The following is a 576,716-nucleotide window of genomic DNA, read 5'->3' on the forward strand; positions in this document are numbered from 1 at the left end:
TTACATAAAATTCGAAAATATATTAGAAAATTTATAGAGGATGTGGAGTTTATATTTTAATGTATTTAAAACTTAAAAAAATAAAATATTTAATACAAAGATTAAAAAAAAAAAAATAATAAAAACAAAGATAAAAATGAAAAATAATTCAGTATAGAAAACAAAAATGAAAATAAAAAAATAACTGATAAACCAAAATATATTTTCGTTTTGTTTATAAAAATTGATTACTGTTTAATTAAATTTTATTGTATTTTTTAATAAGAAAGCTATTAACAAAAATTTAGAAAATTTTTAAATTTACTTTAAAATTAAATATATATTTGTTGTATAGAAAAAAACAATAAAAAAGTATTATTTTAATTAAAAATTATACATTTTAATTTAGTTTTTTATTTAGTAACTGATTTGCAATAACAGGACATTTTATGAAACTTAATAATTTTATTTTTCTTAAAAAAAAATTTAAAGCATATTGGGCTTACATAAAAATAAGGTTTCTTTTAATATTCGTAATATATAATATAATATTAGTTTGCTGTTAAATTGTTTTTTCTAATTCATTATTTTATTATTATTACTAAACAATATTTGTTTCGTTTATGTTTTCTTCATTAATATTTAAACAATAATATTTGGTGTTTTTATCTTGCCTTTTTTAGATTTGAAAATTTTTTTCTTTGTAGTTTATTTTTTTGTTTTTTATTTTTAGTATGGAGTATTTTGTTGTATTAAAGTATAATTTTTATAATAATTTTTTGAAACTTAAGTATTTTTCGTTTTTTAATGTTCTAAACTCAAATTTAATTATTAAAGAATGTTTTTTTATATATCATTATATAATGTTCACAGTTGGTTGTTGTTGCTTCATTTACGTTGTTGTGGTTGCTTATGCCTTTTACACTATATTTTGTTAAATTGATTAAACAAAATAATTGCAGTTTCTATACCAGGGATTTATGCGGCAGTTTTATGTGATGTATGGAGTATTTAAGAGTGGGATGTTTTTTTAGCATAGGCCTTCCATAGCATTTTTAATTTTTTTTATTTTAATTTAAATTGTATATATTTTTTTATATAATAGAGAAGATATATCAATATTTGTTTTTGTGTATATCAAAAAGCAGCTTATGTACGTATATGGTGTTTTTTTATATAAATATTTTTCAATATCAATATCGTTAGCATAAGTATTTCGAATTGTTTTGGTTTTAATTTTTTTTAATTTCCCTTATATTTTCGTTTTTAATTTTTATTTAATTTTCGTGTTTTTTTTTCTTGTCTAATTTATATTTTACTAAACCTGTTTTATTCCCATTTTGTTTTATCATCATCAGTGGTATTAAATTAGATTTTCATTCAAATTATATTGCTCTCTCTCCTGTTTCTCGTCACCTCAATTTAGGTTCCCAATGCAAATGCTCTTGCTCCATTTAGCTCACCATTATTTCCGTTTCCTGTCTCGACCATCGTTTCCTTTTTGCGTTATTTAAATCTTTAGGCGCTATACTCGAGTAGGGGTGCCAAATATCGGATTAACATGATTACGTCTGGTGGTCAAGGGTGAAGGATTGTTGTTTACATTACGCCTTGGAGGCATTTGTTGACAATCCGAATAAGAACGATCTGTGCGAAAAATGATTTGAAGAAATAAGGCAATTTTTCAAGTAATTTCTTTTATTGCAATTGTAGATGAGAATTCTTCTTTGTGACAATAGCATAAGAATTTTCTGTATAAAAAATAATATTGCCTTCGTTTTTGGTGTTTAGTAATATTAAATATAAATATTTTGTTGGTGTTTTCCTGTCCTGTTGCTAATTTCGTATAACATTCTTCCATTTGCAAAATCTGATTGTGGTCTTTTGTGTGGTTGTTGTTTTTTGGTTAAAGGTGATTCATGCTTCTGCTATATATTTTGGTATTGTATGATTTCAATATTTTTTATTTTTATTTTGAATCATTAGTGTAAAAAAGTGCATTTTTTTTAAATGTATTTGGTATTTATTTTTGTTGGGTGGGTGTGTTTTGGTATTTTTGGAATTTATTTTCATATTTGTTTTTTTTTTTTTTTTTGCGGGCAATAATTCATTTTGGTTGTTGTTGTTGTTGTTTTGATGTGCAGGCATGCGGTTAATTTGAATAAGATTTCATTCAGTAAAAAAATACATATAAAAGAAAATAAAAGAAAAAAAGGAAAATATTCCATTAGTCACATATACAATATCAATATAAGAAGAAAACGGTCATTGATTGAATTTTTGAGAAGAAACAAAAACAATGTTTACAATAAAGAACCCATTTAATAATTGCAATAAATTATGGAAATCAAAATTTCGGTGGAATTTTTATTGATTTATTTGCGAAATATTTTAATTTGCTTATTTTAGCAAATTTTAATTTATTTTTAATATTAATTTAAATTTCAGTTTTGTTGTTAATTTTTAATCCCAATTTTCAGCTTAATTTGGAGACAAACAAAATATAATTTTTGGCTTTAATTTTAAAATCAAAATTGAAGTAATCTTTTTTGGTTTATTTGAGAAAAATTTTAATTTATTTTATAAAATGTTTATATATTTTATTTTACTTTATTTTATTTTATTTTATTTTAATTTATTTTATTTTATTTTATTTTATTTTATTTTATTTTATTTTATTTTATTTTATTTTATTTCAATTTAAGTTTCAGCTTTATTTGAAGAAAAATTGCTATAAGTTATGGAAATCAAAATTTAAGTGGAATTTTTATTAATTTATTTGCGAAAAATTTTAATTAGCGTATTTTAGCAAATTTTAATTTCTTTTTAATTTTGATATAAATTTTACTTTTGATTTAAATTTTATTCCCAATTTTCAGCTCAATTTGAAGGCAAACAAAATTTAGTTTTCGGCTTTGATTTTAAAATGAAAATTCCAGTAATCTTTTTTAGCTTGTTTAAGTAAAATTTAATTTATTTTATAAAATGTTTATATATTTTATTTTAATTCAATTTAAGTTTCAGGTTTATTTGAAGAAAAATTGCTATAAATTATGGAAATCAAAATTTAAGTGGAATTTTTATTAATTTATTTGCGAAAAATTTTAATTAGCTTATTTTAGCAAATTTTAATTTTTTTTTTTAATTTTGATAAAAATTTTACTTTTGATTTAAATTTTATTCCCAATTTTCAGCTTAATTTGAAGGCAAATAAATTTTTTTTTGACTTTAATTTTAAAATCAAAATTCAAGTAATGTTTTTTAGCTTATTTGAGTAAAATTTTAATTTATTTTATAAAATGTTTATATATTTTAGTTTAATTTAAGTTTCTGCGTAATTTGAAGAAAAATTGCTTAAATTATGAAAATCAAAATTTAAGTGGAATTTTTATTAATTTATTTGCGAAATATTTTAATTGGCTTATTTTAAGCAAATTTTAATTTTAATTTATTTTTATTTTTAATATTAATTTAAATTTCAGTTTTGTTGTTAAAATTTAATCCCAATTTATTTTATAAAACGTTTATATATTTTATTTTATTTTAATTTAAGTTTCAGCGTAATTTGAAGAAAAATTGCTATAAATTATGAAAATCAAAATTTAAGTGGAATTTTTATTAATTTATTTGAGAAAAATTTTAATTAGCTTATTTTAGCAAATTTTAATTTTTTTTGATAAAAATTTTACTTTTGATTTAAGTTTTATTTCCAATTTTCAGTTTAATTTGAAGGCAAACATAATTTAATTTTTGGCTTTAATTTTAAAATCAAAATTCAAGTAATGTTTTTTAGCTTATTTGAGTAAAATTTTAATTTATTTTATAAAATGTTTATATATTTTAGTTTAATTTAATTTTCAACTTAATTTGAAGAAGAATTACTATAAATTATGGAAATCAAAATTTAAGCGGAATTTTTATTAATTTATTTGCGAAATATTTTAATTGGCTTATTTTTAGCAAATTTTAATTTTAATTTATTTTTATTTTTAATATTAATTTAAATTTCAGTTTTGTTGTTAAATTTTAATCCCAATTTTCAGCTTAATTTGAGGACAAACAAAATTTAGTTTTTGGCTTTAATTTTAAAATCAAAATTCAAGTAATCTTTTTTTTGATTTATTTTATAAAACGTTTATATATTTTATTTTATTTTAATTTAAGTTTCAGGTTAATTTGAAGAATAATTACTATAAATTATGGAAATCAAAATTTAAGTGGAATTTTTATTAATTTATTTGCGAAAAATTTTAATTAGCTTATTTTAGCAAATTTTAATTCATTTTTAATTTTGATTTAAATTTCACTTTTGATTTAAATTTTATTCCCAATTTTCAGCTTAATTTGAAGACAGACAAAATTTAATTTTTGGCTTTAGTTTTAAAATAAAAATTCACGTAATGCTTTTTAGCTTATTTGAGTAAAATTTTAATATATTTTATAAAAAGTTTATATATATTTTGTTTAATTTAAGTTTCAGCTTAATTTGAAGAAAAGTTGCTATAAATAATGGAAATCAAAATTTAAGTGGAATTTTTATTAATTTATAGCGAAAAATTTTAATTAGCTTATTTTAGCAAATTTTAATTTATTTTTAGTTTTGATTTAAATTTCACTTTTGATTTAAATTTTCTGCTTAATTTGAAGACAAACAAAATTTAGATTGTGGCTTTAATTTTAAAATGAAAATTCAACTATTCAGTTTTGGTTTATTTGGGTAAAATTTTAATTTATTTTATAATTTTTTTTTATATATATTTTTTATTTTTATTTTTTTTATTTAAGTTTCAGTTTTTAATTGTATATTAATTTCAACTTAGTTATATATACTTAATTTGAATCTAGTTTTAATTTTTGTATAAATTTTATTTGAAAAATTTTATTTAATATGAAATTTTGATTTATTTATTATTTTAATGTTAATATATATTAATTTATTTTATTTTAACAAAATATACACGAAAAAGGTCATTTGTTGGATTTTTGAGAAGAAAAAAAATATATATAATAAAAAGTCACATTTAAGAATTTCTATAAATTGTGGAAACCAAAGTCTAAGTAAAATTTTTACTGAATTTTTTGAGAAAATTTTTAATTGACTTATTTTAGCAAATTTTAATTTATTTTTAATTTAAATTTCATTTTTTATTTAAATTTTAGTCCTAATTTTTTGCCTAATTTGAAGGCAAACAAAATTTAATGTTGGTTTATTGAGTAAAATTTTAATTTATTATATAAACATTTTAATATATTTTATTTTTATTTAAGTTTCATCATTTATTAAAATAAAAGTTTAAGTAATCTTTTTAGGTTTATTTGGGTAAAATTTTAACTTATTTATTTTATAACATTTTTATTATATTTTTTATTTAATTTTCAGTTTTAAATTGTATTTAAGCTTCAACTTATTCTAATATACTTAATTTGAATCTAGTTTTAATTTTGTATAAATTTTATTTGTCAATTTGTATTTAATTTGAATTTTTGATTTAGTTATTATTTTAATTTTAACATATATTAGTTTATTTTATTTTAAAAATATATACAAGAAAAAAGGTCATTCATTGGATTTGTGAGAAGAAAAAAATATATAATAAAAATCTCGTTTACGAATTTCTATAAATTATAGTAATCAAAGTTTAAGTAAAAATTTTATTGATTTATTTGAGAAACATTTTAATTGACTTATTTTAGCAAATTTTAATTTAAATTTAATTTTTTATTTAAATTTTAAACCCAATTTTGTGCTTCATTTGAAGGCAAAAAAAAAAAAATAATTTTGGTTTAAAAATTAATTTTGGTTTATTTGAGTAAAATTTTAATTTCTAATAAAAATAAAATTTTTAATATATTTTATTTTAATTTAAGTTTCAGTTTGAAAATTATTTATAAACTTCATTTATTTATTAAAATAAAAATTCAAGTAATCTTTTTGGGTTTATTTGGGTAAAATTTTAATTTATTTATTTTATAAATTTTTTTATTATATATTTTTTATTTAAGTTTCAGTTTTAAATTGTATATTAATTTCAACTTATTTTTATATACTTAATTTGAATGTAGTTTTAATTTTTGTATAAATTTTAGTTGTAAATTTTTATTTAATTTGAATTTTTGATTTAGTTATTATTTGAATTTTAACATATATTAATTTATTTTATTTTAAAAATATATACACGAAAAAAGGTCATTCATTGGATTGTTGATAAGAAAAAATATAATAAAGAATCGCATTTAAGAATTTCTATAAATTATAGTAATTAACGTTTAAGTAAAAATTTTATTGATTTATTTGATAAAAAAAAAATTGATTGACTTATTTTAGCAAATTTTAATTTATTTTTATTTTTAGTTTAAATTTCATTTTTTATTTAAATTTTAATCCCAATTTTCTCCTTAATTTAAGGCAAACAAAATTTAATTTTAATTTATTTGAGTAAAATTTTAATTTATTATTTAAAAATTTTAATATATTTTATTTTAATTTAGGTTTTAGTTTGAAAATTATTTACTAACTTTTTTTTTGTATATGGTTTAGATGTTATTTTAATTAAAAGATATATTATATTTTAAATATATACAAGAAAAAGGTCATTGATTAGATTTTTAAGAAGAAAAAAAAAGAAAAATAAAACATAAACAATCTCATTTAAAAATTTCTTTAAGGTATAGAAATCAAAATTTAACTAAAATTTTTTATTGATTTATTGATAAAAACTATAAATAAAATAATTTAGTTAGTTTTTAAATTTTAATCTTATTTTATAATTAAGTTGAAGTTAATTTAAATTTTGTTTTATTTTTAATACTAAATTAAATTTTACTTTAAATATTTATTTTATTACACCCTCAAAGAAACGAGGACATCGATTGGATTTTTGATAATAAAATAATATAATATTATATAAATCAAAATTTAAGTAAACTTTCTATTGATTTGTTTGTGTAAACTTTTAATTTTAATTTATTTTCATTTTAATTTAAATTTCAGTTTTAATTAAATTTCTAATGTCAACTCAATTTCAAACTTAATTTGAATTTGAATATTAAACTTTCTATTCTTTACGTGGTTTCACTGCAATGTGGAACGCCGTTCGGACATGGAATCGGACAACACTCAGTGATAAGAGAGAAGTTCAGCAATGTGGTATCACAATGGACTGAGAAGTCTAAGTGAGCCTGATACATCGGGCTGCCACCTAACCTAACCCAACATTCTATTGATTTATTTCAGTAAATTTTTAATTTTAATTTATTTTAATTCTAATTTAAATTTCAGTTTTAAATAAAAGTTTAATGTCAACTCAATTTTAAATTTTATTTGAATTGTAATTTTAATTTTTGTTTAAGTTTTAATTTTAAATTTAATTGTAATTTTTATTAATGTCATAGTTATTATTTTAATTTAAATACATATTTTATTACATCCTCCAACCCATAGAAAAAAATATTTTTTTGCATTCAATAACTAAATTAAACCATTCAATTATTTTTTAATTTATTTATTTTATTTTTTAATTTTTCAATCATAGAGATTTAATTTATTTTGTGGACTATGTCCTTTAAGAACAATTCTATTCCATTTTTTTTATAGTACTTACAAATAATCCCCTACACCATTTATTATAAAATTAAATTTAAATTATATTTTAATATTGATCAATAAGAATACAAACTTAAGGATCATGCACATATACACCATAAAATTAGGATTTCCAATAGTATTACCCACACACACATACATGTTACAGAAATATAGACTCCTTAAACTTACCTCTAAATTTCATACCCTGAGCCTCATTGATAATAGCAGCTAAGGCGGGATGTTGATAGCGTTCCCGAAATATGGCCGAACCATTAGGCATATTGCCATTTAGCGTGCCATTATTATTACCATTGCCATTCATATGGGCCTGGGGATGTAAATGATGCATTTTCACCGGAGTATGTTGGGGTGTCAATGAAGTCACTGGCGATTGATTGCCATTCTTATAGTAACGATTCTGATTAGGATCATACATTTCATTGTTCAAATTGGCCCGATTGCCTGACTTAATGGAAGCACAACGATCCTCTTCATTGCGTATCTTTAGGATGCGTTCCTGGATACTATAGCGTGAACCATTCAAGGCATTGACTTGATTCAAATTGGAAACTTGTTGCAGGTGTTTAGCTCGAAAACTGCCTCCAGGTGAATTAAGCATGGTACCGCGAGAGGAACTAACCGATGTCTCGGTAGAGTCACGTGGAGAGGCTTGCTGATGTTGATTATTGGTGTTTTGGTGATGGGGGCCTTCACGGTAACTGGACGGACGATGGGTAGAGGGTGGAGTGTCAAGGCCACTATCATGGGCGGAATAATCCAAATCAGTGGTTATCAATTTACTGGTTGAAGTATTATTATGGGTAGGCAACATGGGTTGAACTAAAAATAGATCAAACGAAAAATTTGTTTCAAAATTTCACAAAATTTTGAAATTATTTCCATCAAACTCACCTGAATGTCTCATATCTGTGGGAGCCCTAGGCTTGCGGTACAACCAATCACGATCCAATTCGTTACCATTTTCCGTACTTAAATGTCGGAAAATGCGTGGACGTCTTAGCTCTACTTCACCATCTTCGGCCTCTTCGTCCACAATGTGAGTGGAACCAAAGCTGCTATTGATGAATATACGCCTGGGTGAACCATATAAGCCATTGCAATTGGAAAATGAGGAGTTCTGCGATGAGTAGCCATTCGAATAGCGGCTATTATTAGCACTCGCTGCTGAATAGGGGATTTTTTGTGGTGTTGAATGGTTAGTGGACATGCCACTCACATGATTGTGATTCTCATTGTTAAGAGCGCTTAAGTCTGGTACCGAATCCGAGAAGAGGAATGGATTATTTCCACCATAACCGCACATACTATTGGTTACTAGTTTTTGATTACGACCCCCACCCATACCACTGCCATTGGTTAGCAACCAATCGTCCAGGGCACTAGAGTAAGTGCCACCTAATCCAAAGTGATGAGTTTGCAATGATGCATGTGACACGGGGGCAGCCAAAGAGGCTCTTGAACGCGGACCTTGGGCTATTTTCAAGGCTCTACGGCGCTCTTTTGAGGTAATAGTACATTCCTGGAAATGAAAGGCAAAGAGAAATTTTGATTTAGAGAATCTTTCTTTTTGCGAAATTCATATTTCGTTAAAATGAATATAAATTTTTTAAAGTGTTTTTTTTTTTAATTGGAAAAGTGCAATTTGCATATTTACCACCAACATTCGTTTGTGGTGTGAGGAAAGTTTTTTAATATCAATGAAGGCAAGTTATTTTTATTTTCATTGCGACGAAAATATTATTAATTATTGTAATTACATAAAATGGAATTTAAATAATAATATGTATATCTTTATTAAATTGTAAATATATACTTTCTGATCAGTCTCTAAAATGCCTAATGGCGCAGAGACGAAATGTGTTAATTTTTTGTAATTTGCACAATAAAGATAAAAAAACAAAAAAAAAATGCTTCTCAGTTTTAGACACCACTTATAGCGATACAAAATCGATTTTTGAATTGATTGATTTTTTCTCCAAAAAAGTCGGAGTCGACGTTTTGTCAATCTTCAAATTCGATAAATAGACTTTGTTTTAAAAAATAGAGTCAAATCGACAAATGTTAGCCAAATTCCCCATATCGATTCTTCATAGTGGCCAAAATCGGCCAATCGACTTTTAACGAAAAAAATCGTAAATTCGACAGTGCATTGAAAAGGGAAAGTTGTGTAGAACTTTTTATGCTGATGATTCAAAAAACAAACCGATAGCAAAAGTCGAAAGGCCACTTTTCGGTTCTTGCCATCGTTAAAGCTGAGAATTTTTTTCTTACGAAAAAAATACCAATTTTGTATTTTTTTTGTCAAATTAGATCCAAATAAACCCATTTCATCGAAAATCAAACCCTTATATTAACGATTCATTGGAGAATCCGGTTTCCAAGTACAGACATTTTTCTTTGCATATTTTCAGGAGCCACAATTGCTCTCTTGATATAATTAGCTTAACATAGAATCGAGCAGCACTCAGTGATAAGAGAGAAGTTCACCAATGTGGTATCACAATGGACTGAATAATCTAAGTGAGTCTGATACATCGGCCTGCCACCTAACCTAACCTAGGCTTTAATAAGGAAAAAGTGATCCACTTTAGTGGCAAATATGCCACTTTTTCTTGCAGCTTTTCTTTTCTCATCTTTTCCATTTCCTATAAAAGCAAACCTTGATATTAACAGTTCATGGGAGAAACCGGTTTCCTACTACAGAATATTTTCTTTGCATATTTTCAGGCGCCACAAGATGCTCTTGATAACATGCCACTTTTTTCAAGCATTGACACTTTTCTTCCACTTTTTTTGTAACATTAAATGTCAATCGTTTTACATTTTTGTCATGTTGTAGCTCCAGAAATTCTTATGGAAACTGTTTATGGTTTGAAGGTATGCATAGAAAATAAACTAAAAACCTGAATCTTTTCATGGCAACAATTATTTTGTCTGAAAATATGCAAAAGTTTAAAAGGTTCATCCAATGAAACTTTTTATTATATTTGCGAATAAAATCGGCTGATGCCTGGTTTAGAGTGATCAAAACCTGCATCAGTTTTTCTTTTCAGACCGAGTACCGGTGTTTTTTGAAGGCTCTAAACCACGGTTGCCACCGTTGGTAGAATTCTACCACAAATGGTCGATTTTGCCAAATATTCCACTCCAACTGAGAGGTATTTAAATTTTCGATATCATTAACATTTTGAAAAATTTTATTTTTTTAGTTTTTTCGATTTATAGAAAAAATAAATAAATTATAAATCAATACTTCCTGAAGAAGCAACTCAAGAAAATTGCAAAATATTGAAGAAAAAAACAAATAAAACCTCAAGCTCGAAAAACATAGAACTTTCATTTTGACAAAATTTTCTATAGAAATAAAATTTTGACAAAATTTTCTTTAGAAATAAAATTTTGACAAAATTTTCTATAGAAATAAAATTTGGAGAACATTTTCTATAGAAATAAAATTTTGACAAAATTTTCTATAGAAATACAATTTTGACAAAATTTTCTATAGAAATAAAATTTTGACAAAATTTTCTATAGAAATACAATTTTGACCAAATTTTCTGTAGAAACAAAATTTTGACAAAATTTTCTATAGAAGTATAATTTTGACAAAATTTTCTATAGAAATAAAATTTTGAAATGATTTTTTATAGAAATAAAATTTTGAAATGATTTTTTATAGAAATAAAATTTTGACAAAATTTTCCATAGAAATAAAATTTTGACAAAATTTTCTATAGAAATAAAATTTCGAGAAAATTTTCTATGACAAATAAAATTTTGACAAAATTTGCTATAATTTTTTTTAGATACAATTTTCCATAAAAAAGAAAATTTTGACAATATTTTCTATAGAAATAAAATTTTGACAAAATTTTCTGTAGAAATAAAATTTTGACAAAATTTTCTGTAGAAATAAAATTTTGACAAAATTTTCTATAGAAGTAAAATTTTGACAAAATTTTGTATAGAAATAAAATGTTGACAAAATTTTCTGTAGAAATAAAATTTTGACAAAATTTTCTATAGAAATAAAATTTTGATAAAATTTTCTATAGAAATAAAACGTTTACAAAATTTTCCATAAAAAAGAAAATTTTGACAAAATTTTCTATAGAAATAAAATTTTTACAAAATTTTCTATAGCAATAAAATTTTCACAAAATTTTCTATAGAAATAACATTTTGACAAAATTTTCTATAGAAATAAAATTTTGACAAAATTTTCTATAGAAATAAAATTTTGACAAAATTTTCTATAGAAATAAAATTTTGACAAAATTTTCTATAGAAATAAAATTTTGACAAAATTTTCTATAGAAATAAAATTTTGACAAAATTTTCTATAGAAATAAAATTTTGACAAAACTTTCTATAGAAATAAAATTTTGACAAAATTTTCTATAGAAATAAAATTTTGAGAAAATTTTCTATAATTTGTTTTTTTTTAGATACAATTTTCCATAAAAAATATAATTTTGACAAAATTTTCTATAGAAATAAAATTTTGATAAAATTTTCTGTAGAAATAAAATTTTGACAAAATTTTCTATAGAAATAAAATTTTGACAAAATTTTCTGTAGAAATAAAATTTTGACAAAATTTTCTATAGAAATAAAATGTTGACAACATTTTTTATAGAAATAACATTTTGACAAAATTTTCTACGAAAAATAAAATTTTGAAAAAAATTTGCTATAATTTGTTTTTTAGATACAATTTTCCATAAAAAAGATAATTTTGACAAAATTTTCTATAGAAATAAAATTTAGACAAAATTTTCTGTAGAAATAAAATTTTGACAAAATTTTCTATAGAAATCTTGATCAAAAGTTGGATCAGTTTTTCTTTTTACACCGAGTACCGGTTTTTTTAATTGGTAGATTTTTTAGAAGAATTCTTGATGTTTTGGTAGATTTTACCAAATAAGTTATTCCACTCCAACTGAGAGGTACTTTACAAATTTTCTATCAAAACTAAAATTTTAACAAAATGTTCTATAAAAAAAATGTTGGCAAAATTTTCGGAAAAGATAAAATTTTGTCGAAATTTTCTATAGAAATAAAATTTTGACAAGATTTTTTATAGAAAAAAAAATTTGAGAAAATTTTCTATAAAAAATAAAATTTTGACAAAATTTGCTATAATTTTTTTTTTTTCTATAAAAATAAAATTTTGGCAAAGTTGTCTACAGAAATAAAATGTTGGCAAAATTTTCTAAAGAAATAAAATGAAAAATTTTTAATAGAAATAAAATTTTGACAAATTTTATATAAAAAATAAAATTTTGACAAAATTTTCTATAAAAAATTAAATTTTGACAAATTTTTTCTATAATTTTTTTTGAAAAAATTTTCTATAAACAAAAAAAAAATTTTTGACAAAATTTTCTATAAAAAATAAAATTTTGACAAAATTTTCTATAGAAATAAAATTTTGACAAGATTTTTTATAGAAATAAAATTTTGAGAAAATTTTCTAAAGAAATTAATTTTTTTTATACAAGAAAATAAATTGTTGACTAAATTTTCTATAAAAAAAATTTGACAAAATTTTCAATAGAAAGTAAAATTTTGACAAAATTTTCTATAGAAAGTAAAATTTAGAAAAAATTTTCCATAGAAATAAAATTATGACAAAATTTTTTATAGAAATAGAATTTTGACAAAATTTTCTATAGAAATAAACCTTTGCAAATTGAGATTTTTTATAAAATGAAATAAATTTTTGACAAAATTTTCTATAGAAAGTAAAATTTTGACAAAAGTTTCTATAGAAAGTAAAATTTTGACACAAGTTTTCCATAAAAATAAAATTATGACAAAGTTTTCTATAGAAATAAAATTATGATAAAATTTTTTATAGAAATAAAATTTTGATAAAATTTGCTGAAAAAAGAAAATTTTGACAAAATTTGCTATAGAAAGTAAAAATTTTCCAAAATTTTCTATAGAAATAAATTTTTGTCGAAATTTTCTATAGAAATAAAATTATGACAAAATTTTCTGTAGAAAAAAAAACCTAGCGAATTAGTTTGTTTTTGGTTGGTAGTTTTTTCGTAATATCTTCTCCAATTTTTTGGTAAAGTTTTGGCTCGGATAATGCAACCGTGAATATATGTCGATAAGTAGTATTTAAATTCTATATCCCTTAAGAAGCAGTGGTTTCCATCTTTATCACTTCTGAGAAAATTGGATTAAACCCTAAGGAAATCAAATCTACATTGGGACCAAGTAGAAAAGTCCAGCAGACTTTGGAGTTTAAAGAAATTTTTACCTCACCTTAGATCTTTTTTAATTCTTATAAAATTATTATTTTCTTTCTCTAAATTATGTTCCCACACAAGATTTTTTCCCAAGAGGGCTATTATTATTTTCATGATGCAATTTAAAATAGTTAGAGAGAAAAAAAAAATGGTTTCCCATTTTAGTTGTTTTCCTTTTAAACCATAATACTCCTTTGGCTTTAGCTTGCCGCATTTAAATTTTATTAACATCTAATATTGCCTTACGGAATTATCTTGGTAATGTTTTCTCCCCTTTTTTTCAAATTCTTACATAAGAAGCGAAGATCTCCTAACGAGGCCACAAATTTCTTAGTTTATTTTGTTGTGTAAGCCTTCTATGTCTTTTACAAGTTCATTGTCCCACAATTGTAAGCCATATAAACTGACACAAAAAAAAAACAAAAAAGAAAAGAAAAGCTAAAGAAAAACATCAGCCATCAGTGTATATCAACAGAATACTCTATTTCTATGGCAGGCTTATGGGGGGTTATTTAAGTGGCGTTCTTTGGAAATATGCTCGCAGACAGATGAGAAGATATAGATTGTTTTCTTTTTTTTTTTTCTTTTCGGGTATTAGCTTTAGTCTATGCATACTCACTTACCTCCAACAATTCAAACCAATCTTCCAGGCCTTCATCACAACGTAACAGTACTCTGCCTTCTCGGCCCAAGAGTAAACCAATAGCACTATAGGAGCGACGATTTAACCATTCAACTTTTTCCACATCAACCAATTTGACCTGTAACAAAAGAAGACAAAACAAAAAAATGGGTTTAGTACAAGAGAAGCAGAACATTTGTTTTCCAGTCTGCGTTTGGCGAATTGGCAGACAAGCAGCGGTTTAATCACATTAGCGAAGAGCATTGATGTTGGCTAGTCATGGATTTCCCATGGCTCCCAGCATGTGATTATTTTAGTTGTAACTTAAATTGTATTAAAATCTAAAAGCCATAAGTGTTGCCATTGGAAAACTGTTTAAATTTCCAATTTATCTTTATTACGAGCAGAGATATAAGGGATTTTCCTTAAAAGTCACTTAATTAAAATAAATCATACGCACCATATGCCAAATAATGGAAAATCCTTAAATCATTGAATATAAAAGAAAATCTTGGACATTTTTCTTATGGAATATCTTCATTAAGGCCTTTAGCATTTATTAAAATTTCCTAGGGGACATTTTGTAATTATTCACTTAGCATTGTGTGTGTGTGAAGGGGCTATGGGAGAGAGGACCTTGCATGTAGTTTACAATCTCTTTACATTGTTGTTAGACAAATAACCTTTTGAGTAAGCTCCCAGTTGGCCTTTAGCCGATTTACTCGTTTTAGTAATTTGTCTATTTTGCCGCTTGGGTGGAACCGCTTGGGTTGAAAGGCCCACATAGGTATAGGGTTATGGTGTGTCGATAGTCTGTCTGTTTGCTTTTGGGCATAATTATCGTTGATTATCATTTAGATAATTATAATCATTATGGTTCAATGTTGCAAAAATTCCCCCCATCATCAGCAGCTTATCAGAATGGATTTTTCGAAATGTTGCATGAAAATTTAACTGAGGATGAAAGAAAATTTCATTATCATCTAACAGTTTCTAAATTGATTTCCCCGATGGGATGACTGACTACTGCCATTCCAGCATGAGGCGGCCTTTGATCGAATTGAATGAAAGTGGATGTTAAAATTTGATTTGAATTGATTCTTCCATTTCGTCCCCTATCTCTGAAACCTATACCCGCTATGCTCTTTTCATTTACCCCCTTCTGCAATCATGATTATAGCTGCTGCTGCTGGCGGTAGTAGCTTTTTAATTAGATGGTAGATGGTTACTTAATTGATAATTGCACAGAAATTGGTTTGGACGAAAAAAGCATAGAGTGTGTTATTTTCGTTATAGGAAAATAATGTTTTGTCGGAATGATAGATGCTAACGAACAATATTGGCTTGGGAATTTTAAACGTTGTAATTAGTTTAAACTATTTAGAGTGAATTGTGGTGGGAGAAGTTTCTCACACTTTAATGCGAGTATTTAATTAAATTTTAAATTAATTTTATTTACACGATTAGTTATTGGGAGAAAGTTTATAAAGTTAAGAGCACTATTGAATTAATTATATGAAAGTATGAGACGAGTAGATCGTGTAGTTATACTTTTTAAATGAATTTTTGAATTGATTTTTAAGGCTTTCCATATTGGTATCACGGTTGCCACTCGGGCCAAGAACAAACTAATTTATTTTTTATTTCTATAGAAAATTTTGTCAAAATTTCATTTCTATAGAAAATTTTGTCAAAATTTTGTTTCTATAGAAAATTTTGTCAAAATTTTATTTCTATAGAAAATTTTGTCAAAATTTTATTTCTATAGAAAATTTTGTCAAAATTTTATTTCTATAGAAAATTTTGTAAAAATTTTATTTCTATAGAAAATTTCGTCAAAATTTTATTTCTATAGAAAATTTTGTCAACATTTTATTTCTATAGAAAATATTGTCAAATTTTTATTTCTATAGAAAATTTTTCAAAATTTTATTTCTGTAGAAAATTTTGTCAAAATTTTATTTCTGTAGAAAATTTTGTTAAAATTTTATTTCTGTAGAAAATTTTGTTAAAATTTTATTTCTGTAGAAAATTTTGTTAAAATTTTATTTCTGTAGAAAATTTTGTCAAAATATTATTTTTATAAAAAATGTTGTCAAAATAGTATTTCTATAGCAAATTTTGTCAACATTTTATTTTTATAGACAATTTTGTCAAAATTTTAATTCTATAGAAAATTTTGTCAAATTTTTATATTAATAGAAAATTTTGTCAAAATGTTATTTCAAGAGAAAATTTTGTCAAAATGTTATTTCTATAGAAAATTTTGTCAAAATTTTATTTATATAGAAAATTTTGTCGAAATTTTAAATCTACAGATAATTTTGACAAAATTTTAAATCTATAGAAAATTTTGTCAAAAATTTAATTTCTATAGAAACTATTGTCAAAAATTTATTTCTATAGAAAATTTTGTCAAAATTTTATTTCTATAGAGAATTTTGTCAAATTTTTAATTCAATAGAAAATTTGTCAAAATTTTATTTCTATAGAAAATTTTGTCAAAATTTTATTTCTATAAAAAATTTTGTCAACTTTTTAATTAATAGAAAATTTTATCAAAATTGTATTTCAAGAGAAAATTTTGTCAACATTTTATTTCTATAAAAAATAGACATTTTATTTCTATAAAAAATAGAAAATTTTGTCAAAATTTTATTTTTATAGAAAATTTTGTCAAAATTTCATTTCTATAGAAAATTTTGTCAAAATTTTATTTCTATAGAAAATTTTGTTAAATTTTTTTCCCTATAGAAAATTTTTTCAAAATTGTATTTCTATAGAAAATTTTGTCAAAATTTTATTTCTATAGAAAATTTTGTGAAAATTTTATTTCTATAGAAAATTTTATCAAAATAGTATTTCTATAGATTTTTTTTCTATAGAAAATTTTGTTTCTATAGAACTAGTATTTCTATAGAAATTTTTGTCAAAAATTTAATTTTTATAGAAAATGTTGTCAAAAATGTATTTCTTAGAAAGTTTAGTTAACATTTTATTTCTATAGAAAATTTTGTCAAAATTTTATTTCTATAGAAAATTTTGTTATTTTTTTTTCCCTATAGAAAATTTTGTCAAAATTTTATTTCTATAGAAAATTTTGTCAAAATTTTATTTCTATAGAAAATTTTGTCAAAATTTTATTTCTATAGAAAATTTTGTCAAAATTTTATTTCTATAGAAAAATTTGTAAATATTTTATTTCTATGGAAAATTTTGTCAAAATGTTAATTCTATAGAAAATTTAGTCAAAATTTTATTTCTATAGAAAATTTTGTGAAAATTTTATTTCTATAGAAAATTTTGTCAAAATTTTATTTTTATAGAAAATTTTGTCAAAATTTTATTTCTATAGAAAATTTTACCAAAATTTTATTTCTATAGAAAATTTTGCCAAATTTTTATATTAATAGAAAATTTTATCAAAATTGTATTTCAAGAAAAAATTTTGTCAACATCTTATTTCTATAGAACATTTTGTCAAAATTTTAATTCTATAGAAAATTTTATCAAAATAGTATTTCTATAGATCTTTTTTCTATAGAAAATTTTGTTTCTATAGAACTAGTATTTCTATAGAAATTTTTGTCAAAAATTTAATTTTTATAGAAAATGTTGTCAAAAATGTATTTCTTAGAAAGTTTAGTCAAAATTTTATTTCTATAGAAAATTTTGTCAAAATTTTATTTCTATAGAAAATTTTGTTAAATTTTTTTCCCTATAGAAAATTTTTTCCAAATTGTATTTCTATAGAAAATTTTGTCAAAATTTTATTTCTATAGAAAACTTTGTGAACATTTTATTTCTATAGAAAATTTTGTCAAAATTTTATTTCTACAGAAAATTTAGTCAAAATTTTATTTCTTTAGAAAATTTTACCAAAATTTTATTTCTATAGAAAATTTTGCCAAATTTTTATATTAATAGAAAATTTTATCAAAATTGTATTTCAAGAGAAAATTTTGTCAACATCTTATTTCTATAGAAAATTCTGTCAAAATTTTATTTCTATAGAAAATTTTGTTAAATTTTTTTCCCCTATAGAAAATTTTTTCAAAATTGTATTTCTATAGAAAATTTTGTCAAAATTTTATTTCTATAGAAAATTTTATCAAAATTTTATTTCTATAGAAAATTTTGTCAAAATTTTTTTTCTATAGAAATTTTTGTCAAAATTTTATTTCTATAGAAAATTTTGTCAAAATTTTATTTCTAAAGAAAATTTTGTCGAAATTTTATTTCTATAGAAAATTTTGTCAAAATTTTATTTCTATAGAAAATTTTGTAAAATTTTTATTTCTATAGAACATTTTGTCAAAATTTTAATTCTATAGAAAATTTTGTCAAAATTTTATTTCTATAGAAAATTTTGTCAAATTTTTATATTAATAGAAAATTTTGTCAAAATTTTATTTCTATAGAAACTGTTGTCAAAAATGTATTTCTATAGAAAATTTTGATAAAATTTTAAATCTACAGAAAATTTTGTCAATATTTTATTTTTATAGAAAATTTCGTCAAAATTTTATTTCTATAGAAAATTTTGTTAAAATTTTATTTCTATAGAAAATTTTGTCAAAATTTTTTTTCTAAAGAAAATTTTGTCAAATTTTTTTTCTAAAGAAAATTTTATTTGTATAGAAAATTTTGTCAAAATTTTATTTCTATAGAAAATTTTGTCAAAATTTTATTTCCATAGAAAATTTTGTCACAAATTTAATTTCTATAGAAACTGTTGTCAAAAATGTATTTCTATAGAAAATTTTGTCAAAATTTTATTTCTATAGAAAATTTTTATTTCATTTCTATAGAAATTTTTGCCGCTATTTTATTTGTAAAATCTACCAAAGCATCCAGAATTCTACCAATCTACCAAACAGTAAAAATCTACCATTTTTGGTAGAATTCTACCAACTGTGGTATCCGTGGTTGGTATGCATAATAACAAAAATATTAATATAGGCCGATAGCCTCTAGTTGCTAGTGCCCGTATAAATAACTTTATTATGATTTGTAATTATAATAAATTAAGTAAAAAATAAATAAATAAAAATATTAATATTAATATTAAAAAATATACCCATGTTGCATACTTATAGGGATATGATAATACATAACCCTATAAGTATGGAGCGTAAATTTTTTATTAATACTAGTATATATTTTATATATATTATTTTATTATTTATTATTTTATTTATTTTTTTTTATATATTTTTTTGCAATTTGTATTTATATAAATAACCCTATAAGTATGCAGCATATATTTTTTATTAATACTAGTTTTTCTATTTTAATTTTTTTTGTTGGTAATTTGTATTTTTTACGCAAAGGTTAGCAGGAAGACTATAATTTATTGTCTTAATTATATTGTTTTATTTATACCATAACACAAGATATTATGAGATAAATAATTTTAATCAAATCTCCTAATAACAATAATATTTTTCCAGGTAATCCCCCAAAGTATGCAATACATTTTTTAAGTATATCTCGCCCTACCGTACTCTGGCAATTTATATTATTTTCCTATTCGTATTCACTTAGCTTCTATTGTTTTAGATTGTTTCTAAATTGTCCATGGAAATTTAAAAGAAATTATGAAAGTTTATCAGAAAAAAATTATAAGACTTTTATTGAAGTTGTATGCTAATGTTTTGTTAGCCATAAGAAAAATCAAATAAGTTCAAGCAAAAGGTCAGATTTAAATACATCCTCTTATTGTTTTCCAAACTAACATAGTTAGGCATTACGAGGGCTTCCAGAATTTGGCCATGTTTTCAATAGGCCAATTGACTTCTCATGTGACCAAAGGCAATAACAACGAACTTTTCCTATTACTACATGAAGAGGAAAAACGTTTGCCTTTTTGCTACAAAAGAAGAAAAGAAAATATTGTAAGTTTCATAAATGGACAATGTTAACAAAAAAAAAAAAAACAGACAAGTAATAATCATTAGGCCATTAGGTTTTTTGGTCAAAGCAAAGAAAATGTTTCCCAGATTCCAAAAAAAAAAAAACATCTTAGCAAATTACAATGTATACTTTTGCCTTTGTTAAAGTACACTTTTTGTATCAACTTTATTTTGTGCAAAGACAAAACTTTGGCATATGTTAGCATACATTGTTGTTGTATGGCATTTATTTTGATAGGGGAAGTCTAGGTCCATGAAATGGGGTTTAATTTCCTAAAGAGTCTTTGGCCAAAAATGCTTTTAAAAGTAATCATAAATACACAGAAAAGGGCAGTCATTTAAAATATAAAGCATTAAATTTATCTTGATTTTTTGTTTATTTTTTATTTACAATTTACGGTGAGCCTTAAAATAAACATATGCTAATGAATAGTGTCCTAAAAGTATGCTATTGTTTTTTTTTGCTCTATAGATAGTTTATTAAGTAATACATCTACATTTATAGCCTAAGCTTATGCTATAGTATATAATCATAGTATTGTACTCACTTACGATGTCGTGAATGCGTTTTTAAAAGTGAGATTTATAATTTCCCTCACAATCCGTGAAAATTTCACTTAGATCGGCATGCCGTTTATGTGCTCGAAATCTTTTACTAAATAGTTATTCAGCAAAACTTAATTCTCATTGTATTGCGTATAAAATTGAGTCACCTATTTGAAAGTTGTTGTGACTCTGTAGAATTAAATATATGGGCCTAAAAGTATGCAATTTTTTTCGATGAGCAATGTCCCATAGAAAAACAGCTTTAACTTAATTTGCCAGGGAGCTTTTGTATTGCAAGGGAGACTTGTATATTATTTTGTTAAATATTAGGATATAACCTTGTGTATTTCGAAAACTATATTATAGAGTTTAACGATGAACATTAAAAAATATCATAAAGTATGTAATTGTTATTATAATATATTTCCAAGAATTTCATTTTGCAATGTGAATATTATGTTTATAAACGCTTTGCTCGGTTTTTGTAAAAGTTTTAAAATGTCTAACTTTTTTATTTTCCATTAATTATATTTGTTTAGTTTGGCTTGAGATCATGTGAATAAAAACAGATGTTGTTGTTTCTTGAGTTGTACTTTTTATTTAAAATTATCCAATATTTCGAAACATCACCGATGTTCGTCTTCAGGGAATTTTTTTTAGAAGTAAAGAACAATGAACTTATTTTCCTTAATTTTTTTTTTGTAATTTTTAATTTTTTTTATCCTAAAAGTATGCTCAAGTTTTTATTTACATACATCCCCCTTTAGGCCACTGCTTACAACGACATCATTGTTTATATGAACTAATTTAAATATTTCTACCATACAAGATGATGATAACAAAACATTTTTTCACATTTCATATAAAATCTTTGGCAACAACAATTAGTAGCTATTATGCTGTTAATCACCTACCTACTATGTATGCTTCCACACCAAATGATGTCAAGTTTAGCCGACACGCGATTTGTAATCGTGCCAAAAATTGGCCTACAACGACAAAGCCAAAAAAAAAACGAAAACAAAAACAAAAAAACTTTCAAATTTATTTGTATCTCTGCATATTTCTATCTATATAATTGGCATAAAGCCAATAGAATAGTTTTTTCTTTTTCATTTTTGATTGAAAATGAAAAATAATAAGAAATGAAAGGCCAATAAGAAACTTTGGCAAATATTGGAAAATCTTGTCTTACACACACAAAACAAACACAAAAGTGGGATATTGCAAGCTTTTATTGATGCTATTAGAGGAATAATAGGAGAAAAAAATCTGTTGTTGTGGTCTTGAAAATCTTGGTAAAAGTATTTTGGTAATGATATTGAAATTAGGTAAAAGCATTTTGTTTAAAAAAAAATTTGTTACTCTTATTATTTATTTCCAACTAGCGACGCATGTTGTGCAACTTTAGTGAAATTCTTGTCACTTATTCCAAACACTGATATTTTTGTGCCACTTTTTGTTTAGTCACTAAATGCCTTATTTTTTCATTTTTGTGCCACCTTTTTGACATACTGTGCCATTCAAGTGGCACTTTTTAATTACAATTTATTTATACTGTAATCTTTTATTAAATTTTTATCCGAAATCCCATTAAAATTGGGAATAAAATCGGTGCCGAAACTAATAGTGGAGTTTAGGTTAGGTTATGTGGCAGCCCGATGTATCAGGCTCACTTAGACTTTTCAGTCCATTGTGATACCACATTGGCGAACTTCTCTCTTATCACTTAGTGCTGCCCGATTTCATGTCTCAATGAAAATGAAAAGGTACCTCCTTTTTATAGCCGAGTCCGCACGGCGTTCCACAATACGTTGAAACCACTTAAAGAAGCTTTGAAAACCTCAGAATTGTCACCAGCATTACAGAGGTGGGATAATCCACCGCTGAAAAACTTTTTGGTGTTAGGTCGAAGCAAGAATCGAACCCACGACCTTGTGTATGCAAGTCGGGCATGCTGACCATTGCACCACCATTGCACCATTACAATATTTTTGAGCAGTTTTCCCTTTTTACCTTCATCTTTTTTACCTGCCTAATTATTTTTAGAATAGTGAGGTTCTAAGTTTTACATAGATTTGTCATAGGACGGAAGTACTCCATTTTTGGATCCTTTGCATTGCTTTAGAAGTTGTACTTGGAAGTTCATTTGGATGAAGAAATTAAAAAAAAAAAAACTTAAAAACAATTTTTTTTCCAATTTCACTTTTATACCCTCCACCATAGGATGGGGGTATATTAACTTTGTCATTCCGTTTGTAACACATCGAAATATTGCTCTAAGACCCCATAAAGTATATATATTATGGGTCGTGGTGAAATTCTGAGTCGATCTGAGCATGTCCGTCCGTCAGTCTGTTGAAATCACGCTAACTTCCAAACGAAGCAAACTATCGACTTGAAACTTGGCACCAGTAGTTGTTATTGATGTAGGTCGGATGGTATTGAAAATGGGCCATATCGGTCCACTTTTACGTATAGCCCCCATATAAACGGACCCCCAAATTTGGCTTGCGATTGCTCTAAGAGAAGCAAATTTCATCCGATCCGGCTGAAATTTGGTACATGGTGTTAGTATATGGTCTCTAACAACCACGCAAAAATTGGTCCATATCGGTCTACTTTTACGTGTAGCCCCCATATAAACGGACCCCCAAATTTGGCTTGCGATTGCTCTAAGAGAAGCAAATTTCATCCGATCCGGCTTAAATTTGGTACATGGTGTTAGTATATGGTCTCTAATAACCATGCAAAAATTGGTCCACATCGGTCCATAATTATATATAGCCCCCATATAAACCGATCCCCCGATTTGGCTTGCGGAGCCTCTAAGAGAAGCAAATTTCATCCGATCCGGCTGAAATTTGGTACATGGTGTTGGTATATTGTCTCTAATAACCATGCCAAAATTGGGCCATATCGGTTCATAATTATATATAGCCCCCATATAAGCCGATCCCCAGATTTGACCTCCGGAACCTCTTAGAGGAGGAAAATTCATCCGATCCCGTTGAAATTTGGAACGTGGTGTTAGAATGTGGTCTCCAACAAACACGCAAGAATTGGTCCATATCGGTCCATAATTATATATGTAGCCCCCATATAAACTGTTCCCCAGATTTGATCTCCGGAGCCTCTTAGAGCAGCAAAATTCATCCGATCCGGTTGAAATTCGGAACGTGGTGTTAGTATAAGGCCGCTAATAACCATGGGAAAATTGGTCCATATCGGTCTATAGTTATATATAGCCGATCCCCAATCACACAAAAATTGGTCCATATCGGTTCATAATCATGGTTGCCACTCGAGCCAAAAATAATCTACCAAAATTTTATTTTTATAGAATACATTGTCAAAATGTTATTTCTGTAGACAATTTTGTCAAAATGTTATTTCTATAGAAAATTTTTTTCAAATTTTATTTCTATAGAAATTTTTTTCCAAATTTTATTTCTATAGAAAATTTTTTCCAAATTTTACTTCTATAGAAAATGTTGTCAAAATTTTATTTAGTCAAAATTTTATTTCTATAGAAATTTTAAACTTAATTATATACGTATTTAATCGCTCTTTTTTAGTTTAACATATACCACGTATGGATTATGTGGTATATATTACGGTGTTAGGAAGTTTTAAGATACCTTGCCATCGGCAAGTGTTACCGCAACCCAAGTAATTCCATTGTGGATGACAGTCTTCAGTAGAAGTTTCTAGGCAATCCATGGTAGAGGGTACATAAGCTTCGGCCTGGCCGAACTTACGGCCGTATATACTTGTTTTTTTTTTCTGTGTACATATGCATGAAGAAGTCGGCCAGGTATGGTGCCACTTTTTACTAATGTGTGACACTTTTTGTGTTACTTTTCAGAAATTCTCCGCTCCTTTGGCTCAGAATCAACACCAAAAGCATTAGTGTAAAAACAAAATTTATGAATCGGACAATTTTTGTTGAAATCTGTTCCCATATTCTCCCATATATTTATATCTATCACTCTGAAAAATGGTTCATGAACAAGTCTGCCACGTTTGGTGCCACTTTTTACAAATGTGTGACACTTTTTGTGCCACTTTTCAGAAATTCTCCACAGTAATGCTGGATTTAAAACTTACCTACCTGCTAAGTAAGAAACTAAACCCATTTTTCAATCAAAAAGAAATTTTTACGATCATATTATTCACCAAAATCTGGGACAATCGGTAGTTCCTCATTGGTGGCTAAAAGTGGGATACCGAAATAGCCTATCAGATTTATTTCGAAATTTTCGGAGAACAAAGAGGCAATTCTTGAGACAAAAAAAAAAACTTTTTAATTTTGCAGGCCTCGAGAAGACGCATTTCACATAGAAAAAATGTTCACGAAAATTTTTCCAATTAAAAACTTAATTGAATTTTAAAAAATATTCAATTAAAAATTTAATTGATTCACCAATTTTTTTAAATTGAAACAAAAAGCAATCACAAAAATGAATAGTATCAATTAATTTTTTAATTGGATCAATTATTTTTTTAAATGACTTTCAATAAATTTTTTATTTGGATCAATTAATTTTTCAGTGGGATCAATAATTTTTTTAATCGATACTATCATTTTCTCATTTCTGTGATTGAAGACATTTCAATTAAAATTTAATTGGATCAATTAATTTCGTGATAGAATACAAAAAATATTTGTTTGTGTGCATGAAACTTAATTTATAGGAAAAAATTCTCTAAATTTAAATGTACAATAAAATTTTCTGCATTTTTATACCCTTCACCACTACTGTGGTACAGTGTATAATAAGTTTGTGCATTTGTATGTAACGCCAAGAAATAGTGGTCATAGACCCATCTTTTAGTATACCGATCGGTTTAGAATTAAATTCTGAGTCGATTTAGCGATGTCCGTCTGTCTGTCTGTCCGTCTGTCTGCACGCAAAAAAATAATTCTTTCCTCCCAAATGAAATTTTAGACAAACAAAGTTCGTTTCTCATTTGCTTTTCGCTGTAAGGAAGTGTATTTGGAAGAAAAGTATATACTTTTTGTGATAAACGTTTATTCTTTTCCAGGATGTAAAAACAATTTCATAAAGACTAGCTCAAAAAAAAAAAAAACATTATTTTCTTGCTAATTGCATTGTCCCTCACATCTTTCTCACATCCACTAGGATTTTTAGTTCTTAACACCTTTTCCTGTAATACCAACAATGTAGAAGAAATTATACGATTTTATAAATTTTTAAAATTTTTTTTAACTTTCGCCTGGACGGAGAATCGAACCGCGGACCATGCACATTGTAAGCCAACACACTAACCACTGAGCTATGTACCTGTTATGGTCATCAATAGATAAATATCCATATAAGTTATATTTATATAGCATAGCTTGCGGCGCCCACGAACCGAATAAACAAAGTTTATTTAACAGAAACAAACATTTAGTTTGGCACCGTGGAGCAGTGGTAGCTACGTCCGACTCTCATGCCAAGGGTCGTGGGTTCGATCCCTGCTTGGGCCAAAGTTTTTTTTTTGCTTTTTTTTTACATATATTCCAGATATATTCGGAAGATTCCGAAAAAATGTTCAACATTACATTGTACTATATTAAATTTTGAACTGTAAAATGTGTCTTATTAAAGACCTAAAGTCAGAAAAGAACAGTGTTTGATATAAACGAAATGGACTGTGTTGTTATTTCAAAAATAACTTTTTTTATTGAAAAAATAAAAATTTTGTAACAAACGAATTTTTTGGTGATAAAAGTTTAAAATTTTCGAAGCAATGCAAAAAAACTCTAACAAAAGAAAAACGTTTTCGGTACACGTTTTCCAAACGTTTTTTTTCTTTGCGTGTGTATATGTAATTTTGTGCACAAAGTACAGCTCGCAATTTAAGCCCGATCGTCCTCAAATTTGGCAGAGGGCCGTTTCTTGGGACAGAGACAATCGCTATTGGTTTTGGAAAAAATCGGTTCAGATTTAGATATAGCTGCCATATATATTTATCCCCGATGTGGTCATAGTTAGCGTGTTTATCAACCGATATTCTTGAAATACCGTACATGCAAATATTTTATGAATCTCGAAAATCTTGCAAAATATCAGCTAAATCGGTTCAGATTTAGATATAGCTCCCATATATATCTTTCGCCCGATATGGACTTATATGGCCCCAGGAGCCAGATTTTTGGCCGAATTTGGTTGAAATTTTGCACTAGGAGTACAATTAGTAGTATAGTCAAGTGTGCAAAAGTTGATTGAAATCGGTTCAGATTTAGATATGGCTCGCATATATATCTTTCGCCCGATATGGACTAATATGGTCCTAAAAACCAGAGCTTTGGCCCAATGTGGTTGAAATTTTGCATAGGGAGTAGATTTAGCATTGTAGCTATGCGTGCCAAATTTGATTGAAATCGGTTCAGATTTAGATATAGCTTCCATATATATTTTTCGCCCGATATGGACTTATATGGCCCCAGAAGCCAGAGTTTTGGCCCAATTTGGTTGCAATTTTGCACTAGGAGTACAATTAGTAATATAGTCATGTGTGCCAAATTTGATTGAAATCGGTTCAGATTTAGATATAGCTCCCACATATATGTTTTTCTGATTTCGACAAAAATGGTCAAAATACCAACATTTTCCTTGTCAAATCGTTGTAAAAATGACTCAAATTATCCTAAACTTCTAATACATATATATCGAGCGATAAATCATAAATAAACTTTTGTGAAGTTTCCTTAAAATTGCTTCAGATTTAAATGTTTGAGTCTATAGGTTTTGTAAAAGTCTATCAAATTCTGTCCAAATCGAGTGATATTTAAATGTATGTATTTGGGACAAACCTTTATATATAGGATGTGATATGGTATCGAAAATTTAGATCTACAAAGTGGTGCAGGGTGTAATATAGTCGGCCCCGCCCGACTTTAGACTTTCCTTACTTGTTTTTTGTTTCCTTTGTTTGATCATTTTGGAAAACATATTCGAATTTTTTCTTTCTCTTGTAATTTTTCAAATTGCCATAAATTAATTCATATTTATTTTGTGTCGTTATTATGTTTTTTTTTTCTACTTAAAAAATAAACAAATTTTTGTTATATATGGGATTATCACCATATACAAACAAACAAACAAAAGGGGTGAAATTACCAATCTCTTCCATTACGATTCATTGCCAATTCTTAGTTTTGTATCATGAATCACCCATACATCCACTTGACGTCAGTCCATCTTACGAGAAATTTTATTTAAAACAATTAAGAAAACAACTTGTGCATATATATGATTGGAGATATGAACGGGCAAAGTAAGTGTTGACGACTGGCAGTCAGATATGACGACGGCAGATAAAGGCGTTGGGTGGAGGGATGCTTTTAAAAAGAAATACTTCCGATTAGGGTGTTATTACGCCTCTCTGGCTAATGATTACAATGCAGTGAAACTTTTCCCAATGAATTCATATGCCACAGTCAAGGATGGCCTGGCTATAAGTCCAAAAATTAAAAAAAAAAATCATATTGTTGTTATTTGGCTTGAGGTTGAGAGTGAAAGAAATATAAAAACAAATGCCACAATTGCTCCCTACCATCACACTTGCTGGTCATTAAGACCACCATCAACATCACCGCCACCAGAACTTTGAATTTAAAACTCTTGAAGTGTTTTCTACTGAAGATGTGAAAGTGTTCAAACACTTGATAGAGAGATAAAAAAATCCGAAAACAGCAACAACTACATTCGAGTCTATTGTTATTAGTCTTACTATTACCGCGTTCGCAACAAAGATGATGGCAATGATATGGTCATAATCCCATTGTGGTATACTGAGATTTTTTGGAATTTTTTTTTTTGGTGATAGTGCCATTGTCATAACAGGCATTTGACGAAGGCAATGACGAAAGTTTTTTTTTTATATCACTTGGAATGATAGCTGCAGAGTCATTTCTAAGAAAAAAAAAAATCCAAATAATTGCCACATCAAGATTTCAAAATTTGAAGCACGTTTCAACTGCACGTATGAAATGGGTCACTGACTGACTACTCACAGAAAGATTTTTGATTTAATTGCATAGCCCAATTGAGAACAGATGTTAAAGAAAGTCATAATATGGCTCAAAAATGAAGGGTTTTAATGTAAGTTAATTAATGAGAGTACCATAAAGGGTAAATGAAGGAACAGATATTGTTAACAAAAATATTGAATACTCTTAGGATCTATGAAATTGATTTTGATCATAAATATATAGTATATAGTCTATATCAGAATAATAGTTACTTAAACTAAAATTAACATTCTATAATAACTTATTCGGAATTTGTACAGATAAGTCGTCTTGGGAGATAAATAGGTTTTGGAACCCCAAAGAAAAAGTGAAATTTGGGCATTGTTGCCAGGGAAAATTGTCGGTTTACCCTATAAGGACAAAAAAAGTTCCCTACTTTCCCCTACGTTCCCCAAAAAAAAAAAAACAAAATACCCTATAATTTCCCCTACAATATTTTTCGTTAAATTTAAACAAATTGTACAAAATAAAAAGGGTTCTATGTTCTTTATTATCTTAAAATATATGAAAATGCAACGTATATTATGTAAAAATAAAATTCTACCAATAATAGTGGATTTATTTCTGTTTGGTAGACTAGTAGAATTCTTGATGTGTTGTTGTTGATATGTTGATCAAATCTCTATAGAAATAAAATTTTGATAAAAGTTTATATAAAAAAATTTCGGAAAAAGTGTATATATAAATAAAATTGTGGAAATAGTTTCTATAAAACAAAATTTTGAGAAAATTTTCTATAGAAATAAAATTTTGGGAAAATTTTCTACAGAATATAAATTTTGACAAAATTTTCTATAGAAATAAAATTTTGAGAAAATTTTTTACGGAATATAAATTTTGAGAAAATATTCTATAGAAATAAAATTTTGAGAAAATTTTCTTTAGAAATAACTATATTTTGAGAAAATTTTCAATAGAAATAAAATTTTGAGAAAATTTTATATAGAAATAAAATTTTGAGAATATTTTATATAGACATAAAATTTTGAAGAAATTTTCTATAGAAATAAACTTTTGACAAAATTTTCTATAGAAATAAAATTTTGACAAAATTTTCTGTAAAAATAAAATTTTACAAAATATTCTATAGAAATAAAATTTTAACAAAATTCTATATAGAAAAAAAAATTTACAAAATTCTCTATAGCAATAAAATTTTCACAAAATTTTGTATAGAAATAAAAATTTTGGTAAAAACTTTCTGAAATAAACTTTTGACAAAATTTTCTATAGAAATAAAATTTTGACAAACTTTTCTATAGAAATGGAATTTTTACAAAATTCTATATAGAAATAATATTTTAAGAAAATTTCCTATAGATATAAAATTTTTATAAAATTTTATATAGAGAAATAAGATTTTGACAAAATTTTCCATAGAAATAAAATTTTCATAAAATTTTCTATAGACAAAATTTTCTATAGAAATACAATTTTGAGAAAATATTCTACAGAATATAAATTTTGAGAAAATTTTCAATAGAAATAAAATTTTGAGAAAATTTTCTACAGAATATAAATTTTGAGAAAATTTTCAATAGAAATAAAATTTTGAAAATTTTTTCTAAAGAAGAAAATTTTGAGAATATTTTCTATACAAATAAAATGTTTACAAAATTTTGTATAGAAATAAAACTTTGTGAAAATTGTCTATAGAAATAATATTTTGACAACCTTTTCTATAGAAATAAAATTTCGACAAAATTTTCTATAGAAATACTATTTTGAGAAAATTTCTATAGAAATAAAATTTTCACAAAAATTTTCTATAGATATAAAATTTTGACAAAATTTTGTAAAGAAATAAAATTTTGAGAAATTTTTTTACGGAATATAAATTTTGAGAAAATATTCTATAGAAATAAAATTTTGAGAAAATTTTTTATAGAAATACAATTTTGAGAAAATTTTCTACACAATATACATTTTGAGAAAATTTTCAATAGAAATAAAATTTTGAAAATTTGTTCTAAAGAAGACAAATTTTGAGAATATTTCTATAAAAATAAAATGTTTACAAAATTTTGTATAGAAATAAAATTTTGACAATATTTTCTATAGAAATAATATTTTGACAAACTTTTCTATAGAAATAAAATTTTGACAAACTTTTCTATAAATAGGAATAAAATTTTGACAAAATTTTCTATAGACATACAATTTTGAGAAAATTTCCATAGAAATAAAATTTTCACAAAATTTTCTATAGACATAAAATTTTGACAAAATTTTGTATAGAAATAAAATTTTGAGAAAATTTTTTACGGAATATAAATTTTGACAAAATTTTGTATAGAAATAAAATTTTGAGACAATTTTCTACAGAATATAAATTTGGAGAAATTTTTCAATAGAAAAAAAATGTTGAGAAAATTTTATATAGAAATAAAATTTTGAGAATATTTTGTATAGACATAAAATTTTGACGAAATTTTCTATAGAAATAAACTTTTGACAAAATTTTCTATAGAAATAATTTTTTGAGAAAAATTTCTATAGAAATAAAATGTTGACAAAATTTTCCATAGAAATAAAATTTTGACAAAATTTCCGTAGAAATAAAATTTTCACAAAATTTTCTATATTTGGATAGAAATGAAATTTTGAGAAAATTTTTAGGGAATATAAATTTTGAGAAAATAATCTATAGAAATAAAATTTTGAGGAAAGTTTCTATAGAAATAATATTTTGAGAAAATTTTCTATAGAAATAAAATTTTCAAATCTCTATAGAAATAAAATGTTATATAAAACAATGTTTTGAGAAAATTTTGATAAAAATTTTCTACAGAATATAACAATTTTGAGAAAAATTTCTATAGAAATAAAATTTGGATAATATTTTCTATAGACATAAAATTTTGACAAAATTTTCTATAGAAATAAAATTTTGACAAAATTTTCTATAGAAATAAAATTTTGACAAACTTTTCTATAGAAATAAAATTTTGACAAAATTTTCTATAGAAATAAAATGCTGAAAAAATTTTGTATAGTAATAAAATGTTCGCAAATTTTTCCATAGAAATACAATTTTCACAAAATTTTGTATGGAAATAAAATTTTGAGAAAATTTTCTATAGAAATAAAATTTTGAGAATATTTTCTATAGAAATAAAATTTTGAAAAAATTTTCTACAGAAATAATATTTTGAAAAAGATTGTATAGAAATAAAATTTTTAGAAAATTTTCTATAGAAATAAAATTTTGAAAAAATTTTCTATAGAAATAAAAGTTTGAGAAAATTTTCTATAGAAATAAAATTTTGACAAAATTTTCTATAGAAATATATATTTGGTAGATTTCTGGTAAGCTTTTATTCAAATTTTGGTCGATATTTGTGGCACGAGTGGTAACCGTAGTTACCATACATTGTTAAAGATCAAGGCCTTTCTGAAGACAATCATATGGAATAACACAAATTTATGAATGATATATTTAAATTCAACATGCCCTCGAGGTTTCTTCCTAGCTATTTTCTTCATAAACAGCCATTACATTTATTTTTCATTTTCCCCCATAAGGATTTATATTCCAATAAAGTGTAGACCTCTTTCTCCCTTTTGTATTTCCTTCGCATTCTTCGATTACTTATGCAATAGTCAAGTTATTTCAACCTATTGCCACAATTTCTAGTTTGAAGTTCATAAGAGAATGTTTGCAAGGTATGTGTGTTCAAGTGCCAAAAAGTAGGCTACATAATACTAAACATTGTTTTTTTTGGCTATATAAGATATCTTCTAGATATAACTTGGCAACTATTCAAATGAGAAGATTGCTTACATTATTTAAGTTATCAAAATTTACATGATTGATTACTTTGTAATTTCTGATTGCAATTTTGTGAAATCATTGAACAGAAATAAATTGTTTGTTTTCCCATAAGCAAATACTATAAAAAGCAAAAAAAAAATGGAATGCAATGGCCTGAATTTAATGTATGTGCTATAGATAACTCATAGTGTCTTTCTATTCATAAATCCTGGCGATAATAAATCAAATAAGTATTTGTTTAAATTGTTCGCCTAAAGATAGGCAATAGAATATTTTAAAAGCATATGCTTCCATTGTTGGAGCACCACATATTGAAAAAAAAGTATTATTACCCATGAGGAGTCAAAAAAAGTGAAGTAAATATGTTGATAGGTTACAAGATGGCAATGGCATATGCTTCGATTTGACTCTAATACAAATTGAAAAAAAATATATATATAGCTCTAAAAATGTATATGATGTACTCGTATGATGGATATGCTTCAATCAGTAAAATAATAGAGCTGGTTCGTACAAGCTTTTTTCTTTTGTTTTTTAATTATCAGCAATTAATAAAATTTTATAGAAGTATTTCATGCAGCCTAACAGCATATTGCTATACATCTAATATTTTTTTGACTTTTTTAATATTTAATTTTTAAAGTTTTTTTTTTCGTTTAGATCTTTTACTCATAAGAAATGTTTTTCGAGTTTGAGTTCTATTTAACTGTCTTTATTATTTATATTTACCAGGTCAATCTATTTCCCTTGAAAATATAGACTATTTACATAATCTCAATACAACTACCCTAAAAACTACCACACATTGTGGTACGTTATAGGAGTCTTTGGCCAAAAGTATGCTACATAATTTCTCATGCTTAGAATAAATTGGCAAATATCCAAAAGAAGTTTTTTTTTACTTTCTCTCTGTTATTGAATTTGTTTCCTTGTTAGAATCTCGAATATTCAAACATACAAACTTGTCTAAATTTCTATTTGAAGAATTCAAATTGCACATGAGATCAAATTATAATGCAACTAGGATGTATACTTTTAGGTGTATGAATAAGCTTGCTACGAAGTACTAAATCTATATGCTTATAGTCAAAATAATTTAAAAACAATTTACCAAAGGAATTTTTAGGGGAAAAGTTGGCTTAAAATTTAATTTAATTTTTTGAGCATTTTCTATAGAAATAAAATTTTGACAAACTTTTCTATAGAAATGGAATTTTTACAAAATTCTATATAGAAATAATATTTTAAGAAAATTTCCTATAGATATAAAATTTTTATAAAATTTTATATAGAGAAATAAGATTTTGACAAAATTTTCCATAGAAATAAAATTTTCATAAAATTTTCTATAGACAAAATTTTCTATAGAAATACAATTTTGAGAAAATATTCTACAGAATATAAATTTTGAGAAAATTTTCAATAGAAATAAAATTTTGAGAAAATTTTCTACAGAATATAAATTTTGAGAAAATTTTCAATAGAAATAAAATTTTGAAAATTTTTTCTAAAGAAGAAAATTTTGAGAATATTTTCTATACAAATAAAATGTTTACAAAATTTTGTATAGAAATAAAACTTTGTGAAAATTGTCTATAGAAATAATATTTTGACAACCTTTTCTATAGAAATAAAATTTCGACAAAATTTTCTATAGAAATACTATTTTGAGAAAATTTCTATAGAAATAAAATTTTCACAAAAATTTTCTATAGATATAAAATTTTGACAAAATTTTGTAAAGAAATAAAATTTTGAGAAATTTTTTTACGGAATATAAATTTTGAGAAAATATTCTATAGAAATAAAATTTTGAGAAAATTTTTTATAGAAATACAATTTTGAGAAAATTTTCTACACAATATACATTTTGAGAAAATTTTCAATAGAAATAAAATTTTGAAAATTTGTTCTAAAGAAGACAAATTTTGAGAATATTTCTATAAAAATAAAATGTTTACAAAATTTTGTATAGAAATAAAATTTTGACAATATTTTCTATAGAAATAATATTTTGACAAACTTTTCTATAGAAATAAAATTTTGACAAACTTTTCTATAAATAGGAATAAAATTTTGACAAAATTTTCTATAGACATACAATTTTGAGAAAATTTCCATAGAAATAAAATTTTCACAAAATTTTCTATAGACATAAAATTTTGACAAAATTTTGTATAGAAATAAAATTTTGAGAAAATTTTTTACGGAATATAAATTTTGACAAAATTTTGTATAGAAATAAAATTTTGAGACAATTTTCTACAGAATATAAATTTGGAGAAATTTTTCAATAGAAAAAAAATGTTGAGAAAATTTTATATAGAAATAAAATTTTGAGAATATTTTGTATAGACATAAAATTTTGACGAAATTTTCTATAGAAATAAACTTTTGACAAAATTTTCTATAGAAATAATTTTTTGAGAAAAATTTCTATAGAAATAAAATGTTGACAAAATTTTCCATAGAAATAAAATTTTGACAAAATTTCCGTAGAAATAAAATTTTCACAAAATTTTCTATATTTGGATAGAAATGAAATTTTGAGAAAATTTTTAGGGAATATAAATTTTGAGAAAATAATCTATAGAAATAAAATTTTGAGGAAAGTTTCTATAGAAATAATATTTTGAGAAAATTTTCTATAGAAATAAAATTTTCAAATCTCTATAGAAATAAAATGTTATATAAAACAATGTTTTGAGAAAATTTTGATAAAAATTTTCTACAGAATATAACAATTTTGAGAAAAATTTCTATAGAAATAAAATTTGGATAATATTTTCTATAGACATAAAATTTTGACAAAATTTTCTATAGAAATAAAATTTTGACAAAATTTTCTATAGAAATAAAATTTTGACAAACTTTTCTATAGAAATAAAATTTTGACAAAATTTTCTATAGAAATAAAATGCTGAAAAAATTTTGTATAGTAATAAAATGTTCGCAAATTTTTCCATAGAAATACAATTTTCACAAAATTTTGTATGGAAATAAAATTTTGAGAAAATTTTCTATAGAAATAAAATTTTGAGAATATTTTCTATAGAAATAAAATTTTGAAAAAATTTTCTACAGAAATAATATTTTGAAAAAGATTGTATAGAAATAAAATTTTTAGAAAATTTTCTATAGAAATAAAATTTTGAAAAAATTTTCTATAGAAATAAAAGTTTGAGAAAATTTTCTATAGAAATAAAATTTTGACAAAATTTTCTATAGAAATATATATTTGGTAGATTTCTGGTAAGCTTTTATTCAAATTTTGGTCGATATTTGTGGCACGAGTGGTAACCGTAGTTACCATACATTGTTAAAGATCAAGGCCTTTCTGAAGACAATCATATGGAATAACACAAATTTATGAATGATATATTTAAATTCAACATGCCCTCGAGGTTTCTTCCTAGCTATTTTCTTCATAAACAGCCATTACATTTATTTTTCATTTTCCCCCATAAGGATTTATATTCCAATAAAGTGTAGACCTCTTTCTCCCTTTTGTATTTCCTTCGCATTCTTCGATTACTTATGCAATAGTCAAGTTATTTCAACCTATTGCCACAATTTCTAGTTTGAAGTTCATAAGAGAATGTTTGCAAGGTATGTGTGTTCAAGTGCCAAAAAGTAGGCTACATAATACTAAACATTGTTTTTTTTGGCTATATAAGATATCTTCTAGATATAACTTGGCAACTATTCAAATGAGAAGATTGCTTACATTATTTAAGTTATCAAAATTTACATGATTGATTACTTTGTAATTTCTGATTGCAATTTTGTGAAATCATTGAACAGAAATAAATTGTTTGTTTTCCCATAAGCAAATACTATAAAAAGCAAAAAAAAAAATGGAATGCAATGGCCTGAATTTAATGTATGTGCTATAGATAACTCATAGTGTCTTTCTATTCATAAATCCTGGCGATAATAAATCAAATAAGTATTTGTTTAAATTGTTCGCCTAAAGATAGGCAATAGAATATTTTAAAAGCATATGCTTCCATTGTTGGAGCACCACATATTGAAAAAAAAGTATTATTACCCATGAGGAGTCAAAAAAAGTGAAGTAAATATGTTGATAGGTTACAAGATGGCAATGGCATATGCTTCGATTTGACTCTAATACAAATTGAAAAAAAATATATATATAGCTCTAAAAATGTATATGATGTACTCGTATGATGGATATGCTTCAATCAGTAAAATAATAGAGCTGGTTCGTACAAGCTTTTTTCTTTTGTTTTTTAATTATCAGCAATTAATAAAATTTTATAGAAGTATTTCATGCAGCCTAACAGCATATTGCTATACATCTAATATTTTTTTGACTTTTTTAATATTTAATTTTTAAAGTTTTTTTTTTCGTTTAGATCTTTTACTCATAAGAAATGTTTTTCGAGTTTGAGTTCTATTTAACTGTCTTTATTATTTATATTTACCAGGTCAATCTATTTCCCTTGAAAATATAGACTATTTACATAATCTCAATACAACTACCCTAAAAACTACCACACATTGTGGTACGTTATAGGAGTCTTTGGCCAAAAGTATGCTACATAATTTCTCATGCTTAGAATAAATTGGCAAATATCCAAAAGAAGTTTTTTTTTACTTTCTCTCTGTTATTGAATTTGTTTCCTTGTTAGAATCTCGAATATTCAAACATACAAACTTGTCTAAATTTCTATTTGAAGAATTCAAATTGCACATGAGATCAAATTATAATGCAACTAGGATGTATACTTTTAGGTGTATGAATAAGCTTGCTACGAAGTACTAAATCTATATGCTTATAGTCAAAATAATTTAAAAACAATTTACCAAAGGAATTTTTAGGGGAAAAGTTGGCTTAAAATTTAATTTAATTTTTTGAGCATGGGGGGAAATCTCTATATATAGGGAAATGCCTTATGTTTTAATACAGACATGTACAATAGAAAATGGGAAAATAAGGAAAATGCTTTCGAATTTCTTAATCCTCAAAAATCTCCCCTGAATTTATTTCATGTATTAACGTATAATGAAGGATGCAGAATTGTTTGAAAAGTGTATTTTCCACTGTTAGAACTATAGTTCTGATCTTGTATTTAGTAAGCTCCACCGTGGTGCAATGGTTAGCATGCCCGCCTACACAAGGTCGTGGGTTCGATTCTTGCTTCGACCGAACACCAAAAAAGTTTTTCAGCGGTGGATTATCCCACCTCAGTAATGCTGGTGACATTTCTGAGGGTTTCAAAGCTTCTCTAAGTGGTTTCACTGCAATGTGGAACGCCGTTCGGACTCGGCTATAAAAAAGAGGTCCCTTGTCATTGAGCTTAACATGGAATCGGGCAGCACTCAGTGATAAGAGAGAAGTTCACCAAGGTGGTATCACAATGGACTGAATAGTCTACGTGAGATTATTAAATCGGGCTGGCACCTAACCTAACCTCCAAATTCATCTATAAATAGATTTTTTGTACAGCCAAACAAGTGAAGTTATTTGACATAGATGGTTGATTATTTTGGACGTTTAAAATGGAAGTGTGCCATATTTTATTAAAACTATATTGAATTAATTTATACAATTAAACAAATACACAATATAAATATAAAAACTGTTGCATACTTTAGGGACAGAAAGTTCATACAGCATATTTTAGCCTATTTTACAACCAAAAAAGATTGTAGAAAATAAATAAAATAAAATAAAATAAAATAAAATATAATAAAATAAAATACAATAAAATAAAACAAAATAAAATAGAATAAAAGAAAATAAAAGAAAATAAAATAAAACAAAGTAAATTAAATTAAAATAAGATTATATAAATAAAATAAAATAAAATGACAAAAATAAAAAAAACACTGTTGCATACTTTAGGGACAGAAAATTCATACAGCAGACTTTACCTATTTTACAGCCAAAAGAGATTGTAGAAAATAAATAAAATAAAACAAACAAAAAATAAAAGAAAATAAAATTATATAAAATAAAACAAAATAAAATAAAATAAAATAAAATAAAATTATATAAAATAAAACAAAATAAAATAAACTAAACACTAATAAAATAAAACAAAATAAATTAAAATAAGATTATATAAAATAAAATAAAAAAATAAAAATAAAAAAAACTGTTGTATACTTTAGGGACAGAATTTCATATAGCAGACTTTAGCCCATTTTACAGCCAAAAGAGATTGTAATATAAATAAAATAAAATTAAATAAAGTTATATAAAATAAAAAAAAAAAAACAAAATAAAATAGAATAAAATAAAATAAAATAAAATAAAACAAAATAAATTAAATAAGATTATATAAAATAAACTAATATAAAATAAAATGAAAAAATAAAAAAAATACTGTTGCATACTTTAGGGACAGAAAATTCATACAGCAGACTTTAGCCTATTTTACAGCCAAAAGAGATTGTAGAAAATAAATAAAATAAAATAAAATTATATAAAATAAAACAAAATAAAAATAAAATAAAATAAAATAAAACAAGTATATACGGCCGTAAGTTCGGCCAGGCCGAAGCTTATGTACCCTCCATCATGGATTGCGTAGAAACTTCTTCTAAACACTGCCGTCGAATTACTTAAGTTGCGGTAACGCTTGCCGATGGCAAGGTATCTTAAAACCTCCTAACACCATCTTCTAAATTGTAAGTCCATACGTGGTATATATTAAATCAAAAAAGATCGATCCAATACGTATATAATTCAGTTTGACAAAATAGACATAAAATTTTGACAAAATTTTCTACAGAAATAAAATTTTAACAAAATTTTCTATAGAAATAAAATTTTCACAAAATTTTCTATAGAAATAAATATTTTGACAAAATTTTGACAAAAAATTCTACAGAAATAAAATTTTAACAAAATTTTCTATAGAAATGAACTTTTAACAAAATTTTCTATAGAAATAAAATCTTGGTAGATTATTTTTGGCTCGAGTGGCAACCATGATTATGAACCGAATAAAATTTGAACAAAATTTTCTATAGAAATAAAATTTTGACAAAATTTTCTATAGAAATAAAATTTTGACAATGATGAAAATTTTATTATGAACCCAATAAAATTTTAACAAAATTTTCTCTAGAAATAAAATTTTGACAAAATTTTCTATAGAAATAAAATTTTGGTAGATTTTTGGACCAATTTTTGTGTGATTGAACCAATTTTGGTATGGTTGTTAGCGACCATATACTAACACCACGTTCCTAATTTGAACCAGATCGGATGAATTTTGCTCCTCCAAGAGGCTCCGGATGTCAAATCTGGAGAACGTTTTATATGGGGGCTATATATAATTATGGACCGATATGGACCAATTCTGTCATGGTTGTAAAAGATCATATATTAACACCATGTTCCAAATTACAACCGGATTGGATGAATTTTGCTTCTCTTGGAGACTTCGCAAGCCAAATATGGGGATCGGTTTATATGGGGGCTATATAATTATGAACCGATGTGGACCAATTTTTGCATGGTTGTTAGAGACCATATACCGACATCATGTACCAAATTTCAGCCGGATCGGATGAAATTTTCTTCTCTTTGAGGTTCCGCAAGCCAAATCTGGGGATGGGTTTATATGAGGGCTATATATAATTATGGACCGATGTGAACCAATTTTTGCACGGTTGTTAGAGACCATATACCAACACCATGTACCAAATTTCAGCCGAATCGGATGAAATTTGCTTCTCCTTTAGGCTCCGCAAGCCAAATCTGGGGATCGGTTTATATGGGGGCTATATATAATTATGGACCGATGTGGACCAATTTTTGCATGGTTGTTAGAGACCATATACCAACACCATATACCAAATTTCAGCCGGATCGGATGAAATGTGCTTCTGTTAGAGGCTCCACAAGCCAAATCTGAGGGTCCCTTTATATGGGGGCTATACGTAAAATTGGACCGATATGGCCCATTTTCAATACCATCCGACCTACATCGATAACAACTACTTGTGCCAAGTTTCAAGTCGATAGCTTGTTTCGTTCGGAAGTTAGCGTGATTTCAACAGACGGACGGACGGACGGACATGCTTAGATCGACTCAGAATTTCACCACGACCCAGAATATATATACTTTATGGGGTCTTAGAGCAATATTTCGATGTGTTACAAACGGAATGACAAAGTTAATATACCCCCATCCTATGATGGAGGGTATAATAAAATAAAACAAAATAAAATACATAAAAATACATAATTTTTAAAAATTAAAAAATAATTTGAAAAATATAAAATTAATTAGTGTAACCAATTACTTTAATTCGTTAAGTAGTGAATATTTTCTGCATACATTAATGACAAATAATGACTTGTAAAATATTTTATATTTTTCAGTTCGTAGAATTAAATTTTTTTTTTGGAACGGACAAGGCTTTGTAGATTTGAAATGCTCGTGTTTTGCTAATTGCTTGAAAAGTATGGCCTATCTTCCAGGAGGTAGTTTCTGGTAGTCTTGTTTAGTTAGAATATTGGTGAGTAATTATTTGGGCAGTACGAAATCATAGAAAAAAATTATTATGAGTATGCAATGCAAGACCAGATGCAAGAAAATGCACTGTTGTGTGTTTTGAAGAAAAAATGTTGCATACTTTTAGGATAGCTATTTATTTGAAAGCTAGCGTCTAAATAACAACTTATAATTGTTTTTTCCTTATTGCAAATAAGGCATTTATTTTTTAAATATTAATTTTAATTATAAATCAATTTACCAAAACATACCCCCATGTTCCGATATTCGGAATCGCAAATTGCAAGAATTTAATTTTCTTGGCCTTGGCAGCCAACTACTTTTACATTTACTGTATGATTAAAATAAATAAATAATAATTTGAACTTCTCATTAAAGAGAACTATATTACCAAGAATTAAGTTAATAAGATTCAGGGTTAAGAAATTATGGTCATATGAATATTTTGCCATTCCGAATTTCGGAATATGGGGGATAGTTTATATTCTTGATTTTAATGATTCTCATTTATCTCAATTGTATTTAATATGTAAAATTAAATTCATTCCGCATTTAAGCCTAGTACTAAGATCACGTTTTCGCGCGAAAAAACTGTTATACTTCATAGAAAAAAAGTTAGCGCGGAATAAATGCGAAATCTTTGTTTGATCATTTTAAAGAACATATTTATACAACCCTGGATTTTTCGCACGACAAAATCGCCAGGTATATTATTTCGCATAAATAAGTTAACATATCTGGTTTTGAGACCCTATTTACGGAGATATATGAAGATATTCGTGTTTCGCATAAACGAACTTAGTACTAAGCATTAACGCGAATACATAATAATTTCTAATAAATCCCGATATTACAATTAAAAAATTGTTGCATACTTTTAGGATACCTGTTTATTTAAAAGCTAACATCTAAATAATGGCTTGTAATTTTTTGTTACTTACTTCAAATAAGACATTTATTTTTTTTTTTTAAATATTAATCTTAATTATAAATCCATTTTCAAAAACATAATTTATATTCTCGATTTGAATGATTGCCTTTTATCTCAATTCTATTTCAAATTTACAATTCCATTGGAACGAAATTACAATTTTTGATTGTTAACAATGGCCCAGATATGTTATAATAATTAACCTTTTTCACACTTTAAGAGCAACAAAACCGCCTAGATATAATAAATAAAAACAAAACAACCAATCCCAAATTTAAAGTTAAGCTTGAAGACACATCGTAAAAAAATCATAAAAAATCGCGACTCCCAAAGTCATAAACAACAAAAAAAAATTACTTAACATAGCTATTGAACACAAATATATTTGAAATCATTTAACGATGAGCATTTTGTTAACACGTAAAGATGATCGGATGCTAGAAACAGCTCTGAACAGCATGTTTCTACAATGAAAATAAATAAATAATCGTCTAACAAAAAGCAAAAAACAAAAATACAATCCGCAAAGAAACCATTAAAAAAGTTCCCGGGAAACCAAATGGCAAAAATGATAACATAAAAAATAACAATAAAAACAAACTGACCTTAGACACTTGGCAAGGGAGTGGTGGGTCAAAATAATGTAGATGGTGTTGGTGGTGGTGGTGGTGACGATGATGATGGCAAACCATGAAGGCATGACTGACCAAATGGTTGAATGAACAACCAAATGGACGGACGGTTTCTTAAAGATTGATGTTTATTTTCTAGTCTTTAGGGCTTGTCTTTAAATTGCTATTGATTTCTTATGGTTACTAACCAAGTCTCTCTCTCTCTCGCCCTCTCTCTCTGTCCGATAATCCCATTTTGTTTAAATGATTTGTCAACTATTATGGTCAATAAAACTCAATGTCTTATATTTAATGACTCCAAGGCGATTGAGGTTATTTTTCCAATAATTTATTGGAACTTTTTGTTTTAAAAAAAGACCAATAATCAATATAATCGATGTTACAATGACATTTGAAGTTTTATTTTTTTTATATTTGTGTAATATAGAGAACTAAATAAAATGTTTAAGAAAAATCCATGAATTGTAGAAACTATGGTAATACCAATAAACAACAAGAAAGTATGGAATACTATAGTGAAGCATATTTACAGGGGAAGTTGTGTGTATAACAGAGTTGCCAAAATTGGTCCAAAAGATTTCTAATTTTTAAATTTGGTCCGTTGATCGGACCAAACGGAATTTGGTCCATTTTCATAAATTTGGTCCATTTTCATATTTTGGTCATCTTGAGTATAAAACTAAAAAGCGTTTAAAAATATATATTTTAACACTTTATTTTAAAGTCCGTTTTTATTTGAAACATAAAAGAATTTTCCCTTGTAGTCGACAAGGACAAAGCCAAAATCTTTGGAACCGTGACTGCTTTTTTTCAGTGTGGGATTAGATACCATTTAAATCACAGAAAGTCGAATGAAAATTTCGCGTTTAAGGTCTTGGATCAGGTTTTATATTTTTTGGACAATTTTAACCCCAATACTCACCCAAATTGGATGCAAATTCGGAAATCTATTGTATTCTCTCAAGTAGGGTTTTCATGGGGCAAAGGCAATATAAACCAAATGCGTCACTGTTGTGGTATTTAACCCGGGCTGTACTAGCGTGACCATATGGTCACATACATTAGACCGGCACTAGGTTAGGTTAGGTTAGGTTAAAGTGGCAGCCCGATTAAGATTCAGGCTCACTTAGACTCTTCAGTCCATTGTGATAGCACATTAACTAAAAGTACCTATTACATATGGGCACTTCTAGTTTTAACCGCTGAACCTTCTTGATTATTTTTCTTTGTTGAACCAACCAGATTGTTCCAAAAACATTAGCCGACTGCTTAAGTTAACGTTTTCCAGATCCGCCAGTAATCTGAAGCGATATGCTCCTAAAAGTTGCCTTTTCCTCCGCATCATGACAGCTCATACAATAGTCATTATACTTCGCGCCTATCAGGCAGCGACCCGTTATAGCAGATATCAGGAGCGATATCTGACGTCTCGAGAACACTAGCATATCTAGTGTGTGGTTTAAGTTTAAATGGGGCCATATTTGCTTGGTGTCGTTACAGCCCTTGCAATTCTCCCATCGAACATTTGCCATCATAACAGCCACGCAGCATGAGCTTGCAGGTAGCCAGGGGCATACCAACAGATTCTAGTTCCCCTGGAATATGTAAGGTAGTCCCTAGCCTTGCCAACTCATCCGCTTCGCAGTTCCCCGGTATGTTCCTATGGCCAGGCACCCACATTAGGTGAATATTGTACTGCTCAGCCATCTCGTTGAGAGATTTGCGGCAGTCTATGGCCGTTTTCGAGTTAAGGAACACAGAGTCCAAGGATTTTATTGCAGGTTGACTGTCTGAGTATATATTAATGTCAATATTTGTTGGAACATTACTTCTCAGCCACCACCTCTCCTATTGCCAATATTTCAGCCTGAAAAACACTACAGTGATTAGGTAATCTTTTCGCTATTCGAATTTCCAGATCTTTAGAATATACTCCGAACCCCACTTGTCCATTCAATTTGGAGCCATCAGTATAGAAATCTATATATCTTTTATTCCCCGGGGTCTGTGTACACCACGCCTCACTGTTGGGAATTAGAGTTTCAAACTTTTTGTCGAAAAGTGGTTTTGCCAGGGTGTAATCCATTACGTTAGGCACATCGGGCATTACTTTGAGGACCGAACTATGACCGTACATTTTTTCCGACCACAGCGATAGCTCGCGCAACCGCACAGCCGTTGTTGCAGCTGACTGTTTGGCCAAAATGTCTAAAGGCAATAGATGTAGCATGACATTAAGGGAGTCTGTTCCTGTCTTACTAAATGCGCCTGAGATACATAAGCTCGCCATACGCTGAACTTTATCTAAACAAGTCGGTTTCTGAAGTGCCGGCCACCAGACTACAACACCATATAGCATTATAGGTCTAACTACTGCCGTGTATAGCCAATGCACAATTTTTGGTTTTAGTCCACACATTTCCCTATTGCCTTTTTGCACGAGTACAAAGCTACCGTGGCTTTTCTCGCCCTCTCTTCAATATTAAGCCTAAAATTCAGCTTCCTGTCCAAAATAACGCCAAGGTATTTTGCACATTCACCAAAGGGAATTTCAGTACCCCCTAAGGAAATGGGCCTAACCGTGGGAGTTTTGCGATCTTTGCAGTACATGACTAGTTCTGTCTTTGCTGGATTTACATCAAGACCATTATCTTTCGCCCATTTCTCAGTCATCCGGAGAGCTCTCTGTATAATATCTCTGATTGTGGATGGGAATTTTCCCCTGACTGCTAGCGCCACATCATCTGCGTATGCCACCACTTTTATCCTTTCTTTTTCTAGGGAAACCAGAAGGTTGTTTATAGCAACATTCCAAAGAAGAGGTGATAGAACTCCTCCTTGGGGAATGCCTCTGTTCACATACCTTTGTATGTTTGCTTGCCCTAGTGTGGCTGAAATACGTCTCTTTGTTAGAAGTTCGTCTAACAGCCACAGCAACCGTCACTAAATCTTCTCGTGTTGATCACTGATAAAGATACCATTGACATTTCAAAATTCGAAAAAAATAATTACAGTACAATTTGGGTTAACTTCCCCTAAGTCGGAAGTTTAAATCAACTTTTTATAATATTGAATTTCCATGTCAACTAAAATTCGACCTTTTCAAAAAGTCTATTTTCTAACAGTTTAAAAACGTTGAAAAGTCGGCGTTTTGATTACTATGTCAACTGCTAAATCATATCAGTCCTTTCTGGTTTACTTTATTTTTTAATAAAACCACTATGTACACAACAATAAAATACGTTTTAAGGTATTTTTCTTCGAAATTGGAAATTTGGTCCGCTGGAAGGAATTTTGGTTCGATTTTGGAAAAAATTTGCTAAAAAATAAAATTTCGTTGTGGCAACGCTGGCGGATAATGCGAAATGAAATTAACATAATATATACATCGCGTATATTGAGAAAGTTAAATAAAAGAACATAAAAGAATTTATTATTAATTTGCTAGATAAAAAAAAAATATTAATTTGCCAGATAAAATTTTTTCAAATTACTTTTTGGTGCATACTTTTGGGTGTTGCATAAAAATAAAGCATACTTTTAGGGGAAACAAAGTAAAGTATACGTTTCAGGGCAATTTAAGGCAATGTAAAAATAACCGTATTAATTTAATTTATATAACTTTCGTTAGCTGATGGCATCTATAGCCAATGCTACTTTTCCTCCTAATATTATTCTTATTTTATACTATAAGTCTAATTTTGTAAATAAATAAATAACTTCCGGCTTTTGCATTTCAGATTCTATGAATTTGTCAAATTTTAAGAAAAAAGAAGTTTGAAAATTAAGAAAAAAATCCCAGCTATAGTGTCGTACAATAAAGATCTGTTTAGGTATATTGAAAAATTTAAATAAACGTAAAAGAATTAATTATTAATTTGCTAGATAAAAATAGAAATTTCTATAAAAATCGTGCCTACTTTTGGGAGAAACAATTTTTTTCAAATAACTTTTTGGTGCATACTTTTGGGTGTTGCATAAAAATAAAGCATACTTTTAGGGGAAACAAAGTAAAGTATACGTTTCAGGGCAATTTAAGGCAATGTAAAAATAACCGTATTAATTTAATTTATATAACTTTCGTTAGCTGATGGCCTCTGTAGCCAATGCTACTTTTCCTTCTAATATTATTCTTATATTATAATATATATCTAATTTTGTAAATAAATAAATAAAAAATAACATCCGGCTTTTGCATTGCAAATTCTATGAATTTGTCAAATTTTAAGAAAAAAAATTTAAAATGAAAATTAAGAAAAAAATCCCAGCTATAGTGTCGTACAATAAAGATCTGTTTAGGTATATTGAAAAATTTAAATAAACATAAAAGAATTTATTATTAATTTGCTAGATAAAAATAGAAATTTCTATCAAAGTCGTGCCTACTTTTGGGAGAAAAAAATCAAATTACTTTTTGGTACATACTTTTGGGTGTTGCATAAAAATAAAGCATACTTTTAGGGGAAACAAAGTAAAGTATACGTTTCAGGGCAATGTTAAAAAAACCGTATTAAATTAATTTATATAACTTCTGTTAGCTGATGGAATCTATAGCCAATGCTACTTTTCCTCCTAATATTATTCTTATATTATACTATAAGTCTAATTTAGTAAATAAATAAATAAAAAAATAACTTCCGGCTTTTGCAAAAAAATGAAAAAAATTATGAAAATTAAGAAAAAATCCCAGCTATAGTGTCGTACAATAAAGATCTGTGTAGGTATATTGAAAAATTTAAATAAACATAAAATAATTTATAATTAATTTGCTAGATAAAAATAGAAATTTCTATAAAAATCTTGCTTACTTTTGGGCGAAATTTTTTTCAAATTACTTTTTGGTGCATACTTTTGGGTGTTGCATAAAATAAAGCATACTTTTAGGGGAAACAAAGTAAAGTATACGTTTCAGGGCAAAGTAGGGCAATGTTAAAAAAAACGTATTAATTTAATTTATATAACTTCCGTTAGCTGATGGCCTCTATAGCCAATGCTACTTTTCCTTCTAATATTATTCTTATATTATACTATAAATCTAATTTTGTAAATAAATGAATAAATAAATAACTTCCGGCTTTTGCATTTCAGATTCTATGAATTTGTCAAATTTTAAGAAAAAAAAAGTTTGAAAATTAAGAAAAACATCCCAGCTATAGTGTCGTACAATAAAGATCTGTGTATGTATATTGAAAATTTTAAATAAACATAAAAGAATTTATTATTAATTTGCTAGATAAAAATAGAAATTTCTATAATAATCGTGCCTGCTTTTGGGAGATTTTTTTTTCAAATTACTTTTTGGTGCATACTTTTGGGTGTTGCATAACAATAAAGCATACTTTTAGGGGAAACAAAGTAAAGTATACATTTCAGGGCAAAGTAGGGCAATATGAAAAAAACGTATTAATTTAATTTACATAACATCCGTTAGCCGATGGCCTTTATAGCCAATGCTACTTTTCCTTCTAATATTATTCTTATATCATACCATAAGTTTAATTTTTGTAAATAAATAAATAAAAAAATAACTTCCGGCTTTTGCATTTCAGATTCTATGAATTTGTCAAATTTTAAGAAAAATTAAGAAAAAAAATCCCAACTATAGTGTCGTACAATAAAGATCTGTGCCAAATCTTCATGATAAAATACACTATAAATATATCAACTATTAAAATGTTAAGCAAAACCACCACACACCATTTATATTAAATGTTCCTTTTTCCAATCAATCTTTAAGAAAATTTTGTTTATTTTCAAAAAAACAAAAATTCTCTGACGGCGTCTCTAGATGAGAATTTTTGCAATTTTATATTTGGCATTTGGCCAATACCAATAATCACCATGATATGTTTAATATTAAAAATGAAATTTAAAAGTATACAAAGAAGCAGAATAACACATTCATAAATTTTTTACCATAATAAATTTTTATTTCAGTTGACTATAAAATGAAGGAATTGTTTAAATAATGAAAATATACAGAAAAATCCAAATATTTATAAAAACCCCCACAATAAAGGAATGTTATTAATCCTCATATAAGTGAAGAAAACAAAAAAATATTTACAGTTTATATTGTCGCTAAACAATTTCTCTGAATTTTGAACAGATCACATCATATTGTTGTGAAATTGTTTCCCAAAAAAAAAAATCAATGGATTTGGAAGATATAAAAATCTCAAAAAAATTATTATTTTTTTTTTTTTTTAATTTTTTGACCAAAAACAATCGTGTGTTTAGAGTTGTGGCATTCAGTGACCTTTGAAAAAGAAAATTTACAATATAAATAAAAAATAATTGGTGTTGATTAATATCAGACTAATGGGATAATTAACAATTATGATAACAAATTTTTTTTAAATAAATCTTAAGGCCCTGGCCGAATTTACGGCCGTTTATACTTGTTAAATATAAATTTAAAATTTAATAAAAAGATGAATAAAATAATTTAAATAAAATGACGTAGTATCTATAGCGTAATATATATTATTATTTTAAAAAAAAAAAAGTAGTATCTATAGCGACATCTATTAACATACAAATTTATTTACCATAGACTTCATAATTTTAATGTCTATGACAATTTCTTGGTGTGAATGTATTAGCAACTGCTTACACAAATTTTTATTATTTATAAATCAACCATTACACAGTCAAAAGAGATTACTTTATTTGGACCAAATATTCAACCTAATTCAATTTCGATTATATTAAAATTTAAAATTCCTAATTTCAAGAAATTTCATAATTGAATAAAACCATTACCCAAATAACTCTCAACGATTATGAAATTCACAGAGATCATTGAATTAGTATTCCAACATGGATTGTTACTTTAAATCGTAACAGCTTTAATACATTGTAATCGCATTTTTCCATGAATTTTTCAAATCAACTCAAGCGGCATGAGCACGCAAATCTTCATTTCCCGACAACAAATTCCTTTCAACACAATCGATAGGAAAAGACAAAAAACAAAAATAAAAAATAATTCCCATGGATAGTAAAATGTTTGAAAACTCCACTATATACAATACAAAAAAAAACTGCATTAATTTTAAAGTAATGATGTCTATGAAATGTGCTCATACACTTCTCAGACTCAGACTATGGAGAATTGTGATTGGAATTGTCGACATACTAAATCCAATGACTTACTAACTTTAATACAATAAACACCAGAATTATACTTCCCATTGCACTAAAATGTAATGTTAAGAGACTAAGGAAGTTTAATAAAAAATCTTTATGCTTCATCTACAGCTTCGGAGTAAACAGAAATAAAAAAATTTACGAGGGAAAAAATCCAAGTCAAAAGGTGAATGAATTGTAATTTAATGGTAATAATGTTGAAATTTTTATGGATCTTCAACTTATAGTATCACCATGATGATGATGACGATGAAGAAAGATATTGTGGAGACACTATACACTGATTTTTACAATCGTGAAGAAAAAAATGTTTAAAAAGTCAAGAAGTACAGTGATAAGGTGAAGAGTTTAATATGGGGTAATATAACTAAGGCCTTTAATTTATTTTATAATTAAATAATAATTATGTGCGCATTACAGACAGAGATTATACTTCATTCGATACTAACAAAAAGTGAAATAAAATGACCCAAGACCCCAGAATTTTGATAGATTTTTCTTTTTATTTTGACAAGAATTGAGGAAAAAATTCTGTCCGTCGATCTGTCAGTCCTGCAATAAACCAGGCCACTTCAAATTTAATGCAGGGTAGTATTTGGATTAAATATTTATAATTGCGAATATATTATGAATCGGAATACATCCCGAAACGATCTAGCAATTGGCCCGAAATCTCAACAATCTCAAAATCTCAGCAATAGCTTGCTGTTGAGCTCAAACACTTCAAAGAGAACAAACTGTTTGTGTATCACAGCACAAATCGTTATAATGATACTGGTAGCGATATTAAAAGCCATGATGTAGTTTAAGCATAATAGTGGGACTACATTATATTTGACTGGAAAACTTCAACCAGATATTTTCCTGACGAATTTAAGCACTTAAGCGAAGCGAACGAAATGTTTTTGTATCGCACCATAAATCGTTATAATGATAGTGGTAGCTTGGATCGTAGAGTGCCCAGATATTTGCATATATAGGGTAGCTGACAAGAACATCAATATTTCCCTAATTTTTTATCAAATTTCCATAGAAAATTTTGTCAAAATTTTATTTCTACAGAAAATTTTGTTAAAATTTTATTTCTATAGAAATTTTTGTTAAAATTTTATTTCTGTAGAAAATTTTGTTAAAATTATATTTTTTTAGAAAATTTTGTCAAAATTTTATTTCTTCAGAAAAATTTGTAAAATTTTTATTTCTATAGAACATTTTGTAAAAATTTTATTTCTATAGAAAATTTTGTCAACATTTTATTTCTATAGAAAATTTTGTCAACATTTTATTTCTATAGAAAATTTTGTCAAAATTTTATTTCTGTAGAAAATTTTGTCAAAATTTTATTTCTATAGAAAATTTTATCAAAAATTTATTTCTATAGAAAATTTTTGTCAAAATTTTATTTCTATAGAACATTTTGTCAAAATTTTATTTCTATAGAACATTTTGTCAAAATTTTATTTCTATAGAAAATTTTGTCAAAATTTACTTCTATAGGAAATTTTGTCAAAATTTTATTTCTATAGGAAATTTTGTCAAAAGTTTACTTCTATAGCAAATTTTGTCCAAATTTTACTTCTATTGAAAATTTTGTCAAAATTTTATTTCTATAGAAAGTTTTGTCAAAATTTAATTCTATAGAAAATTTTGTCAAAATTTTATTTCCATAGAAAATTTTGTCAAAATTTTATTTCTATGGGAAATTTTATCATAACTTTATTTCTATAGAAAATTTTGTAAAAATTTTTTTTCTATAGAATTTTTTGTCAAAATTGTATTTCTATAGAAAATGTTGTCAAAATTTTATTTCCTTAGAAAATTTTGTCAAAATTTTATTTCTATAGAAAATTTCGTCAAAATTTTATTTCTATAGAAAAATTTTGTTAAAATTTTATTTCTATAGAGATTTTTGTTAAAATTTTATTGCTTTAGAAAATTTTGTCAAAATGTCAACAGTGTACGGTGACTTGCAGAACGAACAGCATCACACGAACTCACATACAAAATTCCAGAAGATGGTTAGTGGCACTAACCGAAATATTGGAAATAAATATTAAAACAAATCAATAATCGATTGTTTCTATGACCTCAAGCCGAACAAAATTAATAATCAAAAATTTTATTTAGATAGAAAATTTTGTCAAAATTTTATTTCTATAGAAAATTTTGTCAAAATTTTATTTCTACAGGAAATTTTGTCAAAATTTTATTTCTATATGAAATTTTGTCAAAATTTTATTTCTATAGAAAATTTTGTCAAAGTTTTATTTCTATAGAAAATTTTGTAAAATTTTATTTCTATAGAAAATTTTTGCCAAAATTTTATTTCTTTAAAAATTTTGTTAAAATTTTATTTCTATAGAAAATTTTGTCAAAATTTTATTTCTATCGAAAATTTTGTCGAAATTTTATTTCTATAGAAAATTTTGCCAGAATTTTATTTCGATAGAAAATTTTGTCAAAATTTTATTTCCATAGAAAATTTTGTCAACATTTTATTTCATGTCAATATTTTACTTCTTTAGAAATTTTGTCAAAATTGTATTTCTATAGAAAATTTTATCAAAATTTTATTTCTATAGAAAAATTTTTCAAAATTTTATTTCTATAGAATGTGTGTCAAACTTTTATTTCTATAGAAAGTTTTGTCAAAATTTTACGTCTATAGAAAATTTTGTCAAAATTTTATTTCTATAGAAAATTTTGTCAAAATTTTATTTCTATAGAAAATTTTGTCAAAATTTTATTTCTTTAGAAAATATTGTCAAAATTTTATTTCTATAGTAAATTTTGTCAAAATTTTATTTCTATAGTAAATTTTGTCAAAATTTTATTTCATTAGAAAATTTTGTCAAAATTTTATTTCTATAGAAAATTTTGTCAAAATTTTATTTCTTTAGAAAATTTTGTAAAAATTTTATTTCCATAGAAATTTTTGACAAAATTTTATTTCTATAGAAAATTTTGTAAAAATTTTATTTCTATAGAAAATTTGCTCAAAATTTTATTTCCATAGAAATTTTTGACAAAATTTTACTTCTATGGAAAATTTTGTCAAAATTTTATTTCTTTAGAAAATTTTGTCAAAATTTTATTTCTATAGAAAATTTTGTCAAAATTTTATTTCTATAGAAAAATTTTTTCAATTTTTTTTTCTAACGGATATTTGGTCCAAATTTTATTTCTATATAACATTTTTGTGAATTAATGTGGCTCTATATATTTAAGTTTATTTCATCTTATTTTATTGCATTTGGTTTCATTTGATTTTAATTTATTTATTAGTTTCATTCAACATTATTGAATTAATTTCATTGTAATTTAATTAAAGTAATTGTGATAAAAAATCTTTATTGTTTTTTCTATTCCTATATTTACAGCCTCTTTGTGTCACTGTGACTCAGCCGTTGCTTAACTGAAAATCATCTTTAAATGCAATTACTGTGAAAAAGGTAGGCATACTTTCTTACATCATTTCTTCAATTCAAGTGAATTTGCGATTCATTCGCAGATGATAAATCACGTTATATGTTCGTCTTCAAAAGCCATAGAGAAAAAGTGATAATCATCTTTAAATTCCTTATTTATGATTTATTCTTTATGGGGTTTTGCATTCAACTTTCATCTCGAATACTTTAAGTCGATGTTCGTTATAATTTCCTTTCTAAAGATTGTTCAACTTACCTTAAATATAAATTGTCCCATGTCAGATGCACGTTCGTTTGCTGAACCTGATGCTCTTTTAAAACAATGCAGATAGTCACGTGTCAAAACAAAATATCTGAAATGACAAGGAGGGGAAATATGTCAGAAAAAATAAGAAATACATGAAAATCTGTAAAGAATATCGCAGGAGGACAAAGGGGACTATTTCGCACATCTCAAAGTGGAGAGCCCGAATTTGTATTTATTTTAGTGAAAATGAATGATGTGCAACATAAGTATATAGATCATTTGTGAAGAATTTTTAAATGCCTAAAAAACTCGCAAATATCGCCAGATATAACGAGAGAAATATTTTTTGTAACTACTGAATTAATTTATACAACATTTTAAATTGAATAAAACTTCAATCACAGAAATGATCATTTTAAAAAAAATTTAAAAAAAACCAAGTTTACCCAATACAAAAAAAATTTCTTTGCATATTTTCAGACGTCCCAATTGTCCGCTGTAAAACAGTAGGGTTCGATAACACGGTTGCTACAGTTGAAAGAATTCTATCAAAAATGGTAGATTTTTCTGTTTGGTAGATTGGTAGAATTCTTGACGTTTTGTTAAATATTGCAAAATATTCCCAACTAAGAGATACTTCACAAATTTTCAATAGAAATACAATTTTGAAACAAAAAAATTTTAGACAAAATTTGCTATAGAAATAAAATTTTGACAAAATTTTCTATAGAAATAAAATGTTGACAAAATTTTCTATAGAAATACAATTTTGACAAAATTTTCTATAGAAATAAAATTTTGACAAAATTGTCTATAGTAATAAAATGTTGACAACATTTTCTATAGAAATAAAATTTTGACAAAATTGTCTATAGAAATAAAATTTTCACAAATTTTTCTATAGAAATAAAATTTTGGCAAAAATATCTATAGAAATAAATTTTTGATGAAATTTTCTATAGAAATAAAATTTTGACAAAATTGTCTATAGAAATAAAATTTTGACAAAAATTTTCTATAGAAATAAAATTTTGACAAAATTTTCTATAGAAATGAAATTTTGACAAAATTTTCTATAGTAATAAAATGTTGACAAAATTTTCTATAGAAATAAAATTTTGACAAAATTTTCTATAGAACTAAAATTTTCACAAATTTTTCTATAGAAATAAACTGTTGACAAAATTTTCTATAGAAATAAAATTTTGACAAAATTTTCTATAGAAATAAAATTTTCACAAATTTTTCTATAGAAATAAAATTTTGACAACTTTTTCTATAGCAATTAAATTTTGTGAACATTTTCTATACAAATAAAATTTTGTCAACATTTGCTACAGAAATGAAATTTTGACAAAATTTTCTATAGAAATAAAAATTTCACAAAATTTTCTATAGAAATAACATTTTGAAAAAATTTTCAATAGAAATAATATTTTGACAAACTTTTCTATAGAAATAAAATTTTGACAAAATTTTCTATAGAAATAAAATTTTGATAAAATTTTCCATGGAAATAAAATTTTGACAAAATTTTCTATAGAAATAAAATTATGACAAAAATTTCTATAGAAATGAAATTTTGACAAAATTTTCTATTGAAATAAATTTTTGACAAAATTTTCTATAGAAATAAAATTTTGTGAAAATTTTCTATAGAAATAAAATTTTGACAAAAATTTCTATAGAAATAACATTATGACAAAATTTTCTATAGAAATAACATTTTGACAAAATTTTCTATAGAAATAAAATTTTGACAAAATTTTCTATAGAAATAAATATATGACAAAATTTTCTATAGAAATAAAACTTTGATAACATTTTCTATAGAAATAAAATTTTGACAAAATTTGCTATAAAAATAAAGTTTTCACAAACTTTTCTATAGAAATAACATTTTAAAAAAATTTTCAATAGAAATAATATTTTGACAAACTTTTCTATAGAAATAAAAATTTGACAAAATATTCTATAGAAATAAAATTTTGACAAAATTTTCTACAGAAATAAACTTTCGACAATTGTTAAAAATGTGCAAAATAGGCACTAAAGTGGCACAGCGGTAACACAGCCCACAATGATATTAGACTTATAATTTCATATAAAAAAGTCGCACATGTAAGCATTTGCCAAATTTTGCATATGGAGGATATTTCCACCTTATATAAGACCAAATATGGCTTAAAGAAAATTTCAGTTTCTTTTTTTCATATTTAAGTTTTTCAAATTTCTTTACAATTTCCTATGTCTACTCTATGCTGTATAGCATTTCCTGTTTCCTATACGAATGAACTGCTACAGTTTGTACAACATTCCTCCAGAGATGGCATTCATTAAAGATCCATTGTGGTCTTCATTTATTGCAACTTTCAATTATGCTTCATTAACTTTATTTCATCATCTGCTACTTAAACTTCCCATGATAATGGTATGTTTCACAAAACAAAAAAAAAAACACAAGAAAAAAACTGGAATTTATCCTTGAAAGAAATATACAAGCAAACGAAAAAAAAAACAGGGAGAAAAAAATGGAACCATTCAACCACAAAACACAAAAAACCAAACTGGACTGAAAAGATAATAATTTGGTATTTTTCTCATATTGCACCATTGCAATCATCACGAGTAGGATGCAGAGAACTGCTCTTTACAGTTTGGCAACAAAAGTTGGTTTTTGTTTCCTGACGATTTTTTGTCTGTTTTTTTTGTATTTAAATTGGACCAATCCTTTGAGGGTCTTATATAAACAAGAGTAAAACACTTGATGTTGAGGATTTCAGTAGACCATAGGAAGATGAGAACCACATGGAACTATAAGCAATGCTAAAACACAAGTTTCATAATTTTTTTTTCGAAATGAAAAACATCGACCTTGATTCGATAGGGAATATAGGGGTTTTAGAACCAAAAACATGCAACCAAATTATTAAAATTGTCTTGGGTTTCGCAAGAATGAAGATGATTTTTGGAAATATTTTCTTCTTTAATAAGGATGCATAAACGTTTTAATAAATTGCTTTAGAATTCGTTTAGATTTTTGGATGAATAGCCTTAAGCGATTTTTGTCTGATTATTTGGTGATTGGATACAGGGTAGGGACGAATTTTAAAAAGGTGTCATTTGTAATAAAAAGTGACACATCTTCTCACAAAGAAAACAAAATGAAGGAACTCATTGAGCTCCGTTTTGTTTTGACTAACCTAACAAAAAATTCCGCTTTATTCAATAAAGGTTAAAGACAGAAATATTGCATACTTTCTGGCGATCACAAATAGTTGTAAAAGTAATCAATTTTCGGTGGAAACCAGAACAGTGTTACGGTTGAGAACACGGTTGCAAAATTTTCCATATAATATTCTATTTCTCTAGAAATTTTTCTCAAAAATTTATTTCTATAGAAAATTTTTTCAAAATTTTATTTCTATAGGAAATTTTCTCAAAATTTTATTTTGATAGAAAATTTTCTCAAAATTGTATTTCTATAGAAAACTTTCTCAAAATTTTATTTCTATAGAAAGTTTTCTCAAAAATTTATTTCTACAGAAATTTTTCTTACAAATTTATTTCTACAGAAAATTTTGTTTCCATTGACAATGTTCTCAAAGTTTTGTTTCTTACCAATTTTTCTCAAAATTTTACTTTTATAGAAAATTTTCTTAAAATTTTATTTTGATAGAAAATTTTTAAAATTTTATTTCTATAGAAAATTTTTTAAAATTTTATTTCTATAGAAAATTTTTTAAAATTTTATTTCTATAGAAAATTTTTTAAAATTTTATTTGTATAGAAAATTTGGTCAAAATTTTATTTCTATAGAAAATTTTCTTAAAATTGTATTTCTGTAGAAAATTTTCTTAAAATTGTATTTCTAATTTTTATTTCTATAGACATTTTTTTCAAAATTTTATTTCCATAGAAAATTTTCTCAAAAATTTATTTCTGCAGAAAATTTTCTCAAAATTTTATTTCCGTAGATAATGTTCTCATAAATTTATTTCTACAGAAAATTTTCTCAAACATTTATTTCCGTAGATAATGTTCTTAACATTTTATTTCCGTTGACAATGTTCTCAAAATTTTTTTTCTTACCAATTTTGCTCAAAATTTTATTTCTATAGAAAATTTTTTCAAAATCACATTTTCATAGAAAATTTTTTTCCTATAGAAAATATTCTCAAAAATTTATTTCTATAGATAAGTTTCTTAAAATGTTATATCTATAGAAATTTTTCTCAAAATTTTATTTTTATAGAAATTTTTTTAAAATCTTAATTCTAAAGAAAATTTTCTCAAAATTTTAATTCTATAGAAAATTTTCTTAAAATTGTATTTCTAATTTTTATTTCTATATATATATTTTTCAAAATTTTATTTCCATACTAAATTTTCTCAAAAATTTATTTCTACAGAAAATTTTCTCAAAATTTTATTTCCGTAGATAATGTTCTCAAAATTTTATTTCTTTAGAAAATTTTCTCAAAATTTTATATCTATAGAAAATTTTGTCCAAATTTTATTTCTATAGAAAATATTCTCAAAATTTAATTTGGTAAAGAATTTTTTAAAATTTTATTTCTATAGAAAATTTGGTCAACATTTTACTTCTATAGAAAATTTTGTCAAAATTTTATTTCTATAGAAAATGTTCTTAAAATTGTATTCATAATTTTTATTTCTATAAACATTTTTTTCAAAATTTTATTTCCATAGAAAATTTTCTCAAAAATTTATTTCTACATAAAATTTTCTCAAAATTTTATTTCCGTAGATAATGTTCTTAAAATTTTATTTCCGTTGACAATGTTCTCAAAATTTTTTTTTCTTACCAATTTTTCTCAAAATTTTATTTCTATAGATTTTTTTTTTAAATCTCATTTCCATAGAAAATGTTCTCAAAATTTTTTTCCTATAGAAAATATTCTCAAAATTTTATTTCTATAAACAAAAATTTTCTTAAAATTTTATATCTATAGACATTTTTCTCAAAATTTTATTTTTATAGAAATTTTTTTAAATTCTTAATTCTAAAGAAAATTTTCTCAGCATTTTATTTCTATAGAAAATTTTCTCAAAAATTTATTTCTACAGAAAATTTTCTCAAAACTTTAATTCTATAGAAAATTTTCTCAAAATTTTATTTCTATAGAAAATTTTCTTAAAATTTTATTTCTAATTTTTATTTCTATATATATTTTTTTCAAAATTTTATTTCAATACAAAATTTTCTCAAAAATTTATTTCTACAGAAAATTTTCTCAAAATTTTATTTCCGTAGGTAATGTTCTCAAAATTTTATTTCTATAGAAAATTTTCTCAAAATTTTATATCTATAGAAAATTTTGTCCAAATTTTATTTCTATAGAAAATATTCTCAAAATTTTATTTTGATAAAAAATTTTTTAAAATTTTATTTCTATAGAAAATTTGGTCAACATTTTATTTCTATAGAAAATTTTGTCCAAATTTTATTTCCATAGAAAATTTTCTCAAAAATTTATTTCTACATAAAATTTTCTCAAAAATTTATTTCCGTAGATAATGTTCTTAAAATTTTATTTCCGTTGACAATGTTCTCAAAATTTTTTTTTCTTACCAATTTTTTTCAAAATTTTATTTATATAGAAAATTTGTTCAAAATCTCATTTCCATAAAAATTTTCTCAAAATTTTATTCCTATAGAAAATATTCTCAAAATTTTATTTCTATAGATAATTTTCTTAAAATTTTATTTCTATAGAATTTCTGCTCAAAATTTTATTTTTATAGATTTTTTTTTGTAAATCTTAATTCTAAAGAGAATTTTCTCAAAATTTTATTTTTATAGAAAATTTTCTCAAAATTTTATTTCTATAGAAAATTTTGTCAAAATTTATTTCTATAGAAAATTTTCTCAAAATGTTATTTCTAATAATTGTTTTTCAAAATTTTATTTGTATAGAAAATTTTCTCAAAATGTTATTTCTATATAATTGTTTTTTAAAATTTTATTTTTATAGAAGATTTTGTCAACATTTTTTTTTCTGTTAAAAATTTTCTCAAAAATTTATTTCTATGGAAATTTTCTCAAAAAATTATTTCTATGGAAATTTTCTCAAATTTTTGTCTACTGAAAATTTTACCAACATTTTATTGCTACAGAAAATTTTCTCAAAATTTTATTTCTATAAATTTTTTTTCAAAATTTTATTTCTATAGAAAATTATATCAACATTTTATTTCTATAGAAAATTTTCTAAAAATTGTATTTCTATAGATTTTTTTTTTTCAAAATTTTATTTCCATAGAAAATTTTCTAAGAATTATATTTCTATAGACAATTTTCTCAAAATTTTATTTCTATAGAATTTTTTGTCATTATTTTATTTCTATAGAAAATTTTATTTTATTTCTATTGAAAATTTTCTCAAAATGTTATTTCTATATAATTGTTTTTCAAAATTTTATTTTTATAGAAAAATTTTGTCAAAATTTTATTTCTGTAGAAAATGTTCTCAAAAATTTATTTCTATTGAAATTTTCTCAAAAATTTATTTCTGTAGAAAATTTTGTCAATATTTTATTTCTATAGAAAATCTTCTCAAAATTTTAGTTCTGTAGAAAATTTTCTCAAAAATTTATTTCAATCGAAATTTTATCATATTTGTTTTCTATTGAAAAGTTTATCAAAATTTTATTGCTACAGAAAATTTTCTCAAAATTTTATTTTTATAAATTTTTTTTTCAAAATTGTATTTCAATAGAATTTTTTTTTTTTAATTTTATTTCTATAGAAAGTTTTCTTAAAATTTTATTTCTATAGAATTTTTTATTCAAAATTTTATTTCCATGGAAAATTTTCTAAAAATTATATTTCTATAGACAATTTTCTCAAAATTTTATTTCTATGGAATTTTTTGTTAACATTTTATTTCTATAGAAAATGTTCTCAACATTTTATTTCTATTGAAAATTTTCTCAAAATTCTATTTCCATAGAAAATTTTCTCAAAATTCTATTTCCATAGAAAATTTTCTCAAAAATTTATTTCTAGGGAAATGTGTCTCATTATTTTAGTTCTATTTTATTAGACAGAGGGATTAAGGATGGGGTAGAGGTTGGCTGTGGGAATATATGTAATGGAAACGATACCGAATTTCTAGTTAATTCTGCAAACGGAAATTCGAGTGATAACGGAATACTGGCAGATTTTCTTTATCCAAAATTAAATGTATAATGCTATGTCTCGCAAAACTTTGTAAACCTTCTCATATGCTCAGATTATCTACATTTTATTTTTAAGTTAAATTTATTCAAAGCCTTTGGCCACAACTTGACAATTTGTATATTTTTGGCATCGCTTATTTTAATATAAACAAAATATATATAAAAAGAATTATGCCGCAAAATTCAAATGACGGCAATATGATGCCTTATTGTGATGATATAATTGCTTCCTGTTTGCCAAAAATGAAAAAAAAAAATAAAAATAAAACTACCATACCGCCCAAATCGCAATCCCATTCACAACAAATGTGACAACAAAAGTTCTCGCAAAGCCATTTACAAATTGTAGACACATGTTACAAGCTCAATAACACCAAATATTCCACAGTGATCCTCATGCTCTTCTCTTCGGTCTGTTATGCCTTATCGAATAATAATGAAAATGTATAAGAAAGATATTAATAAATTGTTTAATAATTTACAGATACTATAGGAGGGAAGTCAATGTTTTGTAGCCATTCATATAGACTAACGAATATTGATACAAAATATGATAATGCCTCAAGCCGAAAAAAAGTTATTAAATATTTTCGGATATTTTGACCATTGTAGAGGGATTATATGAATTTGCTGGACATATAAATCTATAGACATATGACATATAAAGATTTCACAATATTTTAATTTTATAAAAATAACCACATTGGATTTTAATTTATTTTAAATCCTAAATTTTAATTCAATGTTACTTTTTATTGCAGTTTAAATTTATAATTTGTTTTAATTTAAATTAATTTATTTAAAGGTTATTTAGGAATATACTTTTTGTGATAAAGGTTGATTCTTTTAGAGGATGTAAAAAGAATTTCATAAAGACAAATAGCTATATTTATAGAGCCTAGTTTTGGGCGCCCATGAGCCCATGTAAAAAAAAAAACTTTATTTAACAGAAACATACCTTTTGTTGGTCACTTTCTTACAAATAAAACTTTTGGCAATAGAAAAAAAAAATAATTTTACATTTCCTCCAAAAATGCACTCAAGAAATCGAGATGATATACGGCATTACATACTACTACGTATATGCAATTTTTACTATGAAGCTTCAAAATGTGTATTAATAAAAACTTCAAGGCAGCAAAGAACAGTGTTCGATATAAACGAAATAGACGGTGATTTTGAAACAAAAAAATACGTTTTCCAAAGTTTTTTTTTCCGTGTGTATTTTCGATACCATAAAGGCTTATGTTCTTATATACATATATTTAAATGTGAACCGACGTGCAAAAACATTTTTAAATTTTCTACAAAATCTCTAAACTTAAAACTGAACCGGACTAATGTCCTGGGACGATGCACAATGTCAGTAAAATAAATCGAAGTAAAACTATGGCATCTGTGTTCATGAGTGTAAATATATATATGGGAGCTATATTTATATATATGGGAGCTATATTTAAATTATATATATGGGAATTATATATATGGGAGCTATATTTAAATCAGAACCGATTACAACCCAATTTGAATGTTAATTTTACTCCCTTCACGTAAATGGGAGTAAAATTATGGCCTCTGTGGTCATATGAGTGTAAATCGGGCGAAATATATATATGGGAGGCTATGTCTAAATCTGAACCGATTTCTTTCAAAATCAATAGAGTTATATTTTGACCCAAAACAAATACACAGAAAGAAATTTCACGAACATTTTTCCAATTGAAATCTTTAAAATTAAATACTGAGTTGAAAAAAAAATTCAGTTAAAAAAATAATTGATTCAACAAATTTTTTAATTGAAACAAAAATCAACAAAAAAATTAATAGTATCAATTAATTTTTTAATTGAAATTAGCATTTCTCTGATTGCAATTAATTCCGTGATTGACGCACAAAAAATATTTTTTTGTGTGTAAATATGAATTCGATTGTACTAAAACTGCGATCTGGACATTGGTCCCAAAAATGTGTGCATAGAAAGACGGACGGACATGGTTAGGTCGGCTCAGTAATGCTGGTAACATTTCTGAGGGTTTCAAAATTTTCTATAGAAATAAAATTTTGACAAAATTTTCTATAGCAATGAAATTTTGACAAAATATTCTATAGAAATAAAACTTTGACAAAATTTTCTATAGAAATAAAATTTTAACAAAATTTTCTATAGAAATAAAATTTTAACAAAATTTTCTATAGAAATAAAATTTTGAGAAAATATTCTATAGAAATAAAATTTTGACAAAATTTTCTATAGAAATAAAATTTTGACAAAATTGTCTATAAAAATAAAGTTTTGACAAAATTTTCTATACAAATAAATTTTTGACAAATTTTTCTATAGAAATACAATTTTGACAAAATGTTCTATAGAAATAAATTTTTGACAAAATTTTCTATAGAAATAAAATTTTGGCAAAATTTTCTATAGAAATAAAATTTTGACAAAATTTTCTACATAGAAATAAAATTTTGACAAAATTTTCTATAGAAATGAAATTTTGACAAAATTTTCTATATAGAAATAAAATTGGGACAAAATTGTGTATAGAAATAAATTTTTTACAAAATTTTCTATAGAAATTAAATTTTGACAAAATTTTATATCGTTATAAAATTTTGACAAAATTTTCTATAGAAATGAAATTTTGACAAAATGTTCTATAGAAATAAAATTTTGACAAAATTTTCTATAGAAATTAAATTTTGACAAAATTTTCTATAGAAATGAAATTTTGACAAAATTTTCTATAGAAATAAAATTTTGACAAAATCTTCTATAGAAATGAAATTTTGGCAAAATTTTCTATAGAAATTTTCTATAGAAATGAAATTTTGACAAAATTTTCTATAGAAATGAAATTTTGACAAAATTTTCTATAGAAATAAAATTTTGACAAAATTTTCTATAGAAATAAAATTTTGACAAAATTTTCTATAGAAATAAATTTTTGGCAAAATTTTCTATAGAAATAAAATTTTGACAAAATGTTCTATAGAAATGAAATTTTGGTAAAATTTTCTATAGAAATAAAATTTTGGCAACATTTTCTATAGAAATAAAATGTTGACAAAAGTTTCTACAGAAATAAAATTTTGACATATTTTTCTATAAAAATAAAGTTTTGACAAAATTTTCTATAGAAATAAATTTTTGACAAAATTTTTTATATAGAAATAAAATTTTGACAAAATGTTCTATAGAAATGAAATTTTGGTAAAATTTTCTACAGAAATGAAATTTTGACAAAATTTTCTATAGAAATAAAATTTTGACCAAATTTTCTATAGAAATAAAATTTTGACAAAATTTTCTATAGAAATAAAATTTTGACAAAATTTTCTATAGAAATTAAATTTTGACAAAATGTTCTATAGAAATGAAATTTTGGTAAAATTTTCTATAGAAATAAAATTTTGACAAAATTTTCTATACAAATAAAATTTTGACAAAATTTTCTATAGAAATAAAATTTTGACAAAATTTTCTATAGAAATAAAATTTTGACAAAATTTTCTATAGAAATAAAATTTTGACAAAATTTTCTATAGAAATAAAATTTTGACAAAATTTTCTATAGAAATAAAATTTTGACAACATTTTTTATAGAAATAAAATTTTGACAAAATTTTCTATAGAAATAAAATTTTGACAAAATTTTCTATAGAAATGAAATTTTTGTAAAATTTTCTATAGAAATGAAATTTTGGCAAAATTTTCTATAGAAATAAAATGTTGACAAAAGTTTCTACAGAAATAAAATTTTGACAAAATTTTCTACAGAAATAAAATTTTGACAAAATTTTCTATAGTAATAAATTTTTGACAAAATTTTCTATAGAAAACCGATTTTTCGGAAATATCCCCACAAAAATCCCCAAAATTTATGGATATTCCCCACCAAATCCCCAAGTCTCCAACACAAAAATGTCGTCCCCATTCACAAAAAATATCCCCAATTTGGGGGAAAATCCCCAATACTGGCAACACTAATGTGGCGCAGGATATAAAAATAACAAATAAATGATTGCATACTTTCAGGAGGCACTCAGCAAAAAAAATTCGAAGTTCTTCTCAAGGCACAATTTTAAAAGAACTTCCAAAAATGCCCTCCCAAAGATGTCCTTTATTTTAACTGCACAGGAAGTTCATTTGAGTCAATTTTTTAAAAACCCGCTCTTTTCATATTTTTAATGCAATTTTTTTTTCAAATATGTTAAAAACATATTAAGAATTTATAAAATGGTACAAATTATTTAAATTTAGCCGAAAAAATGTTAAACCCTTTCTAGAAAAATTGCGAATTTTTGAAAATATTTGATGACAAACGTTCCAGACAAGCGATATAATGCATGAAAAATCATAAAAAATTTTAAAAATTATTTTCACATCCAAAACACTGAACTCATCTCACACCTTAAAAAGTGATGCAAATTCAGTGCACCGGCTGCTGAAATGGTGGACATCCGTCCTATGACAAGCCCATGTTATATTCATCGCTTCTGTGTAAATTTGGCACCACTTCCGGATTCTAAAAGAACAATTTCACTACTTTTTTGATGAAGTTTTGTGCTGGGTAAGCAATAAAAAAGAACCAATTAAAAGTGACACAAAAAGTGTTATTTATTTCAACTAACAAACATTGAATCTCATTTTCATTGAAAATCATTTCTTGAATAATTAAATTTAAAAAATCAAATAGTATTTATTTTAAATTATTATTTATAATTTATTTTAAATTTTAATTTAATGTAATTTTTTCGAATTTCCATTTTATTTTAGCTTTAATTTAACAATATTCAATTTAAATTATTTAACCTAATTGAATACTATGTAATTTAATTTATGTCTTAGTCTCAATTTTCGTGAAAATTACTCAAATATTCCAACCCCCATTAAATCGATTATTTTTCCATTTATATCAATTTCAAAAATAACTCATGACGTTTGTTATTTGTCCTGAATATTTGAACTTTTTGTTGTTGTTGTTGTTGTCCGTAATACAATTCGTAACATCAGAAAAATAAAGGATTGATGTGTGGTAGCGCAAAACATTTTATCATGTCTTCATTAATTATTTAAAACAAAACAAAAACAACAAAAAAATAATTCACTTAAAATGTAAAACGACAGGACATGATGTTGTATCCTGTGGCGAGAGACCTGTCTGTGGAGTAAGATTCGAGAGCATACCCACAGTTTTTTCCCCTGTAGCATAAAGGTATGCAGAGAAAATAGTAGGTAGATAGGTAGCTACGTTGACCTGTCAATTATTTGTCACCAATTAAAAGTGTAAAGCCCTTTGGAAAAATTCTCTGTTAAATGGGTAGAGAAAGAGCAAAGAGGACAATGAATGAGAAAAAACGGTATGGCAGATAATGTGATAATGTGCTAAGTCATAATTTGAGCATATTCGTTGGAAGTGAAAATCATGAATCTGGTGATTTTTAAATAGAAAAAAAAATCGAAATCCATAAAAACCAAGCTTCATTCTGTTATAATGCAATCATATCCCGATTAAAATAAATATAGATTACAAAATTATTAAATTGTCACTTTGATGGAATTCAACAAAATCCTTGTCGATTTAGGTTACTCCAGCATGAACTTCACCATATGAAAATGCATTTAAATGGCCTGCTTTTTGTCCTTCTATCAGCCATTAAGCTTTACAATATAGATGGTATACACAAATTAAGATATAACTCAAAATGGACCATAGTAAAACCTTGAACGGATGCCATAAAATAAAATATCTTTTTTACCTTTTGCTCTAGGGGAAGAAAAATTGCCAGAGGCTTCCCCCTTTTGTTTTTTGCCTTTGGAAATTTTTGTGAAAAAATACTTCACAGTCCATACATAGTAATGAATAAAAACACAATAGCACCTACCTTTCTTTCCATCGTGAAAAAAGACGATCACGTTGTTGCCATAAAAGGCCGCGTTTAATTGGACCCGTCATTGAGGCCACTGGTATACGTCCTGCCAACAGTGATTGCTAAAAAAAAGAAAGGGAAAAGAGAGAAAATTTTCATTTTAATTTTTTTTTTTTATTAAATAAAAGGCTTGTTTGTATGATGAAGGACTTGCACTTGGGCAAATGGGTTAAAATGCTTTATTCGTAATATTAATTTAAATTTATGACCCATTATAAATGACCATTACAAGCTAATTTTCTAATTGAGTCATTTTGATGTTGGTAAATTGAGAATGTTAATAAAATTTTTATGCTTTATGGGGTGAGGGGGTGTATGGTGTACAACAAATTAGAATTTGGACTAATTAGATGTAATGGGAACGTTGCAATCAATTTTGATTTATAATTAGTTGCAAGGGCTTTGAAAGAAAATAATTTTCTTAATAAAAAGAATGTTTTTATACCCTGAAAAAAATTAATGATCTAATATGAAAGATTATGTACCCTAAAGTTCATCAATGTTGTATCACAATGGACTGAATAGTCTAAAGTGAGCCTGATACATCGGGCTGCCACCAAACCTAACCTACCCTAAATTTTAGGATATGTAATTTACACAACATTATAAGCTAAACATTCTTACAAATAAAGAAAAAATGTAATTAAAAGAATGTTTAAAATTTTTTCATTAAAGTTAGGATATGAATCTTTGAATCTTGCATCCCTTCTTTACAGTCGTAAATTTTTGAACTAATGAACTTTTTTTTTCTTAAAGCAAAGAAAACCATTTTTGATAGAAATTACCTTTTTGATTAACTGATATAATTGGACCAATTTTCCTAATTGAAGACAAAAAAATATTTTTTTCTGTGTAATTTGAATTTTATACGATATCTGGATATCTTCTTAAAAATATGTCTTTATTTTAAAGAAAACTCATACTCCGCTCGGAATCAATACCAAAATCATTAGGGGAAGGTCAACATTTTTGGATTGAGGTACATTTTTCTTGAGTGTATGAAAAGCATTGCAATAGAAACAAAGGAAATATGACTAGGAACAATACGGGATTGCATTAAACTTCCAAATTAAATACTGTCTGTCACTAATAATATGTACAATTAATATAAACACTGCGAATCTACAGACTAACCAAGTGGCTTCGTAAAAGATCGTTTTGTCAAAATTTTATTACTAAAGAAATATTTGTTAAAATGTTAGTTCTATAGAAAAAATTTTAAAAATTTTAGTTCTTTAGAAAATTTTGTAAAAATTTTATTTTTATAGGAAATTTTATCATAATTTTATTTCTTGTCAAAATTTTTCCAAAATTTTATTTCTATAGAAAATTTTGTACAAATTTAATTTCTATAGAAAATTTTGTCAAAATTTTATTTGTATACAAACATTTGTTAAAATTTTAGTTCTATAGAAAACCTTGTTAAAATTTTAGTTTTTTAGAAAATTTTGCCAAAATTTCATTTCTATAGGAAATTTTGTCATAATTTTATTTCTTGTCAAAATTTTGCCAAAATTTTATTTCTGTAGAAAATTTTGTCAAAACTTTATACCTATAAAAAAAATTATATCTATAGAAAGTTTTTTTTTTTTGTTTGTACAAAATTTTGGCAAAATTTTATTTCTATAGATAATTTTGTGAACATTTTTTTTTTTATAGAAAATTTTATTTCTATAGAAAATTTTGTGAAAATTTTATTTCTATAGAAAATTTTGTGGAAATCGTATTTCTATAGAAAATTTTGTCAAAATTTTTTTTCTATAGAAAATTCTTTCAACATTTTTTTCTATAGAAAATTTTGTTAAAATTTTTTTCTATAGAAATTTTTGTTAAAATTTTAGTTCTATGGAATTTTTTTTTTTTAATTTTAGTTCTTTAGACAATTTTGTCAAAATTTAATTTCTGTAGGAAATTTTGTCATAATTTTATTTCTTGTCAAAATTTTTCCAAAATTGAATTTCTATAGAAAATTTTGTCAAAATTTTATTTCTATAGAAAATTTTGTCAATATTTTACTTCTATAGAAAATTTTGTCATAATTTTATTTCTTGTCAAAATTTTGCAAAAATTTTATTACTATAGAAAATTTTGTCACACATTTATTTGTATTGAAAATGTCGTCAAAATTTTATTTCTATAGAAAATTTTCTCAAAATGTTATTTCTATAGAAAATTTTGTCAACATTTTATTTCTATAGAAAATTTTGTCAACATTTTATTTCTATAGAAAATTTTGTCAAAATTTTATTTGTATACAAACATTTGTTAAAATTTTAGTTCTATAGAAAAATTTGTTAAAATTTTAGTTTTTTAGAAAATTTTGCCAAAATTTAATTTCTATAGGAAATTTTTCATAATTTTATTTCTTCAAAATTTTGCCAAAATTTTATTTCTATAGAAAATTTTGTCAAAACTTTATACCTATAAAAAAAATATATCTATAGAAAGTGTTTTTTTTTTGTTTGTACAAAATTTTGGCAAAATTTTATTTCTATAGACAATTTGTGAACATTTTTTTTCTAAAAAAAATTTTGTGAAAATTTTATTTCTATAGAAAATTTTGTCAAAATTTTTTTCTATAGAAAATTTTGTCAAAATTTTTTGTCAAAATTTCATTTCTTTGGTCATAATTTTATTTCTTGTCAAAATTTTGCAAAAATTTTATTTCTATAGAAAATTTTGTCACCATTTTATTTGTATTGAAAATGTCGTAAAAATTTTATTTCTGTAGAAAATTTTTTTAAAAATTTTATTTCTATAGAAAGTTTTGTCAAAATTTTATTACTAAAGAAAAATTTGTTAAATTGTTAGTTCTATAGAAAAATTTTTTAAAAATTTAGTTCTTTAGAAAATTTTGTCAAAATTTCATTTCTATAGAAAATTTTGTCAAAATGTTTATTTGTATTGAAAATGTCGTCAAAATTTTATTTCTATAGAAAAATTTGTTACAATTTTAGTTCTATAGAAAATTTTTTTAATATTGTAAATTTTTTAATATTTTAATATTTTCTAAAGAACATTTTTTTTTTAAATTTCATTTCTATAGGAAATTTTGTCATAATTTTATTTCTTGTCAAATTTTTTGAAAATTTCATTTCTATAGAAAATTTTTGTCAAAATTTTACTTCTAAAGAAAATTTTGTCAAAATTTTATTTGTATTGAAAATGTCGTCAAAATTTTATCTCTATAGAAAAATTTGTCAAAATTTTATTTGTATAGAAAAATTTGTTAAAATTTTAGTTCTTTAGAAATTTTTGTCAAAATTTAATTTATATAGGAAATTTTGTGATAATTTTATTTCTTGTCAAAATGTTGCCAAAATTTTATTTCTATAGAAAATTTTGCGAAAACTTTATATCTATAGAAAATTTATATCTATAGAAAGTTCTTTGTTTTTGTTTGTAAAAAATTTTGGCAAAATTTTATTTCTATAGAAAATTTTGACAAAATTTTATTTTTATAGAAAATTTTGTCAAAATTTTATTTCTATAGAAAATTTTGTCAAAATTTTATTTCTATAGAATATTTTGTAAAAATTTTATTTCTATAGAATATTTTGTAAAAATTTTAGTTCCATAGAAAAAAAACTTTAGTTCTTTAGAAATTTTTGTCAAAATTTAATTTCTATAGAAAATTTTGTCATAATTTTATTTCTTGTCAAAATGTTGCCAAAATTTTATTTCTATAGAAAATGTTGCGAAAACTTTATATGTATAGAAAAGTTATATCTATAGAATGTTTTTTTTTTGTTTGTAAATAATTTTGACAAAATTTTATTTCTAAAGAAAATTTTGTTAAAATTTTATCTCTATAGAAATTTTTGTCAAAATGTTATTTCTGTAGAAAGTTTTGTCAATATTTTATTTCTATAGCAAATTTTTAAAACATTACCGATTTAACGAAATTGGACCAAAATCAAACAAAACCCAAATGGTCTGACCATCTGACCAAATTTAAAAATTAATAATTTTTTGACCAATTGACAACCCTGATTCGAATAACAAATTTGTAAACTTAACTTTTAAGTTACATTTTTGCGTTTGATTTGTGGGCTGAAGCAATTTCAAGGGACATAATAATCGCTATCTAAAAGGGTGGCCTATCGCAAAAGCACTTAATCGTTTTTGAAAAATAAACTTGATTTTGAGTCTTTTGGAACAAAGAGGAATTGAAACACAATTGGAAAATATTTAATAAAATTTTAATAACAACAAAGAAACGCCTTGAATTTGAAATACAAATTCGGCTCATCAATCATTGCTAATAACAAATTTGCAAGCCTTTCTAGCCATTTAATTTTAAGTCACATTGGTGTGCTCAAAAAATTTCAACGGCTGTAATCATCGGTTTGCTATATCGCAAAACTACTTAAATATTTGTGCAAAAAATTTTAAGATTTTTGGAACAAAGATGAATTGAAACGCAATTGGGAAATATCACTATATTGGGAAAATATCACTATATATATATTGGGAAATATCGCTATACTTTTTAAAACTTTAATTTCAATAAAGGAACTCCTTTTGAAATTGATACAAAAATTCAGCTCATCTATCAATTCTAATAAACCAATTTTTAAAACTTTCCCAGCCATTTAATTTTATGTCACATTGGTGTGCCACCCATCCTAAAACACTAAAGTGAAATTAAACCGCTATTTGTTCACATTAGCGCAAATAATTATTTCATTTTGCCAACATTTCATACACTTTAATTTAATTAAGACCAACATAGCAAGACATGGCAACGTCTTGTTGTGCCACTCCTGTATGCTTTTTGGTTCACATTTTTATGGCCTGCCACAACAATTATTTATAACATTCCCTGTTTTTATCATTTCATTTATTATTGCAAGGACGCCGACACTTTTCATGGGTGCGTACGTTACGTATGTCATAGGCTAAAGTTTTGCTCGAATGTTAGGATTTCCTTGCCAAAAAATGATTACGATATTTATTTTGCTTGTAAGCGAATTTCTGTGGGCCTCCTGAGTTGGCGGTGTTTTTTTTTTGTATTTCTTTCTGGGTTCTTGGTCCCATATGTTCGACTATAAAATATGCAATATTTTATAAGCGCTTTCACTTCACCGAAAGAAAAAGCTTTTTAATGAGCTGCTATTATTCAAATGTACTGGGGAAACTGAAATGGCAGTAGAAGTGGGCCCCCCCAAACTTCAACCCACTAGGACATTAACATTAGGGCTACTAAATTACGGCTTTAGCCATATAAAGCTGCCTTATTTGGTTGTAAGTAAAATTTGTTTTCGGTATTAAAGCCTTAGAGTATAGTGATATGGAGTGTGTGTGTGTGTGTGCGTTAGCTCTCTGCTTGTCATTATTCAAGCTACCAGAGAATTTTTGCAACAGAGGAATGCAGGAATTGAAAATCCCATCCAGCCTCCTCTTGAAGCCATGACCTATAATGAGTGTGTTGTTTACGTTTTTATGGTAAAATGATTAATGCCTTTGTTTTTGTTGTTGTTGCCTTTTCACAGAAAACCCCATAGAAAGAAAAGAGATTTAATGCACAGAATGGAGTTTCAAGTATGGAACAATAAATTCTTGAACAACAAAATTTGGAGCTATAAAATTGTGTTAAAAAATAAATTCACAAAAATTATAATAAAATAAAATTTTGAAAAAATTTTCTATAGAAATAAAATTTTGAAATTTTTCTATAGAAATAAAATTATGAAAAAATTTCCTAGAAATAAAATGTTGACAAAATTATCTGTAGAAAAAAAAATGTTGACAAAATATTCCATAGAAATAAAATTTTGACAAAATTTTCAATAGAAAAAAATTTTGACAAGATTTCCTATAGAAAAATTTTTTTGACAAAATTGCTATACAAATAAAATTTTCACAAAATCTTCTAAAGAAATACAATTTTGACAAATTTTTCTATAGATATAAAATTTTGACAGAATTTTCTAAAGAAATAAATTTTTGAAAAAAAAATTCTAAAAAGAGTTAAAATTTTAACAACATTTTCTATAAAGAAATAAAATTTTGACAAAATTTACTAAAGAAATAAAAGTTTGACAAAACTTTCTATAGAAATAAAATGTTGACAAAATTTACTATAGAAATAAAATTTTGACAACACTTTCTATAGAAATAAAATTTTAATAAAATTTTCTTTAGAAATAAAATTTTAAAAAAATTTTCTATTGAAATAAAATTTTGAAAAATTTTCCTATAGAAATAAAATTTTGACAAAACTTTCTATAGAAATAAAATTTTGCCAAAATTTACTATAGAAATAAAATTTTGACAACACTTTCTATAGAATAAAATTTTAATAAAATTTTCTTTAGAAATAAAAATTAAAAAAAAAAAAAAATTTCTATAGAAATAAAATTTTAACAAAGTTTTCTATAGAAATAAAATTTTGACAAAATTTTCTATAAAAATAAAATGTTGAAAAATTTTCTATAGAAATAAAATTTAGACAAAATATTAAAATTAAAAAAAAATTCATAGAAATAATTTAAAAAAAAACATGTATAGAAATAAAATTTTGGCAAAATTTTCTATGGAAGTAAATTTTTTAGAAAATTTTCTATAGAAGTAAAATTTTGACAAAGTTTTCTATTGAAATAAAATTTTTTTTTTATAGAAACTAAATTGTGACAAAATATTTTATAGAAATACAATTTTAACTAATTGTCTATAGAAATAAAATTTTGGCAAAATTTTCTATAGAAATAAAAATTTTTACCAAATTTTCTACAAAAATAAAATTTTTACTAAATTTTCTATAGAAATAAAATTTTGACAAAATTTTCTATAGAAATTAAATTTTGACAAAATTTTCTATAGAAATAAAATCTAGACAAAATATTCTATAGAAGTAAAAATTTAACAAAATGTTCTATAAAGAAATAAAATTTTGACATAATAAATAAAATTAAAAAAATTCATAGAAATAATTAAAAAAACATGTATAGAAATAAAATTTTGACAAAATTTTCTATAGAAGTAAAATTTTGACGAAGTTTTCTATTGAAATAAATTTTTGACAAAATTTTCTATAGAAATAAAATTGTGACAAAATATTTTATAGAAATAAAATTTTGGCAAAATTTTCTATGGAAGTAAATTTTGTAGAAAATTTTCTATTGAAATAAAATTTTGACAAAATTTTCTATAGAAGTAAAATTTTGACGAAGTTTTCTATTGAAATAAATTTTTGACAACACTTTCTATAGGAATAAAATTTTAATAAAATTTTCTTTAGAAATAAAATTTAAAAAAAAATTCTATAGAAATAAAATTTTGACTAAATTTTCTATAGAAATAAAATTTTTACAAAATTTTCTGAAGAAATAAAATTTTAACAAAATTTTTTATAGAAACAAAATTTTTTGACAAAATTTTCTAAAGAATTAAAATGTGACAAAATTTTCTATAGAAATAAAATTTTAACAAAATTTTCTAAAGAAATAAAATTTTGGCATAATTTTCTATAGAAATAAAATTTTGACAAAATTTTCTAAAGAAAGAAATTTTTCTGTTGAAATAAAATTTTAACAAAATTTTCTAAAGAAATAAAATTTTGACAAAATTTTCTATACAAATAAAATTTAGACAAAATATTCTATAGAAATAAAATTTTAACAAAATTTTCTATAAAGAAATAAAATTTTAACGTAATAAATAAAATTATTAAAAAGATTTTCATAGAAGTAATTTACAAATAAATGTATATAAATAAAGTTTTGACAAAATTTTATATAGAAGTACATTTTTGACAAAATTTTCTAAAGCAATAAAATTTTGACTAAGTTTTCTATTGAAATAAAATTTTGACAAAATTTTCTAAAAAAATAAAATTTTGACAAAATTTTCTATAGAATTAAAATTTTGACAAAATTTTCTAAAGAAATAAAGTTTTGACAAAACTCTCTATAGAAATAAAATTTTGACAAAATTTTCTATAGAAATAAAATTTTGACAAAATTTTCTATAGAAATAACATTTTGACAAAATTTTCTAAAGAAATAAAATTTTGACAAAATTGACTAAAGAATTAAAATTTTGACAAAATTTTCTATAGAAATAAAATATTAACAAAATTTTCTATAGAAATAAAGTTTTTAAAAAATTTTCTATAGAAATAAAATTTTGAAAAAAATTCCTATAGAAATAAAATTTTGAAAAAATTCCCAAATCCCCTTTTTCACCAAATTTTCTATAGAAATAAAATTTTGACTAAATTTTCTACAGAAATAAAAATGTTTACCAAATTTTCTATAGAAATAAAATTTTGACTAAATTTCCTATAGAAATAAAATTTTGACAAAATTTTCTATAGAAATAAAATTTTTACAAAATTTTCTATAGAAATAAAAATGTTTACAAAATTTTCTTTAGAAAGAAAATATTGACTAAATTTTCTATAGAAATAAAATTTTGACAAAATTTTCTATAGAAATAAAATTTTGACAAAATTTTGACAAAATTTTCTATAGAAATAGAATTTTGACAAAATTTTCTATAGAAATAGAATTTTGACAAAATTTCCTATAGAAATAGAATTTTGACAAAATTTCCTATAGAAATAAAAATTTTGACAAAATGTTCTATAGATATAAGATGTTGACTAAATTTTCTATAGAAATAAAATGTTGACAAAATTTTCTATAGAAACTAAATTTGTTGACAAATTTTTCTAAAGAAATAAAATTTTGACATAATAAATAAAATTATTAAAATTTTTTTTCAAAGAAATAATTTAAAAAAAAACATGTATAGAAATAAAATTTTGACAAAATTTTCTATAGAAGTAAATTTTTTAGAAAATTTTCTATAGAAGTAAATTTTTTAGAAAATTTTCTATAGAAGTAAATTTTTTAGAAAATTTTCTATAGAAGTACATTTTTGACAAAATTTTCTATAGAAGTAAAATTTTGACAAAATATTTTATAGAAGTACAATTTTAACAAATTGTCTATAGAAATAAAATTTTGGCAAAATTTCTTATAGAAATAAATATTTTTACCAAATTTTCTATAGAAATAAAATTTTGACTAAATTTCCTATAGAAATAAAATTTTGACAAAATTTTCTATAGAAATAAAATTTTTACAAAATTTTCTATAGAAATATAAATATTTACCAAATTTTCTATAAAAATAAAATGTTGACTAAATTTTCTATAGAAATAAAATTTTGACAAAATTTCCTATAGAAATAAAAATGTTTACGAAATTTTCTATAGAAATAATATGTAGACAACATTTTCTATAGAAATAAAATTTTGACAAAACTCTATAGAAATAAAATTTTGAAAAAATTTTCTAAAGAAATAGAATTTTGACAGAATTTTCTATAGAAATAAAAATTTTGACATTATTTTCTATAGAAATAAAATTTTGACAAAATTTTCTATAGAAATAAAATTTTGACTAAATTTTCTATAGAAATAAAATTTTGACAAACTATTCTATAGAAACAAAATTTTCTAAATTTTTTGACAAAATTTTCTATAGAAATAAAATTTTGACAAAATTTTCTATAGAAATAGAATTTTGACAAAATTTCCTATAGAAATAACATTTTTAAAAAATTTTCTATAGAAATACACTTTTGGCAAAATTTTCTATAGAAATAAAATTTTGACAACAGCTTCCAAAAAAATAAAATTGTGACAAGATTTCTTTTAGAAATCCTTCCAAAGAGCCAGTGCTAAATTTATTCTTTAGCTTAACATGATGTATTTTTCCCACGGAATTTGTTGCCATAATTGTTTTTCATAGCATTCATATAATGTTTTATTTACGATGATTGTGCATATCAAAATAACAAAGTGAATGAGATTTTAATTAAAAACAAGTGCATATCCAAAAAGGGAGGAGTTCTGTGTGTTCATTTTATATGAACTAATGGTTCTTGAGTGTTTTGAATGTATGTAATATAATTAATAAATAATTATAACGTTACGAGCAAAAGCAATTCGTAACGGCCAATAGTGAAAAATCTGACCATGGACATGTAAAAATAAAATATGAATTGAATTCATTCAACTTTAGCCCATTATATTGCCTCAATTCGTATAACAACTTTTATGAATTTCACAAAGAGCTGCTGTTTGTTTTTATTTATTTTACGTAAAAAGTTGTACTTGGTTCACTACCCTAACATGGATATGTAATGAATTAATTTAATCAACCACTTCGATATTAAATATGATACAAACAAAAACCACATATTTGCCATAACACAATAATGTTTTGTAAGTAAGGCCTCCTTAAAACTGAAAGGAAAATAAAATTGAAATGAAATGCATCTATCGATGCAATGGATATTGCAAAAAAAAAAAATAGTTTCACAAGTACATCAGAGTGCAAACAAGTTACAGAGAGGCCAACTAATTAAAGGATTGTAAATGTTGTGTAAATCTAGGAAATACTCAAGCAAATATTTTAGAAAACATTCAGTTGAAGCATAATTTTGAAAATTTTATAACTAGGCTATATAATTTTTCATAATGGTTGGGCGCCAGTTTTTGACCTAATCTCAAACAGAGTGAATTTCAATAATAATATTTTGCAATTTTATTTCGATTAAAAAACGATTAACTCAAAAACAGTGAATTTCAATAGCAATATTTTAAAATTTCATTACGATTAACAGACAATTCAATTTATCATAATAGTTGGGCGCCAGTTTTTCACCAATTCTCAAAAAGGGCGAATTTCATTAACAATGTTTTAACATTTTATTACGATTATCAGACAATCCAATTTATTACAATCGTTGGGCGCCAGTTGTTGACCTATTGATTAGCAATTTTATTATGAATAGCAGACAATATAACAAAATGTTAATTTTTCTCGTGTCCCTCAAATCGTTGAACGTCAGTTTTTGTATATTCTAAGGGAGCCACTATACCTAACCTAAACAGACCCTTACATGGAGCTACTACACTTCAAAAGAGTTAAACATTTTAGTAACCACACCCATAGTTCGAACATTTTACTAATATTCCCAATTAAATACTATTGTGATAAAAATTATATCCCACGTTGGGCGCCAGATATTTGAAATGCTAAGTCGAAAACGTCATATAATTTTCTAGCTACACGTATATCTCGATGGTCATGAAAATTAAATAATTGAATTATGTATCATAATTTTAGAAAATATCTTTATTTTAGAGTAGTTGCGTTCTTAGCTTGGAATTAAGAAAAAATGCCTTAAAGTATGGTGTACCGAGTAAATTTTTTTCGGGTGTACGTTTTCCTCATTTATCGTAATATTTTTGAGTATTCACACCCATAAAATAATTTTTGAACATTTTAATATTTTCAATTTTTCAAAACACCACGTTGGGCGCCAATTTCTTATATTTGCTATGCTAAGCCAAAAATCTTATAATATTGGCACTTTTTTTGAGCGTTTTTTTTTAACTACACATATATCTGTATGTGGTCATCGTATTCAATAAATCCCAACTCATATGAATTTAAGTTTTCATCGCTTTTATGCTCTCTTTTATTCTGTGTATTTTACTAGCTGAAGCCCTCTTTCACTGAAGTTGACCCATAGCCAACATCAATTCCATACAATTCCATACAAATGTATACAATTGTATCTATCTAAAGTCTGTATGACCTATCTATAGAATTTTGTTTTCACATTTCATTGTGGACTTTCTTTCGTTTGAAAAAAAAAAACATTATTACATTACGTTGTTGGAAGTTAAATAATTTTTTTTTATGTGGAATTTTGCTATGTAAAACCCAAAAGGCTCGCTCATGGGAGAAGTGCTATCCATGTAGTTTTTGAATTATCAAGAGGCTGTTACAAAAACTTGGCGGGAAAAGAATGATAACTATGGTTAGATGATGGGAGGTTTAATAAAAGAATCATCATCATGCTAGTATGGTAGCATATCTTCAAGGCATTATGATTACCAAAGCCAACCAACCATGGAACTGGGAAAAATCATTGGAAAGCTTATAGTTGACTTAATGTATTGGCCACAAAATCAAGTGCTTTTTGCCAAAGAAAAATAAAATAGTTAGAAATGAAAGGCACGATAGGGGTTTTTTGAGATGTGCTTATATTAACTTGACTGATTTCCATGGTTGCCCAGTACATTGTTTGCCAAATGGAATGTTTGTGATATTATTCTTCTCTCGTTTCCTAAGATTTCAATTATCTAATCAAAGCTATAATGTTTGAGAATATGTTTAAGGTACATTTAATTGGACTTGTGAAAAAGGTATCTAAGTTGCCTACAATTGTCTAGGACAAAGAGAGTTGTTGCAACAAGGAGAATTACAAAAATGTTTGCGTTGGGTGACACTTTGAAATATATATCACTAAGTGGTTTCAACGCATTGAGGAACGCCGTTTTGACTCGGCTATAAAAAATAAGGTCCCTTCCCAGGAAGTCTGGATCGGGGGGAAATCGAAAACCGGAAGCCGCTGAGACGACAAAGAGAGTTGCCGGTAGTTTCAAGCGAAACCCTAACCTCTCTCTCCGAGATGCCGCAAATAAGCTGGGTGTATAGTCTACAACCGTGCATCCAGCCAAAAAACGAGCCGGACTATCGACTTACAAGAAGGTGGTGACTCCAAATCGCGATGATAAACAATACCATTGTCTAGGATAAAGAGAGTTGTAGCAACAAGGAGAATTTCAAAAATGTTTGCGTTGGGCGCCACTTTGAAATATATATCACTAAGTGGTTTCAACGCATTGAGGAACGCCGTTTTGACTCGGCTATAAAAAAGAATTTCCCTTGCCAGGAAGTCTGGATCGGGTGGGAAATCGAAAACCGGAAGCCGCTGAGACGACAAAGAGAGTTGCCGGTAGTTTCAAGCGAAACCCTAACCTCTCTCTCCGAGATGCCGCAAATTAGCTGGGTGTATCGTCTACAACCGTACATCGAGCCAAAAAACGAGCCGGACTATCGACTTACAAGAAGGTAGTGACTCCAAATCGCGATGATAAACAAAATACGACGGCCAAAGCGCGATCCCGGAGGCTGTACACGACAATGCTGACGAAGTTTGACTGCGTGGTAATGGACGACGAAACCTACGTCAAAGCCGACTACAAGCAGCTTCCGGGACAGGAGTTTTATACGGCAAAAGGAAGGGGAAAGGTAGCAGATATTTTCAAGCACATAAAACTGTCAAAGTTCGCAAAGAAATATCTGGTTTGGCAAGCCATCTGTACCTGTGGCTTGAAAAGCAGCATTTTCATAGCTTCCGGTACTGTCAACCAAGAAATTTACGTGAAAGAGTGTTTGAATAAACGTCTGCTGCCTTTCCTGAAGAAACACGGTTGTTCCGTACTGTTTTGGCCGGATTTGGCATCTTGCCATTACGGTAAAAAGGCCATGGAGTGGTACGCCGCCAACAACGTGCAGGTGGTTCCCAAGGACAAGAACCCTCCCAACACGCCAGAGCTCCGCCCAATTGAGAAATACTGGGCTTTTGTCAAGCGGAACCTAAAGAAGACCAAAAAACTGCTAAGGACGAGCAGCAGTTCAAGGCAAACTGGCTTTCTGCGGAAGGTGGACAAGGTGGCTGTACAAAACCTGATGGCAGGTGTCAAGCGTGAGGCCCGGCAATTCGGATTTGGAAAAGCGAAAACCTAACTGAATATTTTTCCTGAATTTTATACTAATTAAACTTGAAAAAGAAATTTAATTCGATTTTTTAAATAAACAATTTCACCGATTTACACGCGTTTTCCCTTGACCAAATTTTGACCGTATCACCCTTTAAGAGAGATAAATTAACCACTGTGGTAACACAATGAATTGAATAGCCTAAGTGAGCCTGAAATATTGGGCTGCCACTATACCTAACCTAACCTAGAGCTACAATCTAGAAAGCCATTAGGGTGCAATGGTTGGCATACCAGTCCTGCATTCAAAGGGTCATGTGCTCAGTCTAACTGAGCTTAACATAAAATGGGTTAGCATTTATAGAGAAGTTCACCATATTATAATGAGCCTTACTGCTCCCAACCTGCAAATTGCAATAATAACTGAAGACTACTTTAGAAATATTTTCAAAGATCGGTTATTTTCGATCCTTCATCCTTTAAAATCACAAACTCAACTTATATAAACTTTATACATGTTATTGCCCCACGTTGGCCGCCAATAGTTGATATAGATTGTTGTTGCTTCAAAGTAATATATTTTCGACATTTCTTATGGAACTAAAATATTTTTGATATTTCTTATCAGTGTCTTGCCCCGCGTTGGGTGCCAAAAGTTGCTGTACATTTATGTAGTATCGAACGTTTGTCACAATGGACTGTATAGTCTAAGTTAGCCTGAATCAAATCGGGCTGCAATTTTAACCTAATCTTCGAACGGCTATATTTCCGATATTTCTTATGAGGTTAACAGGTTGGCTGATAAGTTCCCGTTCTAACACATAGATGGGGTAGCTAGTATTAAATGCATATTATTTTTATATAGTACCAAACTTCAAATGATTCGTGTCAAAATTTGACGTCTGTAAGTCAATTAGTTTGTGAGATAGAACGTCTTTTGTGAAGCAACTTTTGTTATTGTGAAAAAAGGGAATTTCGTGTTTTGATAAAATACTGTTTTCGGAGGGGAAAAAATACGGTGGAAGCAAAAACTTGGCTTGATAATGAGTTTCCGGACTCTGCCCCAGGGAAATCAACAATAATTGATTGGTATGCAAACTTCAAGCGTGGTGAAATGAGCACGGAAGACGGTGAACGCAGTGGACGCCCGAAAGAGGTGGTTAACGACGAAAACATAAAAAAAAAATACAAAATGATTTTGCATGACCGTAAAATGAAGTTGATCGAGATAGCAGAGGCCTTAAAGATATCAAAGGAACGTGTTGGTCATATCATTCATCAATATTTGGATATGCGGAAGCTCTGTGCAAAATGGGAGCCGCGCGAGCTCACATTTGACCAAAAACAACAACCTGTTGATGATTCTTGCGGTGTTTGCAGCTGTTAACTCGTAATACACCCGAGTTTTTCCGTCGATATGTGACAATGGATGAAACATGGCTCCATCACTACACTCCTGAGTCCAATCGACAGTCGGCTGAGTGGACAGCGACCGGTGAACCGTCTCCGAAGCGTGGAAAGACTCAAAAATCCGCTGGCAAAGTAATGACCTCTGTTTTTTGGGATGCGCATGGAATAATTTTTATCGATTATCTTGAGAAGGGAAAAACCAGTGACTATTATATGGCATTATTGGAGCGTTTGAAGGTCGAAATCACGGCAAAACGGCCCCATATGAAGAAGAAAAAAGTGTTGTTCCACCAAGACAACGCACCGTGCCACATGTCATTGAGAACGATGGCAAAAATTCATGAATTGGGCTTCGAATTGCTTCCCCACCCACCGTATTCTCCAGATCTCCCCCAGGTCCCCAGCGACTTTATCCTGTTCTCAGACCTCAAAAGGATGCTCGCAGGGAAAAAATTTGGCAGCAATGAAGAGGTGATCGCCGAAACTGAGGCCTATTTTGAGGCAAAACCGAAGGAGTACTACCAAAATGGTATCAAAAAATTGGAAGGTCGTTATAATCGTTGTATTGCTCTTGAAGGGAACTGTGTTGAATAATAAAAACGAATTTTGACAAAAAAAAAAATGTGTTTTTTTTTTTGTTAGACCGGGGACTTATCAGCCAACCTGTTAGGTTAGGTGTCCAAAGTTGTGTGCCAATAGTTGCTGTAGCTTCGAACTAACATATTTTCGATATTTGCTATAAGTTTCACTAACGATTGTGGGGTGTCAATAGTAGGTTAGGTTAGGTTAGGTGACAGCCCGATGTATCAGGCTCACTTAGACTATTCAGTCCATTGTGATACCACATTGGTGAACTTTTTTTTTATTTGTTATAAGTTTCACTAACCATTGTTGGGTGTCAATAGTAGCTTAGGTTAGGTGGCAGCCCGATGTATCAGGCTCACTTAGACTATTCTGTCCATTGTGATACCACATTGGTGAACTTCTCTCTTATCACTGACTGCTGCCCGATTCCATGTTAAGCTCAATGACAAGGGACTTCCTTTTTATAGCCGAGTACGAACGGCGTTCCGCATTGCAGTGAAACCCCTTAGAGAAACTTTGAAAGCCCTCAGAAATATCACCAGCATTACTGAGGTGGGATAATCCACCGCTGAAAAACTTTTTGGTGTTCGGTCGAAGCAGGAATCGAACCCACGACCTTGTGTATGCAAGGCGGGCATGCTAATCATTGCATCACGGTGGCTCCCGGTATCAATAGGAGCCCAACGATGGCTGCCAATGGTGGCTGTAGACACACTTTTTGTTCATATAAAATGTAGTTTACTTGCTACCTTCAATGATAGTGTGGCCCATTGTTGGGCGCCAATTTCAAAACATTCAAAGCATTTGCCAACAATTTATGAGATACCATCATTTCCGTTTGAATTTATATTTTTGTTAGCGTTTTGTTATGGTGATGGAGATAAAGTTATGACTTGCCCAACTTTGGGCGCCAGTATAGGTTTGCTGCCAAAATTAAAATACTGCACTTTTGAACAATATTTTAATTCTTATTTTTAAATCCATTTATCTTTTGTTAGCGTTTTGTTATGATAATACAGATAAAGTTATGACTTGCCCAACTTTGGGCGCCAGTATAGGTTTTCTGCCAAAATTAAAGTGCTTCCCTTTTGAACAATATTTTAATTCTTATTTTTAAATCCACATATCTTTTGTTAGCGTTTTGTTATGATAATGCAGATAAAGTTATGACTTGCCCAATTTTGGGCGCCAATATAGGGTGGTCTTCCAAAATTAAAATGCTGCACTTTTGAACAATATTTAAATTCTTATTAATCAAATCTCAGGTAAAACAAGAAATTCCTTTAGAATTTGCAAAAGCTAGCCGGTTACCACCAATAGCCAACGAACGATAAGACGTATATTTTATCTTGAGGAACAATAAAATTTCAAAAGAATGCCAAACGTAATATGTTTGCAAAAAAATGTTGTTTGGCCTGTTTCGAGGCAAATGCTAGCCATGGTGAGCGTTTAACACCAGCTAATGTTATTCAATGGGGAGATTAGCTACTCTGGCATATGTGAGGGCCTTAGCTGCATGGAACACTTGTTTCATTTTATAGCCTTTTAACAATTATTGATATTTTTCATTAGACCAAGTCAAAGGAATATCGTAGTTAATTTATTACAAAAAAATTATATATACCCATTGAACCATATCATGACAACGAAAAAAAAAAAACACAAACAAAATATTTCAAATATTTGCTGGGAAAACATTAGAAATAAATATTTGTCTGTCTGTCTTTTGCCATTTTGGTAAGAGAGTGTAAAAAATGAAATCTTTAAAAGTTTTGCCATATTTGTGTGAATTTTGTAATCGAAATGTTAATTATAGAAAATTGTCTAAGCATTCAACAAACTAACTACATATTTATTAATAATAAATTACAATAGGCTGTCTCTTTAACAAGATGATATATGGTACAGCTTTTGACAGTCGTAGTTGTAGGTTTTGGCTACATCAATTTGCTGGAGTGAATGAATTGACTTGTTAGACGAATAGTCAGTCCATCTATCCCCCCAACAGCAAACTAGTCTTTCCAAATATGAGAGTACAAACACAGTTCATTCATGGAATTTGTGAAGATCAATAAAGGCCTCCAACTTTGTCATTTTGTTTGTTTGGCGAAACTAATTATAAATATTATCTCCGCTGTTTTTTTTTTCTCTTCAAAACCATAAATCAATTAAATAATGAACTCACCCAGAAATCGTTAACACCATTTAATTACATGAATATCCCATAGTTAACAAGGTAAGGAGATGATAAATTTACACTTAGGATATATGAATATATATATGAGACTATATTATCTTCTATGAGACTATGTTAAAAAAAAAAAAAACAAGCATATACAGCCGTAAGTTCGGCCAGGCCGAAGCTTATGTACCCTCCACCATGGATTGCGTAGAAACTTCTACTGAAGACTGCCATCCACAATCGAATTACTTGGGTTGCGGTAACACTTGCCGATGGCAAGGTATCTTAAAACTGCCTAATACCGTAAAAAAGGCCGATTAAATACGTATATAATTAAGTTTGACACAATTTTCTATAGAAATATAATTTTGAAATAAAAAATTTCTTGAAAATAACATTTTGACAAATTTTTTTATAGAAATAAAATTTCGACAAAATTTTCAAAAGATATCAAATTTTGACAACATTCTCTATAGAATTAAAGTTTTGACAACATTTCATGTAGAAATAAAATTTTGCCAAAATTGTCTTTAGAAATAATAATAATAATCGGTTTATATGGGGGCTATATATAATTATGGACCGATATGGACCAATTTTTACATGGCTGTTAGAGATAATATACTAATACCATGTACCAAATTTCAGCCGGATCGGATGAAATTTGCTTCTCTTAGAGGATCCGCCGTGGTGCAATTGTTACCATGCCCGCCTTGCATACACAAGGTCGTGGGTTCGATTCCTGCTTCGACCGAACACCAAAAGTTTTTCAGCGGTGGATTATCCAACCTCAGTAATGCTGGTAACATTTCTGAGGGTTACAAAGCTTCTCTACGTGGTTTCACTGCTATGTGGAACGCCGTTCGGACTCGGCTATGAAAAGGAGGTCCCTTGTCATCGAGCTTAACATAGAATCGGGCAGCACTCAGTGATAAGAGAGAAGCTCACCAATGTGGTACCACAATGGACTGAATAGTCTAAGTGAGCCTGATACATCGGGCTGCCACCTAACCTAACCTAACCTAGAGGATCCGCAAACCAAATCTGGGGATCGGTTTATATGGGCGCTATATATAATTATGACCCGATATGGACCAATTTTTGCATGGTTGTTAGAGACCATATACTAACACCACGTACCAAATTTCAACCGGATCGGATGAATTTTGCTCCTCTAAGAGTCTCCGGAGTTCAAATCTGGGCATCGGTTTATATGGGGGCTATATAAAACTATGGACCGATATGGACCAATTCTGGCACGGTTCTTAGAGACCATATACTAACACCATGTTCCAAATTGCAACCGGGTCTGGTGAAATATGCTTCTCTTCGAGGCTCCGCAAGCCAAAACTGGGGATCGGTTTATATGGGGGCTATATATAATTATGAACCGATGTGGACCAAATTTTGCATGGATGTTAGAGACCCTATACTAACACCACGTTCCACCTTTGAACCGGCTCAGATGAATTTTGCTCCTCCAAGAGGCTCCGGAGGTCAAATCTGGAGAACGGTTTATATGGGGGCTATATATAATTATGGACCGATATAAACCAATTCTGGTACGGTTGTTAGAGATCATATACTAACACCATGTTCCAAATTTCAACCGGATTGGATGAAATTTGCTTCTCTTAGAGACTCCGCAAGCCAAATCTGGGGATCGGTTTATATGGGGGCTATATATAATTAAGAACCGATGTGGACCAATTTTTGCATGGATGTTAGAGACCATATACTAACACAACGTTCCATCTTTGAACCGGCTCAGATGAATTTTGCCCCTCCAAGAGGCTCCGGAGGTCAAATCTGGAGAACGGTTTATATGGGGGCGATATATAATTATGGACCGATATGAACCAATTCTGGTACGGTTGTTAGAGATCATATACTAACACCATGTTCCAAATATCAACCGGATTGGATGAAATTTGCTTCTCTTAGAGACTCCGCAAGCCAAATCTGGGGATCGGTTTATATGGGGGCTATATATAATTATGGACCGATGTGGACCAATTTTAGCATGGTTTTTAGAGACCATATACCAACACCATGTACCAAATTTCAGCTTGTTTCGTTTGGAAATTAGCGTGATTTCATCAGACGGATGGACAGACATGCTTAGATCGACTCAGAATTTCACCATGACCCAGAATATATATATATATATTTTATGGGGTCTTAGAGCAATATTTCGATGTGTTACAAACGAAATGACAAAGTTAATATTTTATACCCCCTATCCTATGGTGGAGGGTATAAAAATTATTTATGAAAAATCCAAAAGGTCGCCTCCGACTCGTTTTAATTTTTTCATCCTTGGGATAAATTGTCATATTTGTGCACGGTAGCAATATATATAGTGGATTTCTTAAAATCGGATGGCAAATGTATATGGAAACTAAACGAGCACTATTGCTGATCCCATCGTACAGGTCAAAGCTGTGAGTTGAATTGTTAGGGGTCCATCTTCTTATAACAGAGTCCTATAAGTGTATTACCCAATAGGTAAAGGTGCTTAGCGAATCGTTGAAACATTTCTAAAAGTTACCAGAGCTTTTTGGGACAAGGTAAAGGTAAACCTGTTGTGATACACTTAACCGCTTCACATGTCTAAAGTCATGTTTCCTGGCGATATCATCAGCTATGGATTTGTAGGAGAAGCTTCCTTTCTGTATCTAGCATGGAGTGAGTTCGATAACCCGACGCTAAATCTGGTTCTCCTTTCCCTATATTCAGTCAGTACCAGTTTCTGAGTCGTTCAAGCGTTGGACAACATTTTCACCACTAGGAATTTGTGGTAGACTGTTAGTTCTAGTTCAGTAAGTACGAGTATACGTTTATATCCTTCATTTCTTCTGAAGGTATCTTGTGGGGGCGTTAAGGTCTTCTGTTGTAAACAAGAGAGAGAAAGAGAGCCTTCTTGTTCTTTGTTCTGGTTGTTCTTCCAAAATTTAATACCCTATACTACTGAGTTTCAAATTCAAGCCATACTGACTTTTGGGTGGGAGCTTTGAGCTTTTCTGTTGTAAATAAAAAGATTGAATTACTCTGGTTTTTGGGCGCCACCGTGGTGCAATGGTTAGCATACCTACGAAAGAAACACCAAAAAAAATGTTTCGGCGGTGGATTATTACTTCACAGTAATGCTGGTTACATTTCAGAGTATTTCAAAGCTTCTCTAAGTTGATTCACTGCAATATGGAACGCCGTTCGGACTCGGCTATAAAAAAGAGGTTCCTTGTCATTGAGCTTAACATAGAATCGGGCAGCATCCCAGCAAAAAATGGACCACTATTTCAGCAGGATTGTAAGGGAGAGATGCATTACCAACTGCTTACAAAACAACCGAATCAGCGTGGATTTTTGTGGGCGTTGTCCCGATTTAGAGCATCTTCTACATAGCGCTGATATAATTGCCCATTTTAATAGAAATATTGCTCAGAAGTGATATAAAATCTTAAGTAAAGCATTATTGGCGTGAAAAAAAACAGCAATAGATTTCATGCATCTATACTGCATGAATTGGTTGCAATAACGTAAACGAATGATCATAAACTAGTTTGATTACTCGTTTACCGATTTATGCAGTGTGGATGTACTACCTACTTTATTGAATACCAAAAAGCGCAACTAACCTCTTACTGCTGAAGTATTTTTGCTGGGATTCAGCTATAAGTGAGAAGTTCACCACTGTGGTATCACAATGAACTGAATAGTCTAAGTGAGACTGAATTATTGGGGACTGCCACAATACCTACCTACTCTGATTGTTCTTCACAAATGTGATATACTGGTAATACTGAGTTCCCAACTATCCTCTCTGTACTCAAAAAAAGTCTACTTGGAACCAAAGATTTTGACCTTCCTTTAAGGATTTTGGTATTGATTCCGAGCCAAAGATACGGGTTCTTAAAAATAAGGAAATTTTTTTGCGACCTATCAGGCTTTAAATCTAGGACCTATAAAATTAAAATTAGAATACCGATCTCATTTATCGAATTTTCATTTTATTTTTCCGGTATATTAAAACAAATGTCGGTTTAAAAATCCAAATTATGACGGATACTTCGAAGTAAAAAATATTTTCTTATTTCCAAAGAAACTTTAAATCAAAGGTGGTAAATCCTCAAAATAAGTCTTAGCCTATATTTGAAGCGTTTTTAGCTTAAAAGTAAAGATTCAATATTTCAGTTAATTTAAGGATGATTTCTTTAAATCAAAAATGTGTTTCTTTACTTTAAGGAAAATTGCCTTAGTTTAAAGACGTGCAACTAAATTTAATGGAAAAAAAATTTGAAGCAAAGACTATAAATTTCGATTCTTTGAGATTAATTCTAAATCGGGCTTTTAAGGTCTCTAAATATGCAAACAAAAAGACTTTACTTCATATTTTTATCCGACGTTTCGTTGGTAATTTCCAACTTCTTTTGGGATGAATTTTATTGAAGTCTATTACCAACGAAACGTCGGATAAAAATACGAAGTAAAGTCTTTTTATTTGCATATTTAGAGACCTTAAAAGCCCGATTTAGAATTAATCTAAAAGAATCGAAACATAATAAACAATAAAGGTCGTATAAAAACCTACTATAAACTTTCGTTTTAATTAAAATTTCATATTTTTAAAGAAATTTGTCCTTAATAGTGTGTAAATTGCGCATCCTAAAATTGATATCACGTAAATATTTTTTTAGTGTGTGGAGGCTGTGAGCTCTTCTGTTGTAACCAAGGCGAACGAGTTGCTCTGGATGTTCTTCAAAAAATTTGATACCATGGGAATACTGAGTTCCCAATTTCGCAGCGTAATAACCTGGGAACAATGAGTTCTCAATATCGAGCCATACTGTCCTCTCTGTGGGGGCTTGAGCCCTTCTATTTCAAACAACGAGAGCGAGTTGCTCTGATTGTCCTTTAAAACTGTGATACCCTGAGAATACTGCATTTCTAATTCGATGTGGTAACACAATGGACTGAATAGTCTAAGTGAACCTGGAACTTAATCGGGCTGCCACTTTAACCTAACCTAATTCGATTCAGAGTTTCCTCCCTCCGAAGATTATTCGACAGTTGGTTTGGTTAATATCGTCATTTTTAGACGTGTTAAAATTTTATAGCAAATAATTCCTAAGATTCGGAGTGGTGGATCATATAATCAGTCTTGTCTATGTTTAGCCTCTTCTCATTTATAAGTTTATCTCTTCAAATGTTTGTTATTTATCTGTATTACAATATAATCCATGAAAATTAATTTATAATTCAGATTGAAGAACCACACATACACACACTCATATATATTTTGAAATTCTCATTAGTCAACCACATTTTCCAAAAACCAATTTAATCGATCATTTTATTCAATCTCTATGATTACTGGCTAATGGATAATGTTTAAAACATTTACTATATAATTTCATTAAATGAGTCTACATCAACTATGTACTGAAGAATGAAGTCAAATAGATACTAAGGATTGAATGCAATATATAGAATAAATTACAATATTTTGATTTGGTTGATTGAAATAATCAACATGATGATGATGTAGATGATGACGATGAGACTAACGACTGATGATATGCAATCAAAATCAAATTATATGGAACAATTTTTCCCAATATCACCTCTTCAATATCGAATCAAATGAATCATACCTTTTAGCAAATATTCATCATTATCTTCCCCACTCCCACCCCACCTTTGGCAATCATGGGATAAATTTGAAAAAATGTGTAATTTACGCATAATAAAATATTCACATCATATACACATCGTTGGTTTTCCTCATATGCGTTTTCCAAAAAGATACTTTTTTTGTTTGGTTTATAAACTCCTCTTGCCATGGCAAATCTCCATAGGTTTTTGCGTTTTGTTGCCATATTATAAATGAGGTGTTTTAGGTGTGAGTCATTAAATGGCAAAATGCAAAATTATCGATACAGTCACCGTCACAATCAAACGCCATCATCCACTATAACCATATGGGCTATAGACAACCCAACAATATAACCAAGTTTAGTGAATGCACATAAGCCAAACTGATGCGGGAAAAAACCCCATGAGTTTTTGGCTTTAATACTCGCAAATGTACTTTGGAAGTGTTTACTTTCAACGATTCTATATCGCAAACCATACACAACCATCCAACCAACTCAATATCATATTCAAATGTTCAGCAATTCTTTGGTATGATGTGATAGTAAATGGTGAATGCATAAGAGCCCAAGCATTTTTATGATGATGAGATAGATTTGTTCACAAGCTGATTTGTGGAGGCTGATGATTGCAATGGTGATTGCTAAGGATGATGATGCTGATGCTGACGATGACGAAGATATTCTGTTTTGGTTTAACAGTAATGTTGGTTTAACAAATTATCAAGTGGTTGATTGAATGGCGTTGGTGTCAACTTCCCATGATAGACTCTGTCATGCCATAGATGGATACTTATGAGCCTCTAGGCCACCTTCATGTTTCCAGAGATTTGTTATTTGTCTTTGGATATTCCGGAGTTGCAAATGAAATGAATTCATTTTGTTAAGTGATTACTTTTGTGACATGGTAGAAGGATTGAAAAGAGTTGAAAATTAAATATTAATTCTATATAAATTTCTAAATGATAATCTTCAATAGATGGGAAATTTCAATCTTTGGCGTGGGGGTGATAATCAGTAGTTTAGGGGAGATTAGGTAATTTAGACCCACTTATTTCATAAAAAAATTTGTCAAAACTTTATTTCTATAAAAAATTTTGTCAACATTTTATTTCTATAGAAAATTTTGTCTAAATTTTATTTCTATAGAAAATTTTGTAAAAATTTTATTTCTTTAGAAAATTTGGTCAAAATTTTATTTTTATAGAAAATTTTGTCAAAATTTTATTTCTATAGAAAATTTTGTCAAAATTTTATTTCTATAGAAAATTTTGTCAAAATTTTATTTCTATAGAAAATTTTGTCAAATTTTAATTTCTATAGAAAATTTTGTCAAAATTTTATTTCTATAGAAAATTTTGGCAAAATTTTATTTCCGTAGAAAATTTTATTTCTATAGAAAATTTTGTGAAAATTTTATTTCTATAGAAAATTTGTGAAAATTTTATTTCTATAGAAAATTATGTCAAAATTTTATTTCTATAGAAAATTTTGTCAAAATTTTATTTCTATAGAAAATTTTGTCAAAATTTTATTTCTATAGAAAATTTTGTCAAAATTTTATTTCTATAGAAAATTTTGCAAAATTTTATTTCTATAGAAAATTTTGTAAAAATTTTATTTCTATAGAAAATTTTGTCAAAATTTTATTTCTATAGAAAATTTTGCAAAATTTTATTTCTATAGAAAATTTTGTCAAAATTTTATTTCTATAGAAAATTTTGTCAACATTTCTTTTTCTTTTCCTCTGTTGGTTAAGCTACTATTGTAGTTTAGTCAATGTATGGTTTTAAGCTGAAATAAAAAAACAACAACAATGCTTAAAGAACAAAACCAACAATAACAAAACAAAACAAATGGAAAAAGAAGAGGAGGCACGCTCAAAATAAACCCAGCCATGTGAATTCAAATCGATGATTTGACAGTGGCATAGGAAAAGAGATATGTTTGTTTCGAGTTTATTTCGGCATAAGCCGGCTATCAATGTAAAACCTTTTTTCGGAGGGTTCAAGTGTGGTTTTTGTTGGGTTTAATAAACTGCCTGAATTTATTCTGATAATTGGTTGATAGTTTTGCTGCAAGTAGAGGGTGCTGATGAGGAATGTGGTAATTCCGAAACGTGCGTCCATCCAGCCATCTTGCAGTCTATAGGGCTTTGCCCAAATAAATTTGACAAACATTCTTTTCCTCTGTTGGTTAAGCTACTCTTGTAGTTTAGTCAATGTATGGTTTTAAGCTGAAATAAAAAAACAACAACAATGCTTAAAGAACAAAACCAACAATAACAAAACAAAACAAATGGAAAATTTTATTTCTATAGAAAATTTTGTCAAAATTTTATTGCTATAGAAAATTTTGTCAATATTTTTGTCAAAATTTTATTTCTATAGAAATATTTTTCAAAATTTTATTTCTATAGAAAATGTTGTCAATATTTTCTTTCATAGAAAATTTTGTCAAAATTTTATTTCTATAGAAAATTTTGTCAAAATTTTATTTCTATAGAAAATTTTGTCAAAATTGTATTTCTATGGAAAATTTTGTCAAAATTTTATTTCTATAGAAAATTTTGTGAAAATTTTATTTCTATACAAAATTTTATTTCTATAGAAAATTTTGTGAACATTTTATTTCTATAGAAAATTTTGTGAAAAGTTTATTTCTACAAAAAAATTTGTGAAAATTTTATTTCTATAGAAAAATTTGTTAAAATTTTATTTCTATAGAAAAATTTATCAAAATTTTATTTGTATAGAAAATTTTGTCAAAATTTTATTTCTATAGAAAATTTTGTCAAGATTTTATTTCTATAGAAAATTTTGTTAAAATTTTATTTCTATAGAAAATTTTGTCAAAATTTTATTTCTATAAAAAATTTTGTCAAGATTTTGTTTCTATGGAAAATTTTGTCAAAATTTTATTTCTATAGAAAATTTTGTGAAAATTTTATTTCTATACAAAATTTTATTTCTATAGAAAATTTTGTGAACATTTTATTTCTATAGAAAATTTTGTGAAAAGTTTATTTCTATAAAAAAATTTGTGAAAATTTTATTTCTATAGAAAAATTTGTTAAAATTTTATTTCTATAGAAAAATTTATCAAAATTTTATTTGTATAGAAAATTTTGTCAAAATTTTATTTCTATAGAAAATTTTGTCAAGATTTTATTTCTATAGAAAATTTTGTCAAAATTTTATTTCTATAGAAAATTTTGTCAAAATTTTATTTCTATAGAAAATTTTGTCAAAATTTTATTTCTATAGAAAATTATGTCAAAATTTTATGTCTATAGAAAATTTTGTGGCGACCGTGATTAAAATACAACGGTAGTCTTTGTTCTGCCCGATTCCATGTTTAGTTTAATGCCAACTAATCTTACTTTTACAGCCGCGTCCAAACTTCGTTTCCCATTACCGTTAAATCCGAGCTTCCGAGAGATTTCACTTTATCCACTTCCCTTTAATTCCTTTTTATAAATTCTTTATTCCCTTAATATGTAGTCTTCCCATTTTGGAGGGAAAACCACTGTGCAGGGTCTGTTTAACACAGGTCATCGCATGATGAACTTTTCATATTAAGAATCGTACTTTCATGTCATTGCCTATTCATTCTTCATAAACTTTCCACATTTTATTAAGGAAGTTGAAGTTTGTATTTCTTTTTCTCAACAAAAAAAAAAAAAAAAAAAAAAAAAACTTTGCACCAAAAGGAGAAAAAAATTACAAGTTTTTTTTTTCATTCTTTTTGTTTTGTATAATTTTTCTTATCGCATAGTCTTTATCTTTTGTCTTATGGTAAATATTTAAACTTCACTAATTAGTGAAGAAGAAAAAAAAGACAACAACAACAAAATAAAAAGAAAAAACGCAGAGACAGAACAAGACGGACGGACGGACGGACGGACATCCAGAGACATTTGATGATAACGGAACGCAGCAATATGGCAACTTGGGAGAGAAGCTTATAACGGAATAAATATTCATTCATTCATAAAGAGAAACAAGGGAAATATAAGTTTACATTTAGTTGGATTTATTGTTTCTTTTTTGTAAACTTTACATTCAAAATGAAATAATAAAATAAAATGAACATAAAATAAAATCGCCCGATATGGTTCTCGCCCATATCGGGCGATTTTAACATTTTAGTGACAAACATGTTACATGGCCACCACCCAAAAATAACATTTTGCTTTTAAAATATGTTTGAGGTGATCATATTCCTTCTCTGGGTGTAGGACTATTTGCCCCTTTAAATTATTAAACTTTTTTCGGCAAATCTTGATAATCTGAATTCATTGCGTATGGTGTTATACGGTTCGTTCCGAACGTAGTGACCACCGTCCTTATTTGTTTATCGTATTATAGCAGTTGACTTACTTGAAGCCTGTTCATTGTTGCAGAAGTTTTAATTGAAATGTCACATCATAGTCATTGAGATTTTATCACTCAATAAAATAGCAGACGAGCAAACATTCCATGACATAAAGAATTCAAAATATTTTGCATAGATTATGATCTGGTGTTAATTTGATGTGAAATTAAAGCACATAAAAGTGGAGTGGATCAGACAAAAGAACACCGGATGCACAAAATTATGTGACACAATTATATTGTGCAGATTTATTACAGTAGATAATGGATATTGCAAAAAAATTATTGCAAATAATTGCTTTAACAGTTATAATTAAAATCTATCAGGGAATTTCATTGTCATAAACACGTTATAAATAATTATGTACGAACTGTGACATAGTGATGTTAAAAAAATATCGCAGGGATAATTTTAATTTCTGAATGGCTAAATGATTGAATTTAATTCAATAAATGATTAGCTATAATCCAATATTGCTGACTTCTGGACACTGTGGCCTGACATTTTTATACCCTGCGCCACACTGTGGAACAGGGTATTATAAGTTAGTGCATATGTTTGTAACACCCAGAAAGAGACGAGATAGACACATGGTGTCTTTGGCAATAATGCTCAGGGTGGGTCCCTGAGTCGATATAACCATGTCCGTCTGTCCGTCCGTCCGTCTGTCTGTGAACACATTTTTGTGATCAAAGTCTAGGTCGCAATTTAAGTCCAATCGCCTTTAAATTTGGCACATGTTCCTAATTTGGGTCAGAATAGAACCCTATTGATTTTGGAAGAAATCGGTTCAGATTTAGATATAGCTCCCATATATATCTTTCACCCGATATGCACTAATATGGACCCAGCAGCCAGAGTTTTATACCGATTTGCTTGAAATTTTGTACAAACATAACACTTAGTCGTATAGTCAAGTGTGCAAAATTTGATTGAAATCGGTTCAGATTTAGATATAGCTCCCATATATATCTTTCGCCCGATATGGACTAATATGGTCCTAAAAGCCAGAGTTTTGGCCCAATTTGGTTGAAATTTTGCACAGGGAGTAGATTTAGCATTGTAGCTATGCGTGCCAAATTTGATTGAAATCGGTTCAGATTTAGATATAGCTCCCATATATATCTTTCGCCCGATATGCATTTAAAGGGTGATACGGTCAAAATTTGGTCAAGGGAAAACGCGTGTAAATCGGTGAAATCGTTTATTTAAAAAATCAAATTAGATTTCTTTTACAAGTTCAATTAGTATAAAATTCAGGAAAAATATTCAGTTAGGCTTTCGCTTTTCCAAATCCGAATGGCCAGGCCTCTCGCTTGACACCTGCCATCAGATTTTGTACAGCCACCTTGTCCACCTTCTTCGCCGCAGAAAGCCAGTTTGCCTTGAACTGCTGCTCGTCCTTAGCAGTTTTTTGTGGTCTTCTTTAGGTTCCGCTTGACAATAGCCCAGTATTTCTCAATTGGACGGAGCTCTGGCGTGTTGGGAGGGTTCTTGTCCTTGGGAACCACCTGCACGTTTTTGGCGGCGTACCACTCTATGGCCTTTTTACCGTAATGGCAAGATGCCAAATCCGGCCAAAACAGTACGGAACAACCGTGTTTCTTCAGGAAAGGCAGCAGACGTTTATTCAAACACTCTTTCACGTAAATTTCTTGGTTGACAGTCCCGGAAGCTATGAAAATGCTGCTTTTCAAGCCACAGGTACAGATGACTTGCCAAACCAGATATTTCTTTGACAGTTTTATGTGCTTGAAAATATCTGCTACCTTTCCCCTTTCTTTTTGCCGTATAAAACTCCTGTCCCGGAAGCTGCTTGTAGTCGGTTTTGACGTAGGTTTCGTCGTCCATTACCACGCAGACAAACTTCGCCAGCATCGTCGTGTACAGCCTCCGGGATCGCGTTTTGGCCGTCGTATTTTGTTTATCATCGCGATTTGGAGTCACTACCTTCTTGTAAGTCGATAGTCCGGCTCGATGCACGGTTGTAGACGATACACCCAGCTTATTTGCGGCATCTCGGAGAGAGAGGTTAGGGTTTCGCTTGAAACTACCGGCAACTCTCTTTGTCGTCTCAGCGGCTTCAGGTTTTCGATTTCCCCCCGATCCAGACTTCCTGGCTGTCGACAAACGTTCCCCAAACACTTTAATTACATTTGTAACGGTTGATTTGGCAACTTTTAGCGATTTTGCCAGCTTTGCGTGCGATTAGCTCGGATTTTCGCGATGCGCGAGCAAAATTTTAATACGCTGCTCTTCTTGCTTGGACGGCATTTTGACAACTGAAGAGTGAATTCAAAAATCAAAATAAGAGCAACATTCTACATACACACACACACACATTCAAAATGAGGGGTGTTCAGTTTTTTTAAATGCAAAATTGAAAGAAATACGTCAAGTTTATATTGACCAAATTTTGACCGTATCACCCTTTATGTTGTGATATTTTCTTTTTTCTGTTTTTGTTTTTTGTCTTTTTGTTGAATGTATTAAGTTCCAGATTTTTTTAAAATAATTTTTAATAAATTTGTTACAAAAACTTCAATAATGTTCCTAATAATCTAAAAATATTTTCTGTTTGCTTTCCATTTCAATTTCTAGAAGAAGGTTGTTGTTTACCCATCCCAATGTCATAATTCAACCAATGAAATCATCATCCATGGCAATATCTCGCCATCGTCATCACGTCCTATATAGAATTTTTTTCAATAGTGCTTTTTCTCATACCTCTGAGAAATTCCAAAAATGTTTAATTTATAAATCCTCACGCCCTTAGTGAGCTATAAATTTAAAGCTTAATTAAGAAGCGGTCAACAAACAGAGAGATAGCGAAACATTGATTGCTATTGTTGGAATGCTTCAATGGGACATTCACTGCCTGCTATTGATTGACACTGTGTTGCTTTTCAATAAATATTTTGATCAAATATTGATATATTATATTATTCGTATTAACTGTATTTAAGCTTCCGGGGGGCTGAATATGCAGACGATCATGAAGACATGTATTGTCTTCAATAAAAATGTAGCTAAAATTTTCAGGGAGTTGTCAGCGGTGTTTCTATTAATATTGACATATGGAATGTCTGTATTGTTGTTGCTCTAATCAAGCCAATAATTTTTAGAAGCTAAAGAAAAATAATAATAAATCTATGCAATGTTCAACAAAATTCCCAAAACATAAAATTTCGGTTTACTGGGAGTTCTTGTGTGCATAATTTTAAATATCTTTCTGGGCGAAGCTTCGAACGTGACAAAAATTTAATTACCTGTGAACGTTGAAACTTGTGTTGCCCCCCTTTTTTCATTGAATTTCTGTTTCTCCACATTCTTTGTTATCAATATAAGGAAATTTATTTTGTTGTTGTTGTTGTGGATGGTATTTATTTGCTTATATGAAACAAACATAAATTAAATTTGTTATAAACACTATCATTTGCCAGAGTTAATACCATGGCAGGCATAAAATTACCAAATAGGGATGCCACGATGGATATGCCCCACAAAAAAAATGTTTGGGGGATTTGTGAAATTCAACTTATCTTAACCCTGGAATCTACACCCTGAAAAAAAATCGCTTCTGCAACATATACCCCAAATACATTTTGCTTCAAGCATATATATTTTCAGAATTGATCCAAATAAAATATTGTTTATATTGTTCAAACATACTATGTTTCACCTTAGGGCATTGAGCACTGGTAGTAAAAAATTTTAATGAAATTTTCTTTGTGTGGATATATTTTTAAGGCGTCAATTGGTTACTTCCATTATTTTACTTGCAGCCTCTCTTTCTAAACACATATATGTTTATGGGCTATTTCCAAATTAAAATATATTTGCATCTAAGCATATTATATTTACAAACATTTGATGTCCCAAATATAATATGTTCTAACATATTAACATATATGTCCCAAACATGTTATGCTAGTTTATGAATATTATATGCTTGCACTTAAAAATATTGTGTTAAAAAAAATTGAGTTCCAAACATATAATTTTTACATCTACATATATGAAAAACAGTCTTTTTCGTCCGTGTGTAATATCGTTTCATAGAAAGAGAGTCTAGTTTGTAACGTTAGTAATGTGGAAAAGTGGACAATTTAAAAATATTTAGAATTATTGAAGATTATAAATATGATATTATTAAAAATTCTTTAATATTTTTAACGGGGAAATATATATAAGAATTAAATATCTCCAAAGCTATAAACTAATATGGCGCCCAAAATAGTTTAAATTTGTGATAAACACTATCATTTGCCATGGCAGACATAACATTACCAAATAGTGATGCCACGAGTGATATCCCCACGAAAAAAATGTGAGGTAGTAGTGAAATCCAATTTATCATAATACAGGAGTCAAATACTAGCAGTTGATCGAACAAGAGTTTAGTTTGAAACGTGTGAAAAAGTGTGCAAACATTGGCGCCCAACGTCACATAATTTAATGAAATAGTGATAATAAACTTTTTTCTAATTTAAAAATATTTAGATATATTTATTAAAAATTCTTTAAAATGTTTAACGGGGAAAAATGTATAAGGCTTAAATATCTCCAAAACTATAAACTAATATGGAGCCCAACATAATTTAAATTTGTTATAAACACTATCATTTGCCATGGCAGGCATAACATTACCAAATATGAATGCCACGAAATCCAATTTATCATAATCAGGAGTAATACCATTTGATGGATAAGAGCTTAGGTTGTAACATTAATAATTTGGAAAAGTGGGAAAGCATTGGCGCCCAACGTAAAACAATTTAATGAATAATTAAAAAAAAACATCTAGAATTATTGAAGATTATAAATATGATATTATTGAAAATTCTTTAAAATGTTTAACAAGGAGAAATGTATAAAAATTAAATATTTCCAAAGCTATAAATTAATATGGCGCCCAACATAATATAATTATAAGAGGTCGTTACATCATTTTTAACTATTCTTAAGGGAGATATCAAAAGGAGGTCGTATTTGTTTCAAATTGAGTAAAAAAGTAAATCTATACAAAATTTGCAATTGATTACTTATAGTGAAAAATTATCAATGATACAGATAAACAAATTTACGTAGAGGGTATAATAATTAAAAAAAATCTATTCTTTTTGCTCTATTTTTGTTGTTGTTTTATTTGAAACATTTGGGAGGAGAAAAACAAAATAAAACGCCTCAAAAATTGGGGAAATATTAAAAATCTTAAATACTACCCATGGTTAAAGTAGCAGCTCGATCAAGTTTCATGCTCACCTAGACTATACAGTCTACTAAATATTACCTATGAATATTCCCCTATATCAAACGTTTTTACTTCATTTCCGATTGGCATTCCTACTAACCAAACATCGTTTCATTCTATGAATTCCCTAAAAGGGCGATTAAATACATGAACGGACTGTTAGGCATTTCAACTTTACGCTGATGAGTACCCTCCCCATATGAGCATTTTAAATTGTTGCTTTCTTGGGATCATCATCAATTGGTCGTTTTTGGAATCATTTAAATTGTTGTCTCAATAACCACCAGAAAATACCAACAATTTAATTTAAAGTATATTGAACTTTGTATAATGATTGGTGTTATTATCCATGTACTTCTATTGTATGCCTTTAAAAGGCTTAAGGTTAGAGGAAATTGTGTCTGGGATTTTGTTTTGGGAAGTGTTTAATAATTATTGGGTGATTGTCTGCTTAATTATGTTTTGTTGAGGAAGTCTAACATGGAACCTTGAGAGGTTTTCTTGGGGGAAAAACCCAAAAGGAAGAAGATAGAAATAATGGAAAAAGAAGTATATGACTTCAAAAACAATAATGTAGAAGAAAGTGGGAAAATAGTGGCGCCCAACGTAACATAATTTAATGAAATTGCGATAATATAGTTTTTAATAAAAAAAAATAATTAGAATTCGTGAAGAATATAGATAAATATGAAAATAATTTTGTACGGCTTAAATACTTTCAAAGCTACACAGTAACATGGCGCCCAACGTAATATAATCATAAGAAACCATCATCATTATTGCTAGGACTGTTATATTTTCTTATAATTTAAAATTTGAGCCACTCAGTTCTTTTCCATCCACAAGCTCAAAATAAAAAAATGTATTGGCGCCCAACGTAAAATAATTTAATGAAATAGAGATATTGTATATTTGAATAATTTTTTCCTCAATTTAATGAAGTGAACTAAAAATAAGAAAACAGTTGTATACAAATAAAGGGCACAATCTTCCTAAAAAAATAAAATAGTTCATATTTTTCTGAAATTGGAAAATTTTGCTTAAATTAATTTTATAAGTCTTTCCAATGAGTAAACGTTTAGGTTAGGCTAAAATGGCAGCCCGATTAAGATTCAGGCTCACTTAGACTATTCAGTCCATTGTGATACTCCAATGAGTAAATTTTATTAAATTTGTTCCTGCCATGAGTTTCGTACAGCTCTAAAGACATTTTAACAATTTTTAATTCAAATTTTTTTTAACATATGCAATTTTCTTCAACAACAGAAAAAGTTAATTAATTTTATTAAATTTTCTTCAATTTGGCAAAGAGTATTAATTTGTAAATGTTGCAATTATTGTGAATTTTCTAAAATAAACCTACATTTTCTTTCATGGTGGGTTCACTTTTTTTGGGTGTTGGGCGCCCAACGTAATATAATTTTAAAAGGTCTTTACATTATTACTGTTAATAGGGCTTTAATAGTTCCTTGCAATTTATAATTTGAGTCATTCAGGAATTGTCCATCCTATTGAAGCCTAAGAAAAAATAATCTCATTGGCGCCCAACGTAACATAATTTAATGAAATTGCGATATTATAATTTTTTTGAGTCCAAACAGAATTTTGAAGTGAAGATAAATATAATATTACTGAAAATACTTCAAGATATCTTAATTGCAAACTTGAGCTATTCAAAAAATTTGAACTTAAATCCTAATGGTGCTCAACTTAAAAAGTCAAACCATACACAAAGCATAGGTTAGGCTAGGTATAGTTGCGGCCCGATATTTTCGCCTCACTTAAGCAATTCAGTTCATTGTGATAAGAATACAAAAGTTAGAATTAATAAAGTGACAAGTGACTGAAAGAAATTATAGAACCGTAATCTGTCCTACAACACAAAGTTTTAAATTAAATCCAAAAAAGCGAACGATTTAGAAAAATCCCACCCCCCCCCCCCTTAAAGTTTTTTAGGCTTAAAATAATAAAAACAAAATAGTTCACAAATAAAATTTATCATAAACATCTTAACTTACATCTTGAACATCTTGATTAATCACTGGCATTTTATCGCTTTTAATGGAGAAAATCTGTTGAAATGTTTTACCCATTGTTGACAAAATTTTTTTTGGTGTTTTTGTTTTGTCTTGTCTCCAATAAATTGAGCGTGCTTTTTGTGCGGTTAGTCACAATCACTATGCTATTGTTGTTTCATTTGTTATTGTTATTGTTTTTAAGAAATTATGCAATATCTATTCATATTTTCAAAAACAAAAATTGCTGAATTTATTTATTTTTTTTTATAACGTCATTTAGTTTTATTTGGAATTTGAAACTTTTGGACGTTTATGGAAGATTTTTTGTATCACATATTTGTGTTAGTTTGTTTTCGGGTCAGTGGAAAATGTTGATAGTGCTAAAATATTTAAATAAATACATTAAAGACAAAGTGAATAAAATTGGTTGTCATTAAAGAATTTTCAATATACAAAGTATTGAATAAGAAAATAATTTTATAGTTCAGATTATTTGCACTTTATGAAAATTGGACTTTATGAAATTTTATAATCTTCAATATACAAAGCATTAGGTTAGCCAATACCTTTATAGTTCAGAATATTATTTTTGTGATTAAAAAAATTAGTTTCTAAAAAATAACACTTTATGAAATGCACTACGTTGGGCGCCATTTTAGGTTACTTGTTTTCACTCGAATATTACACTTTAAAATATTTTTGATAAAGCATGTTTTGTGTTTCACAAAAAAAATATGTCTTTCGAAATGGCTCGTTATGAAAAATCTCCACGTTGGGCGCCATTTTAGGTTAATTGTTTTCACTCCAATATTACAATTTTAAATATTGTTGAAAAAGTCTGTTTTGTTTTTCACAATACAATTTGTCTATCGCTTGTTCGTTATGAAAAATCTCCACGTTGGACGCCATATTTGGTTTTTTAGTTGTTGTCATTCGAATGGTACAATTTTAAATAATTTTGATATAACATGTTTTGGGGTTCACTTTAGGATCCCTTTTAAGCTTTTTACATCTTTTTCTGTATTGATTATTTCAATTCGTTATTTTTTGTAATATTTCTTTGTTTGAAAGGTTGAATGCAGGACAATATGTTATCTGCAAGATATTAACGTCTAATAATTTTTATTGCATTGTTAAAATATAATTTCTCATTCCAAAATTAAAATTTTAATTTTATTAATAGTGGTTCTTTCAGAAAACATTTTACCCCACAAATTATTTGCAATAAGAGCTCCGAGTTGGTCACCAATTCGAATATTCTATAGTGTTTCCAAAATGATCCACGTTAGTAACCAACTTAAATGAAACAAGTTAAGCCTTTCAAAAAATACTAAACGTTGGGCGCCAAATCCAATCATTTCGCAAAGTGTTTATTCAGAGAACTTTGTGCATATAATTGAAATGTAATAATAATGCTGGTCCATTACAAGACAAGATATCTATCTTGTGAAGGTATGGAAGACTTTGGGGAATTACCAAAATTTGGAGAAACTTCTACCAAAAAAACTACAAAAAAATCTATAGAAAATTTTGTCAAAACTGTATTTCTATAGAAAATTTTGTCCAAATTTTATTTCTATAGAAATGTTTTACCAAAATGTTATTTTTTATAGATACAAAATTTTCTATAGAAATACAATTTTGACACAACTTTCTATAGAAATAAAATTTTGACAAAATTTTCTATAGAAATAAAATTTTGTGAAAATTTTCTATAGAAAAATATTTTAATGAAATTTTCTATATAAATGCAGTTTCGACAAGATTTTCTATAGAAATAAAATTTTGACAAAATTTTCTATAGAAATAAAATTTTGACAAAATTTTCTATAGAAATAAAATTTTGACAAAATTTTCTGTAGAAATAAAATGTTGGCAAAATTTTTAAAAAATAAAATTTTAACAATATTTTCTATAGAAATAAAATTTTGGTACAACTTTCTATAGAAATAAAATTTTTACAAAATTTTCTATAGAAATAAAATTTTTAAAAAATATTCTATAGAAATAAAATTGAGAAATTTTGTAGAAAATTTTGTCAAAATTTTATTTCTATAGAAAAATTTGTCGAAATTTTATTTCTATAGAAAATGTTGCCCACATTTTATTTCTATAGAGAATTTTGTTAAAATTTTATTTCTTAGAAAATTTTGTCGAAATTTCATTTCTATAGAAATTTTTCTCAAAATTGTATTTCTATAGAATATTTTGTTAAAATTTTATTTCTATAGAAAGTTTTGTCAAAATTTTATTTCTATAGAAAATTTTGTCAAAATTTTATTACTATAGAAAATTTTGTTTAGAAAATATTAAATATTTATTTAATTTATTGCTATAGAAAATGTTATCAAAATTTTATTTCCATAGCAAATTTTGTAAAAATTTTATTTCTATAGAAAATTTTGTCAATATTTTATTTCTATAGAAAATTTTGTCAAAATTTTAGTGCTATAGAAAATGTTATCAAAATTTTATTTCTATAGAAAATTTTCACAAAATTTTATTCTATAGAAAATTTTGACAAAATTTTATTTCTATAGAAAATTTTCATAAAATTTTTTCTCTATAGAAAATTTTCACAAAATTTTATTTCTATAGAAATTTTTCACAAAATTTTATTTCTATAGAAAATTTTGTCAAAATTTTATTTCTATAAAAAATTTTTATTTCTATAGAAAGTTGTGTCAAAATATTATTTCTATAGAAAATTTTGTCAAAATTTATTTCTATAGAAAATTTCGTCAAAATTTTATTTCTATAGAAAGTTGTGTCAAAATTTTTTTTCTATAGAAAATTTTGTCAAAATTGTGTTTCTATAGAAAATTTTATCACAATGTTATTTCTATTGACAATTTTGTCAAAATTGTATTTCTATAGAAAATTTTGTTAAAGCTTTATTTCTATAGAAATTTTGTTAAAAGTTTATTTCTACAAAAAGTTGTGTCAAAATTTTATTTCTATAGAAAATTTTGTCAACATTTTATAAAAATTTTATTTATATAGAAAATTTTGTCAAAATTTTATTTCTATAGAAAATCTTGTCGAAATTTTATTTCTATAGAAAATGTTGTCGAAGTTTTATTTCTGTAAAAAATTTTGTCAAAATTTTATTTCTATAAAAAATTTTCTCAAAATTGTATTTCTATAGAAAATTTTGTCAAAATTTTGTTTCATTAGAAAATTTCATAAAAAATTTTATTTCTATAGAAAATTTTCTCAAAATTGTATTTCTATAGAAAATTTTATTTATTTGTATTGAAAATTTTGTTAAAATTTTATTTCTATAGAAAATTTCGTCAAAATTTTATTGCCATATAAAATGTTATCAAAATTTTTGTTTCCATAGCAACTTTTGTCAAAATTTTATTTCTATAGAAAATTTTGTAAAAATTTTATTTCTATAGAAAATTTTGTCAAAATTTTATTTCTATAGAAAATCTTGTCGAAGTTTTATATAGAAAATGTTGTCGAAATTTTATTTCCATAAAAAATGTTGTCAAAATTTTATATCTATAAAAAATTTTCTCAAAATTGTATTTCTATAAAAAATTGTGTCAAAATTTTATTTCTATAGAAAATTTTGTCAAAATTTTATTTCTATAGAAAATTTTGTCAAAGTTTTATTTCTATAGAAAATCTTGTCCAAATTTTATTTCTATAGAAAATGTTCTCAAAATTTTATTTCTATAAAAAAATTTCTCAAAATTTTATTTCTATAGAAATTTTTCTCAAAATTTTATTTCTATAGAAATTTTTCTCAAAATTTTATTTCTATAGGAAATTTTGTGACAATTTTATTTCTATAGAAAGTTGTGTCAAAATTTTAGTTCTATAGAAAATGTTATCGAAATTTTATTTCTATAGAAAAATTCGTCAACATTTTACTTCTATAGAAAATTGTGTCAAAATTTTATTTCTAAAGAAAATGTTGTCAAAATTTTAATTCTATAGAATGTTGTGCCAAAATTTTATATAGAAAATTTTGTCAAAATTTTATTTCTATAGAAAGTTGTGTCAAAATTTTAGTTCTATAGAACATGTTATCGAAATTTTATTTCTATAGAAAAATTCGTCAACATTTTACTTCTATAGAAAATTGTGTCAAAATTTTATTTCTAAAGAAAATGTTGTCAAAATTTTAATTCTATAGAATGTTGTGCCAAAATTTTATTTCTATAGAAAATTTTATCAAAAGTGTATTTATATAGAAAATTTTGTCAAAATTTTATTTCTATAGAAAATTTTGTCAAAATTTTATTTCTATAGAAAATTTTGTCAAAAGTGTATTTATATAGAAAATTTTGTCAAAATTTTATTTCTATAGAAAATTTTGTCAAAATTTTATTTCTATAGAAATTTTTTACAAAATTATATAGAAAACATTTTTTTGGTAGAATTCTACCAACTGTGTCAACCATGTTTCCGATGCATCACAATGTACATTTTTACGAGGCTTCCGTTTTGAAAAAAAAAAACAACAAATAAAATAATTTTTTCAATGTATATCATAAATATTTGTATGTCAACATTCAATCTTTAATCTGGGCTTCCTCATTGGCATTGTGTGGTCACTTAAGAGACTGCTCAAACATATGTTACTACCTGTCCTTTGACATACAATTTTCTTCCCGGTAGTTTGAGATAAATGTTGCAAATGCCAGGATTCTTTTGACAAAAGCAGGCGAAGGTATTTAAGAGTCATGGCATTTGCAACATTTATTTCAAACTGTACGATATTATTATTTAAGATTTTACTATAATCACCAGGTAGTTAATACTTAAGTCTTTCATCTATACGCACAATTACACAATTCCTAGAATTAGCACAGAGAAATTGAGATTATATAATTCAGGTAGGTTAAGGTTTCGATTTTTAGATAAGAAAGAAAATTAGGGTGGCAATAAATATTTATTCTGCTATGTTTTCCATACTAAAATGATCGGGGATAAGCAATGTGTGTGCTAAAAGGACTAAATAATCTAAAATTTTATATGAAACTGGCACCCAACGTGGTTCTTAGGTAGGTTATATAGATTTTTTTTACTGCTAGGGAACAAGGAAATTTCCGTTATATGGAATGTTGAAGTTTTTTAAAATAGAGATTAAGGCGGTGAAAATATTTGCTAAATATTTTAATTATTAAATTATTAGGTTAGTTATTCCTTATAAACGTTTATTTTTTTGATTTTATTAAATTTGGCGTATAATATCCAAATTACTCCTTGTGCAGCGTTTTCAAATTGTGTATAAAATTTGGTTTTAAGATGGCGCCCAATTTGGCTACTGAGTCCTCAACTTGTTTTCGATTATACCGAGTACAACAATTACGCCTTCTTATACATATTATTTTATATATTTATCTATAGTGTTTCAAGTATTATGCTATGGTCACACTGGGAAAATATTTGACAGAAATCAAAAAAAAAAAATCCGTCGCCACAGCCAAACTAGCGGACATTTTTAGCTTAAATTGGGTATATAACATCATAGTAGGATTATTTTTCAAAAACCGTATCCAGATATTTTTGAAAATGGTTTTGGAAAAATGTTTCACAATGATTTTGGTCAAATATTTGCCTAGTGTGACCATAGTCTTAGTCGAGTAGTTTCTATTTTATATTTTAACTCGTGAAATTATGTCCAAATTGTGTATTGGTTTTTTGTTTCAAGCTGGCGCCCAACGTGTGACCATAGCCTTATTCGAGTAGTTTTTATTTTATATTTGAGCTCGTGAAATTATGTCCAAATTGTGTATTGGTTTGTTGTTTCAAGCTGGCACCCAACGCGTTTACTGAACCAGCAACTGAGTTTTAATTATTCCGAGTACAACAAATTTTTAATATATTTATTTCCAAGATAGCATCCAGATTTAAATTGTGAATTCTTTGGGTTTCCCACTCCACTTTCATTCTGGCGCCCAACGTGTTTAACAGTTATTGTATTTTTGAGATGAAGAAAGGATTTTGATTAACTAAACTGGTAATTAAAATCTTTTTAACTTTTGTATTTTATCTTTTTTTTGTTTGTTTTAATTATTTAATATCACCAAAAATCTAAATTTTCTTTATGTGCTCTTATTTGGATTGACTTTCTATATTTTTCTTCAGGTATTTTCGTATATTTGTTTTGTATTTTATGGCTTGGTATTTTTTTTTTGACACTTTTATAGGACTAAAAAATGTAGCCGACAATATCGTGTTTTTATAATTCAAACTTAAATTCTTCTCGATTGGCGCCCAACGTATATTTATTATACAAATCTTTAGTTCGTAGAGCAAATTGTAGCTACTGAAAGCAATTGAATCATTGATTTGTATGATATTATAAAAGAAATCGGGATAAACTTTGTTTCACTATTCCCTTTGAAAGATAAACACATAATGCACCCACATTGGCCGCCACTTAGCTCTTTAAGTTATTAATTTTTTTGTTTTTTATTACATTTATCACACTTTTCACATTTGTTTTTATCCATTTCCAAGAAACTTATATCATTTCGAATTCTCTAAAATATCTGATCTTAACCTTTAGCTCATTCGTTCGTTGAAAGGTATTTCACTAAAAATCGATTTTGTTCGATTTCTAAAACACGCTATTGAACCGAGAACGTTTGCGACACAAGCACATACAACATGTTTTCGAGTTGAGATTCCTAATAGAACTGAAGTTGAAATCTGTCTTTTTTTGGAAAAAAAGAATTCTAAAAACATGCCGTAAATGTACAAAAACAACAACCACAACAACAAAACAAAGGCAACAATCAGCCAGCATGGCAAACAAAAGGCTCGATTCACTCAACACCAGCTATATGGCCAGAAATAGCAACAACAAACCGCCGACTACTATCCAAACAACAACCACTCGATCAGGCAGGCAAACAGGCCTGCCTGCTGATCAATGGTGATGATCAGAAATCCAGTCAGTGAGTTTTTCAGTCTTTTGCGCTATGCGTGAGCGAGGAGCAAAGACAAAATGCGGGGGAAATCCACGAGAAAAAAATCAATGAGATTCTAAAATACCAATGATAGCATTCGTAATCCAAACAACACATCTTAAATATTGTTGTTGTTGTTGTTTCTACTGAAATGAAAAATATGTTCAGAATATTTGAAATCAAAGCGTGACACCTTCACAAGACTAACATTATAGAGAAAATGTTCACACACCAATACACACACACATATGAGATCTTTTGGTGCTCCCTAAATGTGGGCAAGTTTGTTCTTATATGGAAATCCAAGAGAAGGAGTAGGAGAAACAGATTAGAGAAAATTCAATAAAAATATACATATTCTCTATGATGGAGTGTCGGTTTTAAACAATGGAATAATGATGATGATGTTGTTGTTGATGCCATCGATGCTGGTGGAGATTAGAAACAAGATGATGGTAATAATATCAATTGCCGTGTGGTGCATATAATATTTAAACATCTAAGCGAGGTATGTATGGGAATAAAGGGAAAATAAATTAAAATATTATTAAAAAATGTTATAGGTGTTAACATTACGAGTATACAAGTAGACAAATGTTATAAGTATGCCGCTTAGCTTCATGAATTCAGTTATATTGGAATATTCTAAATTTAGATGTACCATAACTGACGGCTTTCAATTCAGAATGCATTTTTGGCAATTTTGAAAAATGTACAGCTCGTCGTGTGTGTGAAGAAAATCTTCTGGCAATTTATTTTTGGCAATTCAAGAAGCTAAACTGTAATAAATAATTTTTTTTCGTTGAATGTTGCAGCCATTGTTATACCCTTCACCACTACTGTGGTACAGGGTATAGTAAGTTTGTGCATTTGTATGTAACGTCAAGAAATAGTGGTCATAGACCCATCTTTTAGTATACCGATCGGCTTAGAATTAAATTCTGAGTCGATTTAGCGATGTCCGTCTGTCTATATGTAATTTTGTGCACAAAGTACAGCTCGCAATTTAAGTCCGATCGTCCTCAAATTTGGCATAGGGCCGTTTCTTGGGACAGAGACAATCGCTATTGGTTTTGGAAAAAATCGGTTCAGATTTAGATATAGCTGTCATATATATTTATCCCCGATTAGGTCATAGTTAGCGTGTTTATCAACCGATTTTCTTGAAATACCGTACATCCAAATATTTTATGAATCTCGAAAATCTTGCAAAATATCAGCCAAATCGGTTCAGATTTAGATATAGCTCCCATATATATCTTTCGTCCGATTTAGACTCATATGACCACAGAGGACAAAGTTTACTACCGATCTTCGTGAAACTTTGCACAGAGTGTAGAATTGACATTCTACCAATGCTTGGTAAATTTGATTGAAATCGGTTCAAACTTAGATATAGCTCCCATATATATCTTTCCTCCGATTTGAACTTATATGGCCACAAAAGCCAGAGTTTTGCCGTGATTTGCTTCAAATTTTGCACAAGGGGTACGTTTAATAGTATCGTTAAGTGTGTCAAATTTTGTTAAAATCGGTTTTAACGATACTATTGTATGTGCCAAATATGGTCAAAATCGATTCAGATTTAGATATAGCTCCCATATATATCTTTCGTCCGATTTGAACTTATATGGCCTCAAAATCCAGGGTTTTGCCGTGATTTCCTTCAAATTTCGCACAAGGAGTACGTTTAGTAGTATCGGTAATTGTGCCAAATTTGGTTGAAATCGGTTCAGATTTAGATATGGCTCCCATATATATCTTCCGTCCGATTTGCACTCATATGACCAGGGGGCCAAAGTTATACTCCCATTTACGTGAAATTTCGCATAGATAGAAGAATTATTATTCTAACTATACATGTCAAATTTAGTCAAAATCGATTCAGATTATATATAGCTCCCATATATACGTACAGCAGAGTTGGGGAAATATGTTATGGTAGACTGTTACACATTTTAGACCCATTTTCAATGGAAGATTCCTCCAATTAACAGGATAGCGTTAGCCGATTTAAATTTTAAATCTAGGGATTTTGTAGAAGTAAAAAAATGTCTCCTTTATACCTCATTCACATTGCACTTCCAAAATCCACTTTTACTAGATTTCAACTGTCATTTGCCTTATAAAAAGCACATTTCAAATATCGAAAATGTAGATTTTGAGCGTAATGTGTAGAGCCTATAATATAGCTTCCAGCAAATGTGAAGTAGTTGAGATGGTAACACAAATTTTGGCCTACATAGTGGTGAAGGGTATAATATAGTCGGCCCCGCCCGACTTTAGACTTTACTTACTTGTTTTAACTGCCTTTTAATTTAATAAAAGTAATTTTAAATTACATTAAAATTTTCTCAAGGCGTTTTCGTTTCGCAAAAAATATGTTGCCCTACTTTATTTGATTTTCGCCCAAATGATAGTCTCATTCCGAAGTTATTGTTATTGTTCATAATATTGTGCGGGATACAGGATCCAAAATCTGACAGTTTTCTTCACATTTTGCAATCATTTTAAAGAATGTTGCACCTTTTTTCCCAATCGAAATCGCCATAAGTGTGTGTAAAAAAAAACGCAAACTGGTATTTTTTGAAAATTATACGAATATATTTTTGAGTTGTTCGATTAAATAGTTTGTTTTTAAGATTTGGCGCCCAACGTGGATTTTTCGTAAATTCTATCTCAAATCTTATTTTAATAAAATAAATGTTTTATCATTTTTGTGAAAACAATAAATAGAATATCTGAGAAATTATATTAAAATACACTCAAAAAAAGTGAACTCTCTATTTCATTAAAGCCAATTTAACTTTATTTTAGTTCATGGAATTATTATGTTTGGAGAAAGTTTTCTTTACTCTAATAATTTTTTACGTGCGTTAGTTAAATTAACTAAAAAACGGGAAAAATTATACACAAATTAAGCGTAAAGATTTACTAAATTCGTATTCCTCACAAAATAGTTCATTATTTTTTTTTTTAATTTGTAAATTTTACTAAAAATGCGTTCATTATGAACTTCGTATGTCACTAAACACATTCTTGCAATTCTGAACTCCAATGTTTTCCTTCAAACTACAAAATTTTCTTCAACAAGTAAAAAAAAAATTATTTATGTCTAATAATTTTTCTTGAATTTATCGAAAAATATTTACTTATTTTTGTGATATCGGCGTGATGCCAGCGTTTGTACTGTTTAGTTAAAAATTTCTAAAAATATTCAAAAATTTTCTAAAATTAACCCAGAGTTTTCTTCCTGGTGTGTTCACTGTTTTTTCAGTGTAGGGGTAAATTGATGAGGATAGCAATCAATTTCACTACTGTATATATTTTTATTTTCCTAGACTACAAAAACCACTGAATGTTAGAAAATTCGCATTTAAAATAGGTTATAAAGACCTCAGATCCACATTATGTGGGAGTTAGATGAATCAATGCATTGATATAGTCCATCACTGAACTTGTCCAGCCAGCAGACAGCTCCATTATTGAATTGAATATTGTTGACAGAGGGACGGACATGATTAGAATAACGTAGAATATCACCATAATTCAGACTATAGGTTCCCTAATCAGAAATTGATATTTCGCTGTTAAATTTACGCGCTCCATGGTCTGAGTTGGCGTCCAACTCGGATTAAATTAAATTTGATTCAATAATTGACAGCACGGAGATATCCACAATGCTTTAAAATCATAAGCGCCTATGGGGGTAGGAATATCCCGCTCTCACTATGCAAATAAAAGACTTTATTTCATATTTACATCCGACGTTTCGTTGGTGATTTCCAACTTCTTCTGGGATGCATTTTGTATTGAAATATTTAGTCTTTTGTCATATTTTTGATTATTTGTAAATTGTAAAAAGCAACGGCACAGGAACACCACGACATTAAACATATATAAAATATCACAGATGTTTTTCCTTATGACTACGATCACAGAAGATTGAACGTTATATTTAGCCTTTGTTGGTTGTATAAGGTTAGGTTAGGTTAGGTGGCAGCCCGATGTGTCAGGCTCACTTGGACAATTCAGTCCATTGTGATACCACATTGGTGAACTTCTATCTTATTACTGAGTGCTGCCCGATTCCATTTTAAGCTCAGTGACAAGGGACCTACTTTTTATAGCCGAGTCCGAACGGCGTTCCACATTGCAGTGAAACCACTTAGATAAACTTTGAAACCCTCAGAAATGTCACCAGCATTATTGAGGTGGGATAATCCACCGCTGAAAAACTTTTTGGTGTTTGGTCGATGCAGGAATCGAACACACGACCTTGGGTATGGAAGGCGGGCATGCTAACCATTGCATCATTGTTGGTTGTATAAAGTCTACTATCTTGAGGGTTCACAAATATCCCCTAGTACGGTAAACCAGATCTATCTACCCTTATGTTAAACTTTGGAGCTATATACTAAATCATACCATTGTGTTCTATCACAATTACTACTAGAATTTCAATGAAGTTTTTTTTTTTTTTTAATTATAAACCGACACGTTAATTCAAAAGGTATTCTGCTGAATTGGCGCCCAACGTGAGTAAAGTAAACATGTTTTTATTACCACATATTGATACTCGAATGTAAGAGTCTAGGAGACATATTCTATGCTTTTTTATAACATGTAGCGTGGGAAAAGAACTTATTTTTTTTTTAATTTTTCCTTTTTATGTTGGCGCCCAACGCTTCAACTACTATCTTTCTTTAACTGTTATAACTATTATAATATATTGATTAACTATTATAATATTATAATAGAGTTATTGAATGTTATTTAAAACTTATAGAGTAGTATATTATAATTTACATTACTTTCCTCCTTGTTACGTCTTATTTATTTATTCCTTCTAACCATAATTTTCATATGGCCTTCCCTTTCTATAAAATTCTACTTTGGTTTTCGTTGTAAGGGGGCTTAATATTTCATGTAGAGGGGTCTTGATATGCCACCTTTCATGAGGTGGCATACACAAATTCAAAAAAAAAATCCATCTCAAAAATAATTTTGGAAAATATTTCCATGTTTTTTGTTCTCAGCAAAACAACTTATTTACCCAATATGGTCTAAACAACTACAAGCAACTATCTATCAGGCAAAAGCCTAAACTTGTTAACTTTATTTATGAAATTCGTTTCTCCCCCTTAGTGTCTCAAGATATAGGAGCTAAACACACAAAAAAACAAATCTCATCAAATATTGTTGCTGAATATCTTAAGAGCTCACGACATGCGAATCATTTATGGATAAAACAACTTTACAGAAAATAACACCCAACTATTTTATGAATGCAGGTTTGTGTTGTGTTCTTACTCGACAAAAAAAAAAAACGAAGAAAACAAAAAAAATAGTAGCAAGAAGCTTGAAAATTCTATTCACTATGCTTATGGAATTCTAAACTGTAATCAAAAGCTACAGAACCCTGGCCTCTTGAGGTGACACCAACCATATACTTCTATTTTATTCTATAGAAAATCGAAAGGCGGAAAAAGTTGGTTGATGGCTCGAGGCCCGAAGTAAAAAAAAAAAGACATGCTGACATTATATAAATATCACCACACTTGCACAGCCATTAAACACTATTAGTGAATAAAGATATTATGGGTTCAGCTTCTAGAAGAGAGAGAAGTAAAACAGTGGCTCAGAAAAATTATTGTTTATAATTTAATTTATTGAAATTTAATACTCTTTTGTAATATTTAAAATTGAATTAAACTAATTCAAATTAAATTTTATTTTATTTCACTATTAGTGAATAAAGCTACTATGGGTTCAGTTTCTAGAAGTTGTGAAATTGAACAGTGGCTCAGAAAAATTATTCTACATAATTATATTATTTATTTATTTATTATTTATTATAATTACAAATTATAATAAACTTATTTATACGGGCACTAGCAATTAGAGGCTATATTAAATTAAATTAGATATAAATTTAGATTTATATTTAATATTGAATATTGAATTAAATTAATTTAATATATTTTTTTATTATTTATTTTATTTTATTTTAATTGACTGTTAGTGTGTACAACTTTTATGGTTTCAATTTCTAGAAGTAGTGAAGTGTTCAACTTCTGAAATATAATTGTAAATTATTATATTATATATAATTCATTTAAATTTATATTTAACATTCTTTTGTAATACAGAAAATTAAATTAAAATAACCTGATTTAAATTAAACTAAAATAGTCAAGACTGAACTTAGTAATTTACGTAAGATAATTTGTCATTGCATAAAATTATATTCCATGACATTTATTTCAATTTATACTAACTTACAATTTTTTATATTCTGATATAGAAAATTTAATTAAATTAAAATAAACCAATGTTTAATTAAGTAATTTAATTAATCTTTGAATAGTATTATAAATTTTTTTATTTATTTCAATTTATATTTAATGCTTTAATTTAACATTATTTTTTCAATTTATATTAACTTAATACTATTGATTAAATGGAATATAATTATGTAAAATTTTATGTATTTAAATTTATATTTAATGCTTTATTTATTTATATATTTTTATACCCACCACCAGAGGATGGGGGGTATATTAACTTTGTCATTCCGTTTGTAACACATCGAAATATTGCTCTAAGACCCCATAAAGTATATATATTCTGGGTCGTGGTGAAATTCTGAGTCGATCTGAGCATGTCCGTCCGTCCGTCCGTCCGTCCGTCTGTTGAAATCACGCTAACTTCCGAACGAAACAAGCTATCGACTTGAAACTTGGCACAAGTTGTTGTTATTGATGTAGGTCGGATGGTATTGCAAATGGGCCATATCGGTCCACTTTTACGTATAGCCCCCATATAAACGGACCCCAAAATTTGGCTTGCGAGGCCTCTAAGAGAAGCAAATTTCATCCGATCCGGCTGAAATTTGGTATATGGTGTTAGTATATGGTATCTAACAACCATGCAAAAATTGGTCCACATCGGTCCATAATTATATATAGCCCCCATATAAACCGATCCCCCGATTTGGCTTGCGAGGCCCCTAAGAGAAGCAAATTTCATCCGATCCGGCTGAAATTCGGTACATGGTGTCAGTATATGGTCTCTAACAACCATGCAAAAATTGGTCCACATCGGTCCATAATTATATATAGCCCCCATATAAACATATCCCCCGATTTGGCTTGCGAGGCCTCTAAGAGAAGCAAATTTCATCCGATCCGGCTGAAATTTGGTACATGGTGTTAGTATATGGTCTCGAACAACCATGCAAAAATTGGTCCACATCGGTCCATAATTATATATAGCCCCCATATAAGCCGATCCCCCGATTTGGCTTGCGAGACCTCTAAGAGAAGCAAATTTCATCCGATCCGGCTGAAATTTGGTACGTGATGTTAGTATATGGTCTCTAACAACCATACAAAAATTGGTCCACATCGGTTCATAATTATATATAGCCCCCATATAAACCGATCACCAGATTTGACCTCCGGAACCTCTTGGAAGACCAAAATTCATCTGATTCAGTTGAAATTTGGTACGTGGTGTTAATATATGGCCTCAAACTCCCATGCAAAAATTGGGCGATATCGGTCCATAATTATATATAGGCCCCATATAAACCGGTCCCCAGATTTGACCTCCAGAGCCCCTTGGAAGAGCAAAATTCTTCCCATTCGGTTGAAATTTGGTACGTGATGTTAGTATATGGTACCATGCAGGAATAAGAAGTTTTAAGATACCACAACCCAAGTAATTCGATTGTGGATGACAGTCTTTCGTAGAAGTTTCTACGCAATCCATGGTGGTGGGTACATAAGATTCGGCCTGGCCGAACTTGCGGCCGTATATACTTGTTTTATTTAAATTATTCTAAACTTATAGTAAATATAAGATGAGTATGGGAAAATAGAGACAAGCTATAGCAACTGTGGCCATCAGCTAGATTTAATACTTTTATTTAAATAAATAAATTAATTTAATTTTAAATATGCAAATTTATATTAAACAAAAATGGCTAAAGTTAAATTTACTAATTTAATTAAATAAATTTATTTAATCTATTAGCGAATAATATAAGTTCAATTTATAGCAGTAGAGAACAAGTTATCATATAAAATTATATTAAATTTAAATTACTTTAATATTATATAAAAATTTTAAATAGAATTGAATTAAATTTAAATAAATTAAACTAAGATTGACAAAACTAAATATTGTAATATATGTAATTTAAATAGTCAATAATATTAAACAAAAATGGCTAAAGTTAAATTTAATAATTTAATTAAATAAATTTATTTAATCTATTAGCGAATAATATATGTTCACTTTATAGCAGTAGAGAACAAGTTATCATATAAAATTATTTTAATTTTAAATTACTTTAATATTATATACAAATTTAAAATAGAATTAAATAAAATTTAAATAAATTATACTAAAATTGACAAAGCTACATTTTGTAATATATGCAATTTAAATAATCATTTTTATAATTAAGAAAAATTTCATTTATTTCAATTTACATTAATTTTGTATATTTGGCCTAATAGTGAAAATTTAATTCAAGTTATTTAAATTAAAGCAAAAATTACTAATGTTTAATTTAATAATTTACGTAAAATAATTAAATTTATTAAGTTCACTATTTTCAATCAATTTATTTTAATATATATATATATATATATATATATATATATATATATATATATATATATATATATATATATATATATATATATATATATATATATATATATATATATATATATATATATATATATATTTTTTTTTTTTTCAATTTAATTCACTATTAGTGAAATGAAAAAATATTCTGGGTTTAGATTCTAAACGCAAATAAGTTAATGAATGGCTCAGAACATTGTTGGGTATAAATTTATTAAATTAAATTTATTTAAATTTCAGTTAATTTAATTTTTTTATTGTAACGTTAATATAAATAAAACAAAAACTTTCAAAATTGGATTGGAATAATTTAAGTAAGATTATAAAAAAAATTCACATAATTGTACTAAATTTACTTTATATTAATTTAGGATTTTATTTTATTATAAAATTAAAATAAGCTAATTGTTTTAATAATTTACGTAAGTTAATTAAATTGAATAATTAACCTTTGATTTAATTTAAATTTATTTATTTTATTATAAAATTAAAATAAAATGTATTTATTTTTAATTTATTTATTTTTAATTGAATAATTAACCTTTTGATTTAATTTGAATTTATTTATTTTATTATAAAATTTGAATAAGCTAACTTGTATTATTTTAATAATTTACGTAAGTTAATTAAATTGAATAATAAACATTTTGATTTAATTTAATTTAAATTTATTTATTTTATTATAAAATTAAAATAAGCAAATTATTTTAATAATTTACTTAAGTTAATTAAATTGAATAATTAACCTTTTGATTTAATTTAAATTTATTTATTTGAATAATTTTATTTATTAATTCATATTCACTCTGTTGAAAAAGTGCCTTAAGGTGTCAACATTGTGGCACCTGTTGTTATTAGAATGGTGTGGTACCAACTATTTCGCCTCCAAACAAGTATTCATTGAATCATTGTCGATGAGGTAATCCTAAAGAACATTGTTTTGTTTTTTTTTTGTATTTTTGCTATAACACCAGTAGCCAACCAGTCAGCCTGCCATCCAGACAAACTAGCTCCATAAATACCTATGGCTGGTGGCTGTCTCTATCAAGTCTATGCATTTTTACCACAATAGAATGAAATGTGTTTACAAAATAAGTTGCAATTTTATAACGTTCGCTTTTTATTGTTCGCCTAATTTTAACGATTTTTTTTATGATCCGCCAGTCCATTGGACGCCAGTAGAGATATTTTCATTTTCTGTCTGGCTATGATTTTATAATAAAATTTTACAATTCCTTTTTCGCAATGTGTTTTGAAGTTGCAATTTCTCTTAGTTTTATTGTTCTGAGGATTTACGAATTTTTTTTTTATGAACCCCCAGTCAGTTGGGCGCCAGTTTGTTGGAAAGTTAGTTTGTCATGGCGGGTAGCGTTTGCTTTTAATTTTTCTTATTCGTGAATTTAACACAACCGTAAATGATCATAAAACTAACTCCTTGTTATGGTTGTCATAAAATCTCTCTTGGTTTATAGACAAATCACAGAGATGCTCTAGAAAAAGCAAATAAAATAAGCGAAGGGGAAGAAAAATGACAGTAAGGTCATGGCATATACTGGTTAAGTGATTTTTCAGTAATCCTTCATCTTTAACTTCTCATAATGTTAACGGCCATTGTACTTAGAGGTCATAAAATAGAATAGAAGGCTAAACTACCAACCTCATGTTAGCCCTCATGATAATGACGATTTGAATGCTGGGAAAATCATAAATTTAAGCCGTTGAGAATTTTCCCCCTACAGATATACACATACTTATATGCTGGGCTATGGGTTGGTGGGATTAGGAAAAAAGGATAAGTTAAGGAAAATGTTTCTCAAGCATGATGTAGTTGAAGGCTGAGTAAAGGCGTTTTTTTTCATCATTGCCTTTGGTGGTCCGTTTTCCGATTGCCAACAAATGATGGGTTCCTAATTGTTTGGCATTCGAAATGGCTATGAAATTTTCCAATTGAAAAATAACTGGGCACTGATGATAAATGAGAACGTTAACATTTTTTCCTTAAAGAAGGCGAAGGCGAATGAAGATAACTAGCATGTGTGTTTAAAATCTAGCCTTAGGTGTGAATAGTGGGTTAGGGCGGGATTTAGTTTAAGAGTTTTGTTTTTCTTGTTGATGAAAATTACCAATTATTTCTTTACTTGTAGTTTTATAAATATCTTGTTATTGGCCATGGAGTTGTAAACTTATTTTAAATGAGAATATATTACATCTTTAAATTTTTGTTTTTGGTCCATATAATTATAGTTTTCTTACTTTTTGATTGTTTTTATAGCTTAACTCACCATTAATAAATTGTTTAGAAATAATTAGAAACATACCTGCAATTAAAAAAAGAAAAATAATTATTAGAAAAATGTTTAAAGGAATTTCAATTCGATATGGTAAACAAATAAGGAAAATCTAAAGCTGGATAAGGCCGTATTTATTAAACTTTTCACCAATTAAAAGACCAAGACTGTCTTTCTAATATTAAATCATACAAATTGGAGCTGAACATTTTTTTCCAAAATTTTATTTCTATAAAAAAATTTGTTAAAATTTAATTTCCAAAGAACATTTTATCATTTTATTTCTATAGAAAATTTTGTTAAAATTTTATTTTTATAGAAATTTAGTCAAAACTTTATTTCTATAGAAAATTTTTGTCAACACTTTATTTCTATAGAAAATTTTGTCAAAATGTTATTTCTATAGAAATTTTTCCTCAAAATTTTTTTTTCTATAGAAGATTTTCCTCAAAATTTTATTTCTATAGAATTCTTTGTCTAAATGTTAGTTCAATAGAAAATTTTGTCAACATTTTATTTCCATAGAAAATTTTGTCAAAATCTTATTTCTATCTTATTATTATCTGATTTCTACAGAAAATGTTTCTCAATTTTTTTATAGAAAATTTTATTTCCGTAGAAGATTTTGTCAACATTTTATTTTTATAAAAAAATTTTCTCAAAATTTTATTTCTATAGAAATCTTTGTCAAAATTTTATTTCTATAGAAATCTTTGCCAAAATTTTATTTCTACAGAAATATTTGCCAAAATTTTATTTCAATAGAAATTTTGTCAAAATTTTATTTCTATAGAAATCTTTGCCAAAATTTTATTTCAATGGAAATTTTGTCACAATTTTATTTCTATAGAAAATTTTGTCAAAATTTTATTTCCGAAGAAGATTTTGTCAACATTTAATTTTATAAAAATTTTTTCTCAAAAATTTAGTTCTATAGAAATCTTTCTCAAAATTTTATTTCTATAGAAATCATTGTCAAGATTATATTTCAATAGAAATTTTGTCAAAATTTTATTTCTATAGAAAATTTTGTCAAAATTTTATTTCTATAGAAAATTTTGTCAAAATTTTATTTCTATAGAAAATTTTGTCGAAATTTTATTTCTATAGAAAATTTTGTCATAATTTTATTTCTATAGAAAATTTTGTCAAAATTTTATTTCTATAGAAAATTTTGTCAAAATTTTATTTCTATAGAAGATTTTGTCATAATTTTATTTCTATAGAAAATTTTGTCAAAATTTTGTGAAAATTTTATTTCCATACAAGATTTTGTCAAAATTTTATTTGCATAAAAAAATCTGTCAAAATTTTATTTCTACAGGAAATTTTTCGCAAAATTTTATTTGTATAGAAATCTTTGTCAAAATTTTATTTCAATAGAAAATTAGTCAAAATTTGTTTATTTATATAGAACTTTTTGTTTTTCGCAAAATTTTATTTCTATATAAATCTTTGTCAAAAATTTATTTCAATAGAAAATTACTCAAAATTTGTTTATTTATATAGAAATTTTTGTCAAAATTTTGTTTCCACAGAAATTTTTGTCAAAATTTCATTTCTATAGAAAATTTTGTCAAAATTTTATTTCCATAAAAATGTTTATCAAAATTTTATGTCCACAGAAAGTTTTATCAAAATTTAATTTCCATAACCGATTTTTTCCACATCTTATTTCTATTTCTTATTTCTAAATTTTGTCAAAATTTTATTTCTATAAAAATTTTTGTCCAAAGTTTATTTCTATAAAAATTTTGTCAAAATTTTATTTCTTTAAAAATTTTGTCAAAATCTTATTTCTATAAAAATTTTTGTCCAAAGTTTATTTCTATAAAAATCTTTTCAAAATTTTATTTCCATAGAACATTTTGTAAAATTTTATTTTTATAGAAAATTTCGTCAAAATTTTATTTCTATAGTCAATTTTGTCAAAATTTTATTTGCATAAAAAAATTGGTCAAAATTTTATTTTTATAAAAAATTTTGTCAAAATTTTATTTCCATAGAAAATTTTGTCAAAATTTTATTTCTATAGAAAATTTTGTCAATATTTTATTTCCATAAAAATGTTTATCAAAATTTTATTTCCACAGAAGATTTTATCAAAATTTTATTTCCATAACCGGTTTTGTCAAAATCTTACTTCTAAATTTTGTCAAAATTTTATTTCTTTAAAAAATTTTATCAAAAATTTATTTCTTTAAAAAATTTTGTCAAAATTTTATTTCTGTAAAAATTTTTGTCAAAAGTTTATTTCTAGAAAAATCTTTTCAAAATTTTATTTTTATAGAAAATTTTCTAAAAATTTTATTTCTATAGAAAATTTTTGTTAAAATTTTATTTCAAAAGAAAATTTTGTCAAAATCTTATTTTTATAGAAAATTTTGTCAAAATTTTTTTTCTATAGAAAATTTTCTCAAAACTTTATTTCTATAGAAAGTTTTGTTAAAATTTTATTTCTGTAGAAAAATGTGTCAAAAGCTTGGACACTCCGATAATGGACTCAAAAAGGGACAATTATCATGAGACGGTGGCTATATTATCACATTAAAATGGACCTCTCATGCATAGAAAAAAATTTCCTTAGTTAAACTAACGCTAAATTTAACTTATTTTTATTGGAAAAAAATTATTTGCTGGTTATTAGATTTTATTATTTTTATCGAAATTCTCCACAGCTTAATGAAATCTCACTTTTTTTAAGTATGTATCAAAAATTTTATGACCTAAACGTGAGTATAAAGTTCAATGGCCATACACATAAGTTTAATATGAACTAAAACAAATGAACAGTTTCGTACGATTCCCAAAAATAAAAAAATTCTACAAAAAATTTTTCGCAAAATGTTATTTCTATAGAAATCTTTGTCAACATTTTATTTTAATAGAAAATTATCCAAAATTTGTTTATTTCTATAGATATTTTTGTCAAAAGTTTATTTCCACAGACATTTTGTAAATTTTTTTTTTCATAGAAAATTTTGTCTAAATTTTATTTCTATAGAAAATGTTGTCAACATTTTATTTCCATAAAAATGTTTATCAATAATTTATTTCCACAGAAAATTCAAATCAAAATTTTATTTCCATAGACGATTTTGTCAAAATCTTATTTCTATTTCTTATTTCTAAATTTTGTCAAAATTTTATTTCTTTAAAAAATTTTGTCAAAATTTTATTTCTATAAAATTTGTTGTCAAAAGTTTATTTCTTTAAAAATCTTTTCAAAATTTTATTTCCATAGACGATTTTGTCAAATTCTTATTTCTATAGAAAATTTGGTCAAAATTTTATTTCTGTCAAAATTTTATTTCTATAGAAAATTTTTGTCAAAATTTCATTTATATAGAAAAATTTTGTCAACTTTTTGTTTCTATAGAAAGTTTTGTCAAAAACTTGGACACTCCGATAATGGACTATGGATAGAGGACAATTTTCGTTAGATGTTAGCTATATTATCACATTAAAATTGACCTCTCATAAATGAACACCTCCCATATATGGAAAAACCTGGGGTGTTCTGGGTGTCCACTTTTGAGAAGATTCACTGAATATATGTTTACTTGACATTGTCGGAAAATAATATTTCTGTGTCTGGCAAATGGAACGATAGTAGGGGAAAAATAACGTATGCCAAATTCCAAGACGATTTGACCGGAACTGCGACCTAGACTTTGATGACTAATATGTGTCTTTAGACAGACAGACGGACATTTCTAAATCGATTCGGGAAGCGGTACTAAGCAAATATCCAAAGAACTGATACAATTCCGATATTCGAAATCACTAGATTTTTATTTGGCAATATTTTCTTAATCCAAAAATACACAAACACAAAATGTGGTAATATATTCTGTGGGAAGCCCACATTGAATTCAAAAACCAAGAGAATCTCGATGTTTTTTCGTTAATAGATAAATAATTTAGAAATTTGCGATTCCAAATATTGGATCCTAAAGGATTATCTCTCGTTGATGTTTTTGTGTAAATACCAAATAGAAGACCATTCATTATCTTGAAGTATACATATTTTTTGTTTTATTTTCTCAAAAAATTCCCACAGTTTTCCTTCAACACAGAACCCATTCAAGATGTTTACTCAAGTCATTAGGAAAACTACTGTTGCATACTTGAGACAATGTATTCCCAAACAAAGATTACGTTGTTAAAGTGGTTTTTAGTTTCAATATATTCAAATAAACATTGCGGCTCAGTTTGTTGGCGATATTGATTATACAAAAAGTAAACACCCAAAAAAAAAAACTAAATTTTCCATATCCTTCAAAAAAATAGATAAGGCGACATACATATGACGCCCATGGAATATTTAGCATTATACAAAGCAAACATATTTTAATTCATCTTTAAATCCATATGAGACCATATGCGGAAGAAGTTGTTAGACCAGAAGCAATTGTGCAGTTGTAGTAACTGCGCAACATGAGCATCATATTCAAGTGTTTTGTAACAATATTCTGCGCATGCGCACATACTCTAATGAAATGAAAATGAAAATTCAAATGAGAGAAAAACAAATCTATGTATGGAAAACTGTGATAAAAAAGCGAAGAAAAGTGAAATATAGTGGTCAGACAGCTGGCTACCTAACCTATGCGATAGGTTATACAATCTCGATATGTTGGTGGATTTTGATGAAAAAAAAAAGTTTTTGCCATGTCTTGTTACGTATACCATCTTTCTACATACGGGTGTAATATTTTATGTTTGCCTTTGTTGCGTACCTAACCTCTTGTGTTGTAAAACTAAAGGCGCCTCATTAAGAAATGTACACTAACTGTAATTCATTAAACATAGTGTTAAATTTACTATAATGATTAAACAAGTTACACAGATTTTTTCATCTTCTTTTCATTACGTTCACAAAAGTAAAACAAGAAACTGGAACTTTGGTAGTTGTATTTTAATTGCGAATATACGCAAGTATGTAAGGAACAGTGGCATGGGTTAACAAAAAAGAAAAAAACAAAAATAAATACAAATTAATTTTTACGTTAATTTTAACTTAAGTAATTAAAATATGTTTCAGGGACATTAAGAAAAATATTAAGAAAAAACACATAATAAAAAAATATGTCTTTAATTTTAGTTATTAATTTTAATTTTTATTTTAATTCCAATTCCAATTTAATTTTAAATTTAATATAATTTTAACTTTAATTTTTTCTTAATTTTCGTATAATTTTAATTTTGTTAGGTAAGTAAGTAATTAACAAATGTTTCAGGGACATTAAGAATAATAAATAAAAAATGCTCAATAAAAATAGGTCTTTAATTTTAATTATTAGTTTTAATTTTTACTTTAATATTAAGTTTATTTTAATTATAATTTAAACTTAAGTAATTTTTAATTAATTTATTTAATTTTAATTTTTAGTTATTAATTATTAATTTTAATTTTGATTTTAACTTTAATTATAATTATATTTTAAATTTTAAGTATAATTTTTATTGTTGTTTTTGATCTCAGCTTAAAGCCATGCATTGACTAAACTACAAGTGTAGCTTAACCAACAGAGGAAAAGTATGCTTGTCAAATTTATTTGGGCAAAGCCCTATAGACTGCAAGATGGTTGGATGTACAGCTGTTTCGGAATTACCACATTCCTCATCAGCATCCTCTACTTGCAGCAAAACTATCAACCAATTATCAGAATAAATTCGGGTAATTCACTCAACCCAAAGTGAACTACACTTGAACCTCCCGAAAAAGGGTTTGATAGTCGGCTACTGCCTAAACAAATTTGCCAGCATATCTCTTTTCCTTTGCCAAACTCAAATCATCGATTTGAATGTATTTGGCTGGGTTTGTTTTTGAGCGTGCTTCCTCTATCTTCATTCACACAAAAAATTGTTTCTCTGATTCAATCACCAAATTAATTGATCCAATTAATTTTTTAATTGAAATGTCTTCAATCACGAAAATGATAGTATCAATCACAGTTTTAATTGGGCATAGAAAAAATTCTTGATTAAAAAATTAATAGATTTTTTCAGCAAAATTCAATTAATTTTTTAATTGATTCAATTAAAAATTTAATTGATGTTGATTGCAAAACGCAATTAATTTATTAATTAAAAAGGGTAACTATTTTTAATTACTTAGTTAGATTGGCTTAGAGTTTTTATTTGGATTACATACATTTTTATACATTTTTAATTAAAAATTTAAAAAAAAATCAGCACTTTTTTTAACTGAATTAGTCTTCCGAATTTGATTAAAAAGTTAATTGTATCAATTAATTTTTTAATTAAACATTTTAAAAATTTCAATCATTGACTTAATTAACTTAATGTTTCTCTCATGATTAAAAAGTTAATTGTATCAATTAATTTATTAATTGAAAAAATTTTCAACTTCAATTAACTTTTTAATTGGAAATATTTTGGTGATATTTTTTTCTGTGTTCGTTTTGTCTTTTAAGTTATAGAGTTAGACCTATTGCTCTATATATGTAATAAGAAAATGAAATGAAAATAAATGGTTACAATAAAAAAAAAAGTTTGTAACACATCGAAATATTGCTCTAAGACCCCATATATATTCTGGGTCGTGGTGAAATTCTGAGTCGATCTGAGCATGTCCGTCCGTCCGTCTGTTGAAATCACGCTAACTTCCGAACGAAACAAGCTATCGACTTCAAACTTGGCACGAGTAGTTGTTATTGATGTAGGTCAGATGGTATTGCAAATGGGCCATATCGGTCCACTTTTACGTATAGCCCCCATATAAACGGACCACCCAAATTTGGCTTGCGATTGCTCTAAGAGAAGCAAATTTCATCCGATGCGGCTGAAATTTGATACATGGTGTTAGTATACGGTCTCTAACAACCATGCAAAAATTTGTCCACATCGGTCCATAATTATATATAGCCCCCATATAAACCAATCCCCAGATTTGACCTCCAGAGCCTCTTAGAGGAGCAAAATTCATCCGATCCGGTTGAAATTTGGTACGTGGTGTTAGTATATGGTCTCTAACAACCATGCAAGAATTGGTCAAAAATTACATATAGCCCCCATATAAACCGATCCCCCGATTTGGCTTGCGGAGCCTCTAAGAAACGAAAATTTCATTCGATCCGGCTGAAAGTTGGTACATGGTGTAAGTATATGGTCTCTAACAACCATGCCAAAGTTGATCCATATCGGTCCACTTTTACGTATAGCCCCCATATAAACAGACCCCCAAATTTGGCTTGCGATTGCTCTAAGAGAAGTAAATTTCATCCGATCCGGCTGAAATTTGGTACATGGTGTTAGTATATGGTCTCTAACAACCATGCAAAAATTGGTCCACATCGGTCCATAATTATATATAGCCCCCATATAAACCGATCCCCAGATTTGACCTCCAGAGCCTCTTAGAGGAGCAAAATTCATCCTATCCGGTTGAAATTTGGTACGTGGTGTTAGTATGTGGTCTCTAACAACTATGCAAGAATTGGTCCATATCGGTCCATAATTATATATAGCCCCCATATAAACCGATCCCCAGATTTGACCTCCAGAGCCTCTTAGAGGAGCAAAATTCATCCGATCCGGTTGAAATTTGGTACGTGGTGTTAGTATATGGTCTCTAAGAACCATGCAAGAATTGGTCCATATCGGTCCATAATTATATATAGCCCCCATATAAACCATTCCCCAGATTTGATCTCCGGAGCCTCTTGTAGGAGCAAAATTCATCCGATCCGGTTGAAATTTGCAACGTGGTGTTAGTATAAGGCCGCTAATAACCATGTCAAAATTGGTCCATATCGGTCTATAGTTATATATAGCTGATCCCCAATCACACAAAAATTGGTTCATATCGGTTCATAATCATGGTTGCCACTCGAGCCAAAAATAATCTACCAAAATTTTATTTTTATAGAAAACATTGCCAAAATGTTATTTCTATAGAAAATTTTGTCAAAATTTTATTTCTAAAGAAAATTTTGTCAAAATTTTATTTCTATAGAAATTTTTTTCCAAATTTTATTTCTGTAGAAAATTTTGTCAAAATTTTACTTCAATAGAAAATATTGTCAAAATTTTATTTCTATAGAAACTTTAAACTTAATTATATACGTATAATCGGCCTTTTTTTAGTTTAACCCTCGGACAGACACATGAGTCTGGCCAGACCTTTTTCGATTGTAATTGTAATTAAAATACATTTATAATATAGCTAGAGACTTAAAACTTCTGGTACCCTCCTAAAATTTTATTACCTATCGATGTGTGAAAAAATCAGGACGGAAAATACGACAGTAATAATGTAATAATATCAACAAAATAGCATATTTTCCATATAAATACATTAAAATACATAGTGGGTCTGGCCAGGCCCCATGTGTTACGAATGTGACTATCGAAACATGTGTATGACGGAGGGTTAATATATACCACGTATGTACTATGTGGTATATATTACGGTGTTAGGAAGTTTTAAGATACCTTGCCATCGGCTTCAGTAGAAGTTTCTACGCAATCCATGGTGGAGGGTACATAAGCTTCGGCCTGGCCGAACTTACGGCCGTTTATATTTGTTTTTTGTTTCATTATCTAACACTGTGACACGCACCAAATGATCGCTCAACTTCATACCAAATAAATTATACTTTTATTTTCATTTAATGAAACTGTAAATGCCTGAAAGACACAAACAAGGATGGTTGGACGGACGGACACATCTCTGGATTTACGTGTTTACAGCTTATACTCGACCACAAAACATGTCTCACTAGACAACCAAAGAAGACTTGGTAAGTTGGCATTGCTGTCTTTTATGCGTAGAAAGTAAAAATTACACTTTTTTCCACCAATGATTTGGCGTAATCGTTCTCTGGAAACAAGTTCAATGCAGGTTTTTGTTCAATCACAAACAAGGCATCAAACCATGGAAGCAAACACGAGTTGCAGATAATTACATTTCATCAAAACAACTGAAGTCTGGCAATGTAAGCTCAACACTGACATACGGACGGACAACAAAAGCAAAAAAATTAACGCAATAATTTCGATGTCTTAAGATGACCAGTAAGATATTTTATTGGATGTCCTAATCTTGTGAGTGGCTTTAGTTTGAAATTATTGATGTATGACATATTTGTCTGAACGTTTTCAAGACGCAAAACTATTTTGCAAATCTTTTTTAGAAATCACTTAAAAAAAAAATATAAACGATATAAATACTTATAAGAAATTAAATGGAAATTTTGAAATAGGGATGTCATTATAAAAAGTTGCTCAATATGAAACGGCAATTAACTGATTTAGTTTATTATAAAAAAATTGATTAGTGAACTTTTGTCGATATAAAAAGTCGATTAGACTTTTGAAAACAAACAAGTCCAAATTGTAAGTTGAAAAAGATGAAATATAAATTTTTAAATTTTAAATAAGTCAAAATTGAACATTGAACAACTTAAACTGATTTCGATTTAAAAAATGGAAAAATTCATTTCTCGACTTTTGCATTAAAAGTAGATAGCTTGCTTTAACCAACATAAAAAAATCGATTAATCGACTTGTGCTCACATCAAAAATCGATTAATCGGTTTGAATCGTTAAAAAACAAAAATCGATAAATCAAAATTAAACATTGAAAAAAACTGATTTCGGTTTTAAAAATGGGAAAATTCAACTTTCGACTTTTGCATTCAAAGTATATAGCTCGATTTAACCATCATAAAAAAATCGGTTACTTGGCTTTTGCTCACACAAATAATCGATTAATCGGTTTGAATAGATTTTGAGAAAATGAAAATCGATAAATCAAAATTGAAATAAAACAATTTCAATTTTAAAGATTGGAAAATTCAACTTTTTGGTTAAAAGTACATACATAGTTCAATTTAAACATTGGACTTTTGCATTCAAAGTAGATAGCTCGATTTAACCAACATAAAAAAATCGATTACTTGGCTTTTGCTCACACAAATAATCGATTAATCGAATTGAATAGATTTTGAGAAAATGAAAATCGATAAATCAAAATTTAAATAAAACGATTTCAATTTTAAAGATTGGAAAATTCAACTTTTTGATTAAAAGTACATAGCTCAATTTAACCAACATGAAAAAAATCGATTACTCCATTTTGGCCAATATTAAAATTATGATAAGCCGATTTGTTGTAAAACGGAATTTTGAACGATTTGGAGGAAGAATTAAAAATCGATTATTGCATTCTAAAATGTAGATATCTTCATCCCAATTTTCTACCACATATCCCTTGATCCACAGACTCTTGAAATGGTCATTTAAGACACATTTGCTATTTTTCTTTAAACAAACCAGAAACAAGTTTTGCATTGTTAGCGTCTATGTGGTGCCCATAAACTCCGCTAACTTGACTGTTATTTCCCATCACAAATCCTCACATATGTCTGGCGTCATCGTCAGCATCTTTGTTGGCGTCATTTTCATCATTCAATATGCCTTTTGCCTTCCCCTCGCAACCATTAAAGGAAGGATTCCACAAAACCACCCAAGATGGTACGTTGTCTTGGTTTTCCTAGATGCCTTACATCTGGAGGCCTGTTATGCCCATGATAGGTGTAGTCAGAAAGTCATTCATGTACATCTATGGTTATGTCAGTCAGCCAGTCAGTCATCCAAAACAATATCTGTCTGTCTGTCTACATATGTGTCACTATATAAACTACCTACCAGCGATCATATCCTTATTGGAAGGTTTTGGATTTTACTTTTTATTTTCAATTTGGAATTGTTTAGTTTTTAGCTCGTAAAACTGGAGAGTTTTTGTGGGAAATTTTTATGGAATCAAGGAAAAAATCCAATAAACCTAAGAAATATTGAACATATGGGAAGTTTATTAGTGAGAATATGAGAGAAAGTTAGTCTTTAATAGGAACAGAATACCTTATATATAATTCGGTTAAAAACTTTGAGATGGAGGAGCTGATTGCCAAGTGGGGTAAATTACCTAACAAACAGTCCAGCTGAACACAAAAAATATTTACCCGCAGTTCAACTACTGATACTTCATACTGAAGTCCATTCATTAAGACTTCGAACTGTAGATCAGCTATCCACTGAGTTCAGTCACTGGCACTATAGTCTATTGATCTATGGCACTGACTTCTTTCTGTAGTTCAATGATTTCTACATCGGACAGTGTCCATTTCAATCGCTGATCCTTCGGACTACAGCTTATAAACTGATACATATGGAGAATAACGCTGCAACTCACAACATGTTTCACCAAACACTAGGAGCTGGCAATTAATGTCCAGTGACATTAATTTCCCGAGCAAAATGATCGGGTACTTTGAAGTTGGGAACAGGATTGTTATCAGATCATCAAGACCACTTTTAAGATCACAGTCCATCACGATTTTTATATGTGCTGAACTTAATTCTTTTCGTGGTTCCGTCCACTGCCTACCAATAACTTATATAACAGTTTCTTAGGGAAATGTTTACTCTGGGATTAGTCTTTAACGATCGATTAATAAAATGGATAATCAGAAAACATCCAAATCAATCATAGATCCTTAAGTTTCTCGGAGTTTTTATATAACCCGTGGTTATGAGATCGTAAACCGGGACGTGGCTCATAAAAAAACTGACGGGCGATATCGTTGAATCTTGTTTTCGGCGATAGTCATGAATGACGAGTCACCGTACTGTTCCTCCAGATTGGTGATTGAGCGCGATTTACCTTCGAATACGACCGGAATACGGCTGGACTCGAATTGTCTACAGTTTGCATGGCTAACTATAGACAATTAGAGTCCAGCCGACTGACGGATTTCATATTGTTGACAAGGTGTTATTTGTCTGTAGAAATTGAGATGCATATAGGCGAAGAAGTTACACCTACAAAACCACTAAACAAATACTAAGACTAAGACTAAAAAATAACTTACTTCAACGATATAGAGTACGCAACGACAAAAGCTGCCATGATAACATGGCAAATATGGAGGACAAATCCCAAGTAGAAGAAGAGTGCTTTTGGAGACTACAACCAGTTTACTCCTAAATGGATAAGAAACCTGGGCCCAAAGTTACAAAAGTAGACCCTTGCAGAGAACAGCAATGCTGAGGCTCACATCTGCGTGCCGCATAGGATTCAAACCCAGGCCAACGAATTTACACCGACAGACCCGAGTGAATCTACAGAGAACAGCAGCCCTGAGAGTCACACCTGCGCTGCTCACTGTATCGGGAGGAGCCGATACAGAGAGCTGCTAGCGGATGTGGTCCCAATAGAACTTGACGCTATTTAGCAGAGAAAGACCGACAAATCCAACAGAGAACGTCCACCATTTTTTCAAATGCAAATAATGGAAAGAAAGGCGCAGAGAATTAAAAAAAGAGATCGGTCGCACCTTTTCCCGAAATATAGTCAGCAAGATGCTACTGAAAGACAGGCACTGGGAGGCTGTAAGCAGATATTCCCAAATAGAAGGAGATTACTTTTGGAGACTACAAACTCCTAAATGGATCCGAGCGAATATACAGCTTTCAGTGCAAAATACAGCAGCCAAGAGGGTCACATCTGCGTACTGTACAATATACGCCTATATGGAACCGAAATCAGGGCAACGAAGTTGCACCGACTGACCCTAGCGAATCTGCAGATAACAGCAGCCCTGAGGAACACATCTGCGTACCTCACAGTATCGGGAGAAGCCGTGTTAGTGATGGCGGATGTGGTCCCAACAGAACTTGACTCAACTGAGCGGAGAAAGGCCTTTCTTGTCAATCAACAGGACCCGACAAATCCGACAGAGAACATCCATCTTGTTTTAAATGCAGCCGATGGACAGAAATGTGCCGAGAAGTTGGAAATGGGATCGGTCGTACCTTCTCCCGAAATATATAGTCAGCAAGATGGTACTGAATGACAGGCACTGGGAGGCTGTAAGCAGATATTCCCAAGTAGGTGGGGAGTACTTTTGGAGACTACAAACAGTTTATTCCTAAATGGATCCGAACGAATATACTGCTTTCCGTGTAGAACCGCACAATATAATCCAATATGAATTGGAAATCATAGCAACGAAATTACATCGAGTCCCCAGAGAATCTACAGAGAAAAGCAGCCCTGAGGAACACATCTGCGTACCTCACAGTATCGGGAGAAGCCGTGTTAGTGATAGCGGATGTGGTCTCAACAGAACTTGACGCAACTTAGCGGAGAAAGACCTTTCTTGTCAACCAACAGGAACCGACAAATCCGACAGAGAACATCCATCTTGTTTTAAATGCAGCCGATGGACAGAAATGTGCCGAGAAGTTGGAAATGGGATCGGTCGAACCTTCTCCCGAAATATATTGTCAGCAAGATGGTACTGAATGACAGGCACTAGGAGGCTGTAAGCAGATATTCCCAAGTAGATGGGGAGTACTTTTGGAGACTACAAACTCCTAAATGGATCCGAGCTAATATACAGCTTTCCGTGCAAAAAACAGCAGCCAAGAGGGTCACATCTGCGTACCGCATAATATACGCCTATATGGATCCGAAATCAGGGCAAAGAAGTTGACCCTAGCGAATGTGGAGATAAGAGCATCCCTGATGAACACATCTGCGTACCTCACAGTATCGGGAGAAGCCGTCTTAATGATAGTGGATGTGGTCCCAATAGAACTTGATGCAACATAGCAGAGAAAGACCTCTCTTGCCAAACAACAGAGCCCGACAAATCCGACAGAGAACATCCAAATTTTTTTCAAATGCAGCCGATGGACAGAAATGCACCGAGAAGTTAGAAATGGGATCGGTCGTACCTTCTCCCGAAATATATAGTCAGCAAGATGCTCCTGAATGACAGGCACTGGGAGACTGTAAGCAGAAATTCCCAAGTAGATGGGGACTACTTTTGGAGACTACAAACTACTAAATGGATCCGAGCTAATATACAGCTTTCGGTGCAAAAAAAAAAAGCAGTCAAGAGGGTCACATCTGCGTACCGCACAATATACGCCTATATGGATCCGAAATCAGGGCAACGAAGTTGCACCGACTGACCCTAGCGAATTTGGAGATAACAGCAGCCCTGATGAACACATCTGCGTACCTCACAGTATCGGGAGAAGTCGTGTTAATGATAGCGGATGTGGTCCCAATAGAACTTGATGCAACATAGCAGAGAAAGACCTCTCTTGCCAAACAACAGAGCCCGACAAATCCGACAGAGAACATCCACCATTTTTTCATATGCAGCCGATGGACAGAAAGGCTCAGAGAACGAAATATACTCAGCAAGAAGCCGTGTAGAACTGCACAATATACTCCTATATGGATCCGAAACCAGGGCAACGAAGTCACAACGATAGATCCGAGCGAATATACAGAGAACAACAGCCCTGTGGGTCACATCTGCGTACCGCACAATATACTCCAATATGGATCGGAAATCAGAGCAACGAAATTACATCGAGTCCCCAGATCCGAGCGAATACGCCTTCCCCGCAAAAAAGCATCAGCCAAGAGGGTCACATCTGCGTACCGCACAATATATGTCTATATGGATCCGAAATCAGAGGAACGATGTTACACCGACTGACCATAGCGAATCTGGAGATAACATCAGCCCTGAGGAACACATCTGCGTACCTCACAGTGTCGGGAGAAGCCGTGTTAGTGATAGCGGATGTGGTCTCAATAGAACTTGACGCAACTGAGCGGAGAAAGACCTTTCTTGTCAATCAGCAGGACGCGACAAATCCGACAGAGAACATCCATCTTTTTTTAAATGCAGCCGATGGACAGAAATGCGCCGCGAAGTTAGAAATGATCGTACCTTCTCCCGAAATATACTCAGAAAGAAGCCGTGTAGAACCGCACAATATACTCCAATATGAATCGGAAATCAGAGCAACGAAATTACATCGAGTCCCCAGAGAATCTACAGAGAAAAGCAGCCCTGGGGAACACATCTACGTACCTCACAGTATCGGAAGAAGCCGTATTAGTGATAGCGGATGTGGTCTCAATAGAACTTGACGCAACATAGCAGAGAAAGACCTCTCTTGCCAAACAACAGAGCCCGACAAATCCGACAGAGAACATCCACCATTTTTTCAAATGCAGCCGATAGACAGAAAGGCGCAGAGAACTTAAAAATGAGATCGGACGTACCTTCTTCCGAAATATACTCAGAAAGAAGCCGTGTAGAACCGCACAATATACTCCAATATGGATCGGAAATCAGAGCAACGAAATTACACCGAGAGACCCGAGCAAATCTACAGAGCAGCACTCAGGAACATATCTGTATACCTAACAGTATCGAGAGAAGCCGTGTAAGTGATAGCGGATGTGGCCCCAATAGAATTTGACGCAACATAGCTGAGAAAGACCTTTCTTGCCAAACAAAAGAGCCCGCCAAATCCAACAGAGAACATACACCATTTTTTTTTTTCAAATGCAGCCGATGGACAGAAAGTCGCAGAGAAATTAAAAATGAGATCGGTCGCACCTTCTCCCGAAATATACTTAGCAAGAAGCTACTAAATGGCAGGAACTGTGAGGCTGTAATCAGATATATGGAACACGTTCTTCGTAACATGGATTTGCCGATATGAGATGTATATGTTAGAGATGGGCATGAGCCACGACCTTCGAATTAGTGCGAAAGCGGTTCTGAGGTGGAAAATATAGCCCATTTTGGGGCTTTGTCGATTTTTAGCCAGTATCGTCGACTGAGATGGAGGCCGGCACACAACATGTGAATACACTGTCGAGTGCATAACTCAATTTTAAATTCTCACCGCAAAAATATGGCATTTATTGAGAGCTACACCACTATGTTGAGATGGAAGGATTATATGAACAATTAATTCTTCAATATGACAGCGATCTATGATCCCTAGTTCCTTTAGTTCTTTGCTAAATTGAAATATTTTTCTTCATTCCCAAAGTTCAATCTTACAACTCAGACCATTTAGAAGATTTTAGTTTCCTTTAAGTATTAATTTACCTCCCATTTCGCATCAACCACCATTTTCGCCTCAATATCAGTTTACATCATGACAATTATCAGCAGAAATTTACTATAAATTGCAAAAAAAACAACAAAAATTACTTTTGCAAATCAATATTCAGTTTCAGGTTCCCTATCCATATGGTCCTCGCCCATACCTTTTAACACTAATGAGTTTCATCTAACTACCTACCGCATTTGATTCTCCTCAATCTCCTTGTGTCAGGTGTACTTCCTCGTGTTACCTGATGATTACACTTAAATATTTAACCATGCTCAAGTAAAATTCATTAATGCTTTTAGCACAAAAAAAATAAAATGAAAGAAACTGGAACTGGAACTGAAAAATTATATGCAATCACTTCAGCCTGGCCTTAGCAATTGCCAGAGATAAGGCAGAGGGAAAGAGCAAAAAGAGGAAAAGAACAAATTTGCAAACGCCTTCACAAATGTTGATGGTAATCAGGGGAAAATTTTCTTGGGAAATTGAAATACTTTCCAAAAGAGTCGTAGTGTGTAAACATCTGTGGATACTTAAAGAATCTCTGGCATTCCGACCTACCCAGGATCGACAGACAAAACCTACCTGTATTTTTCCGGTCTTGAATGTCATCGTTCTTCGTCGTTCGTATATTTGTTTTCAGTTGAACTCTGTGTTATTTGCAAAAGTACCTGAGAAATGAGAGTGCTGGTATTTGTACACCGTTCACCATCAACCATCCGACCGACCACCCGTTTTCCTTCCATTTTGCCGCTTTTAACTTGATTACAATATAATTGCAAATAACAAATGTTTTGGACCAGAAATGGATGATGATTTTAGTTGGTTGCTTTGTATGAAGAGGTGACTATGGCAAATAAACAACAAAAAGACATGCAAAGACCTCTTGAGACCAACAAAAATTTGTTGCAAACATTAAATGTCAACGTTTACCCCCAAAGTATCTAGAATGTTGTGTTTCTACTCTTCGCTCTTGGCTGGCACAAAGAAAGGGGCAAATATACACACCTGCTTTCGTTCCCAGGCATTAAGAATTCAATTGAAATTGCTATACCAATAGACTGGAGTACACTTGAAGAAATAATCTGTGCAATTTTGAAGCATCAGTAAAGGGCTGACTACAGGAAGAGATGGTGAAGTGTGAGGAGGAAGATTATTGGAATTGTTGCCTAAGCTAAATTCTGTAGTTCAAGCATAGTGAGTTCGGTTTGAATTTCGATTCCTGGTTTTGTTTCGGCGAGATTTCGGATTGCTGTTCAATCACTGAGGCCTAGATGTGTAACCTCTGATACTTACGATTTTCTTCGTTAGTTCAATCACTGGATTTTCGATAAGCGTTTAATGAACTGAAATATCAGTCTGTGACCAACCACTGATCAATTGGGTTGAAGCTCATTCATTGCAAATATGCGACTGTAGATTAATGACTGCGACTTTGGTCTTCAAATTCATCTCTGAGACTTTAGTATGTAGTTTATTCTCTAAGTCATCAGTCCATCAACTAAGACTTCTAATTTCAGTTCAACCACTGAGACTTCGCATTGCAGTTCACACGATGAATCTACAAACACTTTGGTTTGTAGATTCATCGCGAAGATGTCGGCCTCGTGATCACTGAGATTTTGGTTCTCAGTTCATTAATTGAGACTTCTGCATGTTGTTCCTACTATCGATACTTTTGTCTACAGTTCATCTATTGAGATTTCGTTTTGTAGTTTACTTCTGTCTACAGTTCATCTATTGAGATTTCGTTTTGTTGTTTAGTCACTCAGAGTTTGATCTTCAGATTGATGATTACAATTTTGATTTTGATTTCAAAAACTTCTAATTTTAATTCCATCATTGAGAGTTCCACCTGCACTTAAATTCAATCTTCTGGTATATCACTGAGACTTTTCTCTAGAACTTATTCACTAAGACTTCAGATCGTAGGTCATTCACTGAGGTTTGGGTTTGTAGATCAAGTACTGAGACTTATGTCCGTACTGAAACAATAGTCACTTGGGTGTATCGTCTACAACCGTGCATCGAGCCAAAAAACGAGCCGGACTATCGACTTACAAGAAGGTAGTGACTCCAAATCGCGATGATAAACAAAATACGACGGCCAAAGCGCGATCCCGTAGGCTGTACATGATGATGCTGACGAAGTTTGACTGCTTGGTAATGGACGACGAAACCTACGTCAAAGCCGACTACAAGCAGCTTCCGGGACAGGAGTTTTATACGGCAAAAGGAAGGGGAAAGGTAGAAGATATTTTCAAACACATAAAACTGTCAAAGATCGCAAAGAAATATCTGGGTTGGCAAGCCATCTGTACCTGTGGCTTTAAAAGCAGCATTTTCATAGCTTCCGGGACTGTCAACCAAGAAATTTACGTGAAAGAGTGTTTGAATAAACGTCTGCTGCCTTTCCTGAAGAAACACGGTTGTTCCGTACTGTTTTGGCCGGATTTGGCATCTTGCCATTACGGTAAAAAGGCCATGGAGTGGTACGCCGCCAACAACGTGCAGGTGGTTCCCAAGGACAAGAACCCTCCCAACACGCCAGAGCTCCGCCCAATTGAGAAATACTGGGCTATTGTCAAGCGGAACCTAAAGAAGACCAAAAAAACTGCTAAGGACGAGCAGCAGTTCAAGGCAAATTGGCTTTCTGCGGCGAAGAAGGTGGACAAGGTGGCTGTACAAAATCTGATGGCAGGTGTCAAACGTGAGGCCCGGCAATTCGGATTTGGCGAAAGCGAAAGCCTAACTGAATATTTTTCCTGAATTTTATACTAATTGAACTTGAAAAAGAAATTTAATTTGATTTTTTAAATAAACGATTTCACCGATTTATACGCGTTTTCCCTTGACCAAATTTTGACCGTATCACCCTTTACTGAGTCTTCGATCTACAATTGATCATAAAAATAACTCGTGTGATTTTGTGTTTTTGTTTAAATGAACTCTGTAGATCGAAGGACCATTTTTTTCGAAGAGATTTTCCTTCCCATATTGTCGAAAACATTTCTTCAAGTTTTTTCAATTATTTCCGTATACTCTTTCAGTGTATATTAGTTTCTATCTACCCACATGATAGAAGAACCTCTAGTTAACTTAAAAATTTTAGTTTTATTTGAAGTAAAAGTTATACAAAACTATAAACAATTATTTGAACTGTTGAAGAGGAATACAAGGACCTCCTCCAACAAATGTTACTATTAGTCGCATTTCAGAGTTCCAAAGTTCTCAAAGAGTTTTGTTTTTGTTGTCTATAGAACTTCTGCTAAAAATGTCATCTAAATATGGTAACAAAAAACGCTGGAAACATAAAGTAAAATTTTCTAAAGTTTTCATCAAAATTCCAAATACGTTGAAATCCTATTCGAACGCAATTTCCTATTTACGCCATGTCATTCACCAATGTTGTCATCATCACCCATAATGGTAGTTTTCCAAAGTGAACACTGGAGGTATATGACAAATCCTCAAAAAAGAAAATGTTGTATTTTTCGTTTTAACATTATTTTGATCCGTTGCCTTACAAGCGAAAAGTCACGCACTTTTCTATGTTCACCATAAAGTTTCGGCCCATCAAGAGAATTCGCTTCGTAGTGCTGTTTGTCCTTCTATTTCCTCCTATATTTCCCCTGGGGGATAGGGGAATACAAAAGTTTTTTTTTTTGTTTGTACGTCAAGTACAGATTATAAAGTAAAGTACACACGCACTCGCATTGCCAAAGTTTGAAAGGCGGAAAATGTTCATGATGGTAGGGATTGGAGTCATTCGTCCTAAAATTAGATGACAATGATGAAGGTAACTTATGTTTCCTTTCCGGCTGTGGGTTATTTCTTTGCTGTGGCTTTTTTTTTCTCGCCTCGGAGGATAAATTGTCAAAACGTGTTAGTTTTAAAGTAAAGTAGCAAATATACATCATGTAGTTTCAAATTTCCAGTTGACTAGAAAATGTGTTGGTTTGTTGTTTTTTTGTATTTTGTTTGGAAATGGTGAACATATTACCGAGTGGTTTTATAAAGTTTGAGGGATAGGAGCAAACTTGAAACATGGTTAGGAGATGGAGGAACCGGAGAATAGCATTTGTGATAGTGTCTTAAACTTAGTTTAGCCTAAGAGATAAGTTTCGATTATTGTCTTAAGTAGCATAGGCATTTTAGTCGTGATGTGTTGTCTGGTCGAAGGACCATTTTTTTTGGGCCAAAATTCAATTAGACCAAGCTATAACAACTTTATTGAAATTGGCCCCTCAGGAATATTGACCCTGGGTTAAAGGTTAAAGTGGCCTAAGAGATAAGTTTCGATTATTGTCTTAAGTAGCATAGGCACTTTAGTCGTGATGTGTTGTCTGGTCGAAGGACCATTTTTTTGGGCCAAAATTCAATTAGACCAAGCTATAACAACTTTAGTGAAATTGGCCCCTCAGAAATATTGACCCTGGGTTAAAGTGGCCTAAGCGATAAGTTTCGATTATTGTCTTAAGTAGCATAGGCATTTTAGTGGTGATGTGTTGTCTGGCCGAAGGACCGTTTTTATAAGCCAAAATTCAATTAAACCAAGCTATAACAACTTTATGGAAATTGGTCCTAGACCCTCAGAAATATTGGCCCTGGGTTAAAGGTTAAAGTGGCAGCCCTATTTAGTTTAACGCTCACTTAGACTATTCAGTCCATTGTGATCGGCTCTAGATCCTATCTCAGTAGATTTAGCCCTAGCTGTCCGTCCGCCTGAAGTCAACGTTAGTTTTACTTATTTATTTTTTTAGTTTTTACTCTCAATTTCTCACGCCTAGAAACCTTGGAGTCAGTTAATTAACCTCATAAAAAAATTTTATGTAGTGGGTGTTTTATTTCTTAGTTATATTTTGGTTTTTATTTATTTTCATATTAGGCTACTTTAATGACCCCAACCATGACAAATAACGATTAGATGGAAAAATATATGTCAAACTATTTCTAAAACCATGGTCAAGTGTTGCCAATAAATAATCGTATTGGAATATATTTTATATTTGCTAAACAATTTGTCTCAAATATTTAACATTGATGGGAAGATTTGTTGCCAGTATAAAACTAAAAAAAAAAAACGACCACAAATTCCCACAGCTTCAAAATGGAGATAATTCCCATATATGGCCATAAACAAAGTTGTCCAGCAATTCTAAAGTGATCAAGTGTAGTTTTTTGCTTTCCGTTCACACATATCAACATAAATTTGAACATTTCATTTATTTATCTTTGCCATAGAGACTTAAGTTAGTTAGTATTTAAATGCTAATTAGGCCTAGATTTTTTGTATGAACTTTTTTTTTGTCTCATGGAATTTAAGATGAATGGATTTCCAGACATTTATTATTTGGATTAAGTTGTTTTTTTTTTTTTTTTTGATTTTCCGCATTTTTTAAATGTTGAGTTTTTTTTGCGTCTAGCTTGAATTCTTTATAATTTGTTTTTGTGATGGCGTTCCACTTCCTGTTAAGCAAACTGATCAAAATAACGCATATCAAGCGCCATCCATACGCTTAAACAGACTTGGTTATCGTCATGTTGTATGACCCGAACTTGGAGACAATGTTGTTTAACTGTAAATGGCATTTTTATTTAAATTAATTTCAAATTATCATAGTGTAATAACATAGACAACCAACTACACAATATGCCACACTCATGTTTTTTAATTATTCATCTTCAAGTGAACATAAACACTCATCAAGTGAATTTTGTGGTCACAGTGGAGGGAAAGCGAGAAAAAAGTTAAAATTATGTTATTGTCGATCATTAGTTAATAGAGAATATTGAAAAATTGGGAGAGGAATAGAGACAATAAAAATTACCAATTCCCATTGAAATAGGGCCATTACTTTGAGTAATAGACTACATTTTAAATTACATTACATTTGGTCTTTATTAATATTTGTTTATGTACCCACTTTAATATATTATTAATTGATTCTCTTTATAATTATTATTTTACTTAAAATGGAGACTAATTAATACAAATTTTATATGTTAATTTAGATCTATCAACTAGAGGTCTGCACAATTCCATTTGCATGCAGAGTACACGTGTACTTGCTAAATGAGTACATCTATTTGAGAGAGTCGCAAAACAATTGGTACACATTTTAATGAACACCAAAAGCCACGAGTAACTTCTTGGTGCTACTTTGATGTCTTCACTACCAACAAACACATATTCCTCTTTCTCTCTTATTGAAGTGTACTCAGAGTGATCACGTCGAGTATGTTGTGAGAACAAAACTTCATAGAGTACTCCATGTACCACGTGCAGTTTCAGAAATACAAGAAAACAGTTACAGTTACATAATATATGTTTTCGGATTGATATAAAGAACGGCAAACGTTAAGGTGTGTGACATACATAAATATATGAAATATGTGACATACATACATATCGATGATTAATAATAATGGAAAGTTTTGCTTCGCACATAACTGAGCAATACTTGTGGTACCACGTGAAGTGAAGAGAATCCATGTTGTACTTTTTCTCAAGTACTTACATTTTTATTGTTCCTTTTTTCGGAACACATATTGTTTCGGATAAGTACTTTGACAAGCAAGTGTTCTCTTCACTTCACTACTTGCGCTCTGAGAGAAAGACAGTGTATGTACTATATCCGACAGCGAATTGCATACATGTAGTGAAAAGTTATTCGATGCAGACCTCTACTATCAACTGTCGCATTTTTATAGTCTCAATTTCAAATCTCTTATTCTCACACCCAAATTGTCACCGTCACTTTGTATAATCTATTTTTGTTAGTGTGTGTTCAACTTTATCACGGCTTAGGTTATATTTTAGTCTATATCTAAAAACTCTCATAATTATTCTCTCAGTCTCTTACCCTTGTTATTCTCCCTTTCTTTTTGTTGCATAACGTAAGCTTTGACTCTAAGACACGGATGGGCAAAGAAACTACACGGTGTTTCGCTCTCACTCTCCAAGACATTCTCTTGTTAAGGTGGAGCACAAAATAAATGTTTGATAACCAAAAAAACATAACACTCATAATTCCATTACATTTTTTCCATTTTTTTATACCCACCACCATAGAATGGTGACGGGGTATAATAAGTTTGTCATTCCGTTTGTAACGCATCGAAATATCGATTTCCGACTATATAAAGTATATATATTCTTGATCAGGGAGAAATTCTAAGACGATATAAGCATGTCCGTCTGTCTGTCTGTCTGTCTGGCTGTCTGTTGTAATCACGCTACAGCATTCAATAATTGAGCTATCGTCCTGAAATTTGGCACAGAATCGTCTTTTGTCTGCGCGCAGGTCAAGTTCGAAGATGGGCTATATCGGGCCATGTTTTGGTATAGCCCCCATATAAACCGACCTCCCGATTTGGGGTCTTGGGCTTATAGAAATCGTAGTTTTTATCCAATTTGCCTGAAATTTGAAATCTGGAGGTATTTTATGACCATAAAGAGGTGTGCCAAAAATGGTGAGTATCGGTCCACGTTTTGGTATAGCCCCCATATAGACCGATCTCCCGATTTTACTTCCTGGGGCTTATAGAAACCGCAGTTTTTATTCAATTTACCTGAACTTGGAAATCTAGAGGTATTGTAGAACCACAAATACGTGTGCCAAAAATTGTGAGTATCGGTCCATATTTTAGTATAGCCCCCATATAGACCGATCTCCCGATTTGGGGTCTTGGGCTTATAGAAACCGTAGTTTTTATCCAATTTGTCTGAAATTGGAAATCTAGAGGTATTTTAGGACCATAAAGAGGTGTGCCGAAAATGGTGAGTATCGGTCCATATTTTGGTATAGCCCCCATATAGACCGATCTCCCGATTTGGGGTCTTGGGCTTATAGAAACCGTAGTTTTTATCCAATTTGTCTGAAATTGGAAATCTAGAGGTATTTTATGACCATAAAGAGGTGTGCCGAAAATGGTGAGTATCGGTCCATATTTTGGTATAGCCCCCATATAGACCGATTTCCCAATTTTACTTCTTGGGCTTCTAGAATCCGAAGTTTTTATCCTATTTGCCTGAAATTGGAAATCTAGAGGTATTTTCGGGTCACAAAGAGGTGTGCCGAAAATGGTGAGTATCGGTCCATATTTTAGTATAGCGCCCATAAGAACGATCTCCCGATTTAACTCCTTGGGTTTCTAGAAACCGTAGTTTTTATCTAATATGCCTGAAATTGTAAATATTCTGGTATTTTAGGCTCACAAAAACGTGTATCGGATTAAGTTTTTATCGGTCCATTTGGTAATGCCTCCATATAGACCGACTTCACTTCTTGAGGGTGTAGAAGGCGCACTGATCATGAAAATTGCTTGAAACTCAATGTAAAATTTCCATATTTTACTTCTACAGATTTAAGATTTCAAATCAAGACGTTATTTTATAATTTTCTTGCACACTTACAAGAGATGTTAATGATTCCTCTAAACCTCAAACAAAAATGGTTCTTGTAAATCCAGATTCTGATATAGTCCTCATAGGTGAAATCTTTAAATTTATCTTCGGGAAATGTCCTCAAGTCCTCAAGCCCTCCTGGAATTTCAAAGGAAACCCTAATAAAGGGTGATTCTTTTGAGGTTAGGATTTTCATGCATTAGTATTTGACAGATCACGTGGGATTTCAGACATGGTGTCAAAGAGAAAGATGCTCAGTATGCTTTGACATTTCATCATGAATAGACTTACTAACGAGCCACAACGTCGAATTTTCTGTGAATGGGCCCTAGAAAAGTTGGCAGAAAATCCGCTTTTTTATCGACAAATTTTGTTCAGCGATGAGGCTCATTTCTGGTTGAATGGCTACGTAAATAAGCAAAATTGCCGCATTTGGAGTGAAGAGCAACCAGAAGCCGTTCAAGAACTGCCCATGCATCCCGAAAAATGCACTGTTTGGTGTGGTTTGTACGCTGGTGGAATCATTGGACCGTATTTTTTCAAAGATGCTGTTGGACGCAACGTTACGGTGAATGGCGATCGCTATCGTTCGATGCTAACAAACTTTTTGTTGCCAAAAATGGAAGAACTGAACTTGGTTGACATGTGGTTTCAACAAGATGGCGCTACATGCCACACAGCTCGCGATTCTATGGCCATTTTGAGGGAAAACTTCGGAGAACAATTCATCTCAAGAAATGGACCGGTAAGTTGGCCACCAAGATCATGCGATTTGACGCCTTTAGACTATTTTTTGTGGGGCTACGTCAAGTCTAAAGTCTACAGAAATAAGCCAGCAACTATTCCAGCTTTGGAAGACAACATTTCCGAAGAAATTCGGGCTATTCCGGCCGAAATGCTCGAAAAAGTTGCCAAAATTGGACTTTCCGAATGGACCACCTAAGACGCAGCCGCGGTCAACATTTAAATGAAATTATCTTCAAAAAGTAAATGTCATGGACCAATCTAACATTTCAAATAAAGAACCGATGAGATTTTGCAAATTTTATGCGTTTTTTTTTTTTTTAAAGTTATCAAGCTCTTAACAAATCACCCTTTATTTGGTTCATGGTGGTGGGTATTTAAGATTCGGCCCGGCCGAACTTACTGCTGTATATACTTGTTAAGGATTAAAACTTTTTGTATTAGACATAAAAGGGATTTTTTAACAGAAAATTTTAAGAAACAATTCAAAGATTTTCGTCTAATAGATAATGAAAAAAACACTTCAAGTGGCGATTCATGTGCACAAAAAGAGCGATTACACTTGATGATATACACAAAAACAAAATGCTCTCTGCCCATCCCTGCTCTACAATAAATTTCTATACTGATACTCACTAAAGTGGGACCAATAAATTGAGTAACATATTACATTTTTAATGTTATTATTAATACTTTTGTATGTACCCACTGTAATATATTATCTACTGATTTCAAAAAAAAAAAAATGTTTTAGTTAATGTTGAATCTAATTCACTAGTATTAATTTCATATTTAAGTTTAGATCTACCAACTCTCATAATTATTCACTCTTACACAGGGCTGCCAATTTTGCCGATTTATCGGCAGTTTGACGAATTTTGACTCAAAAAAAACACAGTTTCCGTTTATTGCCTCAAAAATGACGAATTAGCTGAGTTAAAAAATGTTAACTGAACGTTTTATTTGTTTACACCGAAAAGCAAAAAAGAGATTGCTAAGGATATTATGGCCTAGTTTCGGCAAACCGAAATGGATGCATTTTGCGTATTTTTCTGGATAGCATTCTCGTATTTTTCGGCTATGACATACTCAGAACGCGTAATACAAATATGTACTATTTACACTGAAAAAAAGCATGCCCGGTTCCAAAGATTTTGTCTTTACACTAATTTTGGTATTGATTCCGAGCCAAAGAAGCGGAGAATTGAAGTAAAGCTAATTTTATGATAGAATTGTCTTTTAAATGTATGTTTTGCGTACTTGATTCTAGGTAGTTTTTTTCTGTTTTTTTCTTCATGTGCAGTAAAAGTCCTTTAAAAACGTGTGAAGTACAACTTAAATTTCAGATTCAGACTCGACTTCGAGTAGAAATTATGCAATGTTTCATGTGAAAATCGTCTTTAAAATAAAGCGTTGAAGAACATTTTTAAAGGTTTTTGTGCTTTGTTGACAAAATGCAAAAAGACAACAAATTTAAAGACAATTTCATTAATTTTGAAGAATTTTTCACAATTATTAAAGACAAGTTGACCGTAGTCAAACAAAATTTTCTTTAATTTTAAGATACCCATTTTAATTTAATTATAAGGAAAAAACGTCTTTATACAGAGAAATTCGTCTTCTATGCTAAGCAAAAAACGCATTCGTATTTTAAGGACATGAAATCTTTGGTCTCACGACAATATTTTTTTCAGTGTATAATAGAATTGAAGTACAGTAGAAAAATACGGATATAACTATCTGAAAGATCAGAAAAAATTAATAAAAATATTACTGAATTTTTCTAAAACATAGCTTATATGTTTCAGAAACATTAATATTTGTAAATTGCTTTTTGTATTCCATATCAAAGCATTGCATACAAATGTTTTATATTTTAATGTTATTTCTATACAAAACTGGTTATATTTTTTTTATTGACATGTATAGTTAATAATGTTAATTTTTTAAATATGAAATGAATACTTATGTTTTATTTTAATATTATTTGAATTTCCGATTTTTTTTTACAATTGTTAAAATGCAAGTGCCGACTATAACGATTTTTTTCGGAAAAAAGTGACAATTTTTCTTGAAATTTTATTGGCAGCCGTGGTCTTAGTGTTTCATCATTTTATAGAGTCACTTTCTCTCATTCTTATTCTCACACCCCCATTCGCTCCAACCTAAGCTATGGTAGTTAGTGTGAATCCTAACTTACTAAAACTTATGGTATATTTTAGTTTAGATTTAAATACTCCCATATAATTATCTCTTAGTTTTCATTTGTATAATCTCCCTTGGAAATCATTCACACATCCCCATTCTCTCTGTCACATAGCCTAAGCTATTTAAGGTAGTGGCGATTCTATCTAATTGCATCTTATGTTATATATTAGTTTGAATCTATCAACTCTCATAATAGTTATCTCTTAGTCTCTAACATTTTTAAATCTCCCTCTCTCTCCATCACATAGCTCAAGCAAGTTTAGTCAATTTGAATCAGATATGGGCAAAGAGACTACGCGAAGTTTCGCGCTTAATCTACTCATTCTCTCGCTAACGGGGAGCACAAAATCAATGTTTGATATGCTAAAAAAAAACATAACACTCATGATTCTATGAAATTTTTCCGGATTTCATAAGGATTAATTTTTTTATGGATTTTTCTAAAAACAATAACATTTAATAAATAAAATATTATATTAGAGACATTAAATCCAAGCTCCTGAATTAATGGACAAATATTCTTACTTTCTAATAAACCCAATGACAGGACAGTACAAATACAAGGAGGTGCAAATACAAGTACATGGTTCATGTCACTATGGCCGTCGACACCTAGAAAAGCATTGGCGATTCATCCATTTTGCACAGATGCCCTCTTTGAAGGCCTTTAGGAAAAATATTTTTTAGATGAGTTAAAAAATGCAATAACGTTGGGTATAGTTTTAAGGGGTGATTATGACGAGAAATAAATTGCCTCTTTTTAAAAATGGACCACCCTCTTCTACCATTTCAACTCTTTAACATTTGTTTATATGAATATTTTTTTTCTATTGCATTTATTTTATTATTTTGCCCCATTGTGTCTTTGTCTGATGATAATCAAGATCTTGTCTGCAGCTTTATCGCTATAATTTGTGGTTCGTCATGAGATCTGCCTACATGACCACCATTAACTGAAAAAAAAAAAAACACGACAAAGTGTATGCTAGCCACAATCTTATTGCGGCTGCCGCTGATGATGATACTGTCATCATTTTTGTTTTATTGAGAGTGGTCGCGTTGCTTGAATGATAATCGAGTTTTTTTAAATACATATTTTATAAATTTTTACTGTAGTTTCTTTTTTGCGTTTCATAGTTTTCCCATCGCCCTCTCTCTCTCTCTCTCTTTATTCATATGGCTTTTATGGTAAAGTGTTCTTTATTATTGCTTTGTTCAAACTATAAAACAATTAAGTTTAATTAAAAAACAAAAATGAATAGTTCTTAGCTGGATAGCAGAAAATATTCCAAAAAATATGAAATAAAATATTGTCACATACATACATGTTATTAAAACTACACCAAAAGAAAACATAAATTTCTCCAAACGGAAATTTTACACGCAGAGAATAAATATGATCACCCCAAACCTGTGTCAAACGCAAAATCTTAGTTTTAGACGGTAAATATATACATGGTTGCCGAAATAAGATAAATAATTTTCGAGAAAATAACATGCTCTTGAAACATGTTTGGGGTGATCAAATTCCTTCTCTGGTCGTAGACACATGCAATTCCCTTTTTTTATAAAGCAAACAAATACGAATTTATGTCAAGTGATTTAACGATTTTCTCCAATATGTTTTATTTTCTTATTTTTTTTTTTTAGATTTATAAGAAATCCCTTTAAAAAATTTTGTTCCTCAGAAAAGAAACCTATTCTTTGAGTGTATAAGTATAAATGTCTTGACATTTCTCCCTCCTCAAATTCCATATAGGAGATTTTCGAATCCATTTTGTCTTTATTAACATTTTGAGTTACATCTATATCTAATTTTTATTTTAACTTTTTCAGTATTTTGTCGTTGTATAGTTTTTTTTTTTTTTTTGTTTTTTTGTTAATTTTGAGTTGTGGTCTAGCTGACCTTAAACAAAAAAAAAAAAAATAACTGATCGTAAATACCGCTCACAACGCTTACTCATGCTGTTTAGAACGCCTACTCAGACCTGCTACATTGACTTAGGCTGGGTGGCATTTAATAAGATATATGAGACTATTAGAAGAAAAATTAGCTAATAATGATCACACTTGAACTTAGTCACCTATATAAGGGGGACAACTATTATACACCCATTAATTGAATTTGTCGTTTTTATTTATAGTTTTATTAACTTAGTTTTGTAATTAACCTCAATACAGACATGTAGTTGGAAGCCCAAGACGGTTTTGGCAATCCAAAGCAAAAACAAAACAAATTGGAAGTTCTTCCTAAGGCATTACTTTTTAAGTACATCCAAAAAAAAGCTCTTCTCGAGATGGACTTAATTTTCACTTCACTAGAAGTTCTTTTGAGGTGATCTATAAAAATTCTTTGTTTTACACATTTTTACCAATAAATTGAAATTTTCTTAAAATTTACTGTGCATAAAACACAATAAGACAAAATAAAAAATAACAGAAATTTTCCAGACTTTGAATTCGCGATAAATTATTGGCTACTATTAATTATTCAAAAACACTTTATCTAGAGAAAAAAGACGAAAAAGTGGACAAAATTGTATTTTTGTAATTATTTTCCCGTTTTTTTTAATGAAATCTAAAATACTGAAAAAGCATCACATCTGACGAACTAATGCGAAATCAATGCAGAGGATGCTTAACAAGATGACTTCTTCCCTGTGACAAGCCCATTTAAAATTCTTTGCTTCTGAGGCAATTTTACACTACTTCCGTATACAAAAAGAAAATTTTCATTTCTGTTTTCGCTACATTTTTTTGCTGGGGTCTATAGCATAATTTCCCAAAATGTATGTGTCGATGACTCCCTCCTAACTACAATTCTACCATCACGTGGCCACTCGAGCCAAAAAAAAACTAAATTTTGATACCATTTTATCACAAAATGTGTCAACATTTCATTTCTATAGAAAATTTTGTCAAAATTTTATAATATAAATTTTCCAGACTTTTAATTCGCGATAAATTATTGGCTACTATTTATTACTCAAAAACACTTTATCTAGAGAAAAAAGATGGACTGAATAGTCTAAGTGAGCCTGAATCTTAATCGGGCTGCTACTTTAACCTTAACCTAGAGAAAAAATACGAAAAAGTGAACAAAATTGTATTTTTGTTATTATTTTCCCATTTTTTTAATAAAATCCAAAATACTGGAAAAACTTCAATCTGACGAACTAATGCAGAGGATGCTTCAAAAGATGACTTCCGCCCTGTGATAGGCCGATGTAAAATTCATTCCTTTTGAGCCAATTTTACATTACTTCTGTATACAAAAAGAATATCTTCATTTCTGTTTTCACTATCTTGTTTTGCTGGGGTCTACATCTAGTATAATTTCCCAAAACTAATGCGTCGATGACTCCCTCCAAACTAAACTTCTACCCTGGTCCTTTCATATGTATGGGATTACCATTACGGTTGCCACTCGAGCCAAAAAGAATCCACCAAAGCTTGGACAACATTTTACCACAAAACTATTCTCGTATAGAAAATTTTGTCAACAATTTTTTTCTATAGGTAATTTTGTCAAAATTTTATTTCTCTAGAAAATTGTGTAAAAAAATTATTTCTATAGAAATAAAATTTTGCCAAAATTTTCTATATAAATAAAATTTTGGCAAAATTTTATTTCTATAGAAATTTTTTCACAATTTAATTTCTATAGATAATTTTATCAAAATTTTATTTCGATAAAAAAATTTTGCCAAAATTGTATTTCGATAAAAAAAAAATTTTGCCAAAATTTTATTTCGATAAACAAATTTTGCCAAATTTTAATTTCTATAGAAAATTTTGTCAAATTTTATTTTTATAGGAAATGTTGTCAAAATTTTATTTATATTGAAAATTTTTTATAGACAATTTTGTCAACATTTTATTGCTATAAAAAATTTTGTTAAAATTTTATTTCTATAAATATTTTTTTTGAAATTTTATTTCTATAAATATTTTTTTTGAAATTTTATTTCTATAGAAAATTTTGTTAAAATTTTATTTCTATAAAAATGTTGCCAAAAATTTATTTTTATAAAAATTTTTGTTTCTATTTATTTCTATAGAAAATATTGTCAAAATTTTATTTATAAAGAAAATTTTGTCAAAATTTTAATTCTATAGAAAATTTTGTCAAAATTTTATTTCTATAAAAAATTTTGTCAAATTTTATTTATATAGAAACAAATTATTTATAGACAATTTTGTCAACATTCTATTGTTATAAAAAACTTTGTTCAGATTTTATTTCTATCAAAAATTTTGTTAAAAAAATTTATTTCTATACAAAATTTTGCCAAAATTTTATTTATATAGAAAATTTTGGGAAAATTTTATTTCTATAGAAAAATTTTCACAATTTAATTTCTATAGAAAATTTTATCAAAATTTTATTTCAATAAAAAAATTTTGCCAAAATTGTATTTCGATAAAAAAAATTTTTGCCAAAATTTTATTTCGATAAACAAATTTTGCCAAATTTTAATTTCTATAGAAAATTTTGTCAAATTTTATTTTTATAGGAAATGTTGTCAGAATTTTATTTATATTGAAAATTTTTTATAGACAATTTTGTCAACATTTTATTGCTATAAAAAATTTTGTTAAAATTTTATTTCTATAAATAATTTTTTTGAAATTTTATTTCTATAAATAATTTTTTTTTTAAATTTTATTTCTATAGAAAATTTTGTTAAAATTTTATTTTTATAAAAATGTTGCCAAAAATTTATTTTTATAAAAATTTTTGTTTCTATTTATTTCTATAGAAAATATTGTCAAAATTTTATTTCTATAGAAAATTTTGTCAAAATTTTAATTCTATAGAAAATTTTGTCAAAATTTTATTTCTATAAAAAATTTTGTCAAATTTTATTTATATAGAAACAAATTATTTATAGACAATTTTGTCAACATTTTATTGCTATGAAAAACTTTGTTTAGATTTTATTTCTATCAAAAATTTTGTTAAAATTTTATTTCTATAAAAATTTTATCAAAAATTTATTTTTATAGAAAATTTTGTACAAATTTTATTTCTATAGAAAATTTTGTCAAAATTTTATTTCGTTTTGTTTTGATATTGTTGGTTTTGTTCTTTAAGCATTGTTGTTGTTTTTTTAAGCTGAAATAAAAAACAACAACAATGCTTAAAGAACAAAACCAACAATAACAAAACAAAACGAATGGAAAAAGAAGAGGAAGCGCGCTCAAAATAAACCCAGCCAACTGCACTCAAATCGATGATTTGACAGTGGCATAGGAAAAGAGATATGTTTGTTTCGAATTTATTTCGGCATAAGCCGGCTATCATACAAAACCTTTTTTCGGAAGGTTCAAGTGTGGTTCATTGTTGTGTTTAATGCACAGCCTGAATTTATTCTGATAATTGGTTGATAGTTTTCTGCAAGTAGAGGATGCCGATGAGGAATGTGGTAATTCCGAAACGTGCGTCCATCCAACCATCTTGCAGTCTATAGGGCTTTGCCCAAATAAATTTGACAAACATTCTTTTCCTCTGTTGGTTAAGCTACACTTGTAGTTTAGTCAATGTATGGTTTTAAACTGCAATAAAAACAACAACAATGCTTAAAGAACAAAACCAACAATAACAAAACAAAAAAGAAGAAAATTTTATTTCTATAGAAAATATTGTCAAAATTTAATTTCTATAGAAAATTTTGTAAAAATATTTTTTCTATAGAAAATTTTGTCAACATTTTATTGCTATAGAAATCTTTGTCAAAATTTAATTTCTATAGAAAATTTTGTCAAAATTATATTTCTATAGAAAATTTTGTCACAATTTTATTTCTATAGAAAATTTGGTCGCAATTTTATTTCTATAGAAAATTTTGTCAAATTTTTATTTCTATAGAAAATTTGGTCAAAATTTTATTTCTATAGAAAATTTTGTCAAAATTTTATTTCTATAGAAAATATTGTCAAAATTTAATTTCTATAGAAAATTTTGTCAAAATTTTATTTCTATAGAAAATTTTGTAAAAATTTTATTTCTATAGAAAATTTTGTCAAAAATTTTTTCGGAAGGTTCAAGTGTGGTTCATTGTTGGGTTTAATGAACTGCCTGAATTTATTCTGATAATTGGTTGATAGTTTTGCTGAAAGTAGAGGATGCTAATGAGGAATGTGGTAATTCCGAAACGTGCGTCCATCCAACCATCTTGCAGTCTATAGAGCTTTGCCCAAATAAATTTGACAAACATTCTTTTCCTCTGTTGGTTAAGCTACACTTGTAGTTTAGTCAATGTATGGTTTTAAGCTGAAATAAAAAAACAACAATGCATAAAGAACAAAACCAACAATAACAATGAATGGAAAAAAATTTTATTTCTATAAAAATTTTGTAAAAAAATTTTTTTTATTTAATATTTTGTTTCTATTTATTTCTATAGAGAATTTTGCCATTTTTTTCTGCAGAAAATTTTGTAAAAGTTTTATTTCTATAGAAAATTTTGTCAAAATTATATTTCTATAAACAATTTTGTCAAGATTTAATTTCTATACAAGATTTTGTCAAAATTTTATTTCAATAAAAATTTTTTCAAAAATTTATTTTCATAGAAAATTTTGTCAAAATTTTATTTTTATAGAAAATGTTGTCAAATTTTTTTTATACCGAAAATTTTGCCAACATTTTATATCTACCTAAAATTTTTTAAAAATTTTATTTCTATAGAAAATTTTATCGAAATTTTATTTCTGTGGAAAATTTTTTTCAAGATTTTACTTCTACAGAAAATTTAAAAAAAAATAGTTCTATAGAAAATTTTGTCAAAATTTTATTTTTATAAAAAATTTTGTCAAAATTTTATTTCTATAGATGTTTTATCAAAATTTTATTTCTATAGAAAATTTTCTCAAAATTTTATTTCTATAGAAAATTTTCTCAAAATTTTATTTCTATAGAAATGTTACAAAAAAATGTTATAATAAAAAATTAATAAAACTTTGGACCTAATTTTTCTATAAAACTTCCTATGTAAGTTGATTTGAAAATGGGTTGTAATTCCTCTGATTTGTGAATGTGTGCATCTTTAGTTTAATAAAAGAAGTGTCGTGGTACAGATTTTGAAAGCTTCAGCTGGGCCGAATTGAGAGCCATTCTGTCTTGTTTTCGCATTCATTTGTCTTTGAATAGCCATTTTCCACAGCTTCACATGATGGCTTCATTCCAATCGACCTTCTCCACTTACATCCAGCCATACATAGTAACCTTTTCCATAACTCAACAAGGACATGTAATTTGTCAACACTTCCCATACTCAATAAAGACCAAGACATCACAGTCTCTTGTAAGTGTCAATTATCAACACAACAAGGACTCTTATGACAACAACAACAAAAAACGAAGAATTTCACAGAGGATAACATTGTCAATGTTGGATATAATGGAGCTGTCGTAAATCTCTGGTAGCATCATACAGAGAGCATACAATTCAAAGTAAATTATGCGTAATCTATCATATTTAGGAATAAATTCTAAGATCGAGAATCAAAAGAAGAGGGTGGATAAAAATTGGTGATGACATTTGACAAACTCCTCCCTTTTTGTGTGAGGAAAAATATCACAATGTGACATTGATGATGAATCTGTTTCACACAATGTTCATTCTTTCTCCATCATCGGTCATTCCATATCTCCATACACACAGTGAAAGGCTAATAAATGAAAGAACATCACAAGGATGAAGTAATATTGGGAGGGGTGAGTCGGAAGGAAGGCACAAAGGAGCTTTAACTATAGTTTCCAGCCATTCAACCACATAAAAGTGTGCTGCCATAAGGTTAGAAGATAAAACCATTCCTGTGATACCACATAACGACACTAACTGATTGACAGACACTTTCAATATGAACATCCTAAATTGCACCTGGGTATTGTCTTTGGAATGATATCACATAGGAATTTGATGGAAGGTGGATTGGTGATATAAGACCAAAAAGCAAAGCAAATGATATTACACACACACACCCACAAAGCGTTTGTATGTGTGCCTGTGATGGTAATCCGATAAATGTGTGGTTTCTGTGGTTTTCCAAAGACCTCTATCCTCTTATTGAACATTGAACGGGCATAAAGCCACAGCTCTTTAGAGACTGGTGGAGCCTTTTAGATTCAATGTCGAACTTGAGTTTTTTGTCAGATCCTTTAGGTTCCCCCAAACACAAAAATGCTTTGGGTGGAAGTATAACGGATTAAGAAATCTAGATATCATATGTGAATGAATGCTCTGACTTTAATACCAAAAAAAAGTAGGTGGTGGTTTTAAATTAACTTTCAATGTTCATCAAGTCAAAGTGTTTATTGGCTGTAAGCAACAAAAAGCTCTTCTTATTAATTCTGTCAATTATTTGTTCCTTAATGAAGGTATACTTGGCATTTTTTTTTTTTTGGGTTAAAAGAAATTAATTAGGTTGTTAAGATTTTTTTTTTCACAATTACGTTGGTATTTAATTTAATCTTCTTGTTTTTTTCCCTTATTACTTTGGAAACCTGGTAAAATCATTACAGTGATATATCACAGCTAGCACAATGAACTAATTAAGGATACCTAATGATACTTTTTTTCTGTTTCAGTCCAAATAATTTATGTTTGTGATATATCACAGTATAAAAAAGTGTATCATAGACATGTATCACAGATTGGAAATACAGAATATAAATAGAGTTGGTCTATAAAACGATATAGTAGACATAGAAAAAATAAAGGTTATTTTTCATGTTAGCCTGATACTGAAACAGGCAATTAACGCCCAAATGCATGTTATTTCAATTTTACAATTAATTTGTCCATAAAAAAATAGCAAAATTAACATAAAGTTTATTTTCAATAGCACAGTTAATCGAGGGCATGCTCCAACTCACGTGAATACATAAAAGAGAGTTTGTGATATATCACCGATTGCACATTGTGTTGTATACTTTGTTTGTTTCGAACCTAGAATCCCGAACTTGTTCTTTGAAATCTCTCTTTGTAGCCGGCAAAATGGGTAGTGTGATTGCAAATTTAAACTTTAGCAAAATTTTCTGTAGAGATAAAATTGTGAAAAAAATCTATAGAAATAAACTGTTGACAAAATTTTCTATAGAAATTCAATTTTGACAAAATTTTCTATAGAAATAAAATTTTCACAAAATTTTCTGTAAAAATAAAATTTTGACAATATTTTCTATAGAAATTCAATTTTGACAAAATTTTCTATAGAAATAAAATGTTGACAAAATTTTCTATAGAAATAAAATTTTGACAAAATTTTCTATAGAAATAAAATTTTGACAAAATTTTCTATAGAAATAAAATTTTGACAAAATTTTCGATAGAAAAAAAATTTTGCAGATGTTTATTTCTATAGAAAGTTTTTGCAAAATTTTATTTCCATAAAGATAAAATTTTGACAATATTTTCTATAGAAATAAAATGTTGACCAAATTTTCTATAGAAATTCAATTTTGACAAAATTTTCTATAGAAATAAAATTTTGTCAAAATTTTCTATAGAAATAAAATTTTGTCAAAATTGAATTTCTATAGAAATAAAATTTTTACAAAATTTTCTATAGAAATAAAATTTTCATTCGTTTTGTTTGTTATTGTTGGCTTCTCTTCAATCATTATTGTTGTCTTTGATCTCAGATTAAAGCCATGCATTGACTAAACTAAAGGGTGATTCTTTTGAGGTTAGGATTTTCATGCATTAGTATTTGACAGATCACGTGGGATTTCAGACATGGTGTCAAAGAGAAAGATGCTCAGTATGCTTTGACATTTCATCATGAATAGACTTACGATCTGCCACAACGTCGAATTTTCAGTGAATGGGCCCTAGAAAAGTTGGCAGAAAATCCGCTTTTTTATCGACAAATTTTGTTCAGCGATGAGGCTCATTTCTGGTTGAATGGCTACGTAAATAAGCAAAATTGCCGCATTTGGAGTGAAGAGCAACCAGAAGCCGTTCAAGAACTGCCCATGCATCCCGAAAAATGCACTGTTTGGTGTGGTTTGTACGCTGGTGGAATCATTGGACCGTATTTTTTCAAAGATGCTGTTGGACGCAACGTTACGGTGAATGGCGATCGCTATCGTTCGATGCTAACAAACTTTTTGTTGCCAAAAATGGAAGAACTGAACTTGGTTGACATGTGGTTTCAACAAGATGGCGCTACATGCCACACAGCTCGCGATTCTATGGCAATTTTGAGGGAAAACTTCGGAGAACAATTCATCTCAAGAAATGGACCGGTAAGTTGGCCACCAAGATCATGCGATTTGACGCCTTTAGACTACTTTTTGTGGGGCTACGTCAAGTCTAAAGTCTACAGAAATAAGCCAGCAACTATTCCAGCTTTGGAAGACAACATTTCCGAAGAAATTCGGGCTATTCCGGCCGAAATGCTCGAAAAAGTTGCCCAAAATTGGACTTTCCGAATGGACCACCTAAGACGCAGCCGCGGTCAACATTTAAATGAAATTATCTTCAAAAAGTAAATGTCATGGACCAATCTAACGTTTCAAATAAAGAACCGATGAGATTTTGCAAATTTTATGCGCTTTTTTTAAAAAAAAAAGTTATCAAGCTCTTAACAAATCACCCTTTACAAGTGTAGCTTAACCAACAGAGGAAAAGTATGCTTGTCAAATTTATTTGGGCAAAGCCCTATAGACTGCAAGATGGTTGGATGTACAGCTGTTTCGGAAATACCACATTCCTCATCAGCATCCTCTACTTGCAGCAAAACTATCAAATAATTATCAGAATAAATTCGGGTAATTCACTAAACCCAAAGTGAACTACACTTGAACCTCCCGAAAAAGGGTTTGATAGTCGGCTACTAAAATTTTCACATAATTTTCTATAGAAATAAAATTTTGTCAACATTTTCTATAGAAATAAAATTTTGACAAAATTTTGTATAAAAATAAAATTTTTGGCGTAATTTTCTATAGAAAAAAAATTTTGAAAAATTTTTCTATTGAAATAAAGTTTTGACAAAAGTTTCTAAAGAAATAAAATTTTGACAAAATGTTCTAAAGAAATAAAATATTGACAAAATTTTCCATAGAAATAAAATTTTGACAAAATTTTCTATAGAAATACAATTTTGACAAAATTTTCTATAGAAATAAAATTTGGATAAAATGAAGATAGAAAGAAAATGTTGACAAAATTTTCTATAGAAATAAAATTTTAACAAAATTTTCTATAGAAATAAAATTTTGACAAAAGTTTCTAAAGAAATAAAATTTTGACAAAATTTTCAAAAGAAATAAAATATTGACAAAATTTTCCATAGAAAAAAAAATTTGAAAAAAATTTCTATAGAAATAAAATTTTGACATAAATTTCTAAAGAAATAAAATTTTGACACAATCTTCTAAAAAAATAAAATATTGACAAAATTTTCGATAGAAATAATATTTTGTCTAAATTTTCTATAGAAACGAACATTTTGCCAAAATTTTCTATACAAATAAAATTTTGACAAAATTTTCTATAGAAATAAAATTTTGATAAAATTATAATAGAAAGAAAATGTTGACAAAATTTTCTATAGAAATAAAATTTTGACAAAATTTTCTATAGAAATAAAATTTCGACAAGATTGGGTTTAATGAACTGCCTGAATTTATTCTGATAATTGGTTGATAGTTTTGCTGAAAGTAGAGGATGCTAATGAGGAATGTGGTAATTCCGAAACGTGCGTCCATCCAACCATCTTGCAGTCTATAGAGCTTTGCCCAAATAAATTTGACAAACATTCTTTTCCTCTGTTGGTTAAGCTACACTTGTAGTTTAGTCAATGTATGGTTTTAAGCTGAAATAAAAAAACAACAATGCATAAAGAACAAAACCAACAATAACAATGAATGGAAAAAAATTTTATTTCTATAAAAATTTTGTAAAAAAATTTTTTTTATTTAATATTTTGTTTCTATTTATTTCTATAGAGAATTTTGCCATTTTTTTCTGCAGAAAATTTTGTAAAAGTTTTATTTCTATAGAAAATTTTGTCAAAATTATATTTCTATAAACAATTTTGTCAAGATTTAATTTCTATACAAGATTTTGTCAAAATTTTATTTCAATAAAAATTTTTTCAAAAATTTATTTTCATAGAAAATTTTGTCAAAATTTTATTTTTATAGAAAATGTTGTCAAATTTTTTTTATACCGAAAATTTTGCCAACATTTTATATCTACCTAAAATTTTTTAAAAATTTTATTTCTATAGAAAATTTTATCGAAATTTTATTTCTGTGGAAAATTTTTTTCAAGATTTTACTTCTACAGAAAATTTAAAAAAAAATAGTTCTATAGAAAATTTTGTCAAAATTTTATTTTTATAAAAAATTTTGTCAAAATTTTATTTCTATAGATGTTTTATCAAAATTTTATTTCTATAGAAAATTTTCTCAAAATTTTATTTCTATAGAAAATTTTCTCAAAATTTTATTTCTATAGAAATGTTACAAAAAAATGTTATAATAAAAAATTAATAAAACTTTGGACCTAATTTTTCTATAAAACTTCCTATGTAAGTTGATTTGAAAATGGGTTGTAATTCCTCTGATTTGTGAATGTGTGCATCTTTAGTTTAATAAAAGAAGTGTCGTGGTACAGATTTTGAAAGCTTCAGCTGGGCCGAATTGAGAGCCATTCTGTCTTGTTTTCGCATTCATTTGTCTTTGAATAGCCATTTTCCACAGCTTCACATGATGGCTTCATTCCAATCGACCTTCTCCACTTACATCCAGCCATACATAGTAACCTTTTCCATAACTCAACAAGGACATGTAATTTGTCAACACTTCCCATACTCAATAAAGACCAAGACATCACAGTCTCTTGTAAGTGTCAATTATCAACACAACAAGGACTCTTATGACAACAACAACAAAAAACGAAGAATTTCACAGAGGATAACATTGTCAATGTTGGATATAATGGAGCTGTCGTAAATCTCTGGTAGCATCATACAGAGAGCATACAATTCAAAGTAAATTATGCGTAATCTATCATATTTAGGAATAAATTCTAAGATCGAGAATCAAAAGAAGAGGGTGGATAAAAATTGGTGATGACATTTGACAAACTCCTCCCTTTTTGTGTGAGGAAAAATATCACAATGTGACATTGATGATGAATCTGTTTCACACAATGTTCATTCTTTCTCCATCATCGGTCATTCCATATCTCCATACACACAGTGAAAGGCTAATAAATGAAAGAACATCACAAGGATGAAGTAATATTGGGAGGGGTGAGTCGGAAGGAAGGCACAAAGGAGCTTTAACTATAGTTTCCAGCCATTCAACCACATAAAAGTGTGCTGCCATAAGGTTAGAAGATAAAACCATTCCTGTGATACCACATAACGACACTAACTGATTGACAGACACTTTCAATATGAACATCCTAAATTGCACCTGGGTATTGTCTTTGGAATGATATCACATAGGAATTTGATGGAAGGTGGATTGGTGATATAAGACCAAAAAGCAAAGCAAATGATATTACACACACACACCCACAAAGCGTTTGTATGTGTGCCTGTGATGGTAATCCGATAAATGTGTGGTTTCTGTGGTTTTCCAAAGACCTCTATCCTCTTATTGAACATTGAACGGGCATAAAGCCACAGCTCTTTAGAGACTGGTGGAGCCTTTTAGATTCAATGTCGAACTTGAGTTTTTTGTCAGATCCTTTAGGTTCCCCCAAACACAAAAATGCTTTGGGTGGAAGTATAACGGATTAAGAAATCTAGATATCATATGTGAATGAATGCTCTGACTTTAATACCAAAAAAAAGTAGGTGGTGGTTTTAAATTAACTTTCAATGTTCATCAAGTCAAAGTGTTTATTGGCTGTAAGCAACAAAAAGCTCTTCTTATTAATTCTGTCAATTATTTGTTCCTTAATGAAGGTATACTTGGCATTTTTTTTTTTTTGGGTTAAAAGAAATTAATTAGGTTGTTAAGATTTTTTTTTTTCACAATTACGTTGGTATTTAATTTAATCTTCTTGTTTTTTTCCCTTATTACTTTGGAAACCTGGTAAAATCATTACAGTGATATATCACAGCTAGCACAATGAACTAATTAAGGATACCTAATGATACTTTTTTTCTGTTTCAGTCCAAATAATTTATGTTTGTGATATATCACAGTATAAAAAAGTGTATCATAGACATGTATCACAGATTGGAAATACAGAATATAAATAGAGTTGGTCTATAAAACGATATAGTAGACATAGAAAAAATAAAGGTTATTTTTCATGTTAGCCTGATACTGAAACAGGCAATTAACGCCCAAATGCATGTTATTTCAATTTTACAATTAATTTGTCCATAAAAAAATAGCAAAATTAACATAAAGTTTATTTTCAATAGCACAGTTAATCGAGGGCATGCTCCAACTCACGTGAATACATAAAAGAGAGTTTGTGATATATCACCGATTGCACATTGTGTTGTATACTTTGTTTGTTTCGAACCTAGAATCCCGAACTTGTTCTTTGAAATCTCTCTTTGTAGCCGGCAAAATGGGTAGTGTGATTGCAAATTTAAACTTTAGCAAAATTTTCTGTAGAGATAAAATTGTGAAAAAAATCTATAGAAATAAACTGTTGACAAAATTTTCTATAGAAATTCAATTTTGACAAAATTTTCTATAGAAATAAAATTTTCACAAAATTTTCTGTAAAAATAAAATTTTGACAATATTTTCTATAGAAATTCAATTTTGACAAAATTTTCTATAGAAATAAAATGTTGACAAAATTTTCTATAGAAATAAAATTTTGACAAAATTTTCTATAGAAATAAAATTTTGACAAAATTTTCTATAGAAATAAAATTTTGACAAAATTTTCGATAGAAAAAAAATTTTGCAGATGTTTATTTCTATAGAAAGTTTTTGCAAAATTTTATTTCCATAAAGATAAAATTTTGACAATATTTTCTATAGAAATAAAATGTTGACCAAATTTTCTATAGAAATTCAATTTTGACAAAATTTTCTATAGAAATAAAATTTTGTCAAAATTTTCTATAGAAATAAAATTTTGTCAAAATTGAATTTCTATAGAAATAAAATTTTTACAAAATTTTCTATAGAAATAAAATTTTCATTCGTTTTGTTTGTTATTGTTGGCTTCTCTTCAATCATTATTGTTGTCTTTGATCTCAGATTAAAGCCATGCATTGACTAAACTAAAGGGTGATTCTTTTGAGGTTAGGATTTTCATGCATTAGTATTTGACAGATCACGTGGGATTTCAGACATGGTGTCAAAGAGAAAGATGCTCAGTATGCTTTGACATTTCATCATGAATAGACTTACGATCTGCCACAACGTCGAATTTTCAGTGAATGGGCCCTAGAAAAGTTGGCAGAAAATCCGCTTTTTTATCGACAAATTTTGTTCAGCGATGAGGCTCATTTCTGGTTGAATGGCTACGTAAATAAGCAAAATTGCCGCATTTGGAGTGAAGAGCAACCAGAAGCCGTTCAAGAACTGCCCATGCATCCCGAAAAATGCACTGTTTGGTGTGGTTTGTACGCTGGTGGAATCATTGGACCGTATTTTTTCAAAGATGCTGTTGGACGCAACGTTACGGTGAATGGCGATCGCTATCGTTCGATGCTAACAAACTTTTTGTTGCCAAAAATGGAAGAACTGAACTTGGTTGACATGTGGTTTCAACAAGATGGCGCTACATGCCACACAGCTCGCGATTCTATGGCAATTTTGAGGGAAAACTTCGGAGAACAATTCATCTCAAGAAATGGACCGGTAAGTTGGCCACCAAGATCATGCGATTTGACGCCTTTAGACTACTTTTTGTGGGGCTACGTCAAGTCTAAAGTCTACAGAAATAAGCCAGCAACTATTCCAGCTTTGGAAGACAACATTTCCGAAGAAATTCGGGCTATTCCGGCCGAAATGCTCGAAAAAGTTGCCCAAAATTGGACTTTCCGAATGGACCACCTAAGACGCAGCCGCGGTCAACATTTAAATGAAATTATCTTCAAAAAGTAAATGTCATGGACCAATCTAACGTTTCAAATAAAGAACCGATGAGATTTTGCAAATTTTATGCGCTTTTTTTAAAAAAAAAAGTTATCAAGCTCTTAACAAATCACCCTTTACAAGTGTAGCTTAACCAACAGAGGAAAAGTATGCTTGTCAAATTTATTTGGGCAAAGCCCTATAGACTGCAAGATGGTTGGATGTACAGCTGTTTCGGAAATACCACATTCCTCATCAGCATCCTCTACTTGCAGCAAAACTATCAAATAATTATCAGAATAAATTCGGGTAATTCACTAAACCCAAAGTGAACTACACTTGAACCTCCCGAAAAAGGGTTTGATAGTCGGCTACTAAAATTTTCACATAATTTTCTATAGAAATAAAATTTTGTCAACATTTTCTATAGAAATAAAATTTTGACAAAATTTTGTATAAAAATAAAATTTTTGGCGTAATTTTCTATAGAAAAAAAATTTTGAAAAATTTTTCTATTGAAATAAAGTTTTGACAAAAGTTTCTAAAGAAATAAAATTTTGACAAAATGTTCTAAAGAAATAAAATATTGACAAAATTTTCCATAGAAATAAAATTTTGACAAAATTTTCTATAGAAATACAATTTTGACAAAATTTTCTATAGAAATAAAATTTGGATAAAATGAAGATAGAAAGAAAATGTTGACAAAATTTTCTATAGAAATAAAATTTTAACAAAATTTTCTATAGAAATAAAATTTTGACAAAAGTTTCTAAAGAAATAAAATTTTGACAAAATTTTCAAAAGAAATAAAATATTGACAAAATTTTCCATAGAAAAAAAAATTTGAAAAAAATTTCTATAGAAATAAAATTTTGACATAAATTTCTAAAGAAATAAAATTTTGACACAATCTTCTAAAAAAATAAAATATTGACAAAATTTTCGATAGAAATAATATTTTGTCTAAATTTTCTATAGAAACGAACATTTTGCCAAAATTTTCTATACAAATAAAATTTTGACAAAATTTTCTATAGAAATAAAATTTTGATAAAATTATAATAGAAAGAAAATGTTGACAAAATTTTCTATAGAAATAAAATTTTGACAAAATTTTCTATAGAAATAAAATTTCGACAAGATTTTCTATAGAAATAAAATTTTGACAAAATTTTTCATAGAAATAAAATTTTGACAAAATCTTGTATAAAAATAAAATTTTTGGTGTAATTTTCTATAGAAATAAAATTTTGACAAAGTATTCCATAAAAATAAAATTTTGACAAAATTTTCTAGAGAAAAATAATTTTGACAAAATTTTCTATAGAAATAAAATTTTGACAAAATTTTCCATACAAATAAAATTTTCACAAAATTTTCTATAGAAATACAATTTTTACAATATTTTCTATAAAAATGGGAGCCACCGTGGTGCAATGGTTAGCATGCCCGCCTTGCATACACAAGGTCGTGGGTTCGATTCCTGCTACGACCGAACACCAAAAAGTTTTTTCAGCGGTGAATTATCCCACCTCAGTAATGCTGGTGACATTTCTGAGGGTTTCAAAGCTTCTCTAAGTGGTTTCACTGGAATGTGGAACGCCGTTCGGACTCGGCTATAAAAAGGAGGTCCCTTGTCATTGAGCTTAACATGGAATCGGGCAGCACTCAGTGATAAGAGAGAAGTTCACCACTGTGGTATCACAATGGACTGAATAGTCTAAGTGAGTCTGATACATCGGGCTGCCACATAACCTAACCTAACCTAACCTATAGAAATAAAATTTCGACAAAATTTTCTATAGAAATAAAATTTCGACAAAATTTTCTATAGAAATAAAATTTTGACAAAATTTTCCATAAAAATAAAATTTTGACAAAATTTTCTATAGAAATAAAATTTTTGCAAAAATTTCTATAGAAATAAATTTTTGACAAAATGTTCTATAAAAATAAAATTTAAACAAAATTTTCCATAAAAATAAAATTTTGACAAGATTTTCTATAGAAATAAAATTTTCACAAAATTTTCTATAGAAATAAAATTTTGACAAAGTTTTCCATAGAAATAAAATTTTGACAACATTTTCTATAGAAATACAATTTTGACAAAATTTTCTATAGAAATAAAATTTTGACAAAATTTTCTATAATAATAAAATTGTCGACAAAATTTTCTATAGAAATAAAATTTTGACAAAATTTTCTATAGAAATAAAATTTTGACAAAATTGTCTGAAGCCCTCAAATTCTAGGGCAAACTTCAAATGTTAAAATATTTGCAATATACCATGCAAGTCATATTTACACAAAGTCCCATGGTAAGAATGTCATATCGTTCATGAATAATATTTTCCATTTAAGTATTACGAGTATTGTCTGTTTCTTGACATTCTTGCTAGTGAATTTCAATGCAACTCGGGTAATTTGAAACCAGCATTCAAAAACTCAACACATTGTTGTTGAAAAAGTGGCATTTTGTGCGCTTATTTTTCAAAAATGTCTTGTATTGTGTTTCGTGCAAATAAACTTGGAGGCTTCTTTTCTAGCATACCAATAAGAGGGCGTTTTCTTACTTTGCCATTGTTGTTATGTCCAAGGAAAAGAAATAAATGACAAAAATATTCCTAAAGGAAACTGACAAACATAGCGGCGTATATGGCAAAGCCATCAGATCAATGGTCAGTAAACTTTTTGCCGGTTTGCTTCGATACCGGCAATTGTTGTCAACGTCTTGTTTGCCATTACCATCATCATCATCATTATGGTTTGTTAACAGACATTTGAAGACTTGTCAAGCCAATAAAGAAAAAAAGACATCAAGAAAGGTGTAATTCAAGCGAAGTTGTAAAGACAAAATGACAAATGTATCTATGCCATGAGACGGCGATAAAAAGACATTGAACTCGTATATAAATAAAATAGAATGGAGTAGAATATTACCATGTTCTATGAATATTAAGGCGAATTTATTTTTGTAATAAATGGAAAAGAATATTGTGCAATCATTTGGATAAAATGATTTACATTAAGATGGTATACTACTTTTTTATAAATTTAATCGCCAAACAAATAAAATTTCCCGCAGAGGTATTACTAAACCATGAACGCCCATTTCATGACCATCCGTTCACAATATTGCAACATCGTTGTATCAAAATTTTGGTATTTTTATGGGACTACCGTACATATGTATGTAAGACGGACAAGAGAAACAAGTGTTACCTTTGAGAATTTCTATTAGGTCTATAAGTGTGCCACTTTTTGCGCAACTCTCATTTAGCGCCCTTTTTCATAAAGAAAAACTACTACTCAAATCCATTCGTACCCCTTATTTCCATAGAATTTTGAAGTCACTAAATTTCAAAATCCATTTCATTGAAAACTCACTATATGGAATCAGTGTTACTATTATAACAATTTAGTGGCATATATGCCACTTTTTGACAATTTCATGTCACTTTTCTTCTCTGCCACTAAATGCCATACTTTCGAAATTTTTGTGATTTGTTGTTTTTGATTTGTTACTTTATGCCATACTTTTTAGATTTCTGTGCCACCCTTTTACAATGTTTTGCCACTTTTGTATTGCAAAAATTTTTGTATAATTTATATAAAACCGGCTGCCACTTAAGAGGACAATTGTGACGCCTGAAGATATTGCGTTTGGTAGGTACACCAGGATTTCACGTGAACTGATATTTCTAAGGCCCACCATGTATTGAGTGTGACACTGTTTTTGCAGCTTTTTCGTAAAACAAAAAAAGTATTTATTTAAAATTTATTTTATCAAAATTTGATTTCTTTTGTTTTGTTATTGTTGGTTTTGTTCTTTAAGCATTGTTGTTGTTTTTTATTTCAGCTTAAAACCATACATTGACTAAACTACAAGAGTAGCTTAACCAACAGAGGAAAAGAAGAAAATATAGAAAATATTGTCAAAATTTTATTTTTATAAAAAAATTTGTCCTAATCTTATTTCTATGGAAAATTTTGTCAAAATTTTATTTCTATAGAAAATTTTGTCAAAATTTTATTGCATAGAACATTTTGTCAAAACTTTATTGCTATAGAATATTTTGTCAAAATTAAATTTCTACAGAAAATTTTGTCGCAATAAAATGCTATAGAACATTTTGTCAAAATTTTATTGCTATAGAACATTTTGCTCAAAGTTTATTTATATAGAAAATTTTGTGAAAATTTTATTTCTATAGAAAATTTTGTCAAAATTTTATTTCTATAGAAAATTGTGTCAAAATTTTATTTCTATAGAAAATTTTGTCAAAATTTTATTTCTATAGATTTTTTTGTCAAAATTGTATTTCTATAGAAAGTTTTTTTTTTTGTCAAAATTTTATTGCTACAGAAAATTTGTTCAAAATTTTATTTCTTTAGAAAATTTTGTGAAAATTGTATTTCTTTAGATTTTTTTTCAAGATTTTATTTCTATAGATAATTTTGTCAAAATTTTATTTCTATAGAAAGTTTAGTAAAAATTGTATTTCTATAGAAAATTTTGTCAAAATTTAATTTCTATAGAAAATTTTGTCACAATTTTATTTCTATAGAAAATTTAGTCAAAATTTTATTTCTATAGAAAATTTTATCAACATTTTACTTCTGTGGAAAATTTTGTAAATTTTTTTTTATTGAAAATTTTTCTAACATTTTATTTCCATGGTAAATTTTGTCAACATTTTATTTCTGTAGAAAATTTTGTCAATTTTTTGTTTCTATAGGAATTTTTTGTAAAAATTTTATTTCTATAGAACATTTCGTCAACATATTTTTTTCTATAGCAATTTTTGTCAAAGTTTTATTTCTATAGAAATTTTTGTCAAAATTTTATTTTTTTAGAAAATTTTTGTCAAAATTTTATTTCTATAGGAAATTTTGTCAAAATTTCATTTCTATAGAAAATTTTGTCAAAATTTTATTTCTATAGAAAATTTTGTAAAAATTTTATTTCTATAGAAAATTTTCTCAAAATTTTATTGCTATAGAACATTTTGTCAAAATTGTATTTATAGGTAAACCGGGATCTCACGTGAACTGATATTTGTAAGGAACACCATTTATTGAGTGTGACGCTGTTTTTGCAGCTTTTTCGGAAAACAAAAAAGGTATTTATTTAAAATGTATTTTATCAAAATATCATTTCTATAGAAAATGTTGCCAAATTTTTATTTTTTAGGAAAAATTTAGTCAAATCTTATTTCTATGGAAAATTTTGTCAACATTTTTTTCTATAGAAAATTCTGTCAAAATTTTATTGCTAAAGAACATTGTGCTCAAAGTTTATTTATATAGAAAATTTTGTGAAAATTTTATTTCTATAGAAAATTTTGTCAAAATTTTATTTCTATAGAAAATTGTGTCAAAATTTTATTTCTTTAGATTTTTTTTTTCCAAAATTGTATTTCTATCGAAAGTCTTGTCAAAATTTTTTTCTATAGAAAATTTTGACAAAATTTTATTGCTACAGAAAATTTTTTCAAAATTTTATTTATTTAGAAAATTTTGTGAAAATTTTATTTCTTTAGATTTTTTTTTCAAGATTTTATTTCTATAGAAAATTTTGTCAAAATTTTATTTCTATAGAAAATTGTGTCAAAATTTAATTTCTATAGAAAATTTTGTCACACTTTTATTTCTATAGAAAATTTAGTCAAAATTTTATTTCTATAAAAAATTTTGTCAAAATTTTATTTCTACAGAAAATTTTGTGAAAATTTTATTTCTATAGAAAATTTTTTATTTTTAAGGAAAAATTTGGCCAAATCTTATTTCTATGGAAAATTTTGTCAAATTTTTTTCTATAGAAAATTTTGTCAAAATTTTATTGCAATAGAATATTTTGTCAAAATTATATTTCTATAGAAAATGTTGTCAACATTTTTTTCTATAGAAAATTTTTTCGCAATAAAATGCTATAGAAAATGTTATCAAAATTTTATTGCTATAGAAAACTTTGTCCAAAGTTTATTTATATGCAAAATTTTGTGAAAATTTTATTTCTATAGAAAATTTGTCAAAATTTTATTTATATAGAAAATTTTGTCAAAATTTTATTTCTATAGAAAATTTTGTCTAAATTTTATTTCTATAGATTTTTTTTTTTTTCAAAATTTTATTTCTATAGAAAGTTTTGTCAAACTCTTTATTGCTGTAGAACATGTTGTCCAAATTTTTTATTTATATAGTAAAAAAATCAAATTTGATTTCTATAGAAAATTTTGTCAAAATTTTTTTCTATAGAAAATTTTGTCAAACTTTTATTGCTACAGAAAATTTTGTCCTTTATTTTATTTGCTTTGGAAAATTTTGTGAAAATTTTATTTCTTTAGAAAATTTTGTGAAAGTTTTATTTCTTTAGAAAATTTTATTTCTTTAGAAAATTTTGTAAAAATTTTATTTCTTTAAATTTTTTTTCCAAGATTTTATTTCTATTGAAAATTTTGTCGAAATTTTATTTCTATAGAAAATTTTGTTGAAATTTTATTTCTATAGAAAATTTTGTCAAAATTTTATTTCTTTAGAAAATTTTGTCAAAATTTTATTTCTATAGAAAATTTTGTCTAAATTTTATTTCTATAGAAAATTTTCTCAACATTTTATTGCTATAGAACATTTTGTCAAAATTGTATTTATATAGAAAATTTTGTTCAAATTTTATTTCTATAGAATTTTTTCTTAACATTTTATTTCTATAGTAAATTTTGTCAAAATTTTATTTCTGTAAAAAATTTTGTCAAAATTTTATTTCTATAGATTTTTTTTTTCAAGATTTTATTTCTATAGAAAATTTTGTCAAAATTTTATTTCTATAGAAAATGTTGTCAAAATTTTATTTCTCTAGAAAATTTTGTTAAAATTGTTATTTCTTTTTTGTTAAAATTTTTATTTCCATTTCCAATTTAAAATGGTATCACTACTACTATTACTATATGTGGTTGGTCAATATGGACTATTTTTTATGTTCCAGGGAGTTATGAAAAGATACTTATCTAAAAATATGAATTATACCATACTTGCATTAAAAAAATAAATTAAATAACATTTTAGTCAAGGGTTTACACTATGCTGAAAAACTGAGTACTTAAACCTAAAAACCTTGTCTGAAATATTTCAACCGAATATCTACCAATTACCAATGACCCTAATGTTTTACCATTACCATAATAACCCATATGTTAACTCGTAAGAAAGCAAATGTACCTAGTTTTTGTTGTTAGAAAAAACAAATGTAAATTTAAAATTTTCCACCAAAAGTTTTCTCTTCATAAACTTGGCCTGGGTAATATTTTATAAGAGTCACTATCCGCCACCAAAACTGTGGTTAAAATCCACTTTCGATTAAAACCCCAAAACTGAGAGGAAAACAACACAACAAAAAAGCCATCAAACTTGTCTATCCAACACAATGATGGCCAAAAGGAGAAATTCAGGACGGTATGGGAGATAGTTTACCAAGTAAGTAATGCGTTTAACGGCTTAAAGTTGAAACATAGCAAAAAAAAAACATTTTTTTTTGTATGTTTGAATTTTCAAAGAAAAGTAAAAGTAATTAACACGCTTCTGTTCACTTCAAAGCAGATATCTTGGTTTAAATAAAGCCAGTCACACTAACGTGGCTAACATGTAGGTGTGGGGGACAATGTCAGATAGAGACTAGAGGCTGGTGATGGCTTACAGTTAACGGTTTATTTGGAGAGTTTGTTTTTGCCGGTTTTAAGCTTTAACCGGCTTGGGTCAAAGTAACACAAAGTGTTAGTGAACATTGTTTTGTTTAGAAAAGCCCCGTACCTCCTCCTCGCCCCCCACCTTCTGGTACTACTAACATAATTTTCTCTAAAGGCAATTATGTGGGAAAAAGAAAAACAGCAAAGCTTACTGTAATTGTGTTGAGCATAATCATTAAAATAATAACAATTGTTAAAACTCAACAATTGTTGACAAAAGAATTTGGAAAATTTCAAAATGCCCATATTTCCATGAGAGACTATGGTTGTTTTTTTATTTATTTGTTTACAAAAAATATATAATGGAATGGCTTTGCTAAGATAATGACAAAACGCAAAACCCAATGGGCCGACATTTATGTTTGCGTGAAAATAAAGGAATAGAGATTTTTGTTTCGTAACAAGAAGGGTTTTTAATATACACTAAAACATAAATGTCTCAAACCTAATAATAATAAAATGCATGCCATATTTTAGTCAAAATTTTATTTCTATAGAAAATTTTTCAAAGTTTTATTTCTATAGAAAATTTTTCAAAATTTTATTTCTATAGAAAATTTTTGTGAAATTTTATTTTTATAGAAAATTTTTGCAAAATTTTATTTCTATAGGAAACTTTTGCAAAATTTTATGTCTACACAGAAAAAAATATCACCAAAATATTTCCAATTAAAACGTTAAATGACGTTGAAATTTTTTTTAATTAAAAAATTAATTGATACAATTATCTTTTTAATCAAATTCGGAAGATTAAGTCAGTAATAAAGTGATGAACATTTTTTTAAATTTTTAATTAAAATTTTTTTTTTTTCAAACAATCAATTGTTAATCCATATCAAAATTCTAAGCCAATTCAAAATGTAATTGAAAATAGTTACCTTTTTAAATTAATAAATTAATTGAGTTTTGCAATCAACAACAATTAAATTTTTAATTGAATCAATTAAAAAATTAATTGAAATTTGGTAATGAAATCAATTAATTTTTTAATCAAGAATTTTTTCTTTGCCCAATTAAAACTCTGATTGATACTATCATTTTCGTGATTGAAGACATTTCAATTAAAAAATTAATTGGATCAATTAATTTCGTGATTGAATCAGAAAAAATTTTTTTTTGTGTGTATAGAAAATGTTTGCAAAATTTTATTACTATAGAAAAGATTATCAACACTTTATTTCTATAGAAATTTTTGTCAAAATTTTATTTCTATAGAAAATTTTGTCAAAATTGTATTTGTATAGAAAATGTTGTAAAAATTTTTTTTCTATAGAAAATTTTTGCAAAATTTTGTTTCTATTGAAAATTTTGTCCAACTTTTATTTCTATAGAAAATTTTGGCAAAATTTTATTACTATAGAAAATTTTGTCAAAATTATATTTCTATAGAAAATTTTGTCAAAACTGTATTTCTATAAAAGATTTTGTCAAAATTTTATTTCTATAGAAAATATTGTCAAAACTTTATTTCTATAAAAGATTTTGTCAAAATTTTATTTCTATTGAAAATTTTGTCAAAATCTTATTTCTATAGAAAATTTTGTCAAAATTTTATTTCTATAGAAAAATTTTTCAAAATTTTATTTCTATAGACAATTTTGTCAAAATTTTATTTCTATAGAAGATTATGTCCAAATTTTACTTCTATAGAAAATTTTGACAAAATTTTATTTTTATCGAAAATTTTACCAAATTTTATTTCTTTTGAAACTTTTGTCAAAATTTTTTTCTATAGAAAATTTTAGCAAAATTTTATTTCTGTAGAAAATTTTGTCAAAATTTTATTTCTATAGAAATTTTTTTCAAAATTGTATTTCTATAAAAAATTTTTTCAAAATTGTATTTCTATAAAAGATTTTGTCACAATTTTATTTCTATAGAAAATTTTGTCAAAATTTCAAAATTTTATTTCTATATAAGATGTTTGCAAAATTTTATTTCTATAGAAAATTTTGTCAAAATTTTTTTCTATAGAAAATTTTTGCAAAATTTAATTTCTATGGAAAATTTTTGCAAAATTTTAATTCTATAGAAAATTTTTGAAAATTTTTTTTTTCTATAGAGAATTTTGTCAAAAGTTTATTTCTATAGAAAATTTTGCCAAAATTTTATTTCTATAGACAATTTTGTCAAAATTTTATTTCTGTAAAAAAATTTTTACAAAATTTTATTTCTTTAGAAAATGTTGTCAAAATTTTATTTCTATTGAAAATTTTGTTAAAATTTTATTTCAATAGAAAATTTTGTTAAAATTTTATTTCTATAGAAAATTTTTGCAAAATTTTATTTCTAAAGAAAATTTTTGCAAAATTTTATTTCTATAGACAATTTTTCCAAAATTTTATTTCTATAGAAAATTTTTGCAAAATTTTATTTCTATAGAAAATTTTAGCAAAATTCTATTCCTAAAGAAAATTTTTGCAAAATTTTATTTCTGTAGAGAATGTTTGCAAAATTTTATTACTATAGAAAATTTTATCAACACTTTATTTCTATAGAAAATTTTTCAAAATTTTATTTCTATAGAAAATTTTTGCAAAATTTTATTTCTATTGACAATTTTGTCTAACTTTTATTTCTATAGAAAATTTTGTCTAAATTTTATTTCTATAGAAAATTTTTGCAAAATTTTATTTCTATAGAAAATTTTTGCAAAATTTTATTTCTATAGAAAATTTTAGCAAATTAATATTTCTAAAGAAAATTTTTGCAAAATTTTATTTCCATAGAAAATGTTTGCAAAATTTTATTTCAGTAAAAAATGTTTGCAATATTTTATTTCCATAGAAAATGTTTGAAAAATTTTATTTCCATAGAAAATTTTTGCAAAATTTTATTTCTATAGACAATTTTTGCAAAATTTTATTTCTATTGACAATTTTGTCCAACTTTTATTTCTATAGAAGATTTGGTCCAAATTTTATTTCTATTGAAAATTTTGTCAAAATTTTATTTCTATAGAAAATTTTGTCAAAATTTTATTTCTATAGAAAATTTTTTTTTTTCAAATTTTTATTTCTGTAGAATATTTTGTCAAAAATTTTTTCTATAGAAAAATTTGTCAAAATTTTATTTCTATAGAAAATTTTGTCAAAATTTTATTTCTATAGGAAATTTTGTCAAAATTTTATTTCTATAGGAAATTTTGTCAAAATTTTATTTCTATAGAAAATTTTGTCAAAATTTTATTTCTATAGAAAATTTTGTCAAAATTTTATGTCTATAGAACATTTTGTCAAAATCTTATTTCTATAGAAAATTTTGTCAAAATTTTATTTCTATAGAAAATTTGTGCAAAATTTAATTTCTTTAGAAGATTATTTCTATAAACATTTATGAAGTACCTTTTAGTTAGAGAGGGATATTTTGAAAAAAAAAAACTACCGAATCATCAGTAATTCTACCAATCTACCAAACAGTAGTCTACCATTTTTGGTAGAATTCTACCAACTGTGACAACCGTGGTAGAAATCCGATCAAACGGGTCTAAATCTGAAACTAAGGTGAGCTCCTTTAAAAATGTCTTGATTGTAAAGAAGCCTCATCATTGGTTTGGAGTCAATACCAAAATCCTTAAGGAAGGTTTAAATCTTTGGATCCGAATATTTTGTCTTTGAGTGTATTCAATTGTTTCAGAAATTTTTACGAATATATGGCTCAGATATCAAAAATGAATATCAAAACCTAAAGCGAAGGACAAAATATTTGATTCCCAGTACATCAGTTTCAAATTTACTGTTCGTACTTTCGAGACCAGGTTTCTGCCAAATGTGAGGAAAACTGAGTGGAATAAAATAGGGATTCAGAATAAGATAGGGATTCAGTATTATGATACCCGATTTACCAGACACATATATGAAAATTATTAAGGATATGGATTATGCGATCAAATGGCTTACAAAGGCTTTCAATATCTCGTTGGAAGCTGCATTTCCTATAAGAAAGCCAAGGGGGTAAACTTGATCGCCATAGTGGTCTACGGAGTTAAGTAATATGAGGAAACCCTGCAGGAAGCTATTTAACAGAGCAATGTTCGCTAAAACTCAGAAGGACTGGAGAGGACTCAGCACAACTCTTGGAATGATTACTGGCATACGCCGTTAACGTGAATGATTACTGGCATACAAACGTGAAATTTCATGGGAAATTTCCCATTTGTAGTGTTTGCTTCAATTTTTTTAAAATTAAATTTAGGAAAAAATTTTGAAAATTTTTCCGTGATATTAAAATGTAAGCAACCTAAATTTTAGGATGCGCAATTTACACACTATTAAGGACAAATTTCTTTAAAATAATGAAATTTTAATTAAAATAAAGTTTATAATTTTTGCTTCAAAAATTTTTTCATCAAATCTAGGAAACAAATTTTGTAAATTTCCGTCCCTCCGTTAAAGTGGCATGTCTTTAAACTAAGGCTCATTTTCCTTAAAGTAAAAAAACATATTTTTGATTTAAATAAATTATCCTTAAATTAACTGAAATATTTAAAGTTTAGATTTAAGATACAAACGCTTCAAATATAGGCTAAGACTCATTTTGAGGATTTAGCGTCTTTGGCTTAAAGTTTTTTTTTGTTTTTTGGAATTAAGAAAACATTTTTTACTTTGAAGTATCCGTTATAATTTGGATTTTTAAACAGGCACCGTGAAAAGAGAATGAAGATTTGATAAATGAGACATGTATCCTAATTTTAATTTCATTGGTCCTAGATTTAAAGCCTGGTAGGTTGCTAAAAAATTTCGCGTCTTTGGCTCGGAATCAATATCAAAATTCTTAAGGGAAGGTCAAAATCTTTGAATCCAAGTACACTTTTTTGAGTGTACGGACTTTTTTCGGTGTGGTGTTATGGTCTGAGGCACTTCATCAGTTGACAGATTTAGATACAGTTCAGGCGCATTCAGCAAGACAGGAATATATACCCTTAATGTCATGTTGCATTTATTGCCTTTAGACATATTGGCTGCAAGAACTGCTGAACAGTTGCTCGAGCTATCGCTGTGGTTAGAGAAGAAGCACGATCATAGATCGCTTCTAAAAATAATACCACATAAGCCAAACGCAATGAATTACATTAAGGTAAGTACTATGTTCGCTTTTCGCGTTGAAATTTTCGCGGTTACTTTATTAAAACAGTTCAAAATAAAGCAAATAGATTAACTCAATTGGTGTGCAGTTTCTTGTTCCTCTAGATTTCGGCAATACTTTATAGGAATATGTCTGTTTTCATTTATAATTTTGATTATTTCAGGAAAAGTAATCGCGAAAATAAAGTGATTTTCAACTCGAAAACTGAACATAGTACCTACCTTTATGACGAAAACCCCTTTCGAAATTAATTAATTGAAATTAAAAGAAATACCAACATACTGCCCTTAGGTATCATACGAATAGCGTTTAAAACCCATCTTCACTACTTCAACATGCCTGGTATTTTTTGAAAATCTTATTACATTGTACTCCAATCCAATCGGCAGAGTCTTCCTTAATACCCACCGAATAGCTTCACTCAATTCAATTGTTTATCTACAAATATAAATTGTTCGCCGCTACTTTGAGTTTATTTGCCTAGAATATAATATAGTGGGTAAATATTGCCATACTCAAAGGCATGGTGGCGATGGTAAGTTGAACAATATTTTAATACTCAGCCGGCAATGCTCTAGTACCTATTCAGTAGCAATGGAAGTTGAAAAATTGTATTTGTTCTGGGTAAACATACGCCAGGCTTTTGATGATGACAATGGCCAATGTTGCTGATGGGTGGTGGTGATTTGTGCAAAGTACTTGGACAAATACCAAATACTACGGAATCATTATATTCTACATTAACAGTAGTGAATTCCATCTAACTCTACTTGGATATTTACCCAAATTAAATTACTTGCTTACCTTGCTTAAATTCCAGCTGTGAGTATGGTAAGATTTTAATGAAATTTGATTTGGAACTTTGGTTATGAGAAAATTTAAAATTTCATATTTTGCTACTTTTCATTACAAATTAATTTTGTATATTTATGCTTATCCAAACAAACATGGACTTTGTCCTCTTTGGTGGGATTTTTCTAACAAGTGAAGCAAATAATTATTAATTGGAAATTTTATATATATTTGACCGCACATACAGAAACTATAAATGAGGTTAAATAGAATATGATAGTAGATGCCGAAAGATGGATGAGCCAACTATATTGTATGATATAGCAGTTGTTGTGCTATTTTAAATTTTATATTATTTTGAAATACATATCTAAACTTCAAATAAAATTTCCAAATAAAATAGAAAGATCGGCGGGCTACAACAAAAATGGGCAAAATAAAAAGAAAACTTATTAGAAACTATTCAAGAGGCTTTGCAGCATATGCTGAATTTTACCTATAAATTTTACTTGCTTAGTTCTCTTGCTTTTATATCGTTAACATTGAAATTTTAATCAGCTGGCAAAAAATTGGGTCATTAGAGGGTTAAACATAATTCAGAATCAGTTCGAAAATAAAAATCGATATTTCTAAGGGCCTAAAATATCAGTAAATAAGTTCCTGGAAAATCGGATGAATATTCCAATTTCTAGATTCTCAAGAACGTCCTTCGGATAGGCTTTTAGGCAAAAACTAATATGGGTAATAACAAATCAACTCAAACTCCAAATGACCTACACCATTCATTCGATATAGCTTCCTTACCAAATCGAATGGTTTGGGCAACAACACACAACAAAGAGCTTATTTTTATTTGATCTAGATATTGCAGACATATTCCTTAACTTGTAGAGTATTATAAGTTAAGGAATATGTCTGCAATATCTAGATTTGTTTTGAGTAGATATGTCTGGTAAAATGATGTACCGATTTTAATTGGGTTACCAAATTTATAGAACTATTACATATTTATTCTAGGAAAATTGCAATCAACCGGCAAATTATTTTATGTGAAAATTGAACGACATGTTTACAAAACTAAACTAAAGAATCTCATATACAAATATTGATCAATTAAAATATTCTATATCATACATTTCAAGATGTTGTTACATTGTGTAACAATAAAATAAGAAATCTGATATTGAAATTATGTCAGTACATATACAGAAATTCAACTGAAACCTTATTAAATATAAAACAGTTAAAATTTACTCACCACCATTTAATAATTCAGTTTCTTGTATTCCCCAAAAATTATAATCATTTCATTGTAACACTCACCTGAAACAAAGTAAAGAAGAAAACACATTAAATTAATTATATTTGAAAAAAAAAAATAAAAAATAGATCACACAATGAAAAAAACTTCTTTCATTAATTTTGTGTGTTTAATTTATAGATAAGATTATGACCCATATTAAGACCATGTTAAGCACATACATAAAAGTTACCAAATATTTTGCTACCAAGAACATTAGTTTTAGTGTTATTGTATAGGTTAATATCTTTAGCGAACATGTGTGTGACAACGAAATAAATATGTTGTAATATCTTTTTATATACAAACAATGACTGACATTAGACCATCAACAGGGTGATGTAAAAGAAATTGTGATTTTTTAGATAAATTAAATTTTAGTGATTTATTGTGGAATTATTTTTCAAAAAATAATTGCAAGTTTTTATATTCCAATCTGTATTGAAAATTTTAGTTTTCTACTCATTATATAACAATTTCTTACATCAGGCGAATTGATATAGAAAATAAGTTACCGATAAATTATATAACATATACAACTGATTTTGAAAATATTCGAAAGTTTCATGTGTGCACAGTAGGATTTGGTAAAATCGATTTTTTCTGTTAAAAAAAATTGTAGCGAAAAATTTTGTTTCCTTCTGAACATATAACAATTTCTTACACCAAACTAATTGATGTTGAAAATATGTTAGCGGTAAATGATGTAACATATACAACTGTTTTTGAAAATATTTGAAAGATTCATGTGTGCACACTACGATTTGGTAAAATAGATTTTTTCCAGAAAAAAAGTTTAAAAAATTAAAAAAAAAACTGTGGGAAATTCATCAACAAGGTGATGTAAAAGAACAACAACAGGGTGATGTAAAAGAAATTGCTGATTTTTGAATGAATTAAAATTTAGTGATTTATTGCGGAAATATTTTTCACAAAATAATTGCAAGTTTTTATATTCCAATCTGTATTGAAAATTTTAGTTTTCTACTAATTATATGACAATTTCTTACATCAGTCGAATTGATATAGAAAATAAATAACCGGTAAGTTATATAATATATACAACTGATTTTGAAAATATTCGAAAGTTTCATGTGTGCGCAGTAGAATTTGGTAAAATCGATTTTTTCTATTGACAAAAATTTTAGCGAAAAATGTTGTTTCCTTCTCAATATATAACAATTTCTTACACCAAACGAATTGATGCTGAAAATAAATTACCGGTAAATGATGTAACATATACAATTGATTTTGAAAGTATTAGAAAGTTTTATGTGTGCACTGTAGAATTTGGTAAAATCGATTTTTTCGAGAAAAAGTTTAAAAACTTAAAAAAAAACTATAGGAAATTCATGGAAAAAAATTGTAGCGAAAAATTTTGTTTCCTTCTCAATATATAACAATTTCCTAAACGAGTTGATGTTGAACATATGTTAGCGGTAAATGATGTAACATATACAACTGTTTTTGAAAGTTTCATGTGTGCACAGTACGACTTGGTAAAATCGATTTTTTCCAGAAAAAAGGTTTAAAAACTTAAAAAAAAACTATAGGAAATTCATGGATTATATGAAAGAAATATAGTAGAAATTTCACCTACTCATACAATTTTTTACATTTTATTTTAGAAATATTATTTTTCATGAAGCAAACTAATTTCAAATTTTTAAATTCTAATCTCTATAAGAAATTTTTAGTTTCTACTCACTATATAACCATTTCTTATATAAGGCGAATTGATATATAAAATATGTTAACTGTAAATTATATAACAAATGTAACTGAATTTGAAAATATTCAAGAGTTTCATGTGTGCACAGTGGGATTCGATAAATTCTATTTTTTCGAGAAAATGTTTAAAAATATAAAAAATTGTGGAAATTCATGGATTATATGAAAGAAATGTGGTAGAGCAGCGACCTAAGTATAAAATGTTTTGCATTTTATTGTAGAAATATTATTTTTCATTAGACAAACAAGTTTTTCAAGTTTTTAAATTCTAATCTCTACACTGTTAGAAAAATATGTTTTTCATATGTTCCGATATAAACAAAATGTGTTTCGGGCACAATTTTAAAACACAATATAGTTAAGTGCAAACATGTAATGTTCCTAAACTAACTCTAAATGTTTGGGACATCTATATTAATATGTTAGAATATATTATGCTTGGGGCATGAATGTTTCATAAAAATCAAATGTGTGAATGCAAACATATATAAATTTACAAATTTCAACTAAACATACATATGTTGTTATATTTTATTCAAAGCGACAGAGAGAGTATAGAGAAAGAAATAGAGATGGAAACCGGAAGAGTTGACGAAAGATATCAACATAACACAGCGAAAGAATCAAAAGAGAACAATTTCTGTGAAACCGCTTGTATGTTGTTTCGGAAAACTGTTTTATGATAAGGCCAAAAATTTGATATGCTTAAGTCTAAATATTATTTAATTTGAATAAAGAAAATAGACATTCGGAACCAAGAGAATAGACATTTGAAAAACAAACAGCATATGTTTTCGCCTTGAGAGCAGCATTTTATGTATGTGTGGACATGTGTTTTGTTTATCATTTTGGCATTATGGGCACAATTTTTTTCTTGGTTCGTTAAAAGAAATCAGGGGTCTTCATAAAAATAACGAAAGGGCACTATACTCTTTTTAGAGTTGGGACAGTAAAATGAAATAAGGAGGAAATAGTGAAAAATTACACAGTAAAATTTATAAAAGTAAAGTTTAGTTCCTCTTTATTAATAAGTAGTCCACTAGGAGCTGACGGACACCTTCAAATATAAAAAAATGGTCCTCGGTTCGATTCTCCGTGCAGGCGAAAGGTAAAATTTACAAAAATTATAAAAGTGAATAATTTCTTCAACATTATTTGTATTACAGAAAAAGGTGCCAAGAACTAAAATATTTCGTGGAAGTGAAAATTACGAGTATGTTAGGCAATGAGCACAATCTTCTTTGGGAAAAATTCTTCCAAGCATATGATATTTTTGGGCTCAAAATGCTTCCAAACATATAATATGTTCACATAAAACAAACATATTAATGTTTCGGTAGTATCCAATAATATATGTGCTTCCTGCAAAATATGTTTGGAACATATGTTAAAGAAGCGATTTTTTTGAGGGTGTATAGGAAATTTTTAGTTTCTACTCACTATATAACCATTTCGTATATCAAACGAGTTGATATAGAAAATATGTTAATGGTAAATAATGTAGCATATGTAACTGAATTTGAAAATATTCAAGAGTTTCATGTGTGCACAGTGGGATTCAGGAAATTTGAGTTTTTTTTTTTGTTTTTGAGAAAAAAAAACGTAAAAACTTAACAGACTTAACAAACATAACAAATTGCGGGAAATTCATGGATTACATGAAAGATATGTGGTAGAACAGCGACCTAAGTATAACATGTTTTGTATTTTATTGTACAAGTATTATTTATCTTGAGGCAAATTAATTTCAAGTTTTTAAATTCTAATCTCTATAGAAAATTTTAGATTTTTTCTCACTATATAACCATTTATTATATCAAGCGAATTGATATAGAAAATATGTTAACGGTTAATAATATAACATATGTAACTGAATTTGAAAATATTCAGGAGTTTCATGTGTGCACAGTGGGATTCAGGAAATTTGAGTTTTTTTTTTTTTTTTTGAGAAAAAAAAATAAAAACTTAAAAAAATTACAGTAATTTTTTTTTTACCAAATATAAAAAATTTCGGGAAATTCATGGACTAAGTGAAAGAAATGTGGTGCATTTTATTGTAGAAATATTATTTTTCTTGAGGCAAATTAACTACAAGTTAATGTATCGTAATCTCTATAGGAAATTTTTAGTTTCTATTCACTATATAACCATTTCTTATATCGAATAAATTGATATAGAAAATATGTTAATGGTACATAATGTAGCATATGTAACTGAATTTGAAAATATTTAAGAGTTTTATTTGTGCACAATGGGATTCAGGAAATTTCGATTTCTTTTAACGCAAAAATTTAAAAAAATTTTAGTAAAATTTTGCTATTTGTATATTGATGGGGGGATGTAAAAGACATGTGCTAGAGCAACCTCTTAAATATAAAATGCTTTGATTTTTATGGTGGAAGTATTGTTTTTCTTTTCAAATTTTTATGTTTTTACCTATGTTGATTTTTTTTTATTTTCTACTTATTGGATATCTCTTTCTTAAATTAAGCGAATTGATATGGAAAATATGTTAAGAGTAAATAATGTAACATATTCAACTGAATTTGAAAATTTTTAAGAGTTTCATATGTGCACAGTAAATTCGATTTTTTTGGAAAAAATTTTTTTTTTAAAATATTAAAAAAATTGTAGTAAAAATTCGCCTTTTAAATAATGATGGGGGATGTAAAAGCCATGTGCTAGAGCAACCTCTTAAATATAAAATGCTTTGATTTTTATGGTGGAAGTATTGTTTTTCTTTTCAAATTTTTATGTTTTTATCTGTATTGATTTTTTTATGTTCTACTTATTGGATAAAACTTTCTTACATTAAGCGAATTGATATGGAAAATATGTTAACGGTTAATAATGTAACGTATGAAACTAAATTTGAAAATATTTAAGAGTTTCATGTGTGCACAGTGGGATTCAGTAGATTCGATTTGGTTTTTTTGGAATAAAAGTAAAAAATTAAAAAAATTGCAGTAAAATTCCATTATTTCTACTTACTAGATAACTCTTTCTTACATTAAGCGAATTGATATAGAAAATATGTTAACGGTAAATAATGGAACATATGCAAGTGAATTTGAAAATATTTATGAGTTTCATGTGTGCACAGTGGGATTCAATAAATTTGATTTTTTTAGAAAAAAAAAAAAACTTAAAAAAAAAAACAAAATTGTAGTGAAAATTCGTTATTTATATATTGATGGTAATACAAAAATAAAATGCGATAGAACAATCTTTTAACTATAAAATGGTTTCAATTTTATTGTGGAAGTATTATTTTTCATGTGACAAACTAATTTCAAAATTTAATATTTTTGTCTGTATAGGAATTTTTTAGTTTCTATTCAGTAGACAACACTTTCTTACATTAAGCGAATTGATATGGAAAATATGTTAACGGTAAATAATGTAACATATTTCTCTGCACTTGAAATTATTTAAGAATTTTATGTGTGCACAGTGGGGCTCGGCTAATTCTATTTTGTTTTTTTTTTTGTTTTTTGAGAAAAATGTAAATTTTATGGCAGGTGTTACTATTTACATAATTCAATGGTAAATTGTTAGATTTTTTTATTGAGTAAGCTAAATATTATTTGTCCTTAAAAAAAAAATTTTAAGATGTAATATCATAACTTTTTTATGAAATCTTTAGCATTGTGATATATCCAATTATACCATTTTTTTGTAAAGCGAATTAGTATAGAAAATCTACTAACAGAAAAAAATACTGCAATACCATAAGTTAATAAGTGAAAATACAGAACAAATGTCTGCAGCATACACAAAAAAAATGTGTGGTATTTTTGGAATTTTCTTATGTGGAATTTTCTGGTTTCCCTAAAAGAAACCTCCGAATTTACTGGCAACCAACGAATTGTATTTCTATGAAGAAAACGAACGGGCTATTATTTGTCTAAATTTTTATTTATGAAGAAAATGTTATATTTTTGCATATATACTGATACCTTTTCTGCTGATAGTATGGTATGTCTTAAATTAATTGACTTTAAGGTTTAAAAAATTAAACCAGCTTTATTACCTCACTGTGCAAATATGTTCCTTAGTAAAATTTTGTGTTTTATTTAAGATTCAACATTTTTCAGATATATTAATAACAAAAATTAAGCATTCTTTATTGCCTTACCCTGTAAATATGCTCCTCAGTAAAATTTTGTGTTGTGATATCTTTATAACATTACCCTGCAACGCTAACACATCAACACTCTAATGTCTAGGTAAGCCAATATCATTAGTTTTTTTGTTGCTTTTTTTAAACCATTCACTGGTGCTGATGGGACATTCTGGGTTGTCGCAATGACATTTTTGAAAAACATTTCAATGTCAGTCACCCAACAAAAATGAGAAAAAAAAAACAACCAACAACATTAATGGAGAATAAAAACAAAATGAATTAAATCTAAATGAAAACCATCAGTCATTGTTAAGACCACATCATGATCATCAGGCATAATAGCATTTGCCAAATGGAGCTTGGTGTTAGAAAAATGAAAATTTTTTTCATATATTGTTTGTTTTTGTTAATTCATCTGTATTGCGGTTATTACAGGCATTATTTTATATTTACATACATATTTAATTTGTTTATGAAAACCGAGAGAAAATTAACAAAACACACCCATGTTTACAAAAAATTGTTTATGGTCATCCGTGCTAGCCTATACCTATACCCATAGCCTTTCTCCATTCTCCAGGTAACCTTGAAACGAAACTAAACATTTATTTTAATATTTACATGGCCGCATGCGAATCACTGAATATGTGCACCAATTTTACTGAATAATTTATTAATATAATGAGGAGGAACACACATGAAAAGCGAATTAATTTTACCGGTACCGGGGTAATTTTTAGTCGTTTAGTTTTATTTTGATTGAATGGATTTGTTTGTATGAGGGAAGATTTTTTTTTTTATTTATTTTTTTTTTATGCTTATGGTCAATTTTTGATGACTGAGGAAATAGCCAATAAACAATGTTTTATGACATGTGAAAAAAATTGTATTTATAGTTTTTAAAAACAATTTGCCACTAAACCTCTCATAATTATCTACACTATCCCATAGATTAAGAAGTAAATTATCCTACAAATCGAATTGATATTGAAAAACTGTAATGCAGTAGTAAATTTTTATAATGTATTAATAAAATGTATACGAAGTGGTTTCACTTGCTTCACAGTTTCCTAAAAACTCTATGATTTTAATGAATAATCTGCTTATCTATTTTATTTCACAGTTTCCTATAAACTCCTTGATGTTAATTAATACTCTCCTCTCTGGATTTTCTCATTTTATCTTTTCATAAAGTTTTCCTAATTATAAAAAGATAGCGTTTGCAATTTAACACTTGAGTAAATATTTGCATAACATGCAGGCCCACGTGAACTTTTTTAATTACAATTGGTCATACGCTTGATTTACTGATAAAATAAAACTGCACTTGATAAATTCTATAATTACCTCATTACAAATGACAGTGGGTAGGAGATGAGGTTTCGCCTATGGATTTTCATATGCAATATGATAATAATAAATAATATTAAAATTAAGTAAATGATAATAAAAGCCCCCATTGAGTGAGTGGTGAGTCAATATCATTTAACCCTCAGGTGCACACTGTATCTTTTAAGATACAGCGGGAAAAAAATTTCTACGTTTTTTTGATCAAATTCTATGAAATCAAGCTTGTTGTATTTAATACATCATAGCGCTGTTTCTAAAAATATGTTTTTATGGATTTTTTTTTACTTCTGAATAATCTGCAGTCAAAATTAAAAATCAAATTTTGACAAACAATTCAAAAAACGACAAATTGTGGAAGTTAAATAGTATTTACAAAGAGATGTTAATGATAGTGTTGGCAAAAAAGGTGTGTAATGTAAACATGTCTCTATTCTCTACTAAAATCATTTTTTTTATTTGTAAATAAAATCTCAGTTTAATTCGCACCGTATTTTTTAAGATAAAACCACTATTTTTTTTCAAAAAAAAATTTTGTTTTGTTTAAAAAAAATGTGGTATGCAGATATTCTTTTTTACCATTTTGCATATGATATATATTTTTTTGAGTAATCGGTTACCTTATGCATTTAAAATCAATATTTTCTACTAAATCATCAATTAAACTAAAATCAATTTTTTTATTTGTAAATAAAATCTCAGTTTATACCCTTCACCACTACTGTGGTACAGGGTATAATAAGTTTGTGCATTTGTATGTAACGCCAAGAAATAATTGTCATAGACCCATCTTTTAGTATACCGATCGGCTTAGAATGAAATTCTGAGTCGATTTAGCGATGTCCGTCTGTCTGTCCGTCCGTCTGTCTGTATATGTAATTTTGTTCACAAAATACAGGCGCAGTTTAAGTCCGATCGTCCTCAAATTTGACATAACGTCTTTCTTCGGGTAGAAGACAATCGCTATTGATTTTGGAAAAAATCGGTTCAGATTTACATATAGCTGCCATATATAGTTATCACCGATTTGATCATAATTCTCGTATTTATGAACCGACGTTCTTCAAATTTTGTACATCTGAATGTTTTGTCAGTCCCGTAAAATCTGCCAAATATCAGCTAAATCGGTTCAGATTTATATATAGCTCCCATATATATCTTTCGTCCGATTTGGACTTATGTGGCCCCAAAAGCGAGAGTTTTCAAATTTTGCACAACGAGTACGTTTAATAGTATCGTTAATTGTGCCAAATTTAGTTGAAATCGGTTCAGATTTAGATATAGCTCCCCTATATATCTTTCGTCCAATTTTGACTTATATGGCTTCAAAAGCCAGAGTTTTGACATGATTTGAATAAAATTTTGTACAAGGAGTACGTTTAATAGTATCCTTAATTGTACCAAATTTAGTTGAAATCGGTTCAGATTTAGATATAGCTCCCATATATATCTTTCGACCGATTTGGACTTATATGGCCCCAAAAGCCAGAGTTTTGCCCTGATTTGCTTCAAATTTTGCACAACAAGTACGTTTAATAGTATCGTTAAGTGTGCTTAATTTGGTTAAAATCGGTTCCGATTTAGATATAGCTCCCATATATATCTTTCGACCGATTTGGACTTATATGGCCCCAAAAGCCAGAGTTTTGCCCTGATTTGCTTCAAATTTTGCACAACAAGTACGTTTAATAGTATCGTTAAGTGTGCTTAATTTGGTTAAAATCGGTTCCGATTTAGATATAGCTCCCATATATATCTTTCGACCGATTTGGACTTATATGGCCCCAAAAGCCAGAGTTTTGCCCTGATTTGCTTCAAATTTTGCACAACAAGTACGTTTAATAGTATCGTTAAGTGTGCTTAATTTGGTTAAAATCGGTTCCGATTTAGATATAGCTCCCATATATATCTTTCGTCCGATTTGGACTTATATGGCCTCAAAAGCCAGAGTTTTGCCCTGAGTTGCTTGAAATTTTGCACAAGGAGTACGTTTTATAGTATCGTTAATTGTGCAAAATTTAGTTGTAGTTGGTTCAGATTTAGATGTAGCTCCCATATATATCATTCGCCCGATTTGGACTAATATGCCCACAGAGGCAAAAGTGCTACTCTGATTTACGTGAAATTTTGCAGACGGAGTAGAATTGAACTTGAAACTTTGCACAGGCAGTAGAATTAAGGTTCCGCATATGCGTGTTTATTTTGGTTGAAATCGGTTCAGATTTTGATATAGCTCCCATATATATCTTTCGCCCGATTTTCGGTCATATGACCACAGAGGTCAAAGTTGTTATCCGATTTACGTGAAATTTTGCACAGGGAGTAGATTCAACATAGTAACTATGCATGTGAAATTTGATTGCAATCGGTTCAGATTTCGATATAGATTCCATATATATGTTTTTCCTATTTAGGCAAAACTGGCCGAAATACCTACATTTTCCTTATCAAATCGCCACTGCTAAGTCGAAAACTTATCAAAATGACTCAAATTTTCCTATTACTCTATTACACATCTATCGACCGATAAATCATAAATACACTTTTGCGAAGTTGCCTCAAAATTGGTTCATATTTAAATGTTTCCTATATTTTTTACTAACATTGTGTTCCACCTCAGCGCATTAGCCGACTTAAATGTAAAATCTATAAGTATTGCAGAACTCTGTACAGATCTGCTCAGATATACAGAATATATGTGTATGGATTAATATAGCATCCAACACATGGACGGATTTGATATGGTATCGAAAATGTGGACTTACAAAGTGGTGAAGGGTATAATATAGTCGGCCCCGCCCGACTTTAGACTTTACTGACTTGTTTTTAAGATAAAACCACTATTTAAAAAAAAACATTTTTTTTTTGTTAATAAAAAATGTGGTATGCAGATATTCTTTTTTTTACCATTTTGCATATTATATATATTTTTTTTTTTTTGAGGAATCGGTTACCTTGTACATTTAAGGGTTAAGGCATTTCACTATAAAATCGACTACTTATACCTAATATTACCTCAATGATAATGCTAATAATGACGATGATGTTGATCATCTGGGAAATGTGATGATAATTGTCATGACTTGTAATGTAATAACTCATTTTATTTATTTCCTTCTCACATGGTAATATCTCTGGAAAGTGATAGAGGTCATTAACCCAGTCACAATAATGATTCTTGAATTTTCATGGAACACCACCACCATCACCACCACCAATTATCTCGGCGGGCCAGTGATTGAAGTTGTGGCATTCTCATACTATAATTAGTAATTTAAAACCAAAATTATTGGGCTATTTAAAGAAGAAGAAATTGTGGATATAAAAAGAAATTATTCAATGTTTCCCCTCTGCATTGATTGACATTGATGGGTTACTGATGATTTTCCACATAACACATTAGGTCATGGGCTATGGGATTTTTTTTTTTGACACACCACAAACTGTGATTTCATGCCAGGCAACACTTATCTCTAACAAGCGGAAGAACAAGGAAAAGTACTTCTAAATCAAATAAAAGAAAATTAGAAAAAAACGTTGCTCCCTTTCCTTCATTAAGGCCCACGCCAACTCCTTAGTTCAATAGTTCCAAAGCAAAAAAAAAATTCTTTTCATGTTAGCCTGATATCGAAACAAGCATTTTAGGTTCAAATGCTTGATTTCCTTTTATTTTTTTCGTTTTTGTTCTTTATAGATTTCCGGATTAAGCTCAGCATGCTAGGTTATAAAATGACCACTTTTTAACAGAGTGTTAATGGACGTTGGAGACCTTCTTCTGTTTTTGTTCTTGGCAGAGAGGTTAACAAAATATGTCGCCCTTCATAAGGGTCCATTCACTCACCATATGGTAAATGATTGTCTAGCCATCATCACCAGTTTGCTTCCACTCGGTCATAAACATTGCCTATCTGTATCGCTGTTTTGTTATTTTTTTTTTTCAATTTTACGGGATTTTTTTTTTCTTTAAACAAAAGCCAATTTTATTATAAAATGAAACAAAACAAAAATGGATCATCAACTAAAGAACAAAGGCTTTGATTTATAATTGAAAGTCATGAAAGAGCTACATTTCATCAGCATCAACATTCATCCAGAAGCTGATAAACTCTTAATTCTTAATTCTCATAAAGAAGATGAAACAAAACTTTGAGGGCCACTGTCAAGAAAATATGAAGCTACAAAAACAAAAGGAACACAGTGGGAAATTATTAAAAAAAAAATGTATAAGAAATTATTTCCTAAGCTTAAAATGTGAAGAAAAAATAAATAAATATATGGTCAAATTTTTTTATGTAATAAATATAACAGATTCAAATCTATAGATCCCTAGCTATACAGGTTCCAACACCATCGAAGGTGTATTTCCATACACGGATGAAAAAGACTGTTTTTCATATGTTTGGCTATAAACATTATATGTTTGGAACACAAATTTTTAAACACAATATTTTTGAGTGCAAGCATATAATGTTCATAAACTAGCATAACATGTTTGGGACATATATGTTAATATGTTAGAACATATTATGTTTGGGACATAAAATGTTTGTAAATATAATATGCTTGGATGCAAACATATATTAATTTAGAAATAGCCTATAAACATATATGTGTTTAGTAGCTTGGAGCGCTATTTAATAGGGAGCGATATTGAATTAAGTTGGTGGTGGTTGCTTGTTATTACAAAATTAACATTTTATTTTTCCTTGGGCAATTGATCAGCTACTTCTTTGATCCTTTCAAACTGTGTGGTCCGCTGTTCGAATCCCTGTCCGGCAAAAGGTAAAATTAAAATAAAAAAATTGAATAATTTCTTCTACAATGTTTGTATTACAGAAAAAGGTGCTAAGAACTAAAAAATGTCGTGGAAGTGAGAAAGATGTGGGGAAATATACAATTAGGCAGAAACAAAATTTTGAGCATTCAGGTCGAAAACCTTTGTTGTTAGCACCTATATTACCTGTTTATTTTCATAATTCATTATGATTGTAAATATATAAATAAATAAATAAAATTTTGAGCACAATATTGTTTGTGAGAATTTTTTTAAGCATATAATATTTTTGGGTGCAAAATGCTTCCAAACATATTATATGTTCACAAAATAACATATTGTTTTTTGGAAGACAACATTATTGAATTTGGATGCAAAAATACAAAATGTTTGGAACTTAGACAACCCAAACATATATTGTTTAGACCAATATGCTTTCAAACATATTATATATTGGAAGAGGTCAAAAATATAAATGTTTTGGCAATACCCAAAAATGTATATGCTTGAAGCAAAATATGTTTGGGAGTATATGTTACAGAAGCGATTTTTTATGAGAGTGTAGTCTTTATATAAATCTTGATATATATAAAGGGTGATTCTTTTGAGGTTAGGATTTTCATGCATTAGTATTTGACAGATCACGTGGGATTTCAGACATGGTGTCAAAGAGAAAGATGCTCAGTATGCTTTGACATTTCATCATGAATAGACTTACTAACGAGCAACGCTTGCAAATCATTGAATTTTATTACCAAAATCAGTGGCAGAAAATCCGCTTTTTTATCGACAAATTTTGTTCAGCGATGGCGATCGCTATCGTTCGATGCTAACAAACTTTTTGTTGCCAAAAATGGAAGAACTGAACTTGGTTGACATGTGGTTTCAACAAGATGGCGCTACATGCCACACAGCTCGCGATTCTATGGCCATTTTGAGGGAAAACTTCGGAGAACAATTCATCTCAAGAAATGGACCGGTAAGTTGGCCACCAAGATCATGCGATTTGACGCCTTTAGACTATTTTTTGTGGGGCTACGTCAAGTCTAAAGTCTACAGAAATAAGCCAGCAACTATTCCAGCTTTGGAAGACAACATTTCCGAAGAAATTCGGGCTATTCCGGCCGAAATGCTCGAAAAAGTTGCCCAAAATTGGACTTTCCGAATGGACCACCTAAGACGCAGCCGCGGTCAACATTTAAATGAAATTATCTTCAAAAAGTAAATGTCATGGACCAATCTAACGTTTCAAATAAAGAACCGAGGAGATTTTGCAAATTTTATGCGTTTTTTTTTTAAAAAAGTTATCAAGCTCTTAACAAATCACCCTTTATATATATATATATATATATATATATATATATATATATATATATATATATATATATATATATATATATATATATATATATATATATATATATATATATATATATATATATATATATATATAAACATTTTCCAACAGCATCTAATCCATTATTCTTTTCGAAATATTCATGGCTAATATTGCAATAAATAAATTAATTCAAAATTTTTTTTAATAAGTTTCCATAGAATCATTCAATTCACTTCGTTTTAATAAATTTCCTTTAAAAAATTTCAATACTGCTATATATTTCCCAATAAAGTTTTTTTTTTTTTAATATCCCCCCATTGTATTGGCCTTTCTCCATCACTAACATAGATAAAGTTCTTTCGTCTCACTTTCATATTTCTTTTTTTTTCATTTCAATTGAGTTATTATAAACACGTTTTACTATAGCAATTAAAAGGCTCTTATTTTTTTCAAATTTTTTAAAAAATAAAAGAGGAAAATGCAATCATTTGGTATTGTTTGTTTTCTCTGATATTTGTTATTATATGTTTCGTTTTTTGAAAGACTATTATCATCATGCAATCCCGGCATTAGAACCGTATCACAAAAAAAAAAAAGATTCATTAATATTTTTAATTTCTGAAAACTGAATATAATCAACTTAGGTGAAAGTTTACATTTTATATGGATAAGAGAAATTTTATTATACAAATTAAGATTCTAAATCAACTAAAAGTGAGGAAATTTTAAATCGCAGATTTGTATGTAACAATAAAGTAGTAGAAGTTGGAGGACTGCAGTTTAAAGCGGAGTTATTATACTCCCCCATAGAATGGGGGGTAAACTAACTTTGTATATCCGTTTGGTATATACAAAAATATTCCTCTCCAACTAAGAGGTCCTTCACATATTTTCTATAGAAATAAAATTTTCAGAAAATTTTCTATAGCATTAAAATGTTGAAAATTTTTTTTATAGGAATAAAATAAAAACAAAATATGAACAAATTGTCGATAGAAATAACATTTTGACAAAATTTCTATATAAATAAAAATTTTGACAAAAATTTTCTATACAAATAAAAGGTAGACAAAATTTTCTATAGCAATAAACATTTGAGAAATTTTTGACAAAATTATCTAAGACATCAAATTTTGACAAAATGTTTATATATTTTCTACTGAAATAAAAAGATGACAAAATTTTCCATAGAATTAAATTTTGACAACATTTTCTATAGAAAAAAATTATAACAAAATTATTTACAGAAATAAAATTTTGAAAAAATTTTGTATAGAAATAAAATGTTGAGAAAAATTTCTATAGAGATAAAATTTTGAGAAAATTTCTTAAAGAAATAAAATATTGGAAAAATTTCCATAGAAATAAAATTTTGAGAAGATTTCCATAGAAATAAAATTTTGACAAAATTTTCTACAAAAATAAAATTTTGATAAAATTGTCTACAGTTATAAAATTTTGACAAAATTTTCTATAGTAATAAAATTTTGACAAAATTTTCTATAAATATAAAATTTTGACAACATTTTCTTTAAAATACAATTTTGAGAAAATTTTCTATAAAAATAAAATTTTGACAAAATTTTCCATAGAAATAAAATTTTGACCAAATTTTCTACAAAAATAAAATTTTGATAAAATTTTCTATAGTCATAAAATTTTGACAAAATTTTCTATAGATATTAAATTTTGACAATATTTTCTATAGGTATGACATTTTGACAACATTTTCTATAGCAATAAACTTTTGATAAAATTTCTTAAAGAAATAAAATATTGAGAAAGTTTTCTGTAGAAATAAAATTTGGACAAAAATTTCAATAGAAATAAAATGTTGACCAAATTTTCTACAAAAATAAAATTTTGATAAAATTTTATATAGTCATGAAATTTTGACAAAATTTTCTATAGATATAAAATTTTGACAAAATTTTCTGTAGATATACAATTTTGACATCATTTTTTATAGATATAAAATTTTTACAAAATTTTCTACAGGTATGAAATTTTGACAATATTTTCGAGAGAAATAAACTTAAGATAAAATTTCTTAAAGAAATAAAATTTTGACAAAATTTTCCATAGAAATAAAATGTTGACAAAAATTTCAATAGAAATAAAATTTGGACCAAATTTTCTACAAAAATAAAATTTTGATAAAATTTCCTATAGTCATAAAATTTTGACAAAATTTTCTATAGATATACAATTCTGACAAAATTTTCTAAAAATATAAAATTTTTACAAAATTTTCTATAGGTATGAAATTTTGACAACATTTTCTCTAGAAATAAACTTTTGATAAAACTTCTTAAAGAAATAAAATATTGACAAAATTTTCTATAGATATAAAATTTTGACAACATTTTCTATAGAAATAACATTTTTACAACATTTTCTATAGAAATAAAATTTTATCTAATTATACAATTATTTTTCGAGCTTTATGGACAGATATAGATTAAGGAACATGGTTAATAGAGCCATTGAAAAGAAAACGCCAGATACAAATCTATACACGCCTGGACTGTAAATGTTTCGGTTCGGGCGAATGAACCTTTCCACAGCCTTTAGTATAGATCTGGCTGGGAGAGATAACTCAATTTTGGGCCCTTTATGCTAACTCCTTAAGCTGAGTACTATGTTCAGTTTTCAAGCTGAAAACCAGCTTGTTTTCACGGTTACTTTTTTTATTTAACTAATTTAGAAATATAAAATTATTTGCAATCAATTCCTTGGATCTTTTCCATCCATTATTTGGCAAGACTCGATCAAAATATAATCGTCTTCATAATTATATTTGTACTTTTAATTTAGTGTTTTGGTGAAAAAACCGAACATAGTACTCACCTTTATGGAGAAAAAATTTGGGAAATTTCCTCTTACAAATTGAATCATCTTTTCTCCCACTGTACATCATCTTTTCATATAACTTACAAAACTTACAAAGAAAATAAGATTAAGGGACTTGTAAGTTATATGAAAAGATGATGTACAGTGGGAAAAAAGGTGATTCAATTTGTAAGAGGAAATTTCCCAAATGTTTTCTCCATAAGGAGTTAGCATAAAGGGCCCAAAATTGAGTTATCTCTCCCAGCCAGATCTATACTAAAGGCTGTGGAAAGGTTCATTCGCCCGAACCGAAACATGTACAGTCCAGGCGTGTATAGATTTGTATCTGGCGTTTTCTTTTCAATGGCTCTATTAACCATGTCCTTAATCTATATCTGTCCATAAAGCTCGAAAAATAATTGTATAATTAGATAAAATTTTATTTCTATAGAAAATGTTGTCAAAATAATGTTGACAAAAGTTTCTATAGAAATAAAATGTTTAAATAATTTTCTATAGAAATAAAATTTTGATAAAATTTTCTATAGAGATAAAATTTTGAGAAAATTTTCTATAGAAATAACATTTGGACAACAATTTTTATAGAAATAAAATTTTTGACAAAATTTTTTATAGAAATAAAATTTTTGACAAAATATAAAAACTAAACATTTGACAAAATTTCTTAAAGGAATAAAATTTTGAGAATTTTTTTATAGATATAAAATTTTGAGAAATCTTCTATAGAAATAACATTTTGACAAAATTTTCTATAGAAATAAAATTTTGAGAAAATTTTCTATAGCAAATAAAATTTTGAGAAAATTTTCTATGGAAATAAAATGTTGACAAAATTTTCTATAGAAATAAAATTTTTACTTAATTTTCTATAGAAATAAAATTTTGAGAACATTTTCTATAGAAATAAAATTTTTACAAAATTTTTTATAGAAATAAACGTTTGTGAACATTTCCTATTACAATAAAATGTTGACAATATTTTTTAAAGAAATAAAAGGTTGACAACATTTTTATAGAAATAAAAGTTTGACAACATTTTTATATGGAAATAAAACTTAAACAAAATTTTCTATAGGAGTAACATTTTGACAAAATTTTCTATAGAAATAAAATTTTGAGGAAATTTTCAATAGAAATACAATTTTGAGAAAATTTTCTATAGAAATAACATTTTGAGAAAATTTTCTATAGAAATAAAATTTAAAAAAAAATCTATAGAAAAAAGTTTCGCCAAAATTTCCTACAGTTGTAAAATTTTGTCAAAATTTTTATATAGAAATAAAATTGTTTGTTTGGTATGTTTTTGGAAAAACAAATTTAATTCCATGTACTGATACTGCATTGGATGTAGTATATTCGTCTTTTCTATGCCTGTCTATCTGTCTTCCTATTGGTTTAACTACAGAAAATTTATATTTTCAACAAAGTACCTTTCATACTATTTTCTTACAATGTATTTTTAGCTATTAACTTCTTTCATGCTTAGTTTCAAGTGATACCTTTATTAGCTTTAATTATCCCCTCTTATAGTGGTGAACCATTAGCAAGAGAACAACAAAAAAAATCCATTCATTCTGTTTTTACGGTTGTTTCGGTTTTATGTTATTTGGCCAGAATAACGGATATAAAAACTAACGGAGTAAGAAACAAAAAATTAAACAAAAAATATAGAATATATTTGGTTAACAGTTGCAAAATAAATGGAAACAGTAGCTAATATCTCGCGACCTTAGAAACGGTGGCAAATTTGCAAATTACGCTGAAAAACACCTTAAAGGTAATTATCCAAAAGCGCCACCACAACCAAAAAAAAAAACAAAACTTTATGTTCTTAGCGAATAAAAACTAATCATAAAAAAATACACAAAACAGTTTCGGGGATTTACAAAGGTGTGACGAGACTGGTATGATAATAATGGGAAAATTAAATAAATCAATCATTTTGTAATAAGTTTGAATAGGTTTACCACTTGTAGTATCGCAATGAACTGAATAGTCTAAGTTGGCCTGACATATTGGGTTGGCACTATACCTAACCAACGTTCTGTTTCGGAGGTACAGTTTTTTTAAAATTTTTTTTAATATTCCTAAGTACACGCACAGAAAAAACATGTTTGGACATGGTTGCCGCATCCATTTAATGCTTATTTAGAGTATGTAATTGTCGCGAAAACCATGTATTTTGTCTTTGTAAAAATAATTTTCGAGCGTAGAAAAATATATGTTGGCAATAAGCATTTAAATGGTTCTCAAATGCCGCAAACATGTTCTATTATTTAAATGATAGAATTTGAGACCATTATATGGTCAGGAAAATCATGTATCTGACCATTCAATTTTTTTACTTTTTTGCAGAGAAAACAATATTTTTATAGTTTACGTATAGACATGTCTACAACCATTACATGGCCATAAAGACCATGTACATTGTTTTCGTGACCGTTTAATTTTTTTGCAGCGACAAGAATTTTATAAAAACATTGAGCAGGTACACACGATTTTCATTTTGCGCGTCAGTCGTGTGTTGATTGTTTCTTGGAATAGACGGAGAATACGGAATTATTGTGTTTTGTGTTAATTTATTTATTCAGAAATGGCACGTGGTTTTATGTGAATACAAAAAAGGAAAGTGTAATTGAAAAAATATACATGGTTTTTGTTCTGCATTTAGATATATGGTATAATTTATTTTTATTTGCAGTTACATGATGTCTGCGTTTGTACATTTGATGGTCACGAAGTAAATATGGAATGATTACTTATTGTTGAAATTGAACCAAACTAGAGTGTGTAAAAATATGTGAAGTTTGCTTGCACGACATTATAAATACAAATAAACAATGAATTAGTTTATAAATAAATAAAAACAAATAAATAAAGTTGATTTTGTGTTTTCTTTTCTCAAGTGGCGTCCTTTTTTCGACGACGAAAAAAGTTTTTTCATAAAAATCAAAACATTTTAGGTTGTGACCATGTTCTTTTAACTAGAAGAAAAACATTTTTGTCGAATAACATAACATTTTAGATCGTGACCATTGTCTTTTAATGGAAACAAAATTCTTTTTATCAATATAATAACATTTTAGATGAGGACAATTGTATTTTTCTTAGAACCATGTTCACTGAGCCAACATGGTTGCAGGTTAAAATGTTACATGGTCGCCGCAAAAATAGCTGCTATCATATTATTTTGCTCTTCGAATATGATTGTGGTAATCATGTTTCTTCTCTGCGTGTATGAAATAGTTAGTGGCGCTGAGACTTTCCGGCATATTCTTCCCCCAGTAAGAGTTTCGGGTGCACATTTCATCCATTGAGACCATCGGATTTACTGTTCCCTTAATAAGACATTCGGGCAAACAGTTCCGCTACTTAGACTTTCGGACAGGATTAGCGTATCCACCTGGGTTGCCACCGTGGTGCAATGGTTAACATGCCCGCCTTGCATACACAAGGTCGTGGGCTCGATTCCTGCTTCGACCGAACACCAAAAAGTTTTTCAGCGGTGGATTATCCCACCTCAGTAATGCTGGTGACATTTCTGAGGGTTTCAAAGCTTCTCTAAGTGGTTTCACTGCAATGTGGAATGCCTTTCGGACTCGGCTATAAAAAGGAGGTCCCTTGTCATTGAGCTTAACATGGAATCGGGCAACACTCAGTGATAAGATAGAAGTTCACCAATGTGATATCACAATGGACTGAATTGTCCAAGTGAGCCAGCTACATCGGGCTGCCACCTAAACTAACCTAACCTATAGAAGATTTTGTCCACATTTTATTTCTATAGAAAATTTTTTCAAAATTTTATTTCTATTGAAAATTTTTTCAAAATTTTATTTCTATTGAAAATTTTTGCTAAATTTTATTTCTAAAGAAAATTTTTGCAAAATTGTATTTCTATTGAAAATTTTATTTCTATAGAAAATTTTTGCAAATTTTATTTCTATAGAAAATTTTGCCAAAATTTTATTTCTATAGACAATTTTTGCAAAATTTTATTTCTATAGAAAATTTTGTCAAAATTTTATTTCTATAGAAAATTTTGCCAAATTTTGTCCAACTTTTATTTCTAGGCATGCTAACCATTGCACCACGGGAGCCACCGTGGTGCAATGGTTAGCATGCCCGCCTTGCATACACAAAGTCGTGGGTTCGATTCCTGCTTCGACCGAACACCAAAAAGTTTTTCAACGGTGGATTATGCCAGCTCAGTAATGCTGGTGTCATTTCTGAGTGTTTCAAAGCTTCTCTAAGTGGTTTCACTGCAATGTGAAATGCCTTTCGGACTCGGCTATAAAAAGGAGGTCCCTTGTCATTGAGCTTAACATGGAATCGGGCAACACTCAGTGAGAAGATAGAAGTTCACCAATGTGATATCACAATGGACTGAATTGTCCAAGTGAGCCAGCTACATCGGGCTGCCACCTAAACTAACCTAACCTATAGAAAATTTTGTCAAAATTTTATTTCTATTGAAAATTTTTGCTAAATTTTATTTCTAAAGAAAATTTTTGCAAAATTGTATTTCTATTGAAAATTTTTGCAAAATTTTATATCTATAGAAAATTTTTGCAAATTTTATTTCTATAGAAAATTTTGTCCAAATTTTATTTCTATAGAAAATATTGTCAAAATTTTTTTCTATAGAAAATTTTTGCAAAATTTTATTTCTATAGAATATTTTGTCAAAATTTTATTTCTATAGAAAATTTTGCCAAAATTTTATTTCTATAGACAATTTTTGCAAAATTTTATTTCTATAGAAAATTTTGTCAAAATTTTATTTCTATAGAAAATTTTGCCAAATTTTGTCCAACTTTTATTTCTAGGCATGCTAACCATTGCACCACGGGAGCCACCGTGGTGCAATGGTTAGCATGCCCGCCTTGCATACACAAAGTCGTGGGTTCGATTCCTGCTTCGACCGAACACCAAAAAGTTTTTCAGCGGTAGATTATCCCACCTCAATAATGCTGGTGACATTTCTGAGGGTTTCAAAGCTTCTCTAAGTGGTTTCACTGCAATGTGGAACGCCGTTCGGACTCGGCTATAAAAAGTAGGTCCCTTGTCACTGAGCTTAACATGGAATCGGGCAGCACTCAATGATAAGAGAGAAGTTCACCAATGTGGTATCACAATGGACTGAATAGTCTAAGTAATCCTTCTACACCGGGCTCTCACCTAACCTAACTATATCATCTGAGCAGATAATTTCCCTGCATTTATAAATCACCCTCGTAAAATCCTCACAACTTTTATTATATCATCTAAGTATTGTAAATACCATACTACTGTTCAAGTGGAAACGCATTGAAGAAATACCCACAGAAAATAGCCAAGAATAAAAATAAAAAGAAAACTGACATATAAAAGAAGGAGAAAATCTACACAAAAATGTTAAAATAAATAGAAAAAAAACTAATAGCAAAACAAAAACAACTAGAAAAATAATAGCAACGATAAAAATAAAAACTGCATAAAAAGCTTTGTAATTTATACAAATACTCTTGTTGAGAGTTGAGTATTAAAACTGCCAACCGCAAAAAAGACTCACCGACCGACCACCAACCACAATCTCAATCTCAGAGTTAGACACTAGACTTAGGGGCCTCTAACACCAAGGGTGGTCGTCGTTTGGAAAACAGCAGCTATTCGAAAAAATAAATAAATGAATGTGAAAAATGCTCTATGATATATTCACCGCCAAACTATCCGTCCGTCTGTCCTTATGTCTGTGCCTTTGCCATTATGTTCATGTTCGGTTCACTCTTGAGGGTACTAGAGTAGTAGGTAGTTTACCGCCTTATGAGCATGTAAGATTCGAAATATTATATAAGTAATTATTAATGGGCGAAAAACAACATGAACCAAAAAAAAAAGAAAAAAAAAACATGAAAAAAACATAGAGCAACAACAATAGCAGTAGCAGTAAAACAAAAAAAAGTTTATTTGTAAAATAACAAACGAAAATCTAGATCAGGGCTATAGACACATTTGTAAGGCAGAATATTGACTTCAAAAGTTTTTTCGTATTTTATTGAAAACCCACAAAGTCTATACAGCTTTTTTACTAAATCCTTGTTTATCATTTTCCATTGGAGGGCGAAGGAGAATTATTTTCTTTTAGATTTCATAGTCAAAGGATAATTACTAATATCGTTAGTTTGGCTAAAGGCTAACGACAAACAAAAACACAAAGCAATGACCTAATTACCATGGCAACCAACCAACGAGGCCAATTGGTAATAAAAGTTGGTATAGACTTTTGCAAGGTAAAGTGTGAAATTAAATTGTAAAATCCTATAGTGAAATACTTGTAATTGCAATTGAACTCCAAGTATAAAATATTGGGAAATCAGAAAAAAACTTTTTCGTAAATATTTTACCAACAAATAGCATTGAAATCGTTTGCCGGAAAAAAATTAAATTCGAAGGATTTGAAAAATTGTTCAAAATCCTTGAAATTTGTTTTCAAAACCCAGAATAAAATAAAGTATGGAGAAATCGAAAAAGTCTTTTCGTAACATATTTATTGCTACAAGTAATTAAAAATGTATGAAAATAGGAAATTTGCAATATTTTTATACCCTGCGCCACACTGTGGAACAGGGTATTATAACCCAGCAAAAAAAGCGTCGCCAAAAAAGTAATGAAAATGTTCTTTTTGGATCCGGAAGTGGTGCAAAATTGACGCAGAAGCGATGAATTTAACATGGGCTTGTCATAGGACGGAAGTCCTCCCTTTCAACAGCCGTTGCACTGAATTTGCATCACTTCTTTAGGTGTGATCCGAATTCAATGTTTTGGATGTAAATAAACAAATTCTGAGATATTTTGTCAAATAAATAATTTAATATAATTTTTTATAATTTTAATGGATTTTAACGCTTGTCGGAAAGGTTTGACCTCAAATATTTTCAAAAAATCACAATTTTTTCAGGTTGGATTTAGCATTTTTTTCGACAAAATTTAAATGATTTGTACCATTTTATGAATTCTTACTCTGTTTTTAACTTATTTGAAACAAAAAAAGTTAAAATTACCCATTAAAAGTATGAAAAACCCAAGTTATAAAAAATTTCATTAAAGTAACTTCCTGGGTAGTTAAAATAAAGAACATCATTGGGAGTGCATCTTCTGGAAGTGCTTTTAAAGTTGTGCCTTTGGAAGAACTTCCAAATTTTTTTGCTGGGAAGTTAGTGCATATGTTTGCAACACCTAGAAGGAGACGAGATAGACACATGGTGTCTTTGGCAATAATGCTCAGGGTGGGTCCCTGAGTCAATATAACCATGTCCATCTGTCCGTCCGTCCGTCCGTCTGTCTGTGAACATATTTTAGTGATCAAAGTCTAGGTCGCAATTTAAATCCAATCGCCTTCAAATTTGGCAAATGGTCCTAATTTTGGGTCAGAATAGAACCCTATTGATTTTGGAAGACATCGGTTCAGATTTAGATATAGCTCCCATATATATCTTTCGCCCGATATGGACTAATATGGTCCTAAAAGCCAGAGTTTTGGCCCAATTTGGTTGAAATTTTGCACAGGGTGTAGATTTTACATTGTAGCTACGCGTGCCAAATTTGGTTGAAATCGATTCAGATTTAGATATAGTTCCCATATATATCTTTCGCCCGATATGGACTACGACGGTCCCAGAAGCCAGAGTTTTACTCCAATTTGGTTGAAATTTTGCACTAGGAGTACAATTAGTAGCGTAGTCAAGTGTGCAGAATTTGATTGAAATCGGTTCAGATTTAGATATAGCTCCCATATATAGCTTTCGCCCGATTTACACTCATATGACCACAGAGGCCAATTTTCAACTCCGATTTAATTGAAATTTTGCACAGGGTGTAGAATTAGCATTGTAGCTATGCGTGCCAAATTTGGTTGAAATCGGTTCAGATTTAGATATAGCTTCCATATATATCTTTTGCCCGATTTTCCGTCATATGACCACAGTGGCCAATCTTTTACTCCGATTTAATTGAAATTTTGCACAGGCAGTAGAATTAGCATTGTAGCTATGCGTGCCAAATTTGGTTGAAATCGGTTCAGATTTAGATATATCTCCCATATATAGCTTTCGCCCGATTTACACTCATATGACCACAGATGCCAATTTTTAACTCCGATTTAGTTGAAATTTTGCACAGGGAGTAGAATTAGCATTGTAGCTTGCGTGCCAAATTTGATTGAAATCGGTTCAGATTTAGATATAGCTCCCATATATATCGTTCGCCCGATTTACACTCATATGACCACAGAGGCCAATTTTTAACTCCGATTTAGTTGAAATTTTGCACAGGGAGTAGAATTAGCATTGTAACTATGCGTGCCAACCTTGATTGAAATCGGTTCAGATTTAGATATAGCTCCCCTATATATATTTTTCCGATTTCGACAAAAATGGTCAAAATAGCAACATTTTCCTTGTAAAATCGCCACTGCTTAGTCGAAAAGTTGTAAAAATGACTCTAATTTTCCTAAACTTCTAATACATATATATCGAGCGATAAATCATAAATAAACTTTTGTCAAGTTTCCTTAAAATTGTTTCAGATTTAAATGTTTCCCATATTTTTTACTATCATTGTGTTCCACCCTAGTACATTAGCCGACTTAAATTTTGAGTCTATAGATTTTGTAGAAGTCTATCAAATTCTGTCCAGATCGAGTGATCGGCCCGCCCGACTTTAGACTTTCCTTACTTGTTTTTGACCAACAGTGTGTTCTTAGTTTAGGTTAAAAAATTATTATATCAATTTATTGTACAATTACCCAGCAAAAAATTTGGAAGTTCTTCTAAGGGCACAACTTTAAAAGCACTTCTAAAAATGTTCCCCCAAAGATGTTCTTTATTTTAGCTACACAGGAAGTTCTTTTAATTCTTTTTTTATTATAGCTCGCGTTTTCCATATTTTTAATTTAATTTTAACTTTTTTTGTTTCAAATAGATTAAAAACAGAGTAAGAATAAATAAAAAAGGGGGACAAATTATTAAAATGTTATCGATAAAAATGCTAAATCCATTATAGAAAAATTACCAATTTCTGAAAATATTTGATGTCAAACATTAAAATGCATTAAAAATCATAAAAAATTATAAAAATTAATTAGTTGGCAAAATATCACCTAAAAATTTAATCAACATCCAAAACACTGAAATCAGATCACACCCTAAAAAAAAAATTCAAATTCAGTGCAGCGGCTTTTGAAATGTTGCACATCCGTCGTGTGACAAGCTCATGTTAAATTCATCGCTTCAGCGCCAATTTTGCACCACTTCCGGATCCAAAACGAACATTTCACTCCGTTGTTGGCGACGCTTTTTTTGCTGGATAATAACGTAACTATTTCCAATCACCTTCTTAATAGGCTTTGTGTTTTTACTTTGATTAAAAAGTTAATTGTATCAATTAATTTTTTAAATAAATTATTAAAAAATTTTCAATTATTGACCTAATTGACATACGCCCATTTTCATGAAGCTCCGTTAGTGCTCCGTTAACTAACGACCTTTTTAACCGTATTATGAACATAGCTGTCATCTTTCCTATATATTCCATATGCCAGTTAGGAACTTAACTGCCGACAATTTTTCGGTTTAAAGTTAACCGGAGAGAATATATTTGGAATTTACATTTTGTTAACTGACAGTTAAAGCCTAATGGCCGTTAATGTTTCTAGTTTGATTAAAAACTTAATTTTTTAACTGAAAAAATGTTCATCTTCAATTAATTTTTTAATTGGAAATATTTTGATGATTTTTTTGCTATTGAATAAAGAAACTTGCATTGGTAACTAATTCATAGTTTTCTTCAGCCTTTAAGATATTTCTTTTTTGTTAAAGCAAAAAAAAAGCCACTTATCGGAGATATTTTGTAAACTGACAAACAACCAAAACCATCAGACGGGTTATGAAATTAAAAAACAAAAAAAGCAAATCCCTAGAACTTTTATCATGACCAGAAAACTATTCCCAGAAATGGCAAACCAATTGGCGAAGGAGTTGTTATTAAAGTAAAAACTTATACTTGTAATACACTGAAAGCTTTTATGGATAAATAATTAATAATAAATTAAAATTAAATATATTTAATTTAATTAATTTAAATTACGAGATATATTCCAAATAGTAAAATATTTAAAATCATATTAAATGAAACCAAATAAATACAATTTGAGTTAGATCTTAAAATGATGTATAACGTTTATCTGAACTAAATAAAAATAATTTTCTTACAAATAAAAACTTATCCTATATATATTTCAATTAGAAAATTTATTGAAGTTTAAAAAATATTCATATCTAAATAATTGTTTTTAAAAAGAAATAAAAAAAATAATTTAAATTAAGAGATATATTCTAAATACACACAAAAATATTTTTTGTCTTCAATCACGAAGTTAATTGATCCAATTAAGTTTTAATTGAAATATCTTCAATCACAGATAGTATCAATTAAAAAAATTAATTCAAAGTCAATTTATTTAATTTAATTGATGCAATTAAAAAAATAATTGATACTATTAATTTTTGTGATTGATTTTTGTTTCAATTACAAAAATTGTTGAATCAATAAAATTTTTAATAGAATATTCTTTAAAACTCAATTATGGCTTTTATTAGAAACATTTTCGTGAATTTTATTCTGTCTAGTAAAATATTTAAAATAAAATTAACAAAAAAAACTAAAACTTAATAATGAAATAATTAATAATAAAATTAATGTGAATTAACTAAAATTATGTTAATTTAAATTAAAAGCTACTTTAATACAAAAGAATATTTATCACCAATATTTGTCAACTAAACTTAATTGAAGTTTAAAAAACATTCAAGTAAAAATAATTGATTTAAAAAATAAATAAAAATTAAATCATTTAAAATAATTTTAATTAAATAAAACAAAATGAGTACAATTTGAGCTAGATCATATAAATTATATATACATATATAGATCATATTATATAAATTATGTAAAATGAAATAAAATTAAATATTTATTTTCAATGGAAACATAAAGTTCCTTACATACTAAACATTTAATTTATATAAGACATATTATTTATATATAAAAGAATAAAATATAGCTGATGGCCTTAGCGGCCAATGCTACTTTTCCCTTTTCTTTTTTATCATACATTTACTGTTTGATTAAAATAAACAATAAATAAATAAAATAAGTAATAAAGAATAAAATAAAATTATGAATAATTTGATTAAAATCAAATTTCTTACATAGAAAGAAATATCCCAAACATTTTTCAATTATAAAGTAGAATTTCATATAATATTCAATTAAAAACTATTCGAGCTTTTTTTTTCAAAATCAAAGTAAAAATAAAAATCAATCACAAAAATTAATGGAATAAGTCACAAATTTTAATTGGAACAATTTTTTTAATCGGTGTCATGGTATGAAATCTTTGGCCTCACGAATATATTTTTGTCACTGTATCATAATTTCTGTGGTTGTAGAAATTTCAACTAAAAATTTATTGGATCAATTAATTATTCGGTGTCTATTTTGGCAGGGCATTTTTGTTCGTTTTTTTTTAATTTTTTTTATATGACTTAAAAAAAAAATATTTATTTTTAGAATTTTTTTTCTAGTTACCTTCTCCAAGTGTATGCCAAACGACAGATAAAAAAGCCTATAAAATGCTTTGGAAAACAAAATGTTTCCCTAGTAAACTTTAGGTTTTGAAACCCATTGAAACCGGTTTAGATTCATTTAGTTTTCTGGCTGTTGGTTCTGTTTTCGTTGAAGACTTTTTACTTTTACACTCAAACCTTTGTGAATATTGGGCATTTGATGGTAGCTGAGAATATTCTTTTTAAGCCAACAAACTAGTTTCGGCCCAAATAATCTGTTTGCCATACACGTTCTTCTTCTCCCAACTATGCGGTTTCTAAATCCTAAAATTTATTCCAACCAAAGAAGTTTTAGTCATAATATGTATGGCTTGGCATGGCATGGCATGGATGTCCAGAAACGATTCTCGGTAACTTGTTAAATCATTTATGATAATAAGCATAATATGCAGTCAAAGAGGTTTTCAACGAAGATTGTCTTTTCATTTTGTTCATAAAAAATATCAATGAATGGGGAGAACCGGACCTAACCGCCAATACGCATAGTTAATTTCTTCCCCGTACACACCCTCATAAGACAATAAGAAATAACAAAATCTTGTTTATGAAGCCGTATTCTTAGGTTGGTCAATGGGAAGATACCTTGTTTTCATTTTTATCATAATGGTGTTAATTTTTTTTTATAGAATTAGAAGCTTTGCTTAAGTAGCAAATTCATATTTTATGATTTTAGCCCCATGCTGCTAGTTAATACCCCACCATAGCCAATGGTTTATTTCTGTTAAAAAAAAACCTCTTGAATTTCTATGCAAAAATTGGTTACCATTTAAATGCCAAAATCTGACATTTTTATTTACATTGTGAACATAAATTTTTGGGAATTATTTTAATCTGTACTATACAGGCTTTAATAAATTTATGTTAATGATAAAATAAGGTAAGAAAAACGAAACCATCCGTTTAATTTAATTAAATGAGATAGATTAAGCTAAACTACTAAATGCCCAACAAAAAAAGCGTCGCCAAAAAAGTAGTGAAAATGTTCTTTTTGGATCCGGAAGTGATGTCAATTTGACGAAGATGCGATGAATTTAACATAGGCTTGTCATAGGACGGATGTCCACCATTTCAACAGCCGCTGCACTAAATTGGCATGACTTTTTAAGGTGTAAGGTGAATTCAGTGTTTTGGATGTGAATTAAGAATTTTTATGATATTTTGGCAAATTTATAATTTTTCAAAATTTTTTATGATTTTTAATGCATTATAACGCTTGTCTGGAACGTTTGTCATCAAATATTTTCAAAAATTCGCAATTTTGCTAGAAAGGATTTAAATTTTTTTTTGGGCTAAATTTAAATAATTTGTACCATTTTATTAATTCTTGATATGTTTTTAACATCAAATGAAATTGATACTATTAATTTTCGACTCAAATGAACTTCCTGTGCAGTTAAAATAAAGAACATGTTTGGGAGAGAATTTTTTGAAGTTCTTTGAAAGTTGTGCCTTGACAAGAACTTCCAAAATTTTTTGCTGAGATGGTCAGATGGTCAAAAGGCTCTAGGATCCAATAAATAAATAAAACTCCTAAGATAAAATGAAAATAATCTAAGAATATTATCTCCGGTTACATTTTTTAAAATCACTCAGAAATTTAACTAAAACTAACGAGAGAAAATAACTAGCCCTAGAAAACTTTTGAATGTTCAAACCAAAATTAACATTTGAAATCAAAATTAAAATTTAAACCAACTGTTTCTAATTCAATGATATTTGTTCAGAGTTTCATAAAAATCAGTTAAGATTTTTTACCAACACATGTGTTGTTTGTGCACAAAAATTGTTTCAATAAAAAAATAATTGATCCAATTAATTGCTTAATTGAAATATCTTCAATCACAGAAATGATGGGATCAATAGAAAAATTAATTGAAAGCCTTTTAAAAAATTAATTGATCCAATTAAAAATTTAATTTATATTAGTAATTAATTAATTTTTGTTTCAATTTAAAAATTTGTGGAATCAATTAAATTTTTAATTGAATATTTAATTGGAAAAATTTTCGTGAATTTTTTTTTTCTGTGTATATTTGGGCACAACAAGAAGATGAGAGTATGGACGGAGGTCCACCAAGCCGGATCGACTCGAGAATTGCTTCTGAAAGCCTATTAAAAAATTAATTGATCCAATTAAAAAAATAATTTCTACTATTAATTTTTGTTTCAAATTAAAAATTTGTGTAATCAATTAAATTTTTAATTGAAAATTTTTTTAAAACTCAATTAAAAATTTAATTGGAAAAATTTTCGTGAAATTTTTTCCTGTATATATTTGGGCACAACAAAAAGGTGGGAGTATGGACGGAGGTCCACCAAGCCGGATCGGCCCGAGAATTGCTTCTGAGTCAATCGGTTAATATCTCATTGGGTCTTAAACCAATATCTTTGGTTGGATTATTTTCACGCAGATCAAAGTTAGTGATTTGAGCTTTTGTAGAAATCCAATTTTTTCTAGAATTTCTATAAAAATATTAATTTCCTCCACAAAATTGCCAAAAAATGTTCGATTCAATCACGAAATTAATTGATCCAATTAATATTTAATTGAAATGCCTTCAATCACTGAAATGCTGGTATCAATCACCCTAGTCAATTAAAAAAATTAATTGATCCAATAAAAAAAATTAATTGGTCCAATAAAAACAATTAATTGACACTATTAATTTTTTTTTTTTAATTTTTTAATTAAAAAAAATTTTAAATTTTATTTTTTTTTTAAATTTTTTAATAAAAAAAATAAATTTTTTTGAATATTTTTGAAAATTCAATTAAATTTTTCATTGGAAATATGTTGTGGAAATTTTTTCTGTGTTCGCATAATTTTCAATTATTCTAGGCACTTTCACTTTTCCAAATTTTGTAGAAAATTTTTTTCCTAAATTTCTTTTACAAAAATTTCACATTTATTATTTAAACGCAAATTTTAAAAATGGTAAAATTGAAATGCTCATACCTCATGGAAATTCAAATATGAAGCAGAGAACAAAATCAAAATTTAAAACTAAAATAAAAATTGAAATTGAAATTGAAATTAAAAGAACAATTAAAATTAAAATTAAAAATTATAATTAAAATGAAAATCGTTAAAATAAAATAACAAATTAATTTAAAAAATAAAATCATGATGTATTAAATCGTTGCATTTAATTAATATTACCTGAATTGAACTTCATTGAAATCTATTTAATTTTATTTAATTTAATTAAGTAACATTACTAAATGTAATTTTATTTAATTATAATTTATTTAATGTAAAATAATGTAATATAGTTCAGGTTAGAGTTTTTTTTATTATATTTAAAATTTATTTTTTTAATTATTTATTATTTTTAATATTTAACTACCCAGCAAAAAAAGCGTCGCCAAAAAAGTAATGAAAATAGTTTTTTTTTGGATCCGGAAGTGGTGCAAAGTTGACGCAGAAGCGATGAATTTAACATGGGTTTGTCATAGGATGGAAGTCCTCCATTTCAACAGCCGTTGCACTGAATTTGCATCACTTCTTTAGGTGTTAGCCGAATTCAATGTTTTGGGTGTAAATTAAAAAATTCTGTGATATTTTGTCAAATAAATAATTTTTATAATTTTTTATAATTGTTAATGGATTCTAACGCTTGTCGTAAATGTTTCACCTCAAATATTTTCAAAAATTCACAAATTTTTTCAGATTGGATTTAGCACTTTTGTCGACAAAATTTAAAGGATTTGTACCATTTTATGAATTCTTACTCTGTTTTTAACCTATTTGAAACAAAAAAAGTTAAAATTATCCATTAAAAGTATGAAAAACCCAAGTTATAAAAAAATTGAATTAAAAGAACTTCCTGGGTAGTTAAAATAAAGAACATCTTGGCAGTGCATCTTCTGGAAGTGCTTTTAAAGTTGTGCCTTTGGAAGAACTTCCAAACTTTTTTGCTGGGTAAGGATACTAAATGTAATTTTATTTAATTATAATTTATTTAATACACTAATGTAATTTGAATTAGTTTTGTGTTTTTAATACTTAGTTTATTCGAATTTATTTAATTATTTTCTTTTAATTTTGGTATTTGCATTTAATTAACATTACCTGAATTTAATGTGATGGAAATCTATTTAATTTTATTTAATTAAGTAACATTACTATATAAAATAATTAAATTTAGTTTAGGTATGAGTTTTTTATTATATTTACATTAAAAAAAATATTAAATATCACATAATATTTTTAAAATTTATTTTATAATTATTTAATATTTATTTATCCAATACAATTCCAATAGATCTTATTTAATTTACTAAGATTACTAAATGTAATTTTATTTAATTATAATTTATTTAATACAAACTAATGTCATTTAAATCTGATATGTGTTTTTTAATATTTTGTTTATTCGAATTTATTTATTTATTTTCTTTTAATTTTTTTTATTTGTTATAAGATTACTAAATGTAATTTTATTTAATTATATTTTATTTAACACAACATAATTTTATTTTTATTTGTTTTTTTCGTATTTATTTATTAATTTTCTTTTTATTCGTTTCAATAATTCAATAATTTCAATTTCGTATTTAATTTTTTAAGGTCCATTTAATTTAGTTAAGTAAGATTACTAGATTTAGATTTTATTTAATTAAATATATAAATTTCCTTCCTTTCAATTTATATCAATATTTTTATATTAATTTATTGTTTGTATTTTAATTTAATTTACATCCATTTAAGCTTATTTAATTTATTTCATAATTTACTTAAAATAAAAAAAATATATATTTTGTTCAGCTTAGTTTTTTTTTTTCTTTTTTATGCGATTTATTTTCTTAAATAACATATCACCAAATATTTCCATTTAAAAAGTTGATTCAAGTCGAAAACTTTTCAATTAAAAAAATAATTGATACTATTAAACTTTTAATCAAACTAGAAACATTAAGTCAATGATTGAAAATTTTCAAAATTTCAATTAAAAAATTAATTGATACAATTAACTTTTTAATCAAATTCGGATACTTTTTGTTAATTCTTAATTATTTTTTTTTTTGAAACTATAAATTTTTGAATCAAATTAAAAATATTTATAGAAAGTTATTGATATATAGTATAACGATTAAAAATGGTTTCATTTTTAATAAAAAAATGAATTGAAGTTTGCTATCAGCATCAATTAAAAATGTAATCGAGTCAGTTAAAAAATTAATTGAAATTCGCTAACGAAATCAATTAATTTTTTTATCAAGTATTTTTTTGATGCTCAATTAAAACTGATTGATATTATCATTTTCGTAATGGAAGACATTTCAATTAAAAAATTAATTGGATCAATTAATTTTGTGATTAAATCTGCAAAAAAACATTTTTTGTTTGTGTGTACGTTAAATATATTATTTTTTTTATTTTTTAATCATTTTTCGAATTTTCAAATTTAGTATGCATCTATCCTGTCCCGTTGGGAGCCATCGTGGTGCAATGGTTACCTTGCCCGCCTTGCATACACAAGGTCATGGGTTCGATTCCTGCTTCGACCGAATACCAAAAAAGTTTTCCAGCGGTGGATTATCCCACTTCAGCAATGCTGGTGACATTTCTGAGGGTTTCAAAGCTTCTCTAAGTGGTTTCACTGCAAGGTGGAACGCCGTTCGGACTCGGCTATAAAAAGGAGGTCCCTTGTCATTGAGCTTAACATGGAATCGGGCAGCACTCAGTGATAAGAGGGAAGTTCACCAATGTGGTATCACAATGGACTGAATAGTCTAAGTGAGACTGATACATCTGGCTGCCACCTAACCTAACCTCCTGTCTCGTTTACTAAAATCATGGTTTGATGATTTTTTCTATATATTATGAATTTCCGTCATTAGGACTCCAAATCCATATTTATTTGCTGTTTTTTTATTTTTAACTTTTAGATTTTTCATCATTCACTTTCGGACCTTTCCTTATTACATATTTTCAATTCACCAATATAGTAAATATTGTGTGGCGGGGGTGTCTTGTTCAAATGTCATGTACTTCAATGTCAGCATGCCTTGTCATTCACTCGTTTAGTCAATACATGCTGCCGGTGCTGCACTTTAGACATTAAATTGACAATTGCTAATAAATCGTGAGTGACAATGAGTTGAGTTTGAACTTTTATGACATGTTGGCATATTGGAATATTTGCCGATTGTTTGAACATTTATGCAGGTATGTGTCAATACAAACATTTTAATTTTCTATTTTGAGCATAAATTTCAACAAAATTCAATTGTTAAGTAATAAGTAATTGGGAATATGAGTGACAGGAACATTAATGTATTTTTATTTTAGAAATATGATTTTGTTTAAGTATTTCGATTTAAAAAAATGAAAACAACTAATGTTGTCATTTATTTTGTGCTTAAATTAAATAACCATATTTATTTATAAATTTTAGAGAAATATTTAAATGTTTTTTGTAGGGCTGATGAAATAATTGCTACTACAGACTCCTCCAAATCGAGTTTGTAATTAGCCAATACTAATGAAAATATGTTTTTTAGGTTTTAGCCTTGATAATAAAATCTTGTAATTTTAAATCATTTTTTAACTCTTATAATAATTAGTACTCACCTTGCGTTAGAACATGTTATCACATACATTATATATTAAAGGTTTTACATTTCATAATAAAACTTATTTGCTTCAATATATTTTTTGAAAGACCAAGTAAAAAGCAGATACTTAAACTAGTAATTCAATAAATATTGATTAAGTTTATTGTGTATTTATATTTTTTACCAAATATTTTTTTATTTTATTCGTGTTCTTGTTAAACTGAAATTTAATTAACACCTCCATTAATCAAGATTATCTTTTTAAATTTTTTTTATGTAGTTTCGAATATTTCTAGATAACTGATGAAGTGTTTCATAAATAACCAGAAATTTTTAAAATTGCAACCACATTCTCAAAAAACAAACAAAATAAAAAAATCACGAAAATATTTAAATTTTGTTTTATATATCAACGACTACAAATGCCTTTAAATTAGCTATAAAATAAATTCAGTGTGAAAACAAGAGACAACATTCCATAGAATAAAAGGATCATAAATTAAATGCAAGCCAACAAACAATTGGCCAATTTAAAATTGGCATTTGTTTCTACAACTCGTAGATTGTTTAAAACAGATAAACAAAACGAAATTGAACACCTTCCAATCTTAACCTTGGCTAAAAACAAACATCGAAAAAGAAAACAAAATTCATAGAAAAAAAAAAAACAAAATTAAGTGATAACCATAACCATTCCAAAACCAAAATATCTGTATTGTCTTTTATATGAAATTCGAAAATCAAAAGAGAAGAAGGAAACGGTATAAAAAGTAATGGGCCAACCACCATTGTATTATAACCATGCCAGAATAAAAAGCAATTTCCAAAACAAATTTTCCACAAAACCAATTTTGAAAAAATGATAAAAAAAAACTAGAGTAAAATTGCACTAGATTGAAGATACAAGGGAAAAGTAATACACAGAAAAAAATCTAACAAATACAACAATTTAAATTACAAAATAAATAAATAAATAAATAAAATACTTTAAATTAAATAAAATTAAAAAGTAAAATATATTAAATTTAATTTAAATGAAAAATAAAAATTAAATTAAAATCAAAAATTAAAGAAAATAAATAACTAAACAAAAAAAGTAAATGAAATAAAAGAGAATGTTATAAAAATACAATAAAATAATTCATATTACTTAAAACAAATTTAATTTAATTTAATTTGAATAAAAATAAAATCTAAATAATAATTAAATAAATAATAAAAATAAAAAAAGTATAAATTAAAAATAAAAATTAAAACACAATCAAAAATTAAAAACAAATAAAATACTTTAAATTAAATAAAATTAAAAATTAAAAATATTAAATTTAATTTAAATGAAAACTAAAAATTCAATTAAAATCAAAAATTAAAGAAAATAAATAACTAAACAAAAACATAAACGAAATAAAAGGGAATATTATAAAAAATACAATGAAATAATTTATATTAATTAAAACAAATTTAATTTAATGTAAATAAAAATAAAATCAAATAATAAACTAAATAAAAAAAACATAAATTAAAGATAAAAACACAATCAAAAAATAAAAAAAGTTAAATACTTTAAATTAAATAAAATTAAAAAGTAAAATATATTAAATTTAATTTAAATGAAAAATAAAAATTAAATTAAATAAATACTTTAAATTAAATTAAATTAAAAATATTAAACTTAATTTAACTGAAAAATAAAAATTAAGTTAAAAAAATTAAAGAAAATAAATAACTATATTAAACCAAAAAAGTAAATATAATTTAAAACTAATTAAATTTTATTTAAATTAAAATTAAAATAAAATCAAAATAAATTAATTAAAAATATTTTAGAGAAAAAGGATAAAAAATACAAATTCCTATAAAATAAAAAATTATAAAAAATTAAGTAAATAAATATCGAATATATTAAATAAAAAGAAAACTATTAAAAAATAAAATAGACTATTGTAATAAAACAAATTAAATTCAATTTAAAGATAAAAACAAAATATTAAATCTGATTTAAAAATAAATTAAATAAAACTAAAAAAAATTATTTTATAAATTCTGAAATCTAAAACAAAAAATAAATGAAATAAAAGAGAATGTTATAAAAAATACAATGAAATAATTTATATAAATTAAAACTAATTAAATTTTATTTAAATTAAAATAAAATCAAAATAAACTAATTAAAAATAATTTAGAAAAAAGGATAAAAAATACAAATTCCTATGAAATAAAAAATTATTAAAAAATTAAGTAAATAAATATCGAATATATTTAATAAAAAGAAAACTCTTAAAAAATAAAATAAATAAATTGTTGTAAAAAAAGAAATTAAATTCAATTTAAAGATAAAAACAAAATATTAAAACTGAACTAAAAATAAATTAAATAAAACTAAAAGAATTATTTTATAAATTCTGAAATCTAAAACAGGATCTAATGTTAAAATTAAATAATAAAACAAATTAAATTAATAAAAATACAAATTCAAATAAAATCAAAAATTATTAATAATATCTAATTCCATAGACTTAAATAAATAAGTAAAAAAATATTATAAAATAAATTAAATAAAAAATAACAAGAAATATATTTTATAAAAAATAAAATAATTTATCAAAACGAATTACATTTAATCTAAAATTAAAATAAAATGAAAAATTTTAAAATTTAATAAATTTAAAAATAAATGAAATGAAACATAGAAAAAATATTTTATAAAATAAGACTAAAATAAAACCATTGAAATTGTTACGATTTATTTAAATTTTTTTCTGTGTATTTATTAACTACCCAAAAGCAAAAGGAATAAAAATGCAAAACGAAAATCTTATGTGGTGCCTACCATATCTGGCCTGGAAAACACCTGCTGCGCACAGAGACTATCTTTGAGTGAGGCTGTTTTATCGGGAAATATAATGGATTTCCCCGTTGTTGTAATGTCGGTTTTCTGGGCACACAGCGTTGTTGTTGAATTCACTTTAGAGGCATGTGACAAGCGTTTCATATGTGTCCATACCTGATGCCAGGGCACATCTTTCTGCTGGAGTTGGGAAAACGAGTGTTTTTCATGATTTTTTTGTTTGTTTTTTTTTTATGAAGTTTTTGTTTTACGGGTTTTCATAGGCATTGTTGAGGGAATTGTGGAGTTTTGTTGAGTTTTTGTTGTAGTTGTCATAAAAGGGAGGATTTGATAAAGAAAGAAAATGATAATAAAAAAACACAAATTAATTAAAAGGTTACCAGTTGATTAGCCAATTATGTTTATGAGTATTTCTGTGCTTTGTGTGGTTTATTCAAAGTTGGAAATTTAATTTTATATACATAAATAAATGCACACATGGAAATGTATAATATTTTTTGAAAATTCTTCTTTTTCAGAGTAGTTGTTTGTTTTTTATTGTAAATATCAATTCATATTTGGTGTCAGGAGTAAATTTTTTTGGTTTATATTATTTTATTTGAAATATAACAAATAATCAAGTGGGATTTCCTTGTAAAATATTTTCTTTCCAAAAAAAAAAAAACACCCAAAATGTGATACAATATTTTTTGTATTAGTTTTTTTCACATTTTAAATATAAAATTAATTTTATTCGCAAAAAAAAATAATTCTGATGTTCTTTTAAAATATAATTTGTCAAGTAAAATATCCAACATAAAGTTAATTTTTTTCGCATAAATAAATGCACACATCGACATAACGTTGTATGAAAAAGAAGAATGCGGGAGGGTATTTGTTTGTTACTCTTTTAAAATATCAATTTTTAAATGGTGTAAGAACTGTTTGTTTTTTGATTTTTTTCTAAGATGAAATATAAATTTATTTTATTGGCACAAGCAATTGCACACATGGAAATGTTTAACATTTTATTAAAAAGAAGAATGCAAGAGTATATTTATTTGGTACGTTTTTTTAATATAATTTCCTAGTTGGTGTCAGGACTATGTTAAACACTTTTAGATTTATGGTCTTTAATTACTCATCCAACTGTAAAACACCTTCTTTCATCTACAACAGCCAAAATATGATATAAACTTTGTTTTCTATTTTCAAATTTGAAATCTAAATTAAATTTTATTCGCATAAATAATTGCACACATGCAAATGTTTCACTTTTAATTAAAAATAAGAACGCGAGAGTGTATTTGTTTGTCACCCTTTTAGAATATCAATTTTGATATGGTGTCAGAATTTTGATATGGTATCTTTTTTCAAAGATTGAATATAAATTTATTTTATTGCCATAAAAGAATGCACACATGGAAATGTTTCACATTTTATTAAAAAGAAGAATGCATGAATGTAATTTTTTGTTAGGTTTTTTTAATATCAATTCCTAGTTGGTGTCAGAACTAAGATAAAAAATTTTAGATTTGTGGTATTGTTTGAAACTTTAAAAATTCCATCACTCATCCAACTGTAAAATACGTTATTTCATCTAAAACGTCTAAAATATGAAACAAAATTTTATTGGGGGCAGAGATAATCTGTATCAAACTTTTTTATGTTTGCGACTGTCGCAAAGTAAATGTCGTAAACGTCACATACGCTTCGTAAATGTAGAAAAAGTAACAAAATTCGCAAACTAAAAATACTTTAATCGCGTCAGCTGGCAGCGAATTCGATGATATCCAAGACGATGGTATGTGTGAAGAAGTTTCAATTCTTAGGAATGTTCACTATTTTTGGTTTTAGTGCCCACATTTTCCCTATTGCCTTTTGCACGAGTACATGGTAACCGTGGCTTTTCTCGTCCTTTCTTAGCTTTAAGTTTAGCCTCCTGTCCAATATAACCCCAAGGTTTTTTTGCATATTCACCAACGGGAATTTCGATAGCACCTAAGAAGATGGACTTGACCGTGGGAAAACTTTCACAAATTTCTGCAGAAACTTACAGCGACTGCTGTCAAACTAAATTAAAAAATTTTCAGAATTTCTTCTATACAAAATTAGGTTTTCTACAGTAGGTTTAGGGGATATTTTCCAGTTTTAAACATAAATTTAAATTAAAAAATTTTCAGAATTTCTTCTATTCAAAATTAGGTTTTCTACAGTAGGTGTACGACTTTTTCGACATACGTATTATACCGTCGCAAATGTATGTCGCAAAAGTCACAGTTTGTGACAAACCAACCCTGATTGGGGGTATTTTCCAATTTTAAATATAAATTTAATTTTATTCGCATAAACAAATGCACACATGCAACTGTTGCACTTTTAAAGAAAGAGAAGAATGCAAGAGTGTATTTGTTTGTTAACTTTTTAAAAGATCAATTTTCATTTGTTGCCAGAACTAAGATGATGGTTTGATTATGCTTTTTGGGGTTTCTTCATAATGGAAATATAAATTCAATTTTATTCGCATAAGCAACTGCACACATGTAAATGTTTTACTTTTTCTTAAATAAAAGACTGCCAGAGTGTATGTGGTTGTTACCTTTTTAAAATATCAATTTCTATTTGGTGTTAAAACTAAGATTAGTTTTTTTGTTATAAGGTCTTATTTAAAATCTAAAAAAACATCCATACCCATTTCAAAGTACGAGTAACTTTTTTTAACAAAAACAATCAAAATGTGGTATAATTGATGTTGAGTTTGCTTTCATGTACAGTTTTCCTTTATAACTTAAAATAATATTAATATTATGTTGATAATCACACTGAAAAAAATATTGTTGTGAGCCCAAAGATTTCATGTCCTTAAAATACGAATGCAAATTTTGCTTAGCATAGAAGACGCATTTCTACAATATAAATTTTATTTCCTTGTCCAAAAGTCGATAAACTTTGCAATGAAGTCGTTATAATTAAGTGATTTGACTTAAAAATGGGTATCATAACATGAAAGAAAAATTTTTTGGGGTAAGGTTAACTTGACTTCAATAATTCAGAAAAATTCTTTAAAATTAATGAAATTATCTTTAAAAATGAAATTGTCTCACAAAATCGTTCAAAAATAGGACATGTTTTTCAACACTTTATTTTAAAGACGTTTTTTACTTGAAATATAGCAAAAAGTCTACGGGAAGTCGAGTCTGAATTTGGAAAATAAAGTTTTCGTTAACTTGTTTTTAAGAGACTTTGATGGCATATGAAGAAAAAAGCTGAAACAACGAAAAATTAAAATTTGCTTCCTAGAAGCAAGTACACAAAACCCACATTTAAAAGAGAATTGTGTCCTAAAAGTATCCTTACTTGTATTCTCCGCTTCTTTGGCTAGGAATCAATAATAAAAACCAAATCTTTGGAACCGGGCATGCTTTTTTTACATTGCAGTATCTATGCAAATGTGTTCCTTTAAACGTACCTGACAAAGCTAATAATTGAATTGTATGCAAATGTATAAAATTACAAAAAACAAAAATAATGCCAGGTTGTGTTTTTTTTCTTATGTTTTGTGTATCTAAATTTTTATTTAATTTTAGGACATTTTTGCTTTATATGGTCCTTTTTTGATAGTTTTAAAAAAATCAATACTTTTCCTATTGAGCAATAACTTCTTTCAGCTAAAACAGCGAAAATATGATATGTGATTGGTATTCTGTCATACAGTCTAGCCATTGAATTATTTACTATAGAATTTTATTTTCTAACTTAAAAACCACTTAATGTTATGTTGATAAACAAAATATTATCTCTGCTACAATTTTATTCCTTTCAATTTACCTATCAAAGTGAATAATTGAATTGTATTTTAATGATGTCATTAACCCAAATTAAATTCAATTTATTAATTTGATAAATGATCGATTGTTAAGTACAAAAGTCCCCAAAAATATGTTATCTTATGAAGGCATACATACAACACTACGTATTGGGTAATCCATTTATATATGAAATACTTGGTAACAAGAAATTTTCCCAAAGGTATTTGGAAATTTCTTATTGGGTTAATAGTACTTAACGACAAGGGAAAATTTATTTTGTCCTAGCTGTTTGGAGAATATTTATGATTTCCTTTGGTTTCAAGTGTATATACATACAATAATGAGATAGTTGTGATAAATAATTTCGCATTTCCGATGATTTCATTGTCTTTCCTTTTAATTTCTATAGGGGCTTGTTCCGCATATGCTCTGAACAAGCCTAAGTGATTCTAATCAGACATTGATAATACTGTTTAATATTATGAATCAATTTATGACAGTTGGCGAAAATTTTCAAGATCTTCACTTAGCGATAGTTAAATCAAAAGTACATTTTTTTTCTTGATAACAGAGAAGTCATCACAAGCATAATAGCAATTAATTTATTTTTAGATTTTTGCGTAATTTTTTTTTTTAAGGTCTTTCAACTTAGTGTTGACTTTTGTTGATTAAATTAAAACAAATAGAAAGTAGACAGTGAGAAACAAATGTCATACATTCACACTTTTATGGAAGTAGCTGATTAATGATTTTGTAGAATTTGTGCCATATGGTTTAGATTCCTAAGAATTAGTTAACAAGATAATTGGGAAGAGTTATGACCTAACATACTGTTGCTTTAATATTTATTTTTGTGGGTTTGCATACAGTGTCATATACTTCATATGAGGAGTTTTAATAAGAGGACAAAGAGATAAAGGCTAACTGTATCCGAAGACACCCTGAGTTTAAAGAGCAATTTATAAAGAGAGTGTATATTTTTATTCCACAAATGTAATATTCCTAAGCATTGCGCTGTGCCCGATGCACTGCAATAAAGGGTGATTCTTTTGAGGTTAGGATTTTCATGCATTAGTATTTGACAGATCACGTGGGATTTCAGACATGGTGTCAAAGAGAAAGATGCTCAGTATGCTTTGACATTTCATCATGAATAGACTTACTAACGAGCCACAATGTCGAATTTTCAGTGAATGGGCCCTAGAAAAGTTGGCAGAAAATCCGCTTTTTTATCGACAAATTTTGTTCAGCGATGAGGCTCATTTCTGGTTGAATGGCTACGTAAATAAGCAAAATTGCCGCATTTGGAGTGAAGAGCAACCAGAAGCCGTTCAAGAACTGCCCATGCATCCCGAAAAATGCACTGTTTGGTGTGGTTTGTACGCTGGTGGAATCATTGGACCGTATTTTTTCAAAGATGCTGTTGGACGCAACGTTACGGTGAATGGCGATCGCTATCGTTCGATGCTAACAAACTTTTTGTTGCCAAAAATGGAAGAACTGAACTTGGTTGACATGTGGTTTCAACAAGATGGCGCTACATGCCACACAGCTCGCGATTCTATGGCCATTTTGAGGGAAAACTTCGGAGAACAATTCATCTCAAGAAATGGACCGGTAAGTTGGCCACCAAGATCATGCGATTTGACGCCTTTAGACTATTTTTTGTGGGGCTACGTCAAGTCTAAAGTCTACAGAAATAAGCCAGCAACTATTCCAGCTTTGGAAGACAACATTTCCGAAGAAATTCGGGCTATTCCGGCCGAAATGCTCGAAAAAGTTGCCCAAAATTGGACTTTCCGAATGGACCACCTAAGACGCAGCCGCGGTCAACATTTAAATGAAATTATCTTCAAAAAGTAAATGTCATGGACCAATCTAACGTTTCAAATAAAGAACCGATGAGATTTTGCAAATTTTATGCGTTTTTTTTTTTTTAAAGTTATCAAGCTCTTAACAAATCACCCTTTACATTCTTTGCACATATGAGGAGTTTAAATAAGAGGACAAAGAGATAAAGGCTAACTGTATCTGAAGACACCCTGAGTTTAAAGAGCAATTTATAAAGAGAGTGTATATTTTTATTCCACAAATGTAATGCTCCTAAGCATTACGCTGTGTCCGATGCACTGCAATACTTTCTTTGCATATTTAAGATACCCATAGACTTTCATCGACGCACATGTTATTTCTTCTACATAAACAAAACAATAACAAAGACTCGTGATATAGCGACTGCAACTAGAGCAAAGATTATAGATTTGATGAAGATGGGAGATTGGCTTGCGTCATACCAAATGTTGCATTTACCAGATTAGTTTAATACATGTTTGTAATCTTTTAGTTATTTTTCGTTTTTATTTTTTAAATAAAAAATTAAAATTTCTTAAAGAAACAATGTTGAATTTTAGGCAACAACAAAAAAATGTAAATTTTCTCCTTTATGGAAATTTATTTCGTGCTCTTAATTTCTTTTTATTTACATTTTAATGCTATGTCAATATTTGTCGTATACGCGTTCGGTTCGAGTATTAAACTAATGTGGTAAATGGTTTGATGTGCTCAGTAGCCAATCTCCCATCTTCTGTAATCTATAATCTTTGAACTAGAGAAGATGTTTGATTTTTCTCCTTGCTTGGCTTAGCTCATGCCCTCTTACTCTCTTCAGCATCTCTAGTTTGTCTACCTCTCGCTTACTCACAAGTGTTTAATCCCAGCTTCGGCCGAACACCAAAAAGCGATTGCCTCTCAGTAGTGCTGGTGACATTTTAAAGCTTAACTCAACCTAACGCGGTCCTTTTTGAGAGATCATCAATAACAGGGTGAACCATAAAACACTTCATCGCTTTTTCTTCAGTATCTGTTCGCCTGTCTGTCTGCTTCAGCAATACTTCAGCAATATACCCAACTTTGGCAATTTCGCAAGAGTACTGCTTTTATCTAATTCTCCTCAGTCCGTATATAACCTCATTTTTACTTATTTTCTAATACAATAGTGACTTGAGAAAGAAATTCAAAGAAAATGGTGGAAATTGCATATCCATTAATCCTTTAAGCATTAATTGAAAATTTATTCATATATACCAAACAAAAACAACCTTTCAACTTTCAAAAACATCTGCATATATGTAGCAAAAATGTTATTTCCTCTCTGAAATCAAAATTAATAATAGTCTTGACAAAAACTAAATGCTAATATATGTTCTCGTTCTCATGCCCTCATCGCTGGGAAATGTCAAAAGTCGTCACCTGCTTGTGTGGGTGTAAACATAACCAAATAACCTTTTCCACGATTGTTTAAATAAAACTCAATTCAGGCCATGGCTGTTTTATGTGTCAGCTATAGCAGGCACATTTGTATCCTATAAAAATGCAACAGGAAATTAAAGAGTACGAAAAAACTAAAAGCATCCGTTCCCTACATCTGAGATTGCACTCTGATCCATACATAGTATGAATACGAAACATAAAATGCACAACAACAACAACAACAAAACTACACCACATAACATGGTGCATCATCAACAGCTTGAACAACATCACCATGACTTGAACCAATGGCAATATTTTCGAAGAAACGAGGTCATATGTGATATCATTATTTTATATGGATACTATTGGATTTTCTACGTGTGTGTGTGTGATAAACGGACGGACAAACAATATTCACTATGTGCATGAATAGACGTCATAGAGAAGAAATGACATAGGGTATGAGCGGGTATTCAAGGAGTGAAACAAAGAACAATAAACACATTATGAAAAGATAACTCGGAAAAAGAAAAGCCATTATGGTTTATAAAAATCCCGGGGACTCATTGTATTTCGGGTGGCATTTGTTTGATTCCACAGTTGTTGTTTAAGGCAAAACTAAAGGAAATTCCGTTATGAAGAAAGAGAGAGAGAGAGTGCTCGTATAAGGCAGGAAGTATGTGTGGGTGTTGTCTGTTTGTGCATGTTGAAATCACCGGCTTTACTATTAAAAGTATTTTTTGCTTGTTTATTTAACCCCTGCCATCTAGGAAAAATAGTGACATAATCAAACGTTCAGGCCATGTTAGATTCCTGGGATATTCTTGCTTCAACATTTGCTAAAATATGGATTGAGTATAAAAGCATTTACATGGATGGTTGACTGCTCTCATACATGCAATGAACAGTGGGAGGAATTATACATAAAGGAATTATACATAAATTATACACACATATATTCTCATTGTCTATTCTAAGAGAGGCAATGAGTGTGACGACATTTGCAACAGAGCCCTTAGTAGAGACAAGAACCAGCACCAGTACGAATTTATTTTCATAGCTTTATTTATTTATTTATTTTTTGGAGAACCAAAATGCTCTCAGCTGTACTTAGAAATCTTTTCAAATTTCTAATTAAAAAAACAAGTATTTTATAGATCGACAAAAATTATGATAATTTAAAGTGACAAGTACATTGAAAACACCCTTGCCCGGTTCTAAAGAACTTATTTGCATTAATGATTTAGATTTAGAAAAGCATTTTATGGCACAATTTATTAATTGATTTTTTTAACATTTAATGAAAGTGGATTAAATTTTATTCTGCTTTAAATAAGTCACAGAAGATAAATAAGTATTATAATTCCCTCAATTATCACAATGGACTGAATAGTCTAAGTGAGCTTGAAACTTAATCGGGCTGCCACTTTAACCTAACCTAATTCCCTCAATCAGGTCGATGTGTTTATTTTGCCTCCTAATACCATTTCTCCCACTGTCCGATGAGTGGAGTATTCCATAACTGACATTATATAACCACAAGATTTTCTTTCTTTCGTTTTGTAAAATATGCCGCAAAGCCAAATCCCCATATAAGTTTAGTTGGAACTGCAGGAAAATTGTGAAGAGAAAAAAATAGGAAAAACTATAAACATCATAGTGACATATATAGTTCAGTTTTCCAGGGCTGTTTCCAGTTTTTCTTTATGCAGCACTACATAGTGAATGTAAGTGAACGCCGTTATTGTTTTGTTCACAGTTTTCACACAATCTCATTGAATGGAGAGAAGAATGCCAAGGATTGAGGATGGAAATAGTTTTGAAATAAGGGCAAAAATATCAAGTCAAATAAATTGCATACATAGAAAACAAAGTAAACAGTTTAATGGTAAAAATGAACTAACTCGAGCAAAAATTTAAGTAAATTGTTTTCTAGTTTTTGAGATTTCTATAATGTTTATACCCTTCACCACTACTGTGGTACAGGGTATAATAAGTTTGTGCATTTGTATGTAACGCCAAGAAATAGTGGTAATAGACCCATCTTTTAGTATACCGATCGGCTTAGAATTAAATTCTGAGTCGATTTAGCGATGTCCGTCTGTCTGTCCGTCCGTCTGTCTGTATATCTAATTTTGTGCACAAAGTACAGCTCGCAATTTAAGTCCGATCGTCCTCACATTTGGCACAGGGCCGTTTCTTGGGACAGAGACAATCGCTATTGGTTTTGGAAAAAATCGTTTCAGATTTAGATATAGCTGCCATATATATTTATCCTCGATTTGGTCATAGTTAGCGTGTTTATCAACCGATTTTCTTGAAATACCGTACATACAAATATTTTATGAATTTCGAAAATCTTGCAAAATATCAGCCAAATCGGTTCAGATTTAGATATAGCTCCCATATATATCTTTCTTCCGATTTAGACTCATATGACCACAGAGGCCAAAGTTTACTACCGATCTTCGTGAAATTTTGCACAGAGGGTAGAATTGACATTCTAACAATGCTTGGTAAATTTGATTGAAATCGGTTCAAATTTAGATATAGCTCCCATATATATCCTTCGTCCGATTTGAACTTATATGGCCACAAAAGCCAGAGTTTTGCCGTGATTTGCTTCAAATTTTGCACAAAGGGTACGTTTAATAGTATCGTTAAGTGTGTGAAATTTTGTTGAAATCGGTTCAGATTTAGATATAGCTCACATATATATCTTTCGTCCGATTTGGACTTATATGGTCTCAAAAGCCAGAGTTTTGCCCTGACTTACTTCAAATTTTGCACAAGCGGTACTTTTATCGATACAATTGTATGTGCCAAATATGGTCAAAATCGATTCAGATTTAGATATAGCTCCCATATATAACTTCGTCCAATTTGAACTTATATGGCCTCAAAATCCGGCGTTTTGCCGTGATTTGCTTCAAATTTCTTACAAGGAGTACGTTTAGTATCGGTAATTGTGCCAAATTTGGTTGAATTCGGTATGGCTCTCATATATATCTTCCGTCCGATTTGCACTCATATGACCAGGGGGCCAAAGTTATACTCCCATTTACGTGAAATTTCGCATAGATAGCAGAATTATTATTCTAACTATACATGTCAAATTTAGTCAAAATCGGTTCAGATTATATATAGCTCCCATATATACGTACACCAGAGTTGGGGAAATATGGTAGACTGTTACATATTTTAGACCCATTTTCAATGGTAACACAAATTTTGGCCTACATAGGGGTGAAGGGTATAATATAGTCGTCCCCGCCCGACTTTAAACTTTACTTACTTGTTTTTTTTTTTTTTTTTTTTTTTTTTTTTTTAATTACGAAATTGTTAGATTTTTAATATGGCTTTTTTTAATATGGTTTTGTTCTGAAATTCGCTAAAGTTCGCTAATGTGAACATTTTCGCTAACGTGAACTCGCTTCGTTTTAATTAGTTCACGTTACCGCGAGTGCACTGTAAGTTTTACTATAAAATTTTATCAAATTGGACAAACATTTGGACCCAAGCTATTTTTTAAAAGCCTTTTTCACATACATTCCATTATATTTATACTCGAATGCAGCCTCAATCTTATTTTCCTTGCTATGCCCCATAAAGCTGTTACAAATTCTGACATTCAAGTTTTGTTTATTTTTTACCACTCAAGCGTATAGTGCTTCGAGATGAGAATGCATTTGTTTTCATATTCCGTGTTGCCGGTAATAATGTACAAATGTTTATAACTGTTACACATAGACACTCTCTATCTCTCTCTGTCTCTTACTGCACTCTTACACTAACTCTATCTCGCTACATTTTATATGGGATAGTATAAGCCCATCGCCTTATGAATATGAATATCTTATGGCTCAATGCCCTTTTTGCAACAGACAAAAGCATCATTGCTAAAATGAATAAAAAAAAAACATAACGAACATGAGCAGAAAAAAAAGACAACAACACAATCATTAAATATTATGCAGTTAAATTGTTGTTCTTTGTTGATTTTCCCACATGCAAGCATAACTTAATGGTGTTGTTGTTGTAGTTGTAATTTTCTGTAAAACTCTACACTTTAATATGGGTTTATACATTTCTTTTTTTTTTTGCTCAAGTTTAGATTTTCTTTACTGGTCTTCTAGGAGCTCTTCCTCATGTTAACTTTACTCTCCCTCTCTTTCTCTTCATTATGTACTCTCTCTCCTTCCATGTGTTTGCAAGTAGAAACATATGCATCTTCAATATTCAATTGATATTGCCTTTGGGCTTAGCTTTTCTCTCAAGTCATTGTTGTTGTTTTATTATCAGCTCAAGACATTAACATCATCAAGGCAAACTTCATTTGAGTTTAAGTATTTTTTTGTTTAATAGGATAGATTAAGAGTGAAAATGAAAAAAATAGATTATCAAGAGACTAGTATATGGAGATTATTATATGCAAATGTATATGGGAAATTCCATCTGTGAATGGAGAGCCAAGACCAAAACATGTGGTTGCTAACACCATCATGTATTTCTGCAGTTATCCCCCCTTACTAATGTAAATAAATTTAGTCAAGAAACTAGCCTACCATCCCGGAAAATGTTAAATTAGAAAACTAAGATAGATTTTGTAAAAATTCGAGTCAATCTGTCTAACTAGTCTTCAAAAACTGAGGTCATTTGTGTTGAGCAACTCTCTCAATGGAGAGTAACATATCCTAAGATTCATGAAAAATGTTACAGAATCTTTCAGTATGGTCTATGATCTATTCTTTGTCCCAAATTATTGAAATTTTTATTCCCTCAATTTATTTTTTTAATTTTTTCTTCATTTCTATTCACAATGTTTGTATTGAAATTCCCCATATACACCTGAGATAATAATGAGCAGGCCTCTTTGTACCACTGGCAACAATGTTTTGTGTTGCTCAATTTGTTGTTGTTTTAGATGCTTTTGTGTGTCACGCTCATATGATGTGTTGTTATTATTCCATTGAATCTTGTTTTTATTGCTTTCTGTTAAGTTTTAATATTAACATTAAGAGGATTTGTTCATGATGCCTTTGTTAGTTGATGGATGATATGTAAGAGGAATTAAAAATCGTCCTCTTTGAAGAATGGTATTCATTTCTTTTTGCCACATAATAGTCTACTCGGAGAAAGAGATGTTGTAGAAGAAAAAAACAAAAACAAAACCATCATATTAACAAAGGAGATTAAATAGCCATATGGGATTAAGAGACTATTTAACAAAAGACATTAGTCGTCTATAAGAACGTTTTTTACTTATATGTGTATGTATTTAAAGAATGTTTTATATGTAAAATATATTTTCTGTGGGCCAATGTAGTGCAGTAATAGTCAATGTCCTACAGCTTACAGGGTCAATAACAAAATTTTAAATAATTTACTACTCACAAAAAAATATTTTCTAATTCAATCACGAAATTAATTGATCCAATTAATTTTTTAATTGAAATGTCTTAAATCACAGAAATGATAGTATTAATAAAAAAATAATTGGAGGTCAATTAAAAAATTAATTGATCCAATTAAAAAACTAATTGATACTATTAACTTTTGTGATTAATTTTTGTATCAATTAAAAAATTTGTTTAATCAATTAATTTTTTAATTGAATATTTTTTAAAACTCAACTAAAATTTTAATTGGAAAATTTTTCGTGAAATTTTTTTCTGTATACTCTACACAACATGGTGTCACTCATTGTGGCACAATAATTTTATTTGATGTAGCGAAGTGTACTTATTAGCATTGCCAGTTATTATGTTTCAAATTCTTATTCCCTTCTCATACGACATTTTATTGTCCTTTTCAGCATTTCCTAGATGATGTGGTTCATCGGCTATAGCAGGAAATTATAGTCTGCAGAAGTCATTAAAAAACAAAACACAATCTGTAGCCATTGACACTTAAATGACAATACATTGCTGACCAATGACTAAGGCTTAATGGACTGATAATATGAAAAGATGATTTTTAATTAAGGATTTTTCTAGGAAATCATGGAGCTTAAATTGTGTATGGTTATTTATAATTATAAAGTATATTAGGGTGGTGATGAAATATATATATTTTTTTTTAATTTTTGGAAAGCAAAGCATTTATACCATTTAGGTTAATTTGTATGTGGTCATTCATAATTAAAAAGTATATTAGGTTGGAAAATTTCAAATGACACTATTTTTTGGATGGTAGAAATCAGGGATTGAATTCAGGATCCCTTGGAAGCAAAGTTTGTACATTTGCGGCGGAAAAGGGCCACTGTAAAACAAGATTTTTTTGAAAATTTGTCCTTTTTACATCATTGTTTTATTGAACCACTTAACTCATCACAATTCCAATTATACAGGACTATTCGTCATTTCAATACCTTTAATTTAAAAATCAACAACGATATAATCGTGATATATGTTGTTTCGTGAAAAAGAGCGAAAAACTAAAAATAACGGGATATCTCAGAAACTGTTCCATAAAAAATTTAAATTTTTTTTTAGAATTCAGCAGATCAAAATACATAAGAAAAGTCACATCTCATCAAATTTACATTTTCAGTGTAAACTAGTGATATCATTGCAAAAATACCAAGTTCTCAAAATTTTCCCATATCATGTGAAATTATTTTTTTTTTTAATATACTTATAGCCTTTAAAATTAAATCCGACTTTCTGTTCCTCCTTGCGTATGTCTATTCATAATTTGGTCGAATTTTGTCAGTCAAAATTTTAATTCAATTTTCAGAAATCTCAAAAACCTTTTTGAATTAAATAAGAATGGTATTACATTTTAAAGAAATCTAAGCAGCATCAATGCTTTTCAAATTTCTGCAAATTTCGACTTTTTTCCTTTTTTGATAACCTTTCCCATGCCATGTCAAAACGTTTTTTTTTTTTTTGCATATACTCATAGCCCTTTAAATTGCATCCGGCTTCCTGTGTCATTTCATCGACTGTATTGACAATGAACAAGGGTGGCCTTTGTATAAAATCTCTCTCTCTCTCTTCCTTTTTTTATGCATTGGTGAAACTGATTACTTATTTAACCACAATTATCATTGGCAATAACCCTGAAATTTTGTGGTGGCTACCATTCAAGACCACTGATTATTTGGACAAAAGCAAATTCAATTCAAGTGCTAACAATGGGGTGCATATAACAGAAAAAGAGAGTGGGATATGGGGAGACAAATTAAATACTCTTTCATTCATTCATTAACTGAATACCCCACAAAAAAAAAAAAAACAAACAAACAACGCGAACAAAACAACAACAAACGGAAGCCATGCACATACACGTGGCAAGGCTTGTAAACGAAATCACCGAACCGTTTGTTCAATTTTGTTTGTCATAAAAAACATAATACTCTCGTTTTTAAACGCAACAATATTCATGACCCAACATGTGTATGCAAATTGAATGGCAAGTCATTTTCCCCATCGAAATAAAAAAAGAGCAATAAGAAAATCAGTTGAACCCCAATTGCTTGTGACATAATTTAGGCTATTTTTCAATTGTAGAGAGAAAGTATACATATGCAAAACTCTCTAATGCAATTCCAGAAAGGAGAACTGTAAACAGCGTTGCCACAATGAATTTTTATTTTGGACCAACATCTTTTCAAAATTGGACAAAAATTCTTACAGCAGACCATTTTTCCAAATTAACTTAATATCATTTAAAAGATAAAATTTTTCCAAAATTTTACTTCGATAGAAAATGTTGCCAAAATTTTATTTCTATAGAAAATTTTATTAAAATTTTATTTCCATAGAAAATTTTGTCATATTGTTATTTCTATAGAAAATTTTGTCAACATTTTATTTCTATAGAAAATTTTGTCAAAATTTAACTTTTACTTCGATAGAAAATTTTGTCAAATTTGTATTTCTACAGAAAATTTTGCTAAAATTTTATTTCTACAGAAAATTTTATTTCCATAGAAAATTTTGTCAAAATTTTACTTCGATAGAAAATTTTGTCCAAATTTTACTTCGATAGAAAATTTTGTCCAAATTTTACTTCGATAGAAAATTGTGTCAAATTTTGATTTCTACAAAAAATTTTGTTGAAGTTTTATTATTACAGAAAATGTTGTCAAAATTTCAACTCTATAGAAAATTTCGGCAAAATTTTATTTCTATCGAAAATTTTGTCAAAATTTTATTTCTATAGAAAATTTTGTCAAAATTTAACTTTTGTAGAAAATTTTGTCAAAATTTCATTTCTATAGAAAATTTTATTAAAATTTTAGTTCTTTAGGAAATTTTGTCAAAATTTCAGTTCTATAGAAAACTTAGCCAAAATTTTATTTCTATAGAAAATTTAGCCAAAATTTTATTTCTATAGAAAATTTGTTAAACTTTTATTTCTATAGATAGTTATCGCAAAATTTTATATCTATATAAAATTTTTAAAAAATGTTCTTCCTATACAAAATTTTTGCATAATTTTGTATCTATAAAAATTTTTGTTAAAGTTTATTTCTGTACAAAATATTGGCAAAATTTTATTTCTAAAGAAATTTTGTCAAATTTTGAAAAAAATACCGATTTGACGAAAATGGACCAAAATCAACCAAATTCTATTTGGTTCGACCATTGGACCAAAATTAAAAATTAATAATTTATTGGACCAATTTTGGTAAACCAAAATGGCAACCCTGAATATAAGAGCAAAAAGTGTTGCCAGGTAGCGTTAGGTCTTAGCCCATAAAACTTTGCAGTATGCAATAAGATGAAACTTTTTAGAAATGGACATCCACAATCACTTAAATGTTGCCCATATTTGGGAGGTATCCATTTAGGAAAGGTTAAATTTAGTGTGATATATATAGCAAATATCTCACGAAAATTATCCAAATTTGAGACAAGTGTTTAAGATTGAAAAGTTTCAATTTGATTAATTTATTTTTATTTTGTTTTGTAAAGGTAATTTAATATAACATAGTGGAATTTCATTATTATACCCTCCATCATAGGATGGGGGTATATTAACTTTGTCATTCCGTTTGTAACACATCGAAATATTGCTCTACGACCCCATAAAGTATATATATTCCGGGTCGTGGTGAAATTCTGAGTCGATCTAAGCATGTCCGTCCGTCCGTCTGTTGAAATCACGCTAACTTCCGAACGAAACAAGCTATCGACTTGAAACTTGGCACAAGTAGTTGTTATCGATGTAGGTCGAATGGTATTGAAAATGGGCCATATCGGTCCACTTTTACGTATAGCCCCCATATAAAGGGACCCTCAGATTTGGCTTGTGGAGCCTCTAACAGAAGCATATTTCATCCGATCCGGCTGAAATTTGGTATATGGTCTCTAACAACCATGTAAAAATTGGTCCATATCGGTCCTTAATTATATATAGCCCCCATATAAACCGATCCCCAGATTTGGCTTGTGGAGCCTCTAAGAGAAGCATATTTCATCCGATCCGGCTGAAATTTGGTACACGGTATTGGTATATGGTCTCTAACAACCATGCAAAAATTGGTCCACATCGGTCCATAATTATATATGGCACCCATATAAACCGATCCCCAGATTTGGGTTGCGGAGCCTCAAAGAGAAGCAAATTTCATCCGATCCGCCTGAAATTTGGTACATGATATTGGTATATGGTCTCTAACAACCATGCAAAAATTGGTCCACATCGCTTCATAATTATATGTAGCCCCCATATAAACCGATCCCCAGATTTGGCTTGCGAAGTCTCCAAGAGAAGCAAATTTCATCCAATCCAGTTGTAATTAGGAACATGGTGTTAGTATATGATCTTTAACAACCGTGCCAGAATTGGTCCATATCGGTCCATAATTATATATAGCCCCCATATAAAACATTCTCCAGATTTGACCTCCGGAGCCTCTTGGAGGAGCAAAATTCATGCGATCCGGTTCAAATTAGGCACGTGGTGTTAGTATATGGTCGCTAACAACCATACCAAAATTGGTCCAATCACACAAAAATTGGTCCATATCGGTTCATAATAATGGTTGCCACTAGAGCCAAAAATAATCTACCAAAATTTTATTTCTATAGAAAATTTTGTCAAAATTTTATTTCTATAGAAAATTTTGTCAAAATTTTATTTCTAGAGAAAATTTTGTTGAAATTTTATTCGGTTCATAATAAAATTTTCATCATTGTCAAAATTTTATTTCTATAGAAAATTTTGTCAAAATTTTATTTCTGTAGAAAATTTTGTCAAAATTTTCTTTCTGTAGAAAATTTTGTCAAAATTTTTATTTCTATAGAAAATTTTGTTAAAATTTTATTTCTGTAGAAAATTTTGTTAAAATTTTATTTCTGTAGAAAATTTTGTCAAAATTTTATGTCTACTTTGTCAAACTGAATTATATACGTATTGGATCGATCTTTTTTGATTTAATATATACCACGTATGGACTTACATACAATTTAGAAGATGGTGTTAGGAGGTTTTAAGATACCTTGCCATCGACAAGCGTTACCGCAACTGAAGTAATTCGATTGTGGATGGCAGTGTTTAGATGAAGTTTCTACGCAATCCATGATGAAGGGTACATAAGCTTCGGCCTGGCCGAACTTACGGCCGTATATACTTGTTTTTTTTTTTATTTTAAGATAAATTATTTTAATTGAAATAAATGTAATAAAATTAAATTTGAATAGAATGGTAGATTAATTATTATAAAATATTCGATATAATTTTAGTTTAAATTAATTTAACTGAAATTTATAATGTTTATTAGTATGTAATTTTAATTTTAATTATTTGCCGTTTATTCATCATTAATCGTCCTAAACTGTTTTTAAAAATATAATCTATGGTAACACTGTCCACCACCTCTTATATCTCTCAATTCCCCGTAAGCAAGAGAAAAACACCCAAAAGATCATAACAAAAACAACGATATACTCGAACGCATTGATTGTTCAGTGTCAATGTGTAGATTTGTCAAGTGCAAGCTAAATGTTCCGTGTTTTTTAACATTTTATGTACGATACTATTTTTTGGGGGGAATTTTCATAGCAACCAAGGTGATGGTGGCAACATTAAATTCAACTATGCCTCAGTTAACATCAACGTTGGCGTTGTAACGGAAATGCATAAAATTACAACAACTCTTTATGACGAGTCAAATAAAAACCAAAAGCAAACACTTGAGCAACGAAAACGATTGCATTCGTTCGCCACTCGAATGACCCAAACAAATGATTGTTCATTAGGCTGTTGTATTGGTGTGCAATGGATATTGCACTCGTGGTAAGGGATCTCGTATGAGAATGGAGCTATTCATACAGAAGAGAGACGATTGAGTTTTTGTAGATCTGCATGTGGTCTCATTGGGTCTTTGTTGTTGTTGTTGTTGGTGGTGGTATTAGTTTAGAAAAGAACAGTATGTAGGGCGTCATTGTTGTGGATAGGGTTTTGTTCATTTCTATTGTTGTTCTTGTTATCTATTGCTGTTGCTTGCCTATAACATTGTGTTGTTGTTATGACAGCCGCCGCCACATATTCATGCATTGGCCTTATTCGTACACATAACACAATACCATACCATCATCCACTCAATCACAAATGATGGATTTGATGAAGCAAATCGTTGTGTACAATCGACACATTCAACCCCAAAAACCACACAAAGCTAGAGACCGGCAACACTTGCCGCATGAAACGATAGACACCACCGCCACCACCAACATCATCATCATCCTCATCACCAACCTCATTGGAATTGAGCACAAGACCCATGCATGATAAAACGAATCCAAGAAATCATAAAAAAAAACTTTAAAGAGTTGGTGAGTTATTGTGCGTACATGAGTTCGTGTAATCCAACTGTAAATAAAACTCATTAAACGGAAATAACAATTAAACAGTGCTCAATTTTTGTATGTTCAGAGAAAAAAAAAAAACGAATGCAAAAAATGCAACAGCGTAGAGTATGGCAACAACAATAGGCCTTCCAATGCAGATATAATTTTTTACAACGCTACCAATAGAGCATGCAACAGTAGCAACACCCTCATTCGAAAACAAACAAACAAACCGGTTTTTTCAGTTACTACTTGAGGTTTTGCGAAAACAAAATTACATTGCGGTTGTAATGCAAGAGGTTTTTAATGGGTAGAGCCAGACAAGTGTATAAGACCGGTCCAACGGGGAATATTTTATTACCTTTATTTAATTTAATATTTTTTTATGGGTTTAATTTAAGTGATATAAATTTCAAAATAAAAATGGAATTTATTTTTTTGGAGAATAGGTTTCAAAATATATCCATTGCAATTTAGCTTTAAGGACAACAAGGTCGATTTATTTTTTAATTCAACAAATAAAGTGAGTTGTATTACATTTTTAGATACACCTAGACCACGCTTTGCGTCGAAGATACGTTCCAAAAAACACGACTCAAACTGAAACGATTTAATAGTTTTTTTGGGTTTAATTTAATTGATATAAATTTCAAAATAAAAATGTAATTTTTTTTTTTTTGAGAATAGGTTTCAAAATATATCCATTGCAATTTAGCTTTAAGGAAAACAAGGTCGATTTATTTTTCAATTCAACAAATTACATTTTTTAGATACACCCAGACCTCACTTTGCGTCGCAGATACGTTCCAAAAAACTCGACGCAAACTGAAACGACGCAAAGTGAATTATGAGTTTCTATGGCAAAAGATTGGAGATAGATAATAGCGCCACTTTGAAAATCTAACGACGCAAAGTGAAAACTAGTACTAATTCAACAGCGACGCAACTTCGAAACAACGCAAAACGAAACGATGCAAACCGAGGTCTAGGTGTATTTTTATAATTTTTTTTTTTAAATTTAAATGATTTAATGATTAAATGATTTTATTATCAAAATAAAAATGAAATTAATATTTTGATGAATATATCTCCCAATTTTCCTATACAAAGCAGCTTAAGGCCATAAAAGGTCGACCTCTATCGTTCGATTTTCTGTGTCAGTCACCAAATAGAGTGAAAGATTTTGCATTTTTTTTATATCTCAGAACCACCAACAACGTGTTTTAAAATTCCACAATATTTAGAATTTTTCAATAAAAAATATTTTTTATGAAATTACTAAATTTTCTCTAGAATCCATTGTATTTCAAAACAATATGACTTTCGTAAGATACGATTTTTGAATTCATTTTATGAAAATAAACAACAACAAAAAAGAGAAAAAATCCCCCACATATGACATTTATGTTTACACATACTTGAATTTTCTTCAATCAAACTACAACGAAGAATGACATTATGGGGTGTATAAGTGGGGTGGAACGTGTGACGACCTCTCCATGCCTCACAATCAATTTGTGTTAATGCCTTTTAATAGGACAAGGAGTGTGTGTGGATATTTTAGCTTCCATGGAGATAGACCAAGCAGACTTTTGTGCACTTATATAAAAACAGATAAATATGTGAGTAAGACCAATACTTGTAGCATTGCCCAACGAACCCTTGGATTTGTAATATGGGGGGTTTTTTAGTACTTTTTTTATATTATGCGTTTGTTCCAGTGTGGGGCCATTCACTAAGTAGCTGGTCACTTGCCTCACTTTTATTTTTAGCAAATATTGTTTTTTTTTATTTATTTATATATCTCTACTGCTTTGCCGCATTTTCTTTAAGTCTGGAAAACCTTTGCTAAAAAGATGATGGAAATGACCTTTTGACACGCACAAAAGACGTTATGTCTATCATGTTATCAAGCAGTATGAGAGGCCATTTTATCTTATGTCTCTGCGAATCCCTTCCCATTTTTATGTTTCATGTTTTGTGGAGATGATAAACCTAATAGCCTATATTTAGGATTACTTTACATGAAGCCTGTCTACATTAAAGACCTGGTTCGTAAAATAGAATGCGTCCAAAAATATATATAAAAAGAAATTTGTTAATATTTTGGGTAGAAATAAATGGAAAGAAGTCAAATTGTTATTGCAAAATAGGGAATGAAGCCTATTTAAATACATAGTATTTCCTTCGAACAAATCGAAGTTATAGAATTTCTACCAGTCACACAATTATTTTTGTGTAATTCCTATCACATTTTAAAAACGGTGTAATTTTTGCAATATAATAGAAATAATTTCTTAGAAATCCTGTTTCAAAACAATTTCAATCTTGGTAATATTTTGAGTAATTTAGGAGATATAGCAAATTTTCTAAAAATAGTCAATAATTAAAATTAATTATACGTTACGGTGACCAATAATTGTAGATCTGTCACACAAAAAATTTGAGTAATTCAAGAATTTAAAATTTGCCACAAAATAGTCTTGAGCTATACATTTAATATTTTAGAATTATAAATTTTTAGAATTTTTGTCTTTTCAAACTAATTGAAATATTCATACATCTTTGAGTAATTTATGAGATATCGCTAATTTTCTAAAAATAATCAATAATTAAAATCAATTATAAGTTACGGTGACCAATAATTTTAGATCTGTCACACAAAAAATTTGAGTAATTCAAGAATTTAAAATTTGCCACAAAATAGTCTTGATCTATACATTTAATATTTTAGAATTATGCAATTTGAATGAAATAAATTTTTAAAATAATTGTCTTTTCAAACTAATTGAAATATTCATACATCTTTGAGTAATTTAAGAGAAATAGCAAATTTTCTAAAACTAGTCAATAAATACAATTAATTATACATTACGGTGACTAATAATTTTAAATCTGCCACCAAATATTTATTCAATTTGAATGAAAAATTTTTTTTTAAATTTCTGTATTTTCAAACTAATTGAAATATTTGTACAACTTTGAGTAATTTGGAAGATATTGAAATTTTTCTAAAAATAGTCAATAATTAAAATTTATTATACGCTACGGTGATCAAGAATTTAAAATTTGCCAAAAAATAATTTTGAGTAATTCCTAGAAAATGTTATTTTATTTTCGCAATTGTATATAAAATTATATCATTTAATTTCTTAGAAGTCCTGTCTTTTGAGAGCAATTGACATGTTGGTAAAAGTTTGAGTAATTTAGGAGATATGGCAAATTTTCTAAAAATAGTCAATAATTAAAATTAATTATTCGTTACGGTGACCAATAATTTTAAATCTGCCACAAAATAATTTTGAGTAGTTCAAAATTTGCCACAAAATAGTCTTTAGTTATTCATTTACATTTTTAGAATTATGCAACTTAAATTAAATAAATTAATAGAATTTCTATATTTTCAAACTAATTAAAATATTGATAGAACTTTGAGTAATTTAAAAGATAGTGATTTGTTTTTTTTTTTTTAATAGTCACTAATTAAAATTAATTATACGTTACGATGACCAATAATTTTAAATCTGCCACAAAATAATTTTGAGTAATTCACAGATTTAAAATTTGTCACAAAATAGTCTTATTCATATAAAATTTTAGAATTATGCAATTTGAATGAAATAAATTTTTATAATTTCTGTCTTTTCAAACTAATTGAAATATTTATACAACTTTGAGTAATTTAAGAGGTATTGAAAATTTTTAATAATTAAAATTTATTATACGCTACGGTGATCAAGAATTTTAAATCTGCCACATAATAATTTTGAGTAATTTAAGAATTTAAAATTTGCCAAAAAAAAAAATCTTGAGCTATTCATTTAACATTTAGATTTATCCAATTTGAATGAAATAAATTTTTAGAATTTCTATATTTTCAAACTAATTGAAATATTGATACAACTTTGAGTAATTTAGGAGATATTGCTAATTTTCTAAAAATAGTCAATAATTAAAATTAATTATACGCTACGGTGGTCAAGAATTTTAAATCTCCTTATTCAACAAAATTTCTCGCAATCTTTTTTAGATTTAAACAAGAAAATTATATTATTACGATATTTTAGTGATTTCAGAGCAAATCAGACTCAATGGTTTGGGTTATTTTTCTAAAACATTCAATTATTATCCAACAAAAGATAATTTGTGAAGAACCTAATCCTTTTCAATTTAATATATTCATTTCCTGTATATTAGCAAAAATTAACTTAATTATTTATCTAGTCTATTTTATTTAAAAATTAAATATATTCCTGAAGGCCTTTTGTACCCAAATCCTTTCAGAAATTTTAAAAATATTAAGTTCGAAAAGTTTAAAAAAAATTGGTCATGAATTAAAAATACTTATACATCACCTGGAACCAATATTAAAACTTCAAAAAAACTTGTAAATTATAGAATCTGTACTTATGATTAGGTATAAATTCAGATAAAGTGATTTTTTTTTTGTCTTTTTAAATATTCTTAAAATTTCGAAAATTCAATTTTATTCAAATTTTATTGTATAATATTCGGAATGTGAATTTCCCACCCTTCACCATATTCATGATAGTTTTAAACACATCTTCTATTTTTTTATTCGCATCTTGCATGTGCAACTGTCAATAGAATTTACATTATTGTCCCTTGTTTTTTGTTTTTTTTTTGTGCATACAAATTTCCTTTGAATTTCAAACAGGAATATCCTCTTTCGAAAAAAAAAAAACAATTCTTTGTCAATGTTAGTTGCAATTCAAGGGCTTCCTGAGATAGTTAAAATCACAGAGCAAAAAAAATGTGCTCAACAAAATCGTATTTGTTAGCAATTGTAACTTTTTCTCTTTTCAATTGTCTTTCTTCCAAACAAAAACTAAAGCCGTGATTAAATAAAATGATTTAGAAAAAAATTGTTCAAGGGGTAGGATTGGAAATTGTGGTAAAGGCTAATGAAATTTGCCCATACAGGGAAGGGGTTTGGATTATTAGAGCAGGCGGCATAATAATACAATTATCCTCTTTAATATTTAGAGCAAGTAAGAAACTAATTATATTTTATTTTAGTTATATATTTTTAATTTAACTTTTTGGTTTTGTGCATAGTTTAGTAACTATTCGTATTCCATATAAATCTTTAGACAGAAATGGAGAAAGAAGTACTCTAATTAACCATATTTCTTATGAAATTACATATGCTTAATGATCTAGTCTAAAACTGGAATTCTTGCCTTTTCAAATCATTTTAAAATTTTGAAAAATTCTCAAAACTTTTAAAGTTATCAAAGTTTTTATAAAATTACTCAAAAATTAATAATACTCATACGTCACCTTGGCCAAAAGTTTATAACCCCTATAACTTCAAACTTAGGAAAGCGATTTGAATAATTCAAATTGATTATAGTTAAGAATCAAATGATAAAAATGACTTCCTAGGTTTCATAAATATTTGTGCTTATTTTCTCATAATTTTCAGTCTCCCCTCTTTAAAACCTACACCGTTTTTTCTGTCTTTTTTGATTTTTTCATGTTATTATATCATCATGAAAACAGCCAAATGGTTTACTGCAAAATATAAATGCAAACATTGAGAGAACACAATACTTAAAAATGCTATAGAAGAAAAAAAATAAAAGCAAACACTTTGGAAATCCTGCAACAAGGACAATTTAAGTCAGCCAATGCCAACAGACATATCTTATAGAAGTTCGAATGTATGTTCATTTATTTTTTGTTTTCAGTCTGATATAAAGGCTTGTTCACAGATTTGTCATTTCTAGAATTTTTTGGGCAACTGTTCAAGGTTTTTCCCATCGTTTATAAGGAAGTAGACAAACCAGGAAAATGGGGTTTATATAAGTGAGAAAAAAAGAACAAATTGTACAAAATTGCACCAGACGACAGGAAATCAATAGCATTTAAATTATAGACAACAATGTATAACAAAAAAATAAAAATATTCTAGGATGTTAAGTGAACGAAGGAAAAGCTTTGAAATGAAATTAAACTTAAATGGATTTAAGGTCCAACGAGAAATGCAGGCAAGTCGACATATTGAAGTTTAGCCAAATTGTTGATATAAAACACATTGCAGTGTTATTTAACATTAGGAGTATACACATAAAGAAAAAACAAAAAAAAAAAAACAAAATCATAGTAGCTACCTAAGAAACTAATATGAGATACGACTTTTGGTCTTGGGGAATTTAAACAAAAACTTCCTATATAATTTATATACCAAGAAACTTTGTAAATTTCGCTATTTTTATTTTGTTTTTTTTTTCGTATTTAACAAATTTGTTTTTCTGATTTCTATCAGAAAATTACAATTCGTGACAAATTGTATTAACTTCTGGGGTCCATTGGAACCTTTGGCACAATGAACTGATAACTTTTAAGCATTTAATCTAGTTTCATCAATTCATGTTGGCCTTAATTAAAATGAAAATTTAATTTAAAACAAAAAAGGGGAGATAGATAGAGCAAAATCATTCCACATGCACACACACACACACCTTCAGTATTGTATACTGGTACAACAGAGAAAATTTTTATATTGCTGGAGGCGCCTACCATATTCCCCATATGGAAAAACAAAAAAAAGTCAAACAATTCAAGCCAGTTGAACACTTAACTTTAACCGACCACATGAAAACGAAATAGGTCAAAGTGTCATTTGGTTAATGAAGATATCACCCAATGACTGGCAAAGACTAACAAATATAAGACCCTCAGTCTAGTTTCAGCATCACCCCTTCACCAAACACTTGTCTTCAGATATATGTGTAGAATATAAAACCAGTAATGTCATCATCATCATCACTGCTACGAAGAGGATGATCTGCAACCTTATGTCTACTAATTGTGTGAGGGAAGTGCATTAAAATGCTTAATATGTTAAGTGAAAAAGACATGCTGAATCACTTGCATGACAGAAAAAGTAAAATTTTATTTCCGCAAACAAATTATGTTAGAGAAGGGAAACGAAGAAAACTAAGTTTTCCATTCATTTTAGTTAAAGAATTTGTAAATATTAAGATTAAGATTTGTTTGGTTTAAAATTCAAATTTAATTGTGAATTATTAGTACTTATACGCCACCTGGCCCAAGAAATAAAATTTTGCCAAAATTTTCTATAGAAATAAAATTTTGATAAAATTTTCTAAGGAAATAAAATTAAGGCAAAATTTGCTATAAAAATTAAATTTTACCAACATTTTCAATAGAAATAAAATTTTGACAACATTTTCTTTAGAAATAAAATTTTGACAAAAGTTTCCATAGAAATGAAGTTTTGACAAAATTTTCTATAGAAATAAAATTTTGACAAAATTTTCTATAGAAATATAATTTTGACAAAATTTTCTATAGAAATAAAATTTTGACAAAATTTTCTATAGAAATACAATTTTGACAAAATTTTCTATAGAAATAAAATTGTGACAAAATTTTCTACAGAAATAAAATTAAGGCACAATTTGCTATAAAACTAAAATTTTACCAAAATTTTCTATAGAAAGAAAATTTTTACAAAATCTTTTATAGAAATAAAATTTTGACGAAATTTTCTATAGAAATAAACTGTTGACAAAATTTTCTATAGATATAAAACTTTGACAAAATTTTCTATAGAATCACAATTATAACAAAATTTTCTATAGAAATAAAATTTTGGCGAAATTTTCTATATAAATAAAATTTTGACATAATTTTCTATAGAAATAACATTTTGTGACAAAATTTTCTATAGAAATAAAAGTTAAACATTTCTCTATAAAAAAATTGCGACAAAATTTTCTACAGAAATAAAATTAAGGCACAATTTGCTATAAAAGTAAAATTTTACCAAAATTTTCTATAGAAAGAAAATTTTTACAAAATCTTTTATAGAAATAACATTTCGACGAAATTTTCTATAGAAATAAACTGTTGACAAAATTTTCTATAGAAATAAAATTTTGGCGAAATTTTCTATATAAATAAAATTTTGACACAATTTTCTATAGAAATAACATTTTGTGACAAAATTTTCTATAGAAATAAATGTTTTGCCAAAATTTTCTATCGAAATAAAATTTCGACAAAATTTGCTATAGAAATAAAATTTTGACAAAATTTTCTATATAAATAAAATTTTGAAAAAAAATCTTCTATGTAAATAAAATTTTGCCAAAATTTTCTATAGTAACAAAATTTTGATAAAATTTTCTGTACAAATAAAATTTTGACAAAATTGTCTATAGAAATAAAATTTTGCCAAAATTTTCTATAGAAATAAAATTTTGATCAAATTTTCTATAAAAATAAAATTTTGACAAAATTTTCTATAGAAATAAATTTTTTGCAAAATTTTCTATATAAATAAAATTTTGACAAAATTTTCTATAGAAATAAAATGTTGACAAAATTTTATATAGAAATAAAATTTTGACAAAAATTCCTCTATAAATAAAATTGTGACAAAATTTTCTACAGAAATAAAATTAAGGCACAATTTGCTATAAAAGTAAACTTTTACCAAAATTTTCTATAGAAAGAAAATTTTTACAAAATCTTTTATAGAAATAAAATTTTGACGAAATTCTATAGAAATAAACTGTTGACAAAATTTTCTATAGAAATAAAATTTTGACGAAATTTTCTATAGAATCACAATTATAAAAAAATTTTCTATAGAAATAACATTTTGACAAAATTTTCTATAGAAATAAAATTTTTACAAAATTTTCTATAAAATACCATTTTTACAAAATTTTCTATATAAATAAAATTTTTACAAAATTTTCTACAGAAATAAAATTTTGACAAAATTTTCGATAGACATACAATTTTGACAAAATTTTCTATACAAATAAATTTTTGACGAAATTGTCTATATAAATAAAATTAAAAAAAAAAAATTGTATAGAAATAAAATTTTAACAAAAATTTTCTATAGCAATAAAATTTTTATACATTTTTCTATGGAAATAATATACATCCAACCATCTTGCAGTCTATTGGGCTTTACCCAAATAAATTTGACAAGCATACTTTTCCTCTGTTGGTTAAGCTACACTTGTAGTTTAGTCAATGCATGGTTTTAAGCTGAGATCAAAAACAACAAATGGAAATAAAATTTTGACGAAATCTTATATAGAAATAAAGTTTTGACGAAATTTTCTACATAAATAAAATTTTAAAAAAAATTTCTATGGAACTTAAATTTTGACAAAATTTTCTATAGAAATTAAATTATTACAAAATTTTCTATAGAAATTAAATTTTTACAAAATTTTCTATAGAAATAAAATTTTTACAAAATTTTCTATAGAAAAAAAAATTTACAAAATTTTCTATAGAAATAAAATTTTGACAAAAAATCCTCTATAAACAAAATTGTGACAAAATTTTCTACAGAAATAAAATTAAGACAAAATTATAACACAATTTGCTATAAAAAATTTACCAAAATTTTCTATAGAAAGAAAATTTTGACAAAATCTTTTATAGAAATAAATTTTGACGAAATTTTCTATAGAAATAAAATTTTGACAAAATTTTCTATAGAATCACATTTATAACAAAAATTTTCTATAGAAATAAAATTTTGGCAAAATTTTCTATAGAAATAAAATTTTGGCAAAATTTTCTATTGAAATAAAATTTTGGCAAAATTGTCTATATAAATAAAATTTTGCCAAAATTTTCTATAGAAATAAAATTTTGACAAAATTTGCTATAGAAATAATATTTTGACAAAATTTTCTGTATAAATAAAATTTTGAAAAAAATCTTCTATATAAATAAAATTTGTAAAAAATTTTATATAGAAATAAAATTTTGACAAAATTTTCTATAGAAATAAAATTAAGACAAATTTTTTTGTAGAAATAAAATTAACACAACATTTTCTATAGAAGTATAAAAATAAAAATGTTTCAAAATTTTCTATGAAATAAAATTTTGACAAAATTTGATATAGAAGTATAATTTTGATAAAATTTTCTATAGAATAAAATTTTGACAAAATCTTTTATAGAAAAAAATTTTGACAAAATTTACTATAAAAATAAAATATTTTACAAAATTTTCTGTAGAAACAAAATTTTCTATGGAAATAAAATTTTGACGAAATTTTCTATAGAAATAAACTGTTGACATAATTTTCTATAGAAATAAAATTTTTACAAATTTTTCTATATAAACAGAGTTCTGAAAAAATTTTGTAAAGAAATAAAATTTTAACAAAAATTTTCTATATCAATAAAATTTTTGTATAATTTTCTATGGAAATAAAATTTTGATGAAATCTTGTATAGAAATAAAATTTTGGTGAAATTTTCTATATAAATAAAATTTTAATATAATTTTCTATAGAAATAAAATTTTGTGACAAAATTTTCTATAGAAATAAAAATTGTGCCAAATTTTCTATAGAAATAAAATTTTGCCAATATTTCCTATAGAAATAAAATTTCGACAAAATTTGCTATAGAAATAAAATTTTAACAAAATTTTCTATATAAATGAAATTTCGAAAAAATCTTCTGTACAAATAAAATTTTGACAAAATTTTATATAGAAATAAAATTTTGGCAAAATTTTATATAGAAATAACATTTTTACGAAATTTTCTATATAAATAAAATTTTGAAAAGATTTTGTAAAGAAATAAAATTTCAACAAAAATTTTCTATAGCAATAAATTTTTTACATTTTTCTATTTCTAAATTTTGACGAAATCTTGAATAGAAATAAAATTTTGACATAATTTTCTATAGAAATAAAATAGAGAGAAAGTTTTCCATAGAAATAAAATTTTTGCAAAATAAAATCTTTACAAAATTTTTATGGAAATAAAATGTTGATTGTTGTTACAAGATTCCTTATAGAAATTAAATTTTGACAAAATTTTCTATAGAAATAAAATTAAGACAACATTTTCTATAGAAATAAAATATTGACAACATTTTCTATAGAAATAAAATATTGACAACATATTCTATAGAAGTAAATTTTTGACAATATTTTCTATATGAATAAAAATTTGACAAAATTGTCTATAGAAATAGAATTTTGACAAAATTTTCCATAGAAATGAAATTTTGACAAAATTTTCTATAAAAATTAAATTTTTACAAAATTTTCTATAAAATAAAATATTGACAAAATATTCTATAGAGATAAAATTAAGAGAAAAGTTTCCATAGAAATAAAATTGTTACATATTTTTTTCTATAGAATTAAACTTTTGACAAAGTTTTCAATAGAAATAAAATGTTGACAATATTTTCTAAAGAAATAAAATGTTGACAAAATTTACTATAAAAATAATATTTTTACAAAATATTCTATAAAAGTAAAATTTTCTATAGAAATAAAATTTTGCCAATATTTCCTATAGAAATAAAATTTCGACAAAATTTGCTATAGAAATAAAATTTTAACAAAATTTTCTATATAAATGAAATTTCGAAAAAATCTTCTGTACAAATAAAATTTTGACAAAATTTTATATAGAAATAAAATTTTGGCAAAATTTTATATAGAAATAACATTTTTACGAAATTTTCTATATAAATAAAATTTTGAAAAGATTTTGTAAAGAAATAAAATTTCAACAAAAATTTTCTATAGCAATAAATTGTTTACATTTTTCTATTTCTAAATTTTGACGAAATCTTGAATAGAAATAAAATTTTGACATAATTTTCTATAGAAATAAAATAGAGAGAAAGTTTTCCATAGAAATAAAATTTTTGCAAAATAAAATCTTTACAAAATTTTTATGGAAATAAAATGTTGATTGTTGTTACAAGATTCCTTATAGAAATTAAATTTTGACAAAATTTTCTATAGAAATAAAATTAAGACAACATTTTCTATAGAAATAAAATATTGACAACATTTTCTATAGAAATAAAATATTGACAACATATTCTATAGAAGTAAATTTTTGACAATATTTTCTATATGAATAAAAATTTGACAAAATTGTCTATAGAAATAGAATTTTGACAAAATTTTCCATAGAAATTAAATTTTGACAAAATTTTCTATAAAAATTAAATTTTTACAAAATTTTCTATAAAATAAAATATTGACAAAATATTCTATAGAGATAAAATTAAGAGAAAAGTTTCCATAGAAATAAAATTGTTACATATTTTTTTCTATAGAATTAAACTTTTGACAAAGTTTTCAATAGAAATAAAATGTTGACAATATTTTCTAAAGAAATAAAATGTTGACAAAATTTACTATAAAAATAATATTTTTACAAAATATTCTATAAAAGTAAAATTTTGACAAAATTTTCTATAAAAATTAAATTTTGACAAAATTTGCTATAAAAATAAACTTTTGACAAAGTTTTCTATAGAAATAAAATGTTGACAATATTTTCTATAGATATAAAATTTTAACAAAACTTTCTATGGAAATAAAATTTTGACAAAATCTTGTATAGAAACAAAATTTTGACAAAATTTTCTAATTTTCTAAAGAAATAAAATTATGACAAAATTTTCGAAAGAAATAAAATGTTGAGAAAATTTTCTATAGAAATAAAATTTTGACAAAATTTGCTATAGAAATATAATTTTGAAAAAATTTTCTATAGAAATAAAATTTTGACAATTGAATTTATTATAGAAATAAAATTTTGACAAATTCTTCTATAGAAATAAGATTTTGACAAAATTTTCTATGTAAATAAACGTTTGACAAAATTTTCTATATAAATAAAATTTTTACAAAATTTTCTCTAGAAATAAAATTTTGACAAAATTTTCTATAGAAATAAATTTTTGACAAAATTTTCTATAGAAATAAAATTTTAACAAAATTTTCTATAGAAATTTTTTGTCCTCCCAAATTAATTGTACACCAAATTGTGTACAAATCGTTTAATTTTGCCAACATTATTGAGATTTATTAAAACATTCATTATTTTTCTTTGATCGTTTTGTCTGTTGGACATGTTTTATTGTCAAACTCATAAAAATTTATTTAGAAAAAAACTTGCGTGGGGTAGACGCATGCCACTGGTTCGTAAATGTGTTTTTTTTTTTTGTTTTTAGGCCAGGCTAACAAACTCACTTATTTATGCATATATTTTATTTCACACAAACGTTCATAAGTTTGGGTGACATTGAAAAATGTTGAAAATTTTGTAACTTTTGTTCTCGTACTCACTGCCTGCCTGCCTGCCTTTGTAGTACCAAGGGAGACTATAAATTCTTTTGAAAGTGCGGCCATCAAAGCAAATGGGTTTCCTCTGTGTGTGTGTGTCAAGCAAAAATGATTTTGCAATGCAAAAAGGGCAGTAAAGTGACAGTATGATGTTGAAGAATAAAAATTTGCCTTGAAATGTTAGAAATTCTTGATGGAAACATTTTTTTTTTAAATCACAATGAATTTTGAGGAAATGAAATATAGTTGTTGGACTGCTTGGTGACCTAAAACACACACTGGCCAGCCATTTGGGGTCTAGCTTTCATAAGACTTCATTTGGGGCATTCTTCTAGAGAAGCTAAATTTTTCTGCTCTAGATATTTGCTTTAGCAAGAAATGCTTCAATATTTCACCAGTGAATAGAATATAAAAGAAAACATGCATTCACTTTGTTAACCCCCCCTACACTACTTTGTGATGAGGTCTTAGTTTCATAGGATTGAAAATTTTCTTGTCTTCCTCTCTTGAATTTCATGATACTTTTCTTTTGGTATTTAGTTTTATTTTGTTTCTTTTGATTTGCCCTAAAAGAAATGAATGGAATGTAAAGCATATGCCCGGTATTGTCTTACTAAGCCCAGTTTGTTTTAGTATGTATCTTAGTAGGATTTGCAGCTTTGCCATAGAGTGTAGCTAAAATATGCAGCGAAGCTGAACATTTATAATACTGCAGTCAAAGAAAAGGAGGAGTGAAAGACTTACTAATGGCAAGAAGATATATAGTTGACTAAGAAAAAGACAGTGGTATGCCAAAATTCAAGAAAATTAATAAACAAATAAATTTTAATGTAATATTTATAGAATTTTTAAAAGACTTTAAACAGGTTCTTATTATTAATTATGGTTGCATTGACTTTCTTAAGATTTTATAAATTTGAAATATAATTCACAGAGTCATGTTCATTCATTCAAGGAAAAAAAGATTTTAAAGCAATATTCATTGATTTTCCAAAAGACTTTAAATAGTTCCTTAGTATTGATTGTGAATGTATTGACTTTCTAAGGATTTATGAAATTTGAAATATAAAGCACAGAGTCGTGCATCCTAAATTATTGAAATATTACAAAAATTCCAAAAATCATATAAGTTACAAGCAATATACTGAATTTACTTCAAAATTTATATTACTTATACGCACCATAGGCATTAAATTTATATTACTTAAGGAAATGACAGTGGTTTGCCAAAATTCAAGAAAAATAATAGAAAATACATTTTAAAGCAATATTTAATGCATTTTTAAAGTACTTTAAACAGTTTCTTATTATTAGCGATGGTTGTATTGACTTTCTAAGGATTTTATAAATTTGAAATATAATTCACAGAGTCGTGTATCCAAAATTCAGAAGAAATAATCATTGATTTTCCAAAAGTCTTCAAATAGTTTCTTATTATTGATTGTGAATGTATTGACTTTCTAAGGATTTATGAAATTTGAAATATAATGCACAGAGTCGTGCATCCTAAATTATTGAAATATTAGAAAAATTCCAAAAATTAGATAAGTTACAAGCAATATACTGAAATTACTTTAAAATTTATATTACTTATACGCACCATAGGCATTAAATTTATATTACTTATGCGTACAAAGGTCATTAAATTTATAATATAACATTTATGAATGTCTTAACAAAAATCTTAAATTATTAAATTAAATTTGAAATAAAATACAAAAAGTCTTGACTCCCAAATAATACAAATATTGGAATATTTTCAAAAAGAAAGTTATTTACCAATAGTTTTTGAGACGGTTTGAAAATGAATATTACTTATAGGCACCAATGTCTTTCTATAGGGATTTTTCCAATTGGTATATACATTTATCTTGAATATGGATATCACAATTGAAAATAATCCATAAAGAGTTATTAAAATAATATAACTTATACGCTCTGATGCCTATATATAGATATCAATATTACTTATACGCTCTGATAGCTATATACATTATTATTACTCATACGATCTATTGGCAAACAAAGCAATGCAATATATTATTAGAAAAACTATTGGAAAAAAATCTGTTGACTAAACAATTCAATTTAAAATATTTGAGAACATTTTCCTCTGCGACCCACTGTGCATTTCTTTATGTTCCTTAGATTTTGTGTTTACATTTTCTTTTTGCGGCATCTCTTTCTCTAGAACATTGCGCCACTTTGTTTGTTAATTTTATACAAAAAGATAATTTTTTCTACTAATTTAAATAGAGTAGCAAAACAAGTAGCAATAAAAGAACAGTAATGTCAAAGAGTTGTAAAAAAAGGGAGCGAAAAGAAACCCTCATTGCAATCTTTATAGGTTAAATAGAGTCTAAACGATGAAAAGGTAATGCACTAAGACAAGACAAGCACCTAATGCAATTAAAATAATTTCATATAACGGCAAAGAAAACATTGAAAAGTGTTGCGGAACACTCTTTTCTTGTTAAAGGTTACTCCCTTTTGTGAGGCAGTCTGTGACTTGGAAATTGTAATGGGTAGTAATTTCTTTCTGGAAAAATTTTAAATAATTTTTTCTTTGTTTTTCTGCCCAAATAAATTTGAAAAATATATTTTTCCTCTGTTGATTAAGCTACTCTTGTAGTTTAGTCAATGCGTGGTTTTAAACTGAAGTCAAAACATTAAAAAATATTATTTTGATCCTAAAAATGCAATATTAAATTTCTTTAAAATTTTATACTGCTAAAATACATGACAAAAAATTCACAATCTTTGCATCTTCTAAGTAAATTATGCTTTGCTTTCTAAATTTAATCTAATTTCTATCATATTTAATAAAATATGACGTTACCATATTTTTCATTTCTCCACAATGTTTAAGTAAATTTCACAATTTTATGTATACTCGGAAATATGTGTTCCCCCAAAAAGCTTTGGCAAATATTTGATGATTTTATATTCATATAAATTTCTAGGAAATATTAAAAATGCATCAATTTTTCCATTTCCACTTAGCTTGAAACAGGTAAGGAAGGAAATTAGTTTAATGGGGGGAAAACACGCCCACATTTAATCAGCCATATCAGAATTTAAAATTTGTGTGGGAATATTCATAATGTTTTGCATTAAGGTGCATGTTTTGGTTGAAAATAAAAATATTTTAAAAATGTATTAAGTGAGTTGGATATTTATGCTAATGGTCTCTTAGAACAGGTCTATAAATTTCGTAAAGATACAACAATGTTATGAAGGCTAGAACTATTTGAAGCGAAAGACATTCACCATCTGTGGGACAACATGAGGGACTACAACACTTCAGTTTATAACATACGTCTAAAACCATAAAATTTCAAACTTCAGGATTGTGATCTAAGAGAAAACTGCCAATCGATTTTCAAAGCAGTAAATGAAAAATTATAGAAAAAAATATTTGCCCTGAAACATATACTGGTATAGTACTTATACATATATACCGATAGCCAGATTTGTTTCGATATTCATCCCAAACAAAAAGGGGTAACATGAAATATAATAAGCAACGATGAGCCCGTCGTAAAACTAGGAAAAACACGACTAATGTACGCGTTAGAATTGTTGTTGTTGTATCCTGGAAACCAGTTTCTGTTAATTGTCATATGTAGTAATTGACTGTAGAAACAATAAGCATTGTTCGACTGTTCACCACTTAGGTGAATTCTAACAAATTAGCTTTCTAAAAATAAATTTCGTGTTGTTGCATTACTATGTAACAAAACGAAATAAAAATAAGATTAAGGGACTTGTAAGTTATATGAAAAGATGATGTATGTTCCTTAATCTATATCTATCCATAAAGCTCGAAAAATAAATGTATAAAAAAGGATCTGTTTTGGCTCATTATTAGCTATGGTGGACATACTCGTACAGACAAAAAAAATATTTTTTTTGTCTACAATCACCAAATTAATTGATCCATTTAATTTTTAATTGAAATCTCTTCAATCACAGATATGACAGCATCAATCACCAAAGTCAATTAAAAATTAATTGATCCAATTAAAAAGTTAATTGATACAACAAATTTTTGTGATTGATTTTTGATTCAATTAAAAAATTTGTTCAATCAATAAAATTTTTATTTGAATAATTTTTTTAAAAATTAATTGGTCCAATTAAAAACTTAATGGATACAACAAATTTTTGTGATTGATTTTTGTTTCAAGTAAAAAATTTGTTCAATCAATACAATTTTTATATGATTTTTTTTTCTAAATTCAATTAAAATTTTAATTGAAAACATTTTGGTGATATATTTTGTGTTAAGGTAATAATGGACTTAGCTAACAATAGACCAATTACCAAATTTTATTTTTGGAGCATCCTTATTTTTGATCCGAGGCTCTCCTATAATTTGGTATATAATGTCGGTAATCGCCCTCAAGCAACCACATACAAATTGGTTCATATCGTTCCAAAATTAGATATAACCCCCTAATAGACCTATTCGAAGTTTTGACTTCTTGGTATATTTTACATCCTATCTGCCTGAAAGTCAGTACTTGCTTTCGTTATTCAACTTTATATAATCACACACAAATTGCGTTCTAAAGCTTTGTTCTTCATCCAATCGGCCTAAAAATCAATATGGCATCCCATATTTAGATATAGCCTAAAAGCCGATGTTAGGTTCTTAAAACTGTTTAGAGAAACTGAAAAAATGATAGATTCTTTACTCCTGACATGAATCAACTTTAGGTTACACTAAAAAAAATTTTTTATTAAAGAAATGTAAATATTTAAAAATATATATATTTTTTTTTTTTTTGAAAAAAGGACATGACATGAATCAACTTTAAGTGACCCTAACAAATTTTTTAATTAAAAAAAAAAAATACAAAAAACTTTATAATTATTCATAAAAATTCATAAAAATTGTAAAAGCCGCAACTAGGATTTTAGAGAAATTGAAAATGATGAAAAACTAATCCCACGCCTGACATGCACTTACATTAAGTAGCCCTAAAAAATATTTTTTTGTGAAAGAAGGACAGATATTAGGTTCTTAAAACTGTTTAGAGAAACTGAAAAAATGATAGATTCTTTACTCCTGACTTTAAGTTACAATAAAAAAAAAAATTATTTAAAAAAATTTTAAATATTTAAAAATATTTTTTTGTAAAAAAAGGACATGACATGAATCAACTTTAAGTGGCCTTAAAATATTTTTTAATATAAAAAAAAATACAAAAAAATATTGTAAATATTCATAAAAATTGTAAAGGCCGCAACTATTATTTTAGAGAAATTGAAAATGACGAAAAACTAATCCCACGCCTGACATGCATTTACATTAAGTAGCCCTAAAAAATATGTTTTTGTGGAAGAAGGATAGATTCCTTATTCCTGACATGAATCAACTTTAAGTGACTCTAAAAATTTTTTTGATTAAAAAAACATACAAAAAAAAAAATAAAATATAAAAAATCAAAAATTCGCAACTAGAATTTTACAGACATTAGAAATGACGAAAAACTAATCCCACGACTGACATGCATCTACATTAAGCAGCCCTAAAATATTTTTTTTTAATTCCTAAAATTCACAAAAATAGCTTCCATTTATTTAAATGAGAATTTTATCCTTACCCACATGGGTTTTTTATAGGGAAATATGTGGAAATTTTAAGTTTATTTTAAATAAAACATGTAAGGAAAGTCTAAAGTCGGGCGGGGCCGACTATATTATACCCTACACCACTTTGTAGATCTAAATTTTCGATACCATATCACATCCGCCAAATGTGTTGGGTGCTATATATAAAGGTTTGTCCCAAATACATACATTTAAATATCACTCGATTTGGACAGAATTTGACAGACTTTTACAAAATCTATAGACTCAAAATTTAAGTTGGCTAATGCACTGGGGTTGAACACAATTTTAGTAAAAAAATATGGGAAACATTTAAATCTGAAGCAATTTTAAAGAAACTTCGCAAAAGTTTTTTTTATGATTTATCGCTCGATATATATGTATTAGAAGTTTAGGAAAATTAGAGTAATTTTTACAACTTTTCGACTAAGCAGTAGCGATTTAACAAGGAAAATGTTGGTATTTTGACCATTTTTGTCGAAATCAGAAAAACATATATATGGGAGCTATATCTAAATCTGAACTGATTTCAATCAAATTTGGCACACATGACTATATTACTAATTATACTCCTAGTGCAAAATTTCAACCAAATTGGACCAAAACTCTGGCGTCTGGGGCCATATAAGCCCATATCGGGCGAAAAATATATATGGAAGCTATATCTAAATCTGAACCGATTTCAATCAAATTTGGCACACATGACTATACTACCAATTGTACTCCTTGTGCAAAATTTCAAGCTAATCGGCTTCTGGGTCCATATAAGTGCACATCGGGCGAAACATATATATGGGAGCTATATCTAAATCTGAATCGATTTCAACCAAATTTGGCACGCATAGCTACAATGCTAAATCTACTCCCTGCGCAAAATTTCAACCAAATTGGGCCAAAACTCTGGCTATGAGGACCATATTAGTCCGTATCGAGCGAAAGATATATATGGGAGCTATATCTAAATCTGAACCGATTTCAATCAAATTTTGCACACTTGACTATACTACTAATTCTACTCCTAGTGCCAAATTTCAACCAAATTCGGCCAAAAATCTGGCTTCTGGGGCCATATAAGTCCATATCGGGCGAAAGATATATATGGGAGCTATATCTAAATCTGAACCGATTTCAATAAAATTTTGCACACTTGACTATACGACTAAGTGTTATGTTTGTACAAAATTTCAAGCAAATCGGTATAAAACTCTGGCAGCTGGGTCCATATTAGTGCATATCGGGCGAAAGATATATATGGGAGCTATAGCTAAATCTGAACCGATTTCTTCCAAAATCAATAGGGGTCTATTCTGACCCAAATTAGGAACATGTGCCAAATGTGAAGGCGATTGGACTTAAATTGCGACCTAGACTTTGATCACAAAAATGTGTTCACAGACAGACGGACGGATGGACGGAGGGACAGACGGACATGGTTATATCGACTCAGGGACCCACCCTGAGCATTATTGCCAAAGACACCATGTGTCTATTTTGCCTCCTTGTGGGTGTTACAAACATTCACTAACTTATAATACCCTGTTCCACAGTGTGGCGCAGGGTATAAAAAAATCTAAAAATCACATATAGGGGAAAATTTGCAATCACTTCTTTAAGTGTAAAAATATTTGTGCCGTTTATAGTTTCAAACTATTTAATTTTACATTTAATAAATGAAACTACCCAAACCTAGAAATTATTATTATTATTATTATTTTTTTTTTTTTTTGAAAAATGTATAATTTCATCATGGATCATTGATCTTGGTATAAGTGTAAGGGTCTCTTCTTTATGTTTATGTTTTATCGATAAATTTTTATCAATTTGAATTTATTGCTTTAATTTCAAAAATTCGCAAAAAATAATTTCCAGTGTCATTTAAATGAGAATCTTGTCCTTGCCCACATGGGTTATTATTGAGAAATGTGTGGAATTGTTTTATTTTATTCGTTTTGTTTGTTATTGTTGGTTTCTCTTCAATCGTTATTGTTGTTTTTGTTTTCTTTTTTTATTTTATATAAAACATAAAATAAAATGAAAAAATATTAAATAGAGGGAAAATTGCTATATTTTCTTTAAGTGTAAAAAAAAATTGTGGTGTTTATAGTTTCAATAGAGAGTGTTTTAAAAATTATTTAATTTTAAATAAAATCGCCTAAACCTAAAAATTAAATTTTTTCTAACGACATTTTTAATTTCATTATAGATCGTTGATCTTTGTATATAAGTGTAAGGGTCTCTTTATGTTTATGTTTTATAAATATTTTTTTTTATCAATATTCACCTTAGGATCCAATATTGAACGCTCCAGACTATCATCACGATTCAAGGTGTTAATGTTGCTACCACAACTGCCATTCATAGAGCCTGGCTGTTGCTGAGCTGCTGCTTCCAAACGAAGACGGGCACGTTCTACACGTGCCAATGTTGGACTATCTAAAATTGAAGGAGCACGTGAGGGCGGGCGAGAATTCAAATTTCCCGAAAAAAATTGCTGTTGTTGTTGCTGCGGCTGATTTGGCAAATTTTGATGTTGGTTGCCATACGATTGCGAAGAAGATGATGCCGAGACCGATGATGAAGAGGTTGGTGGATTTTGATTATTCAGTGATGATTGTTGTTGTTGCTGCTGATGCAATTGTGATGATGAGGAGTTCGTGGATATGGTATTAGGTGGTTCCAGGGTATTACTGTTCGAAGAACTTGAACCCGGTGTGGGTGTGGATGTAGTGGTCGAATGAACTAACATTTTTGTGGCTTCTATGGTGAAGGGTTATTTCAAAATTATAGAGGAAAAAAGGAGGGGACGAAATTTTGTAAATTTCTTTAATTTTCCTGCTTTTTTATGGATTTTTTGTTGTTCTTTTGTTTTTATTAACCAGTGTTTCTTTTTGTTTAGATTTTTTTATTGTTTTTATAGTCTATCATAAATCATCCATTTGCTTATGTATGGCCCTTGTTTATGAAACCACCTCTCTTTTGTTAACATTTAAAGCTGTTCTTTTTACTCTCCACCACACGGCTCTCTTGGGATGTTTCATAGAGCTTGGCTATACTCTTGTGGTAGTAGACAATTGATTGGCAATTCGATGGGGGTATTGATCACTACACAAAACCGACCGGTTTTCTTCGTTAAGGGATCGTATGGGTGTATGTGCGTGTGTGTGTTTGTTTTGATTTTATGAACAATCGTATGGAGATTTGTTGTTGTTTTTGTTTAGTTTCAAGAATTCTGCAAGGGTTATCTGTTATTATGTAGTTGTTATTGTTATTGTTGTCATCTTCAGGTTATTCATATGCAATATTTTCATTAAATCCATGGAAAACACTCGTATACAAACATCGAGGTTTGGCTTTAAAAAAATGCTTTAACACACTGACAAAACAATACGGATTAAATGGTAGACAGACAAAACACTTGGCTGTGGTTTCAATTTTTTTACTTTTATTTTTTCTTGTTTTTTCTCCTTTTTTTTTGATATGGACCATTCACAATTCCAACAACGTTAGCAAAAAATCGGCGACCACAAAATCTTGCTGATGCTGATGACTATGATGATGGAAGGTGGTAATGGTGATGGTGTTCGTTAAGAATGCCAAATTCTTTTCTTTTTGCTAAGGTCTCATTCGTTACTGCAGCATAGGAAATTAAAAATTCCAAGCATGTTTAGGTTTATTTTCAATGAAAGTCCCAGGGAAAGGCTTAGACAACAGTTTAAAGCAGAAGGCAAAAATAAGCAACTTTATTTTCTAGAGGATTTAATATGAATTTTTAATTATTATTTTCACTTCGTTAATATATATTTTTTTTTATTAATAATATTTTTTTTTTTGCTAATTTCACATTGATTTTTTTTATATTATTTTTTTGTTTTTATATATACTTATTTTTTCCAATTTATTTATTTTATAAATTAAAAAATTTTGTAATAATTTTTTAGTTTTCTTTCCGTTTGCTCAATTATTATGAGAAGTCAAAGAAATCTAACACCAATGTAAAAACTATTTTAATTGTTATTATTTATTTTTTTTACGTAAATCACGTGTTTGTATTTTACACTAAATTTTTTTTCTATATAATTTCTTTTATTAAATTTCAATCTTTTCTTTATATTTTCTGTTATAAAACCACCAAAAATCTTCTAAGATTTTTTTTTAAATTTGTTTTATATGAATTTTTATTTTTCTACGATATTTTCAAGCAATATTTTATTTTTTTTTTTGGAAGAAAAGCACAACAACCAACTCGTTTCGTTTTGTTTTTATCTTTCGATTTGAAGCATTCACGCGGTTTACGTGCACTCGCGTCAAATTTAATTTTTAGATTGAATATTTTGCCTTATTGTAGAGGCCTTAGCATTTATCTCTCAACATTTCCATACAAAGACAATGTGAATGGGCAAACAGTGAGAGAGAGAGAGGGAGAAAATCAAAGAGACGCAATATGCTTTAGATAAACCCATTTTCCTATTGGAATTGAAAATGAGAGAGCCAATGAGACAAAATAAAAAACACAAACATTTGCGAAAACAGGTTTCTGGTCATAGGCATGCACTGCCTGCCTGCCTCACTCACAAACGGAGAGTGTATTAAGTGTATCGGAATTCATAACAAACTCAAACAAAAGAATCTTTGAGATACATATATCTCTCAGATACATTTTTCTCTTTCTCAGAGTTGCCTCTAATTAGGAATTTGTTGAATTGGGGGATGTTGTTGAAATTACAGGCTGGTTAGTTGGGGAATGAGCATTGCCACTGATTTTAATAAACACTCAAAAAAGATGTGAAAATGAAAGTTAAATTTAGAAAATTTGAACTAACCTGTATTACAAACGTCGATATCAACAAAATAAGTAAACATTTTTTTTAACAAATTCAAGAAAATTTATTTGACATAATTATTATTTGTTTTTTCACTAGTTAAAGAAAATTTCGTAGTTTAAAGAAAAAAAAAAGCGTAGAATTTGAAATTGCAAAAATAAAGTTTAAGACGGGCGAATTGATGGTAAAATTTACAAATTTTAAGAAATTCTGAAATACAAATTGAATAAATCTTTAGCTCATTTAACTAACGTACACAAAAAATAAGTGCACACAAATTTTCGAACTTTCTTCTTGGGAGTTCACATTTTCCATATACATGTATCTTCAGGTTGAGTAAATGTGGACCAAAAAATTTTTTTTTTTGTGTCGACAGAAAACTTCTTTTATATATTACTCAGGAATGAAAACTCTTATTTCAGTATATTTTTTAGATTTTTATGACATATTCTTATTCTAAGTAGCTTGTTGATTTATTAATTTGGGTATATTGATTTTGTCGGGAACATAAATAGTTTGAATCATATTGGCAACTCTACTCCAAGCGAGAAAATAGAGTACTCAATTAAGAGAATTTTATTTCTCTCGAACATTTTTGTGTACCCTACATGTTCGTTCGAACATTTATGTTGTATGTTTGCCGCAGATAAATTCCCTTTATTTCTTTGTTATGGGAAATTTTATTGCGTTTCGTTGATGGGTGAGCAAATACCTGTTCACATTAATCGAAAGTATCTAGCTCAGAAAGTATCTTGCAGATAGTTGTGCACAAGTATCTTATTCTTGTTAAAACAAACTAAAATGTATAATTATATATCGTAAAAAAATATTTTAAAAAAATCAAGGAAATCCAAAGTTGGGTGCAGCCTTAAAAATATGGATGAAACTCAGATGATATATATACCCAGTGAGAAACTGGGAGTTGTTCTAAGGGCACAACTTTAAAAGCACATCCAAAAATGTCCTCCCACAGATGTTCTTTATTTCGAATACACAGGAAGTTAATTTCATTTTAATTTTTATACCCGCCAACATAGGATGGGGGGTATATTAACATTGTCATTCCGTTTGTAACACATCGAAATATTGCTCTAAGACCCCATAAAGTATTTATATTCTGGGTCGTGATGAAATTCTGTGTCGATCTTAGCATGTCTGTCCGTCCGTCTGTAAAAATCACGCTAACTTCCGAATGAAACAAGCGATCGACTTGAAACTTGGCACAAGTAGTTGTTAGTGATGTAGGTCGGATGGTATTGCAAATGGGCCATATCGGTCCACTTTTACGTATAGCCCCCATATAAACGGACCCCAAAATTTGTCTTGCGGAGCCTCAAAGAGAAGCAAATTTCATCCGATCCGGCTGAAATTTGGTACATGGTGTTAGTATATGGTCTCTGACAACCATGCAAAAATTGGTCCACATCGGTCCATAATTATATATAGCCCCCATATAAACCGATCACCAGATTTGATCTCCGGAGCCTCTTGGAAGACCAAAATACATCCGATTCGGTTGAAATTTGGTACGTGATGTTAGTGTATGGTATCCAACCATGCAGGAATTGGTTCATATCAGTCCATAATTATATATAGCTCCCATATAAACCGATCCCCAGATTTGACCTCCGGTGCCTTTTGGAGAAGCAAAATTCATCCTATCTTGTTGAAATTTGGTACGTGGTGGTAGTATATGATATTTAACAACCATGTCAAAAGTGGTCCATATCAGTCCATAATCATATATAGCCCCAATATTAACCGATCCCGAGATTTGGTTTTGGAGCCTTTTGGAGGAGCAAATTTCATCCGACTCAGTTGAAATTTGGTACATTGTGCTAGTATATTTCCGTTAACAACCATGCCTAACTAGGTCCATATCGGTCTATAGTTATATATAGCCCTCAGATAAATCGATCCCCAATCACACAAAAATTGGTCCATATCAAGTTCATAATTGTATATAGCCCCCATATAAGCGACCCCCATATTTCAATTCTGGCTCTCTACGTATCGTGCAAAAAGTCCATATCGATTCCTAATTATTTGTAGACTTACCTATACATAACTTTTTTGTCTAATATATACCACGTATGGACTAACTCACAACTCACAAAATTTTAGCCCTCCTAAAATTTGAATACCTATTTACGATTTTCCATTGTATATTATTATTGTGGTATAGATAGAGGGTCTATAGCCCCCCCTTGCCAAAGGTGTCTGTATGCAACAATGGTAACAGATTGAAATTTGGGGATTTTGGTGGGCGTTATGCATTAGAAATCAAGCGAGGGACATGGTCGACATGTACATAGTCTGCGGCCGAAATGTTTTTCTTCTCAGGACTTCAATACTGTCTTCAGGATTCAGCATTCGGTTGATGAGTACGAGCGCGGATCTACCATCTGCCACACCATTAGCATCGGCATGGCTTGCAATTTAGAAATGATATCAACCTAAAATTAGTTGCAATGTATATCAGCCACCACTACAAGCAATCTTTTAATGCTATACAACTTCATCTTCATGTTGTAATTTATAACCCCAATAAATCTGTATTTTTTTTTGTTGGTGCCCATCACATTTCCTACGGTCTTATCTCATTGGCGTTTCATATATCAGAAATATTTCTTAATTTTTTTTTTTCAAAATTCTTTTTTAAATTTCTTTTTATTTCTACCCATACTCTCAATGTAGAGGATGTCTTACCTTCTTTTATAATCTGAATGAACTCAAATAAAAGTAATGCTTTAAAAGTGATTTCCTTTCTGGTTGGATTTCTCATTTCTTTTTTGTCCTTTCATTTTCGGGCCAATACGAAATTTTTTTATTACCTTTAACTTGCAGCCAAAAATACATAAGACCTCATAACGACCATATGTTCTTTTAGTGGCAAGTCAAGGTTAATGGCCTGAAGTAAGAAGAAACAGGCAAGACAAAAAAGAATCAATGAGCAATTTTCTCCATACCTTTATTCCAAAAATTTCATTACTGGATATGGTAGGCAGACATTGGTGAACCACTCAATATATAATTATATAATCATAATACAAGTGGCCATTCACTGAATAAAGAGGAGACTCCCAAAATGAGTTTAAGACAAATTGTGAAGGAGATATTTTCAAGGGGACTAAAGTTATTATACACTCTGGTGTGGCATAGAAATTAAATTGACTGAAATTTCTATATAAAAAAAAATTATTTCTATAGAAAAAATTTACAAAATTTTATTTCTGTAGAAAATTTTCTTAACTTTTTACTTCTATAGAAAATTTTGTCAAAATTTAATTTCTGTAGAAATTTTCTCAAACTTTTATTTCTAAAGAAAAGTTTGTCAAAATTTTATGTTGTCAAAATTTTATTTATATAAAAAATGTTGTCAAAATTTTATTTCTATAGAAAAATTGTCAACATTTCATTTCTGTAGAAAATTTTGTCAAAATTTTATTTATATAAAAAATTTTTCAAAATTTTATTTATATAGAAAATTTTGTCAAAATTTTATTTCTATAGAAAATTTTACTTCCATTGAAAATTTTCTCAAAAATTTATTTCTATAGAAATTTTTCTGAAAATTTTATTTCTATAGAAAATTTTGTCAAAATTTTATTTCTAGAGAAATGTTTGTCAAAATTTTATTTCTGTAGAAATTTTGTCAACATTTTATTTCTATAGAAAATCTTCTCAAAATTGTATCTCTATAGAAAATTTTGTCAAAATTTTATTTCTATAGAAAAATTTGTCAAAATTTTATTTCTATAGAAACGTTTGTCAAAATTTTATTTCTATAGAAAATTTTTCAAAATTTTATTACTATAGAAAATTTTGTCAAAATTTTATTTCTGTAGAAAATTTTACTTCCATTGACAATTTTCTCAAAATTTAATTTCTATAGAAAATTTTCTGAAAATTGTATTTCTATAGATTTTTTTTTCAAAATTTTATTTCTATAGAAAATTTTGTCAAAATTTTATTTCTTTAGAAATTATGTCCATTGAAAATTTTCTGAAAATTTTATTTCTATAGAAAATTTTCTGAAAATTTTATTTCTACAGAAAATTTTGTCAAAATTTTATTTCTATAGAAATTTTTGTCAAAATTTTATTTCTATAGAAAATTTTGTCAAAATTTTATTTCTATAGAAAATTTTGTCAAAATTTTATTTCCATAGAAAGTTTTGTCAAACTTTTATTTCTATAGAAAATTTTGTCAACATTTTATTTCTATAGAAAATTTTGTCAAAATTTTATTTCTATAGAAAATTTTGTCAAACTTTTATTTCTATAGAAATTTTTTTTCAAAATTTTATTTCTATAGAAAATTTTGTCAAAATTTTATTTCTATAGAAAATTTTGTCAAAATGTTATTTCTGTAGAAATTATTTCCATTGAAAATTTTCTCAAAATTTTATTTCTGAAAAAAATTGGCAAAATTTTATTTCTATAGAAAATTTGGTCAATATTTTATTTCTATAGAAAATTTTGTCAAAATGTTATTTCTATATAAAAGTTTGTCACAATTATATTTCTATAGAAAATTTTAATCAAAATTTTATTTCTATAGAAAATTTTGTCAAAATTTTATTTCTATAGAAAATTTTGTCAAAATTTTATTTCTATAGAAAATTTTACTTCCATTGAAAATTTTCTCAAAAATTTATTTCTATAGAAATTTTTCTGAAAATTTTATTTCTATAGAAAATTTTGTCAAAATTTTATTTCTAGAGAAATGTTTGTCAAAATTTTATTTCCGTAGAAGTTTTGTCAACATTTTATTTCTATAAAAAATTTTCTCAAAATTGTATCAAAATTTTATTTCTATAGAAAATTTTGTCAAAATTTTATTTCTATAGAAAATTTTGTCAAAATTTGATTTCTAGAAAAATTTGTCAAAATTTTATTTCTATAGAAAATTTTGTCAAATCTTTATTTCCATAGAAAGTTTTGTCAAACTTTTATTTCTATAGAAAATTTTGTCAACATTTTATTTCTATAGAAAATTTTGTCAAAATTTTATTTCTATAGAAAATTTTGTCAAACTTTTATTTCTATAGAAATTTTTTTCAAAAATTTTTTTCTATAGAAAATTTTGTCAAAATTTTATTTCTATAGAAAATTTTGTCAAAATGTTATTTCTGTAGAAATTATTTCCATTGAAAATTTTCTCAAAGTTTTATTTCTATAGAAGATTTTGTCAAATTTTTATTTCTATAAAAAATTTTGTCAAAATTTTATTTCTGAAAAAAAATTGGCAAAATTTTATTTCTATAGAAAATTTTCTCAAAATTGTATTTCTATAGGAAATTTTTTTCAAAATTTTATTTCTATAGGAAATTTTGTCAAAATTTTATTTCTATAGAAAATTTTGTCAAAATTTTATTTCTATAGAAACGTTTGTCAAAATTTTATTTTTATAGAAATTTTTGTCAAAATTTTATTCCTATAGAAAATTTTGTCAAAATTTTATTTCTATAGAAAATTTTCTCAACAGTTTATTTCTATAGAAAATTTTGTCAAAATGTTATTTCTATAGAAAATTTTGTCAAAATTGTATTTCTATAGAAATTTTTTTTTTCAAAATTTTATTTCTATAGGAAATTTTGTCAAAGTTGATTTCTATAGAAAATCTATAGAAATAGAAGATTTTGTCAAATTTGTATTTCTATAGAAATTTTGTCAAAATTTTATTTCTAAGAAAATTTGGTCAAATTTTTATTTCTATAGAAAATTTGGTCAAAATTTTATTTCTTTAGAAAATTGTGTCAAAATTTTATTTCTTTAGAAAATTGTGTCAAAATTTTATTTCTATAGAAAATTTTGTCAAAATTTTATTTCTATAGAAAATTTTGTCAAAATTTTATTTCTATAGAAAATTTTGTCAAAATTTTATTTCTATAGAAATTTTTGTCAAAATTTTATTTCTATAGAAAATTTTGTCAAAATTTTATTTCCATAGAAAGTTTTGTCAAACTTTTATTTCTATAGAAAATTTTGTCAACATTTTATTTCTATAGAAAATTTTGTCAAAATTTTATTTCTATAGAAAATTTTGTCAAACTTTTATTTCTATAGAAATTTTTTTTCAAAATTTTATTTCTATAGAAAATTTTGTCAAAATTTTATTTCTATAGAAAATTTTGTCAAAATGTTATTTCTGTAGAAATTATTTCCATTGAAAATTTTCTCAAAATTTTATTTCTGAAAAAAATTGGCAAAATTTTATTTCTATAGAAAATTTGGTCAATATTTTATTTCTATAGAAAATTTTGTCAAAATGTTATTTCTATATAAAAGTTTGCCAAATTATATTTCTATAGAAAATTTTAATCAAAATTTTATTTCTATAGAAAATTTTGTCAAAATTTTATTTCTATAGAAAATTTTGTCAAAATTTTATTTCTATAGAAAATTTTACTTCCATTGAAAATTTTCTCAAAAATTTATTTCTATAGAAATTTTTCTGAAAATTTTATTTCTATAGAAAATTTTGTCAAAATTTTATTTCTAGAGAAATGTTTGTCAAAATTTTATTTCCGTAGAAGTTTTGTCAACATTTTATTTCTATAAAAAATTTTCTCAAAATTGTATCAAAATTTTATTTCTATAGAAAATTTTGTCAAAATTTTATTTCTGTAGAAATTTTTGTCAAAATTTTATTTCTATAGAAAATTTTGTCAAAATTTGATTTCTAGAAAAATTTGTCAAAATTTTATTTCTATAGAAAATTTTGTCAAATCTTTATTTCCATAGAAGGTTTTGTCAAACTTTTATTTCTATAAAAAATTTTGTCAAAATTTTATTTCTGAAAAAAAATTGGCAAAATTTTATTTCTATAGAAAATTTTCTCAAAATTGTATTTCTATAGGAAATTTTTTTCAAAATTTTATTTCTATAGGAAATTTTGTCAAAATTTTATTTCTATAGAAAATTTTGTCAAAATTTTATTTCTATAGAAACGTTTGTCAAAATTTTATTTCTATAGAAATTTTTGTCAAAATTTTATTTCTATAGGAAATTTTGTCAAAATTTTATTCCTATAGAAAATTTTGTCAAAATTTTATTTCTATAGAAAATTTTCTCAACATTTTATTTCTATAGAAAATTTTGTCAAAATGTTATTTCTATAGAAAATTTTGTCAAAATTGTATTTCTATAGAAATTTTTTTTTTTCAAAATTTTATTTCTATAGGAAATTTTGTCAAAGTTGATTTCTATAGAAAATCTATAGAAATAGAAGATTTTGTCAAATTTGTATTTCTATAGAAATTTTGTCAAAATTTTATTTCTAAGAAAATTTGGTCAAATTTTTATTTCTATAGAAAATTTGGTCAAAATTTTATTTCTTTAGAAAATTGTGTCAAAATTTTATTTCTTTAGAAAATTGTGTCAAAATTTTATTTCTATAGAAAATTTTGTCAAAATTTTATTTCTATAGAAAATTTTGTCAAAATTTTATTTCTATAGAAAATTTTATTTGTATATAAAATTTTGTAAAAATTTTATTTCTATAGAAATATTCTATAGAAATACTATAGATGAAAATAAACAACAATTGGGATATTCGGATAAACTGAATACTGACTTTTCAATATTTCACGGTTCATACTGTCGTATGAAGTACTAAATCTGAGGGTGTCCCTTGTAAAATGTTTTGAAGAAATACTTTTGATGTTTCGACTTGGATAGTGTTTTTAGAAAACCAAAGATATAAACCACAGCCCTTGTCGTATCGGCCTCTAGATTTAGTTTACTTGACTTATATCTTAAATCGTGGTGTCTGCCATGACAAAGTCTATTGAGTGCAACTCTTATCTTTCAGCCGACTAACTTCCGCTCCCATTTAATTGGTGGTTATGGTGTTGTAAACCAAAGAAAAAGCAACAAAAAAATAAAAAAAAACTACTTAATGCACACTTGATTGATAATAGCAATAATATGTATATTTATTTAATTTTTTTTAGTATTCCATTTGTTTTTTCTTTAGTTTTTTTCGCCTTTTTTATTTAATATCAGCGTTTAAATAAGAGCTCACAGAAGCCTCTATGACTAACAACCAGAAATGATCGCCTACCCATTGCCTGCACTTTGTATAGTGCAGACTAAGTGGCGGCTACTTGGGAAATAAATGAATGAAACAAAGCCATGCATAGATCCATTCCATTGTAGCGTTTGGAGGAAAGTATCCAATGAGATAAGCAGTCAATGCTAAGCAAATAACTGCCAGTCATATGACGGCAAATTTAAATGAAATCTACATTAGAATTGTGTTTGCAACGATTGAATGCGAATAGACAGAATATAATGTAGGGGATAATTGGACTTAAGAAAATTACAAAGAACTTAATAGGACTTTATGTAATCAATGGATATGTTACGTTTTGATGTGTATCAATTATTATTGTCCTCCATACTGGCATTAATGAAGTCTACACATGATCAGTACAAAATTCTACAACGTCTGTTCTTCGTATCGTGATATCATTACAGACTGAGATACAAAAGTCGAAATTAACCAATTGACCTTAAAAGTCGAAAACACCCAGAGAAGGAATATGGTCACCTCAAACATGTTTCAAGAGCAAAATGTTATGACCATGTAATATGTTCGCTGCATTCATATTATTTTCTCGGAAATAATGTATCTGTTTTCGGAAAGCATGTTATGTTTGCCGAGAAAAACAACATTTTTACGACAAACATGTTACATGGTCACCATTCAAAAATAACATTTTACTCTTGAAACATGTTTGAGGTGATCATATTCCTTCTCTGGGTGAAGGTTCAGTTTAGCAATGCAACATCGACTAATCCCCATTTTTGGTTGTTTTTTACACCCTCCACCATAGGATGGCTGTATATTATGTTAACTTTTTCATTCTGTTTGTAACACAACGAAATATTGTTCTAAGACCCCACAAGTCGTGGTGAAATTCTGAGTCGAGCCATATTAACCGACCCCCAAATTAGGCATGCGAAGCCCCTTTGAGAAGCAAATTTCTTCTGATCCCCTTAAAATTTGGTACATGAAGCTAATATATATGGTCCATATCGGTCCATAATTATATGTAGTATCCATATAAACCATTTACCAGAATTTGCTTGCGAATACTTTTGGAGGACCAAATTTCATTCGTATCCGGTTGAAATTTGGCTCGTGGTGTTAGTATGTGGTCTCCAACATATATGCCAATGTTTGTCCACATCGGTCCAGATTTTGTTTGCTTATAATAATCATGCAAAAATTGGACCATATCGGTCCTTAATTATATATAGTCCTCATATAAACCGATCCCCAGATTAGACTTGCAGAGCCTCTTAGGGAGCAAAATTCATCCGATCAGGTTGAAACTTAGAACTTTAACCATGAAAAAATTAGTCCACATTGATTCATAATTATACAAAAAAAAACATGTTTTTTGTCTTTAACCCTTTCACTACCGATGTCCACTTAGAAGGGCATTCGAAAAAGACACCAAATTCTATTTTCCCACTTAGTCTCAATTTATTTCTCGATGTTATTTTAAAGTAGAGGCTTCAATCTAAATTAGCTATAAATATTTTCCATATTGGTGAGCACTAAAATACATTTTTATTAACTTCTTTAACAATAAACGAAAATACGAAAATTGTAGACAATTTTTCTACTGTATATTTCTAGTAAATGTAAATTTATACAAAAACTATAGCTGATACTTTTACGGGTTCTTTTTTGTATTTTTTCTCACACTTTGAAAGATATCATAGGCCAAATAGCGCTTATTTTCGTAAGGCTATTTGGTAACAATTCAAGAATCAAGTTTTTAGAACAATCTCATATAGCTCTTGAATTAATTGAGGTAGGTTCTCAAAATGACAATTTGTGTTCTACATGCTGTTAGTACAAGTAGAAACAGAAGAAAGTTTTTGATATTAGGTTTATTTCGGTACACTCAAAAAAAAAAAGTGAACTCTCTATTTCACTAAAGCCAATTTAGCTTTATTTTAGTTCATGGAATTATTATGTTTGGAGGAAGTTTCCTTTACTCTACTAATTATACCCTTCACCACTACTGTGGTACAGGGTATAATAAGTTTGTGCTTTTGTATGTAACGCCAAGAAGGAGTAATCATAGACCAACCTTTTAGTATACGGATCGGCTTAGAATTAAATTATGAGTCGATTTAGCGACGTCCGTCTGTCTGTCTGTCTGTCTGTCTGTTGATGTATTTTTGTGTGCAAAGTACAGCTCGCAGTTTTAGTCCGATTGTCCTAAAATTTGGTATAGGGTCCTGTTTCGGCTCAAAGACGATCCCTATTGATTTTGGAAAAAATCGGTTCAGATTTAGATATAGCTGCCATATATATTTTTCACCGATCTGGTGATAATTGGCGTGTATATCAACCTATCTTCCTCAAATTCCGTACATCCGAATATTTTATGGGTCTCGAAAAACTTGCAAAATATCAGCCAAATCGGTTCAGATTTAGATATAGCTCCCATATATAGCTTTCGCCCGATTTACACTCATTTGCCCACAGAGGCCAATTTTTTGCTCCGATTTAGTTGAAATTTTGCATAGGGAGTAGAATTGGCATTGTAGCCATGCGTGCCAAATTTGGTTGAAATCGGTTCAGATTTGGATATATCTCCCATATATAGCTTTCGCCCGATTTACACTCATTTGCCCACAGAGGCCAATTTTTAACTCCGATTTAGTTGAAATTTTGCACAGGGAGTAGAATTGGCATTGTAGTCATGCGTGCCAAATTTGGTTGAAATCGGTTCAGATTTGGATATATCTCCCATATATAGCTTTCGCCCGATTTGCACTCATATGACCACAGAGGCCAATTTTTAACTCCGATTTAGTTGAAATTTTGCACAGGGAGTAGAATTGGCATTGTAGCCATGCGTGCCAAATTTGGTTGAAATCGGTTCAGATTTAGATATATCTCCCATATATAGCTTTCGCCCGATTTACACTCATATGACCACAGAGGCCAATTTTTAACTCCGATTTAGTTGAAATTTTGCACAGGGAGTAGAATTAGCATTGTAACTATGCGTGCCAAATTTGGTTGAAATCGGTTCAGATTTGGATATATCTCCCATATATAGCTTTCGCCCGATTTACACTCATATGACCACAGAGGCCAATTTTTAACTCCGATTTAGTTGAAATATTGCACAGGGAGTAGGATTAGCATTGTCACTATGCGTGCCAAATTTGGTTGAAATCGGTTCAGATTTAGATATATCTCCCATATATATGTTTTTCTGATTTCGACAAAAATGGTCAAAATACCAACATTTGCCTTGTAAAATCGCCACGGCTTAGTCCAAAAGTTGTAAAAATGACTCTAATTTTCCTAAACTTCTAACACACACATATATATATATATATATATATATATATATATATATATATATATATATATATATATATATATATATATATATATATATATATATATATATATATATATATATATATATATATATATATACTTGTTTTTTTGTGTAAGTTAGTTAAATTAACTAAAACCGAGGAAAAAATATACTCAAATGAAGCGTAAATGTTAACTAAATTCGTGTCTTCCACAAAATAGTTCAGAATTTCTTTAGATTGGTAAATTATACCAATAATACGTCCATCATGAACTTCGTATGTCACTAAAGACATTCTTGCAATTTTGAACTCCAAGTTTTTCCTTCAAACTACAAAATTTTTTTTAACAAGTGAAAAAACTTAGTTATGCCTAATAAATTTTCTTGCATTTGTCGAAAAATATTTACTTATTTTTATGACATCGGCGTAATGCCAGCGTTTGTAATACTGTTTAGTTAAAATTTTCTACAAATATCCAAAATTTTCTAAAATTAAACGAAAGTTTCCTTCCTGGTGGGTTTACTGTTTTTTCAGTGTAGTGAAGAGTTAATCTCTAAATTAATTGATCCAATTAATTCCTAATTAAAATGTCTTCAATCGCAGAAATTAAAAAATTATTGAATCCAATTAAAAAAATAATTGATACTATTAGCTTTGTGATTATTTTTTTTTTTTTTTGAATCTATTAAATATTTATTTTAAAAATTTTAAAAACTCAATTAAGACTTTAATTGGAAAAATGGTCGTGAATTTTTTTCTGTGTATAAAGCCCCCATATAATTCGACCTCCATATTTCACTTCTGACAAAACTTTCTACAAAAAATAATTTTTTTACAAAATTTTCTATAGAAATAAAATTTTCACAAAATTTTCTATAGAACTGAACTTCAGACAAAATAGAAATTTTGTCAATTAAATTAAATTTTTATAAAATTTTCTGTAGAAATAAAATTTTAGTTAAATTTTCGATAGAAATAAAATGTTGACAACATTTTCTATAGAAATACAATTTTGACAAAATTTTCTATAGAAATAAAATTTTGACAAATTTTTCTATAGAAATAAAATTTTTACAAAATTTTCTATAGAAATAAAATTTTTACAAAATTTTCTATAGAAATAAAATTTTGACAAAATTTTCTATAGAAATAAAATTTTGACAAAAGTTTCTATAGAAATAAAATTTTGACAAAGTTTTCTATAGAAATAAAATTTTTACAAAAGTTTCTATAAAATTAAATTTTTGACAAAATTTTCTATAGAATAAAATTTTGACAAAACTTTTTATATAGCAAAAATGTTGATAAAATTTTCTATAGAAATAAAATTTTGACAAAATTTTGTATAGAAAATTTTGTATATTTCGATAAAATTTTGTATAGAACTAAAATTTTGATAAAATTTTCTATAGAAATAAAATTGTGACAAAATTTTGTATAGAACTAAAATTTTGCCAAAATTTTCTATAGACATAAAATTTTGACAAAATTTTCTATAGAAATCAAATTTTGACAAGGTGTTCTATAGAAATAAAATTTTGACAAAATTTTCTATAGAAATAAAATTTTGACAAAATTTTCTATAGAAATAAAATTTTGACAAATTTTTATATAGAAATAAAATTTTGACAAAGTTTTTACTGTCGAACTTGCTAGAACGAGAACGAAAAATTAATGGCAATTAAAAGTCTAAGAACTCTATGATTTCTCAGACTAATTTTGCGATACGTTAAAAATAGGATTCTCATTATAATCTGTCCGCAGATAGTTGGTCCCTTTTGTATAGAAATTCTACAGATTTTTTTTTTTTCAAGCCCTTTAACCAAGATAATTTAATCGATTCTTTTTTTTGCCGCTGACACTCATCCCTTTGCTTTATAATCGCCTATTTTATTCAGCTTTGTTTATCATTTGTCACATACAAGGCCACTTGATCTAGAATCCTAGCATTTATACAATGGAATATTTTTTTCTTTGCAATTTGCATTTTCTACTGTCTTGGCCATTCGTTTCTTTTTATTGCAATTCATATTTGCATTTGATTGTATTCCATACTGAGTGTTTATTGTCTCCAAACCCCAAGAGTTGTTTTTTATAAATAAAAAATTTTAATATTATTTTTTTTGTGCTTTGAGGAGGAACAATGGTAATCGCATTTAAAGGCAATTTATTGTTCCATTGAGTTGACATTGTCAAGTGAAAATATTTTATACGGTGAAAGATTCTTAGAGTTATTGTAGAAGATATGGTGTGGTGAAGTGAAGTGAATAGAAAATAGTTTTGGTTGGCTATACCACTACTACCCTGGCATAGGATATTACAACTCGATTCGAAATATATGTACTGTTGCCACAAAAAGATCTACCAAAATTTAGAGAACATTTTACATAAAAAATCTTACTTTGCAAAATTTTATTTCTGTAGAAGTTTTTCTCATAATTATGTTTTTATGTCAATTAAAATTTTATTTCCATAGAAAATGTTCGGAAAACTTTATTTCTTGGTAAATTTTGTCAAAATTTTATTCTATACAAAATTTTATTTCCATAGAACATTTTCTCAAAATTTTATTTCTATAGAAAATGTTCTAAAAAGTATGTTTTCTATAAAAATTATTTTATTTCTAAAAAATGTTCTGAAAATTAATGGAAAATTTCAATAGAAAATTTTCTCCAAATTTTGTTTTGATAGTATTTTTTTCAACATTTTTTTCTACGAAAAGTTTATCTCAAAATTGTTTTTCTATAGAAAATTTTGTCAAATATTTTTTTTCTAAATTTGGCAAATTTTTAATTCTATACAAAATTTTGTAATAATTTTATTTCTATAAAAAATTTTGTCAAAATTTTTTTCCTATAAAAAATTTTGTCAAAATTTTATTCCTATAAAAAATTTTTTAAAAATTTTATTTTTTAAATTTTATTTCTTTAGAAAATTTTGTCAAAATTTTACTTTTATAGAAAACAAAAAATTTCGTCAAAATTTTATTTCTGTAGAAATTTTTTTAAAAATTTTATTTTTATAGAAAATTTTGTCAAAATTTTATTTCTATAGAAAATTTTGTCCAAATTTTCTTTTTTAGAAAATTTTATCAAAATTTTATTTCTAAAGAAAAATTTGTCAAAATTTTTTTCTTAGAAAATTTTGTGAAAATTTTATTTCTATAGAAACTTTTGTCAAAATTTTATTTCCGTAGAAAATTTTGTCAAACTTTTAATTCTATAGAAAATTTTGTGAATATTTTATTTCTATAGAAAATGTTTCAAAATTTCAAAAAAAATTGTCAACATTTTTTTTCTTTAGAAAATTTTGTCAAAATTTTTTTTCTATAGAAACTTTTGTCAAAATTGTATTGCTATAGAAAACTTCTTTTGTAAAAATTTTATTTCTATAGAAAATGTTGTCAAAACTTTATGTCATTAGAAAATTTTGTCAAATATTTTTTACTATAGAAAATTTAGTCAAAATTTTATTTCTATAGAAAATTTTGTCAAAACTTTATGTCAATAGAAAATTTTGTCAAATATTTTTTTTCTATAGAAAATTTTGTCAAAATTTTATTTCTATAGAAAATTTTGTCAAAATTTTATTTGTATAGAAAATTTTGTCAAAATTTTATTCTATACAAAATTTTCTCAAAATTTTATTTTATTTTATTTATTTTATTTCTATAAAAATGTTCTGGAAATTTTGTGGAAAATATTGTCAAAATTTTATTCTATACACAGTTTTATTTCAATAGAAAATTTTCTTAAAATTTTATTTCGATATAATTTGTTTTCAACATTTTTTTCTACAAAAAGTTTTTTCAAAATTGTTTTTCTGTAGACGATTTTGTCAAATATTTCTTTCTAAATTTGGCCAAATTTTTAATTCTATACAAAATTTTGTAATAATTTTATTTCTACAAAAAATTATGTATTTTTTTTTTTCTATAAAAAATGTCAAAATTTTATTCCTATAAAAAATTTTGTAAAAATTTTATTTAATTTTTTTTTAATTTTATTCCTTTAGAAAATTGTGTCAAAATTTTATTTTTATAGAAAACAAAAAATTTGTCAAAAAATTTTGACAAAATTTTATTTTTTAGAAAATATTGTCAAAACTTTATTTCTATAGAAACTTTTGTCAAAATTGTATTGCTATAGAAATTGTTTTTTGTAAAAATCTTGTTTCTATAGAAAATTTTGTCAAAACTTTATGTCATTAGAAAATTTTGTCAAATATTTTTTTCTCTAGAAAATTTTGTCAAAATTTTATTTTTATAGAAAATTTTGTCAAAATTTTATTTCTATAGAAAATTTTGTCAAAATTTTATTTCTATACAAAGTTTTGTTAAAATTTGATTTCTATAGAAAATTAAGTTAAAGTTTTATTTCTATAGAAATTTTAGTTAAAGTTTTATTTCTACAGAAAATTTTGTCAAAATTTTATTTCTATAGAAATTTATTTTCAACATTTTATTTCTATGGAAAATTTTGTGAAAATTTTATTTCTGTAGAAAATTTTGTCAAAATTTTATTTCTGTAGAAAATGTTATCAAAATTTTATTTCTATAGAAAGTTTTATCAAAATTTTATTTCTATAGAAAATTTTATTTCCATAGATTTTTGTTCACAATTTTATTTCTATAGAAAAGTTTGTCAAAATGTTATTTCTATAGAAAATTTTGGCAAAATTTTAATTCTATCGAAAATTTTGTCAAAATTTTATTTCTATAGAGAATTTTGTCAAAATTTTATTTCTATAGAAAATTGTGTCAAAATTTTATGTGTATAGAAAATTTTGTCAAAATTTTATTTCTATAGAAAATTTTGTCAAAATTGTATTTCTATAGAAACTTTTGTCAAAATTGTATTGCTATAGAAATTGTTTTTTGTAAAAATCTTATTTCTATAGAAAATTTTGTCAAAATTTATGTCATTAGAAAATTTTGTCAAATATTTTTTCTCTAGAAAATTTTGTCAAAATTTTATTTCTATAGAAAATTTTGTCAAAATTTTATTTCTATAGAAAATGTTTCAAAAATGTTTTTTCTAAAGAAAATTTTGTCAAAATTTTTTTCTTTAGAAAATTTTGTCAAAATTTTATTTCTATAGAAAATTTTGTCAAAACTTTATGTCAATAGAAAATTTTGTCAAATATTTTTTTCTATAGAAAATTTTGTCAAGATATTATTTCTATAGAAAATTTTGTCAAAATTTTATTTGTATGAAAATTTTGTCAAAATTTTATTTGTATGAAAATTTTGTCAAAATTTTATTTGTATGAAAATTTTGTCAAAATTTTATTTCTATAGAAAATTTTGTAAAAATTTTGTCAAAGTTTTATTTCTATAGAAAATTTACTAAAAATTGTATTTCTATTCAAGATTTTGTCAAAATTTAATTTCCATAGAAAATTGTGTCAAAATTTTATTTCTATAGAAAATTTTGTCAAAATTTTATTTCTATAGAAAATTTTGTCAAAACTTTATGTCAATAGAAAATTTTGTCAAATATTTTTTCTATAGAAAATTTTGTCAAAATTTTATTTCTATAGAAAGTTTTGTCAAAATTTTATTTGTATGAAAATTTTTTCAAAATTTTATTTCTATAGAAAATTTTGTAAAAATTTTGTTTCTATAGAACATTTTGTCAAAGTTTTATTTCTATAGAAAATCTTTCAAAATTTATTTTTTCTAGAAAAAATTTTGTCAAAATTTTATTTATTTAGAAAATGTTTCAAATTTTTTTTTCTGTAGAAAATTTTGTCAAAATATTATTTCTATAGAAAATTTTGTCAAAATATTATTTCTATGGAAAATTTTGTCAAAATTTTATTTCAATAGAAAATTTTGTTAAAATTTTATTTCTATAGACAATTTTGTCAATATTATATTTCTTTTATTTCTTTAAAAATGTTCTGAAAAATTTATGGAAAATATTGTCAAAATTTTATTCTATACACAGTTTTATTTCAATAGAAATTTTTTTCAAAAGTTTATTTGTATAGAAAATTTTGTCAAAATTTTATTTCTATAGAAAATTTTGTTAAAGTTTTATTTCTATAGAAAATTTTGTCAATATTTTATTTGTATGGAAATTTTTTGTCACAATTTTATTTTGATAGAAAATTTATGAAGAGGAATATTTGGCAAAATCTACCATTTTTTTGTAGAATTCTAACAACTATGGCAACGGTGAATATATGCCGATAAAATCAAAGTAAGTGGACCTTTTGACGAATCGAATTAATACACTGTTAGAAAAATATGTTTTTCATATGTTTCGATATAAACAAAATGTGTTTCGGGCACAAGTTTTAAACACAATATATTTAAGTGCAAACATGTAATGTTCTCAAACTAACACTAAATGTTTGGAACACATATGTTAATATGTTAGAATATATTATGTTTGGGGCATGCATGTTTCATAAAAATTATATGTGTGAATGTAAACATATATAAATTTACAAATTTCGAGTAAACATATATATGTTGTGATATTTTATTCAGAGAGCGACAGAGAGAGAGAGTATAGAGAAAGAAATAGAGATAAAAACCGGGAGGGTCGACGAAAGATATCAAATTAACACAGCGAGAGAATCAAAAGAGAGCAATTTCTGTGAAACCGCTTATATGTTGTTTCGGAAACTGCTTTATGATAAGGCCAAAAATTGTATATGCTTAAGTCTAAATATTATTTAATTTAAGCCTAATTATTATTTAATTTGTGTATATTATAAAATTATTTATGTATGTTTATACTCGACCCCACGTTCTTCCTTTGTTAGAGTTTTTGAATTCCTTCCAAAATTTCAAACTTTTATACCAAAACCAGTTTTTTATTACAAAATTGTTATTTTTGCAATAAAAAAATAATATCTTAGCCAAAAGCTCAGTCCATTTCGTTTATATCAAGCACTGTTTCTGAATGTAAATCTTTAATAACCCACATTTCGAAGTTTCATTATAAAAATTTAATATAGTATAAATATAAATGTGTAAATTAAAAAAAAAATGGTGTTTGGTCGGAGCAGGGGTTGAACCCACGACCCTTTGCATGTACGGCAGACATGCTAACCACTGCTCCACGTTGCCAACACATGTATGTTTCTGTTAAATAATGTTATGTTTGCATGGGCTCGTGGGCGCTGCAAACTATGCTATATAAATGTAACTTATAACGATAATTGTCTACTGGTGACTATAACAGCTACGTAGCTCAGTGGTAGTGTGTTGACCAGCGTTGCCAATTTAGCTTTTTTCCCGCTAGATTTGGCTTTTTTTGAAGACGTTTAGCGGAAAAAAATGCATTTAGCTTTTAGCTTTTTTTCTGGCTTTTTTTCATGACCCTTTTAGCTATTTTTGGCTTTTTTTATTTTCGACATGTTTCTATTGAAATATGGATAAATCGGCGTTTTTATCTAAGCCTTGATGCAAGTATAAGGGTTTCCACATATTTCAAAGCTCAGTTGAAACATTAATAATGAGTCCAGCCATTATGCGGGCATTTTTGTAGCAAATACACCTTGTTGTAAAGTTTTTTCATTATATACAAAAAAGTTATCGTAAACTTTAAATCTACTATTACCATACAAATTTGTTAGATAAACTGTCAGTAAATTGTTGGGAATATTATCATTTGACTCGTTTATCCTTTTTATGTTATTATAATATTCTAAAGTTATTACGATATTACTAAATTAAAATAGTAGATGTGAATAGCTTTGTGCAGTGAAAAAATATTGTCGTCTCCTTAAAATACGAACGCGAATTTTGGTTATAATAGCATTTGTGAATTTCTTTTATATAAACTGTTTTCCTTGTCCATAAGACGATAAAGTCGTTTTGTCCTGAATGAAATAGTCTTTAAATGTGAGGAGTTTTTGCATCTTAACCACAAACCAAAATAGCGTTCAAAAATAGAAGATGTCTTTCAACACTTTATTTTAAAAACGTATATATACAATAATTTCTACTTGAATAGGAGTCTGAATTTGGAAATTTAAGTTGGCGTTAGCACGTTTTTAAAGCACTTTGATAGCTCATGAAGAAAAGGAAAATGTTTTTACTGGGAAATGTAAACTATAGGTATTTTCTACAATTTAAATAAAAGTAATGTATTTCGATTTTTTCACAATTTCAAAACCAATCTAAAATTTTATTTAAAAAAATGACAAATCATTTTTTTACCAAATCCAAAGCATGCTTAGATCATTTAATATTTTAAAATAACAAGTAAATAAAATAGAGGTGTTGGGAAGGTAGCTCCCAAAAAACGAAGGACTTCCAGTAAAAAATTTGTGATAGTAATCAAAATGTATCGAATACGCAAACAGAGCTAATATGCCTTAGATATTGTTACAGTCTCACAGAAGTGGAATTAAAATGAAAATAATATGCATTGTAAGTGAAATAAAGCCTTTAAGTTTGTTAAATTTCAATCAAAAATGTGACTTTTGATACAAAAAAAATTAGCTTTTTTCTAGCTATTTTTTTTTTAGCATTTTTTAGCTTTTTTAGCTATTTTTTTTGGGCAAATCTAGCGGTTTTTGGTGAAACAATTCTGGCAACGCTGGTGTTGACTTACAAACTGTATGGTCCTCGGTTCGATTCTCCGTCCAGGCGAAAGGTAAAATTAAAAAAAAAATATAAAATTGAATAATTTCTTCAACATTATTTGTATTACAGAAAAAGGTGCCAAGAACTAAAAAATTTCGTGGAAGTGAAAATTATGTTAGGGAATGAGCACAATCTTCTTTGGGGAAAATTCTTCCAAGCATATAATATTTTTGGGCTCAAAATGCTTCCAAACATATTATATGTTCACATAAAACAAACATATTAATGTTTCGGCAGTATCCAATAATATATGTGCTTCCTGCAAAATATGTTTGGAACATATGTTAGAGAGGCGATTTTTTTTGAGGGTGTACGATTCAATAGAACGATTTAATGATTCCGTCCATCCTTCCCTTCCTAGGATTAGAGATATTGGTCGATCATAAAGAAATTTTATACAAGTCGTCATTTGCGCCATAAAGCCCATTGGATCCAATTCTTGAGATATAAAAAAATATCGTTAAGAAATTTTCAGATTTAATACAACTTCAATACTTCAGTATCAATATTCGAATTAGATTCAAAAGGGCAATAGTCACCTCAAACATATGACCATTAATTCTCTTCAATCATATCTATGCTCCTTAGAAAAGAATAATGGTAATCTTTTAATGTCATTGACTCACTTCTCTTTATCTTTTTGTCCAGTTTTTTTTTCTTTTTTTCTTGATATAATCAGTTTTATTGATTTTCATATATTTGTTTTGATTTTAGCTAATTTGGTGTGGCATCAACTTCAATTGACTTGCGAGACAAATTTTTCAAGAAGCTATTAATCAAAGTGTCCATTTAGAATGAAATCCATACATGGATATGAGTCATCAATTTATGAATTCCCATCACGTTACAGGTATGCAAATATAACCAACATAAGGTATTTTTATGATTAATAATCAAGTGTAAAAGAATAACAAGTATATACGGCCGTAAGTTCGGCCAGGCCGAATCTTATGTACCCTCCACCATGGATTGCGTAGAAACTTCTACGAAAGACTGTCTTCCACAATCGAATTACATGGGTTGTAGTATCTTAAATCTTCTAAACATCGTTTTCTAAATTGTGAGTTAGTCCATACGTGGTATATATTAGAACAAAAAAGTTATGTATAGTTAAGTCTACAAATAATTACGAATCGATATGGACTTTTGCACGGTACGTAGAGAGCCAGAATTGAAATATGGGGGTCGCTTATATGGGGGCTATATACAATTATGAACTTGATATGGACCAATTTTTGTGTGATTGGAAATCGATTTATCTGAGGGATATATATAACTATAGACCGATATAGACCTAGTTAGGCATGGTTGTTAACGACCATATACTAGCACAATGTACCAAATTTCAACTCACTCGGATGAAATTTACTCCTCTAAGAGGCTCCAAAACCAAATCTCGGGATCGGTTTATATGAACTTTGGTCTTCCAAGAGGCTCCGGAGGTCAAATCTGGTGATCGTTTGATATGGGGGCTATATATAATTATGGACCGATGTGGACCACTTTCGGCATGGTTGTTAAATATCATATACACCCTCAAAAAAAATCGCCTCTCTAACATATGTTCCAAACATATTTTGCAGGAAGCACATATATTATTGGATACTGCCGAAACATTAATATGTTTGTTTTATGTGAACATATAATATGTTTGGAAGCATTTTGAGCCCAAAAATATTATATGCTTGGAAGAATTTTCCCCAAAGAAGATTGTGCTCATTCCCTAACATAATTTTCACTTCCACGAAATTTTTTAGTTCTTGGCACCTTTTTCTGTAATACAAATAATGTTGAAGAAATTATTCAATTTTATATTTTTTTTTTAATTTTACCTTTCGCCTGGACGGAGAATCGAACCGAGGACCATACAGTTTGTAAGTCAACACCAGCGTTGCCAGAATTGTTTCACCAAAAACCGCTAGATTTGCCCAAAAAAAATAGCTAAAAAAGCTAAAAAATGCTAAAAAAAAATAGCTAGAAAAAAGCTAATTTTTTTTGTATCAAAAGTCACATTTTTGATTGAAATTTAACAAACTTAAAGGCTTTATTTCACTTACAATGCATATTATTTTCATTTTAATTCCACTTCTGTGAGACTGTAACAATATCTAAGGCATATTAGCTCTGTTTGCGTATTCGATACATTTTGATTACTATCACAAATTTTTTACTGGAAGTCCTTCGTTTTTTGGGAGCTACCTTCCCAACACCTCTATTTTATTTACTTGTTATTTTAAAATATTAAATGATCTAAGCATGCTTTGGATTTGGTAAAAAAATGATTTGTCATTTTTTTAAATAAAATTTTAGATTGGTTTTGAAATTGTGAAAAAATCGAAATACATTACTTTTATTTAAATTGTAGAAAATACCTATAGTTTACATTTCCCAGTAAAAACATTTTCCTTTTCTTCATGAGCTATCAAAGTGCTTTAAAAACGTGCTAACGCCAACTTAAATTTCCAAATTCAGACTCCTATTCAAGTAGAAATTATTGTATATATACGTTTTTAAAATAAAGTGTTGAAAGACATCTTCTATTTTTGAACGCTATTTTGGTTTGTGGTTAAGATGCAAAAACTCCTCACATTTAAAGACTATTTCATTCAGGACAAAACGACTTTATCGTCTTATGGACAAGGAAAACAGTTTATATAAAAGAAATTCACAAATGCTATTATAACCAAAATTCGCGTTCGTATTTTAAGGAGACGACAATATTTTTTCACTGCACAAAGCTATTCACATCTACTATTTTAATTTAGTAATATCGTAATAACTTTAGAATATTATAATAACATAAAAAGGATAAACGAGTCAAATGATAATATTCCCAACAATTTACTGACAGTTTATCTAACAAATTTGTATGGTAATAGTAGATTTAAAGTTTACGATAACTTTTTTGTATATAATGAAAAAACTTTACAACAAGGTGTATTTGCTACAAAAATGCCCGCATAATGGCTGGACTCATTATTAATGTTTCAACTGAGCTTTGAAATATGTGGAAACCCTTATACTTGCATCAAGGCTTAGATAAAAACGCCGATTTATCCATATTTCAATAGAAACATGTCGAAAATAAAAAAAGCCAAAAATAGCTAAAAGGGTCATGAAAAAAAGCCAGAAAAAAAGCTAAAAGCTAAATGCATTTTTTTCCGCTAAACGTCTTCAAAAAAAGCCAAATCTAGCGGGAAAAAAGCTAAATTGGCAACGCTGGTCAACACACTACCACTGAGCTACGTAGCTGTTATAGTCACCAGTAGACAATTATCGTTATAAGTTACATTTATATAGCATAGTTTGCAGCGCCCACGAGCCCATGCAAACATAACATTATTTAACAGAAACATACATGTGTTGGCAACGTGGAGCAGTGGTTAGCATGTCTGCCGTACATGCAAAGGGTCGTGGGTTCAACCCCTGCTCCGACCAAACACCATTTTTTTTTTAATTTACACATTTATATTTATACTATATTAAATTTTTATAATGAAACTTCGAAATGTGGGTTATTAAAGATTTACATTCAGAAACAGTGCTTGATATAAACGAAATGGACTGAGCTTTTGGCTAAGATATTATTTTTTTATTGCAAAAATAACAATTTTGTAATAAAAAACTGGTTTTGGTATAAAAGTTTGAAATTTTGGAAGGAATTCAAAAACTCTAACAAAGGAAGAACGTGGGGTCGAGTATAAACATACATAAATAATTTTATAATATACACAAATTAAATAATAATTAGGCTTAAATTAAATAATATTTAGACTTAAGCATATACAATTTTTGGCCTTATCATAAAGCAGTTTCCGAAACAACATATAAGCGGTTTCACAGAAATTGCTCTCTTTTGATTCTCTCGCTGTGTTAATTTGATATCTTTCGTCGACCCTCCCGGTTTTTATCTCTATTTCTTTCTCTATACTCTCTCTCTCTGTCGCTCTCTGAATAAAATATCACAACATATATATGTTTACTCGAAATTTGTAAATTTATATATGTTTACATTCACACATATAATTTTTATGAAACATGCATGCCCCAAACATAATATATTCTAACATATTAACATATGTGTTCCAAACATTTAGTGTTAGTTTGAGAACATTACATGTTTGCACTTAAATATATTGTGTTTAAAACTTGTGCCCGAAACACATTTTGTTTATATCGAAACATATGAAAAACATATTTTTCTAACAGTGTACTAACACCATGTACCAAATTTCAGCCGGAGCGGATGAAATTTGCTTCTCTTAGAGGCCTTGCAGGCCAAATCGGGGGATTGTTTTATATGGGGGCTATATATAATTATGGACCGATGTGGACCAATTTTTGCATGGTTGTTAGAGACCATATACTAACACCATGTACCAAATTTCAGCCGGATCGGATGAAATTTGCTTCTCTTAGAGGCCTTGCAGGCCAAATCGGGGGATTGTTTTATATGGGGGCTATATATAATTATGGACCGAAGTGGACCACTTCTGGCATGGTTGTTAAATATCATATACTAACACCATGTACCAAATTTCAGCCGGATCGGATGAAATTTGCTTCTCTTAGAGGCCTCGCAAGCCAAATCGGGGGATCGGTTTATATGGGGGCTATATATAATTATGGACCGATGTGGACCAATTTTTGCATGGTTGTTAGAGACCATATACTAACACCATGTACCAAATTTCAGCCGGATCGGATGAAATTTGCTTCTCTTAGAGGCCTTGCTAGCGAAATCGGGGGATCGGTTTATATGGGGGCTATATATAATTATGGACCGATGTGGACCAATTTTTGCATGGTTGTTAGAGACCATATACTAAAACCTTGTACCAAATTTCAGCCGGATCGGATGAAATTTGCTTCTCTTAGAGGCCTTGCAAGCGAAATCGGGGGATCGGTTTATATGGGGGCTATATATAATTATGGACCGATGTGGACCAATTTTTGCATGGTTGTTAGAGACCATATACTAAAACCTTGTACCAAATTTCAGCCGGATCGGATGAAATTTGCTTCTCTTAGAGGCCTCGCAAGCCAAATTTGGGGTTTGCTTGGATGAAACTATATACCTTTTGTTATAAGAGTAACTCAAAAAAATCTTTCTGGAGAATTGAATTTTTTCTCACATCTTTCCTACTTTTACGAGGGTTTTTAGTTCTTCGCATCCTTTTCTGTAATACAATGTAGAAGAAACTATTTGATTTTATCATTTTTTTTTTTAATTTATGGTACCTTTCGCCTGCACAAGAATCGAACTGCGGGATACCTAGCTGTTATTGTCCTCAACACAAGCAGGATATTTATATAGCATAGTTTTGGGCGCTCACAAGCCGATGTAAAGAAACTTTATTTAATAGTAACATAATTTTAGTTGACCACTGTGGAGCAATAGTTACCATGCCCGCCTTGTATAGAAAGGGTCGTGGGTTCAATCACTGCTTCGCCGGAAACCAAGAAGTTATTTTACACATATGTTATTTCAAAAATGTTCGGAAGATTCCAACAGATATTCTACATTATATACTACTATATAAAATTTTTACTGTAAAACTTCAAACTGTGTGTATCTCAGAAAAGAACAGTGCTTGATATAAACAGAATGGACTGAGTTTTTGGATCAAAAATTATTTTTTATTGCAGAAATAAACATTTTGTAACAAAAGAACATTTCTTGGTGACATACGAGTAAGTTTGAAAATTTCGAAGAGACTCCAAAAACTCTAACAAAAGAGAAACGTTATGGGTACACGTTTTCAAAACTTGTTTCTTTTTCTTTGCGTGTAGGCGTCCCGTCAAACTAGCTTTGCGACAGCTAACGAAACATGGATCCACTGAAAGGCAAGGAACAGGCGAAACACTGGACTGCACACTGCAAAAAAGGGGTGTCTGAAATAAAATGAAATAAAGTTTTTTTTTTTCAATTTTTTTCGAAAGCAAACATGTCGGATATAACATAAACTTTTAGAATCACTTTAGATTTGTTCAAATCGGCATTAACTATGGCCTTCAACCGGTCGACAAAGCTAACAAAAGATGCACCGAAATGGATCTACGGTATTTGGGCCTGTGAAACGCTGTCTTGAGATGATCATGTCGACCATTTGCCAATCTTACAATAGTCCAAAGGATTGAGATTCGGAGCTTTTTCTGGTCTATTCCCTACGAAGTTCTGTCTTGATATGATCGATACTTTGGTATTTTTTTACTGACAACCTTATTCTCTAAAATGCTTCAGGAGCAAAAGTATAGCAGATTGAGATCTGGAGATTTTGGTGGCCATTGTGAAGCAAGGAACCTTTTTCTACCCTCCACCATAGGATGGGGGTATATTAACTTTGTTATTCCGTTTGTAACACATCGAAATATTGCTCTAAGACCCCATAAAGTATATATATTCTGGGTCGTGGTGAAATTCTGAGTCGATCTGGGCATGTCCGTCCATCCGTCTGTTGAAATCACGCCAACTTCCGAACGAAACAAGCTATCGACTTTAAACTTGGCACAAGTACATGTTATTGATGTAGGTTGGATTGTATTGCAAATGGGCCATATCGGTCCACTTTTACGTATAGCCCCCATATAACTGATCCCCAGATTTGGCTTGCGGAGCCTCAAAGAGAAGCAAATTTCATCCGATCCGGCTGAAATTTGGTATATGATGTTAGTATATGGTTTCTAACAACCATGTAAAAATTGGTTCACATCGATCCATAAATATATATAGCCCCCATATAAACGGATCCCCCAATTTGGCTTGCGGAGCCTCTAAGAGAAGCAAATTTCATCCGATCCGGCTGAAATTTGGTACATGATGTTGGTATATGGTCTCTAACAACCATGCAAAAATTGGTTCACACCGGTCCATAATTATATATAGCCCCCATATAAACCGATCCTCCGATTTGGCTTGCGGAGCCACTAAGAGAAGCAAATTTCATCCGTTGCGGCTGAAATTTGGTACATGGTGTTAGTATATGGTCTCTAATGACCATGCAAAAATTGGTCCACATCGGTCCATAATTATATATACAAACCGATCACAAGATTTGACCACCGGATCCTCTTGGAAGACCAAAATTCATTTGATTCAGTTAAAATTTGGTACGTGGTGGAAATATATGACATTAAACACCCATGAAAAAATTGGTCGAAATCGATCCATAATTATATATAGCCCCCATATAAACCGATCCCAGGATTTGACCTCCGGAGCCCCTTGGAAGAGCAAAATTCATCCGATTCGGTTGAAATTTGGTACGTGATGTTAGTATATGGTATCCAATAACCATGCAGGTATTGGTTCATATCAGTCTATAATTTTATATAGCCCCCATATAAACCAATCCCCAGATTTGACGTCCGGAGCCCCTTAGAAGAGCAAAATCCATATGATTCGGTCGAAATTTGGTACGTGATGTTAGTATATGGTATCCAACAAACATGCAAGAATTGGTTCATATCAGTCCATAATTATATATAGCCCCCATATAAACCGATCCCCAGATTTGTCGTCCGGTGCCTTTTGGAGAAGCAAAAATCGTCCGATCTGGTTGAAATTTTGTACGTGGTGGTAGAATATGATATTTAAGAACCATGCCAAAAGTGGTCCATATCAGTCCATAGTCATATATAGCCCCCATATAAAACGATCCCGCGATTTGGTTTTGGAGCATCTTGGAGGAGCAAATTCCATACGAGTTAGTTTAAATTTGGTATATTGTGCTAGTATATGGCCGTTAACAACCATGTCTAAATAGGTCCATATCGGTCTATAGTTATATTAGCCCTCAGATAAGTCGATCCCTAATCACACAAAAATTGGTCCATATCAAGTTCATAATTGTACATAGCCCCTATATAAGCGACCCCCATATTTCAGTTCTGGCTCTCTACGTACTGTGCAAAAGTCCATATCGATTCGTAATTATTTGTAGACTTACCTATATCCAATATATACCACGTATGGACTAACTCACAATTTAGAAAACGATGTTAAGAAGTTTTAAGATACCACAACCCAAGTAATTCGATTGTGGATGACAGTCTTTCGTTGAAGTTTTTACGCAATCCATGGTGGAGATTCGGCCTGGCCGAACTTACAGCCGTATATACTTGTTTAAATTTAACCCACAACGAAAATATATATTTAGTTTGCTAAATATATTTAAAGCCAAAAAAATTAATTGTGAATCATATATTTTGAATTCTAATATATTTTATTGCAATACCAAAAAATTGGTTTTAACAAAAATTTTTAGACTATCAAAGATATTCTATATTAGTTATCCTTTAGCAACAGTTGAGATATATATGTTTAACCAAGACAACTCCTCCTACACAAATCTTAGGAATAACAAAATATTGCATTTCATTGTTATTCATTTTGGCTACTCTTCCTCCATACTCCACCATTACAATGTATTTGGTTTTTGCCATAGTAACATTGCCTGCAATTGCAACATAAATTTTGGGCATTTGCTTTTTTGGGCAGATTTATGTGATAACCCAGATACCATGCGAATGAGTTAATGTATTACAAGGAAAAAGTCCTTGTATGAGCAAATGCGATATTCATAACCCCCACGTAAATGTAAACCACCCACGAATACAACAATACAATCTATTTCCTTTTTGAATTTTTTGAGTTTTTCTTCTAAACTAAACTGCAGCTATGACTTTTAAAAGTTAAAGTATGCAAAATTTCTTAGTAAAAGCCTGAGTATAAGGTTGATAGATAAAATCAATATTTAAAACTTTGCCCCTAAGGCCAAAATGTGTGTTCTCCATTTTGTAGTCATTTCAATAAAACATAAATTATCAGCCAATTTTCGTTTGCTATCGATAATGTATGCAAATAACCTAGCAACGTTCCATTTAAATACACACACACACACAAATATTTATTGCAGGATAATAGGTAGATATGTATTAGGGTGGGTCGTTTAGTGTGAACCCGTGAATGGTGAATGTTGTTAGGAATAATTTTATGTTGCTGGATCATTTAAAAATTGATTACTAAATACATTGGTATAAATAAGAAATATTATGCATCCTTAAATTAAGGATAAACAATTTTATTATAATTTGTAGGATGTTCAAAATGTTTTTTGATTTTTTTTTGAGTAGAGTTAGGGCAGAAATTTTCGAAATTTGCGTTCATTCGTTAATCTCCCATGTGTTTGAAGTAAGGTAAATTTTTCTTAAAGTAGAGAACAACATATTTGATTTAAAGAAATAATATTTAAGGTAACTGAGATGTTGAATCTTTGCATTAAATATAAAAAAATATTTAGACTAGCACTTTTATGAGAATTTTTTATATTAATTAATTGCTTTCAAATATACTGTATAATAAAATTTTCCATAGAAATAAAATTTTGACAAAATTTTCTATAGAAATACAATTTTGACAAAATTTTCTATAAAAATAAAATTTCGACAAAATTTTCTATACAAATAAAAATTTGACAAAATTTTCTATAGAACTAAAATTGTGAAAAAATTTTCTATAGAAATTTTTGACAAAATTTTCTATAGAAATAAAATTTCGACAAAATTTTCTATAGAAATAAAATTTTGACAAAATTTTCTAAAGAAATCAAATTATGACAAAATTTTCTTAGATATAAAATTTTGACAAAATTTTCTATAGATATAAAATTTTGACAAAATTTTCTAAAGAAATAAAATTTTGATAAAATTTTCTATAGAAATAAAATTTTGCAAAATTTTCTATAGAAAAAAAATTTTGACAAAATTGTCTATAGCAATAAAATTTTGACAAAATTGTCTATAGAAATAAAATTTTGACAACATTTTCTATAGAAATAAAAGTATGACAAAATTTTCTATAGAAATAAAATTTTGACAAAATTTTCTATAAAAATAAAAATTTTGACAAAATTTTCAATAGAAATAAAATTTTGACAAAATTTTCAATAGAAATAAAATTTTGACAACATTTTCTATAGAAATAAAATTATGACAAAATTTTCTATAGAAATAAAATTTTGACAAAATTTTCTATAAAAATAAAAATTTAGCACAATTTTCTATAGAAATACAATTTTGACAAAATTTTCTATAGAAATAAAATTTTGATAAAATTTTCTTAATGAATAAACTTTTGACAAAATTTTCTATAGAAATAAAATTTTGAAAAATTTTCAATAGAAATAAAATGTTGACAAAATTTTCTATAGAAATAAAAATTTGACAAAATTTTCTATAGAAATAAAATTTTGACAAAATTTTCTATAGAAATAAAATTTTCACCAAATTTTATATAGAAATAAAATTTTCACAAAATTTTATATAGAAATAAAATTTTGACAAAATTTTCTATGGAAATAACATTTTGACAAAATTTTCTATAGAAAAACAAGTAAGGAAAGTCTAAAGTCGGGCGGGGCCGACTATATTATACCCTGCACCACTTTGTAGATCTAAATTTTCGATACCATATCACATCCGGCAAATGTTTTGGGGGCTATATATAAAGATTTGTCCCAAATACATACATTTATATCACTAGATCTGGACAGAATTTTATAGACTTTTACAAAATCTATAGACTCAAAATTTAAGTTGGCTAATGCACTAGGGTGGAACACAATTTTAGTAAAAAAATATGGGAAACATTTAAATCTGAAGCAATTTTAAGGAAACTTCGCAAAAGTTAATTTATGGTTTATCGCTCGATATATATGTATTAGAAGTTTAGGAAAATTAGAGTCATTTTTACAGCTTTTCGACTAAGCAGTGGCGATTTTACAAGGAAAATGTTGGTATTTTGACCATTTTTGCCGAAATCAGAAAAACATATATATGGAAGCTATATCTAAATCTGAACCGATTTCAACCAAATTTGGCACGCATAGTGACAATGCTAATTCTACTCCCTGTGCAAAATTTCAACAAAATCGGAGTTAAAAATTGGCCTCTGTGGTCATATGAGTGTAAATCGGGCGAAAGCTTTATATGGCAGATATATCTAAATCTGAACCGATTTCAACCAAATTTGGCACGCATAGCTACAATGCTAATTTTACTCTCTGTGCAAAATTTCAACTAAATTGGTCCAAAACTCTGGCTATTAGAACCATATTGGTCCATATCAGGCGAAAGATATATATGGGAGCTATATCTAAAACTGCACCGATTTCAATCAAATTTTGCACACTTAACTGCGCTACTAATTGTACACCTATTGCAAAATTTCAACCAAATTGGGCCAAAACTCTGGCTTCTAGGACCATATCAGTCCATATCGGGCGAAAATATATACGGGAGCTATATCTAGATCTGAATCGATTTCAACCAAATTTGGCACGCATAACTACAATGCTAAATTTACTCCCTGTGCAAAATGTCAACTAAATTGGGCCAAAACTCTGGCTTTTAGGACCATATTAGTCCATATCGGGCGAAATATATATGTGGGCTATATCTAAATCTGAACCGATTTCAATCAAATTTTGCACACTTGACTATACTGCTAATTGTACTCCTAGTGCAACATTTCAACCGAATACGGCCAAAAATCTGGCTTCTGGGGCCATATAAATCCATATCGGGCGAAAGATATATATGGGAGCTATATCTAAATCTGAACCGATTTCAATCAAATGTTGCACAGTTTACTATACGACTAAGTGTTATGTTTGTACAAAATTTCAAGCAAATCGGTATAAAACTCTGGCTGCTGGGTCCATATTAGTGCATATCGGGCGAAAGATATATATGGGAGCTATATCTAAATCTGAACCGATTTCTTCCAAAATCAATAGGGTTCTATTCTGACCCAAATTAGGAACACGTGCCAAATTTGAAGGCGATTGGACTTAAATTGCGACCTAGACTTTGATCACAAAAATGTGTTCACAGACAGACGGACGGACGGACAGACGGACATGGTTATATCGACACAGGGACCCACCCTGACCATTATTGCCAAAGACACCATGTGCCTATCTCGTCTCCTTCTGGGTGTTACAAACATATGCACTAACTTATGATACCCTGTTCCACAGTGTGGCGCAGGGTATAAAAATAAAATTTTGACAAAAATTTTCTATAGAAATAAAAATTTGACAAAATATTCTATAGAAATAAAATTTTTACAAAATTCTATATAGAAATAAAAATTTGACAAAATTTTCTATAGAAATAAAATTTCGACAAAATCTTCCATAATAATAAAATTTTGACAAAATATTCTATAGAAATAATATTTTGTAAAAATTTCTAGAAAAATAAAATGTTGACAAAATTGTCTATAGAAATAAAATTTTGACAACATTTTCTGTAGAAATAGAATTTTAACAAAATTGTCTATAGATATAAAATGTTGACAAAACTGTCTATAGAAATAAAACTGTCACAAAATTTTCTATAAAAGAAAAATTTTGACAAAAATTTTCTATAGAAATAAAAATTTGACAAAATATTCTATAGAAATAAAATTATATCTATAGACAATTTTGTTAAAATTCTATTTCTATAGAAAATTTTGTCAAAATTTTATTTCTATAGACAATTTTGTCAACATTTTATTTAACATCTTGAAAAAAAATTTCTAGAGAAATAAAGTTTTGACAAAATTGTCTAAAGAAAAAAATTTTAACAAAATTTTCTATAGAAATGAAATGTTGACAAAATTTTCTATAGAAATAAAATTTTGACAAAATTTTGCAAAAATTATCTATATATATATATATATATATATATATATATATATATATATATATATATATATATATATATATATATATATATATATATATATATATATATATATATATATATATATATTTTGACAAAATTTTTAGAGAAATACAGTTTTGACAAAATTTTCTATACAAATAATATTTTGACAAAATTTCTAAGAAATAAAATTTCGAAAGAAATTTCTATAGAAATAAAATTTTGAAAATATTTTTTACAGAAATACAATTTTGACAAAATTTTCTAATAGAAATAAAATTTTGACAACATTTTCTACAGAAATAAAATTTTGACAAAAATAGAATTTAAATTTTGAATCTCAATCTTCTCTTTTATTTTGATACTAACCTGGATCCACTTTATCATTTCTGTATATCCCACAATTAACCACTACCTCCTAATGTATTAAATATTCCACATATCCTTGTATCCTATGAACATGTGTATGTATATACTGTTTCCTTTTTGTCTACTTCTTTACTTTCATTTTGGGGTTTATGAATTCCATTACGTATGAAACGAAAATCTTCAAGCAAACATTCATTGCATGATTTTTCTTCTTTTCCATTTTCTTTATGACATAGCAATTTATGATTATTTACGAAACAAAAAAAAAACACACATTTCTTTAAATATCAGAAAATATGTAAATTTTTGTTTGAGCTGCTAAAATACGGCTATTATGATTTCAGGATAATAATGTGACTAAAAATATTGTGGGAACATTCATAAATTAGGTGATTTTAGAAACGAACACAAAAAAATTCTCTTGTGGGAATAAATACATATGAAATGGATCTTAATGGATCTCACGTATTCTGTTTATTTACAATAGATTTTCTCTAATGGTTGTATAAATTGGGTAATAGGCGATAGATAAAGTTTTGATAGAGCTGAGGTAAGAATATTGTCAGTGAAAATCAATGAGCTAAAATATAAGATATAATGTCCTATTAATGAGAAAATTCTTTAGAAGTATTGAGAGGAATACCAGTCCTTCTGGTTTGAGTGATTATTTATACTACTCAAACTAGGTAAAAGGTGAAGCAAGACTGTTCAGCTTCATATCACAAGTCAACACAATTGAGAATTTCTATAGAAAATTTTATCAAAATATTATTTCTAGAGAAAATTTTGACAAAATTATTTCTTTAGAAAATGTTGTAAAAAATTTATTTCTTGAGAAAATGTTGTCAACATTTTATTTCTATAGAAAATTTGGTCAAAATTTTATTTCTATAGAAAATGTTGCCAAAATTTTATTTCTTTAGAAAATTTTGTCAACATTTTATTTCTAAGAAAATTTTGTCAAAATTTTATTTCTATAGAAAATTTTGTCAAAATTTTATTTCTTTAGAAAATTTTGTCAAAAATTTCTTTTGCTCAAATCTCCTAAACTAAGCGTCCTAGAGCGTTCATATAAAAATGTAATTTTTTTAGGATTTGGGTGGAATTTTTGATTTTTTGGGGGGTGGTCACGAATTAACCTCTTTTTCGCTCTATGACGCTTAGTTTAGGAGATATGAGCAAAAATTTGATTTTTTAAGATTTCGATGGAATTTTTGTTTTTTGGGGGTGGTCACGAATTAACCTCCTTTTCGCTCCAGGACGCTTAGTTTAGGAGATATGGCCAAAAGAAATTTTGTCAACATTTTATTTCTATAGAAAATTTTGTCAAAATTTAATTTCTATAGAAAATTTTGCCAAAATTTTATTTCTATAAGAAATTTTTTCAAAATTTTATTTCTATAGAAAATGTTGTCAAAATTTCATTTCTATAGAAAATTTTGTCAAAATTTTATTTCTATAGGAAATTTTGTCAAAATTTTATTTCTATTTCAAAATTTAATTTCTATAGAAAGTTTTGTCAAAATTTAATTTCTATAGAAAATTTTTTTCAAAATTTAATTTCTATAGAAAATTGTGTCAAAATCTTATTTCTATAGAAAATTTTGTCAAAATCTTATTTCTACAGAAAATTTTGCCAAAATTTTATTTCTATAGGAAATTTTGTCAAAATTTTATTTCTATAGAAAATGTTGTCAAAATTTCATTTCTATAGAAAATTTTGTCAAAATTTTATTTCTATAGGAAATTTTGTCAAAATTTTATTTCTATAAAAAACATAGTCAAATTTTGATTGCTATAGAAGAATTTGTCAAAAATTTTATTTCTATAGAAATAAAGGAGAGGAATATCTTGCAAAATCTACCACAATTCTTCAATTCAGAATCCTCCAGAATGAAGAAATATCTAGACCAGCCTGAAAGTAATCAAATATTTCCGTTTCCCATTTACACCATAGCCAAATGATAGGACTCTGTCATAATCACGGTTGCCACAGCTGGTAGAATTTTACCAAAAATGGTAGATGTTGTCCTTCTTGATGTTTGGTAGATTTAGAAAAATAGTCCACTTCACAACATTTTCTATAGAAATACAATTTTGACAAAATTTTCTATAGAAATAAAATTTTGACAAAATAAGATATTTTTGATAGGTTGTTTTTTTGGTAAAATTTTCTCCTAATTTTGGTAAATTATTTTTGGCTCGAGTGGCAACCGTGATCACAATACCCACAATAGATCGTACATAATTTTATCTTTGCAAATTCATTAGATCAACTTGACTATGCTCTTCTTACTTTAAACTTTCTCTGTAAAAAAACAAAAGTCCAAGCGTGACATTCAGTGTAGCCATAAAAAATTGATGCGCAATAACTTCGTAGGAGAAAAAAATTCAATTTGTTAAAAAAAGTCTATGATAAATGCTAAATGGATTTTCTTATTTTTCACTTGCTTTTTTTCTCTCTCTTATAGTATTTGGGATTGAGTTTTTCATTTCGAATTTTTGCCTTAGTTAGATTGTCATCAGTTACTTTTTTGTACTTAGACGAATAATTTTGCCAAATCATCATCATTATCATCCTTAAACGTGTTGAACTTTTTTCTCTCGTCTCATGAGGGTTGCTCTAACATCCATGTTGTAGGATATTTTCCCTATTTCTTTAACAATGACTACTGCATGTTATGACATGACAATCCTAATGATGGGTAGATGGAAAAATCTCTAAGGAATTGTTAGAATATATTTTTTTTCTTAGTCGAAGAGTGTTTTTGTTTGAAGCTCTTTCGAATTTCACTGACTTAACACTGTGTTGAATATTATCCACAGGATAAACAGATCAAAAAAGAAATCAAAAATACTAAGAAAAAAACTAAAACGAAATCCGCTTCAAAAAAGTTTGAGTAGTGGGGATTCTCTGAAAGAATGCCAAAGTTTATCGAAAGTTTTTCTTTTCGTTATTTTACATTTAACACGGAATTTCCATTCCATAAGTGGAATGGTTTTTCCATAAAAAAATCAAGGCCATTTATTTTCTTTCCGTTAATGCAATTACACACATTTTAATAAGCTTAAAATATGATATGTTTTCAAATATCAGGAGTATATGAAGCCAAGCCGAATATTATGTGGTGGTATCATAGATAGAGACCTATATTCAAATTGCTCAAGATTTCTCTCCAGATAAGAAGATGGTTTATATGGAGCCCTTATCAAAATTTATATATGATACCCAAACAAGTAAGGTAAGTCTAAAGTCGGGCGGGGCCGACTATATTATACCTTGCACCACTTTGTAGATCTAAATTTTCGATACCATATCACATCCGTCAAATGTGTTGGGGACTATATATATATAGGTTTGTCCCAAATACATACATTTAAATATCACTCGATCTGGACATAATTTTATAGACTTCTACAAAATCTATAGACTCAAAATTTAAGTCGGCTAATGCATTATGGTGGAACACAATGTTAGTAAACAGATATGGGAAACATTTAAATCTGAAGCAATTTTAAGGAAACTTCGCAAAAGTTTATTTATGATTTATCGCTCGATATATATGTATTAGAAGTTTAGGAAAATTAGAGTCATTTTTACAACTTTTCGACTAAGCAGTGGCGATTTTACAACGAAAATGTTGGTATTTTGATCATTTTTGTCGAAATCAGAAAAACATATATATGGGAGCTATATCTAAATCTGAACCGATTTCAACCAAATTTAGCACGCATAGCTACAATGCTAATTCTACACCCTGTGCAAAATTTGAACCAAATTGGACCAAAACTCTGGCTATTAGAACCATATTAGTCCATATCGGGCGGAAAATATATATGGAAGCTATATCTATATCTGAACCGATTTCTATCAAATTTTGCACAATTAACTGCACTACTAATTGTCCTCCTAGTGCAAAATTTCAAAAAAATTGGGCCAAAACTCTGGCTTCTAGGACCATATTAGTCCATATCGGGAGAAAGATATATATGGGAGCTATATCTAAATCTGAACCGATTTCAACCAAATTTGGCACGCATAGCTACAATACTAAATCTACTCCCTGTGCAAAATTTCAACCAAATTGGGCCAAAACTCTGGCTTTTAGGACCATATTAGTCCATATCGGGCGAAAGATATATATGGGAGCTATATCTAAATCTGAACCGATTTCAATCAAATTTTGCACATTTAACTATACGATTAAGTGTTATGTTTGTACAAAATTTCAAGCAAATCGGTATAAAACTCTGGCTGCTGTGTCTATATTAGTGTATATCGGGCGAATGATATATATGGGAGCTATATCTAAATCTGAACCGATTTCTTCCAAAATCAATAGGGTTCTATTCTGACCCAAATTAGGAGCATGAGGAAATTTGAAGGCGATTGGACTTAAATTGCGACCTAGACTTTGTTCACAAAAATGTGTTCACAGACAGACGGACAGACGGACATGGTTATATCGACTCAGGGACCCACCCTGAGCATTATTGCCAAAGACGCCATGTGTCTATTTTGCCTCCTTGTGGGTGTTACAAACATATTCACTAACTTATAATACCCTGTTCCACAGTGTGGCGCAGGGTATAAAAATATTGGCTTAGTTTTCTGGGGTTGATTTAGTCCCCCACAGAATCCGCTAAACCCATAGAAAAAGTCATGAACGGCGTGCTCATTTCAAAACGATCCGTTCATGAAAGTGACTCGCCACATTTATGGTAGAGACAATTTATTTCAATAGAAAATTTGGACAAAGTTTCACTTCTATAGAAAATCCCCCATCGAGTTTTTTCAACTTCCGATGCAGTCTTTTTGGACAAGTCCACAAACATTTCTTCTGAAGCGCATCGTGGGATCCCCCGATATTTTTTTTTAACTTTTGAGGCAGTCCTTTTGGACAATTGGACAAGCATTTCTTCTAAAGCGCATCTTGGGATCCCCCAATGATTTTTTTCTACTTCCAATGCAGTCCTTGTGGACAAGTTTTAGAAAAAATGCAATCAGGCTATTTTAAGTGCAAATCTTGGACAATTAAAGTTTACAAAAAAATAGAAAACTAATAAAAAATAAAAAAAAAATAGAAAATTAGTAAAAAATAATAATAAAAATAATAAAAAATAAATTTCATCCCCGCTGGGATTTGAACCTGTGCCGTTTGACTTTTTCGCTTCCATGGAATTTCTTTTGAGAACGTTTTGCAAATTACGAGAATTTTTAATATTTTTGTTAATTTTTAATGGAAGAAATATATTTACACGAAAATATATACCGAAAATAAAAAATAAAAACGATGCATAACATAGAAAAATATTTTTTTTAGAAAAATATTTGATAAAAAATTGCCGCTGGTGAGATTTGAACCTGCGTTTCTTATTTTTTGTTCACACTAACAAAGAACATCTCGAGAATCAATTATAATGTTATTCCTTGGTGTCGTATTACGATCATATGTTATCACAAACATTTGAATTGATCTTTCGATGCTTTATGTTTAATTGCGTTTGTGGCTGAGTGTGCTAAGGCGTTCTGTTATGGTGCCTGCAAACCCAGGTTCAACCCCTGCTCGGAGCGAAAAAGTTTTTCAAATTGTAAAACTTAGATAATAGGAAAATAATAGTGTTAATAAAACATATGGATGAAAAAAAGTGAAATTGGTTGAAGAAAAATGTTTTTTTTTTCGCTTTTTAAATTTATTCATTCAAATTAATGCAATGCAAAGGATCCAAAAAGGGAGTACTTCCGTACTATGACAAGCCGATGTAAAATTCATTGGAGATGATCCAAGTTTGCACTACTTTCGGATCACAGATTGGGGATCCAAACTACTTTTGTGGAAGCTCTTCTTTTGCTGGGTTTTTTAAGCTGAAATCAAAAAAAAAAAAAACCAACAACAACAATGAACATTTTATTTCTATAGAAAATTTTGTTAAAATTTAATTTCTATAGAAAATTTTGTCAATATTTTATTTCTATAGAAAATGTTGTCAAAATTTTATTTCTGTAGAAAATTTTATCAAAATTTTATTTCTGTAGAAAATTTTGTCAATATTTTATTTCTGCAAAAAAATGTTGTCAATATTTTATTTATTTTGTCAAAATTTTAATTCTATCGAAATTTTGTCAAAATTTTACTTCTATAGAAAATTTTGTCAAAATTTTATTTCTATAAAAAAATTTATCAAAACTTTATTTCTATCGAAAATTTTGTCCATATTGTATTTCTATAGAACATGCTGTCAAGATTTTATTTTTTAAGAAAATTTTGTCAACATTTTACTTCTATAGAAAATTTTGTCAAAAATTTATTTCTATAGAAAATTTTGCTAAAATTTTATTTCTATAGAAAATTTTGTCCATATTGTATTTCTTTCTATAGAAAATTCAAAATTTTATTTTTATAGAAAATTTTGTTAAAATTTTATTTCTATAGAAAATGTTTTCAAAATTTTAATTCTATAGAAAAATTTCTCAAAATTTTATTTCTATATAAAATAGTGTCAACATTTTATTTTTATCCAAAATTTTGTCAAAATTTTATTTCTATAGAAAAAAATTTATTTGTATAGAAAATTTTGTCAAAATTTTATTTGTATAGAAAATTTTGTCAAAAATTTATTTCTATAGAAAATTTTGTTAAAATTTTATTTCTATAGAAAATTTTGTCAAAATTTTATTTCTATAGAAAATTTTGTCAAAATTTTATTTCTATAGAAAATTTTGCAAACTTTGATTTCTATAGAAAATTTTGTCAAAATTTTCTCTCTATAGAAAATGTTATAAAAGTTTTATTTCTGTAGAAAATTTTGTCAAAATTATATTTCTATTGAAAATTTTGTCAAAATTTTATTTCTATAGAAAATTTTATTTCTATATTTATTTATATCTGTAGAAAATTTTGTCAAAATGTTCTCTCTATAGAAAATGTTATAAAAATTTTATTTCTATAGAAAATTTTGCAAACTGTGATTTCTATAGAAAATTTTGTCAAAATTTTCTCTCCATAGAAAATGTAAAAAATTTATTTCTATAGAAAATTTTGTCAAAATTTTATTTCTATAGAAAATGTTGTCACAATTTTATTTCTATAGAAAATTTTGTCAAAATTTTATTTCTATAGAAAATTTTGTCAAAATTTTATTTCTATACAAAATATTTCCAAAATTTTATTTCTATAGAAAATTTTATCAAAATTTTATTTAATAGAAAATATTTTAAACAAAACTTAATCAACAATTTATTGATACAACTAATTTGCCTCAATTTTTTTAGGTGATATAAACTCAATTTCTTTGTCGAGGATTTATTTTAATGTGACAAAGAAGACCCCTTTTTGTCCTTAGCATACTATCTATTCAGATATCCTTCATCATCTTCTGGTCTTTAGGCTCTGAAAAAGTGCTATTGAATTTTTTAGACCAATTTCCAAAAAAAAAAAATGGACAAATCTTTTCAATCGTTAATGACTATGGGACTTGTTAGAATGTAAATTTAATTGGATCAACAGATTGAAAAAATTATTTATTGTTGCCAAATGCTTTAACCACGCCCTCTCCTTTGCCCTTTGGCAATAAAAAGTAATAAATATGTCCAAAATTGGTACATTGGTAAGTTGGTTTTTATTTTTCCAAAAATATCTCACCAAGAAACTTCTAACGCCTCAGGATGAGGAATACAATTAAATTGTTGCCTTCTTTATGGCTACTAAATTAAATAGAAATTTATTGTTTTCTTCTTTCCTTAACAGCAATGGCTATTGTCCATAAAATACAAGATATACAAATAAATTTCTTGTCCATACTTTTCCCTCCTTAAACGAACAAAGATGCCTGAGCAAAACAAAGGACACTAGATACTGGTAAAAAACAGAAACACTGAGCATACGCAAACTTGCCAATAAATTTTTAGACCATTAAAAATGCAAGCAGCTTTTTCGTCTGCAGTAAATTTATTACAGCTTTACTGAAGATTTGAAATTAATTTTTCTCCTCCTTGACCATGAACGAGGAGTAGCGATAGAGAGTGTAGCTCCTAAAACTATGCAACATAAACCATGCTGCTGTTTTAACACTGATAACCAAGAGCATAAATATCCATTTGCATTGTGGCCTAGGGGGTGTATTGGTGATGTTTTTCGTGATGATTATAGACCGAAAATTCAATTTACGAAAGGATTTAAAATTTAATTAAAAACCCTAAATTGTTTGTATTTTCAAGGGAAGCTGAACAAGAGAGCTTAGATGTATTTGAACGAAAATCATATGTTGACTGATCTTATAAAGTAAGCTCAGGGATTTATTGCCAAGAAATTTATGGGTGCAATAATGAGGAGGAGAAGGAACCAAGAAATGGGAACAAGAAAAGGAAAACAAAATATATGGTTATTATTTTATTATGTTAGACAAACATAAAACCCTATTTTTTTAATAATCAAAAAAAAAAAATTAAAAAATTGTAAATAAACTTATTTTCAGCCAATTTAATTGAAGTTAACTTGATTTAATTTAATTGAAAAAATGTATGTGTGAGGATACCTAAATAAAGTTTACTTAGCCTTCACTTACGGACTTTGGTATTGAATCCGAGTCAAAGATGCTGCTTAAAGTAAAGACATTTTTAAAGAGCTGTCAGACATGAATTAATAGGACATTTAAAATTAAAAATACAGATCTCATGAATCAAATTTTATTTTATTTTTCTCGGCGGCATATGTACAAAGCTAATCATGTACAAGGTGATTGATATGCAATGCAACAAAGTGAAGCTCTATAGTTTTTTAATTTATTGTGCACAAACAAAAAAAGTCGGAACAACATCAAGATTCAAATTTATTCGAATTGGCTCCCTTTGCTAGGAATTATAGCCCTGTGGTATTTTGGTCCATTCCCGGCAAAGTACCTTCTTGAGACGATCATAATTTTGAAATTTTTATAGAAAAAAAAAATTTTCTATAGAAATAAATTTTTGACAAAATTTTCTATAGAAATAAAATTTTGACAAAATTTTCTATAGAAATAAAGTTTTGAAAAAATTTTCTCTAGTAATAAAATTTTGACAAAATTTTCTATAGAAATAAAGTTTTGACAAAATTTTCTATAAAAATAAAAATTTGACAAAATTTTCTATAGAAATAACATTTTGACAAAATTTTCTATAGAAATAACATTTTGACAAAATTTTTTATAGAAATAAAATTTTGTCAAAATTTTCTATAGAAATAAAATTTTGAATATTTTTTTATAGAAATAAAATCTTGACAAATTTTCCTAAAGAAAATTCCAATCAAAATTTGGACAAAATTTTGTGTAGAAATAAAATTTTTATTGTTGTTATGATTTCAGTTTAAAACAGAGGAAAACTATGTTTGTCAAATTTATTTGGAATTTTTTAAATTTGGTAGATTTGTGTAGATTTCTTCAAATTTTGGTAAATTATTTTTGGCACGAGTGGTAACCGTGGTTCTGATCTATTGTATGTTAAGCTCATTGACTAGCGACCTCCTTCTTAAAGCCGAGTTCGACCGGCATTTCATATTACAATGAAACCACTTAGAGAACTTTTAAAATACTCAAAAATGTCAACAGAATTGCTGAGAGCGATGATCCACCACTGAAAAACCATTTGAGGTTCGCTCGAAACTGCGATTTTAACCAAGAAACTAACAGGCCGTCATTCCACAATGGATCATAATTGAACTTTTTTGCGTTGAAATTTGTAGCAAATATTTACTAATTTGAGGTCGCTGAATCCAAATTTGCACATGGTTTTTTTTTTCTATTAACTCGACTTTTCGAGATATACCGCTATGTTCAAAATTAAGGCACTTCCGCTATATAAGGCACAACAAACATTTTGAAAACGGTTCACCGCATTAAATAAAAAAATCCAAAACTCCCAAACAATATTATTTGTTTGTTTTTAAATTTTCCAAGTAGTTTTAGAGATATCTTTCAAGTTTTGAAAAAAAAAATAAAATTTTTAACAAAACATTTTTCCTAAAAAAAAAAAAAACAAAAATTCCTAAAAAATATAAATGGAATAGAAATCACAGTTTTGGTCTAGAAATAGTTTCAAAATTTTATTCCTATAGAAAATTTTGCCAAAATTGTATTTCTTCAGACATTTTTTTATCAAAATTTCTATAGAACATTTTGTCAAAATTTTATTTCTATAGAAAATTTTTTTCAAAATTTTGTTTCTATAGGAAATTTTGACAAAATTTTATTGCTATAGAGAATTTTGACAAAATTTTATTGCTATAGAGAATTTTGACAAAATGTTATTGCTATAGAGAATTTTGACAAAATTTTATTGCTATAGAGAATTTTGACAAAAGTTTATTTCAATAGAAAATTTTATTAAAATTTTATTTCTATGAAAATTTTTACTTCTATAGAAAATTTTGTCAAAATTTTATTTTCATTGAAAATTTTGTCAAAATTTTATTTCTATAGAAAATTTAGTCAAAATTTTATTTCTATAGAAAATTTTGTAAAAATTTTATTTCTATAGAAAATTTTGTCAAAATTTTATTTCATTAGAAAATTTTGTCAGAATTTTATTTCAATAGAAAATTTTGTTAAAATTTTATTTCTATAGAAAATTTTGTTAAGATTTTATTTCTATAGACCATTTTGTCAAAATTTTATTTCTATATAAAATTTAACCAAAATTTAATTTCTATAGAAAATTTTCACAAAATTTTATTCCTTTAGAAAATTTTATTAAAATTTTATTTCTATAATATTTTTCCAAAATTGTATTTCTATAGAAAATCTTGTCAAAAGTTTATTGCTATAGAAAATTTTGCCAAGATTTTATTTTTATAAAAAATTTTGACAAAATTTTATTTCTATAGAAATTTTTTTCAAAATTTTGTTTCTATAGGAAATTTTGACAAAATTTTATTGCTATAGAGAATTTTGACAAAATTTTATTTCTATAGAAAATTTTATTAAAATTTTATTTCTATGAAAATTTTTATTTCTATAGAAAATTTTGTCAAAATTTTATTTCTATAGAAAATTTTGTCAAAATTTTATTTCTATAGAAAATTTAGTCAAAATTTTATTTCTATAGAAATTTTTGTAAAAATTTTATTTCGATAGAAAATTTTGTAAAAATTTTATTTCTATAGAAAATGTTGTAACAATTTTATTTCAAAAGAAATTTTTGTTAAAATTTTATTTCTATATAAAATTTTACCAAAATTTTATTTCTATGGAAAATTTTCACAAAATTTTATTCCTTTAGAAAATTTTATTAAAATTTTATTTCTATAATATTTTGCCAAAATTTTATTTCTATAGAAAATCTTGTCAAATATTTATTTCTATAGAAAATTTTGTCAAAATTTTAATTCTACAGAAAACTTTTATTTCTATAGAAAATTTTGTCAAAATTTGTGTTGTAAGTAAATTTAACTAAATTTAATTTAAACTTTTATTTTTGTAAATTGCAAAAAATAAATTTTATTTAATTAAGTTAAGTTAAATGTACTTTAAATTAAATAATTTGTTGTAATATAATAAAGCCCTATTTTCTATTGTCCCTAGTTTGTTTGAAGAAATATACCAAATATAAAAAAATGTCTCATTCCTTTTAAATATTTGTCCACTGTTAATATATTCATTTTACTTAATATCCTGTCACTACTGTTGTCCAAAACAAAGTTTTGCATAACATAACGACTGCTCCCTTTTCCGGTTTACATTGCCTAGAAACATAACCAAAAGAAAAAAAAATATTCAAGAATAAGGGATGATAGCAAAAATCTGCATATAAATATATTCCACTCAACGTGTTGATGAGTTTGATGATTTGTAATATAAAATAGAATACAATTTTTCATATTCTTTCAATTCCTTTTTTTATCGTATGCCCTTCTATGGTATATGTACTCCTAAAAGTATGCAATATTGTGAGTTTTATTTTTATTTTTTGTGGATGCCCTGTTGTGGCAATCCTTTTTTCGTTTTTTTGTAATTTGTTTTTGTTCTAGACAGAAAATATAACGAGAATTACGTTGTGTCTAAGTTATGTCTAGCTTTGCCTGATGGTGATGATGATTTTGCTTACGATAAGAATGTGCGAAAGGTTATTATCCTAAATGTTTTGCATATTTTAGGAGTCTCCCAATATAATCAAAGTCGGTGACAGTCTGTCATAGTAAAAGAAAAAAACTAAATCCATTGAAATTTGGTTTCATGAAAATAGAAAAATTTATTTAAAATAGAGTTTAAACAATAGAATAGAAAATATAGAATTTAAAAAAGAGAGATATATGGTATATTTTTTGATTATTTTTTAAAGAAGTTGCTTTGAACTTTTTTATGGACTAGGAATAAAGGGTGATACGGTCAAAATTTGGTCAAGGGAAAATGCGTGTAAATCGGTGAAATCGTTTAAAAAATCAAATTAAATTTATTTTTCAAGTTCAATTAGTATAAAATTCAGGAAAAATATTCAGTTAGGCTTTCGCTTTTCCAAATCCGAATTGCCGGGCCTCACGCTTGACACCTGCCATCAGATTTTGTACAGCCACCTTGTCCACCTTCTTCGCCGCAGAAAGCCAGTTTGCCTTGAACTGCTGCTCGTCCTTAGCAGTTTTTTTGGTCTTCTTTAGGTTCCGCTTGACAATAGCCCAGTATTTCTCAATTGGGCGGAGCTCTGGCGTGTTGGGAGGGTTCTTGTCTTTGGGAACCACCTGCACGTTGTTGGCGGCGTACCACTCCATGTCCTTTTTACCGTAATGGCAAGATGCCAAATCCGGCCAAAACAGTACGGAACAACCGTGTTTCTTCAGGAAAGGCAGCAGACGTTTATTCAAACATTCTTTCACGTAAATTTCTTGGTTGACAGTCCCGGATGCTATGAAAATGCTGCTTTTCAAGCCACAGGTACAAATGGCTTGCCAAACCAGATATTTCTTTGCGAATTTTGACAGTTTTACGTGCTTCAAAAAATCTCTGCTACCTTTCCCTTTTCTTTTGCCGTATAAAACTCCTGTCCCGGAAGCTGCTTGTAGTCGGCTTTGACGTAGGTTTCGTCGTCCATTACCACGCAGTCAAACTTCGTCGTGTACAGCCTCCGGGATCGCGCTTTGGCCGTCGTATTTTGTTTATCATCGCGATTTGGAGTCACTACCTTCTTGTAAGTCGATAGTCCGGCTCGTTTTTTGGCTCGATGCACGGTTGTAGACGATACACCCAGCTTATTTGCGGCATCTCGGAGAGAGGGGTGTTCAGGTTTTTTAAATGCAAAATTGAAAGAAATACGTCAAGTTTATATTGAAATTTTGACCGTATCACCCTTTAGGAGAAGCAAATTTCATCCGATCCGGCTGAAATTTGGTACATGGTGTTAGTATATAGTCTTTAACAAACATGCAAAAATTGGCCCATACCGGTCTTAATTATATATAGCCCCCATATAAACCGATCCCCAGATTTGACCTCCGGAGCCTCATGGATGAGCAAAATTCACCCGATCCGGTTGAAATTTGGTACGTGGTGAAATTTGGTACATTGCGCTAGTATATGGCCGCTAACAACCATGCCAAAATTAGTCCATATCGGTCTATAGTTATATATAGCCGATCCCCAAAAATAATCTACCAAAATTTTATTATTATAGAAAATTTTGCCAAAATTTTATTACTATAGAAAATTTTGCCAAAATTTTATTACTATATAAAATTTTGTCAAGATTTAATTTCTATAGAAAATTTTGTCAAGATTTTATTTCTATAGAAAAATTTTGTTCAAATTTTATTTCTATAGAAAATTTTGTCAAGATTTAATTTTTATAGAAAATTTTGTCAAAATTTTATTTCTATAGACAATTTTGTCAAGATTTAATTTCTATAGAAAAATTTGTCAAGATTTAATTTCTATAGAAAATTTTGTCAAAATTTTATTTCTATAGAAAATGTTGTCAAGATTTAATTTCTATAGAAAATTTTGTCAAAATTTTATTTCTATAGAAAATGTTGCCAAAATTTTATTTCTAAAGAATTTTTTTTCACAATTTTATTTCTATAGAAAATTTTGTCAAAATTTTATTTCTATAGAAACTTTTGTCAAAAATTTATTTGTATAGAAAATTTTGCCAAAATGTTATTATTATACAAAATTTTGTCAAAATTTTATTACTATACAAAATTTTGTCCAAATTTTATTTCTATAGATAATTTTGTCAAGATTTAATTTGTAAAGAAAATTTTGTCAACATTTTATTTCTATAGAAAATTTTGTCAAAATTTTATATCTATAGAAAATTTTGTCAAAATTTTATTTCTATAGAAAATTTGGTCAAACTGAATTATATGTGTAATTATTGTGTATTTAATCGGCCTATTTTTCTTTAATATATACCATGTATGGACTAACTTACAATTGAGAAGACGGTGTTAAGAAGTTTTAAGATACCTTGCCATCGGTAAGTGTTACCGCAACCCAAGTAATTCGATTGTGGATGGCAGTCTATAGTACAAGTTCCTATGCAATCCATGGTGGAGGGTACATAAGATTCGGCTAGGCCGAACTTACGGCCGTATGTACTTGTTACATTTAAAAATATACGAACCTCTCAATATTCTATTTTAAATGCAAGTAATAGTGGGCAAAACCTAAACCCTTTATGGTTTCTTAAGATTTCCCCATCCTTCTCCTGGCGAACATTTGCTACACATAAAATCTTTTGGCCTCCTACAAAGAACGAATAGTTTTGATTTATTTGAAAAACTTTGAAGTAATGAACTTTGCAACTATTTTCATTACTTGCAAAGAGCCTTGTTTTCTTCTATTGAATGCTTCCTTCTCTTTATCCTTAAATTCCGCTGTCTGTAAGCAAAACTTTTAACCATTTGTTTTGTGAAAAATCAAATATTCTCAACAGTTAATGATGCTGCAAAACTACAAAGACCCTTTTTTTAAACGTTTTTCGAATTTCCACTACTTAGTGTTTGTTGTATATTGAGATCATTATTTGTGGTTGCTTTGTTGCTCAAATATTTTTGTTTTTTTTTCCTCGAATTTCTAATTTTCCTGCCACTGGCATTTTTGGTACAACGATGATGATGACTCCGGTTGTCTAGACAACTCCTTAAACACGTACTGACCATTAAAATCATGGTAACATCACTTGAAATGCATTGCTACTCGTATTGTTCATTTACTGGCTTTCTCGAGAGCGGGAATTTTTCCCAGCATTCAAGAGGGCACTTGAATTAATGAAATGCTACTGTAACAAGCTGCAGGTGCTAAATTCTAACTCAGAAAGAAAGAAGTAATTGCAACAAAAAAAAAAAGAATAAAGATTAAGCCCAAAACAGATAAATACAATTGCGTATATAACAACAAAAAAATGGAGTATTTATGACCAAGTCACTAATTTGGGTATCATCAAAGCGTTTGGTAGGCTGAAATTCAGAATACAAAAGCCGAACATTGATTTTTCGCCTAATCACATTTTTGTAAAAAAATTAAAAGTTAAAGAGTCGGCTTTTGTAATCTTCAGATTCTTTTAATCAATTTTTGATTTTTTGAAAATCTAAACGACAAAATCGATTTTCAACGAAGAACTCAGAAAGTCGACAGAAGGCAGACAGTTGACTTTTGAGTGATCGCCAAAGCCAGCTTTTCTAAAAAAAGTTGAAGAATACTTAATTTTTTCCAAATCCTGAAAATGCAAAACTAGAAGAAAATTAGGCTTTGGCAAACGTCAAAAGTCGACTTTTTTATACCCTCCACCATAGGATGGGGGTATATTAACTTTGTCATTCCGTTTGTAACACATCGAAATATTGCTCTAAGACCCCATAAAGTATATATATTCTGGGTCGTGGTGAAATTCTGAGTCAATCTGAGCATGTCCGTCCGTCTACTGAAATCACGCTAACATCCGAACGAAACAAGCTATAGACTTGAAACTTGGCACAAGTAGTTGTTATTGATGTAGGTCAGATGGTATTGCAAATGGGCCATATCGGTCCACTTTTACGTATAGCCCCCATATAAACCCCCAAATTTGGCTTGCCGATCCTCTAAGAGAAGCAAATTTCATCTGATTCGGCTGAAATTTTGTACATGGTGTAAGTATATGGTCTCTACCAACCATGCAAAAATTGGTCCACATTGGTCCATAATTATATATAGCCCCCATATATTTAAACCGATCCCCCGATTTGGCTTGCCGAGCCTCTAAGAGATCCGGCTGAAATTTGGTACATGGTGTAAGTATATGGTCTCTAATAACCATGCAAAAATTGGTCCACAATTATATATAGCCCCCATATAAACCGAACCCCAGATTTGACCTCCGGAGCCTCATGGATGAGCAAAATTCATTCGATTCGGTTGAAATTTGGTACGTGGTGTTAGTATATGGCCTCTGACAACCATGCAGGAATGTAGCCCCCATATAAACCGATCCCCAGATTTGACCTGCGGAGCCCCTTGGAAGAGCAAAATTCACCCGATCCGGTTGAAATTTGGTACGTGGTGTTAGTATATGGTCTCTAACAACCATGCAAAAATTGGTCCACAATTATATATAGCCCCCATATAAACCGATCCCCAGATTTGACCTCCGAAGCCTCATGGATGAGCAAAATTCATTCGATTCGGTTGAATTTTGGTACGTGGTGTTAGTATATGGCCTCTGACAACCATGCCGGAATTGGTCCATAATTATATGTAGCCCCCATATAAACCGATCCCCAGATTTGACCTCCGGTGCCGTTTGGAGAAGCAAAATTCATCCGATGTGGTTGAAATTTGGTACGTGGTATATGTATATGGTATTTAACAATCATGCCTAAAGTGGTCCATATCAGTCCATAATCATATATAGCCCCCACATATAAACCGAGATTTGGTTTTGAAGCCTCTTGGAGGAGCAAATTTCATCCGAGTCAGTTGAAATTTGGTACATTGTGCTAGTATATGGCCGTAAACAACCATGCCGAACTAAGGTCCATATCGGTTTATAGTTATATATAGCCCTCAGATAAATCGATCCCTAATCACGCAAAAATTGGTCCATATCGAGTTCATATATAGCCCCCATATAAGCGACCACCATATTTCAATTCTGGCACCCTATGTTACGTACCGTGCAAAAGTACATATCTATTCGTAATTATTTGTAGACCTTTTTTACCTACGTACCTTTTTTGTCTAATATATACCACGTATGGACTACCTCACAATTTAGAAAACGATTTAAGATACCCCAACCCAAGTAATTCGATTGTGGATGACAGTCTTTCGTAGAAGTTTCTACGCAATCCATGGTGGAGGGTACATAAGATTCGGCCTGGCCGAGCTTACGGCCATATATACTTGTTTTTTACTAACATTATGTTTCATCCCAGGGTATTAGCCGATTTAATTTTTAATTCTAGCGATTTTGTAGAAGTACAAAAAATTGTCTCCAAATCTTTTCAAATATAAATCAGATATGGTAACACAAATTTTGGTCTACATAATGGTGAAGGGTATAAAGAGACGGCCCCGCCCGACTTTAGACTTTACTTACTTGTTTTTTTTTCTTCTTTTTGAGGATTTTTAGCTTTTATACAAAGATATTTCTGTCAATTCAAGGATTTCTTCTTTAAATCAAACATCTTTCGTTACATTAAAAAAACCTTATTTTCCAATGTATACGACTTTAAATGGACGCAAATGTCGATGATTGGTTTCCTAAACTTATGAAAAATAAAGAAAATGTCCCCAATATTGTATACATGTAATATCAAATATTAAGGTTACACATTTTTTTTATATTATTTCAATATTTTCTTCAAAGTTCATACTAGAGGTCTGCATCGATTAACTTTTTACTACATGTATGCAATTCGCTGTCGAATATAGTACATACACTGTCCTTCTCTCAGAGCGCAAGTAGTGATGTGAAGAGAACACTTGCTTGTCAAATACCACAAGTACTTATCCGAAACAGCATGTGTTCCGAAAAAAAGGGAAAAATAACAAGTATATATGGCCGTAAGTTCGGCCAGGCCGAAGCTTATGTACCCTCCATCATGGATTGCGTAGAAACTTCTTCTAAACACTGCCATCCACAATCGAATTACTTAAGTTGCGGTAACGCTTGCCGATGGCAAGGTATCTTAAAACCTCCTAACACCATCTTCTAAATTGTATGTAAGTCCATACGTGGTATATATTAAATCAAAAAAGATCGATCCAATACGTATATAATTCAGTTTGACAAAGTAGACATAAAATTTTGACAAAATTTTCTACAGAAATAAAATTTTAACAAAATTTTCTATAGAAATGAAAATTTTCACAAAATTTTCTATAGAAATGAAAATTTTGACAAAATTTTCTATAGAAAGAAAATTTTGACAAAAATTTCTACAGAGATAAAATTTTAACAAAATTTTCTATAGAAATAAACTTTTGACAAAATTTTCTACAGAAACAAAATCTTGGTAGATTATTTTTGGCTCGAGTGGCAACCATGATTATGAACCGAATAAAATGGAAATGGACCAATTTTTGTGTGATTGGACCAATTTTGGTATGGTTGTTAGCGACCATATACTAACACCACGTTCCTAATTTGAACCGGATCGGATGAATTTTGCTCCTCCAAGAGGCTCCGGAGGTCAAATCTGGAGAACGTTTTATATGGGGGCTATATATAATTATGGACCGATATGGACCAATTCTGGCACTAACACCATGTTCCAAATTACAACCGGATTGGATGAAATTTGCTTCTCTTGGAGACTTCGCAAGCCAAATCTGGGGATCGGTTTATATGGGGGCTATATATATAGTTATGAATCGATGTGGACCAATTTTTGCATGGTTGTTAGAGACCATATACTAATATCATGTACCAAATTTCAGGCGGATCGGATGAAATTTGCTTCTCTTTAAGGCTCAGTAACCCAAATCTGGGGATCGGTTTATATGGGAGCTATATATAATTATGGACCGATGTGGACCAATTTTTGCACGGTTGTTAGAGACCATATACCAAATTTCAGCCGGATCGGATGCAATTTGCTTCTCTTTGAGGCTTCGCAAGCCAAATCTGGAGATCGGTTTATATGGGGTCTATATATAATTATGGACCGATGTGGACCAATTTTTGCATGGTTGTTAGAGACCATATACCAACATCATGTACCGAATTTCAGCCGGATCGGATGAAATTTGCTTTTCTTTGAGGCTCCGCAAGCCAAATCTGGGGATCGGTTTATTTGGGGGCTATATATAATTATGGACCAATGTGGACCAATTTTTGCATGGTTGTTAGAGACCATATACCAACATTGTGTACCAAATTTCAGCCGGATCGGATGAAATTTTCTTCTCTTTGAGGCTCCGCAAGCCAAATCTGGAGATCGGTTTATATGGGGGCTATATATAATTATAGACCGATGTGGACCAATTTTTGCATGGTTGTTAGAGACCATATACTAATACCATGTACCAAATTTCAGCCGGATCGGATGAAATTTGCTTCTCTTTTAGGCTCTGCAAGCCATATCTGGGGATCGGTTTATATGGGGGCTATATATAATTATGGACCGATGTGGACCAATTTATGCATGGTTATTAGAGACCATATACCAACACCATGTACCAAATTTCAGCCGGATCGGATGAAATATGCTTCTGTTAGAGGCTCCACAAGCCACATCTGAGGGTCCCTTTATATGGGGGCTATACGTAAAAGTGGACCGATATGGCCCATTTGCAATACCATCCGACCTACATCGATAACAACTACTTGTGCCAAGTTTCAAGTCGATAGCTTGTTTCGTTCGGAAGTTAGCGTGATTTCAACAGACGGACGGACGGACATGCTTAGATCGACTCAGAATTTCACCACGACCCAGAATATATATACTTTATGGGGTCTTAGAGCAATATTTCGATGTGTTACAAAAGGAATGACAAAGTTAATATACCCCCATCCTATGATGGAGGGTATAAAATTGTAAGTACTTGAGATAAAGTACAACATGGATTCTCTTCACTTCACGTGGTACCACAAGTATTTCTCAGTTATGTGCGAAGCAAAATTTTACATTATTATTAATCATAGATATGTATGTATGTTACATACTTCATATATTTATGTATGTCACACACTTATCTTAACGTTTGCCGTTCTTTATATCAAATCGAAAACATATATTATGGAGAGTAACTGTTTTTTTGTATTTCTGAAACTGCACGTGGTACATGGAGTACTCTATGAAGTTTTGTTCTCGCAACATACTCGATGTGATCACTCTGAGTACACTTCAATAAGAGAGAAAGAGTAATATATGTTTGTTGGTAGTGAAGACATCAGAGTAGCAACAAGAAGTTACTCGTGGCTTTTGGTGTTCATCAAAATATGTACCAACTCTTTTCCGACTCTCTAAAATAGATGTACTCATTTAGGTGTACACGTGTACTCTGCATTTACAAACGGAATTGTTCAGACCTCTAGTTCATACATATAGCTTAACCTGTTACCCATATGGTTTCAAATATCATATTGAGCTAAATTTCCAGCATATATATTTTTGTTGAACACTTTCATATTCTGTGTGTCTTTTTCATAAGATTAGTAAATATCTACACTGAAAAATACATTGTCGTGAGCTCAAAGATTTCGTTTCCATAGCAGAGACTAGATGCAGTCACTTTGTATTTATGTAACTCTTACTAATTTGGTATACTCTTGCCACATTCATATCAAAGTATCCAAAATCTTCCAAGAAACCCAGAGAATCTTCGAATGGCATTTTATCTTTAAGAAAATCATTCTTCAAATTAAACCATTTATCAAAGTTACAATACAAATGTCTTGCTTAAATCAAATAAAATATTTTGTTAAATTTAACCAGAAGGAGTCTCTAAAATAAATTTCACATTTATTATACCTTATGGATATCTTTACCCTTTTGAGTACAGAAGAATGGAGATAAAATCCCTTTAGGCCTGATACACACGAACACGCACAACACATACGTACTTTAAATGATTTATAAGATATTTAAGAAAGCCAAAAGGTAAAAACTTTCAACAACATATTTTATACAGAAACCAAAGGCCATCTACAATAGGCTTTTACGTACTCCTCACACAAACACACACACACCCACATAGTCATGTATACACCCATGCCTATACAGGAAACGGAAAGAGTTTTCTCTTTGCTAAGGGCTATTTGTTCTTTGGGTCATTTTCTTTTCAAATTTATAAAGTAATGATGCGGAACCATTTAATAAATGTTACCAAAGATTTTGTTACATAGTTGTCTGTGGAAGTACATAATGGGAGAATTTTTATTAAGCTGTTAAACAAACAAATAGCATGATGTATTGTAATAAAGTTAAATAATTAATGAATCCCATTCGTATTGTGAGACAAGTTCAAGTCTCTATGAATTCTCCATGATAAGACCATGGAAGCGATATTGAGAATTAATTTAGTTTTTGTGTGTTTCTTTTTTTTTTGGGTCATAAACGAAATGGTCTTAGTTATTAAGAAAAGTTTTATTGAGAGCAGTGCAAGAAAGATGAAATTGGGTCATAACATAACTCAAAGATTTTGCAAACAAATTGCAGGTCATTTGAGGCGATTTACTAGGTCGTTGTATGTGATATCCTCACTGTATCGTCGGGGAATTTGAAATGGAATTTGGAATTATTGATTTTGCCTCCATATCCTTAGAAAAAAGTCAACCAATAATTTTATAGTGGATTTAATTTTATACAAAAAAAAATCTGATTAACTCACGAAATTAATTGATTCAATTATTTTTATACCCTCCACCATATGATGGGGGGAATATTAACTTTGTCATTCGTTTGTAACTCATGTGCGGAGCCTCCAAGCGAAGCAAATTTTATCATATTCGGCTGAATTTTGGTGCAAAAATTGGCATACATCGGTCCATACACCCTCAAACAAAAATCGCTTCTCTAACATATGTTCCAAAAATATTTTGCAGGAAGCACATATATTATTGGATACTGCCGAAACATTAATATGTTTTTTTATGTGAACATATTATATGTTTGGAAGCATTTTGAGCCCAAAATATTATATGCTTGGAAGAATTTTTCTCAAAGACGATTGTGCTCATTCCCTAACATTCTCGTAATTTTCACTTCCACGAAATTGTTTAGTTCTTGGCACCTTTTTCTGTAATACAAATAATGTTGAAGAAATTATTCACTTTTATACATTTTTTAAATTTTACCTTTCGCCTGCACGGAGAATCGAACCGAGGACCATACAGTTTGTAAGCCAACGCACTATCCACTGGACTACGTAGCTGTTATAGTCACCAGTAGATAATTATCGTTATAAGTTACATTTATATAGCATAGTTTGCAGCGCCCACGAGTCCATGCAAACATAACATTATTTAACAGAAACATACATTTGTTTGCCACGTGGAGCATTGGTTAGCATGTCTGCCTTGCATGCAAAGGGTCGTGGGTTCAATCCCTCCTCCGACCGAACACTTTTTTTAATTTACACAATTATATTTATACTATATTAAATTTTTATAATGAAACTTCGAAATGTGGGTTATTAAAGATTTATAGTCAGTAACAGTGCTTGATATAGACGAAATTGACTGATTTTTGGATAAAATATTATTTTTTATTGCAAAAATAACAATTTTGTAACAAAAAACTGTTTTTGGTACAAATCTTTAAAATTTGGAAGGAATTCAAAAACTCTAACAAAAGAAGAACGTGGACTCGAGTATAAACATACATAAATAATTTTATAATATAAACATAAATTTATTTAGACGTGATCAGTTTTTTGCTAGCATTTAACACCATCGTTCTAAAATACCTTTTATTTTTCTTTAATAATTCATTTTAAAGAAAATAAAGTTTTTAAATTGTTTTAGCTGTAAAACTCGAACTTAATGCCCGCTTTTATATTTGATGGTGTCCGTCAACTCCTCGTGGACTACTTATTAATAAAGAGGAACTTAACTTTGTTTTTATTCATTTTACTGTGTAATTTTTCACTATTTCCTCCTTATTTCCCAAATCTAAAAAGAGTATAGTGTATAGCATAGTTTTGTGAAAATTTTATTTCTGTAGAAAATTTTGTCAAAATTTTCTTAGTATAGAAAATGTTGTCAAAATTTTATTTCTATAGAAAATTTTGCAAAAATTTTATTTCTATAAAAAAATTTTGTCAACATTTTATTTCTATAGAAAATTTTGTCAAAATTTTATTTCTATAGAAAATTTTGTCAAAATTTTATTTCTCTAGAGAATTTTGTCAAAATTTTATTTCTATAGAAAATGTTGTCAAAATTTTATTTCTATAGAAAATGTTGTCAAAATTTTATTACTATAGAAAATTTTGTGAAAATTTTATTTCTTTAGAAAATTTTGTCAAAATTTTATTTCTATAGAAAATTTTGTCAAAATTTTATTTCTATAGAAAATTTTGAAAAAATTTTATTTCTATAAAAAAATTTTGTCAAAATTTTATTTCTATAGAAAATTTTGTCAAAATTTTATTTCTATAGAAAATTTTGTCAAAATTTTATTTCTCTAGAGAATTTTGTCAAAATTTTATTACTATAGAAAATTTTGTCAAACTGAATTATATACGTATTTAATCGGCTTTTTTGTTTAATATACGAGTATAGCCCGTATGGCCGAACTTACGGCCGTATATACTTGTTTTAATTGAAATGTCTTCAATCACGAAAATGATAGTATGATTCAATTAAAAAGTTAATTGATGTTGATTGCAAAACTCAATTAATTATACCCTGCGCCACACTGTGGAACTGGGTACTATAAGTTAATGCATATGTTTGCAACACCCAGAAGGAGACGAGATCGACACATGGTGTCTTTGGCAAAAATGCTCAAGGTGGGCTCCTGAGTTGATATAGCCATGTCCGTCTATCCGTGAACACATTTTTGTAATCAAAGTCTAGTCGCAGTTTTAGTCCAATCGACTTCAAATTTGGCACAAGTATGTGTTTGGCTCAGAATAAAACCCTATTGATTTTGGAAGAAATCGGTTCAGATTTATATATAGCTCCCATATATATATTTCGCCCCATATGGACTTATATGGCCCCAGAACCCAGATTTTTACCCTATTTTGCTTAAAATTTTGCACAAGACGAACAATTAGTACTATACTCAAGTGTGCCAAATTTTATTGAAATCGGTTCAGATTTAGATATAGCTCCCATATATAGTTTTCGCCCGATTTACACTCATATGACCACAGAGGCCAATTTTTTGCTCCGATTTAGTTGAAATTTTGCACAGGGAGTAGAATTAGCATTATAGCTTTGCGTGCCAAATTTGGTTCAAATCGGTTCAGATTTAGATATAGCTCCCATATATGTGTTTTTCTGATTTCGACAAAAATGGTCAAAATACCAACATTTTCCTTGTAAAATCGCCACTGCTTAGTCGAAAAGTTGTAAAAATGACTCTAATTTTCTTAAACTTATAATACATATATACCGAGCGATAAATCATAAATAAACTTTGGCGAATCTTCCTTAAAATTGCTTCAGATTTAAATGTTTCCCATATTTTTTTACTAACATTGTGTTCCACCCTAGTGCATTAGCCAACTTAAATGTTGAGTCTATAGATTTTGTTGAAGTCTATTAAATTCTGTCCAGTTCGAATGATATTTAAATGTGTGTATTTATGACAAACCTTTATATATAGCCCTCAACACATATGGTGTCGAAAATTTAGATCTACTTTCCTTACTTGTTTGTTTTTATTAAAAATTAAACAATTTCCAATTTTTTGACATAGTCTTCCGAGTTTGATTAAAAAGTTAATTGTATCAATTAACTTTTTAATTAAAAATTTTTAAATTTTCAATCATTGACTTAACTTGTTTAAAAAGTTATTTGTATCAATTAATTTAATAATGGAAAAATTTTTTAACTTCAATCAACTTTTTTATTGGAAATATTTTGGTGATATTTTTTATGTGTATTAGTTGATGAAATTTAATTGATTTTAGTAAAATTTTGTGAAATGTATAATTTTTCCTTTATTATTATTATTTTTTGCATATTTAATGTCATGATTTAAAAATGAGAAAAGTAAATTTATACAAATGAAATAAACATTATTACTTGATTCAAAATTCACACAAAATAAGAATCAGTGAAATTTACTTTAATTTCATGTTCATAATTTTCTAAAAATAAGTAATTGTTATTTAAATTATATCTGTCTTGGACTTCGTATATAGCTAATGATATTGTAACAATTTGTAACTCCAATTTTCTTAAATACCAGAAATATTTAATTATTTTTTAAGAGGTTTCTTCATAATTTTCATTTATACATTTCTTATTTCTCGCATATATTCATTTTCATTTATGCATTGATTTTAACGTCTGCCACAAAAAGACAACGAAATTTTTTTATAGCCGAATTAACATTATTTCAGATCATGTAATTTAGCTGATTTTAGTTCAAATTTGCCAAATGAGAGAACATTTTTTCATTTTAATTGTTTTTTTGCTTACTTCAATGACATGAACTGCAAATGAGAAGAAAAAATAAAGCTTTATACAAATGAAGTACACAATTTTACTATGAAACGTGAATTAATGCTCTTTTCATGCATAACAAATGTTAATTTTTTGGGGGTGGTGACGTATTATTTAAGGAGACATGATCAAAATGAGATTTTCATTTAAAAATTAAAATTTTTTGAATAGTTTCATTGAAATTTTATTTTTTTAAGTTTATATACAAATTTGAATCTTTCTAGCAGTTTGAATTTTTGTGTAGGTGATTACGAATTAACGCCCTTTTCGATTTAGGATGCATATTTTTGTTTTTTGTTTTTAAGATTTTCATAGAAATTTTAATTGTTTGGGGGTGGTTAATAGTTAATAAATAATATAAAAATAAAAATAATTTTTTCATTTAAAGATATTATTTTTTTAGTATTTTCATTTTTTAGATTTTTTTTAGGATTCGCATTTTTTTCTGGTGGTCATAAATTAACATAAGTTTTTCATATACAAATTTGAATTTTTTGATAAGACAATATTTAATATTTTCCTAAAGTGGGTAAAGTTTGTTTAAACTGAGTTCATAAATTGTTCAAAAACGTAAGTTTTACTTAAATTGTTTATGTCTATAACTTCATATAGCGCTAAAAAGATTTTAACAAATTTTTACTTAATTTGTTTTCTTCCAAAATATGAAATTTTATGAAACAACAGAAAAAGATTATTATTTTTAATAAATTTTCTTCAATTTGACAAAATTTATTAATTTATTTGTATCATTTTTTAATTGCTAAAATATTTTAGTTTAATTTTTCTAATATAAACTTTCATTTTCTTTCATGTAGGCTTCACATTTTTCTGAGTGTTGTTTCTATTGTTAAATTCCACCCATGTTAAGTAGTAGTTACTATGTTAGTGATACAATGATGTTAGTATACAATACCGAAAGCTTTAACTCTCTTGCTCTCATTAGTTATGATCTAACATATTGCTTGTGGTAATCGCTCAAAAACTCAATGGTATTTGAATTGTATCTGATACAAATTATAACTGTGGTTTTTCTTTTACTCTCAATTTATTATATCACTCTTAAATGCTCACTGAATTTAACCAGAATGCATTGAGCGATCTCATTACTCTCTACTCTAATACATTTTTGAGAAATATAATTGACATTACTGGCCGATGTGATAGTTCTATTATTGGTTTAAATCTTTCAGTTTTTGTATGCAAAATTTCCATTTTGCAGACCATAAACAGTATGTATGACTATGACCATGCACTTATGTAGACTCCAGCACATTTTTGCATAATTTTTGTATAGCCAAGTGTCAGTCGGTTAGATTATCAGACACTACACCCCCAAACGTTTCATGTGAACATCCTTAGAAAAATTGCATTTGCATATCATTGCTTATAAACGAATATTGATGCTGATGAGGATAGGATCTATGGTCATACAAAAACGCATTTTTCTATGCGTAAAGACCTTGCTAAGAGAACATGGTAAGGGTAAGTGATAGATTTAACGTTGAATTATCTTCTCGATTGGAGTAGCAGTACAATGTTGCCTGATACTGGTCATGATATGTCCAATAAGAGGCCCAAGAAGTTAAAAAAGATTTTGAACTCATTACACGCAGAGAAGGAATATGATCACCCCAACCATGTTTCAAGAGCACAATGTTACTTTTTCACGGAAAACATGTTTGTCGAAACCATGCTATTTTCTCGGAAATTATATATCTGATTTCGGAAAGCATGTTATGTGTGACGAGAAAAGAATATTTTTGCGACTAAAATGTCACATGGTCGTAATGAAAAAGTAACATAGTGCTCTTAAAACATGTTTGAGGTGATCATATTCATTCTCTGGGTGTATCCCCAGAAAACAAGACAACGAAAATTTTTTATAACCGACTTAACTTTATTTAAGTTATGAAATTAGTTGAACTAAAATGGGAAAAAATATTTATACAAATGAAGTACACAATTTTACTAAATATGAAAATAGTTCATAATTTCCTAAAATGTGTGAAGTTTGCTGAAACTGAGTTCATAAATTTCTCAAATGAGAAAATTTTACTTAAATTGTGTATGTCTAGAACTTCATAAAGCGCTAAAGACTTTTTAACAATTTTAATTCCATTTTTTTCTTCTAAAATGTGAAATTTTATTAAACAACAGAAAAATTATTATTTTTAATAAAACTCAGTAGCAGCATATAGATCGAATGAAACTCTCAGTAGAATATTCACAAAAAGCACAACAAAGAACAAAACAGACAAATTGAAACTAAACAACGTTGTTTATGAAATTACATGTGATGGAAACAAACAGGAACAATGCAACAAAAAGTATGTGGGGACAACAAAACGAGCACTCGGCACTAGGCTAGCAGAACATGAAGCCGACATTAGAAAAGAGAAAGAAACAACAGCACTGGTACAACATATTAAAGAGAGTGGACACAAAGCTAACTTCAAAACAGTAAGAATACTTGACAGAGAGAAAACAGAGGCTGCAGATATCAATAAATACAAAAGAAGACAAAGACAACACTAAACTGCAATATTCCATAGCTATAACTTGACAAGGAACATTCTGTGATATAGTATTAAGTTTAGACTTGACTCCCTCACATTGTGCAATTATTTATATTATTATATTATTAGTGTCGTGTTGTCCAGTTTCATAGTAATATAAGTAATTTTTATAATGTAACAGAATCGTAAGTCTGAACAAAATTATTGAAATCAAAAAAATAATTAATGTATACAAAATTGTTGACAGAAAATCCAAAATAAATAATCCAATGAAGCTGAAAACCCATACCAGCGAAACGTCGAGAAAAAAATAAAATGAAAACACATCGTTTTATTTACTAAAAAATTAAAAACTACTGACCAAAAAGCCTAATAGAAAAAAATCCAAAACTAAATTTTCATTAATTTGACAAAAATTTGACATATTTGTAACATATTGCAATTACTAAAATATTTCTGGGTAAAATTTTCTAATATAAACCTTCATCTTTTTTATGGTGGTTGCACTTTTTCTGGGTGTTGTTTCTATTGTAGAATTGCATTAACAGTGCTCCTTCATGTTAAATACTCATTCGAATGTAAAGTAGTCATTACTATGTTAGTGATTGTTTACAACGCCGAAACCTTTAACTCTCTTCCTCTCATTAGTTATGCTCTATGGCTTGTGGTAATCGCTCAAAAACTCAATGACATTTGAATTGTAACTGATACAAATTATAATTGCGTTTTTTTCTTTTACTCTCAATTTATTATCTCACTCTCAAACAATGGTTGGACATCCTGGACTAATATATTTGTGATTGTTGGTAGTAGTATTCAATACAATACCCACTATTATGACAAATCCTCACCATACTCATCTGGTCCTATTGTAAATAGACATAACTCGTCTTCAGTTTGAATCAAGTTAAAATAGGAATAATTTGTTCTGTATCATAGAATCCAAGCCTTTTGCTTAGTTAGACGGTCATGCATTTGTGCATTATTGCAAAGGATAGCATTCATACTCGTTGCATTTTTCCAAAGGATATAAGAAAATTTTGCCTATGAACTGATATTAGGTGGTGAGTGGATCCTTCGTTCAAACATTAGCTGGACGAATGTTTTTTTTTTTTGGTAGAGGCATTAGACAAGGATTAAAAATTTTTGGGAGTAGCAAATTTGCATTGTGCAGTCTTAGTCTTGAATTATGAAATAATCTTGTTAGTGTCAACAATTATGGGATTTTATTGAAGATATTTTTCCAATATGGCTTATTTGCTTATATGTGATTCTTTTATACCATCTTTAGAAGAATTTCATTGGAATTGATATTGAATTGAAGTATTTCTCTATTTGTTGTATATATGGGGTCCCTTTTCCTGATTTCTTATCCCGTTGCAAATCCCAATAAAAAAATGACTTAATTTCATAATAATCTAAAGTTATTAAAGTTATATCATAGTGGTCTTTATTAGCACAAGTCTATCTCACCTTTTTATTTTATTTTATCAACAACAGTAATATTTGGCGTAATAACCCCTTATGTCTGACACTTATTACAGCCTCTAAATCATTTTTATGATCTTATACCACATTAACTAAATAAACATTTCATGGACACAAGTAATTTAAAGGAATTTTGTGTGGCGGACTTATAAAAACTACAAATTATTTGCTGGTGAATTAACGCCCTTTTCACTCTCGGACGCATATTTTTTGAATATTTTGGGGACTTTTATCGAAATTTATTTGGGGGCGGTTGGTCATTATTTAAAGTAAAATGGCCAAATTAAATTTTTCATATAAAAATTAAATTTTTTGAAGAGTTTCTTTGAAATTAATTTTTTTATTAAATATAAAATTTTATTCGTATTGGTATTTTCATAAACAATTTTTATATTGTTTAGAGATGGCCACGAATTAACGCCCTTTTCGATTTAAGACGCATATTTGTGCATTTTCTTTTTTGAGGATTGTCATTGAAATTGTTATAGTTTTGTTGCTATTCTTTATACCCTGCGCCACACTGTGGAACAGGGTATTATAAGTTAGTGCATATGTTTGTAACACCCAGAAGGAGACGAGATAGACACATGGTGTCTTTGGCAATAATGCTCAGGGTGGGTCCCTGAGTCGATATAACCATGTCCGTCTGTCCGTCCGTCCGTCTGTCTGTGAACACATTTTTGTGATCAAAGTCTAGGTCGCAATTTAAGTCCAGTCGCCTTCAAATTTGGCACATGTTCCTAATTTGGGTCAGAATAGAACCCTATTGATTTTGGAACAAATCGGTTCAGATTTAGATATAGCTCCCATATATATCTTTCGCCCGATATGCACTAATATGGACCCAGCAGCCAGAGTTTTATACCGATTTTCTTGAAATTTTGTAAAAACATAACTCTAAGTCGTATAGTCAAGTGTGCAAAATTTGATTGAAATCGGTTCAGATTTAGATATAGCTCCCATATATATCTTTCGCCCGATATGGACTTATATGGCCCCAGAAGCCAGAGTTTTGGCCGAATTTGGTTGAAATTTTGCACTAAGAGTACAATTAGTTGTATAGTCAAGTGTGCAAAATTTGATTGAAATCGGTTCAGATTTAGATATAGCTCCCATATATATCTTTCGCCCGATATGGACTAATATGGTACTAAAAGCCAGAGTTTTGGCCCAATTTTGTTGAAATTTTGCACAGGGAGTAGATTTAGCATTGTAGCTATGCGTGCCGAATTTGGTTGAAATCGATTCAGATTTAGATATAGCTCCCATATATATCTTTCGCCCGATATGCACTTAAATGGACCCAGAAGCCAGAGTTTTATCCCGATTAGCTTGAAATTTTGCACAAGGAGTACAATTGGTAGTATAGTCGTGTGTAACAAATTCGATTGAAATCGGTTCAGATTTAGATATAGCTTCCATATATATTTTTCGCCCGATATGGACTTATATGGCCCCAGAAGCCAGAGTTTTGGCCCAATTTGGTTGAAATTTTGCACCAGGAGTACAATTAGTAATATAGTCATGTGTGCCAAATTTGATTGAAATCGGTTCAGATTTAGATATAGCTCCCATATATGTGTTTTTCTGATTTCGACAAAAATGGTAAAAATACCAACATTTTCCTTGTTAAATCGCCACTGCTTAGTCGAAAAGTTGTAAAAATGACTCTAATTTTCCTAAAGTTCTAATACATATATGTCGAGCGATAAATCATAAATAAACTTTTGTGAAGTTTCCTTAAGATTGCTTCAGAGTTAAATGTTTCCCATGTTTTTTTTTATTAACATTGTGTTCCACCCTAGTGCATTAGCCGACTTAAATTTTGAGTCTATAGATTTTGTAGAAGTCTATCAAATTCTGTCCAGATCGAGTGATATTTAAATGTATGTATTTGGGACAAACCTATATATAGCCCCCAACACATTTGACGGATGTGATATGGTATTGAAAATTTAGATCTACAAAGTGGTGCAGGGTATAATATAGTCGGCCCCGCCCGACTTTAGACTTTCCTTACTTGTTTTTTTTTTGTTTTTTGTTATGTTAGTTGCGAGCAAAATATATTTTTCATTTAAAAATCTGGATTTTTTTAAGGATTTTCATAAGAACTTGGATTTTTGGTGATAGAACCAAAATACATTTTTCATATAAAAATTTGAATTTTTTTCAAGTTCCGTAAAAATTTTGATTCTGGGGATTGGTTACGAATCAACGTCCTCTTCGCCTTAAAACGCATTTGGAACGACATTTGGATCTGGATTTTTTTTAGGATTTTCATAAGAATTCATAAAAAATTTTTATTTTTTTTCGATATGGTCACGAATTAACATAAGTTTTTCAGAGAAGTTTCCCTAATTTATTTTTTGTGGTTTGGGATGATTATTTTAGGCGATAGGAGCAAAATAAGTTTTTCATATAAAAATTTGGATTTGTTGGAAGTTCCGCAAGAATTTTGATTCTGGCGGTTGGTTACGAATCAACATCGTCTTCGCATTTTGAACGACATTTCGATCTGGATTTTTTTAGAGTTTTCGTAAGAACTTGTATTTTTAGATTTTTTTTTTGAAATGGTCACGAATTAACATAAGTTTTTCAGAGAAGTTTCCCTAATTTATTTTTGTGGTTTGGGATGATTATTTAAGGTAATAGGAGCAAAATAAGTTTTTCATAAAAAAAATTTGGATTTTTGTAATTTCCGTAAAAATTTTGATTCTGGGGATTGGTTACGAACCAACGTCCTCTTCGCTGTAACACGCATATTGTACGACATATAAGCAAAATAATAAATTAACGATATTTTTGCTTATACACCCAGAAAAAAGTGACCCCTTCTTTAAGTTAAAATGAACTCATTGTGAAGAAAGTTGAACTTCGTATAGCGCCAAAGACATTTTTATTTGTTTGAACGATGTGATTTTCGTAGAAATTAGGAATAATGCATTCCATATATTAGTTAACATTTTCCTATATTTATATACCACTATACTACAGAATGAAAAAATTTAACTAATTTGAATTCATATATGGAATGATTTTATTGAAATTTTTTCATTCATTTCGACAAATCTTACACATTTGTGGTAAAATTTTTACTTCATAATTAGAACTGCTTACCTTCGTTTTTAAATACAATTTTATTTATTTCTATAAGCAATTTTATCTTCAATAAAAGACATGTTTTATTAATATATTGAATATATTTATTAAGAATCAACAGCATCGAATCTCTTTGAAATATTAGTTTATTATTCCACTATTTCCAATTTCCGTGTGATATTATCAACTGTAAAACGCACTTTTTCTTCTTCTTGTACTTTTCACTTTTAATAAGTTGCTGCCTAACGATTTTGTCCTCCTTTTACAATTTCAATACCTACAAATATAAAAAATCATAAAACATTTTAGTAGCAAAAGGTTAGCGTCACTGAATATTACCTGATAATTGAAGATTCCAAAATGAAGACAAATGAAAGGGTTGTTATTCTGCTGGTGTTTTCTTTCTTTATACACTATCACGAACATTGATAGATTTATTTAAAAAAAGAACGAAAATTTTTCTCACTAATTTAAAATAACAAATATTTTATATATTTTATTTGTTATTTATTATATTATTTTACCATATTATTTTTTAACAATCTCTCCGTATACCAAAACAACGCGATTCCAACTAAAAAAACAACCGACGCGCAAATATATCGATTACACCCACGCGCAAACACATCGATTACGATGACAGGTATCGATTTCAGGTAGACAATAGAAATTTAGGAAAATTTCCTATATTCTAACAAGTGTGTTTCCTTAAGTTTTGAAAGGATTGCATACTTCTTAGTACGAATGAACTAAAATATTTTTCTATGCCAAGTGTTGTTCGTATGTATGAAAAACTTTCTATTATAAAGGAAGTCGCAATTATCATTTTATAAGAAATTTTACTAATTTTGAGGAAACTTGGTTTTAGTTCGGTTTTTGTTTATTTTTACGAATGCTTTGTTATCGGTGAATAAAATTTTCTTTTTCAGTAGTAAATTCTTATACCCAGCGAAGAAAATAGTATGAGTAAAATTCCATGCCTTATTCTAGTTAATGAACTATTCCTAACTGCTTACAGTTTAGGATTTTTTTACTGAAACGAGTAAATTTTATTATTTTTCACAAAAATTTACCTTAATGGAAATAAAATGGATAAACTATATTGATGAAAATTTTTTCCTTTAGTTTCGAAGGCACTTTTTTCTGGGTGTAGCCTATTTAAGGAGATACGAGAAAAATATATTTTTTTACGTTTTCCTTAAAAATTAGAATTGTTCGGAGTTGGTCACGAATTATAGCCCTCTTCTCCCTACCACACAATTTTTTGAGGATTTTCTTAGAAATTTTGTCGGGGTGATCATTAGAAAAATAAGTTTTTTTATATAATAATCTGGATTTTTTAGGATTCTCATAAAAACGTGATTTTTTTAGGATTGACTAAATTTTTTTTTCGGGGTGCTCAGGATTACCATAAGTTTGTCATATAAAAATTTGGATTTTTCATACATTTCATTGATTGATTTGGGGTGGTTGCGTATTAACGTCATTTTTTCTTGGGACGCATATTTTAGCAAATATGTACATAATAAGTTTATCATATAAAAATTTGGAAGTTCCGTAAAAAATTTTGATTCTGGGGGTTGGTCAAGAATGAAGAGTCCTCTTCGGTCTAAGACACATATTGAACGACATATAAGCAATTTTTTTTTCTTATTAAAATTTTTAATTATTATTGGATTTTTTATATAAAAATTTAATGTTTTGAGTTTGGTCACAAATTAACGATATTTTTGCTATAGAGCATATTTAAGAAAATACGAGAAAAATACATTTCTAATAAAAAATGTTGTTCTTGAGGAGTTTCATAGAAATTTAAATTTTTTGCTTATTAGCGTATATTTCGCTGTAGGACCCATATTTATGGAAATACCAGAAAAATGAATTCTTCATAAAAAAACGATATTTTAGAATTTTCATAATTTTTTCTCGAAGGAGGTCGCAGATTAACGCCCTTTTCGCTATAGGACGCATATTTAGAGGATAAAAGCCAAATATTGTTTTAAATATTTTTTTTTTAATTTTTTCAAGAGTTTCATAGAAATTTTATTTTTTTATTATTATTTTTTCATTTAGAAATTTAATAATTATTTAGATACAAGCTAAATTAGTCTTTTATAGAAAAATGTACGATTTTTAGGATTTTCATACAAATTTTACAAAAAGTGGGTGGGGAATTAAATTCTATTTCATTCTAGACAAAATAATTATTCATAAAAAAATCGTTTTTTTTAGAATTTTCATATTTTATTGCTTTTCGTTCTGGGAAGCAGATTAAGAAATACAAGCAAAATATATATAAATATTTTACAAAAAATGGTGGGGGAATTAAAGTCTATTTTATTCTAGGCAAAATAATTATTCATAAAAAATCTTTTTTTTTTTAGAATTTTCATATTTTATTGCTCTTTTTGTTCTGGGAAGCATATTAAGAAATACAAGCAAAATAAGTTTTTTTATGTAAAAGTTTTAATTTTTGGAAGAGTATTATTGCAATTTTAATTTTTTCATTGAACATTTTCATTCTTTGTGCTCTAGGGCGGATATTGAAGGAGATAGGATCAAAATAACCCAGCAAAAAAAAAATTGGAAGATATTTCAAAAGCAAAAACACTTCCAAAAATGGCCTCCCAAAGATGTTCTCTATTTTAACTACACAGGAAGTTATTTTAATTAAATTTTTTATAACTCGCTTTTTTCATATTTTTGATGGGTCATTTTCACTCATTTTGTTTCAAATGGGTTAAAAACAGAGTAAGAATTAATTAAATGGAACACATTATTAAAATTTTATCAAAAAAAAAATGCTAAATTCAATCTAGAAAAATTGCAAATTTTTGAAAATATTTCCGGTCAAATGTTTCAGACAAGCGTTAGAATGCCTTAAAAATCATAAATAATTAAAAAATATTTATTTGACAAAATATTGCAAAATTGTTCAATTCACATCCAAAGCACTGAATTCGAATCGTACCTTAAGAAATGATGCCAATTAAAAAATGTTGAAATGGTGGACATCCGTCCTATGACCAGCCCATGTTAAATACATCGCTTCTGTGCCAATTCTGCACCACTTCCGGATCCACAAAAAATTAACATTTTTACAACTTTTGTGGAGACGCTGTTTTTGCTGGGAAGTCGTTCATATAAGAAGTGACCATTTTTAGGATTTTCATAAAAATTTTTCAAAAAATGTGATGAGAATTAGAGTTTTTTTTTCATTCTATCACTTATATTTATGAACATGTTAGCCTATAATTTTTTTCATATCAATTTTTTAGGAATTTCATAAAAAAAAATATTAAAATTTTCGGAAAAAATTGTACTTTTGAACATTCGCCTTTTTTAATGCTACGGAAAATTCTGTTAAAAAGTTTCTGCAAGTCGTTGTTAACATATTTATCATTTTCACTTGAACTAAAAAAGGACACAAAGGACAATAAAAAAAATTCTGTTTTTTTAATATCTTAAAGTGAACATGAAATTAACTAAAACTTTGTAACTACCAACTTTTCACCTCCGTATATGGTGGTGGGTGTATCAACCTTTATGCTTATGGCTTTGCGATGTAGTGATAATGCATGTAACATGCAATAGTAATCGACGCACTTGTTCAATTTTAACTTTTGCATATGAGGATATTTGTCGATAATATAAATTTTTTTTTTGTATTTCTACAAAAATCTAGGGGATGATTTTTGTATGACAACAAAATTCTCTCCCCATGAGGTGTTTACCATGACCTTAAGGGTATCGAAGATAGGCAAAATGTGCAATTTTCATGTCGTAGACAGACAGACATGAATGTGCACTTAAATGCTCCGAGGCATTGTGCCACATCGAAAAAGGACGAAAAGGACTTTAGTAATTTTTGCAACATTTACTAAACATGCAATACCACAGTGATTGTAGCGAACGAAGACTGTGGATTACAGAATTTCAAATTAAGGTATGGGTTGATTTCAACCAAGCCTAGGAGCACCCAGGAACAATAATGAAAACTTTTTCTAATAAAAATAATTTTTTTTTCGTCTAAAAAAAACTTGTTTGTCGAAATGAAATAAATAATTTCTTAAAAAATTTCTTGACTCCCTGAAATTAAAATAATATAACCCATTTAAATTAAATCAAAAAATCCACAATAAGGACCCACTGTAGTTCTCCAAGTTCTTTTACCACTCACTGTTCAACTTCAGTTGAAGTCGTGTTTTGCATGCGCTTTCTTTGTTAATGCCACGACTTACTTGGTGGTAGTGATGATGAGAACTACGATATGTTTGTGTTCGCATGCTAGTGCCTGGAATATTTTTAGTGTCTACTTCTGTGTGTGTGCGTGTGTGAGAGAGAGTGAGGCCCCATATAAAGTTGTATAAACATTGGCGCCACTATGGCGCCATTAAAATGTTTCTTATCCTTGCCAAAGCAAGAACACGCTAATACTACTTGGAAACAACAATTGCTAGCAAGTGAGCCAACCATATCTCCAATTTATACTGGCAGGAACACAAGTTGCCTATAAGCAACAAAAAAAAAAACATAAATAAATACACCCACTTTAGAAAATACAAAATAAAAAGTGTGAGATTTAAGAGGCACTATTTCCAAGTGCAAAAATAATTGCATTGCGTGCTCTAAATGCAAGGAAGCCTGGCGGCAAAGAATAATACAAGACCATGTGCCAAATTCTCCCACTCACTTTGGTTTTGTTGTAAAAGAATAAAGAGAGAATATAGATTATATACATGCAAGGCCGTAGCCAGGATTTTAATTCGGGGGGGGTTCAACTTTAAAAAAAATATTCATATAATCTCATGTGTAGAAAATTTTATTTATGCAAAGGTATGTATACAATATTTTTATACCCTCCATCATAGGATGGGGGTATATTAACTTTGTCATTCCGTTTGTAACACATCGAAATATTGCTCTAAGACCCCATAAAGTATATATATTCTGGGTCGTGGTGAAATTCTGAGTCGATCTAAGCATGTCCGTCCGTCCGTCCGTCTGTTGAAATCACGCTAACTTCCGAACGAAACAAGCTATCGACTTGAAACTTGACACAAGTAGTTGTTATCGATGTAGGTCAGATGGTATTGAAAATGGGCCATATCGGTCCACTTTTACGTATAGCCCCCATATAAAGGGACCCTCAGATTCGGCTTGTGGAGCCTCTAACAGAAGCATATTTCATCCGATCCGGCTGAAATTTGGTATATGGTGTTGGTATATGGTCTCCAACAACCATGCAAAAATTGGTCCACATCGGTCCATAATTATATATAGCCCCCATATAAACCGATCCCCAGATTTGGCTTGCGGAGCCTAAAAGAGAAGCAAATTTCATCCGATCCGGCTGAAATTTGATACATGGTGTTAGTATATGGTCTCTAACAACCGTGAAAAAATTGGTTCACATCGGTCCATAATTATATATAGCCCCCATATAAACCGATCCCCAGATTTGGCTTGCTGAGCCTCAAAGAGAAGAAAATTTCATCCGATCCGGCTGAAATTTGGTACATGATGTTGGTATATGGTCTCTAACAACCATGCAAAAATTGGTCAATATCGGTCCTTATTATATATAGTCCCCATATAAACCGATCCCCAGATTTGGCTTGTGGAGCCTCTAAGAGAAGCATATTTCATCCGATCCGGCTGAAATTTTTTACATGGTGTTGGTATATGGTCTCTAACAATCATGCAAAAATTGGCCCACATCGGTCCATGATTATATATAGCCCCCATATAAACCGATCCCCAGATTTGGCTTGCGGAGCCTCAAAGAGAAGCAAATTTCATCCGATCCGGCTGAAATTTGGTACATGATGTTGGTATATGGTCTCTAACAACCGTGCAAAAATTGGTTCACATCGGTCCATAATTATATATAGCCCCCATATAAAACGTTCTCCAGATTTGACCTCCGGAGCCTCTTGGTGGAGCAAAATTCATCCGATCCGGTTCAAATTAAGAACGTGGTGTTAGTATATGGTCGCTAACAACCATACCAAAATTGGTCCAATCACACAAAAATTGGTCCATATCGGTTCATAATCATGGTTGCCACTAGAGCCAAAGATAATCTACCAAAATTTTATTTCTATAGAAAATTTTGTCAAAATTTTATTTCTAGAGAAAATTTTGTCAAAATTTTATTCGGTTCATAATAAAATTTTCATCATTGTCAGAATTTTATTTCTATAGAAAATTTTGTTCAAATTTTATTCGGTTCATAATCACTCGAGCCAAAAATAATCTACCACGATTTTATTTCTATAGAAAATTTTGTCAAAAGTTTATTTCTATAGAAAATTTTGTTAAAATTTTATTTCTGTAGAAATTTTTGTCAAAATTTTCTTTCTATAGAAAATTTTGTCAAAATTTTTATTTCTATAGAAAATTTTGTGAAAATTTTATTTCTATAGAAAATTTTGTTAAAATTTTATTTCTGTAGAAGAAAGCCGACGGGCTTTTTGGGCAGCAAATAAATCAATGACTTCTTCAGTCGGCACATTTATTCGGCAATGAACCGACATTAATGCCAATCCATTGAGTCTACTCTCGCCAGTCGAATTTCTAAGATACGTCTTTAATCTCTTCATTTTTGAAAATGAACGTTCGGATGAGCACGTAGTAACTGCAGGGATGGAAAATGCAGTACTAAAGTACTTTTTTCAATACTTTTTCACCCCGGTCAGTACCGTAGTACCCCCGCTAATGATTTAGTACCTTTTGTGTAGACATTTTTGAGTCGATATCAGATTTATGGTACAATAGCTTTGACAAAATATTTTAATATTTTGAGAAAGTCTTTATCAACCTTATTTGCTAATAGTCTTTTACAAATATGGCAAAACAGACATGTTCATGTGGGAAGAAAATCTCGATTTTGTAAAAGATATAGCCAAAAACAGGATTTTATTGAACTTCAAGAATGTTTTAGTCGAAAAAAGAATGCGATTCTATATTCTCAATTTTTTATTTCGGTAGAAAATGTTGTCTAAATTTTATTTCTATATAGAATTTTTTATTTTTATAGATAATTTTGTCAAAATTTTATTTCAATTGAAAATTTTGTAAAAATGTTATTTCTATAGGAAATTTTTGCAAAACTTTATTTCTATAGAAAAAATGTTACACAATTTTTTTTCTATAGAATTTTTTTGCAAAATTTTATTTCCCTTCGTTTTGTTTTGTTATTGTTGGTTTTGTTCTTTAAGCATTGTTGTTGTTTTTTTATTGCAGCTTAAAACCATACAGTGACTAAACTACAAGTGTAGCTTAACCAACAGAGGAAAAGAATGTTTGTCAAATTTATTTGGGCAAAGCCCTATAGACTGCAAGATTGTTGGATGGACGCACGTTTCGGAATTACCACATTCCTCATCAGCATCCCCTACTTGCCGCAAAACTATCAACCAATTATAAGAATAAATTCAGACAGTTCATTAAACCCAACAATAAACCACACTTGAACCATCCGAAAAAAAGGTTTTTGTATGATAGCCGGCTATAGAAAATTTTTGCAAAATTTTATTTATATAGAAAATTTTTTTTCAAAATTTTATTCTCTTTAAAATTCAGTCTCTTGACTATAATCTTCCAGTGAATTTTTTGTTGAAATTTAGTAAAAAGTACCTTTCCGTTTGGAAATATCTCTTTATTGCACTCTCCAAGTGCTTCCATCGCTGAATTAGGCAGGTTCTTTTCGCAGGTTTTGCGCCATTTCATTTACACATGTGTGTTTGGCTGTTTCGTTGTTGTTGCTATGGCCAAAAAAAGCGAGTCATGTTCACAAAAAGAACAACAAACACACATAAAAAGCTGAAATACATTTTCCAAAAATGAAATTTGTGGTGCGAGAACAAAAACAATTTGTTTTTTTCGACCGTCGTTTGACGGGCTTTTCAACTAGTATTCTAGGATTTGTGCAAGTTTTATAGGTTCAAAATAAAACCTTCAGCTTTCCTTCAACATCTTCGATAAGATTTTTCTATGCAGCTAAAAATATATATTTATTTGTATAAAAATATTCATTCATTTCGGTGGGGTTTGATCCCCCTCATCCCCTCCCCTGAATACGGCCTTGTATACATGTAGACTAAAAGTCGGTTTGTTTATATATATATATATATATATATATATATATATATATATACGAGTAACTTCTTGTTGCTACTCTGATGTCTTCACTACCAACAAACACATATTCCTCTTTCTCTCTTATTGAAGTGTACTCAGAGTGATCACGTCGAGTATGTTGCGAGAACAAAACTTCATGGAGTACTCCATGTACCACATGCAGTTTCAGAAATACAAAAAACAGTTACTCTCCATAATATATGTTTTGGTTTGTTATAAAGAACGGCAAACGTTAAGGTAAGTGTGTGACATACATAAATATGTGAAATATGTGATATACATACATATCTATGATTCATAATAATGGAAAGTTTTGATTCATAATAATGGAAAGTTTTTATTCGATGCAGACCTCTAATATATATATATATATATATATATATATATATATATATATATATATATATATATATATATATATATATATATATATATATATATATATATATATATATATATATATATATATATATATATATATATATATATATATATATATATATATATATATATAAGTAAGACCCATGGTAAATAAGGTGTAGATATTTTTTTGGTTGAAAATTTTAGAAATTTACATCCAAATCAATCATTAAATACGTCGGTTAATAGTTTTCATTATACCAAAGGCTTAGGTGTTATGGGCTCACGAAGGGATTTTTATGAAAATAATTTGGTTTAATGAGTGGATATAACGATTTTTTTTATTTTATTTTTTTTATCAAATATAAGCGGATAAATTGGCAATTAGAAAATATGTAATTGTTGCTTTAGTTTGAGTGGCTCATCCTTGGTTGTTTGTTTTTGTTTGTGGCTTGTCTTCTGCTGGCAATGAAACCACAGTTTGGGAGTAATTGGGAGAATTGAGCGATTGATTTCAAGAGAGTAGTGTAATACATTTTCATTATACCAATGGCTTAGTTTTTGTGGGCGCAAACGGGATTTTTGAAATAAATTTTGATTAATGCGTAAATAAAGCGAATCGCCTTAGTTTTTTTTTTAATTTGTTTAACTATAAGCTTCTAAATTAGCAATTAAAATTATGCCATAATCGTTGGGTTGTTGCTTTAGTTTAGGTGCTGTTGCTTGGTTGGTTGTTCTTGTATGTGGCATGAGAACATAGTTCGAAAGGGTTTGAGAGATTGCGAGAGGAGAGTGATATCAAGAGAGTCGGAAAATGTTGAGAATTAATGGGTGCAATGAACTATTCTGATTTGATTTATCCCTGCCAATATTTTGGGTGATAGTTTTATCGCCTTTCGTTAAGATGTCACTATTTCGGATCGCCAGGAAGTTTTCTGGTAGTAAAATCTCAAGCACAGCAACAATAAAAACAACTATCGCGTGGGGTGTTTCCGTTTCGAAACAAATTCGACTCTAACAGCGATAAAAAATCTAAATATAGACTCCATACATCGACATAGATGATTTTTCAATAGCACCTCTCTGAGAGTACATGTGTGTAAAAAGCCACTATCAACCAACGAACTTGTGTGGCACAGAGGGAGAGCCTCTGACTTGAATAAATACGAAAGGTTCCGAGTTCAATGCTCGGTGCATCCGATCATCATTTTTATTTTTTAAAAAATAACTATCGCTTTTATAACTACTTTTAATCACTGATTCGATTCCCCGAGAACACTATCGCGTAGTGGGACATTTGTTCCCGAACGGGGACCCTAATTCGATAAGAAGGTGACATCGCCTGCGAAAGTTCTATCTTCCGCGGCGAAACTACTTCGATACACTTTCGATAGAAAATGTTTGCAAGGATATACAAAACAACTTATGCATATTTTACCATACACTGAAAATAGGCTTTGTCTGTTCCAAAGGTTTTGCTATTGATTTCGTGACAAAGAAGCAGTGAATTTCACTGGGGACATATTTAAGACACAATTCTCTTTTCAATTTGAGACTTGTTTACTTGATACTGGGAAACAAATTTGAATTTATTGACTTTCTGTGCTTTTTTTCATTTGAAAATTACTGCTATTACTTATTTATGGTGAAAACTAATTGCCTCTATGAAAAATTGAACTAAATTTCACCGCACTTTTTGAGATTTCCACAATTTCTTGTTAAAACAAGGAAAAAATGGCCTACTATATACGAAATAACACCGGCCCATAGAAGAAGAAATTAACTAAAAGTGGGAGCCACCGTGGTGCAATGGTTAGCATGCCCGCCTTGCATACACAATGTCGTGGGTTCGATTTCTGCTTCGACCGAACACCAAAAAGTTTTTCAGAGGTGGATTATCCCACCTCAGTAATGCTGGTGACATTTCTGAGGGTTACAAAGCTTCTCTAAGTGGTTTCACTGCAATGTGGAACGCCGTTCGGACTCGGCTATAAAAAGAAGGTCCCTTTGTCATTGAGCTTAACATGGAATCGGGCAGCATTCAGTGATAAGAGATAAGTTCACCAATGTGGTATCGCAATGGACTGAATAGTCTAAGTGAGCCTGATACATCAGGCTGCCACCTAACCTAACCTAGCCTAACTAAAAGTAAATAAAAAATTAATTAGTGCTAAATCGTGACTATGATACACAGAAAAAATTTCACGAAAATTTTTCCAATTAAAATTTTAATTGAGTTTTAAAAAATATTCAATTAAAAATTTAATTGATTCAACAAATTTTTTAATTGAAACAAAAATCAATCACAAAAATTAATAGTATCAATTAATTTTTTAATTGGATCAATTAATTTTTTAATTGACCTTCAATTAATTTTTTAATTGATACTATCATTTCTGTGATTGAAGACATTTCAATTAAAAAATTAATTGGATCAATTAATTTCGTGATTGAACCAGAAAAGACATTTTTTGTGTGTAAACATACAGTAGTTCATTCTTGCTATTTTTGGGAATAGTACGAACATTTTCTTCTACTTTAATTCATATTGAACATACTTTAGATATGGAAAATTTCGAATAAAATAATAAAATTTAACTACAAACAAATACTTCTTTTTACAATAAAAATAAGTTAAGTTTAAGTTAAGTTAGCAAAACAAAAAACCGACGACAAAAAGGTAGTGAAAACTTTCCTTGTTGGATCCGGCAGTGGAAATACATTTTTTACAAAATTTTCTATAGAAATAAAATTTTGACACAAATTTTTATTAGACACAATTTTCTATAGAAATAAAATTTTGACAAAATTTTCTATAGAAATAAAATTTTGATAAAATTTTCTAGAGAAATAAAATTTAGACAAAATTTTCTATAGAAATAAAATGTTGGCAAAATTTTCTATAGAAATACAACTTTAACAATATTTTCTATAGAAATAACATTTTGATAAATGTATCTATAGAAATAAAATTTTGACAAAATTTTCTATAGAAAAAAAAATTTTCACAAAGTTTTCTTTAGAAATACAATTTTGACAAAATTTTCTATTGAAATAAAATTTTGACAAAATTTTCTATAGAAATAAAATTTTGACAAAATTTTCTATAGAAATAAAATTTTGACAAAATTTTCTATAGAAATAAAGTTTGACAAAAATTTCTATAGAAATAAAAATTTGACAAAAATTTCTATGGAAATAAAATGTTGACAAAATTTTCTATAGAAATACAATTTTGACAAACATTTCTATAGAAATAAAAATTTGACAAAAATTTCTATGGAAATAAAATGTTGACAAAATTTTCGATAGAAATAAAATTTTGACAAAATTTTCTAAAGAAGTAAAATTTTGACAAAATTTTCTATAGAAATAAGAATTAGACAAAATTTTCTATAGAAATGAAATTTTGACAAAATATTCTTAGAAATAAAATTTTGACAAAATTTTGTATAGAAGTAAAATTTTGAAAAACAGTTTTCTGTGGAAATAACATTTTCTATGGTAATAAAATTTTGACAAAATTTTCTATAGAAATAAAATTTTTACACAATTTTTATAGAAATACAATTTTATCAAAATTTTCTATAGAAATAAAATGAAAAAAAAATATTTGTATAAAAAATTTTCTATAGAAATAAAATTTGGATAAAATTTTCTATGACAATAAAATTTTGAAAAAAAAGATCTATGGCAATAAAATTCTGAAAAAATTTTCTATGGCAATAAAATTTTGACAAAATTTTGTATGGAAATAAAATGTTGACAAAATTGTCTATAGAATTAAAATTTTGACAAAATTTTCTATAGAAATAAAATTTTGACAAAATTTTCTAGTTGGATCCGGAAGTGGTGCAAGACTGGCGCAGAGGCAATGAATTGAAAATGGGCTTGTCATAGGACGGATCTCCATCATTTCAACAGCCATTGCACTGAATTTGCATCACTTTTTAAGGTGTGAATTCAGTGTTTTGGATGGGAATTAAAAAATTTTGTAATAGTTTGCCAACTAAATAATTTTTATTATTTTTTATGACTTTTAATTCACTCTAATGCTTTTCTGAAACATTTGACCTCAAATATTTTCATATATTCTCCCTTTTTCTAGGTTGGATTTAGCATTATACAAATATGAATTATAAGAACATCCGGTGTAGTTGAAATAAAGAACATCTTTGGGAGGATATTTTTGGAAGTCCTTTTAAAGTCGTTCCTTTAGAAGAATTTCCAAATTTTTTTGCTGGACTTTTTTTGTGAATTATCGAGCATATGTGTAACTAATATGGTTCCTTAACCCGAACTTTAGGCAAATAAAGTACAAAATAGTTGCCGATTCACCACACCATGGCTTTCTTCGTATTTCTCTTAGAACCATTGCAATCCAAAACATTTATTGCTACTTTGTTAAATTTTTGCAAACTTTATTGGCCTTTTTATCAAGCTATCAAAAAGACTAGCAGCAAATAACCGAGACGCCAGTCTGCCGTCAATACATTCATTAAATTCATAACAAAGCAAAAGCAAGAAATCCCATCAAGCATACGACTGTACGAGTTCAATAGTTTTGGTATGCCATCGTAGTTGGTACCAATGAATGCATTTGGTTTTATTTTATGAAATTCTTGGCTTGTGGAATCTTTAGATTTATGTCAATAAATTATCATCCCATTCCATTTCAATTTTGGTCATAAAACTTTACAAGTCTAAGAAAATACCAAGAGAATGAGGTCATTTGTGAAATGACAAAGCTGGGGTAATGACAACTTTGGTAAAACCATTTTTATAGAAGAGGAAGATGGATGATAATAAATTTATGGCTCCAGTTTCCTACATCACCATATTTAAGCGATTGCTAAAGGAGGAAATATACTAAGCTGGGATTAACCAAAGTAGGTCCTGGACAACTTTACTTGTAATAATGTGTTATATGGTATTCTTCATGCTGAGGTTCGCATTTTTCATTTCCTTCCTTTTTCATTAATTGTGGTTCCTGAGAGGAGAAGAGCTTCCTCACAATTTCCAGGAACCATCTTCCCATTTCACATTAAAAATAAAATAGAGAATAAACCTACATAATACAACATCTACTCGTGTCTACCATATCTCATTATCAGTGTCTACCTTCGTGTGATATTATTTAATTGCATATGCGATTGAATCCTGGATTTCTTCTATCCATCATAAGGCAGCCAGCATACATATGCAGATGCTGTATACAAGGAAAACGAGGTACTCAATAATCAGCAAACATAAAAGCCTAGATTTTTTTTTCTTTTGAATTAAACAAAAAAAAAAACGATTATCGGAAAGGATGTCGTAGTAGATTGAATGGAAGTTCAACGACATCAAAGGAATTGTGATATAAAGGTTGTATGAGTGATAGAATTTCGCACACACACACATTTGGGTAGAGGCTGTGAAAATTCGAATTAAATTGATTCTTTACTGTCACACACCTTCAGACACATACGAGTCTGTCAAGTGTTAATGGCTCCCTAGTAAGGCTCACACAGTTGAAGGTATTGATGTCCTTCGGCTGTATTCTGATTATCATTACCAGTGGTGGTGATGGTGCATCGTTTATGGCTCCTGGCATTATACATCACCCTTAAAATGCCAGGGGATAGTAGGAGATGGGCTGTTGATGGAGACTACTCCTTGGTGTAATACCAATCTGTCACTCATGAGGATTTTATGGCGACATGTACTTTACAGTGTTCAAGATGTGTTCAATAAAATAAAATTTTGACACAATTTTCTACCGAAATAAAATTTTAACAAAATTTTCGAAAGAAATAAAATTTTGCCAAAATTTTCTACAGAAATAAAATTTTGACAAAATGTTCTAAATACAATTTTGACAAAATTTTCTAAAGAAATATAATTTTGACAAAATTTTCTATAGAAATAAAATTTTGACAAAATTTTCTATAGAAATAAAATTTTGAGAAAATTTTTTATGGTAATAAAATTTTGACAAAATTTTCTATAGAAATAAAAGTTTGACAAAATTTTCTATAGATACGAAATTTTGACAAAATTTTCTATAGGTATAAAATTTTGACAAAATTTTCTTTAGATATGAAATTTTGACAAAATTTTCTATAGAAATAAAGTTTTTACAATATTTTCTATAGAAATAAAATTTTGACAAAATTTTCTATAGAAATAAAATATTGACAAAATGTTTTATAGAAATTTAATTTTGAAAACATTTTCTATAGAAACAAAATATTGAAAAAATTATTTATAGAAATTTAATTTAATAGAAATAAAATTTTAACAAAATTTTCTATAGAAATAAAATTTTGACAAAATTTTCTATAGAAATAAAATTTTGATAAGATTTTCTATAGAAATAAAAATTTGACAAGATTTTCTATAAAAATTAAATTTTGACAAAATTTTCTATAGCAATAAAATGTTAACAAAATGTTCTGTAGAAAAATTAAATTTTGACAAATTTTCTATACAAAAATACAATTTTGATAAAGTTTTATATGGAAATAGAATTTTTACTAAATTCTTTATAAAAATAACATTTTGACAAAATTTCCTATAGATATAAAATTTTGACATAATTTCCTATAGAAATAAAATTTCGACAAAATTTTCTATGGAAATTAAATTTTGACAAAATTTTCTATAGAAATAACATTTTGAAAAAGATTTCTATAGAAATAAATTTTTGAAAAAATAAAATTTTGAACAAAATTGTCTATAGAAATAAAATGATGACAACATTTTCTATAGAAATAAAATTTTGACAAAATTTCTTATAGAAATAAAATTTTGACAAAATTTTCTATGGAAATAAAAATTTCAATAGAAAAAAAATTTTGACAACATTTTCTATAGAAATAAAATTTTGACAAAATTTTCTATAGAAAAAATGTTGATAAAATTTTCTATAGAAATAAGATTTTGACAAAATTTTCTATAGAAATAAAATTTTGACAAAATTTTCTATAGAAATAAAATTTTGACAAAATTTTCTATATAAATAAAATTTGGACAAAATTTTCTATAGAAATAAAATTGGGACAAAATTGTCTATAGAAATAAAATGTTGACACAATTTTCTAAAGAAATAAAATGGTGACAAAGTTCTCTATAGAAATAAAATTTCGACAAAATTTACTATGGAAATGAAATTTTGACAAAATTTTCTATAGAAATAAAATTTTGAAAAAAAAATCTATAGAAATAAATTTTTGAAAAAATAAAATTTTGAACAAAATTTTCAATAGAATTAAAATCATGACAACATTTTCTATAGAAATAAAATTTTGACAAAATTTTTTATAGAAATAAAATTTTGAGTAAATTTTCTATAGAAATAAAATTTTGACAAAATTTTTTATAGAAATAAAGTTTTTACAATATTTTCTATAGAAATAAAATGTTGACAAAATTTTCTATAGAAATAAAAAGTTGACAAAATTTTCTATAGAAATAAAATGTTGACAAAATTGTATATAGAAATAAAATTTTGAAAAAATTTTCAATAGAAATAAGATTTTAAAAATTTTCTATATAAAAATAAAATTTTGCCAAAATTTTTCTATAGAAATAAAATTTTGAGAAAATTTTCTATAGAAATAAAATTTTGAGAAAATTTTCTATAGAAATAAAAATTGTCTATAGAAATAAAGTTTTTACAATATTTTCTATAGAAATAAAATTTTGAAAAAATTTTCTATAGAAATAAAATTTTAACAAGGTTAGGTTAGGTGGCAGCCAGATGTATCAGACTCACTTAGAATATTCAGTTCATTGTGATACCACATTGGTGAACTTCTCTCTTATCACTGAGTGCTGCCCGATTCCATGTTAAGCTCAAGGAACCTCCTTTTTATAGCCGAGTCCGAACGGCGTTCCACATTGCAGTGAAACCACTCAGAGAAGTTTTGAAACCCTCAGAAATGTCACCAGCATTTCTGAGGTGGGATAATCCACCGCTGAAAAACTTTTTGGTGTTCGGTCTAAGCAGAAATCGAACCCACGACCTTGTGTATGCAAGGCGGGCATGCTAACCATTGCACCACGGTGGCTCCCAAAATTTTAACAAACTTTTCTATAGAAATAAAATTTTAACAACATTTTCTATAGAAATAAAAAAAATTTTATAGAAATTTAATTTTGACAACATTTTCTATAGAAATAAAATATTGACAAAAATTTTTGTAGAAATTTAACAACATTTTCTATAGAAATAAAACTTTGACACGATTTTCTATAGAAATAAAATGTTAACAACATTTTCTATACAAAAATTAAATTTTGACAAAATTTTCTATACAAAAATAAAATTTTGAAAAAATGTTCTATAGAAATAAAATTTTGATAAAATTTTCTATAGAAATAAAAATTTGACAAGATTTTCTATAGAAATAAAATGTTTACAAAATTTTCTATAGCAATAAAATGTTAACAAAATGTTCTCTAGAAAAATAAAATTTTGACAAAATTTTCTATACAAAAATAAAATTTTTATAAAATTTTATATAGAAATAAAATTTTTACTAAATTCTTTATAGAAGTAACATTTTGGCGAAATTTTCTATAGATATAAAATTTTGACATAATTTCCTATAGAAATAAAATTTTGACAAAATTTTCTTTAGAAATACAATTTTGATAAAATTTTCTATAGAAATAAAAATTTGACAAAATTTTCTATAGAAATAAACTTTTGACAACATTTTCGATGGAAATAAAGTTTAACAAAATTTGCTATAGAAATAAAATTTTGACAAAATTTTCTATAGAAATAAAGTTTTTACAATATTTTCTATAGAAATAAAATTTTGACGAAATTTTCTATAGAAATAAAATTTTGACAAAATTTTCTATTGAAATAAAATGTTAACAAAATTTTCTATAGAAAAAAATTTTGACAAAATTGTCTATAGAAATAAAGTTTTGCCAAAATTTTCTATAAAAATAAAATGTTGTTCAAAATTTTATTTCTATTGAAAATTTCTGAAAAAATAGTTCTATGGAAATAAAATTTTGACAAAAATTTCTATAGAAATAAAATTTTAACAAAATTTTCTATAGAAGTAAAATTTTGACAAAATTTTCTATAGAAATAAAGTTTTTTACAATATTTTCTTTAGAAATAAAATTTTGACAAAATTTTCTATAGAAATAAAATGTTAACAAAATTTTCTATAGAAATAAAATGTTAACAAAATGTTCTATAGAAAAAAATTTTGACAACATTTTCGATAGAAATAAAATTTTGCCAAAATTTTCTACAGAAATAAAATTTTGACAAAATTTTCTATAGAAATAAAATTTTGAAAAAATTTTCTATAGAAATAAAATGTTGACAAAATTTTCTATTGAAATAAAATTTCGACAAAATTTTCTATAGAAATGAAATTTTGACAAAATTTTCTATAGAAATAAAATTTTGAAAAAAAATTTCTATAGAAATAAAATTTTGACAAAATTTTCTATAGAAATAAAATTATGACAAAATTTTCTATAGAAATAAAATTTTGACAAAATTTTCTATAGAAATAAAATGTTGACAAAGTTTTCTATATAAAATTAAAATTCTGCCAAAATTTTCTACAGAAAAAAAATTCTGTAGAAATAAAATTTTGACAAAATTTTCTATAGAAATAAAATGTTGACAAAATTTTCTATAGAAATAAAAATTTGATGTATTTTCCATAGAAATAAAAATTTGACAAAATTTTCTATAGAAATAAAATTTTGACAGAAATATCCATAGAAATAAAAGGACTCCCACTGTATCCATGCTAAAATTGTTCACCTTCAAACCTTGCCAGTGGTCATAGTAAGAGGAAGAGTATCATCACTCAACATAAAAACCACACACAATGAACCTGCTCATTGCATTTTGTGGCATTAACGACACATCAATGGCATCATCATCATCATCGTCACATTTACCATAAAATGGAAAATGGATTTGATGGTGTCGCCAACTTTATTGTGGTTTTTCCAAACTATCTTTGCATTTCTTCTGCTGTATTCTGTTTTTCGTTTTGAGCTGCAGGCTCAGCACGTTTTATACCCCATTAGCTGAGTAACAGTTTTCCATTTCGTGAAAATAAGACAAGAGGCAAAGGAACCAAAACAAAATGATATTAAACTCTTGCTGTTTAATATCATTTTGTTTTTAGGAATTGCTTTTGGATTTAAGAAATGCAGTTTATAAAATATTTGCACAAGAACCGTATGCGGAGAAACCTATGATTCCCAGAACCTTAAGTTTTGTGTATGGAGACAGGCAAAAATTCAGCGTATACCAAATTTGAACAGCAGTTACCCCTGATTTTTTTTTGGGAGCCACCGTGGTGCAATGGTTAGCATGCCCGCCTTGCATACACAAGGTCGTGGGTTCGATTCCTGCTTCGACCGAACACCAGAAAGTTTTTCAGCGGTGGGTTATCCCACCTCAGTAATGCTGGCGTCATTTCTGAGGGTTTGAAAGCTTCTCTAAGTGGTTTCACTGCAATGTGGAACGCCGTTCGGACTCGGCTATAAAAAGGAGGTCCTTTGTCACTGAGCTTATTATAGAATCGGGCAGCACTCAGCGATAAGAGATAAGTTCACCAATGTGGTACGGCATACTTGGCTTCGATAAGGTGCAACTAGGGTATGGAATGGGCAGAATCAGAGAACTATATCTTACAATAAGAGTATTAGAGCGACAAGGATAGCTGCTCACCAAATTTGTGATCTCCATGACCACGACATAAAGTTTCTAGACGCAGAGTTGCTGGTTCTCTCTCTTCTATATGAAAAAGGCAAATCTTTTGGCATCATATGATACCTGGACAGATGACTATTCCATAGTTGCATCAAAATGCATAGGAGATAGGCTCATCTTTGCTGGTAGGAAATATATGTCAAACGAACATCAACCCTATTTATATCCTGGACTGAAGAAGCTAACCAGGGAATTCCCTCCCATGTCGAAGAACTCCACAAGTTCTTGACATGAAACAGACAAGTGAAATTTGTTACCAAACTCGATGGTAGCAGAAACAATATTCTGAAAGCATTGACCGATAGATAAGGTGATCATATAAGCGTCCTAATGCTCATCCCCTTATCGATTACGCGAATATCCAGTATTAGCGCTACCAAAAGAAGGAATATCATCGGGCACCGAAATACCAACTGCAGTATGAATCACAGATCCTCTCGATGAAAGAAGAATTCAAACATTTCAGCTAGTATCACGTATCATGGCATTAAATGGCACTTAAAAAGGATTAGGGGTTCAATCCCAGTTTCCGGACATCAAACATTTTTTCAACGGAGGAGTACGGACTCCGTTCAGGCTTTCGTTTTTAGAGCTATACAAAGAAGGAATCTAAAATCGATGCAAAAACTGTGCTACGAAGTTATTCACCGGTTATCGGAACCCTATGTGCATGAAATCGTAAATCCTCTCGATGACAGGGGACTCCAAACTAGTATCAGCTCCTTTACTAACGAAACTTCTAAGGGTGAAAAATATTATGCTACGGATTCCCACCGGGTACCGCAACAACATCTTTAGCATGAGTCCCAAATCTTCTCGATGAGAGAAGACTCCAAACTTTTCTGCCAGTATCAGCTAATAAAATCCTCTGAAATAACCAAAACTCATTATGATCGACTTCAAATGGTACTGAGAGTCGATCACTGTGAAATAACCAAAGACATCAGCTTATCGTGGGTTCCAACTTTTTTTATTAGCGCTACGCACATAATGAACAATATGGCGCTACGGATTCCCGCTGGGTACCACAACGGCATCTTCAGCATGAGTCCCAAATCTCCAAACGTTTCAAAAGGATCATGGGTTCAATCCCAGTTTCCGAACATCAAAAATTTTTTAAGCGGAGGAGTGCGGACTCCGTTCGGGCTTCAGTTTTAAGAGCTATACAAAAAAGGAATCTAAAATCGATGCAAAAACTGCGCTAAGAGGTTATCCACCGGTTATCGGAACCCCAACTGCATGAAATCGTAAATCCTCTCGATGAAAGGGGACTCCAAACTAGTATCAGCTGCTTTACTAACGAAACTTCTAAGGGTGAACAATATTATGCTACGGATTCCCACCGGGTACCGTAACAACATCTTTAGCATGAGTCCCAAATATTCTCGATGAGAGAAGATTCCAAACTTTTCAGCCAGTATCAGCTAATAAAATCCTCTGAAATAACCAAAACTCATTATGATCGACTTCAAATGGTACTGAGAGTCGATCACTGTGAAAGAACCAATCGTAAGTTCCAACTTTTTTTATTAGCGCTACGCACATAATGAACAATATTGCGCTACGGATTCCCGCCGGGTACCACAACGGCATCTTCAGCATAAGTCCCAAATCCCCAAAATTTTCAAAAGGATCATGGGTTCAATCCCAGTTTCCGAACATCAAAAATTTTTCAACGGAGGAGTGCGAACTCCGTTCGGGCTACACAAAAATCCGATGTAAAAACCGCCACCGGTTTTCGAATTGCCACCGGTTGTCGAAACACCATCTGCAGTATGAATCGCAAATCTTCTAGATGAAAGGGGACTCCAAACTTTTCCGCCAGTATCAGCTAATAAAATCCTCTGACATAATCAAAACACATCATGATCAAATTCAAAAGTTACTGAGATTCCCTTCGAGTACCGCAACGGCAACTTCAGCAATAGTCACAAATCCTCTTGATGAAATGGGACTTCAAATGTTTCAAAAGGATCATGGTTTCAATCCCAGTTTCCGAACATCAAACATTTTTCAGCGATGGATTCCGGACTCCATTTTTAGAGCTAAACAAAGAAGGAAACTAAAACCTGTGCAAAAACTGCGCTACGAATTGCCACCGGTTATCGGGACACCATTTGTCCCGGTTATCGGGACAACTTCTTTATTAGCGCTACGCACCTAAGGAATCTTCTAAGGGTGCAAAATATTGTGCAACGGATTCCCACCGGCCAGCGCAACGGTATCTTTAGCATGAGTTCCAAATCCTTTCGACGAAAGAAGACTCCAAACTTTTTAGCCAGTATCAGCTAATAAATCCTCTGAAATAAAAACACATCGTGACAGACTTCAAATGGTACTGAGAGTCGATCGTTGTGAAAGAACCAAAGACATTAGCTTATCGTAGGTTCCAACTTTCTTTTTAGCCACATAAGGAACAGGGTTGGCCTGTCACAAACTGTGACTTTTGCGACATACATTTGCGACGGTATAATACGTATGTCGCAAAAGTCGTAAACCTACTGTAGAAAACCTAATTTTGAATAGAAAAAAATCCTGAACATTTTTTAATTTAGTTTGACAGCATTCGCTGTGAGTTTCTGTAGAGATTTGTGAAAGTTTTCCCACGGTTAAGCCTATTTTCTTAGGTGGTATCAAAATTCCCGTTGGTGAGTGTGCAAAATACCTTGGGATTATATTGGACAGGAGACTGAACTTAAAGCTAAGAAAGGACGAGAAAATCCACGGTTACCCTGTACTCGTGCAAAAGCCAATAGGGAAAATGTGGGAACTGAAACCGAAAATTGTGAACATTCCTAGGAATTGAAACTTCTTCGCACATACCATCGTCTTGGATATCATCGAATTCGCTGCTTAGCTGACACGACTAAAGTATTTTGAGTTTGCGACTTTTGTTACTTTTTCTACATTTACGACGCATATGTGACGTTTACAACTTTGCGACAGTCGCAAACCTAAAAAAGTTTGATACAGACCATCTCTGATAAGGAATCTCTAAAGGGTATAAAATACTGTGCTAGGGAATCCCTCAGAGTATCGCAACTGCATCTTCTTAATCCCTATGATGAAGGCGGACCCCAAACTTTGCAAAAGGATCATGGGTTCAATCCCAGTTTCCTCTTGATCAAATGGGACTTCAAATTTTTCAAAAGACCATGGATTCAATCCCAGTTTCCGAACACCAAAAAATTTTCAGCGATGTATTCCGGACTCCATTTTTAGAGCTTCACAAAGAAGGAATCTAAAACCGGTGCAAAAACTGCGCTACGAATTGCCACCGGTTATCGGAACACCATTTGCACCATGCACTCCAAACTAGTATCAGCTTCTTTATTAGCTCTACGTACCTAAGGAATCTTCTAAGTGTGCAAAATATTGTGCAACGGATTCCCACCGGGCACCGCAACGGCATTTTTAGCATGAGTTCCAAATCCTCTCGATGAAAGAAGACTACAAACTTTTCAGCCAGTATCAGCTAATAAAATCCTCTGAAATAAGAAAACATCGTGACAGACTTCAAATGGTATCGAGAGTCGATCTTTTTTTTAGCCACATAAGGAATCTCCAAAGGGTATAAACTACTGTGCTACGGAATCCCTCAGAGTATCGCAACTGTATCTTCTGAATCCCTATGATGAAGGGTGACCCCAAACTTTGCAAAAGGATCATGGGTTCAATCCCAGTTTCCGAGCATCAACATTTTTTCATCGGAGGAGTGCGGACTACGTTCGGGCTTCCATTTTTAGCGGCTACACTAAGAATGAATCTAAACCCGATGCAAAAACTGCGCTACGAATTGCCACCGGGTACCGGAAAAGTATCCGTAGCATGAATCCTGTGAATGCATGAAGAGCGACTACTCTTCCCAGCCACCAAAAATCCAGTGAAACATATTTTAGGACTCTACCAATATGAAGTAAACAAACCCATCATGAGCAACTTCAAATGGTACTGAGAGTCAATGACCTCTGAATGGACGAAAGCCCTTAGCTTCGGACTTAGTCATCTCACCGAAGTGATGAGATAACAAAGATTTAAGGAGGAAGGTTCACACCGCTGGGTCCAAAAAATAATTTCTTCGTTATGTTTAGTACTAAGTTCGTTTCTGCGAAAAACGAATATCTTCATCTATCTCCGTATGTAGGATCTCAAACCCAGGGATGTTACCGTATTTATGCGAATAATATGCCTGACTATTTTTTTCGTGCGAAAAATCCAGGATTGTATAAATATGTGCTTTAAAAGCTTAAAACAAAGATTTCGCATTTATTCCGCGCTAACGTTTTTTATATGGAGTATAACAGTTTTTCGTGCGAAAACGTGATCTTAGTACTAGGTTTTACAGAGCAGGAGCCACTGTTGTGCAATTATTGGCAATCGCACATTGCATAAAAAGAGTCATGGGTTCAATCGCCGATTCCGAACAGCAAAAGGGTTCTCAGCGGTGATTTATGGTTCTCACTAATGCAGGAGGCATTTCCGTTTGCGGAAAGGGAAATGCCGCTCGGATTCGGCTGTAAAAAGGAAGCCCGTTGTCAATGGGATAAAACGGGATAAGAGAATAAAATGGACTCACCTTATGCGGGTACACCACAATACCCAAGTGATTTATTTATTTGTATTTATTAATTAATTACATTTACAATAAAATTATAAATATAATTATAAGCTTTGACTGCTAGGGTCTTAAGCTTGACCCTAGAGATACCAAGTCGGTGATGTCTCACATACCATCTGGCATCTGTTAGCTATTTGAATACCTATGTCTCGCTTCTGAATCCGACAAGTGAAATTTTATTGCGAAACTGTATCCACTCTCATTACATCACAATATACGTACTCGCGTCCGCCGCTGATTTATCTAAACCGTCGTCAATTTTCTCTGGATGCCTTCAGTAGAGACAGCTGGCTATCTTAAATTCTATGAACATATTGTAGATATCCTTAATTTTAAAATTCTATCCTTCCTCTTTTTCGAGTCTCTTTGATGATACATTCAACTCCCAGGGCTGTGTTGAAAGTCTAAGAGTCTGCACCAAAAAAAAAAACACACAATTTCCTAACCTCATGGGAGTCTCATTTGTTGCTGGTATCAAGTGAAGAATATTAATTACCTTCAGTAAGACATGTCGAATAACCTGCATCAACTTTAGCCAACAACTCATTTCTATTTCCAGTTTCTGATATCCAAATGGTCAGATCATAGAGATGGTCAAAGACAACTCAACATTCAAACTTTCTTCCATCTAATTTGATTCTACATATGACCCCATTTATTATAGCTCTACGAAAAAACGCAAAACAATTATTTGCAATCAATGCATGGAGATGTTAGGAAACTTGTGGTAATCCTCAAATTGTGACACATAACCATTAGAGCAGTAAACCTCAAAAGCAACAGCAAATCATCTACGATGACAACATATCAAGAAGAATACAACCAGCAACAAATCAAGCAATTCCCCATTAGGCACATCAACATCCACAACAACATCAGCATTGTCGCTATTGTCTTTACTCTCATCGAACATCATGATTTGTCTAATGACAGTGTAAAGCATTGCTCCCAAATGCTTCAATGCTGTAAATTACAAGACCATCAGTATTGAAATGCAGTTGCCAACATTAACCACACACCTCTCTAGAGTCTGCAGCACTCGACAAGGGGAAAAATGAAATGACAACAATTTTTAGTTTAGCCAGCCAAGAAAATGATTGAAAAGAAAACCATGATAATATCACCCAAATCATTGAAACTGACCATCACTTCTGCTCTTGCACGGTGACCTTTTTCTTCTGTGGTCATTGTCAGTGGGCATTAACCAGAAGTCGGCCACACGTCAATGTTCATGTTCATGTCCTCAATGGATTGTGGTATTTCGTTTCATTTGCCATTTGCAGATGTTTGGAATTGTGCTGATAACTACAGATGGAGATTTGTTGCTGCAGTAGTCATAATGTCTCGTCTGGATTGTGGCCTTAGCGTATTCCTTTTTTTTATTTCTTAGTGCGACCAAGTCATTGTCTAAGGCTCTGTTAATCTCGTCTTGTCAATCAAATACGTTTTGTTGCTGTTTTCTTTTTGTACTCGGGATGCACTCTTTGATTGTCATTGCCCTGGGTTAGGTATAATGCATAGATAACTATGGACATTGAATGTCTTTAGGGAGATATATAATTTGGGTATTTTCATATTCGTCGTAGAAGTAAAGCTTGGTAATTGCAATAGAGAATGGTTGATTATGAACTTTGGAGGTACACGAGTTGTTGGACAACTAGTTCCCTTGACTTGATATATGTAAGTGACACATATGTCCGCTCCACCAGATATACATGATCAAGAAAAAATATCGCAATATTGTCTATTAAACCAAACAGGAAGTAGAAAAGTCTGCTACTGATTCAAAAGTGGAGTAGAACCAAAACACGAAAATTAAAATATTGAATTTAAAGAAAATTTGGCCAAAATTTTATTTTCATAGAAATTTTTGTCAAAATTTTATTTCCATAGAAAATTTTGTAAAAATTTTATTTCCATAGAAAATTTTGTCAAAAATTTATTTCTATAGAAAAAATTTTAAAAATTTTATTTCTATAGAAAAATTTTGTCAAAATTTTATTTCTATAGAAAATTTTGTCAAAATTTTATTTCTATTGAAAATTTTGTCAAAATTTTATTTCTGTAGAAAATTTTGCCAACATTTTATTTCCATAGAAATAAAATTTTACTAGACTAGAGTACTAGAGAACAATACTGTACTTCGTACAACAACAGTCTCGAATGCGCACATCATAGCTGATCAATGAAATTTTATTTCTATAAAAAAATTTGCCAAATTTTTATTTTATTTCTTTAAATTTTGTCAAATTTTTTTCCCATAGAAAATTTTGTCAAAAAATTTTTTTATAGAAAATTTTATTTCTATAGAAAATTTTGTCAATTTTGGAATGTGGTAATTCCGAAACGTGCGTCCATCCAACCATCTTGCAGTCATAGGGCTTTGCTCAAATAAATTTGACAAACATTCTTTTCCTCTGTTGGTTAAGCTACACTTGTAGTTTAGTCTATGCATGGTTTTAAGCTGAAATCAAAAACAACAATAATGATTGAAGTACAAACCAACAATAAAAAACAAACATGAAATTTTATTTCTATAGAAATTTGTATATAGATTTTATTTATATAGAAAATTGTGTTTAGAGTTTATTTCTATAGAAAATTTTGTCAAAATCATATTTCTATAGAAAATTTTGTCAAAATTTTATTTCTATAGAATATTTCGTTAAAAGTTTATTTCTATAGAAAATTTTGTAAACATTTTATTTTACAGAAAATGTTGGCAAAATTTTATTTCTGTAGAAAATTTTGTAAAAATTTTATTTATATAGAAAATTTTGTTAAAATTTAATTTCTATAGAAAACTTTGTAAAAATTTTATTTCTATAGAAAATTTTGTTAAAATGTTTTCATGTGGAAAATTTTGTCAAAAATTTATTTCTTTAGAAAATTTTGCCAAAATTTTATTTCTATAGAAAATTTTGTCAATTTTGGAATGTGGTAATTCCGAAACGTGCGTCCATCCAACCATCTTGCAGTCTATAGGGCTTTGCCCAAATAAATTTGAAAAACATTATTTTCCTCGGTTGGTTAAGCTACACTTGTAGTTTAGTCTATGCATGGTTTTAAGCTGAAATCAAAAACAACAATAATGATTGAAGTACAAACCAAAAATAAAAAACAAAAACGAAATTTTATTTTTATAGAAAATTTTGTCAAAATTTTATTTCTCTTGAAAATTTTGTCAAAATTTTATTTATATAGAAATTTGTATTTAGATTTTATTTATATAGAAAATTGTGTTTAGATTTTATTTCTATAGAAAATTTTGTCAAAATCATATTTCTATAGAAAATTTTGTCAAAATTTTATTTCTATAGAATATTTCGTTAAAAGTTTGTTTCTATAGAAAATTTTGTAAAAATTTTATTTTACAGAAAATGTTGGCAAAATTTTATTTCTGTAGAAGATTTTGTAAAAATTTTATTTCTATAGAAAATTTTGTTAACATTTAATTTCTATAGAAAATTTTGTAAAAATTTTATTTCTATAGAAAATTTTGTCAAAATGTTTTCATATAGAAATTTTGTCAAAATTTTTTCATATGGAAAATTTTGCCAAAAATTTATTTCTTTAGAAAATTTTGCCAAAATTTTATTTCTATAGAAAATTTTGTCTATTTTGGAATGTGGTAATTCCGAAACGTGCGTCCATCCAACCATCTTGCAGTCTATAGGGCTTTGCCCAAATAAATTTGAAAAACATTATTTTCCTCTGTTGGTTAAGCTACACTTGTAGTTTAGTCTATGCATGGTTTTAAGCTGAAATCAAAAACAACAATAATGATTGAAGTACAAACCAACAATAAAAAACAAAAACGAAATTTTATTTTTATAGAAAATTTTGTCAACATTTTATTTCTTTAGAAAATTTTGGCAAAATTTTATTTCTATAGAAAACTTCGTTAAAAGCTTATTTCTATAGAACATTTTGTAAAAAATTTTGTCAAAATTTTATGTGTACAGCAAATTATGTCAAAATTTTATTTCTATAGAAAATTTTCTCAAAAATGAACAACAGTTCAATAGAAAATTTTGTCAATATTTTATTTCTATAGAAAATTTCGTAAAAATTTTATTTTACAGAAAATTTTAGCAAATTTTTATTTCTGTAGAAAATTTTGTCAAAGTTTTATTTTATAGAAAATTTTGTCAAAATTTTATTTCTATAGAAAATTTTGTCAACATATTATTTCTATAGAAAATTTTGTAAAATTTGCTTTTTCCATAGAAAATGTTGTCACAATTTTATTTCTATAGAAAATTTTGTCAAAATTTTATTTTTCAATAAATTTTTGTCAACATGATATTTCTATATTTCTATTTCTATATTGACGAAAATTTTGTCAAACTTTTATTTCTATAGAAAATTTAGTCAAAATTTTATTTCCATAGAAAATTTCATTAAAAGTTTATTTCTATAGAAAATGTTTCAAAATTTTATTTCTATAGAAAATTTTGTCAGTATTTTATTTCTATAGAAAATATTGTCAAAATTTTATTTTTATAGAAAATTTTGTAAAAATTTTGTTTCTGTAGAAAATTTTGTCAAAATATTATTTCTATAGCAAATTTTGTCAAAATTTTATGTCTACAGCAATTTTGTCAAAATTTTATTTCTATAGAAAATTTTGTCAAAATTATATTTCTATAGAAAATTTTGCCAAAATTTTATTTCTATAGAACATTTCGTTAAAAGTTTATTTCTATAGAACATTTTGTAAAAATTTTATTTTATAGAAAATTTTAACAAAATTTTATTTCTATAGAAAATGTTGTCAAAATTTTAAGTCTATAGCAAATTTTGTCAAAATTTTATGTGTATAGCAAATTTTGTCAAAATTTTATTTCTATTAAAAATTTTTGTCAAAATTTTATTTCTGTAGAAAATTTTGTCAAAATTTTATTTCTATAGAAAATTTTGTCAAATTTTTATTTCTATAGAAAATTTTGTCAAAATTTTATTTCCATAGAAAATTTTGTCACAATTTTATTTCTATAGAAAATTTTGTCAAAATTTTATTTCTATACAAGGTTTTTTCAAAATTTTATTTCACTAGAAACTTTTGTCGAACATGTTATTTCTATAGGAAATTTTGTCAAATATTTTATTTCAATAGAAAATTCTGTCAAAATTTTACTTCGTTTTGTTTTGTTATTTTTGGTTTTGTTCTTTAAGCATTGTTGTTGTTTTTTGATTTCAGCTTAAAACCATGCATTGACTAAACTACAAGTGTTGCTAAACCAACAGAGGAAAGGAATAAGCCGGCTATCATGCAAAACCTTTTTTCGGAAGGTTCAAGTGTGGTTCATTGTTGGGTTTAATGAACTGACTGAATTTATTCTGAAAATTGGTTGATAGTTTTGCTGCAAGTAGAGGATGCTGATAAGGAGTGTGGTAATTCTGAAACGTGCGTCCATCCAACCATCTTGCAGTGTATAGGGCTTTGTCCAAATAAATTTGACAAACATTCTTTTCCTCTGTTGGTTAAGCAACACTTTAGTTTAGTCAATGCATGGTTTTAAGCTGAAATCAAAAAACAACAAAAATTTTATTTCTTTAGAAAACTTTTGCAAAATTTAATTTCTATTCAAAATTTCATTTCTATAGAAAATTTTGTCAAAAGTTTATTTCCATACTACCAAATTGGCAGTATTTCAAATACTTAATAAAGTGTCTGCATATCAAATGCTCTAGCATTTATTTTATAAATATTTATGAAGTATACCAATGGAGTGGAAAAATGAAGTATACCAATGGAGTGGAAAAAAAAACAAGCAAAATATTCTATTGAAATTTAAAACAACTTCCTCTTTGGAGAATTGAAAACCCCCAAAAAAATTCGCATTGCTAACGGAGTTATTTTTTTTGTATTTCGCAGTTACAGCACGCATCCCATGGCTGTGGCATTTCCGTTCGTTAACTTCATTATGTTCTGAGTGGATATGTGCTGATGAAAATTGTGTAGGTGTTGTAACACCCACTGGGTATTTGGGTTTCCTTCTGTATCCTGGACAAACCACATCCGGTTGAAAACAAACTGCACCCATCTGAAATCAACATAGAATGGTCCTATCGTTGCGAATGCTAACGCATTGATATGGTAGTCGACAAATAAAATTTTGTTAAAACACTCCTCTGGCTTAACAAATATGGGTATATTCGTTTTTGTTACAGAAAATCACAACAAAAATCACCAGATGGTCACACAAAAACATGCCTACAATAAAACTCAGGATATGTGCAAATGAAAATATGATTTTTGTCTACTTTGTTGAGTTCGTTGTATTTTCTTCAAATACAGCTGTTATCGTCGTTTTCCTGGTTTTATTAAATGATGGCAAATGGGCGAGAAGGAGGAAACGTTTTTCAACTTATCTTCCAAAATGGTTAGTGACCTGATGATAGACTACAAAGGTGTTTGTTTAAGTCTTCCAGAATCATACCTTGGGATATGGGTATGGTCTTCTGGTTATATATTTACAGTTATCGTGGAACTTACTCAATTTTACTCTTATCCAAAAATTTAACACTTTAATGTAATCTCATACGATTATCTCTCTCTCTCTCTCTCAAACATACACATGTCTATGTAAACCATCTCCAACATATCCATAAATATAAGCTAAAGAGAGGCATTATGAACCAAAGAAGATTCATACTCTCATAACCGTTATTCTCTTGGGGAATCACTCAACGCCACTCACGTCATAAACAAAAAATACAATTGAATTCAAGTCTTAAATATCTCACCCTATATGAAGATGGTATGATGTTAAGTCAAAGGCGGCTTCAATTTCAACATTCGGTGTTTTTGACACTTATAACAAGACTTTAGCTTGTATCCAAAAGGTCATACATTGTCTTTTATAAATTGGGCCAGAAAATTTTAAAATTCATATCAGGAAGTGGAAATGACAGATCTCACAAAGAGTGAAAGGAAATGTGTTGAAGTTAAAATTATTCTTTGACATTTGCAAACCATTCATTGTCTTGTTAAACTTTTGTTTTTTGTTCTTGAACTTTATTTCATTCTTACTTAAGTTTTCTGCTAAAAGTTCAGGCCTTAATGAAAATGCAATGCATGTCTTTAGTTAATTCAATTTTAATCTTCAAGTTTTTTTGTTGAAAATTTTTATACGATGATGTTTAGCACTGGTATTGCAATTTTAATTCCCAAAAGAATTAAAACTTTTGTCTAGAGTTATCTTAAAGTTAACAAGGACGAAGAATACAAATGACGTATAGTGCGATGACATGCAACGAAAAGGTAAAAAGACTGTAGTTTTTGAATGGGTAAAAGTAAATCTTGAACTTTTTGCAATAAGAAGGTGCAAAAATTAGAAACTATACTATAGGACTTTTTTTTTAATTTTAAATATTGGGCAGTCGAATAAATATTTGCCGATTTTGGTAAAATATGTTGTTGGAGATGTCAAAAATTTTAAAGATTTGTTCATGTTATTCGAGAAATTAATCACAATAAATTACTATTGTGAATCGAGGAAACGTCACTTTATTAAAATTCAATCTGGTAACACCAGCGTAATTTGCACTGTTGACATGTTCAGGATTGAACAACAGTGCATCGAGAACTAAAATAAGACAGGCCTAAAAGAAAAATACCTCTCGAATATTAAAGAGCAAAAATCTTTGTGCTCAATACAACGTTTTTTTAATGCATAAAAATGGGAAGAATACGTTATAGGCCACCAATGAATTTTGTAAAGACTAGAGGTCTGCACAATTCCATTTGTAAATGTAGAGTACACGTGTACTTGCTACATGAGTACATCTATTTGAGAGAGTCGCAAAACAACCGGTACACATTTTGATGAACACCAAAAGCCACGAGTAACTTCTTGTTGCTACTCTTATGTCTTCACTACCAACAAACACATATTCCTCTTTCTCTCTTATTGAAGTGTACTCAGAGTGATCACGTCGAGTATGTTGCGAGAACAAAACTTCATAGAGTACTCCATGTACCACGTGCAGTTTCAGAAATACAAAAAAAAAACAGTTACTCTCCACAATATATGTTTTCGGTTTGTGTATGTACTATATTCGATAGCGAATTGCATACATGTAGTGAAAAGTTATTCGATGCAGACCTCTAGTAAAGACATTTTGTGAGTTCCTTAAGCAAATATTGTTTAACAACATCACCTTAAACTCTTATCCAATCAATGTTACCTGCATGTTTTGATTTCGTTTTGTTTCCTAACACATCACATCGTTTCTTCAAATGCAAGCAAAACGCATTTCCTCCTCTTTAACCGAAATGGTAGTCGTAGATAAGATGGAAAACTTTCTTGTAATCATCTTTCTGTCCCAGAATATATAGGAGCGTTAAGTAAGTTTTTGAAACATTAAAAGTTTTTCAAGTAAATCTTTAGGGAAATAGCCGAAGGCAGATGATGTCTGTCTCAGTCAGAGGAAACAGTAGCTTACTTCAGTTATGAATTTCAAGATTATTACTTTAGCATCTGTAGACCGATGTGTTGGTAAACAAAACTCGAAAGAGGAAAAAATGAAAATCCTTTTGGTTTTGACAAACAATTGTGTATAAAGTTTCCATGATAAGTGTACTTAACTATAAAGCAAACATATTCAAGGATTTTTGAACATGTCTAAATGACATCAGATATATTTTTAAAGTTTTTTTGAAGGTCAAGTATTATAAATATATTTAAAAACCAAAAAATTAAATAAAAATAGAGTTAAACGACAAACACTAAATTTGGCAGAATCGATATTTAATATTGTCTCCAGAATTAAAGTTGTATACAATTGTATGGGAAATATTTAATATTTAAAGTAATAAAATAAATTGAATAAAATAAAGCTCAATAAAATCTAAAGCAAGAGAGTAGGTTTAAAAACTTCAAACAAACTAGAGGGCCCAAAAAAATATCAGTCTATATCAGTTCAGTTAAAAATTATACAAATTCCGACTTGTCTTTGTTAAAAACTATAATATAAAAAAAAATAGAAAAAAATAAAAAAAATACTTTCCACCTTCAACAAACCTTGGTATTATTGTTTCTTCCATAAACCAATGGGCACAATCTTAATTTCACCAAAAAAACAATTATATTAGCTCTGCCTTTGTCAAGGGAACCGGAAAGCCGTGATGCAATGGGTAGCATGCCCGTGGTAAATTTGTCACTTTTTCAAGTGGGTATACTTTTTTGCCACCTTTTTTGTGGCACTAAATGTAATACATATTACTATTGTGCGACACTTTTTTAGCAGAATGTGCCACTTTTTAATTATTAATTATATTTGGTCAATATAAACTTGACGTATTTCTTTCAATTTTGCATTTAAAAAACCTGAACACCCCTCATTTTGAAGGTGTGTGTGTGTGTGTAGAATGTTGCTCCTATTTTGATTTTGGAAGTCACTCTTCAGTTGTCAAAATGCCGTCCAAGCAAGAAGAGCAGCGTATCAAAATTTTGCTCACGCATCGCGAAAATCCGAGCTACTCGCACGCAAAGCTGGCAAAATCGCTAAAATTTGCTAAATCAACCGTTGCAAATGTAATTAAAGTGTTTGGGGAACGTTTGTCGACAGCCAGGAAGTCTGGATCGGGGGGAAATCGAAAACCGGAAGCCGCTGAGACGACAAAGAGAGTTGTCGGTAGTTTCAAGCGAAACCCTAACCTCTCTCTCCGAGATGCCGCAAATAAGCTGGATGTATCGTCTACAACCATGCATCGAGCCAAAAAACAAGCCGGACTATCGACTTACAAAAAGGTAGTGACTCCAAATCGCGATGATAAACAAAATACGACGGCCAAAGCGCGATCCCGGAGGCTGTACACGACGATGCTGACGAAGTTTGACTGCGTGGTAATGGACGACGAAACCTACGTCAAAGCCGACTACAGGCAGCTTCCGGGACAGGAGTTTTATACGGCAAAAGGAAGGGGAAAGGTAGCAGATATTTTCAAGCACATAAAACTGTCAAAGTTCGCAAAGAAATATCTGGTTTGGCAAGCCATCTATACCAGCATTTTCATAGCTTCCGGGACTGTCAACCAAGAAATTTACGTGAAAGAGTGTTTGAATAAACGTCTGCTGCCTTTCCTGAAGAAACACGGTTGTTCCGTACTGTTTTGGCCGGATTTGGCATCTTGCCATTACGGTAAAAAGGCCATGGAGTGGTACGCCGCCAACAACGTGCAGGTGGTTCCCAAGGACAAGAACCGTCCCAACACGCCAGAGCTCCGCCCAATTGAGAAATACTGGGCTATTGTCAAGCGGAACCTAAAGAAGACCAAAAAAACTGCTAAGGACGAGCAGCAGTTCAAGGCAAACTGGCTTTCTGCGGCGAAGAAGGTGGACAACGTGGCTGTACAAAATCTGATGGCAGGTGTCAAGCGTGAGGCCCGGCAATTCGGATTTGGAAAAGCGAAAGCCTAACTGAATATTTTTCCTGAATTTTATACTAATTGAACTTGAAAAAGAAATTTAATTTGATTTTTTAAATAAACGATTTCACCGATTTACACGCATTTTCCCTTGACCAAATTTTGACCCTTTATAAAAAAGTAGAAAAAAACTTTACTCCATCAACAAACCAAGCAATGGGCACAGTTTTAAGTTCACCAATAAAATTCTATATAAGCTCTGCCTTTGCCAAGGGAACCGAAGAGCCACCGTGATGCAATAGGTAGCATGCCCGTGGTAAATTTGTCACTTTTTCAAGTGGGTATCCTTTTTTGCCACCTTTTTTGTGGCACTAAATGTAATACATATTACTATTTTGCGACACTTTTTTTTATCAGAATGTGCCACTTTGTAAGTATGTTAATTTATATTGTAATATTTTTTACACATTTCTATCGAAAATAGCGTTAAAATTGCAGCTATGATTTGATTCTTAATAAATAATCGAGTTCACGAGTTGAATATTTACAAGTTGGCTGATAAGTCCCCGATCTGACACATAGATGGCGTCGCTAATATTAAATGCATATTATTTTTATATAGTACCAACTAGAGGTCTGCATCGAATAACTTTTCACTACATGTATGCAATTCGCTGTCGAATATAGTACATACACTGTCTTTCTCTCAGAGCGCAAGTAGTGAAGTGAAGAGAACACTTGCTTGTCAAATACCACCAAGTACTTCTCCGAAACAATATGTGTTCCGAAAAAAAGGAACAATAAAAATGTAAGTACTTGAGAAAAAGTACAACATAGATTCTCTTCACTTCACGTGGTACCACAAGTATTTCTCAGTTATGTGCGAAGCAAAACTTTCCATTATTATTAATCATAGATATGTATGTATGTCACATATTTCATATATTTATGTATGTCACACACTTACCTTAACGTTTGCCGTTCTTTATATCTATCCGAAAACATATATTATGGAGAGTAACTATTTTCTTGTATTTCTGAAACTGCACGTGGTACATGGAGTACTGTATGAAGTTTTGTTCTCGCAACATACTCGACGTGATCACTCTGAGTACACTTCAATAAGAGAGAAAGAGGAATATGTGTTTGTTGGTAGTGAAGACATCAGAGTAGCAACAAGAAGTTACTCGTGGCTTTTGGTGTTCATTAAAATGTGTACCAATAGTTTTGCGACTCTCTCAAATAGATGTACTCATTTAGCAAGTACACGTGTACTCTGCATTTACAAATGGAATTGTGCAGACCTCTAGTACCAACCCTCAAATGATTCGTGTCAAAATTTGACGTCTGTAAGTCAATTAGTTTGTGTGATAGAGCGTCTTTTGTGGAGCAACTTTTGTTATTGTGAAAAAAATGGAAAAAAGGAATTTCGTGTTTTGATAAAATATTGTTTTCTGAAGGGAAAAAATACGGTGGAAGCAAAAACTTGGCTTGATAATGAGTTTCCGGACTCTGTCCCAGGGAAATCAACAATAATTGATTGGTATGCAAAATTCAAGCGTGGTGAAATGAGCACGGAGGACGGTGAACGCAGTGGACGCCCGAAAGAGGTGGTTACCGACGAAAACATCAAAAAAAATCCACAAAATGATTTTGAATGACCGTAAAATGAAGTTGATCGAGATAGCAGAGGCCTTAAAGATATCAAAGGAACATGTTGGTCATATCATTCAGCAATATTTGGATATGCGGAAGCTCTGTGAAAAATGGGTGCCGCGCGAGCTCACATTTGACCAAAAACGACAACGTGTTGATGATTATGAGCGATGTTTATAGCTGTTAACTCGTAATACACCCGAGTTTTTCCGTCGATATGTGAAAATGGATGAAACATGGCTCCATCACTACACTCCTGAGTCCAATCGACAGCCGGCTGAGTGGACAGCGACCGTCTTCGAAGCGTGGAAAGAAAGAAGAAGATTTTGAATGATCGAGATAGCAAAGTCCTTAAAGATATCAAAGGAACGTGTTGGTCATATCATTCATCAATATTTGGATATGCGGAAGCTCTGTGCAAAATGGGTGCCGCGCGAGCTCACGTTTGACCAAAAACAACAACGTGTTGATACGTCTGAGCGGTGTTTGCAGCTGCTAACTCATAATACACCCGAGTTTTTCCGTCGATATGTGGAAATGGATGAAACATGGCTCCATCACTACACTCCTGAGTCCAATCGACAGTCAGCTGAGTGGACAGCGACCGGTGAACCGTCTCCGAAGCGTGGAAAGACTCAAAAGTCCGCTGGCAAAGTAATGGCCTCTGTTGCGCATGGAATAATTTTTATCGATTATCTTGAGAAAGGAAAAACCATCAACAGTGACTATTATATGGCGTTATTGGAGAGTTTGAAGGACGAAATCGCGGCAAAACGGCCCCATATGAAGAAGAAAAAAGTATTGTTCCACCAAGACAACGCACCGTGCCACAAGTCATTGAGAACGATGGCAAAAATTAATGAATTGGGCTTCGACTTGCTTCCCCACCCACCGTATTCTCCAGATCTGACCCCCAGCGACTTTTTCTTGTTCTCAGACCTCAAAAGGATGCTCGCAGGGAAAAAATTTGGCTGCAATGAAGAGGTGATCGCCGAAACTGAGGCATATTTTGAGGCAAAACCGAAGGAGTACTACCGAAATGGTATCAAAAAATTGGAAGGTCGTTATAATCGTTCTATCGCTCTTGAAGGGAACTATGTTGAATAATAAAAACGAATCTTGACAAAAAAATGTGTTTTTCTTTGTTAGACCGGGGACTTATCAGCCAACCTGTTAATTGTGTAGTTTTTATAATTAAAAGGTAGTCAACGTTTATTTTATTTCTTTGCAATTTTTCATTTTAAATTAACCTCCACATAAATTTAAAAGCTAATTGGAATTCTCATGCTAATTTCACGCACAAAGAAGATGGTAGTTTTGACATTTTCCCTCCCACAGTAGATGTTTTCCTAGGACACCATATTCCTACAACACCAACCTTCCTTAACTCTCTTCTGTTCCTCAACTCTCTGATAGGAAATTTATTTGCTTTTCTGATTAAGCAGATGCCAATTTTGCTATGCTTGTCAACCCGTTTGTTGGCGAACTACCTTCTGTTTACATTCAAGTTTCACTTACCCACTCCGAAGCGAATGCTTTTTTACGGCAGATGTAGGATTTCAGGTCGTTTATCATTCGACAACCACAACATTCCATTTGTTGCTTTGGCCAAATGCGGTTTTGTCAATTTTGTTTCAGGGATTATGTTCTTAAGTCCTTCTTACATGTTAACACCATTGTCAATATTGTCGGTGAAGTTTTACAAACAAGGAAGGAAAATCGAACAGGATAAGTAGGCCTAACGAATGTAACGGAAGGCGTTCGTAATTTTTTTTCTGTAATAATTTCGCTATTGTCATTATGATTTTAATTTACCGACAGACGGATGAACAGACAGGAGTTAAGGAACTTTAATTGGAATTATAACTGGACACAACACACTTGGGAAACATATAGCAGGAATTAGGTTAGGTTAAAGTGGCAGCCCGATTAAGATTCAGGCTCACTTAGACTATTCAGTCCATTGTGATATTATATAGCAGGAATTGGCCTCAATTGATTTTAGTTTCCATTGAAAAAAATGTTGAATCGATTAAATTTTTAATTGAATATTTTTTAAAACTCAATTAAGACTTTAGTAAGAAAATTTTTCATGAAAATTTGTTTCTGTCAAGGGAGTATAATTTTTTTAAAAAATTGTTAAACATATATTACGATTGCATGATTGTAAGATTTGAAAATGATAATAATGTTACAACCATAAAATATACAATTTTCTTCAATTTTATAATTCATTGGATTGAACATGAAAAGAAGGATTCTCAAGGAGTCCTACTACAAACATGTGCATCTTAATCACCAAGAAAATGAACAAACCTATTTCGATGTACATGGAATTGCAAGTAACGATAGAGAAGAATACAACGAAGTACATATAATATTTTTTTTTCAGATTTATTATTTAGCAAGGGAAGATTAAGATACCACTTAAACTTCCCATCCTTCTGCCTTCCTCATGGAGTCACGACCAAGTATATGCGAATTCCAGCAATAACATACTCGGGGAAACATTTTTTTTTTTCGTTCATAAATAAACTTTATCAAGATTTTGTAAAAGAATAGTTTATTTATAAGGGAGGGAAAAAGAATGAATTTGCCAAATGTATACAGGCAAATATAAGCTGGGCACATAAGGAGTTAGTTTCAAGAGAATAATCAAGATCCACGTTAGTGCAATGATACAAGAATTCTTAATAAGACACACAGCCATATGGAGCAGGGAGTATAATAAAAATGAATAAAAGCTTAATACATACGAAAATCAAGTTTTATTGGTTGCAATTCAGAGAGTTTATTAAGAATTTAGGAATACGAAAGACTAAAGTGTACGTATATTGAAAAACTAGCATATATTTTATGGATTTTTTAAGATATATGGTATAAGGTTTAAGATTAAAATTCGTATAATATATTTAGTTTACGACAATCATGCTATCTAGAGGACTTTTAAAATAATAACAATCATACGCTCCCTGGGGAACATTTTCCGTATAGGCTATTTAACCGTAATAATCATACGCTATGTGAGCGAAATAATATAATATCAATAATACGACCCCTGGGAACATTTATCAGTTTAACAAAATCATGATTTTTTTTTTACTTTTATTCATTTGTTGTTTTTTAATTTATAAATAAGATAAATCAACGCCATCGTAAATTATAAGTGGATTGCCAAGATTTTTCTTTTTATACAATTATTGGAAAATAAAAAACAAACAAAAAAATATTTACAAGGGTAATAATGAATTGTCCAAATTTATAGAATCAAATGTCAGCTGGATGCACAAAGAGTTAGTTTCAAGAAAGTAATAGAGATTCCTTGTAGCACAATGATACATGAATCCTTAATAAGACACACTCTCATACGGAAGGAGAGTAATAAAAATGAATGAAATTTTTATACTAGCCAAAGGGGATATTTTATTGACTACAATTTAGAGAGTTTATTAAGAATTGAAACAAGTCTATACGGCCGTAAGTTCGGCCAGGCCGAAGCTTATGTACCCTCCACCATGGATTGCGTAGAAACTTCTTCTAAACACTGCCATCCACAATCGAATTACTTAAGTTACGGTAACACTTGCCGATTGCAAGGTATCTTAAAACCTCCTAACAACGTCTTCTAAATTGTATGTAAGTCTATACGTGGTATAAATTAAATCAAAAAAGATCGATTAAATACGTATATAATTCAGTTTGACAAAATGTTCTATAGAAATGAAATTTTAACAATATTTTCTATAGAAATAACATTTTAACAAAATTTTCTATTTTTATGAAAATTTTATTTTCACAAATTTTTTTATAGAAATAAAGTTTTGACAAAATGTTCTATAGAAATGATATTTGGACAAAATTTTCTATAGAAATAAAATTTTGACAAAATTTTCTATAGAAATAAAATTTTGACAAAATTTTCTATAGAAATAAAATTTTGACAAAATTTTCTATAGCAATAAAATTTTCACAAAATTTTCTATAGAAATAAAGTTTTGACAAAATGTTCTACAGAAATAAAGTTTTGACAAAATGTTCTATAGAAATGAAATTTCGACAAAATTTTCTATAGAAATAAAATTTTCTAAAGCAATAAAAATTTATTCTATAGCAATTTAAATTTAGAAATTAAATTTGGACAAAATTTTCTGTAGAAATTAAATTTGGACAAAATTTTCTATAGAAATAAAGTTTTCACAAAATTTTCTATAGAAATAAAATTTTGACAAAATGTTCTATAGAAATGAAATTTTAACAAAATTTTCTATAGAAATAAAATTTTGACAAAATTTTCTTTAGAAATAAAATTTTGACAAAATTTGCTATAGAAATAAAATTTTCACAAAATTTTCTATAGAAATAAAATTTTGACAAAATGTTCTATAGAAATGAAATTTTAACAAAATTTTCTATAGAAATAAAATTTTGACAAAATTTTCTTTAGAAATAAAATTTTGACAAAATTTGCTATAGAAATAAAATTTTGACTAAATGTTCTATAGAAATAAAATTTTGACAAAATTTTCAATAGAAATAAAATTTTGACAAAATTTTCTTTCGAAATAAAATTTTGGTAGATTATTTTTGGCTCGAGCAGCAACCATGATTATGACCAATTTTTGTGTGATTGGAGATCGGCTATATATAACTATAGACCGATATGGACCAATTTTGGTATGGTTGTTAGAGACCATATACTAACACCATGTTCCAAATTTCAACCGGATTGGATGAAATTTGCTTCTCTTAGAGATTCCCCAAGCCAAATCTGGGGATCGGTTTATATGGGGGCTTTGTATAATTATGAACATATGTGGACCAATTTTTGCATGGTTGTTAGAGACCATAAACCTACATCATGTACCAAATTTCAGGCGGATCGGATGAAATTTGCTTCTCTTCGAGGCTCCGCAAGCCAAATCTGGGGATCGGTTTATATGGGGGCTATATATAATTATACACCGATGTGGACCAATTTTTTCATGGTTGTTAGAGACCATATACTAACACCATGTTCCAAATTTCAACCGGACAAAATGTTCTATAGAAATGAAATTTGGACAAATTTTTCTATAGAAATGAATTTTTAACTAAATTTTCTATAGAAATAAAATTTTCACAAAATTTTCTATAGCAATAAACTTTTCACAAAATTTTATATAGAAATAAAGTTTTGACAAAATGTTCTATAGAAATTAAATTTGGACATAATTTTCTATAGAAATAAAATTTTAACAAAATTTTCTATAGAAATAAAATTTTGACAAACTTTTCTATAGAAATAAAATTTTAACAAAATTTTCTATAGAAATAAAATTTTGACAAAATTTTCAATAGAAATAAAATTTTGACAAAATTTTCTTTAGAATTAAAATGTTGGTAGATTATTTTTGGCTCGAGCAGCAACCATGATTATGAACCGATATGGACCAATTTTGTGTGATTGGAGATCGGCTATATATAACTATAGACCGATATGGACCAATTTTGGTATGGTTGTTGGCGGCCATATACAAACACCACGTTCCAAATTTGAACCGGATCGGATGAATTTTGCTCCTCCTCCGGAGGCTCCGGAGGTCAAATCTGGGGGCTATATATAATTATGGACCGATATGGACCAATTCTGGCACGGTTGTTAGAGACCATATACTAACACCATGTTCCAAATTTCAACCGGATTGGATGAAATTTGCTTCTCTTAGAGATTCCCCAAGCCAAATCTGGGGATCGGTTTATATGGGGGCTTTGTATAATTATGAACATATGTGGACCAATTTTTGCATGGTTGTTAGAGACCATAAACCTACATCATGTACCAAATTTCAGGCGGATCGGATGAAATTTGCTTCTCTTCGAGGCTCCGCAAGCCAAATCTGGGGATCGGTTTATATGGGGGCTATATATAATTATACACCGATGTGGACCAATTTTTTCATGGTTGTTAGAGACCATATACTAACACCATGTACCAAATTTCAGCCGGATCGGATGAAATTTTCTTCTCTTAGAGGCTCCGCAAGCCAAATCTGGGGATCGGTTTATATGGGGGCTATATATAATTATACACCGATGTGGACCAATTTTTGCATGGTTGTTAGAGACCATATACCAACACCATGTACTAAATTTGAGCCGGATCGGATGAAATATGCTTCTGTTAGAGGCTCCGCTAGCCAAATCAGAGGGTCCCTTTATATGGGGGCTATACGTAAAATACGTAGATCGATTCAGAATTTCACCACGACCCAGAATATATATACTTTATAGGGTCTTAGAGCAATATTTCGATGTGACAAAGATAATATACCCCCCATCCTATGGTGGAGGGTATAAAAATGTGGAAGTTTTAACTGTATATTCATAAATTTCCAAACCTGATATAAATTTTTGAAGATGTATGAAGTAGGGCTTACCAACAACATTCGCATAATCTATTTAGTTTACAAGAATCATACGATCTGTGGAACTTTTCAAATAATATCAATAATACGCTCATTGGGAATATATGACGTATAAACTATTTAACTATAATAATCATACGATCTATGGGACAAACCAAATAATACTAAGAATAAGAAATAATAAACGACGTCACATACTGTCTTATAATGGTCTTAAGGTTGGGCTTGTTTTCTACAGATTTAGTTATTGATAAAAATAGATACCTACATACTTTTCTGTTATTTAGAGTAAATCCTACAAAATTTGTTTTTTGTACAATGTGTCGAAAGCTTCAAAAAATTAAATTTATGCCAAAACAAAAACGTGTAACAATAACCCAGTAAAAAAATTGGAAGTTCTTCCAAAGGCACAACTTTAAAAGCACTTCCAGAAGATGCACTCCCAATGATGTTCTTTATTTTAACTACCCAGGAAGTTCTTTTAATTAAAATTTTTATAACTTGGTTTTTTCATACTTTTAATGGGTAAGTTTAATTATTTTTCACGGTTGAAATCCGGTTGAAATTTGGAACATAGCCCCCATATGAACTGTTCTCCAGATTTGACCTCCGGAGACTCTTGGAGGAGCAAAATTCTTCCGATCCGGTTCAAATTTGGAACGTGGTGGTAGTATATGGCCGCTAACAACCATACCAAAATTGGTCCATATCGGTCTATAGTTATATATAGCCGACCTCCAATCTCACAAAAATTGGTCCATATCGGTTCATAATCATGGGTGCCACTCGAGCCAAAAATAATTTACCAAAATTGTATATCTATAGAAAGTTTTGTCAAAATTTAATTTCTATAGAAAATTTTGTCAAAATTTTATTTCTATAGAAAATTTTATTAAAATTTTATTTCTATAGAAAATTTTGTCAAACTGAATTATATACGTATTTAATCGATCTTTTTTGATTTAATATAAGGGCCGATGATTAAATTGTAAAGGCCGATGTTGAATGTGAACCACACCCAAACGCCAAGTTTTTTTTTTAGAATTTTATTTGACATTTCTCTATTTCAGACTTACTCAATTTGAACCATGGACGTCGTGAATGGGCAGAACGGTTGCAAGAAATGGCAACAAATGGATGATCAATTTTCGAAGAAAATCATTTTCAGTGATGTGGCACATTTTCACCTCAGTGGATTCGTCAATAAACAGAATTGCCGTATTTGGGCGAATGAGAATCCAAGAGTGATTGTCGAAAAACCAATGCACCCACAAAGAGTGACTGTTTGGTGCGGTTTATGGGCTGGCGGCATCATCGGGCCGTATTTGTTCCAAAATGAGGCCGGTCAGGCAGTTACTGTGAATGGTGCTCGCTATCGTGAGATGATAACGAACTTTTTATGGCCCGAATTGGAAGATATGAATGTGGACGATATGTGGTTTCAGCAGGACGGTGCCACTTGCCACACAGCTAACGAAACAATGACTCCTTTGCGCAACAAATTCAATGGCCGTGTTATCTCACGTAATGGCGATGTCAATTGGCCGCCAAGATCATGTGAGTTGACACCGTTGGACTTTTTTCTTTGGGGTTATTTGAAAGAAAAGGTGTACGTCGATAAGCCAGCAACAATTCAAGAGCTAAAAGATGAGATAATTCGGCACATTAACGGAATAGAACCTCCATTATGCCTCAGCGTCATCGAAAATTTGGACCATCGGATGAAGGTGTGCCACCGAGGTCGCGGCGCCCATTTGGCCGATATTTTATTCCATACATAATTGAGTAATACCAATATATCATAATAAAATAAAATTACAATAATTTCCTAAACAGTTTGTGTTTTATTCAAAATCAACATCGGCCCTTGAAATTTTAACCACCCTTTACGAAGTTTTCTTTTGATGCTAAAAAAATGTTTTTTTAAAAACTAGTCTTTGTGTGTACACACTAAATCGAAAACTTTTAAAAATGACTCCAATTTTTCTATGTAGTTAGAGTACGTTGCAAATCTTCTGTGTTCCATTTTTTGCTATTATTTCAATGACAGTGGTCACGTTTTCCAAATTCTGAAATATTTTATCACCATCTATTAATTCCATAGTAGACCGAAATAATTGACATTTATAGAATAAAAACGAAACGAAACTCGCCCAATACAAAGCACCACAATTCCCCCACCCCCATGCCTACAATCATATATCAAACAAACGCATAAAATCAACATTATCCACACATCAATATCATGGCCACAACGAATCCCGCAGAGAATGAAGATATCAAAATGTGGATCTTTAGTCTCGAGGCAGCATTTAACATGGATTGCATATCGAAAGACAAAGCCATCAACAATGTGTCAATTTACGTGAACTAAAGACAATTTGCACGTCAAATAAGCGACGATGATTCCAATTCCAATACACAGGGAATTTTCAGGTGGGGTATTAAAGTGAAGAGGAAGAACTACGGAGTCGCCAAAACGAAAATAACAAAATAAACAAGGGCTGCTTGGTATGTCCTTGACGTTATGCTAAATTAGGGAATTTTTGGGGAGAACGTACAGCAGACAAACAAGCCCATAACTTTCTTCTCTAACCCAATAAATGAATGAGAGTAAGAGTTGGAATATGCCGCCTTCTCAAAACAAAATTCACAATGCATGTCACAAATGACAATTCAGCAGTTTTTTTTGTTTTTGTTTTGTTTTAGCTCATAGTTTGCTCATCTAATCCCTGAGTAGGAACCTTAAATACCGGAAGTATTTCTAACGTGACTTCCTGTTGCCACACGAAACGAAAACTACAATATTTGGTGCCAAATAAGGCAGAGGAGAAGAAAAATAAAAATATGAAGAGAGTGGAGTGAAAAATAATAAGGGTAACTTCAAAGACGATATTGTGATGAAAATTGGATACATACACTGTTAGAAAAATATGTTTTTCATATGTTCCGATATAAACAAAATGTGTTTCGGGCACAATTTTTAAACACAATATATTTAAGTGCAAACATGTAATGTTCCTTAACTAACTCTAAATGTTTGGGACACATATGTTGTATGTTAGAACATATTATTTTTGGGGCATGAATGTTTCATAAAAATAATATGTGTGAATGTAAACATATATACATTTACAAATTTCGAGTAAACATATATATGTTGTGATATTTTATTCAGAGAGCGACAGAGAGAGAGAGAGTATAGAGAAAGAAATAGAGATGGAAACCGGGAGGGTTGACGAAAGATATCAACATAACACAGCGAGAGACTCAAAAGAGAGCAACTTCTGTGAAACCGCTTGTATGTTGTTTCGGAAATCTGTTTTATGATAAGGCAAAAAATTTGATATGCTTAAGTCTAAATATTATTTAATTTGAATATTAGTAGAGTGGAGTAAAGAGAATAAACATTCGGAATCAAGAGAATAGACATTTGGAAAAAAACAACACGTGTTTTCGCCTTGAGAGCAGCATTTTATGTATGTGTGGACATGTGTTTTGTTTATCATTTTGTCATTATGGGCAAAATTTTTTTCTTGGTTCCAAGAACTAAAAAATTTCGTGGAAATGAAAATTATGTGAGGGAATGAGCACAATCTTCTTTGAGGAAAATTCTTCCAAGCATATACTATTTTTGGGCTCAAAATGCTTCCAAACATACAATATGTTCACATAACACAAACATATTAATGTTTCGGCAGTATCCAATAATATATATGCTTCCTGCAAAATAGGTTTGGGACATATGTTAGAGAAGCGATTTTTTTGAGGGTGTATTTTTTGTGTCTGGACGATTTTAATATATAGACGCTAGTCAGCCTATTTGAAAAAATAACAATGAAATATTTCATATTATTAATGAACATTTTCATTGTCTTAATGCAATAACTTCATTAATTTAATAAAAATAATAATTTTAATTAATATTTTTTTGTGTGTAATTTAATTAAATTATTCTACACCCAACATCCATTTTCTTTCCTTGTGGGTTCACTGTGTTTTAAGTATTGGCATATGTGGCAGCGAATATAGGAATCTTCTCAGAAAATCTTCGGTGCACACAAAAAATAGTTTTTGGCTTCAAGCACTAAATAAATTAATTCAATTAATTTTTAGTTAAAATGTCTTCAGAAACGATAGTATCAATCACCAATGTCATTTAAAAAAATTATAAATTTTTTAATAATATTTTTTTTTGATTTTTGTTTTAATTAAAAAATTTGTTGAATTAATGAAAATTTTGAATTGAATATTTATACCCTGCGCTACACTGTGGAACAGGGTATTAAAAGTTAGTGCATATGTTTGCAACATCCAGAAGGAGAAGAGATAGACATATGGTTTCTTTGGCAATATTGCTTAGGGCCGGCCCCTGAGTCGATCTAGCCATGTTCGCCTATCCGTCCGTCTGTCTGTAACAGGTTGGCTGATAAGTTCCCGGTCTGACACATAGATGGCGTCGCTAGTATTAAATGCATATTATTTTTATATAGTATCAACCTTCATATGATTCGTGTCAAAATTTGATGTCTGTAAGTCAATTAGTTTGTGAGATAGAGCGTCTTTTGTGAAGCAACTTTTGTTATTGTGAAAAAATGGAAAAAAAGGAATTTCGTGTTTTGATAAAAATAAAGTTTTCTGAAGGGAAAAAATACGGTGGAAGCAAAAACTTGGCTTGATAATGAGTTTCTGGACTTTCTGCCCCAGGGAAATCAACAATAATTGATAGGTATGCAAAATTCAAGCGTGGTGAAATGGGCACGGAGGACGGTGAATGCAGTGGACGCCCGAAAGAGGTGGTTACCGACGAAAACATCAACAAAATCCACAAAATGATTTTGAATGACCGTAAAATGAAGTTGCTCGAGATAGCAGAGGCCTTAAAAATATCAAAGGAAAATGTTGGTCATATCATTCATCAATATTTGGATATGTGGTAGCTCTGTGCAAAATGGTTGCCGCGCGAGTTCACATTTGACCAAAAACAACAAAGTGTTGATGATTCTAAGCGGTGTTTGCAGCTGTTAACTCGTAATACACCCGAGTTTTTCCGTCGATATGTGACAATGGATGAAACATGGCTCCATCATAAGGATCTATAAATCGATTAATCGATTATTCGAACCTTGGCATGAAAATCTAAAAAAGTCGAAATCGATTAATATGCTAAAAATAATCGTAAAATCGATTTTAGATTTTCAACTAATTTTTAATTTTGACCACCAAAAATTTAGTTTAAATTTTGAACTAGAAAAATAAAAATTCTGATTTTATTAAATAAAATATAAAATTGGTGGAAATGAATCCTTTGTGTTTTCAATTTCCTTGAATTTATAGTGTTATTATTTGGGGAAATAAAAATTAATGATTGGCACATGTTAAAAATTTTATATTGAACATTTTAGTTTTTAAACAAATTTACAAATTAACATGTTTGACTGGAACACTAATTTTTTGCTTTTCTTACCAACTATTGTTAATAATACTCACAAAAAGACAAATAGATTTCATAAAATCGTATATTTTTTAGAATCATTATTTCTATGAAAATCGATTATGAAAAATCGAATATTCGAATTTTCATTGTTAAAAATTATCGAAAATCGATTTTTGATTAAAAGTCAATAATCGAAATGTCGAAAAATCGATTATTGGTTTGTGCTATAGATCCCTACTCCACGCCTGAGTCCAATCGACAGTCGGCTAAGTGGACAGCGACCGGTGAACCGTCTCCGAAGCGTGGAAAGACCCAAAAGTCCTCTGGCAAAGTAATGGCCTCTGTTTTTTGGGATGCGCATCGAATATTTTTTATCGATTATTTTGAGAAGGGAAAAACCGTCAACAGTGACTATTATATGGCGTTATTGGAGCGTTTGAAGGTCGAAATCGCGGCAAACCGGCCCCATATGAAGAAGAAAAACGTGTTGTTCCACAAAGACAACGCACCGTGCCACAAGTCATTGAGAACGATGCCAAAAATTCATGAATTGAGCTTCGAATTGCTTCCCCATCCACCGTATTCTGCAGATCTGGCCCCCAGCAACTTTTTCTTGTTCTCAGACCTCAAAAGGATGCTCGCAGGGAAAAAATTTGGCTGCAATGAAGAGGTGATCGCCGAAACTGAGGCCTACCAAAATGGTATCAAAAAATTGGAAGGTCGTTACAATCGTTGTATCGCTCTTGAAGGGAACTATGTTGAATAACAAAAACGAATTTTGAAAAAAAAAAATTTGTTTTTATACCCTGCGCCACACTGTGGAACAGGGTATTATAAGTTAGTGCATATGTTTGTAACACCCAGAAGGGGACGAGATAGACACATGGTGTCTTTGGCAATAATGCTCAGGGTGGGTCCCTGAGTCTATGTCCGTCTGTCCATCTGTCCGTCCGTCCGTCCGTCCGTCTGTTTATGAACACATTTTTGTGATCAAAGTCTAGGTCGCAATTTAAGTCCAATCGCCTTCAAATTTGGCACATGTTCCTAATTTGGGTCAGAATAGAACCTTATAGATTTTGGAAGAAATCGGTTCAGATTTAGATATAGCTCCCACATATATCTTTCGCCCGATATGGACTTTTATGGCCCCAGAAGCCAGAGTTTTACCCTAATTTACTTAAAATTTTGTACAAAAAGAAATCGGTTCAGATTTAGATATAGCTCCCATATATATCTTTCGCCCGATATGGACTAATACGGTCCCAGAAGCCAGAGTTTTATCCCAATGTGGTTGAAATTTTGCACTAGGAGTATAGTAGTGTAGTTAAGTGTGCCAAATTTTATTGAGATCGGTTCAGATTTAGATATAGCTCCCATATATATCTTTCGACCGATTTACTCTCATATGACCACAGAGGCCAATTTTTAACTCCGATTTAGTTGAAATTTTGCACAGGGAGTAGAATTAGCATTGTAGCTATGCGCGCCAAATTTGGTTAAAATCGGTTCAGATTTAGATATAGCTCCCATATATATCTTTCGACCGATTTAGACTCATATACCCACAGAGACCAAAATTGTACCCCAATTTCCTTGAAACTTTGCACAGGAAGTAGAATTAACATTCTTGATAACCATTCCAAATCGGTTCAGATTTAGATATAGCTTCCATTTATATATTTTTCCGATTTGGGCAAAAATGGCCAAAATACCCACATTTTCCTTGTAAAATCGACACTCCTTAGTCGAAAACTTGTACAAATTACTCCAATTTGCCTATACTTCTGATACATATCTACCGACCGATAAATCATAAATACACTTTTGCAAAGATGCCTCAACATTTGTTCAGATTTAAATTTTTGCCATATTTGTTTCTGACATTATTGTCCAGCCCAGGGCATCAGCCGACTTAAATATAAAGTCTATAAATTTTGTAGAAGTCTAAACAATTTGTCCAGTTCGAGGCAGATTTAATTGTATGTATTTGGGACAAAAACCTCTATATATAACACCCAACACATTGGACGGATTTGATATGTTATCGAAAATGTAGATATACAAAGTGGTGCAGGGTATAATATAGTCGACCCCGCCCGACTTTAAACTTTCCTTACTTGTTTAAGTGATTTGTGGTAGTGAATACATAATCCTCTCAGAAAATTTTGCGGGCACACAAAAAAAAAATTTTTTTAATTCAATCAATTGATCCAATTAATTTTTAATGCAGGAATTATAGTATCAATCACCAATGTCAATTAAAAAATTAATTAATTTTTTATTAGTAATTTTTGTCATTGATTTTTTTTTAATTAAAAAAATGGTTGTATGAATTAAATTTTTAATTGAATATTTTTGAAAATTAAATTAAAATTTTAATTGGAAATATTTTTTCTGTGTGTCCACAACCCCAAGGTCGCCTAAATTTTGTCCTCATTTAGAAGGGATTCCATTATGAGAGCTTAGTTTGAATGAGATAATATGACGAAAGTCTCACAAAAAATGTCTACTTGAAAAACGTCCGCTTTCCGGTTTCAACGCAATAAAATTTTCACCGTGCTCAAGCATATGTGAGTAAAAATTTTCAATCGTTATCGTGTGTGGAGTGAGTATAATTTTACCCACATAAACATCTCCAGAACCAAATGTGCACTAAGTAGTAGTTTGCCATACCATTTTCCTATTCAATGCAATACTCCTTGTAATGGGTTTTTGTAGAAAATAAACTTAGATGCTATTTCTATACAAATGCTTAAGACTTTTGCTGACTTAATAACTTCTATTATTACTTTTTCGTTGAGCGCCAAAAAAAAAACATCATTTAGAGAAATAGAAAGAAATGTTCTTACACAAAAAAAAAAAAAAAACTAAAAAATAAAAATTATGAGAAATCTTCGGAATTTTACACCATATTTCATCAACGAACGACAAAGAAAGAAGCCCCCAACGTCTTGTGAATTCATATAAAGTTACCAAAAACTACTATAAAATGTAGTTAGCTAGATTTTTTTTCCTTCTCTACACTTGTCGAAGTAAGAGTGGAAAAGTGTTGAAATTTATCATCGTTTTCCCCATTTGTGGACGTAGCGAAAACTTCGCATTTTGAAATCAAGAGCCATCTACCCTACCCAAAGCTTTCTGCCGACGAAAAGAGAGATATTAAAATGATGAATAGCTAGTCATAATGCAACGAAAAACGACTACATTTAGTTGGTTTCAAGTGCATATACCATTTTTGTGTGGTAAAGCAATGCATGCCTTAGAGTAATAAAATCAAATATTTGTAAGTCTGCTGGAACCTGGGCGGGGGTTTTACCCTCTCTTTTGATTCCCTACGAGATAAAGTTGAGTGAAACGAAATGAGGGGCTTTTTTCACGGGAAACGGAAATGAAAGCAATTATGATGTAATTTACAATGCGTAGAGAAGTAGAGAGGAATTAAGTGGATACCATTATGATGAGAGCGAGAGGGAGAAAGACAAATGCAGAGAGAGTGTAATGTTTCCCTAGTAGACATTTGAGACATAATGCAGCACATAAAATTGAAATTTGTAAAACATATAAGAAATTCAAATTTTGTATAATTTCTAGTTTTAATTCGGCAATTTTTTTTTAAATTTGATATTGGCAAGTGGTGATCCAATCAGCAATTGAACTTAACATCTGCTATGGTCGTATTATACTACAAGCACACTAGACACGAAATATTCCAAACGGGGATCTTCTCAACTTAAATTTCAACCTTGTTTAAAGTTTGGGTTATGGGGGGATTCATGACAGCAACTGTTATTAGAGAGAGAGAGAGAAAAAGAGTTGTTAGTGAGAGAGAGAGAAAGAGTAGTGGACACCAATTACTGGAGTAGAGTGTGTATGGACTGTATAATAGATTGAGAAGGAGACCCTAGGAGAATTGTGGTAGATCAGTATGTGGTAAAACTTCTCAGTGGATGACATTAAGTTAAACAACGCAGAGATAGGGGAATATTCTCAGTAGATGAGATAATATACCATTAAGTTAAACAACTCAGAGATTGGGGAAAATTTGGAAGTAAAAGTCAAGAGTTACAATTTTGAAGTTTTTTGTATATTTTGGGGGAGTATGCTCACCGTTCGAGATATAAACAAGAATAGGCTTGTTTCAATTGATTTAGCAAGACAAGCAACTTTTAGACAAAAAGTAATAATTCACAATAATACAATTCAATTTGTTGGCAATTTCGATGAATCTTAAAATATTATTTCATGGATTTTCAATAACAATAGTTCATAATAGTACAGTTCAGATACAAAAAAATTTTCGATTAAACAAAAAATTCAATAAATAAATGTAATAAAAAACAAGTAAGGAAAGTCTAAAGTCGGGCGGGGCCGACTATATTATACCCTGCACCACTTTGTAGATCTAAATTTTCGATACCATATCACATCCGTCAAATGTGTTGGGGGATATATATAAAGGTTTGTCCCAAATACATACATTTAAATATCACTCGATCTGGACAGAATTTGATAGACTTCTATAAATCTATAGACTCAAAATTTAAGTCGGCTAATGCACTAGGGTGGAACACAATATTAGTAAAAAAATATGTGAAACATTTAAATCTGAAGCAATTTTAAGGAAACTTCGCAAAAGTTTATTTATGATTTATCGCTCGATATATATGTATTAGAAGTTTAGGAAAACTAGAGTAATTTTTACAACTTTTCGACTAAGCAGTGGCGATTTTACAAGGAAAATGTTGGTATTTTGACCATTCTTGTCGAAATCAGAAAAACATATATATGGGAGCTATATCTAAGACTGAACCGATTTCAACCAAATTTTGCACGCATAGCAACAATGCTAATTCTACTCCCTGTGCAAAATTTCAACTAAATCGGAGCAAAAAATTGGCCTCTGTGGTCATATGGGTGTAAATCGGGCGAAAGCTATATATGGGAGATATATCCAAATCTGAACCGATTTCAACCAAATTTGGCACGTATAGTTACAATGCTAATTCTACTCCCTGTGCAAAATTTTAACTAAATCGGAGTTAAAAATTGGCCTCTGTGGTCATATGAGTGTAAATCGGGCGAAAGCTATATATGGGAGATATATCCAAATCTGAACCGATTTCAACCAAATTTGGCACGTATAGTTACAATGCTAATTCTACTCCCTGTGCAAAATTTTAACTAAATCGGAGTTAAAAATTGGCCTCTGTGGTCATATGAGTGCAAATCGGGCGAAAGCTATATATGGGAGATATATCTAAATCTGAACCGATTTCAACCAAATTTAGCACGCATGGCTACAATGCTAATTCTACTCCCTATGCAAGATTTCAACTAAATCGGAGTTAAAAATTGGCCTCTGTGGGCAAATGAGTGTAAATCGGGCGAAAGCTATATATGGGAGCTATATCTAAATCTGAACCGATTTGGCTGATATTTTGCAAGTTTTTCTAGACCCATAAAATATTCGGATGTACGGAATTTGAGGAAGATCGGTTGATATACACGCCAATTATGACCAGATCGGTGAAAAATATATATGGCAGCTATATCCAAATCTGAACCGATTTCAACCAAATTTGGCACGTATAGTTACAATGCTAATTCTACTCCCTGTGCAAAATTTTAACTAAATCGGAGTTAAAAATTGGCCTCTGTGGTCATATGAGTGCAAATCGGGCGAAAGCTATATATGGGAGATATATCTAAATCTGAACCGATTTCAACCAAATTTAGCACGCATGGCTACAATGCTAATTCTACTCCCTATGCAAGATTTCAACTAAATCGGAGTTAAAAATTGGACTCTGTGGGCAAATGAGTGTAAATCGGGCGAAAGCTATATATGGGAGCTATATCTAAATCTGAACCGATTTGGCTGATATTTTGCAAGTTTTTCTAGACCCATAAAATATTCGGATGTACGGAATTTGAGGAAGATCGGTTGATATGCACGCCAATTATGACCAGATCGGTGAAAAATATATATGGCAGCTATATCTAAATCTGAACCGATTTTTTCCAAAATCAATAGGGATCGTCTTTGAGCCGAAACAGTACCCTATACCAAATTTTAGGACAATCGGACTAAAACTGCGAGCTGTACTTTGCACACAAAAATACATCAACAGACAGACAGACGGACAGACAGACAGACGGACATCGCTAAATCGACTCAGAATTTAATTCTAAGCCGATCCGTATACTAAAAGGTTGGTCTATGATTACTCCTTCTTGGCGTTACATACAAATGCACAAACTTATTATACCCTGTACCACAGTAGTGGTGAAGGGTATAACAAGTAAGTAAAGTCTAAAGTCGGGCGGGGCCGACTATATTATACCCTTCACCACTAACAGGTTGGCTGATAAGTCCCCGGTCTAACAAAGAAAAACACATTTTTTTGTCAAAATTCGTTTTTATTATTCAACATAGTTCCCTTCAAGAGAGATACAACGATTATAACGACCTTCCAATTTTTTGACACCATTTTGGTAGTACTCCTTCGGTTTTGCCTCAAAATAGGCCTCAATTTCGGCGATCACCTCTTCATTGCAGCCAAATTTTTTCCCTGCGAGCATTTTTTGAAGCCCAATTCATGAATTGTTGCCATCGTTCTCAATGACTTGTGGCACGGTGCGTTGTCTTGGTGGAACAACACTTTTTTCTTCTTCATATGGGCCGCGCCACCCATTTTGCACAGAGCTTCCGCATATCCAAATATTGATGAATGATATGACCAACACGTTCCTTTGATATCTTTAAGACCTCTGCTATCTCGATCAACTTCATTTTACGGTCATTCAAAATCATTTTGTGGATTTTTTTGATGTTTTCGTCGGTAACCACCTCTTTCGGGCGTCAACTGCGTTCACCGTCCTCCGTGCTCATTTCACCACGCTTGAATTTTGAATACCAATCAATTATTGTTGATGTCCCTGGGGCAGAATCCGGGAACTCATTATCAAGCCAAGTTTTTGCTTCCACCGTATTTTTTCCCTTCAGAAAACAGTATTTTATCAAAACACGAAATTCCTTTTTTTTCCATTTTTTTCACAATAACAAAAGTTGCTTCACAAAAGATGCTCTATCACAGAAACTAATTGACTTACAGACGTCAAATTTTGACACGGATCATTTGAAGGTTGGTACTATATAAAAATAGTATACATTTAATACTAGCAACGCCATCTATGTGTCAGACCGGGGACTTATCAGCCAAACTGTTAGACTAAAATTTGTGTTACCATCTCAACTCCTTCCAATTTGTTGAGAGTTATTATGAATGTTTATATTCCCATATAAAAATATTTATATTTTAACCGATTTGGAGACAATTTTTTATACTTCTACAAAAACACTAGAATTAAAATTTAAAACGGTTAACGTCCTGGGATGAAACACAATCCCAGCAAAAAAAGCGTCGCCAAAAAAGTAATGAAAATATTCTTTTTGGATCCGGAAGTGATGGAAAATTGACACAGAAGCGATGAATTTAACATGGGCTTGTCATAGGAAGGAAGTCATCCATTTCAACAGCCGTTGCACTGAATTTGCATCACTCTTTTAGGTGTGATTCGAATTCAACGTTTTGGATGTAAATTAAAAAATTCTGTGATATTTTGTCAAATAAATAATTTTTATAATTTTTTATAATTTTTAATGGATTTTAACGCTTGTCGGAAATGTTTGACCTCAAATATTTTCAAAAATTCACAATTTGTTCAGATTGGATTTAGCATTTCTGTCGACAAAATTTAAATGATTTGTACCATTTCATGAATGCGTACTCTGTTTTTAGCCTATTTGAAACAAAAAAAAGTTAAAATTATCCATTAAAAGTATGAAAAACCCAAGTTATAAAAAATTGAATTAAAAGAACTTCCTGGGTAGTTAAAATAAAGAACATCATTGGGAGTACATGTGTTTTGCTGGGATGTTAGTAAAAAATATGGGAAATAGCTAAAAGCTAGAGCAATTTTAATGCAATTGTACAAAATAGCATTTATGATTTATCAGACGATACATATGTATTCCAGATATATGACAATCTGAGCAATTTTCTACTTAGCAGTGGCCATTTTACAAGGAGATTGGTTAGTAGATCTCACGAAGATATAGGGTCAATTGTGGGTTCTGATATATTATTTGGCCAAGTCGGGCGATATTTTCACAAGATTTAAAAACTCAACCGTTTAGTGGAAAGGTTGGCATTGCAGTGTGTGGGATATGACTAAGAAATCATCACAGAATTTTGTGTAAAATGTGGATATTTTGGCCATATTTGCATAAACCGGAAGAACAGATATGTTATATGGTGGCTTTATGTAAATCTGAACCAAATTAGATCAAAATTGACACACTTAAATATCATATTAAATATGTTCTCTGTGAAAAGTACCGAGTCAATTGGAGGAAAATCCCATTGAAAATTGGTCTTAAATATAAAACATTCACCATATTTGCCCAACTCTGTCGTACATATATATGGGAGCTATATCTAAATCTGAACCGATTTTGACCAAATTTGGCATGCATAGTTAGAATAATAATTCCTCTTAAGATTTTCGCTTTTCTCGAAATGTTAAAGGAAAGTAAAAGAGGGGGTTTTAAATAAAAAAAAAACAATAAGTACTTTTTTTGATATTTAAATGGGGAAGGATATCTCCCTTTATTCCAATCTTTTTATGAAACCTAACTTCTACTAAATATTTGAGATGAGGATGATGTAATGTAGTATGAATATGTGTGCATTATTGCGTATGATTATTAACAACCCAGTGAAATAATACGTACCATGTGGCGTATGATTTATAATAATAACCTTGGCAATTCATTTAAATTCGTTATAAAATAAAAACTTGCAAAGTTATTGCAAACCGTCAAACTGTTCTAGCAAAATTACATATTATGCTTTCTGCAAATGTTACTTTATACAACATTTTCCATAAACATCGTATAGTATAGTGCTCTTCAAAAACATAGAAAAAAAAAAACAAAATAAATGTTTTGTAACTAACAATTACATTTGCATGTACTATATTGCCATCATAAACAATTTTAATTAATTTGTCAGAGTGGATATAAAAAGAAAAACCACAAAACAGAAAATCTACTTAAACATTAAAAGGTGTAGGAAAAAAGGCTAAAGCATCAGAATACCAGGACATGATTATCATAATGGTCAAATTATGATGACACACTTGACTGGGGGAGACTGGGGAAAAAACGCTAGACAATATTGTCAAAAGAAAACGCCACAAAATCACCCCAAGATCTGCCATTAGCATATACACCTGCTATAGAAAACCAAAACCAACAACAGGAACATCATCAACACAAAAGAAGACATTAAAATGGCACACAAAGGAACCTGGGTACAGAACCATAGACAACCGGAGATATGTAAGAGGATAAGGTTGACATTTCAGCTGACTATTATATTTTTGCTACGGAAGCAATGTTAAACCAACCATAATAATGGGGAAAGTAAGAAATTCTGAAGTGTCTCTAATGAAAATTAAGCTTATTAAAAGGTGTAGATGGTTAATTAAGAAATTTCTTCTATTCCGGCCAGAATGGGAACCAACTGATGTTGGTTAAGAAAAATTATAAATTCTTCTCATGTTTCCCTAGTACTCGGTAGACAAAGCCAAGAACTTATGGCAGGTGGTAATAGTAATAATAATAATAAGGTGTTAAATATATGAGAGAAAAAATATTCTAGCTTATGGTTCGTAAAAAAAAACTTTATTACTTCAACCGAAATCACAATGATCTGCCATCCATGGCATATCATTTGAGATAGTAAATTGTTTTGATAAAATCCGGTAATTGCCGACATTAACCAGATTATTTCATACTTCAGGATATAATGTGGCTAATGAGATGTTTCTATCATTAAATATGGAAATCACCATAGCTGGCTCTAAAGTCTAAATGAGAAGGCTTGTCCGGTCTATAGGTCTAAAATTAAAATGGAGGCCGTTTCACAATTTATTGTTTTTAATATAGGATCATAATCTTTTACAATAAGTATCCTTTGGCATGTCTTTGTTTTTGCAATTTTAGCTCAAGCAAAAATACAACACTCAAAATGTCAATAATCAAACGGGAGACGACCTATAAACCAGACATCAGTTTGACTCAAGAATTTATTTATACTAACTTTTGAGGAACTGGAACACTAGAGCAAGGAAAACCTCCGGGTATAAGGACCCGTGGCGCAATGGTTAGCATGCCCGCCTTGCATACACAAGGTCGTGGGTTCGATTCCTGCTACGACCGAACACCAAAAAGTTTTTCAGCGGTGGATTATCCCACCTCAGTAATGCTGGTGACATTTCTGAGGGTTTCAAAGCTTCTCCAAGTGGTTTCACTGGAATGTGGAATGCCGTTCGGACTCGGTTATAAAAAGGAGGTCTCTTGCCATTGAGCTTAACATGGAATCGGGCAGCGCTCAGTGATAAGAGAGAAGTTCACCACTGTGGTATGACAATTGACTGAATAGTCTAAGTGAGCCTGATACATCGGGCTGCCACATAACCTAACCTAACCTAAGGACCCGCAATTTCAAGGGACGAGATTGAAACTCTAGACTAAACTCGTTGGAAAATACTGCAGTCCGTCAAAAGAAGGCCTATGCGGTACTTTATGCGTGCCTAAAGCTGGTCGGGGAACGCTAGGGGATAAAGCCATCCCTATTCCACTGGCATTTCTACAGCGGTTATAAGACCAGTAGCCACCTATGGCTGCCACGTCTGGGGGACCATTACGAGACATCGGAACCATATACAGAAATTCAGAAGGATAAAGAGAAGGGCTCTCATTTACATGACTGGTGCGATGAGGACAATGGCCTCTGCAGCTCTAGAGGTTTTATTGGGAATTTGCTCGCTTGATCTGCACATCAGGAAGACAGCGGAAGTGATACTAAGAGACTGAAGAGCTTTGACTTACACGGAAACACGGCCTGCATGCACACGGAACTTGTTGCTTCAGTTGGACAACGCTCAAGGATGGACTAAATGGCTACTCGGCATGTGTATGAGGGCAAGCTAAAATTGATTATCCCAAGTGTAGACGACTGGGAGGAAAAGCGTATACCTTTTGGAGATCTGAACATTTATACGGACGGATGGAAAATGGCTGAAGGCACGGGCAGTGGTATCTACTGAGAGGAGCTAGGAGTCAGGGAGTCATATGGACTGGACAACTCATGCAGCATCTTTCAGGCGGAGGTATTCGCTATTGCCAAAGCTGCGGAGCTTCCATTGATGAGGCCGATATTGAAAAGTGATATCTGCTATTTCATCGACAGTCAGGCTGCAATGAAGACCTTAGATAATATGAACATAACGGCGAAGGTAGTCAGCCGCTGTCGTAGAGAACTCAGAGTTCTCGCTGAACAGCATAATATGACTCTGTGCTGGGTACCTGGACATTATGGAATAAGGGGCAATGACAAGGCAAATGTGCTGGCTAAGGAAGGCGCGCGCGGCATGGATGATGTCGTCACGGACGTTTTTATCCCGCTATCTTTATATACTTACAGTGTCAACGTTAAATATAATGATCTGTGGAAGGAACCATGGACTTCCTCTGTGGGTTGCGAGCAGACCAAACTGATAGATAATATGAACATAACGTCGATGGTAGTCGTAGAGTTCTCGCTGAACAGCACGATATAACTCTGTGCTGGGTACCTGGACATTATGGAATAAGGAGCAACGAGGAGACAGATGTGCTGGCTAAGGAAGGCGCGCGCGGCATGGATGAGGTCGTCACGAACGTTTTTCTCCCGCTATTTTTATATAAAGGGTGATTTGTTAAGAGCTTGATAACTTTTTTTAAAAAAAAAAACGCATAAAATTTGCAAAATCTCATCGGTTCTTTATTTGAAACGTTAGATTGGTCCATGACATTTACTTTTTGAAGATAATTTCATTTAAATGTTGACCGCGGCTGCGTCTTAGGTGGTCCATTCGGAAAGTCCAATTTTGGGCAACTTTTTCGAGCATTTCGGCCGGAATAGCCCGAATTTCTTCGGAAATGTTGTCTTCCAAAGCTGGAATAGTTGCTGGCTTATTTCTGTAGACTTTAGACTTGACGTAGCCCCACAAAAAATAGTCTAAAGGCGTCAAATCGCATGATCTTGGTGGCCAACTTACCGGTCCATTTCTTGAGATGAATTGTTCTCCGAAGTTTTCCCTCAAAATGGCCATAGAATCGCGAGCTGTGTGGCATGTAGCGCCATCTTGTTGAAACCACATGTCAACCAAGTTCAGTTCTTCCATTTTTGGCAACAAAAAGTTTGTTAGCATCGAACGATAGCGATCGCCATTCACCGTAACGTTGCGTCCAACAGCATCTTTGAAAAAATACGGTCCAATGATTCCACCAGCGTACAAACCACACCAAACAGTGCATTTTTCGGGATGCATGGGCAGTTCTTGAACGGCTTCTGGTTGCTCTTCACTCCAAATGCGGCAATTTTGCTTATTTACGTAGCCATTCAACCAGAAATGAGCCTCATCGCTGAACAAAATTTGTCGATAAAAAAGCGGATTTTCTGCCAACTTTTCTAGGGCCCATTCACTGAAAATTCGACATTGTGGCAGATCGTAAGTCTATTCATGATGAAATGTCAAAGCATACTGAGCATCTTTCTCTTTGACACCATGTCTGAAATCCCACGTGATCTGTCAAATACTAATGCATGAAAATCCTAACCTCAAAAGAATCACCCTTTACTTACAGGGTCAACGTTAAATATAATGATCTGTGGAAGAAACCATGGACTTCCTCTGTGGGTTGCGAGCAGACCAAACTGATATGGAACGACAAGAATAGTAGAAACTTAGGATTTCTATTGGCGACGAATAGAGAGGATTTATGGCCGTTAATAGGCATCTTAACAGGACACAACACACTTGGAAAGCATATGGTAAGGATTGGCCTATGATATTTGTAGATGTTGCCTTGACTTGCAGGCTACAGAAGACTCTTACTATTTTCTGTGCCAGTGTCCGGCATTATCTTTTAGAAGAAGCAAGATACTGGGTTCCTTTTTTCCTTCAGGATATTACTGAGGTACGGGACTGTAATTTAAAGGATATAATCGCCTTTATCAAGGCTTCTGGATGGAAGACCTAGAGAACCGTATTCTTTTCAAGAAAGCAAAGGTGACCGACCCTGCAGAGGAACATATATGTCGAAGAGAAAAAAAAAACAACCACAAGGAGTCACAATGGACCAGCATGATCCAAGTGGACACCATTTTTCCTTTCTACGGAGGTTAGGTCAGATTAGGTGGCAACCCGATGTATCAGGCTCACTTAGACTATTCAGTCCATTGTGAAACCTCATTTGTGAACTTCTCTCTTATCACTGAGTGCTGCCCGATTCCATGTTAAGATCAATGACAAGTGACCTCCTTTTTATAGCCGAGTCCGAACGGCGTTGCACATTGCAGTGAAATCACTTAGAAAAGCTTTGAAACCCTCTGAAATGTCACCAGCATTACTGAGGTGGGATAATCCACCGCTGAAAAACTTTTTAGTGTTCGGTCGAAGCAGGAATCGAACCAACGACCTTGTGTATGCAAGGCGGGCATGCTAACCATTGCACCACGGTGGCACGGTGCTGGCTAAGGAGGGCGCACGCGGCATGGATGATGTCGTCACGGACATTTTTCTCCCGCTATCTTTATATACTTACAGGGTCGACGTTGAATATAATGATCTGTGGAAGAAACCATGGACTTCCTCTATGAGTTGCGAGCAGACCAAACTGATATGGAACGACAAGAACAGTAGAAACTCAGGATTTCTATTGGCGACGTATAGAGAGGATTTGAGACCGTTAATAGGCATCTTAACAGGACACAACACACTTGGGAAACATATGGTAAGGATTCGCTTATTGGCCTATGATATTTGTACATGGTGCCTTGACTTGCAGGCTACAGAAGACTCTCACTATTTGCTGTGCCAGTGTCCGGCATTATCTTTTAGAAGAAACAAGATACTGGGTTCCTTTTTTTCCTTCAGGATATTACTGAGGTACGGGACTGTAATTTAAAGGATATACTCGCCTTTATCAAGGCTTCTGGATGGAAGACCTAGAGAACCGTATTCTTTTCAAGAACGCAAAGGTGACCGACCCTGCAGAGGAACATATATGTCGAAGAGAAAAAAACAACCCTGACGGAGGAACATAGATGTCGAAGAGGAAAGAAACCACCACGAGGAGTCACCATAGACCAACATGGTCTAAGTGGACACCATTTTTCCTTTCTACGGAGGTTAGGTTAGATTAGGTGGCAGCCCGATGTATCAGGCTCCCTTAGACTATTGAGTCCATTGTGATACCACATTGGTGAAGTTCTCTCTTATCACTGAGTGCTGCCCGATTCCATGTTAAGCTCAATGACAAGGGACCTCCGAGTCCGAAAGGCGTTCCACATTGCAGTGAAACCACTTAGAGAAGCTTTGAAACCCTCAGAAATGTCACCAGCATTACTGAGGTGGGATAATCCTTCGCTGAAAAACTTGTTGGTGTTCGGTCGAAGCAGGAATCGAACCCACGACCTTGTGTATGCAAGGCGGGCATGCTGCAATGGTTAGCATAGGTCCCTTCCTTTCTACGGTGGCTCCCTTCCTTTCTACGACTTTAATGTCATCCTCTATAAACTAACCTAAACTAAACCTTGAGGAACTGAAAATTGCACTACCATGAAGTTGAATAATTTAAATAAGGTTTATATAAAAATGCATTAAGGTTTCTATAAAAATTATTAACAAATTCCATCCTACATTGTGGCGCCTGTAAGTATGCATTTTTTTGGAAATTGTTTGGAAAAAGTCAAACTGTTCACAAATTTAATCATTTACAGAGTTTAATCTGCACTGAAAAAAATATTTACGTGGTATTAAAGATAACGCAACTTAAATTTTATAATGCGCAATTTACGCAATATTAAGGTCGTTTTTCTTTAAAATAATGAAATTGGAATTAAAAGAAAGTTTATAATCATTGCTCCAATGTTTTTTAATTAAATGTAGGTCACAAATTTTGGAAACTTGCGTGCCTCCGTTAAAGTCGTATGTCTTTGAATTAAGACAAATTTTCCTTAATGTAATGATTTAAAGAAATTGTCTTTAAATTAACAGCAACATTGATTTTTTAGATTTAAGATAAAAATGCCTCAAATATAGGCTAAGACTTATTTAGAGTATCTTGCATTGTTGGTTTAAAGTTTTTTTTTGTTGTTTTGAATTAAACATGCATTTATTTATACGTGAATAGATTTATCAATATAACGGGAAATGAGAATAAAAAAATCGATAAATAAGATCTGTATCCTAAATTAAATTTTATTGATCCTAGATTTAAAGCCAGGTCGCTAAAAATTTCGTTATTCTAAAGAAGCCATATCTTTGGCTCGGAATCAATACCAAAATCCTTAAAGAAAGATCAAAATGCAAGTAACCTTTTTTTTGAGTATGCGACGAGTTAAGAAAATTGTGACTAATAGGTTTATTGAGCCACAGTAGAGCAAGGGTTAGTATGCCAGAGGGCCATGAGCTCATTTCCTGTACACCAAAAAGTTTTTCAGCAGTGGATTATCTTCTCTGAATAAACCTGGTTCGAGGAATTCCACATTTTTGGTTAATATCATATTTATTTTATGAAATGTCTACAATAAGGCTTAAAATGTTTAACATGGTCAACATTTTCTTACTCTCTCCTTCTCTCTCACACATCCTCTTGGGTACTACATTTATAAAGAGCTATGATCAGTTACACGACATTTCATGTAAGGCAAAATTAAATAAATTTTATTAAAATTAATTTTTTTTTTCAATTATACAATTTCATTTAAGTTAATTAGTAATAACTTAATTGATTACCCAGCAACAAAAACGTCGCCAAAAAAGTAATGAAAATGTTCTTTTTGGATCCGGAAGTGGTGCAAAATTGACGCAGAAGCGATTAATTGAACATGGGCTTGTCATAGGTCGGAAGTCCTCCATTACAACAGCCGTTGCACTGAATTTGCATCACTTCTTTAGGTGTGATCCGAATTCAATGTTTTGGATGTAAATTAAAAAATTCTGTGATATTTTGTCAAATAAATAATTTTTATAATTTTTTATAATTTTTAATGGATTCTAATGCTTGTCGGAGACGTTTGACCTCAAATATTTTCACAAATTCACAATTTTGTTAGATTGGATTTAGCATTGTTTTCAACAATTTTAAATGATTTGTAACATTTTATGAATTCGTACTCTATTTTTAACCTATTTGAAATAAAAAAAGTTAAAATTACCCATTAAAAGTATGAAAACACCAAGTTATAAAAAATTGAATTAAAAGAACTTCCTGGGTAATTAAAATAAAGAACATCATTGGGAGTGCATCTTCTGGAAGTGCTTTTAAAGTTGTGCCTTTGGAAGAACTTCCAAATTTTTTTGCTGGGTAGTTTATTATATGATATTTATTTATAATGCATCCGCAAAATGGTAAACTGTTACCTCTCAACATTTACTTACTCTCTCTTTCTCTCACCCACCCTCTTGGCTGCTATATTTATGGAATGCTAAGAACCAAACACGAAATTTCATCTAAAGAGACATTAAAAAAATTTAATTTTTTTGCCAATTATACAATTTCATATAAATTTATTATTAATAATTTAATTGTTTAACATTTTCTTACTCTCTCTCTTTCTCTCTCTCTCACACACATCCTCTTGGGTACTACATTTATGAAGACCTAAGATAGTTTATACGACATTTCATGTTAAGCAATATTAAAAAAAAAATTTAATTTATTCAAAATAATGCAATTTCTTTTCAGTTAATTTTAATAAATGAAATATTTAGTTAATTGTATGACATTTATTTTATAATGCATCCACAATACGCTTAAAATGTTAAACAGTTATCTCTCAATATTTGCTAACTCTCTCTCTCTCTCTCTCATACCCATCCTCTTGGCTACTACATTTATGGAGTGCTAAAAACAGTAGGCCTTAAAATGTTAAACAGTTATCTCTCAATATTTTCTTACTCTCTCTCTCTCTCTCTCTCTCGTCTTTCTCTCACCCATCCTCTTGGCTACTACATTTATGGAGTGCTCTAAAAACAAAACACGACATTTTATGTAAAGCGAAAGAAAGGCAGTCATTCGAATGAATTTGGGTTTCTCTATTTTTGAATTGCACATGATTTTCACCATTTTCCCTTTTTTAGTAATATCAAAATTTTCACTTGTCAAGTATCAAAAACAATAAAGGCTACAAAAGAATTAGCCACCACATTAGCGAGCCACCTCTTATGGGAAAATCCTTTAAATTTAATGCCTTAAGACAGGAAGATGTAAATTCGTCCTTAGAAAAGTTTCTCAATACCTACAGCAAGCATCTAGCTTGGATAAAACACGTTTTAGCAATTGTCGACTATTTATAATGTAATTGTCTTCAAACTCTATGAAGTATTAACATTTCGTAACGAAATAGAAACACAGAAAAATTTATAACTACAGAAAAGTTTCTCAATACCCACCAGCAAGCATCTAGCTTGGATTAAACACGTTTTAACAATTGTCGCCTATTTATAATGTAATTGTCTTCAAACGTTATGCAGTATTAAAAATTCGTAACGAAAAAGAAAAACAGAAAAATGTATAACTACAGATACAAATGCAGCGAGACTACATTAGCCAAGAATCTAGTTTTGGTGGCGTTTGAAAATATTTCTAGAGATCTTAAGAAAAAACAAAAACAACAAATATATCTTCAACGTTATTTTTATCGGAATACCAAATACTTTGCGATTTTTACAACCCACACAATATTAAGTAGATTTCATTTTGCGGAAACAAGAGCATACACTTGCAATGTGGAAATACTGAACACAACCCCCAGCTGCTGTTGCTATTAACAAAAGTTGTAAGGAGCCATATTCACTACAATTACCAAGGAGCTGTTTTTTGTTTCTTAAAATTTTGTTTTCTAAAATTACTTAAATTCTTTTGGAAATTTTGTTTTTAAGATTGGAGGAGTTGTTCGTTTAAAGCATTCTCATAAAATTTATATTTTTTCTTAACTTACACTAAATGCCATAAAAATTATTTTTGTAACTGTAATATGTGGCCAAAGTCTAAAAGCCAGAAATGTTGATTTCATTCCTGCTACACAAAGTAGGTGCAGCCGGTGCTTTCCTTAGGTCTAGTATGTCTAGCCATTTAGGAGGAGGTTGGGAGCTATTACTATCCTCCTTAAACTTTATGGTATAATGTCTGCGGTTAATGGTTTTCTGAAGATACCAAGTATTTTAAGGAGAGTGGGAGAAACCAATAGCCTTAGAAAGTAACATAAGCGGCTGTAGTGTAATGTTATATGGGGTAAAGTAATTAAAACAATAACCTACTTTTCGATGATTTATTTAAAAAGTCCAATTTATTAACTAAAGGTATAGAGATTATGATTACATCATTAAACGGATATAAAATTTAATAAATTTTATTTTGTTTCTAAACATTAGAGATTTTAAGCTATTTAAAATAATAAACCACTTTGCAATGATTTATTTGAAATGTGTAAATTTATTAACTTTGGGTTTACAGGTTAATTTGAATTTTTTAAAAGAATATACAATAAAATAAATTTTAATTTGTTTCTACAATATATAATATTATTAATAACTTAATTTTTAGTTAATTATAATTATTTTATGAAGTGTTCACAATAAGCCTTAAAATGGTCAACATTTTCTTACTCTCTCTTTCTCTCTCTCTCACATCCTCTTGGGTACTACATTTATGAAGAGCTATGATAATTTACACGACATTTTATGTAAGGCAAATTTAAATAAATTTAATTAAAATTTATTTTTTTTTTAATTATACAATTTCATTTAAGTTAATTATTAATAACTTAATTGATTAGTTTATTATATGATATTTATTTATAATGCATCCCTACTGCACTGTTACCTCTCAACATTTACTTACTCTCTCTTTTTCTCACCCACCCTCTTGGCTGCTATATTTATGGAGTGCTAAGAACCAAACACGAAATTTCTTGTAAAGAGACTTTGCACTTTGCAATGATTTATTTGAAATGTGTAAATTTATTAACTTTGGGTTTACAGGTTAATTTGAATTTTTTAAAAGAATATACAATTAAATAAATTTTAAATTGTTTCGACAATATATAAGTTCATTCAAGTTAATTATTAATAACTTAATTTTTAGTTAATTATATTTATTTTATGAAATGGTCAACTTAAAATGGTCAACATTTTCTTACTCTCTCTTTCTCTCTCTCTCACATCCTCTTGGGTACTACATTTACGAAGAGCTATAATAATTTACATGACATTTCATGTAAAGAAAAATTAAATAAATTTAATTAAAATTAAAAATTTTTTAATTGTACAATTTCATTTAAGTTAATTATTAATAACTTATTTGTTTAGTTTATTATATGAAATTTATTTATAATGGATCCCCACTGCACTGTTAGCTCTCAATATTTACTTACTCTCTCTTTTTCTCACCAACCCTCTTGGCTGCTATATTTATGGTGTGCTAAGAACCAAACACGAAATTTCTTGTAAAGAGACATTAAATATTTTTTTTTGCCAATTATACAATTTCATGTAAGTTTATTATTAATAATTTAATTGTTTGATTAATTATACATATTTATTTTATGATGTCAAAAAATATGATTTAAAATGTTAAACTGTTATCTCTCAACATGTAACAGGTTGGCTAACAAACAAAAACACATTTTTTTGTCAAAATTCGTTTTTATTATTCAACATAGTTCCCTTCAAGAGCGATACAACGATTATAACGACCTTCCAATTTTTTGATACCATTTTGGTTGTACTCCTTCGGTTTTGCCTCAAAATAGGCCTCAGTTTCGGCGATCACCTCTTCATTGCAGCCAAATTTTTTCCCTGCGAGCATCCTTTTGAGGTCTGAGAACAAGAAAAAGTCGCTGGGGCCAGATCTGGAGAATACGGTGGGTGGGGAAGCAATTCGAAGCCCAATTCATGAATTTTTGCCATCGTTCTCAATGACTTGTGGCACGGTGCGTTGTCTTGGTGGAACAACACTTTTTTCTTGTTCATATGGGGCCGTTTTGCCGCGATTTCGACCTTCAAACGCTCCAATAACGCCATATAATAGTCACTGTTGATGGTTTTTCCCTTCTCAAGATAATCGATAAAAATTATTCCATACGCATCCCAAAAACCAGAGGCCATTACTTTGCCAGAGGACTTTTGAGTCTTTCTACGCTTCGGAGACGGTTCACCAGTCGCTGTCCACTCAGCCGACTGTCGATTGGACTCAGGAGTGTAGTGATGGAGCCATGTTTCATCCACTGTCACATATCGACGGAAAAACTCGGGTGTATTACGAGTTAACAGCTGCAAACACCGCTCAGAATCATCAACACGTTGTTGTTTTTGGTCAAATGTGAGCTCGCATGGCACCCATTTTGCACAGAGCTTCCGCATATCCAAATATTGATGAATTATATGACCAAAACGTTCCTTTGATATCTTTAAGGCCTCTGCTATCTCGATCAATTTCATTTTACGGTCATTCAAAATCATTTTGTGGATTTTTTTGATGTTTTCGTCGGTAACCAGCTCTTTCGGGCGTCCACTGCGTTCACCGTCCTCCGTGCTCATTTCACCATGCTTGAATTTTGCATACCAATCAATTATTGTTGATTTCCCTGGGGCAGAGTCCGGAAACTCATTGCCAAGCCAAGTTTTTGCTTCCACTGTATTTTTTCCCTTCAGAAAACCAATCCATTTTTTTTTTAATAACAAAAGTTGCTTCACAAAAGACGCTCTATCTCACAAACTAATTGACTCACAGACGTCAAATTTTGATACGAATCATTTGAAGGTTGGTACTATATAAAAATAATATGCATTTAATACTAGCGACGCCATCTATGTGTCAGACCGGGGACTTATCAGCCAACCTGTTACGTTACAATTACTAATTTCATGTTAAAGTTTTTAATTTTGGGGTTACACATTATGATTAAATATTTCATTAGAAATAAAATTAAATAAATTTCAATTTCTTTCCAAATTATATAATTTTATTTAAGTTAATTGTTAATTTTTGGTTAATTATATCAAGTTTGTTTTATGTTCTATCCAAAATATATCTTAAAATATTAAAATTTTATCTCTCAACATTTACATACGCTCGCTCTCACGTATACTCTTGGCTCCTACATTTATGAAGTGCTAAAAAATTTACACAAAATTTCATGTTATATGAGACATTAAATAAATTTTAATTTATTTCTAAATTAAATACTTCCATTTAAGTTAATTATTAATAACATAATTGTTTGGTTAATTACATCATATTCATTATAAGAAATATCACAAATATACCTTAAAATGTTAAACATTTACTTATTCTCTCTTTCTCTCTCTCCCATCCTCTTAGCTACTAACTTGAAGACATTTATGAAATGTTAAGATAATTTACACGTCATTTCATGTAAAGCGACATCTCGGAAGAACAATCTTGTCTCATAAATTACTCCACACTCGTCCATTTACAAGCATAGCATAGCATAGCATCTTAGCTATATTGTGCAAATATACTCTATGAGAATGGACTTCGCGTATTTCATGACCCTTAAGAACATGTGTAGAAAAGCGTGTCATTGTCTTAGTGTTACTATTGGCAAAATTGAGAACATGGGTGTTAATACACAACTCACGTAATGCTACAAATGTTAACTCAAACCAAATGGCATATAATTCAGTAGGAAGCTACACAAATCGATGCTCTAAATAGGCCTCAGTGTTGAGAGTCAAGTAAATGGTCATATGTGAGTGTGTTTGTATATGGTCTGGGCATAGTTTATATTAGGGTGGTTACAATGTTATTAAATGGGTATAAATGACGAAGATTTAGCTAAAACTACTGGTTCAGTTTTACACACAGTCTGATGAAGAATCAGTGATAATTACCCGTAATTTTATTATAATAGGGTACATCATATATGCAAGAGTTTTATCAAAATGCAAAAATTACAGTCAATTTTTAGAGGATTAGAAGAGAATGGGTATTGCCAAATTGAAGGATGCTGGATTGAAATTTGGACCTACAAAAAGGAATTCATAGAATAGAAATAATAATAATAACAATAACAAGTTCGATTAAAATTTGGACATAAAAAAGGAAATCATAGCATAGAAAAAAAGCAATAACAGTCTCTTCTTTATTATTTTATTGCCATTGGAAACAGGAGCCATCCTAATATAACCAGTTACATGCTAAAATCCATATTGTGTCACATTTGGTCTACCCATTTAAGAGTTTTGGAGTGCGTTAAGTGTATTTCTACTGTTGTTGGCTAAATCTTGAGAATGTTAATTAGTAATTCATTTCAATTTTGGATGAGTTTGAAGGCAGCTCCATAATCAAATATTAAGAAAGAATTCTCTAAAGAACTTTAGCAGGTACAAACCAAACAAATGTTTATTGGGAGTTAAAATAAATAATAAAATTCAATACGATTCGATTCCCCAAAGCTTTCAAATTCGCAAAATACAGTATGACAGGTACACTCAAAAAAAAGTGAACTCTCTGTTTCACTAAAGCCAATTTAACTTTTTTTTGGTTCACGGAATTATTATGTTTGGAGAAAGTTTCCTCTATTCTAATAATTTTTTGTGTACGTTAGTTAAATTAACTAAAACCGAGGAAAAAAATATACACAAATGAAGGCCAAAGATTAACTAAATTCGTGTCTTCCACAAAATAGTTCAATATTTCTTTAAATTTGTAAATTTTACTACAAATGCGTTCATCATGAACTTCGTATGTCACTAAAGACATTCTTGCAATTTTGAACTCCAATTTTTTCCTTCAAACTACAAAATTTTCTTTAACAAGTGAAAAAAATTAATTAGGTCTAATAAATTTTCTTGAATTTGTCGAAAAATATTTACTTATTTTTATGACATCGGTGTGATGCCAGCGTTTGTTATACTGTTTAGTTAAAATTTTCTAAAAATATTCAAAATTTTCTATAATTAACCGAAATTTTTCTTCCTGGTGGGTTCACTGTTTTTTCAGTGTGTGTAATAATTCTTTCCTCCGAAATGAAATTTTATACTCAAAAATTTTTTTAATTAGTAAAGCAAGTCAATCTTTGTTTATGGTACCCGTTGTCATACTTGGCCCAACCGAGTCGTGTTTTGCCTGAAAAGGCGCCTTTGACAACAAACGAAAACATCGTTGGTTTGCAATTTTGATGACCAGATGTGACTCCGTTTGATTTCTTTTTGTTTACAAACAACCAATGTAGGTCCAACAAGGACATCGTCGTCTTCTCTGAGGCCTTGAAAACGCTTTATTCGTATGTGTTAAAAAATCTCCAATATTCCAAATCTTTGATTACTTTTTTTCTTTATTTTTTGTTACACTCACACAAGTCTCAACACATTGGTGTGGATTATTGAAACGAGTTTTTCTTGTATCTTAGAAGTTGGTGCCATGTTCAAGGTTGTCACTCGAACCATTATGTATACATAATCTACCAAAATTTGGAGAAAATTTTACAAAAACACTATCAAATAAAAACTTTTGATAAATTTTATTTTCACAGAAAATTTTCTAAAACTGTTATTACTGTAAATTTTTCTAAAAATCTTATTTCTATAGTAAATTGTATCAAAATTTTATTTCTATAGAAAATTTTATCAAAATTTTATTACAATACAAAATTTTATCAAAATTTTATTTCTATAGTATCTTTTATCAAAATTTTATTTCTATAGTAAATTTTATTAAAATTTTATTTCTATAGTAAATTGTATCAAAATTTTATTTCTATAGTATCTTTTATCAAAATTTTATTTCTATAGTAAATTTTATTAAAATTTTATTTCTATAATAAATTTTGTCAAAATTTTATTTTTATAGAACATTTTGGCAAAATTTTATTTCTATAAAAAATTTTATTAAAATTTTATTTCTATAGAAAATTTTGTCAAAATTTTATTTCTATAGTAAATTTTATCAAAATTTTATTTTTATAGAAAATTTTAGCAAAATTTTATTTCTATAGAAAATTTTATCAACATTTTATTTCTATATTAAAATTTAGCAAAATTTTATTTCTATAGTAAATTTTATAAAAATTTTATTTTTATAGAAAATTTTATCAAAATTTTATTTCTATAGAAAATTTTATCAACATTTCATATCTATAGAAAATTTTGTCAAAATTTTATTTCTATAGTAAATTTTATCAAAATTTTATTTTTATAGAAAATTTTAGAAAAATTTTATTTCTATAATAAATTTTACCAAAATTTTATTTTTACAGAAAATTTTGTCAAAATTTTATTTCTATAGTAAATTTTATCAAAATTTTATTTTTATAGAAAATTTTGTCAAAATTTTATTTCTATAGTAAATTTTATCAAAATTTTATTTCTATAGTAAATTTTATCAAAATTTTATTTTTATAGAAAATTTTAGCAAAATTTTATTTCTATAGTAAATTTTACCAAAATTTTATTTTTATAGAAAATTTTGTCAAAATTTTATTTCTATAGTAAATTTTATCAAAATTTTATTTTTATAGAACATTTTGTCAAAATTTTATTTCTATAGTAAATTTTATCAAAATTTTATTTCTATAGTAAATTTTATCAAAATTTTATTTTTATAGAAAATTTTAGCAAAATTTTATTTCTATAGAAAATTTTATCAACATTTTATTTCTATATTAAATTTTAGCAAAATTTTATTTCTGTAGTAAATTTTATAAAAAAATTATTTTTATAGAAAATTTTATCAAAATTTTAATTCTATAGAAAATTTGGTCAAAATTTTAATTCTATAGAAAATTTTACAATTTTGGGATTATTTGTTTGGCTTGAGGTCATGGACTAATGAAAAATGCTGGTGTTAATGTTTTTCATTATTTTTATTGAAATATTGCTATTCTCGGATATTTCGATACACCATCGGTGATCATCTTCAGCGAGATATTATCTATAAATTGTAATAATTCAAATATTTTACAATATTAACTTCAACAACGTTTTGAAACAAAAATATAACATTAATTATATTTACATTTTACAAAGTAATAGACTTTCTCCTTACAATGCTCATGTCTAACTGATTTATTATCTTAATTATGTTTGCGATTTTGTATTAGATTTCTGTAAATCTGTGCACAGTGGTCTGTGTCGGCTTTGAAGTTCATGCGTTCCTCAGGGGGAGTATTTATTATATGTAGCATCTCCAATGTATATCTTCTCCTAGTATTCTCTTCCATCGTCAGTATTTCAACATTTTTGAAGTTTGGTATGTGTCCTGTGGTTTTGCAATGTGCTGCAAGGGCCGTTTTTTTGTTCTAAGGGCTTGTCTTTCATCTTTTGGTCGGATTTGTGGGCAGAAAGTCTTGATTTGAGTTTGTTTAGGCAGTAGCCGACTATTAAACCCTTTTTCGGACGGTTCAAGTGTATTTCACGTTGGGTTGAGTGAATTACCCGAATTTATTCTGATAATTGGTTGATAGTTTTGCTGCAAGTAGAGGATGCTGATGAGGAATGTGGTAATTCCGAAACAGCTGTACATCCAACCATCTTTCAGTCTATAGGGCTTTGCCCAAATAAATTTGACAAACATACTTTTCCTCTGTTGGTTAAGCTACACTTGTAGTTTAGTCAATACATGGCTTTAAGCTGAGATCAAAAACAACAATGAAAATTATTTCTATAAAAATTTGTTAAGTAACTCTTAGTTGGAGAGGAATATTTTGCAAAATCTCTCAAAAGATCAAGAATTCTACCAATCCACCAAGCATTAAAAAATCTACCATTTATAATAGAATTCTACTAACTGTGACAACCGTGACCTTTCAAATTAACCCCTTTCTTTTGGCATATCATAACCACTACAACTTCTTGCAATTGCTTTTTAGTTATGCAAAAAGTTGCTTACAATAAAAACATCCACTTATAAAAAAAAAAATAATAATAAAACAATATGAGGAAAAATTACTAGTGTTTGCTAGCAACGAAATAAATTCATTGCGTGCTACAAATTAGAGGAAGTCCTTTAGGCACCCTAAGGTTATTTTGTACTAAAACCATATGTACATATTACCATGTAATATCTATCCCATATGTTAGGTTCATTGTTATTCTTAAATGCATTTGACCAGAATAACATTTATTTTAAAGTATTAGAATGATTTGTGGCTCTTATTAAAACTTTCAAAAGGTCATCATAAAAAATCTAAATCCAATTTTTTAATTACTAAATATTTCCGTATATACATTAAAAAATTAGAGAACCCACAATGAAAAAAAAAATTATGTAATTTAGAAAATTTAATATTTTTCTACAAATTCGAGAAAATTTTCTAGACATAATTATTATAATTTTTTTTTCTTGTTAAAGAAAATTTTATGGTTTGAAGGAAAAAAAAAATGGAGTTCAAAATAGCAGAATATCTTTTGGCCCATAAGAAGTTCATGATGGGTGTCTTATTGGTAAAATTTAAAAAATTTAAGAAATTCTGAACTATTGGGAGACACGAATTAGTAAATCTGTATGTTTCATTTGAGTTTAGTTTTCTCCGTTTTTAGTTTATTTAAAGTCAAGGAAAATTTCTCAAAGCGTAATACTTGCATGAACCATCATGTGCCATCTTAATTTTTTAGTGTATTCAATATCAATTTTTTTATAAGTGTTTAATATTGTACTCCATTCATTTTGAAATTTTCGCACTTGTTGTTTTCTAACATACAAATACAAATCAAAATAAATCCTTTTTTTCAAATTGTTAGAGTTCACCATTATCAAATCAGCCTAAACAAAATTCAAAAATACTGGTTAAATTCCTTAGTCAAACAAGTTGCACATCTATTCGTTACTTGTTGTTAGCAATATTTAGATGATTTATCTCTCTATAGCTTTCGCTCTCTCTCATTTAGCTCTCTTCCCCATTAGTGTGTTAAACTTTAGTTACGAATGAATTTTAGCTCCAAACTCTGAGAGAAACATTGTGAGAGAACGCAAGGGAGGGAGAATAATTGTAACTGTAGTGTGTAGGCTAACAATCCCTTCAATTTTCCATCACAGTTATCTAAGATATTTTGTTGCTGTTGGATGTGATGAAGTGTCTAGACATGTCTGGTCTCTTAAATTTCCTGTCAAGCATTTTTTGATGGATTTTTTTCTTACTCTCATTTGTATTTATTTTGGTATTTTTTTTTAATGACACGTGACTTTAAACCCAAAACATATTGAAATATTCACAATGACATAATAATAAGGTGACATAGCCAAAAACAGCTGAATTATTTTCTAAATTGTGAAAGTGTTCTCGAAACTTCATGGTTTATCTATTATTATCTCACGTTATTGGCTTTTGAATTTAAATATAACATTTTATGAATAATTCAGGTGTAACCGGAAATTAAGAGTTTTTAAATTTCAAAGAAAAGAGCATGGCTGCCATTTTGGTCCGATCGGACCAAAATTGGTTCAAAAAATTATTTATTTTAAAATTTGGTCCGATGGTCGGACCAATTGGAATTTGGTTGATTTTCATCAAATCGGTATTTTTTCAAAATTTTATATAGAAATAAAATGTTTACAAAAATTTCCATGGAAATAAAATTTTAACAACATTTTCTATAGAAATAACATTTTGCCAAAATTTTGTACAGAAATAAACTTTAAAAAAATTTGTATAGATACAATAGTTTGCCAAAATTTTGTATAGGAAGAAAATTTTGTAAAAATTTTATATCGAAATAAAATTTTGCGATAACTTTCTACAGAAGTAAAGGTTGAAAAATTTTCTATAGGAATGAAATTTTTAACAAATATTCTATAGAAAAAAATTCGGACAAACTTTTCTAATGAACTAAAATTTTAAGAAAGTTTTCTATAGAAATAAAATTTTGACATTTTCTATAGAAATAAAATTTCACACAATTTTCTACACAAATATCATTTTGAAAAAATTTTCTAAAAAATAAAATTTTGACAAAATTTTTCTATTTCCTATGTTTTTTAATCGACCTATAGCCGAAACTATCATAAGTATTGCTTAAAAATAAAATAAAAAGGTCAACGATAATCAATCAGAAATAAAATTTTTCTATAGAAATAAATTTTGACAAAAAGTTCAGAAATAAAATTTTTCTATAGAAATAAATTTTGACAAAAATTTCTATAGAAATAAAATTTTGAAGACATTTTCTATAGAAGTAAAATTGTGACAAAATTTTTATAAAAATAAAATTTTTGAGAAATTTTTACAAAATTTTCTATAGAAATAACATGTTTACAAAATTTTCCATAGAAATAAAATTGTGACAAAAATTTCTATAGAAATACAATTTTTACAAAAATTTCTATAGAAATAAAATTTTCTATAGAAATAAATAAAAAGAAAAAAATTTGAATAGAAATAAAACTTTGTCAAAATTTTCTATCGAAGTAAAATTTTGGAAAAATTTTAACTTTTAAATGATATTAATTTAATTTGGAAAAATGGTCCATTGGTACAAATTTTGGTCCAATTTTGGAAAAATGTTGGGCCAAAATAAAAATTCATTCTGGCAACGCTGGCAAAAAAGTATGTTCGGCCGTAAATTCGGTCAGGCCGAATCAAATTAAATACCCTCCACTAGAGGTGTGCGCGTGAGTGAAATTTCACTCACACTCACGCACATTCACGAAGCAACATGTTCATTCACGCTCGCTGACGCACGATACGTGTGTAGTCAATCACACTCACGCACATTCACGAAATGCAAACAAGTACTCACGCACGCTCACGTACGAACTATTTTTATCAACTCACGCTCACTCACGATTAGGGCTGTCACTCGGGATAAATCCCGTCCCGAAATCCCGGGATTTTCGGGACGGGATTTATCCCGAATCCCGGGATTTTTTATTTTGAATCCCGGGATTTTTCGGTATCCCGAAAAAATAATACCAATGTGATAAAATTGTGGTTTTTTAAGATTGTTTATTAATAAATTGGAGTCTTCACTCAGTGTAAACGGCCCTTAGATTTCATAACCGACAAATTGAGTTAATAAACATCTTGAGTAAGAATTTATTATACATGAGGTATACTAAAGAGCACAATTTCATCAAAAATCGAAATAAACGAGAAGGACCTTTGAATAATGAGTTCATGTGAAATGGAATTCGTGCCACATAAAATAAAAAGCAATGATAAAAGGTCCGTCGAAAATATGACAAGATCGCGATTATCTGACAAAAATTTGGATGCTGCGATATTTTTACTTAAATCGAAGTACAAATGGCTTTTTTCATTTATTTTTTTTTTTTCGCTAAGTATGATAGCAATTTAAAATTGCTTTTAAATTTACTCTTATGTTCTTTTGTTGTTAAAAAAATTGAATTAATTAAATAAATTGGTTTAATGTACAACAATTTTTTGGCGCTGTAAATTGTAATTAATTAAAATATTTAAAGAATCCCGAAAATTTCGGGATCCCGAAAAAAATCTCGAAAAATCCCGGGATCCCGGGATTCAATATTTTGAAATCCCGAATCCCGGGATTTTTAAAAATCGATCCCGAACGACAGCCCTACTCACGATACACGACAAATTCGCGAGAGATTCACGAGATTTTCCAACCGGAAATGAGCAAAGGTAACAAAATTCAAAAAAGAATATAGTTCGACGGCTAAATAAATTGCAGTTAAACTACGAGAAAGAAATAAATCTTGGTTTTTGTCGCGAGCGTGAGTTTCCACAGATTTTATTCACGCACATTCACGAAACGATTTTATTTTTCTCGCACGACATATTTGTTTTAGTTCCATTCACGCACATTCATGAGAATTGCTTTGAATTTTATTCACGACTCACGTGATTCACTCGTGAATCACGCGTGTCATGACAATTTCGTGTCACGCGCACACCTCTACCCTCCACCATGGATGAAATATAATAGTGTCCTTAGAAAGTACATTACTTAATATTTTATAGAATTTCTGGTGAATTTAATGAAATAAATTTTACTTCTAATTCAATCCCCTCATAAAGTTCAATCCTATGAGACCGGAACCCCCTGAGATTTTTGGATCTGTAGTCCCTCCACTGAGATCTTTAGATCTGTAGTCTCCCCTGAGATCTTCGCCTCTACAGTTCCCCCGAAGATTTTTGCATCTGTCTTCCTCCACTTAAATCCTTGGATTACAGCTCCACCACTGAGATCGCCTACTGATATCTTTGCATCTATAGTTCCCTTACTTATATCTTTTGAACTATAGTACACTCACAGATTTTTTTATACGGTTACTCCCTGATATACATATCTGGATTTACAGTTCCATGAATGAGATCTTCGGATCGATTGTTTCCCGCTGAGATCTTCGGATCCATTGTTTCCCGCTGATCTACAGTTCCCTTACTCGGATCTTTTGAGCTAATGTACGCTTCAATGAAATATTTTGAACTACAGTCCCCCCACTGAGATTTTGGCTAGAAATTTCTCCCAAAGATATCTCTAGATCTACAGTTCCCTTCAGTGAAATCTTTGGATCGTCAGTTCCCTTACTGAGATCTTCAGATTTATCGTTCCACTCAGAGATCTTCAGACCTAATGTTACTTCATTTAGATCTTCGCATCTACAGTTCTCTAATTGTGATATAAAGTTACCCCGCTGAGTTCTACGGATCTATAGTTTCACCACTAGGTTTTACCATCTACAGTTCACGCATTGAGTTCGTCAAATCTGCAGTCCCCGACTGAGTTTTTCGTATCTATAGTTCATCTTCTATCCCCTCAAGGAGCTAAATCTGATGAGGCCGGTGTATATGGGGGCCATATCAAACACTTATCAATGTAAACCAAATTTGACATATATCTTTAGAGGCCTCTATATTCTCCATCTATTCCACAACAGGGACTAAAAATCACTGCCTTAAGAAGAGTGTCAATTAATGTTAATATGTCTCCACAGGTCAACTGTCCCTCAATAATATTTCCCATATAAAAGACATTAAAACTCAACGAAATAACTCAAGCCATTTAATATAGTAGAAAAAAAATATATTTCTTAAATAAATTCATAAAATATTCCAAAATCACATGATCACGTGCGGCGTGAGTGTACTACTTTTTTGTTTTTCTCCCTCTCTCCCCACTACACATTTCACACCAATATTTTATGAGCCGTCTTGATGTTCCGTTTTGGTTCAGAAGACGGAAAAAAGGAAATTTGTTTTACACTCAATTTTGTTTTTATTTTACAAGACAAAGTACAAGCAATTACAAATGGTCCGAGATGTTAAATTACACCATGACTAACTTAATACGGCCATGTTGGGCATGAAGTCTGTCCAAGCCGGGTAAATAGACAGACTGGTATTAATACTCGTAAAGTACACAATAACCCAGAAACATGCTCGACGAATGCACATAAACACTCACATAGAGTCTGGTACAACTGGGTAACAGAGGCCTGAAATCTCAGTGTTATTTTTTTTTAGAGGGAAAAAATGGTTCAGTTACCACAGCATACAGTGGTCCATATATATTCAAGTCAGCCAGAAGTGTACAATAGGGTACGATTTGTTTGAGTGGGCCTTTGTTTTGTGTCCTACCGCACATCAGGCAATAAGCATTGGAAAAACCGGCATAAATCTAAATCCTACCAGCGTTCTTTATTGTGCAAATGGAACTTCTCTATGCTGAAATTCATTAAGTTGGAATAAATATGGCGAACAACTAATTGATGGACAAACTGTTTGCAAAGTTCTTCATTTCTTCTTCTATTAGACCCACAGGATCTAAGATAATTCTCAAAACTTTTCGTTCTTCGTGACATTAAGTTTACGCTTTCACTCTAACACCTCAGAAATGTTGCTTGAAAAAAATCCCTTGGGAACTTTGGCGTACATTTCCAGATTGGGATTCCCAATATAACTAACTTAGCCCATAATTAATACACCATCCACCAATAAGTTCTTCAGATATGCAGCCACTGAATTCGTAGGAACTATTAACACTCACTTAGAATGTACAGTCCACACATTGAGTTAATCGCATCTGCGGTCTTCTCAATGAGTTTTCGTATTTTCGATTCTACAGTTCCCCCTCTGAGATCTTCAGATCTGCTGTTCTCTCAATGAGATCATCATGTCTGAAGTTTCCTTATTGAGATTTTGTGATCTACAGTTCCCCCACTAAGATCTTCGGATATATAGTTCTTCCATTGAGATCGGTGAATCTACAGTTCACCCACTAAGATCGTTGGATCTATAGTTCCCCCAACTATACTATAGAACTAGAGATCTACTCTAGTTCTATAGTTCCCCCACTGAAATCTTTGGATCTGCAGTTTCACGGTTGTGATTTTCCGATCTATTGTTCCCTCAATGAGATATTTGCAGTTCCTCCAGTGAGATCTTTGGATCTACCCTTGCCTCACTGAGATCTTCGCATCTGCATTTTTTTGGATCTACAGTTCTTCCACTGAGTTCTTTTGAAGTAAACCTCCCCTGCTGAGATCTTCAGATCTACTGTTCTCTCAGCGAGATAATCTTTTCTAAAGTTCCCTTATTGAGATCTTGTGATCTATAGTTCCCCCACCGAGATCTTCGGACATACTGATATCTTTGGATCCAAACATCCTCCACTGAGACCGTTGAATCTACAGTTCACCCACTGAGATCGTTGGATCTACAGTTCTCCTCTGCAATATTTTGATCTACAGTTCCCCCAATAAGATCTCTAGATCTACTGTTCCCCCACTGAGATCTTTGGATCTGCAGTTCCACCGTTTAGATCTTCCGATCCATTGTTCCCTCAGTGAGATCTTTCCAGTTCTTCCACTGAAATCTTTTGATCTACAGTTCATATACTGAAATCTTTGGATTTACTCTTGCCTCACTGAGATCTTCGCATCTGCATTCTTTGGATCCACAGTTCTTCCACTGAGTTCTTTGGAAGTACAGCTCCTCCGCTGAGATCTTCAAGTCTACTGTTCTCTCAATGAGGTCATTGTATCTAAAGTTACCTTATTGCGGAGTTGTGATCTATATTTCCTCCACTGAGTACAGCTCCTCCGCTGAGATCTTCAGATCTACTGTTCTCTCAATGAGGTCATTGTATCTAAAGTTACCTTATTGCGATCTTTTTTTCCTCCACTGAGATCTTTGGATATACAGACCCTCACTGAGATCTTTGGAACTACGGTTCCCCCACTCAGATATCTAGATCTACCCCTCCCCCTCCTCATCACCTCAGATCTTCAGATCTTTTCCCTCAAAGAGATCTATAGCTCCTACTGAGATGTTCGCATCTCCAATTCCCCACTGAGATCTATGGATCCACAGTTCTTCCAATGAGATCGTTGAATTTAGGTTAGGTTAAAGTGGCAGCCCGATTAAATTTCAGGCTCACTTAGACTATTCAGTCCATTGTGATTGTGATGATTGAATTTACAGTCCCCCATTGCGATATTTGGATTTGCAGGTCTGATCTTGAGATCTTTGGATCTACAGTTCCCTCCTGAGATCAATGAGATCATTGAGGGAACTTTACATCTGAAGATCTCAGGAGGGAACTCTAGATCCAAAGATCTCAGGAACAGACCTGCAAATCCAAATATCTTCGCCTCTACAGTTCCCCCACTGAGATCTTGGCATCTACAGTTTCCCCCCTGAGATCTTTAGTACCTCCACTCAGATCGTTGAATCTACAGCTCCCTCACTGCGATCTTCGGATATGCAGGCCCTCCCTGAGATCATTGGACCTGCAGTCCCTCGTCCTGAGGTCTTCAGATCTACTTTCCGCTCAATGAGATCTTCACCTTTTCAGTTCTCCCACTGTGCTTTTTTGCAGTTGCGATTGTCCCACTGAGATCTTTGCATCCACAGTTCTTCTTTTAGGTCTTAAGATCTTCTGTTCCCTCAATGAAATCTTCGTACATACAGTTCCTCCACCGAGATCTTTTGATCTAATGTTTCCTCTATGATATGTTCGCATCTACAGTTCTTTAGATTAACAGTTCTTTTACTGAGTTCTTTGGATCAGCAACTCCCCCACTGAGATCCTCAGATCTACTGTTCCCAAACTGATATCTTCGCATGTATAGTTCCCTTTTGAACCATGGTTCCCTCATTGAATTGCTTTGATTTACAGTTACCCTACTAAGATATCTGGAACTAGAGTTCCATCAATGAGATCTTCGGATCCATTGTTCCCGCAGAGATCTCGCATCTACAGTTCCCTTACGGGGATCTTTGAATCTAAAGTTCGTTCCACTGAAATATTTGGATCTACAATCCCCCATTGAGATTTTGGATAGAGAGTTCCCCCACTGAGATTTTGGATATCCAGTTACCCCACTGAAATCTCTAGATCCCCCAATGAAATCTTTGGATTGTCAGTTCCTCACTGAGATCTTCAGATCTATAGTTCCCGCAAAGGTCTTCAAACCTACTGTTCCCACTTTGAGATCTTCGCATCTACAGTTCTCTAATTGTCATCTCTTAAACTATTGCTCCCCTAATTCGATCTTTGGATGTACAGCTTCCCCACTGAATTCTGGGGATCTCTAGTTTCACCATTAGTTTTTAGGATCTACAGTTCCATCAATGAGATCTTCGGATCCGTTGTTCCCCGCAGAGATCTCGCATCTACAGTTTCCTTACGGGGATCTTTGAATCTAAAGTTCGCTCCACTGAAATATTTGGATCTACAATCCCCCATTGAGATTTTGGATAGAGAGTTCCCCCACTGAGATTTTGGATAGCCAGTTACCCCACTGAAATCTGTAGATCCCCCAATGAAATCTTTGGATTGTCAGTTCCCTCACTGAGATCTTCAGATCTATAGTTCCCGCAAAGGTCTTCAAACCTACTGTTCCCACATTGAGATCTTCGCATCTACAGTTCTCTAAATCTACCCCTCTTAATTGTAGGTTAGGTTAGGTGGCAGCCCGATGTATCAGGCTCACTTAGACTATTCAGTCCATTGTGATACCACATTGGTGAACTTCTCTCTTATCACTGAGTGCTGCCCGATTCCATGTTCAGCTCAATGAACGGCGTTCCACATTGCAGTGAAACCACTTAGAGAAGCTTTGAAACCCTCAGAAATGTCACCAGCATTACTTAGGTGGGATAATCCACCGCTGAAAAACTTGTTGGTGTTCGGTCGAAGCAGAAATCGAACCCACGACCTTGTGTATGCAAGGCGGGCATGCTAACCATTGCACCACGGTGGCTCCGAATTGTAGGGATCTCTTGTTTCACAATTAGGTTTTAGGATCTACAGTTCAATCAATGAGATCTTCGGATCCGTTGTTCCCCGCAGAGATCCCGCCTCTACAGTTCCCTTACGGGGATCTTCTAATCTAAAGTTCACTCCACTGAAATGTTTGGATCTACATTGCCCCACTGAGAATTGCATAGACAGTTCACTCACTGAGATTTTGGATAGACAGTTACCCCACTGAGATCTCCAGTTCCCCCAATGAAATATTTGGGTGTCAGTTCCCCCACTGAGACCTTCAGATCTATAGCTCCCGCAGAGATCTTCAAACATACTGTTCCCACATTGAGATCTTCGCTACTGCAGTTCTCTAATTATGATCTCTTAAACTATAGCTCACCTAATGGGATCTACATCTACCCCACGGAGTTCTAGGAATCTCTTGTATCACCATTAGGTTTTAGGATCTACAGTTCAGGCATTGAGTTCGTGAGATCTGAAGTCCCCCACAGAGTTTTTCGTATCTATAGTTGGCCCACTGTTCCGAAAGATTTTGTTGTACCATACGGACACCCTGATAACAACTGAACTCTCCGCATCATGACAAGAAACCCCCATTACACAAGGCCTTCAATAACAAAACCTCAGCAAATATCGCACTGCGAAATCATTGAATCCCACAAATCCACAGACAAAGCCGAAGAATATGGAAAACCTAAGACCTAACACCACACCAACAAAAGTCAAGCGGAGTGAAAAAGAAAAATTCCTATGGAAAATAAGAAAAATTGCAGAAAAATGAAAATTTATGAGTTTACTACGTTTGAAGATGAAAAAAAAAAAATAAACATTTCCAGAAACCCACAATGTGGTAAGTAGCAAAAACACAAAAGGAAATACGGTTTTTGGATAGATTTTTAGGCATAAGCACTTGTGATATGTTTCAAGGCTAATTTTTGAAAGAGGGAGAGGGTCATAAGGGAGTTGCAATTTGTTTCTTAAATCCCAATGTCCCTTCGCTTTTGCCAAGGGTCATTTTAAGCAAACTTTAATAATATGATTAAGAATTCTTTTTTGTAAATACAACAAATTTTAAAGAAAATTATATGATATTTATATAAAGAAGAGGCATAAATCTGTACATTGTTTTAATGGGAAAATAAAGATTTTCAATTAAAATATTGAGAGCTATAGATCCTTAATCATCAATGAAACCAAGCACATATTCCCGACATTAACACAATTCAATAGTATTCCTTGGTTTTATCTCCCCTAAATATTCTCATCGGTTATTCAAAACAACCTTCAGCATAACGCAAAACAAGACATTCACTCTTTATACTAATTTACTTAATTTATTTCACTCTTCTTTTTTCAATACGAAATACATACAACAACAAAAACTCTACTTCATAAAGTCAGTGATGCTTAAAATTTCACTTAAACTCACGTTTTGCCTCAACTCCATTTACAAGCGGGAGGACTCTTGAGTTGCGTTTTCAAACAATCGTCATCATCGCACAATTTGTGAAATTATTTACAAGGGAGTTTTCTAACGCCTCCCCATCCGCCATCAAACAAAAGCCTCGTTTCCTAACAAGCGTCTGCTATTTTCTCTTTTGCTATATATTTTCCATAAATATTTTCCAATGTAATAGCGGAAAGGATTAAACAATTGTTCAAAAAAAGTAGTTAGGGATAACGATTATAGAAACCCTAGAAAGAGGAAAATTGAATACATTTTTATACCTCCCACCTTAGGGGGGTATATTAACTTTGTCATTCCGTTTGTAACACATCGAAATATTGCCCTAAGACCCCATAATGTAGATATATTCTGGGACGTGGTGAAATTCTAAGTCGATCTGAGCATGGCCGTCCGTCCGTCTAATGAAATCACGCTAACTTCCGAACGAAACAAGCTATCAACTTGAAACTTGGCATTAGTAGTTTTTATTGATGTAGGTCGGATGGTATTGCAAATGGGCCATATCGGACCACTTTTACGTATATACCTCATATAAACCGATCCCCAGAATTGGCTTGCGGAGCCTCTTAGAGAAGCAAAATTCGTCCGATCCGGTTGAAACTTGGTACGTGGTGTTAGTACATGGTCTCTAGGTTAGGTTAGGTGGCAGCCCGATGTATCAGGCTCACTTAGACTATTCAGTCCATTGTGATTCCACATTGGTGAACTTCTCTCATATCACTGAGTGCTGCCCGATTCCATGTTAAGCTCAATGACAAGGGACCTCTTTTTTATAGCCGAGTCCGAACGGCGTTCCACATTGCAGTGAAACCACTTAGAGAAGCTTTGAAACCCTCAGAAATGTCACCAGTGCTACTGAGATGGGATAATCCACCGCTGAAAAACTTTTTGGTGTTCGGTCGAAACAGGAATCGAATCCACGACCTTGTGTATGCAAGGCAGGCATGCAAACCATTGCACCACGGTGGTCTCTTACAACCATGCAAAAATTGATCCATATCGGTCCATAATTATATATAGCCCCCATCTGCACCGGCCTCCAGATTTGACCTCCGGAGTCTTGTGGAGGAGCAAATTTCATCCGATCCGGTTGAAATTTGGTATGTGATGTAAGTATACAGTCTCTAATAACCGTGCAAAAATTGGTCCATACCGGTCCATAATTATATATAGCCCCCATAGAAACCGATCCCCAGATTTAACCTACGGAGCCTTTTTGAGAAGCAAAATTCATCCGATCCGGTTGAAATTTGGTACGTGGTGTTAGTATATGGTCTTTAACAACCATGCCGAAATTGGTCCATATCGGTCCATAATCATATATAAACCGATCCCCAGATTTGGTTTTGGAGCCTCTTGGAGGAGCAAATTTCATCGGATTAAGTTGAAATTTTGTGTTTTGTGTAAGTATATGGATACTAGCAACCATGCAAAAATTAGTCTATATCGGTCCATAATTATATTTAGCCCCCATATAAACCGATCCCCAGATTTGACCTCCGGAGCCTGTTGGAGGAGCAAAATTCATCCGATCCGGTTGAAACTTTATACGCGGAGTTTATATATGGCCTCGAACATCCATGCAAATATTGGTTCATATCGGTTCATAATTATATATAGTCCCCATATAAATAGATACCCAGATTTGACCTCCGGAGCCTTTTGAAGAAGCAAAATTCATCCGATCCGATTGAAATTTGGTACGTGGTGTTAGTATATGGTCTTTAACAACCATGACAAAATTGGTTTATATCGGTGTATAATCATATATAGCTCCCATATAAACCGATCCCCTGATTTGGTTTTGGAGCCTCTTGCAGGAGCAAATTTCATCTGATTCAGTTTAAATTTGGTAAATTGGGCTAATAAATGGCCGCTAACAACCAGGATCATATCGATCTATAGTTATATATAGCCCTCAAAAAACCTAACCTCAATAATACAAAAATTGGACCATATCGGTAATTGTATATACATATTCATAATTGTATATACCCCCATATTTCAATTCTGGCTCTCTAATTACCGTGCAAAAATCCATATCGGTTCGTAATTATTTGTAGACTTGCCTATACTTTTTTGTCTGATATGTATACCACGTATGGATCCCTAAATGATCGGTGTCTTAAAGAATAATTGAGGTTACGAGTCGAATATTATATATTTGTGAGGACTTTTCTCTTTCATTACGACAATGTTCAAAGTGGGCTACCTAAAAGTATGCAACATTTTGTTTTCTATATTAGATATACCATTTTCATCTCCTAAATATTAAATGTCAGAGAGGGATTTTCAATCAAATCGTGATAAAATAATTGCTAAGTTGATGAGGAGATCTGAATTGGAAAAAAATGAAATATATAAATTCTCTAAAATATTGATATAATTGCGTTTATTTGTTACTTTTTCTTTATGAAAAGTTTTTTTTATATCACTTTTTAGAAATTCTCAACAGTAACGCACATTCATTTATACATTAATATTTTTTGCACATTTTGATCCCAAATTATCTGATCTGAAGGAATAACCAAGTTAACGAACATTATATTTGTGAGCACTTTTCTTACCATAATGTTCTTAGTGGACTCGTGGACTGCCTAAAAGTATGCCACATTTTTTCTATATTAGATAAATCGTTTTAATTTTCTGAATATTTAATGCCAATGAGTGGTTTTCCATGAAATCGAAATAAAATGATTGTTAATGTTGGTGAGGATGTGAAATGAAACAAGTATATACGGCCGTAAGTTCGGCCAGGCCGAATCTTATGTACTCTCCACCATGGATTGCGTAGAAACTTCTACGAAAGACTGTCATTCACAAATTTCAACTCACATGGTTGTTAAATATCATATACTACCACCACTTACAAAATTTCAACCAGATCGGATGAATTTTGCTTCTCCAAAAGGCACCGGAGGTCAAATCTGGGGATCGGTTTATATGTGGGCTATATATAATTATGAACTGATATGAACCAATTCCTGCATGGTTGTTGGATACCATATACTAACATCACGTACCAAATTTCAACCGAATGGGAAGAATTTTGCTCTTCCAAGGTGCTCCGGAGGTCAAATCTGGGGATCGGTTTATATGGGGCCTATACATAATTATGGACCGATATCGATCAATTTTTGCATGGTTGTTAGAGACCATATACTAACACCATGTACCAAATTTCAGCCGGATCGGATGAAATTTGCTTCTCTTAGAGGCTCCGCAAGCCAAATCGGGGGATCGGTTTATATGGGGGCTATATATAATTATGGACCGATATGGACCAATTTTTGCATGGTTGGTGGAGACCATATACTAACACCATGTACCAAATTTCAGCCGGATCGGATGAAATTTGCTTCTCTTAGAGGCTCCGCAAGCCAAATCGGGGGATCGGTTTATATGGGGGCTATATATAATTATGGACCGATATGGACCAATTTTTGCATGGTTGGTGGAGACCATATACTAACACCATGTATCAACTTTCAGCCGGATCGGATGAAATTTGCTTCTCTTAGAGGCTCCGCAAACCAAATCGGGGGATCGGTTTATATGGGGGCTATATATAATTATGGACCGATGTGAACCAATTTATGCATGGTTGTTAGAGACCATATACTGATACCATGTACCAAATTTCAGCCTGATCGGATGAATTTTGCTTCTATTAGAGGTGGACCGATATGGCCCATTTGCAATACCATCCGACCTACATCAATAACAACTACTTGTGCCAAGTTTCAAGTCGATAGCTTGTTTGGTTCGGAAGTTAGCGTGATTTCAACAGACGGACGGACGGACATGCTCAGATCGACTCAGAATTTCACCACGACCCAGAATATATATACTTTATGGGGTCTTAGAGCAATATTACGATGTGTTACAAACGGAATGACAAAGTTAATATACCCCCCATCCTATGGTGGAGGTTTTAAAAATTGAAATTTCAGAATTTTATAAAATACCGATATAATTGCTTTTTCTACATGACAAGGTTTTTTATGCCACTTCTTAGAAATGGTAACACTGATTTATATGGTCTTTACCTGAGTTTTTTTCCTCCTAAGCGCTAAATCCCTATTTGTTTTTTTTTTCTTTGCATTTTTCCGTATTTTCCATTTCTCTGGTTTGGTTTAAAGTTGTCATGTGCGACTATTCATTGAAGTTTAACAACTTATGACTGGTTTACGCTTCGTTTATTATAATGATGATGACGTTTTTCTTTGAGGACCTAAGTTGATTTACTACCATTCCTTTACTTTCATAACCCGCTAAACCTTTAGATCCTAACTCGTCAACTTTACTTGGAGTTTTCAATAAATGGGGATTTCTAGTACTTTAGCTAGTATGCTCTTCAATTATGAAGGATGGACGGAAAATATTGACTTAATAGGAGTATGATGCTAAAAGCCAAAGTAAAACACAAAAAACGAAGAACGAAAGAAAAATGGCAATATTTAAAGTATACATTACGGAGAATTTTCTCGAAGAAGTAATAAGGGAAACAAATTTATATTCTCGATCAAGGTCTTATTCGCATGAAAATATGCCTATCCTAAATAATATTCCTAGACCCCATATCATGCAGGATAATCGATTTTGAACCATCTCTGTCCTATTTCCGAATGTTTTCAAAAATTGAGAAATCCAAATTCATTCGAATTCGGATAATTGGTTTTCTATCGAATGGGTTTGTGTTCGTTACACAGGAAAAGGTTTTGAGACTTGCGATCCAAATAAATTAAATTTTTCCCATATGTAAAATTGCCCGACACAAAGAGAGAAGTGCATATATATTCACTGATAGCCAAATGGTTATTACAGCAATAGCAGAGGATACAAAATGATTGCAAACACCCTTTGTAAATTTCCTTAAGCTATATGGCCAATACAATTTCCACATTCATTTGACTACGATCCCATTAACATTTCCACCAATTACACTTTTGGTTATATGTCCTTTATACAAATGTTCTTTGTTCTTCCATAAAAACGAAATCATATCGATTTCCAATGAATTTTCGGTAATTTTGCAATTTTATGACCGCAAATGGTATCCTTAATGAGATCCAGTTTCATGCATCACAGACTCACAGTAACTCCAGACAATTGAATGTTATTAAAAACAAAAGAAAGAAAATCGAAATTTTATCAAATATTTAATATTTTTCAATTCTTCTTATCAATCCTCAATATTTTCCATCACAACATCGCTCGCTTTGAAGATTTTATTGTATTCACTTGGCCTCTTCATTCATTTCAACAGAAGAAGAGAAACAATGGGAGAGAGAGCTAGTCACCCACCCATGTTGATGTTTACACGGCCAAAGTGTACTCAATAAACGTAAGCAATAATATGCTCATTTTGTTTATGTATGTGTCTGTGTAGGTATCACACTCAGCAAATAATGGAACACAATGAATCGAAAGCATTGGTACTCGGACGTTTGTTGTTGTTGTGTTTGTGCAATGACATCAAAAGAATTGCCATAGACATTGCTAGGGTAAGCCAAAATTTCCAAATATCGCTGATATACGGGGGTGACGTAAAGGATCCCAACAAATCAAATTAAATTGATTACACACACATATACGTACCATACATATATGTTATATGAAGACTCTGACAATTGTTTTGGCAAAGCCCTTCACAACAATGACTCCCCTTGTAATCATCATTGGGCACCTAAAGTTTCACCATCACCAGTCGTAAATGCATCATTTTATGGTTACTCAGTCATTCACCACCAAAAGAGAGGCTAAATAACATTGGCCTGCCATTTATGCGAGTAGGAGCTTTCAGTGACACGATTTGGAATTTTATTGCATTTTTATAGTGACTATAAGAAGTTGGTCTCTTTATTTGTTACAAAGGCAAATATACTTGCCTGGCATACAGGCAAGACTTTCTATCGCAATTTAGGCAAAATACAAAACTAAGGGTTTTATCACTTATTAACGTTGGTGAACTATCCGAGTATACATAAAAGTATTAGGGCCGGCTTCTCAATGTCTTTTTATAAATTATCGTGTCGATAAAACAGCTGATCTCATACAAAAATTTTACTAACCGATGGTCTATCCTCCGTTTAAGTATTAATCGGAGAATGAGAAACTGGCCATTAATATGCACTAAAAAAATATTTACGTGATATTAAAGATTACGCAACCTGTGCAATTTAAAAAATATTATGGACAAATTTCTTTAAAATAATGACATTTTAATTAAAATAAAATTTACTTAAATACAATCTTTGCATCAAAACAAAAATATTAAATTTATGAAACAAATTTTGATAATTTGTGTTCCTCCGTTTAAGCCATATATCTTTGAAGTAAGGCAAAATTTCCTTAAAGTAAAGAAACGCATTTTTTAAATAAATCATCCTTAGATTAACTGAAATATTTAATCTTTAGATTTAAGAAAAAAACCCCTTCAAACATATGCTAAGACTTATTTTGAGGATTTTGTATATTTACTTTGGAATTAAGAAAACCCTTTTTTTCTTTGAATTATCTGTCATAATTTGGTTTTTAAACTGGCATTTGTTTGTACATGAATATATTTATTAATATACCGCGAAAAGAGAATGGAAATTCGATAAATGAGATCTGTATCCTAATTTTAATTTTATTGATCCTAGATTTAAAGCCAGATAGGTCACTAAAATGTCTTTATTTTAAGGAAATCGCATCTTTGGCTCGGAATCAATACCAAAATCCTTAAGGGAAGGTCAAAATCTTTGGATCCAAGTAATCTTCTATTTAGTGTGAAAAATGACCTCTAAAATAGCTCAACACTTATACTCTTGCTATCTGCTAAATTTTGCTCTCTTTATTATGGTTTTGTCTTCAATTAAAAAATAATAACGTTTTTCTTATATGGCTCTCACGAAGAGAGTAAAAAGACTTGATCAAGTGTTCCTTGCGAACACTGGTAAATATACATCAAGACAGATTCCTTTGAGAAACAAATAGTAAAAGAGATGTTACCATCATTGGTAGTACTCAGTTCACACTTTGCTCGAATTCTCGCTTTTTCCTGAGATTTCAAAAACTGAGATTTTGAGAATAATGTGAACGTAGTACGATTCTTTATCAATATACAAATCTCTAGAAAAAAACCATATGGGAAATTTCAAATGTCTGAAGAGCAGAACCCATTTGCAAAAATCATAAATATTTATTGCATTGAAAATTTACAATATATGTCATAAAGAATTCGATATTAAAGATTTTTCAAAAAATTTAATTTTCATTAAATTAAGGCAACACTGAAGGAACACCAGGAAGAAAAATTTCGGTTAATTTTAGAAAATTTTGAATATTTTTGGAAAATTTTAACTAAAATGTCATAAAAGTTAGTAAATATTTTTCGACAAATTCAAAAAAAATTTATTAGACATAATTAAATTTTTTCACTTGTTAAAGAATATTTTGTAGTTTGAAGGAAAAAATTGGAGTTCAAAATTGCAAGAATGTCTTTAGTGACATACGAAGTTCATGATGAACGCATTTGTAGTAAAATTTAAAAATTTAAAGAAATATTGAACTATTTTGTGGAAGACACGAATTTAGTTAATCTTTATCCTTCATTTGTGTATATTATACCCTCCACCATAGGATGGGGGTATATTGACTTTGTCATTCCGTTTGTAACACATCGAAATATTGCTCTAAGACCCCATAAAGTATATATATTCTGGGGCGTGGTGAAATTCTGAGTCGATCTAAGCATGTCCGTCCGTCCGTCCGTCTGTCCGGCTGTCCGTCCGTCTGTGGAAATCACGCTAACTTCCGAACGAAACTAGCTATCGACTGGAAACTTGGCACAAGTAGTTGTTATTGATGTAGGTCGGATGGTATTGAAAATGGGCCATATCGGCCCACGTTTACGTATAGCCCCCATATAAACCGATCCCCAAATTTGGGTTGCGGAGCCTTCCGGAGCAGCAAAATTCATCCGATCCGGTTGAAATTTGGTACGTGGTCTAAGTATACGGTATCTAACAACCATGCAAAAATTGCTCCATATCGGTCCATAATTATATATAGCCCCCATATAAACCGATCCCCAGATTTGACCTCCGGAGCCTCTTGGAGGGGCAAAATTCATCCGATCCGGTTGAAATTTGGTACCTGATGTTAGTATACGGTCTCTAACAACCATGCAAAAATTGGTCCATATCGGTCCATAAATATATATAGCTCCCATATAAACCGATCCCCAGATTTGACCTCCGGAGCCTCTTGGAGGAGCAAACTTCATCCTACCCGATTGAAATTTGGTACGTGGTGTTAGTATATGGTCTTTAACAACCATGCAAAAACTGGTCCATATCGGTCCATAATTATATATAGCTCCCACATAAACCGATCCCCAGATTTGACCTCCGGAGCCTCTTGGAGGGGCAAAATTCATCCGATCCGTTTGAAATGGGGTACCTGATGTTAGTATACGGTCTCTAACAAGCATGCAAAAATTGGTCCATATCGGTCCATAATTATATATAGCTCCCATATAAACCGATCCCCAGATTTGAACTCTGGAGCCTCTTGGATGAGCAAAATTCATCCGATCCAATTGAAATTTAGTACGTGGTGTTAGTATATGGTCTCTAACAACCATGCAAAAATTGGCCTCTAACAGCCATGTAAAAATTTTCAAATTTTATTACTATAGAAAGTTTTTTCAAAATTTCATTTCTATAGAAAGTTTTGTAAAAAGTTTATTTCTATAGCAATGTTTGTCAACATTTTATTTCCATAGAAAATTTTGTCAAAATTTTATTTCTATAGAAAATTTTGTAAAAAATTTATTTCTGTAGAAAATTTTGTCAACATTTTATTTCTATAGACAATTTTGTCAACATTTTATTTCTATAGAACATTTTGTCAACATTTTATTTCTATAGAAAATTTTGTCAACATTTTATTTCTATAGAAAATTTTGTCAAAATTTTATTGCTATAGAAAATTTTGTCAACATTTTACTTCCATAGAAAATTTTGTCAACATTTTATTTCTATAGAAAATTTTGTCAAGTTTTTATTTCTATAGAAAATTTTGTCAAAATTTTATTTCTATAGAAAATTTTGTCAAACTGAATTATATACGTATTTAATCGGCCTTTTTTTTTTGTTTAATATATACCCCTTATGGACTAACTTACAATTTAGAAGACAGTGTTAAAAAGTTTTACGATACCTTGCCATCGGCAAGTGTTATCGCAACCCAAGTAATTCGATTGTGGATGACAGCCTTTAGTAGAAGTTCCTACGCAATCCATGGTGGAGGGTACATAAGATTCGGCCTGGCCGAACTTACGGCCGTATATACTTGTTTTTTCCTCGGTTTTAGGTAATTAAACTAACGTACTCAAAAAATTGTTAGAGTAAAGGAAACTTTCTCCAAACACAATAATTCCATTAACTAAAATAAAGTTAAATTGGCTTTAGTGAAATAAAGAGTTCACTTTTTTTTGAGTGAACCTTTTGAAAAGTACATAGGACAATTTTCCCTAGTACTTCTTCGAATACATTGACAAGATAACAGCAACAAGCCAACATCAACTGCAAAAACAGAATCTATGACAAACATAAATTGCTAGACTTTGATTATATCTGTATTGGCCTCTTCACGTTGGCATTCATTACTCCCAAATGCTGTTGACGTAAATTATCGCAGCATTGGCATAGATATTGAACAAAAGTTGCCAACTGCATTCACATCAACAAGGTCATTATCACAGGTCAAAGTCTTGTGGTGAATTCACTCGCAATACAATTCCATTAATCAAGAAAATGATCCAAGAGCAAATGGGGAAAAAACGCCTAGACCTGCACAAGACTTCAGCAAAATGACCTTTTTCTTTTGTTGTGGTCATTCTCGGTGGCAATAATATAAAATCGGCCACAACATGGTGTCCATAGTCATATCCACAAATGAAGACTTTTTTCACACTTGTCACGATGTTCAGTGTGAAATTTTACTGACTGAGTGCAGATGATGTTGCTGTTGCCATATTGTCTTATCTCTATTACAGCTTTCATTTTGTATTTTATTTCTTTTACTTTAGTGATGAAGTCTTTGTCTGAAGTTTCATTAATCTGATTGTCAATATAATGATGTTGCTGGTGGTTTTGGTTTACTAGCCATAATCGACTATAAGAAGAAAGGTTCCTTCTAATAGAATAGGAGTGAATTGAAGAATAAGCTAATAATATTGAAATTTCAATAATCGATTTCTCAACATACCTACTTTTTGTCAAAGTTAAAATCGGCGATCGCGATATTTTGAGACGGATGTCTAAATAAAGAAACTTTTAATGAAAGGAAAATCGTTCCCACCAGACAATTTAAAATTAAACAAAGCTTTAAAATTTCTCAAATATTATTTTGCTCTTCGAATACGATTCCAATAATAATTTGTCCTGTCCGCAGCTTTCCCTCCCAATTCCAACCCTATACCACAATAATGAACCCACTTTTCTATCCTAGTAATATTCAAAGAGATCACGTTCTCCTATGGCGAATGTCATTATTTGCACAACTGATTACTAATGGAAATTGAGTTGTTAACATACCACAAATATTTTAAATTAAAACTAACTTAGTAATCCGCATATTTATCCTAAGGGGAGATTTTGGGCTCAACACACAAAAATCCCTCGATAAGTCTACTTTGATGCCAGTTCTGATATGCAATCGAGTAACATTTCAACAAATTCGAGACAGGTGATGTTATAAATATTTATGGTGAAAAACAATTGCTCCAACAATTTCAAATAAACGAATGAAAATATTGAAACTACCACAGCTAGTTTAAAATAAGGTTCTCTCTCCATTGAAAATGGCAGAGGAAAGGTGACCAATGAAATTCGTAATGCCATGCATGTCCATTTGTAGCAATCATACGCACCCAGCGGCTATGACATTTCCATTTGTTAACTTCATCATTGACTAAAGAGGTGTCTGAACATGTAGAGCCAATGTGTGGTACACTGTTATCATGTGTATCCGCATTGGTTGGTCAAAAAGTTACCCAGTAGAAGAAAATTATATTGGCTGGGTATTCTAGAAGGCCTTTTAACCAAAATTTTAAGAAAATATTACCAAAAAACTACAAAATAGAAAAATCTATTTCGCAGTGTTTGATCAAATTTTTGTACTTCTTAAAAAAAGATTTCTTCGGAAGAAATGTTTTGTTAAAATTTTATTTCTCTAGCAAGTTTTGTCCAAATTTTATTTCTATAGAAAATTTTTTCAAAAATTTGTTTTTGTAGAAAATTTTGTCAAAAATTTATTTTTGTGAAAATTTTGTCTAAATTTTATTTCTATAGAAAAGTTTATTTCAATAGAAATTTGGTGAAATTTTATTTCAATCAAAATGTTATTTCTATATTTTATTCCTATAGAAAATTTTGTTAAAATTTTAATACTGTATTTCTATAAAAATTTTTGTCAAAATTGAATTTCTATAGAAATTTTTGCCAAAAATTTACTTCTGTAGAAAATTTTGTCATAATTTTATTTCTATAGAAATTTTTGTCATACTTTTATTTCTATAGAAAATTTTACCAAAATTTTATTTCTATAGAAAATTTTGTCAAAATTTTATTTCTATAGAAAAGTTTGTCAAAATTTTATTTATATAGAAAATATGGTAAAAAATTTTATTTTTATAGAAAATTTTCCTAAAATATTATTTCTATAAAAAAATTTTGTGAAAATTTTATTTCTATAGCAAGTTTTGTGAAATTTTTTTCTATACCAAATTTTGTGATAATTTTATTTCTATAGAAAATTTTGTTTGATTTTTTTTTTTGTTGAAAAATTTCTGCAAATTTTTTTTATATAGAAAGTTTTGTCAAAATTTTATTTTTATAGAAAATTTTCTCAAAATATTATTTCTATAAAAAATTATATTTCTAAAGCAAATTTTGTGAAAATTTTTCTATATAGCACATTTTGTGATAATTTTATTTCTATAGAAAATTTTGTTTGATTTTATTTTTGTTGAAAAATTTCTGCAACATTTTATTTATGTTATATAGAAAATTTTGTCAAAATTTTATTTTTATTGAAAATTTTCTCCAAAATTTTATTTCTATACAAAATTTTGTCAAAATTGTATTTCAATAGACATTTTTGTCAAAATTTTATTTCTATAGAAATTTTTGTCAAAAATTTATTCCTGTAGAAAATTTTGTCATAATTTTATTTCTATAGAAAATTTTGTCATAGCACATTTTGTCAACATTTTTTTCAAATTTTTTCAAAAATTTATTTCTATAGAAAATTTTTCCAAAATATTATTTCTATAGAAAATTTTGTCAAAATTTTATTTCTATAAAAAATTTTGTGAAAATTTTATTTTTATAGCAAATTTTGTCAAAATTTTATTTGTCTAGACAATTTTGTCAAAATTTTATTCCTATAGAAATTTTTGTTAAGATCTTATTTCTTTAGCAAATGTTCTCAAAAATTTATTTCTGCAGAAAATTTTGTCATAATTTTATTTCTACAGACAATTTTGTAAAAAATTTCTTTCTATAGAAAATTTTGTCAAAATGTTATTTCTATAGTAAATTTTGTCAAAATTTTGTTTCTATAGAAAATTTTGTTTGATTTTATTTTTGTTGAAAAATTTCTGCAAATTTTTATTTCTATAGAAAATTTTGTCAAAATTTTATTTCCATAGAACATTTTCTCAACAATTTTATTTCTATAGAAAATTTTGTAAAAAATTTCTTTCTATAGAAAATTTTGTCAAAATGTTATTTCTATAGCAAATTTTATGAAAATTTTTTTTCTATAGCAAATTTTGTGATAATTTTATTTCCATAGAAAATTTTGTTTAATTTTATTTTTGTTGAAAAATTTCTGCACAATTTTTTTTTATATACAAAGTTTTGTCTAAATTTTATTTTTGTAGAAAATTTTCTCAAAATATTATTTCTATAAAAAATTTTGTGACAATTTTATTTCTATAGCAAATATTGTGAAAATTTTTCTCTATAGCACATTTTGTCAACATTTTATTTCTATAGAAAATTTTGTCAACACTTTATTTCTATAGAATTTTTTGTCAAAATTTTATTTCTATAGAAAATTTTTCCAAAATTTTATTTCTATAGAAAATTTTGTCAAATTTTTTTTTTTCTATAAAAAACTTTGTGAAAATTTTATTTTTATACCAATTTGGTAAAAATTTTATTTCTATAGACAATTTTGTCAAAATTTAATTCTATAGAAAATTTTGTCAAAATTTTATTTCTATAAAAAATTTTGTGAAAATTTTATTTCTATAGCAAATTTTGTCAAAATTTATTTCTGTAGAAAATGTTGTCATCATTTTATTTCTATAGAAAATTTTATCAAAATTTTATTTCTATAGGAAATTTTGTCAATTTTTTTTTCTATAGAAATTTTGTCAAAATTTTATTTCTACAGAAAATTTTGTCAAAATTTTATTTCTATAGACAATTTTGTCAAAATTTTATTTATATAGAAAATTTTGTTTAAATTTTATTTCTATGGACAATTTTGTCAAAATGTTATTTCTGTAGAAGATTTTGTCAAAATTTTATTTTTATAGAAAATTGAAAATATAGAAAATTTTATCAAAATTTTATTTGTATAGAAAATTTTGTCAAAATTTTATTTCCATAGAAAACTTTTACAAAATTTTATTTCTGTAGGAAATTTTGTCAAAATTTAATTTTTATAGAAAATTTTGTCAAAATTTCATTTCTATAGCAAATGTTGTCAAAATTTCATTTTTATACAAAATTTTGTCAACATTTTATTTTTATAGAAAATTTAGTAACAAATTTAGTAACAAATTCTATAGAGAATGTTATCAAAATTTTATTTCTATAGAAAATTTTGCCAAAAATTGTATTTTTATAGAAAATTTTGACAAAATTTTATTTCTATAGAAAATTTTGTCCATATTTTTTTCTATAGAAAATTTTGTCAAAATTGTATTTTTATAGAAAATTTTGTCAAAATTTTATTTCTACAGAAATTTTTGTCAAAATTTTATTTCTATAGAATTTTTTGTCAAAAAATTTATTTCTGTAGAAAATTTTGTCATAATTTTATTTCTATAAAAAATTTTATCATAATTTTTCTTTCTATAGAAATTTTTGTCATAATTTTATTTCTATAGAAAATTTGGTCAAAATTTTATTTTTACAGAAACTTTTGTCAAAATTTTGGTCTATAGTAAATTTTGTCAACATTTTATTTCTATAGAAAATTTGGTAAAAATGTTATGTATATACAAAATTTTGGCAAAATTTTATTTCTATAGAAAATTTTGTCAAAATTTTATTTCTATAGAAAATTTTGTCAACATTTTATTTTTATAGAAAATTTTGCAAAATTGTTTTCCTATAGAAAATTTTGTCAAAATTTTATTTCTATAAAAAATTTTTTGAAAATTTTATTTTTATAGAAAATTTTGTCAAAATTTTATTTTTATAGAAAATTTTGTCAAAATTTCATTTCTATAGAAAAGTTTGTCAAAATTTTATTTCTAAATAAAATTTCGTCAAAATTTTATTTCTATAGAAAATTTTTGTCAAAATTTTATTTCTATAGAAAATATTGTAAAAATTTTATTTTTATAGTACATTTTGACAATTTCCACTTTTCGAATAAGAATCTTCAGGCCTTACCATAGAAGGCCCCAAAAATTTTTAGACTATCATATTGATTTTTAAAACAAATTCCATCTGGTTTACAAATATCAACATTTCGAAATTTGTGTTTTTTTTTTCATTTCTATTCATTTTTGTAACCGTTAACCAAATGGTCACCAAAAAGACACAGCCTATAGCCACTACAACCGAATTTCGAAAACGTACAAATAGAAATGAGGGGGACTAAGGGGGTGAAAGGCTTCTCTTCTCAGCTTTTCGCACCAAATTGCAACTGTTATCGTTTGATTCCCATTGCTTATCGACTAGTGGTTGTAAGTGACAGGCATCTGGTTTTGTTTGGCTTATGTTGTGTGGTGTCATGTGGGACTTTCAGTTTTAACATGACTTTCAGTTAAAATTCAAATCATATTTGCTTAAAGGAATACAGAATTCATGAAACGAAAAATAAGCTTAGGTATTGATAGGGGAAAACAAACTAATTTGGTAATATTGGGTTTTTGGCTAACACATTTGGGAATGGAATGAGTTTACATCCCCAGTGTAATTTGAAATTCAATGTAAAGAACTCAAAAAAAAAGAAAAATTAAATTACTTTCAAATCAATGAATATGTATATTTTGTGAAAATTCATGAAACGATCCATAGACTCCAGAAATGGGATGATAACAAATAATATTTTGCATTAGGATAGGATAGCAGCCAGTTACTTCAGCCATGCTTATTTAGATTATTACTTAGACCAAAAAACCTTAATAACAGAAATCTGTAATTATTTTTTTGATTGTATATTTTTTTTTCAATTTTTTCCTGAAAATTGGACTGTGCTTGCCAATGATCAGTGAATATTTTCATGGGATCCTTTGAGTTTAAAGATATACTTCTGCAAATTTTCTTCCTGTAATCTTTGGTAGAAAAAAAATAAAATTTTCGTTTCCTTACTATTACTTATTCATTCTACGATTATTTCAATTTCTCTCCCCACCCCCTTTCGTTATCAACAGCTGTATAAGGTCATCCTTTTAACGAAACGGTTATATTGGCTTCTTTAAGCCATCTTCTTAAATTCCAACAAATAAAATAATTTTCCTGTTCCTCGATGGCTTGCTCTGCTATTTGACATATCACATGGTGGTGGCCCTTGAGAGCAACAAAGCACAAATACTTGAAATAAAATCCTTTATCCTCTTCACAATGAACGATGAAATCATAAAACAATCTACAGCAGACGAAGAAAAAGCCAAAAACAAATCGCATAAACCTTTGGAAAATAATATGAAAAACTAAAGGAAAAATTCTTATGTAAATTGTTATGAGTCCTTTGGAAATGAATACTACGGTATTTGCATGTGTATGTATGTGCGTGTGTGTGTTTGATTATTCCTTTTATTGCTAAGAAGATGTTACTCTTGAGTATCCTTTCATTTCATTGATTTGAATATTGGTAAGAGTCATAGGGGGATATAGCAAATTTCCTGCAAAAGGATTTCAAATACTGATGTGTCAAGGAAATGCCACAATATACCTACACTCACACACACACATATACATACGTCCATACTTTTCTTTAACAGTCAAAGTAAACATTTTGAAGGAAAGTTTTATATTTGATGGTGCAGCAGTCCCCGAATGTATTGACAGTCGTCATATGTTTGAATATCTGAATAGTTCTGCAGCCGGTATCTTCAATAGGAGGGTAGACCAATAAGATGAGTGGGCGTTTTTGTTTCTTTGCATGTTGCTGGTCGTTGTAAGTCCCTTAAGTACTTATGCCACAATTGTGAGCATACTTATGTTCCATGGCAAAGAGAGGACACATGTACTTTGTATATGATACTCTCCACCAGCAACCAATACAATGTGGTGGGGGGTGGGGTAGTACTACAAGCCAATGTTTCGGGATTTGCCACAATGTTATACAAATAGTCCTTTTCTGGAAAAACTCTTTGGGTATATATTTGGGAAATATAGGAAATATTGGGGATGTCATATCGAGAGAAAAAAAGTTACTATAGGGGATTTTAAAATCCCTATAAACAAACAATTTGCTGTGCTGGGAAATTGCCTTTCGTCATACCAAATGTTGCATTGACGTCGCTAGTTCCATACATGTTTGTAATTTTTCTATTTGCATTTTTTTAATGAAAAACTTAATTTTTAAAATTGAACAATGTTAAATTTTGAGCAATAAATTAAAAATTATATTATCCCGTTTGATCCAAGATATTTCCAACTCTAATTTCTTTTTAATTGCATTTTAATGTGTCGAACCAAAGGCGTAAATGACAAGTAGGGACCTAGCGCCGTCAATGGTTTGATGTTCTCAGCAGCTAATTTCCCATCTTCGTAAGTATATTGTCTTTGGTTTGAATAGCTATCGGTTTGTTGTGTGTGTGTTTAGCATTTGTTATACTTATCATGGAGAAAACAGTTGAAGAGTCATTGAGAGAGCATTTCAGACAAGAGAGTGAGTTAGTGCAACTGTAGTAATAGAATTGTTTTGTATTATCGTAATATTTTATTCTGCACACAGAGAACAAATTTGTTGTGCCAACCAATTTTTTTGCCAACCGAATTATTTGGTCCTATCTACTATCACAAAATTTGTTAGAGCAACCAATTGTTATCTGACACAACTATACAGAAATTTGTTTGGATGACTAAATTTTGGGCACAATGACAGTCTAATTGGAAATCACAACCAATAAGGTTTCATTCGTTTGTTAAAGCAATTATCTGTTTTTTGGAAAACCAATTATTACAAAATTAAAGAAAACGTCCGTTGAATGATTTCAGATTTTATTTTATTTAATTGTATTACAAATTAATATTTCTCATATTGATCATTTATCTAATGAAAAATTGGAATGTCGCCCAAATTCGGCGTTTGTGGTTCTTGGTGCACGGTTCTCACAATATCTTCTTCAGTCATCATTTGATACTCACTCTCACAATCGCGATCGATTTTCAGGGGGACTTAGGCATAACCAGGCGAAATGTTCTCGTTTGCTGATTGATTTTGAGTCTGATTATGAGGCACAAAATCTATATATACACCTTTCACAACCCCGGAAGTCGTCATATTCTGATTGATATATTTGTATGAAATTGTAAGAAAATTAGGGAAAAGGTTAAAATATGAGAGATATTAATGTCGTTTTATGTGTAACTTACTTACCACTTAAGAATGCAGCTACCGGTTTAAAAGATGGTTATATATAACTCGCAGCAGTCCTTGTTGGTTAGATTGCATTTTTAAAATTGAACTCACGTGACACATTGGCAAAACAAATCAGTTATCACAACAGGGTGGAATAAATTGAAATGGTTAGATACTTAAATGTATAAATAACAACCAATATTTGGTCGTGTGTACCAACTTTTGGTCACACCGCCATTATTTTGATTACATAAACTATCAAACAAGAGATATAAATAATAATTATTCCACACAATTAAAAATTGTGGGTTTCCACTATCAAACTGTTGTCGTAATCGAATTCCAACCAATCATTTCTCTGGGTGTGAGGAGTGTAATAGGATCAGCGTTGCCACAATGAATTTTTATTTTAGACCAACATTTTTCCAAAATTTGACCAACATTCGTACCAGCGGACGAATTTTCAAAATTAAATTAATATAATTTAAAAGTTAAAAATTTTCCAAAATTTTGTCAATTTTTTATTTCTATTGAAAATTTTTATTTCTATAGAAAACGTTGCCAAAACTTTATTTCAATAGAATTTTTTACCAAATTTTATTTCTATAGAATTTTTTGTCAAAATTTTATCTCTATAGACATGTTTGTCAAACTTTTATTTCTATAGAAAATTTTGTCACAATTTTATTTCAATAGAAAATTTTGTGAAAATGGTATTTCTATAGAAAATATTGTGAGAATTTTATTTCTATATAAAATTTTGTGAATTTTTTCTATAGACAATTTTGACAAAATTTTATAGCAATTTTTGTCAAAATTTTTTTGCGATGGAAAATTTTGTCAAAATTTTAGTTCATTACAAACTGTTTTCAAAATTTTAGTTCATTAGAAATTTTTGTCAAAATTTTAGTTCATTAGAAATTTTTGTCCAAATTTTATTTCTATAGAAAATTTTGTTAAAATTTCATTTCTATAGAATTTTTTGTCAATTGTTTTTATATCGAAAATTTTGTTTCTATAGAAAATTTTGTCAAAAGTTTATTTCTATAGAAATTTTTGTCCAAATTGTATTTTAGTTAATAATTTTGTTAAAATTTCATTTTTATCGAAAATTTTGTCAAAATTTCATTTCTATAGAAAAATTTTGTCAAATTTTCATTTCTCTAGACATTTTTTTCCAAATTTCTTTATGAAATTCTGCCAAAATATCATTCCTATAGAAAATTTTATTTCAAATAAAATTTTTTTCGTTAATTTAATTAAGTATAATATACTTATTAAAGATCATTACTTCCTGAAGAAGCAATTCAAGGAAATTGCGAAATATTGAAGAAAAATAAAAATACATATAGATCTCAAGCTCGAAAAAACGGAAAAACGGAAAAACTTTTATTTGGAAAATAAATATCGAAAAAACAACAAAAAACACAAAATTTTATTTCTATAGAAAATTTAGTGAAAATTTTATTTTATTTTTTGAAAACCTTATTCCTATAGAAAATTTTGTAAAAATTTTATTTCCATAGAAAATTTTTACAAAATTTTTTTTCTGTAGAAAATTTTGACAAAATTTTATTTCTGTAGAAAATTTGTTCAAAATTTCATTTATATTGAAACTTTTTATTTCTATAGAAATTTTTGTTAAACTTTTATTTCTATAGAAAATTTTATCAAAATTTTATTTCTATAGAAAATTTTGTACATTTTTTTTCTATAGAAAATTTTGTGAAAAATTTATTTCTATAGAAAATTTTGACAAAATTTTATTTTTATTGAAAAAATTCTCAAACTATGATTTCACTAGAAACTTTTGTCAAAATTTTAGTTCATTAGAAAATTTCGTCAAAATTTCATTTCTATAGAAAATTTTGTCAAAATTTCATTTCTATAGATTTTTTTTTTTTTTTTCAAAATATCATTTCTTTAGGAGATTCTGTCAATATTTAATTTCTATAGAAAATTTTGCCAAAATTTTATTTTTGTACAAAATTTTATTTCTTTAGAACAATTTTTCAAAATTTAATTTCTTTTGAAACTTTTTATTTCTATAGAAAATTTAGTCAAAACTTTATTCCTATATACATTTTTGTCAACATTTTATTTCTATAGAAATTTTAGTTGAACTTATTCCTATAGAAAATTGTGACAAAATAAAAAAATTGCGCCATATTATTATTTTTAAAGAAATTTTTGCTAATTTTTTTCTATAAAAAATTTTGTGAACATTTTTTTCTATAGAAAATTTTGTGAAAATTTTATTTCTAAAGAAAATTTTGACAAAATTTTATTTTTGTAGAAAATTTGCTCAAACTTTTAGTTCAAGAGGAATTTTTGTTAAAATTTTAGTTCATTAGAAAATTTTGTCAAAACTTCATTTCTATAGATTTTTTTTTTTTTCAAAATATCATTTCTTTACGAAATTCTGTCAATATTTAATTTCTACAGAAAATTTTATTTCTATAGAAAATTTTGCCAAAATTTTATTTCTATAGAACATTTTGTGAAAATTTTATTTTATTTTGCGAAAATCTTATTCCTATAGAAAATTTTGTGAGAATTTTATTTTCATAGAAAGTTTTGGCAAAATTTTATTTCTCTAGAACATTTTTTTCAAAATTTCATTTCTTTTTAAACTTTTTATTTCTATAGAAATTTTTGTCCAAATTTTATTTCTATAGAAATTTTTGTCAAAATTTTATTTCTATAGAAAATTTTATCAAAATTTTATTTCTATAGAAAATTTTGTGAGAATTTTCTATTTGACAAAATTTTTCTATAGAAATGAAAATTTGACAAAATTTTCGATAGAAATGAAATTTTGACAAAATTTCCAATAGAAATAAAATTTGGACAAAAATTTCTGTAGAAATAAAATTTTGTCAAAATTTTCTACAGAAATAAAATTTTGTCAAAATTTTCTATGAAATTTTTCATAGAATTTTGAGAAAATTTTATTTCTGTAGAAAATTTTGACAAATTTTTATTTCTATAGAAATTTTTGTCCAAATTTTATTTCTATTGGAAATTTTGTCAAAATTTCATTTCTATCGAAAATTTTGTCAAAATTTCATTTCTATAAAAAAATTTCGTCAAATTTTCATTTCTATAGAAAAAATTTTTTTTTTTTTTCAAAATTTCATTTCTTTAGGAAATTCTGCCAATATATCATTTCTATAGAAAATTTTATTTTTATAGAAAATTTTCCAAAATTTTATTTTATTTTGTGAAAATCTTATTCCTTTAGGAAAATTTGTAAGAATTTTATTTCCATAGAAAATTTTGACAAAATTTTATTTCTGTACAAAAGTTTGACAAAATTTTATTTCTCAAGAAAAATTTTTAAAGATTTCATTTATATTGAAACTATTTATTTCTGTAGAAATTTTTTTAAAACTTTTATTTCTATAGAAAATTTTATCAAAATTTTATTTCTATAGAAAATTTTGTAAAAATTTTTTTCTAGAGAAAATTTTATTTCTATAGAAAAATTTGACAAAATTTTATTTTTGTAGAAAATTTTGTCAAAATTTTATTTTATTTTGCGAAAATCTTACTTCTATAGAGAATTTTATTTTCATAGAAAATTTTGACAAAATTTTATTTCTGTAGAAAATTTTGCAAAATTTTATTTCTCTAGAACATTTTTTCAAAATTTCATATCTTTTGAAACTTTTTATTTCTATAGAAAATTTTGTCAAAACTTTATTTCTATAGAAATTGTTGTCAACATTTTATTTCTATAGAAATTTTAGTTAAACTTTTATTCCTATAGAAAATTTTGACAAAATATTATTTCTGTAGAAAATTTTGCCAAAATTTTATTTCTTTGGAAAATTTGTCAAAATTTTATTTCTTTCTTTAGCAAATTTGGTGAAATTTTTTTCTATAGAAAATTTTATGAAAAGTTTATTTCTATAGAAAATGTTAATAAAATATTATTTCTATAGAAAATTTTGTCAAATTTTCATTTCTATAGAAACATTTTGTCAAATTTTCATTTCCTTAGGAAATTCGGTCAATATTTCATTTCTATAGAAAATTTTGTCAAAATTTTATTTCCATAGAAAATATTGTCAAAATTTTAGTTCATTAGTTCAATTTTTGTTCAAATTTTAATTCTATAGAAAGTTTTATCAACATTTCATTTCTATAGAAAATTTTGTCAAAATTTTATTTCTTTACGAAATTCTGTCAATATTTCATTTCTATAGAAAATCTAGCGATAATTTTATTTCTAAAGTATTAAAAATTTTTTCAATACTTTATTTCTATAGCACATTTGTCAAACTTTTGTTTCTATAGAAAGTTATCACAAAATTTTGTTTTTTTTTGCATAATTTTGTATATATACAAACTTATTTTTATTGTAATTTAGTTTATTTTTGTTTTAAGTTTATTTTATTTTTTATTTCTATAGAAGTTTATGTCATAAAATTTTGTTAAATTTTTACTTTAGAGAAAATTTTGAGAAAGTTATCGATTTGACGAAAATAGACCAAAATCAACCATCGGACCAAATTTAAAAATTAAAATTTGTTGGACCAATTTTGGTCCGATCAGACCAAATGGCAACCCTGGGGTGTTTTACATTCTGAAATGATTTGTTATACGAATGTTTTTCCTAAAAACGTTATTAAATAATGGGGAAATGCACATTATACGAAAAATATATTCAAAAATTTTCCACAATTCTGAGGCTACATCGGCTGCTTTAACGATTTCTTCATATCTAGTCTCTTTGATCTAAAAAAAATTGACGAAAGATGATCCATATCACTTGCTAACATTTTACAATCCCGTAAATATATTCTCTCTGTTTGGTTAGTTCTGCTATTTTTTTCTATATATGCTAGAATGGTTGAATAAAAAGGGAGTATTTGGGAATGCCTCTTAGATTCTGTTCTTCCTGTTAGAAATTAAATCCTACCGTCAAGATTGAAAGGCCCCCGGGATTTTCCAGGACAAAGCTATCGATACGAGACCACCGAGATCAATTTCCCTATCTTTTTTCTCCCATAGCCGTAAAATTTTCTTCACTGGCATATCTAAATATTATCTTTCGGTTATTTTTATTTAACAAAAAAAAAAGAAAACGAAAGCCAAAAAGGAAAGAAAAACGTTTATTTTATTTTTATACTTCTACTGAAATGAGCAAAAATAATTGCAATCGTAAAAATCTGTTTCTATTTTCGATTTGTGTACTCTTGTCGCAATCCTGCCATAGGCAAATGTAACTCCTCTTGGGTTCTTGGCATTATTTCTGTTGCTTCTTGAACAGTTTTTTTATAACCGTTGCCGGTATTGCAACTCTTTTTACTCCCACAACAACCCCACAAACCAAACATATTTGTGGGGAAACCCGGAAGTATTCAATAACAATAAGCTGAAAAAAAAATCATTCAAATAGGAAATAGTCGAAGACAATGACATTTATGCAAAAGCAGAAGAACAAAAAAAAAACAAAGATATTGAAAACATCTTTCAATGTGGTTCTATTTTATATTGATTCTCTTCTAATATTTATTTCTTTTTATTTTGTCATTGAACATTTCTAGTAAATAGAAAAACATTTTTTTTCTTTTATTTCTTTTTTGAAATGAAGAAAATGTAGAAAGAGCGGAAAAAACTGGGATTTGTGGAAAGAAGAAAAAAGTTGTATAGTAAGGAAATAAATTTGAAAAAATAATGAGATAAATATATTTAACATAAAAAGCGATGAGTTAGACCTCCTTGAAGCTCATGTATCTTCCATCGTGGCGTTTAAGAAGATTTTCCAAAATTATATTAAATACATTTTTATGTTTATTTAGTCCAGCATTAACTTTAGACTGTACAAAATAAATTATTATTGACAATAATTTATAATTAGGTTAAAAATAAAACTATTTAGATTGTAAATAGGGTTCTTTCACATCAAAAATCCAGGTGATGTATAATTAATATAAATTAATTGCTATATAGCGTATACGTAATGTCTGCAGTTACGAAGTATACGTTGCATACACATCATTACATAAATTAATTAGGGGTTTATGAAAATGCAGAAAAAATTATAGGGCCGAGAGATCAATTGGGTTCGACCAAGAATTGCACTCATTAAATTTTTTCTGAAGACATCAGATTGTAACAGCTAGATGTCCTATGGGATATTCCATTTGTAGGCACTAGAGGACACAAGTAAACTTTACACCTTAAAGTATGGAATTAAAAATACATTTTTACATTTAGAAAAGCAGTACATTAAATAAAAAATAAATTATTGACAATAATTTGATTATAAATAAAACTATTTATATTAGAAATATAACAAACACCCAGGTGATGTATAATTAATATAAATTATGAGCCATATAGCGTATAAGTAACGCCTATCGAGATGACGTATACGTTGTGTACACAATATTAAAAACTATAATGGGTCTTTAGGAATATGAAAAAAATTAATAGAGCCGAAAGATCTCCATCAGGAATTGCACTTCTTTTTAAATGAAGACACCAGTATTGTATGAGTCACCATGTCTGTTACTGATCCTTTGGTTAGTTCAGTTGTGAATATTAGAGGGCATAAGTAAATTGTTCGCGCTGTATCTCCAACGTGGTTGTTAATAAAGGTAGATGTTATATAATGTAACAAAGTAAAGTGCCATATTTTCAGTTTTTTTTTTAATTTTATTTTAAGATCCGAAAACAAAAAATGTATTTGAATTTTAGATTTGTTCGCATTGGTCACCACTGCCATGAATTAGGGCTTTCAAACATGGTTGCCGCAGTTGGTAGAATTCTATAAAAATTTTAGACTTTGCATTGTTTGATTTATGGAATTCTTGATGTTTTGGTAGATCTTGTATTCATCTCCAATTAAGAGGTATATAAATATAATGTTGGCCAAATTTTCTAAATAAAAAATTTTTGACAAAATTTTCTATAGAAAATAAAATTGAGAAAATTTCTTTTAAAAATAAAATTTTGACAAAATTTTTTATGGACATAGAATTTTAACAAAATTTTCTATAGAAATACAATTTTGAGAAAATTTCTTTTAGAAATAAAATTTTCTATAGAAATAAAAATTTGACAAAAAGTTCTATAGAAATAAAATTTCTACAAAATTTTTCTTTATAAAAAAATTTAGAAAAAAAAACTTCTATAGAAATAAAATTTTCTATAGAAATAAAATTTTTTATAGAAATGAAATTTTCACAAAATTTTCTATAGAAATAAAATTTTGAGAACATTTTCTATAGAAATAAAATTTTGACACAATTTTCTATAGAAATAAAATTTTGACAAAATTTTCTATAGAAATCAAAATTTGACAAAAAATTTTGACAAAATTTTATATAGAAATAAAATTTTGACAAAATTTTCTATAGAAATACAATTTCGACAAAATTTTGAAAAAATCTTTTAAAGAAATAAAATGTAGAAAAAAAAATTCTATAGAAATAAAATTTTGAGAAAATTTCCTGTAAAAATAAAATTTTGAGAAAAATTTCAGAAGAAATAAAATTAAAAAAAAATTTCAGAAGAAATAAAATTTTGAGAAAATTTTCAAAAGAAGTAAAATTTGGACGAAATTTTCTATAGAAATAAAATTTGGACAAAATTTTCTATAGAAATAAAATTTGGACAACATATGCTGTAGAAAAAAAGTTTTGACAAACTTTTTTTATAGAAATACAAATTTGACAAAAGATTTTATAGAAATAAAAATGTTCACAATATTTTTTACAGAATAAAATTTTGAAAAATTTTCTATAGAAATAAAATTTTGAGAAAATTCCTTAAAAAATAAATTATGACAAAATTTTCTATAGAAAAAAAATTTTGACAAAATTTTCTATAGGAATAAATATTTGAGAAATGTGTCTATAGAAAGAACATTTTTAGAAAATTTTCTATAGAAATGAAATTTTGATAAAATTTTCTATAGAAATGAAATTTTCACAAAATTTTCTATAGAAATAAAATTTTAAGAAAATTTTCTATAGAAGTGAAATTTTCACAAAATTTTCTATAGAAATCAAAATTTGACAAAATTTTCTATAGAAATAAAATTTTGGCAAAGTTTTCTATAGAAATACAATTTTGGCAAAATTTTCTATGAAATAAAATTTTGAGAAAAATTTTTATAGAAATAAAATTGTGAGAAAAAGTTTTATAGAAAAAAAATTCTATAGAAATAAAATTTTCTGTAGAAATAAAATTTTGAGAAAATTTTCTATAGAAATAAAATTTTGAGAAAAGTTTCAGAAGAAATAAAATTTTGAGAAAAGTTTCAGAAGAAATAAAATCTTGCAATATTTTCTATAGAAATAAAATTTGGACGAAATTTTCTATAAAAATAAAATTTGGACAAAATTTTCTATAGGAATAAAATTTGGACAACATTTCCTGTAGAAAGAAGTTTTGACAATCTTTTTTTATAGAAATAAAATGTTGACAAAAGTTTTTATAGAAATAAAATTTGGACAAAATTTTCTGTAGAAATAAAATGTTGACAAACTTTTCTATAGAAATAAAATAATGGCAAAAATTTCTTTAGAAATAAAATTTTGTGAACATTTTCTATAGAAATAGCATTTTGACAAAATTTTCTATAGAAATAAATTTTTGACAAAATTTTCTATAGAAATAAAATGTTGACAAAATTTTCTATAGAAATAAAATTTTGTAAAAATTTTCAATAGAAATAAAATTTTGTGAAAATTTTCTATAGAAATAAAATTTTTAAAATTTTTCTATAGAAATAAAATTTTGAGAAAATTCCTTTAAAAATATATTTTGACAAAATTTTCTATAGAAATAAAATTTTGACAAAATGTGTCTATAGTAAGAACATTTTTAGAAAATTTTCTATAGAAATGTGTCTATAGTAAGAACATTTTTAGAAAATTTTCTATAGAAATAAAATTTTGATAAAATTTTCTATAGAAATGAAATTTTCACAAAATTTTCTATAGAAATAAAATTTTAAGAAAATGTTCTATAGAAATGAAATTTTCACAAAATTTTCTATGGAAATCAAAATTTGACAAAATTTTCTATAGAAATAAAAATTAGACAAAATTTTCTATAGAAATCAAAATTTGACAAAATGTTCTATAGAAATAAAATTTTGGCAAAATTTGCTATGAAATAAAATTTTGAGAAAATTTTTTATAGAAATAAAATTGTGCGAAAAATTTTTATAGAAAAACAAAATTCTATAGAAATAAAATTTTCTATAGAAATAAAATTTTGCGAAAATTTTCTATAGAAATAATATTTTGCGAAAATTTTCTATAGAAATAAAATTTTGAGAAAATGTTCATAAGAAATAAAATTTTGCAATATTTTCTATAGAAATAAAATTTGAACAAAATTTTCTATAGAAATAAAATTTGGACAACATTTTCTGTAGAAAGAAAGTTTTGACAACATTTTTTATAAAAATAAAATTTTGACAAAAGTTTTTATAGAAATAAAATTTGAAGAACATTTTCTATATCAATGAAATGTTCACAAATTTTTTTACAGAATAAAATTTTGAAAAATTTTCTATAGAAACAAAATTTTGAGAAAATTCCTTTAAAAATAAATTTTGACAAAATTTTCTATAGAATTAACATTTTTAGAAATTACCTTTAGAAATAAAATTTTGAGAAAATTTTCTTTTAGAAAAAAAATTTTGGGAAAATTCTTTTAAAAATAAAATATTGATAAAATTTTCTACAGAAATGAAATTTTCACAAAATTTTTTATAGAAATAAAATTTTGACAAAAATTTCTATAGAAATAAAATTTTGAAAAAAAATTTATAGAAATAAAATTTTGTCACAATTTGTTATAAAAATAAAATTTTTAGGAATTTTTCTACAGACACACAATTTTGACAAAATTTTCTATAGAAATAAAATTTTGAAAAAATTTCCTTTATAGATAAATTTTTGAAAAAAAATCTGTAGAAATAAAACTTTGAGAAAATTTTTACCAAATTCTTTATAGAAATAAAATTTTGGAAAAATAGAGAAAATGTCCTTTATAAATCAAAAATTTGAGAAAACTTCCTTTAGAAATAAAATTTTGATAAAGTCTTCTATTGAAAAAAATTCAGAAAATTTTCTATAGAAATAAAATTTTCACAAAATTTTTTATAAAAATAAAATTTTGAGAAAATTTCCTTTAGAAATAAAATTTAGACAAAATTTTCTACAGAAATACAATTTTGAGAAAATTTCCTTTAGAAATAAAATTTAGACAAAATTTTCTGGAAAATTAAAATGTTGACAAAATTTTCTTTAGAAATAAAATGTTGTCAAAAGTTTCTACAAAAATACAATTTTGAGAAAATATTCTATAGAAATAAAATGTTAACAAAGCCACACTTTGTTGACGCGTGCTTAGTGTGATGGTTCCGAGTTGGAATTTCCTTGGCCGGCGACCGAAATGTTTGCCTGCTCAGGGCTTCAATCTTTAGTTGTTCAATAGCTTCCCAGCGGAGAAAAAGCAATCACACTATCACGCTTGAATTTCATGATGAATAAATTTATTTCTGAATGCAGTGGATCAAAATGATGTTGTAAGCTTTCTAAACAATAAAATGAACTATCAATGGAATAAATCTGTAAGACGAGGGCAATGCATATTCCATACCTCCTAAGAAGCTAGCACTCTCCGAAGATTGTGCACCCTCCACCGTGGATTTGAAACATGGACTTAACTATTGTATCTATATCCTCCTCTTATATATTTATGTATTTCAGGTTTTAAATTTATTTTTGTACATCATCAAAAAATCCCATTTAAACACCTGTCATCTTTATACATTAAATTAAATATTAATCATACAATATTCAGTCTATAGAAGTCTTTATGACATCGCATACATAAGTAAAACATACTTTCGATAAATATCGCCAAAGCTTTTTATTGTACTTACACGCATTAAACTTCCTTTAAATCCGTAATATTATTTTAAGATTTATCAATGATTTGTTTATGTTGTTGGGATTTTTTTTCTCCTAAAGGTATTTTGTTTGTCTTGTGATTGGAATTTTTACTCATTGTAATACCATTTTAATCTATTTTCAATTTTCCACCATCCATATTCTATGTGGAAATTGATTCGTGATTATCCCTCTCTGTTATAGACAGTTTTTCCTTCATAGAAAAAACAACAACAAACATATTTTTAATCATTGCCTGAAGTTGTTTTCGAAGAATGTTTTTGTAAAACAAGGTGGGTAGAGAGGGAGACGACGACAATCAATTTCCTCCCTCTCTGAATAACATGCATACATTCATTATAGCTCATTGTTGGAAAACATGGAGATATCCTAGCAGGCATCCTTCAGATGAAAACAATAAAGGAAACTACTTAAGACAGGGCACATATGTTTTAGGGTTTTTAAAAGTGACTTGAAACTAAATGAAATACGAAGTTGGTTTTTATTATTAATCTATTGGTATACTAAGATTTATACCTCAAGCATTTTATTTAGAAAGGTATTCAGTTTTTATCCAAAATAAATAAATTATTTGAAGTTTATAACAAAAATTGAATTAATTTTGGTTCAATGAATATACAGAGTTCGCGGATCTTTCACCAAGGATTACATACAAGCAATTATGATTTCTACATTGCATGTAGAATTCATAAATTTACTAAATTATTCACCCCTTCATCCACACACATACAAAATCAAAAAAAAAAAATTATTTTAATTTGTAATTTCGAAATATTGCTTTCTAATTCATAACAATGTACTAGGTGATGTATAATTAATATAAATTAATTACTATGTAGCGTATACGTAGTATATATGGCAATGACGTATACGTTTTGAAGTGGTACACTTGTACCAAAACACTCCTCTCTAATTAAGAGGTACTTAAATTTTCTATATAAATAGAATGTTGACAAAATTTTCTATAGAATAAAATTTTGACAAAATTTTTTATAGAAATAAAATTTGTACAAAATTTTCTAAGAACTAAAATTTTGAGAAAATTTCCATTAGAAATACATTTTTTAAAGAAGAATCTATAGAAAAAAATTGACAAAATTTCCTGTAGAAATAAAAGTTTCTTTAGAAAAAAGTTTTCATAAATTTTCTACGAGTATAGATATAAAATTTTCACAAAATTTTCTATAGATATAAAATTTTCACAATATTTTCTATAGAAATAATATTTTGACAAAATTTTCTATAGAAATAAAATTTTGACAAAATTTTCTGTAGAAATAAAATTTTGACAAAATTTTCTAAGGAAAAAAATCACAAAATTTTCTATGGAAATAAAATTTTGAAAAATTTTCTATAAATATAAAATTTTAACAAAATTTTCTATAGAAATAAAATTTTGACAAAATTTTCTATAGAAATAAAATTTTAACAAAATTTTCTATAAAAATAAAATTTTAACAAAATTTTCTATGAAAATAAAATTTTGACAAAATTTTGGATAGAAATAAAATTTTGACAAAATTTTCTATAGAAATAAAATTTTGACAAAATTTTCTATAGAAATAAAATTTCGACAAAATTTTTGATAGAAATAAAATTATGACAAAATTTTCTATAGAAATCAAATTTTGACAAAATGTTCTATAGAAATCACATTTTGATAAAATTTTCTATAGAAACAAAATTTTGAAAAAAATTTCTATATAAATCAAATTTCGAAAAAATTTTCTATAGAAATCAAATTTTGACAAAATTTCCAATAGAAATAACATGTTAACAAAATTTTCTATAAAAGTACAATTTCGACAAAATTTTCGATAGAAATAAAATTTTGACAAAATTTTCTATACAAATAAAATGTTAACAAAATTTTCTATAGAAATAAAATTTCGACAAAATTTTCGATAAAAATTAAAATTTTGACAAAATTTTCAATAGAAATAAAATTTTGACAAAATTTTCCATAAAAATCAAATTTTGACAAAATTTTCTATGGAAATAAAATTTTTAGAAAATTTTCTATAGAAATAAAATTTTGACAAAATTTTCTATAGATATAAAATTTTGATATAATTTTCTATAGAAATAAAATTTTGACAAAAATTTCTGTAGAAATAAACTTTCGACAAAATTTTCTATAGAAATAAAATTTTGACAAAATTTTCTATAGAAATAAAATTTTGACAAAATTTTCTATAGAAGTCAAATTTTGACAAAATGTTCTACAGAAATACAATTTTGATAAAATTTTCTATAGAAAAAAAATTTGAAAAAATTTTCTATAGAAACAAAATTTCCACAAAAATTTCTGTAGAAATAAACTTTTGACAAAATTTTCTATAGAAATAAACTTTTGACAAAATTTTCTATAGAAATAAAATTTTGACAAAATTTTCTATAGAAATAAAATTTTGACAAAATTTTGTATATAAGTCAAATTTGGCCAAAATGTTCTATAGAAATCAAATTTTGATAAAATTTTCTATACAAATAAAATGTTAACAAAATTTTCTATAGAAATAAAATTTCGACAAAATTTTCGATAAAAATTAAAATTTTGACAAAGTTTTCTATGGAAATAAAATTTTGGAAAAAAAATTCACAAAATTTTCTATGGAAATAACATTTTGAAAAATTTTCTATAAATATAAAATTTTAACAAAATTTTCTATAGAAATAAAATTTTGACAAAATTTTCTATAGAAATAAAATTTTGACAAAATTTTCTATAGAAATAAAATTTTAAAAAAAATTTCTATAGTCATCACATTTTGAACAAATTTTCTATAGAAACAAAATTTCCACAAAATTTTCTATAGAAATCAAATTTTGACAAAATTTTCTATAGAAATCAAATTTTGACAAAATTTTCTATATAAATAAAATTTTAACAAAATTTTCTATGAAAATAAAATTTTAACAAAATTTTCTATAGAAATAAAATTTTGACAAAATTTTCTATACAAAAAAAAATTCGACAAAATTTTCTATAAAAATCAAATTTTGAAAAAAAATTTCTATAGAATAAAATTATGAAAAATTTTTATAGAAATAAAATTTCCACAAAATTTTCTTTAGAAATAAATTTATAAATTTAATATAGATTAATGATTATACAAAAACAAAATGCCAAAATTCTATCAGGCAGAATCTTCAGTATCTTTCAACAAGACGAAATATCCTGAAGGCAGCAGATTAAATTATAGTGATCAAGCACAAATGCTTGTAATCAAAAAAGTGTCCATATTAAATAGAAAATAAATTATTGTAAATAATTTGAATATAAATAAACCTATTTATTTTAGATGTATATTTCTCTGATAACAAACAACTCCAGGTACCGTATAATTAATATAAATTAGATGCTATATAGCGTATACGTAATTTCTACTGTTATAACGTATTCGTCTATCTGGCCAAATCGTCAGTATCTGCCACCAAGACGAAATTTCCTAAAGACAGCAGATAAAATTATACTGATCAAACATAAATTCTTATAATTAAAGAAAGTGTCCATATTAAATACAAAATTAATTATTGACAATAATTTGTTTATAAATAAATCTAGAACCCCGGTTATGTATAATTAATATAAATAAGGTGTTATATAGTGTATACGTAATATTTATGATTATGAAGTATATGCGGTGGACCGAAGGTTAGGTTAGGTTAGGTGGCAGCCCGATGTATCAGGCTCACTTACACTATTCAGTTCATTGTGATACCACATTGGTGAACTTCTCTCTTATCACTGAGTGCTGCCCGATTCCATATTAATCTCAATGACAACGGACCTCCTTTTATAGCAGTGAAACCACTTAGAGAAGCTTTTGAAATCCTCACAAATGTCACCAGCATTACTGAGGTGGGATAATGAAGGTGGGTGCGGTGGACCGAATATTGTAAGCTAATTGGGGCTTGATGACAATGCAAAAAAAATGTTAAGGGCTGAAAGATCGATCGGGCTCCACCAAGAATTGTAAAAATGTAATTTTAATACAGGTACCAGATCTTAAGATTGTAAACCCTTGTGAATCTCCAGCTTATTTGATACAACTTCTTTAAGTTCTTCAATCTAGATCTGATTGTCTTTCCATCCATTTGTTTACTTATTCTACGAAACAGCAAAGTCTTGGTATTATTGCGATATATATGAAATTTATGAAATATTTTTAATATGTATTAATTTATTTTTTTGTGCTTCAAATAAGTTAAAACCAAAAAAAAAGAATTCATAAAATGGTACAAATTATTAAAATTTTATCGAAAATATGCTAAATCCATTCTCGAAAAATTTCAAATTTTTGAGGTCAAAGACAAGCATTAAAATACATTAAAAATCATAAAAACCCGTGTAAAAATTGGGGGATCTAAACAGGTATGATTAGATCTCAAAATTGGACTCTCTAGATATTGTCAGATATACCCACATATGATAAGACTGAATTGTATGTAAATATATACAATTCCATACATGACCAGATCTAACATCAGATCCAATTATATATAGCGATAGATATAACTATATCTTAGACATTAGTTCTAGGCCAATATTGAGATCTTATCAGATCTATTTCCATAGTAATTAGATCTTACCATTTTACGGATCTACTCATATCTAATGGTGTCAAATTAGATCTCTCAATTTTTACTCGGGGAAATTATAAAAATTATGTATTGGCAAAATCTCAAAAAAAAATTAATTCACATGTAAAATACTGAATTCGGAATGCACTTTAGAAAAGTGATACAAATTCAGTACAACGGCTGTAGAAATGGTGGAGAACCGTCCTATGATTAGTTCATGTTAAATTCATTTGCACTTCTGGATCCAAAAAATAATATTTTTACTACTTTTTTGGCGACGCCTTTTTTTCTGGGTTGTTCCTTTCCACTTGCTGTAGAAGCAGCAGTTGGTAATATTCATGAAATGGAACTAAAAATATATCAATCACACGATTTAGCCATGGTTGTCCGTCCGTCTACTTGTTCCTTGCTTGGTCAAGATAGTAATATTTCTTTGATCTCATGGAATCATTTCCTCACTCAACCTCCCCCCTTCTTGCTTCAGCTTTGAGGTGTCAATATTTTTCCGATTCTCATAAAATGAGATGTAAACTTTTAAGCCAAGAGTTTGGTCTCAGATGCTGTGTTACGCATATTGACTTTCAGTCGCTTAAAAATCGAAAATTTTATAACCTTTAGGGATCAACACAGACACATTAAAAACAAGTAAAGAAAGTCTAAAGTCGGACGGGACCGACTATATTATACCCTGCACCACCTTGTAGATCCACATTTTCCGATCTGGGCAAAATTTTTAGGCGATTTTACAAGGAAAACGTTGATATTTGCAACCAAATTTGGTACAGACAGTTGGAATGTTAATTCTACTTCCTGTGCAAAATTTCAAGTAAATCGGTTTAAAAGATTGGTCACTTTTGTCGTTTGAGGGTAAATCAGACGAACGATATATATGGGAGCTATATCTAAATCTGAACTGATTTCAATCAAACTTGGTACACTTGACTACACTACTAGTTGTACTCTTACTGCAAAATTTCAACCAAATTGGGCCAAAATTCTGGCTTCTAGGACCCTATTAGTCCATATCGGGCCAAAGTTATATATGGGAGCTATATCTAAATCTGAACCGATTTCAATCAAATTTGGCACACGTGACTACACTACCAATTGTACTCCTTGTGAAAAATTTCAAGCTAATCGGGATAAAACTCTAGCTTCTGGGTCCATATAAGTGCATATCGGGCGAAAGATATATATGGACCGATTTCTTCCAAAATCAATAGGGTTATATTCTGACCCAAAAAAGGAACATGTACCAAATGTGAAGGCGATTGGACTTATATTGCGACCTAGACTTTGATCACAAAAATGTGTTCACAGACAGACAGACGGACGGACAGACGGACATGGTTATATTATTGCCAAAGACACCATATTGTCTACCTCGTCTCCTTCTGGGTGTTACAAACATATGCACTAACTTATAATACCCTGTTCCACAGTGTGGCGCAGGGAATAAACAGAATGTTATGTTTTCCAAGGCAATTAAAACTGTGAAATATCTCAGAAATTTAGCATGAAATTACTTCCGCTCCCACAGTTTTCTTCAGATTTGGTCTTCAGTAATTTTGTCTTTGTCCAAAAGTGTGGTGCCTGAAAAGAACCTTTTATGACTCTGGATTCCTTTACCCTTAAACAGTGACAAACAGCTGCAATCCTCTCAGTTCCATACTCACCAACTAGAGAAGACGGGGAACATGTATCCTTTCTATATGATTCGTAGTTATTTTTGTTCAATGAGGTTGCCTTTCGAAAGGCTATGAATAAATGAGGACATTTACGCGAATATAGTTCAAAGAATAAATTATATTCCTTAATTGATTATGGTTCTAAATTCGTTAATAAATAAATAAACATTCCTTAAAAATAAAAACTAGTACTATTTTTGTAACCCTTTTCCAATAATTTTCTACGCCAACATTCTTTCACTAAAACATTGCAATCTATTTGAATATAAGACTATCATCTGTCATTAGTGAACAAAGTGCAGTATTATTGAAAATAATTAATAAATAATTTCAAGTTGAAATAGATGCAGGACCTGCACAATGAAATAACAGAAGTGATAAATGTCTGTTAATTTAAGAAAAAGGCAGTGATCCGTGGTCCTCTCCTCCACATTAGAATTTTAAGGGGTTTTCCAATTGGAAGGCTAATTTATAAATTCATATTCTCTGATTTATTGAAAATTTATAGGTGCCGTTTTCTGACGGTTCTCTTCCACTACATGCTAAATCTTTAAATTATGCTGAAAATAAATAGATTATCTTTATCACAATGGACTGAAAAGTCTAAGTGAACCTAACAATAAATCGGGCTGCCACTTTAACATAGCTTATATTATTGAAATATTAATTTAGCTTTGACAATTTTTGGGGCCCAGCCTATACATCGTATAAGTAATATTAATTTGTTTACCTCTATGGCGTATACTTTTTATAAATATCTGACTTTATATTGCTCATACAACTCGACTTCCATTTTAGACACATACTAATATTGTAATGAAGTAGTAATTGATTTAAAAAAAAATTGTATCATATGATTTGTTAAATTTTTTCCATACCTTATTCATAAGAGAATCAGAATCCCGATTGTCACTTAAGGACAAAAACCCCAAACTCATTAAGAACTCAAGTTTTCCAAGTTTTCTCCATGGTTGGTTGAGTAAGTCTATGTGGTTAGATTTTTTTTTTTTTGTGAAGATTATCATGGTGATGGTGGTGGCTGTGGAAGACAATTAGCAACTAATTTAAAAAGTTTTCACTGTCAATATTAATAATACACAAGACATTCTAAATCTAAAGACACATCCGAAGAAAAACGAAAACTCTTCTTAAAATCTCAAATTTTAAGAGAAATGTGATAAAATTATATAAGAAGTTTTAAAGCACATTAAGTATTCTTTTCATACATTCTAAAGTTTTTTTTTTCACACAAAACTTAGCAAAAAAAAACACCGATTCTCTTAACATTGACTTATTTGATTTTTTTTTTGTACACTAGGTGAAAGATGTGGGTGTATTCCTTGTTATTTGTTATTCCATTAATGTACAATAAATTATGTTAACTTTGAAACTAAAGTGTTGTTCTATAAACACCTAATAAATGTATCAACAGCTTTATATTTTTCCGGGGGGGGGGGGAGCAAAACACAATCAGATCCCCGTATATCATCGTTTAACAGTAACTGAACGCCTTAGTGTATGCTTCAAAAAATAACGGAGGGGAGAAACCTATATGCGTACAACTACAAACAAAGTGACATATATGCTCCCGCAGTGAATTTATTTTGCAAGTAGAACTAATGTGAATATATTAATGTGGGTTACGTTAGCTAAAAGTTATCGATGTGGTGTTGTGAAACATTAGGACGATACCTTTATATTATTTGATCGATTGACCTCATGAGTTATTTAAGTCCTGGTTGTCTGTGTCCATGGGAAAGCTGTAGGAAGCCGAACTATAAAAGATCATTTCATATCCAAAATTGACGCTTTTAAACGTAGACAAACATTTCGGTGGCAAACTATGGATGTTCCAACAGGACTCGGTACCATCGCACTCAGCACGCGTTAACCACGAATGACGTAAAAAGGAGGTTCCTCGCTTTATTTCTACCACAGAATGGCCACCAAAATCTCCGCATCTGTATCAGTTTTGCACCTTCGGCATTGTGAAGATTAAAATTTGCCGCTAAAAAATACCATCATCTCAAGATTGTTTTTCGCCGGGAATGGACCCTAATCACGGTTGCCAATCGATCCAAAAATAATCTACCACAATTTGGAGAAAATTTTACCAAAAAAACTCTTATTTTGCAAAATTGTATTTCTTTAGAAAGTTTTGTCAAAATTTTATTTCTATAGAAAATTTTGTGAAAATTGTATTTCTATAAAAAATTTTGTGAAACTTTATTTCTATAGAAAATTTTGTCAAAATTTTATTTTTGAAGAAAATTCTGCCAAAATTTTACTTCTATAGAAACGTTTGTCAACATTTTATTTCTGTAGAAAATTTTGTCAAAATTTTATTTCTATAGAAAATATCGTCAAAATTTTATTTCTATAGAAAATTTTGTCAACATTTTATTTGTATAGAACATTTTGTCAAAATTTTATTTGTATAGAAAATTTTGTCAAAATTTTATTCCTATAGAAAATTTTGCCAACATTTTATTTCTATAGCAAATTTTGTCAAAATTTTATTTTTATAGACAACTAGCGTAACCCGGCCCGCTTCGCTGCGCCTTCCGAAGCGTATTTGGAGGAACATTTTGCGTTAACTTAGTCAACTATATCCTTCGTGCTGAAAACAAATTCGAAAAGATTTCAATTCTTTTATAGGTACAAATACGGCGGGAGAGGGTGTGCCCTTTCCTCCAAATTTTTTTAATAATGTTCTGTATTCAAGTAGTTGGACAATCTTGTATATTTCTTGTGAATTTTAAGTGTGGTTTGTCAAGGAAAGGTATCCTTCTCCTCAACATATCTGAAAATTAAGCACTCTATTATAACATACAAAGAATTAATGTGTCCCATCCAATAAATCGGAAAAAGCAAAAGTAGTAAAAAATTTTACCACATTAACATTTGCTAAAATGTTGGAAAATGATGCACCCTATACGTTGGCTGCCAATTTCATGTAAATTTAAGTTCTTTACTAAAAAGAAGTCTGGCAGAAGCCTGTGCAAAAATCATAAAATTATGTACCGAGTTCCCATTTACGGACAACCCTCTACTTTCAACTTAAGAAAAAAAAAACGGACAAAAGGGAACCCACTCTTTACTAAAAAGAAGTCTGGCAGAAGCCTGTGCAAAAATCAAAAATTATGTACCGAGTTCCCATTTTCGGACAACCCTCTACTTTCAATTTAAGAAAAAAAAAACGGACAAAAGGGAACCCTCCCCCCACCTTCGCTCCACTCCGACCTGATATCGGACTATCACGTACCCTATATTAATTTCGCAACTACTCACTGGTTCCTATAAATTCTATCGAAGTAAATCGACAAAGTTTATTTCAATTTTCCCCTTCCCTAACCAGATATCGAAAAATCATATACTAATTTAAAAATCATGTTTAAATTTTGCTCTATTGTTTTAAAGGGACGTCACTTTCCCCGATACAATATCGACAAACACCGTAGTGAATAGCACCCCTAACCTTCCCTGAAAATTCTTGAAACTTTCCTTCAAGTGTGGGGCAAGGAAGGTTGCCTCTTCGTTCATAACCTTCCCCCACTGCTTTTGTAAATTTCAAGAAAACTTAAATTTTTTTTGCAGTTTTAGAGGAGGGCCTCCTCCCCGACCAGATGTCGAAAAGCGTATCTTTTGTAAACGTCCCAGAAAATGTCAAGCAAATTATAAGCCTAAAGGGGCGGCCTCTCTTCCGTCCAAATATCACAAAATCAGGTATCAACTATTACGGTTGACGGAGGTTACGATCTCTCCAAAGTGCTCTGTAAATTTCAAGTAACTCTGTAAAGTTTAATTGTTTCTCTGCATGTACTTAAGAGAAGCGGATGTCTCCCTATGCCCTTTTATTTTTATTAAAAAATCAGGAACCTGATATAAATTTCATAACCTCACCCATTTTTTCCGTAAAATTTCAGTCGGGGGAGTTTAGTTTTGTTTTCACTGTACTTTAAAAAAAAGTCGGGCAAAGGGGTGGTCCCCCTCCCCGACCAAATATCGAAAAATAATGTAGCGGATTTTTGTCTAGATGCCAACCCCAACATTCAATGAAAATTTCAAGCAAATCGCATAATTTTGTTCCAAGTTTCAAAAAGTAGGGCAAGGGGGAGGTCCCCCTCCCCGTCCACATATGAAATCATCGGGTACCCCATATTAATTCCATAACCTCATCACATGTTCTCTGTAAATCTCAGATAATTTAGAGAATTTTAGTTTTTTCACTGTACTTTAAAACAAGTCGAACAAAGGGGAGGCCCCCCTCCGCCACCAAATATCGAAATATAAAGTAGCGGATCTTTGTCTAGATGCCAACCCCAACCTTCAATGAAAATTTCAAGCAAATCGGTCAACTTTGGTCCAAATTTCAAAAAGTCCTACAAAGGGGAGGTCCCCCTCCGCGACCAGGTGTCAAAAAATGAGGTACCCTATTTTCACCACATGAACGCCCCCTACGATCTCTGAAAGTTTCAAGTAAATCGGTTCAGCCGTTTCGTAGCCAACTCGGACCACACAAACAAACAAAAAGTCGCTTAAGGGGAGGTACCCCCTCCCGATCAAATTTCGAAAAAAAAAATTGCGAATCTTTGTCTAGGGATCACCCCCTACTATCCCTGAAAACTTCGTGCAAATCGGTCAAGTTTGGTTTAATTTTCAAAAAGTCGGACAAAGGGGAGGTTCCTCTCCGCGACCATATGTCAAAAAATGAGGTACCCTATTTTCAGCACATGAGTGCCCCCCACGATCTCTGAAAGTTTCAAGTACATCGGTTCAGCCGTTTTCGCGCCAACCCGGAACATACAAATAAACAAACAAACAAACAAACAAATAAACAAACATAATTTGAATTTTATATATATAGATTTTGTGAAAATTTTATTTCTATAGAACATTTTGTGAAAAATTTATTTCTATAGAAAATTTTGTGAAAATTTTATTTCTATAAAAATTTAGTCAAAATTATATTTTAATAGAGAATTTAGTCAAAATTTTATTTCAATAGAAAATTTTGTAAAAATTTTATATCAATAGAAAATTTTGTCAAAATTTTATTTCTATAGAAAATTTTGTCAAAATTTTATTTCTATAGAAAATTTTGTCAAAATTTTACTTCTATACAAACCTTTGTCAAAAATTTAATTTTTTAGAAAATTTTGTCACAAATTAATTTCTATAGAAAATTTTGTCAACATTTTATGTCTATAAACAATGTTTTCAACATTTTATTTCTGTAAATATTTTGGTCAAAATTTTATTTCTAAAAAAAAATTAGTCAACATTTTATTTCAATAGAAAATTTTGTCAAAAATTTAATTTTTATAGAAAATTTTGTCACAATTTTATTTCTATCGAAAAATTTATCAAAATTTTATTTTTATAGAAAATTTTGTCAAAATTTTATTTCAATAGAAAATGTTGTCAAAATTTTATTTCAATAGAAAATTTTGTCACAATTTTATTTCTATAGAAAATAATGTCACAATTTTATTTCCATAGGAAATTTTGTCAAAATGTTATTTCTATAGAAAATTTTCTCAAAATTTTGTCAAAATTTTATTTCAATACAGAATTTTGTCAAAATTATATTTCAATAGAAAATTTTGTCAAAATTGTATATCAATAGAAAATTTTATCAAAATTTCATTTCTATAGAAAATTTTGTTAAAATATTATTTCTATAAAAATTTTTGTCAAAAATTTAATTTCTGTAGAAAATTTTGTCAACATTTGATTTCTATAGAAAATTGTGTCAAAATTTTATTTCTATAAAAAAATTTTGTTAATAATTTATTTCTATAAAAAAATTTTCTCAAAATTTTATTTCAACAGATATTTTTCTCAAAATTGTATTTCTATAGAAAATTTTCTCGAAATTTTATTTCAATAGAAAACTTTCTCAAAATTTTATTTCTGTAAAAAATTTTATCAAACTTTTATTTCAATACAAAATTTTGTCAAACTTTTCTATAGAAATAAAATGTTGACAAAATTTTCTACAGAAATAAAATTTTGACAAAATTTTATTTTTATACAAAATTTGGACCAGATGTTATTTCTATAGAAAATTTTGTCAAAATTTTATTTCTATAAAAAATGTTGTCAACATTTTATTTCTATACATATTTTGGTCAAAATTTTATTTCTAAAAAAAAATTAGTCAACATTTTATTTCAATAGAAAATTTTGTCAAAATTTTATTTCTATAGAAAATTTTGCCAAAATTTTTATTTCTATAGAAAATTTTGTCAAAATTTTATTTCTATAGACAATTTTGCCAACATTTTATTTCTATAGAAAATTTGGTGAAAATTTTATTTGTATAGAAAATTTTATTTCTATAGAAAATTTTGTCAAAAATTTAATTTTTATAGAAAATTTTGTCACAATTTTATTTCTATCGAAAACTTTATCAAAATTTTATTTCTATAGAAAATTTTGTCAAAATTTTATTTCAATAGAAAATTTTGTCAAAATTTTATTTCAATAGAAAATTTTGTCACAATTTTATTTCTATAGAAAATTATGTCAAAAATTTATTTCCATAGAAAATTTTGTCAAAATTTTATTTCTATAGAAAATTTTGTCAAAATTTTATTTCTATAGAAAATTGTCTCAAAATTTTATTTACATAGAAAATTTTGTCAAAATTTTATTTCAATACAGAATTTTGTCAAAATGTTATTTCAATAGAAAATTTTGTCAAAATTTTATATCAATAGAAAATTTTATCAAAATTTCATTTCTATAGAAAATTTTGTTAAAATAATATTTCTATAGAAAATTTTGTCAAAATTTTATTTCTGTAGGAAATTTTGTCAACATTTGATTTCTATAGAAAATTGTGTCAAAATTTTATTTCTATAGAAAATTTTGTCAAAATTTTATTTCTATAAAAAAATTTTCTCAAAATTTTATTTCAATAGACATTTTTCTCAAAATTGTATTTCTATAGAAAATTTTCTCAAAATTTTATTTCCATAGAAAACTTTCTCGAAATTTTATTTCTATAAACAATTTTGTCAAACTTTTATTTCAATAAAAAATTTTGTCAAACTTTTCTATAGAAATAAAATGTTGACAAAATTTTCTACAGAAATAAAATTTTGACAAAATTTTATTTTTATACAAAATTTGGACCAAATGTTATTTCTATAGAAAATTTTGTCAAAATTTTATTTCTATAGAAAATTTTGTCAAAATTTTATTTCTATAGGAAATTTTGTCAAAGTTTTATATTTATAGAAAATTTTGTCAAAATTTTATTTCTATAGAAAATTTTATTTCTACAGAAAATGTCAAATGAACGAAAATGTCAAAATTTTACTTCTATAGAAAATTTTGTCAAAATTTTGTTTCTATAGAAAATGTTGTCAAAATTTGATTTCTATAGAAAGTTTTGTCAAATTTTTATTTCTATATTTATTTTTTCAAAATTGTACACGGATGAAAAAGACTGTTTTTCATATGTTTGGCTATAAACATTATATGTTTGGAACACAAATTTTTAAACACAATATTTTTAAGTGCAAGCATATAATATTCATAAACTAGCATAACATGTTTGGGACATATATGTTAATATGTTAGAACATATTATGTTTGGGACATAAAATGTTTGTAAATATAATATGCTTGGATGCAAACATATACTAATTTAGAAATAGCCTATAAACATATATGTGTTTAGTAGCTTGGAGCGCTATTTAACAGGGAGCGATATTGAATTAAGTTGGTGGTTGTTGCTTGTTATTACAAAATTAACATTTTATTTTTCCTTGGGCAATTGATCAGCTACTTCTTTGGTCCTTACAGACTGTGTGGTCCGCTGTTCGAATCCCCGTCCGTCAAAAGGTAAAATTAAAATAAAAAAATCATAAAATTGAATAATTTCTCCTACAATGTTTGTATTACAGAAACAGGTGCTAAGAACTACAAAATCTCGTGGGAGTGAGAAAGATGTGGGGGAATATACAATTAGGCAGAAACAAAATTTTGAGCATTCAGGTCGAAAATCTATGTTGTTAGCACCTATATTACCTGTTTATTTTCATAATTGATTATGATTGTAAATATATAAATAAATAAATAAAATTTTAAGCACAATATTGTTTGGGAGAATTTTTTTTTAAGCATATAATATTTTTGGGTGCAAAATGCTTCCAAACATATTATATGTTCACATAATAACATATTGTTTTTTGGAAGACAACATTATTGAATTTGGATGCAAAAATACAAAATGTTTGGAACTTAGACTACCCAAACATATATTGTTTAGACCAATATGCTTTCAAACATATTATATATTGGAAGAGATCAAACATATAAATGTTTGGGCAATACCCAAAAATGTATATGCTTGAAGCAAAATATGTTTGGGAGTATATGTTACAGAAGCGATTTTTTGTGAGGGTGTATTTTCATAGAATATTTCTATAGAAAACTCTTTTTCAAAATTTTACTTCTATAGAAAATTTTGTCAAGATTTGATTTCTATAGAAAGTTTTGTCAAAATTTTATTTCAATAGAAAATTTTGTCAAAATTTTATTTCTATAGAAAATTTTGTCAAAACTTTATTTCTATAGAAACTTTTGTCAAAATTTTATTTTTATAGAAAATTTTGTCAAAAATTTAATTTCTATAGAAAATCTGTCAAAATTTGATTTCTATAGAAAGTTTTGTCAAGATTTTATTTCTATATTTATTTTTTCAAAATTGTATTTTCATAGAAATTTTTGTCAAAATTTTATTTCTACAGAAAATTTTGTCAAAATTGTATTTCCATAGAAAAATTTGTCAAAATTTTATTTCTATAGCATATTTTCTTAAAATTTTATTTCTTACTGATGCTCATTGAAACTCACTGCTAGGACGAAAACTTGTGCAGGGTATATTATAGTCGGCCCCGCCCGACTTCAAACTTTCCTTTTTAGGTTGTTACTAAAATTGTGTTTCATCCTATAAGAAGTAGAAGTGTATAAAATTTGGTCCAAATCGGTTCAGATTCATTTTCATGCATATGGGAATATAAACCTTTTGAGATGGTATCAATAATTTTGGTCCACAATGTGTTGAATGTGTTATTAACATAGGACCGATATTTCCTCCAATTTGAAATATAGAGTTCAATAGACATCAAATGTGAAATTAAAATCTTTTTTGCACACATAAATAAATAAGAAAGAGTGAGTCCAAAAGCTCAACGTTTTTTAATTGTACTGTATGCTTAGCTGTACCCATTCTAATACACACATACACATCATACAATTTTAAATGTGCGTTAAAATAAATGACATTAAGATAAATACAGATGACACATACACGCACTGACTACCAAGTAGATATAAAGCGGCCAATACCCGAAAACAAAAATACAGAGAGTGTAAACGCACGCACACACACACATACACAAGAAAAATAAGGGCATACAAGTTCAAATGCCACTCACTCTCCCTCTCTCATACATACACTATCTACTGATGATACACTAAAGCAAATAACAGACTATACTGCCATCCACTAACAACAAAAAATGATATATTACCAAAAACAACAACCAGACAACACATAGTCGATCTAATAATGAAAAGAGGATGATGTAATGCCTCTTGCTACCCCAACTCCTTATTCGTTATTCATTTGGCAAAGAGAGAGAGAGAGAGAGAGGGAGAGACAGACATTGTCTTTTGTAAATTGGGCAAACGGCATTTTAAAATTCCAATCAGGAAAAGGAAATGACACATTTTTTTTTTTTGAAGAACGTATGTGTATGTGTGACAAAGCGGAAGAGGAAATTAAAATAGTACTTTGAAGTGTGTTAAATGTCCCATATCAGGAGAAACTTTGTTTTTTTTCGATTTTATTGAGTTTTTTCTTTTCTTCGAAAAAAATTTTAATGAAAATTTGATGCATTTCCTTGGTTAATTAATTCAATTCATTTTTTTAAAGGTTACCTCTCTTTGTTTAGAAGAAGCATTTTCTAAGACCTAAAAAGCGAACTAAAAATTACTTAGCAAATATGAAGTAGTCCAATATAAAATAAAGTAAATATCGCTAAAACCGGAAGAGACCGAGCGTTTTCAAAGTTACAACACGTAAAAATTAGTGTAAAATCGATAATTTAGTGGTCTCCTAACTGCAAATCAGATCATCCAGACTCATCTATGACATGGATACCCAACTCAACTTCATCCAACTTCTTTGTCATTCACAAGGACCAGCCGGCTTATAGAGAAAACCCGGACCAGCCTATAATCCACACTATAGCAAAAAAGTATATACGGACCTAAGTTCGGACGGGCCGAATCTTAAAATCCCACCACCATAAATCGAATAATATAATTCCACATCATATTCGCTATACCTATTTACTGACCTTAAATACCTCTAAATTTTGAATTTCAGGCAAATCGGATAAAAACTGCGGTGTCTAGAACCCAAGAAGTCAAATAGGAAGATCGAGCTGTAGGGGGGTTATAACCATAGACCGATACACATCATATTCGGACAAATCGTCTTGTCTAGAAACTCAACAAGTCAAATCGGGAGATCAGGCTATATGGGATCTATACCCCAATGTGGACCGAATCACACCATATTCGTCACACCTATTTACGAACCCAAAATACCTCAAAATATTGAAATAAGAAGCCCAAGAGGTCAAATCGGGAGATCGGTCTATATGGGTCAAAATATTGACCGATACGCACCATATTCGAGTATTTATTTATGGACCCCAACTACTTCTAGATTTTGAATTTCAGGCAAAACGGATGTCTAGACGCTCAAGAAGTCAAATCGGGAGATCGGGCTATATGGGGGCTATATCCAAATGTGGACCAAATCACTCCATGTTGAATTTCAGGTAAATCTGATCAAAATTGCCGCGTCTAGAAGCCCAAGAAATCAAATCAGGAGATCGAGCTATATGGGGGTTATACCAATACCGATACTTACCATATTCGGCATACTTATTTATGGAGCCAAACTACTTCCAGATTTTGAAATTCAGGCAAATCGGATAAAAATTGCTTTGTCTAGAAACTCAAGACCCAAAATCGAGGGGTCGGTTTGTATGGGGGCTATATCAAAATCTGGCTCATCTTCGAACTTGACCTGCCTGCAGACAAAAGACGAGTTTATGCAAAATTTCAGCACGATAGGTTCATTATTGAAGACTGTAGTGCTATTACAACAGCCAGACAGACGGACATAGTTATATTATCTTAAAATTTCTCTCTGAGCAAGATAGTCAGAAATCGATATTTCGATGTGTTACAAACGGAATGACAAACTTATTATACCCCCATTACCATTCTATCACAATAGACTGAATAGTCTAAGTGAGCCTGATACATCGGCTCATCACAACTAACCTAACCTATCATCATTCTATGGTGTTGAGTATAAAAATATCAATCACCGCATACAAGAAATAGTTCAAGCATTTTGAAGAGACCAATTCAAAAATCTGCGAATAGCGATTTAGGAACTCCAAAACCTCCAAACAAAAGCCGGAAAAGTCCAAAGGAGCACTTGTCGGCTGTTGGGACATCAATTTATGGGATCATGTTTGAGAAAGCTTTCCAGGAGATAAAAGTCGCTCATATAAAATTTCCCTTGTTTATCAGGGTAGAAATATTCTCATGCTCAGTGGTGACTTATCGGTCACCAAATACAAGTGCAAGTGATCCAAGCACCTGGAGGAGATCAATCTGGGATACCAAAAACATCAAACGCAAGCCCGAAAACTCCGACAGATTTCGTCCGTACACCGAATGCGTTCGGTAAAAAAAATTGTCAAGCACTTGTAGACATATCTTTATGATCATCATATTGGGGGATGTCTTCCGAGAGAAAAAGGTCACTTACCCCGTTTTGTAGGAATAGGAAGATACTCACGCTCATTGGAAATTTCTGACATATTCTGTGAAACTTGGCACACTTGGATGGCTCAGTTATTCTTCTGTCCGCTGTTGCAAGAACTTTGAAAGGTGAAGGGTACGCACAAAATTTTCTGGTTCAATCACGAAATTAATTGATCCAATTAATTTTTTAATTGAAATGTCTTCAATCACGGAAATTAAAAAATTAATTGAAAGTCAATTAAAAACAAGCATATACAGTAGTAAGTTCGTCCGGGCCGAATCTTAAATACCCACCACCATGAATCAAATATAATAGTTTCCTTTGAAAATTTCAGGGGGGTTTGATGACAGATATTTTCCCAAGCATATCAGTTTAACCAGAACGCTTCCCATAGATATATGTAAAGATTTTAACTATGAAGACTAGATCAGATTCTGAATTTATAAGAACCATTTTTTGTTTGAGTTTTAGAGGAATCATAAACATCTCTTGTAAGTGCAAGAAAATGATGAAATAACGCCTTGATTTGAAATCTAAAATCTGTGAATTTTCATCGCAATTATTTAAATGATTACGAGAAGTAAAATCTGAAAATTTTGCATTCAGTTTCAAGCAATTTTCATGATCAGTGCGCCTTCTAACTTATCAATAAGTGAAATCGGTCTATATGGAGGCCTTACCAAATGGACCGATAAAACTAAATCATATACACATTGTTATGGGTCTAAAATGCCAGTATATTTTCAATTTGTGGCAAATCGGATAAAAACTACAATTTCTAGAAACCCTAGGAGTTAAATCAAAGAGTTGGCAACCCTACTGGATAAACATCAAAAAATATTACGCTCGAGTCTGCTGAGTTTTAAATAGTGAAAAAGTCTTAGTTAAACCCCACGAAACACCCGCTATCAGTTATAAACGTAAATAACAAAACTAACTGCATTCGGTAAATATTAAAAATGCCACCAACAAGCGGTCGAAGAAGCATAAAACATAAAAAAATATTGTGTGGTCAATGCAAAATAGAAGTGAAAGAAGGAAAAGAAGATTACATTGAATGTGATAAGTGTTCGGAAACGTATCATGCGATGTGTACGAAGCTGGATAAAAAGGAATATGATCGCCTGTTAAAGAATGAAGAAGAAGAATATGTTTGTCATCTGTGCAATGTAAACAATGATATTACAGTTGCAGAACGACTGCAAAGAATGGATACTAAGCTTAACAAACTTGATCAGCTGACTGAGTCAATGAGTTTTATGACAGAAAAGTTCGATGAGATCATGAACGGCATAACTGCAAATAAAAAGAAAATTGAAAATGTTGAAAGAGAAAATAAAAAACTAAGAGAAGAGATGAAAATGTTAAAAGATTCTATTAAAATGTTGAATGATCAACGAGTTAAAAACGATTGTATGATTAGTGGTATTGATACAAGTGATGGTAAAAGTGCTATTGATGCTGTTATGGAACTGTCCGGTGCTGTTGGGGTTTCCATCAACAAAGACAATATTGATGAAGCATTTTTTTTAAGAAATAAAAGTGTTAATAAAACAAAACAATCACTTGTAGTAAAATTTAATTCAAAAACTGAAAAAAATAAATTAATGGAATCTAAAACAAAATTAAAAGAAAATGATAAAACCAAAGGAATATACATTAATGATTTTCTTGGACGTGAAAGTTTTGAATTATTCAATTATGCTAAAACACTAAAGTCTGTTGGATACAAATTTGTCTACACTAATGGAAATAAAATTTTTGCAAAAAGAAGTGCCATAAACAAGCCTAAGATAATACGTAGCAAGCAAGATGTTGATGATATGTTGATACAAGCCACAACAAATAACTATTCCGGAAGACGTTCTATGAGGCGAGAGCAAACACCTGATGATGAGTCCGATGATAATGAAGCTGAACTTCAAGTCCAATTTTTGTCTCCCGATTTACAACAATAATTTGATAAGTAAATTCTTACACATTTGTTTATATAAAATTTTTTTACAACATTTATGGTTAATAATAAATATTTTCAAAATATAGAAACATTCTGCAATCATTTAGAAAGTTTAGATAAAAATGTTTTAAACTTTATATCTGTAAACATAAGAAGCATATCTTCTATAAGTAAATTTAACAAATTCAAATTAATGGTTTCCCAGTTTCCAAGCTTACCAAATATAATTGCAATTCAAGAGACCTGGTTTCGAACTGATTTAACTCAGATTTATAAAATACCTGGTTACAATGCTGTTCATTCTTGTCGGATTGATGGTTATGGAGGAACTTCTATTTACATACGGGACAATCTAGCCTATAATGTAGAACTTTGTGAAAGTCGCGGTGGCATTGAAGCTGTTATAATTTCCTTGGAAAATGTAAAGATTAATGGTCATTCATTGCATTTTGCAACATTTTATCGCTCACAAAGATGTAGTGAGGATGTTTTCTTACAATATTTGGAGAATAAGCTCTGCGAATTTAGAACTGCTACAGTTGTAGTTGGAGACGCTAACATTGATTTTGCGAATTCCACCGATTCATTTGAACTGTGTACTACACTCTCATCTGTAAATTATAAAACTTGTCATACTTTGATATCGCGACCAGATAGTGGAAAATGTATTGACCACGTATATAGTAATATAGAGAATCGTGTGTCTGTGGACTCAGTAGTATGTGACATAAGCGATCATAACATATTATGGTGCAGATTCCAAATCAAAGTTGTGAACAAAGATTACTGTACACGGAAAAAAATATTTCGTAATTATGAGTCAATAATAGAAAATCTGCAAGAAAAAATAAATACATTGGAAAGGACAGGAAATCCCAGTGAAGATACTACGAATCTAATATCAATGGTATCAGACTGTATTAATCGCAATACAATAGAAAATGAAGTTCACACATTAGCGAGGGCTCGGTTGACGCCATGGCATAAACAGGTACTTCTTGAGTGTACCTAAAGAATTAAAAGAACTTATTCCCCAGTACAGCGATGATACTTGCAATAAACTTGGTACACTTATTCAGTGTAACCATATGTTTTCTTTTAGAAATATAAGTAATATGGAGGTTATGGAAGTAATAGAAGGTCTACCATCTAATAAAAGTCCGGGTCATGACGGCATAACAACTAAGATCATGTTAAAGGGCAAAGCTTTATTAAGTTCTCGACTAATGGAAATATTCAATGACGTTGTTGGTACATGTACATATCCTGAAATTCTAAAAATAGCAAAAGTATTAGGTATACCAAAATGCAAAGATTCCTGTATGACAAACCAATTTCGACCTATATCAGTGCTGCCTTTGATTGATAAAATATTTGAAAAGATTATGTACAAACAGCTAATAGAATATTTGGATGTGACAAATCAATTATATAATCTGCAATTTGGTTTCAAGAAGTCCATTGGAACCGGAGATGCTGTTGCATATGTTGTAAATTTAATTTGTGATGGTTTGGATAATAACTATGGTGGTGTCGGTGCGATATTCTTTGATTTGTCAAAAGCCTTTGATTTGGTTGAACATGATATACTCTTGGACAAACTTTCATACTATGGACTAAATAGAAGATCAATTCTATTGTTGAGGAGTTTTTTATGTAACAGGAAACAGTATGTCGAATTAGACGGCATTAAAAGTGAAATTGGAAATGTAGAGCATGGAGTACCTCAAGGTAGTGTTCTTGGGCCTCTGCTTTTTACTATATATTTGAATGACATCGCCAATCTTAAATTACATGGGAAATTAATTATGTATGCTGATGACATTTCGCTATTTTATCCTTACAATCACACTATTATATTAAAATCACAAATGGAAGAAGACGCTGCAAAAATCCAAGAATTCTTTAGATTGAACAAACTTGTCCTAAATCAGAATAAAACTAAGGTGATTCGTTTTCGACCTCATTACACCCAGAGTAATCAACCCTTTTTCATCAATGTGGGAGACGTACAGATCTCTGAATGTAATTCCTTGAAATATCTTGGAATTCATTTTACATACAATCTAACATGGAATATACACATACAACATATAAAGACAAAAGTGGCTTCTGCGATTGGCATACTGCACAAATATAAACATAAATTTGATGGAAAAACAAAGTTGCTTCTTTATAATGCACTAATTCACAGTCATTTCAATTACTTGCCTATGATATATGGCTATAAACAAAATTCCTCGCTAAAATCACTTCAAAGAGTTCAAAACAGAGCACTGAAAATCGTAAATAATCTCCCTCGTGAATTTTCTACTATAGCATTATATGAGGACGTTTGTAAAGGAATCCTACCTATTTACGGATTATACAAAATGCAACTAATTACATTCATGTTTAAATCAGTTAAAAATTTTGTACCAAGGTCTTTTGAATTTATTGTAAACCAATCATTATTTAATACGCGACATAGATCAAACTTAAGAGTAAAACGATGTCGCCTTGAAGTAACAAAGCAAAGAATAGAGCACAATGGCTGTGCTGAATTCAATCACCTACCTGATGAAATAAAGAATTTATCGAGTATATCACAATTCAAGCACAATGCTAAGATATTACTGCTTAACAACATCAGAATGCTTCTTTTGTAATTAATATTTTAAATTTAATAACTTTAATCCATATTTTTTTTTTTTTTCCAATTCGATCTCATTATTTATAAAACTTTAGTATAAATTTTTTATTTTGCCAACTCGCCCCTAACTATGCCCTAAGGGCGCTGGGGCTTAATATTATATTGTTATATGTTTATAATGAATTGTTTTAATAAATAAAAAAAAAAAAAAAAAAAAAAAAAAAAAAAAAAATCGGGAGTTCGGTGTAATGGGGGCTATACCAAAACATGGAAGGATTGAACCTAAACCCCAAATAGGAGGGCCGGTTTATAAGGGGGCTACATCAAAAACTGTACCGATACTCAATATATTCGGCACACCCCTTTATGGTCCTAGAATACCTCTAGATTTCCAATTTCAGGCAAATTGGGTAAAAACTACAGATTCTAGAAGCCCAAGAAGTAAAATCGGGAGATCGGTCTATATGGAGGCTATATCAAAACATGGACCGGTACTCACCGTTTTCGACACACGTCTTTATGGTCCAAGAATTCCTCTAGATATCCAATTTCAGGCAAATTGGGTAAAAATTACGGATTGTAGAAGCCCAAGAAGTAAAATCGGGAGATCGGTTTATATGGGGGCTATATCAAAACATGGACCGGTACTCACCATTTTCGATACACGTCTTTATGGTCCTAGAATACCTCTAGATTTCCAATTTCAGGCAAATTGGGTAAAAATTACGGATTCTAGAAGCCCAAGAAGTAAAATCGGGAGATCGGTCTATATGGGGGCTATATCGAAACATGGTCCGATAATCACCATTTTCGACACACGTCTTTATGGTCCCAGAATACCTCCAGATTTCCAATTTCAGGCAAATTGGGTAAAAACTACGGATTCTAGAAGCCCAAGAAGTAAAATCGGGAGATCGGTTTATATGGGGGCTATATCAAAACATGGACCGGTACTCACCATTTTCGATACACGTCTTTATGGTCCTAGAATACCTCTAGATTTCCAATTTCAGGCAAATTGGGTAAAAATTACGGATTCTAGAAGCCCAAGAAGTAAAATCGGGAAATCGGTCCATATGGGGGCTATACCACAACATGGACCGATAGGCACCATTTTCGACACTCGTCTTTATGGTCCTAGAATACCTCTAGATTTCAAATTTCACGTAAATTGGATTAAATTTAAGGATTCTAGAAGCCCAAGAAGTAAAATCGGGAGATCGGTCTATATGGGGGCTATACCACAACATGGACCGATAGGGACCATTTTCAACACATGTCTTTATGGTCCTAGAATACCTGTAGATTTCAAATTTCAGGTAAATTGGATTAAATTTAAGGATTCTAGAAGCCCAAGAAGTAAAATCGGGAGATCGGTCTATATGGGGGCTATACCACAACATGGACCGATAGGCACCATTTTCGGCGCATCTCTTTATTTTCCTAGAATACCTCTAGACTTGCAATTTCAGGCAAATTGAATAAAAACTGCGAATTCTAGAAGCCCAAGAAATAAATCTGGAGATCGGTCTATATGGGGCTATATCGAAACATGGTCCGATAACCACCATTTTCGGCGCATCTCTTTATTTTCCTAGAATACCTCTAGATTTCCAATTTCAGGCAAATTGGGTAAAAACTACGGATTCTAGAAGCCCAAGAAGTAAAGTCGGGAAATCGGTCTATATGGAGGCTATATTTCGACACACGTCTTTATGGTCCTAGAATACCTCTAGATTTCCAATTTCAGGCAATTTGGATAAAAACTACGGATTCTAGAAGCCCCAGAAGTAAAATCGGGAAATCGGTCCATATGGGGGCTATATCAAAACATGGACCGGTGCTCATCATTTTCGATACACGTCTTTATAGTCCTAGAATACCTCTAGATTTCCAATTTCAGGCAAATTGGATTAAAACTACGGATTCCAGAAGCCCAAGAAGTAAAATCGGGAGATCGGACAAGAAGCAAAATCGGGAAATCGATCCATATGGGGGCTATACCAAAACATGGACCGATAGACACCATTTTCGGTACACTTTTTGATGGTCCCAAAATACCACTAGATTTCCAATTTCAAGCAAATCCCAAATCGGGATATATAAACCCACCCTGTGGGGACTATATCAAAACTTGCACCGATATAGCCCATCTTCGAACTTGACCTGCCTGCAAACAAAAGACGTATCTGTGCCAAATTTCAGGACGATAGCGGCATTATTGAAGGCTGTAGCGTGATTAAAACAGACAGACAGACGCACATGCTCATATCGTCTTAGAATTTCTCCCTGATCAAGAATATATATACTTTATATAGTCGGAAATCGATATTTCGATGTATTACAAACGGAATGACAAACTTATTATACCCCCGTCACCATTCTATGGTGGTGGGTATAAAAAATTAATTGATCCAATTAAAATATTTGCAACCTAATCTAACCCAGTCTGAAAATCCCGAAGGATTACGTTTGTCCAACGAAAACGTTCGGTATATCCCTGAGGCATTATGGTCATTAGGCAAGAGGATGTCTTCTAGTAGAGGCCGCTCAAATGCAATTGCCCCGGTTGCTCACGATTATTCACGAGACAATGTGAGCTTGTCTTTTTCTTGATCGCGATTTTCATTGAATCAGACGGTGAAACCAAGTTCTTATCGCACCATCCTCGAAAATATAATTAAGTTTACCCCTGTATTTAGTTTCAGTTCAGCAAACGAAGTTAATTAATCTTTAACTTAATTTATGTCCTGGTACACCTCACAAAATCCACAAGGAATAAATTACTCAATTATTTACATTAATTACCATTTAAATTAAATCTTACGTGGTAATAAATCCACAAGAAATCCTTTTCAAATTTCCACGCAAGTTATTTGCTTGAGTTTTCTTAAGCATAAATTTCATAGTTGAGTGAATTTTCATGCCAATTTCCCAAAATACACAAGATGCGTCACATGTCAACGCCACCACAATAATGGTGGCCACGGATGAAAGATCTCCTGCGAACAACTTTATCCTTTCCTGTATGCTCCATCAGGAATCCTATTTGTTTTTCTGATTAAGCAAATGTCAATTTTGCTCGCTTGTCAACCCCTTTCTTTAGTTGTTTTTTTTTTTGCTTCATCCTTTTTTTTCAATATCGTTGGCATGAGTGATTCAGTAGTAGAGATTTCCTTGTCTTTTATCATCTGGCCTTAACTATTCATGTTTTCCTTTAGCCCAAGGTGTTTCTTTTGAATATATTTTTTTCTGTTTTAGGGATTTTGTCGCACCTTTGTTGCAGGTTGAAAGGGGTGAAATATTTCTAGGTTGTTGTCATTATCGAACAGGATATCCCAGCTTTCGAGTGATGCATTGAAAGCCAGAAGCTAAAAAGAAAAACAATTTTATTAAATTATTCCTAAGCTTACTATCTAAATCATCCAAAACTTGAGGTTTGACACTGTGATGTCTAGCTTTCCCTTTTCTTTCATTTTTGGATTTTTCTTTTTTACTAGAGAAAGACAGTTTAGGCCATTTGCCTACCTTGGTAGTAAATCTGATGATAATTTATGCCACCCTAAGGCTATAGCCAAGGATTACCATTTATTGATTAATTTTCAAGACGAACATGTCACACATATGTGACAACCCTACTGGAAAACTTGATTGATAGGAATTTTATAATTTGAAAGTTTGTTGCAATTAAAAGGATTTATCCTTACCCAATAAGCACCATAAAATCCCCATAATTATATAGAGAGCCTATAGCAGAAAATTTTACATTTTTATACCCTCCACCATAGGAGGGGGGGTATATTGACTTTGTCATTCCTTTTGTAACACATCGAAATCTTGCTCTAAGACCCCATAAAGTAACAGATTGGCTGATAAGTCCCCGGTCTAGCAAAGAAAAACACATTTTTTTTGTCAAAATTCGTTTTTATTATTCAACATAGTTCCCTTCAAGAGCGATACAACGATTATAACGATCTTCCAATTTTTTGATACCATTTTGGTAGTGCTCCTTCGGTTTTGCCTCAAAATAGGCCTCAGTTTCGGCGATCACCTCTTCATTGCAGCCAAATTTTTTCCCTGCGAGCATCTTTTTGAGGTCTGAGAACAAGAAAAAGTCGCTGGAGGCCAGATCTGGAGAATACGGTGGGTCTGGAAGCAAGTCGAAGCCCAATTCATGAATTTTTGCCATCGTTCTCAATGACTTGTGGCACGGTGCGTTGTCTTGGTGGAGTAACACTTTTTTCTTCTTCATATGGGGCCGTTTTGCCGCGATTTCGACCTTCAAACGACCTTCAAACGCTCCAATAACGCCATGTAATAGTCACGGTTGATGGTTTTTCCCTTCTCAAGATAATCGATAAAAATTATTCCATGCGCATCCCAAAAAACAGAGGCCATTCCTTTGCCAGCGGTCTTTTGAGTCTTTCCACGCTTTGGAGACGGTTCACCAGTCGCTGTCCACTCAGCCGACTGTCGATTGGACTCAGGAGTGTAGTGATGGAGCCATGTTTCATCCATTGTCACATATCGACGGAAAAACTCGGGTGTATTACGAGTTAACAGCTGCAAACACCGCTCAGAATCATCAACACGTTGTTGTTTTTGGTCAAATGTGAGCTCGCATGGCACCCATTTTGCACAGAGCTTCCGCATATCCAAATATTGATGAATTATATGACCAAAACGTTCCTTTGATATCTTTAAGGCCTCTGCTATCTCGATCAATTTCATTTTACGGTCATTCAAAATCATTTTGTGGATTTTTTTTATGTTTTCGTCGGTAACCAGCTCTTTCGGGCGTCCACTGCGTTCACCGTCCTCCATGTTCATTTCACCCCGCTTGAATTTTGCATACCAGTCTATTATTGTTGATTTCCCTGGGGCAGAGTCCGGAAACTCATTATCAAGCCAAGTTTTTGCTTCCACCGTATTTTTTCCCTTCAGAAAACAGTATTTTTCCAAAACACGAAATTTCTTTTTTTCCATTTTTTTTTTCACAACAACAAAAGTTGCTTCACAAAAGACGCTCTATCTCACAAACTAATTGACTTACAGGCGTCAAATTTTGACACGAATCATTTGAAGGTTTGTACTATATAAAAATAATATGCATTTAATAATAGCGACGCCATCTATGTGTCAGACCGGGGACTTATCAGCCAACCTGTTATTCTGGGTCGTGGTGAAATTCTGAGTCGATCTAAGCATGTCCGTCCGTCCGTCCGTCCATCTGTTGAAATCACGTTAACTTCCGAACGAAACAAGCTATCGCCTTTAAATTGGTTCAAGTAGTTGTTATTGATGTAGGTCAAATCCGATCCGGTTGGAATTTGGTACATGGTCTTAATATATGGTCTCTCACAACCATGGAAAAATTGGTCGACATCGGTCAATAATTATATATAGCCTCCATATGAATTTCATCCGATCAGGCAGGAATTTGGTACACGGTGTTAGTATATGGTCTTTCACAACCATGAAAAATTGGTCCACATCGGTCCATAATTACATATAGCCCCGATATAAACCGATCCCCATATTTGGCTTGCGAATCCTCTAAGAGAACCAAATTTCATCCGATCCGGCTGAAATTTGGTACATGGTGTTAGTATATGGTCTCTCACAACCATGGAAAAATTGGTCCACATCGGTCTATCATTATATATAGCCTCCATATGAATCGATCCCCAGATTTGGCTTGCGGAGCCTCTAAGAGAAGCAAATTTCATCCGATCCGGCAGGAATTTGGTACATGGTGTTAGTATATGGTATCTCACAACCATGGAAAAATTGGTCCATATCGGTCTATCATTATATATAGCCTCTATATGAATCGATCCCCAGATTTGGCTTGCGGAGCCTCTAAGAGAAGCAAATTTCATCCGATCCGGCTGAAATTTGGTACATGGTGTTAGTATAGGGTCTTTAACAACCCTGGAAAAATTGATCCACATCGGTCCATAATTACATATAGCCCCCATATAAACCGATCCCCCGTTTTGGCTTGCGCAGCCTCTACGAGAAGCAAATTTCATCCGATCCGGCTGAAATTTGGTACATGGTGTTAGTATAGGGTCTTTAACAACCCTGGAAAAATGGATCCACATCGGTCCATAATTACATATAGCCCCCATATAAACCGATCCCCCGTTTTGGCTTGCGCAGCCTCTACGAGAAGCAAATTTCATCCGATCCGGCTGAAATTTGGTACATGGTGTTAGTATATGGTCTCTCACAACCATGCAAAAATAGGTCGACATCGGTCAATAATTATATATAGCCTCCATATGAATCGATCCCCAAATTTGGCTAGCGGAGCCTCTAAGAGAAGCAAATTTCATCCGATCCGGCAGGAATTTGGTACATGGTGTTAGTATATGGTCTTTCACAACCATGAAAAATTGGTCCACATCGGTCCATAATTACATATAGCCCCGATATAAACCGATCCCCATATTTGGCTTGCGAATCCTCTAAGAGAACCAAATTTCATCCGATCCGGCCGAAATTTGGTACATGGTGTTAGTATATGGTCTCTCACAACCATGGAAAATTGGTTCACATCGGTCCATAATTATATAGAGCCCCCATATAAACCGATCACCAGATTTGACCTCCGGAGCCTCTTGGAAGACCAAAATTCATTTGATTCAGTTGAAATTTGGTAGGTGGTGTTAAAATATGGCCTCAAACACCCATGCAAAAATTGGTCGAAATCGGTCCATAATTATATATCGGCCCCATATAAACCGATCCCCAGATTTGACCTCCGGAGCCCCTTGGAAGAGCAAATTTCATCCGATTCGGTTGAAATTTGGTACGTGATGTTAGTATATGGTATCCAACAACCATGCAAAAATTGGTTCATATCAGTCCATAATTATATATAGCACCCATATAAACCGATCCCCAGATTTGACCTCCGATGAATTTTGGGGAAACAAAATTCATCCGATCTGGTTGAAATTTGGTACGTGGTGGTAGTATATGATATTTAACAACCATGCCAATAGTGATCCATATCAGTCCATAATCATATATAGCCCCCATATAAACCGATCCCGAGATTTGGTTTTGGAGCCTCTTGGAGGAGCAATTTTCATCCGAGTCAGTTGAAATTTGGTACATTGTGCTAGTATATGGCCGTTAACAATCATGCATAACTAGGTCCATATCGGTCTATATGTTATTTATATATAGCCCTCAGATAAATCGATCCCCAATCACACAAAAATTGGTCCATATCCAGTTCATAATTGTATATAGCCCCCACATAAGCGATACCCATATTTCAATTCTGGCTCTCTACGTATCGTGCAAAAAGTCCATATCGATTCGTAATTCTTTGTAGTCTTACCTATGCATAACTTTTTTGTCTAATATATACCACGTATGGACTAACTCACAATTTGGAAAACGATGTTAAGAAGTTTTAAGATACCACAACCCAAGTAATTCAATTGTGGATGACAGACTTTCGTAGAAGTTTCTAAGCAATCCATTGTGGAGGGTACATAAGTTTCGGCCTGGCCGAACTTACGTACTTGTTATTTGATTTTTTTTTAGTTTTAATTTTCTTCTAAATATTTTTTGAAAATCAATTAAAATTTCAAAAGGAAAAATTTTGGTGACATTTTCTTATCTGTGAACTCAAAATGATCCTGAATACAAGATTAAATTTGAAGTGAAAGAATTCTTTTCTCAGGAACAAAATTTTAGATAAACAATGTTTTATTTTATCTGTAAACAATATTATTTATAAGCAAACCAAAAATAGTTTAGGGACAATTGTTAAATAACTTATCATAAAATCTGGTAAATTTGTTCTAAATCAAAATACATTTCGTAAGAAACGGGAATTTAGGAAGAAGATATATGAAGAAGATATATTTTTGGGAAGAAGATATATTTTCCTTAAAACAAGCTTTTTGTCCAATATTGCCGAAATTCTCATTATACAACATTGTATTATGCAACAGAATTCTTTATGTCTAAGTTTATAATTTATACAAATAATCAATGTCATCGTCAACAACCAACACTGGTGTCTATGTTGACAACAACTCTAGGGATTCTTGAATAAGGATATCCATTAAGCATCGAATCTATAAATGTGTATGAAAATTGCACAGAAGAAATTGTTAAACTACTAAAGGTACACCCAACAAAATATTGAGTTAATAATATAGGATAACGACTATCCTATCAAGGATAATAACTATCGTGTCAAGCGCTCAAATTTTGAATATAATGAATTATATTGCTAAATAGAGTTCTAGACAATAACGAATTTTATTGTACGAAAGATTTTCTTTTTATTACAATTGATAATTAAAAACATAAAAAATTAAAAAAAAAACACATTTTCTGATAATTCAAAACCCTAAAGGCCAATCCCTATCTAACTCCTCCATCTTTCCCATCCCATATAATTCAATTATTGTGAATGTTTTTAACTCACTATCTCCAATGTTATCTATCTCTATGAATGTTCTCCAATCCAATGTTTCTCAAACTATTTACTCAATACAATCCCAACTAAAGCGAAATACAACAAGTATATACGGCCGTAAGTTCGGCCAGGCCGAATCTTATGTACCCTCCATGACAGTCTATGAAAGACTGTCATCCACAATCGAATTACTTGGGTTGTGGTATTTTAAAACTTCTTAACATCGTTTTCTCAATTGTTAGTTAGTCCATACGTGGTATATATTAGACAAAAAAGGTATGTGTAGGTAAGTCTACATATAATTACGAATCGATATGGACTTTTTGCACGACACGTAGAGAGCCAGAATTTAAACATGGGGTCGGTTATATGTGGGCTATATACAATTATGAACTTGATATGGACCAATTTTTGTGTGATTGGGGATCGATTTATCTGAGGGCTATAGATAACTATAGACCGATATGGACCTAGTTAGACATGGTTATTAATGGCCATATACTAGCACAATGTACCAAATTTCAACTGACTCGGATGAAATTTGGTCCTCCACGAGACTCCAAAACCAAATCTCGGAATCGGTGTATATGGGGGCTATATATGATTATGGACTGATATGGACCACTTTTAGCATGGCTGTTAAATATCATATACTACCACCACGTACCAAATTTCAACCAGATCGGATGAATTTTCCTTCTCCAAAAGGCACCGGAGGTCAAATCGGGGGAACGGTCTATATGGGGGTATATATAAATATTGACCGATGTGGACCAATTTTTGCATAGTTGTTAGAGACCATATAGCAACACCATGTACTAAATTTCAGTCGTATCGGATGAAATTTGCTTCTCTTAGAGGCTCCACAAGCCAAATCGGGGGATCGATTTATATGGGGGCTATATATAATTATTGACCGATGTGGACCAATTTTTGCATGGTGATTATATGCTTACGCCATGTACCAAATTTCAACCGGATCGGATGAAATTTGCTTCTCTTAGACGCTGCGCAAGCCAAGTTTGGAATCGGTGTATATGGCGGCTATATATAATTGTGGACCGATGTGGACCAGTTTTTGCATAATTGTTAGATACCATATACCAACACCATGTACCAAATTTCAGCCGGATCGGATGAAATTTGCTTCTCTTAGAGGCTCCGCAAGCCAAATCGGGGGATCGGTCTATATGGGGGCTATATATAATTATTGACCGATGTGGACCAATTTTTGCATGGTTGTTAGTGATTATATGCTTACGCCATGTACCAAATTTCAACCGGATAGGATGAAATTTGCTTCTCTTAGACGCTGCGCAAGCCAAATTTGGAATCGGTTTATATGGCGGCTATATATAATTGTGGACCGATGTGGACCAGTTTTTGCATAATTGTTAGGGACCATATACCAACACCATGTACCAAATTTCAGCCGGATCGTATGAAATTTGCTTCTCTTAGAGGCTCTGCAAGCCAAATCGGGGGAACATTTTCCAAAATCTTACTTTTTTTATAATTTTTTTTTTTCAAAATTTTATTTCTACAGATTTTTTTTCAATATTTTATTTCTATAGAATTTTTTATCAAAATTGTATTTCTAAAGAAAATTTTATTTCTGTAGAAATTTTTTTCAAACTTCTATATCAATAGAAAATTTTTGTGAAAGTTTTATATCTATAGAAAATTGTGTCACAATTTTACTTCTATAGAAAATGTCGTCAAAATTGTATTTCTATAGAAAAATTGTGGTGACATTTTGTTTTTATAGAAAAGTTTGTCCAAATTTTATTTCTATAGAAAATGTTGTCATAACTTTATTTCTATAGAAATTTTTGTCAAAATTTTATTTCTACAGAAAATTTTGTCAAAATTTTATTTCTACAGAAAATTTTGTCAAAATTTTATTTCTATAGAAATTTTTGTAAAAATTTTATTTCATTAGAAAATGTTGTGAAAATTTGATTTTTATAGAAAATTTAGTAAAAATTTCATTTCCATAAAAAATTTTGTGAAATTCTTATTTCTAGAGAAAATTTTTTCCTTCGTTTTGTTTTGTTATTGTTTCTTTTCCTCTTTTGGTTAAGCTACACTTGTAGTTTAGTCAATGCATGTTTTTAAGCTGAAATAAAAAAACAGCAACAATGATTAAAGAAAAAACCCACAATAAAAAAACAAAACACGAATGAAGAAAGAGGAAGCACGCTCAAAATAAACCCAGCCAACTGCGCTCAAATTGATGATTTGGCGGTGGCAAAGGAAAAGAGAATTTATTTCGGTATAAGCCGGCTATCATGTAAAACCTTTTTTCGGAAGGTTCAAGTGTGGTTTACTTTTGGGTTTAGTGAACTGCCCGAATTTATTCTGATAATTGGTTGATAGTTTTGCTGCAAGTAGAGGATGCTGATGAGGAATGTGGTAATTTCGAAACGTGCGTCCATCCAACCATTTTGCAGTCTATAGGGCTTTGCCCAAATAAATTTGACAAACATTCTTTTCCTCTGTTGGTTAAGCTACACTTGTAGCTTACTTTATGCAACAGTGCAATAGATAAAGTAGACGAGAGCAGTGATGCCCCATTAGAATAATAATTGTTTTGTGATCATTGGCTCATATATCAAATCGCCTCTGAAGAAGCAATTCAATGATAATTGCGAAATATTAGGAATGATGGATTAAAAATAAATAAAGGAAACTAAGATCTCAAGCTTAATAAACCTATTGACATTTAATAAATATTTTATTTAAACTTATATGATCAAAAAAATTAACTTTTTCGAGTGTATAACTATTCATAGACATTCATTCATGCCATCATATTTGGGACATCTCCATTTTTTGCCCATCCATCCTGTTAGTCTAGTCTTGGAATGATGCCTCAAAGTAAGAACAAAGTTAAAATTTGCAAATTACTTTGTCACATCACGCATCACTCAAACAATCCTAAATCCCCTGAAGTCTTCTTATTAGGAGAGTCGGGACAGTTTGGTCTTCAAAAAATATTTGTGGCTACATAACTATGCACATATCATTAAAACTTTAAATAGTGTCTCGAGTGGAAATATGAAGTACTAATTGTCAGTGGGATTAAGGAATTTATTTAATACAAATATCGAAAGAAATAAATGAAATGCAAAGGGCAAAAGTGAAATTATTCCGCAGCATAGCATATATTTAGAAGTAATGTAGGCATCATTTTTAGTTATCAGTTTTTCAACACAACTACTCCCCATTAATTTTAATACGTTTTTTTACCAGAAAATGAAAGGGAGTACTCGCAAGAGTGTACATCCCAGTACGTACTCATATTGCATTCAATATGAGAGGGAGAGAGCAAAAATTCCATCGATCCATATACTCAACACACCAATCATATTCCACCACAATGAATTGTAAAATCTTTCTCTTGTATTTTCTGCTTCTAACACATAGGCACACACACACACATCATAAATATGCTGAAGAGAAGTGATGCCAATATGCTCTGTTTGTTGTTCAAATTCTGTACCATACTCCAAATATTGCAGAAATACGCATAACCGAGAAAAACTACTTAGAAATTTGCCTTGACTAAAATTGTTGCTTTTGAAAGTAACAATAATGTTATTGTTATATCTAAAACCTTACAGTGTTGCTTTCTCTGGGTTTCATCTTATCATAAAGACATTATTAAATTGTTTATTTATTAATTACATTTCATTTAATTGCATTCTTATCCATAAACATTTCTTAATAAGGTAAAATATGTATAGGTGGTATTGAGTAAAGACTGCAACAGCTCTAAGTTCATGGGATATATACGGCCAACCAAGATCTGAAACAAATTCAAAAATAAATATTTTCATTATTATGAATAGAGAGATGCAATTATTAGTTCTTACTGCACATGGTTTCTGTGATCTTAAAATCAATAACTTCAAAATCTTTTGTGTTTGAATATCAAAATGAAACCAATCACTTTCATAAGCAGCAATGGCTACATTCATACTTTCATCAAACAATTCATTAGCAAAGTAATAGAGGACAGTACTCTGGGCAAAAATCATTAAAATGTAAATACATATCAATAGCATTTGACTTATGGTCTCCACCTGAAAATAAAAAAAGAAACAAAAAAATAGAAAATTATTTAAACAAACATGATATGAAAATAGGAACAAATCGACTAAATTCGGCAAATCATATAACTTCCCTCATAATTCTCTATCATGAGGCAGGATTAGTATGTTTTAATTGTCAATAATGAAAGGATTGCTGCTAGTTTTAAAAGAACTGCTTATTATTGTGAATGGTTGAATTAATTGAATGGTTTCTGAGAAATACTGTGCATGACACAGTTTTAGCTGATTTGTATTGTAACCAACATCATGTTGCTATCCGCTGTTGCTAAACCGCTCGTCTGAAAACAAACAAATGTATTCCAGTGATAGTTCATTTGTTTGTTTACAAGCTTACAAAAGCATTTTGATATATTGTTTTCTAAAATAAAGTTGTTCGTGATGCAAATTAAGCGCGATGGTGAGATTTCTTTTCAAATGGCTGAAGACCCACAAGTGGCCACCGTTAGAGCTCTCTAGAATTTAAATGTGAATATATTTTTTCTTTCTTCGCTCATGACCGTCATACTGGCAGTGTTGAATCGCCTCCAAAAAGTAAACAAAAAAGTGAACACCACAAATGATCCGAAAAGATAAGAAATTTGATTAGTGGTAGATGACTTCCTAATGAGCCGAACATATCGCCAGAACGTTTGCAACACATATTGAAAAAGAGCCTGGATTAAAGCCAATGAAGCTCCAAAAAGTGTTTTGCCCTTTTCACCAATGTACAGGAAAATTTAGTCTGGAAAGAGCCAAGTAGTTGCTTCGCTTGCAACACAGTGAACAGGTGCGGAATTTGGTTTTCTCTCACGAGAAGTCATTCCAAATTGATTGGGTTTACTTGCCAGATTAGATTGGTCACCAGAACTCAAGCGCCGCCACACACAGAGAAGCAATATGATCACCTCAAACATGTTTTAAAAGCAAAATGTTATTTTTGGGTGGTGACCCATGTAACATGGTTTTCGCAACCATGTTATTTCCTCAGAAATCATGTATCTGATTTCGGCAAGTAGTTAATATTTGACGAGAAAATAACATTTTAGTGACAAACATGTTACATGGTCACCATAAAAAAATAACATTTTGCTCTTGAAACATGTTTGACGTGATCATATTCCTTCTCTGCGTGCAATGGTAATAATGTAGGCCCCCTTAAAGGCCGATGGCCGATCCCAGCTCGTATTCATCAAACATTGGGTAAAAATTAATGCGAATATAATGGCGAAAATGTCCTAAAGACAGCATTGTGCAGACAAACATTACGGCGGCAGACTACACGGACGAAAAAGACTGTTTTTCATATGTTTGGGTGTAAAAATTATATGTTTGGAACTCAAATTTTTTAACACAATATTTTTAAGTGCAAGCATATAATGTTCATAAACTAACATAACATGTTTGGTAGATATTTGTTAATATGTTAGAACATATTATGTTTCGGACATAAAATGTTTGTAAATATAATATGCTTAGATGCAAACATATATTAATTTAGAAATAGCCTATAAACATGTATGTGTTTAGAAAGAGAGAGACCTAGAGAGTATGCTGCAAATAAAATAATGGAAGTAACCAATTGGCGCCTTAAAAATATATCCACACAAAGAAAATGTCATTAATTTTTTTTTTCTACCATTGTATGCCCTAATGTGAAACATAATATGTTTGAACAATACAAACAATATTTTGTTTGGACCAACCCTGCAAATATATATGCTTGAAGCAAAATATGTTTGCACGACGGGGCCACCGTGGTGCAATGGTTAGCATGCCCGCCTTGCATACACAAGATCGTGGGTTCGATTCCTGCTACGACCGAACACCAAAAAGTTTTTCAGCGGTGGATTATCCCACCTGCGTAATGCTGGTGACATTTCTGAGGGTTTCAAAGCTTCTCTAAGTGGTTTCACTGGAATGTGGAACGCCGTTCGGACTCGGCTATAAAAAGGAGGTCCCTTGTCATTGAGCTTAACATGGAATCGGGCAGCACTCAGTGATAAGAGAGAAGTTCACCACTGTGGTATCACAATGGACTGAATAGTCTAAGTGAGCCTGATACATCGGGCTGCCACATAATCTAACCATGCCCGCCTTGCATACACAGGGTCGTGCGTTCGATTCTTGCTTCGAGCGAACACCAAAAAGTTTTTCAGCGGTGGATTATCCCACCTCAGTAATGCTGGTGACATTTCTGAGGGTTTCAAAAAATTTTCTCAAAATTTTATTTCTAAAAAAAATTTTGTCAACATTTTATTTCTATAAGAAATTTTCTCAAAATTTTATTTCTATAAGAATTTTTTTCAAAATTTTGTTTCTATAGAAATTTTTTTCAAAATTTTGTCAAAATTTTATTTCTATAGAAAATGTTCTAAAAATTTTATTTCTACTGAAACTTTTCTCAAAATTTTATTTCTATAGAATATTTTCTCAAAATTTTTTTCTATAGAAAATTTTTTCAAAATTTTATTTTTATAGAAAATTCTCTCAAAATTTTATTTCCAACGAAAATTTTCTCAAATTTTAATTTCCATTGAAAATTTTCTAAAAATTTGATTTCTATAAAAAATTTTCTCAAATTATTATTTCTATAGAACATTTTCGCAAAATTGTATTTCTATAGAAAATTTTGTCAAAATTTTATTTCTTTAGAAAATTTTGTCAAAATTTTATTTCTTTAGAAAAATTTTGTCAAAATTTTATTTCTATAGAAAATTTGGTCAACATTTTATTTCTATAGAAAATTTTGTCAAAATTTTATTTCTATAGAAAAATTTTGTCAAAATTTTATTTCTATAGAAAATTTGGTCAACATTTTATTTCTATAAAAAATTTTGTCAAAATTTTATTTCTATAGAAAATTTTGTCAAAATTTTATATCTATAAAAAATTTTGCAAAATGTTATTTCTATAGAAAATTTTGTCAAAATCACGGTTTCCACTCGATCCAAAAAAAATCTATGATAATAATAATTTTATTTCTATAGAAAATGTTCTCAAAGTTTTATTTCTATATAAAATTTTCTCAAAATTTTATTTCTATAGAAAATTTTCTCAAAATTTTAATTCTATAGACCATTTTCTCAAAATTATATTTCTATACTAAATTTTCTCAAAATTTTCTTTCTATAAGAAATTTTCTCAAAATTTTATTTCCATAAAAAATGTTGTCAACATTTTATTTCTATAGAAAATGTTTTCAAAATTTTGTCAAATTTTTATTTCTGTAGAAAATGTTTTCAAAAGTTTATTTCTACAGAAACTTTTCTCAAAATTTTATTTCTATACAAAACTTTTCTAAAAATTTTATTTCTATAGAAAATTTTTTCAAAATTTTATTTCTAAAGAAAATTTTCTCAAATTTTAAATTCAATAGAAAATTTTCTAAAAACTTTATTTCTATAAAAAATTTTCACAAATTTATATTTTTATAGAACATTTTCGCAAAATTTTATTTCTATAGAAAATTTTGTGAAAATTTTATTTCTATAGAAAATTTTCTCAAAATTTTGTTTCTGTAGAAAATGTTTTCAAAATTTTATTTCTACAGAATTTTTTCTCAAAATTTTATTTCTATAGAAACTTTTCTCAAAATTATATTTCTATAGACAATTTTTTCAAAATTTTATTTCTAAAGAAAATTTTCTCAAATTTTAAATTCTATAGAAAATTTTCTAAAAACTTTATTTCTATAAAAAATTTTCACAAATTTATATTTTTATAGAACATTTTGTCAAAATTTTATTTCTATAAAAATTTTGTCAAAATTTTTTTTCTATAGAAAATTTTGTTAAAATTTTATTTCTATAGAAAATTTTGTCAAAATTTTATTTCTATAGAAAATTTTGTGAAAATTTTATTTCTATAGAAAATTTTCTCAAAATGTTATTTCTGTAGAAAATTTTATCAAAATTTTATTTCTATAGAAAATTTGTGATGTACCTCTTCTTTGGAGAGGTATATTTTGCAAAATTTACCAAAACGTAAATATACAATTCTACCAACCTACCAAACAGTAAAAAATCTACCATTTATGGTAGAATTCTACCAATTGTGGCAACCGTGACCATAATACAGCAGAGTTACTTTCGTGCAACGTGTGATGGCTTTGTCGGCCTTTTAAAGATCATAATACGTGTCAAAGATTGCTAATCGACCAAATCTAAATTGATTTTAAAGATTGATCTTATGTTATATCAGAATATAAAAATGTATAGCACTCTATTTTGTTACATTACATATTAGCCACTCTGTACATTAGTTTTATTTGTATCGTATCTTTATTTTTTCTGAACTGTTTGTTTGTTTGTGGTTTGGAATGGTGTCTATATCTCATTCTCAGAAATAATATGCTTGGCACAGTTTTAAAACCACTGTATATTATTGTTAATTGTTATCTTTATCTCTTTCTGAGAGATACTATGTTATGTCTAACACAGGATATTGTGTGTGAAACCACTTAATGAGTGGAGTTAAAAAGCCACTGAAAAATTATTTCGTTTTCGCCCGAAACACAGGATTGAACCTATGACCCTTTAAATGCAAGACTTATCCTATGGTAGAAAAAGTAAAGCATTTCAACTTACTGTGACCAATGTGAACATCATGGCACATAACATGGCTCCACAGGTTAAAAATTCCAATAAAAATGTATAAGTGGTCATATTATTAATGATGCGAACATTGCTGAAAAAATATAAAAATATTATTAATTTATTTATTCCTTAGTACATTTTTATTGTCTTTTTTACTCTATTAATTGCGTTTGATATTCAATACACCAAATAATTATATTTCGGACATTTGGCGAATTATTATCTTTTAAATGCCTTAGTTTACGCTGCAATACTTTACACATTAAAATGTCGAATAAGATCAAAGCCACAATTAAATTCGTAAATGGTATGAACATACAACAGCCAATCGGAGCCAATATGATTTGTAAAATAAAAAATATTTCATAAAATGGTGATTCGTATTTATTCACTCCAGGAAAATAGATGCCAAATGGTAGAACTGTAAATAAAAATAAAAAATAATGTAGCAGTGCTGATTAAAGCCAAACTCATTAACAGCATTATTAAATTTTATTTTATATTAAAATTCTCATAAAATGTTATTATGTATTTATGTGACTTCACATGTTAACATTGTTCTATCTGGATATTACTATACTTATCTCACATATACAATGATAATTTTTGCATCTCAATTCTATTCTCACTTTGATCTATCTTAATATTACTCTACTTATCTCACATATACAATGATAATTTTATTCATCTCAATTCTATTCTCACATTGAGAGATATTTTTATTTTGTTGGCATGTTATTCTCACTAAAATAACTACGCTTTTATTTGTTTTTTATTTTATACCCTCCACCATAGGATGGGGGGTATATTAACTTTGTCATTCCGTTTGTAACACATCGAAATATTGCTCTAAGACCCCATAAAGTATATATATTCTGGGTCGTGGTGAAATTCTGAGTCGATCTGAGCATGTCCGTCCGTCCGTCCGTCTGTTGAAATCACGCTAACTTCCGAACGAAATAAGCTATCGACTTGAAACTTGGCACAAGTAGTTGTTATTGATGTAGGTCGGATGGTATTGCAAATGGGCCATATCGGTCCACTTTTACGTATAGCCCCCATATAAACGGACCCCCAAATTTGGCTTGCAAGGCCTCTAAGAGAAGAAAATTTTATCCGATCCGGCAGAAATTTGGTACATGGTGTTAGTATATGGTCTCTAACAACCATGCAAAAATTGGTCCACATCGGTCCATAATTATATATAGCCCCCATATAAACCGATCCCCCGATTTGGTTTGCGAGGCCTAAAAGAGAAGCAAATTTCATCCGATCCGTCTGAAATTTGGTACATGGTGTTAGTATATGGCATCTAACAACCATGCAAAAATTGGTCCACATCGGTCCATAATTATATATAGCCCCCATATAAACCGATCCCCAGATTTGACCTCCGGAGCCCCTTGGAAGAGCAAAATTCATCGGATTCGGTTGAAATTTGGTACGTGATGTTAGTATATGGTATCCAACAACCATGCATGAATTGGTTCATATCAGTGCATAATTATATATAGCCCCCATATAAGCCGATCCCCAGATTTGACCTCCGGTGCCCCTTGGAAGAGCAAAATTCATCCGATCTGGTTGAAATTAGGTACGTGGTGGTAGTATATGATATTTAACAACCATGCCAAAAGTGGTCCATATCAGTCCATAATCATATATAGCCCCCCATATAAACCGATCCCGAGATTTGGTTTTGGAGCCTCTTGGAGGAGCAAATTTCATCCGAGTCAGTTGAAATTAGGTACATCGTGCTAGAATATGGCCGTTAACAACCATGCCTAACTAGGTCCATATCGGTCTATAGCCCTCAGATAAATCGATCCCCAATCACACAAAAATTGGTCCATATCAAGTTCATAATTGTATATAGCCCCCATATAAGCGACCCCCATATTTCAATTCTGGCTCCCTACGTACCGTGCAAAAGTCCATATCGATTCGTAATTATTTGTAGACTTACATACCTTTTTGTGTAATATATACCACGTGTGGACTAACTCACAATTTAGAAAACGATTTAAGATACCACAACCCAAGTAATTCGATTGTGTATAATAGTCTTTCGTAGAAGTTTCTACGCAATCCATGGTGGAGGGTACATAAGATTCGGCCGTTTGCAACAAAGTAGTAGGTTAGGTTAGGTTAGGTTATGTGGCAGCCCGATGTATCAGGCTCACTTAGACTATTCAGTCCATTGTGATACCACAGTGGTGAACTTCTCTCAAAATGTTCTTTTTGGAAATGTTCTTAAAAATGTTCTTTTTGGAAAATTGGCGCAGAAGCGATGAATTTAACATGAGCTTGTCATAGGACGGATGTCCGCCTTTTCAACAACCGTTGCACTGAATTTGCACCACTTCTTACGCTGTGATTCGAATTCAGTGTTTTGGATGTGAATTAAAATATGTCATATTTTGCCAAATAAAAAAATTTTTAATTTTTTTTTATAATTTTTAATGCATGCTAACGCTTGGGTGAAACGTTTAAAATATTTCGAAAAATTCGCAATATTTCTTGAATGGATTTAGATCTTTTTTCGGCAAATTTTCAATAATTTGTACCATTTTATTAATGCTTACTCTGTTTTTAACCTTTTTGAAAAACAAATTAAACTTACCAATTAAAAATAAGAAAAAAACGAGTTATAAATAATTGAATTAAAAGAACTTCCTGTGTAGTTAAAATAAAGAACATCTATGGGGGTACATCTTTTGGAAGTGCTTTTAAAGCTATGCCTTTGGAAGAACTTCCAAACTAGGTAGTTTCACTAAAACTTGTATTAAAAAAAATTGCAATAGTTTATGTCCTAAGAATTTTAATCCTCCTTAACATACAAAGGGCTCTTTTATCAAAAATTATTTTACTTTTTTTTTGTAAAAAATATTCTTGTCTAAAATTTCATTTCGATTTTTTTTTTTTTTTTTTTTTTTTTTTTTTGATTTGAGTAACTCACCTTTTGTTGTGGCAAATATGGGGTATAACAAAAAACTGATAACCGAACATATTCCCATGACCAGATTTATTTTCGCTATTGAATTAGCTGCCAATGTGGTCTCTTGTAATTTTCTTCTAACCCATTGGTCATCGGATTGCTGCAAAAAAATTAAACGAAACATATAAATTTAATCACCTTAAAATAATTGAGAAAAATGTTTAAAGTTTTTGTAGTGAAAAAAAAAAACAGAAATATTTTGTTTTTTCCATATTTTTCTATAAACAAAATGTTTATGCCAACAGAATGATACATATAACAACAAAAACTGGCAAAAAATGTGTTTAAAAAATTAATATGGTTACGAGAATCCTAAATATTTTTGTATATACATTATTGCAATAAAAGTGATGATTCTTGAAGCAAAATAAAATAATTATATAAAATAATACTTTTAACAATTTTTATGTAGGTTAGTTTAGGTGGCAGCCAAATGTATCAGGCTCACTTAGACTATTCAGTCCATTGTGATACCACATTGGTGAACTTCTCTCTTATCACTGAGTGCTGCCCGATTCCATGTTAAGCTCAATGACAAGGGACCTCCTTTTTATAGCCGAGTCCGAACGGCGTTCCACATTGCAGTGAAACCACTTAGAGAAGCTTTGAAATCCTCAGAAATGTCACCAGCATTACTGAGGTGGGATAATCCACCGCTGAAAAACTTTTTGGTGTTCGGTCGAGGCAGGAATCGAACCCACGATCTTGTGTACGCAAGGCGGGCATGCTAACCATTGCACCACGGTGGCTCCCCATTTTTATGTAATAAAAATTTATATTGAAACGAATATAATATAAAGTATTTCATTTCCAACAAAAAAAATATTTTTTATTATACCCTCCATCATAGGATGGGGGTATATTAACTTTGTCATTCCGTTTGTAACACATCGAAATATTGCTCTAAGACCCCATAAAGTATATATATTCCGGGTCGTGGTGAAATTCTGAGTCGATCTAAGCATGTCCGTCCGTCCGTCCGTCCGTCCGTCCGTCCGTCTGTTGAAATCACGCTAACTTCCGAACGAAACAAGATATCGACTTGAAACTTGGCACAAGTAGTTGTTATCGATGTAGGTCGGAAGGTATTGAAAATGGGCCATATCGGTCCACTTTTACGTATAGCCCCCATATAAAGGCACCCTCAGATTTGGCTTGTGGAGCCTCTAACAGAAGCATATTTCATCCGATCCGGCTGAAATTTGGTATATGGTCTCTAACAACCATGTAAAAAATGATCCACATCGGTCCATAATTATATATAGCCCCCATATAAACCGATCTCCAGATTTGGCTTGCGGAGCCTCAAAGAGAAGAAAATTTCATCCGATCCCGCTGAAATTTGGTACATGATGTTGGTATATGGTTTCCAACAACCATGCAAAATTGGTCCATATCGGTCCTTAATTATATATAGCCCCCATATAAACCGATCCCCAGATTTGGCTTGTGGAGCCTCTAAGAGAAGCATATTTCATCCGATCCGGCTGAAATTTGGTACATGATGTTGGTATATGGTCTCTAACAATCATGCAAAAATTGGTCCACATCGCTTCATAATTATATGTAGCCCCCATATAAACCGATCCCCAGATTTGGCTTGCGAAGTCCCCAAGAGAAGCAAATTTCATCCAATCCGGTTGTAATTTGGAACATGGTGTTAGTATATGATCTTTAACAACCGTGCCAGAATTGGTCCATATCGGTCCATAATTATATATAGCCCCCATATAAAACATTCTCCAGATTTGACCTCCGGAGCCTCTTGGAGGAGCAAAATTCATCCGATCCGGTTCAAATTAGGCACGTGGTGTTAGTATATGGTCGCTAACAACCATACCAAAATTGGTCCAATCACACAAAATTGGTCCATATTGGTTCATAATCATGGTTGCCACTAGAGCCAAAAATAATCTACCAAAATTTTATTTCTATAGAAAATTTTGTCAAAATTTTATTTCTATAGAAAATTTTGTCAACATTTTATTTCTATAGAAAATTTTGTCAAAATTTTATTTCTATAGGAAATTTTGTCAATATTTTATTTCTAGAGAAAATTTTGTTGACATTTTATTCGGTTCATAATAAAATTTTCATCATTGTCAAAATTTTATTTCTATAGAAAATTTTGTCAAAATTTTTATTTCTATAGAAAATTTTGTGAAAATTTTATTTCTATAGAAAATTTTGTTAAAATTTTATTTCTGTAGAAAATTTTGTCAAAATTTTATGTCTACTTTGTCAAACTGAATTATATACGTATTGGATCGATCTTTTTTGATTTAATATATACCACGTATGGACTTACATACAATTTATAAGATGGTGTTAGGAGGTTTTAAGATACCTTGCCATCGACAAGCGTTACCGCAACTTAAGTAATTCGATTGTGGATGGCAGTGTTTAGATGAAGTTTCTACGCAATCCATGATGGAGGGTACATAAGCTTCGGCCTGGCCGAACTTACGGACGTATATACTTGTTTTCACTTGTTAAAGAAAATTTCGAAGTTTGAAGGAAAACAAGTATATACGGCCGTAAGTTCGGCCTGGCCGAATCTTATGTGCACTCCACCATGGATTGCGTAGAAACTTCTACGAAAGACTGTCATCCACAATCGAATTACTTGGGTTGTGGTATCTTAAAACTTCTTAACATCGTTTTCTAAAATGTGAGTTAGTCCATACGTGGTAGAGAGCCAGAATTGAAATATGAGGGTCGCTTATATGGGGGCTATATACAATTATGAATTTGATATGGACCAATTTTTTGTGATTTATCTGAGGGCTGTATATAACTATATACCGATATGGACCTAGTTAGGCATGGTTGTTAACGGCCATATACTAGCACAATGTACCAAAACTGACTCCGATGAAATTTGGTCCTCCAAGAGGCTCCAAAACCAAATCTCAGGATCGGTTTATATGGGGGCTATATATGATTATGGACTGATATGGACCACTTTTAGCATGGCTGTTAAATATCACATACTACCACCACGTACCAAATTTCAACCAGATCGGATGAATTTTGCTTCTCCAAAAGGCACCGGAGATCAAATCTGGGGATCGTTTTATATGGGGGCTATATATAATTATGGACCGATTTCGACCAATTTTTGCACGGGTGTTTGAGGCCATATATTAACACCATGTACCAAATTTCAACTGAATCAGATGAATTTTGGTCTTCCAAGAGGCTCCCGAGGTCAAATCTGGTGATCGGTTTAGAGATCATATGCTGACACCATGTACCAAATTTCAGCCACATCGGATGAAATTTGTTTCTCTTTGAGTCCCCGTAAGCCGAATTTGGGGGTCCGTTTATATGGGGGCTATACGTAAAAGTGGACCGATATGGCCCATTTGCAATACCATCCGACTTACATCAATAACAACTACTAGTGCCAAGTTTCAACTCGATAGGTTGTTTCGTTCGGAATTTAGCGTGATTTCAACAGACGTACGGACGGACATGCTCAGATCGACGCAGAATTTCACCACGACCCAGCATATATATACTTTATGGGGTCTTAGAGCAATATTTGGATGTGTTAGAAACGGAATGACAAAGTTAATATACCCCCCATCCTATGGTGGAGGGTATACAAATTGGAGTTAAAAATTGCAAAAATGTCTTTAGTACCATACGAAGTTCATGACGGGCTAATTACTGGTAAATTTTACAAATTTTAAGAAATTCTGAACTATTTTGTGGGAGACCCGAATTTAGTTAATCTTTATACTTCATTTGTGTATAATTTTTTCCTCTATTTTAGTTTTATTAACTAACGTTAGCAAAAAATTATTAACGTCCTGGAAACTTTATTAAAACGTAATAATTCCATGAACTAAAATAGAATTAAATCAGCTTTAGTGAACTATAGGGTTCACATTTTTTTTTTGGTGTGTAATATAGTAAGTTTATTTTGTGGAAAATTGAAAAAAAAAATGTTTTTAAAGTAAACTGTTTTCATTTCGTTATTAGTTCTTCAAATAAAAAATATCCTTTGAGAAAGTTGGAAACAAACTAACGAAACGTCAGGATGAAAAAATGAAGTAATACCAAAAAATAAAGTAATAGTCCGTTAAAGCCAAAGAAACCGAATTTAAAAACAAGTATATACGGCCGTAAGTTCGGCCAGGCCGAAGCTTATGTACCCTCCATCATGGATTGCGTAGAAACTTCATCTAAACACTGCCATCCACAATCGAATTACTTAAGTTGCGGTAACGCTTGTCGATGGCAAGGTATCTTAAAACCTCCTAACACCATCTTCTAAATTGTATGTAAGTCCATACGTGGTATATATTAAATCAAAAAAGATCGATCCAATACGTATATAATTCAGTTTGACAAAGTAGACATAAAATTTTGACAAAATTTTCTACAGAAATAAAATTTTAACAAAATTTTCTATAGAAATAAAATTTTCACAAAATTTTCTATAGAAATAAAAATTTTGACAAAATTTTCTATAGAAAGAAAATTTTGACAAAAATTTCTACAGAAATAGAATTTTAACAAAATTTTCTATAGAAATAAACTTTTGACAAAATTTTCTATAGAAATAAAATCTTGGTAGATTATTTTTGGCTCTAGTGGCAACCATGATTATGAACCGATATGGACCAATTTTGGTATGGTTGTTAGCGACCATATACTAACACCACGTGCCTAATTTGAACCGGATCGGATGAATTTTGCTCCTCCAAGAGGCTCCGGAGGTCAAATCTGGAGAATGTTTTATATGGGGGCTATATATAATTATGGACCGATATGGACCAATTCTGGCACGGTTGTTAAAGATCATATACTAACACCAAGTTCCAAATTACAACCGGATTGGATGAAATTTGCTTCTCTTGGGGACTTCGCAAGCCAAATCTGGGGATCGGTTTATATGGGGGCTACATATAATTATGAAGCGATGTGGACCAATTTTTCATGGTTGTTAGAGACCATATACCAATATCATGTACCAAATTTTAAGCGGATCGGGTGAAATTTGCTTCTCTTTGAGGCTCCGCAACCCAAATCTGGGGATCGGTTTATATGGGCGCCATATATAATTATGGACCGATGTGGACCAATTTTTGCACGGTTGTTAGAGACCATATACCAATACCATGTACCAAATTTCAGCCGGATCGGATGCAATTTGCTCCTCTTTGAGGCTTCGCAAGCCAAATCTGGAGATCGGTTTATATGGGGTCTATATATAATTATGGACCGATGTGGACCAATTTTTGCATGATTGTTAGAGACCATATACCAACATCATGTACCAAATTTCAGCCGGATCGGATGAAATATGCTTCTCTTAGAGGCTCCACAAGCCAAATCTGGGGATCGGTTTATATGGGGGCTATATATAATTAAGGACCGATATGGACCAATTTTTGCATGGTTGTTGGAAACCATATACCATCATCATGTACCAAATTTCAGCCGGATCGGATGAAATTTTCTTCTCTTTGAGGCTCCGCAAGCCAAATCTGGAGATCGGTTTATATGGGGGCTATATATAATTATGGACCGATGTGGATCAGTTTTTACATGGTTGTTAGAGACCATATACCAAATTTCAGCCGGATCGGATGAAATATGTTTCTGTTAGAGGCTCCACAAGCCAAATCTGAGGGTCCCTTTATATGGGGGCTATACGTAAAAGTACCAATACCATCCGACCTACATCGATAACAACTACTTGTGCCAATTTTCAAGTCGATAGCTTGTTTCGTTCGGAAGTTAGCGTGATTTCAACAGACGGACGGACGGACGGACGGACATGCTTAGATCGACTCAGAATTTCACCACGACCCGGAATATATATACTTTATGGGGTCTTAGAGCAATATTTCGATGTGTTACAAACGGAATGACAAAGTTAATATACCCCCATCCTATGATGGAGGGTATAAAAATGAATTATGTCTAATAAATTTTCTTCAATTTATCTAAAATTATTTACTTAAATTTGTGAAATCGGCGTGACATCCGCGTTTCTAATGGGCTCCAACAGAGCAGAACTTCTTTTGTGCAGCGTGTGATGGATTCGTCGGCCTTTCTAAGGCAATAATTCGTAACAATTCGAACAAATCTAAACTGATTCCAAAGATTGATCTTATTTCCATCTTATGCTTGTGAGCAATAAAATTAAAAATATATTACAATACATATCAGTCACTCTGTACATTATTTTTATTTGTATAGTATCTTTATATTTTTCTCAATTGTCTGTATGTTTGTGGATTGTTATCCTGTCTATATCTCTATCTTAGAAATATTATATCGGACACAGTTTTTAAACCACACTATATTATACAAAGTAACATATATGACGTTAAGTAAGGGAAACAAAAAGACATTGCTCCGAATGAGCCTTGCCTTTGTCTTTTTTTCGTGTTCGTGTTTTGTTGTAGCATTCTTAATGTTTCTAGTGTGTCTCTTGTTTTTGTTCTCTTCTCTCTGTCCCAATACTTTTGAGTTTTCAAAATCTGAGAGAGTGTTCTCTCTAAAGCATATGTTGTGAAAATCCGTTGATGTTCTTTTATTTGTTAAGTCTGCTTTATGCAGTGATACCAACTCCCGAAATCTTTTATAATTTTGTGAGCAACTTACAAAAAGGCATTTTTGCGTGGGTAAGCGGCTCGTATTTGTATGTTTTAACATCGGATTTGTTCACTCAATTGCTTATAACTTTGTCATTTTTGGGTCGTTTTTCTTTCGGAAAAGGGTCACTGTAAAATATGATTTTTTTTTTTTTGAAAATTTGCCCTTTCTGCATCGATATTTTTTAAACCACTTAACTTATCACATATCCACGATTATTCGCCATGTCTATACCTTTCATTTAAGTACCATCAACGATATAATCGGACATTTCTAACTCCAGATATAATTTGTTTAGTGAAAAAATAGCGAAAAACTAAATATAAATATAACTGTTCCATAATAAATTTTTAACATGTTTTTTTTTCGAATTTAGCAGTTCATAATACATAAGAAAAGTCACCTCTTATCAAATGTCCATTTCCAGTGTAAACTAGTGTATTTTTTTTCGTTTTTTTATTGTATTTCGTAGTTGTGGGTTATTGGTTAACAAAATTTAGTTCATACACTTTGATATATTTTTTTTATTCAATTTCTGAATCATAATCTTACCATTAGTTCAATATATAACAAACGTATTCGTTCCAAAAATTCTTCAAATTGTGAACGATTTGCACATACCACCAAAGCTCTTAGTGTGGTATTGAAAAATAATACTGCCAAATAGGCATTACGTATCAAAGCATCCATAGCCTCTGTACTTATGAAGATATCGACAAATTGTGATATGGTTATAAGAATATAGGGTATCAAACTACAATACCGACGCCAATTGTGCCGCAAAAGAAATGACCAAAATTTCATTATTTGCAAACTATTACCATATAATGGAACATCTTCTATAGTGGGACAATACATTTTTTGCTTTTATGGATTTTCGTTTTAATTTCTAGGTAATAGCAAATTTCTCTATTTTCTATTTCCGGATAAATGATTTTCGAACGAACTTGAATATACTGACTGATAGATACAATAGATTGACTAATAAATAAAATTGAATTTTAGGTCAGCTCAACAGGATTTTATTCCAAAGCTTAAATATTGTATAGGAGAAAATTTTGCGGTTTCAAAGTTTGAACAATAAACCACTAAGGAAAGCTTATTAGCCTTTAGCCTCATATAATAGTAGGACAATACAATATTACCAAATACAAGTAAATACCTATCTCTGGGCCCACAATATCGCCTGCTTTTTATGACTTAAATAATCATTTTTAATATGCATATATAATCAATTTGTGTTCAATATTTACTAACAATGTCGTCATTGCTACCTTTTAATAAAGGATTATTTATCCATGACCATGGGGACATGAATTTCTGGAATTGTGCAAGTAATCGCTTAATCGCATCCCAGCAAAAAAAATGTGTGGCAAAAAAAATAATGATAATATGCTTTATGGATCCGGAACCCAACAAAAAAAGACCTTCCAAAAAAGTAGTTGGGGATCCAATCTGTGATCCGGAAGTAGTGCAAACTTGGATCATCTCCAATGAATTTTACATGAGCTTGTCATAGGACGGAAGTACTCCCTTTTTGGATCCTTTGCATTGCTTTAGAAGTGGTGCACTGGAAGTTAATTTGAATGAAGAAATTTAAAAAGCGAAAAAAAAATTTTGTTCAACCAATTTCATTTTTGTTTCAATCATATTTTTTATTACACTATTATTTTCCTATTATCTAATTTTTTACAATTTGAAAAACTTTTTCGCTCCGACCAGGGGTTGAACCTGGGTTTGATGGCACCATAACAGAACGCCTTAGCGCACTCAGCCACAAACGCCATTGAACATAAAGCGTCGAAAGGTTAATTCAGATGTTTATGATATGATCGCAATACGACACCAAGGAATAACATTCTAATTGCTTCTCGAGATGTTCTTTATTAGTATGAACGAAAAAATAAGAAACGCAGGTTCAAATCTCACCAGCGGCAATTTTTTTCATCAAATATTTTTCTAAAAAAATATTTTTTTATGTTATGCATCGTTTTTATTTTTTATTTTTGTTATATATTTTCGTATAAATATATTTTTTTCTATTAAAAATCAACAAAAAAATTAAAAATTATCGTAATAACCTTCTCAAAAGAACTTCCATGGAAGCGAAAAAGTCAAACGGCATAGGTTCAAATCCCAGCGGGGATGAGATTTATTTTTTGTTTATTATTATTTTTTTACTTTTTTATTAATTTTCTATTTTTTTTTTTTGTAAAATTTAATTGTTAAAAATTTTCACTTAAAATAGGCTTTCCAATACTTGTCCACAAAGAAGTAGAAAAAAAGCATCGGATGCGCTTTAGAAGAAATGTTTGTGGACTTGTCCAAAAGAACTGCATCGGGAGTGGAAAAAAATTCATTGGGGGATCCCATGATGCGTTTTAGAAGAAATGTTTGTGGACTTGTCCAAAAGGTCTGCATCGGAAGTTGAAAAAAAACGATGGGAGATTCGGGGATGGGCTTTAAAAGAAATGTTTGTGGAACAACTTCCAATTTTTTTTTGCTGGGAAGTAGTACAAATTTCGCTCAGAAGCAAAAAATTGTACATGGGCTTGTCATAGGGTGGAAGTAATATTTTTAAGCATGCGCTGCATTGATTTCGCATTAGTTCTTCAGAAGTGATTATATTTCAGTATTTTTAATTTCATTTAAAAAAATAAATAAAAACTCTTGAAAATAATATTTTGTTTTCAATTTTTTCCGACTTTTATCTCTAGATAGAGCCATTTTGATGTATTAATATATTACCTCAACAGAAATTAAATGTATGCCCATCTCTAGAAGATCATTTTTGGGCGTACATTTAAAGTAATCACTTAGGAAGAACTTCTTTTTTTGCTAGGATAATATTCGCAATAATCCTTTTTTGTAAATATGAAATTAACAATGGCCGCATATCTGACAGTCAGTAGGTTAGGTTTGGTACAATGACAGTCCGTAATTTAGAGTCATACTTAGACTATGTAGTCCATTATGACACCATAGGTTGCGAACTTATCTCTTATCATTAATTGATAATAACTTCTTTTTGTTTCCAAACTTAAAAAAACACTCTCTGGGTAAAAATATTACCCAAATATGGAGGGCATCATCGCTCCGAAGACCTTTTCTCCAGGTTTTGGGAAATATTTTATATTAGATTGGTTCCATAGAACGTATGATTCATATTAAAATTTATTTTTTATTTTTTATAACTCATACGCACTATTGGTTTAGGGTTCGCTAGTGCGTATGATTCATATTAATATTTACTTTATGTAAATATTTTATTTCAATATGTTCCTTTAAACCATAATTATTGGTATTTTCCCCAAAATAATTAAGAAATCCATAAACGAATGACACTTTGTATGCAAGGCCGGCATGTTAAGTAATGCAACGCGGTAGGTTCTTTATGTCCTTTACAAAATTTTGGGTAGCGCAACCGTGTATCTATTATAAATCAAGGTTTATAATAGATACACGGTGACTTAAAGCTAAATTTAAATGGTATATTTTGTAAAAAAAAACAACGATAACGTAGGGTCCTACACTCCAATTCCTTGCCACGGTCAAATTGGGTTGAGAACGCTTCCCCCACTGTTTTTGCTCCGGAATTTTTTTTTTTTGTTTACATATTTGAAGACGTCACTCTGTGGATGAGGACCCATTGTCGTCACGGGGAATTTTATTGCAAGCCTTGAGAAATATATCATATTAGGATTGATCCAATAGCGCTTATCATTTATACTAAAATAAAAAAAGCAAATATTTTTGAATAACTCATACGCCTTATTGGTTTATAGATCGATAGTGCATATGATTCATATAAATATTTAAAAAAAAAAAACATATTTTGTTTCCAAAAAGGATAATTATAGGCATTTTCTCAAAAATAATTAAGAAATAATAAACTCATTATCCTTTATATATAAGATCGGCATGCTAATTAATGCACCACGGTGGTTCCTTTGGGCTATATACCTTACAAAATTTGGAGAATGGGACATTTGGATGCCTCAGTTGGTCACACTGGACCAGAAGCGCAACCATGACTCCATTTTTTATCTACTTAAGCGCCCTACGGGAAATTGATCAACCACATGTCCGGTACAGGACTAGACCCAGGTATGTATGGACCAGACCCAGTTCCGGTCAAAACGTATTGAAGGGACCGGTCACTTTAACATGGGTTTGTTATTGTCGGGGTAAATTTCCACTTTAGGATACGTCTTGGACTCATTCCAAAAGACACGCCCTGGGACAATTTAGCAGGGGTACCCCATAGACAGGTCCTCAGGGACCAGTTTCGCACAAACTCTTAGAAATCTGTTTCATTTTGGGCATCCGAATCGCGCCCAAAATAAAAAACTTTTGAAGTACCTATTGTTATAGGTTATTTTGATAATATTATTTCAGTAAATATGTAGATCCAATAAGATTTTAATATGAAGCCAGTACGGATATCAATAAATTACGACTATTAAAAAATTGAAGCACCGGTACCAGTTGTGTGATAGGTCCGTCAGTGCCAATTTGCACAAATTTCCCGAAGGGCGTAAACGGAAAAACTTCAGAAATTTTATTTCTATAGAAAATTTTCTCAAAATTTTATTTCTATAGAAAATTTTGTCAAAATTTTATTATCTAGAGATTTTTTTTTTTAATTTTCAACAAATTTTATTTCTGTAGAAAATTTTCTAAAATTTTTATTTCTGTAGAAAATTTTCTGAAAATATATGTAGCAAATTTTGTCAAAATGTTATCTCTATAGAAATTTTTTTCAAAATTTTATCTGTATAGAAAATTTTGTCAAAATTTTATCTCTATAGAAAATTTTGTCAAAATTTTATCTGTATAGAAAATTTTGTCAAAATTTTATCTGTATAGACAATTTTGTCAAAATTTTATCTCTATAGAAAATTTTGTCAAAATTTTATTTCTATAGAAAATTTTCTGAAAATTTTATTTCTATAGAAAATTTTCTGAAAATTTTATTTCTATAGAAAATTTTCTGAAAATTTTATATCTATAGAAAATTTTCTGAAAATTTTATTTCTATAGAAAATTTTGACAAAATTTTATTATCTATCGAAATTTTTTTCAACATTTTATTTCTATAGAAAATTTTGTCAAAATGTTATTTCTATAGAAAATTTTGCCAAAATTTTATTTCTATAGAAAATTTTGTCAACATTTTATTTCTATAGAAAATTTTGTCAAAATTTTATTTCTATAGAAAAGTTTGTCAAAATTTTATATCTATAGAAAATTTTGTCAAAATTTTATTTCTATCGAAAATTTTGTCAAAATTTTATTTCTACAGAAAATTTTGTCAGAAATTTTTCTCAAAATTTTATTTCTATAGAAAATTTCCTGAAAATTTTCTGAAAATTTTATTTCTATAGAAAATTTTCTGAAAATTTTATTTCTATAGAAAATTTTCTGAAAATTTTATTTTCTGAAAATTTTATTTCTATAGAAAATTTTCTGAAATTTTATTTCTGTAGAAAATTTTCTCTAAATTCTTTTTCTATAGAAAATTTTCTCAAAATTTTATTTCTGTAGGAAATTTTCTCTAAATTTTATTTCTGTAGAAAATTTCCTCAAAATTTTATTTCTGTAGAAAATTTTCTCTAAATTCTATTTCTATTGAAAATTATCTCAAAATTTTATTTCTGTAGAAAATTTTCTCTAAATTTTATTTCTATAGAAAATTTTGACAAAATGTTATTATCTATAGAAATTTTTTTTAACATTTTATTTCTATAGAAAATTTTGTCAAAATTTTATTTCTATAGAAAATTTTGTCAAAATTTTATTTCTATAGAAAATTTTGTCAAAATTTTATTTCTGTAGAAAATTTTCTCTCAATTTTATTTCTAAAGAAAATTTTCTACAAATTTTATTTCTGTAGAAAATTTTCAACAAATTTTATTTCTAAAGAATATTTTCTACAAATTTTATTTCTGTAGAAAATTTTCAAAAATTTTTATTTTTGTAGAAAATGTTCTCAAAATTTTATTTCTATAGAAAATTTCATCAAAATTTTATTTCTATAGAAATTTTTCTCAAAATTTTATTATCTACAGAAATTTTTTTCAAAATTTTGTTTCTAAAGATAATATTCTAAAAATTTTATTTCTGTAGAAAAATTTCTCAAAATTTTATTTCTATAGAAAATTTTGTCAAAATTTTATTTCTATAGAAATTTTTCTCAAAATTTTATCGCTATTGAAAATTTTTTCAAAATGTTATTTCCGTAGAAAATTTTGTAAAAATTTTATTTCTATAGAAATTTTTGTCAAGACTTTTTTTCTATAGAAAAATTTGTCAAAATTTTATTTCTATAGAAAATTTTGTCAAAATTTTATTTCTATAGAAAGTTTTGCCAAAATTTTTTATTTCTATAGAAACTTTTGTTAAAATTTTATTTCGATAGATAATTTTGCCAAAATAGTATTTCTGTACAAAATTTGGTCAAAATTTTATTGCTTTAGAAAATTATGTATTTATTTATTTAATCAACCAACGCCCTTTATCTTACAAGGCTTAATCTACTGAAAGTTACGGATATGACATCTGTATATCCTATCACATTTTCAGTGAGGGAGAGCGAAAAACGAAAAAATGCATAAGCCTCTCAGGCGTAGATTAGCTGCCTAGGATTAAGGACAACATAAAGTTTGTGAAGTACCTCTTAGTCGGACTAGAATATTTTGCAAAATTTACCAAAACTTCGAGAATTCTACCAAATAGTAAAAAATCTATAATTTTTGGTCGAATTCTATCAATTGTTGCTCACAACTCTAAATCCTCGCCACGGTCAAAATGATTCTCTCCACTAATTTTGTATATGTATATGTTCTTTTTGTTTCCAAAGTTTAAAAAATTCATTTTCTAGTTACGAATATTATTAGTTGGTCATGAGAAATATACAAAATATATAACAAAGCTTATTTGGTAGTTTTTATACCCTCCACCATAGGATGGGGGTATATTAACTTTGTCATTCCGTTTGTAACACATCGAAATATTGCTCTAAGACCCCATAAAGTATATATATTCTGGGTCGTGGTGAAATTCTGAGTCGATCTGAGCATGTCCGTCCGTCCGTCTGTTGAAATCACGCTAACTTCCGAACGAAACAAGCTATCGACTTGAAACTTGGCACAAGTAGTTGTTATTGATGTAGGTAGGATGGTATTGCAAATGGGCTATATCGGTCCACTTTGACGTATAGCCCCCATATAAACGGACCCCCAAATTTGGCTTGCGATGCCTCTAAGAGAAGCAAATTTCATCCGATCCGGCTGAAATTTGGTACATGGTGTTAGTATATGGTCTCTACCAACCATTCAAAAATTGGTCCACATCGGTCCATAATTATATATAGCCCCCATATAAACCGATCCCCCGATTTGGCTTGCGAGGCCTCTAAGAAGCAAATTTCATCCGATCCGGCTGGTGTTAGTATATGGTCTCTAACAACCATGCAAAAATTGGTCCACTTCGGTCCATAATTATATATAGCCCCCATATAAACCGATCCCCCGATTTGGCTTGCGAGGCCTCTAAGAGAAGCAAATTTCATCCGATCCGACTGAAATTTGGTACATACAACCATGCCAAAAGTGGTCCATATCAGTCCATAATCATATATAGCCCCATAGAAACCGATCCCGAGATTTGGTTTTGGAACCTCTTGGAGGAGCAAATTTCATCCGAGTGAGTTGAAATTTGGTACATTGTGCTAGTATATGGTCGTTAACAACCATGCGTAACTAGGTCCATATCGGTCTATAGTTATATATATATATATCCCTCATATAAATCGATTTCCAATCACACAAAAATTGGTCCATATAAAGTTCATAATTGTATATAGCCCCCATATAAGCGAACCCCATATTTCAATTCTGGCTCTCTACGTACCGTGCAAAAAAGTCCATATCGATTCGTAATTATTTGTAGACTTAACTATACATAACTTTTTTGTCTAATATATACCACGTATGGACTAACTCACTATTTAGAAAACTATGTTAAGGTACCACAACCCAAGTAATTCGATTGTGGATGACAGTCTTTCGTAGAAGTTTCTACGCAATCCATGGTGGAGGGTACATAAGATTCGGCCTGGCCGAACTTACGGCCGTATATACTTGTTTAAAACTCATACGCCCTATAGTTCCCTAGTTCAATAGTGCGTATGATTCATATTAAATTTAAATATTTAGTTTTTATTTGAGAAAACATATTTATTGGTATATTCTTAAAAATTATCAAGGAAACGACAAAAACTGAGGTTTAATTTATTTATTTATTGAGTCTATGGAAACATTCCTTGCAGACTAGCAATTCTAAAAATAAATTAAGTCTAAAATAGAATTAAAATTATTTAGGGAAATTGAGAAATTTATTAGTTTAATTTTAAATAAATCTACATATTCAATATTTCAATAAAATCAAAATTTTCAAATATTTTATTAAGCCTTTCGTTTCACTAACCGAACATCATTTCTAAAACATTTCCAAAACTAACAATGTTTCTATAGATAAATATTTTAGAAGTACAATTTATTTGTTTACAAACTTTTAGTCTATAATTAAAACTTTACCATTCGAATCCATTCATTAAAACAAATATGGCAAAAAATTTAAAAAAAGAAGCAAGTCATCTAAATGTTACAGAATTATTCCTCAACTTGCATACCCCAAAACACTATAAAAGCCTAAGACTGCGAAATATACTCGTAGAGTTAATCATCATAGTGGATCTCGCTTTTCCAATCCATTTGTGATTTGTGATACAATTCTAAAGGTATCGCTTACTTGCTGCTATAATGCATCCCAGCTCTATTGAAGATGTGCCTTTGCTTAGCACAAATTTACGCATCATGAAATTCTGGTCGTTTCTATTGCAGCACAATTGGCGTCGTTATTCATGTCTAATACCCTACATTATGATTAATACCACCCAATTTATGGATATCTATTTCAGTACCGAGCCCATAGATGCCATTGTGCGAAATGCTTACATAGCCGTTCTATTCTTCAATACGATTTTGAGGGCTGTCCTTTTGTGTGTTAATCGTTTCGAGTATGAGCAATTTATGGAAAATATACGCCGATTGTATATTGAATTGATGGTAAGAGGCAGAAAGAGGAGAAAGGGATTTTGTCTATGAAAAAAATTTTTTTGTTTCTATTTTTCCATAATTTTTTTTTTTAAGAACTCCAAGGATAAGGTCTTAGAAAAAATGTTACAGGAATGTACTATGGCCTCCCGTTTCATATCGAAAGTGAATCTTCTTATGGGTTTTACATCATGCATTGGTTTTGTCATTTACCCATTATTTGCCACCACAAAAGGTAAGCGAAATGAATAGAAATAAATACAAAAGCTTATAGGAATGTTTGAGGGAAAAATCATTTACCTTACATCAAGATCAAATTTCCCAACGTACTGGTTCCCATTCGTAGTATTCTGTGGCTTTGTTTGCCGAACAAAAAGACATCACTGGCTGGGCACAATTATTAGACGAATGAAAAAATCATAAATGCCAGGGAAGATTGTTTTATAGGCCTATGGAGATGAAATGGGAAAAATTATCTACCATAACTTGCAGAAAATTTTAGCAAAAAAATACCAAACAAAAACATCTTATTTTGCGAAATTTTATTTCTATAGAAATTCTCCCAAAATTAAGAGAAAGTTTTTCCAAAAATTTACCAAACACAAAATCTTGTTTTGCAAAATTTTATTTCTATAGAAAATGTTTCTCTATAGAAAATTCAAAATTTGTCAAAATTTTATTTCTATAGAAAATTTTGCCAAAATTTTATTTCTATAGAATATTTTGTCAAAATTTTATTTTTATAGAAAATTTTGTCAACATTTTATTTCTATAGAAAATTTTGTCAAAACTTTATTTCTATAGAAAATTTTGTCAAAATTTTAATTCGATAGAAAATTTTGTCAAAATTTTATTTCTAAAGAAAATTTTCTAAAAATTTTATTTCTAAAGAAAATTTTCTAAAAATTTTATTTCTATAGAAAATTTTGTCAAAATTTTATTTCGACGAAATGGGACTGTGTGGAAAAAATCCTTTTATACATATTAAGGTAACGTGGTACCACAAGTTGTGATTTCCCTTTTAATTGTGAAATGCCCATTTCTATGTTTAGCTCAATGTACCTTGGAGAAAATTTTACGATAACCTACCAAGCAAAAATTCTTATTTTGCGAAATTTTATTTCTATAGAAATTTACCCAAAATTTGGACAAAGTTTTTCCAAAAAACCTACCAAACAAAAAATCGTGTTTTGCAAAATTTTATTTCTGTGGAAAATTTTCTCAAAATTTTATTTCTATTGAAAATTTTGTCAAAATTCTATTTCAATAGAAAATTTTGTCAAAATTTTATTTCTATAGAAAATTTTCTAATAATTTTATTTCTACAGAAAATTTTGTAAAAATTTTATTTTTATAGAAAATTTTGTAAAAATGTTATTTCTATAGAAAATTTTGTCAAAATTTTATTTCTATTGAAAATTTTGTCAAAATTTTATCTCTATAGAAAAGTTTGTCAAAATTTTATTTGTATAGAAAATGATGTAAAAATTTTATTTATATAGAATATTTTGTCAAAATTTTATTTCTATAGAAAATTTGGTCAACATTTTATTTCTATAGAAAATGTTGTCAAAATTGTATTACTATAGAAAATTGTGTCAAAATTTTATTTCTATAATAAATTCTGTCAAAATTTTATTTCTATACAAAATTTTGTCAACAGTTTATTTCTATAGAAAATTTTGTCAAAATTTTATTTCTATAAAAAGTTTTGTCAAAATATTATTTCTATAGAAAATTTTGTCAAAATTTTATTTCTATAGAAAATTTTGTCACAATTTTATTTCTATAGAAAATTTTGTAAAGATGTTATTTCTATAGAAAATTTGGTCAAAATTTTATTTCTATAGAAAATTCTATTTCTATAGAAAATTTTGTCAAAATTTTATTTCTATAGAAAATTCTATTTCTATAGAAAATTTTGTCAAAATTTTATTTATATAGAAAATTTTGTCAAAATTTTATTTCTATCGACAATTTTTTGTCAAAATTTTATTTCTATAGAAAATTTTTTCAAAATTTTATTTCTATAGAAAATTTTGTCAAAATTTTATCTCTATAGAAAAGTTTGTCAAAATTTTATTTGTATAGAAAATGATGTAAAAATTTTATTTATATATAATATTTTGTCAACATTTTATTTCTATAAAAAATTTTGTCCAAATATTATTTCTATAGAAAATTTTGTCAACATTTTATTTCTTTAGAAAATTTTGTCACAATTTTATTTCTATAGAAAATTTTGTAAAGATGTTATTTCTATAGAAAATTTGGTCAAAATTTTATTTCTATAGAAAATTCTATTTCTATAGAAAATTTTGTCAAAATTTTATTTCTATAGAAAATTTTGTCAAAATTTTATTTATATAGAAAATTTTGTCAAAATTTTATTTCTATAGAAAATTTTGTCAAAATTTTATTTCTATAGAAAATTTTGTCAAAATTTTATCTCTATAGAAAAGTTTGTCAAAATTTTATTTGTATAGAAAATGATGTAAAAATTTTATTTATATAGAATATTTTGTCAAAATTTTATTTATATAGAAAACTTTGTCAACATTTTATTTCTATAGAAAATGTTGTCAAAATTGTATCACTATAGAAAATTGTGTCAAAATTTTATTTCTATACAAAATTCTGTCAAAATTGTATTTTTATACAAAATTTTGTCAACAGTTTATTTATTTCTATAGAAAATTTTGTCAAAATTTTATTTCTATAAAAAGTTTTGTTAAAAAATTTATAAGGAGTAGCTTATAAGGAGTAGCACCCAAAGGCATATCCTTCCACAAAAATTTTATTTCTATAGAAAAATTTTTCACAATTTTATTTCTATAGCAAATTTTGTAAAAATTTTATTTCTATAGAAAATTTGGTCAAAATTGTATTTCTATAGAAAATTTTATTTCTATAGAAAATTTTGTCAAAATTTTATTTCTATAGAAAATTTTGTCAAAATTTTATTTACATAATGTCTATAAAGATAAAATCTTTAAGCATCAATGTTGTGACGGGCACCGGGCTTTTCAGCCAAGAAACTAGCGAATTGCTTATAAGGAGTAGCACCCAAAAGGCATATCCTTCCACAAGTAGCCTTGGCAAAGTTACCCAAGGTGCCAGTGGAACAACGGGCAGAAGTGTTGCAATTTTGAATACCAGCCATGGTCAACAACTTCTTAGGTACGGGGGCAGATACAATGCCGGTACCACGAGGAGCAGGAATCAAACGTACAGAGACGGAACCGCACTTGCCGGTAAGCTTGCATGGCACTGTATGGGGTTTACCGATTTTGTTACCCCAGTACCTACGACGCACAGGCACTACAGACAATTTAGCCAAGATGATGGCACCATTAATGGCAGTAGCAACTTCCTTGCTGCACTTAACACCCAATCCAATGTGACCGTTGTTGTCACCAATAGCAACGAAAGCCTTGAAGCGGGTACGTTGACCAGCACGAGTTTGTTTCTGGACAGGCATAATCTTCAATACTTGATCGCGCAAGGCCGATCCCAAGAAGAAATCAATGATTTCGAACTCTTTAATGGGCAAAGAGTATAAGTAGATTTCTTCCAAGGAATTAATTTTGCCATCACGAACCAAACGGCCCAATTTGGTGACTGGAACCCATTCCTTGGAGTCTTCTTTGCCACCACGTCCACGACCACGTCCGCGTCCACGACCTCTAACACCACGAGAACCAAATCCTCCACGGAAACCACCACCAAGTTAAAACGGTGAAGGTAAAAACCGAATGGTATAGAAAATTTTGTCAAAATTTTATTTCTATAGAAAATGTTGTCAAAATTGTATTTCTATAGAAAATTTTGCCAAAATTTTATTTCTACCGAAAATTTTGTCGAAATTTTATTTCTATCGAAAATTTAGCCAAAATTTTATTTCTATAGAAAATTATGTCAAAATTTTATTTCTATAGAAAATTTTGTCAAAATTGTATTTCTATAGAAAATTTTGTCAAGATTTTATTTCTATAGCAAATTTTGTCAAAATTTTATTTCTATAGAAAATTTTGTCAAAATTTTATTTCTATAGAAAATTTTGACAAAATTCTATTTCTTTAGAAAGTTTTGGCAAAATTTTATTTCTATAGAAAATTTGGTCAACATTTTATTTCTATAGAATTTTTTTTTCAAAATCTTATTTCTATAGAAAATTTTTTCAAAATTCTACTTCTATAGAAGATTTTGTCAACATTTTACTTCTATAGAAAATTTTGTCAAAATTTTATTTCTATAGAAAATTTTGTCAAAATTGTATTTCTATAGAAAATTTTGTCAAAATTTTATTTCTATAGCAAATTTTGTCAAAATTTTATTTCTATAGAAAATTTTGTCAAAATTTTATTTCTATAGAAAATTTTTTCAAAATTTTATTTCTATAGAAAATTTTGTCAAAATTTTATTTCTATAGAAAATTTTCTACAAATTTTATTTCTATAGAAAATTTTGTCAAAATTCTACTTCTCTAGAAAATTTTGCCAAAATTTTATTTCCATAGAAAATTTTGTCAAAAGTTAATTTCTAAAAAATTTTCTAAAAAAATTATTTCTATAGAAAATTTTGTCAAAATTTTGTTTTTATAGAAAATTTTGTCAAAATTTTATTTCTATAGGAAATTTTGTTAAAATTTTATTTCTATAGAAAATTTTGTCAAAATTTTATTTCTATAGAAAATTTTGTTAAAATTTTATCTCTATAGAAAAGTTTGTCAAAATTTTATTTGTATAGAAAATGATGTAAAAATTTTATTTATATAGAATATTTTGTCAAAATTTTATTTATATAGAAAACTTTGTCAACATTTTATTTCTATAGAAAATGTTGTCAAAATTGTATCACTATAGAAAATTGTGTCAAAATTTTATTTCTATACAAAATTCTGTCAAAATTGTATTTTTATACAAAATTTTGTCAACAGTTTATTTATTTCTATAGAAAATTTTGTCAAAATTTTATTTCTATAAAAAGTTTTGTTAAAAAATTTATAAGGAGTAGCTTATAAGGAGTAGCACCCAAAGGCATATCCTTCCACAAAAATTTTATTTCTATAGAAAATTTTTTCACAATTTTATTTCTATAGCAAATTTTGTAAAAATTTTATTTCTATAGAAAATTTGGTCAAAATTGTATTTCTATAGAAAATTTTATTTCTATAGAAAATTTTGTCAAAATTTTATTTCTATAGAAAATTTTGTCAAAATTTTATTTACATAATCTCTATAAAGATAAAATCTTTAAGCATCAATGTTGTGACGGGCACCGGGCTTTTCAGCCAAGAAACTAGCGAATTGCTTATAAGGAGTAGCACCCAAAAGGCATATCCTTCCACAAGTAGCCTTGGCAAAGTTACCCAAGGTGCCAGTGGAACAACGGGCAGAAGTATTGCAATTTTGAATACCAGCCATGGTCAACAACTTCTTAGGTACGGGGGCAGATACAATGCCGGTACCACGAGGAGCAGGAATCAAACGTACAGAGACGGAACCGCACTTGCCGGTAAGCTTGCATGGCACTGTATGGGGTTTACCGATTTTGTTACCCCAGTACCTACGACGCACAGGCACTACAGACAATTTAGCCAAGATGATGGCACCATTAATGGCAGTAGCAACTTCCTTGCTGCACTTAACACCCAATCCAATGTGACCGTTGTTGTCACCAATAGCAACGAAAGCCTTGAAGCGGGTACGTTGACCAGCACGAGTTTGTTTCTGGACAGGCATAATCTTCAATACTTGATCGCGCAAGGCCGATCCCAAGAAGAAATCAATGATTTCGAACTCTTTAATGGGCAAAGAGTATAAGTAGATTTCTTCCAAGGAGTTAATTTTGCCATCACGAACCAAACGGCCCAATTTGGTGACTGGAACCCATTCCTTGGAGTCTTCTTTGCCACCACGTCCACGACCTCTAACACCACGAGAACCAAATCCTCCACGGAAACCACCACCAAGTTAAAACGGTGAAGGTAAAAACCGAATGGTATAGAAAATTTTGTCAAAATTTTATTTCTATAGAAAATGTTGTCAAAATTGTATTTCTATAGAAAATTTTGCCAAAATTTTATTTCTACCGAAAATTTTGTCGAAATTTTATTTCTATCGAAAATTTAGCCAAAATTTTATTTCTATAGAAAATTATGTCAAAATTTTATTTCTATAGAAAATTTTGTCAAAATTGTATTTCTATAGAAAATTTTGTCAAGATTTTATTTCTATAGCAAATTTTGTCAAAATTTTATTTCTATAGAAAATTTTGTCAAAATTTTATTTCTATAGAAAATTTTGACAAAATTCTATTTCTTTAGAAAGTTTTGGCAAAATTTTATTTCTATAGAAAATTTGGTCAACATTTTATTTCTATAGAATTTTTTTTTCAAAATCTTATTTCTATAGAAAATTTTTTTAAAATTCTACTTCTATAGAAGATTTTGTCAACATTTTACTTCTATAGAAAATTTTGTCAAAATTTTATTTCTATAGAAAATTTTGTCAAAATTGTATTTCTATAGAAAATTTTGTCAAAATTTTATTTCTATAGCAAATTTTGTCAAAATTTTATTTCTATAGAAAATTTTGTCAAAATTTTATTTCTATAGAAAATTTTTTCAAAATTTTATTTCTATAGAAAATTTTGTCAAAATTTTATTTCTATAGAAAATTTTCTACAAATTTTATTTCTATAGAAAATTTTGTCAAAATTCTACTTCTCTAGAAAATTTTGCCAAAATTTTATTTCCATAGAAAATTTTGTCAAAAGTTAATTTCTAAAAAATTTTCTAAAAAAATTATTTCTATAGAAAATTTTGTCAAAATTTTGTTTTTATAGAAAATTTTGTCAAAATTTTATTTCTATAGGAAATTTTGTTAAAATTTTATTTCTATACAAAATTTTGTCAAAATTTTATTGCTATAGAAAATTTTGTCAAAATTTTATTTCTATAGAAAATTTTATCAAAATTCTATTTTATAGACAATTTTGTCAAAATTCTATTTCTATAGAAAATTTTGTCAACATTCTATTTCTTTAGAAAATTTTGCCAAAATTTTATTTCTATAGAAAATTTTGTCAAAATTATATTTCTATTGAAAATTTTGTCAAAATTATATTTCTATAGAAAATTTTGTCAAAATTCTACTTCTCTAGAAAATTTTGCCAAAATTTTATTTCCATAGAAAATTTTGTCAAAAGTTAATTTCTAAAAAATTTTCTAAAAAAATTATTTCTATAGAAAATTTTGTCAAAATTTTATTTTTATAGAAAATTTTGTCAAAATTTTATTTCTATAGGAAATTTTGTTAAAATTTTATTTCTATACAAAATTTTGTCAAAATTTTATTGCTATAGAAAATTTTGTCAAAATTTTATTTCTATAGAAAATTTTATCAAAATTCTAATTTATAGACAATTTTGTCAAAATTCTATTTCTATAGAAAATTTTGTCAACATTCTATTTCTTTAGAAAATTTTGCCAAAATTTTATTTCTATAGAAAATTTTGTCAAAATTATATTTCTATTGAAAATTTTGTCAAAATTATATTTCTATAGAAGATTTTGTCAAAAATTCTATTTCCCTAGAAAATTTTGCCAAAATTTTATTTCCATAGAAAATTTTGTCAAAAGTTAATTTCTAAACGAAATTTTCTAAAAATTTTATTTCTATAGAAAATTTTGTCATAATTTGAATTCGATAGAAAATTTTGTCAAAATTTTATTTCGACGAAATGGGACTGTGTTAAAAAAATTCTTTTATACATGTCAAGGTAACGTGGTACCACAAGTTGTGATTTCCCTTTTAATTGTGAAATGCCCATTTCTATGTTTAGTTCAATGTAGAGGGACCTCTTTTTATCACACTATATCTTCGTTTAGTTTCCAAACTTAAAAAAGTCACTCCCTGGATAAAAATATCACTCGCATTAGGAGGACATCGTCGTCACGCAGACCTTTTCTGAAGGTCTTGAAAAAATAGTTTATATTAGAATTGTTTCAATAGCGCGTATAATTCATACAAATGTATTTGTATAATTCATACGCACTATTGGTTCATTGTTCCATAGTGCGTATGATTCATATTAATATTGGAGTATTTTTTTATTTTAAAATTTTATTTAAACGCATAATTATTGGCATTTTCCCAAAAATATTTTAGAAACCATGATCATACTAACAATTATTTATTTTTTGTATAACTTATACGCACATTGGTCCAATGTTTAATAGTGCGTATGATTCATATTAATATTGAAGTATTTTTTTTTTTTAATTTTATTTAAACGCATAATTATTGACATTTTCCAAAAATAATTTAAAAATTTCTAAAAACCATGATCCTTTGTATGAAAGGCTGGCATGTCAAAAAAATGCACTACGGTGGCTCCTATGATCATATGATCCTCTATGAAAATTTTGGTTATGGGACAAATGTTGGCACTATGGATGTCCCATTTGCTCACTCCGGACAAAAAGCGATATTGTAAGACTTCGTGACGGCCAACGAAGCATAGTCAAAAACTAGACATCAGCAGAGACTATGTTGAAAAACGCATAGTGATTTTTCCAAAACATTTATATATTTTTTTTAAGCTGAGATCCCTTGAAAATAGGATGGACAGAGAAGGAGTGATCAACTAAGGCTTGATTCGATACCGCAACATTTGCCATAATATTTATCCATTAATTTTTCCCTAATTCTCTTCTCTTTCAGTTCTCCCCTTTGGTATGTATGTTCCGGGTATTGATAAATATGAGACACCCTTTTATCAGATATTCTTCATAAGTCAAATTATAATCACACCCATGGGCTGTTGCATGTATATACCCTTTACAAATATGATTGTATCCTTTATCCTTTTCGCCATACTCATGTGTAGAGTACTGCAGCATAAATTGAAAAATTTGAAAAATGTCACGAATGAAAAGGCTCGTGAGGTAATTGTATGGTGTATAAAATACCAATTGCAGTTAATTAAGTGAGTCCATAAAATCCTTTCAAATCAAATTTTCGCTAATTGCATGTAGTTTACTTTTTAGGTATGTGGACACAATCAATGAATTAACCACACATACATTTCTGATAGAATTTATGGCATTTGGGGCTATGTTATGTGCCATGCTATTTCTAGTGATTATAGTAAGTTCAGTTTTAAAAAAGGGATTTTTTTCCAAAAATTCCTATATCTATAATTTTGGTTTTTACAGGTTGAGACCGTTGGCCAAATGATTATCATTAGCATTTATATTTTTATGATTTTTGCCCAAAGTGTTATTATGTATTACTATGCCAATGAATTGTATGATCAAAGTTTAAATGTGGCCATAGCTGCCTATGATAGTGAGTGGTTCCAGTTTGATGTATCAACACAAAAATATTTGAAACTTTTAATTTTGAGATCCCAGAAACCTTGTGCGGTACATTGATGATATAATTAAAATCATTTTGAATTTTTAATTTTAATTCTATTAATTATTTTCAGATTCTAGTCGGTAATGTTTATCCTATGAATTTGCAAATGCTGCAGTCTTTACTTAATGCTACCTATTCATATTTTACTTTATTGAAAAGAGTTTATGGCTAAGGAAACAAAAAATATAATCAAAATAAAAAAATTCTGAAATATGTAATAAAAATGCCACTGAATTTGTAGTCAGTCCAATAAATATTATGGAAATAAAGATTATAGAAAATATTCAATGGAATTATTTATAATATCATGAAACGATTAATATTTAAAATGGATCGAATAGAGCGTATAATTCAAAATTATCGAAAAAATTTAATGGAATTATTTATAATATTATAAAATGATTAATATTTAAAATTGATCCAATAAGGCTATGATTCACACTATTGTTCCATGGTTCTATAGTGTGTATGAGTCATATTAATATTTATAAACAATAATAATAATTTCATTTAACAAAAGGTACCAATAAACTACAGATTATAGTAATTTGCTCAAAATTAGTTAATCCAGAAAAGCATACTGTAAAAAATATTCAAAATGCATCTTTCCGATGCTCAAAAAAAAATTTAAATTAATATTGAAAATTCGTCCCATAGGGCGTATAATTCATGCTAAAATATATGTTTACATAAATCATACGACCCAATGGCCCATGATCGTCTAGTGCTTATGAGTTATATTAATATTCAAAAAATAATATTTTAATTTAACAAAAAGTATCATTAAACTACAAAATATTGTAATTTTCTCAAGCTTGTTTAAGTCAGAAAATCATTCTGTAGAAAATATTCAAAATTCATCTTTCCTATACTCAAAAAGTTGTATTAACTAATGATTAATATTTAAAATTGGTTCTATAGTACCATTAAACTACAGATTATACTAATTTTATCAAAATTAATTATGCTAGAAAACAGTCCCATAAAAAGTATTCAAAATTCATCTTCTCGATGCTCAAACAGTTGTACTAACTTATGATTAATATTTAAAATTGATCCCATAGACCAATAGAGCATATAATTCATACTAAAATATGTTTTTGCATAAATCATACGCACGAATGGTTCATGGTTCTGTAGTGCGTATGAGTCATATTAATATTTATAAATACTAATAATTTAATTTAACAAAAAGTACCATTAAACAACAAAATATTATAATTTTCTTTTTTGTTAAGCCAGAAAATCATTCTTTAAAACTATATTCAAAATGCGTCTTATCGATGCTCAAAAAGTTTAAAATTGATCACATAGGGCGTATAATTCATACAAAAATATGTTTTTGCATAAATCATACGGTCCATGGTCCATGGTTCTATAGTGCGTATGAGTCATACTAATAAAGGATGGTTAAAATTTCAAGGGCCGATGTTGATTTGGAATAAAACACAAACTATTTAGGAAATTATTGTAATTTTATTTTATTATGATATATTGTTATTACTCAATTATGTATGGAACAAAATATCGGCCAAATGGGCGCCGCGACCTCGGTAGCATACCTTCATCCGATGGTCCAAATTTTCGATGACGCTGAGGCATAATGGAGGTTCTATGCCGTTAATGTGCCGAATTATCTCATCCTTTAGCTCTTGAATTGTTGCTGGCTTATCGACGTACACCTTTTCTTTCGAATAATTCCAAAGAAAAAAGTCCAACGGTGTCAAATCACATGATCTCGGCGGCCAATTGACATCGCCATTACGTGAGATAACACGACCATTGAATTTGTTGCGCAAAAGAGCCATTGTTTCGTTAGCTGTGTGGCAAGTGGCACCGTCCTGCTGAAACCACATATCGTCCACATCCATATCTTCCAATTCGGGCCATAAAAAGTTCCATCTCACGATAGCGAACAACATTCACAGTAACTGCCTGATCGGCCTCATTTTGGAAAAAATACGGCCCGATGATGCCGCCAGCCCATAAACCGCACCAAACAGTAACTCTTTGTGTGTGCATTGGTTTTTCGACAATCACTCTTGGATTCTCATTCGACCAAATGCGGCAATTCTGTTTATTGACGAATCCACTGAGGTGAAAATGTGCCTCATCACTGAAGATGATTTTCTTCGAAAATTGATCATCCACTGTTGCCATTTCTTGGAACCATTTAACACGTTGTTGGATTGTGTATCTCTCCATGGTTCAAACTGAGTAAGTCTGAAATAGAGAAATGTCAAAAAAAATCGGACAAAAACTTGGCGTTTGGGTGTGGTTCACATTCAACATCGGCCCTTACAATTTAACCACCCTTTATTTATAAAAACTAATAATTTAATTTAACAAAAAGTACCATTAAACTACAAAATATTATAATTTTCTCAAAAGTAATTAAGCCAGAAAATCATACCGTCAGAAATATTCAAAGTTCATCTTCCGATGCTCAAAAAGTTATACTAGCAAGTAGGTGTATACCGGATGTGCGTCATTGTAGCAGATTGAAGGCTCTAATTTCGGGTCTAATGACTTAAAATCCTCTTTGTAGGCCCACAAAAGGTTACCAACATTTAAATTGCATGCATATATCGGATATAAATCAAGATTTGGCAAAAATGTACATCCATGGCTAGTTTCTTGTATGCTCACCATATTTTGTTAACCCCGAGCCATGTGTACCTCAATACAGTTTTTAATATTAATTCAGTTACATACCTTTATTGTATTTCCCCCCAAGCTATTTAAATATTTATTGCAAATTGCATGAGTGTAACGTTTAGAAATGATAATGGCATTACAAGCAAGAAGAACAATATTTTCTTGTCCTTGTTTTTTTTTTTGCAAAACTTAGGATATTGCATGATTCGGCATTTCTAAGGAGTCTTCGAAACCAAAACGGAAGCGCTTGAAAATACTAAGTAAAATGTAAAGAGTTTTAGGTGGGGAGAATTAATATTGCAAGTAACAATAAATAAGAAACGAACTCACAATATTAGAGATTTATAGTGCCAGGATTATTTAGATGGCGAAATCTTAAATCTCATTTTCACTATAAAGGTAAGCGATGTGAGGTACGGTGAATATGCGATTTGCGTCAAGTAGAAGGATTTTTTTTTTTGCCACGGAGTACATTACTCATGAAGATTTTTTTAGCAAGAAACATGCAATAGTTTATTTATAAAGTGAAATAAGGAGTAAGGATACAAATACTAATCTGAGATATGGTACAACTTTTAGGAATGTTTCAAGAGGACAATCATGGTATACATTCTCTTCTCTACACAGTAATGATACTCAAGAAAGAAGAATCACAAGGTAAAAATCTTGAACTAAATTAAACCAAAATACGGTAAAAAGAGTGTTGCCAGTATTGGGGATTTGTCCCAAAATTGTGGATATTTTTTTGTGGATGGGGATATTTTTCCATAATAACTAGGTTTTAACGATTTTTTTTTTTAACTTTTACATTACACGGAGCAACACAAAAAAATCATTTATCCCTCTTTGTAGCTAATGCTATTTCTTTTTTTCTTTTTTTTTTTTCTTTATACTTGCCTTATATTTATATAAGCTAAGTTAAATTTAATAAATAAATAATCATTTATCCCAGCCGAAAGTACTCGATGAGATGAGAAAAGCAAATTCTGGATTTTGCGAGAATGGTTGCCGTTCGTCTTTTATGAGCTTCTAAAATTTTGTCGCCAAATTCGATTTTGATCACTCTTTGCAATTTTCGTATGGCCATAGCTCGAAAAATGCTGTTGGTTAGGTTCGGTTAGATTATGGAGTATGACACCAAAACCTTATACGGAGAAATGTTGTCCACTTAGACCATGATGGTCCATTGTGATTCCTCGTGGTTTTCTCTTCCCTCTTCGACATCTGTCTTTATCTGACCTGGTCGGTCATAACTCCTTTAAGCTTCTCTAGGTTTTCCATCCTGAAGCCCTGATAAAGGCGAGTATATCCTTCAACCCACAGTCACGCACCTCAGCAACGTCCTGAAAGAAAAAGGAGCCCAGTATATTGTTTCTTCTAAAAGATAGTGCCGGACACTGGCACAGAAAGTGGTAAGAGTCTTCTGTAGCCTCCGGGTCAAGGCACCATCTACAAATATCATCGGCCATTAAGCCAATCCTTACCATATGCTTCCCAAATGTGTGGTGTCCTGTTAAGATGCCTATCAATGGCCTCAAATCCTCTCTATTCATCGCCATTAGAATTTCTGAATTCCTATTACTCTTATCTTTCCATATCAGCTTGGTCTGCTCGCAACCCTCAGAGGAAGTCCATCGTTCCTTCCACAGTTCATCATATTTAGCACTGACCCTGTAAGTATACAAAGATAGCGGGGGAAAACGTCCGTGATGATGTTATTCGTGCCGCGTGCACCTTCTTTAGCCAGAACATCCGCCTCCTCATTGCCCCTTACTCCAAATGTCCAGGTACCCAGCACAGAGTTATATTATGCTGTTCAGCGAGAACCCTGAGTTCTCTACGACAGCGGCTGACTACCTCCGACGTTATGTTCGTATTATCCAAGGCCTTCATTGCTGCCTGACTGTCGATGAAGAAACAGATATACTTTCTGAATACCGGCCTCACTACGTCCGCCTGGAAGATACTGCATGCGTTGTCTAATCCATATGACTCCCTGATCCCTAGCTCTTCGCAGTAGATACCACTGCCCGTGCCTTCAGCCATATAGCGAGGAAATTTAATTTAAATTGAGGACTTTTGGGGACAAAAGCGTCTTAATTTGGCGACAAGAGCCAGAAAAATACTGGCAACACTGCCCTCCACCATTGTATTCAAGCCTTAGATTATTCTGTAAAAAAAATATTTACAAATTATTTTTTCATTTGCAAAAAGTTTACAATCTACCAACATGTCGGTATGCACGCCACATTGAGACCATGGTAGAATTTTACCGAAACTAGTAGATTTTTTACTGTTTCGCAGATGGGTAAAATTCTTGATGTTTTGGTAAATTTTGCAAACTATACCTCTCCAAATAAGAGGCATCAATTTTCTATAGGAATACAATTTTAACAAAATTTTTCAATAAAAATAAAATGTTGACAAAATTTCCTATAGAAATAAAATTTTGAAGAAGTTTTACATAGAAATAAAATTTTGACAAAATTTTTCATAGAAATAAAATTTTGAAAAAAGTTTCTTTAGAGATAAAATATTGACAAAATTTTCTATAGAAATAACATTTTGGCAAAAAAAACAAAATGTTCTACAGAAATAAAATGTTGACAAAATTTTCTATCGAAATAAAATTTTGACACAATTTTCTACAGAAATAAAATTTTGACAAAATTTTCTATCGAAATAAAATGTTGACAAAATTTTCTATAGAAATAAAATTTTGACAAAATTTTCTATAGAAATAAAATTTTGACAAAATTTTCTACAGAAATAAAATATTGACAAAATTTTCCATAGAAATAAAATTTTGACAAAATTTTCTATAGAAATACAAATTTAACAATATTTTCTATAGAAATAAAATTTTGACAACATTTTCTATAGAAATAAAATTTTGACAAAATTTTCTATAGAAATAAAATTTTGACACAATTTTCTATAGAAATTAACTTTTTATAAAATTTTCTATAGAAATAAAATTTTGGCAAAATTTTCTATAGAAATAAAATTTTAACAAAATTTTCTATAGAAATAAGATTTTGAGAAAATTTTCTTTAGAAAATAGATTTTGACAAAATTTTCTATAGACATACAATTTTCACAAAATTTCCCATAGAAATAAAATTTTGACAAAATTTTCTATAGAAATAAAATATTGACAAAATTTTCCATAGAAATAAAATATTGACAAAATTTTCCATAGAAATAAAATTTTGACAAAATTTTCTATAGAAATACAAATTTAACAAAATTTTCTATAGAAATAAAATTTTGACAACATTTTCTATAGAAATAAAATGTTGACAAAATTTTCCATAGATATAAAATTTTGACAAAATTTTCTATAGAAATAATATTTTGAAATAAAAGTTTGACAACATTTTCTATAGGAATAAAATTTTGACCAAATTTTCGATGGAAATAATATTTTGACAAAATTTCTATAGAAATAAAATGTTTACAAAATTTTCCATATAAATAAAATTTTGACAAAATTTTCCATAAAAATAAAATTTTGACCAAATATTCTATATAAATAAAATTTTGACAAAATTTTTTATAGAAATAAAATTTTGATGAAACTTTCTATGGAAATAAAATTTTGACAAAATTTTCTATTAATATAAAATTTTGACAAAAGTTTCTATAGAAATTAAATTTTGACAAAATTTTCTATAGACATACAATTTTCACAAAATTTTCCATACAAATGGTTATTTCTATAGAAAATTTTGTCAAAATTTTCTACAGAAATAAAATGTTAACAAAATTTTCCATAGAAATAAAATTTTCGATAGACATTAAATTTTGACAAAATTTTCTATGGTCATACAATTTTCACAAAATTTCCCACAGAAATAAAATTTTGACAACATTTTCTATAGAAATAAAATGTTGACAAAATTTTCCATAGAAATAAAATTTTGACAAAATTTTCTGTGGAAATAAGATTTTGACAACATTTTCTATAGAAATAAAATGTTGACAAAATTTTCCATAGAAATAAAATTTTGACAAAATTTTCTATAGAAATAAAAGTTTGACAACATTTTCTATAGAAATAAAATTTTGACAAATTTTTCGATGGAAATAATAATAATAATTTTGACAAAATTTCTATACAAATAAAATGTTTACAAACTTTTCCGTATAAATAAATTTTTGACAACATTTTCTATAGAAATAAGATTTTGACAAAATTTTCTATAGAAATAAAATTTTAACAACATTCTCTATAGAAATAAAATTTTGACAAAATTTTCTATTGACATAAAATTTTGACAAAATTTTCTATAAAAATAAAATTTTGACAAAATATTCTATATTAGTAAAATTTGGAGAAAATTTTCTATAGAAATAAAATTTTGACAAAATTTTTTATAAAAATAAAATTTTGAAAAAATTTTCTACAGAAATAAAATTTTGAAAAAATTTTCTATAGAAATAAAATTTTGATAAAATTTTCTATTGACATAAAATTTTGACAACAACAATAACATTTTGACAAAATTTTCTATAGAAATAATGTTTTTAATTTTTTAAATTTGGTAAATTTTTCTTCAAACTTTGGTAGATTATTTTTGGCACGAGTAGCAACGGTGATTTGTTTCCAAAATTATGGTTTCTTTGAAGCAAATATTAATATTAGTCCTACGTTATATGGCACAGAACAAATAATATTAAATATATTTTAATGTGTTAATAACGGAATGGCAAGCTCCTAAATAAATTTCTCATTGAATTTATATTAGTATTAATCATACACCATATAGTATCATCAAAATAATATGATGTATACGCCACAATACACCTCCCACAGCTTGCTCCCATTCTAATAAGAACACGAATGAGGAGTATAGGCCACTTTACATATTAATCTGATTAAATCAGGAAGAAGAATCATTATGATTGGCTTCACCTTCACCACATCTCTGAGTCTAAGAAAACAACTACCCAAGACCTAGTGATCCTTTTTTTTTAAAGCAAAACTAAGAAGTGCTTCCATTATAGCCCATTCTCAAACATCTATGAATTACAAAATTATTTCACTATTATTTAAATTTCACTATTTATTATTCTCATACTATTTATGTATATTTAAAGCGTTATTTTCATTAAAACTAATATTGATATTACTCATACAACCTACGGTAACATCAAAATAATATAAAGTATACGCTATAGGCTACCTCCTTCTTCTTGCTTTAATTTGGTAGCCTTAGATTGAAATAAAATTAAAGGAAAAAAAAACTAAAATTCAGAAAAGTCTTTGTTTGACTGTACCTTCATTACATTGCAAATATTAGGTCATTTACGACTCGTACTCCTCAGGCAGATATCTAATTCTTTACTTTGAAGACTAATGAACCACATTTCTGTATATATTAAACCTAAAACACTTACAATTGGCTAGACACCGTGGTGCAATGGTTAGCATGCCCGCCTTGCATACACAAGGTCGTGGGTTCGATTCCTGCTACGACCGAACACCAAAAAGTTTTTCGGCGGTGGATTATCCCACCTCAGTAATGCTGGTGACATTTCTGAGGGTTTCAAAGCTTCTCTAAGTGGTTTCACTGGAATGTGGAACGCCGTTCGGACTCGGCTATAAAAAGGAGGTCCCTTGTCATTGAGCTTAACATGGAATCGGGCAGCACTCAGTGATAAGAGAGAAGTTCACCACTGTGGTATCACAATGGACTGAATAGTCTAAGTGAGCCTGATACATCGGGCTGCCACATAACCTAACCTAACCTAACAATTGGCTAACAAAGTTTGCTTTTGGCATCTAAAAACCAATATTTTTGGTGCTTAATATATTCGCAATCATTTTCAGTCTAGACACCTTTGAAAACCCCCCAATGAATTGCAATTAAGTTAGTCTATTTGTCCACTCCCTCCAGAAGAGCCCCGACAGACTATTTCATATTCTCTTTCTTTAATCTAAGCTATAGATATCCACTTAAGAATTTCAATAGTCCATAATTCTCTATTTGTCCTTTGGTATATTCATCTGACTTTTTTTCCTGAAGTATTCAATTTAATACCGAAAAGTTGACAATAAATACTTGAGAATTATTAAAGTGAGCAAAAAAAAAATAAGTCTAGAAATCCTCTAACCATAATCTTCACTTCTATCCTCCCCCAAGCCAAATAAACCATAAGGACTATGTTAAATCACCCTATGCTACAAGTGAACTAAAGTTCTGTGCTATCTGTTATCTGTGTTAAGGAGTGAGGGAATAGAGCTATCGTACTTCAATGGCAATGCCATCGGTAAATGACCATAGTCTGAATAACGAAGTCAAGTAGAACAATTTATGCGCATTATTAAGCTAAAGGCATTCTCTTAGGGGAAGTGTGGACAGGAATGACTAAGACAGGGGGAGGGGAGTCAAATTTTACAGTGGTAATCCGTTTGAAAATAATCGTGGTGGCGAACACTAATTTTCACAAAACTAGGACTTTTTAACGGATGATTTAAGAACACAAAAACCAAAGTGTCGTAGTTTATGAAAGTCATACAAAAACCAAAAAAAATATATATTTTGGTAGATTTTGGTATGGTACTTCATATATTTTCCATTGAAATAAACTTCTGACAAAATTTTCTATAGAAATAAAATTTTGAAAATATTTTCTATAGAATTAAAATTTTAACACAAATAAAATTTTGACAAAATTTTGATAAGGAATAAAATTTTGACAACATTTTTTATAGAAATAAAATTTTCTATCGGAATAAAATTTTGACAAAATTTTCTATAGAAATAAAGTTTTGACAAAATTTTCTACAGGAATAAAACTTTGACAAAATATTCTATAGAAATAAAATTTTGACAACATTTCCCATAGAAATAAAATGTTGACAAAATTTTCTACACAAATAAGATTTTGACAAAATTTTCATTAGAAAAAAAATTTTGACAAAATTTTCATTAGAAATAAAATTTTGACAAAATTTTCATTAGAGATAAAATTTTGACAAAATTTTCATTAGAAATAAAATTTTGACAAAATTTTCATTAAAAATAAAATTTTGACAAAATTTTCATTAAAAATAAAATTTTGAAAAATTAGAAATAAAATTTTGTCAACATTTTCGAAAGAAATAAAATTTTGACAAAATTTGTATAGAAATAAAATTTTGACAAAACTTTCTATAGAAATAAAATTTTGACAAAATTTTCTATAAAAGTACAATTTTGACAAAATTTTCTACAGAAATAAAATTTTCACAAAATTTTCCATACAAATAAAATTTTGACAAAATTTTCTATAGAACTAAAAAATTTTATTAAATTTTTCTATAGAAATAAAATTTTGACAAAATTTTCTATAGAAATAAAATTTTGACAAAATTTTCTATAGAAATAAAATTTTGACAAAATTTTCTATAGAAAATAAAATTGTAACAACATTTTTATTAGAAATAAAATTTTAACAAAATTTTCTGTAGAAATAAAATTTTGACAAAATTTTTCTAAAAAATAGAAATTTTGTAAAGTTTTCATTACATATAAAATTTTGACAAAATTTTCTATCGAAATAAAATTTTGACAAAATTTTCTATCGAAATAAAATTTTGACAAAATTTTCTATAGAAATAGAGTTTTGACAAAATTTTCTACAGGAATAAAATTTTGACAAAATTTCCCATAGAACTAAAATTTTGAAAATATGTTCTATAGGAATAAAATCTACACAAAATTTTCAATACAATAAAATTTTGACAAAATTTTCTATAGAAATACAATTTTGACAAAATTTACTGTAGAAATAAAATTTTGACAAAATTTTCTGTAGAAATAAAATTTTGACAAAATTTTCTGTGGTAATAAAATTTTGACATCATTTTCTATAGAAATAAAATTTTGACAACAATTTTTTATAGAAATACAATTTTGACAAAATTTTCTTTAGAAATAAAATGTTGACAAAATTTTCTATAGAAATAAAATTTTGACAAAATTTTCTATAGAAATAAAATTTTGACAAAATTTTCTATAGAAATAAAATTTTGACAAAATTTTCTATAGAAATAAAATTTTGACAAAGTTTTCTGTAGAAATAAAATTTTGACAAAATTTTCTGTAGAAATAAAATTTTTCTTTCATTCGTTTTGGTTTGTTATTGTTGGTTTTTGTTCTTTAATCATTGTTGTTGTTTTTTTTGATTTCAGCTTGAAACCATACATTGACTAAACTACAAGTGTAGCTTAACCAACAGAGGAAAAGTATGTTTGTTAAATTTATTTGGGCAAAGCCCTATAGACTGCAAGATGGTTGGATGGACGCATAAATAAATAAAAAAAATTTTGACAAAATTTTCTGTGGAAATAAAATTTTAACAAAATTTTCTGTAGAAATAATATTTTAACAAAATTTTCTGTAGAAATAAAATTTTGACAAAATTTTCTGTAGAAATAAAATTTTGGCAAAATTTCCCATAGAAGTAAAATTTTGAAAAAAATTTTGTATAGAAATAAAATTTGGATAAAATTTTCTATAGAAATAAACTCTTAAAATATTCTATACAAATAAAGTTTTAACAAATTTAAATTTGTTAAAATTTTGTTAAAAAAAGTTTAAAACTATTTCTCGAAAAAATATCCACAAAAATCCCCAAATTTATGTAAATTCCCTAGCAAATCCCCACGTTCCCAGCTCAGAAATTTCGTCCCCATTCACGAAAAAATATCCCCAATTTTGGGGAAAATGCCCAGTACTGGCAACACTGGTCACCCATTCATTTATATTCACATTTTCTGCCTCTTTTTGGTCCATTTGTGCCACCTTTCCATACTCCTTTTATGGAGAATCTAAGCCAGAAGCGTTAAAATTATGGATATTATTATGGATAAATATATCCATAATGTAGAATTGCCTTTTTCGAATTTCGAAAATTTGAAAGATGTGCTTAATTGTGTTAGGTTTGTGCCGATTTGTGCTGCTATTTGTTTTTTAAATTTCATCAAATAGCGGAGATATTTTTATTTGAATTTTTAATCACTTTTTAAATGCCAAAACAGATACTTTTTCCTACTTAATGGCAGCGCCCGAAAGTATGCACCTATTTAACTGGGAAGAAATAAAGAAAATAACCATGATTTGCCAAATACAAAAAGTAGCTCTTAACGATTTCAATTCCCTATTACTCCCTATTTTTTACATGTAATGTTTAATTATAATAAGTAAAATGAAAAAATAGATTTTAAATATCATAAGTACCTTTTTCTGTTAAATTATTTTTAAAGCAATAAACAGATCATTTGTAGATTATCATTTGCAAAAACCACTGTAATCCATAAACCAGTCGATGGATGGAGATTAAAATTAAATGTTTGGCCTACAAGACAACTACTCACTGAATACAATACAAAGATAAGGGTGGAAATACAAAAGTGAACGCAAAAAAAAAGAAATTAAATTAATTGTTTTGACCAATAAATGGTTGGAATATATCTAAGAAATTTAGGTTAAGATATTCTGCAGCAATTGAACAAAAAATTCTCCATGGATACCAACACACACACATACACATCCACTCACTTATATCTCTCAAAAGATATTGACAATGAACACGTAAATAGAATCTCTTACGCTTACTTTAGTTCAAATAAGCTCTTCATTTAATAACACCTACATTCATGCAAACAAAGACGTTCACACACACACACACAGGGACACTCTTCCATAGACACACATTCATCCATGGTTTTTTACATATCTTCCAACAAATGTTCGCCAGACATTTGGTTTTTCTTACTTAAGCCTAAAAGTATGTAACATAAATAACATAAGAACTTTGTAGGTCATTGTAAAGGTATAGTTTATCAGGGATGGAAAATGCAGTACTATAGTACTTTTTTCAATACTTTTTAATCCTGGTCAGTACCGTAGTAACTCCGAGTTAGTACCTTTTCTGTATACCGTTTTGAATCGATATCATATTTATGGAACAATAGTTATGACAAAACATTTTAATATTTTAAAGTCTTTAACAACGAGCCAAGCCAGTATCAAAAACACGATTTTCTTGAATTTTAAGGAAGTTTGGTCGTAAGCAGCATATGATTTTATATTACGCTCCACACGAACAATTTCTAGATAAGAAGATATCGATCAACTTTTTCTTTTGAAAAAAATTTAAATTTTTTTCTGTAGAAAATGTTGTTAAAATTTTATTTTATTTTTCGTCAACATTTTACTTAAATAAAAATTTTGTCAAAATTTTATTTCTATAAAAAAATTTTGTCAATATTTTGTTTCTATAGAAAATGTTGTCAAAATTTTATTTTCCATAGAAAATGTTGTCAACATTTTATTTCTATAGAAAATTTTGTCAAAATTTTATTTCTATAGAAATATAATTTTGTTAAAATTTTATTTCTATAGAAAATTTTGTCAATATTTTATTTCTATAGAAAATTTTGTCAAAATTTTATTGCTATAGAAAATTTGTCAACATGTTATTTCTATAGAAAATTTTGTCAACATTATATTTCTATAGAAAATTTTTATCAAAATTTCATTTGTATAGAAAATTTTTTCAATATTTTATTTATATAGAAAATTTTGCCAAAATTTTATTTCTATTGTCATTATTATTGTTGTCAAAATTTTATTTCTATACAAAATTTTGTCAACATTTTATTTTTATAGACAATTTTGTGAAAATTTTATTTCTATAGAAAATTTTGTGAATATTTTATTTCTATAGAAAAATTTTGTAAAAATTTTATTTCTATAGAAAATTTTTATCAAAATTTCATTTGTATAGAAAATTTTTTCAATATTTTATTTATATAGAAAATTTTGTTAAAATTGTATTTCTATAGAAAATTTTGTCAAAATTTTATTTCTATAGAAAATTTTGTCAAAATTATATTTCTATAGAAAATATCAAAATTTTATTCCTATCGAAAATTTTTATCAAAATTTTATTTCTATAGAAAATTTTGGCAATATTTTATTTATATAGAAGATTTTGCCAAAATTTTATTTCTATTGTCATTATTATTGTTGTCAAAATTTTATTTCTATACAAAATTTTGTCAAAATTTTATTTCTATAGACAATTTTGTGAAAATTTTATTTCTATAGAAAATTTTGTGAATATTTTATTTCTATAGAAAATTTTGTTAAAATTTTATTTCTATAGAAAATTTTCTTCAAATTTTATTTCTATAGAAAATTTTGTTAAAATTGTATTTCTATAGAAAATTTTTACCAACATTTTATTTCTAAATTTTTTTAATATTTTATTTCTAAAGAAAATTTGCCAAAATTTTATTTCTATTGTCATTATTATTGTTGTCAAAATTTTATTTCTTTACAAAATTTTGTCAACATTTTATTTCTATAGACAATTTTGTAAAAATTTTATTTCTATAGAAAATTTTGTGAATATTTTATTTCTATAGAAAATTTTGTTAAAATTTTATTTCTATAGAAAATTTTGTCAAAATTTTATTTCTATAGAAAATTTTGTTAAAATTGTATTTCTATAGAAAATTTTGTCAAAATTTTATTTCTATAGAAAATTTTGTCAAAATTATATTTCTATAGAAATTTTTATTAAAACGTTGTTTTTATAAAAAATGTCAAAATTTTATTCCTATAAAAACTTTTTATCAAAATTTTATTTCTATAGAAAATTTTGTCAATATTTTATTTATATAGAAGATTTTGCCAAAATTTTACTTCTATTGTCAAAATTTTATTTCTATACAAAATTTTGTCAAAATTTTATTTCTGTAAACAATTTTGTGAAAATTTTATTTCTATAGAAAATTTTATGAATATTTTATTTCTATAGAAAATTTTGTTAAAATTTTATTTCTATAGAAAATTTTCTTCAAATTTTATTTCATTATAAAATTTTTACCAACATTTTATTTCTATAGAAAATTTTGTCAAAATTTTATTCCTATTGAAAATTTTTACCAACATTTTATTTCTATACAAGATTTTACCAAAAATTGTATTCCTATAGAAAATTTTTATTCTATTTTTATTCTATTTAATTCCTACCGAAAATTTTTACCAAAATTTTATTTCTATAGAAAATTTTGTCGAAATGTTATTTCTATAGAAAATTTTGTCAACATTTTTCTATAGAAAAGGTTGCCAACATTTTATTTCTATAGAAAATTTTATTAAAATGTTATATCTGTTGAAGATTGTGCCAAAATTATATTTCTATAGAAAATTTTTACCAAAATTTTATTTCTATAGAAAATTTTGTCAAAATTTTATTTTTATAGAAAATTTTGTCAAAATTTTATTTCCATAGAAAATGTTGTTAACATTTTATTTCTATAGAAATAAAATTTTGTTAACATTTTATTTCTATAGAAATACAATTTTGTTAAAATTTTATTTCTAAAGAATATTTTGTCAAAATTTTATTTCTGTAGAAATTTTTGTCAATTTTTTTTTATTTCTATAGCAAATTTTTATCAAAATTTTATTTCTATTTAAAATTTTGTCAACATTTTATTTTTTGTCAAAATTTTATTTTTACAGAAACTTTTGTCAAAATTTTATTTCTATAGAAAATTTCGCCAAAATTATATTTCTTTAGAACATTTTGTCAAAATTTTATTTCTATAGAAAATTTTTACCAAAATTGTATTTTTATAGAAGATTTTGCCGTAATTTTATTCCTATAGAAAAGTTTTACCAAAATTTTATGTCTGTAGAAAATTTTCTTAAAATTTTATTTCTATAGAAGATTTTGTCAAAATTTTATTTCTATAGAAGATTTTGGCACAATTTTATTCCTATAGAAAATTTTTACCAAAATTTTATTTCTATAGAAAATTTTGTCAAAATTTTATTCCTATAGAAAATTTTTACCAAAATTGTATTTCTATAGAAAATTTTCTTAAAATTTTATTTCTATAGAAAATTTTGTCAAAATTTTATTTCTATAGAAGATTTTGTCTAAATTTTATTTCTATGAAAAATTTACCAAACTTTTATTTCTATAGAAAATGTTTACCAAAATTTTATTTCTACTTTCTTTTTTTGTACTTTCTTAAAAGTTGTATTTTCCATCCCTGTAGTATATACGGGAGTTGACCTAAACCGACTGTAAACACCTCTATGGAGAATTTATTGCATTAAACAATTAAGAAAATATTAAATACGCGTGTAATCGAACACTAGATCAACACTTATAAGTAATACCCTTTTCAAAGAATTAAGTCACAAGTCGCGCTGTCGATTTTAGCCAACAACATTTGGATAGTCAACGCCGCCTTCGATTAAAAATTTACTGCAATATAGCCTGACGGCTACAAATTATTTTATTTATAAATAGATCAAAATAAACTCATACATTTTTTTATTTCCACTTCCTCGAATACCAGTCCTTGAAATTAACAGTTCACGAGAGATACCTATTACAGACAAATTTCATTGCATATCTTCAGGCGTCAAAATTGACCACTTAGTAACTCTATGGTATGAGAAGGAAAAAGTGCTTAAAATTATATTACTGGACTTATAAGTTCAATTTTATGCTAAATGTGGGTAAAAAGTTCAAGATTAAATAAATACTAAGTTTATGAAAATTTTCACGGTTACAATTTTCGAATGAAAAAAATTGATTCTTTGAAGGTTTTGCCAAGAACAAAGTCTATATTTCCCTGGTGTAGGGTATGCACTTGAAAATTATCCCTGAAAGCCATTGAAGTTTTTGTTAAACAAATAAAAGGTCAAGCCTAATCCTCCATCACCAATCCCATTCGAGTCAAAGGTGTTTCTGGGTAGTAAAATATTTGTTTGCAAATAAATGAGAATTGATGAGCTAAATAAAAAGGGGACAGGGGGCAAACGTACCTCCACAAATCTATAAGGCAAATAGTTGTTTGACTTCTTAGGTCATGGAGTAGGAGGATAGGTAATGGAGCAAAAATAAAATTCCATAACATTATGTCAAGTGTGGGTTATTTTTCTTTATCCTCCTCCTTCACTCATAAGGAAAGGTTAGAAGAGATAGCATTTTGTTTCTTGTGACTATCTTACCCAAAAGAGAAAAGTAAAAGTAATTATAATGGCTTAATAAATAAATGGAAATTCCAGGTAATCAAGAATTAGAAGAAAACAAATAAATATCCATTAAACTTTTCGTTTTTTTGTTTTTTTTTTTTTTTTTTCAAATATACATTTCTTTTCGTAAATCTTTGACCACCTGCAAACATTTGAAATGAAATCACGTTCGTTTTGTCAATGGTTGGGAAGGAAAAATTCAGATGTTGGAATAGGAAGTAGAAATAACTATGGAGTAGGGATACTTATACAAGAGGCATGGGGATAGCAAAGCTCTGTTTTGTCCGTTGTTTAGAAAATGAATTTTGTGGTCCCCGATTTTAAGGGAAATTTTCAGGAAAGGGATCAGAAATAAAACCTTAAATTATTTGATTTTCTTAAAATTAATAGGTAATGTAAAGACAGATCATACGGTAAAAATGGGGTACCTGGTATTTCGATATCTGTTAAGGGGGCTGGGGATTTTTTAATTAAAAGTCGAAATTTATTTATTTTTTTTTTGGGAATCCCTGCCCGACATCTTTCAAGTTTTCGTAAATCACATAATTTTTCGGATTTATTCAAAATTTATTTTGAACTTGGACCGCCCCAAAAATTAAATATCATACATTTCATACTTAGTTAGACAAGGAGGGAAATTTCCCCTTTGTCCAACCTTTTTATAACCTACATCACATAGTGGTCTGGGTATAATAAATTTGATTTGCCAAAAACTGTAACTACCAGAAATATTGATTTTAGACCCCATAAAATATATACCGACCGACTCAGAATGAACTCCTGAGTCGATCTAGCCCTTGGTGTCCGTCCATATGTCTTTCCGTCTGTCCATGTATTTGTAGTTCACAGGATTCCGATCGCAACTATTAACCGATTTTGATGAAATGTTAATAGTTGCTGAGTCGATCTAGACCTTGGTGTCCGTCCGTTCGTCTGTTCATGTATTTGTGGTTCGCAGAATTCCGGTCACAACTATTAACGGATTTTGATGAAATTTGATATATGGCGTGTTTTAGCACAAGCTATTTTTAAAATCGGATTAGACTCAGAATCGCCATCTGAGTCGATCTATAACACTTGGTATCCGTACGTCCGTCTTCCAGTCTGTCCATGTATTTGTGGTCACACCTATTAACCAATTTTGATGAAATTTGCTATGTGGCGAAACAATTGGCGTAAAATATGGCACAACGCAATCTAATTCTCGACCCTTCAAGTGTGTCAAATTTCATTAATAGAAAATGTTAATTTTTTGGTCTTGGGGCGTATCATACATTTGGGACTTGGTAGCGTATGATTGTTATTAATATACGGAAAATATTTTTGTTAAATATTTTTCTGCCACAAAAATTATTATTAAATGTGACACAACGTAATCTAATTCACGACATTTTAAGTGTGTCATATTTCATTAGTAGAAAATGTTAATTTTTTGGTCTGGGGAGCGTATCATACTTTTGGGACTTGGTAGCGTATGCTTGTTATTAATATACGGAAAATATTTTTGTTAAATATTTTACTGTAACAAAAAGTATTATTAAATTTGACACAACGTAATCTAATTCACAACCCTTCAAGTGTGCCAAATTTCATCGAAATCGTGCGTCTCCACATCTGCCCATTTATTTGTGGTTCCGGTCGCAAGTACTAACCGATTTTGATGAAATTTGCTATATGGTAAACCAATTGGCGTAAAATTAGGCACAGATTAATCTACTTCACGACCCTTCGAGTGTGCCAAATTTCGTTAATAGAAAATGTTAATTTTTTTGTCTTGGGGGCGTACCATACATTTGGGACTTAGTAGCGTATGATTGTTATGAATATATGGATCATATTATTGTTAAATATTTTCCTGTAACAAAAGTTATTATTAAATTTAATACAACGTAATCTAATTCACGATCCATGAAGTATGTCAAATTTCAATAATAGAAAATTTTAATTTTTTTTTGGCCTTGGGGGCGTATCATACCTTTGGGACTTGGTAGCGTATGGTTGTTATTAATATATGGAAAATATTTATATTTTCCTGTAACAAAAATTATTATTAAATTTGACACAACGTAATCTAATTCACACAATTTCAAATATAGAAAAATTTCAATAACAAAAAATTTTAATTTTTTGGTCTTGGGAGCGTATCATACATATGGGACTTGGTAGCGTATGATTGTTATTAATATATGGAAAATATTATTGTTAAATATTTTACAGTAACAAAAGCTTTAAATTTGGTACAACGTAATCTAATTCACGATCCTTCGAGTGTGCCAAATTTCATCGTAATCGGTTCAGATTTTGATATAGCTCCCATATATAGGTATCGCCAGATTTTTTACAATTTGGTCATAATAAACTTATTTATTAACTGATCTTGCTCAAAGCTGGCACAAATTAATCTTCCGTAGTAACATCTAAATCTGCAAAATTTTATTCAAATCGGTTCAGATTTTGATATAGCTACCATATATATGTACCGCCCGATTTTTCAAAATTTGCTCATAATACTCTTTTTTATTAACCAATGTTAATCAATTTTCATATTTAGATGTATAGCCGATCTTATACAGACTAACATGTAGCTCTTACGTAAATATATTGCCCGATTTTCCAAATTTTGCTATATTAGCCATGCTAATTGAGCGATTAAAATCTGGTAACTCTTTCCCTTGCCTTTTTCGGCAAAATACTAAACTTATGCACAGATACAAATTAACCCTCAGAACAATCACCTAAATTAGGGAAGCAAGAGTCGAACATAGACTTTTCCATTTTTTTTTTTTTTTTGAAATTCGACTTTTCCGTTTTTTTTTTAATTTCAAATAAACTTTTGTGGTGACTACATTCGTCTAACCGAACTTTAGCGAATAAGTTGATATGCCGATTTTAAAATTTTTTTAATTTTATTATAACATATAATATAGACTATTTGAGAATTCTTCTATTTTAGTTTTTTTTTTTTTTATTTTACTTTTTATTTTTTTTTTTTCTATTTTAAGTTAACCATAGTTCCAAAGCTAAACAATTTTTTTTTTAAATCCCAGCAATTGTTGCATGATGTACAAAAAATAATTTTGCCACACATGTCAGCAGTCAGTTATGCACATATGTTCATCTCATTTATAATTCAAGAGAGATTTTCATTGCTTTCACAAACGAAGGAAAAATTTTTAACAAAAGTTCATACTGGCATTCAACAACAAGTAAAAGCTAAAGCATTGGTAAATATGGCCGAAAAAGAAACGAAACCCAAAACCTAAAACCTAAAACTCTATGCAATTTAACAAAGTGAAATGCTTTTATGCCAATACACCTACCCCCAATCCGCTCGACGTATCCAAAGCCAGACTAGGAAACCAAAATTTAATTCTATATATCTACTGTTGCAGCTGATGAGAAGAAAACCACAATGACCAATACCTGCTAGCATTTCAACGAACCAATGGCCAAGCAATGGTTAAGCTTAGCACTTGCAAGGACTTACTGTATAGCTAGTTTCAAATGGGATTTTCCAACAATATTGCGGTTTAACAATTGCTTTTGGATTCGTAACACGTTCCAGTCACATAACTTCTCGTTTAAGCTAAAAAATAAATCTCGAAAAAAAAATTAAAGGAAGTAGGGTATGAATTTCCCCCCAGAAAAAATCAAGCCAAAGGCGAATTCCTTACTTTCGTAGCCGGAAGAATAAGTCAAATAATTGGCTTAAATAAACAATTGCCTGTGAATGGCAAAGACATTAAGGATTTACAGATAGTGGTTATTTAATGGATAAAAGATACTAGGAAATATGGTTTTAAACACGAAGAGGATTTGATAGCTTACGAAAAAGGATTATTTAAAAATGAGCAGAAGATATGGGTACAACTAAAATATAAATGGTAAAAATAAATTCTCAATACTTAGATAGGTATAAAAAAATGATAAGAGAGTATCTTACATTTGGGACTTGGTAGCGTATGATTGTTGTTAATAGATGGTAAAAAAATATTGTTAGACGTTTTGCTATAATAAAAAAATATTAGCAATATCTTATAGATGGTATATTTGGACAGTTAAATATGTATATTATTTTATAAAAATTTAAAAATTGCTTATATGATTTTTCACGTATCTCAAATATCTTGTAAACGTTGTGAAATGTCCAGATTGATATCTATTATTAAGCCTTAAAACCTGCCACTTAGTCAAATTACTTTATGCTGCATGTATATTAAAATAAATATTTTTCGTTTAGGTAGCTATTTTCAATAATAAAAATTTTAATAATTGGGTCTTGGGAGCGTATCATACATTTGGGACTTGGTAGCGTATGATTGTTATTAATAGATGGTAAATATTATTTTTAGACTCTTGACTATAACAAAACAAATTAGCAATGTCTTAGATTGTATATTTAGATAACTAAATATTTATTCTCTTGGTTTTAATTAGTTCACGTTACCGCGAGTGCACTGTATATTGTATATTTGGATAGGTAAATATTTTTATAATCGTATAAAAATATAAAACTGGCTTCTATGATTTTTTAGGTATCTCAATAGATCTTTTAAACATTGTGAAATGGCAAATTTGATAATATTTTTAAGAAATAAAGTTTTGTCAAAATTTCATTTCTGTAGAAAATTTTGCCAACCTTTTATTTCTATAGAAAATTTTGTCAAAATTTTATTTCTATAGAAAATTTTCGCAATATTTTATTTCTATAGCAAATTTTGTTAAAATTGTATTTCTATAGAAAGTTTTGTCAACATTTTATTTCCATAGAAAATGAAGTCAACATTTTATTGCCATATAAAATTTTGTCAAAATTTTATTTCTATAGAAAATTTTGTCAAAAATTTTTTTCTATAGAAAATTTTGTCACAATTTTATTTCTATATTGTCAAAATTTTGTTTCAAAAAAAAATGTTTTATTTCTATAGAGAAGTTTGTCAAAATTTTATTTCTATAGAGAATTTTGTCAAAATTTTATTTCTATAGAAAATTTTGTTAAAATTTAATTTTCATAGAAAATTTTGCCAAAATTTTATTTCTATAGAAAGATTGGCAAAATTTTATTTCTATAGAAAATGTTGTCAAAATTTTATTTCTATGAAAATTTTGTCAAAATTTTATTTTTACAGAAAATTTTGTCAAGGTTTTATTCCTAAAGCAAATTTTGTGAAAATTTTATTACTATAGAAAATTTTGTTAAAAATTTATTTCTATAGAAAATTTTGTCAACATTTGATTTCCATATAAATTGTGCCAATATTTTATTGGCATATAAAATTTTGTCAAAATTTTATTTCGTTATTGTTGTTTTTGATCTCAGCTTAAAGCCATGCATTGACTAAACTACAAGTGTAGCTTAACCAACAGAGGAAAAGTATGCTTGTCAAATTTATTTGGGCAAAGCCCTATAGACTGCTCGATGGTTGGATGTACAGCTTGAATGTATTTGGCTGGGTTTGTTTTTGAGCGTGCTTCCTCTATCTTCATTCGTTTTGTTTGTTATTGTTGGCTTCTCTTCAATCGTTATTGTTGTTTTTGATCTCAGCCAACAATAACAAACAAAACGAATGAAGATAGAGGAAGCACGCTCAAAAACAAACCCAGCCAAATACATTCAAATCGATGATTTGAGTTTGGCAAAGGAAAAGAGATATGCTGGCAAATTTGTTTAGGCAGTAGCCGACTATCAAACCCTTTTTCGGGAGGTTCAAGTGTAGTTCACTTTGGGTTGAGTGAATTACCCGAATTTATTCTGATAATTGGTTGATAGTTTTGCTGCAAGTAGAGGATGCTGATGAGGAATGTGGTAATTCCGAAACAGCTGTACATCCAACCATCTTGCAGTCTATAGGGCTTTGCCCAAATAAATTTGACAAGCATACTTTTCCTCTGTTGGTTAAGCTACACTTGTAGTTTAGTCAATGCATGGCTTTAAGCTGAGATCAAAAACAACAATAACGATTGAAGAGAAGCAAACAATAACAAACAAAACGAAAAAAAAAATTATTTCTATAGAAAATTTTGTCAAAATTTTATTTCTACAGAAAATGTTGTCAAAATTTTGTTTCTATAGAAAATTTTGTCAAAATTTTATTTCTATACAAAATTTTGTCAAAATTTTGTTTCTATAGAGAATTTTGTCAAAATTTTGTTTAAAAGAAAAGTTTGTCAAAATTTTATTTCTATAGAGAATTTTGTCAAAATTTTGTTTCTATAGAAAATTTTGTCAAAATTTTATTTCTATAGAAAATTTTGTCAAAATTTTGTTTCTACAGAGAATTTTGTCAAAATTGTATTTCTATAGAAAATATTGTCAAAATTTTGTTTCCATAGAAAATTTTGTCAAAATTTTGTTAAAAAAACGTTTGTCAAAATTTTATTTCTATAAGTAATTTTGTCAAAATTTTATTTCTATGGAGAATTTTGTCAAAATTTTATTTCTACAGAAAAGTTAGTTAAAAATTTATTTCTATAGAAAATTTTGTCAACATTTTATTTCCATATAAAATTGTGCCAATATTGTATTGCCATATAAAATTTTGTCAAAATTTTGCCAAAATTTTATTTCTGTAGAAAATTTGGCAAAATTTTATTTCTATAAAAAATTTTGCCACATAAAATTTAGTCAAAATTTTATTTCTACAGAAAATTTTGTCAAAATTTTATTTCTATAAAAAATTTTGTCAAAATTTTATTTCTATAGAAAATTTTGCCAAAATTTTGTTTCTATAGAGAATTTTGTCAAAATTTTATTTCTATAGAAAATATTTTCAAAATTGTGTTTCCATAGAAAATGTTGTCAAAATTTTGTTTCAAAAAAAATTTTGTCTAAATTTTATTTCTATAGAGAATTTTGTCAAAATTTTATTTCTATAGAAAATTTTGTTAACATTTAATTTTCATAGAAAATTTTGCCAAAATTTTATTTCTGTAGAAAATTTGCAAAATTTTATTTTTATAAAAAATTTTGTCAAAATTTTATTTCTATGGAAATTTTTGTCAAAATTTTATTTTTACAGAAAATTTTGTCAACGTTTTATTTCTACGGAAAATTTGGTGAAAATTTTATTACTATAGAAAATTTTGTCAAAATTTTATTTCTATACAAAATTTTGTCAAAATTATAAAATGTTGAAAAATTTTATATAGAAATAAAATGTTTACAAAATTTTCTATAGTAACAAAATTTTCACAAAATTTTCTACAGCAATAAAACGTTGACAAAATTTTCTATAGAAATAAAATTTGGATAACATTTTCTATAAAAATGAAATTTTGACCAAATTTTCTATAGAAATAAAATTTTGACCAAACTTTCTATAGAAATAAAATTTTTACAAAATTTTCTGTAGAAATACAATTTGGACCAAATTTTTAATAGCAATAAAATTTTGACAAAATAAAATTTTGGCAACATTTTCTATAGAAATAAAATTTTGTTAATATTTTATTTCCATAGAAATAAAATTTTGTCAACATTTTATTTCTATTGTCAAATTTTAACAAAATTTTCTATAGAAATAAATTTTTGACAAAAAAAAAATTATAGAAATTAAATTTTGGCAACATTTTCTATGGAAATTAAATTTTGACAAAATTTTCTATAAGAATAAAATTTTGAAAAAAAAATTTTCGATAGAAACAAAATTTTCTATAGAAATAAAATGTTGACAAAATTTTCTATAGAAACAAAATTTTGAGAAAATTTTCTATATAAATATAATTTGGACATCATTTTTTGGTAGTTTTTGGTAACATTTTCTCCAAATCGTGATAGAATATTTTTGGCACGAGTGGCAACCGTGCTTTTAACGTATTTGAAGTACGTTTCAGTTACATATTTTTGACAAATTGTCAAAAAAAAAGGGAATTCGGCAGATCAAATGATCGTTCTATGCTGCGTAACATATAAGCAAAATTTATTCAATTCAAGGGAGCGTATGATTTATAAAAATTTAATATATACAGTTAGCTTTAACTTTAATAAATTTAATTATGTAAATGACATTAAATTTTATTTTGAATATATTTTTCCTTGTCCATCGTTGATGTGCCTAGATTTCCGATTTTATGCCAAGTGGTACTGCAAAACACTGCGGCTTAGAAACTACTTTTTTAAAGAAGCGAAGTGACAGATTTTTAAACCAAACAAAAATTTTCTATAGAAATAAGATGTTGACAAAATTTTCTATAGAAATAAAATTTTAACAAAATTTTTCTATAAAAATAAAATGTTGACAAAATTTTCTAAAGAAATAAAATTTTGTCAAGATTTTCTATATCAATAAAATTTTGTCAAAATTTTCTACATAAATAAAATTTTGACAAACTTTTTTTAGAAATAAAAATTTGACAATATTTTCTATGGAAATTAAAATTTTGACAAAATTTTCCATATAAAAAAATTTGACAAATTTTTTTATAGAAATAAAATGTTAACAAAATTTTCTATAGATATAAAACGTTGGCAAAAAAATTTTTGACAAAATTTTCTATAGAAATACAATTTTGACAAAAATTTCTATAGAAATAAAATTTTGACAACATTTTCTATGTAAATAAAATTTTAACAAAATTTTCTATAGAAATAACATTTTGACAAAATTTTATATAGAAATAAAATTGTGACATCATTGTTTGCTAGTTTTTGGTGAAATTTTCTCCAAATTTTGGTAGATTATTTTTGGCACGAAAGGTAACCGTACTTCAAACGTATTTAATGCAAATCAGGGCAGCGTGATTTATAAAAATTTTTATTGTTGAGAAGAAACAAACTCTTTAAGAGTTTTTATATACAATGGTTACAGAGAAAATCTTAAAATTTTAATGGTTAACCATTTTTTTTAAAGAGATAAAGTCAAAGATATTTTAAACAGTGGAAGTAGAGAAAATCTCTACAATTTCAAGATTTTCCCTGCCCTCTCTTACAGAGATTGTTTTAAAAATCTTTTACTTCATCTCTTTCAATTACCCAAAACTCTAACTAAGCTATCTTTAGAGAAAACATTTTTCGCAGATTAAAATAAATCCTTTTCGTTTAACATTTCATTCACGGTGTCTGCTGAAGGCCAGCAGCAAAAAATTTTTTTTTTTATTTTAGAGCATTACCTTACTTACTGGCATGATGAAAAAACATAACCCAACCCCCATTGACCCATATTTCTTTTGGCATGGCCTAAAGGTTAAAACCTTTTCGTAATCAAGCTCAAAACATACACCACTAACACTTTATATCCCTTTTTTCGATGACACCCATTCAACACAAAACAATATCATATCCTTTCTTTCATTTATCCTAAGGACATTTGATAAACCAAAAAGAATTTGTCCGTTTTAATTTTTTCCCCTCAAAAACCAAAACAGAAAAAGTTTCGCACCAAAAAACGAGTCAATATTTGGTCTGCTATCCAAGTCTTGATATGAAATGAAGTGAGATTATTTTTTTTTTATCTTTTTAGCAGTTTATTTTCTTTAGGATTTTTGGGAGTCAATGGAAGGATTCCCCCTTTTTTGACCATTTACAGTAGAAGTGTTAACAAAACAAAACAAGATTTTCATTTTTTCATTCGCCAATTGCTAGGGAATTTGAACCCTTCTGCTATAGAAAATATGAAGTGTTTACTAAATATGGTTATTATCTCAGTGGCAAAAGAAAAAAGAAAGAGAAAATGTAGGTATGTTAAAATTACATTTGTATATTTTTTATGATATAATGGAGGATGGACTTTTGCTATTCATTTGGGGATGGAAACAGGTCAGAGGATATATCCCGAGTCAGCAATAATGTCTTCCCAAATAGAAATGACAACATTTCTAGCCACTTCTCATATACTCGTAATGGTTTGGGGTTCCAAAGTTTTGGCCAAAACTTTTCTATAGGATGCTAAACAATGGACAAAGCAAAAGAGTCTGTTATTTATCAGAGACGTTTGATTGGTAAAACATAGTTTGGAGATGGCTTAAATGAACACAAAACTACTTTTAGTTGGATTAAAATTTCTTGTTCATAATTATTTTCTTGTTCCAAACCATTACCATTCAATAGTTCGATAAATTGATATTCAAGTATCGTATTTCATGTAGTTAGAAGTAAGTAATTGACTAAAATGCTAAATAAGATTCAAACTTGTAAGTACTTAAGAACTGGAAATGTGAGCACCAACCCTCATTTTTCTATAGAAATATTTATTTGACAAAATTAAAATGTTGTCAAAATTTTCTATAGAAATAAAATTTGGACAAAATTTTCTATAGAAATAAAATTTGGACAAAATTTTCTATAGAAATAAAATTTGGACAACATTTTCTATAGAAATAAAATTTGGACAAAATTTTCTATAGAAATAAAAATAAATAAAATTTTCGATAGAAATAAAATTTTGAAAAAAATTCGACAAGAATAATATTTTGACACCTATTTCGATAGAAATAAAATTTTGACAAAATTTTCTACAGAAATTAAATTTTGACAAAATTTTTTATAGAAATAAAATTTTGATAAAAAGTTTTATGGAAATAAAACTTTGCTAAAAATTTTTATGGAAATAAAATTTTGACAAAATTTTTCATAGAAACAAAACTTTGATAAAATTTTCTATAAAAACAAAACTTTGACAAAATTTTCTAAAGAACTAAAATTTTGACAAATTTCTATAGAAATAAAATTTTGACAAAATTTCTATAGAAATAAAATTTTGACAAAATTTTCTATAGAAATAAAAGTTAGACAAAATTTTCTATAGAAATAAAATTTAGACAAAATTTTCCATAGAAATAAAATTTTGACAAAATTTTCTATAGAAATACAATTTTGACAACAATTTTTTATATAAAATCACATTTTGACAAAATTTTCTATAGGAATAAATTTTTGGCAAAATTTTCTGTAGAAATAAAATTTTGATAAAATTTTCTACAAAAATAAAATTTTAACAAAATTTTCAATAGGAATAAAATTTTGACAAAATTTTCGACAGAAATAAAATTTTCGATACAAATAAAATGTTGACAAAATTTCTAGACAGAAATAAAATTTTTACAAAATTTTCTATAGAAATAAAGTTTTTTATAGACATCAAATTTTGATATAATTTTTTATAGAAATAAAATTTTGACAAAATTTCCGACAGAACTAAAATTTTGATAAAATTTTCGATACAAATAAAATGTTGACAAAATTTTCGACAGAAATAAAATTTTGACAAACATTTCGTTAGAAATACAATTTTGACAAAATTTTCTATAGAAATAAAATTTTGGCAAAATTTTTCTATCGAAACAAAATTTTCTATGGAAATAAAATTTTGACAAAATTTTCTATAGAAATAAAATTTGGACAAAATTTTCTATAGAAATAAAATTTTGATACAAATTTTTATGGAAATAAAATTTTGATATAATTTTTTGTAGAAATAAAATTTTGACAAACATTTCTATAGATATACAATTTTGACAAAATTTTCTAAAGATGTTGCCAAAATTTCTATATTTCTATAGAAAAACAATTGACAAAATTTTTCTATAGAAATAAAATTTTGTCAAAATTTTCTATCGCTATAAAATTTTGACAAAATTTTCTATAGAAATAAAATTTTGACAACATTTTCTACAAAAATAAAATTTTGACAAAATTTTCTATAGAAATAAAATTTTGTCAAAATTTTCTATAGAAATAAAATTTTTATAGAAATTAAATTTTGATTAAATTTTTTATAGAAATAAAATTTTGACAAAATTTTCGACAGAAATAAAATTTTGATAAAATTTTCGATACAAATAAAATGTTGACAACATTTGCGACAGAAATAAAAATTTGCCAAACACTTCGATAGAAATAAATTTTTGACAAAATGTTCTATCGAAATAAAATTTGGAACAAAATTTTCTATCGAAATAAAATTTGGAACAAAATTTTCTATAGAAATAAAATTTTGACAAAATTTTCTATAGAAATAAAATTTTGACAAAATTTTTCTATTTGGACCAAATTTTCTATAGAAATAAAATTTTGACAAAATTTTTCTATCGAAACAAAATTTGGGCAAGATTTTCTATAGAAATAAAATGTTGACAAAATTTTCTATAGAAATAAAATTTGAACAAAATTTTCTATAGAAATAAAATGTTGACAAAATTTTTTATAGAAATAAAATTTTCTATAGAAATAAAATTTTGCCAAATTTTCTATAGAAATAAAATTTTGACAAAATTTTTCTATCGAAACAAAATTTGGGCAAGATTTTCTATAGAAATAAAATTATGACAAAATTTTCTATCGAAATAAAATTTTGACAAAATTTTCTATAGAAGTAAAATTTTGACAAAATTTTCTATAGAAATAAAATTTTGACAAAATTTTCTATAGAAATAAAATTTTGACAAAATTTTTCTATAGAAATAAAATTCATAAAATTCTGACAAAGATTTCTATAGATATAAAATTTTGACAAAATTTTCTAAAGAAATAAAATTTTGACAAAATTTCCTATAGAAATAAAATTTTTATAGAAATAAAATTTTGACAAAAATTTCTAAAGAAATAAAATTTTGACAAAATTTTTTATAGAAATAAAATTTTTATAGAAATAAAATTTTGACAAAAATTTCTAAAGAAATAAAATTTTGACAAAATTTCCTATAGAAATAAAATTTTTATAGAAATAAAATTTTGACAAAAATATCTAAAGAAATAAAATTTTGACAAAATTTTCTATAGAAATAAAATTTGTAATAATAAATTAATGATTTTTCAAGCTCGAGGTCTTTTTTTGAATATCATTGAATCACTTCTTCAGGGGATCTACAATATATTTTAAGAAATTACATTTCATAAATATCACAGTATTAAAAAATTATAAAATTTTAAATAAATAAGTTTATAATAAAACATAATAAGTTTATTTAAAATTTTATAATTTTTTAATACTGTGATATTTATGAAATGTAATTTTTTAAAATCTATTTTAGATCCCCTGAAGAAGCGATTCAATATGGCAATCGCGAAATATTGGGAAAACAAATAAAATATTCAAAAAAAGACCTCGAGCTTGAAAAATCATTAATTTATTATTATAACATAAAAAAGGTCGAAGAAAATCAAAGAAAATAATAAATAAAATTTGACAAAAATTTCTATAGAAATAAAATTTTGACAAAAGTTTCTATAAAAATAAAATTAAAAAAAAAAATTCTAAAGAAATAAAATTTTGACAAAATTTTTTATAGAAACAAAACTTTGATAAAATTTTCTATAAAAACGAAACATTGATAAAATTTTCTAAAGAAAAAACAATTTGACAAAATTTGCTATATAAATAAAATTTTGAGAATTTTTTTATAATTCGATATCTTTAAAAAATAATAATTTTCGTGTTAATTCATACTATAAAAATCCATTATGAGTAAGTTCCACCTTTTTGTAGTAATAGCAATTTTCACTTGTTGGTGGAAGCCAAAATCGACACATTTACAATTCAAGGGTATTTGTACACCCAAAAAATTGTAGGAAACATTCATTCATTAGAATAAAAAAAATGTTCATACCACAAAGATTTGATCAAAAACTTCAGAATAAGATTTTTTTAATTTGGTAGATTGTGGTAACAGTATCTTAAAATTTTGATAGATTAGTTTTCTCCTACTTTTGAAATCTTTTTGGCTTTGTAGTCACGATACAAAAAGTGAACGAAAAGTTTATCAACATTTGGTCTATATTATAACAAACCTTTGTATCAGGGATGCTATTTCATCCCATCTGAGGAATTAATGAGAATTAAGTGCAGCGGTTGCTGATAATGATAAAGTCCGTCCTATGACAAGCCCATGTAAAACCCATTGCTTCTGATCCGAGTTTGCACCACTTCCGGATCCAAAAAAAAACAGTTTCATTGATTTTCTTTTGCTGGGTTATTATTTTTATATAATTTCGGTTCATTTGTTTAGTTCCGAGTGCGGAATTGTTTTAATAGCTCCTTTTTATTTTACAGACGTTTTATTTCATTTATTTTATTTTTACGTTTTATTATTTTAACCACATAGTTTTGTTAGTATGAGGCAATGAAATGTCTCCATTAACTGTCAAACCTACAAAACATGGCAAAAAAAACCAGATGGTTTCTCTGAAAGTATTTAATTTTATGGTGGCCTCTGCATCAGTGTGGTGCCATGAGATAATGGCCTATATCTATATATGTGTGAGGGAGTTGTTGTCACTACTAAAACTTAATTTGGTTGTTTTAGCCCGTAACACGTAATCATCGTCAATGTCATTTCATGTGGCGGATGATGCTATTCCTCTCGGATCGAAACAATTCCAATCAATGTTACTATGCCATGTATTGAGTATTTCATCGCAAAATCCATTTCATTTAAGGCTCGTTTCCTCACGATGATGTGTCATCAAGTCCTTTAGTTTTTGCTTGAGTAGGACACGTGAACACGTTACAACTACTTCCGGGGTTTTGCAAGTTTTTTTTTGGTTTTTTGCTATATTGAAGTCTCACAACTCCAAAAATCTCTTAGGATACAAATATCGCTGAATTGTCATTTGTGACACGCATCGCTATTTTTCTGGGAAGGTGTTTACCAACTCGTCCACTCCTTGCCGTAAGTATTCGCCTAACAATTCCATTGTATAGGTTTGTGTTTTGTAAGTCAGAATGAGTGTGTGTGTTTGGCATAAATGTCCCTGATGAGACATCACTTCAAGGACCAACCAACCATCCAAACGGCCGCATTCAATTCTTGTTTATTGTATTCCTCCGGAACCCTCATACTTCCACACACCAAAGGCTCCTACGTGCAAATTGTCTTTAGCTCACGTAAATTGACACATTTCATTCTCAATCGACTTTGTCCCCAAATAAGCAAGGCAATGTTTGCTGATGCCGCGAGACTGTGAGTAGTAGGAGGCCTCCTGGTTTGATGTCTCCATTCACTATTGATTTCACTGGTGGCAATGTGCTGGATACTGGTCGTGATGATGATTTTATGCATAGTTTGATGTATGGAGGAGGCATGAAATTGTTTTGGAAGGCTGAATGTTATTGTGTTAATGTTTCCTTTAAGGAATTAAGTGATGGTCATAAAATGTTCGGTAATTGGAGAACGTGATCACAGATTCAAAATTTAAGGAGGATAGGGAAGTTTTGCAGACGGCATAAGATCCATTTGCCGATTGTAACAATAATAAACTTCTGCTCAAATGAAAAATGTTGGCACAATTTTCTATAGAAATAAAAAAAATCTATAGAATCAATTTTTGACTAAACTTTCAATAGAAATAAAATTTTGACAAAATTTTCTACCGAAATAAAATTTTAACAAACTTTTCTATAGAAATACAATTTGGACAAAATTTTTTATAGCAATAAAATTTTGACAAAATTTTCTATAGAAAACAATTTTTTAAATTTTTTATAGAAATAAAATTTTGACAAAAATTTTTTAAAGCGACAAAATTTTCTATAGAAATAAAATTTTGGCAAAATTTTCTATAGAAATAAAATTTTGGCAAAATTTTCTATAGAAATAAAATTTTGGCAAAATTTTCTATAGAAATAAAATTTTGATAAAATTTTCTATAGAAACAAATACAAAATTTTGACAAATTTTCTATAGAAATAAAATTTTGACAAAATTTTCTATAGAAATAAAATTTTAACAAAATTTTCTATAGAAATTAAATTTTTATAAAATTTTCTACAGAAATAAAACGTTGCTAAAATTTTCTATAGAAATAAAATGATGATAAACTTGTCTATAGAAATAAATTTTTGACAAAATTTTCTATAGATATAAAATTTAAAAAATAATTCTATAGAATCAAATTTTGAAACAAATTTCTATAGAAATAAACTTTTCCTATAGATATAAAATGTTGACAAAATGTTCTATAGAAATAAAATTTTAATACATTTTTCTATAGAAATAAAATTTTGATAAAATTTTCTAAACAAATAAAATGAACTTTTTACAAAAGTTTCTATAAAACTAAAATTTTGACAAAATTTCGTATAGTAATAAAATTTTGACAAAATTTTCAATAGAAATAAAATTTCCTATAGAAATAAAATTTTGACAAAATTTTCTATAGGAATAAGATTTTGACAAAATTTTCTATAGAAATAAAATTTTGACAAAATTTTCTATAGAAATAAAATTTTGAAAAAATTTTCTATAGAAATAAAATGTTGACAAAATTTTCTATAGAAGTAAAATTTTGACAGAGTTTGCTATAGAAATAAAATTTTGACAAAATTTTCTATAGAAATAAAATTTTGACAAAATTTTCTATAGAAATAATATTTTGACCAAATTTTCTATAGAAATAAAATTGCGACAAAATTTTCTATAGAAATAAAATTTTGATAAAATTTTCTTTTCTATAAAACGAAAATTTTACAAAATTTTCTATAAAACTAAAATTTTGACAAAATTTTCTATAGAAATAAAATGTTGACAAAATTTTCTATAGAAATAATATGTTCACAAAATTTTCTGTAGAAATAAAATTTTCGAAAAATTTTCTATAGAAATAAAATGTTCGAAAAATTTTCTAAAGAAATAAAATTTTGATAAAATTTTCTATAGAAATAAAATCTTGACAAAATTTTCTATAGAAATAAAATTTTGCTTAAATTTTCTATAGAAATAAAATTTTGATAAAATTTTATATAGATTTTCTATATAAAATTTAAAAAATAATTCTATAGAATCAAATTTTGAAAAAATTTTCTAACATATAGAAATAACCTTTTCCTATAGATATAAAATTTTGACTAAATTTTCTATAGAAATAAAATTTTCTAAAGAAATAAAATTTTGACAAAATTTTCTATAGAAATAAATTGTTGACAAAATTTTCTATAGAAATACAATTTTGATAAAATTTTCTATAGAAATAAAATTTTGATAAAATTTTCTAAAAAAAATAAAATGAAATTTTGACAAAATTTTCTATAGAAATAGTACGTTCACAAAATTTTCAATAGAAATACAATTTTGTGAAAATTTTCTATAGTAATAAAATTTTGACAAAATTTTTTATAGAAATAAAATTTTAACAAAATTTTCTATAGAAATAATATTTTGACAAAATTGTCTATAGAAATAAAATTGTGACAAAATTTTCTATAGAAATAAAATTTTGGAAAAATGTTTTATAGAAATAAAATTTTGATAAAATCTTCTAAAAAAATAAAATGAATTTTTTACAAAATTTTCTATATTAATAAAATTTTGACAAAATTTTCTATAGAAATAAAATTTTGCTAAAATTTTCTATAGAAATAAAATTTTGATAAAATTTTATATAGATTAGATTTTTTATAGAAATTTTATATAGATAATATAAAAAATTTAAAAAATAATTCTATAGAATCAAATTTTGAAAAAATTTTCTTACATATAGAAATAAACTTTTCCAATAGATATAAAATATTGACTAACTTTTCTATAAAACTAAAATTTTGACAAAATTTTCTATAGAAATAAAATTTTGCCAAAATTTTCTTTATAAATAAAAGTTTTATAAAATTTTATATAGATTTTCTATATAAAATTTAAAAAATAATTCTATAGAATCAAATTTTGAAAAAATTTTCTAACATATAGAAATAAACTTTTCCTATAGATATAAAATTTTGACTAAATTTTCTATAGAAATAAAATTTTGACAAAATTTTCTATAGAAATAATATGTTCACAAAATTTTCTATAGAGAAAAAATTTTCGAAAAATTTTCTATAGAAATAAAATTTTCGAAAAATTTTCTATAGAAATAAAATGTTCGAAAAATTTTCTAAAGAAATAAAATTTTGACAAAATTTTCTATAGAAATAAAATTTTGACAAAATTTTCTATAAAAATACAATTTTGACTAAATTTTCTATATTAATAAAATTTTCTAAAAAAAAAAATAAAATTAAATTTTTCCAAATTTTCTATAAAACTAAAATTTTGACAAAATTTTCTATAGTAATAAAATTTTCACAAAATTTTCTACAGAATTAAAATTTTGCTAAAATTTTCTACAGAAATAAAATTTTGACACAATTTTCTATAGAAATAAATTTTTACAAATTTTCTATAGAAATAAAATTTTGACAAAATTTTCTATAGAAATAAAATTTTAACAAAATTTTCTATAGAAATAAAATTTTGTGAAAAATTTCTATAGAAATAAAATTTTGACAAAAATTTTCTATAGGAATAAAATTTTGACAAAATTTTCTATAGAAATAAAATTTTGACAAAATTTTCTATAGAAATAAAATTTTGACAAAATTTTCTATAAAAATAAAATTTTGATAAAATTTTCTATAGAAATTAAATTTTGATTAAATTTTCTTTAGAAATAAAATTTTGACAAAATTTTCTATAGAAATAAAATTTTGACAAAATTTTCTATAGAAATAAAATCTTGACAAAATTTTCTATAGAAATAAAATCTTGACAAAATTTTATATAGAAATACAATTTTGACAAAATTTTCTATAGAAATAAAATTTTGCCAAAATTTTCTTTAGAAATAAAAGTTTTATAAAATTTTATATAGATTTTCTATATAAAATTTAAAAAATAATTCTATAGAATCAAATTTTGAAAAAATTTTCTAACATATAGAAATAAACTTTTCCTATAGATATAAAATTGTGACTAAATTTTCTATAGAAATAAAATTTTGACAAAATTTTCTATAGAAATAATATGTTCACAAAATTTTCTATAGAAAAAAAATTTTCGAAAAATTTTCTATAGAAATAAAATTTTCGAAAAATTTCTATAGAAATAAAATGTTCGAAAAATTTTCTAAAGAAATAAAATTTTGACAAAATTTTCTACAGAAATAAAATTTTGACAAAATTTTCTATAAAAATACAATTTTGACTAAAATTTCTATAGTAATAAAATTTTCTAAAAAAAAATAAAATTAAATTTTTCCAAATTTTCTATAAAACTAAAATTTTGACAAAATTTTCTATAGTAATAAAATTTTCACAAAATTTTCTACAGAATTAAAATTTTGCTAAAATTTTCTACAGAAATAAAATTTTGACACAATTTTCTATAGAAATAAATTTTTACAAATTTTCTATAGAAATAAAATTTTGACAAAATTTTCTATAGAAATAAAATTTTGACAAAATTTTCTATAGAAATAAAATTTTAACAAAATTTTCTATAGAAATAAAATTTTGTGAAAATTTTCAATAGAAATAAAATAAATAAAATTTTTCTATAGAAATTAAATTTTGATTAAATTTTCTTTAGAAATAAAATTTTGACAAAATTTTCTATAGAAATAAAATTTTCTACAATAATAAAATAAAATAAAAAATAAATAATAAAAGCTTTTCTATGAAAAGACTTAAAACTTGTAAAACTTTAAATTTTCTTTTAAAAACTATATGGAAAAACGAATATTTGCTTTCGCTTCACTTAATTAATAACACTCATACGCTATGAAGACCAGCTCACATATTATCAAACTTTAACCCTTAATCACCTTTAAAAAAGTCAATCCAAGTATAGAAAGTCTGGGTAATGATATAATGAATTCAAAGTTTTAAAACTTTAAAACTTTAAACTTTTTAACAAAACTTTCAAGAAAAAGTAATATTTCCTTTCTGCTCTTCTAATTAAAAACACTCATACGCCACGAAGAGCAAATATTCTCAAATATTTTCAACTTTAACCCCAAATCAGCTTTTAATAAAAGTCAATTCAAGTATATTGTACCTGTTTGAGGATATAATAAGCTCAAAATTTGTAAAACTTTAAATTTTGTTTTAAAAAAATTAAAGAAAAACCAATATTTCCTTTCACCTCACTTAATTAACAACACTCATACGCCCCGAAGACCTGCTTCAAACTTTAACCCACAAATACTTTCATACTGTCGCCTACAATCAAAGCGAAGCCTATAATCCTTTTAATAAAAAACTAAATTTACGTTTTTTTCATAACTTTAAGCTTTACTCTTATAACCCAAAAAAAAATCATCCTTTTCCTAAGGAAGGTAAAGCAGTAAACAAAAACAATTTAAAACGTGTTAAAATACAAAATTGATATAAAACTTTTGAGACTGATTTTGTTACTGTGAGCAAAGAACTTTGTTAGATTAGATGTTGTGGGAAGGAGGGGAAAAATTTAAATTCTCTTCACATACATGAAACAGAAAAGTGGGAAAAAGGCATTGGACTATTCTGAAAGACTCTCAGCATGGATGAACTAACATTTGATATGGCATTGATGTCAGCTATTCAGCCAGGCAAATAATTTTTCGAGGGGGAAACAGCATGATGCCTTTTCACCAAGGGGGCAATGGAAGGTGTTTGTAATGTAATGGTAAAGGTTGATGTTGAAGGTGATGATGGTGATGGTGATACTGATGATGTTAAGCGTTTTATTTGTGCCTTAGGAAAAACAATATCTGTGTGAGCCCTATTCGGGAAAAGTGAAATGAAAATGAGGTGTTAAATCTTAACATTGAAGTACCAACATGAATGATAAACTCAATAGCTGTAATAAACTGCTTTTAAATCATTCAAAAAAAGGAAAATCACATGAGCACATGCGATGAGAAGGATTGTTGGTTTTTTTCAGCCTACCGTATTCCATCATAAGTTAAAGTTTAGAATTTTTTTTTAATTTAAATAAAACATTAAAGAAAAGTTCTCCCGTGTCTTGTCCACGAAACAACCAATGTCAAACTTTTCCCTCTATCATCATGACACTAATGGCACTTTTGTTACCACTTTCAAGGATAATATCTTTTTCAAATTTTGACCTCAAGGGTATTTGGCATTTGTTGTTTTTTTCCTTTCGTTATTCGCCTTCCCTTTTCAAATGAGAATGATATCACAAAAGAATGAATGAATATGTTTCCTTGTTATTTCCTGGTATTTTTATTTTATTTACAATTTTTTTTTTTGCTTTTGTTTTTCTTGTTGTTCCTTAGGATGATTGTTAGCACAATTTGCTTTTGGGAATTAGTTACATTTGCACTTATTTCCTCTGCCAACCAACACACTTGAATGGCATTTCCCTGTCTATTTTACAGTCAGCTTGTCAGTCAGATGAACCTTTTGTCTTTGTCTTGAATAGCATGCGAATGATAATGTCCCAAAAAGTGAGAATACCGAAGTTCGAAGAAAAAATACGGAATTAGAGTTGGAGTTCTTTGATTCAAATTTTTTGTTATTTTTTGTTATTTTTCTAATATTATTTTAACAAGTTACTCGTGAATATAAGTAGTGTTTTATTGCAAGGAATAAATTTCTTAAAATAAAAATTTTTTTAGTTTCGAAGAAAAAAAATCAAATTTAAGTATAACAAAATTAATTCAAATATATTCAATTTTAAATTATAAATTATAAACTCAAAATTTTTTTGCAGGTAAGAATAGGGAAATACAGGGAAATGTACCTGACAATCCCAGGAAAAAATTGGCAATATTTCAGCAGGATTGTAAGGGAGAAAAGCAGTATCAACTGCTTACGAAACAACCGAATCGGCACTGATATTTGTGGGCGATGTCCTGATTAAGAGCAGCTTCTACATAGCATAGTGCTCAGAAGTGATATAACAGGTTGGCTGTTAAGTCCCCGGTCTAACAAAGAAAAACACATTTTTTGTCAAAATTCGTTTTTATTATTCAACATAGTTCCCTTCAAGAGCGATACAACGATTATAACGACCTTCAAATTTTTTGATAGCATTTTGGTAGTACCCCCTCGGTTTTGCCTCAAAATAGGCCTCAGTTTCGGCGATCACCTCTTCATTGCAACCAAAATTTTTCCCTGTGAGCATCCTTTTGAGGTCTGAGAACAAGAAAAAGTTGCTGGGGGCCATATCTGGAGAATACGGTGGATGGGGAAGCAATTCGAAGCCCAATTCATGAATTTTTGCCAGCGGTGGATTATCCCACCTCAGTAATGCTGGTGACATTTCTGAGGGTTTCAAAACTTCTCTAAGTGGTTTCACTGCAATGTGGAACGCCGTTCGGACTCGGCTATAAAAAGGAGGTCCCTTGTCATTGAGCTTAACATGGAAGCGGGCAGCACTCAGTGATAAGAGAGAAGTTCATCAATGTGGTATCACAATGGACTGAATAGTCTAAGTGAGCCTGATACGTCGGGCTGCCACCTAACCTAAACTTACCTATCCATTGTCACATATCGACGGAAAAACTTGGGTGTATTACAAGTTAACAGCTGCAAACATCGCTCAGAATCATCAACACGTTGTTGTTTTTGGTCAAATGTGAGCTCGCGCGGCACCCATTTTTCACAGAGCTTCCGCATATCCAAATTTTGATTAATGATATGACCAACACGTTCCTTTGATATCTTTAAGGCCTCTGCTATCTTGATCAACTTCATTTTACGGTCTTTCAAAATCATCATGTGATTTTTTGTATGTTTTCGTCGGTAACCACCTCTTCGTCCACTGCGTTCACCGTCCTCCGTGCTCATTTTACCACGCTTGAATTTTGCATACCAATCTATTATTGTTGATTTCCCTGGTTTCCATTCCTTCATCTTGTGGCTCGTCTTGTCTGCTCTTTTGCAACCATTGCATATGCCCTGATTCAAAGCAACGGAAACATCTTTACTCCATATACAACTGTTGGTCCATCTTCTTTTCTTTAAGCATTGGAAGCCCATGGTTAGCATGTCCGCCTTGCATACACAAGGTCGTGGGTTCGATTCCTGCTTCGACAGAACACCAAAAAGTTTTTCAGCGGTGGAGTATCCCACCTCAAAACTTCTCTAAGTGGCTTCACTGCAATGTGAAACGCCGTTCGAACTCGGCTATAAAAAGGAGGTTCTTTGTCATTGAGCTTAAGGTAGTATCGGACAGCACTCAGTGATATGGGAGAAGTTCACCAATTTGGTATCACAATGGACTGAATAGTCTAAGTGAGCCTAATACATCGGGCTGCCACCTGATCTAATATAATCGTCTGCTTGGAGCGAGATGAAAGCCCTCTTCTTTTCTCTGAAATTTGTCGCTTTTTTCTGAAATTTGTCGTACACTCATGTCTTCGTTAGATGTCTTTTGTCGTGAGTACATCTAGATCTTGGAACTCTCGTGGAAGGTTTCTGTTTTTCCTCCTTAAAGGGCCAAATTATTCTATATAAAGGTATTGCATTTTAACTTTGTTCCCCTCAAAAAACACATCTATTGTTAATACCAACGAGTATAGCAGTATTTACGATTTCTTGCTTTGTTGTGATTATTTCTTTTTGTCACTTCAAATACTGACGAGAGACACAACTTCACAGTCACCGACTTATTATAAACCAAAAACAAAAAGGACAAACGTTCCTTCGCACTTTCCATCTAATGTCGTTTCCATTTTGCTGCCATAGCCAACTAACACTTTCAACATCCATTTGCTGTCGAACAATGGCGTAGTTGCTTGAAACGAATGCTTTTCATCTAAATAAAAAAAGGAAAAGTTTTATTATAGCTCTATTCTTTTTTTCGGTAACCGTAATTTGTAGAGAAAGTTAATTTGAAAAGGTCTTGCTGGCATATACTCTCTATATCATACGCAGAAAAAGCAAGTGATATACAAGTGCAAGTTTATCGTGAACTTCTATTCTATTGTTAGCCTTAAGTGATAAGTTTCAAATTGAAATTTGTGTTAAATTAAAACTTTAAAGTAACCAGAATAGTTCTTTGTTATGGTGGATAATATTTAGATAGAAGACAAATTATTTACAGAATAAGTTTTTTGTTTTATCACTACAATGATAATACTTAAAAAATGTATTATACAATAATGGATTAAAGCATAGCTCTTAGTATTTATGTTTGAAATTATATGGAAAATAAACTATATATTCTTAGTATTTAGAAAAACTTTCAATTATGGCGATAGCCTGAATAGTTATTGTATATATACAATTTTATCCTAAGATCACAAAAATTAATGTTAATCATACGCAACCCTGGTAATCAATTAATAAAACTTTCAATCTAGTAGGCTTGTCGGTCATAATGAACTTTTATTTTTTTATCGAATATTACTACTACTTACACAAAATTGTAAAGTTTGAGTTTCTATATTGGGGGTATTATCGGCTCCACCCGAGGACAAGGAATTCTTTTACTTTTATTTCTATAGAAAATTTTGTCAAAATTTTATTTTTATAGAAAATTTTGTCAAAATTTTATTTCTGTAGAAAATTTTGTCAAAATTTTATTTCTATAGAAAATTTTATCGAAATTTTATTTCTATAGAATATTTTATCGAAATTTTTATTTCTATAGAAAATTTTGTCAAAATTTTCTCCTATAGAAAATTTTGTCAAAATGTTATTTCTGTGGAAAATTTTGTTAAAATTTTATTTCTGTAGAAAATTTTGTCAAATTTTTATTTCTATATAACGTTTTGTCAAAATTTTCTTCTATAGAAAAATTTGTCAAAATTTTATTTCCATAGAATTTATTTCCGAGATTTTATTTCTATACAAAATTTTGTACAATTTTATTTCTATGGAAAATTTTGTCAAAATTTTATTTCTATAGAAAACTTTGTCAAATTTTTATTTCTATAGAACGCTTTGTCAAAATTTTATTTCTATGGAAAATTTTGTCAAAATTTTATTTCTATAGAAAATTTTGTCTCATTTTTGTTTCTATAGAAAAATTTTTTTTTCTATAGAAAATTTTGTCAAAATTTTATTTCTATAGAACATTTTGTCAAAATGTTATTTCTATAGAAAATTTTGTCAAAATTTTCTCCTATAGAAAAATTTGTCAAAATTTTATTTCTATAGAAATTTTTGTCAAAATTTTATTTCTATAAAAAATGTTATCAAATTTTTATTTCTATAGAAAAATTTTGTCAAAATTTTATTTCTATAGAACATTTTGTCAGCATTTTATTTCTATAGAAAATTTTGTCAAATTTTATTTCTATAAAATATTTTATCAAATTTTTATTTCTATAGAAAATTTTGTCAAAATTTTCTCCTATAGAAAAATTTGTCAAAATTTTATTTCTATAGAAATTTTTGTCAAAATTTTATTTCTATAAAAAATGTTATCAAATTTTTATTTCTATAGAATATTTTGTCAAAATTTTCTCCTATAGAAAATTTTGTCAAAATTTGATTTCTATGGAAAATTTAGTCAAAATTTTATTTCTATAAAAATTTTATCAAATTTTTATTTCTATAGAACATTTTATCAAAATTTTCTTCTATAGAAAAATTTGTCAACATTTTATTTCTATAGGAAATTTTGTCAAATTTTTATTTCTATGGAAAATGTTGTCAAAATTTTATTTCTATAGAACATTTTGTCAAAATGTTATTCCTATAGCAAATTTTGTCAAAATTTTATTTCTATGGAAAATTTTGTCAAAATTTTATTTCTATACAACATTTTGTCAAAATTTTATTTCTACAGCAAATTTTGTCAAAATTTTATTTCCGTAGAAAATTTTGTCAAAATTTTATTTCTATAGAAAATTTTGTCTCATTTTTATTTCTATAGAAAATTTTGTCAAAATTTTTTTTCTATAGAAAATTTTGTCAAAATTTTCTCCTATAGAAAAATTTGTCAAAATTTTATTTCTATAGAAATTTTTGTCAAAATTTTATTTCTATAGAAAATTTTGTCAACATTTTATTTCTATAGAAAATTTTGTCAAATTTTATTTCTATAGAATATTTTATAAAATTTTTATTTCTACAGAAAATTTTGTCAAAATTTTCTCCTATAGAAAAATTTGTCAAAATTTTATTTCTATAGAAATTTTTGTCAAAATTTTATTTCAATAAAAAATGTTATCAAATTTTTATTTCTATAGAATATTTTGACAAAATTTTCTCCTATAGAAAATTTTGTCAAAATTTGATTTCTATGGAAAATTTTGTCAAAATTTTATTTCTATAAAAATTTTGTCAAAATTTTATTTCTATAAAAATTTTATCAAATTTTTATTTCCATAGAACATTTTGTCAAAATTTTCTTCTATAGAAAAATTTGTCAACATTTTATTTCTATAGGAAATTTTGTCAAATTTTTATTTCTATGGAAAATTTTGTCAAAATTTTATTTCTCTAGAACATTTTGTCAAAATGTTATTCCTATAGCAAATTTTGTCAAAATTTTATTTCCGTAGAAAATTTTGTCAAAATTTTATTTCTATAGAAAATTTTGTCTCATTTTTATTTCTATAGAAAATTTTGTCAAAATTTTTTTTCTATAGAAAATTTTGTCAAAATTTTCTCCTATAGAAAAATTTTGTCAAAATGTTATTTCTGTGGAAAATTTTGTTAAAATTTTATTTCTGTAGAAAATGTTGTCAAATTTTTATTTCTATATAACGTTTTGTCAAAATTTTCTTCTATAGAAAAATTTGTCAAAATTTTATTTCCATAGAATTTATTTCCGAGATTTTATTTCTATACAAAATTTTGTAAAATTTTATTTCTATGGAAAATTTTGTCAAAATTTTATTTTTATAGAAAACTTTGTCAAATTTTTATTTCTATAGAACGCTTTGTCAAAATTTTATTTCTATAGAAAATTTTGTCAACATTTTATTTCTATAGAAAATTTTGTTAAATTTTATTTCTATAGAATATTTTATCAAATTTTTATTTCTACAGAAAATTTTGTAAAAAATTTTCTCCTATAGAAAAATTTGTCAAAATTTTATTTCAATAGAAATTTTTGTCAAAATTTTATTTCTATAAAAAATGTTATCAAATTTTTATTTCTATAGAAAATTTTGTCAAAATTTTATTTCTATAGAAAATTTTGTCAAAATTTTTTTTCTATAGAAAATTTTGTCAAAATTTTCTTCTATAGAAAAATTTTGTCAAAATTTTATTTCTATAGAAAATTTTGTCAAAATTTTATTTCTATAGAAAATTTTCCCAAAATTTTATTTCTACAGAAAATTTTGTCAAAATTTTATTTCTATAGAAAATTTTGTCAAAATTTTTTTTCTATAGAAAATTTTGTCAAAATTTTATTTCTATAGAAAATTTTGTCAAAATTTTATTTCTATAGAAAATTTTGTCAAAATTTTATTTCTATAGAAAATTTTGTCAAAAGTTAACTTCTATAGGAAATTTTGTCAAAATTTTATTTCTATAGAAAATTTTGTCAAAAGTTTACTTCTATAGGAAATTTTGTCAAAATTTTACTTCTATAGAAAATGTTGTCAAAATTTAATTTCTATGGGAAATTTTTAGAAATGAAGTTAGTTGCAATACCTATAAGCCCCTATATGTACGGGCAAAGAATAGAATATATCGAATTTTTAATGATCTCAAGAGCAAGGTTGGGAAAAAGGCGAAAAGCTAACTTTTGCAAAAATCTAATAGGAAGTGGACTTTTTCCAAGTTTGATATTTCCAATTAAAAAAAAATCGGCAAGTGGAAAATAATCTCTTTGATTCTCCTTCATTGGTGTTGATGTATAATGGCGGAAGTTTATTTTTTATATTGCAAACTATAACAACTACAAAAAATTAGTAATAGTTATACGCCACAGGGTCTAAAATATTATAATCACTCATACTCACCCATGTGCTCCCAATCAATAATGATTATACGCCATATTATTACCATTAAATGAAAAATCACCTAATATATAATGCAAACTTTCGGTTTAACAAAGCAACCTCTTACTAACTTTTAAAACAAACAAGACTCATAGTGACAAAATAAATTCTAAGTCAAATGAACTTCCTGGGATATGTCACTAAATAAACTAGAGACTTTGTGTAGAAAAGTTTATTTTTCGACATCTTCCTACTCTCAGCTCTATATAAATTTCCTTAATAAATTCTTTATCTTCTAAAGCAAATTGCTTCCTATTTTCTATAGATTTACCTCAGATGTGAAACATTACAAGGAACACTATGATGACGGTATTGTTGTTGCTCATAATGCTTAAGTACACACACACACAGACACAAGAAGGGATGAAAGGATGCATCATCACACATACTTTCTCAGAAGCCTCATAAATACTTTTTCATGTTGGATTTTTGTTGTATTTTTTTGTCTCCCACTTGCATAGGAAATCATCCATTCACTCCTTGGTGTTTGGTACTGCCACTGTAATTCTTCTAAAATTTCAGTAATTCTTTATAAACATACCACAATATATACCACTACCAACCACTGTTGCCACAATTGATAGAATTCTACCAGAAATGGTATATTTTTTATTGTTTGGTAGATTGATAGAATTCCTGATGATTTGGTAGAATTTGCCAAATATTCCTCTCCAAATGAATGGTAATTCACAAATTTTTTATATCTCTTTTTCCTATAGAACTAAAATTTTGACAAAATTTTCTATAGTAATACAATTTTGACAAAATTTTCTATAGAAATAAAATTTTGACAAAATTTTCTATAGAAATAAAATTTTGAGAAAATTTTCTATAGAAATAAAATTTTGAGAAAATTTTCTATAGAAATAAAATTTTGGGAAAATTTTCTATAGAAATAAAATTTTGAGAAAATTTTCTATAGAAATAAAATTTTGACAAAATTTTCAATAGAAATACAATTTTGACAAAATTTTCTATAGAAATAAAATTTTGACAAAATTTTCTATAGAAATACAATTTTGACAAATTTTTCTATAGAAATAAAATTTTGACAAAATTTTCTATAGAAATAAGATTTTGAGAAAATTTTCAACAGAAATAAAATTTTAACAAAATTTTCTATAGAAATAAAATTTTGAGAAAATTTTCTATAGAAATACAATTTTGACAAAATTTTCTATAGAAATAAAATTCTGACAAAATTTTCTATAGAAATAACATTTTGACAAAATTTTCTATAGAAATAAAATTTTGACAAAATTTTCTATAGAAATAAAATTTTGACAAAATTTTCTATAGAAATACAATTTTGACAAAATTTTCTATAGAAATAAAATTTTGACAAAATTTTCTATAGAAATTCAATTTTGACAAACTTTTCTATAGAAATAAAATGTTGACAAAATTTTCTATAGAAATAAAATGTTAACAAAATTTTCTATAGAAATAAAATTTTGACAAAATGTTCTATAGAAATAAAATTATGACAAAATTTTTTATAGAAATACAATTTTGACAAAATTTTCTATAAAAATACAATTTTGACAAAATTTTTTATAGAAATAAAGTTTTGACAAAATTTTCTATAAAAATACAATTTTGACAAAATTTTTTATAGAAATAAAGTTTTGAGAAAATTTTCTATAGAAATAAGATTTTGAGAAATTTTTCAATAGAAATAAAATATTAACAAAATTTTCTATAGAAAAAAAATCTTGACAAAATTTTCTATAGAAATAAAATTTTGACAAAATTTTCAATAGAACTAAGATTTTGACAAAATTTTCTATAGAAATAAAATTTTGACAAAATTTTCTACATAAATAAAATTTTGACAAAATTTTCTATAGAAAAAAAATGGCAAAATTTTCTATAGAAATAAGATTTTAAGAAATATTTCTACAGATATAAAATTTTCACAAAACTTTCTATAGAAATAAAAGTGTGACAAAATTTTTTATAGAAATAACATTTTGACAAAATTTCCATATCAATAAAATTTTGCAAAACAAGACTTTTTAATTTAGTACTTTTAATTTAATTTAGTACTTTTTTTGAGAAAATTTTCTATAGAAATAAAATTTTGATAAAATTTTCTATAGAAATAAAATTTTGACAAAATTTTCTGTAGAAATAAAATTTTGACAAAATGTTCTATAGAAATAAAATTTTGACAAAATTTTCTATAGAAATACAATTTTGACAAAATTTTCTATAGAAATAAAGTTTTGAGAAATTTTTCTATAGAAATAAGATTTTGAGAAAATTTTCAATAGAAATACAATTTTAACAAAATTTTCTATTGAAATAAAATTTTGACAAAATTTTCTATAGAAATAAAATTTTGACAAAATTTTCTATAGAAATAAAATTTTGACAAAATTTTCTATAGAAATAAAATTTTGACAAAATTTTCTATAGAAATAAAATTTTGACAAAATTTTCTATAGAAATAAAATTTTGCTAAAATTTTCTATAGAAATAAAATTTTGACAAAATGTTCTATAGAAATAAAATTATTACAAAATTTTTTATAGAAATACAATTTTGACAAAATTTTCTATAAAAATACAATTTTGGCAAAATTTTCAATAGAAATAAAATTTTGACAAAATTTGCATAGAAATAAAATCTTTCAAAACAAGGCTTTTCAGTTTGGTAGTTTTTACTAAAATTTTCTTCAAAATTTGATAGATTATTTTTGAATCGAGTGGCAACCGTGCTACATACTCCATATATGCTCGACATGACACATGACATGTGCAGCATCTGAAGCTAGTGCTGAGTTTCATCGGATTCTCCTTCATGATATGGGTATGCAATAGTTCTCAAAGTCTCAGTGCTTTCGGTGCAAATTTTCCCTTAAACACTAAGTTATGGAAATTGTAAATTGAACGTCGCAGTAGCAAAAAAAAAACAGAGGATATCATTCCAAGTCTTTGATATTTACGTTCTTGCTCCTGTTGTCTTAACTATGCATATGATATGACAAGAGCTTGGTTGGTGAAAGGAAACCTAGCATGTACTTAGTTTGCACTGGAAACATGAGCTACTTTGCAAGGAAATCCTAGATGCATGCCTGAAGGCACGCTTCCAATTGCTTGATGTTTTGTTTAAGTCGTTTTTTTTTTTTGGTAACATCCTTTCTTAAAATAGTGAAGCAGAAAAGACCATAATGAATACTCAGACCATGATGATAGATATCTAAAGTGAGGAGTATAAATTGTGATTGAAGAACAGACTCCAGGAAAGGTAAATCAGCATAATAAAACGAAAATGAACTTTAAAATCAAAAACTAAAAGAAAACATTGTTGGCTAGTCGAACTTGGAGACTGATCGAAGCCAAAAAAAACAAATTTCATGTCGATTTGGGGCTTTTTTTATATTTAGGAAAACTACGTATACTTTATAACAAAAAAAAATTATAATGCCCATACGCAACAGAGGCTACAATTAATAATGCTCATACGCCAATTATGCTAAAAATTATTTAAAATTTTTCTCTTTCCTGAAAGGGAAGCCAATATTAATAATTGGGTAGTCGAAAATGTTTTTTTCGGATTTCTCAAAAGCAAACTTCAACTCATTTGTATGCCCACCACTTATTTTCTAATAAGATTGTGACAAAATTGTCTATAGAAATAAAATGTTGGCAATAAGTTCAATAGAAATAAAATGTTGACAAAATTTTCTATAGGAATAAATTTCTGACAAAATTTTCTATAGAAATAAAGTTTTGATAAAATTATCTATAGAAATAAAATTTGTTTTGTTTGTTATTGTTGGCTTCTCTTCAATCGTTATTGTTGTTTTTTTTGTTTTTTGATCTCAGCTTAAAGCCATGCATTGACTAAACTACAAGTGTAGCTTAACCAACAGAGGAAAAGTATGCTTGTCAAATTTATTTGGGCAAAGCCCTATAGACTGCAAGATGGTTGGATGTACAGCTGTTTCGGAATTACCACATTCCTCATCAGCATCCTCTACTTGCAGCAAAACTATCAACCAATTATCAGAATAAATTCGGGTAATTCACTCAACCCAACGTGAACTACACTTGAACCTCCCGAAAAAGGGTTTGATAGTCGGCTACTGCCTAAACAAATTTGCCAGCATATCTCTTTTCCTTTGCCAAATTCAAATCATCGATTTGTATGTATTTGGCTGGGTTTGTTTTTGAGCGTGCTTCCTCTATCTTCATTCGTTTTGTTTGTTATTGTTGGCTTCTCTTCAATCGTTATTGTTGTTTTTTTTGTTTTTTGATCTCAGCTTAAAGCCATGCATTGACTAAACTACAAGTGTAGCTTAACCAACAGAGGAAAAGTATGCTTGTCAAATTTATTTGGGCAAAGCCCTATAGACTGCAAGATGGTTGGATGTACAGCTGTTTCGGAATTACCACATTCCTCATCAGCATCCTCTACTTGCAGCAAAACTATCAACCAATTATCAGAATAAATTCGGGTAATTCACTCAACCCAACGTGAACTACACTTGAACCTCCCGAAAAAGGGTTTGATAGTCGGCTACTGCCTAAACAAATTTGCCAGCATATCTCTTTTCCTTTGCCAAATTCAAATCATCGATTTGTATGTATTTGGCTGGGTTTGTTTTTGAGCGTGCTTCCTCTATCTTCATTCGTTTTGTTTGTTATTGTTGGCTTCTCTTCAATCGTTATTGTTGTTTTTTTTTGTTTTTTGATCTCAGCTTAAAGCCATGCATTGACTAAACTACAAGTGTAGCTTAACCAACAGAGGAAAAGTATGCTTGTCAAATTTATTTGGGCAAAGCCCTATAGACTGCAAGATGGTTGGATGTACAGCTGTTTCGGAATTACCACATTCCTCATCAGCATCCTCTACTTGCAGCAAAACTATCAACCAATTATCAGAATAAATTCGGGTAATTCACTCAACCCAACGTGAACTACACTTGAACCTCCCGAAAAAGGGTTTGATAGTCGGCTACTGCCTAAACAAATTTGCCAGCATATCTCTTTTCCTTTGCCAAATTCAAATCATCGATTTGTATGTATTTGGCTGGGTTTGTTTTTGAGCGTGCTTCCTCTATCTTCATTCGTTTTGTTTGTTATTGTTGGCTTCTCTTCAATCGTTATTGTTGTTTTTTTTGTTTTTTGATCTCAGCTTAAAGCCATGCATTGACTAAACTACAAGTGTAGCTTAACCAACAGAGGAAAAGTATGCTTGTCAAATTTATTTGGGCAAAGCCCTATAGACTGCAAGATGGTTGGATGTACAGCTGTTTCGGAATTACCACATTCCTCATCAGCATCCTCTACTTGCAGCAAAACTATCAACCAATTATCAGAATAAATTCGGGTAATTCACTCAACCCAACGTGAACTACACTTGAACCTCCCGAAAAAGGGTTTGATAGTCGGCTACTGCCTAAACAAATTTGCCAGCATATCTCTTTTCCTTTGCCAAATTCAAATCATCGATTTGTATGTATTTGGCTGGGTTTGTTTTTGAGCGTGCTTCCTCTATCTTCATTCGTTTTGTTTGTTATTGTTGGCTTCTCTTCAATCGTTATTGTTGTTTTTTTTGTTTTTTGATCTCAGCTTAAAGCCATGCATTGACTAAACTACAAGTGTAGCTTAACCAACAGAGGAAAAGTATGCTTGTCAAATTTATTTGGGCAAAGCCCTATAGACTGCAAGATGGTTGGATGTACAGCTGTTTCGGAATTACCACATTCCTCATCAGCATCCTCTACTTGCAGCAAAACTATCAACCAATTATCAGAATAAATTCGGGTAATTCACTCAACCCAACGTGAACTACACTTGAACCTCCCGAAAAAGGGTTTGATAGTCGGCTACTGCCTAAACAAATTTGCCAGCATATCTCTTTTCCTTTGTCAAATTCATATCATCGATTTGTATGTATTTGGCTGGGTTTGTTTTTGAGCGTGCTTCCTCTATCTTCATTCGTTTTGTTTTTACTTTTCCTCTGTTGGTTAAGCTACACTTGTAGTTTAGTCAATGCATGGCTTTAAGCTGAGATCAAAAAACAAAAAAAACAGAAATAAAATTTTGACAAAATTTTCTATGGAAATAAAATTTTGACAAAATTTTCTATGGAAATAAAATTTTGACAAAATGTTCTATGGGAGGGAATACTCTTAGTCATTAGCACATGGGGTCTCAGGCTCTATCAAGTATATATATTCTATAATTTTGAGTCAATCCCAAGATTTCGCTTGCGAAATTTCTTGGACGAGCCATTTTCATCCGATTCGTTTTAAATTCGGTACGTGGTGTTAGTATATGGCCTCTAGCAACCAAACTTCCGAACGAAACAAGCTATCGACTGAATCTTGGTACATGAAGTTATTATTGATATAGGTCGGATCGCATTGCTAACACAATTGCTACAGTTGGTAAATTCTACCAAAAATGGTAGATTGGTGGAATTTCTATAGAAATACAATTTTGACAAAATTTTCTACAGAAATAAAATTTTGACAAAATTTTCTATAGAAATAAAATTTTGACAAAACTTTCTATAGAAATAAAATTTTGACAAAATTTTCTATAGAAATAAAATTTTGACAAAATTTTTTAAAGAAATAAAAGTTTGAAAAAATTTCTATAGAAATAAAATTTTGAAAAAAAAATTATAGAAATAAAATTTTGAAAAAAAATTTATAGAAATAAAATTTTTACAAAATTTTTCTATAGAAATAAAATTTTGACAAAATTTTGTACATAAAAAAAGTTTGGACAAAATTTTTTATAGAAATAAAATTTTGACAAAATTTTCTATAGAAATAAAATTTTGACAAAATTTTCTATAGAAATAAAATTTTGACAAAATTTTCTATAGAAATAAAATTTTGAAAAAAAAATTTATAGAAATAAATTTTTGAAAAAAAAAATTTATAGAAATAAAATTTTGACAAAATTTACTATAGAAATAAAATTTTGACAAAACTTTCTATAGAAATAAAATTTTGACAAAATTTATTACAGAAATAAAATTTTGACAAAATTTTCTATAGAAATAAAATTTTGACAAAACTTTCTATAGAAATAAAATTTTGACAAAATTTACTATAGAAATAAAATTTTGACACAATTTTCTATAAAAATAAAATTTTGTAAACATTTTCTCTAGAAATAAAATGTTCACAAAATTTTCTATAGAAATAAAATTTTTACAACATTTTCTACAGAAATAAAATTTTGACAAAATTTTGTATAGAAATAAAATTTTGACACAATTTTCTATAGAAAAAAAAACGTTGACAAAATTTTCTATAGAAATAAATTTTTACAAAATTTTCTATAGGAATAATGTTGACAAAATTTTCTATAGAAATAAAATTTTGACAAAATTTTCTATAGAAATAAAATTTGACAAAATTTTCTTTAGAAATAAAATTTTGACAAAATTTTCTATAGAAATAAAATTTTGTAAACATTTTCTCTAGAAATAAAATGTTCACAAAATTTTCTATACAAAAAAAATGTTGACAAAATTTTCTATAGAAATAAAATGTTAACAAAATTTTCTATAAAAATAAAATGTTAACAAAATTTTCTATATAAAAAAATTGACAAAATTTTCTAAAGAAATAAATTTTTACAAAATTTTCTATAGGAATAATGTTGACAAAATTTTCTATAGAAATAAAATTTTGAAATTATTTTCTATAGAATTAAAATTTTGACAAAATTTTCTATAGAAATAAAATTTTGACAAAATTTTCTATAGAAATAAAATTTTGACAAAATTTTCCATAGAAATAAAATTTTGACAAAATTTTCTATAGAATTAAAATTTTGACAAACTTTTCTATAGAAATAAAATTTTGACAAAATTTTGTATGAAAATAAAATTTTGACAAAATTTTCTATGGAAATAAAATTTTGTAAACATTTTCTCTAGAAATACAATTTTCACAAAATTTTCTATTGAAATAAAATTTTTACAACATTTTCTACAAATTTTGACACAATTTTCTATAGAAAAAAATGTTGACAAAATTTTCTATAGAAATAAAAGATTGATAACATTTTCAATAGAAATAAAATTTTGACAAAATTTTCTATAGAAATAAAATTTTGAAAAGGTTTTCTATAGAAATAAAATTTTGACTAAATTTTCTATATAAATAAAATTTTGACAAAATTTTCTATAGAAAAAAATGTTGACGAAATTTTCTATAGAAATAAAAGGTTGATAACATTTTCTATAGAAATAAAATTTTGACAAGATTTTCTATAGAAATGAAATTTTGAAAAGATTTTCTATAGAAATAAAATTTTGACTAAATTTTCTATATAAATAAAATTTTGACAAAATTTTCTATAAAAAAAAACGTTGACAAAATTTTCTATAGAAATAAATTTTTACAAAATTTTCTATAGGAATAATGTTGACAAATGTCAACGTTTGCCACCGTGGTGCAATGGTTAGCATGCCCGCCTTGCATACACAAGGTCGTGGGTTCGATTCCTGCTACGACCGAACACCAAAAAGTTTTTCAGCGGTGGATTATCCCACCTCAGTAATGCTGGTGACATTTCTGAGGGTTTCAAAGCTTCTCTAAGTGGTTTCACTGGAATGTGGAACGCCGTTCGGACTCGGCTATAAAAAGGAGGTCCCTTGTCATTGAGCTTAACATGGAATCGGGCAGCACTCAGTGATAAGAGAGAAGTTCACCACTGTGGTATCACAATGGACTGAATAGTCTAAGTGAGCCTGATACATCGGGCTGCCACATAACCTAACCTAACCTAATGTTGACAAAATTTTCTATAGAAATAAAATTTTGACAAAATTTTCTATAGAAATAAAATTTGACAAAATTTTCTATAGAAATAAAATTTTGACAACATTTTCTACATGAAGAAAATTTGGACAAAATTTTAAATAGAAATAAAATTTTGACAAAATTTTCTAAAAAATTGGCAAAGTTGTCTATAGAAATAAAATTCTGACAAAGTTTTCTATAGGAACAAAATTTTGACAAAATTTCTATAGAAATAAAATTTTGACAAAATTTCCATAGAAATAAAATTTTGACAAAATTTTCTATAGAAATAAAATTTTGACAAAATTTTTTATAGAAATAAAATTTTGACAAAATTTTTTATAGAAATAAAATTTTGACAACATTTTCTATAGAAATAAAATGTTGTCAAAATTTTCTATAGAAGTAAAATTTTAACAAAATTTTTTATAGGTATAAAATTTTAACAAAATTTTCTATAGAAATAAAAATTTGACAAAATTTTCTATAGAAATAAAATTTTGACAAAATGTTCTATAGAAATATAAGTTTGACAAAATTTTCTATAGAAATAAAATTTTGACAAAATTTTCTATAGAAATAAAATTTTCAAATTTTCTATAGAATAAAATTTTCAAAATTTTCTATAGAAATAAAATTTTGACAAAATTTTCTATAGAAATAAAATTTTGTAAACATTTTCTCTAGAAATACAATTTTCACAAAATTTTCTATAGAAATAAAACTTTGGCAAAATTTTCTATGGAAATAAAAATTGTCCATAGATATAAAATGTTGAGAAAATTTTCTATAGGAATAAAGTTTTTATAAAATTTTCTATAGAAATATTCGTTTGGTACATTTGTGGTATTTTTTTGAATTTTGGGTTTATAACAGAAATACGTTTTCATTACCCAATATCTTCAACCAACTTCTGCGTGCACCGCGGGTATACCAAAGTCGACCAAAACATAGCCCACAATTTTGAAGAATTTTTGTTTATTTTCTATTGCAATTATTTTCTTTCATTTCATTTTGAAAAATTCATCTTGTTCAGTTGGCATTGCCTTTTTAGCATCCCTGTGTCAATGCTAATCATTACACTTTGGTAATTTACATTTCTTTGCATATCTTCGAGATTTGTTTTCCTCCATTCTATCATCAGCTTTTGTGGAAAAATTTGCATAAATTTCCTTTTTTTCGTTTCTATATTCTTGGAGGGTTTTTCTCATTTTATAGATCCCTTAACAGAGGAAAAATAATTGCAATAGAGGGTTTTTTTCTAAAAAGAATATATTTGATTTATTTTCGTTTTATTTTATTCACTTTTTTTCTTTTTTTTTTTCTTTTTTATTTATTTTATTTATTTTTTTGTTTTTTTTGTTTTGTGGTTGAAAAAAATAGAATTCCTTAAGGAGTTTTCTTTTTAAGCAAAGCACACACAAAAAAGTTCATCTACGAAAGAAAATCAATTCAAAACCAGTTATTCCGCCCGTCATTGTTCCTATCAATCAAATGTTCTTCTATATCCCCATTGTATATATAGGGAGAGGGTTGAAATGTTTCCTTGGGGTAAAATGTCATTTTGTTAAATGAAATTTGACAGACACAATACATTAGAGAAATAAATAATTTAGAGAATATTATTTATTGTATTGTATATTGAATAGAGTTCTGTTACCAATAATACAAAAAATAAGATCAATTAAAAATATTTTTTTTTAATAAATTTATTCACTTAAAAACAAATTTGTATTATAATAAATTCAAAATTTAATAATTTCTCTTGGAAAAATATATGGAATCAGTAGTTAGATTTGAACCGATATGGGAGATGTTGAGAAAAGTAGTAACTATAATCCATGTGGAAGACCTGTATGATGATGTTTTATTAAAGGAAATCGTCTGCCAATTATCGGACTCGTTTCCTCCGTCACACAAAAAAGAATTCACGAAAATTTTTCCGATATGGGAGATGTCGAGAAAAGTAGGAACTATAATCCGTTTGGGAGACCTGTATGATGATGTTTTATTAAAGGAAATCACCGGCCGAAAATTCACGAAATTTTTTCTAATTAAAGTCTTAATTGAGTTTTAAAAAATATTCAATTGAAAATGTAATTGATTCAACAAATTTTTTAATTGAATCAAAAATCAATCACCAAAATTAATAGTATCAATTATTTTTTTAATTGGATCAATTAAGGTAGCCTGTGGTAATAATGCTCAGGATGGGTCCCTGGCCGTCTGTCCATCCGTCCATCTGTCTGTGAACATATTTTTGTGATCAAAGTCTAGGTCGCAATTTAAGTCCACTCGACTTCAAATTTGGCACAAGTTTCTGTTTTGGGTCAGACTAGAACCCTATGGAAATCGGTTCAGATTTAGATATAGCACCCATATTTATCTTTCGATAACTTATATGGTTCCAGATTGGATTGAAATCGGTTCAGATTTAGATATAGCTCCCATATATATCTTTAACCCGATTTGGACTAATACGGTCCCAGAAGCCAGAGTTTTACCCCAATTTGCACCCCAATTTGCACTAGGAGTACACTTAGTAGTGTAGTCAAGTGTGCCAAATTTTATTGAAATCGGTTCAGATTTAGATATAGCTCCCACATATAGCTTTCGCCCGATTTACACTCATATGACCACAGAGGCCAATTTTTTGCTCCGATTTAGTTGAAATTTTGCACAGGGAGTAGAATTAGCATTTCAGCTATGCGTGCGAAATTTGATTGTAATCGGTTCAGATTTAGATATAGCTCCCATATATAGCTTTCGCCCGATTTACACTCATATGACCACAGAGGCTAATTTTTTGCTCCCATTTAGTTGAAATTTTGCACAGGGAGTAGAGTTACCATTGTAGCTATGCGTGCCAAATTTGGTTGAAATCGGTTCAGATTTGGATATATCTCACATATATAGCTTTCGCCCGATTTACACTGATATGACCACAGAGGCCAATTTGTAACTCCGATTTAGTTGAAATTTTGCACAGGGAGTAGAATTAGCATTGTAGCTATGCATGCCAAATTTGGTTGAAATCGGTTCAGATTTAGGTATAGCTCCCATATGTAGATTTTGCCTGATTTACACTCATATGACAACAGAGGCCAATTTTTAACTCCGATTTAGTTGAAATTTTCCAAAGGGAGTAGAATTAGCATTGTAGCTATGCGTGCCAAATTTGGTTGAAATCGGTTCAGATTTAGATATAGCTCCCACATATAGCTTTCGCCCGATTTACACTCATATTACTACAGAGGCCAATTTTTAACACCGATTTAGTTGAAATTTTGCACAGGGAGTAGAATTAGCATTGTAGCTATGCGTGCCAAATTTGGTTGAAATCGGTTCCGATTTAGATATAGCTCCCATATACATGTTTTTCTGATTTCGACAAAATTGGTCAAAATAGCAACATTTTCCTTGTAAAATCGCCAAGTTGTAAAAAAGACTCTAATTTTCCTAAACTTCAAATACATATATATCGAGCAATAAATCATAAATAAACTTTTGCGAAATTTCCTTAAAATTGCTTTAGATTTAAATGTTTCCCATATTTTTTTCTAACATTGTGTTCCACCCTAGTGCATTAGCCGACTTAAATTTTGAGTCTGTAGATTGTGTAGATGTCTATCAAATTCTGTCCAGATCGAGTGATATTTGAATGTATGTATTTGGGACAAACCTTTGTATATAGCCCCCAACACATTTGACGGATGTGATAAAGGGTGATACGGTCAAAATTTGGTCAATATAAACTTGACGTAATTCTTTCAATTTTGCATTTAAAAAATCTGAACACCCCTCATTTTGAAGGTGTGCGTGTGTAGAATGTTGCTCCTAATTTGATTTTGGAATTCACTATTCAGTTGTCAAAATGCCGTCCAAGCAAGAAGAGCAGCGTATCAAAATTTTGCTCGCGCATCGCGAAAATCCGAGCTACTGGCACGCAAAGCTGGCAAAATCGCTAAAAGTTGCCAAATCAACCGTTACAAATGTAATTAGAGTGTTTGGGGAACGTTTGTCGACAGCCAGGAAGTCTGGATTGGGGGGAAATCGAAAACCGGAAGCCGCTGAGACGACAAAGAGAGTTGCCGGTAGTTTCAAGCGAAACCCTAACCTCTCTCTCCGAGATGCCGCAAATAAGCTGGGTATATCGTCTACAACCGTGCATCGAGCCAAAAAACGAGCCGGACTATCGACTTAAAAGAAGGTAGTGACTCCAAATCGCAATGATAAACAAAATACGACAGCCAAAGCGCGATCCCGGAGGCTGTACACGACGATGCTGACGAAGTTTGACTGCGTGGTAATGGACGACGAAACCTACGTCAAAGCCGACTACAAGCAGCTTCCGGGACAGGAATTTTATACGGCAAAATGAAGGGGAAAGGTAGCAGATATTTTCAAGCACATAAAACTGTCAAAGTTCGCAAAGAAATATCTGGTTTGGCAAGCCATCTGTACCTGTGGCTTGAAAAGCAACATTTTCATAGCTTCCGGGACTGTCAACCAAGAAATTTACGTGAAAGAGTGTTTGAATAAACGTCTGCTGCCTTTCCTGAAGAAACACGGTTGTTCCGTACTGTTTTTGCCGGATTTGGCATCTTGCCATTACGGTAAAAAGGCCATGGAGTGATACGCCGCTAACAACGTGCAGGTGGTTCCTAAGGACAAGAACCCTCCCAACACGCCAGAGCTCCGCCCAATTGAGAAATACTGGGCTATTGTCAAGCGGAACCTAAAGAAGACCAAAAAAAACTGCTAAGGACGAGCAGAAGTTCAAGGCAAACTGGCTTTCTGCGGCGAAGAAGGTGGACAAGGTGGCTGTACAAAATCTGATGGCAGGTGTCAAGCGTGAGGCCCGGCAATTTGGATTTGGAAAAGCGAAAGCCTAACTGAATATTTTTCCTGAATTTTGTACTAATTGAACTTGAAAAAGAAATTTAATTTGATTTTTTAAATAAACGATTTCACCGATTTACACGCGTTTTCCCTTGACCAAATTTTGACTGTATCACCCTTTATGGTATCGAAAATTTAGATCTACAAAGTGGTGCAGGACCCGCCCGACTTTAAACTTTTCTTACTTGTTTTTACTAACATTGTGTTCCACCCCAAGGCATTGGTGGACTTAAATTTAAAGTCTATAATTTTTGTGGAACTCTGACAAATGTTGTCCAGATCTGGTCAGATTTAAATATATGTATATGGGAACATAAACCTTTATATATGTAGCGCCCAACACATTGGACGGATTTGATGTGCTATCGAAAACGTGGATCTACAAAGTGGTGCAGGTAATAATATAGTCGGCCTCGCCCGACTTTAGACTTTCCTCACTTGTTTTTAGTAAAATTGTACACTATATTTTTGTATACAAATTTTTGTCATTAAAGTTAACAAAAAAATTATTCAAATAAGGAACATTTGCTCACATTGGACTAAATTGAACTAAAATCAACTAATCTTCATGAACTAAAATAAAGTTCAGTTGGCATTAGCGCCTTCTGTTTTGAGTGCAATAATGAAGCCCTGGACAAACAAACATTTCGGCCGCAGACCATGGATATTCCAACGGGGCTCAGCACCATTACACTAAGAACGTGTCAACCAAGAATGGTTTAAAAAGGAGTTTCTTCACTTCATTTCTACTACATCTCAATGGGATGGCCTTTGAGACTAAATAATTCCAAAGTGTCGATCATCTGAGGGCTGCGCTTCGCCGGGAATAAACCCAAATATTGCAAAACCACTTTCGTGCAGAGTGTGATGGCTTTGTCGTCTATAAGGCTGTCGGTTTTAAGGCTATAATTCGTCCCAACGGCAGCAAATTCAAAGAAATATAAAATGATTCTTAAATTTGAGAATATTTGCAAAATTTTTTGGTTTTGAACAATAAAATTTTAAAAAATTAAGAAAAATGCGCTTCACTTTGTTTCATTCAGTCTTACAACATTTTTTGGTTTTGAAAAAAATATAGCGTTGTTACATTCATTCTTACTGGTTAATTGAAAAATATTTTTTTGTTTGGATTAAGTTCATCTTCTACCCATCTTCTTACCACGTTGGTTCGCCATTTTTTTAATTTTAATTTAATGTATACCAATTTAAAGCACATTTAAGCCTTTTTACATCTCCTTCCTTTCTAAGAAAAATTTTCTTCTCCGCATGATTTCTTACGAAAAAATGTCAATTTCCTGTGAACCACCAGCACCAAATTGAGAATCTTTCGCTTTTTCACCATCACTTATAATTTCGTTGTCTCCAACACTAATTAACACTTGTGTCTGGGAGACATTTCTTAAAATCAACCTCAGCCATGCCACCGTCATCCCTTCTTCCTTCCTTCATTCCACCTTTATTATTGCTAATTTTTCCTTAAGAAAACTCAATTATTTTCACAGCATCCTAGAGAGATACATGCAATAACTTAATATCTCCCCAAGACGAGAGAGCATTGCTTTCACCTCAGCTCGTATTGCGGTTCAAGTTCATTTTCCCGTAAAACAGCAAAAGCGAAAAGCTTCATGACATGCCATGGTCTTGCATTACACACATATTTTCCACTTGATTGTGTTTATGATTAATGCAATGCTGTCTTCCAGCTCGTGCTTAGCCATAACTAAGGGAGCATGTCGTGCTGAGTGTATTCTCTCTCATTCACTGCTCCTGGAGCTAGAAAGAACACCTTTGTGGTGTCAAATATTCTTAGTATTTAGTGGTGATACCACCATACCTTACCTTGTTTGGGAGATACTAAGGATAGATGGTTTAATATTGGTAGCATGGAGCTGCAATAAAGTTTCTCGTTATACTGTCATGAAATAAATTGCAATGACACTCATTTTGTTACTTAAGATAATTGTTAAGAAACCCAGGAAAATTTTCTATGATATTGCTAAGTAATTGGGAAACTTATGGGAAGGGACCATAGCGGGAATAGAGTGACAATGTTTGTCCAGAGATCAAATCAAAGCAATCCCCAAAAAGTTTAACTGGAGATGTAGTCGATTTATTTAAGTCTATAGAAATAAAATTTTGACAAATTTTTCTATAGAAATAAAATGTTGACAAAATTTTCTATAGAAAAAAAAATTGACAAAATTTTCTATAGAAATAAAATTTTAACAAAATTTTCTATAGAAATAAAATTTTAACAAAATTTTCTATAGAAATAAAATTTTGAGAAAATTTTCTATAGAAATAAAATTTTAACAAAATTTTCAATTGACATAAAATTTTAACAAAATTTTGTATAAAAATAAATTTTTGAGAAGAATTTTCTATAGAAATAAAATTATGACAAAATTTCATATAGAAATAAAATTTTATTAATTTTCTTTTTGTTCGACCTTTATAAATATATAATGAAATGATTAATCAAGCTCGAGGTATTTGTGTTTTTACGTTATATGCCTTACAGATTAAGGCGAAATAAAATTTTGACAAATATTTTCTATAGAAATAAAATTTATACAAAATTTTCAATAGAAATAAAATTTTGACAAAATTTTCTATATAAATAAAATTTTGAATAAATTTTCTATAGAAATAAAATTTTGACTAAATTTTCTATAGAATTATATTTCTGACAAAAATTTTCTACAGAAATAAAATTTTGACAAAATTTTCTATAAATATAAAATTTTGACAAAATTTTCTATAGAAATAAAATTTTGACAAAATTTTCTAAGGAAATAAAATTTTAACAAAATTGTCTATAGAAATAAAATTTTGACAAAATTGTATATAGAAATAAAATTTTTAAAACATTTTCTATAGAAATAAAATTTTAACAAAATTGTATATAGAAATAAAATTTTGACAAAATTTTCTATAGAATTAAAAATTTTAACAAAATTGTATATAGCAATAAAATTTGACAAAATTTTCCATAGAAATAATATGTTGACAAAATTTTCTATAGAAATAAAATTTTAACAAAATTGTCTATAGAAATAAAATTTTGACAACATCTTCTATAGAAAAAAAACTTTGACAAAATTTTCTATAGAAATACAATTTTACCAAATTTTCTATAGCAATAAAATTTTTACAATATTTTCTATAAATATAAAATTTTGACAAAATTTTCTATAGAAATAAATTTTTGACAAAAATGTTCTTTAGAAATAAAATTTTGACAAAACTTTCTATAGAATTAAAATTTTGACAAAAATTGTATATAGCAATAAAATTTTGACAAAATTTTTCATAGAAATAAAATTTTAACAAAATTTTCTATAGAAATAAAATTTTAACAAAATTGCGTATAGAAATAAAATTCTCACAAAATTTTCTATAGAAATAAAATTTTGACAAAATTGTATATAGAAATAAAATTTTGAAAACATTTTCTATAGAAATAAAATTTATACAAAAATTTGCTCTAGAAATAAAATTTTAACAAAATTTTCTATAGAAATAAAATTTTGACAAAATTTTCTATAGAAATAAAATTTTAACAAAACTTTCTATTGACATAAAATTTTGACAAAATTTTCTATAAAAATAAATTTTTGAGAAGAATTTTCTATAGAAATGAAATTATGACACAATTTCATATAGAAATAAAATTTTATTAATTTTCTTTTTGTTCGACCTTTATAAATATATAATGAAATGGTTAATCAAGCTCGAGGTCTTTGTGTTTCTATTTTATATGCCTTACAGATTAAGGCGAAATAAAATTTTGAAAAAAATTTTCTATAGAAATAAAATTTATACAAAATTTTCTATAGAAATAAAGTTTATACAAAATGTTCAATAGAAATAAAATGTTGACACAAATTTTCTATAGAAATAAAATGTATACAAAATTTTCTATCGTAATAAAATTTTTACTAAATTTTCTATAGAATTAAATTTCTGACAAAAATTTTCTATAGAAAAAAAATTTTGAAAAAAATTTCTATAAATATAAATTTTTGGCACAAATTTTCTATAGAAATAAAATTTTGATAAAACTTTCTATCGAAATAAAATTTGTACTAAATTTTCCATAGAATTAAATTTTTGACAAAAATTTTCTATAAAAATAAAATTTTGACAAAATTTTCTATAGAAATAAAATTTTGATTTTTTTCTATAGAATTAAATTTCTGACAAAAATTTTCTATAGAAATAAAATTTTGACAAATTTTTCTATAGAAATAAAATTTTGAAAAATCTTTCTATAGAAATGAAATTTTAACAAAATTTTCTATACTAAAAATAAAATTTTAACAAAATTGTCTATAGAATTAAATTTTGACAAAAATTTCTATAGAAATAAAATTTTGACAAAATTTTCCATAGAAATAAAATTTTGATAAAATTTTCCATAGAAATAAAATTTTGACACAATTTTCTATAGAAATAAAATTTTGACACAATTTTCTTTAGAAATAAAATTTTGACAACATTTTCTATAGAAACAAATCTCTGACAAAAATTTTCTATAGAAATAAAATTCTGACAAAATTTTCTATAGAAATATAATTTTGACAAAATTTTCTATAGAAATAAAATTTTGAAAAATTTTTCTATAGAATTAAAATTTCTACAAAATTTTCTATAGATGTTAATATTTTAAAATAGAAATAACATTTTGACAAAATTTTCTATAGAAATAAAAATTTGAAAAAATTTCTATAGAAATAAAATTTTGAAAAAATTTTATACAAATACAATTTTGAAAAAAAAATATAGAAATAAAATTTTGAAAAACAATTTTTTTAGAAATAAAATTTTGACAAAATTTTTCCCTAGAAATAAAATTTGTACAAAATTTTCTATAGAAATAAAATGTTAACAAAATTTTGTACATAAATAAAATTTGGACAAAATTTTCTATAGAAATTATCACAATGGACTGAATAGTCTAGGTTAGGTTAGGTTAGGTGGCAGCCCGATGTATCAGGCTCACTTAGACCACACATTGGTGAACTTCTCTCTTATCACTGAGTGCTGCCCGATTCCATGTTAAGCTCAATGACAAGGGACCTCCTTTTTATAGCCGAGTCCGAACGGCGTTCCACATTGCAGTGAAACCACTTAGAGAAGCTTTGAAACCCTCACAAATGTCACCAGCATTACTGAGGTGGGATAATCCACCGCTGAAAAACTTTTTGGTGTACGGTCGAAGCAGAAATCGAACCTACGACCTTGTGTATGCAAGGAGGGCATGCTAACCATTGCACCACGGTGGAATGAATAGTCTAAGTGAGCCTGAATCTTAAGCGGGCTGCCACTTTAACCTAACCTTCTACAAAAAAATTTGACAAAATTTTGCATATACATAAAAATTTGACAACATTTTCTATAGAAATAAAATTTTGACAAAATTTTCCATAGAAATAATAGTTTAACAAAATTTTCGCTAATAACAGCGATCATAATATACAATACAATAATATATAATAAAATAATAAAATATTTCATTAGAAGAAAAAACGTTTTTGTATACTAACCACAAAAATGTTATCAAAAACTTCAAAATAAGATGTTTTTAATTTCGTAGGTTTTTGGTCAAATTTTCCTAAAATTTTGGTAAATTATTTTTGGCATGTATGGCAACCGTAGCGACACACCCTTTTCAAAAAGTGGCACATTTTTTAACATCGAAAAAGTAACAATTAAACTCACTTATATCAGTGACTTTTATAGAAATTACTTTTTTTTTCACTTTAAATCTTCAATATCCTAACAATCATATTATCTTCAGTTGAAAACCAAACCTTAAACATAATTATTCAGGAGATTAACTCGCATTATCTAAAAGTTGGCACTAAATTTGTGTTTCACTTGCGGAAACTAAATTTGCAAGTGCAAACATACCTACGAGGAAAGGATTAATGGAAAGGTTTATTTACTTCCTTATAATAACATAGGGAAACACGAATATAATAGCTGCATATTTATACAGAAAATTTTCTGTGCATACTTTTAGGCGGTACACCTGTCCAATGAAACATTGTGGTAAAATGCGACAGTTGTCTACAAATTTTACAATTATTAATCCAGCTTTATCTACAAATAAAATATTCGACTTGTAATCACGCTTATTTTCTAATACACCATAACATTTAAGGGATTTAGGGTCATTGTGGAGTATAAAATATTGCAGTATAAAATAGTGTGAGTAAAAAGTGGCACAGTATGAAAAAGGTGGCACAAAATCATAAAAACGTAGGGCATGGAGTGACACAACAAAAAGTTTATATCAATATTTTATTTCTATAGAAAATTTTGTCAAAATTTTATTTCTATAGAAAATATTGTTAACATTTTATTGCTATGGAAAATTTTGTCAAAATTTTATTTATATACAAAATTTTGTCAAAATTTTATTTCTATAGAAAATATTGTTAAAATTTTATTTCTATAGAACATTTTGTCAAAATTTTATTTCTATAGAAAATTTTGTTAAAATTTTATTTCTATAAAAAATATTGTTAAAATTTTATTTCTATAGAACATTTTGTCAAAATTTTATTTCTATAGAAAATATTGTTAACATTTTATTTCTATAGAAAATTTTGTCAAAATTTTATTCCTATGGAAAATTTTGTCAAAATTTTATTTCTATAGAAATTTTTGTCAAAATTTTATTGCTATGGAAAATTTTGTCAAAATTTTATTTATATACAAAATTTTGTCAAAATTTTATTTCTATAGAAAATATTGTTAAAATTTTATTTCTATAGAAAATTTTGTCAAAATTTTATTTCTATGGAAAATTTTGTCAAAATTTTATTTCTATAGAAAATTTTGTCAAAATTTTATTTCTATGGAAAATTTTGTCAAAATTTTATTTATATACAAAATTTTGTCAAAATCTTCTATCTATAGAACATTTTGTCAAAATTTTATTTCTATAGAAAATTTTGTTAAAATTTTATTTCTATAGAAAATATTGTTAAAATTTTATTTCTATAGAAAATTTTTTTCAAAATTTTATTTCTATGGAAAATTTTGTCAAAATTTTATTTCTATAGAACATTTTGTCAAAATTTTATTTCTATGGAAAATTTTGTTAAAATTTTATTTCTATAGAAAATATTGTTAAAATTTTATTTCTATAGAAAATTTTGTCAAAATTTTATTTCTATGGAAAATTTGTCAAAATTTTATTTCTATAGAACATTTTGTCAAAATTTTATTTCTATAGAAAATTTTGTTAAAATTTTATTTCTATAAAAAATATTGTTAAAATTTTATTTCTATAGAAAATTTTGTCAAAATTTTATTTCTATAAAAAATTTTGTAAGACCTTAATTTCTATGGAAAATATTGATAAAATTTTATTCCTATAGAACATTTTGTAAGAATTTTATTTCTATAGAAAATGTTGTCAAAATTTTATTTCTATAGAAAATTTTGTCCAAATTTTATTTATGTACAAAATTTTGTCAACATTTTATTTCTATAGAAAAATTTTGTCAAAATCTTATTTCTAAATTTTTTTTTTCAAAATTTTATTTCTATAAAATTTTCTTTCAAACTTTCATTTCTATAGAAATTTTTTCAAACTTTTATTTCTATAGAAATGTTGTAAAAATTTTTTTCTATAGAAAATTTTGTCAAAATTTTATTTTTATAAAAAATTTTTTCAAAATTATTCTTTCATTACACGAGGGTTTGCTTTATGGTTCATCCATTTACTCATTAGATTACAATTCTTATACAAAATTTTTTGATCCACGGTTAAAATAAAAGTTTGGAAAAATTTTTTATTGAAATAAAATTTTGACAAAATTTTCAATAGAAATACAATATTGACAAAATTTGTATATATGTTAAATAAAATTTTAACAACATTTTCTATAGAAATACAATTTTAACAATATTTTCTATAGAAACAAAAATTTTAACGATAGTTTTTAAAGAAATAAAATTTTGACAAAATTTTTCTATAGAAATAAAATTTTGAAAAAAAAAATTTTATAGAAATAAAATTTTGACAAAATTTTTCTATAAAAATAAAAATTTGGACAAAATTTTGTACATGAATAAAATTTTGACAAAATTTTCTATAGAAATAAAATTTTGACAAAATTTTCTATAGAAATAAAACTTTGACAAAATTTTCTATAGAAATAAAATTTTGACAAAATTTTCTATAGAAATAAAATTTTGACAAAATTTGCTATAGAAACAAAATTTTGACAAAATTTTCTATAGAAATAAAATTTTGACAAAAATTTCTGTAGAATTAAAATTTTGACAAAATGTTATTTCTATAGAAATAAAATGTTGACAAAATTTGCTATAGAAATAAAATTTTGAAAAAATTTTTTATAAAAATAAAATTGTAAGAACAGTTCGACTGAAGACCAACATTTCAGTGGAGGGACAATGGAACGTGGGAAAATGTCATTTATAATTGTCAGTAAGAAAATAGCATAATGTGGTCTTAGTAAGAAATCAGAAGTCTAGTAATTCAAGATCAGAATTTAATTCTGCCAAATTGCAATCCAATCCTATGCAGTATGAAAACTATAGGAGAGATGAAGTAGCAAAACGATTGCAAATTCCATGGGAGAATTGCAAGTTTTCGCTACTATAGACAATTTTCATTGCATAATTTTAGGCGGAACCAGATTATATTCTAAGACCCCTAAAATTTAACATGGTTTGCTATCAAGGAAAAAACTGCTGCAGCACGCAGAGAAGGAATATGATCACCTCAAACATGTTTCAAGAGCAAAATGTTATGTTTGTATGGTGACCATGTAACATGTTTGTCACTAAAATGTTATTTTCTCGTCAAATATAACCTGCTTGCCGAAATCAGATACATGATTTCCGAGACAATAACATGGTTGTGAAAACCATGTTACATGATCACCACCCAAAAATAACATTTTGCTCTTAAAACATATTTGAGGTGATAATATTCCTTCTCTGGGTGAGCATAATAAAATAATTAAAGCGGCACAACATGACCAAAAATTAAATAATAAAATATATAACCAAATATGGTATTTAACGACGCAAAGGAATCATTGAATTCAATTGAAAAAATTGGCAAATCCGCCATTATACACACAAAAAAATAACTGCAAATAAATATTAACAACTTTATTTGTATGTAAAATCTGCTGATGCTCAACAAATTTGTCTATTGAATATGAGGCATTTGTTGTTGAAATGTGTTTGTAGATGCTTGACAGAGGAAATAATAGAAATATTCAGAATTTTCAACAAATTGTTTTGTTGCGGAAATAGTTGACTGCTATCGATATGAAAACAAAAATACAAGACTGGTTACGCGCACATCGCTGAGAACATGTACGAAAGCTAAAAGAAGTATGCGAAGAATACCGTTAGAACAAAATGAGTATGAGCACATACACGTGTATGATAGCAAGCAAATAGCTTATTAATCAGAGAATACAGAAAAACATTTATAAATGTCTGTGAAAAATTTATATTTTTCAATTTGGTAGCTTCTTAAATGTGTTTGTTGTATGAGATAATTAATAAAACCATATTAATATCGGGATTAGAGTTATTACAATTCTAATTAACTAGAATATATATCACTGGGCAAAAAGTTGTCAAAATGCTTGCTAGACCCTGAACTACTCAAATTTAAAATCGTCATACATTTACAAAACTGAGTATAGGATTTTCGACACAAAAATGTTACATGTTCCCCGTCCAAAAATAGCATTTTTGTCATATTCCTTCTCTGTATGTACTTAACAAAATGTCTCCAAAATTGTTCCAGCAATTTTGCAATTTTGGTGCAATAATTCTGTCAATTTCAATTTAATTTTTGTCAATACACCAATAAATTTGTTACAGGTCATTGATAGACTCCAACAAACCACATACAAATTTTTTCGTTCAAATTCAAAAATATTGGTTGAGGATTAAACGTAACGTTCAACAACAAATATTTTGTACTGTTGGAAGCTCAACAAATTACTTACAAATTATCTTATTGAGAACACAAATTATCTGTTGCCTTCTGATGGTAACGATTGCTAACAACTTTTTTATAATAATGGCTATTAAAAGTACAAATTAGTTTGTTGCAGGAAAATTAACAAATTTTGTTATTGGTTTTCCAACAAAAGTTATTGGTTTTCAAACTTATTTTTATCTGTGTAGTTATAAAATGGTTACCCTTTATGGAGCTTTTTATCCCTATCTGAAAGCCATCCCCCAATAAAAATGTTAGCAGCAAAGAAATTTCAGCCTACACTTGAAGTATTTTAAGAGAGATTTATGGTTGGAGAGTCTTATCTTTCGTGGTCCAATGGTTAGCATGCCCGCCTTACATACAAAGGGCCGTGGGTTTGATCCCTGCTTCGACCGAACACGAAACCCTTGTTCAATAGGTTTGACTATTGACTTCGTTAACTATCGTCCTAACTACCGTCACGCAATCAATACACACCCTATCTAATGGATAATTGTTTTCCGAACACAATTATCTCTACTATGATGAGGGAAAACTTTTAATTGAGTTTAAAGTTTGTTTTTCAGAATTTAATGCATTTTTCAATGAAACTCATTAATAAAACACCAGAAAAAAATCTCTCTTAATTAATAATGATTTCCGGAAATAATTCAATTATCCTTAGGATGTACAGTTGTAGTTTTTTTAACGATAATGCTTGGAAATCCGAAAAAAAAAGATTAAACTAGAATATAAAAAAGTTGAAAAACAAAATCTTGAAATAAAAAAACTTTAAAAAGTCCATTAAAAAATTACATGTTTTTAATTTTTTTCTTTAGAAAAATGTCAACCATATCCTTAATTGCTATAAAACATGATTTATATATGTAATATATTGCTATAATTGATTGCTATCAATTATACACACGTATTTATTTTTATAATACAAATTGTTTTGATGAAAATATTTATTTTTATGCAATAGAAAAAATACTTACACGCATTGTGCATATTCAATTATCCACACGTTCGGTGACAAATTGTTTATACAAATAATTATACATTTATATTATGAAATTATATTTTATATTTGCATTTTAAAACCACTTGATATTGCTCTACACACAAATTATGACAAATACAACTTTAATATTAATATATAACAAATATTTATAATGAATTGAATGGATATTTATTTCCCATACCCCATTTTTGGTGTATTTTAATGAACCACAAATTATGCCTTGGCCATATAGAGCATGTGTGTGTGCTTTTTTTAGTTTCCTCTCCATTTTTGTGGTTATATTGAACATGGAAGCATTTTAATGAAATGTATCAAATTGCCATATTTTATGTTGTAAAATTATTTTATGACTTTTTTGTGGTGCATTAAGGGTATGAAAAAAAATGCATACGCTGTTTTTTGTTTGTAATAAAATTTAAATGGAAATAAAGCGAAATGAAAACATGCAAAATATTTTTATATACAAAAATTTTCCAAGCTTCATTATAGAAAAGAAAAATATGAAAAATTTTACTTTGGAATATTAGACATTAGCACTTTTCCCAAATATAGAAAATACAATTTTTCAACATTTTAAAAATTTGATTGCTACAAACTAAACTTTTCAACAAATTTTCAGCATAAAAGGAGTTGCAGTATACGCAAAGAAAAAAAAAAACATTTGGAAAACGTGTATTGAAAACGTTTTTCTTTTGTTAGAGTTTTTTGAACTTCTTCGAAAATTTTAAACATTTATCACCCAAAAAAATTCGTTTGTTGCAAAATTTTTATTTTTTTCAATAAAAAAAATATTTTTGAACCAACAACACAGTCTATTTCACTTATATCAAGCACTGTTCTTTTCTGATTTTAAGTCTTTAATAAGACACATTTTACAGTTTCATAGTAAAAATTTAATATAGTACATCTTTTCGCAATATTCCAAACATATTTGGAATATATGTAAAAAACAAACAAAAACTTTTTGGTGTTCTGTCGAAGCAGAGATCGAACCCACGACCCTTGGTATGCAAGGCGGACGTACTAACCATTGCTCCACGCTGCCCAATTAAATGTAAGTTTCTGTTAAATAAAGTTTGTTTAATCGGCTTGTGGGCGCCGAAAACTATGCTATATAAATATAACCGTTTGACTGTTTGCGTTGCTTGTGAGTTGGTGGCTATAGCGATAATTGTCTGCAGATGACAACAACAACTACGTAGCCCAGTGGATAGTGTGTTGGTTTACAAATTGCATGGCCCTCGGTTAGGTAAAATTAAAAAAAAATATATAAAATCTAATAATTTCTTCTGCATTGTTTGTATTACTGAAAAAATTCTAAAAACTAAAAAAAACTCGTGGAAGTGAAAAATATTTCTCTTTCCTTTAAGAAGTTTCAAATAAGGCGAAGAGCAAGAAGGGTGATTCACAAGGTATGATTCACATCGTCGACTTGGAGAGGAGTGGCACGACCACAAGACTGTGATATGCCGAATTATTGGGTCGATTTCATATTGAAATGAAAATAGAATTGGTCGAATTGGACCATCCTTGCCATGGAGCTTAGCATAGAATCGGGCAGAACTCATTGATAAGAGAGAAGTTCACCGCTCGTGGTATCAAAATCAGGGATGGAAAATGCAATACTATAGTACTTTTTTCACCCTGGCTAGTACCGTAGTACCCCAGCGAATGATTTAGTACATTTTGGGTACACATTTTTGATCCTATATCAGATTTATGGTACAATAGTTTTGACAAAATATTTTAATATTTTGAGGAAGTCTTTAACAAACTTATTTGCTAATGGTCTTTTACAAGTTCATTTTATTTCTGTAGAAAATTTTGTCAAAATTTTATATCTATAGAAAATTCTGTCAAAATTTTATTTCTAAAGAAAATTTTTACCAAAATTGTATTTCTATAGAAAATTTTTACCAACGTTTTATTTCTATAGAAAATTTTGTCAACATTTTATTTCTATAGAAAATTTTGTCCAAATTTTATTTCTATAGAAAATGTTTACCAAAATTGTATTTCTATAGAAAATTTTTACCATAGTTTTATTTCTATAGAAAATTTTGTCAACATTTTATTTCTATAAAAATTTTGTCCAAATTTTATTTCTATAGAAAATTTTTACCAAAATTTTATTTCTATAGAAAATTTTTGCCAAAATTTTATTTCTATAGAAAATTTTGTCAAAATTTTATTTCTAAAGAAAATTTTCACCAAAATTGTATTTCTATAAAAAATTCGTCAAAATTTTATTTATATAGAAAATTTTTACCACAATTTTATTTTTATAGAAAATTTTTTCAAAATGTTATTTCTATAGAAAATTTTGTCAAAATTTTAATTTTATAGAACATTTTGTCAAAATTTTATTTCTATAGAAAATTTTTTCAACATTTATACAGAAAATTTTATTTCTATAGAAAATTTTGTCAAAATTTTATTTCTATAGGAAATTTTGTCAAATTTTATTTCTAACGAAAATTTTGTCAACTTTTTTTCCATAGAAAATTTTGTGAACATTTTTTTTCCATAGAAAATTTTGTGAAAATTTTATTTCTATAGAAAATTTTGTCAAAAGTTTATTTCTATAGAAAATTTTGTCAAAATTTTATTTCTATAGAAAATTTCAAAATTTTATTTCTTTAGAAAATGTTGTCAAATTTTATTTCTATAGAAAATTTTTTCAAAATTTTATTTCTAAAGAAAATTTTCACCAAAATTTTATTTCTATAGAAAATTTTTACCACAATTTTATTTCTATAAAATTTTTTTACCAAAATTTTATTTCTATAGAAAATTTTTACCAAAATTTTATTTCTAAAGAAAATGTTGTCAAAATTTTATTTCTAAAGAAAATTTTTACCAGACTTGTATTTC

The 576,716-nt window shown here is 28.7% G+C and overlaps 5 protein-coding genes across 10 annotated transcripts; 1 reads left to right on the forward strand and 4 right to left on the reverse strand.

The window, feature by feature from the left end:
- Window positions 1–524: 524 nt before the first annotated feature.
- On the reverse strand, window positions 525–256,688 carry LOC142223386 (uncharacterized). Of its 6 annotated transcripts, none has more exons than XM_075293268.1 (8): window positions 255,167–256,688; window positions 215,256–215,453; window positions 66,737–66,843; window positions 53,651–53,747; window positions 14,472–14,609; window positions 8,477–9,104; window positions 7,754–8,404; window positions 525–1,904 (listed from the first exon to the last, which is right to left on the reverse strand). In XM_075293268.1, the coding sequence occupies exons 1-8, from the start codon at window positions 255,629–255,631 to the stop codon at window positions 1,897–1,899; spliced, it is 2,292 nt and encodes a 763-aa protein (XP_075149383.1). In that variant the 5' UTR covers window positions 255,632–256,688; the 3' UTR covers window positions 525–1,896. The 6 variants fall into 6 exon arrangements, with proteins under 6 accessions (XP_075149383.1, XP_075149381.1, XP_075149380.1 ...); XM_075293266.1 differs by having other exon boundaries at window positions 526–1,626; window positions 215,256–215,450; XM_075293265.1 differs by having other exon boundaries at window positions 526–1,626.
- A 214,943-nt stretch (window positions 256,689–471,631) lies between these two features.
- Window positions 471,632–487,210, reverse strand: LOC142226782 (odorant receptor 30a-like). The gene is made up of 6 exons (XM_075296991.1): window positions 486,833–487,210; window positions 479,624–479,762; window positions 476,821–477,085; window positions 476,656–476,755; window positions 471,851–472,060; window positions 471,632–471,783 (listed from the first exon to the last, which is right to left on the reverse strand). Exons 1-6 carry the CDS (start codon window positions 487,136–487,138, stop codon window positions 471,682–471,684), a joined length of 1,122 nt encoding a protein of 373 aa, XP_075153106.1. The 5' UTR covers window positions 487,139–487,210; the 3' UTR covers window positions 471,632–471,681.
- A 7,823-nt stretch (window positions 487,211–495,033) lies between these two features.
- Window positions 495,034–505,110, forward strand: LOC142223389 (odorant receptor 30a-like). The gene is made up of 6 exons (XM_075293272.1): window positions 495,034–495,411; window positions 495,496–495,634; window positions 504,129–504,393; window positions 504,455–504,554; window positions 504,623–504,832; window positions 504,898–505,110. The coding sequence occupies exons 1-6, from the start codon at window positions 495,106–495,108 to the stop codon at window positions 504,997–504,999; spliced, it is 1,122 nt and encodes a 373-aa protein (XP_075149387.1). The 5' UTR covers window positions 495,034–495,105; the 3' UTR covers window positions 505,000–505,110.
- Window positions 498,369–499,129, reverse strand: LOC142225784 (small ribosomal subunit protein uS5-like; the record flags this gene model as incomplete). Its single annotated transcript, XM_075295609.1, has 1 exon — window positions 498,369–499,129. A coding segment is annotated over one exon (738 nt), but the record flags the coding sequence as incomplete, so codon positions are not given.
- LOC142227554 (small ribosomal subunit protein uS5-like) lies at window positions 500,632–501,374 on the reverse strand (the record flags this gene model as incomplete). The annotated part of the gene is made up of 1 exon (XM_075298070.1): window positions 500,632–501,374. A coding segment is annotated over one exon (720 nt), but the record flags the coding sequence as incomplete, so codon positions are not given.
- Window positions 505,111–576,716: the final 71,606 nt, after the last annotated feature.

The sequence above is a fragment of the Haematobia irritans genome, chromosome 2 (assembly GCF_050003625.1).
Source record: "Haematobia irritans isolate KBUSLIRL chromosome 2, ASM5000362v1, whole genome shotgun sequence".
In the NCBI taxonomy this organism is placed as follows: domain Eukaryota; kingdom Metazoa; phylum Arthropoda; class Insecta; order Diptera; family Muscidae; genus Haematobia; species Haematobia irritans.

What these genes read in the sequence shown, in the direction of transcription:
- LOC142223386 (XM_075293265.1), bottom strand. Translation starts at nt 255,631, where the DNA reads ATGTTAGTTCATTCGACCACTACATCCACACCCACACCGGGTTCAAGT. An exon ending in ATTGGTTTGAATTGTTGGAG is followed by an intron (nt 9,105 to 14,471) that starts GTAAGTGAGTAT and finishes TTTCATTTCCAG; the next exon opens with GAATGTACTATTACCTCAAA. An exon ending in TCAGGGTATGAAATTTAGAG is followed by an intron (nt 1,627 to 7,753) that starts GTAAGTTTAAGG and finishes TTTTTCGCACAG; the next exon opens with ATCGTTCTTATTCGGATTGT.
- LOC142226782 (XM_075296991.1), bottom strand. Translation starts at nt 487,138, where the DNA reads ATGTATTGTCCCACTATAGAAGATGTTCCATTATATGGTAATAGTTTG. An exon ending in TGTTATATATTGAACTAATG is followed by an intron (nt 479,763 to 486,832) that starts GTAAGATTATGA and finishes ATTTTTTTGCAG; the next exon opens with CAATCCGATGACCAATGGGT. An exon ending in GATCACAGAAACCATGTGCA is followed by an intron (nt 471,784 to 471,850) that starts GTAAGAACTAAT and finishes AATTTGTTTCAG; the next exon opens with ATCTTGGTTGGCCGTATATA.
- LOC142223389 (XM_075293272.1), top strand. Translation starts at nt 495,106, where the DNA reads ATGCATCCCAGCTCTATTGAAGATGTGCCTTTGCTTAGCACAAATTTA. An exon ending in TGCTATTTCTAGTGATTATA is followed by an intron (nt 504,555 to 504,622) that starts GTAAGTTCAGTT and finishes TGGTTTTTACAG; the next exon opens with GTTGAGACCGTTGGCCAAAT. An exon ending in GATCCCAGAAACCTTGTGCG is followed by an intron (nt 504,833 to 504,897) that starts GTACATTGATGA and finishes AATTATTTTCAG; the next exon opens with ATTCTAGTCGGTAATGTTTA.